Here is a 576,716-nt window from a genome sequence, read left to right as displayed (position 1 = left end):
ATGCAGGACCCATGACACATGCTCTGCTGCTTTTGTCCCTCAGCCCTCTTAGCAGGTCAGTTGTAGGGAGAAGATTAAAACCGTGTGGCCAGCCCCCAACCCATCACTCTCCCCCTCTCCCTGACTCCGTCTGGCCCTATCAGCAGCTTCTCTAAAAGGACTTCACCAGCACGTCCAGTTCAGCACAGTTCCTGTTTGTCTCTTTTCTCATTTCCCATGCATGGGGGCAATTTATCCTCTGATCCTGTCAAAAAGTCCTCCAGAGAATTCCAAGAAGAGGGTAACATGAATGTGCTTGCATATTTCAACCCACACAGAGACCAGCTTGAAATGTCAGAGGATAGCTGTGTTTGAGCAAATATTAATCTCTCTATGAACAGATTTTAAATTTAAATCATATCCCAAGAATATAGTTTGTGTTTAGGATACTCCTTTTTTTTTTGTCTAATTTTTTTTTTTTATCTTAAAGGAAGACCATGCCTAAACAGTTTCTTCCCCTTCCCTCTTTTAAGAGCTTTATTGAGGTGTCATGTCTCCATAAAACTCATCCATTTGAAGCATACCTTTTGAAATGTTTTGGTAAATGTAAGTAGTTGTGCAGCCATCACCACAATTCAGTTTTGGAACAGTTCCATCACCTCAAAACTGCCCTCTTGCCACTTGTAGTCGATCCCACTTCCAACCCAGGCGACAACTGATCTGCTTTCTGTCTCTGTAGTTTTGCCTTTTCTAGATGTTTTATGTAAATGGAATCCCACAATATGCAGTCCTTTTTGTCTAGCTTCTTTCAGTTAGCATAATGTTTTTGAGGTTCATCCGTGCTGTTGCGTGTACTGGTATTTTCTTTACTATGGCTGGATAGTATTCCATTGTGTGGATATACCACATTTTATTTATCCAGTCACCTGCTGAGGGACATCTGGGTTGTGTCAACTTTTTGACTATGGTATCTCTACTATGAACATTTGCATGTAAGTCTTTGTGTGGACATGTTTTCATTTCTCTTGAGTAAATTCCAAGTAGTAAAGTTGCAGGATCGTATGGTAAGTGTTTGTTTAACTTTCTCAAAAACTGTCAAACAAATTCTTAAAGAAAACATTTGATTCTCATCTTTAAGGTTGCATTTGCCATGAAATTACCTAATCTAAAAGAATAAATCACAGTTCTGAGCATCATTTTGCAAAGTTTCTAGGATTGGAATCATGAACAATAAAAGTAACAGAACTAAGGAAAGGGAGTGGTCTTAAATCCTATGCCATTTCTTCTCAGTCTTCAGCCAAGAGGTCTTTAGAATTCTGCTGACAAAGGAAAAGTAAAGAATCATCACCGGCTCTCAGTCCTTTTATCCCTACTTTCCTTGCCCTGCCTCCATGGGCCCACTGCTGAAAGTGCCACTTGCAGAGTTCTTTGGCTAAGAAGAATCAAGTGAGCCTCCTTAGGGCGCAGGAACAGAATCCAGAGGATTCTGGAAGCATGGGTCTTGCCAGTCCTATGGACAGTAACAAAGTGGAAGCTGCTAGAAGGCACTTCCTCAGCAGGGCACCTCAGGGGCTTCTTGGGTTTCCTTCCACCAGCCTTCCAAATGCCTCGGAGGTGATAAGCTAAGATTTCCCTGCTCTTGTAGTAACTATGGGTTCTGGACCCCTGAGATCAAAAGAGAAGCTAGTCTCTGCCCAGCTAGTTTGGGATGACAAGGCCACAGCCACAGAGGAAGAGATTTTTCAACTACAGTTCTGCTACTTACATATTTATGACCTTAAGCAAATGATTAACCTTTATAATTTTCAGTTTTTACCTGATAGGGTTACTGTGAAGATTAACTGGGATAATGATAGAATGCATGTAAGGTAAGCTCTTTGATGGCAGGAAATCTTTGTGTGAATCCCAGGAGCCTAGAACAGTGCCAGGCACATAGTAGGTGTTCAGCAAATGCTTATATACTGACTAAAGTACTTAGCGTAATACATGATACCTGGAGAGATTATTCATTCATTCACTCAGTCTTTTGTTTAATATTTATTGAGCACCTACTATATGTTTGTCAAGAGCTAAACTGAGCCACCATGAATCAGAGTAGCTGATTAAGACAAGTCAAAATGAAATGGTCTAGCCTTTAATCACTTACTGTGATAGCATAAGCAAGAGGTTACAGTAGAGAAAGCACCGATTCCCCCACTGTTCCATTTTCCCCAGAGAATGACACCAGTGAGGGTTAGATGGATCAGCACAGACATGGGGAATTGTCTCACTATCAAGAGCCCCAGGAGTCGAAAGACTCCTGCCATCTTATGGACCCCAGGGCCATGAGGTGGGAGGGCGATGAGGGTGGAGGGGAAATAGCTGGAAGAGAAAAAGCACTGAGTACTGAGTAGAGTGAAGAAAATGTCTTCAAGTTTTCACTCCCCCAGGCCTCCCCCCAACCCCACTCTCAGCTCTCAGAGGCACCTAACAAGACCTCTACTTAAGGGTCTTGATAAAGAGACCTCCAAATAAAGATCTCCCGGCTGTGAATACAAATACGTGTAAGAGCTTGACTGGTCACGGGGGCCTGAGTCACTGACTGCAGCTCCCTTCAGAGGCTATAGTACACGGCTGTGCACCAAGTCTGGTGTGTGGAGGGCAGCCTTTCTTCATCAGGCCCTCCAGGTAGAGCCTTTGTAAATGCCTGTGTTCTGGCCTGAAAAATCACACACAGGTTTTTGGCCAGGAGCCAATCTCCTCCATGCTGCTATTAGAGTGGATGTGGCCTCTGCCTTCATAAAAGCAAGCGAACTATTGAGTAGACAGACCATAAACAAACAAATAAATCCATAATTGCAAATTATGATGAGGGCCCTGAAAGTGCCAGGTGGATGGGGAAGCAGAGTCTGGGGAGAGGGAATAGCAAGGTGTTCCTGCACTAGCCTGAGTGCTCAAGCTAGCACCCTCAGAGGGGAGATCTGAGCTGAGGACTCGGGCTGAGAGGAGCCGGCCACAGTAAGGGCAGGAGGGAGGGGTTGGGAGGGGTAGAGGACACAAGCTAAATCAATGTTCATCCATCCCCCGCTTTGTTACACCAGGCTTTAACTAATTATAGTGACTTCTGCTGTGGCTCATCCAAATTTGTGTAATAATCCACCACTCTATAACAATTCTTTCTTTGATGTATAAAACTAGTGTATCCAGTCGAATCTTATCTGTGGTTAGGCAGATCTCAAACACACATGAGTGACATGTTCCTAGGATCTAAGTAATCTTTTATAAATTAGAATGAAGCTCTGTTGTGTAGCTATATGGGGAGAACCAAAAGAATAGTTTTAGCTAAAACTCCTTGGTGTTCTTGATTCCTCTTTGAATATTAGAGACTGGAGATGCTGCAGAAAACGGTGGTTACTTTTGACTTTAGGGAGGAAGAATGGGTCTGTGGTTATTTTCCTCTGAGAGGGCTCTGGAGGATGCCTCAGCCTGTCCTCTGTAAGCCTCTGACACAAAGTTTATTGTCGAGAATAAACTGGGCCTTCCATTAATTGTGAAAAAACCATGTACACACAGGAAAAAGAAACTAGCAGTTATTGTAAATCTTGTTTTTGCCCAAGATTATTTACCCTTCTAAAAAAATCTACTCCCTTTCACGATCATTGCTTATAGTCAGTTCAAAGGAGCCAATCCCTTTCACAAAGTGCTGGCATTATGCACCTAAATTTTCCAAACTTTGTTTTGAATGAGGTTGGATTGAGGTACTGAACTATTTATATCCCCGATTTATTATGTGTTAAAATAATAGGTGCCCTATTGGGCAATGCAAGGTGGAGGTAGGAGTCAGGGGGGCCCTATATTGGAGGGGGTATTGGGGGAGTTGGAGGATCGAAGGAAAGCACAAGTAGCACAGTTCCCGTTCGTTCCCTCCTGAGAAGAATGCCCCCTTAGCGCCTTTCCTGTATCTCAATTCGAGACATGAGCTTGTACAAAGGAATTCTGGAAGAGCCGTGAAGAGCGTAGACATCAGCTGAACTGCTGGGAGCAAATTCTCCCTTAATTTTTCCTATGACCTGGGCTGAGTTGCTTACTGCGTCTGTGTCTCACCCTCCTTGTTTGTAAAAAAGGATTTGAGATGATAACATTTTCCACCTTAGAATGTTGTTTTGAGAATTAAGTTAGTTAATAGATGTGCTTGAAATAGCACTTACCTATTATTACCATTGGTCTCCAATTCCTTTTCAAAGTCGATTCCAACATTTCCTTCCCCGTAGTAGTCTTAGAAGTTTCTAAATATGAAATTTAAAGAAAAAACATTTTCAGGAATCTCTATCATCTCATGCAAATGAGAGCTAGCAATTATGTTTGTAAATGACAGGGTCCGTAAGTAGCTGAGAGGGCTGCCGTCTCTGAAAAGAGCTCTGCAATGGGTGCGGAGGGGATTGAGCCACAAGTCCTCAGAGCACAACCATGGAGGCGTCAGGGTTAATTATGTATTGTAAACCACCTAGTGGTTTCAATCCAATTTTAAATGGTCTGGATGTTTATAAAGCCGTGGCTTTTAATTTGGCTTTGACAAAGTGCTGTCTCAATTTTAACAATCCCCCTGAGCTCTGTGACTCATATCATCAGAAATCTGACCTTTCAATGGAAGGGGAAAAATCTAAGTTGTTACCTTGACAACACAAGGTAAGCAGGATGCTTTGAGCTCTGGTGTTTCTGCTATAAATAATCCGTCTTTGGCCAGACACTGGCCAGAGAAATAGTAACGTGAGCATGGAGAGGAATGAGCTGGGTTGGCAAGGGGAGAAGTCTGTGTTTCAGGAGATTGTTTTAATCACCATTTTTAGGGATCATTCCCAGAGGCATTTTTGTAGCAATTAACCAATAAACCAAGAAGAGGGAATGGATTCAACTTCTAAAAATGGGAATTCACACAAATGAAGACTGATAATACTTTTTCGTGTGAGGGCTTCTCTATACTTATGTGTACCATTGTCTAAGTTCTGTTTTTTTTTTTCCTTCCGAGTCTTTATTCTCTGGTTTCCCAACAGCCTATAAAACCAAACAAAGGGAAGCTAACAATGAACTTTGGCCCTTCAGCCATAATTTACTTGATGTTACCCTGCACAGTAGAAGGAAAGGAACAGCAGTAAAGCTGGATGGCTTTTAAGACATTGTGGATTATCAAAAAAGAAAAAAAAAAAATCCAAGTCCTCTTTTGGATGAAAGTAACAAAATACCATTGAATTTTTTTAACCAGCTGTACTCATGAATAGGTTTAAGATTTATGGCTGTGATTATCCTTTTGCTTGCAGACGTAAATTAGTTTTCTGGGAAGTCCAAGCTATTTCTCAATAAGCTTTAATAGTCTGTGAGTCAGAGTAGGTGCTGCTGATAATGAGTCTTGCAGGATTTATAGGGTGGCAAGTAAGAAATTGAGGGGCATGTTCATCCAGTGGCCTTTGGAATAGTACATAAAAATGGTTCCTGAATAGGAGCCTTTGGTCCAGTAGATTCTAGCTGCTTTTTAGTAAGTATAATTTACCCAGGAAGATTTCCTAAAGTCACCTTCTAGTTGGATGAGATTCTAGTTGCTTTTTAGTAAATATAATTTACCTGGGAAGATTTCCTAAAGTCACCTTCTAGTTGGATGAGATTCTACCTGACTATTAATGCTTCTTCTTGTTTTGGGGTCAAAATATACACGCTCAGACTCATGTGAGCAAAATAGGATAATGATTTGTTTTTTCCAGTTGATCTTGTTTTGTTCTTAAATTCTTACTCTGATGATTGCAGGGGAGCTGCTCTAGATGAAGAGACACTTTAAGAGACATAACAACCAAACGTAACATGTCACCCTCAATTACATCTCAATTCAAACAAGCCAACTGAAAAAGGCAATTTGAAACAATCAGAGACATTTAAATTGGACTGCGTATTAGATAATCCATGAAATGATTGTTAATTGCTTAGGTGTGATAATAACATTGTAGTAATGTTAGAAACTGTATTTCTTGACATGCCTACTGAAGTCCATAGAAGTAAAGTGGCATGGGGGTTGGCTACAAAATATTTTTTCAAAAAAGAGAATTGGCTTATTGAGGAAACAAAGAGTGACAAAAATCTATAATATGAATGATAGATATATGGAATTTATTATACTATTCTATTCTTTATATGTTTGAGAATATGCATAATTAAAAAAAAAAAAACTCTTCTAACCTAAAACAGTCTCTCTCTCCTCTTTTCCAAGATAGTGCCTTGTAAGGATGGCTAGTATATCCTCTTGGAATAGAGGATGATACAGAGTCTGACCCTCAAGGCATTCTCTTCCCTGGGTCCTAACTGGATCTGCTTCTGAAGGGACTGTAATTTATGTAACTGAGTCAGGTTAGCCCATCATGGTTGAGGTCCTATGGTTTCCTCTTGCCCATTTGTCTCTTATCTCTGCTTCTGGTTGTGCTACTGATGCTTTGAGGCCTGGCTTTGATTCCCAGTAGACTTTTGGCTTAGATAGTCCATGCTGCGGCTCTCAGCTACAAAGCCATATTGCCCCGTCCACAGCGACCCCTCTTGTCCAGTGAGTTCACTAGCTGATACCTTCAGTTATTTCCACATGCCACCTCCTCACCCCCAGACATATAGAAACTTCTAAATCCGTGACACTCCAGGGGAAAGCTGTGGAGAATCAATGGAGTAGAAAGGACATTCCATATAATCTTTTAAGCACTTTTCTCAGCCGATTTTACTCTCCTCCCAGTGTCTGTTGGATATAGTGGATAGTGCTACCCCCTGGGCTTCTCTGGGAAGCATGCAGTCTTTCCAGATGGGCCTAGAGGAGGACAGACCAGAACTCGTTCTGAAATCAGCTCAGACACATCAGTACTTCTCCTCCATCCCTGAGGCCTGGCCCACAGAGCGGCAGGGAAGCACTTCATATCCAAACTCTTACCCTTATCTCCCTTTTCCTCCTAGCCTGGTTACCTGGCACAGAAAGTCTAACCCAAAGGGAATGGCACTCATAACCACATGCAACCATCTCATTTGAGTATGTGCTCATTGTCTGTTTCCCTCACTAAAATGAAAACTCCAGGAGGGCAGAGATCTTATCTGTTTTGTTTACTGCTGTATCCTCAGCACCTAAAGCAGTGTTTGGCACATATTAGGTGCTCAATATATGCATACTGAATAAATAGTTAATGAACAATCGCTGTATACAATTTTCCATAGCACTTATTTTGCAAATTACACATGCATTAGTGTAAATACTTTGTTGATGTCAATCTCTCCCACTAAAAGTTTTGCTGAAACTTGCCTGATAAAAACGAACTTGAATGCTTGCTAAGAACTTGATTCCCAGTTTTTCCCTGAGATTCTGATTCTGTAGGTCTAGGGTGGAGATTAGGAATCTGCATGTTTTACAAGTGCCAAGGAGACCCCTCCCATTAGACAACTGTGGAAAACACTGCTCTAGAACATAAGTTTTACCTAGTAGGTACCTTATCTGGATTTAGTCATTAGAGAGATCTGACACATAGCAAGACCTCATTACATTTTTGCTGAATGAATGAATGACTGGCATATAGCAGTGAACACATACCAGCCTCTTTATGACGTGGTATTCTCTTTTCAACAACCAGACTTAATTTTCCTATACAGGTCAGATGGGTTAATTAATGAAAAACCATCATTTGACTTTCTGGCATTATATTATATTTCAAACCTGCAGGTGGAAATGTAGTGGGGTTTTTTTTGTTGTTTGTTTTTAACTACCTCATTAACAAGAAACACAGAATATAGCTGTCAAGAAATCAGTTGGGTTCTCTTCTGAAGCTGAAATCAAAAAAGGTATTTAGTGCTGGAGAGGGTGTGGAGAAAAGGGAACCCTCTTGCCCTGTTGGTGGGAGTGTAAATTGATACAGCCACTATGGAGAACAGTATGGAGGTTCCTAAAAAACTAAAAATAGAACTACCACGTGACCCAGCAATCCCACTACTGGGCATATACCCTGAGAAAACCATAATTCAAAAAGAGTCATGTACCACAATGTTCATTGCAGCTCTATTTACAATATCTGTGACATGGAAGCAACGTAAATGTCCATCAACAGATGAATGGATAAAGAAGATGTGGCACATATGTGCAATGGAATATTACTCAGCCATAAAAAGAAACGAAATTGAGTTATTTGTAGTTAGGTGGATGGACCTAGAGTCTGTCATACAGAGTGAAGTAAGTCAGAAAGAGAAAAACAAATACCATATGCTAACACATATATATGGAATCTAAAAAAAAAAAAAAGGGGGTTCTGATGAACCTAGGGGCAGGACAGGAATAAAGACACAGATGTAGAGAATGGACTTGAGGACACAGGGAGGGGGAAGGGTAAGCTGGGACGAAGTGAGAGAGTAGAACTGACATGTATACACTACCAAATGTAAAATAGATAGCTAGTGGGAAGCAGCTTCATAGCACAGGGAGATCAGCTCGGTGCTTTGTGACCACCTAGAGGGGTGGGATAGGGAGGATAAAAGGGAGATGCAAGAGGGAGGGAATATGGGGATATATGTATACATACAGCTGATTCACTTTGTTATACAGCAGAAACTAACACAACATTGTAAAGCAGTTATACTCCAATAAAGATGTTAAAAAAATTAAATTAAATAAAAAACAGAAGAACAACAAAAAAAGGTATTTTCTAAACTCTAACAATTAAATCTTTAATACAAATAATCATAAAAGAGGCAGTAAATCTCCCATCACCTTTTCAGATATCAGAAACATGAATTAAGATTTTTTCAGTTCTGAAAGCATTTAACAGATAAATAATTAGATGGAATACATAAAAATTATAATTTCTCTATTATCATTTTGATACTTCTGTACTTAAAATCCAAACACTATGATTACGTCAGTAGGGAGTCAGCCTGGAACCACAGAACAATCATTGGACTCGGGGGCAGAAAACCTAGGTCCTAATCCTGACTCACTCAGCTATCAATTGGTTGGTTATATGACCTTTGTCAAATCGTGTACCCTCTCTTGGCCTGGTTAGTTTCCTTGAGAGTTAAAAAACGGAGATTGAATTAGTTAATATATGGGATTCATTACAGCTTTTGCATTCCATAGTTTATTCATAGGCAAGACACTGCTCTAGACAGTGGGTCTGCTACATTGAACAAAACAGACAAATACTTTCCCCTGGGGAACTTATATTCTACTGAAAATAGACAATAAAAAGTAAAGAAGATAAGATAGATAGATAGATGGAAATATAAAGCAGAGAATAGAGTGTGGGGCGGCAATATTAAATAGGATGGGCAGAGAAATCTCCAGTGACATTTAAGTAAATACTTGTTGCCCTTTGACAGCACAGAATTCAGAGGTCAGGTCCATCGGGTAATGCTGTGGCCAAAAGCAGAAAATAAAGCTGGAGACAGTGGGGTACAAATACACATTCCTGTAAGAACCATGGAAAAGTAAACCAGTCAGTGATGTAACTGGAGAATATAGTGGTTACTCAGCTACAGCACTGTGGTAATGTAAGATTTGGGTCCAGTGTTGCCAGATCTGCTATCTTCCAAGCGAAATTGGAAATCCGATTTTTCTGGTGATGTATAGTTAATTTACAGCATTGTGTTAGTTTTAGGTGTACAGCAAAGTGATTCAATTGTGCATAGATATGTATATATGTAGATTCTTTTTTTTCTATTCTTTTCCATTATAGGTTAGGAAATCTGATTTTTATGTAAAACTTAAAAAAATTTTTAATGTTAGTTATTGTATTAGTTTTCTAGGGATGCAATAACAAAGTGCCACAAACTAGGTGACTTAAAAGAACAGAAGTTTATTCTGTCATAGTTCTATAGGCTAGAGGTCCAAAATCTAGGTGTCAGCATGGCCATGCTTCTACTCTGGGTAGAATCTTTTCTTGCCTCTTAGCTTCTGGTGGTGGCCCACCGTTCTTGCGATCCCTTGACTCGCAGCTGCGTCACTCCAGTCTGAGTCTCCGTTGTCACATAGTATTTTCCCTTCGTGCATCTGTGTCTCTTTTTTCCCTCATATAAGGACACCAGTCACATTGAATTAAGGGCCTATCCTACAGGTTGACCTCATTTTAACTAATTACATCTGCAGTGACCCTCTTTCCAGATAAGGTCACATTCTAAGGTATTGAGGGTTTGGACTTCAACATGTATTTTGCGTGGAAGGACAAAATTGAACTCATAACAGCTATCAGTTAGTATGCATTAAAAACAAAATAGTGCATTAGTTAACACTCAGGAGGAAATAAATCATATAGATGGCTCACAGGTTATACATTTGGGAGCTTTAGGCCAGAAATTAAGGAGCCTACAGAAAGGACTGTAAGCTTGATTAGAACAGTCTTGGCTCTGTCTGTTCACCTCTGAGACCCCAGCTCATAGTACAGTGCCTGCCCAAGTATTTGCTGAAATGATGAGTAAATGAATGAATGGTGATATTTCTTTTATGTACCCAATAATCTGGAACGTTATTCTATTACTACAAAAAAAATCTAACTTTACTTGCAGTTGATCAACACTGTACTCAGTGTTCAGTACTTTCTGCAAGTTTCTACTCACATTTGAACAGAGCTATAAATAATAGTAACCCCCTACTGCTAACCCAGCATTCCCCCTCCTCCTTTCTCTGCCTTGGATTTCTCTGTATCATGAGACTTGGGCTTGTGTCTGAGACGCTGCCCTGAGATGCTGCTCAGCCACCCTGTTCTATTTTTTGCTCAGTCTTAAATGCCATTCTTTCTTTTTCTGTGACAGAGATTGCCTGTGGTTTGCCCAATATCCAATCTTCCCTTTCCTTCAAGGCAGAATGCAAGGGCAATTTGCCCAGCACAAAACAACATTTTAAAGCCTACTTCACCAGCGAGACTAGCTAATTAGATGTAAGTGGCAGTCTTGGGGCAAGGCTTCTGGAAAGCTCTTTATGTCCTGTCCAACCATCCTGTTTGATGCTAGAAGGTGAACGTGACAACTGGAGCAACAGCAGTCATTTGGGACCATAAAGGGATGTTAACAACGAAAGCTATACAGTGAGGGTGGTGGTGAAAGAGAAGCAGCCCAGCTTCCTGCTAGTATCTTGGAGTTCCCATAATAGCATCGGATGGCTGACGTTCAGACTTCGTTCATGTGAAAAGAAAAGCAAACCTCCGATTTGTTTCAACCATAGTGCACATAATATTTCTGTTTTCTCCTTCCCTTTGCAGTTCTGCTCTGTATTTCAGAGAATGACATTTCCCAGGCTCCCTTGCCTTCTGCTTTCCAGAACAAGTCAGCTAATGGGAGGCACTGATTGAATACCGGGGGGCAAGAGGAGAGGAAGAGCCAGAGGGTGTCTTCTCCTTTCTCTCTGCTTCAGGAGAAGCAATGGGTGAGGGACTAACTTGCCCCCGACAACCTTCTCTCCCAAGGGAAACCTCCACCTCTGTCAAGTAGTCCCCACTCTTGGGACCCAAGATCACCCTCTGCTCCCCTCATCTCTGCATCTGGCAGTGGGAGGGGCTTTCTCCAGATGCTAATCAGTAGGTTTCCTCACTGAATCCTGTTTGGCTTCTCAGCTCTTTCATCATCTGTGTAACATATTCCTGTATAAAATGAAGTCTTCATTTGAAATATGAAGACTAGTTTCTATATTCTGACTGAATGATCCAGCCACTGAGTTTTGCAGGAGAGATGGAATCTGTTTCTCCCAGCTGAACACAATGCCTGCCTGTTATATCTCCCTTCAGGATTCATGGAGGCAGCAGAGAGAAACTTCCTAGACCTAAGGCCTATCAGTCAAGCCGCAGTTAAGCCCACAGATCCTGGCCACTGGTGGCTTCTGCTAGCCAGATTGCAGCCTTTCCTGAATCTTCTGAACCAATTTAAGAAAACAAAACTGAAAGGTCTCATCTTCCCTTTGCTGGACAGTGCTTAGTGTATGCTGTTGGCAATCACATCTCTGTCAGAGACTCTCCTTGGAGCCAGCAGACAATCCAATGTGAACCCTGCTTCTCCAATTTTGCCCCTTGGACCAGGTGGAGGGCGGGATCCTCTCACCTCACCACAATCTTCCTACGTTTTCTGCTCTTTGAGACAGTCTATTCCTAGAATATTTCCTAAATGTGTTCAAGCAATGGTATATAATCCTCCTTTGGCACTACAGCCTGCACAAATATCACCAGCTTGTGCTATCTCAGACCTGCTGCTCTGGAGCACAGGCTTCCTTGCTTTACCACTCCCTGTACCAGGGTCCTGGCAAGTGTGCTGGAGGCTGGGAGGCCAGATTTGATGGTGACAGGCCCTCCCACTAATTCCAGCATTCTACTTGTATACTTTTCATCCTGCTGAGGACTAATTCAACCTTCTTTAAATTCTGTATTGGATGATACAAGAGTTCATAGGCTCCATTCTTCCAACATCTTCTGTAGGAGAACTTTTGTGGACTCATACTGATACGCCTTCACGTTAAATCATAGTTCTCGATTTCTACGGAGACGTTTTCCATTCTCTTATCAGCCCCACAAAGCAACTTTCAGTGCTGGCTCACACCTGCCCCATTGATGCTCCTCTTCATGAAAGGATAGACCAAGTACACCAACAGTTCAGACTGTGTTTGCCCATCATTCGTCTACAGTGGTGCAGCGGTCCTGGCTTATTTCAGTTGGCATGGCCAGTCCCTGTACTGTAGTTCGACAGTGCCACCCCCTCCCATATACGTAAGGTATAACCCATCACAAGAGTGAACTCAAATTTATTCATAAGTGATCACAAACATGCAAACGGTTTAGAGGATTGTTCAAATATTCAATTCCTATTTCCATGCAGGTTGCCTTTCAAACCATACAGAATTGACCAGCTGTTTACACTAGAAAGTTGTTTTTCCCTTTGCATTCTCTGCCCTGACTGCAATCTTTGCTGCCCCTTGTGATCAAGGCCAGCAAGACATGTCCCTCTTTCTAGCCCAAGAAAACAAAGCTAGATCATTAAATCCTTCAGTGGGCAGCACTTATGTAAGACAAACAAAACTCTCTTTGCTAATATTGACCACTTCTCATAACATAACTTCAGTGTCTGCATGTTCTTGCCCTCTCCCTTCAAGGGCAAGAATGGGGAGTAATAAAGAAATTGAAGGTGACAGTAGACTCCATCCTGCTACAGAAGACAATAAGCAGTGGATTAATTTTATAATAATGAGGAAGAATTAGCAAAATTAATTTTAGAAAGTTTTAGGGAAGATAGAATTGGAATAAACAGAGATAGATACGTCCAAAGGATTTCTAAGATAGACCCTTATAATTAAAGCATCTTTTTTCATTTAATCTTTCTCTATATAACTGTTGTTTTATAAATAACATTCTTTAAGATAGACAGACAGCTAGAGGTTGACAGATAGACAGATAAACCTGCAGGACAACCCAGCCTATCAGTTATGAAACTGTGCTGGTGAGGAGGGCTTCATATCAGAGTCACCAATTTGCAAAAGAATTATCTATGAAGAAAGAAGCCTCTCCTAACATGGTAAACATGCATTTCAGGGAAATAAAAGAACTTGCCCATAGTCTTTGCTTTCTACAAGAGCAATTATTTTTTTTCACATGGGCATGGTTGCAAAAGACATGCAAATGCTGTGAACTGAAATGGAAACACCAATAGGTTGTTTCTGTTCAAAATATCTCTGCTCAGCTCACCTATCTCCACACTCCTGAATAACATGCTGAACTTTCCAGTTGTGGGAAAATAAAAGAGGAGATTTGTTCTGAATAATTCATTATTTTTCACATGTTGTTTTCTCTCTTGCTATGAAGCAAAGAGATATACTGACCTTGCATCTTTTAACATCCATTCTCTTTTCTCAGGCAGAATTAGGAGAACACAGAAGGCTGCACACTAGAGAGTTTCTTACCAGCGGTTAGAGGTGTTTTGCAGTGGAAGGCTGATGTGCCCTAAACAATACAATTGCTTTGAAAAATAAATGTTACTCACTCTTACTCAATCCCCCAAACAGATTTTCTGTATTTGGTGAAAATGTTAGGGCACAAACCCAAGTAAGAAGAATACACATAGTTTAAGGCAGTTGGCTAGAATTTACAGCTTGAGTAGTTCCTTGACCTCTATCACATCTAAGCATACTCAGTTCTAAAAGAAATGCACTTTTACTTCCAATATGCATTTATACTTGGGAAATGAAGCTTGATTAACCATGTTCACAGTGAACTTAGTTGCTCCTAGGGAGAACACCCAGCTCTATTTTGTACAATTGCAAAACGTTCAATCTGGAAGGAACCACAGCAATGATTTTCTCCAGCCCCTCAATAACATGAAGAAAATGAGGACACTTTGGGCTGTCCTGATTTTAGCACTAAAGTCTCATGTGCCAGGAAACCTCTCGATCCTAGAGTGGTTGGTCAGCCTAAGATCAGGTCTAAATTTCAGGTCTTCTGATTACTGACTCAGTGATGTTTGTCCCACACATCTTTGTTTTTACTGAGATTATAGTTGTTCTACCATTAAAGATAATTTGTAAATAATTATAAGTGCTAATTATGCATTCTCTATATATTTAAGGGATGAAACAAAAATTTGGGTTTTGGTTTTCCTGTACGTTTTTTTAGAGGATTATCCCCATATGCCCTAAATATTCTTTCACTTTATTCTCTCCTTTCTTTTTATTCCTGGAAAGACAAAATTTGTGTTGTTATACATGGCTTAGGCTGATAAATCAGTAGATATTTCAAATAAAACAGAATGAATTTGAGAGGTTATGAGTATTTGCAAGTGTCACCGTGGAGACCAGAGAATGGACTGTCACCATGGAGACTTGCATAAACACTCTGCCTATAATGATTTCCATGTGAGATCAGATGTAGAAGAGACTTGGGAAGGAAGATGTACAAATGGAGCTGTATGGCTGGAGTGAGTTGTGTAAGAAGGCTAGGGATGTCAAAGCAAGTTGACAGTTTCTGCGCTCACCATTGCTCCATCAGTGAGCAGGAAAAAAACCTCAGGGAAAGGCCCAAAGTTCAGAGGGTGAGAAGGGTGTGTTTCATCATCTGCTAAAATACTACATGATTTAAGATGATTTCCATTCACTGTTCTACTCCTTTGCTGGCACTGGCTATCTGTCACTGTCATTATAGCAAGTTCTGTAGAGTTAGGATGTGATAATAATGACAGCTAGTCTTTATTTAGTCTTATCACATTGCCAAGACTGTGATAAGCTTTTTATGTTTATTATCACATTGAATCTGAACACTTATAAGGAAATGCAAATATGATCCTCATTTTACCAATGAAGAAACTGAGGCACAGAAAATTTAAGTATCCTGCCCAAGGTCACACAGCTAGAAAATGGTGAGGCCAGGATTCATATCAGGCAGTCTGGTGTCAGAGTTCATGTTCTTAAATACTATACTCTGATGAGAAGATGATGTCCTTGTCTTTGAGGCAATTCAAATCTAAATAAGGAAATAAAGTAATGATGAATGACACCATGTATGTATTTCTAGTACCTAGACACATTTTACCTAGTATTTAATTATAGCTTAATGTCCAACATGAACCTTATTCCTTTACCTCTTTTTCCTCTACAGATATATATATATATGTATATATCTCAACCATTGGGGTTCTTAGTTGCAGAAAGCAGAATCCACATTAGCTAGCTAAAAGAGAAAAGGAATACTAAAAGGTATCAATTTAGTCATGGGATATCTTGGGAGGATCAGAGAATCATACTTGAAAGCTACAGAACCCAAATTACTCCATCTTCCTATTTCAGTGTACATCTGGGCTGTTAATAGGCATTTATATCAAATTTACCTTAAAATGTACATTTAAGATTTCAGGTGGATTGACTCAAGGGTTGGACTCAGTTGGAATAACACTGGCTTCTCTCTATAAGCTCTAATACCTCGTAGAACCCCTGTGGATACATCCCATGGCCATGCTGTTCTGTTACAAAGCTTTGGATAAGGGATTCCTGGTGATTCCAGGAAGCTTTAGCTTTGTGTTGGGCCAATCGACCCTCCCTGAGAAGGAGTGATACCGAGCCTTGCCTGACAGCAAGGATCAACAGAATGTATTGTAATCTTAAAAGATGGCTGTGAGTATCAATAATCTTGTGGAAGATTCCTTTACAAATTATTGATACACACTGTGGGAATCAACCTTCAGTTTGTAGTAAGTACTCAGCAGACAGCAAAGTACACAGGAGCTTCTTTTTCTGAGGGGAAGCAGAGGACAATGTAAAGAGCATTGGATTTGGACTAAGAACAAAGTTGTTTGAATATTAAATAAGAAAATATGGGAGTAGTGCCTGGCACCAAGCAGACATGTTATAAATGATAGTTCATTTCTTCCACTACCGCTAACCCCATGGCTCTTCTGGAGGTGAACAGATTCTGTGCTGAACTTGTGGAAATCAGATTAAAAGCAGCTAATATGTTTTTAACCCTTTGGATGCTGTAGTTATATAAAGAGATTCTGTTTTCCTTTTCTCACTGATTGAAAATTTATAGCCCCGTTTATGACACACCTCTCTCTAGCAAGTACGTGGGATTTCATGGCATGATTTTTAACATACTACACACCTCATTTCATCTTTCTAATCTTTATTTTCTCTTTCTTTCTTTTAAAAACTATTTATTTGTATCCCATCTCACTGCTTTATGTGCATCTTTTCATGCTTAAATCCAGTTTGGGAAAAAAGTGGCAAACCCCCTTGGCCATTCCTGTGATACCCCATCCTCTCTGATATTATTCCAGAAGCCCCTTCCGGTCCCCACATTTGCTCAGGCTGTGCTCAAGGCCCCCTCAAAATGATTCCCACTTTTCCCCGAGTTTTAGGTCAGCTGTGATTTTCATCTTCAATACAATCCATCTGCTTTCATCTCTCAAAGATCTCTCATGATTTCTAATCCCTAAGAGTATTCCATGCTGTTTCCCAGCACTGATTTGAGTTTATTTTACTTTCTAGTCTCTTCTGCTATTGCCAGAGGTGAGTCAGGAAGAATGGCATATGTGCTCATGTGTCATCTTCCCATGGTAGCCCCTCCTCCCTTCTTCAGTCCAGATCTGTATCACCAACAGCCCTCTGAACACGTACACTCAGACGTGCTACAGGAGCCTTAACTCACAGTGTCCAAAATAAACACTTCACCTCCACCAAATGCGTGTGTGAGTGTGCGCATGTGTGTGTGTGTGTGTGTGTGTGTGTTCCTTGTATAGCCAAAAAAGAAAGTGTGCTGTATCCTGGCTGCTCTCCCTCTCTCATCGCTCTCACCTATTAAATGTCCAAGCCCTTAGCTATTTCACATCCTAAACATTCAAATTTATGCATTCCATGTCATCTTTTTATTGCTACAGCAGAACAGAATCCAGTTTTATCCCTTTGGCCCATTCTCCAAGCTGTATCCAAAGGGAGCTGTCTGAAAGGTACCACCTTTCTAGAAATCCTTCTGGCTTCCAGGGGCCTACGTGATGAGTCTCAGCCCTTGAGAGTAGTATTTCCTTTAGCCACAGAGCACCTCGCTTGCCTCAATACTCACTCGTCCTCAATACTCAAACTTTATTTTCAGCTATACACCCTCTGTTCTTTCATGCCTCCATGATTTTGTGCATATTGTTCCTTCTACTTAAAATGCTCTTCTTCACCTCAGCCCACCCTTCCTTCCTGCCTCCCTTCATTTCTCAACAAATACCTGTGATGCACCTGCTATGGGCAGGCACTGTTCCAGACACTGAACAAAACAGATAAGTCTCTGCTCTCATTTTAAGAATGTATTTAATTTAACAAGCACTTCTCTTACATTTACTGTATGCCAGGAGCCCTTGCTAGACTCCATGAGATTCCATTCTAGCAAGAGACACGCATCAGCCGAATGAGTCCTTCAAGGTTCAGCGTAGGTCCTCATCTGCATCTCCTAGGCTGGCTAAGCCCAGCACATCCTATATGGACCATGACCCCAGGATGTTTGTGTGGTCGCCTCTGCCATGGAACTGTAAGTTCCCTGAGCTGTACTCTTCCTTTTATGCCTCTAACAGTGTTGGGCACCTAAGAAAAACTCAGTAAGTGTTGACTGAACAACGGTCAAGCTAAGCAAATTTGATCATGCCATTCTGCTGCTTAAAATCCTTTGATGAGTCACCACTGTTAAAGGCATGAGTCCAAATTCTTTAGCTTGGTACACAGTGCCTTTCAGGCTGGCCCCAGCCTCTCCTTCTGGCCTCTCCTTCCCCAGTCCCCAGTCATGTTTCTCTTGCTCCAGCCACACCATACTATTTCTCATGCCCCCAAAACAATGTTCTCTGTAATTTCTTAAGACCTACTCTAAAATGCTCTACACAACTAGTCTACCTTTAATACAACCTTATTTGTTGTTCATGACCAACTCAAAGATCACACATCTTCATATATCACATGTTCATGCCTAGGACTTGTCACTCCTGTACCTACATAGTCACTTAGATTCATTTACCACATTTTGTTATAATCATCTGTTTATGTGTGTCTCTCTCCCCCACTACTTATTGCATGTGCTTTGAGTTCTTCAAGGGCAAGAATTATATTTTATTGATCTTTGAATTCTCTCTAATTTTATATGGCATATATCTCAACTCCTAGAATATAGCAGATGATAAGGTAATTTTTGATTTAATGAATAGATTTCTGCAACTCTTCATTGTTCTACATAGGATGGCAAGAGAAGGGTCAAACCTTCGTTTATTAAATGTTTCTGCAGAAGGTAGAATTCAAGGTCTTATTCTGAAAGCAAATTAGAAAATTTATTTTCAAGTGCTGACCACCTACCCTTCCTTTCTCTTGCTTTTCAAATGTAAAAGAGTAAACAATCCATCCTTGGAGTGTTTTTACCCATTTCTATCAGAGCAGTATATCAGTCCTGTCACCTACTTATTGCCTCCTACACGTTGCATACATAAGACAATATTAGTTTCCTGAAGGCAAATCTCTCTTATCTAATTTAAAATGCCTTCAGGTAGCTGTTGGAAAGGAACATTTTGGCCTGTCTCAAGCCCATCTATTGGTTAACTGAATGTTGCACAGTGAAAAATAGCAAGAGTCAGCTGTAAAGAGCCTCTTAAAAATTGTAACCTATGTTTTCCCCTGGCTGCGTGAACCTCAGGGTACAATGAGTTCACATTAATAGTAATAAAAACTGTTTCTCTGCTCTGACTTCTGCTTAATATTATAGGGTCTCAGACTTTTTGTAAAACCTTCTCTTCTGTCCTTAGATAATTGTGAGGGGCCCTAAGAAATGATTAAAATGTTTCAAAACAGTAAGTCTTCTCAGCATCCACATGGCTTCCACCATGTTTCTCCTGGCCTCTCCTCTCATTTCCACGGGTATCTGCTGCTACAGGTGCCCAGCTCCTGCCATCCAGGTTGTTTGACCACTCCCGCTGTCAAAAGGCAACTCTGCCACCTTCCATGGCTCCCAATGCCACTGGAAAACGGCAACGCTTAGCAATGTCTCTTGCTGCCTTTGAAGCCATGCTCTTTCTTGGGTTATTGATGCCATGAGATGATGCCTTGTCTGCTTGTACACTGCACCACTGCTGATGCCACCACCTGCTGTCACCTCCGGCCACCACCTAACGTGAGCCACCACCAGCATTGCCCTCCTCCTGACGCCCGTGGTTATTCTAGGCAGACCCCAAAACTCAATTCCCAATCTCACCAAACATTTTAAGGAACCTAGGTATTTTAGTTTTAACTTTTAGATCCTTCTCACCTGTGGCTTGAGTATAAATCCAAGCAAGTTAGGAAACCTGCTGAGTTTTACATCTGGAGTATCCTCATACTCCTCCTTCTACTACAGTGACCACACCAGCTTGTGGACCTGACTCATGCCTTGCTTAGGATGAGCTCAGACCCAGAAGCTCCACAGCCACTCAAGCACATACACGTGCTGGGCCAGCCTAGAGCTTCATCCTAAACACTTAAGCTAGTTTCCCTTCTACAAACGTAAGGAAACACATGCATACATAGGTACACGTCCTTATTGAAAGTGTCAGAGAGAACTCAAAACTCACATGTTTTCTCTGGTAATGTGAAATTGCTCTATTTTCCCCTGGTATTGTGAAATTGTTGGTATTGTGGAATTCTTCCGAAAAGCTAAGTTTACCTTGAGGAACATCAGCTGCAATAGCTTAAAATAGTAGTTATACTTTTCAAGATAGGAGGTTATTTCTCTGTAAGGTGGAAGAAATCTGAAGGTAGGCCAGTCCAGGACTAGTGGTGAAGCTCAGCAAGGTCACCAGGGCCTGGACCACACCCATCTTTCTGGTCTTCCATTCTCAACACGCAGTGTCCACCGCTGGGCCCCAGGTTGCTGCTGGAGCCTCAGGCACTGTAACTGCATCCCAGCCAGTGGGAAAGAGGAAACACAAAGAAAGACATGGCCCTTCTTTTTAAGGACACTCTACACTCATAGAATTTACATACCACGTTTCCACTTACCTCCGATGGGCCAGAACTTGGCTGCAATGGCACATTTAGCTGCAAAAGAAGCTGGGAAATTTAGTCTTTACTACAAGTATCCAGGGTTCCAGCTACATCAGCTGTTCTGCTCCCAAGAAGGAAGCCGAGAATATATATTCAAGGAGAGCTGGGAGTCTCTGCAACAAAGAGAAGGGTTTTTTTTTTTTCCTGCTCTTTTTTATAGATTTCAAACTGGTGTGTGGAAGAGGAACAGATCTTTGAATTGCTTGTGCTATCCACACCGATGTGTGACAGGGCATCCTACTGATAATTTAATTCATGTTTCATTCTTGCTGCTGTTGGTATGTTTCCCTTCCCCAGCATGAAAAGGTAGCTCCGCCTTTGTCGCCACGTCTAACAGGCTCTCGTGTAGTGGTACCAAGAGCCAAAGTTGACAGGTACCCGGCAGGTAAACCCGGCCTCAGCTTTTGTTTTCAAGGCATAAACTCATGGAAACAGTGACAGCAAAGTGTCTGTAAGGGGAAAGGGGCTCCAAAGTTTGGGGAAAGCAGAGGTAGATTGGAGAGAGCTGTTAAAGCTTCCTTGAGGCTGAAGGGGCCAGGGTTTTGGCTGTCTGGCAGTTAGTATGGACCAGGGCCGTGCTCATTCATAGCACTCTGGGACACACATACATCCTAAGAAGAACAGCCATGTGATGTGGCTCGGACAGCCAGATGTGAGCCCTAAAGCACCTCCCAAACTTGGAAATGTTTTCTCTGCCCAAGCAGCCCATTTCCCAGAAAGCATGACTAAGGTGAACTCAACAGTAGGGTGACCCCCTGTATTCTGGACTCACAAGTGAACTGAGACTATCATTTAACCCTAGAGAAGCTGAGGCAGTGCCCTAAAATGAGATCGAGTGTGAATTTTCCACCACAGGCAGATATGAGCTTAGGGAGAACCTTATTTTCCAATATAGTGTTTTTAAAACTACATATTGTCAGTTAATATTTATTCCTGCTATGAGGGTAGAGCTGGAAGTAGAACTTGGGCCTCCTGGGTATTAATCTTGTAGTATTCTGCTTAGCTTTGCTGTCTCTGAGGGCCAAGGATAGAAGTGGGAACGATTATTGAAGAGTGATTTATCCTAACTCCTCAGCTTGCTGCCTTAGCTCATCATTTGTTTGGTTTTCCCACATTGATTTAATCCTACATAGTCACTTTTTAGGCTATAAACTCCTTGAAGGCAGGTACTCAGTCTAGTCTATGACATGGACCAACGTGTTCCATTGCTCACACAGCCTGTCATTTCACTGACACTTCCTCATATCATCATGGCTGCTGAAATTCATTAGGGCACTCACCATGTTTCTTTCCCTAAATCTGGGGCTTGCTATAGATTTATACGCCAGAACCAAGTCTCCAAGGGAAACTCAAAGTGTTGTAACCGACTTCCGGGTAAGATGGCGGAAGAGTAAGACACGGAGATCACCTTCCTCCCCACGGATACACCAGAAATACAGCTACACGTGGAACACCTCCTACAGAACACCTACTGAACGCTGGCAGAAGACCCCAGACCTCCCAAAAGGCAAGAAACTCCCCACATACCTGGGTAGGGCAAAGCGGAGAGATCCCCACACAGAGGATCGGTGCCGAGCGGCACTCACCAGCCCGAGAGGCTTGTCTGCTTGTCCGCCAGGGCGCGCAGCGCTGGAAGCTGAGGCTCGGGCTTCGGTCAGAGCGCAGAGAGAGGACTGGGGCTGGCGGCGAGAACTCAGCGTGAAGGGGGCTAATGTGCCACAGCTAGCCGGCAGGGAGTCCGGGAAAACTCTGGAGCTGCCGAAGAGGCAAGAGACTTTTTCTTCCCTCTTGGTTTCCTGGTGCGCGAGGAGAGGGGATTAAGAGCGCTGCTTGAAGGAGCTCCACAGACGGGCGCGAGTCGCGACTGAAAGCGTGGAGCCCAGTGACGGGCGTGGGACGCTGGGGCTGCTGCTGCTGCCGCCAGGAAGCCTGTGTGCGAGCGCAGGTCACTGCCCACACCGCCCTTCCGGGAGCCTGTGCAGCCCGCCACTGCCGGGGTCCCGGGATCCAGGGGCGGCTTCCCTGGGAGAACGCACGGCGCGCCTCGGGCTGGTGCAACGTCACGCCGACCTCTGCCGCTGCAGGCTCGCCCCGCACTCCGTGCCCCTCCCTCCCGCCCGGCCTGAGTGAGCAAGAGTCCCCGAAGCGGCTGCTCCTTTAACCCTGTCCTGTCTGAGCGAAGAACAGACGCCCTCCGGCGACCTACACGCAGAGGCGGGGCCAAATCCAAAGCTGAGACCCAGGAGCTGTGAGAACAAAGAAGAGAAAGGGAAACCTCTCCCAGCAGCCTCAGAAGCAGCGGATTAAAGCTCCACAATCAACTTGATGTACCCTGCATCTGTGGAATACATGAATAGACAACACATCATCCCAAATTGAGGAGCCAGGAGTCAGTGCTGTGCCTCTGAGGTGGGAGAGCCAACTTCAGGACACTGGTCCACAAGAGACCTCCCAGCTCCACATAATATCAAACGACAAAAATCTTCCAGAGATCTCCATCTCAACACCAGCACCCAGCTTCACTCAACGACCAGCAAGCTACAGTGCTGGACACCCTATGCCAAACAACTAGCAAGACAGGAACACAACGCCACCCATTAGCAGAGAGGTGGCCTAAAATCATAAAAAGTCCACAGACACCCCAAAACACACCACCAGACGTGGACCTGCCCACCAGAAAGACAAGATCCAGCCTCATCCACCAGAACACAGGCACTAGTCCCCTCCACCAGGAAGCCTACACAACCCACTAAACCAACCTTAGCCACTGGGGACAGACACCAAAAACAACGGGAAGTACGAACCGGCAGCCTGCAAAAAGGAGACCCCAAACACAGTAACATAAGCAAAATGAGAAGACAGAAAAACACACAGCAGGAGAAGGAGCAAGATAAAAACCCACCAGACCTAACAAATGAAGAGGTAATAGTCTACCTGAAAAAGAATTCAGAATAATGATGGTAAAGATGATCCAAGATTCTATTTCCCAGATCCAAAATCTTGGAAATAGAATAGACAAAATGCAAGAAACAGTTAACAAGGACCTAGAAGAACTAAAGATGAATCAAGCATCGATTAAAAACACAATACATGAAATAAAAAATACTCTAGATGGGATCAATAGCAGAATAACTGAGGCAGAAGAACGGATAAGTGAGGTGGAAGATAAAATAGTGGAAATAACTGCTACAGAGCAAAATAAAGAAAAAAGAATGAAAAGAACAGAGGACAGTCTCAGAGACCTCTGGGACAACATTAAACGCACCAACATTCGAATTATAGGGGTTCCAGAAGAAGAAGAGAAAAAGAAAGGGACTGAGAAAATATTTGAAGAGATTATAGTTGAAAACTTCCCTAATATGGGAAAGGAAATAGTTAATCAAGTCCAGGAGGCACAGAGAGTCCCATACAGAATAAATCCAAGGAGAAATACTCCAAGACACATATTAATCAAACTGTCAAAAATTAAACACAAAGAAATCATATTAAAAGCAGCAAGGCAAAAACAACAAATAACACACAAGGGAATCCCCATCAGAATAACAGCTGATCTCTCAGCAGAAACTCTACAAGCCAGAAGGGAGTGGCAGGACATAATTAAAGTGATGAAGGAGAAAAACCTGCAACCAAGATTACTCTACCCAGCAAGGATCTCATTCAGATTTGATGGAGAAATTAAAACGTTTACAGACAAGCAAAAGCTCAGAGAGTTCAGCACCACCAAACCAGCTTTACAACAAATGCTAAAGGAACTTCTCTAGGCAAGAAACACAACAGAAGGAAAAGATCTACAATAACGAACCCAAAACAATTAAGAAAATGGGAATAGGAACACACATATCGATAATTACCTTAAATGTAAATGGACTAAATGCTCCCACGAAAAGATACAGATTGGCTGAATGGATACAAAAACAAGACCCATATATATGCTGTCTACAAGAGACCCACTTCAGACCTAGAGACACATACAGACTGAAAGTAAGGGGATGGAAAAAGATATTCCATGCAAATGGAAATCAAAAGAAAGCTGGAGTAGCAATTCTCATATCAGACAAAATAGACTTTAAAATAAAGACTACTAGAAGAGACAAAGAAGGACACTACCTAATGATCAAGGGATCGATCCAAGAAGAAGATATAACAATTGTAAATATTTATGCACCCAACATAGGAGCACCTCAATACATAAGGCAAATACTAACAGCCATAAAAGGAGAAATCGACAGTAACACAATCATAGTAGGGGACTTTAACACCCCACTTTCACCAATGGACAGATCATCCAAAATGAAAATAAATAAGGAAACACAAGCTTTAAATGATACATTAAATAAGATGGACTTAATTGATATTTATAGGACATTCCATCCAAAAACAACAGAATACACATTTTTCTCAAGTGCTCATGGAACATTCTCCAGGATAGATCATATCTTGGGTCACAAATCAAGCCTTGGTAAATTTAAGAAAATTGAAATTGTATCAAGTATCTTTTCCGACCACAATGCTATGAGACTAGATATCAATTACAGGAAAAGAGCTGTAAAAAATACAAACACATGGAGGCTAAACAATACACTACTTAATAACGAAGTGATCACTGAAGAAATCAAAGAGGAAATTAAAAAATACCTAGAAACAAATGACAATGGAGACACGACGACCCAAAACCTATGGGATGCAGCAAAAGCAGTTCTAAGAGGGAAGTTTATAGCAATACAATCCCACCTTAAGAAACAGGAAACATCTCGAATAAACAACCTAACCTTGCACCTAAAGCAATTAGAGAAAGAAGAACAAAAACATCCCAAAGTTAGCAGAAGGAAAGAAATCATAAAAATCAGATCGGAAATAAATGAAAAAGAAATGAAGGAAACGATAGCAAAGATCAATAAAACTAAAAGCTGGTTCTTTGAGAAGATAAACAAAATTGATAAACCATTAGCCAGACTCATCAAGAAAAAAAGGGAGAAGACTCAAATCAATAGAATTAGAAATGAAAAAGGAGAAGTAACAACTGACACTGCAGAAATACAAAAGATCATGAGAGATTACTATAAGCAACTCTATGCCAATAAAATGGACAACCTGGAAGAAATCGACAAATTCTTAGAAATGCACAACCTGCCGAGACTGAACCAGGAAGAAATAGAAAATATGAACAGACCAATCACAAGCACTGAAATTGAAACTGTGATAAAAAATCTTCCAACAAACAAAAGCCCAGGACCAGATGGCTTCACAGGCGAATTCTATCAAACATTTAGAGAAGAGCTAACACCTATCCTTCTGAAACTCTTCCAAAATATAGCAGAGGGAGGAACACTCCCAAACTCATTCTACGAGGCCACCATCACCTTGATACCAAAACCAGACAAGGATGTCACAAAGAAAGAAAACTACAGGCCAATATCACTGATGAACATAGATGCAAAAATCCTCAACAAAATCCTAGCAAACAGAATCCAACAGCACATTAAAAGGATCATACACCATGAGCAAGTGGGGTTTATTCCAGGAATGCAAGGATTCTTCAATATACGCAAATCAATCAACGTGATACACCATATTAACAAATTGAAGGAGAAAAACCATATGATCATCTCAATAGATGCAGAGAAAGCTTTCGACAAAATTCAACACCCATTTATGATAAAAACCCTGCAGAAATTAGGCATAGAGGGAACTTTCCTCAACATAATAAAGGCCATATATGACAAACCCACAGCCAGCATCGTCCTCAATGGTGAAAAACTGAAACCATTTCCACTAAGATCAGGAACAAGACAAGGTTGCCCACTCTCACCACTCTTATTCAACCTAGTTTTGGAAGTTTTAGCCACAGCAATCAGAGAAGAAAAGGAAATAAAAGGAATCCAAATTGGAAAAGAAGAAGTAAAGCTGTCACTGTTTGCAGATGACATGATACTATACATAGAGAATCCTAAAGATGCTACCAGAAAACTACTAGAGCTAATCAACGAATTTGGTAAAGTTGCAGGATACAAAATTAATGCACAGAAATCTCTGGCATTCCTATATACTAATGATGAAAAATCTGAAAGTGAAATCAAGGAAACACTCCCATTTACCATTGCAACCAAAAGAATAAAATATCTAGGAATAAACCTACCTAAGGAGACAAAAGACCTGTATGCAGAAAATTATAAGACACTGATGAAAGAAATTAAAGATGATACAAATAGATGGAGAGATGTACCATGTTCTTGGATTGGAAGAATCAACATTGTGAAAATGACTCTACTACCCAAAGCAATCTACAGATTCAATGCAATCCCTATCAAACTACCAATGGCATTTTTCACAGAACTAGAACAAAAAATTTCACAATTTGTATGGAAACACAAAAGACCCCGAATAGCCAAAGCAATCTTGAGAACGAAAAATGGAGCTGGAGGAATCAGGCTCCCTGACTTCAGACTATACTACAAAGCTACAGTAATCAAGACAGTATGGTACTGGCACAAAAACAGAAAGATAGATCAATGGAACAGGATAGAAAGCCCAGAGTTAAACCCACGGACATATGGTCACCTTATCTTTGATAAAGGAGGCAGGAATGTACAGTGGAGAAAGGACAGTCTCTTCAATAAGTGGTGCTGGGAAAACTGGATAGGGACATGTAAAAGTATGAGATTAGATCACTCCCTAACACCATACACAAAAATAAGCTCAAAATGGATTAAAGACCTAAATGTAAGGCCAGACACTATCAAACTCTTAGAGGAAAACATAGGCAGGACACTCTATGACATAAATCACAGCAAGATCCTTTTTGACCCACCTCCTAGAGAAATGGAAATAAAGACAAAAATAAACACATGGGACCTAATGAAACTTCAAAGCTTTTGCACAGCAAAGGAAACCATAAACAAGACCAAAAGACAACCCTCAGAATGGGAGAAAATATTTGCAAATGAAGCAACTGACAAAGGATTAATCTCCAAAATTTATAAGCAGCTCATGCAGCTCAATAACAAAAAAACAAACAACCCAATCCAAAAATGGGCAGAAGACCTAAATAGACATTTCTCCAAAGAAGATATACAGACTGCCAACAAACACATGAAAGGATGCTCAACATCTTTACTCATTAGAGAAATGCAAATCAAAACTACAATGAGATATCATCTCACACCAGTCAGAATGGCCATCATCAAAAAATCTAGAAACAATAAATGCTGGAGAGGGTGTGGAAAAAAGGGAACACTCTTGCACTGCTGGTGGGAATGTGAATTGGTACAGCCGCTATGGAGAACGGTATGGAGGTTCCTTAAAAAACTACAAATAGAACTACCATATGACCCAGCAATCCCACTACTAGGCATATACCCTGAGAAAACCATAATTCAAAAAGAGACATGTACCAAAATGTTCATAGCAGCCCTATTTACAATAGCCCGGAGATGGAAACAACCTAAGTGTCCATCATCGGATGAATGGATAAAGAAGATGTGGCACATATATACAATGGAATATTACTCAGCCATAAAAAGAAATGAAATTGAGCTATTTGTAATGAGGTGGATAGACCTAGAGTCTGTCATACAGAGTGAAGTAAGTCAGAAAGAGAAAGACAAATACTGTATGCTAACACATATATATGGAATTTAAGAAAAAAAAATGTCATGAAGAACATAGGGTTAAGACAGGAATAAAGACACAGACCTACTAGAGAATGGACTTGAGGATATGGGGAGGGGGAAGGGTAAGCTGTGACAAAGTGAAAGAGCGGCATGGACATATATACACTACCAAACGTAAGGTAGATAGCTAGTGGGAAGCAGCCGCATAGCTCAGGGAGATCAGCTCGGTGCTTTGTGACCGCCTGGAGGGGTGGGATAGGGAGGATGGGAGGGAGACGCAAAAGGGAGGGGATATGGAAACATATGTATATGTATAACTGATTAAATTTGTTATAAAGCAAAAAATAATAATAAAAAAAAATTTTAAAAAAAAGGTGTTGTAACCATTGATACTGATGATTTAATAGACGATGTTCTTTTTTCTGAACTTCAAATGAAACCAGTGGGTTATGAGGATTCATCCTTCAGCTGAGTCATAAAGACAAGTTCCTGCCCTCTTGCAGTTAAAAATTCATGAAGTATTTTCTAAAGGCTATTGAGAATCAGGCTTAGTTACATTCTTACCCTTTCCTTACATAAATATCATCGGTATGATTAAATGCATTCGTAGGTTTTCACTTTTGCCAATGAGTTGTAATTTGGTGTTTCTGCTTAATCAAGAATAAGTGTTGGGCCTGGTTATCATTTAGTTAAGCTAAAGAAAAATATAAGCATTACAGGGAACCAAGCAACAAAACAAAATATAAATGTCAGTTAGTTTTACTGTGCTTTGCTACAAAAGTTGGCAAGCTTTGAAAATTGGCATGCCAAGGTTGTCTCCCCAAGATGGATAAACCAACTGCAAACATGAGGCTGGAGACATTTGTCAGCTACTACTTTTCCTGCCCCTGATAGTTCTTTCAATCAGAGGGAACTTTGGTTCCAGTGGGAAAAGAAAAAGTGAGAGGCAGTTGATCCCCTGACAATGAAAACTGGTCTGTGTCTCATAATTGGCCCACATGCCATAGATTGCTGGTGCCTACATTTGTACCTCATTAGGCACTAGGTTTCAAACAGCAAGTTTTGCCACTGCAGTATTCTCTGAGATGCCATTGCTTTTGCTATTAGAAACTGATGGAAAGACATCAGAATATTTCCCTCTTTGGTGGCCAAGTTATTGGAAGGAAGGCAAGGACCTTGGAGAACTTGCTTTTTCAAGATCATTAATGTCACATAACTTGCTGACCTCTTGCAGTTAAAAATTCATGAAGCATTTCCTTCCTTCCTTCCTTTCTTTGTTTTAATTGAAGTATAGTTAATTTACAATGTTGTGTTAGTTTCAAGTATACAGCGAAGTAATTCAGTTATATATATTCCTTTTGAGATTCTTTTCAATGGAAAAGAATTATAAGTTATTATAAGATATTGAGCAGAGTTCTCCATGTTATACAGTAGTCCTTGTCATTTACCTATTTTATATATATACCAGTGTGTACATGTTAATCTCAAACTCCTAATTTCTCTCTCCCCACCCCCCCCCAAATTCATGAAGCATTTTTAGAAGGCTCTTGAAATACAACACAGGACCCCAACCCCAGGTAACTCAGCTCCTTGGCTGTGATCTCAGACTCTAACCTATGAGGAATCTGTAGAGGTTCTAACACTGTCCCTGTGCTCATGGAGAAGTTTAATAAACCTCTTGGATCTATTCCGTGTGCAGTCTGACTCCCTCCCTCCACAGCAGTCTCACAGGTGGTCAAAGGTGAACGTCAGGGCCCCCAGAAAACCTAGAATTGTCAGCCACAATAATAATAAAAGAGATAGCAATAATAATGATGATGCCACCTCCCTTCTGAAACTTCTCTCAGAAAAGCAAGGATGTTTCTTTCTCAGAATTCCCCAGCAATCATCTCAAGTCTCACTGGACCAAATTAGATCACAAACCCACCCTAGGGCTGAGAACCGTGGCCAGGAGGTGGGACTATGCTGATCATTTTAGGCCTGAGCCAGGTGCCTCATGCCTAGAGCAAAGGGTATGTCGAGCTCTACCCCAAATACAAAGGCCCTATAAAAGTGGTTATGCAAACCCAAACAAGAATGGGGTAGTTTCCAGGATAAGGAGGGTGAATGATGGAAAGGTAGCAGCAATGCCCACAGCAACTAACAATATTTATTTAGCACTCATTTTATATTTTCACAGTTCTGAGAACTTTTTCATTTAATCCTCACCAAAAATCCACAGAGAGAGGTTCTGATTTTATGCACATTTGCAGGTAAGAAAATTGAAACTCAGAGAAGCTAAGTTAACTTGGTAGACTCGCCCAGCCAGGAAGTGGCCAGGAAGTGGCTTAACTGGTATTCAAATCTGGGTCCTCTGACTTCAAAACTCAAACTTATTCAGTCTCTTCCTAAGGAAACATTTCTAAGCTTAGCCAGACACACTGAGGGAGGCAGGTGTCATCCTGGGCTTAGGAGACCAGGGAAGCTGTTGAGCCAGATCCAGTTAATTAGCGCAGCTTCCTCCCCACCTGTGGTTCTGTCAATAGCCACCTCTCCCGGGCAACCGTCGACCCCTCAGGCCAGCCCCTCCTACTTTCCTTTGTACCTTGCCTGAGGCCAGAGAAAGGCCTTACAAGGTGATATGATTTTCTGTGAATAACATTCCCACAAGATAGGAGCCACCTGCAGGATGTTTCAAGGGTTACAGGATGAGAGAGACAGAAGGGGGCTCTCCCCTAGCAGTCGGTTTCCTCTGGATGTGATAAGATAAGCTCTTATTACTACACAGAAATAGCTCTTATTACTAAACAAAATATGTACTTTACTTCAAAAATTGGGATAAATGATAATTTCTAAGAATTTTTCATTAGAACCAAGAATTATAGCATAGAAAATATTCTTTTCCTTTGATAGCTAATAACATTTGTAAGGTTAGCCCAAGTGATTATTTCTAGTACCCAGAGATAATAGAAGGATCCTGTGGACATGACTAGACTGGCCAAAATATCACATCCAGAGTCATTAATAACATCTTCCTCTGTCAGTTCACAGGGCTTAGTTCTCTGCATAACCAGTTTTGTGTTTCTGTTTCTTCCCTGAAGAAGTGGGTATTGGGAATCAAGCCAAGAATCTGTAGTGGGACAGTTGACATATACCTGATGAATATGGCTCTTCATGACAGCGAGATCCCCTAGATCCATCTGATCTATTTCATGACATTTTATTTGGCAGGTTTAAAGCGGTGAAATATAGAGAGCTGTCTGGCTTTAGCAGGAAAGTCTTGCCTCTTTTTTATTCCTGTATTCTCAAGTGGTGTCATGATTCATAATTCATTTTGAACTGAACATTCATGGCCCTTATCAAACATGCCATGATAATTTCATAAAGTTGGGTCAAGTAAGGACAAAAGGAAAAGATTGAGAGAGAATTCATTTGGAGTTCTAAGCCTATAGATGACTAAGAATCCTTCAAGAGGTGCGATGTATGCCAGTTAAAAGGCACTCATATCATTTTCTGGACTAAATTGTATTCTCAAGTATTACAGCATTCTGTTTTAATTGAGTTACATTTTCAGTTTGCAAGTAAGTTTAAAAAATTAAAAATTAAATAAGCAAGAGAATGAGTTGTTAGAGTACTTTTGAAGTCCTTTAAGGCAGTTTTCTTATAAATAAGAAAGCGTTTTGAGATCTCAGCATTCATTTCAAACTGTATCTAACTATTCTACACATAATTGTTAAGTTCTTCTTGTGGGTCAAGCACTAGGGTAGTGCTGGAAAAGCAGTGATAAATATGACAGCACAGTCACTACCTGCAGTGGGCCTTACCACCTAATAAGAAAGGGGTAAAAATAAACATGAATAAATAATTTCAAATTTGAAAAGTTTTATGAGGATTGGTAACAGGGTGCCAAGAGACAAAATAACAGTGTGGGAAGGAGGGAGCAGCTTTATATAGTTATGGAAGTTTTACCTAAGGATGAGAAGAAAGTAGCCAGGCAGGTAGAGAAGGGAACAGCATTTCAGGAAGAGGAAACAGGAGTGGAAAGCCCTGCAGAGGGAAATGGCCCTTTACTGAGATAGGGGAAAGATGGAGAGGGGGATACTGGAAACTAACCTTTGAAGTATCTGTGAAACATTCGAGATTTCAAGTAGGCAGTTGGATAAAGAACCTGGAGTCCGGAAGTAAGGTCAGGGAGGGAGATACAAACTAGGAAACTATCAGCATGTAGATAAACATTTAAAAATGATCCAGTGGATAAGATTGTCTAGAAAGAGAGTATAGAGAAAAGAGAAACTCTAAAATTAAGCTGTCAGTACAGAAGGGGGAACCAGTAAAAGAGACAGCCCAGGAGAACTGGGAGAATGGATATCACAGAAGCCAAAAGAAGAGAGTTACTGGTTAAGGATGGTGGAATGATGAGCACATTTCTCTCTCCCCTTTCTATACGAAGACCTAGGAAATGATAACAAATTTTTAGAAAAGACATAAACCTACAACAACAAAGATACCAGGAAGAGCCATCAGTGGCTTCATTTCAATGATTTTAATGATTTCTGGAGGATGGAAAGCGGATGGAGGAGTGACTGAGTGTGACAGAGGAAGCCACAGCTCAGAGAACACGTAGAAGAGACAGGATTAAGGGGACACCCAACCTGTCCTGCAGAATCCTGGAGCCCAGGGTGTGCCAGGTACCACAGAGAACAGAAATGAGGCTAGCGGCTGAACACAGAGGAATGGATTGAAAGGAAGTATACATAACTCTTGCTATTCCACCACATCCACCTCTGCACTCTGAATCTCTGGCCCAAAAAACACACAAAACCTCCTCTCTAGAAATTGAAGGCCTGTACTCTTCAGCTTCTAGAAGTTAACCTCCTTTAAAAAATCTACCTTCTGAATAAGACATTAATCTCAGTCTAAATCTGTGAGATGACAAGTTCTTCCCATGTACCCAGAGTGCCCAATTAACTTTTTATTGCCTCATTCTTAAATATGAATAGACAATTAAAGATCACTGGATTTTAAGAAAGTCTTCAACACAAAAGAAAGAGATCAAGATGAATCAATAGGTAAAGATGACACTGGAGGAAGTGAAATTTTAATATATGGAACAGAGAAATCTTCAAAAAGATTGCAGTGAAAAAAATAATCATCAAAACAGAGGAAAGATGTCTTGAATAATAAAATATGACTGCCAAAATACAAAATTGAATAGAAGGATTACAAATCAAAATGGAAATATCAGAAAGTAGAAGAAAAAGTCAAAGAGATAGAAAATATTATTTACAAATAAAATTAGCAGTGTAGAAAGAAAACTAAAGAATATATCCAGATGTTCCAACCACTGACTAATGGAAGTGCCGGAAAGAGAAAACAATAAAGAATAAACTAACAAAGAAATAATGCAAGGATATTTCAGAGGAACAGATTTAAAAGTCTAAAGAGGTCCTGCAATGAATGAAAAAATAAAAGACCCACACCTAGGCACATCTTGTTGAAATGTAGAAACAGCAAGAGTATAAACATGATCTGAAATGCTTTCTCAATGGGGGTATGGAGGAAACAACTTATAAAGAGATAAGAATCACCCTCTCATCAAAGTTTGCAATAGCAACACCAAGGGCTAGAAGACAGCAGAGTAACATGAAGTTTCAGGGGAAATGATTTTCAAACCACAATTCCATATGCAGCTAAACCATCAAGTGTGAAGGTGGAATTAAGATACTTTATATATGCAAGGACTCAGAAAGCTTTCCCTCCCATATGACTTTTTTTGTGCGGTAATAAAACCAAGGAGTAAACAACAACAAAAAGATGGCATGGGATCCAGAAAACAGAAGCTCTAACTCATGACTGTGAAGGGAAGTCTAGGACTTTTGCCCAGAGAGAAGGAAGTTAGAGGGTTCTCAGAGGCAAGTCCCCAGGACCAGACTACATTAATGACTTTCAAATTGGTAATGACTTTTAAACTGGGCTCCACGGATCTCTCGGGAACACAAGACCTTTTCAGGGAGTCAGTGAGGTCAACACTATTTTCATAATAATACTAAGATATGCCTTTTGCACTGCTTTGACATTTGCATAAGATGGTTAAAACTGCTGACACTTTAGCATAAATGAGTGTGGTGCTACCAAGCGGTACTAGCAGGCACTGAATTCTTCTCTACCACTCTATGCACTCCAGTAAAAAACAACAACAGCAACAAATTTTTTTATTTTAAAATGTCATTGACAAAGCAGTTAAAATTATTAATTTTATTAATCTTGACCCTTGAGCACATGTCTTTTTAATATTCTTTATATCAAAACAAGTGTGCATTATCCTCCATCTACCACAGTTTAAAGGTGTTCTTGGGGACAAGCACTTGTGTAGCTGTGAGCTAAATTAGATGCTTTTGCCATGAAGTACTATTTTTACTTGACTGAACAATTGATAGGTAAACCATGGTTATTCAAACTTAGAGTTTTGGCAGACATTTCCTAAAATGAATGAAATGAGCCTGTCGCTTCAAAGAAAACAACTGATAGTATTTATTGCCACTGATAAAATACAAAGTGTCAAACAGAAATGACAATTTTGGAAAACGTGTATCCACTACTGTGAGCCTGACAGATTCCCAACACTTAAAGACCTTCCTGATGAGATCGGTTGTGACATTAACAGATATTATTTTTTGATATTGTAAAATAAAATGTATCAACATTTAGAAGACCTGCATAACTCATTGAATCAAGATTTTCTAAATAACCAGTGCATGGTTTTATATCACACATGAGCAAAAGAGCTCCTCAAAGCATGAGATCAATGGATTTTAGTGTAACAGCGTATGAAAACTGCATTGATGTGATGTCAAAATAATGTAAGCACTTTACTGACTTGCAATTTTTAGGATCAACATAAGCCTAATTATTGTTACAGAACCAATGGTAAATAGTATCAACCTTGCTTTATCAATAGAACAAGTACAGAAGACAGAAGTGGGAGGTAGAAGTGGAAAGAAGAGATAAAGAACAGGAGTACAGGCTTCCCTGGTGGCGCAGTGGTTGAGAGTCCGCCTGCCGATTCAGGGGACACGGGTTCGTGCCCCGGTCCGGGAAGATCCCACATGCCGCAGAGCGGCTGGGCCCGTGATCCATGGCCGCTGAGCCTGCGCGTCTGGAGCCTGTGCTCCGCAACGGGAGAGGCCACAACAGTGAGAGGCCCGCGTACCGCAAAGAAAAGAAAAAAAAAAAAAGGAGCACTAATTCCCTCACATCACAAAAAGTCAAATGATATTACCTGTAGTTGATGGCATAAGAATTTGAAAGTGTTAGCATTTTACTAACTCTTACAAGGAAATACCAATTAACATAGCAAGTATAATTCTATTGAAAAAAATGGGGAAGGGGGAATCGGAATCATGCAAGGGAAGTAAATCCTCATTCATCATCACAGAAGCAAAGAGATAATGTCAAAAATCAGGAAGTTTTAAAGTATCATTTAGAAATATGGAGCTGACTACCAGAAGAAACAGGTTTTTGTTAAGGGTTATAGTTTATTCAGTGAATAATTTTGACTCATTACAGATTTTAGAGTTGGAGAGTGATAAGACTAAAGGAAAATCATGAGACTATTAACTTGGAAATGGTGTTTAAGAGGATTTGGGTAGCTGAAGTGGGTGAGGTTGAACCTCAGGAGACTAGTCAAAGGTTCTTACAAGAGTCATAATAGTAATAGAAATAATAATATAATGATATCATTATTGTGATAGATTTCATTTGTTGCCTGTCTACACTCTGTGCCAGGAGCTTTCCATGAATTGCCTGATGCTTCCTTATAGCCAGATTTTTAAAAATTAGAATTTATTGCCTCTGGGGAGTAGGACAAGTCATGGGATATGGTAGCATGAGTTGCCAGATAAAATACAAGGTACTCAGTTAAATTTGAATTTCAAATAAACAACAAATACATTTTTAGTATAATATATCCTCAATATTTCAGGGGATATACTTATACTTTAAAAAATACATTGTTTATCTGAAATTCAAGTTTAAACTGGGTGTCCTGTATTTTTACTTGTTAAATCAACAACTGCATAGACTGTTGTTTTTTTAATGGGCCCTTTTGCACATTTAAATTACATAACCACATGTTAACCACCATATGTCAAATATTTAAGATTATTTTTTTAAAAAAGGAGGAGGCAAGTGGGCTAACCTTCAATGCCAGTGAAAGTTTGAATAGCTGAGGTTTGCAGATGTGTCTATTGGATTTTGCCACACGGACAGCAATGGTGTCTTTGACAGGAACAGTTATTGTGGAGTGATGGGGCTGCAAGCTGGACTGTAGTGTATTTACAAGTGAATAAAAAGCGAGGAAGGAGAGGTAATTACAGAATCAGAGAAGAGAAAGGTAGGCATAGGTATGAGATTTGAAGAAAATCTATGGATTACAGGAGTGATGATACATTTTTCTTTCTGTGTAGCCATCACATACCTCAAAGTAATCCTTTTTCTGAGCTGTCATATCAAATCTGTGCAACATTATAAAGGATATTAAATTCTAACAATAATTTGGGATAATGCCACAGGAAGTACCCCCTCCCGCCCCCAAATAGCTGGGTAAGTAAGGGTCTAACCTTTTGGTGGAGGGATGTTTGTAACAATATGAACATTCTTTATAGAAAGGAAGAGGTTAGTAAAAATGTAATATAGTGATTTGCCATGTATTTAAGTCATATATGGGACTGGGATGGGAACTTAGGATCCCATTTTCACTGACAAAAGTTACTAAACCAAATTTTCTTCTTCCTTGAGAACCTGGAAGTCTAACTGTCATACAATTTAAATCTACCCAGTGCTTGAATATGTAAGGTCTTAGGGAAATACAAATGTAACTAAGACATGGAGCCTGCTTCCGAGGAAGAGAAACTTCAATATAGTGGCTAGACTACTCAGATATCCCCTGACTACTGACTGGCTTATTGGCTTCATGCCAGATTGAAGCCTACCCTTGCTGACCTCTGTCCCATGCACCCCTAACCTGACTCAGTCACTATGTTTCACTTCCCCCAAAGCTCCTCTCAGAATTGGATATTAAGCTGGCTTCTTCACCAAAAAATATAAAACCAACTTACCTCCTTTTGGTAGATTTTGTAAAAATATCCAAACACATTTTTCTCTTGTTAGAACAATATGCATGCCACCTTGCCCCTATTTAGGCTTTCCAAGTACTCTCTGTTCCCCTTCAGTTGTGCTATGGTTTAAAATAGCCTTCTATTGGGACTTCCCTGCTGGTCCAGTGGTTAAGAATCTGCCTTCCAATGCAGAGGACATGGTTTCGATCCCTGGTCGGGGAACTAAGATTCCACATGCTGTGGGGCAACTAAGCCTGCACACCACAACTACTGAGCCCACGTGCCTCAACTAGAGGGACTGCGTGCCACAAACTACAGAGCCCATGCGCTCTGGAGCCCACGCGCCACAACAAAAGTCCCGCATGCTGGCCGCAGCTAAGACCCAACGCAGCCAAAACTAAAAAAGAAATAAACATTTTAAAAAAGTCTTCTACTACTGGAGCCACATATGTGTGTGATTAGCCGTTGATGGTCTTGAGATGAGAACTTATTAAAACACTTTAGTTATGTTTCTGTGAGCACCACAGGAAGAGTTAAAAAAAAATCCTTACTTAGTCAACTCTCATGGCAAATGACTCATCATTTCTTCTTCAGAGAGGTTAACCTCATCTCGTTTCTCTTTCCTCCATGTTACCTATAAACTCTGCCATCTTGAAAGCAGCAGAAAAATGAAAGAGCAGCAACAAAATGTGGACAACTTTCTTCTCCTTTGCTTTGGAGGTGGTGCTTCCAGGAGTAATCTGATTGTCACTGAGCCCCTGAGGCCATGCTTCTTTCTCCCTGAGGCCAGTCTCAGCATACTTCCACCAACAAAGCTATAGATGTCTAATGTATATATTTGCAAATATGTTTTTGAGAGGAGGAAGAGATTATATTGCACATTATGTAGCAAAAGCTTCCTTTTTATCCATACAGATCATCTAAGCTCTTCCCCTAAAAAATCTTCCTATAGCAGCTTCCACTCTTTCAGCCCTATCTCCCACTTGACCTCTCACTTCTCAGCCTCTCTAGCAAGCAGAAGCTCTCTCTGTTCTCTCCCTCAGCCTTCTGAAAACCCCGTTCAGATCATGTAATGTACACACAAGGCAAACACTGATTAAACAACAACCTGCAAAAGAAAAATTCTTCATTAGACAAACCAGGGTCACATGGTGTCCTTCAGGCTTTCCAGTGAGTAGCTTCCTTTCAACCACAAGGTTATCAAGAGCCATATCAAGTTCTAGGGATGAACTCTCTGAAGGGATACAATCAGCAGTTAATTTGAAGTATTTAGGAAAGTAGGTCAGTGAATGGTGATTGATACAGATATGAAATTATATAAGGATATATGGATGTCATCCTTACATCATGTTTATTTGTAGAAGGAGAATTCCTTTTCTATATTCATCTGTTAGGAAAGAAAATGGTTGAAAAGTCCTTTGGACACCTACGTGTTTTGGAAATCATTTAAAAGTATGTAGATTGGGGCTTCCCTGGTGGTGCAGTGGTTGAGAATCTGCCTGCTAATGCAGGGGACACTGGTTCGAGCCCTGGTCTGGGAAGATCCCACATGCCACGGAGCAACTGGGCCCGTGAGCCACAACTACTGAGCTTGCGCGTCTGGAGCCTGTGCTCCGCAACAAGAAAGGCTGTGATAGTGAGAGGCCCGCGCACCATGATGAAGAGCGGCCCCTGCTTGCCACAACTAGAGAAAGCCCTCGCACAGAAACAAAGACCCAACACAGCAAAAATAAATAAATAAATTAATTTTTTTTAAAAAAGCAAAGAAACCTGAGAATAGCCAAGCACTCTTTCCCCTACAGAGTCATTGTATATTCAGCTTAAATATTTAAAAAAAAAGTATGTAGATTAATAATAACAAACACTGGGCCAGCAAAGCTATGACCGATTACCTAAAAAGCCTTGGCAAATATTATTAAACTTTGGAACATCTCTTGAATTTCTGAATTGATAATATAATCAGAATCAGTAAGCAAACCAGGAGAAGTTCAAATAGTTAGACATAGGTCCTGGACTAACCTCAACCTTAACATTTTGCAACGTGAGTCTTTTGAAATCAAAAGGAACAAAAAATGTAATATTGAATTACTATGTCATCAGTCACACATAAGAACTCTCATACCTCCCTCAGCTGTATGGTCTTCTGGCCAGAAATGGAATGACCTTTGGAATATCGTCTCCATTGGATAGAAATATCATGTTACTGCATTCTGGCAATTTAGGACTTTAGAAAATTCTCAGGAAGTGAAGATAAAAAATTCAATATCAAATGACTCATAGAGGCACTGTTTTTAATGGTTCTGCTGCTGTCATGTCACCCTAAGAGGAAGCTCTTCATATTTGGTCAATATGGTGACACCACATCATTTTGAGTTTTATATGAAAAAGACCACAGAACTTTCATTATAATAATCCTGCTAGATTGGTCCTGTCAATGACTAACATTTGAAGTTAAAGTAAATACAGACTCTATTCTCTCTAATTTGTATTTTCTCATAAAATATGTATGAAGACAATCACAGCAAATGTCAAAATATCACCCTTTTAAAAATTCATCAGCATTGACTCATGCTGTTCAAACTTGAATAATATATTGAATGGCTGAGAAAAATCAGTAAAACTTGAGAGTCAAAGTCTTGGGACAATACACAAGACTTTATGAATGGACCATGCAAGCCTTACATCATGCCAACTGTTTAAAAGTGAAAAAGTGGGATGGTGAGAACTTATATTCTGTAATTAGGTTCTTAAATGTTTAAAATTGAATATAGTGCAGGTTAATCAACCCCTTTATCATTACAATGTAATGCTGTTTATCCTGAGTAATATCCTTTGCTCTGAAATCTACTTTGATCTTAATATAGTCATTACAGTTTTCTTTCAATTAGTGTTGTTACATCATTTCCATTCATTTACTTTTAACTTGTTTATGTCTTTATATTAAAAGTTTGATCTAGGGCTTCCCTGGTGGCGCAGTGGTTGAGAGTCCTCCTGCCGATGCAGGGGACACGGGTTCGTGCCCTGGTCAGGGAAGATCCCACATGCCGTGGAGCGGCTGGGCCCGTGAGCCATGGCCGCTGAGCCTGGGCATCCGGAGCCTGTGCTCCGCAACGGGAGAGGCCACAACAGTGAGAGGCCCCTGTACCGCAAAAAAAAAAAAAAAAAAAGTTCTTCCATTTGTATGCAATCTAACAATCTCTGCCTTTAACTGGTGTTTTTATACCATTTATATTTAATGTGACTATTGATATCATTGGGTTTAAATCTATCACCTTGGTTTTTTTATTTTGACGCATCTTTGTTTCTTTTTTCCTTTTCCTTTTCCTTTTCTTTGCCCTGTCATAGATTAATTGAATATTTTTATTATTTAATTTTATCTTGTTTGGCTTATTAGACATAACTCTGTTGTTATTTTAATGGTTGTTTTAAGACTTACAGTATATATCTTTATCTTATCACAGTGTACCTTTAATATATATAGAATGAAAATCTTATAACAGTTTAGTCCCATTTCTCCCTTGCTGGCCTTTATCCTATTGTTGGCATAAAATTTATACACATAATATAAATGCTCCAGTACATTGTTTTTATTTCTGTTTCAAACAATTAACTATTTTTAATGAAATTTAAAAAATAAGAAAAAACTTCAACCCACATAAGTTACCATTTCTGGTGCTTTTTATTCCTTTGTACCGGTCTAGATTTCTATCTGGTATCATTCTCTCTCTGCCTAAAGGATCTTCTTTAACATTTCTTGTGGTGGTTATCTGCTGTTGATGGATTCTTTCAGATTTTGTAAGTCTAAAATATATTTATTCCATCTTTATATTTTTCTCTCAATATTTTTTATTAATAGACTTTATTTTTAGAACCACTTAAGATTTACAGAAAAAAAAAGTAGTACAGAAAGTTCTCATATATCTCTCTATACACAATTTCCCCTATTACTGACATCTTACTTTCGTATGGAACATTTGTTACATTAATGAAACAATATTGGTATGCCATTATTAACTAAAATTCATGGTTTATTCAGATTTCCTTAGTTTTTACCTAATGTCCTTATTCTGTTTTAGGATCCCATCCAAGATACCACATAACTTATAGTTCTCAGATTTCCTTAGACTTAATTTCTTAGACTTTCCTTATTTTTGACGACCTGGACAATTTTGAAGGGTACTAGTAGGTCACTCCTCCATTGGATTGTCTGATGTTTTTCCCATGATTAGACTGACATAATGGATTTTAGGGAGAAAGAGCACAAAGGTAAATTGACATTTTCATTACATCGTATCAAGGGCATATACTATCAATATGATTTATCACTGATGATACTGCCCTTGATCATCTGGCTGAAGTAGTATTTGTCAGGTTTCTCCACTGTAAGGTTACTCTTATTCCCCCCTTTCCATACTGTATTCTTTGAGAGGACATCATAATGCACAGAATACATCTAGAAGTGGGAGTTATGCTCCATCTCTTTTAGGTTGAAGTAGCTACATAATTTATTTGGAATTTTTCTATATTAGAGATTTGTCTCTCATTTATTTATTTAATCATTTGTATAAGTATGGGCTCATGAATATTTTATATTTTGGATTATATTCTAATACTACTTTATTTTGTTGCTTGAATTGTTCCAGCTTTGGCTATTAGGAGCTCTTTCAGTTGGCTCCTGTGCCCCTTTACCATTCATCAGTGTGGTTGTTTATCTCTTTTTGAGCACTTCCTTATTTCTGGTACTACAAACTGACAAGCCACTCTAAGCTCATCTTGTATTTTTCCTGCCCAAGTCCTAGAGACAGCCATTTCTCCAAAGAGCCCTGTTTCCTTTTATTGGAGAATGACATTAGAAACCAAGATCTGGGTGCTAGGTGTGCTCATGCTAATGGGGTGTCATTTCGTCTAGACCCTCTCAGCTGACAAAGAAATATGAGTGTGTGTGCTAACATGTGTATATACACATATCTATAAATATTTCTAAATGTAATCATCTGTATCTGTCTTAAACATGAGTTCTTACTGGTGTCTTTATTACCAAGTGGATCATTCTAGCCCACTCATTTTGCTGATCTGTATATTTCTCCTCCAGCAGTGTAAACCCTAGATCCCACCATCTGCCATCTGTTTACTTAAGTTTTAATTCCAGTATACACATATAGCAGAATCAAGATTGTTAATACAGTACATACACCCATGGGAGCAAAAAAGCTTTCTCGACTAGAGTCAATACTTATGTGCAGCTCTTTTGGCCTTTAGTCTTAAAAAACTCCATTTCCACAGTTATTTAGGTCAGCACCTTTTCCTTCACCCCTTTCTTTGAGATCGTTTTGTACATTTGTAATACACTTAGGTTCTCTTGTCACAGTCTTCATTCTTCTCTGGGATTCCGTGACCTTATAAATGATTTTTTCATGTGTATAGATTAAGTTTTGCTCTTTGCATTATATAATTCTATAGGGTTTAACAAACACATGTCAATGTATCCACTATTACAGCATCATAAAGAACAGTTTCACTTGTGTTTAACTTTTTCCATCCCGTGTTTTACCTTTTCAATCCTCTCTCCTCCAAACTTCTCACAACCAATGATTTTTTTTATTGTCTGTATAGTTTTACCTTTTCCAGAATGTCATTTAATTAGAATCATACAGTATATAACCATCTCAAACTTATTTATTTTACTTAGCAGTATTATTTAAGGTTCTGTTTTTTTTTTTATGGCTCAATAGGTCATTTCTGAATTGTATTGTGGAATAATATTCCATTGCATGGATGTGAAAATTTATCTGTTTATCTATTGAAGGACATCTTGGTTGCCTCCAGTTTTTTGGCAATCATGAATACGGCTGCTGTAAACATTCATGTGTGGACATGCTTTAAACTCAACTGGGTAAATACCTAATACCAGCGTAACTCCTGGATAATATGTTAAGACAAGACTATGTTTAGTTTTGTAAGAAAAGGTCAAACCCTCTTCCAAAGTGAGCTGCATTTTACATTCCCACCAGTGATGAATCAGAGTTCCTGTTGATACACATCATCATCACATTTGAGATTGTCAGTTTTTGGATTTTAGCCTTCTATTAGGTGTGTGGTGATATCTGATGGCTGTTTTAATTTGTAATTATCTAATGACAAATGAAGTTGAGCATCTTTTCATATGCTCACTTGCCAAATGTGTGTCACACATATCACAGTCAGCAGTAGTTAGCCAAGTCAGCCTTAGTAAGAGGAAATCCGTATTGTTAAGCCCATGTAGAGCCTTATCCATGCCACCATGCCACTTATCAGATGCCACTTATCTCAGAGGCCTATTGAGCAAGCACTGAAATAGCTGGGGAAAGAGGCTGACTGACATGCAAAACGTGTCATTTTCTTCATCTGATTAGGAGCCCCTCTGAAGTGAATGCCTTTGATGACCTTTTACTTGGTTCACAATTATCTTCACTGTTTGTGGCCATTCACCATTTTTAGTCCAGCAACATATCTCTTCCCCAGATTTCTTTCTCACCAATCTCTCCCTCTTGTTGCTTCCAGGTTGCTGACAATCCATCCAAACAGTTAGCCACTGCCTATGAATACATCCATTTTTCTGGCTGTCTCTTACAGGCAAAATGTACAACTAAATGTACTGCTTATAGTTCTGACCACTGCTACTGATTTTCCTTCACTACTGTCCTACAAGATTATTTCTGAGAACAGTACTATAGCTCTCCACTATTGGGTCATATCAATATAATGTGCAGACTCATCGTTAAACCAGGATTTTTTTAATTTCTCAGATAGTTGGTCATTAGGAACATCCCAGGTGACCAAAGTCATGAGTTGATAGACAGGAAATGATGCAACCATAGCCAGTGTTCAAGGTCTGAGCCTCCTGTTCAGCCTACTTGAATCTCCCCAAGCTAGGTCTCTCTCTCTCTCTCTTTTTTTTTAACATCTTTATTGGAGTATAATTTTTTTTACAATGGTGTGTTAGTTTCTCCTTTATAACAAAGTGAACCAGCTATACATGTATATATATATCCCCATATCTCCTCCTCTTGCATCTCCCTCCCACCCTCCCTTTCCCACCCCTCTAGGTGGTCACAAAGCACCAAGAAGATCTCCCAGTGCTATGCAGCTGCTTCCCAGTAACTATTTTACAATTAGTAGTATATATAAGTCCATGCAACTCTCTCACTTCATCCTAGCTTCCCCTTCCACCTCTCCATGTCCTCAAGTCCATTCTCTACCTCTTGATTCCTGTCCTGCCCTTAGGTTCATCAGAACCTTTTTTTTTTAAGATTCCGTATATATGTGTTAGCATACAATATTTGGTTTTCTCTTTCTGACTTACTTCACTCTGTATGATAGACTCTAGGTCCATCCACCTCACTACAAATAACTCAATTTCATTTCTTTTTATGGCTGAATAATATTCCATTGTATATATGTGCCACATCTTCTTTATCTATTCATCTGTCAATGGACACTTAGGTTGCTTCCATATCCTGGCTATTGTAAATAGAGCTGCAATGAATATTGTGGTACATGACTCTTTTTGAATTATGGTTTTCTCAGGGTATATGCCCAGTAGTGGGATTGCTGGGTCATATGGTAGTTCTATTTTTAGTTTTTTTAACGAACCTCCATACTGTTTTCCATAGTGGCTGTATCAATGTACATTCCCACCAACAGTGCAAGAGGGTTCCCTTTTCTCCACACCCTCTCCAGCATTTATTGTTTGTAGATTTTTTGATGATGGCCATTCTGACTAGTGTGAGGTGATACCTCACTGTAGTTTTGATTTGCATTTCTCTAATGATTAGTGATGCTGAGCATCCTTTCATGTGTTTGTTGGCAATCTGTCTATCTTCTTGGGAGAAATGTCTATTTAGGTCTTCTTCCCATTTTTGGATTGGGTTGTTGGTTTTTTTGATATTGCGCTACATGGGCTGCTTGTAAATTTTGGAGTTTAATCCTCTGTCCATTGCTTCATTTGCAAATATTCTTTCCCATTTGGAGGGTTGTCTTTTTGTCTTGTTTATCGTTTCCTTTGCTGTGCAAAGGAAAAGTTTCATTAAGTCCCATTTGTTTATTTTTGTTTTTATTTCCATTCCTCTAGGAGGTGGATCAAAAAGGATCTTTTTGTGATTTATGTCATAGAGTGTTCTGCCTATGTTTTCCTCTAAGAGTTTTATAGTGTCTGGCCTTATATTTAGGTCTTTAATCCATTTTGAGTTTATTTTTGTGTATGGTGTTAGGGAATGTTCTAATCTCATACTTTTACATGTAGCTGTCCAGTTTTCCCAGAACCACTTATTGAAGAGGCTGCCTTTTCTGCACTGTATATTCTTGCCTCCATTATCAAAAATAAAGTGACCATATGTACGTGGGTTTGTCTCTGGGCTTTCTGTACTGTTCCATTGATCTATATTTCTGTTTTTGTGTCAGTACCATACTGTCTTGATTATTGTAGCTTTGTAGTATAGTATAGTCTGAAGTGAGGGAGCCTGATTCCTCCAGCTCCGTTTTTCTTTCTCAAGATTGCTTTGGCTATTCAGGGTCTTTTGTGTTTCCATACAAATTGTGAAATTTTTTGTTCTAGTTCTGTGAAAAATGCCAGTGGTAGCTTGGTAGGGATTACATTGAATCTGTAGATTGCTTTGGGTACTATAGTCATTTTCACAATGTTGATTCTTCCAATGCAAGACATAGTATATCTCTCCATCTGTTTGTATCATCTTTAATTTCTTTCATCAGTGTGTTATAGTTTTTACATACAGGTCTTTTGTCTGCTTAGGTGGGTTTATTCCTAGGTATCTTTTCTTTTTCTTGCAATGGTAAATGGGAGGGTTTGCTTAATTTCTCTTTCAGATATTTCATCATTAGGTTATAGGAATGCAAGAGACTTCGGTACGTTCATTTTGTTTCCTGCTTTTACCAAATTCATTGATTAGCTCTAGTAGTTTTCTGGTGGCATCTTTAGGATTCTCTATGTATAGTATCATGTCCTCTGCAAACAGTGACAGCTTTACTTCTTCTTTTCCGATTTTGATTCCTTTTATTTCTTTTTCTTCTCTGATTGCTATGGCTAAAACTTCCAAAACTATGTTCAATCATAGTGGTGAGAGTGGGCAACCTTGTCTTGTTCCTGATCTTACTGCAAATGGTTTCAGTTTTTCACCATTGAGAATGAAGTTGGCTGTGGATTTGTCATATATAGCCTTTATTATGTTGAGGTACGTTCCCTCTGTGCCTACTTTCTGGAGGGTTTTTATCATAAATGAGTGTTGAATTTTGTGAGAAGCTTTTTCTGCATCTATTGAGATAATCACATGGTTTTTATTCTTCAGTTTGTTAATACGGTGTATCATATTGATTGATGTGTGTATATTGAAGAATCCTTGCATTCCTGGGATAAACCCCACTTGATCATGGTGTATGATCCTTTTAATGTGCTGTTGGATTCTATTTGCTAGTATTTTGTTGAGGAGTTTTGCATCTATGTTCATTAGTGATATTGGCCTGTAGTTTTCTTTTTTGGGGACATCTTTGTCTGGTTTTGGTATCAGGGTGATGGTGGTCTCGTAGAATGAGGTTGGGAGTGTTCCTCCCTCTGCTATATTTTGGAAGAGTTTGAGAAGGATAGGTGTTAGCTCTTCTTTAAATGTTTAATAGAATTCCCCTGTGAAGCCATCTGGTCCTGGGCTTTTGTTTGTTGGAAGATTTTTAATCACAGTTTCAATTTCAGTGCTTGTGATTGGTCTGCTTATATTTTCTATTTCTTCCTGGTTCAGTCTGGGAAGGTTCTGCTTTTCTAAGAATTTGTCCATTTCTTCCAGGTTGTCATTTTATAGGCATATAGTTGCTTGTAGTAGTAATCTCTCATGATCCTTTCTTTTGCTGCAGTGTCAGTTGTTACTTCTCCTTTTTCATTTCTAATTCTATTGGTATGAGTCTTCTCCCTTTTTTTCCAGATCAGTCTGGCTAATGGTTTATCAATTTTGTTTATCTTCTCCGTGAACCAGCTTTTAGTTTTATTGATCTTTTCTATCGTTTTCCTTCATTTCTTTTTCATCTATTTCTGATCTGATCTTTATGATTTCTTTCCTTCTGCTAACTTTAGGGTTTTCTTGTTCTTCTTTCTCTAATTGCTTTAGGCGTAAGGTTAGGTTGTTTATTTGAGATGTTTCTTGTTTCTTGAAGTAGGATTGTACTGCTATAAACTTCCCTCTTAGAACTGCTTTTGCTGCATCCCATAGGTTTTGGTCATTGTGTTTTCATTGTCATTTGTTTCTAGCTATTTTTTGATTTCCTCTTTGATTTCTTCAGTGATCTCTTGGTATTAAGTAGTGTATTGTTTAGCCTCCATGTGTTTGTATTTTTTACACATTTTTTCCTGTAATTGATATCTAGGCTCATAGCGTTGTGGTCAGAAAAGATACTTGATGTGATTTCAATTTTCTTAAATTTACCAAGGCTTGATTTGTGACCCAAGATATGATCTGTTCTGGAGAATGTTCCATGAGCACTTGAGAAGAAAGTTTATTCTGTTGTTTTTGGATGGAATGTCCTATAAATATCAATTAAGTCCATTTTGTTTAATGTATCATTTAAAGCTTGTGTTTCCTTATTTATTTTCATTTTGGATGACCTGTCCATTGGTGAAAGTGGGGTGTTAAAGTTCCCTACTATGATTGTGTTACTCTCCATTTCCCCTTTTATGGCTGTTAGCATTTGCCTTATGTATTGAAGTGCTCCTATGTTGGTGCATAAATATTTACAATTGTTCTATCTTCTTGGATTGATCCCTTGATCATTATGTAGTGTCCTTCTTTGTCTCTTGTAATAGTCTGTATGTTAAAGCCTATTTTGTCTGATATGAGAATTGCTACTCCAGCTTTCTTTTGATTTCCATTTGCATAGAATATCTTTTTCCATCTGCTCACTTTCAGTCTGTATGTGTCCCTAGGTCTGAAGTGGGTCTCTTGTAGACAGCATATATATGGGTCTTGTTTTTGTACCCACTCAGCCAGTCTGTGTCTTTTAGTTGGAGCATTTAATCCATTCCCATTTAAGGTAATTATCAATATGTATGTTCCTATTACCATTTTCTTAATTGTTTTGGGTTTGTTATTTATAGGTCTTTTTTTGTGTGTTTCCTGCCTAGAGAAGTTCCTTTAGCATTTGTTTTAAAGCTGGTTTGGTGGTGATGAATCCTCTTAGCTTTTGCTTGTCTGTAAGGGTTTTAATTTCTCTGTCAAATCTGAATGAGATCCTTGCTGAGTAGAGTAATGTTGTTTGGAGGTTTTTCCCTTTCATCACTTTAAATATGTCCTGCCACACCATTCTGGCTCCCAGAATTTCTGCTGAAAGATCAGCTGTTAACCTTCTGGGGATTCCCTTGTGTGTTATTTGTTGCTTTTCCCTTGCTGCTTTTAATATTTTTTCTTTGTATTTAATTTCTTATAGTTTGATTAATATGTGTCTCAGCGTGTTTCTCTTAGGCTTTATCTTGTATGGGACTCCCTGCACTTCCTGGACGTGGGTGGCTCTTTCCTTTCCCATGTTAGGGAAGTTTTCGCCTGTAGTCTCTTCAAATATTTTCTCAGACCCTTTATTTTCTCTTCTTCTGGGACCCATATATTTCGAATGTTGTTGCATTTAATGCTATCCCAGAGGTCTGTGGGACTGTCTTCAATTCTTTTCATTCTTTTTTCTTTATTCTGCTCTCTGGCAGTTATTTTCACCATTTTATCTTCCAGCTCACTTATCCATTCTTCTGCCTCAGTTATTCTGCTATTGATTCCTTCTAGAGTATTTTTAATTTCAATATTGTGTTGTTTATCATTGTTTGTTTGCTCTTTATTTCTTCTAGATCCTTGTTAAATGTTTCTTGTATTTTCTCCATCCTTTTTCTGAGTTTTTGGATCATCTTTACTATCATTACTCTGAATTAGTTTTTAGGTAGTTTGCCTCTTTCATCTTCATTAATTTGTTCTGGTAGGTTTTTACCTTGCTCCTTCGTCTGTAACAAATTTTTTGTCATTTCATTTTTTTTTTTAATGGGTGGGGCTGTATTCCTGTCTTACTGGTTGTTTGGCCTGAGGCATCCAGCACTGGTGTTTGCAGGCAGTTGGATAGAGCCAAGTCTTGGTGCTGAGATTAGGACCTCCGGGAGGCCTCACTCCAATTAATATTCCCTGGGGTCTGAGGTTCTCTGTTAGTCCAGTGATTTGGACTCGGGGCTCCCACTACAGGAGCTCTGGCCTGACCTCTGGCTTCAGAACCGACATCCCGCAAGCTGCATGGCACGGCAAAAAAATAAAATAAAATAAAAATTTAAAAAAGAAAAAAGAAATTTAAAAAGGAGTAGTACAATATCAAAGAATAAAAAACAAAATAAAATTAGAAAGATTAAAAAAATTAAGAAAAATAAAAATATAATTGAAATAACTGCAACAAGGTAAAATAAAACCACAACAGAAAAAAGAAAAAAAAGGGGGGTGGTGCGGGGGGAACAAGCCAAAAGGAGAAAACAATAACAAAGTATAAAGAATAAAATAAAATTAGAAAAATAAAAGATTTGTTAGGAAAAATAAAAATATAAATGAATCAACAGCAGTGAATCAACAAGGTGAAACAGAACCCCAATCTAAAAGAGGAAAAAAAAAAAAGCCTTGCCTATGGGAGCAGAGTTTAGGTGGGGGGTGGAACTTAGGCTTGTGTGGGGTTTAGGGTGGGGAGGGACTTAGGTGGGGGGGGAGTGATATTTGAGCATGGGGCAGGGCCTAGGCTCAGGACCCATGCAGCCAGAAAAGGCCTTGGGGGCAGGGCCTAGGTGGGGCAACATTCAAGAGTGGGGCTGCGTCTCTGCTTAGGACCCGTGAGGAAGGGCAGAGGCAGCACGTGGAAAGGAGGGCCTCTGGAGTGTGGAGTTCCGGAGTTTGGAGTGTAAGGCCCTGGGTGAGGGTGTGTGGGTGGGGTTCAGGCCCAGCGTGTTGGAGGGGGTCTCAGAGGGGGTCTACGAGTGTAGAGGTGGGGCCCTGGGTTGGGGTGTAGGGGCAGGGCTTGGGCTCTGTGCGGCAGCAGGGAGGCTCTGAGGGCAGAGGATTAGGCCCAGGAGCCCAATGAGCTCCCCGGTGCCTAAGTGGACAGGGAAAGCACTGTCCCTGTTCCCTTCCGTTCCTTCATGCCCCTCCCCCACTGTCTTCCCCAGAGTCTCCCCTGTCACCACTGGACCCCAACCATGGTTGGGTCCCACTGGGTGTAGGAACTCCTCCCCTTCCCCAGTCACCCCTCAGGGCTGCCTGTCTCGGAGGTCCAGCCTTTACTTTTGCTCCCCCTCCCCTCCCTCCCACTCCCTCAGGACCCACATGCCTGGAGGGGGCCTAGGTGGGCAGAGGATCAGGCCTTGGATCTCAGCAGGCTCCCCAGGGCCCAAGTCGGCAGGAGAAACCTGGCCACACTCCCTTTTGATCCTCTGTCCTCCCAATGGTCCCCCAATTTCCCCCTTCAGGTGTGAGATCCCTTCCCCTCCCCCAGCCACCCCTGAGGGGCGCCAGTCCTGTCTGGCATCCACCTCTCCTCTTCCTTCATTCCCCCTACTCCCCACATCCTACCTGGTCACTGGGGGTTCCTCCCGTCCCCTTAGGTGTCCATGGTCCCCCACCAGTGCCTGGTAGGTGCCCTAGTTGTGCAGAGACATGAATTCTGTGTCTCCTAGTCTGCCATCTTGACTCCACCCCCCCATATTTCCTAAATCTGAGTGAAATTTACATTTTCCTTATGATTGCATTTTTCATATATTACAGAAATATTTGTATCATTTTTTTCTATGAAATATTTGTTCATGTAATTTTGTGATTAATAGCTTAGTCATCTTTTTCTTACTGATTTGTCTGTGGTGTAAGTTGCAAACATTTTTCTCAGTTGTCATTTGTCTTTTGACTTTTCACAATATTTTACTCTATAGTTTTTTTTTGTTTGTTTTTTTTTTAGCTGTGCTGTGCAGCTTGCGGAATCTCAGTTCCCTGACCAGGGATGGAACCTGGGCCATGGCAATGAAAGTGCCTAGTCCTAACCACTGGACCACCAGGGAATTCCCTACAGATTTTTTTTTAGTGTAGGAAAAATTTTTTAATGACCTCCAAGTTTTCTATTATACTCGAGACTTTTTTCTGTTCTGATATTTTATACATATATTCCACATGTTTTTATGTTTTAATTTTTTCAACATATAAATTGCAATCTATCTAGAATTTAGTATAAGAAGTAAAGTAAGCCTCTAGATTAATTTATTTTTATGGATAGACTTCTGTTTTCTCAACACCAATTTTTGAATAATTGATTTTTCCCCACTTATTGAAATGCCTAATTTTTCATATTCCAAATGCCAGACTGCTTTTAGGTCTATTTTGGTGTTTTGGGTCTGTTCCATTGACTCGTGTGTATTTATATGCTAATAGTGCAGAATTTTATCATTTGTGTCTCTGTCAGTTATTAAAGCCAGCTCTAAATCTGTCCTTCATTGTGCTGTTGGTGATATTGGAACTGGCTCCTGTAAGTTTTTCTCCCTTGCCAGTAAAGGGTGCTTGAGGGTCGTGGCAGGAGGAAGGAGCATCTCTTCCTAGTTCCTTGTAATTTTCTTGGCTTGCTCCTGTGGCAATGATGCTTACCTTCAAGCTTTACTGGCCTGGTCTGTGGTTCCCTGTTCACCAGTCTTAGCTTGCTAACAACCTGGTGGCATGATTTCCTGCATTCAGTTCTCTGCCCTGCTGAACAGACTCTGCCTGCCAGCTGTGAACTAGCTCTGGCCTGGGAAAACTCAGGGCTGGGGCAGTGACATATTTATGCTGCATTTTTTGTTATTTATCTAAAATTCAAATTTAACTGGACATCTCTTTTGTTTTGTCTTTTTGCTAAATCTGGCAATCCTACTCAGAAGATACTCACATCACTGAGGCATTGAGAAATAAATTAGAGAGAGAAGTACCTGCATCCTTGAAAACTTTATAGTTGCTCCCTTGTGTGGGCAGGGTATGATCATAGGGGATTCTGCCACTGAAATGGGTTCCCTAATTTCAATGGGGATGATGAGAACCCAAAGTGCCAGAGATCAAGGGGCGGCACATAACCACAGAAGACAGGGCTGGTGCGTCTACCATAAAGGACAACAAAAAAGTACTGTAACCAGAATGCCTTGTCCCACAGCATCTTTGGTGTGCCTTGTGCTCCAAATGGGAAGTCTACTAGAGTATTAGTTGATCTATATAGCATAAAACTCTAGCTATGGCTGTTAGAAAGCTGACTTGCACCACCACAGTGGAGAATCATAGCCTCTCACTTAGTTTCTGGACTTAAGTCAATTCATAGATCCCAAATTCCTTGGTTGGAGGGTAATCTGTGTCTTGTCTTGTTGAAGGTTGGAAGTACATGAAGTAAATCATTCTCCAAGCCTTCTCCAATGGACTTAGAGTGACTTTACATTGGATAAAATGAAATACCCAGATCTTTAGGGGATTACTACACATTGGCTCTGAATTGACTAATTCCTGGGGTCCCAAAATGCCATTGTCACCCATCAATGCAAGTGGAAGCTATGATTGCAGGTAACAGATGATGTCTTAATTTAAGTCTGGCTAACAGTGACCACGTAGGTCCAAGGACCCACCTTGTGTTTATTTCTCCAGTTCTTGAATGTATAATTGGGATAGACATGCTTAGCAATGGATGGAATCTCCACATTGGATCTCAGACCCTGGAACTTCCTTCTACTTCCTACCAAGATAGTGAACCAAAATACAACATGGCATGCTCGGGGAAACTGCTAATATTAACACCATCAAAGACTTTAAAGAAGTAGGGGTAGTGACCTATCATTACTCCATTTAATTTACCCGTTTCACTTGTTCAAAAGTAGGACAGGTGTTGGAGAAAGAGTACAGACTGTCATAAACTTAATCAGGGAGTGACTCCCAATTCCAGTTCCTGTCCCAAATGTAATATCTTCACTAGATCACATCGATATGGTCTCTGGAACTTGGTTTCCAGCTTCAATCTGGCAAATGCCTTTTTCTCCATAGGAATTTGCAAGGACCACCTTGTGCAGTTTGCTTTTATCTGTATGATATGGTTTACATTCACAGCCTTGTCTTAGGGCTCTGTCAGTTCTCCTGCTCCTTGCTGTAATACAGTTTATCTTGATTATCTTCACATTCCACAATATACAGTGTTCTATTAGATTGATGATATATGCTAACTGGATCTGATATGCAGAAAATAGCAAACACTCCAGATGACTTAGAAAGACATATGAGAACTAGAGAGTAGGAGCTAACCCCATGACGATTCAGGAGCACACTACTTCAGTGAAATTTGAGACTTCAGTACTCTTGGAACTGTTGAAATATCTACTCCAAGATGAAAGACCAGCTTTTGCACTTATACCCCTGTGACTAAAAAGTGGTGTGATGCTCAATGGGTCTTTTTGGATTTTGGAGGAAATATATGCCACATCTGAGGGTGCTGCTTTGATCCACCTAGAGTCTAAGAGAAGGCAATCTGCTCCATGACCTGACAGTGGATCCACCAGATCCACTAATACTCATGGTGTATGTAGCAAATAGAGATGGCATATGGACCTCTGGCAAGCACTAATAGAGAATCACAGGGAAGACCTAGGATTTGGGAGCAAATTAATTTCAGATAACTTTTTTAATTTTGAGAAACAACTTCCGACTTTCTAATAAACACTGATAAAGAGGTTGAATCCCTGATCATGGGACATCAGAAGACCATGTGGCCTGAGCTTTCTATCATGAACTGGGGGTTTCTGACCAACCTAGCCACAAGGTTCACTGTGCATGGAAGCAATATATCATCAGTAGGAAATGGTATATAAGAGACCTAGCTTGGAGATCAGCAGAAACTCTGCAAGCCAGAATGGTGTGGCAGGACATATTTAAAGTGATGAAAGGGGAAAACCTCCAAACAACATTACTCTACCCAGCAAGGATCTCATTCAGATTTGACAGAGAAATTAAAACCCTTACAGACAAGCAAAAGCTAAGAGGATTCATCACCACCAAACCAGCTTTAAAACAAATGCTAAAGGAACTTCTCTAGGCAGGAAACACACAAAAAAAGACCTATAAATAACAAACCCAAAACAATTAAGAAAATGGTAATAGGAACATACATATTGATAATTACCTTAAATGGGAATGGATTAAATGCTCCAACTAAAAGACACAGACTGGCTGAGTGGGTACAAAAACAAGACCCATATATATGCTGTCTACAAGAGACCCACTTCAGACCTAGGGACACATACAGACTGAAAGTGAGCAGATGGAAAAAGATATTCTATGCAAATGGAAATCAAAAGAAAGCTGGAGTAGCAATTCTCATATCAGACAAAATAGGCTTTAACATACAGACTATTACAAGAGACAAAGAAGGACACTACATAATGATCAAGGGATCAATCCAAGAAGATAGAACAATTGTAAATATTTATGCACCAACATAGGAGCACTTCAATACATAAGGCAAATGCTAACAGCCATAAAAGGGGAAATGGAGAGTAACACAATCATAGTAGGGAACTTTAACACCCCACTTTCACCAATGGACAGGTCATCCAAAATGAAAATAAATAAGGAAACACAAGCTTTAAATGATACATTAAACAAAATGGACTTAATTGATATTTATAGGACATTCCATCCAAAAACAACAGAATAAACTTTCTTCTCAAGTGCTCATGGAACATTCTCCAGAACAGATCATATCTTGGGTCACAAATCAAGCCTTGGTAAATTTAAGAAAATTGAAATCACATCAAGTATCTTTTCTGACCACAACGCTATGAGCCTAGATATCAATTACAGGAAAAAATGTGTAAAAAATACAAACACATGGAGGCTAAACAATACACTACTTAATACCAAGAGATCACTGAAGAAATCAAAGAGGAAATCAAAAAATAGCTAGAAACAAATGACAATGAAAACACAATGACCAAAACCTATGGGATGCAGCAAAAGCAGTTCTAAGAGGGAAGTTTATAGCAGTACAATCCTACTTCAAGAAACAAGAAACATCTCAAATAAACAACCTAACCTTACGCCTAAAGCAATTAGAGAAAGAAGAACAAGAAAACCCTAAAGTTAGCAGAAGGAAAGAAATCATAAAGATCAGATCAGAAATAGATGAAAAAGAAATGAAGGAAAACGATAGAAAAGATCAATAAAACTAAAAGCTGGTTCACGGAGAAGATAAACAAAATTGATAAACCATTAGCCAGACTGATCTGGAAAAAAAGGGAGAAGACTCATACCAATAGAATTAGAAATGAAAAAGGAGAAGTAACAACTGACACTGCAGCAAAAGAAAGGATCATGAGAGATTACTACTACAAGCAACTATATGCCTATAAAATGACAACCTGGAAGAAATGGACAAATTCTTAGAAAAGCAGAACCTTCCCAGACTGAACCAGGAAGAAATAGAAAATATAAGCAGACCAATCACAAGCACTGAAATTGAAACTGTGATTAAAAATCTTCCAACAAACAAAAGCCCAGGACCAGATGGCTTCACAGGGGAATTCTATTAAACATTTAAAGAAGAGCTAACACCTATCCTTCTCAAACTCTTCCAAAATATAGCAGAGGGAGGAACACTCCCAACCTCATTCTACAAGACCACCATCACCCTGATACCAAAACCAGACAAAGATGTCCCCAAAAAAGAAAACTACAGGCCAATATCACTAATGAACATAGATGCAAAACTCCTCAACAAAATACTAGCAAATAGAATCCAACAGCACATTAAAAGGATCATACACCATGATCAAGTGGGGTTTATCCCAGGAATGCAAGGATTCTTCAATATACACACATCAATCAATGTGGTACACTGTATTAACAAATTGAAGAATAAAAACCATGTGATTATCTCAATAGATGCAGAAAAAGCTTCTCACAAAATTCAACACACATTTATGATAAAATCTCTCCAGAAAGTAGGCACAGAGGGAATCTTCCTCAACATAATAAAGGCCATATATGACAGACCCACAGCCAACATCATTCTCAATGGTGAAAAACTGAAACCATTTGCAGTAAGATCAGGAACAAGACAAGGTTGCCCACTCTCACCACTATGATTCAACATTATGATTCAACAGGTTTTAGCCATAGCAATCAGAGAAGGAAGAGAAGTAAAAGAAATCGAAATTGGAAAAGAAGAAGTAAAACTGTCACTGTTTGCAGATGACATAATACTGTACATAGAGAATCTTAAAGATGCTACCAGAAAACTACTAGAGCTAATCAACAAATTTGGTAGAGTAGCAGGATACAAAATTAATGTACAGAAATCTCTTGCATTCCTATATACTAATAATGAAAAATCTGAGAGAGAAATTAAGGAAACACTCCCATTTACCATTACAACAAAAAGAATAAAATACCTAGGTATAAACCACCTAAGGAGAAGGACCTGAAAAAGACCTGTATTCAGAAAGCTATAAGACACGGATGAAAGAAATTAAAGATGATACAAACAGATGGAGAGATATACCATGTTCCTGGATTGGATGAATCAACATTGTGAAAATGACGATACTACCCTGAGCAATCAACAGATTCAATGCAATCCCTATCAAACTAACAATGGCATTTTTCACAGAACTAGAACAAAAAATTTCACAATTTGTATGGAAATACAAAAGACCCCGAATAGCCAAAGCAATTTTGAGAAAGAAAAGTGGAGCTGGAGGAATCAGGCTCCCTGACTTCAGACGATAGTACAAAGCTACAGTAATCAAGACAGTATGGTACTGGCACAAAAACAGAAATATAGATCAATGGAACAATATAGAAAGCCCAGAGATAAACCCATGCACATATGGTCACCTTATCTTTGGTAAAGGAGGCAAGAGTATAGAATGGAGAAAAGACAGCCTCTTCAGTAAGTGGTGCTGGGAAAACTGGACAGGTACATGTAAAAGGATGAAATTAGGACACTCCCTAACACCATACACAAAAATAAACTCAAAATGGATTAAAGACCTAAATGTAAGGCCAGACACTATAAAACTCTTAGAGGAAAACATAGGCAGAACACTCTATGACATAAATCACAAAAAGATCCTTTTTGACCCACCTTCTAGAAATGGAAATAAAAAGAGAAATAAACAAATGGGACCTAATGAAACTTAAAAGCTTTTGCACAGCAAAGGAAACCATAAAGAAGACGAAAAGATAACCCTAAGAATGGGAGAAAATATTTGCAAATGAAGCAACTGACAAAGGATTACAAGCAGTTCATGCAGCTCAATATCAAAAAAACCAACAAACCAATTCAGAAATGGGCAGAAGGCCTAAATAGACATTTCTCCAAAGAAGATATACAGATTGCCAACAAACACATGAAAGGATGCCCAACATCACTAATCACTAGAGAAATGCAAATCAAAACTACAATAAGGTATCACCTCACATCAGTCAGAATGGCCATCATCAAAACATCTACAAACAATAAATCCTGGAGAGGGTGTGGAGAAAAGGGAATCCTCTTGCACTGTTGGTGGGAATTGATACTGCCACTATGGAGAACAGTATGAAGGTTCCTTAAAAAACTAAAAACAGAACTACCATATGACCCAGCAATCCCACTACTGGGCATATACCCTGAGAAAACTATAATTCAAAAAGAGTCATGTACCACAATGTTTATTGCAGCACTATTTACAATATCTGTGACATGGAAGCAACGTAAATGTCCATCGACAGATGAACGGATAAAGAAGATGTGGCACATATATACAATGGAATATTATTCAGCCATAAAAAGAAATGAAATTGAGTTATCTGTAGTGAGGTGGATGGACCTAGAGTCTGTCATACAGAGTGAAGTAAGTCAGAAAGAGAAAAACAAATACCGTATGCTAACACATATATATGGAATCTAAAGGGAGGGATGGTTCTGATGAACCTAAAGGCAGGACAGGAATAAAGATGCAGACGTAGAGAATGGACTTGAAGACACGGGGAGAGGGATGGGTGGGCTGGGACGAAGTTAGAGAGTAGCATTGACATGTACACACTACCAAGTGTGAAGTACATAGCTAGTGGGAAGCAGCTGTGTAGCACAGGCAGATCAACTTGGTGCTTTGTGACCACCCAGGTGGGTGGGATAGGGAACGGGGGAGGGAGGGGATATGGTGATGTATGTATACATATAGCTGATTCACTTTCTTATACAGCAGAAACTAACACAACATTGTAAACAATTATACTCCAATAAAGATGTTTAAAAAAAAGGAAATATAAGGGGCTTCCCTGGTGGCACAGTGGTTGAGAGTCCGCCTGCCGATGCAGGGGATGCGGGTTCGTGCCCCGGTCTGGGAAGATCCCACATGCCGCGGAGTGGCTGGGCCCGTGAGCCATGGCCGCTGAGCCTGCGCGTCCGGAGCCTGTGCTCCTCAATGGGAGAGGCCACAACAGTGAGAGGCCCGCATACCGCAAAAAAAAAAAAAAAAAAAAAAAAAGGAAATATAAATTAAGACTACAATGAAATGTATTTTTTTGCCTTTCAAATTGATGTACTGAGCAAAAAGTTGTATAACACATTGTGATAGTTAGGGTGTGGAGTAATAAACTCACACACATTGGGTGGGGGTGAAATATGATATAACTTTAACCATAAGTAGTTTTGCAAAATTATTAAAATTACATGTATACACACTCTTTCACTCAGCACTTGTACTTCTACAAATTTTAGCATTGATATACTTGTACCCATTGCACTATTTTTGATAGCTAAGGATTGAAAATTACCTTCAATGTCTAGTATGGCTTGTCCCCCTAAAATTCATATGTTGAAATTCTACCCCCAAAGATGATGGTATTAGGAAGTGGGGCCTTTGGGAGGTGCTTAGGTCATGAGGATGGAGCCCTCGTGAAGGGGATTATTTTATTCTTATAAAAGACAGCCCACAGAGATCCCTCACCCCTTCTATCATGTGAAGACACAGCAGAAAGTGCAAGCTATGTACCAAAAAGAGGGCCCTCACTTGACCATGCTGGCATCCTGACCTTGGACTTCCAGCATCCAGAACTGTGAGAAATAAATTTCTGTTTTCTATAATCTGCCCAGTCTATATATAGCAGCCTAAAAGGACTAAGACAGTGTCCATTAAGATGGGATTGGTTAAATGCTTATGATATGTCCATTCAATGGAATATGATGTAGCTTATTAAAAGAAAAAAAAAAAAGGCAGCTCATTGGGAATGTGGAATGATGTCCAAGAAATATTTTTAAGTGAAAAAAATCAAACTGCAGAAAATTTGCATAGTATTATACTATTTCCATAAATATTTATGTGTATCTGTAAGCATGAGATCCCTGGAAGGAGACACAAGAAACTGATAGTAATGGTGGTTTTCTCCAAGGAAGTGAAATATTGAGCTGTCGGGAGTGGGTGTGAGGCATACTTGAACTGTGTCTACATTTAGATACTTTCTGAATTTTGTATCATATTATATATATTACCTATGCAAAAATATGTCATTTTTATAAATTATTTTTAAAAGATTACAGTATGCTGGTGTTGCTTGCTGCTGCAGTTGCAGGATTCCATTGCTAATTGGATTTTAAGGAACACAGTTTGGCAAGGAGCCTCCTCTCCATACCACGCCTGCCCTTCCCGTTCAAGGGTCCAGGCAGATGACGTGCGTGAGGCCTCTTGATCCTACACAGACCCGTGTCCTGATCTGCTCTGCGTACACAGTCACTCAAGTTTCTTGCTGTCCGTTTCACTGACTGTTGGCAACACTCTTTGCTGTTGGCAGGCTGTGCATAGTATTCATTTTAGAAGGTGCTGCTTGAATATCTGTGCTACGTAGTGACACAGGCTCAGTAGGAAAGGACTTTTCCAGTCCATGATAAATATCATTTTGGTTCCGTGAAGAGGCCCTGGTCCATGATACATTTCAAAAAGAACACTGCCTTCTACATGATGGCTTCATTAGGCTGTTGCCTCTACTTCTGAGCAATGATTGATATGCAAGAGAGAGAGATGTTTTTGTTAATCCCATAGGGTCCCCAGATACCTTAGTTTTGTATGAAAATAGGTGCAATGAAGGATCCTTTTATGCCCCACCAACTGTAAGGAGTATAGAACACTTTGGCTCAGTATCGTTTTGTGTTTGCTTCAGAGGTATAATGGATGCCTTTCACAATATATCAATTCCAGGGAAAAAGATTAACTGACAACAAAATCTTCACATCCATCAACTTTTTCACTTGGGTCTGCTCTGATTCCAAAGACTGTTGCCTGAAGCTTGCTTTGTTTTCCAAAGTTTTACCTTTTTAAAACAGAAACTCACCCTGGTAGCCAGCAAAATACTTTGAGTTCAAGAGGATTAATATACTTTTAAAGAGCAAGCTGACTTTCAACCAGGTAACTCTTTGCTGTCACCAAAGTCCTTCAGGCTCACCTCAGCTCTGAATCAGTGAGGACTTCAACTGGAGAACACATCGTTAAAATCCCAACTTAAATATCATCTCCTCTCTGAAGTATCTACCAACTCACCCAGGTAGAGTTACTGTCTCCTTCCTCTGAACTTTCAAAGGAAGTTTCATGCCCAGACCTCAACTGAAACATGTATCACATGGTATTATAAGCATTTATTTATACTCTTGCTTCCCTCTCTGACCCTCCCTCTAGCTAATGTGAATAGCTAGACCCCAAATCAGCAGCTAAATGTGCTGTTTAACATGATGCTTGGTCCATTTTAATTACTCTGCAATTAGTAAATGAATGAGGGAGTGGATAAATGAAGTGGTACTGAGCCCACTCAGAAGGAACTTTTAAATAGATGGACCCTTGGGAGAGTCAGGGAGGAGCACGGAAAATAGATTGCCTAATTTTTCTGGAGCCAGCCGGCCAGCTTCAGAGAAAGCGAAGAACGAGTACATGAGAGGTCTGCAGTCTCCCCACGAGACTGACAGGGCAGAAGGGAATACCTTCCCTCCTACAGGATAATTGGTGCTCAAATCAAACCTAGAAATCCTATATTCACTCTCCCTTTTAGTGGGAAGGCTCTCTGCCTGGCTAGAATTTCAACAGACATATTTCCAACTGGCTCTATTATCATGACCCAAAAATAAATATCATGGCAGGAGCCCATGAAGTGGGAGCACAATTTATCCCAACTGAAAATAGAGGCAGAAAGCATCGGCCCTAGTATCCTTGATACTAGAGTGGGGTTGCCATAGCAACCAGCTGAGTCACTAATGAAAAAAAACAGTTGCACTATGACTAGGCTGACATTCTGTGACATTCTCTTATTTTACTGTAGCTCTAATGATGTCGTCAGTAGGAATGACAGAGAGAAAAGGGTCTGACCTCTCTATTAAACCTGCAACTAGCTTGACATGCTCTGCCTTTAGCCTAATGAATGTGAATTTCTGTGTACAAATTCTGCCTTGGAGAAAAGCACTTTAGGAATTTGTCTGATTCATATATTAGACTTGTTGATTCCATTGTTCCCTTAATGTAATCCCTTCTCTTCCAAATTAAGATGGTAATGAAGCAGATGAACCCCAAAAGCAAAACAGGAAGGGAAAAAATGAGTGAGAAGATGTGACAGGGTGATGCTAATCCATCAGTGATGAAATGAAATTGGAGAAAACAACCAGAAGCAGTTTTTGCCCCTTCTTGAAACAGGATGAACCACAGACAATTAAGAAACAAAGCTAGAAATTTCTGCAAAGAGAAATGGAACCTGCTGGAAATGTGTTCTGAGAGCATCACGATCCACAGATTCACTTGCTGGTCACTATTTTCAGAGCACTGAGTTAGGCACGAAGCGGTCTTAGAAAGAACGAATAGCCTCAAGTCATCTAAAGTCTAGAGCTGGCAGAGGGATGGAAAGGGTTAACAACTTAAAAATACATACAAACCACACGTGACCCCTACTACTGCCAGGAAACAGGTAGTTGGTTACTGCCAGAAACCAACAAATTTACGATTGGAAGTTTTAAAACTTGAAGTTGTTAAAATTAAAAGAAAAACCTGCCACAACTGTAATTGAGTATACAAATGGAGTTTTAAAATAGACACTGTCATTGAGTTTGTAAAACAGTGAGAATGCTTTATGTTTTTTTCCCAAAAGTACTTGTTTGCAAGCATATGAATTTGTTTTAAACCCAACATTGGGTTGCTTTCATCTGCACAAGAATGGCCGCAAGAATTGGTGTCAGCACTTGCTGCAAATTATGTGGGAGTTTCTGAATCTCAGTGTAGGCACATACATCTCTTTATCAGCAGGAAAGAAGAGAGCTCATTCATTATTAAAGCAGCCTTCTAGCCACTCTCTTTCGTCAGCGTAGCTCTGCTAGACTCATTTTATTCGTCTATGACTCGAATCGTATTATTCCTCTCCTCAAGATCTTAATTTACCACTTTCATCATGTCACTCTCCTAGTTAAGAATAGATGATGGTTCCCCACGGAAAATCAGATCACACCTAATTCTCCCTGATTTGTAGCGCCCTCCACAGTTTCACTCCAGCATAGCTATCCACACTTATCTCCTATTTCTCTCAATGCCAGCCCTTCCTTCCTGCCAGACTGTCTCCTCTCCTCCCTGACCACAAAATGGCATGACTAATTCTCACCTCCATACCTTCCCTCTACCTACCCAATCCTCACTCATCTGTTGAGAAACTGCCAGCTACCCTTCCTCCATAGGGTGTTCTCTGATTGGCTGTTGCTTTTGGAAACCGGGGTGGGGAGCGTTCCACTCAGCTGGCTGTTCAGCGTTTTCCTTACATGTTCTTAGATTTTCTCTTGACTAACGTGTGCCTTGAGAGTCGGCTCTGCCTTGTTTCCTCCTTTTCATGTACATGCTCCCCTAACGCATTAATTCAACAAACACTAATGGACCATGGTGGGAGGGATGGGGAAGTATGGTCAGAGCGGGGAACTTAAGACCTGCTGGCGTCTTCATGTCAATGTTAGAGTGTGCAGTATCTGGAATGTAGGGAGGGCATGATACGGGCAGGGTAATTTGGAACCAGACAAAATAGATGTGTTAGAGCCACCTAAAGATTTGAATCTTTTATTAAACCCTGCTTTAGCAGAGCTTCCAAGTCCCATGGAGGGGGAGGGGGCAGATGACATGCATTTTCCTGATTTAACCAGAGCAACTTTGGTTTTATCGACTCTATCGATTTAGACTTCTTGAACTTTGGGTCAGAATTTCTTTTGAAGAAAGGGCACTTTTTCACTGAACCAAGTTTGGAAACCTCTTTTCTGGGTAGGGGAGAGACTTTAATGTTTGTAAGTGGGGAGGGACAAGCAGGTGTCTCTGGCTCTGAATCGAGGCTGAATCCACACCAGAAAGTTGGTGGATTGCTTAGCCCTCCAGAGACTCTCACACCACCATACACGTTTGACAGATGTTCTTTCACTGTTTGCCATTAAGAGGCGGAAGGTAAAGGTGGCTGATTTATCCCTTTAATACTGAGAAGGTTGGGGAGTATTCTGGCATTATATTTTGCCTCCAAGAACCAAGAAGTAAGGTGCTTCCTTCTTCCTTCTTTCTGTGCGTGTTTCTTTCATTTTTCCTGGGAATGTTTACTTTCTTTGCTTGTTGCACAAGGGAATAATTCAAAGGGCTGGTAAAAGACAGCTAAAGTGACTGGATCTCTGCCACCATATATCATAACTAAATCTATACTTATGAAGAATATTGTTAACAAAAACCAAACAGAAGGGACATTGGAAGTTGTATGGAAAGGGAATAATATACATGTGCGAAATCAGCACAGAAACAGCCTTTGTTGTTGTGTCAGAGCCAAAAATAGAAGAGTGCCCTGGCACAAAGCAGCAGCAATACTCTGTACCGACCAGTTCTCCTCAGGACCAGCCACCCCTCGGAACACAAACCTAAGGCTGTCACCTCCTCAGCTATTGCTGTTACACATTTAGGATAATGAGTGGAAGAAACTCCCTGAGGGTTTCTAGGTACCAAACCAATAGAAATAAACTTCATTTTATGGAACACCTCCCTGCTGAAATAGACATATTCAAAAAACATTCCAGCCCTTGAAAGAAACAGGCACAGTAAGAGACCTCCTCACTCCAGTCCTGTTTCTGCCACAAAAATGTGACATGTGTGGTATTCAAGAAGTATCGTCAATTTCCTCTTTTGTGATTCTCAATTTGTTTTGTTTTACTGCTAACTTAGGAATACTAGAATTTGGGAAGGTCTCATTTGAAGTGACTAGAAGTCTTAAAACAGCCATAAACAAGTCATCAATAGTGACAACATAATGACTGCTCCAGTGGAATATCTCAAGGTGCCTATAAAAGCACCCACGGTTGTTGCATTTTTCCATTGGACCCCCCTCAGCGCCATTTTACTGTTTGAATAGATCGACTCACTTCCTGCCTACCCTCTTATATGTGCACAGAGCCCATTTCTCCTCAGAGCCAGTAAACTAGACATCTGATTATGGCCCTGGTTTGACATTATGCCTCACCTGTTTCATTCGCTTAAAGCAGGTGGCTCCTGTCTCTCAACCACATTTCTCAGTCTAAGACCTTCTCAGTCTAATTCCATCTGACTGACATCACAGTGACAGGTTGTATCCTCAGATATAACAAAAATAAATTTATAGCTTGATCTAAAATCGGTAGCTCATTTGTGAATGTTGACAGCACCGTGGTTGAGAACCACATTCATAAACTTGTCTGTCTGCCTCCCCAGACTATGAGAGCCTTAAGATCCTTGGGAAAAAATGTTTGTGTCTTGTTTACCCCTGTGAACATGTGCCCAACAGAGTAGACCCTCAAAAATGTTTATGAAATGATTTTCAAGACCAATAAAAATAATAGCGTTCATGTATTCACAACTTCCTCCCATCGTGCTAGCTGGGAATGAAGGAACTTTTCTTCACTGATCTTGGAGCTATGGCCTAGATTACTGTTGTAGAGATCAAGGAAAAGGGAATAGTGGCTGAATTGGAAGGATAGGGAAAAGCTAGATTAGTTTATGATAGAATGGGCCTGGAACTCAAATAAGGACAATTGAATATAAAGATGAAAGAGAGAGGGAATGAAGGAGAAAGGCTAAAAAAGATAGAGCTGGGGAAGAGATGGAAAAGAAAAGAGAGATTTTTTTTTTTTTTTTTTTTTTTTTGCAGTTCGTGGGCCTCTCACTGTTGTGGCCTCTCCCGTTGCGGAGCACAGGCTCCGGACGCGCAGGCTCAGCGGCCATGGCTCACGGGCCCAGCCGCTCCGCGGCATGTAGGATCCTCCCGGACCGGGGCACGAACCCGTGTCCCCTGCATCGGCAAGCGGACTCTCAACCACTGTGCCACCAGGGAAGCCCAATGCTCCCAACTTTTGATTAGCAGTCTGGTGATCCCCCATAACTTTGAACAGTGTCATGAATTTGGGGCCTTTCTGCATGATGATATTACACTGGGTGATGTCATCCAGTGTGAACTTAATTCTGTCAAACTGCTGGAGTGTCTTAGCCTCTGATATTGAATGGTAAGCGTTAAGGAGTGGTCCAAGAAGCCAGAGCTGTCATTTGTAACGGGTCCAAGTTCAGAGCTATATCAAAAATATTAAAACCTGGACCTCATTCTGGCTCCGTGTTTTGCAGGGCTCGTCACTGCAACAGGAAGATGGGTGCTGGGGGAGTGCAGTGGGGGACTCGTAAAGAAGCTGCTCAGTCATTCGGGACTTAACACCTCAGGAGGCTTAACTCACTTTCTCATTAATACCTTTCCACTTTCATCAGAAAAAGGGTGGAAACTGATTCTCTCTTCTTTACACAAATATTCTCTGCTCATCTTTTTGTTGTTGTTGTTGATTTATTTGACATATCAATACTATTCATTTTGAAAATATTCCATATAGTTATTGATGGGGCTTGTGGAAGAATGAAGTTGGTAAAGAAGCCTGTTGAGTTTTGATCTAGGTCCATTCACCTGGGGATGGTTATAATTGTCTGTTGAATGGAGTCAGCATGCTTGATAAGTTTTCTGATATAAATAACCATTCTAGGAAGAAAGGGGGAAAGGAGTCAGATTTTTCAGTCCATTGCTCCTTGACACCAGGCTGATCTCTATTCCATTATAATCTCCACAAAGGGGGATTTTGATCAAAAGTAACATCTTGTGCCACTTTCTATACCCCTACCCTGCTTAACTTTCCTTTATAGGTCTTATCACTCCCTGGCATTATATTACATGCTTATTCACTTACTTGTTCATTGCCTATGTCTCCAAGTGGAATGTAAATTCCATGAGGGCAGGAGCTTTGCTGTGCTCACTAATGTATCCTAAAATGGTGCCTAGCATGTATGAGGTGCTCAGGTTTTACTGTTGAATATATAAATATAGGATTAAATAGTAAATGAATTGTTGAATGGAATTAATGAATTAGTTAATAAGTGAATGGACATCTACCATGTGCCAGCAATGATAGCTTTATAAATATTAAACACTTAAATCCAATACCAACCCTGTCAGGTAAGTGTTGCTTTCTAGAGTTGACAGATGTGGAAACTGAGGCTCAGAGAAGCTAAAGAATTTGCCCGCAAAATATTCACACAGTAAGTTACAGATATAGAATTTGAACCTGATTCTTTCTGATTATATAACTTGTGCTATTTTTATAACACTTTACTTTGTAGAATAGCTGTAAGTCAGGTAGTTTAATATGCTTCAAAGCTGCAACCCTGGAGAGGGTTTTTAAGGGAAACCATTCAATAACACCTTTGTGTTGAGCTTGGGATCTCTTGGTCTTCCTTTCCCCTATCCCCGCCAGCTACAGCTGACTTGGACATGAAAACAAGGCTTGCATAGGTCCCTCGGCTGAAAACAAAGCTTGCTTGATGCTAATCTCTGCACCTTGGACAGGCTTACTCTTTCCTCAGTTATTTGCCAGCAGCAGAGCAGCTGTGAGCCTGCCAGAGCTGAAGGGAGTCTGTTTTGTCTACCAGCTGTCTACAGTCCTAGAGGATATGGCTCACAGCATTATGCACAGCCTGGTGGGACTTGGTAAGACAGCAGGAAGAAAGGTCAAATGAATAACAAGTGTGTTCAGGACAAAATAGAAATAAACCAGGCAGGGTGTTGAGTGGTGACAGGAACAGACTACTTGATGACTAACTGGGGAGAAGGACAAAAACTGTGATATTGAAGGACAACGATGTAGGTAACTGCTGTGGTTGCTTAGTCTATCCCATTAAGATGATTTTTTTTTTTTTTTTTTTTACCTTTTATGGTTTATGCCCTTGGACTGTGCACTAGGTGTGATGACTCAACTGGGTTAGAGCCAGATGGTTTTCTACCAGATCTTTATGGGAGTCCCCAGAAGATCAGAAATTTGAACTTCAAAGCATCTTCAGTCACCTTGAAATTTGGTCTTTTTCTTTTTCTTTTGTCTTTTTATGCTTTTTAATGGAGTATTATATAAAATGACAAGCACAGGTCATAAATGATGAACACTGACACATGCACATACCCATGTAAACCACCCTGCAAAAAAAATAGAAAATATTGACACTTAGAAAGTTCCGTTGTGCTCCTTCCCAGACAATCCCACCCACCAGTCCTTCAAGCAGCCAGTCTTCTGATTTCATATAATAGATTAGCTCTGCCTGTTCTAGAGTGAAAGCATATGTTCTTTTTTCTGACCTCTTTTAATCAGCATGATGCTTCTGAGATTTTTCCATGATATATGCTTTCGTATTTCATTAAATGTTAATACAATTTGACTGCTGAATAGTATTCCACTATAAATATTCAAAATTTGTTATCCAAACTCTCATATATTGGATTGATTGGTTTTGTCCTTTTGGGTTTTGATAATGCTTTATATATTTTAGGTACTAGTCATTCACTGAATATGTGGTTCGCAAATATTGATATTTTCTTCTATTGTGTAGCTTATCTTTTCATCTTTTTAAGAAGGGTTTTCACATAGCAATAGTTTTCACTTTGATGAGATCCAATGTATCAACTTTTTCTTTTATGGATTATACTTTCTGTGTCAATCTAAGAACTCTTTGCTTAACCCTAGATTCCCAAAATTTTCCCATTTTTTTTCTAATAGTTTTATTACATTTCTGTCCATGATCCATTTTTGGTTTATTACATTTCTGTCCATGATCCAAGGTATGGAGTGTAGGTCAAGATTCATCTTTTTGCCTACAGATGTCCAATTGCACTAGCATCAGTTGTTGAAAGGATAGTGTTCCTCCATAAAATTGTTCTTGCGCCTTTGTCAAAAACTAGGTCAGCATATTTGTGTGGGTCTATTTCTGAGTTCCCTATTATGTTCTATTGATTTATGTGTCTATTATCCCTCTGCCTATGCTTTTCAAATAAATGGCAGAATAAGCTTGTCTATTTATAAACAAACAAACAAACAACTTTGCTGGGGTCTTGATAGGAATTGAATTAAACTTATGGATCACTTTGGGGAGAATTGCAATCTTCACTCTTTTCCAATCTAGAAGCAGGTATACCTCTTCATTTATTTGAGTCTTTTTTTATTTCTTTCATCAGCAGTTTTTAGTTTTCAGCATACAGATCCTGTATGTACTTTGTTAAGTGTATACTTAAGTATTTTGTAATTTAAATTCAGCTTCACATATTCTTATTAGGATACAAAAATGAGATTGATCTCTGTGTATTGATCTGTATGCTATGACCTGTTGAACTCACTTATGAATTCTAGGAATGTTTTTTTGTTTATTTCTTGGGATTTTGTACAAAGACAGTCATGTCGTCTGCAAACAGAAATTATTTCATTTAGTCCTTTCCAATCTGTATGTCTTTATTCTTTTCTTCAACCTACTTCAGTGGCTAGAAGTTCCAGTACTGTATTGAATAGAGTGGTAAGAGTAGATGTCCTTCCCTTGTTCCTGATTTTAGAGGAAAAGCGTTCAGTTCTGCACCACTAAGTATGATGTTAGTTGTAGGATTTTTGTAGATGCTACTTATCAAGGTGAGGTAGTTCCTTAACTTACTGAAAGGTTTTATCCTGAATGGGTGTTGGATTTTGTTAAATGCTTTTTCTGTGTCAACTGACATGACCATATGATTTTTCTTGATTTTTAAACAACTTTGTTGTTATGATGAAGTACCTTGATTGATTTTAGAATGATGAACCAGTCTTGCTTACCTGGAATAAATCCCTTGGTCATGTTGTATAATTCTTTTAAATCATGTTTAGATTTGATTTGCTAGTATTTTGTTGAGGATTTCTTTTTTTAACTAAATTCATGAGAGATATTGATCTGTAATTTCTTTTGTGTACTGTATCTGTCTGGTTGTTATCAGGGTAATAATGGACTGATAAAATGATTTGGAAAGTATTCCTTCTATTTTCTGGATAAGGTTGTGTAAAATTGGTGTTAATTCTTCTTTAAGTGTTTGGTACCATTCTCCAGTTAAACCATCTGAGTCTGGAGGTTTATTTTTCATAAAATTTTTCATTATGAATTTAATTTTTAAAATTATTATGGGGGCTAGTTGGATCATCTCTTTCATTTTGGTTGAATTTTGGAATTTTGAGGTTTTTCAAGTAATTGATTAACTTCTAAGTTATCAAACTTATGATCATAAATTTGTTCACAATATTCCATTATTATCTTTTTAATGATTGCAAGATTTGTAGTGATATCTACTATTTTATTCCTGATTTTGATAATTGTCCCAGTGGAGAAAGGGAGTCTCTCGCAAGAGGAGGTAGGGAGGTGTTTTAGGCACTTGTGGTAGGATCCCCTTAAAGATATCCCCACCCCAGCTCCATGATGTCTCTGGACAGTGTACATGGGGTCAGAGGCTCCCCAGTCGAGTCACATGTTGTTACAGGTCCCTCTTGCCAGTTCTTCCCACTAGCTTTGGTATTTGGGAGGTGGGAAGGGTAGTCTCTAGCCTGACAGTGAAGGAGAGCACTTCTTGGCCACTTATTGTTAGGAGGGTCTCTAGCTCTATTGCCCTTGCCCAAGGTGTCAGGCTGGTTTCAGACGGATGTTTTCAGAGGAGCTCCCTTTCAACCCAGGGGAGGAATGAGTCCACTTGTGTTGCTATCTATTGCTAGGTTGGGGGCCAGGGAAATGCTGAGTCTGGATCACCTGTTGGGTAGGGCCTGCAAGATGCCTTGCCATTATGCTGTTTCTTCTGTCTGGGGTCCCAAACAAGTTTCCCTCCTTCTTACCACCCATCACGTCTCCTTTGGCTGTCTCTTGAGTTATTTCCAGTTGAGTTTATAGTTATATTTAGGGGAATGAGCAAGGAAAAAGAGGTCTACACCATCTTGTCCAGACCAGTGGTTGAGTATATTTTTAAAAGAAGAGTTGTCTTTGGTTCTTAAATGTCTCCTTTCTGTGTTTAGAAACTTAGTTATTCCAGGGGCCAAAGTCATCATTGCACTAATGGTTCCCAGGCATTGCTGGTTTGAGGCATCAAAACAATCCCAAAGTTTCTTCTGTGACTTGGTGCCTGGATCTGTCATAGAAGCAGCTGGTGAGGATGAGTGGTCAACAGGTGATTGTTTTGAAAAAATAACTAGGTCAGTAAAGTACTGCCACATGCATAAATATCTTCAGTTAAATGTTTATATTATGAAGATATCCTTCTTTCTCTTTCCCCTTAGGCCTTGTCTTAAAATTCACCTTAACTGGATTTAACATGTCCATAAGACAAAGGAAAGTGAGTATGAAGGGACTTATCTGGGGTCTTACCACACATACTTACTCGAAGTTTTAGATTAATTTCTCCCAAAACTGAGTAATGGGAACCTCTATATTAAAATACAGATTCAATATCCAAAAAGTGTATCATAAATCAGAATTATGAGTTGACATGAATACAATGAAATTTAATGAGAACAAGGGTAAAATCTTGTATTTTAGAAAATATTAATAAATGAATACAGATGGGGAAACAGCTTAACAACAGTTTATTTGATAGCAGAATAAAAGATTTAGTTGCTGTGACCTGAAAAGCTATGATAATAGTTACTATGACCTGAAAAGCTATGATAATTTTAATATAAATTTCAGAACCAGGGCAAAAGGTAAAGATCTTCATGCTCTATCACAGTGTTTCTCAAGTTTTAATGTGCATGCAGATTACTTGGATATCCTGTACAACAGAAGATCCTGATTTAGCAGACACTGCGTAGGGCTTGAGATTCTGTGGTCTAAAAGTCTCCAGGTGATGCTGGCTCTGTTGGTCAGGGAACCACACTTTGAGGAGCAAGACCCTATACCATACAGATCACTTCTAAGGTGAGATATTCATTTATGAGCAAGCACCACATCTTAAGAGAATCACTGAGAAATGAATTTGTTCAGAGAAGATAAGGCAGGATAGTTAGAAGTTAGACACTAAAAAAGAAAGCTCAAATTGGAAACAACGGTTATCTCTGATTGGCATGATTCTAAAGGAGCTTTATTTTATTTCCTTTCCTTTTATGTGTTTTATAAACATATTTCAATTACAAAAAAAGAAGTTAGACACTAAGTTCCATGAGTATCAGTAGAAAGATCAACCTTTAATCAAGTAAAAGCTCTTTCAAATTGATGATATAAACCATCCAAAGACACATAGGCAAACAATTCAACAACAACAATAAAAAAAATCTCAGAAGACCAAACACAGATGATAATAAACATTCAGTTGGTGGATAGGCAAAAGTTCAAAAGCTTGATAAAATCCAATGGGAAAATAGCCTTTTTTTTGGTGGTATATGAATCACCACAACCTTTTTGAAAAGTAATCCAGCATTAGCTATTAAAATTAAAAAGGTGCACAGGGCTTCCCTGGTGGCGCAGTGGTTGAGAGTCCGCCAGTCGATGCGGGGGACACGGGTTCGTGCCCCGGTCCAGGAGGATCCCACATGCCGCGGAGCGGCTAGGCCCGTGAGCCATGGCCGCTGGGCCTGCGCGTCCGGAGCCTGTGCTCCACAACGGGAGAGGCCACAACAGTGAGAGGCCCATGTACCACAAAAAAATAATAATAAAAATAATAAAAAATAAAAAGGTGCACATATACTTTGACTCAGCAATTCCACTTGTGAGAGCCTTCACTAATGAAATAAACCCAAAATTATGAATATAATCACCAAGATATTTACGGTAACATATTTGTGAAAAAAGCTTGGAAACAACCTGGATGTCCATCAACTAGTGATCTGCTAAACAGTGGCATATGCAATGGAAGGGAGAACTTTACATAAATTCCTGCCTTCCAAGGGTGGAATAATGAGGTAGTAAGTTCCTTGCACTGGAATGTTCTATCGGAGGCCATCAGAAATGCTAGTAGGGGAATTCTTATAGAGAATTATAAACACATTAGTCTGCATGATTTCTGAGTTTCTTTCTGACTCTGAAATTCTGTAATTCTATAAATTGAGCACAGTGACCTCAATGAAAGAAAGGAAGAAAAGGAATGGAGGCAATTTTTCTACCCTATTTTTATCTGCTCTCCTCATTTTAGAATTGGGACTTTGGGAGCAGGTTTAAGGGGTAGAATGTTTTCATTAGCACGTATAGAGGCCGCAAACTGAAGCTATTTCATTTAGACACATAATAAATGAAGAAAAAATGGTTATCCGTTTCTCTATCCCTAATTGTTGAAACAAGATCCATATTTCAGAAAATGCCTCCTTTATATTCACAGTCACTAACGGAAAGTGACTAATTTGTGGCTGCACAGGGACACAGCATTAAACACCCTGAGCATATGGATAAGTCACTCTGTGTGTCTAAGATCGATGGAGCCTGATGCCTGCTCCTTTGCTAGGAGCGTGGGCCAGCATAAATGTACTCAGGAATGGGAGAATGCCATCTAGTTATGTACTGGATGGCGGTGAGCGGCTGGATGCCTGCATTTCCCTCTGTCAGTGGTTTTCAAACTGTGATACTTCTTCAGAGGTGCTTCAGGGGCCCAGCAACAATTCGTTGCAAGTGTTTAAAGTATGTTTAAATAGTTATTTTTAAAAATGTAATTTAAAAATGCATTCAAATGTGATATATATCCAATTTTAACACACTGGAAGCCATCAAAGTATTCATGTACATTCTCATTGATTGGCTGTTTAAGTAAATATTATGAATATCAAAGCATAAAATAAGTCTGTGTATTAAAATACTCTTTTGTTTGTTTTATGATTCAGTATCATTTGGAAAATAGGAAATTTCACTGCTAAAGATTTGGATAATCACTGCCCCAATTCACAAGTTAGGGAAAACAGAAAAGTAAAGGTAGGATGAGTGAAGCCTGAAAAATTACTATTTGAATGGTTAATTCATATAGTTCTCAAATCTTTAAATGGTCCACACCTCCTTCAGAACACCCCGCCTTAAAACAAAAACTCTTTATTCCACCTTAGAACATTTAAAACTATTTTGTTCTTTTCAGAATCTGATCATTCTTCTTCCTTCATTCTTATTTTTTTCTGTCATTTTTTGGGGGGAAAGGGAGTTGTTACTGGGAGTTGGAGTTAAGTTGAATGTTGGTGAATGACTTGCATGACAATTTCTGTTTGAAGGAAGGAAGTTCTTAAAGCACTCAGTTCTTTTTCTATTGCAAACATATTCTGAGAAATTAAGTGAGCTAGGAAACTTTCCAACACAGATCTGGAGTTTGAGTGCTTCAGTTCGAGTTCCAGTTCCACTATCTTTAAAGTGAACCCTAGCATGGGCACATTTTCTAAGTGCTACCTCAATTTCCCTTTCTGCAAGATGGGGATAATAATAGTATTGTCATCACAGGGTTCTTGTGAAGATCAAAGGAGACAATATTCGTAAAGTACTCAGCATGGTGTCTAGCATGTGATAAGCGTTCCACAAATATTAGTGCCACTATTGTTTTATACATTTTTTTGCCCAAATTTACTATAAGAACTGTGGGTACCAAATAGGAAAATAAGGAGGAAGGCTAAGAGGCACACAGTGTGCAATTGTTTATGTTATAGAATTGTCATGAGACTTTTGCATTTATTATTCAATTCTTCAGTAAACTCTGTGAGTAGAAACCAAGGTTCTGAGAAGACACCAAACAGCAAGTGATGGAGGTAGAAGGGAGCAAATAGGAACAAGGTCCTTTAACCAAAATCTAGTACTCTTTCTTCTATGGTGCACCTTCTGTCATAGTCACAAGACAGAGCTGTTAAAGTTAATAACGGTTGCTGATTTTTTTCTGCTTACTGTTTTTCATAGGTACGGGATTCTGATGGCCCCTAGATAATAACTAACACTGGCCATTCTTCACTCTTCTAATATTTATTTTGTGTAAATATAAGACAACTGGCCATACCGTCACTGCGTGAAGCAAAGGAGGAAAAAATTTCACAAAGAAAGATGTTAGTTCAATTAGGAGAACAAAACAAATACCCCAGTTATTTTAACAGACAAAATGTTATATAGGAAATTGGTTTAACAGTCATTGGAGAACTGAAAAGGCAAATGTGGACACAGACGTAATATAGAGAAAGTAAATGTAGGAAGCAACTTTCACCTCTAGAACTGAGAGAAACACAAGGCAGAATCTGGGGTCATTAGAACCCAGAAGTTGGAATAAAAGCCCCTTGGAACCCAGGAAGAGGCGTTGGCAGGATGGTGTTGGTGTTTCTGAGGGGGTGTAAGGAGGCTGCTTCTGAAAGGGTGAAAAGACAACTGCATATTGGAACCTAGGTGGGCTGCCAGAGTGAAGATGCATTCTTGGGGTGATGCTGCAGGGACAAGAAGCAGACAGGAATGAACTGGTCCCTCCTCCCCTCTCAGGCCTTGTCATTTTTCTCTAGCGCCCCCTATCGGCAGAGCCTCAATAGCAAGCCGCTGGCAAAGTGGAAAGTGTTTGGCCAAGTCCCCAGCTCCAGCATCACAGGTAGGTTTGGAACTCAGAGGCAGTCGTTTAATAACGAGCACAGATGTATGCACATATTGTTACGGTTAATTGCCATTAATATATGTGTGTTATGGGCTGAATTGTGTCCCCCCAAACTGATATATTGAAACCCTAACTTCTGGTAGCCTAGAATATAACTGTATTTCGAGATAGGCCTTTAAAGAGGTCATTAAGGGCTTCCCTGGTGGCGCAGTGGTTGAGAGTCCGGCTGCCGATGCAGGGCACAAGGGTTCGTGCCCCGGTCCAGGAAGATCCCACATGCCGTGGAGCGGCTGGGCCCGTGAGCCATGGCCGCTGAGCCTGTGCGTCCGGAGCCTGTGCTCCGCAACAGGAGAGGACACAACAGTGAGAGGCCCGTGTACCGCAAAAAAAAAAAAAAAAAAAAAAAAAAAAGAGGTCATTAAGTTAAAAGGGGGCTGTTAACGTGGGCCCTAATCCATTATGACTGGTGTCCTTATAAGAAGAGGCGATCAGGACACAGACAACACAGATTAAGGGAAAACTATGGAAGGACACAGCAAAAAAGGTGGCCATATACAAGCCAAGGAGAGAAGCCTCAGAATGAAACTAAGCTGACTGACACCTTGATCTTGGACTTTTAGCCTCCAGAACTGTAAGAAAATAAACTTCTGTTGTCTAAGCCACCCAGTCAGTAGTATTTTGCTGTGGTAGCCCTAGCCCACTAATACAGTGTGCTACAGAAGAAGCAATTATTTTATACTGGATGTGTTCTAGACTCCATTATATCCAATTGGACCTCATGTTTTGATTTACTATTTTTATTATATATGATCTCAACTCTTCAGCCCGTCTGTCCCCAGTCCCACTGGATTAGGTCCTTATCATGTCCCATTGGAATTATTCCCAATTGATTTCCCTGCCTCCAGTTTTTTACCCTCAGTTCATCCTATCTGCCAACACGGAATAATCCCTATTGCTCTGCTGCTTAAGACTCTTAACTAACTTCCTACAACCTGTAGAATAATGTCCAAACTCTGTGCATGAACTACAAGCTGCCTCCTCTCCTTCCATCCTGCCCACTTCCTGTGTCAGGTCTCTTCTGCTAAAATTGCTCAGAGCCCTTGTCTTAATATCATACATAGCAAGGTGGTTGGGGGGCGGGGGCTTGGAGTTTGGAGCTAAAGAAAAGCAACATGTGTATAAAATGAAAGAATTATCACAATCAATCAGGTCTACGATGAGCTCCACCCAGCATTCTGTTTCTGGTAGAGGAACTAAAAGTTGAGAGACAGAAGAACATTCAGAAAGCTGGCCAGTCTCCAGGTGTCTCATAAAAACCTACCAAGGGACTAGAAACATACAAACCTACTAGGAACAGGTTAATAAGTTATTAATAACAATAATCTACTTAATTAAGTAGGTTATTAATCAGGGGTTAATTCAGAAAGGGAAGAGGAGAAGAGGAATGATAGAGGTCCCATTCATGAGGCACCTACTGTGTTAGGCAGTCACTCTGTGAAGCACTCTCTATATGTTACATATACCATGTAAACCTCAAATGAACACCCTAAGGTATTTTTATCTCCATATTACAGAACACGCTCAAGATCACCGAGGTAGGAAAACTGCCTTCAAGCCCAGATTTATTAGAGTTTAAAGCCTATGATCTTTTTACTGTATCAAGCTGCTTCAGCTATTACTGAACATAGAGTGTTATTTGTTTGTATAATTGCTCTGGTTATTTAAGCAATAGAGTTTTGTTTTCAGAAAATAAGACCCTCATTCTCAATTCACCACATCAGCTAGTAAAGCAGCTCTTTGTATAAAAATCAGAATTAACCTATATTTAACAGCAACCCATTACAGCTGCCAGAGCCATTGTCTCTGTAGCTCAGAAAGTCTATTGCAGGTGCCTAGAGTTTGCAAATCCTATACAACAACGTAACAATGCATTCTGTCTTTCAAAGGGTAAAGACCTAGGATTGAAAGTGGTTCACTGGGGAGACTGATGAAGACTTCTTGACTAGACGAAGGATAGTCATGCTGGTAAGTATAAGAAGAAACTGTTAGGGCTTCCCTGGTGGCGCAGTGGTTGAGAGTCCACCTGCCGACGCAGGGGACACGGGTTCATGCCCCAGTCCGGGAAGATCTCACACGCCACAGAGTGGCTGGGCCCGTGAGCCATGGCCGCTGAGCCTGCGCGTCCAGAGCCTGTGCTCCACAACGGGAGAGGCCGCAACAGTGAGAGGCCCACATAACGCAAAAAAAAAAAAAAAGAAGAAGAAACCGTTAGAAATATTATTTCTTGATTGGTTGCTACTCATGTAAGTTGGTAAATATTTTGAGTGTCCTCTTTGTGAGGAGAGAATAGTTGGGGCACAGAACAAGATGGCTGTTTCTTTGATTTGTTAAATGCATCTGTGTCTTGAGCAGAAAGATGGGTAGAAAATGTGTAACTAATAAGAATGTTGAGCATAATGAATCATGATAAATTGTAAATCTACTGACAATTTCAGCTCTGTGAACATGTTCAAAGAGGTTTCATCTTCAAGAAATAGTCAGTGATATTCAAGTTAAGAGGATACTGCTGATTGAAAAACACTGAGGATAAATTCCTGATACTACTAAGGTGAGAGTATTCTTTACTTGTATTCTAATTGTGTATGGTATTTAAATAAGAAATATTCTGGAAGCTTTGCTTAGCTGTTTCAGAAAAGCTTCAATTGTCATGAAAAGTAGTCTTTCTTACCTATAATCTTTCTTGTAATATTATATGGGCAAAGTATGTAGCACAGTGCTTGTCACAGGTGTATGTAGTTCAGCTTTCTTTTCCTTATTGAAACTCTAGCTGTTCAGACTTTCGTTCCATGATCCAGACACCACCTGGGTGTAATTACCTAAACTGTAATCACCTCAAGAGAAACAATAGCTTCTAGAATGCTCTTATTTCTTTCGTTAACCAAAGCCTATACGTGCAACTAAAGTAGATGTTCTAACCCATGTTAAATTTATATTTTCTTCATTAAAATAAGATAGAAGTTCAACAGGTTTTGTCATTTGACACCTATAGTGGTCTAAGTCTAATTATTTCAGTGCAGATAAGAAAAAAAGATGCTCTTACCAACTGGATGAAATTACAGTAAAATGGCCAGAAAAATGATGTATATTTAGATCCCAAGAGAGTAATCAATTTACACTCTGAAGCATGAACTCTGATTGCCCTTTTCTCTAATGTGAAACACCATGTACAGCAATTTATTGACCATAAAACTACTCATCCATTTGGTGCCATGATTTCTGTGTGCAATTTTCAAAGAAAGGATTGGTATGAAATTGATCACCTAGTTGCTTCAGATGGAGAAAGCCCAACCACATTTTTTAGCTCTGCTTAGAAGGAGGACCTCCATAAAATGGTAATGGTATTCTGCGTTTCACTTTCATAATTTATGTCCAAATAAAAGCAGTGATTTTTTAGGCCTCCAGAATCACTAAGTTGTCTTCTCCCATATTCTTTTTTCTTCCCTGTATTGTGAAGACAGACGTTTTCTTTCCAGCCTTTCAAGCTTATTATTGCAACTGTCCTTCCTTCCAAAGACCTTTGGATTCTGGAAACAATGAGCTCAGTTACATTACTTTAAAGATAGTAGATTTCTAAATAATGTCAGCTTCATTCCCTATGGATCAATTTATATTCAACTAATGCTCATATTACAAAAATTAATGGATGCAATATTCAGTAAACTTTTCAAAGAGGTTGAGGTAAGGTGTTTCGGTCTTATATATAAATACACATTTTTGTAAAAACTCCCAACTTTTCCATAATTTGAATTTGAATAGAGGTATATTTCACTTTCAGTCGCATAGCATGTCAATGCTTTGTGTTATTCAAAAACTGGTATGTATAAAATAAGTTTAAGTTTCAAAAAAAATTTTTTTACATCTTTATTGGAGTATAATTGCTTTACAATGGTGTGTTAGTTTCTGCTCTATAACAAAGTGAATCAGTTATACATATACATATGTTCCCATATTTCTTCCCTCTTCAGTCTCCCTCCCTCCCACCCTCCCTATCCCACCCCTCTAGGTCACAAAACACCGAGCTGATCTCCCTGTGCTATGCGGCTGCTTCCCACTAGCTATCTACCTTACGTTTGGTAGTGTATATATGTCCATGCCTCTCCCTCGCTTTGTCACAGCTTACCCTTCCCCCTCCCCATATCCTCAAGTCCATTCTCAAGTAGGTCTGTGTCTTTATTCCTGTCTTACCGTACCTAGGTTCTTCATGATATTTTTTTTTCTTAAAATGTTTTGAACCTTGGGAATTCATTTCCTCTTTCAAAAAAATTATAAAGCCATTGAGTTTATCTTAAGTGCCACTTTCCACTTTATCTGAAAGTCATTTTTACATTTGTCTTTAAATTTATTTCCATTTGAAAATGGAACATATCACCTGAGTGCATTCACTGACAGTTGGAAAGAAACAATAACTGTTTCTAGAGCAAAAAGTTTTAGTCACAGTTTGAGGAGGAAAGGATATTTTGTTTAAGGTCAAGGGATTCTCTTAATGGCAGAACTTCTCTAAATCAAGGACCCTGAGGATATAATAATTTTTAACATAATTATGAGTTTCTTTGAGTATGTTCAACCTAGCACAAAAGCCTTGCTAAATAATCAGCTCTCACCTCTCTTTTACAAGGATCTTTCTTTGATTACACGAAAGCCAAATTTAGTAGTTCTCTGCACTCCAGACAATTGTTCCTTATAATAGGAACTGTCGATTATAATCACTTTACATAGGTTTTAGTGTGTCACCAAGAACAATAGTATGAAGCTTCTAATTAGATGTGTAAGCGGATAAAAGGCAGGTTTAGTCAAATAAGAGTGTTGGACTTTACCGACGATTTGAAAGAGGCTGTTTTATACTGTTTCTAGTGTTCTGGTAACTAATAGTAAAAATCAAGAAATTTTATGAGTTTTATAATTTTTCAAATTTAATTTTTCAAAATGTTATAATGTTTCCAGAGCAAGTTGTATTAATGAGCTATCCAGTTCCTTGTTACACAAAGTATGGTCCATGAACCCCACTGGCGTTGTCTGGGGGTTTGTTAGAAACACAGAATCTCAGAACTGTTGAATCAGAATATGCATCTTTAATGAGTCTCCCAGGTGTTGCATAAGCATATTAACATTTGAGAAGCAGCAAACTAGTTAACAATGATACTCGGAAGGGCTAAAAACTGTTTCCCAGTGTATGTGCTGAGGCAGGCTGCTGTGCGGCAAATAGTTTGCAGGTGCACTGAAGTAACAACTCCCTTGGCCCTCAGAGCAGGTGGGTGGGGACTGACGCAGCCAGAACCCCCCAGAGCAGCCCCTACAGTTGCAGGTGACCTTGTCCATTAACCCCAGTGTGTCATACAGATATGATCATTTGCTGCGTGCACTGCTACATGAAAAAAGTAACAGAATGCTGCTCTGATTAATTAGATTTAATGGGGGAATATTTTATGGGAAGGATTAGAGGTGGCAATTATAGAGAAGTAGGAAATCAATGCTCTTGGGCACTGACAAATCAAAAGCGCGGAAGCCAAGATGGACTGGAGATTTGCATCAGTTCTCCAACTCCTTGCATTGTTAAATAAGCAGAACTTACACAACAACCAAATGATGTTGGAAGAATAGCTCCTGCCTGGCAGATTTTTTTTCCATAGTTCTTGCTTTAAGGTAAGCCAGCGTAGTCAAAAACATGCATAGGGGCTTCCCTGGTGGCACAGTGGTTGAGAGTCCACCTGCCGATGCAGGGGTCGCGGGTTCGTGCCCCGGTCCGGGAGCATCCCACATGCCGTGGAGCGGCTGGGCCCGTGAGCCATGGCCGTTGAGCCTGCGCGTCCGGAGCCTGTGCTCCGCAAAGGGAGAGGCCACAACAGTGAAAGGTCTGCGTACCACAAAAAAAAAAAGCATAAAACTGTTAAGCAGTAAACCCTTGGCAATGGCAACAGAAGGACCAATGAATAATAATAGAATATAGGCCAAATTAGAAAAACATTTCTCTAAGCCATATTTGTCAAATGCTTTGAAGAGAGTAGCTTAGAAGTTGATATAAGAACCCAACTCCATAGCGATTGTTATTGCTATGGCATTGTGCTTTAGTGAATTTTTCAGTTAATATTTTAACTCTCATTCCTTAATACGGGTCTGCCTTTTTCAATTAATGGATTTATTTTTAAGTTTAATGGGACAAAACTAGAGAACTCCACAGTCTTAGCTTCTCTCTTGGGGCAAAGCAATGGCTTCCAATTGACTTCTCTTGCTATAGTTTCCCTCTTTCAAACCCATCATCCACATAATCATCAGAGAGAATGTTTGAGAATACAAATCCTTTAATGTCACTTTTCTGCTTACACAGCTCCAATAGTGTTGCATCACTTTCTGGAGAGTTTAAATTCTTTCTTTTAACACTCACGTTCCTTTAGGACTTCGTAAGTCTCAGCTTCCTTTGCTATCCCACGCCCATCAACATTCCAGCCACATCAAGCAGCTGTAGTTCCCCAAACATGCAGTGCTTTATAATGCCTTGTGTCTTTGCACCTGCTGACTCTCCCGACTATAATGCTTTCCTCCTCCTTTGTTCACTTGGCTAAGCCTTTCTCATCCTTGAGGCTTCAGCTCCAGTGCCACCTCCCCACCTTGGAAAGTCCTCTTCTCTTCTTCCCTCTAGTGAGTTGTTCCCATGGAACCCTGTGTATGTCTTGATCATGGAATTTCTCACAGGACTTTTTCATCCAGACCAGCCTTGTGTGTGTACAGCTGTATGGTTACACACAACCCTGCTCTCTGGAGGGCCCTGTACTTTACCTAATGTTCTGGTACCACCATTTTGAAATTTCTAATAATTTCATCTTTGAATTTGTGTTTTAAAGTGAAGTCTCATGGGACAGTGGAACATACCCCTGAGCAGAGGAGATCCGTGCAGTATCTGTGTCAGCCATTCCTTAAACTTCCCCATTCACGTAAAACATTTGCAATGCTTTACATCTACTACTAAGCAGTGGTATTTACAAGCCCGAGAGGGCATGCTTTCTAGAACTCGCTTTGAAGACAGAAAAAAGGCAGTGATGTTCTAAGAAAGAAGAATGAGCAAGGAATCCTATCATCCTTTCCTGCGCTTATCACTTCCCCGTGTTAGCCAACCACTTATAATGAAAATGATAGCATGGGAGAAAGGGAAAGGCAGGGCAACCCATAGTTCCTTCACTTTCAGCCCTTCCTTATTCACCAGGAAGTTAAAGGTAGCGAGCACATGCCTATCAAGAAGCTTTACTTTTTAGTGCTGATGGTACTTTTATGCTGATTTTTCAATAAGAGGTTTCATACTTTCATTTTTCAGTTGACCTTGCAAATTATATAGCTGACCCAATTATAATCTCTGCTTTCCTTGTCTGTGTACCATATTAGATTAGGGGTTTCTTGAAGGCAGGGAAAATGTTTTTCATCTTGGTATCCTTAGTGCTTACATAAAGCTGGCTCTCAAAAGATGAATTTCAAAAGGCAATTGCAGCTAATTTTAATGTTTCCAGAAAGGGGAGACAACATAAGCAGCTCTCTTTCCTGCTTAGAATGTGCACCTAACAAAGTATGTTTTGTCTTGAATGTGCCAATATGGAGTAGGCAGAATAAAACCAAATCCCCAATCAGTTGGTGCTGGTTTTGAACACCTGCTATGTCTGTGTTAGGTGTGTTAGGGAGAGTCACATATCTAGTAGTCATTCGTGAGGTCTGGCTTCTTATGCCCAGAAACGGATAAATGGTGCAGGTGGCTAATGCTCACAGGAGACATGTATATTGTGACATCAGAGGGGCTGGGAGATATGCCTCAGATGCCAAAGTGGATGTTTATATAGATAAATAAAAGCACGATTCCTACATGAGCAACTCAAGGTGAGGTAGAAGGGTCCTAATACATGGACTGAGCTCAGCCGCAAGGCCAGGCTGTGGCCTGGGTCCCTAGATTCCTATCAAACAGGTATTGTCTGGAGAGTTTGTGTGCATGGACCTGGGCCCTGGTCACTAGGGAAACTGGGAATCAGCAGCAGAATTCCAAGCCCCAGGGAAGGACAACGCAAAGGACAAGGCAGGACCCCAGTCTTGGAAGGCCGTGGAGTCAAGGAAGGTTCCCAGAACAAGACCTCAGAAAGGACCAGAGCAGGAGACTGACCCACAACCAAGGTCAAGGATGGAATGGGTAACAAACAAGCAGGAACGCTGGTGGGTTCAGACACTTAGTTGGGGAGTGACACAGAACCTGTGGGCATCGGTGAGTCCAGCTAAGAAGGCAACCTAGAGGCCAAAGAAATTATTTCAAGGAATGGAGAGGAAGAATGTAGGGAAGATGCACAAAACTTAAATAGGAAACATATAATTTTGTTGAAGAAATGAGACAAATACATTGGAAACAAAATATAATTGAACTCAGCATAACATATTAGAGCCCAATAATGGAGCTCACTTTTTAAGTAGTATGGAAGTCAAAGTGGGTTGGAGAAGTGAGTGAAGGCTTCCTGGAGGAGGTGGCATGAGACTTGAATATTCAAGGAGGAGAGACTCAGTCCAGGCAGGAAGACTATAATGAACCCAGAGGAAGCTGCAGATGGGGGTGATCTCCATAAAGTGTCTGTGCCTGGGAGTACGGAATACAGGGGAGAGAAGTGTGTAGGCTGTGTGATGCTCCCCCATATATGGCCATGTCCTAAGCCTCAGAACCTGTGAATGTTAATTTATATGGCAAAGGGAACAGCAGATGAGATCAAATTATGAGGTGATGCGATTATCTGTGTGAGCTGAGGGCAATCATAGCGCCCCTTATAAGAGGGACGCAGGCCAAGTCAGCGTCAGAAGAGACAGAAGCAGAGATTGGAGTGATGTGCTTTGAAGATGGAGGAAGCAACTTCAAACCAAGGAATACAGGTGGCCACTAAAAGCTGAAAAGGGCAAGGAAACAGATTTCCCCCTCAGAGCCTCCAGAGGGAACCCACCCGCCCCCGGCGGCACCATGTTGACTTTAGCACAGTCAGACTGATTTTTGACTTCTGACCTCCAAACTGTAAGAGAAGATATTTGTTGTTTTAATCCACTAAGAGTGCGGTAATCTGTTACAGCAGCAACTGGAAACTCACAGAGGCACTAAGGATCGTGGACTAAGCTGCAGAGTGCTTTGTGATTGCAGCGGCTGTGCCAGGAAAAACCAGAGGCAGCCAAGTGCATATGATGGAACTTTGCTGAGGGCTGCTTCCCTCCTCAGTGATCCGCACAGATCACAGTGGGGGCTTCAACCTCAGCCCAGTCAGCCCACAACACGGCAGCCAGAGCCCGCAGGTGCCGACAGGTTCAGGATCGGTCGGGGTACCAGCAGGTTGGTTCGGGGTGAGTTCTGTCTTCCTGGCTTGCAGACAGCTGCCTTGTCACTGTGGCCTCACGTGGCTTTTCCTCTTTGTGTGCATGGAGAGAGACGTCTCTGGCATCTCTTCTTTATGGGCACCAGTCCTATCAGATCCAGACCCCACCCTTATGATCTCAGTGAGCTTTAAATCCTCCTTAAAGAGGCTGTCTCCAAATATAGGCACATTTGGGGGGTTCGAGCTTCAACAAATGAATTTGGGAGAGGGGGGCACACAATTCAGTCCACCTCGGATGGTGACAATCAGGATAGCACCATCTTTTACTTTTAGGGTCTGGAACCTTGTATTTATTACTGTGATGAAGACCATATCAGGAAGCATTATGAAAAATACTTTGAGAACACCTTTTAGTATTCATGCATTCTTTCCTAATGCCACATTCTGCCCCAGAATTCACCCGTCTGGCCTAAGCAAGAGAAAGGGACCACAATGCATCCTGTCACCTTTTCCTCATCACCTTTGTGAAATGCTAATTACAGCAAGTACAATAGAAGAAATATTATCTTTTTGTAAAAACCATACAGCTGAGGGCTGGCTGTCAGGATGTAATTATACAAACAGGAATCGGTCTCAAGCAGGACATGATGGTTACCATCCCAGCTACATAAAGTGCCGAGGGAGCTCCTCTAATTACCACCGACTGGAGGTTTAGTCTTATATCTCTTTCAAATAACGTCAGCAGCAGCAGTGACAGCCTGCACCTTCCAACATCACACTCTTTCATTAGTTTGCTCTGACTCACCCTCCTCACATCCTAACACCCAATAAACCTTCCATCGAGTGATTTATCTTTCCAAGTACTGGATAGCACTTAAGCCACTGCCTTTTTCTTTCCTTATTTCCTACCCAATAATTATCAAGTGTCTCCTCTGGGCAAGGACATTCATATGTGCTATTTTATTCAGCCTCACTGTAACCCGACTAAGTAGACATCATCCCTCTATAAATGAGTAAAGTGAGAAGCAAAGCAGTTATGTGGCTCAGCACTAGCATTGAGTCATCGCAGTGGGCATCCAGAGGGATGGAAGGGGAAGGGGAGAGGGAGAGAGGGCTGGAGGAAGGAGGAGAGGGGAGAGATCTGTAGGAGACGTAGCAGCAGCACAGTCAGCTGAGCCTCATCTCTGCCATCCCTCAGAGCCAATAGGGTCCTTGACATTCCCCAGAGATGTTAAGCCCAGAGACTGATTTTATGGGAATTAATTGTAATAGGAACTTATACAACCTGCTTGATGAGAAATGGTTAGTCTAGCTGTCCAGACACAGCAAAACTGTAGTGCAATTCTATAAATAAGCTCTGGCTTCTATGCCTAATGAGAGCTTACAGTCAGCCTAAAGGAAAATGTACACTGTCTTTGCTGTAGATTTCCTTTGTCCCAAATGCATGAGAAGAGACTTTTTTTCTTTCTTTTTTTTTTTTTTTTGCCTTTCTCCCATACACTTCTCTCCATCCAAGTCAAGAAAGGTCTTTAAATCTGCCCACAGGCCAGCCAGTTCCCTATACCCAGCCTCCACCATGTTCAGGACGAAAAAGGACAGTCGTGTCCCATCCATGCCACCACTGGGGAAAACAGGCCCCTCTTCCAGCTGCCCTTTCTCTAGGACTACAGCCTTGATCTTTCGGAAGACAGGCCATGGCCTGGCTCTACTTACTTTCTTTCTCTCTGTGTCCTCTGAGCTGGGCCACGTGGGCTTGGTGCCACAGAACAAGCCAATAAATACTGTCCCGCTTCTATTTTTCTATGAGACAAAGTGATGGTGATCGTTGTTATGGACTGAATGTGTCCTCCCAAAACTCGTATGTTGAAAACCTACCATGTGATGGTATTAGGAGGTGATGGTATTAGGAGGTGGGGCTTTGGGAAGGTAATTAGCGTTAGATGAGGTCATGAGGGTGTAGTAGCATGAATGGGGTTAGTGTCCCTATACGAGTTATGAGAGAACTGCTTTCCCTCTCTGTTCTGTGCCATGTGAGGATACAATGATAAGTTGACTGTCTGTAACCCAGAAGAGGGCTCTCACCAGAACCTGAACATGCTGGCACCCTGATCTTGGACTTCTAGCCTATAGTACTGTGGGAAATAAATTTCTGGTGTTTACAAGCTACCTAATCTATGGTGTTTTTGCTATAGCATCCTGAGAAGACTAAGCAATCACTGATACACAACTTTTATGAGACTTTTAGAGGTATGGTTGTGTTTATAGAAGATTTTTAAGTCATCAGACAAGTATATAGTGTAAAAACAATGATTTGACCAGGGCCTATCTTAATTTTGGGCATTGAAGAAAAGGGGAATCTGGTGGTTAGTGTCCCAATCTGTCCTCAGGCTGATTGTGTTTATTCTTGTCCCCAGTGCTCAAAAAAGTGCAAGTGGTATGATTTCCAGTCTCTAAACTCAGGGATTAAAAAATATCTATTTCTATTCATTTATTTTCTATAAATCAAATGAAATATAAATTTAAGCAAACACCTAACCAAACTGTCAGGAAATTCACCTCAGGTAATATTGGGATTGGCTCCTTATTCAAGTCTGATAAGAATCTGGAAGCTTACCGGGTATCCAGAAAACATCTCTATTTTCTATTTGCCTTTCTGGGGTCTTCATTCTTCAAACCATCATGGATGCCATGACATCTACATTGCTTAAACTCACAGTGGTCCCTCCAAGTCCTAAAACTTGAAGTCAGGTCACATAGGAGGTACAGAAATGATTGCAGAGGCTGGAAATCCCCCCTCCCAAGGTGCCCCATCATCATCTCTGATGTATTGCTACCACTTGGGCACAGAGGCGGGTGCAGGTATATACCCCCTGCCCTCAGACCTCTCTCCCTTTCTCACCAGAGAGAAATCTCTTTTCTTTCCTTTCTCATTCTCTCCTTTCTCTCAAAGAGCTTATTCAATTCCTGTATTTCCCCTTCCCCTCTACCCAAAACATTCTGCATTATTGCTTCATTGGGCTTAGGTTTAAAAGACACTCAAAGGTCATTGACTTCAGACTACAAGTTTGAAGTGATTCATATTATATCTTCTGGATGTAGTGGCTAAACAGCTCTGGGTTTGTGAGTGTGCCTGTAGAGGTTTAATTAGGTTTAATACAACATAGACATTATTGAAGCCATATCTGCTCTCCCCAACCCTGCCAAAAAAATAATGATGTGCCTGATGGGCAAGGGTGGAATGCACTGGTCCTATCAACCAATGTGCCTTTCGGTTTTATTCCCTCCCTTTCTGGATACCTGCCATATACACTACCTAATACAGAAAGGTCTCTCACATACATGTTTTACCCCGTGGTCCTCCTACCCTGATGAGACTTATATGAGCCATGAGTGGAACCTAACCCAAGGCCATCCAGTCTCTGATATAGCCTCAAGAAAGTGCTCTGACCAGTAAGGGCACCCTGAATGGATGATGGTCGACCAGGCATGGATCCCCTGCCTTACCAACTTGAGTTCAGAGACAGAGAGAAAATCGTTGATAATGGGGAGAATGGCAGAAGAAGAGCTGGAAGGCGACATGACAGGAATGGAGAAAGAACAGTAGATCTGTGGTGCTGACCTAGTGACAGGACACCTGGTGGCTAGAACTGTGTTCTCACCTAAAAGATCTTCCAGCTCCTATTTTTCTGAACAGCCTGGCTACATGTGGTTCCTGTTTTCCTTCCTTCTCTGCATATCCCTTCCACACACTCTGACCCTCTGACTAAACCCAAGCTTCTCTCTGGTCCTTGAAACCTAAAAGAGGCTCACTCACATTTATTTAAAGTAAAACTCCCAAGGCTTATGCATTAGGGCAGTCAAAGAGCAGTAAACAATGAGTCACTGATTAATAACCATCTCAAAGGGCAGCAAATAACAGGTGATTTTTATTCTGAAGTTTGAAGATTAAGAAGCTCTAGAGAGGGCTTCCCTGGTGGCGCAGTGGTTGAGGGTCCGCCTGCCGATGCAGGGGACACGGGTTCGTGCCCCGGTCCAGGAGGATCCCACATGCTACGGAGCGGCTGCGCCCGTGAGCCATGGCCGCTGAACCTGCGCGTCCGGAGCCTGTGCTCCGCAATGGGAGAGACCACAACAGTAAGAGGCCCGCGTACCACACACAAAAAAAACCAAACAAAAAACCTATTAAACGTCTCCCCCCTGTTCCTCCTCCTCTGGAGGTTTTCCTTCTTCTCTCTCTGTGTTCCTCTGCTTTCCTTATATTTTCTGTCCCTGCTTCCCGTCCCCCTTCTACCACTTATCTTCCTTTTGTGTGACTCCCTTGGTTTCTCTCTGCCTCTTCCCATTCCTTTCCTCTCTGGTCTCTCCCTTCTGTGTGCATGTCTCTCCCCTACCCGCTTCAATGCCTCTCATTCCCTTACTCTTCCTTTTACCCTCTTCCATCTCTGGTTGCCTTTCCCCCCATCAGACTGCAAATGGAAAGGAAATATACTTATTGGGATTTCTTGTGCTTATTGCAGTTTGTGTTCTGTTTTCTTTATTTAATTGCAGATGACTTGAGGGTTTTTTTTGTTTGTTTTTTTTTTGTTTTTTTGTGGTACACGGGCCTCTCACTGTTGTGGCCTCTCCCGTTGCGGAGCACAGGCTCCGGACGCGCAGGCTCAGCGGCCATGGCTCACGGGCCCAGCCGCTCCGCGGCATGTGGGATCCTCCCGGACCGGGGCACAAACCCGTGTCGTCCCCTGCATCGGCAGGCGGACTCTCAACCACTGCGCCACCAGGGAAGCCCGAGCATTTTATTTTTGATTAATTAAAAGAAATACCAGAACAATCTACTTTTGCATGTGTCCCTCAGACTGTTTTCTCCAGTATTGTGTGACCTTGGCAGAAAAGAAAGGCTCTCCAAGCCCAGGACTTTGCATAGAAGTTTACCAGGGAAACGATAGATTCTCTGATCAGTTTCTATTTGAAAGACTTAAAAAACGACAACAACGACAACAACAGCTCCCTGGTGTTCAAGTTGAAAACAGAAGAGAAAGATGCAATCAATTTTACTAAATTAGATTATTAATCCAGGAGGCACAGAGCTCTTAGTACAGTAAAAATAGCAATTTCAGCTTTATTATATAGACATTAACTCGCTTGGTGTTACCCTGGAGCTGATATTAATCTTCCTACTAGATTAGTCTTTTAATCTTTCCATGTTGCACATTTCCTTTGTGAATCTGAAAGTTGCAGAATACATCCTACTCTTCATAGGCTCAGGCCAAAGCCCTAATCATAATTCTTACCATCCTGCCAAATGATGATGATTCCTGGTGACATTAATGTCACCAGAGAAAGTTATCCATTGTTTGTTAAGCATGATAATGTTAATTGCTCTTGTTTGTATCCAAGAGCATAGTCACCTGCCACCTAGTGTCTTAATAAAAAACTGCAGTATATGATGCATTCAGCCAAGGTTCTCCCAGAGTTCCCCATTGGACTCCCCAGGGTTTAGCTTCAAACACTTCTGGATGGCAGGCAGCTCACTCTGTGAGAGGCTACTAGACCTGACCTCTCCACTCTGAGCAGCAGAATCCCACCTGTCACGGTCGGGTAGCGTCCCTGTGGGCTATATGTGAGAATATCCAAAGGCGTGTTCTGACTCAGAACTACATGGGACAGTCAGGGATGGCTGAGAATGGCTGAAACATACCATGGCATGACAAGTATTCAAAGTACATACAGTTCATGTAATACTGTTACCGCAAAAATAATTGTATGTAACCATTACAACGATATTCTACTTTAACATTTCAGAAATATTTAAGTGTCTACTACAAGCTGGGCACTGGGAACAAGACAGGGAGTGTCAGACAAGGATCCTGCCCTTGTAAAGCTTATGTTCTATGGAGGAAGATGGGTAACAAACAAACAAGATAAGTCCATATTAGGATATATATAAGGGAAATAAACAGGGTCACCAATTAAACTTACTGGACAGCTTTGTTTAAGGTGGTCAAGGAGAACCTACCCCCAGAAAGTGGCATTTGAATGAGGCTCACATACTGAGAATATGCCAAGTGTAAAAGTGGCTGGGGAAAGTCGTTCCAGGCAGAGGCATCAGCAAGCACAAAGGCCTGGAAAAAGAAAAGGGCCTGGCATGTCCAAGGGCCAGAGAAAAGGACAATGTAGTTGAAGTGTGATGAATGAAGTAGAGTGGTGTTTGTTCTCTAAACATTGCCAATTCAGGAAAAGAAGTAAAATTGCCCTCTGAGGTTTAAATTTTGAAATCAGCACATGATGGATTATATATTTATTGGGACACTTTTTGTTTCCAAGAGACAGAAATCTGAATCAAACCAAATTAAGAGAAAACAAAGTTGGTGGGGGAGGGTTTTACTGGCTTATGTAATCAGAAAGGACACAGGTGCAAGGGGGTGCTGGAACCATGGATTCTATGTCACCAGCTTCTCTTTCTCTGCTTCTGTTTGCATGTTGGTTTCAGTTTCTCCTACCACTAGGCTAGAACCATGGATGCTGGCAGCTCTGAGCTTACATACAGCATCCTAATCAAGCAACAAACATTGCTTCTTTCATCCCAACTCAATTTGAAAAACTCAGGGAAGGACTCTGATTACCCTGACTTTGTACTCACCTCTTGATCCAATCCCTATGGCTAGGGAAGTGAGGAACTATGGCCCTTATAGCCAGTGTCCTGTGCCCATCCCTGTGGCCAGTTACTACAAATGGAGAGGGAGTATGTGGTAACGTGGTTATAGCCCCTGGGATATCAATATTACTCTAATTTGTCTATCAGGAGCAAGAAAAAAGATATGCTACATCATATTAAGGCTGGAATGTCAGTAAGGTATTTCTTTAGGTTAAATAGTAAAAGGAAGACAAAGAGGTATTGAGTGACATTAATACAACCCAAAGAAAGGATGTGTTCTTCTGAGTCTTGTTTAGCCATTAAAATACAGAAAAAAAAAAAAAAGTCCTGGAGGTGAAACCTGGCAATTCTCACCTAAATGATGTCTGGGGGAAGAGAGTCCTGGCCAGTGGCCCCTATGGTGTGGTATATTGTTGAACCAGCCACTGTCTCTGAGCTAGTCCCTCTGTGGCCCATCCCCTTTTAATTCAACATGATCACTGAGTTTCTGATATTAATTTGAAGTACATCCTCACTGAAGAACTTAAGAACCTTTAACACAGCCAGGAATAGTCTTAGTTCTTTTTCCCATGAGATTTTTCTTCTTTCATAATCCAGGTTCTGTTGATGTGCTTCTGTGTCCCACACCAGTTCACTTGGGATTTTGATTCCTTTTAATATCCTTAACAAGCATATCTAAGTCTCTGCATCAACTGTTGCTGTTAGCTCACATAGAATTTGGCATCCTTTTTGCTAAAAAGACTTTACTTCTCTCTAAATGGTTCTACAAAATGCTCTCCAGCTAGCTACTGGTTATGGGAAAATAGCTTCTCCTTCGATTTGTATGACGCTGCAGTTCAGGTGTGGGGGTGTGTGTGTGTGTCCCTCTGGCTAGCTGCCTTGTCTTCAGCATGATCAGCAACGCACTTTTTGGAGAAAGTTCTATATTCCATTGTTTTTGACATAAAAAATAACGTTTAACCACTGGAAATGGGTCCAATCTTGGACAAAATTATGAATGACAATAAAGATTGAATGTAAAATATTAAACACCATTCTAGACTGCATAGCGTTTCTTTTATTTTCCCTGTGTATTCACTCACTAACGTTTATTGAGCATTTTTTTTGGGGGGTGCATTGGGTCTTTGTTGCTGTGCACAGGCTTTCTCTAGTTGTGGCGAGCGGGGGCTACTCTTTGTTGCGGTGCGTGGGCTTCTCATTTGCAGTGGCTTCTCTTGCTGTGTAGCACAGGCTCTAGGTGTGTGGGCTTCAGTAGTTGTGGCGTGCGGGCTCAGTAGTTGTGGCTTGCGGCTCTAGAGCGCAGGCTCAGTAGTTGTGGTGCACGGGCTTAGTTGCTCCGCGACATGTGGGATCTTCCCGGATCGGGACTCGAACCCGTGTCCCCTGCATTGGCAGGCAGATTCTTAACCACTGCACCACCAGGGAAGCCCCAAGGCAGTATCATTTTACAAACTATATATATATATATATATATATATACATGTATATGTGTTTGTATATGTCTGTAATGATCTGTACTGGAGTTACACAGATACCCATAAAGCAGTGGTTCTCAATCCTGACAGCACATCTGAATCATCTGGGGAGCTTTTAAAAAACAATACCACGCTTGACCCCACCTGAGATTCTGATTTAATGGATCTGGGGCCCCAGCATCAGTATGATCCTAATAGGCAACCAAATGCCCCAAGGAGAGTGGTACAGAGAATTGAGGAAGAGCTTTGGAGTTAGATAAACCTGAATTTGAACCCTATTTCACTATCTATTGGCTTCATCATTTTTTGTCTATTATTTAACTTCTCTGTGTCTTAGTTTTTCATCTGTGCAATAAGAATAATACCTATTTTGTGGAGTTATCCTGAGGATTAGGGATAAGATGTGCCCAGTGCCTTGTGCAATAAATGTTGATGGAATGGCTGAGAGCCAGGATGAGGGGCTAAGACAGAAGGAAGGGGCTGGAGGAAGAGAGAAGCCAGAGCAGAGAAGAGAGGCAGGAAAGAACCCTACAGAGCAAACTGAGACCTGCCTCCACCTTTTAAATATGCGTTTCCTGCTTCTCACATTTTTCTTGAAATCCAGCTAACAGCAAGAGGTTGGCTCAAAAAGAATGTGAAGTTTCACCCTAAGGAAGCCCTACAGTGTGGAAAACCTTGATACTCCCAATCACCCTTCTCTTTTGTTTGACTTTGACCTGGGGATGCTTACAGCACCTGTGCACAACTTGAAACCTTGTTCTTGGGGTTTGCTGCCAACATCACACCACCCTAGTGGTCCTCAAGATGCCAGCCCAGTAGCATCAGTATCATGTGGAAATTTATTAGAAATGTGAAACTTTGAGGCCCTTCCCCACACCTACCGAATCAGAGAATGGGGAAGGGGCCTGGCAAATTGTTTTACAAGCTCCCCAGATGATTTCGATGCTAAAGTTTGAGACCCACTGTATTGAAGTATTATGACAGGTGCCCTCAGCAATAAAAACAGTTAGCAGTAAGTCAAAGCCACAGCACTTTTCATTTTATTCACTATTGTGTCATGTTAAATAAACTCCTAAGTCTTGTCTTCTTGGCTCAGTAAATTTAATAAATGAGGGGATATCCAAATAATTTAATTTTCCTTCAGAAAGAAATACAAAATCATCTTTTAGACTTCAGTTGCTAAAGCCCTCAGAAAACACTTAAAATTACAAATTTCTAGTATATTTACCTGTGTATGAATGTGTGTTCTTTCGTATATTTAAATATGTATTTAATTATTTATTCACCTTTGCAAAGAGTTCCTTTCACAATCACTTTTCTAGATGTCACAGGTTACTCTGCTGCTCTTCCCAGTTAGGTGTGTTCTTCCAGTCATGTTGGTCTGTCACTGGTGAGCCTAATTTCCAACCATAATGCCCTTCACAGCACAAGGAGAGACCCCCCAGTGCAGGACGTAAAAGTTTGGATTCTGGAATCAGCCAGACATAGGTGTGATTATGTATATATTATCAGAGACATTAAACTTGTATTTTGGGGTAAATTACTTATCTCTGAGACCCTTATTTCCTTATCAATTGAAATGGGGTCAATAATAATACCTGTGCCTACCTTATGGGGTTTTTGCAGAACACGTTAAATACTCAGTAAATGCTACCTGTTGGTATTGTGACTTCCAGAAGTCTCTTAAGGATGATGTGAAGTACTTGTCGATTTTTGAAGTAAGGAGACACAAGTGAATAATAGGATTTTTGTGGGATTTGTGACAAAGCATTCAAAGCAGTGCTTTTTGAAGCTTAGCGTGTGTATAAATCACCCAAAGTTCTGTTTAAAATGCAGACATTGGTTGATCCAGTATGTCTGAGGTGAGGTCTGACATCCTGCATTTCCAACAAGCTCCCAGGGAACACCGATGTTACTTGTCCCAGTTTAAAGCACTGGGCTTATGCCCTGGAACGTGTTAAATACTCAGTAAACATTAACTATTGGTACTGGGATTTCTAGAAGGCTTGTGCTTTTAATAACAATTTGAAATACTTGCAGGGACTTCCCTGGCGGTCCAGTGGTTAAGCCTCCACTCTTCCACTGCAGGGGGCACGGGTTTGATCCCTGGTTGAGGAACTAAGATCCCATATGTCAGGTGACATGGCCAAAAAAAAAAAAAATTGTATGAAGTACTTGCAGAATTTTGAAGTAGGTAGACATTATGTAAAATTTGTATCTTTCAAAACTAGGAGGAGATTACAAGATCTGGCTATTCTTAATTGCTTTATTTTGGTAAAAAAAAAAATAAGTGAGGTGAGGAGAATATTTTTCCTCTTTATAATGAGCTGCTTCCCACCCCAATCAGAGGACTTTTCCTCAGGTGCTTCCTCTTCTCTTCTACCTGAAATGCCCTCCCTTCTCTTTTTTCCCACTCAAATCCTAACCTGATCTCAACATCCAGCTCTTAGGAGAAATCAAGCTCTCAGCACATGAATATTTTACCATACAACTTTGCCTGGTGTGATTCCAAAATAATAATATTGGGTTGGCCAAAAAATGCCTTCGGTTTTTAAGTAAAAATCAAAGACACATTTTTCATTTTCTCCAAGAACTTTATCGAGCCACGTATTCACCCTTTTGTTCCACTACCTTCTGCCATTTTTCAGGCAACGTCCTAATTCCATCTTTCCAAAACTTTTTATCTTTTTGAGCAAAGAATTGTTCAAGGTGCCTTTTACAGTCTTCCAGGGAATTGAAATTTTTTCCATTAAGAGAATTTTGTAAAGGCCAAAATAAATGGAAATCCGAAGGTGCAGTGTCTGGTGAATACGGCAAATGAATCAGAACTTCCCAGCCAAGCTGTAACAGTTTTTGCCTGGTCATCAAAGAAGCACGTGGTCTTGTGTTATCCTGATGGAAGAGTACATATTTTCTGTTGACTAATTCTGGATGCTTTTCGTTGAGTGTTGCTTTCAGTTGGTCTAATTGGGAGCAGTAATTGTTGGAATTAATGGTTTGGTGTTCCGGAAGGAGCTCATAATAGAGGACTCCCAATCCCACCATGTACACGACATCGCCTTCTTTGGATGAAGACTGGCCTTTGGTGTGGTTGGTGGTGGTTCATTTCGCTTGCCCCACGATCTCTTCCATTCCACATTATTGTACAGATTACACTTTTCATCGCCCGTCACAATTTGTTTTAAAAACAGAATGTTTTGGGGTTTCCCTGGCGACGCAGTGGTTGAGAGTCCGCCTGCCGATGCAGGGGACGCAGGTTCGTGCCCCGGTCCAGGAAGATCCCACATGCCGTGGAGCGGTTGGGCCCATGAGCCACGGCCGCTGAGCCTGCACGTCTGGAGCCTGCGCGTCCGGAGCCTGTGCTCCGCAACGGGAGAGGCCACAACAGTGAGAGGCCCGCGTACAGCAAAAAAAAAAAAAAAAAAACCAGAACGTTTTCATTACGTTTAAGTAGAGAATCACATGAGGAAATATGGTCAAGAAGGTTTTCTCCGCCTAACTTATGTGGAACCCAAACATCAAAGCGGTGAACATAACCAAACTGGTGCAAATGATTTTCAACACTTGATTTCGATATTTTGAGTATGTCCGCTATCTCCTGCATGGTATAACGTTGATTGTTCTCAATGAATGTCTCGACTTGATCACTATCAACTTCAACTGGTCTGCCCAACCGTGGAGCATCATCCGGCGAGATATCTCCAGCATGAAACTTTGCCAACCACTTCTGACACGTTCAATCAGTAACAGCACCTTCTCTATACACTGCACAAATCTTTTTTTGTGTTTTGGTTGCATTTTTACCTTTCTTGAAATAATAAAGCATATATACCGAACATGTTGCTTTTTTTGTTCCATCTTCAATATTAAAATGGCTACAAAAAATTTACCAATTTTGATGTCTTTTTTTAAATGCATGCTGATATGACAGCTGTTATATACAATGTAACAAAATTGTTTCAAATGAAGTTAAAGACAACTAAGTGCTACTAGAGCCATCTTACGGAAAAAACCGAATGAACCATTTGGGCAACCCAATATCACATTTTAAGTAAAACCACAAGCACCAATATACTTGACAATCAATGCTGTCATTCATACCATTTGAAGAGACTATGGGTTTATGATGATGCTGACATCGCTTAGAACGGTTTTGGAACTTGTTTTATTTTTTTCGAATTGTCTCTATTAGTATGCACTAGGCTGTGTTACATGGCAAAAATATTCTAATATCTCATTAACTTAATACTATAAAAGTTTATTTCTCAGTCACGTCATAGCCCAAAGCAGGTCTGGGGCCTTCCCTGGAGACTTTCTGCTCCAAATACTGATTTAGCAGTTAAGGCTCCTTCCATTGTGAGTTTCTGGCACCTTAGAATGCTTAGCTACAGGCTGAGGGGGAGGAACATGGGACAGTTGCACAGGAGGTCTATGATCAGGACCAGAAGGACTCCCACAGTCCACTGGTCAAAGCCCAGTCAGGTGGCCCCCAGCTAACTGCACGCAGGATCTCCCAAATCTCTGTGCCCAGATAAAGGAAACAGTATTGGTGAGCGTCTACCAGGTTCTGCCACATAGTCAGTGTCATTTTACAAGCTGGGCTGGACAATCAGCTGCACTGTGTTAAAGAGCTTTCCAGCCAGTGTCTGAGACGCAGTCACATGCAGTGATTAGTTATAGGTGTGTGGAGATACCGTACACTTCAGGTCTCAGGGTGGCTGCCCAGAGATTGTGGCAGCAGAGGGAACTCCCAAGGTCTCCACATCTGGTCATAAACAGCCTCATCCATTTTATCTAGCGTGCCATGCAAATAGCATTTCGTAGTTTGGGGGAAAAAAAGGCACTACTATTTGGTCATACCTAGTTATTGACCAAAAGCCATTTCATCTGACTTAGCCACTCTTTTGGCTCTTCTCCAAAATCAAATTTATCTCCCAGATATCTTCCCAATTAAAGAAACTCAAGCTAGAGTGCTATATACCCTGAAAGTAGTTCTAAGAGGAGTTCCAAAAATATTTTAATTACTAGTGAGATCACCAGGATAAATGTCTCAAGTCATGAGGGGGCTACTTTGAAAGGGATAGCCTTCATTTTTATGTATGAAGTAGTGTGTTTGTTAAAATAGCAGTGTGCAAGTTGACTCCATCCTGCCTGGGATATTTCTCCTCCTCTCCCTCCCCTCCCCCTTTCCCTCTCCCCTCCCCTCCCTTTCCCTTCCCCCCACCTTCTCCTCTCCCCCCCTTTCTTTCTTTTTTTTTCTTCTTTATTTCAGGCATGTTACAAGCCAGCTGTTCTTCCCCTTGTAGCCTCCCCATAGTAAACAGCTTGCTGCTAGACCCCTGATAGGTGCCCAGAAAAAAGTTATTGGTTGATTAATTTGCTCTGTAGACATGTTCATAAAACAAAGTAGGCTTAAGAGATCTTTTAAGGTGAAATTTTTTAAAAATTCCCTCCCAGATATAATTATTTAATCTCAGAATCATTTATTTGGAAGGATTTCAATCCTCTTTAATGATCATAGCCATATTTTAATATATGTCATTCATTTTATGTACATTATCTTTCTTTCTAAACTGTTTCAAACATAAAAATTCCAGAAAATATTATTTTAAAAGTATCACTGACCTTAAATTATTAAATGATACAGATCTTAATTGAATTATTAAATGTTAAAGATCTTATTCCAGTAAGGATACAGTACCCTTACTGGAATGCCATCATCTCTCCCTCACCAGAAACAGCTACTATCCTAAATTTGGTGGTTATTCACATACCTACATTATTTCTTAGTGCATATGTACATACACAGAAATAATTTTAATAATATTTTACAGGTTAGAACATTTTATAAATGGTATTATTTTCTTCCCGTATCTGACAACTGCCTTTTTTTTTTTTTTTTTTTTTTTTTTGCCTAACATTATGCTTCTGAGGTTTGTGGGTTTTTGTTTTTTGGCTGTGTTGGGTCTTCGTTGCTGCGTGCAGGCTTTCTCTAGTTGTGGCAAGCAGGGGCTACTCTTCGTTGTGGCATGAGGGCTTCTCATTGTGGTGGCTTCTCTTGTTGCGGAGCATGGGCTCTAGGCACACAGGCTTCAGTAGTTGTGGCGTGTGGGCTCAGTAGTTGTGTCTTGCGGGCTATAGAGCGCAGTCTCAGTAGTTGTGGTACACGGGCTTAGCTGCTCCGCAGCATGTGGGATCTTCCCGGGCCAGGGATTGAACCGGTGTCCCCTGCATTGGCAGGCAGATTCTTAACCACTGTGCCACCAGGGAAGTCCCGGTATGTGTTGTTATGTGCATCTCCAATCCATTTGTCTTAACTGCTGTATAGTATTCAATACCACACGAAAATGTATTCATCTATTCTACTGTGTTAGTATATTTCTAGGTTCTTCCCAATACTTCTGTTTTTACAAGAAAAGCTTCTATAAAGTCCTTGTAAATGCCTCCTTAGGTGTGTTTCCAGAACAAACCCATAGTAGTGGGATTGATGGCTTTACAAGGTTTTGCTGTTAACTTTACAAGGTCATGCCAAATTGTCTTCCAGGAGTGCTGGGCTAGTTTTTACCCCACAGTCAAAGAGAATGCTTCTTCACTGGGTATCATGAGACTCAAGCTGGTGGTTGTAAGATAATTTTTTGTTTTTAACTTTGCATTTTGCTGTTAAGTGCCAAGGCTGAGCACTTTGTCATATGTCTAACATATGTAGTATTTTTGTGTGTGTGAAGGGCACATTCATGACTTTTGTCCATTTTTCCATTGGGTTATCTGTCTTTATTTTCTTCATTTATAGGAGTACTTTATGTATTCTGATATGAATCTTTTGTCAATCATCTGTTAAAATATCTTCCCCCAATCTGGGCTGGTCTTTTCACTTTGTTCATGGTGTCTTTTCTTGCACAGAATTTTAAAATTTTAACATAATCAAATGTATCAAAATCTTTATAGTTTTGGCTTACATGATTTTCTTTAATATTTTCTTCCCTACACTGAGATCATGAATATTCTCCAAGATTCTTAGTCTTGCTTTATACATTTAGATCTTTAATCAATCTGGAAACAATTTAACTTTGTATATGATATAAAGAGGAGATCAAATTTTGTGTGTATGTATATTTTTTCCACATGAATAGCCAATTATTGTAGGACCATTTATCAATTAGCTTATGCATCTTCCATTGATTTGTAACGCTACCACTGTCATATATCAAATTCCCAAATATGTGTAGGCCTCTTTCTGACTCTCTACTCTGTTCCACTCGTCACTATGTCCTTCAATGTGTCATGCCACACTGCCTTAACTATTATAGTTTTATAGTAAGTTTTGACGTCTGGTAGAGTGACTATTCCATCTGGTCTTCTCTTTCAAAGTTGTTTAAGCTATTCCTAGCCCTTTTCTTTTATGTAAACTTTAGAATCAGCTTGTCAAGTTCAACAAAAATCCCAGTTGAGGTTGTCATTTGAATTGCATTAAAAGAGATGAATTTGAAGAGGACTGACAGCTTTACAATATTGAGTCTTCCGATCCTTGAACCTGGTTTCCTCTCTCCCTTTATTTAAGTCTTTTCAAATGTCTTTCAATGAAATTTCATACTTTTTTTTTATAATTGAACATCTTTTGTTAGTTTTAATAGTAGGCACCATATATTTTAAATTATATTAATTACATTTTCTGTTTAAATCCTCACAGTGCTATGAGTTAGATATTTTCTTTTCTATTTTATAACTAAGAAAAGTAAGGTTCAGAAAGATTAAGCAACTCATCACATGTCATTGGTGGCAAGTAACAGGAATGGGATACAAAATAAGTGCTGTTTGACCCCCAATCCAGTGCTCTTCGCCTCCAGTCCATACTGTCTTGTGATGAGTGTCTTCAATGATAACATTTTTTAAACAACTTTGTGTTCAAAAGCACAAAGTAGCAATAATAATAAGCATTTATCTCTCTGGGGAAAACATCAAGAATAGTGCTTCTCAAACTTGAATATCTACACAAATAACCTGGAGATCCTGTTAAATGTACCTCTCGATCTAGTAGGTCTAGAGTAGAGTCTGAGAGTCTTCTTTTCCAAGGAGCTCCTTTCTTTAGGTATCCACAAATATCTTTCAATGAAATGTTATACCTTTTTTCATAATTACCAATTTTTTGTTATGTTTAATACTAAGCTCTTTACATCTTTTATTATTACTGCTTGTGTTATCTCATTTTCTGTTTAAATCCTCATAATGCTATGAGTTAGACATTTTATAACTAAGAAAACTAAGCCTGAAAAGATTAAGTAGCTCGCCAGTTGTCATAGGTAGTAAATGACCAGTAACACCCAAGGAGCTCACTTTGAGAACCATGGCTCTATAATTTTCTCTGGAAAGTGACCCTCTAATTAACAATGATTAAAAGTGATAATTCCACCAGATGGCAGCAGAAGTTCATTATTTTACCTGGATTGACTTTCCACTTCCCTCTTGATTGTTATTGGCAGATGCCTGACTTGTTAGATTGTTTCAAGGAGAGGAATCAGGTTCCCTTCACCCTGTGGTTCTGTGATATCCTACCTACCGTAGCGCTTCGCTGTGGACAGTGGATTTTCAGCAAGAGCATCCAGCTGGGATAGGGTATCATGACCACAGCTTCTCCCGAAAAGCTTATTTCAAGGGGCTTATAAATGAGAATGAAAAATGGTTTTCTATCAGTTGCTTTTTCATCATAGTAAGTTCAATTTAAGCACTTAACCAAGAATGAGAGGCATGATTTGAAATGTTTGGCAGGATATGAGAGGAGGAAATGATTCATTTGTTATGGCAGAAGGGAAGATTGTTCAGGCAGATAAACCTGAAGCAGAGTCCAAAGATTCAGGGAAAATCCAAGGAATATGTCTGTGGACCAGTAGCTTCATGACAGAGCCCAGGCCTAGCTTGTACTGAGGGTCCTCAGGCCATCCCTCTTACTCAGGTCTTTTCTTCTTCTTCTTCTGAATCTGAAAAAAAAATTTTTTTTTTAAAATCATGGAATGGAATCCTAATGTTCCCACCCTGAGCTTGGTAAGGTGAAAACAGCCTCATTAAGAAGGAGAATGGACTCCTGACTTTTAGCTGCTCACGAGAATAAGCCTGTGCACTGGGGAGGCCCCAATGTCAGCCTCAGTGTACCCTGAGCAGGCTCAAGTATGTGGTGGTTTAGGTCAGTCCCATCTCCTCATCTCTCCTGATTCTACAGTTACCGCCTCTCCCACTGATGCAGTCAGCATGCATCTTTCAGAGCGCACTGCCACCGTCTTTCAGATTGCTTCATCAGTGGGGCACATGGGCACTGCAGAGAATGAAGCAAACAGAAAAGGGTAGCTTGAGGCTGTGCTTGGCTGAGATTAGCACTGACTGAGAAAGTAACCTGCTCCACTGTTCCAGAAGCTAGGCAGGCCAGGGAGCCCAAGAGGATCGTAGTTACGAGGTTTTCAGTGGCCCTATTAGTTAAGGGTTGCTGCTTCAAGGTTTTGCTGGGAAAGAGGGCTCAGAGAACAGGTTTCATGCCACTGGGGCCCAGAAAATGGAAGCTCAGAGAGGTCAGGGCCACTGCTCCAGAGTCATATGGCTACGAAGTGTGGAGCTGTGCTATGAACCCAGGACTCCAATGTGTGGGCTCTCAGACACTGGGCTATAACACCCGATAGTTGTTTATTGAATTCATTTATTTATAAGAGAAGTACTTTGTAAAACAAACAAACAAAAATACAAAACATCAGAAATAAGAAACCAATCATCTAGAGATAGGTTAGAGACAAAGAGAATAAGAAAGTCTTAGGCAATCAGCTCTGAACCCCATGGCTTTCCTCTGGGTCTGAGGACTCCGGTTCTGTCACTGTGGGGCGTAGTGCCCCAGGCACTGGAACTTTCAGCCACATTTCCCTGCTGCTACCTTGACCACATCTTCCTTATGGCTCTCTGCCTTCTTCCTTTGATGTATCAAGGCCATAGCCTGACTCATAGGTTAATACACTGGGGTCAGTTGCTACAGTGAATCATTTCATAAAACAAAGACATATTTTCTAAAAAAATTAAAAGTCATCTAAGTTAATTCTTGCTATTTCACCAATGCTTCTCAGCTCTATTTTGGTCACAGATTCTCCTGAGAATGTAGTGAAAAGCTATGGACCTTCTACCTTATAAACACACACACACACACACACACACACACACACACACACCAGGGAACACAACTTCAGCGAGGTTCATGTCCCCCCTGAATCCAGAAACCTCAAGCTAGGAACCCCTGCTTTAAATGGCTGTTATTTGGGTTATTTAAATTAAGACACACTCACAAAATGCCATTGACACTCTTTAGTAAGGGATAAGCTAAAATAGGAAGGGATAGGATTTGGAAGTTATTCATCTTAAATTTGTACCTTTTACATCTTTAGGTGGGCATAAATAATAGTGCTTTTAAAACTCTGGAAAAAGCATTTTAATAGGAAAAATTTAAAGGTATTTTAATAGTTTGAAGTGGTTGCATCTGGTAAAAAATGAGGGAGAAAGATTTGGAGGACATTTCCCAGTGGGACAAGGACCTGGGTTCTGCCCCATGGAGTGCTAGGCTCTGCTCCCTGCACAGTACAGGGCTCTCACATGCTGTTAGCTACTGGGTGTGTGGAGCTGGGGACAGGGTGTCCTAGTTTGGACTGGGAAACAGACCAGAGGAGACTTTAGTTCCATCACACAGTCCTGCTAAGTCTACTCCACAGTCCACCTCTAGAGAGGGAAGCAGATTCCCAGGCTGAAGGTAAAAGTCAAGCATCTTAGGAAGCTAGAGCCAGCTCTTTAAGGAACTCTGTCTGGACTCTGTGCTTCTTGGAGCTTGAAGACGGTATAACAGAGCTTTGCTATCAGACGGCTAGAGTGACCAACCATCTTGGTTTGCTTGGTGTTCTCCTGAAAGTCCTGCATCTCAGAAAACCCTTCAGTCTTGGGCGCACCAAGATAGTTGGTCACCCAACTTGAGCTCTGGATAGTGATCTTGGGCAAGATGCTTAATCTCTCTGAGCTGCAGTTTTCACGTCTGTAAGGTCAGGCTATCAACCCTGTGTTTCAGAGTTTGCGAAGATTAGATGCGGATAATGTATGTACAGGTTTTCCTCGACTTACAATGGGGTTACGTCTCAATAAATCCATCGTACATTGAAAATATCATAAGTACAATAGAAAATGCACTTAGTACCCCTTAGCTACTGAACAGCATAGCTTAGCCTAGCCCACCTCAAACGTGCTCAGAACGCTTCCATTAGCCTACAGTTGGGCAAAATCATTTAACACAGTCTATTTTATAATAACAGGTTGGATATCTCACGTCATTTATTGACTTCTATACTGAAGGTGAGAAATGGAGTGGCTGTGAGTGTATCAGTCGTTTACTCTCATGATCACGTGGCTGACTGGGAGCCGTAGCTCTGTTGCTGCTGCCCAGCATCTCCAGAGTATGGAGGTGCCCGGTATCTACCATGTATCGCTAGCCCAGGCAAAGATCGAAATTCAAAATTTGAAGTATGGTTTCTACTGAATGCTCATTGCTTCCTCACCACCATAAAGTCAAAAACTCAAAAGTCAACCACCGTAAGTCAGGGACCGCCTGTGTAGTACCCCCAGGATGTAGCAGGCAGTCAGCAAGCAGAGGGGCAGTCTTTCAGTGACGCTCTTGTTGTTATTGTTGCTTCTGTCTTTGTTGCCAGGAAGGCCAGGCTTTCTGGGGTGCCTCGGGGCTACTAAAACACCTACAGTTCCCTCCTCCAAGTCCCCTAGGGCCTCTAGGGCAGGTATGAAGCCCCCAATCCATGGGAGTGAGGAGGACATGCCCAAGATTAAAATGTGAGAGCAGCAAAGCCAACCTTTAACTCCCTTTCCAAATCCTTGTTTCTCTTCCTCCCACACCTTTTTCCTCTTGAAACTCCCCACAGGCACTTCAAACACCCTGCCTCCCCCCTCAAAATCTGCCCTCAGGAAAGGGAGTTGCTAGCAGTCATCTGTACTTCAAGTGATTTAAAAGACACTCCTAGGGACTTCCCTGGTGGCACAGTGGTTAAGAATCTGCCTGCTAATGCAGGAGACATGGGCTCGATCCCTGCTCCAGGAAGATCCCACATACCACGGAGCAACTAATCCCTTGAGCCACAACTACTGAAGCCCGCGTGCCTAGAGCCCGCACGAAGAGTAGCCCCCGCTCGCCGCAACTAGAGAAAGCCTGAGTGCAGTAATGAAGACCCAACGCAGCCAAAATAAAGAAACTCCTAAAAGTGTTGGCATTTTAAATCTGTCTTGTAAAATAAAAGTCTTGTCTCCCAGTAAAGGAAATTCCCACACTGGAGAGTCTGACGCTTTGATGGCTACATCAGTTCCGTGAGGTTCAGCTGCCCATAGGAGAAAACATAAGATTATGGCAGTTAAGCAAGATGGAGGTTGATTTCTGCTCCCTCATGAAAGGTCTGGTTTGGCAGTTTTACAGCCATCATGGACCATAGCATCTTCAGGCTTTCTCTCCCTCCCTCTCAGAGCTGGCTTCCATCCTAAAAGTCACTTTCTGATCCCAGAGGGCTGCTGGAGCTCCAATCATTACCGGCCATTTAAGGCATAAGAAAGAGGAAAGGTAAAAGTGTACAGAGTCTGACTGCTGAGTCAGTCCCATTTGAGCAGCTTTCCCAGAAGTCCAGGCAACACTTATGTTGACATCTCATTGGTCAGAGCTTAATTACATGATTACCACCAGCTGCAAAAGATATTGGAAAATATACTGTTTTCTGGGTAAGCTTCCGCCTTACATAAAATCAGGGTTCAGATACTAAGGAAGAAAGGGGAAAATGCACCTAGAAAATATACCAAGTGGGGAACCCATACTTAGTGAAAGTTTTGTTGTTTTCCCTGGCGGCTGGCTGATTAGAATCACTGTAGCTTCAGGTCTCTCTGTCCCCCAGTTCTGGTGACCAGCCCAAATGTAATCACCCCTCAGTGATCAATAAAAGAAAGAATGAAGGGAATTATACTGTTGGGTATACTAATCATTGGGTCAGATTTCCAAAGGATGTTTGGTCTCAGGATTTAAAAAACCTACAGTATAGACTTTTCATTTTTCTGGGGGCTTAAGGATTGTTGTGTTCTCCTAGGTTCTATATATAGCTTCCTGATTGTTCCTCATCTCTGTAATGAAATTAACTTCTGAAAGCAGCCAGGAACGCTTAAGAACAGAGGCTATTTCTTCTCTAACATTTATTGATCATGACTCACATAGGAAATATAAAATGACCAATGAACCTTCAGCTCATGACTTAGAATTGGTAATATAGTGGTGGCTGATTGCTGCAGAAAAAGAAATCCTTTGAGACAATTTCTAGCCTGTCCAAGGAGTAAATCATTTCAGCTTCGTTGCTACGTGCAAACTGGAGCTAACAATGCTAAAGACATCAGCTGGGTACAATGCACATAGTACTTTGCCTGATGCTAAAGAAATTCTTCTGATTCTTTTCCTAAGGACACATGATTCTCTCTAATATTCAGGTTTAATCTCAGAAGTACAGGCAGTAAACCAAATCAACCTTTGAGCTAAAAATAGTAATGAGAAGTAAGTGCTAGAGTTGGCTGCACAAATATGACAGCTATGACCCATGACGGAAGCATCACTAGATATGTGAGTCTGATTGACCAGAAAGAGAGTAGGAATCATTAAGTGCCTATCTAGGGAAAACACTGAAAACAAAGTCAACCAGGAGTTATCTTCATTCTAAACTGAAAAACAGGAAGGGGCAGGCCTTTTTCTCAAGGAAGAAAAAGCAAGATTTAAAATGTACAAGCAGTTGCCATTTGTTGACTCATTCTTTGTGGAACCCTCTAGAAGGAGATGATACATTGCCAGGAGCAGCAGTAGCAGCTAGAGTACATAAGCCCTGATGGAGAAAGAGCACTTAGTGCTGTTTTCTGAATTCAGAGCAGTCATGTCCAATTGTCTCTCTTAGTGAAATGCCTCATTGCGTGAGAAATATAAATTGGTTTTCCTCCACAAATAGATTTTATCTCTGGTATTTCATAAGTTGCATCATATCCAATGTGCCTCAGTAATTTTTATAACCTGACACTCTTAACTGTCCTCTTCTGTGCTTGTGTCTAGGTGACAGGTCACAGAATCTAAAACATAGTAATAGCACTTGTTTTCATCAGTTCCAAAGCAACCAGTAAAGAGAACATTAAAGCTAACTGACACTGCTAAATCCATAGTGTAATACATGGAGTTGAGCATGGAGCCCTTGGGTTAATTCTTCCAAAAGTCAGTACTAGCAATAATAACAGCTAAGTGGAGCACCCACTCTACATATAGCTTTACATTCATAGTCTCATTTAATTCTCTCAGCAGTGCTCTAAGGGAGTATTTATGTCCCCATTTTTCAGAATAGGAAAGAAAGTCTCAAGGTCTTGTTGAGATCAAGTGGCACTGTTATTTAAATCTGGGCCTGAATCCAAACTCATGCTACTTTCTCCTACATTTGATTACCTCATGAAGGTTCAAATTCCTTTCTCCTCTGACATTATTGTAGCATACCTTCTTGGAAGAAAAAGAGAGAGATGTTAGGGCTTTTTTTTAGATCACAGTAATTTTATTAATTTTTCAATGAAATTTAAGCCACACTATTTTAGTCAGATCTAAGTTGCTCCCAAAGCTTTCTGTACCTTTTTCTAGATTATTATTAGACCTAGCACTTATCCATGTGCTATACCAGCACTCTCCACAAACGTTTATAGGTATAATGAGGAAATAACCACTACTATTTCAAGAGGAAGTGTTCTGATATCCACCCTGTGCGTGTATTTTCTAGGCACACCTTTCTGTGGGAAAGGCAACAGAGCATTTCTACCCACTGATGAAGTGTATATCATTGAACAAGTTTAGAACTGTCTGGGAAAATAGTATAGTGAGATTCCAATCTTGTAAATACACACACATGTCTAGTTTGTTTTATAATATATGCATGTAATCTGGCAAGAATTATACCAGAATTATAACAATAGTTACCACTGAATGGTAGGATTCCAAGTGTTTTTTTCTTTTTGGTGTTTTCCAAATTTCCTAAAATAAATGGGTATCGCTAATGTAATGTACCCCACAGTGATATTTTTAATGTTCCCAAAGCATGGAATAAGTGGCTAGAGGCACAGCCATATAGCATGAAGCCTCATAGTATTACACTGTCTCTCGTTTATGAGCATGATCATTAATAATAAAGACCTTTGATATTGACTTTGACACTTTTCATAAGCTGGAAAGATAAACTGGTCTCAAAAAGAAAAAACTGGCAAAGCCAAAGGGTTTACCATGGGGTTAATCACTGTGAACCAGCATCATTTAGTGAGCAAATATTCTCATCCCTTCATATGGCTTTGTGTTTGTATTCTCTTTGTACAAGGATTGCTTCTAGAGATAAGAAATCATGGCATCATCTTGGTTATCTATTTCCATGTCAATACATAGATTCAGGGAAGGACTCTCGGTGCCTTTGCTACTTACTGTGTGCAATTTTTATGGACACGTGGTCCTTCTAAGTTAGTGAGGTTAATTTCCTGTGAGACTGTCTCATTTGTTGTAAATATTTGAAGCAGAAATGAGATACGATTTGGTTCTCAGAATTTACATTTATGTCAGCAATTCTGAGCAGCAGTAAAGAGCACTAGTACTCTGAAAAATATCTCATTTTTCATGAAAATTCTCTCTTAAGAAGATCTCAAAACAAAGTTTTTTTAAGATTACTAGTTAGTGTAGAGTGTGACAGTGATGGTGTTTCTAGTTTTCTAGTTAAGGTTCTATATTCTCTCTTTGCATCTCTCTCTCATATACACACACACACACTGTAGAAAGTAGAATATGAATTCTCCCTTAATCTTTACTGAAATAGGATAGACCAAAATTTTGTCCAAAATTCTCTCCTTGTACTGTTTTCCTGGTAAATGCTTGAAACTAGCGACAACATTGTATAGAACCCTAGGAGGCAGAATTCTGATCTTATTTTACCACAATCTCTGTGATCGTGGACAATTTCCCTAATGTCTCTGTGCTTTCAATTTCTCATCAGTAAAATCATCTAAGCTAATAAAAGTAAGGCAAACTAGTTTGAAAGAAGAGTGATAAAACAGAAAATAGAAAAGTAGGATTGCCTCTATCCCCACTCCAACACAACTTCTGTTCCCTTTTCCTCCATAAGTGAAGGGTTCATAGAAAGAAAGAAAGAAAGAATGAAAGGGGTCACCTTGCTGCTGGCCAAGTATACATATGAACCCCCAGAGAATTTTCAGGTTATCATTCACTTCAGGTTCAAGCAATGTATTCACAGGCCCCCAAAATCCATACAGTTGAGGGAGATACAAGCTAGTTTATCTAATGGTACATTAAATGTATACCCACCAAATTTATCCCGACACTCAGGGATGTAGGTCTAGATTTTCAGAATAAACAACAACCCTCTCTCTTATTTTGTTACTCTCCCTAGTATTTTTTTAAGAAGAAAGGGAATTTGTTAAAGGATACTAGGAAGTTCATAGGCTTTCCAAGAGGGCCAGTCTCTGAAGAGCAGTATCTAATTACATCTGTCTCTCTGGGGTCTGCAAAGCCAGGGAGAAATAACCGGCACAAATGGCATTCTGCTGGCTCAGCGAACTGGACCCTGGCTATAATCTGGGAAATCCAGGAAAGACACAGAGTGACCCGGTCTTGGGGAGGTCACTCTAATCTGCAGGTGAGCCAAGAAGAGGCACCTGAACCAATGAAACTTTACCTGCTCCTTGGCCCTCCACTAAAACTCCAGGCCCTCCAGGCAAGCTGACTGCATATCGCTCATCTAGGGCTTTCAGGCATTATTAAAATGTCCCCCCATGCTTTCCCGGCTGGTGAGCAGCGAAACCAGCATTCCAGCCCAGGCTCTAGGTCTCTGGCCCTCAAAGTGTGGTTTGTGGACGAGCTGTGTCAGCATCACCAGAGCTTGTTAACCTCACATTCTCAGCCCACATTTCTTGACAGGTAAGAGGAGAGTAGTACCCGCTTCGCCTACTTTAGAGGCTGGTTGTGAAAGTCATTGACAAAAATTTTACTGCTCTGCAGAGAGAGAGAAAATTCAGGGTAGTGTAGCGAATTTCCCAAAAGGTCAATTTTAGGCAACCTCAAGGACTCTTTATATGAAATGACCTCCTTGCTCCTTTGCTATGGTGATTGTATAGGATAACTTTTTTCTCTCTTAAATATCCTATTTGACAAAATACAAAGTTGGACGCTCTGTTGATACTTTTTTTTCTTTTTATAATTTTACTAGTCTGTGAAACCCAAAAATTCTGCAATCCACCATGTGAAAATGCTTGGATAGCTACAAAAGTGTAAAAAAAAAAAAATGAGGTGTTAATATTTTCTTATTTAAGCACAAAATACTTCCTGAGAAAACTCCTGTTTGAAGGGAAGAAGGTTGTGTTCAGTGGCCAGAAATGTAAATGTCCTTACTGTCTCCTGGATTGATTGTGATTGCAGGGTTTTGGGGAAGGAAGAGAAGGGCCCAACAACGTGATTAGTTCCTTGTGCCCCTAGGATACCACCAGAAGGCGTTAGGACCCTCTTCAAGTCCCATGCCTCAGGCACCCTGTTTCCTGGTCATAAAGCGAATGCTGAAGGTGAAATTTAGCCTTTTGCCATTCTTTCCTTTTCATTTCACTGGGCATGTGCCTCATCCTACAAGGTGAAGAGGAAAGATTTGTTGGTCCGTTGATTGCTATTGGTGATTCTATCGTAGGAGCAGAATACCTGTTTTAAGTGAAAATAAATGTTACCCTTTCTTCTACAGACATTGAGAAGAGAAGTAAATCCTTTTAAACATTGTTGATTTTTGAAGCATCCTTTTAAAGTGACCATTTCAGTGCACAAAAACTTTTCTCCGCTTAATTACCCATTTATCCTTCACCACGCAAAGGCCCCATTTGTAATGATATGCACTAAATAGTTTTGGCAATTTACCTAAACTTGATTAAAAATGATCTATAGAAAAGAAAGTTAATGAATAAATTATGTTAGCAGATCAGATACTCCCCCATGGCTAAAATGTTTAGAATTTAAAAGAGTGTCACTCAATTACATGCTGCTCAGAAGAGATGCCCCCAAAGACGACAAGAATCAGTTTTAACCCTTCTATAAATACATAGCATTAAAACTGTGCATATGAACTGAATAAGGTTTCTATTTCCGTGTGATTAAGTATGCCCTGACAGCACACGAAACATTAACAATGGAAGGAAATATATCAATAGAAATCATCCAATCAACCTCTTTGTTTTAAGAAGCTGGGAGACTGACTGATGTAGTTGAAAGTATGTTGGTTTAGAGCCAGGCAGGCAGATCTGCCCAGGCTTGGCTCTGCCATTTGCCACCTGTGAGGCCTTAGGACATCATTCATCACTCATGCCCCAGCTTCCTTAAATGTAAAGTGAGGATAATAATATTCTGGGATAACCTAAGGCACAGAAACCTGGGATGTTAAGTGTCTTTCCCAAAGTTACCCAGTTAGTTTAACCTTCAGAGCCCAGATTAGAAAGTAAGAATGGGATGCTGTTTCCCTGCGCTATTAGAACACAAACAATTAGCAAAGGCCTTGTCACTGAAGCAAATGGTCATGATTACACAAACTGCTTTTTATCTATGCTGGCCCTTCTTGGTTCCTGCTGAACTTGGAGTCTGCACTGCATATCTCATCCGGAAGTACTTAGAAGAGTTTAGCACCTGGAACAAATAAGACCTTGATTTCACAGACATAAGAGGGAGCATCTTGACTCCTGACATTCAGTGACCTATCTGTGAAAGAATTCCTCCTAATTAAATGATACATACTATGGAAAGAGCCTGGCACTGGGATTTCAATGAAGTTCATTTCCTCCCTGCCTTTCTTTTCTCTTTTCTTGAAGATAGTAACATTAAAGGTAGAATTCAAGAGTTTCCACTGGAGCAGCTTGGGCTTGCTTACTTCCTGTTTTTCAAATCCACTGCTCTGCTGCCTTAGAGAAATGCCCTCCCCACCCCTTTCTGCCCAACCATGACTTACCCAGGCTGAGCCGTGTGTCACAGCCCTTATCTGGTGATGACTTTGGCAGAGATGACCTTCTTTTGCTATCAAGTGCTATAAATTTTGCAAACATAAAATTAAACTACAGCCGAGCCCTAGACCAGCTAAGCCCAGGATATCATGGATGAGGCTCAACAGTATCGGTTTCAGTCAAGGCAATGCCAGGCCGCTCGGGGCCTGACCTGGAGGAGGCTGGATCTCCTGATCACAGCTCTCTGCCTTCACAGTTAGGCATTCATTCAACTAATTTGTATGGAGCACTGTCCTAGGCACCTGGGACATATCACTGACTAACACAATTATGTTCCCTGACCTCAGAGCTTACTATTGGATTAGAGATAAAAACCCAATAAACAAACAAATAAACATAATTGTCTGTGCACAATACTAACAGAATGCAGTGATGGAGAACAAAGGTGAGAAGTGGGAATCTACTCATGGTGGGGTCGGGGAAGGCCTCTCTAGAAAATAGCATTTAAGTTGAGCTCAAAAGATAGGAAGGCATGAGCCACAGAAAGTCAGGGGAAGAGCATTCCAGGCAGAGGGATTATACCCAGACATCCTTCATTTATTGATCAGTTAAGTTACTTCTAAGCTGAAGACCAAAATACAAGGGGGAAGAAAACCATCTTCTAATCATTCAAGAAAACAACATGAAATTCACCATTTTAAAGTGTATACTCTAGTGGGTTTCAGTATATTCACTATGTCTTACAACCATCACCACTACCTGATTCTAGAATATTTTCATCACCCCAAAAAGAACTCTAGTACCTATTAGCAGTTAGTCCCAATTCCCCTTTACCCCCTTAGCAACCACTAATCTACTTTCCTTCTCTATGGATTTGCCTATTCTGGATATTTCATATAATTGGGATCATACAATATGTGGCTTATTGTGTCTGGCTTCTTTCATTTAGCATGATGGTTTCAAGGTTCACGGAATGGATTAGTACTTTATTTCTCTCTGTGGCTAAATAATATATCAGTGTGTAGATATACCAAATTTTGTTTATCCATTCATCAGCTGATAGATATTTGGGGTGTTTCTACTTTTTGACTATTGTGAACAATGCTGCTTTGAACATTTGCATACAAGTTTTTCTGTGAACACCTGTTTTCTCTCTCAGGTATATTTAGGAGTGGAATTGCTGGGTCATATGGTAATTCTATGATTAACATTTTGAGGAACTACCAAGCTGTTTTCCACAGAGGCTGCATCATTTTGCATTCCCACCAGCAATATATGACTATTTCATTTTCTCCACATCCTTGCCAATAATTGCTATTGTCTTTTATTAAAGTATTATTACAGACATCTTAGTGGTTGTAAAGTAATATTTCATTATGACCCAAAGAGGACTTGCATTTCCCTAATGACTAATAACGTTGACCATTTTTCATGTATATCTTCTTTGGGGAAATGTCTCCTCAAGCCCTTTGCCTGGATTTAAATTGGGCTGTTTATCTTTTTGTTGTTGAGTTGTAAGAGTTCTTTATGTATTCTGGATACTAGACCCTTATCAGATGTATGATTTGAAAATATTTTCTCTCATTCTGTGGGTGGCCTTTTCATTCCTTAACAGTGTACTCTGACACACACAAGCTTTTCATTTTGAAAGCCCAATTTATTTATTATTATTTAATTGTTTATGTTTTGGGTGTCATTTCTAAAACACCATTGCCTAATACCATGTCTTGCAGATATTCACCTATGTTTCTGCCGAGAGTTTTATAGTTTTAACTCTTATACTAGGTCTTTGATACATTTTGAGTTAGCTTTCGTATATCGTGTGAGAAAGGAATGCACATTCGTTCTTTTACATGTGGATATTCGGTTGTTCCAGACCATTCGTAAAAAAGACTATTACTGGGCTTCCCTGGTGGCGCAGTGGTTGAGAGTCCGCCTGCTGATGCAGGGGACATGGGTTCGTGCCCCGGTCCGGGAGGATCCCACATGCCGTGGAGCGGCTGGGCCCGTGAGCCACGGCCGCTGAGCCTGTGCGTCCGGAGCCTGTGCTCCGCAACGGGAGAGGCCACAGCAGTGAGAGGCCTGTGTACCGCAAAAAAAAAAAAAAAAAAAAAAAGACTATTATTCCCCCCCATTGAATGTTCTTGATACTCTTGTCAAAAATCAGCTCACCATAAATGTTTGAGTTTATTTCTGGATTCTCAATTCTCTTCCATTTGGTCTACATTACCATCTGTATGCCAGTACCACATTTTCTTGACCACTTAGACTTGTAGTAAGTTTTGAAACCAGGAAGCACATGTCCTCCAACTTTGCTCTCCTTTTTCAAGATGGTTTTGGCTATTCTGTGTCCCTTGCAATTGGAAATTTAATAGGGATTGCATTGAATCTGTAGATTAATTTTAATAGTATTGCCATATTAACAACAGTAAGTCTTCGATCCATTTATTCAGATCCTCTTTAATTTTTTTAAACAATGTTTTGTAGTTTTCAGTATATAAGCCTTGTAGTTCTTTGGTTAAATCTTTTCTTAAGTGTTTTTTTTCTTTTGATGCAATTGTAAATGGAATTGTTTTCCTGGTTTTCAGATTAAGCATCTTCTCATGTAAAATTTTCCCTGACCTTTACTCCCCCAAGTGAGAACAAATAACTCTCCACTCAGTGTTCTCTCTTTACCTGGCATATATCCGCATTATAATACCCACTGCAATATACCAAAAGGCCCAAATCTGTGTAATGTGCATTTCCCTTACTTGTGGGCAGAGACCATGTTCTGTTCACCTTTTTTGTCCCAAAGACTTACTTAGGGGCAGTCATACTATAGGAACCCAGTAAATGTTTATGGAAAATATAAAAGAGGAAATAATTGCCACCACTGAGGCTTTTAAATAAGACTGAGCAGATCAATTAGGAGTGCTAGGGAGAGGAAGGAATGGGGAATGAGTCTGGAGATGAAGGTGGGACAGAGGCTGGAGCTGGTCTTTCACTCTCCACACAAAGGGGAGTAGCAACATGAGGATGATTCTGCCAGTGTTTGAAGAAGATTGATAGGTGATTTGTATTAGGGGAATGTCAGCCTGGAGAGTTCCTGCCAGGAACTTGCTCAAGTATGGTTGTGTGGAGGTGAGTTTAGTGTATGTTAATATGTGTAGAAATGGGAAAGAAGGAAGGGATGGGAGAGGTGTTAGAAATTAAGAATTCTTGGGACTTGGTGGCTGGTTAAATCTGAAGAAGAGGAGGAAATCAATGATTATAATGTTTTGATTATGAGAGGCCAAGAAGATGGACAGAAATAGCAAAGTCTTGGCATGAAGCTAGGCCTGTCTTCTTGGTAATTTTAGCAAAAGCCTCAAATTTACTCAGAAACACAGTCTACACTGGTCATTCTGGGAGATAGCATCTCAGATCTTCCCTTTCTTAAAATCTATTCCTCTCCTTTTAATCACAGCCAGTGCGTATCTCTTCTCTAACTTTCCAACCAGTTAGAACAACTCATGACTCAACCTAATTCCTCCAGTTTGCAAATGGAGAGAAATTATGTTTTTATTCCCTTAGTGTTGCTGAGTTCGGGCTAGCCTGGTAGTATAAGTTTCTTGAGCAAACCAAATATTATACTGTGTACACTATGGTCGTGTTCTCTGACTACATAATGAACTTATCATCTGTAAGGGCACAAAGCACTGTTTTGATTTTGGAAGAATGTGCACACTTTTTTTAGCAGAGTGTGCATGCTCCATTTAGCTTTTTACTGTGCTTTTAAATCAGTTTAACTTTATAATCAAATCAGAAAGAATAAAAGTGGTTCAAATCTTTGTTCTTTTATTCATTGACCTATGCCCATTATCTAAGTTTCATGAAAGTCAGTTTCTACAATGCAGGGTTGTTGTAAAACTTATGTGAAACTACGTATATAAAGCCCCTTGCAAATAGATGCTTAATGTATGTTAGTTTCTTGTCCCTTTCCTTCTTTTTCAAAATATGGCATGCTTTCCACACTTAAACTTCAGATAAACTGAGTCAATCCGAATGGACTCTTATCTTGAAATAGGGGACCAGAGTGCTGGGATTGGAGAGGATAGAAGCAGCTTCATTTCCTGAACATTAAGGGCATCTCCAGTCTGAACCCCATTAGTAAAAAAACGTCAGTAGTGCTCCCTCTGAAATGAGATATGTTGTACCCAACATAGTTTACATTTTTGACCAATTTCTGGTATTCTACCAGGACTGTTATTTTTTTACTCTTTTTGAGCTTTTAAACTCATTAAACCTCAAGGATGAAAATAAACCTACAAAACTTTGTGTGGTTAAAAACAAATATTTTCATTCTGACTGCTCAGCAATTTGGGGGATACAGAAAAGCACTGGGCAAGGTTTCTTTACTTAAGGAACTCACAATCTATTTCGAAGTATAGGTATTGTATCACAGTGTAATTCAACAGTAAACTTTGTGATTCAGACTTTAGGTATCATAGAAATTCTGAGAAGAGGATGATCTTCAGAGGCTTTATGACTAGAGTGAGACCTTGAACACTGAGTAGAATATGACACATTAGGTGGGTAGATTGCCTATGAGAAAGAATGCCTCAAGTGCTGGAAGAGCCATGTGAGCAGAGACATTGTACCCGGAAATGGGTCTTGATGTTCAGCAGGGTGAGGAGATTTAAGACATCTTGACCTGGGCTTCCTTGGTGGCGCAGTGGTTGAGAGTCCGCCTGCCGACGCAGGGGACGTGGGTTCGTGCCCCGGTCCGGGACCATCCCCCATGCCGCGTAGCGGTTAGGCCCGTGAGCCATGGCCACTGAGCCTGCGCGTCCGGAGCCTGTGCTCCGCAACAGGAGAGGCCACAACAGTGAGAGGCCCGCGTACTGAAAAAAAAAAAAAAAATCTTGACCTAAGGTAGGCTTTTGTGATGGGATATTACAGGGAAATAATAAATAGTAGGTGGAATCAAATTATATAGACTTTGCTATTCTCTTTGTTTCCAAATCCAAACTGTTTCTTTTGTTTTGTTTTTGAGTGGGAGAGATGAGAAAGTCTAGAAGGAACAAATATTACTAGGCACACATTGAAAGAAAACTTAGATACAGCCACCCCCGGAGTTGATTGGGAACTGTGGACTATTTATAAAATCAAGAGGTTGCATGGAATCTTGAATGCATGGACTCCATCTCTCTGGGCTGAGGCAGGGTAGGGTATAAGTCGTCCTAGGCTGATTTAAAGCTGTATGTTAAAGTTTCTAGATACAGAGACTATGATCTCCTTGGTAACTTTACAATTCCAAATCAACCTTCACATCAGAAAATCTTTTCTTTAGTACACTGAAGCATCTCTTGTTGTGACCTAAGCCCCACGCATCTGTTTCCATCCGAGTGGATATCAGGAAGAGATGCTCCATTCCATAATGGAATGCATCCATTCCATTAGCTATTCCAAGACTGGGTTACTGCCATTCAGTTGCCTCTTTGAAATAGTAAATTACCTTCATCTGTGCTGAGTTAGAAAATTGCTTCTGCTTCAGGTTGAAGATTCTTCAACTTGGCTCATAAGAGATAATATTGAATGGCATAATTTCCTCTACTTTTTCCTATCATCATCTCGTCCTCCCTCCTGCTTCCTAAGACCCTGGTTTTTCTCAATAACTAATAGTTAATCTTGGAAGTGTCAAATTCCGTTTGGTCCAGGTACACAGCCACGTGTGAGAAGCAGGATTTTGAAAGTCAAAAACACTTAAATTCCCAACTTGATCTCTCTATGACTCAAGTGTTCTTATCTGCAAAAGGATAATAATTATAGTACTATCCTCATTTCTTACCTAAAATCTTAAACTGCAAGAAATTGAAGTTTATGTTTAAAACATAAACTATGTTTAAAACTACCACCAAAATTGGGGAGAGTAAGGATCATCTCTTGACCAATGAGGTATACTTTATATTATTTATTTTAAAAATATGCAGTATATTTACAGATTTAAGATTCAAAAAAGGTAAAATGATATACAATAAAAACCCTTCCTGTCACCCTGTCCTCCAGCTAACCTGTTCCTCCTCTAATAGACAATTAATATGAGTGGTTTCCTGTGCATCTTCCATAGATACTCAATACATATTCAAGCACATACATATCTTTTTTTCTTTTTTCTCCCCTTTTAGCCAAATAGCTGCATCTTTTTCATAGTGCTCTGCACTTTGCTTTTTATACCTTGGAGACCATTCCATAGTAATACAGTAAGAGCTTCCTCATTCTTTTTTATGGTTGTATGCACCATAATTTATTTAATGAATACCCTATTGATAGAAATTTAGGTTGTTTCCAAAATGTTATTAAAAGCAGTACTTCAATTAAAAACTCCTAGAACCATTTTGTATATGTGCAAATATGTCTATAATATGCATTTCTAGAAGTTCTATGGGTCAAAAGTTAGATACACTTGAATTTTGATAGATATTGGTAATTATTTGATGTCCTGCTTCTCTATGTTCTTACCAATACATTGTTATTGAAATTTTCTACATTTGCCAGTTCTGAGAGGTAGAAAAAATGGTAATGGGGTATAATTTTAATTTTAATTTCTCTTATTATGAGTTAAACTGAGCATCTTTTCATATGTTAAGAGCTGCTTATGTTTTTTAATAAAATTTCAATTAATTTTTTAAACTAATTTTTATTGGAGTATCGTTGCTTTACAATGTTGTGTTAGCTTCTACTGCGCAGCAAAATGAATCAGCCATTCATATCCATATATTAACGAGACTCAAAATGTAAAAACAGGATTATATCACAATTTAATGATGTAAATAAATACCCTTTCTCTCTGAGCATCCTTCCTTTGCAGATAACATGGTTTTATAGGAGTAAACAAAGAGTAATCTTTAAAAGAAGCTGAATGGTTGGCCAATTGTCTTAGGTCAGCACATCAGTTGTACTAATACTAGTGTAGTTTTACTACCATGCTTACTATGTGCTGAGTGCAATCCTAAACACTTTACATTTCTTTTCTCAGTTAATTTTCATAGCAACCATATAAGATAAGTTCCATTTCACAAATGAGAAACTAAGGCACCCAGAGGCCAGCTAGCTTACCCAAGCCTACTCAGCTAGAACATTCACACAGCTACTCAGAGATTTTTAACTCATGAGTGTCTCATATAACCAAAAATTTCTGGAATATGGCTTTCTAGTATTCCATTATTCCATTTTAACTAATCCTAGTCCAGGAGTAAATGAATTCAGCTTCTTGGGACATATCTTGCAAGTAAATTCCCCTGGTGAACTGTTGTAGGATCAGTAACCAAAGGAATTTCAGGACCATAAAGTAACATTAATCAGATGAAGACTGGCCTGGCTTCATGAACCTTTGAGAGTTAGGGTAAAGATATCTCCCCAAAAGAATAACATCAAAATAAGCCCAATAAAAGAGCTCATTTTTCTCATCTAAATACAGATTATTATTTTTTATTAATAACTAGTTGACATTCTATTTGATAAAACAATCTTACAGTATAAATAAATTTTACTGTTTAAGCAAAATATGATAATGTAATATTCTGTCCACCTAAGTAAGTTTAAAATTTTAAAGGTTAAACTTATATACAGGGTTCATAGTGTGAAGAGAAATGTGAGTGGGCCTTGGAGAAAGATGATTGGACCTCTGGGTCACCACTGTGTTTTGTAAAGCTTTACTGCAGATCTGAGACAGCCTTCTCCTCTGGGTGGACCAGCTGGAAAAGCCACCTTCCCTGAGTAGATGGAGTGTCAGGCAGAGCACAGGGTTGGCAAGGGAGAGTTAGGGCCCCTCACTGGAGTGTTCTTATGCACACAAAAGATGCACAGCTGTAAGTGATGGCCTTACCAGGCCCTACACCTCAATTGCTTCTCTTCCTTTGGAAAAAAGCCTTTTACATCCTTCAGAGGATCCCAGAGACTGCCCCAAAGACCTTGGGTATTTTGTGCCAGAGAGTGTCAGGTTGGGGTAATACAAGGCAGCTGAAGCTTCCTCCTTTCTTTATCTTCTGATCATTGAGCTCAAACCCTCTGTTCTGGGGTAGCCAGAAAGAACACTATAAAAAGCCCGACTTGTACATCCCCCCCCACAGTGAACCTATTCATGGCCATTATCAACACCAAGGAAACTTTCACTTTCCATTAGTCTCTTAAACTCACAGGTCTCAATATTTTATATCCGCTCCATCTAATTCCAAGGGTTTCTTACTGAAAAAAGCATACATATGCTGCAGAGGAACCTTTCACTACCACGCATTTCTCTATCCCTTCTCAGTTTCCTCTCCTTCTCTCTCCTACAGCCCCCAGGGAGATTTTTACCAAAAAGGACCAGCCTGCCGCTGAGGACTTCTCCCCTTCTCTAGACACACTGGGCCTGGTATATGGCTCCTGTATTCTTCTTGAGAACTATTTCATCTTTTGCTTTTCAATTCATGTGTTGGCTCTTGGTCCTGCTCCATGTCCAGTATCAATAAATCATCCACCAACATTATATAACTCTTATTTTTAGACCTATTCATCCTATGCATCTGAGAAAGATGAAATTGCTGTAAGCCAATGAGGGTGTACAAAAGGAGAGAGATTTCCCAGGAAGCTCATAAAGCTTGAACTGCAGGGACCCACATTTGTAATCAAGGTGTTTAAGAACTACAATCTATCCCTAGAGTTATGGAGGCCACAGTTAGCTCTTCTATTCTCTGTGTAATAGAAATGTGAAGTCTCAGCCAAACACTCATCTGTGTTTTTAATGACATACAAAATCATGTCTGAGAAAAAAATAAGTTGGCTTTTCTTGGAGTTTCCTCTGTAGTCTTCCTCTTTGAGCTAGTGGATTGTCCTCAGCTGTGGGCAAGCATGTCCTATCAGGAACCAAAATGTTTATAGAGGAATGCGATACCTGCTGCATGACATTGGGTATCTATAGCTGGGGATTTCTTTTTGGTCAACAAAGCAGGATAGTTGCCCTTACAGCATTCTCTAGAGAGATCAGTCTTGATGTAATTGCTATTCAGGTCCTATTAATAGAGATGAGAACAGTTTCACATCTAGACAACTTAAAGGACATAAGTTCTACTGTTACAGGTAGTTAGATCACTAGACAGAAATGTGTTGGAAGTATTTTAGATCCACTTAAATGTACTAGAATTATTTTCTATGCCCTTGGCTTTTATGAAGTTTCAACTTAACAACTGGTTACAGAATCATTTCTAAATCTTCTGCATAACCACTGCTGACTACAATGCTCCTTTGATAACTTACATAAGCATAGAGAGATATACATGTATGGAGAGAGTTCCATGTAGAGAGATAAACATATAGAGATACCTGTATTGATGTATATATCCATAGAGACAGAGGAGGAAAGAGGGACAGAACCAAATGTTAATAGTAGTTAATATAAGATAATGAAATATTCTTTAAACTTTGCTCTATTTTCCAAACATTCAACAACAAAACTATATTGTTTTCATAATAAGAGAATAATTTTTTAAAAGAACTAGGTAACTTTGGAAAGCACTGCTTTTTTTTAACATCTTTATTGAAGTATAATTGCTTTACAATGTTCTGTTAGTTTCTGCTTTATAACAAAGTGAATCAGTTATACATATACATATGTTCCCATATCTCTTCCCTCTTCAGTCTCCCTCCCTCCCACCCTCCCTATCCCACCCCTCTAGGTGGTCACAAAGCACCGAGCTGATCTCCCTGTGCTATGCAGCTGCTTCCGATTAGCTATCTATTTTACGTTTGGTAGTGTATATATGTCCATGCCACTCTCTCACTTTCTCCCAGCTTACCCTTCCCCCTACTCATATCCTCAAGTCCATTCTCTAGTAGGCCTGTGTCTTTATTCCCATCTTGCCCCTAGGTTCTTCATGACCTTTTTTTTTTCTTAGATTCCATATATATGTGTTAGCATATGGGATTTGTTTTTCTCTTTCTGACTTACTTCACTCTGTATGACAGACTCTAGGTCCATCCATCTCACTACAAATAACTCAATTTCATTTCTTTTTATGGCTGAGTAATATTCCATTGTATATATGTGCCACATCTTCTTTATCCATTCATCTGTTGATGGACACTTAGGTTGCTTCCATGTCCTGGCCATGCACATATGGTCACCTTATCTTTGATAAAGGAGGCAAGAATATACAGTGGAGAAAAGTCCACCTCTTCAATAAGTGGTGCTGGGAAAACTGGACAGGTACATGTAAAACTATGAAATTAGAACACTCCCTAACAACACACACAAAAATAAACTCAAAATGGATTAAAGACCTAAATGTAAGGCCAGACACTATCAAACTCTTAGAGGAAAACATAGGCAGAACACTCTATGACATAAATCACAGCAAGATCCTTTTTGACCCACCTCCTAGAGAAATGGAAATAAAAACAAAAATAAAGAAATGGGACCTAATGAAACTTAAAAGCTTTTGCACAGCAAAGGAAACCATAAATAAGACCAAAAGACAACCCTCAGAATGGGAGAAAATATTTGCAAATGAAGCAGCTGACAAAAGATTAATCTCCAAAATTTACAAGCAGCTCATGCAGGTCAATATCAAAAAAACGAACAACCCAATCCAAAAATGGGCAGAAGACCTAAATAGACATTTCTCCAAAGAAGATATACAGATTGCCAACAAACACATGAAAGAATGCTCAGCATCATTAATCATTAGAGAAATGCAAATAAAAGCTACAATGAGATATCATCTCACACCAGTCAGAATGGCCATCATCAAAAAATCTAGAAACAATAAATGCTGGAGAGGGTGTGGAGAAAAGGGAACCCTCTTGTACTGTTGGTGGGAATGTAAATTGATACAGCCACTATGGAGAACAGTATGGAGGTTCCTTGAAAAACTACAAATAGAACTACCATACGACCCAGCGATCCCACTACTGGGCATATACCCTGAGAAAACCATAATTCAAAAAGAGTCATGTACCAAAATGTTCATTGCAGCTCTATTTACAATAGCCAGGACATGGAAGCAACCTAAGTGTCCATCAACAGATGAATGGATAAAGAAGATGTGGCACATACATACAATGGAAAGCACTGTCTTAACTAAAGACAAAGGGGACTTCACATAAATGCTGTACTATAGTTGATAAAGCTGTTCCTTATGGGAGTGAAGATCAAGAATTCTGGAACCACTGTACACGTAAGCTGGGATTGAACAAATAAGTAAATAGTGGCAGATGATGAGATCCAGTTTTCTCACTTTTGGGGCTGAAAGTTACAGATAAGCAAAAGAGAAGGCTAGAATGGACCCTGTAGAATGGATTAGAGTTGGATATATCAGTTTGAGCTCATGTTAAGCTTAATATACAGTAATAATTATAGATATGTATATAAACATGGGTTAGTATACATACACATATTTCCTAGCTCTGTCCTAGAAGCTATGACACCTCAGTAGCAATGATCACACCCAGCCCACCCCCCCAACCCCCAGAACTTGGTTTCTAATACCATTTTCCAATAAAAGGAATCAGGACTCCTTGAAGAAATGGCTAATTTCTAGTGCTGCAGCAGGTTATACATAAGATGAGCCTGAAGCATCTTGTAGTGCCAGACAGTAAGGGAGTGTTCAAAAGCAAAATGATGGGGGTATGTCAAAGGGAAACAGAGGCTGACCTGAAAGAGCTCCCAATGGCCAAAGCTAGAACAATTTGAGCAACAAAAGAAATAGTGTAGTATTAGATATAATCCAAAGTATAAAGTAAATATCTATGAGTTCACACTGATATAAATAAATAATTGAATAAATAAATAAGTAGGAGAGAAGAGACAAATATCCCATACAGGAAAACTCCAACTACTTTATGTAGATACTCCCTCCTCAAGGAAGTTGAGCATAACTCTCCAACCCCTGAGTGTGGGCTGTGTCTAATCGCTTGCTTCCAAAGAGTATAGAAAAATGTAAAATGTAACTTTACAGTGGAGGAACCTGACAAACACCACAACAGCCAGACAATTAAGATCAGCGTAATCAGTGATAAATCATGTTGATAGGGAGTACTCCTGATATGATGTTATAAGAATGACCCCTCACTTCTATGGAACTTCCTCCCCAAAATTCATAGTCCCAGACTAAAAAAAAAAAATCATCAGACAAATCCAAAGTGAGGGACATTCTTCAAATACCTAAGCAATATTCCTCAAAAGTGTCAAGTTCATCAAAACACAAGGGAAGTCTGAGAAGCTTTTATAGCACAGAGGAGCCTAATGAGACGTAATGACTAAATGTAGTGTGGTGTCCTGGATGGGATTCTGGAATAGAAAAAGGACATCAGGGGAAAACTAAGGAAATTAGAATAAAGTATGGTTTAGTTAATAGTAATGTACCAATGTTGGTTCATTGGGTGTGACAAATGTACCGTGGTAACATGCAGTTCTAGCAATAGGGGAAATTGGATGCAGGCTATATAAGAAATCTATACTATCTCTGCAACTTTTCCATGCATCTGAAACTATTCTAAAATTAAAAATATATATTAAAAATAATTATAAATAGATTTTCATACAAATATTTACTGATTCAGAATTCCTATAGAGAAGTAAAGAACAGAGCCAAGTAAACAACAAGGTGAACGTCAGTTCCACTTGCTGGAGGCCATCATGTTTTGGCAAGACAGCACAGTGCATGAAACACAAGAGCTTTAGCTTCACACAGCTGTGTTCAAATCCCAGCTCTGCCATTTACTGATTGAATAACCTTGAGCAAGTTACTTAATCACTCTGAACCTCAGTTTCCTTATCTGTTTCCTGTGGATAATAAAATGGAATACCTACTTCCTACAATTATTCTGATAATTGAGTGAGGTGACATATAAAAACACTTAGCTTAGTGCCTTGTGTATGATAATTGTGCAAATAAATGCTGGTTGCAATTATTACATTGCATATATCATCATTATTAATTGAAAAATTTTAAACCATAGAGTATCTTTTGGACAGGGGCAAACCAATTTTGGCTGGATCCCAAGCCAGAAGCAATGTCCTGTCCAGTTGATGAATGTTTTAGATCTGTCCCCATTCAGCCAGCATTCTGGACATTCTCTAGACCATGGGACCATAGGATGATCCACAGCTGAGTAGTACTCTAGGAAAGCTCTAATCCAGACTCACGTACCTGACTGAACTGGCAGGCAGAATTCACCCTGACGTGTTCATGCCTGAAAATGGGTGCTTTTCCATTTCCTCAGGAAATATGAACTTGATGGAGATATTTGTTTCATTTGTGCTGATAGAATGCCTGGTTATTTGAAACAACTCCAGCATTTGCTAGGCAATAGGGAAACAAGTTTGGGATGATGTGTTCATGGTCATGGATACACCAAACCCTAAGTCCTGTAGTTCCCATCCTGGGATAGTACCATGCTCATTATGACACCTCAGGCCTGGAGGCAACACAGGAATCAGTCATGCAATTAAATATTCTGGCTGGCAAGTGGATCTCTGGCAATTAAGTTATATTCTTGAAACCTGGCTGCTTCCCTCTAACTTCCATTTTTCTTCACTCACAAACACCATTTTTATTAATTTTCTAGATAGAAATTTTAGCAGCCCAATTCTCTCAACAGCAAACAGCTTGCCTCAGATTCTTAACAAAGCCAGATTAATCCTTTAATGTGTTGTTTCTATCTGGAATTTACCAAGCAAAGTTGTTCATAGGAATCAACTTTTACTTATGAGTTATTATATTCTTGTGATACAGAAGTTTTCAAATTAATTTTCTTATCCTTTCTATATGTCTTAATCTACCCTTCCCACTCAAAAAAATAGTCATCTCAGTTTTCCTTAGGCCTGGCTGTCATTTCCTCTCTCAGCATGTCTTTTACCCATTAAGAACTGTTTCTTGAAGCATGTGTAGAAAGTATTTAGACCAGCTGATACACTGAGCAAACCATAATTCTTCACTATAGAGAAAAAGAACACAATTGGTCATCAACCTGACTCACCCAGGCTTCTACCACCACACCCAAACCATACGACACTGCAAATACTTTGGTTAGATTTAACCAAGAAAATAAAGCCATCATGCAGGGCAAGATTTTGTGTACCATTGTATGCCTAATGTGACCTCTCTCTGGAGTTTATAATAGTCTTGGTCTTTCTTGTTGATGATAACCTTACATTACAAAGTTAATGGTGATTTTTATTTTTTCCCTACATTTCTGTTGTTTCAGGCTCATATTGTCACATGTGGGCAATGTGCCCTTTTTAAGAGGTTTTTCAATGACCTGCAAGCTCATCAGAGGTCCAGATTTCCTTCTGTTGAGAAAAAGTCTTTCTTTGGTTATAATACTCAAAGTCGTTTTGGGCACTTGCATAATCTTGATTTTTTAACGCAATACATAAGAGATCCCCTAATTTCTGGAGAAGAAAGAGTTGAGCACATGCACCAGGGACCATGTGGAGTGTCCTCTCAGCCCAATCTAGTTCCTCCTTCTCTGGGGTGGAATCCCAGAGCCCATTAGGATTTCATTACTGTCCCCCATTCCTTCCAACCCACAGTTGATTGGACCAAGGGTAGAGCTGACTTAAACTGACCTAAATGGGTTTGCTTCCCTCATTGGGAGGTAGGGAATGGATAAAGAAATGAAGGAGACAGAGAGGAAAACTTTCTAAGTGGCAAAAACTGTGACATGAAGCATATGTACCTGAGATTTGCTGTGGGAACTGACAACTCAGCAAGCCAGCCTGCAGAGAAAGGACATGGCAGGACCGCCAGGAGAGCAGAGATGAACGACAGTAGCAGAGGAGGCGAGTGTCCTTGCAGCCTCCCAGCTATGAGTTCTGGTCCCAAGTGAGGCCCTGTTGCATTCCAACTCTTTCATTCTGGCGGACCCTTAAATCCTTGGAATAAATCTGCCCTCCTTTTTGTTTTAGTACAGTTGGCTTTTTCGGTTACTTAGCAACAAGGGTCTTAACAAATTCAGAGCATCACTTGAAAATCCTTCCTCTCACTCTTGCACATCACATTCACCATTCTCTTTCTGAGCTACCATTCAAACCCATGCCTCCCTGTTTGGTTCCCAGAGAAGATAAAGAAAAGTTGTCCTAAACATTCCCTTTGCCTGGGTCCCTGCTTCCCCCAGTCATACTCACCCTTCTCTGCAGGAAGTCAGCTGTCTCCCACTGGGAGGTCTCCTCACTGGGCTGCGAACCCTGCTCCTTTCCCCTTCTCTGCAGTTTTCCACTTTGTTGCCCTGCCTGGAGAGTCTCACCCCCTGATTACCTAAACCTTGCATATACTTCAGGGCCCACCTACCATGAGGCCTGACCAATCATGAGGCCCCACATTTTTTCCTTTTCTGATCTCCTTGAAGTTTCTGCCACATATTTATTGACACTGAAAAAATTCAGGATCCTGTGTTAGGTGAAGAATGCATTTACAAAATAGCATATACATTCCAGAGCTTTAAAGATTAAAGCTATGCATCAATAAATTAGCTGTGCGATAAGATTTGGGGGTAATTTTATTTCAGTCTTATTTTCCCAGTTCATGTTTTCTTAGTTATTTTTACATTAAACATATAAGGTACAATAAAAATAATAAAAGGAAAAATCTACATTCCTTGATCTGTCTTTTAAGGACTTCCATAATTTGAGCAGTCTCAAAATTTAGAACAAACCTACATGGTTTTGAATTGTTTTCTTCTCATATATTCAGGTTGGCTTCCACTTCCAAATGTATTGCAATTTTCAGATTATACTTTCTTCTCTTCGCCTCATCCTGATGAGTTATTAATTGATTAACTTATTCTTGATAACATCTGAGTAAAGTTATGTAAAAGCTCATACTATGTGTAAGTGTGTGCACTCCCTCTGAAGGATGCGGTAGTCAGACTTTCATTACTGGGGTCCCTATGGCTGCCATCTCTGTCACCAGCTTTTTTCAGGGGATACTTCAAGTAGCACATCTTATATTTTGCATTGCATTGTTTTAATACAGACAAGATGATCACATATCCAAATATATATGTCAAGTGTGAATTTAAAAATAAACAAATGGTATACAACTCATTCCTTCAGTGGGTTTGGCTGAATGCTATATGACAGGAGGCTCTATGACATGGGGCATTTAAGTGGAGGCGTCACAGAGGACTTGCCCAAATATATGTTTTCCTCTTTGTGTTGGCAACGAGCTGATTGTATCTGTAGCTAAATGTATAATTGGGTACTGTGGATTACTCAGTGGACTTTTCTGCTTTTTTTCCCCTTCCCTAGGGTTTTAACTGAGTACTAATTAATGCTTCAGCCATAATGATATAAATCAATTATCTTTGCTTTTTAAAAAGATCCCTGTGACCCATTTGCTTTGATTATCAAAAAAACAAAGGCAAATATCACAGCCAGAGTTGGAAGAGGCCTTAGGGTTGTCTAGACCTTTCATTACCTGAATCATGTCTTCTTAGGACCATCCCTGCCAGAGGTCATCTGACCTCTGCCCAGGTGACTACTGCAGGTAGGATTCTGTACTGGTGAAGGGTGTGGGCTTTGGACTCAGTTAAATATAGGTCTGAGTCACAGCTCTGGTGCTTAGCTGTGAGCTTTTAGGCAATTTACTGAATCTCTCTGAGACTCAGTATCTTTATCTGTAAAACAAGCCTACTATTCCATACCTTACAGGGCTATTATTTTTTAAAACGTGTTACAGGGAACTTCTGACCAAATGCACAGATTGAACATGTGTCTTGATCCCTTCTCTCCCCTGAAGCCCCACTAAAAGTAGAGTAAATGAATTTAAAACAAATAAGAAAGTTATAAGCCCACAAGGATAAAGAGAATAGAACAGGAGACAATTACAGACACGAGAAACCAACACATTCCCGGAAAATGGACAGTGAGTGTGGAGTAGTGGAAACTGATATAGAGAATGGAGAAAGTGACAACCTGACCACCTACAGAGAAGCTACTGACAGAAGTGAGCCAGGGTGAATGCCAGGTTGAAGTTCAGAATTTGGAGGTGGGGCGTGGGCTGAATCAATCGAGATGGGTGAGCATCTACAGATTGCGGTTAGCACCTCAGGCCCTTTCTTCCATCCCACACAGCAAGATAACTACCCCTTTCCAACCTCAAATGAGATAGAAGACTCACAAAGAAAAGGACCAGACTGCGGAGAGGATAAGAAAATTAGAGAATCAACTCAAGACATGCAATAGAGGGGAGGATATAATCAAATAGTGACATTTTAAAAAAACCTAGAAGAACTGACCAAAAGTAGTTTACACAGACACGAGAATCAGGTGGATAGGATGTAGGTAGACAAATAGGTACATGGAAAATATATCTTGGGCTGATGGGTAGAGAAAGTGGAGGGGAGAACTTTGCACATTGCATAAAGTAACTTCGCAAAGAAGTTTTTGAGGAGGAAGCCTGTTGGAAGAGGATTGTCTGATTATTAACATTGAGTGTCTTTCAACATGCAAAGAAAAAATACTAATATATTTACTTCAAGAAGCAGTATATTAGTCAGGATAGCATAGGCTATAATGCAATAACCAACAAATCTGAAACTTCAGTGGCCAATCAAATAGAAGAACATTTCTTTCTTAGGCAAAGTTCACTGCAGGTCCATCGGCTCCCCAAGGCAGCTTGCTTTCAAGTTATCCATGCTGTTTTTGACTTATGATGTTATAATTTCAAGTTGAGGCCTAGGCAGGGGAATGGAGAATGTATGGAAAGTTCATAACCAGTCTTCTTTTTTTATTGAAGTATAGTAGCTGATTTACAACGCTGTATTGGTTTCTGGTGTACAGCAAAGTGATTCAGTTATACATATATATATTCTTTTTCATATTCTTTTCCATTATGGTATATTACAGGATGTTGAATATAGTTCCCTGTGCTATACAGTAGGTCCTTGTGGTTTATCTATTTTATATATAGTAGTGTGTATATGTTAATCCCCAACTCCTAATTTATCCCTCCCCCACCCCCTTTCCCCTTTGGTAACCATAAGTTTGTTTTCTATGTCCGTGAGTCTGTTTTTGTTTCATAAATAAGTTCATTTGTGTCATATTTCAGATTCCACATATAAGGATATCATACAATATTTGTCTTTCTCTTTCTGACTTACTTCACTTAGTATGATAATCTCTAGGTTCATCCATGTTGCTGCAACTGGCATTATTTCATTCTTTTTTATGGCTGAGTAATATTCCAATGTATATATGGACCGCATCTTCTTTATCCATTCCTGGGTTGATGGACATTTAGGTTGCTTCCATGTCTCAGCTATTATAAATAGTGCTGCTATGAATATCAGTGTGCACATATCTTTTCAAATTACAGTTTTCTCCAGAAAAATTCCCAGGAGTGGAATTCCTGGATCATATGTTAGCTCTAGTTTTAGTTTTTAAAGGAACCTCTATACTGTTCTCCATAGTGGCTGCACCAATTTACATTCCCATCAACAATGTAGGAGGTACAACCACTCTTTTATGCTTCAAACTGGTTAATGCACATCACTGCACTTCCAGTCAAGTGGCCAGATCTACTCACAAGGCCAATATAATTACAAAGGAGTCTGGGAAATGAGGGGCTTCACGTGGATATTTGGTGAGCGTTAAATGTCTCAACCACAGGCTGAAAGTGTGGATACGATGCCTGGCTCTGCCATGTACTGTGTAATTTACTTAACCTCTCTAACTCAGTTTCTTTAACTGTAAGATAGAGATAGTAACATTTAACTTATGGTGTTGTTATAAGGATTATATGAGAATATCCAAGTAAAGCATCTAGAGCAGTGTCTGTCACAGAGAAAATTCTCAGTGACTGTTAGCTATTATATCCCCATCATTATTATCTAGCTTGCTATATCTACCAGGGTTTGGCTAATCTTCATTACCTCTAATAACTTGAGGTTTAGGTGCAGTGCTAAGGAAACATATTACATATGCATAGCATTTTATAGTTTAAATACCCATAATAAATCTGTGAAGCATGCATGATGAACATAATTCCCATTTATTTAATTAAGAAAGATAAGAAACTGCTCAGTTGGGTCAAGGTCTCATCGCTGGTTCTGGGGAGAAGACTAGAATCCAGTTCTCATGACTCTTTGGACAGACTTGTCCACTGGCCCCAGACTGTCTTATCAAGGCAGAAACCAAGGTGGCAAAGGTTGACTGATCTGGGCCACAGAACAGATCAATGGAGGAGAAAGAGTTAGAAATCTGGTCCCTTGACTTCAAATATTTAAGAGAAGGTGGTCAACAACGGATCCTGGGAGAAGCGACATTCCCAGTCCCAGGCACCAGTGGCCTTTCATGGGGGAAGAACTTTAACCATGCCTATTGAAACAAAATGTCTGAATGTGAGAGAGCCGCTAAGGTCAGGAACACACAGTGACAGAAACACAGTAATGAACTGTCCTTGTCAGAAACCAGGGGTGCAATGGGAGTCAGAGCTCATGGATATGGGGGAAAAGTTTTAAAACAAATCAAGCAGCAAGATACTGAACCTTCTTTTAGCTTAAATACATTTAGCAATTGTATAAGGTTAAGTTGTATGAAGTTGTCATCTCTGTAGGTCAAACATTTTGAATATAGGCAATTTTAGATGGTTCAACCTCATAATTGGGGTAGAGAGGTTTCTTCCCTTATGATGCCTCTTTCCTACAGCATAGTAATACCCATACAGAGCTACAAACACCTCCTGCAACACAAAAATGAATAGTGCACCTACCTTGTGCTGATACTCTTCTGAGGAAAGATTAGTGGGCAAGATAGATGAAGTCACTGCTCTATAGTCAGACTTGGCTTAACAGGCCATCTTTACTGAGTGTGATTCCCAGAGTCAGGGCTTCAGAGTCCATCCAACCTGTGATGATTCCTGGCTCTGTGTGACCATGAACAAGTGTCTCTATCTATATATATATCTGTATAGTGTCTCTCTCTCTATATATATATAGTCTATATAGATGTATGTATCACATCCAACCTGTGATGATTCCTGGCTCTATGTGATCATGAACAAGTGTCCATATATACGTTCATAGTACAGAGGTACTGAATAAATATTCTATAAATTGTAACCATTAGATTTATGAGCAATTTGTTGAAAGACCCTTTTTTCAAAGATTTTTCCATTTAAAGAAAAACAGTATCACAAAATACTAACTTAAGTGCTGAAACTTCAACCCAGAGAGAGAAATGAACAGGTTTGTGAAGGCAGGAATGTGACGGTGACACCATAGAGCAGAGTGGTGTCGCTGACGGGCCCTGTTCTGAGAGGCTTGAGAGCGCCAAAACCAGCGAGGCAGTGAGCTTCAGACAAGTTGTGAAAGAGAGTGTTGAAAGAATGGAAGAAGAAAACTTGAGTAAGAAGATCCAAAGCCTCACAGTAAATGTAACTTAAAAGGTGGATTCGGGGCTTCCCTGGTGGCGCAGTGTTTGAGTGTCCACCTGCCGATGCAGGGGACACGGGTTCGTGCCCTGTCCGGGAAGATCCCACATGCCGCGGAGCGGCTGGGCCCGTGAGCCATGGCCGCTGAGCCTGCGCGTCTGGAGCCTGTGCTCTGCAACGGGAGAGGCCACAGCAGTGAGAGGCCCGCATACCGCAAAAAACAAAAACAAAAACAAACAAACAAACAAACAAAGGTGGATTCGTCCACACAGAGAGAAGTGACATCATAGCCCTTCTTCCTAAGAATGTTGTAGAAACACAACCCCAGTTGAAGAGGTAGTTACTCTTTCTAGACTAAATGCTCAAATCAGAATTCAAATTCACAAGAGGCATTTCCTAGTACAGGAAAAAAACTGGAGAAGGTCTGAGTCATTTTGAGCTGGGATCTTTATACTTGTGTCCCGCATTCCCCATCCTGAGTGTATTAGTTAGCTAAGGCTGTCATAATAACAGCTAGGGCTGGCTTAGAACAATAGAAATGTATTCTGTCATAGTTCTGGAGGCTGAAGCCCGAAAGAGGCATGTCAGCAGGGCCACGCTCCTTCTGAAGGTGCCGGGGAGGATCTGTCTCAGGTCTCTCTCCAGCTTCTGGTAGTTCCTGGGCTTACGGCAGTATAACTCCAGACTGCACATGGCATCCTCCCTGCGTGTGCACCTATGCCCCAATTTCTCTTTTTTATGACACCCATCATACTGGATTAGGGCCCATCTAATGACCTCATTTTAATTTGGTAATCTCTGTAAAACCCTATCTCCAAATAAGGTCAGATTCTGTAGTATGGGGTTAAGACTCCAACATACCTTTTTTGGAGGGACACAGAAACACAGAAAAAGGAAACTGATCTACTCATAAAAGTGCTATTGGCTTGAATAATACAAAGTGATACCTCTTGGAAAATAATCCAAAGTTCATATAAGTAAAAATCCTATTACAGCAAAAGAGTATTACAAAGCAATGAAGCTTCTTTGCCAGAAGGCTATTTTTACCACAGAACTATGCTATGTTGATTTGAAAAACAAGTCATGCTTAAAGTATGATCTTCTGTAACCAATGCCTTTAGAGTCTGAACTGGATCTAATTAACAAACACAATATAATGAAACCAAAAGGGTACTTTTGACTCTGCAGGTAAGGAGAACTGGGCTGTTAACAGAGTAGTTTTTCCTTCACAGTTCTCTGTGTGTCACTAGGCAGCAACGAACCACCCAAGTACCCTCCACCTAATCCCATCATAAACATGACAATTATACCAGCAGAAAAGCCAAGCCCCTTATAGAAACAAAAATAACCCAAGTCTCAAAATTATTCCAGAAGAAGATGGCCGGAGAGGGGATGTATGTTCATTATAACTTTTCAATTGCTAGTTCATAGCAGAGAGGCTGGGCCTCAGTTAAACTTCACCCTCTCAGTCAGTTGTAATCACCATTGTAAGTCTTATAAAATATTTCAAAAAATAAGAATAATTTTCACATTTAAAAATAATTTGAGTGTGAGCTGGACTTAATGACTTGCTTCCAAAGAATAGAGTATAAGAAGGGAGAGATTATACTTTTCAGTGGAGAAACCCAACAAACACCACTTTACTCAAGTGATTGAGGTTACTATCACTAGTGATAAATCACATGGATATAAGGTACCCCCAATACAACGTGATGATAAGCCACTTACCACTGTAGTATTCTTCCCCCAAACCCACAGCCCCAGCCTAATCATGAGAAAAACATCAAATAATCTCAAATTGAGGGACATTCTACAAAACATCTGACCAGTACTCCTGAAATCTGTCAAGGTCATGAAAGCCTGTCAAGGAAAGACTAAAGAACTGTCACGGACCACAGAGGAGTCTAAGAAGATGTGACCATAGTGCGGCGGGCGATATACTGGATTAGAACCTCAAACAGAGAAAGGACATTAATGAGATAACTGGGGAAATCCAAATAAGGTCTGGAGTTTGGCGAATAATAATGTGCCAATGTTGGTTTCTTAGTTTTGATGAATGTATCACGGTAATGTAAGATGCTAACTGGGGAAACTGAAACTGGGAACTCTGTACTATCTTTGCAGCTTTTCTGTAAGTCTAAAATTATTCCAAAATAAAATTTTAATAGAAAAACAATTTTATATTTAACAAGAATTTTCTGAGAATAAACACCCCTAAAATGTTTGAAATAAATTTTTGTTCATAATAACCATTTTTAAAGGTTTAAAGATAATCTTCCAGCAGCACATTCATTGCTTGAAGAAGCTAACCAACATGCAACCTGAATCTGCCAAGTAGAAAAGTGCTCCTGTTGTGAGTATCTTTCCAAAACCCTTGGAGAAGCAGCAAATGAAAGTGGGTAAACAGAAGTTTAAGTGAAAGACTTGTACTACAGAAGGATCTTAAAGTGTTCTTTTGAAATTCATAGATAGCCATCATGATGAAGACAGATTTATAAGGAAGTATTTTTTTAATAACAGCTTAATTGAAATGTCATTCACATACTACACAATTCACCCAATTTAACTATGCAACTCAGTGGTTTTTAATATACTCACAAATATGTAAATCACCAGTCAATTCTAGAATATTTTTTATCACCTCAAAAAGAAACCCCAAACCCTTTAGCTATCTCCCTCCTGTCCTTACAACCTCCTTGCTCCACCAGCCCTAAACAGCTGCAAATTTACTGTCTGTCTCTACAGATTTGCCTATTCTGAACATTTCATATAAATGGAATCATATAATATATGACCTTTGGTGACTGGCTAGATGTATTATTTTTATCATCTCCAGATACACTCTGAAGACCAGATAGTTAAAGTACCTTAGAAAAATTTACTTTTATCATTGCAGATATTAAATCACTCATTTTGAAATATAATCTCAATCTCCACCCCCAAGATGTCATGCAGCCCATCCACATCCCCAGTCCATTATCAATGTTTGTATACAGCAAAGAGTAATCTTAGAGTAGTGGTTAGGAGCACACACTAGAGAGCTAGCCCACCAGATTCTAATGCTAACGCTGTCACTTAGCAGCTCTGCAACCCAGGGCAAATTATTCAACTTCCCTGGGCCTTAGTTTCCTTACCTATAACATGGGGCAAATAACAGTTCCTACCTCACAAGGGTGAAATGAGCAAATACATGCAAAGTCCTTTAAAAATTCCTAGTACATAGTAAGTACTATACGTGTTTGATTTACTTACAGTCATTATTGACTGTGAGAGCCATTCAATACAAATATTATCACGAAGTGTTTAGACAGTTCTCCTGACCTCCTGATCTTATGTGATCAGAGATCATTTCAATTATAAGTGTCTTTTTAAGTTACCCAGTCTACTCCTTTCATCTTTTGAAGAAGGAAGGTTAGCCTGGAAAGATCCAGCAATGTGTTTTTATTCATTCCACAAATATTTATTGAGGACATATTCTGTGCCAGGCAGAGTCTCACGTTCTGTGAATAAGATTGAAATGATCCTTTTTGCCATGGAGTCTAATGGAGGATATAGACGAGCAGTTATGAGGCGGATAAAAGAACATTAATATTCACAATGATTTTACCTCCTTTGGACCCTTTAGGAGGAATTGCATCATTGCAGAAGGAAACAAGAAGGGGGAATAGAACAAGAGAGCATCTTCTGGTTGATTTTTGAAGTGTTTATAGAAGAAGTTTCTGAGCATGGGGGGAGACAGTGGGAGTAAGAGGATTTTTAAGATGTTTTGCTGAATGTTTAGACTGTGTGCCCATTCAGGCACTTTCAATTGCAGTAAAGGGATTGCAGTGAAGATTAAATGATTTTCGTTACTTTTGGAACACTGGGCCACTGTTTCTTTAAATATAAGCCGAATTTAGTATTGAGCCATGAGGATCCTGGGCTTTATATGGGCTTAGACAGTTACAATATAATGCAGTGTTGGGGAAAGTTAAAGCTTTGGGAATGGGAAGGGAGGAGTATTTCAGGAGAAGGAAAATGAGCAAAGGCAGGAACTCTGGGAAGAGCCGGGTGTGTTCTGGCATCTGAAAGCAGGAGGGCATGGCTGGAACACAGTGGCATGAAGGCATGAAGCTGCAGACAAGGCTGCCCAGGACACAACCTGCAGGTCCTGGGAGGCCATGTTAAGGGATCAGAACGCCATCCTGTTGGCATCGAGGAGCCATCAGGAACTGTGAACGAGGAGAGGGATGATTTACACATCTCTAGTTAGTTGTTGACACCGCAGAGCATAGCGTACCACCTGTGCAAGCTGAGCTCTTTTCATGAACCCACAGCCACAGGATGGAAGGTTGCAAACCTAAGGGAAATCAGCAAGGAAAGCAGAAGAAGCTGAAGGCTTAGAGCTTCCTGGCAAGCAGAGGGTGTCATACCTACCTCCTCACCAGCTGCCAGACCTACAGAACAATCTCTTTTGTTTTGTTTTAATACCACTAGACAAAACTAGAAAATAAAAAGCTTATTTTATGTTTATACCCATTCTTAGCAATAAAAGTGGTAAAGTTGTTGTTTCTGTATATCTGGATAGTAGTATTGACTGCATGGCTGCTGGCTGCTCTGTGAAACAAAGTGTTCTTCATTATTGCCTTCTTGAAGACACGCCTTTGTAAAAAGGGGGGCGGGGAATTTAATAAAATGGGTAATGTTTTCAAACCTAATGTTCTGTTATACAGCAATTTGACAGCATACTTTTGCAATATTGATTCTCTCCTCCATTCTTTTTTTTTTTTTCGGTACGCGGGCCTCTCACTGTTGTGGTCTCTCCCGTTGCGGAGCACAGGCTCTGGACACACAGGCTCAGCGGCCATGGCTCACGGGCCCAGCCGCTCCGCGGCATGTGGGATCTTCGCGGACCAGGGCACGAACCTGTGTTCCCTGCATCGGCAGGCGGACTCTCAACCACTGCGCCACCAGGGAAGCCCCTCTCCTCCATTCTCTTTCCAAAGTTTTATGATGTTACATAGCCTTGAGGAGTGTAACAGATGTGATCAGCTACCTGAATCCCCTTCAGGGATAAAAAGGCCCTACTCCAGCTCCTGGAGTGCCACCAGCTGACAACACTCATCAGCCACTTGGGGGTTGCCACAGCTTAAGGGAGACGCTTCCCTTCCTTAAAGCCATGCTCCCTCCCTCCTCAACCATATCCAAAGACTGGTTGATGCAGGTTTATAAAGGCTCAGCTCTCTCTTGCCAACCCCGGACATCTCTAAAGGGCATCACATCTTCGTCATTCCCTGAAGGATCATGTGAGGCTTCTACTGGATCTGTATCCCAGCTGAACTTCTCCCTTTGCCCATCTTTCCTTTGCTTCGACAGGTATTGATCCCAAGAGCACTCCCTAGTACAGCCCTGGAAAGCAGTTGTGACTCAGCCCTCTGTGTTCCACACAGACAAGAAGCAGAAAATTGTGTCATGTTAAAGAACAAGGCCTGAAGGTATATGCAGGTGTTTTACTATCTGGAGGGACGTGAAGAATGAGAAGTGAAACCTGAGGTCCCACCTACAGGTATGTGTATGACTCAAGTTCTTGTTTGGTAGTGGTGAAAACTAAAAACTACTTCATCTCCTGTTGATTCTCTTTCTTGTCTTCTTCCCCTGTCCCTCCAACCTTCCATCTCCATTCTTTCCCCCTTCCCCTACCTCATGTGCCATCTGTACACAAGCCCAGTGAACTGAGAAGCAAGGTGTCTTAGCCCATTCAGGCAGCTATAACAAAATACCACAGGCTGGAGGGCTTAGAAACAACAGAAATGTTTTTCTCACAGTTCTGGCGGCCAGAAGTCTGAAATCAGGGTGCCAGCATGGTAGGGTGAGGGCTTCCTCCAAGTGGTAGACGTCTTCTTGCAGCCTTATAAGGTGGAAGGGGCAAGAGAGCTCTCTCAGGGATCTTTTATAAGGGCATTAATTTTATTCATGAGGGTTCTGCCCTCATGACTTAATCACTTCCAAAGGTCTCACCTACTAATGCCACCAATTTGGGCATTACCATTCCAACGTAGGAATTTGGGAGAACACAAACATTCAGACGTAGGAATTCGGGAGAACACAAACATTCAGACCACTGCACATGGCAAGACTCCTATGGTCTAAACATTGTCTCCTACTGGCCAGCACACCTTCATCTCCTTTACACACAGAACTTCACCACTGAAGCCATTCTTCTGGATAATTCAGGTCAGAAGCATGAAGCTCCTACTCAGATACATGCCTGTTAAAAGGGAAAGGAGACTCTGAGAGCCTCTGCATATTTTGCTAATTAGTCTTTGCCTGTGTACAAAGATTTTTTTTTTCTGGTTTACTTAGGAAAACATTACTATGGAGTGGAGCAAAACTTGGCTGAGAATCATGAGATGGCAGATAGGACAGATGAGTTTCAGCAGGATCAGAGGGCACTTGGAAGTCAGCCAGAAGGTCCAGGTTTTCTGGGGGTAACTTCCCCTCCAAGAGTGTAGAAAGAAATACAATCCAAAGTGAAGGACACGGTCCAAACTGCGGGTACCTCGGAAAGATGCCCTGCCTTTTCTCAATTTTACCCACTGGCTGGTTTATCAAAAACCTCTCAGCTGTCAGAGTAAATGGACACTCCCTGCATTGTCTGACCCAAACTTTGAGTGACATTTCATACTGTGGGCCAGCCCTTCCTTTCAGAGGCCCTCCTCCTAGACCTTAGCGCCCACTTTTCCACTATCTTCCTTCTGCCGCACCTTCTCAGGCTCCCCTGGCTCCTTCTCTGGACACCATCCTGCCTTTATTTTTCTCATTTATACATTTCCCAATGAGAAGTGATGAGTTCCTGCACAACTACAGCAGTAAGGGGGACAGGGGGAGAGGAGATATCAATGTGGAGATTATTCAGAGGAGGTTTCAACTAACTCAAGTCAAAGATGTGGGGAGGAAGCGGCCCTGAGCTCCCCCCTCTCCCCAGCCTGCCCACCCTTCAGTCAGAATGAGAAGCCCCTCCAGGGATCCCACAGCACCGTTGGAATACATCTGCTGGCCACTGCCCTCATCGCATGGTCATTGTGGATTTATTTGTCTGTGTTTCCTACTAGAATGTAAGGTCCTTGAGTGCAGAAGGTCCCTGTTACCTCCACAGAACCTGACACATCGCAGGCATCCTGTTACTGAGTAAATAAAGAAATAAAATATAGGCATCCCCTCAGGTTTTATTGCACCTCACTTTATTGCGCTTTGCAAAGATTACATTTTTTACAAATTGAAGGTTTGTGGCAACCTGACATCGATCAAGTCTATAGGTGCTATTTTTCCAACAGCATTTGCTCAGTTCACATCTCTATGTCACATTTTGGTAAATCCTGCAATATCTCAAACTTTCTCATTGGTATTATACTTGTTATGGTGATCTATAATCAGTGATCTTTGATGTTACCATGGTAATTGGTTTTGGTTTTGTATTTTTAAACTAAGGTATGTACATTACTTTTTTAGACTTGCTATTGCACACTTAATAGATTACAGTACAGTGTAAACATTAACTCTTGCATTCACTGGGAAACAAAGTATTCGTGTGACTCACTTTATTGTGATATTCGCTTCATTGCAGTGGTCTGGAACCAAACTTGCAATATCTCAGAGATATGCCTCTACTTAGAATATGTGCAAATAAAAATGTAGCAAAAGGTGTCATATATATTTAAAACGAGCTTCCCCAAGATGCTCAAATGCTGGTCGTGGTATCAAAGTTCCAAATTCCTCACTGACTGCAAGAGAAAGTGAAAACCTCATCCTCTTCTTCAACTTCTTTGAAATTCTTCTTTACTTATAATCATTAATGTGCTGTTTAGCCTGTAATTGTTCTGCTTATATGAGTTCTGACTCTTGAGCAAAGCCTGAAGGCTGAAGTCATTCATTCTCTTACAGACTTTGGTATCAACTGTATCAGGAGCATAGTGTGGCTGCTTAATAAATAAGTTAATACATGGATTGATTACTCCGGACCTTGGACCAGAGGCTCCAGCCAGGTGGGTGGGCTCCACTTTATTTCCTGATCTGTCCCCACCCTTTCTTCTTCTGACCACATCCCACCAACCAGCCAGCCCTTTCAAGCCTCCTTTCCCTTCCTATAATCCCCCAAACCCACAGAACCCCAAATTCCCAAAGCACATTTGCACTTATTCACACACTGTTTGTCTTTCAGTGCCACCTAAATGATCATGTGTTACAAATGCCATATGACTTCAGCTAAACTCTAAGTTCCTGGAGGGCAGGAAATATGTATTTTAACCTTTATATCGCTCTCTCTATAGTTCCTTTCACTGTGCTTTACATGGACGCCTTTCAAAATATAAAACCAACTGGTTTAAGTTCAATTTTAAATACTCTGTTAGAAAATACCTCAAACTTTAATGCGAACCGTTCTTCCAGAGTCAGAATAATGTACTCGGGGATCCTGAATCTAGGCCCTCTAGGATCCTCAGTTAGATGCTTCCAGTTCCTGGGCCTGGAGGTGGGTCTATAATCTCACCCCTTTAGTTCTGTGCTTGCTTAAATTACTGTAGGTGTTTGGTCACAATTATAAAAGCATTTTTCATGCTTATGACATATTTTCCTTAATTATAAATGTAATTGAGGCCACCAATCAATTTTTCTTGAATGGACAATCATAGGCCCCATATCCAGGTTGATTCATTTCTACGTATAAATTCCTGTCCTACCGCCTGTTTGTTGGAAATATCGAGATACATAGATCGTAAGTGGAACCCTTTAAGAGGAATTGCGTTTAAATCATTCCTCTCTGCTGCCCCCATTAAGAATGAGGCTAGCCAGTCCCTTGAATAAACGGAAATCAGAATCCCTAAAAATGAGAAGGGGGAAGGAAACAAGAATTCGATTCTGCCAAATGCCATGCACCATTGACCAATCTTTCCTTACAACCTGCCCCCTCTCTCTCCAACGGTCTAAAACACAACGTGGAAGACAGCAGTGACCCTGAGTCCCAAACTGTCAATGCCATTGCAGGGTAACAAGTTTTCTTCTGTCAGATCTGGTCACAGACCGGAAGCAACTACAGGCAGACAATCGCTGCAGAGGAGCGTTTTCTAGTCAGGCTTGTTCTATTTCACTTCAGGCTTGTTACATTTCACAGCCCCAAACCAGGAAGTGCTGTTTAAAATGAGCCAAAGACAAAAGCAATCCAGCCTCCAAAACAAAATTCGGCAGCCTCCAGAAAGCCTATAGGGTTTTAAACTTGGGACTGTTCTTCGGTTTCGATTGAAACCTAAGGCTTCCTCCACATAAAACATCATTAAACTTTCAACACACACACACACACACACACACACACACACACAAACACACTCTCTCTCTCTCTCTCTCTCTCTCTCTCTCTCTCTCTTTGGTTTTGTTAATCCTCTTCCTAATCCAGACGGTCCAGGCTTGGGCCCGATTTCAGCTGGTAAATTCTTCTCCTAGCTAAACCAGGACAGATTGCAGAAAAGGTGTCTAATTCTTGAAATTCTTAGGGTGGGGTATTGAGGCGTAGACGGGCCACACCCGGGTCCCGCTCTCCGGTTGCAACTGCAAGCCAAGTCTGGGCAAGTTGAAGGAGGAACCCCGCTACCTCCAACCCCTCCTCTCTGTGAGCCACGGGGAACCCAGCAGTGCTAGGGTGGAGGTGGGGGCATCACTGGGAGAAGATTCGGGGCCAAGGGTGTTAAGTTGCAGGCCGGGAGCCTCGGACCGCTACAGCCCGGGCGCAGCCAGCGGCGGGCAGGAAGGGGAGGGCCCAGCGGGGTGAGGCAGAGCCCCCGCGCGGGTTCGGGGCTGGGTCGGAAAAGCTGCCTCACGGGGCGCGCCCGCCAGCCCCTCCACTCCCTCCCTCCCTCGCTCCCAACGCTCCCCACGCTCCCCACGCTCCCCGCCCGGGCCTCCCTTCCAGTCTGCGCTCCCCACGGCCTCGCCATGTCCCAACCGGGCCAGAAGCCCGCCGCCTCCCCGCGGCCCCGGCGCGCTGCGGCGGCCCGCCACGCTCAGGAGGTGAGTGGCCCTTGTGCCGGAGCCGCAGGGCTGAGCGCAGGGAGGACCCCGGCCCCGGAGCCGTGGGCCGCCTCCTTGCGGGTAGCCTGCCTGGCCTGCTGCCCCCTGCGCCCCCTCCCGAGCCTGAGAAGGATTTAGGACTCAGAACCTGCCTCTGGGCAGGTGACGGGAGGTGCCTGGGTACTGCCGGGCCTGGGCCAAGTGTATTGGGCATGGAGCAAGCCAGATTGGAGTTGGCCTGCGTTGGGAAAAGCTGATTGATGAGACTGGGGTGAAAAGCGGTTGAGGATAAAAGGGGAATAAATTTCATTCGGGACCCCGAACTGGGTTGGGTAGTTCAACTAAAAGTCGGGTCTTCCGCGTAAAGTCCGGGCTGCAGGGCGTGGCTGCCTGGAAGAATAACACTTCTGCCCTAACAAGCCTTGCTCCAAATTGGGCGGGGCGGGGTCAAGCCGGCAGGGCAGGGCCGATGTAGGGCCCGCCCAGGTGCCTCCCCCGCTGACAGCCTTGGGGCTTGAAAAGCTCAGCGCCAGCCAGGTCCGGGGCTGGTGGAGTGCGAGCCCGGCACCTGCTGCACTGCACCCCGTGTCCTCGCCGGGTTCTCCGCTGCGCGACTTAGAGCAAATCGGTTGTCGCCATGGCATTCGCAAGCTGGTGGTACATGACGGTAAACTGGAGCGATCGTGCCTGGGCAGGACCGGAAACGGAATGGGCTTTGCCTTTCTGGGCGTGCAGGCGAGGTTATTGTGCAGGGTTTGGAGGGGAAGCGTTGGGGACCAGGTGCGACGTCCTCTCATACTTTCAGTTTAGGCTCCGGGAGAGGCTGAGACCCACCCTGCGGTGGTATGTGCGAGCGAGCCCCGACGTGCAAGTCGGTGTGAGCAGACGCACCAGACTCAGCTCACGCTCACGGGTTGAATGGAACAGGAATTGTTGCTGGAGGAATTCCGCCCTTGGACGCGGATTCCTGGATGAACTCAGACTCAGATCGAAAGAGCTCAGATCTAGTATTTGTTTTTAAGTCATAAGTAAATCTCAAAACTTTTAGAGGCATGTTGTTGGACGTGCATTCTCCAGCGCAAAGAAGAGGCAGCTGGGATTGGGGCAAGGAGAAAATCCAAAACTCCAAGGAGCAGAAGCAACCGAGATCAAGACCCTTGTTGAGAATGAGAAAGAGGGAGAGAGAGACAGCGAGAGAGAGAGAGCCCACTGCTCTGTACTTTATTACTTGGATGGGGGACAGAGATGTTCCGTTTGTTTAGTGCATTGAATGCTTGTCCAACCATCTAGGTGTGATATCCAGTCAAGCTGGTACTTGTAATGTTTTGAACCAGGAAGCATGATTTAACATTACGATGCTTTCCAGAAAAAAATACACAAATTTTGTGACAGAAAGAATAAAAATATTTATATCCCATTGATTTATGATGAGAACTTAAAAAAATAGTTAAAGTACACCTCTCTCGGCATGTGGTATTGGGAAAAGCAAGGGTGTTGTAATAAGACAGTATTTAGAGAGAAACATGGTGTTCTAATCAGACAGTATTTAGAGGGAAACATTGTGTTGGAATCAGTAAAATGTCCCTTTTCAGCCAGTGGCCATTCACTGAGCACCTACGAAGTGGCAGACCCAGTACTAGCCTCGAAGTGGAAAACAAGACAGAGTTCTTGTTCTCAAAGGGCAATGAGTCAACCTTTTTGAACCTGTTTCCACATCTATAAAATGTGAGCAATAATAGATACCACATAAGGGTTGGTGAAGACTGTTTACATTCATGAATCAAAGTACCATACCCATATACCTTTTTTTTTTATACAGCAGGTTCTTATTAGTCATCAGTTTTATACACATCAGTGTATACATGTCAATCCCAATCGCCCAATTCATCACACCACCATTGCCACCCCGCCACAGCTTTCCCCCCTTGGTGTCCATACACTTGTTCTCTACATCTGTCTCAACTTCTGCCCTGCAAACTGGTTCACCTGTACCATTTTTCTAGGTTCCACATACATGCGTTAATATACGATATTTGTTTTTCTCTATCTGACTTACTTCACTCTGTATGACAGTCTCTAGATCCATCCACATCTCAACAACTGACCCAATTTCGTTCCTTTTTATGGCTGAGTAATATTCCATTGTATATATGTACCACATCTTTATCCATTCATCTGTCGATGGGCATTTAGGTTGCTTCCATGACCTGGCTATTGTAAATAGTGCTGCAGTGAATATTGGGATGCATCTGTCTTTTTGAATTATGGCTTTCTCTGGGTATATTTCCAGTAGTGGGATTGCTGGATCATATGGTAATTCTATTTTTAGTTTTTTAAGGAAACTCCATACTGTTCTCCATAGTGGCTGTATCAATTTACATTCCCACCAACAGTGCCCCGTATACCTTTAATGATTGGAAATTCCAGTTTCCCTTGAGATGTTTCTTCATGAATGCTTCCTACTACATTTTCTGGGTTTTTAAAATGTAGCATCTTATTGACGTGCTAAAAGCAAAAGTTTGCTTTGAGTCATTATTGTTCTAAGGTTCTTATCAAAATGCATCACATGAATTATCTGCAAATATGGATGGTAGTTAATATGGATGGTTTAGAGTTAACATCAGTCTTCTTCCAAATTCATGATTCTCTAAAGGAAATTATGCTGGAATATCTGGATGAAAATAGTTTAAATCTGTGTTTTTAACCCTGTTATGTTTAGGCATAGTCTGACATTTTTTGCTAAAACCTCTCTTATAATCCAATGTTGGAACTATTCTAATTTTTTTTTTCTGCTAGTAGGAACCTCCTAGAATCAGCAACCTGCCTGTGATCAAGCTTTGACTTTTCCCAAACCAGTGCTGTTCAATAGAAATATAGTGTGAGCCACATATGTAATTTTAACTTTTCTAGTAGTCACATTAGCTGACAGGTGAAATTAATGCTAATAGCATATTTTATTTAACCCACTATATCCCAAATGTTATTATTTTACATGCAATCAATGTGCAAATCATTGGGATACTGTACACTTTCTTTTTCATGTTGATTCGTCAAAATCCAGTGTGTATTTTATACTTAGAGTGCATCTCAGTTCACACTTGACACATTTCAAGTGCTCAATAGGCATTGAGTGGCTAATGGCTACAGTATTAGGACAGTATAGCTCTAGACATTGGTTTCTAACCATTTTCGTTTGATGGCTGTGAGGGGATGACCACAGCCCATTTTGAGAATTAAATGAAAGTTTGTGGACCATTTTCCCACAACAAAATATACACATACACACACAAAAGCCCATCCATAATCCCCTAGAGATATATAGAGCCAATTTATAACATATATATACATAATTTATAGTATTATATACTATTATATATAATATTTATACAATTTATTAATATAAAAGTTTTATACAAAAACACACTATATATAATATATGTATGTATGTATTATGTATATTACATATGTCATGCTTTTGGTAAATCCTGTTATTAAAATATTTTTACTGGGATCCTTTACTGAAAAAGATTATGAATGCAGTGACCTAACTTTAAAAATTTAGGCAGAATAAGATAAAATAATTGAAAGATGTATCTATGATGTGTTTTGTTTAAGGGACTGCCACCTATAAATCCAGTCAATGAAACATTACAATGTATATTTCCCCATTGAATACCATCAATATTATTGATCTTATCTTTTGAAGAACTATGTGGTTTCAGTAAAAAAAAAAAAAAAAAAAAAAAACTTACAAAGCTAGATTTGAAGAACATCTGATGAGCTTGGTAATGATGAAGCATGAAAGAGGGTAAATTTGGTTGGCTGACACCGGTAATCACATTCCTCAGTCAAAAGTTGACTCTAGTAGTCCGTGTTAATTAAAGGTGTTTCTTAGCCTAATTAGACTTGTTGGTCCAGTGGCAGCGTGATCAAGGAGCTCAAGTCATTTGGGAGGCCCCATCATTGTCGCCAGCCTGGGAAGAGTGTCACAAGCCTTCCCTGGCAGGACAGACCACTTGACTACAGTGACTTTTAGGAGTAAGGAATGCAGATTATATATTCTGCAAAAAGGGCACAGGCTTTAGGGTGCTGGGAGAATGGAGGTCACACAACTGTCCTCTTTTGTTTCACAGTTTCTGAATTGGTTTGCAATAAGACTTAAATTAAGAGTATACCTGATGACATTATTCTTTAATCAATTTTGATACTTCCCAGAAAGTTAATTATATTCTACAAGTACTTTTTAAAGAATGATATAGCTTGCTGGTGGTGGAAACAGTGGGGGGCTAGTTGATATTCCAAGGTGAACTGGTGGGAAATTAGTTCTGATTAGGCTGTCTCATTGGCATACTAGATTTCTCTAAGCAACCCATCTTTATTCTGTTTTTTCCTTGATGTTTTAAAAAATTTTTATTGTGGTAAAATACACATAACTTAAAATTTACCATCTTAACCATTTGTGGGTGTAAAGTTCTGTGGAATTAAATACATTCATAATTCTTGTACAACCATCACTACCATCTAGCTCCAGAACTATTTTTATCTTGTAAAACTGAAACTCTATACCCATTAAACAATAAATTTTCATTCAATTTACATATTTACATTTGAATACATAGGACTGTATTCAAGTATCTGTGTTCCTTATCATTTTTTTATTGTATTGTAAGAACATTTAACATGAGATCTACCCTCTTAACCAATTTTTAAGTTTATGGTACATTGTTGTTGACTATAGGTACAATATTGTACAGCAGATGCCCTCAAGATTCATCCATGTTAAAGCATATGTCAAAATTTTCATCCTTTTAAAATGGCTGAAATATATATATTTGCTTATCCATTCATCTTTCAAGGCACACTCAGGTTTCTTCCTGGTATAGCTATTTTTTGAGGAACCACCTTACTGTTTTCCACAGTAGTTGTACCATTTTACCTTCCTATTCTCAGTACACAAGGGTTCCAATTTCTTCATACGCTTGGCAACACTTGTCCCACTGCCTTCTGACCTCTAACATCTCTGATGAGAAATCTGTTTACAATCTTATTGAGTATCCCTTATATGTGATAAATCATTTTTTATTGCTGCTTTCAAGATTCTCTCTTCGTCTTTCCAATAGTTTGATTGTAATTTGTCTCCATGTGAATTTTGAGTTCATCCTACTTGGAGTTTGTTGAGCTTCTTGGTTATGTTTTTCATCAAATTTGGAAAGTTTTAGGTTATTATTTCTTAAAAAAAATCTTTTTCTCTTTCTTCATTTTTTTGGAACTCTCTCAATGTGTAGGTTAGTCTACTTGATGGTATCCCTCAGGTCCTGTAGGCTCTATATACTTTTCTTTAATCATTTTTCTTTCTGTTCCTCAGACTCAATAATTTCAGTTGTCCTATCTTTAAGTTCACTGATTCTTTCTTCAGCCTGCTCAAATCTGCCTTTGAATCCCTCTAGTGAATTTTTCATTTCAGTTATTGTACTTCTCTGCTCTAGAATTTTTTTTTTGGTTTCTTTTTAGGTTATTTATCTTTTTATTGATATTTCTATTTTGTTTTTACATTGTTTTCTTGACTTTCTACACACTTCCTTTAGTTCTTTGAGCATCTTTAAGACAGTTGTTTTAAAGTTTTTGTCTAGTATATCTGCCATCTGCTCTTTCTCAAGGACAGTTTCTGTTTTCTGTTGGTTTGTTTGTTTGTTTTTCCCATTGAATGGGCAATAATTCTCTTTCTTTGCATGCCTTGTGATTTTTTAGGTTTAACACTGGACATTTGAATCTAATAATATGAAAGCTTTGGGAATCAAATTCTCCTCCTTCCCTGGGGTTTGCTGTTTTGTTTTGCTTTGTTTTGTTTTTGATTGTCATAGGCTTTTTTTTGTGCTGAGGTTCAGCCAAAAGTGTACACTTAAGAGCTTCTCAGGTCTTTTCTGATCCTGCACTTTCCCTGGGCATGAGCAATCAGTGATCAGAATAGAGATCCCCAGTATTTGGAGGACAGAGTCATTTTTGCCTTTCTGGTTCCAAGCTGCATGCTCTAATGCACAACTGCTTGCTGTGAGTTGGGAACGGGAAATGGGCAGCTGCTGCTGAGCTGAGCTGAAGTTGATGGAAATTAACCAAAACTTACCATTTAAACCTTCCCCTGGACATTGCAAGTCTTTGATAGACTCCAGAATTTCAAAATAGTTATATCAGACACATTCTGTCAGGGAGATTTTCGTCTAGATGGGAAGATGGATTCCTGGTGCCTCCTACTGCACCATCATCCCAGAATCCTCTCTTTAAATTGTTTTAAGGATTGAAATCCTATTAATGTGATTCTAAAGCTCTGTTCTTCAAGTTATCTCATAAAAACTTACCCAGAAATCTTTATAGCTACCATAAAGGGAAAAAAATCAAGTGTCTTTCAGTTAAGAAAAATGTAAAATAACTCCATCCAATGAGTACCTTTTATGTAAGTGCCTCCTCAGATGGGAGAGTCATTTAACCCAAGAAGAAAAAGGGTCTATGGTTAGAGTTTTCGTAAAATTTATGGAATTCATTCTGACTGTGGAGAACTTATAGAACACAAAAATGATTTGGTAGAGGCCAACGATGTTCACAGTTGCTTACTGTCCACCTACTATGTGTCAGGTTTTGTACTGTGTGCCGTGGACAAAAAATAGTGTTAATAGTACGTTTCTGGTTTTTTCTTGCATTTTTCATAGATAAAAATCACAAGCACATCCTAATGACTACTATAAAAGCAGCAAAGTAACTATTGAAGTTCTCATGGCATCATCTTTGACTTAGAGGAAGTTCAGAAAGCCTTACTGCATGTGGACCCCCTAAGCTAAACATGACAGAAAGGCAGTCAATGCTACTTCTGAAAACTGGACAAAAATAGGGTGTGCCCTTACCCTGCCACCTGGGCATGTCCACCAAAATGTTGAAATATTAGAGAAAAGTGTGTGGAGTTCAGGTGAAATATGTGGATTTCAGAATTATAGTTATGCAGTTAATCCTTAATATGTGTCTTCTTTTATGAGAAGCCCAAAGAAGGTTATCCTATATTTCTATGGTTTGACAACAAATGTTTTGAGAGAAAAAGAAAGATATCATGTATCATACCCTTCATTTACTTACTTTTTAAAAATAATTATTCTCCCCACAACACCTAGCCCACAGTGGCTACTCACTGATTACTTTTTTAGTAAAGGAACTCTTCCTCTGACACTAGCCTTCTCCATTAGTTTGGGGGTTTCAGTATTAAAAACAAGTAAAATGGCTAGGATATTCCCTTTGTGTGACTCCAGGAAGGTACATACTCTTGAGATAAGATTCAAAAAATTTTATAACTTTTTATCACAGAAGAGAGAATAATATAGTGTACTCCTCATGTACCCATCACCTTCTATAATTATTAACATTTTAACATTGTGCCTATCTTGCTTTATCTATCCAACTCCCAGACCCACCAACACACACACACATGCACCACACCCTTACAAAGTTTTTTTTTTTTTTAATTATTTATTTTTGGCTGTGTTGGTTCTTCGTTTCTGTGCGAGGGCTTTCTCTAGTTGTGGCAAGCAGGGGCCACTCTTCATCACGGTGCATGGGCCTTTCACTGTCACGGCCTCTCTTGTTGCGGAGGACAGGCTCCAGACGCGCAGGCTCAGTAGTTGTGGCTCACGGGCCCAGCTGCTCCGTGGCACGTGGGATCCTCCTAGACCAGAGCCTGAACCCGTGTTCCCTGCATTGGCAGGCAGATTCTCAACCACTGTGCCACCAGGGAAGCCCCCCTGACAAAGTATTTTATACTTTGGAATTGCACATTAAACGTTATTCCTGTGACCAGCTTGGTATATGTTGTTTGAAAAATGAATTATCTATTCCCTGTGTACTTTGTTTCCTTATTTGTAATATGGAAATATGAGACTAATATAATACAGTGTCACGAAATAGGCAAAGTACTAAAGATAAAGTTATCAGATGAATCTGGTTCCTCTGTACTTATGAAAAGTAAAAAACTAACTTCTCTGCTGTATTATTTACAGCCTTAGAAAATGAAACCTTAAACCTTTGCTTACTTCTCATATTCATTTTATTGCCTCATAATTAACCACAATCAGATTGATGTCAGAGAAGAAGAAGGGAGTGGAATAACTTTTATTGTATTCTTAAAATGAATGAGGCAATGGTCCAGGCTCCTCATTAATATCAGCTTGTTTCATAAGTAAGCCAGCCCCTGGGGTAGACACCATTACCTCCATTTTACAAGGAGAAAACGGAAAGTTTAAATTATTTGCTGAAGGTCACATAGCCTTTCAGACCCACACTCCTGTCTTATTAGAGTTTGTCAGGGAATGGAATGCAGGGAGTTGGTTTCCCAGGTAACAGAGAGGCTGGGAAGCCAACTGGGATGGATGAGGCAAAGCAGAGATTAGAAATCTCGGGAAGCTGCTACCATTCCTAGACTGGAAAGAAAGAGGGAGACGCAGGATCACCCTGCAGAAGCTGAAACCACTGCTGGCCCATCCTGCAGGAGACCCTACTGGAGGGAGCAAGTACACATCCCTGCTACACCAACTGACCAGGGTCAGGGCAAGGAATCCACCTGAGGGCAAACAGGTCCACATCTACACCAGGGAGACTGTCTTAAAGCAAAATCAGCTTTACATCTTGGGCCTTCTGTTTGTTTGCTGAACAGTCTTGTTTCAGACAGCAGAATACATACAAAAATAGATTTTAAGGGATTTTGCAGGAAATAACAATTTTCACATTGTCTCTTAATTTTTTAAGCTATTTTTTCAACTTTTAAAATCTTTTATCTTGTTTACTAACCTGAAAAGAACGAATGTACTTCTCAGGGAACTTTTAGAGGTTTGCAGAAATGCAGTCATTCAATTATGAATTATTTGTCACATCCCCACCACAGGACTAGAAGAAAAAATAATATAGTTTACCATCTGGGGACTTCCCTGGTGGCGCAGTGGTTAAGACTCCACGCTCCCAATGCAGGGGGCCCAGGTTTGATCCCTGGTCAGGGAACTAGATCCCACATGCATGCTGCAACTAAGAGTTCGCATGCCACAACTAAGGAACCCGCCTACCGCAACTAAGGAGCCAGCGAGCTGCAACTAAGGAGCCCACCTGCCACAACTAAGACCCAGCTCAACCAAATAAATAAATAAATATTTTAAAAAAATTTACCATCTGGTTGAAAAGGCAAAATATACATTTATGAAGTAATCAGTAAGCAGAAGCGTATACAATAAGTGCTAACTTGTTTGCTTTACTAAGAAACTGGAGACTAATATACAGTATGAAGGTATGGTGTGCCATTAATAGGACTAGTCAGGAAATGTTGAGTTAAACACAGGACAGTGGGTTCCTTCATTGAGCAATCGGTTTACCCAGGAGGCCCCGAGTTGCCCTGGCCTCCCTGACCTGGGGAAGCTCCCATGGGTGCCGACTCAGTGGGGTGACTGGAGGAGCAGAAACCTCCACTTCCTGTTGTGGTGCCCACAGATCTCCTCTCCAAACAGTGGTTTCCAATCCTAGCTGCATATTAGAATCAGCTGGGGAAGTTTAGGAAACTATATCTGTGCCCAGGCTCCCCCTGGACAAACTAAATCTAAATCCCTGGACTCTGGTTTGAGTGTTTCCAAAAGTGCTCTGGGCGCTTGTGACCAGCACTGAAAGATTAGACCCGTAGCTAAATGAAGGCTTTCTGATCCTTAGGAAGCAGCCCACGCCCCCTTCCCTGACAAGCCTTTGTCTCTATGTGCAGCAGTGGAGCAGTGAGGGAGCTGAGCTGTGTGTACTAGAGTCCAGAGGGCACCAAGATGTCATTACTTCATGATTTTGCCACAGCTATCACTGGACATGCAAATATTGACCTCTATTGGCATTCTGCAAGTTGCAGAAGGAAAATCTTCAAGCTATTTTCAAATAACCTTTCCTGTTTTCTTAAACAGCTTTATTCAGACATAATTCATAATTTATCCATTAAAACATACAATTCAGTATTTTTTAGTATATTCACAGGGTGGTCCAAACATCACCTTAATTTAATTTTACAATGTTTTTTTTACCCCCTAAAAGAAACTCAGTACCTTTTTTAAAAAAAATTAAGCAGAGGCATTTCAGAAGCACACTAGCTTTTGGTGCTCTTTCACAGCTGAGCTTGGACTTGCAGAAGCTCATTTTTTGTCTGTCTTCTTTCTTTTTTAATATGTGTAGAAGTTTGATTTTTATCTTATCCTGTGATGTATACCCTTGTCTGTGCATGTATCAGGGTGTATCTAGGTAACGATGGGGAGGGTGCCCCAAATGCTCCAGAGTGGAAGACTGGCGCTGGCACAAATCTTTAGCTGGGTGAGAGCACAGCTCCAAGCTTTACTGCTCCTTGCTCCTGTTGATTTCCTGACAGGTTTATGAGTTTGCTATGGCAGAAAATTTTATGCATATTAATGCTATCTTCTAGAACGAGGACAAAGGACAGCTGAACTTACCAAATATGTAGTGATGCCAGGAGGTGGAAACAGTTTGGAAAATTATTCCTTTTTGAGGCAAGATAGAAAAACTTTATCTGATATTTTCCCTGCCTCTGAACTCCTGTCACTCCATTCCTTCATCTGTCTTCATCTTAGCTCCAGTGTTTCCTGTCTTCTGGGGCCTTATCCTCCCAATGAAATGTTTCCTGCCTTAGGGCTGGCATCTTGCACTTCCTGTCTTTGCCTCCTCTCCAGCTTCTAAATCAGGATGAAACTAGTGTTGTGTGTCTGATTAATTTTATAAAAACAAACCAGTTTTAGAATAGGAAGGTTTTGTTGATTTGGGGCGTTGTTTTCTCATTTATAGCATTGGATTAAGACTTTCTTGATGGGCATCAAAAGTTTTTAGCTAGCTTTTAACTAGCCTGGTCTCTGGCCCACAGACTGTAATCCTGATACGTAATGTGACTGAGGAGGATCTCACCTTTCAGATCCTTATTTCTTTACTCATCAAACGAGCTGCCAGTGTGTCCCTAGAGTTGCTGTGGCAGTAAAGGAGACCACATAGGGGAAAGGCCCAGCACTGGGCTTAGCACAAAGGAGATGCTTAGAACAGGTTAGTTTCTTTCCCCTCTTACAGAAAAGTCCTTCCCAAATTTTTCAGGTTTGTGGTTCACTTCCCAACCTATCACTCCTTCCCTTCTCCATGTTTCTCTCACCTCTTCCCAACCCACCAGCTATGTGTAGTAGTAGTAGACAAAGTTTTCTGTCTTCACTCTTTGAAAGACTTGCTGCAGGTTCCTAAGCTGGATCAAATTTGACATATATCATTCCCAAACATTTCATTTCACCAGCAGAATGGAAAGTATGTGGAAAGTACTCAGTTATTCCATGAATTTAAAAATAAGTCACTGAATTTCAGTGAAAAGCTATAACTGATTTTATATCGTTAATAGACTGCTGAATATTGAATAAGCCCCAAGAAATGGTCAGGGCAATGATTCATTTATAAAGTTGCTATTTACTGGATATTGAATGGTATTAGGTGATTCTTATTGATTCTGTTAGAGTTTTGTTGGAGTGATAATGTATTGTAGTTATGTAGGAAAAAATCCTCAAATTAAGGAGATGCTTGATGAAATGTTTAGGGGTAAAGTTTCAGGATATCTGCAATTTACTTTCAAATGCAGGTACATATACAAATATAGATAGGTCTTTGTCCATAATATAAGCAGATATGGCAATATACAGCAACAGCAGTTGTTGAATCTAAGTGATGGGACTGTTGACATTCATTTTATTATTCTTCCAACTGTTATGTATCTTAGAAATTTTTTATAATAAAAAAGCCAGGTTAAAAAAACTGGAAAAATATGATCCATACAGTTCCTAAAAAATGTTGCCCTTTCATTATGTGATTTTTACGTCATTATATCATTATGCTTATCTATTGAGAGCAAATATGTCTTTTGAAATTACAAAATACCAATTCTTATAATATATGATTTTTATGTTGTCATTATATCTCAACATTTTAAAAAGCATTTGATATATATATATATATATATATATATATATATATATATATCACTCTCAAACTATTATTTCGAAACTGCATAATTGTGAGGGATTTTGAGCATTTCAGTGGAAGCAAATAACTGATGATGTTGGTTAACCTGGAGGACTGCAATTTTGAAACACCACCGGGAAACAACTTTATAAATGTTTTTAAGTAAAACATCTATCTACTTGTATTTTAGAGAGAAAAGGCTGTCTGCATGTTTACTTTAGGGTAATAAATCATAATATATGTTTGCCAACGAACAGGAAGCGGAATGGGACCTTGCGGAGAGCATGGAGCCTTGCTCTAGACGAGAGCCTGTTGCCTCTTTAAGTTTTCTCATTTGTAAAATGGAATAATCATATTTCCTACAAGTAAATGAGACACTCAAAACAGTATGCTCAGTGGATATTGTTATTATTAGGTATTACCTATATCTAATCTGAAAAAGGTATAAAAATGGTGATAAGAAATGAATGTGATATCACAGTTCTAAATTTACCAGTTCTGGAAGGAGACAGATTGGGTAAATCTGCGTCATTGTAGACCTGTCCCTCTCAAATTCTCTCTCCAAATGTTGAATAATTCTTCCCCCTAGTCTAGCCTTTAAGAATCTTTTGCTTACCAATTATTCTAAAACTTATCAATTACCACCTAGCTCTGATATATATATGTGGGCTTTTAAATGCCTCCTGTTTTTTCAAGATCCATTAATTACTCAATACCGATTGCTCTCAACTGTGGACAAACTCTTGACTAGGACATCTGGGTTAAACAAGCCCTGCAGAGAGCTTCATTCACCAAGCTGCTGTAGTCTGCCTGCTTGTCTGTGGGATCTACCCACTAATCCATGAGAGGCTTTTGTTTGGGGAAGAATTTTCCATTCATGAAAGTGATTTCTTTCTAGTTTTTTATGCAAAGAACTACTGAAAGATTTCACCCACATGTCTAATATTGCTTGGCCTTTTTCTTTTTTTTTTACAAAAATATCTGTTGATATGATCAAAGGGAATATTATCTTATTTCATTTATCATAGTATAGTGACAAACAATAGATTTGAAGTCAGAAAACCTGCTCTGCAAACTTTTCTCACTTACTAGGTGTATGTCCTTACTAAAAGCACATCACATGACTTTTATTCTTAGTTTTCTTAATCCATGAAATCACATGAGCCTCTTTTTTTGTATCAGATAAGTATATATGAAAGAGCCTTGTAAATAATAAAGAATGATAAAAATTATTACTATTATTGCCATTCTTTTTAATTCGAATAACTTAAGTGTCCTACATATTCAGGTTGTGATTCAGCTCTAGAGAACATAATGGGATTTTATGTTTTGATTTAACTAAAGGTGATTGGGGTCGAACCCAATGGTGAGCTTTTTATTTTCTTATATTTAGGTTTCTTTTCCCACTTTCTTGCACATCCCACATGTGCAAGAAATGAAATAATTCTTTGTCCCCCCTTTTCAGGAACATACAATTTTTTTTTATTAAAAAAATTCAGTAATCTTCATGGCTTCTTTTATCTTATCAAAACAAATGAACATGTAAGCTACTTGAAGCTTTCATGTACCACGTAAAAATATTTCCTTTCATCACCAGTGTTCTAGTGAGAAAAATAATTCTGTTTCAGAACATAATGAAATTCTAAAGCCATAGGTAATGAAAGTTGCAGGTATGGTCTTTCCAATGCAGGGTTTATCTTTCTGTGTTGGTACTCAGACAGAAAGAACTCCAGAGAATTTCCAAGAGCCATTGAAAGTGATGGTTGATAAGGGGTGGCCCTCCCTTGAGTTCATGCTGAACTGAGGCTTAAGTAATGGCTTAGGCTCAGCATGGTCCTCAGACATCTCATCTCCATGAGGAACCAGGTGTCTCTTATGCTGGCAATTTGGGCTTTAAAATTCCATGAGACATTTTGTAGGAGATGAGATGCCACCTTAGCATCACCATCAGATCTATGTCTGGTTAATTACAGACTGATTTTCTGCATCCCAAATGAATGTCTGTAGCTTCCCTTAATTTTTAAAGGCCACCTACATCGGTATAGAATTATCAACAATTCTCAGGAGGAAGATGAAAGGGGTCCTTGTTTTTACAGTCTATATATTTAGCCCTTTGGGATTAAAGTCACTATTATATTATCTTGTATCACCTCCCTCTACTAAACATTATCTTTTTAAATACTTTTATAGCATGCCGATGGAAAAACCAGTGGATCGCCTTCAAAGTCAGGAGAAAAGAGAGGATCAGATGAGGTAATTTCCACAATACTGGGTTTTCATTTTCTCTTGTTTTTAAATTGTGAATTCTGTCTTGAAGTAAATAATGAGGTAGCAAATATCTCCTACTGGAATATTGGCAAATTTAATTTTAACTAAGATTTGATTTAACACTATAAGTGGAAATCATTAAAAATAAAGTAAAAAAATAAAGTGTTCCTTGGAGAGGAACATCTAGAAGTAGTTTCCATTCAGGAATAGAACTCAGTTATTTAGGGTGTTTTCCCTGTAGGAATTGGTGAATCTTAACTGTTTTTTGTTTGTTTGTTTGTTTGTTTTGGTGAACAAAACATGTAAGAGGGGAAACCAAATGCTATAGTTGAAAAGGAAATCTTTTTTTATGAGAGTCACTGTGAAAGGAGGACAGTGATAACCTAGATTAAACCAGTCATTCAGGTTCATAAACAAAAGGGAGAGAAAAGGACTATTTTTACTTGGCTCCATTCTGTGGAAATACTTGTAAAACCAAACCTCCTCACTTTGAGATGGGTTTTCTTTGAGCCTGTGAATTTCTTCTTTCACTGAATGATGCCTCATTATGTGCACTGTTAACATGGCCTGGTCTCCATGGAAGAGTCATGTGAAAGTTCTATCCTCCAAAAGGGCACTGGGCTTGCCTTCCTTTTGCTGCTTTTCACATTTTAAGTCTCAATGGAACATTCATCTTCATTCAGTAGAAATTGTTATTTCCAGTTTGTAAAAGAGCCAGGTCCTGACAGGTAGCTGGAAATTTAGAAAGCAAAAAGTGATCATTTTACTTTTCTCTATATTATTAACGTGTTTCTAGAAATCTAGAATCTAGCTCCTCTTTCTGCTTATTTCCTGCAGTTTTGAAATATTCAATATATTTCAATATATTCAGTATGAAGAAGGCCATTATGACTAGAACTTGCTATGAATTCTGCACTAAGGTTTTGTCCACAGCTGTCTATTATTGCTTCCATTACCAACACCCATGAAAATATATTTTAGATTATTTCTTACCACGCAAATTTGCAGTAAGTTTTTGTACCCATGGAAGGCAAGATTTCTTTACAAAGTAAAAATAAACTTTTATTAAGATTTTATCCTGCTTCTTGGTTATATTATCTAAAAATTTTTTCCATGGGAAAAATACCACATTTTTCCCCTTTTACTAGCATGAAAATCTATATAACATCGCTCAGTTCCCCATCAACCCTACTCTTTAAGTATATTCCCAGATATCTGTCAAACTATCAAATAGTTTCCTGTTTGAAAACTATAGTGTCTCTTTATTCTCCAGACTAGGAAATAATGTTTTTAGATGTTATTCTCTATTAATATTTATCAAGTTTAAACTATTTGCACAAAAAAGGAAATCTTCTTTTCCAATACAATCAAGTGGATAGTGACCTAGTTCTTATAGGATTATTCTCAACAATTATGTTATTATGTGGAAGCTTAAATATTACGCCTTGAATGTACAGGCATTGTTGGTTTAGGCAACAACTGCTTGCCCGATGATAGGTCTTTTATATATCCAGACTATAAAGTGCCTTATTTTCATATTTATAAAGGGCTTGGGAAACCTGATAAGTAGTCCTGTTATCAATGCAGCCAGGGGAGAATTTGAAACTTCTGTGTCAGTATGATGACTGTACTTTCAGTTTTTTGAAACTGAAAGGCTGAACTTCCACCTTGAGAGAAGAAAGAATTTTTCTTTTCTTTATCAGCAATTCAGACAAGCCTGACATTGTTTCATAACACGTCTGAGAAATTCAGGTTTACAACTCTTGCACTTGTGCCAGAGCCTGGTCATATCGGTCTGTTCTGCTCCATCCCAGCTGGCAGAAGAAAAGAGAGGAGATAGAGGCTTTGCCCTGCTCCCGTGGCATAAATCACTGCAGAGATTCAGATAGTCTGAGATTGAAGATTGTTTATTATCTCACCAAATTCTGCCCATATCTATTTGATAGGGTGGACAGATGTGTGGGTGTGATAATTTGGTAGTCAAGTTATATTTCCAATATGGTCTGTCTCTAAAGAATCTCTAATTCTTTATGTCATGTGCAGTTAAGTCATTGATGACATACTATGGCCCTGGAGACAATTCAAGGACACCATCCTACATTAGGCATTATTTTAGCCTTTATGTTCATGATTATAAAACCATGTGCAATCTGGACTTGTAATCTGCCTATCCTACCACCCACAGTTGGCTACCATCGTCTTAAGATTACCAGAGAAGGGTTTCCCAAAACTGATTCTTTCTCCCAAATATTTTCTCATCTACTGCTCTGTTGAACAGGAAGTAAGATTAAGAAGCTTAGTTTGGGTTTTTGGTAATCCATTTTCAAACTAGCATGTGCATCCAAAGGGTGAATAACTTGTTGTCCCCAAGCATATGCAAAATACTGGTTAGGCTTCCAAGGACAAACTCGGGCCTTTGAAACAAAGTCAGTTTGAAAATGTACTTTCTATGCTCAGGGGTACTTCTCAGTGTTTTTTCCTTCTCCCTTTATTGCTCTGCTGCATTTCATTTGGAGATGCAAGAAAAAAGGTACAGAGGAGGGCTTCAGGAAGATGTAACCCAGAGTAAAAATGATTAGGGTTAGGCAAGAACCATTTTCATATTGTCATATGTAAAAATATCTGGGGATGAATGCAGCTGTGTGAATTTCAGAGCTCTTTTTCTCCTGCTACCATAAATAGCTCTTACTTGTCTTGAGTATGACCCCTATACAACCACTAAGTGATCCTAGGAGGTCTGCAGCAATTTTAATAGACTCTGGCAACTAAAATATCATTTGTCATGTTGCATTTGCAATATAAATGCTTGAGGACGGAGTTGAGTAAGAGAATGTTTTTTTTGTTTTTTGCGGTGCGCGAGCCTCCCACTGTTGTGGCCTCTCCCGTTGCGGAGCACAGGCTCCGGATGCGCAGGCTCAGCGGCCATGGCTCACGGGCCCAGCCGCTCCGCGGGATGTGGGATCTTCCCAGACCGGGGCACGAACCCGTGTCCCCTGCATCGGCAGGCGGACTCTCAACCACTGCGCCACCAGGGAAGCCCTATTTTTTTGTTTTTTATGACAATCGTTATGAACTTGTTAAGTCCTTCTCAGATGTAGAGGAATTGTAGGACCAAAAGTTGCATGGACTAACAAGCCAAAGACAAAATGACTAGAGAGCAGGAAAAGAAAAATGAAAACATTTATTAGTACCTTTAAATACAGTGGGACAAAGTAGCCTTCACAAACCTGCAATCAAATCTATTTAATGTATTTGACTGACACGTCTGGCCACACTGGGTGAGTGTAAGCATCTTAGCAATATATTTCAGTGAAGTCCTGAGGAATGGAATTTAAAGCATATGATGGGACGTTTATATTAGGGGATGCTGGATAAAGGCTATACAGGAACTCTCTGTACCAGCTTTGCAACTCTTCTATAAATGTAAAATTATTTCATAATAAAAAGTTAAAAATAAAACAAATAAAAACAAACAAAAAATAAAGCATATGATGGGCATGATTTCACAGAGCCAGTTTTAAGAACTTCGAATTTCATAATGGATATATTTTTATGGATAAAGAAATAGAGTTGAAGCCACCATGCAAAGACACCAGTTTTAAAAAGGGTACAGTTAATATTTTATTGTCACTTATCAGATGGCAGTTAGGTACATAGTCTTCATACTTGATCCTTCCTTTTTGTAAATAAAAAAAGTTACAAGTTTTAAACAGCCAAAGGCTGGTCATGTCTTCAGAAAACATGATTAGATTAATTCATTAATGTTGGCTTCAAGTTTTGGTGATAAGATAATAGAGTTGAAATTGTGCCTTAAAGGAAAAGATATTTGATAAATTTTCTTTACCATAATAGCATTGGTGGCATTCTTTTCCTCAGTGTTTAACTTTCCTCCTTCAAAAGTGCATGAATAAGTATTGAATGACTCCAACATTTTAAAATTTCTTTCTAACATTTTTTCTCTTGATGAAATTAGTCTTTTTTTATCACAAAAGTAATATGTACTTGTAAAAAACAAAAGTATTACCCAGTTTTACCACTTAAATTATAACTGCTGCTATGAAATTTTGTGTATTCTCAAATTAATGTGATGATATTGTGCATTTATAATTACTATATATACTATACTGCTTTTAGTAACTTTTTAATGATCTTACAGCTAAAACATAACCATTGAAGAAAATTTAGAAAGTACTGACAATTTTAAAGAAAAAACACTACCATCTAGACTTCTAGTACCTAAAGAGATGGCCACTATTTCCATCTTTGAGTATTTTCCTACATCTTTTTTCTATGTGTATGTATTATGTTTAAGCTGAGATAACAAAGGAACATCCCTAACAGGGCCTAGACTAAAAATGACAAACAATGTGCTTTGTGATAGATAAATCTTTTCCAATCAAAAAGAGTCATCATTGTGTGTGACCTTTAAATACATAGAGAATTGTATTTAAGTACCTTGGCATTTAATATAGCATTTAATCTGGTCATTATTTTGTGCTGTGCTTTTTGTTCAAGAAGTTTGCTGGGCCCGTGTTCCCACTAGCAAGTGATATAGCCGTCCTTAGCAAATTCTGGAAGAGTGCCACAGCAGATGTTATTTTAAGGGGTGATAGGTTATTACAATCTCTTGTCCGTTTTAACTGTGGGGAGTTGATTGTGGCTGGACAAGTTCACGTCCCAGTGCCAAGAAGGAGGCAAAGCTGAACAGGTGCCCCAAGGGCAGTCCCACCTGGCTTACCTAGAGATCCAGAATCCCCTGGGTGTCTGATCTGGAAGGCTAAACTCACTAAAGGAAGTTCCAAAATCCTTTTCAACTGTAGTTTCCCCATTTTTTAGTTCTAAATTTTGATTTATTTATTCATTGACTAGAATATTTTTAAGATAATTTTTTTCTGCGAAGGAACACAGATGGTGATTTTCTGTGTCTGTGTGGATCCTAAGCATGTTTTTCTGCTGGCTTCACACAAGAAATTAGTACAAAATTGTACATTTTTGGGTAGCAGTTCTGTTCCCTTGAAGTTCAGTACCTGTTGCTCCATGGTCGTCTGACTTTTTGTGCTATAGAGAAGATGTCTGGGGAAGCCTTATATTTATTTTTAGAAAGCTTGTTTTTCCTGCTTTGGTGCATATGCGGTTTCTTTTTCTTTTATTCTTACAATTTAGAATTTAGTATTTTCTTACGTGGAGCCTACCAAATGGGTCTACGAGAGCAATCCATGAATTTAAGTTCAAAACCTACAGTTAAAATACCAGACATTATGTAGACATTCACATAGCCTATTTATCCAGGTTGAATTCTGAGAAAAATGCAGGAAGTTTATAAAATTCAGGAGAAAAATTCTTTGCCATTCTGAGACCATAGTGAGAGCATCTTCTTTCTCACGTGCTGTGGAAGCTTTAAAGAGCCACACTCCTAATCCAATTAGCCTGCCACCCAGTCCATGGTTCCCATGGAGGCAGCACATTGTAGTTGCTGAGTGCAGACTCTATAGAGTCCCACTGCATGGACTTGCTCCCAGCTCTGCCACTTCCTAGCTGTGTGTTCTTGGGCCAATTACTTTGCTTCACTAAGGATACCTTCCTCCTGTGTAACATGGAGATAATAATAGCCTCTACATAAGTTAATGTGAAGATCAATGAGACCAAGCATATGAAGAGTCCAGGACAGTGCCTGGGACATACGAAGTGCCATATAGATGCGAGCTGCTATTATTGTTATTATTATTACTACTATTATTATTGTTGTTGCCTTATTATTATTACTATTACTAGGCAATGAAGAGAACTTTGTTTAGCAATAAAAGTGAGCCCCTTATTGATTTCTAACCAGGACTCAAGTTCTTTTGTTGACTACATATTGCCAAGCCTTTCCCATTAAAAAAGGAAGGAAGTTTGGTAGTTCATTAAGCTTAGTAGTCCTTTTGTTTCAAAACAACTCTGTGTATGGGAGGATCCCACATGCCGCGGAGCGGCTGGGCCCATGAGCCATGGCCGCTGAGCCTGCACGTCCGGAACCTGTGCTCCGCAATGCGAGAGGCCACAACAGTGAGAGGCCCGCATACCACAAAACAACTCTGTGTTATTAAACAACTCTGTGTTACTCTGTGTTATAAAATCAGTATTTTTACCAGTCACCTCAGGTGACTCATATCTTCGGATGGTGGTCTTCTCAGCGCATTTTGAGTAACACACATAATTCTCATAGAGTGCATAACACAGTTCCTGGCACACATGAACTTTTCTTCCTTTTTTCCTCTTCTCATTTCCTTTTTCCTTTATTTTTAAAATGCCCCCCACCAACCCCATCCCTTAGCCAACTCTGCTTTACCGTGTCCTGGGGACAGGGTGGCTCTGAAGCACATCAAGGGTGCTGCAGTTTCAAGGGATCATTGAACCACATGGGAGGCTTTGGTTGCAGGGAGCTGGTACTAAACCTATTTCTTCCCACTTCTCCTAGGACCTTGTTCCTTCAACTCTTCCCTCATTTGTTTTACTCTTTATTTAATGACTCCTCTTTAGACTACTTATCGGTTTAGTCTTCCTCATCGTAAACTATTTAAAAGTGTTTCTTTTGAAACTGCTCAAGCTCCCATTCCATCTTCCTTTCTAACCCTCACTGCCAAAATTCTTCGTTGAAATTATCGAAGAAAAGAGTGTAGAGAGAGAAGAGAGAAGCTAAAAGCAAACGTTGATAAATGCCTGCGTGGAGGATGTAGGAAGGAGAAACCAGTGACAAGTGAAAGAAGAAGCAACTAAAGGGGTGGGGGAACCTGGATGTTGCAGTGCCATCTGTGGGGAGGCTGGAAGAAGGGTCTAGCCTGTTAATCTAGAACTGTGAGGGCTGAGGAAAGTTTCTTGTTTGGAGACTGGGGTGTTGTAGGTTCCCTTGGGAGCTGTTCCTGTTATGACTGAGTAAGTGGATTGAGTAAGTGGGTGCTGAGTAAGTGGAGATTCTGCATAGATGAGTGTTCTTCTCTTCCAAAGTACATGCATTTATACAGCAAACATCAGATAAAGCAAAAAAAAAAAAAGTTGAAATCAGTGTTCATTTACACAAAAAGAGATAAGTGTGACCAAGATGGCATCACATGGTACAGATTTCTTGGATTGTTTGCCAGATGTTTACAGGTAAATGGATTCATTTATTACAATATCAACTAAGAAAGACATTATTTGGAAAGAACTCTGGAGTGAATTATAAACATATGTTTATCTTAATCATTAGGAATGTAGACTTCCTGGTTGGTTTTTCACATTAAGGTTGGCACCCCTGTTCTCTTTCTTTTGCAGATCAAGCCTCTTACTCCTAAGTGGTCTAATTTGAGCTCAAGGTGCAGAATATTTGGACTTTAGTACATTGCAGAAATATATCACTCTGAAATCTGCAAATACAGTCTCAAAGAAAACACTTTTCTTACAGGAAACTGAGAGCTAAAGTGATCTCATATTCACATTCCAATTTTGCTTTCACTTAGTGCTTGGGATAAAAATTACTTCTCTGAATACAATTTTGTTACTTTTTTCTCTGCTTACTTTCTTAAAACACTGAGTAGACTCAGTAAAGTCTGAAACCATACATCTATTTCACTGAAAAGTGAAAGCTGAGTAGAAAGCTGAATGGCTAAATTTTTAAATAATGCGTTTAAAAAATAATGAAGGTTCTTACTACCAGCTATGCGATGAGACGTTGCTGAATTATTTGTTATATAGATCTTGTAATAGCTGTGTTACTTTAAACATACCGTTCAGGGGACACCCAGTGGTTAAAAGGAGGAAATTTCTTGTACAGTGTTCAGCTGGAATAAAATATTTCTTGTCTCAGCAGTGATAATACATTGCCGACTTTGTTTTTCTGAATGAGCATATGTTAGGAGTGTGTGTGTGTTTTAAGAAGAAAGGGCCTTGATTTTGACTTTTATATAAATTTCTTCAAATATTTGAAAACTTAAAAATTATAAGATTAGAAATGTTAAAAATATGATTAAACTTTTCCTTTAATGAAGACATAAATGGTATTTAGAAATGAGAAATAAGTGACTGAGAGTCATGAATAAGAAAAAAAATTAAATCTTTTTGACCAAGAAATTCCAATTCTAGGAATTTGTTTCAAGTACATAATCAGAGGTGTACTCGATAACTATGTACAAAGATATTCTCCATAGCTTTATTTATAATAATAACAAACTAGGGGAGAAACAAATGTACAGCCATAATGAATTGGTGAAGTTACAGCACAAACATAGTGACTAAGGCATCTTTAACACCATGCTTTGAAGAACATTTAACAATGGAGGAACATGTTTATGTTAGGTAAAAAAAATGATGAAAGACCAACAATTCCATGTATTTAACTGATTGTGCATATTTTTGTATTTGCATAAAATAGAAAAGTAACTGAAAGTAGTTGTCTTGATTGGTAAGATTTGGAGTAATTTACGTGTTCTTCTTACTACTTTTCTCTTTATTCTAAATGTATTTTTTTTAGATTTAGATTTAGATTTTAGATTTTAGATTTTTAGATTTAGATTAGATTTAGATTTTTTTTTAGAAAATAATAAACAGCATAGATAGTAAAAGAATAATGGAAGAGAGTGTTTTAACAATGATCAAAACTAAATCTATGCATCCGTCTGCTTAGACCTTAAAGGGAGAAAGTGTTTTACATGTGAGTCTTTTTCCTTTGTAACCTCCCAGAGTAAGGCGGCTGCCGCCACCATGTGTGTGTGTGTGCGTGCGCATGTGCATGTGTTTGACTAGAAGTGTATCTCTTAGATATGGACAGAGAATTAGGATTTAAGCACTAAGGCAGCTTAGAGGGCAAGGATTTTTTTTTTTAATTTATTTTTGGCTGCGTTGGGTCTTTGTTGCTGTGCACGGGCTTTCTATAGTTGCAGCAAGCAGGGGCTACTCTTCCTTGTGGTGCTCGGGCTTCTCATTGTGGTGGCTTCTCGTTGCAGAGCACGGGTTCTAGGCGCGCGGGCTTCAGTAGTTGTGGCACGTGGGCTCAGTTGTTGTGGCTCGCGGGCTCTAGAGCGCAGACTCAGTAGTTGTGGCGCACGGGCTTAGTTGCTCTGCAACATGTGGAATCTTCCTGGACCAGGGCTGGAACCCATGTCCCCTGCATTGGCAGGTGGATTCTTAACCACTGCTCCACCAGGGAAGCCCCAAGGATTATTAATTATTTTTAGTTTATGGTCCCTTCAAAATCCGATGAAAACTGATCTTTTTCTCTGAAAAGGACATACATACGTGAATACAAGAATGCAAAAAAAAATTTGACATACAACTTAAAGAGGTTTAGAGATACACACCATCCCCACCCCTGGGGTGGGGGCAGTCTTGTCGATTAGATATATTCAGGAGGCATCATCTAATATTTTCCCAGTTGCCTTGTTGTTGATGGCTGAAATTCCACCATTAGCAACTTCCTTAAACTTTGAGTTAAGCATTGCCTTCCCTTGGGTCCTCTTTTAAATTGTGGATGTTCCTAGGAGGGATAATGTATTAATTATTAACACTTTGGTGAGAAGTAGTTTAAAAAGAGGGAAAACGAATTATGTAAGAACTACTTTTATAGATTTGATAAAGGTAGTAGAGAACTATCGATCATTTTATATTGATAGCTAACACACACACACACACACACACACAGACACACCCCCCTTACAAGCACCCCATTCTCCTGATGAGGAAATTGAGGCACAACTTGATTAAATAACCTGTCCAGGGTCACACAGTTATATAATAGTGGAGCCAGGATGGAACATATTTTCCAGAGTCTATACTTTCAACTAGTATCCAAAACTGTTCATAAAATTATCTATTTTCAGAATTCTACCTAAAGCTAACTCCATAGACTTTCTTACAACTGTTGTCAATTTTTGTAACTCACTTCTCTAACTTTTCACTGCCTTCTTTCTCCCTTGTGTTTTACCCTCTTTTTACTCAGGAAGATCATAAAACAAGGTTAAATCATTCCCATTCCCTTGGATCTAAAATGTAAGTGTAGGCACAGCTGCTCCCTCCTTAAGGATAGTGAATGAGGCAGGGAAGGAAGCTAAGTCACAGCAGAGGTAGAGCCAGGAGAAAGATAGCGTTCTCCTGACTCCCAGTCCATGCAGCCATCTCGAGACTAGAAAGACATGAGCTAGACCACTTCAAGGACTTCCACTTGGAGACGATGAATGGCACTGAGTAATCAGGAAAAAAAATTCAGTGCTGGCCACCATAACGTGTGTTATTAAGGGCTTTGTGGAGGCGATGTTTCATTCACTGAGTAAATTTCTATGTTAGGTTGTGAGTTAATAATAAGACATGATTATGACCTATTTATCGGTGTTTCCCAGGGGACTAACATATCCTATTTACCAAATTGCATTGGGGGTAGCACCCATTTATACTTCCTTCTGTAGTCATAGCAACTTGTACTTGTTTGTAGACTACTTACAACCATGGTGTAAAAGAACATTTGCGAATAAGAGTCACAGCCTTATTATTGCTAGTGTTGGGGTATCTGACCTCCCTTTGAAAGATAGTCTTTTCCGAGATACTATTTTCCAATAAAGCATGTGTTTTCATGTGGAAACACAATATTTCTTTTCATTTTAGGGGGTGACTATTAACTAATGGAACTGATTTGTCAACAAATGTGTCAAAACATATATTTTAATGAGAATTCTTATCCTGAAAAATACTACATTTCACCAAGCCTAGGACACCACTGATCTAAAAATGCACTGATTAGAAAATGCTAAGAAAGAAAAAAACTATCAACTAAAAATAATGTGTTGAAGTTTCTGAAGACCATTCAACAAACAGGATTTTAAAAATGGCTTGAGCAATTATTTGAATGTGTCAGCTACCAAGTTGAACCCTTGAGGGTTTCGATGTTCATTTAATGAAAACATTCTTGTGTATTTGTGTGCTCACAAATTCTGTCAAATATAACATCTAATCTGTTAGGTAACGGATTATCGCAAACTGGAGAATCCCTAGCCTGCTTTCTCTTGAGGGCTATTACTTTGGTGGAAATGTGGACCAGTTCCCTTTCTCACACTTCCGGGTGGAGAAGAGAATCGCTGGATTGGAACCTTCAGGAACTCTTTGACATCTTCGTGGCAGGGAAAGGCACTGTGTCTTAGCTGGGGCAGAAGAACTCTCAGCCACAGGTCGACTTCATTATCACTGGAATCTTTGGGGGATGGGAATCTAAACCCCAACTTGACCCTTTCTTCGTACCCAACTCCTCACTCTTTTTTTTTTTTTGGTTGGAAATTATTACTTTTATTTTCATTTTAATATTTTAACATTTTCTTTTAATTGCAATTAGACAAAAATGAAATTTTCTTCATATGGTTTTAATAGCCGGATGTATTTTACTTTTAAAGTCCATGAACTAGTTAGTGGACAGTATTTTAATTATCTGGTATATTAAATTTCAAAGTTTTAACATTTAGCAAAATTTTGCTTCACAAAGTCACTTTTTAGAATGACAGGAAATATATACAACTTAGAATCCATATTCAGACAAATGCCCCTTTCCCTTCCTCAAAATAAAAGCTTTAAAAAGTACAGTATAAAAGTTTTAGATATGAAGCCACTGCATAACTCTGCATTATATGGCTAATGTCTTGCTTAGCAGCAAGAGTAATGAGAATATTCTACATTTAATTTACTGGAGCATAAGAAACTTTTTGAGGAAGGACCTAGCTCTCATCAAAGAAAAAGAACTTTTTGGCCCATTTAGTTAATGCATTCCTTTCCAAGACTGCTTTTAAAAAACTTACCTGGAAAAGCTATCTAAAATATGTCCACCACAAATATGCCTAATCTTATTGTGCATGAGTGTCAAGGGATATGGAGAAGAGTACTTACTACATGTGAAAATATATATAGTTCCAAAATAGTAACTTATCCATTATGATAAAGCTAAATATATCTTTCCAAATCCACTGTTCTAATATAAATGCTGCCAACAACAGATGACCTAGCAAAACAGTTTTAAAGAGTTAAGTTCATAGTATTATAAATCTAACGAACGGAACGAAATCATTATACTCTCCTGTTCTTAAACTTAGGGAGTTTGTATCTGCCCTTGACCTGCTGAATTCACTGGGTAATAATGATGTATGATTCAAGGAGTGTTCTGATGTCCTGAACTGTTATAAAAACAAAAATTATAGCCAGAGGACCTTATAAACAATTAACCACATTTGTTGTCTTAGAAACCAAACTGAATGCTGTCTAAAATTATATGAACTGAACAGTAGCCATAAGAGGCTTCAAGGTGGCCTGGAAAATCAGATCCTATCACTCTTAAAAGGTATTTGTTGAGTTTCTTAGATTGGTGAGTTTATAGTTTTCATCAACTTTGGAAATGTTTTGACCATTATTTTTTCAAACATTTTGTTTTGTCTCTTCATCTCTCTCTTCTTTGGAGGCTGCGGTTGTATATGTATGGGCTGCTTGGAGTTGCCCCACAGCTCACTGATGCTCTTGTTCCCTGTCCTCTAGGCCTTCACTCTCTGTTTCATTTTGGGTAGTTTCCATTGCTATATCTCCAAATTCACTAATCTTTTCTTCTGCAATGTCTCATCAGTTCTTAATCCCAGTGTATTTTTTATCTCAGACATTTTTATCTTTAGAAGTTTGATTTGGGTGGTTTTTAAAAAAATATTTGCTATGGGCTTCCCTGGTGGCGCAGTGGTTGAGAGTCCGCCTGCTGATGCAGGGGACATGGGTTCGTGCCCCGGTCCGGGAAGATCCCACATGCCGCGGAGCGGCTGGGCCTGTGAGCCATGGCTGCTGGGCCTGCGCGTCTGGAGCCTGTGCTCCGCAACGGGAGAGGCCACAGTGGTGAGAGGCCCGCGTACCGCAAAAAAAAAAAAAAAAAAGATTTGCTATGTCTCTCCTGAACATACTTTTAAAAAACTTTTTATTTTGAAATAATTATAGACTACCAGAAAGTTGCAAAGATAGTATGGCTGGTGCCGTGTATCCTTCACCCAGCTTCCCCATTGGTTACATCTCCTGCAACTATAGTACAATAGCAAAACTAGGAAACTGCCATTGGTACATGTATATATAGTTCTATGCCATTTTGTTACATGTGTAGATTCACGTAGTCAGCCCAGCAATCAAGATACTATGCTTTTTGGAGCTTCCCTGGTGGCGCAGTGGTTGAGAGTCCGCCTGCCGATGCAGGGGACACGGGTTCAGGCCCTGGTCCGGGAAGATCCCACGTGCCACGGAGCAGCTGGGCCCGTGAGCCATGGCCACTGGGCCTGTGCGTCCGGAGCCTGTGCTCCGCAATGGGAGAGGCCACAACAGTAAGAGGCCTGTGTACCGCAAAAAAAAAAAAAAAAAAAAAGATACTATGCTTTTTGAACATTAATTTTCCTGTGTTTGGAAAACAAAGTTGTATTTTTCTGCTTCTATGCATGCCTTGTAATTTTTGATTAGATGATAAACAGATGTGAATTTTATATTGCATTGAGTGTTTTTTTATTATTGTTGCTTTAAGTTTTCCTGAGCTTTGTTCTGGGACACAGTTAAGTTACCTGGAAACACTTTGATCCTTTGGGGTTTGCTTTTAATCTTTGTTTGGCTAGAACAGAGCAACCTTTAGAGGAGGCCTACATTTTCTTGTTTTTTTTTTTCTTCTTCTTCTTCAATTGAACCTGTGCCCCCTGCAGTGGAAGCGTGGAGTCTTAACCACTGGACCACCAGGGAAATCCCAGTCCTACTTTTTCTTCTGCATTCTCTATCCAGTGATTCTGACTGCTGGAAACATGTCCTATTCCTGGTCCCTGGGAGCCCCTGTGATTATGTCTCTGCTCCTTATGGGTGGTCTTTCCCCAGACTCAGGCTCTCCTCGCAGGCATGCACATGCAGGTTTCTGGAGCTCACTTTTGTAGCTCTCCTCTCTGGTGCCCTCCCTTTGAGCCCCTCGAGTGCCCTTGACCCTCAAAGTCCCAGCTCCATCTCCTCAACCCAGAGAGACCGACAGCCATTGCATGATCCAGCGGCTGGAAACTCTGCAGGCAGTAAGCTGTGGCGATCACAGGGTGCCCCTGGTTTGTTTCCCTCACAGGGAATACTGTCCTTGCTGCCTGGTGTCCAGCCTCTGAAAACTACTGTTGCATATAATTGTCGAGGGTTTTCTTGTTATTTAAGGCGGAAACACTCCTTTCTTTTTAATCCAAATTTTCTTACATAAGAACATCATTAATGTAAAAAGGAAACAAAGCTGTATTTGAAAGGAGGCTGTGGCCCAGCTTACAAACTGAAGTACCTTCTTTTACTATGGAGTTGAGTTAAATTTTTCTCATTTATAAGCCTAGTCACCGACTTCTTTGTTCATTTACTAATGAGTTTTAGTGTTCTCCAGATATTTTACTAATATTTAAATGTGCCACCAAGGCTGTTGAAATCACCTGTTCCATATCCTGTCCTGACACCCTGTAGTACCTCAGAAGGGTCCTTGCCACTCTCAGGAAACATATTGAGGTCATGTATATTCCTGCAGATCTTGTTGACCCTAAATCACACCCCCCACACACAGACCCACACTCACACACCGTGTGACAGTGACGACACCTATGAGACCTATCAGAGCAAGGTCCAGAGGGGCTGTCATCTTTTTTTTTTTTTTTCTTTTTGCGGTATGCGGGCCTCTCACTGTTGTGGCCTCCCCCGTTGCGGAGCACAGGCTCCGGACGCGCAGGCCCAGCGGCCATGGCTCACGGGCCCAGCCGCTCCGCGGCATATGGGATCCTCCCAGACCGGGGCACGAACCCGTATCCCCTGCATCGGCAGGCGGACTCTCAACCACTTGCGCCACCAGGGAGGCCCGGGCTGTCATCTTTGACAGCTGATGCACGAATATCAGGACCTGCTGATCTGGCTCTGGTAGGCCTAACTCATTAGGTAGGCCTTTCAGCATCAACCCTGGAAGTGGTCCCGGGTTTTCCTTAGCTAGAATTTACTGAGTAATCATAGTATCTCTGACTGTGGGCTTAGATGCATTGCATTTATACTCTCATGTAATCTCCAGACCTCACACAAGGCCAGGAACAGGACATGTTCTCACCAGTTGGAATCACTGGGTAGAGTACTCAGAAGGGTATCATTGCTGTATTGAAAACAAATTACTTCTATCTGAAGGCTGCTCTTGTCCACCCTAGCAGTGCTTAAAAGCAAACCTCAAAAGGATCAAACTGTTTCCAAGTAACTGCATCCATTAATAGAATCATGGCTAGTCTTAAAGAAAAATCACTTTCTATCCAATGAAGAAACAATTATTTTTCTATTATATAAATAACAAAAGCTCATAGAAAATTCTCAACAGCCACTAAGACCCCTCATGAGTTGAAATTAGATGCACTGGGGTTGCCCTGGAGTCTGTCCCATTGCTACCTGTTCAAGGCCTTGGGCCTGTCTCCTCAGAGCGGGGTTTTCCAACATGTGGGCCACAGACTTCAGGCCATACCTCATCTCATTTAATCCTCTCAGTCTCTCTCTGAGGTACAAGTAGGGTTATTCTCATTTTTCAGGTGAGAAAATTAGTGTTTAGAAATGCTCATAAACTTGCCTGAGGTCTCACAGCTGGCATTTGGTGCAGCCAGGATTCCTGCCACATGTGTCAAAAAGTAGGACCATTATTCTAGAGAATTCGGCACTTTTCTTTACAGAGTTACTAGGTCTCAGGATGACATGAGGCCTCACTTAAGGGGCCTTTCCTGAGATTTTAGGAGATAATGACACAGCTCTGCCTGGCTCTTGGAATTTCATCGTTACTTGAAAACAGTTTTTAAGACTTGAGTTCTGATTCCTTCAATAAAACCTTTTATTATGAACCACAACAAACATACAAGAAAGGCATGCCATTAATTCCCTTCATGTCTTCCTACAGCAGCATATAGGATGGATCTAATCTGTGCGTTCTTTATCGATCTTGTCTGTGCAAGCAGAGGTGCCTGTTTTACCGGTCTTTTGGCTGGCAGACTCTGAACCTCTTTTGAGATGGGGGAGGCTGCTTCCAGTAGAAGGTGTGGATTCATAGTCCATGGGAATAGGACCTGTGTATACTCAGGAGTCTGCACCTGAGCAGGAGAAATCACACAAATTCTCTGTAAATGGACCGGACTTGATGTCCTGGGGTTAGAGTCCAGTAGAGGTAAATCTGGTGTGGACAATTACATTGCTGCCCCTGTCAATCATCAGGACTGAGGCCCTGTGACAGGCTGTCCTGCAAGGAATGAATGACTCAGCCAGGCCTGCGACCTGATATAGAGGGATGAGGGCAAGCTGTTCCTGACCATTTCTTTTCTATAAAGCTTAAGTTAAACAAAGAAGCGCTCATAAATATTAGAGGGAATGTGATTGAATGGCAAGGGAAAATATGCTCAGTAACCTTTAGTCTATGGGTTTATGGAAATGAAGAAAAATAGTTTAACTCAAAATTTGAATTATCCTAGGATTGGTGTTCTCATTTAGCATCTTAATCTTTTAGAGACCACAGCATACCTGTGTGTTAAGACAAATGCAGAATCGTATATGAGTGAGCTTGTTTTGAGTTCTCACTTACTTTGAGTAAATGAATTCTGTTCTATCTGAGGGTAGATCCAGCCCTATCACAGTTGTGAGTATGCAGACCTAGCTGGGTGAGAAATGTGTCCAGGTCAGAGTGGGATTTCTAAGGACCGATGCTGATGGTGAGGGTGAGCGGGAGTGAGGGTGAGGAAGACACTGCAAAACTAAGTACAAGGTGATGTGAAGCCAAAGGATTTTGAGAACTTTTCACATGGAGGCAAAGGAGGACTCATAAGGACTAGATGGTACTCAGGGAAGGCCAGGAAGCAAGCCAAGGCCTGGAAGAAAATGATGATCCCAAACACACCCAACTGCGGGGCCATAATGAACCCACATCACTTCAGACCAAATATCTTGATCCAGCATCCTGTATCATCTCATACCATGTATGCCTGTGCCCACCTTGCTTCAGCTGCAGGAACATACTTCTGTTCCTCCAACTTGCCAAACCCATCCCATCCCACCTCAGGGCCTTTGCATGTGCTACTCTATCCACCTAGAATGCCTTCCTTCCCCCATGCCATACTTACATGATTGGTTTATTTATAGTCAGGTCTCAGTCAAATGTCTTTGTCTATCCTGTCTGAAGGAACCCTCAGCCAGCCACTCTCTGTTACATGACCCTGTTTTATTGACTTTATAGCACTCATCACTCTCTGAAATCATCTTGGTTTTTGTTGACTTACTTAGAGTCTGAGTCCTCCTACTGGAATGTAAGCACTATGAGAGTAAGACCTTTTTTTGTTTGTTTGTTTAATTGCTCATTATATCCCCACTGCCTAGAATAGGACAAGGCTCCTGGCCAGGGTTCAATAAATGTCTGTCCAATAAATAGAGGGATGCATGAAGTCAAACACAGTTGAAGAGAGAACCACGTCATATATCAGCCAAAACAATCTGTATGGTTACTAATCTGAGAATAAGGTGTCTGTGCTCTGGTATGCATGTGCATTTCTAAGCTTTTGTGTTGTGTTTTAAGTGCCTGACATTATTAAGGCCTTTGTAAATATTACATAATAGACAAATTCTACTCTTGTTTCAGCTAAACTAAATTGGTCCTTTGTAGACTAAGTAATTCAGGCAGCTCAGAGGGCAAGGCAAACTTCAATAGGTCATACCCACAGGAAATCTGAGATATCCTCAGTTGAGTTTAAAAATATTGAATTTAGGGCTTCCCTGGTGGTGCAGTGGTTGGGAGTCCGCCTGCCGATGCGGGGGATGCGGGTTCGTGCCCCAGTCTGGGAAGATCCCACATGCCACGGAGCAGCTGGCTCCGTGGGCCGTGGCCACTGGGCCTGCGTGTCTAGAGCCTGTGCTCCGCAACGGGAGAGGCCACAACAGTGAGAGGCCCGCATACCGCAAAAAAAAAAACAAAAAAAAAGCACAATGAAGCACTCTTAACCCCACTATCAGAAAATAACCTCGTATGAACTTGAGACCATACCATTCATGTTATTTTATGTGACTTTTCTTTATGTGAAATATTAATAATATACTTTCATTTAATGGAATGTTTTTCTAAACCTGATCATTAAATAACCATATGATATTTCATCCTGTAACTGTTCATAACATAACCCCTTATGTGGAAGGCAGTATAGGTAGGTAAGAGAATAGGGTCTGAAACAGACATGCTACTTTTGACTAGCTGTGACCATGGCCAAGTTGTGTACTCATCCCATTCCTCCATCTCCTTACCCAGAAAATTGGCATAACAGCTTTATTTTGGGTAATTTGAAGATTAAATAAGTTGTAACACATGGTACTTAAACAGAGCACTGACAATAGTGCTGTACTATATTATTAGAGCATTATTATTCTATTATTACCTATAATTTTATTATTCTAGTAGAATAATTAAACACACGGTAAGACACATGGTAAGAACTCAATAAACGTTCATTATTAGCTATATTGTTTTTAGCTTTTTGATGTTAGAATACTGTGATGAATATATTTGAAGAAAAAAGGCTTTTTCTCTTGTTATATTATTTCCCTAAGATAAATTTTTAGATGTATTGCCATCTTTGATACTTGCTGCTGAAGAAAAAAGGCTTTTGCTCTTGTCATATTATTTCCCTAAGATAAATTTTTAGATGTATTGCCATCTTTGATACTTGCTGCTAAGTCACCCTCTGTGGAGGCTGTACTAACATCTGCTCTCCGTAGCACTCAGGGTAAGAGAGAAAGCACGTACTTTCTCACGGTGAGTGATGATGTTCTGGGAGTGCATTGTGGTGGAAAATGACAACTCCCATGTGAGGATTTCTGAAGTGCTCCAAACCACTGAATATTGAACAACTGGGGACTATTCAGTGTACAATACTCTTTGTTTTTAATATTTATATAGTCTTCTGGTGAAGACATGAAAAAATAAAAACATGTTCTTTTTTTGTGTACTTAGTATATTAGACTGAATTTTGCTTGAAAAGATATTTGTATTGATAGGAAAATTTACACTTGACCAGATTGTGAAGATGTCTTCTCCTATAGAAACTAATATTTCCTATTTTCAGAAAAAAGCGACAAAACCCGGGAGCAGTCAACCCTCCAGAACTCAGGCTGGTGGAACAGCTCCGGTCACCAAGGTCAGTCATTTCCTGAGCAAGAAAAGACCCCTACTCTACAGGTGTACCATTAGTGGGTGGGACTTGTAGGGAAGGTAAACAGTGTCCATATATCACTGAAAGTTTTTGAACAAAGTACCATTTCTGTGCTGGTGGGGGTAGTGTGAGGCAGGAGACATTGTAATTTCTTACTAATGATTTGAATGATTTAAAAGCTCGCAAAGCCATTTATGTTATTATTCTTACTGGCATATAATAATGTGTCCAAAAATATTCATTATTACCACAAATATTTATAAATAATGTTTGACTTCTGCATACACCAAGTTTTCTTCATGAGTATTAACCACACCAGGCTCTCTGCTAAGTGTGCTATATAATTATCTTAGGTAATCCCGTCACAACCTTATAATTCCTTTATACCTGAGGAAACCTGGGCTCAGAGAGGTTAAGTAACCTCGACAAGATCACAAAGCCAGTAAGATGGAGGTAGGGTTCAAAGCCAGGTTTCCAGTTCACGCAAGGTCCTGGACCTTATAAACTCTGATTGAGCCTTCTTTGGTAATATGACACTACAAAGCTTTGCAACTTATAAAAATCACTGAAATTTCATCTTTCAAGATAAGATGTAACTACTATTTAACTAGTAGTTTTCAATATATAAAATAGTTTTGTTCCTCCCATTTCAGCTTGTGATCTTGCAGTGTGTCCAAGATTATCAAAAACCTCAACCTATTTCAGGATTGCCTATACAACTATTGCAAATAAGCATTTTTCCTTTAAAACTGGTAGCTCTCCTATGGAGGGCTGTGGACTTTCTCATGGATGTTACTTGCTTGGTGAAGAGTTCGTATTTTAGTGCCTTCTGGAGTCTCAGCTGCTCTCCTGGCCCCTAAAAAGTACCCAAAGTAAAACTCAGCTGAGAAATGAGAAGAGGCTGGGCAAGTGTATCTCTGCTGCAGTTGCCCTTGGTAGTCCTCATATTCTGTTGTTTGGAGGTCTCCAACTAAAAAAGATTTTCTGGATACTTCCTATCTTTTACAGTATTAGGACCTTTATTTAACTTATGCTTAAATTATGCCTCTAAAAATGAGAAGCCTCATTAGCAAAACCCCAACCTCATGAGGTTTAGTGAATCATTTGTAAATGGTTTCTAGAATTATCACTACCTAAACTCCTAGAGGGTCGGTACCTTGTGGAAAATCGCATTTAGTTTTTGTTTTTTCCTTGAATTTCATGGTAAGAAGCAGTCCCTTTTCCATCATTTTTCCACACAGGAGTATCATCCAATCATTTCAAGGCACAATGCTTACAAAGCATTTGGCCATCCTCCCCAAACCCTGCTAGGTCTCAGGAAGCTGTGGAAGGGAGTGTAACAGGGAGGCGGACACATTTAGCCACATAGTTATTGTTTTAGTTTACTGGCAAACTTGTAATTCTTTCCTTGGTTTCTGACACTGCCTTCTCCTATCTCCATTCTTCTCTCGATTATTCTTTTTCACTGTGGTTTCCTGACTCAATTTCCTTCACCAGTTTCCTGAATATTAGTTTTTCCAGGATTTAATTCTTCATTCCTTCCTTTCTGTATCTTTAACTCTTACAGAGTATTAGAAGAAAAAAATACATATGCTTTCTTATTTTGTCTTTTGATGCCAGATTGAAAGGGCTTGGTATCATCATCACCTAAAAATGATCATTCCCATGCATCATTCAGAAAAGCTGGGAGTAATAGCATTTGTGATCCCTTGAAGCATTTTATTACACAGTTAATTATCATAACACACACAGGCAAATAATATTCTCCCAACACATGACATGACAAAATAGTAAATACAATTGGCAGTGAGAATTAGGCCTGGTTTTCTTGATTTTGGACACATTCAACTCGAAAGTTAAAGTGACAATTTTACAATTATTAAGAAAATCATAGTCTGTATTAAAGATTCAGTATTTAATGATAGAATGGTTACCATGTATTGCAGAACTGTTTTATGAGAGTTCTTACAAAATCAGTAATTATGTGCACAAATAATACCACTTCTGCCATGCAGTCCTGGGCTTGGAGGATCCAGAGCACTTAAGTGGCATAGATATTTCTATTGAATAACTCAAAATAATTATTATAAGATGTTTAGTGCTTAAAATTAAATTTTTGATAAATTAATAATGAGGACTAATGAGGCTATAGAAATTAGACCCTTATTAAATAAGAAAATAGTTGCGATCCACAGTCAGGCAACTGTGTTACTGGAAGAGTTCTCAGGCAACTTCTGTCGTAACCACCAACTTATTCAGGTGAGGAAAGCGAGGTTGAACTTGCATCAGGAATGTCTCTACAGGAGAGCACAGCTATTAAGAAGAAATACTGGTTAAAGTTATCAGTTCCAATTGGAATTTACTCTGACTAGTTCAAGCTAAAAAGGAATTCCTTAAGGGATGGCAGGTAGCTCCTAGAGAAATCCAGAAGGCTCCAGCAGAAGGAGTGCAGTTTCACAGCCAGGAACAATGCCCGGACACACCATGGGAGCTTCTCCTTGCTGCCACCGCAGCTCAGCACCTATCACATTTAGGACTGGAGGCCAGAAACTCTGGCACTGCCAACCTCAAATGCTGAAAGGCCTTATCATAACACAGATCTACCGTTGGGTGGCGCCTCTACACAGGCTTATTTTCAATCTCACTCTTGTGAGGCACGGCTGATTGGCCAGTGCAAGTCCCATGCCTCAGCTCTGCTGCACAGGGAATCTGGGGTTGGGAATGCTCTGGTTCTTCTTTGGGAAGGTGCTTATTGATTAGGTGGGAAATGATCCGTGAGTAGTGAGGATTTTTCAAGTGTATTGTCAGCTGCCAGCTATCCACTACAGAAAGGAAAACAGGAGAATTACCTAATTGAACTGGAGGAAAATCACTGATTGTAGGTTGTTTAGCAACATTAGGCCTTTTAAACAGAAGAGGGTACAAACAGCTTTTCTCCCAGTTAGAGAGGAGAAAATCTGCACAGGAATAAGCACCCACTAGAGAAGTGCTTCTGTGGTTTTGGCCCTGGTTCTGCCATAACTAGCTGTGTTAACTTTGGTGGCACAGCCCTCCTCCCAGGCCTTTACTTTTCTCATCCATAATATGACTAAGGGGCTGAATAAACTCTGCATATTGTGGAGGGTATTCCACCACTCAGTGTCAGCCTTACCCACAGAACCGCTGGACCACATGTGGTGTGTTTGATGACTGTTTGCTAAGCAGGCAAGCGTTTCTATTTCAAAAGTTCTGCAGGTATTTTAACGTGCTAGGAAAAGTAAACTAGCACTTCAAACTCATGATCCCATGCGTGGTTTTGCTTAAGACAAGGCTAGATTAATGGTTAAAAAGTAAATCTATTTTTAAAATATTAAGAACATGTAGCTGTGGCAGGTTAAAAAATATTAAGTAGGTAGTACACAAATAACCAAGGTTTGGGAAACAAGATCAGAGCAGTAATTCTCATATTTTAATGTACATACTGAATCAGTGAGGTGTTTAGTAAAATGAAGATTCTGACTCAGGAAGTCTGGGGCGAAGCTGAGATTCTTTCTGCTTTTCTAACAAGTTCCCAGTTGCTGCTGCTGCTGGTCTGGCGACCACACTTTGAGCAGCAAGGATGCTGAATTGTGCTGAATGTGGGTAATTTAGACCACCTGTACCTTAGATTACCTAAACATCGATTAGAAAATCTGGTTAAAATGCAGATCCTCAGGTTCCAAGCCGCAAGAATCTGATTCACTGGGAGGGGGTAAGTCCAGGATTTTCTCTATTTAATAAATACCCTCCAGTTTTTCAGATGCAGGTGATGTGGAGGCCCCACTGGGGGAAAGGATGAGCCTCAGGGACTGGGATAGACACGGCACATCTGGGAGTGATACATCCCTCTTCATCTCCAGGGAAGGGAGCCCCTTTCTACCTGTCCTGCAGGACAAGAATCTTTGGAAACTTTACTTCATAACCATGTAATTACTAACCTGTACTCTTGAGGAGCTCAGACATACTCACCCTCATTGAGGGAGATATGCTGCCTAACATATGGGGTGGGGCTCTGGGACCCAGGGCTCATCCCTCTTGGGGAGTGGCCCAAATAAGTCATCCTAGTTGTCTTTTGTCTCAGGAAAACCTAGATGAGCTGAGGTTTATTTGAGAAACAAAAAAGCAGAGAAAATACTGACAGTAAACAAAAAAGGAATTTTAAGCTGAATTTTCATCAAGAAGAATTATGAAAATCTACAAACAATAAATGCTGGAGAGGGTGTGTGGAGAAAAGGGAACCCTCTTGCTCTGTTGGTGGGAATGTAAATTGATACAGCCACTGTGGAGAACAGTATGGAGGTTCCTTAAAAAACTAAAAATAGAACTACGATACGACCCAGCAACCCCACTACTGGGCATATACCCTGAGAAAACCGTAATTCAAAAGGAGTCATGTACCACAATGTTCATTGCAGCTCTATTTACAATAGCCAGGACATGGAAGCAACCTAAGTGTCCATCAACAGATGAATGGATAAAGAAGATGTGGCACATATATGCAATGGAATATTACTCAGCCATAAAAAGAAACGAAATTGAGTTATTTGTAGTGAGCTGGATGGACCTAGAGTCTGTCATACAGAGTGAAGTAAGCCAGAAGGAGAAAGATAAATACTGTATGCTAACACATATATATGGAATCTAAAAAAAAAAAAAAAAAGGTTCTGATGAACCTAGGGGCAGGACAGGAATAAAGACGCAGACGTAGAGAATGGACTTGAGGACACGGGGAGGGGGAAGGGTAAGCTGGGATGAAGTGAGAGAGTGGCATGGACATATATACACTACCAAATGTAAAATAGATAGCTAGTGGGAAGCAGCTGCATAGCACTGGGAGATCTGTTTGGTGCTTTGTGTCCACCTAGAGGGGTGGGATACGGAGGGTGGCAGGGAGACGCAAGAGGGAAGAGATATGGGGATATATGTATACATATAGCTGATTCACTTTGTTATACAGCAGAAACTAACACAACGTTGTCAAGCAATTATACTCCAATAAAGATGTTTAAAAAAAAAGAATTATGAGGACAAGGTCTTCTCAGGGAATTATAATAAAATATTAGAGTTGGAAGGGCTCTTACTTCGCCACCTTTATTTAACAGAAGTAAAGGAACACTGATAATAGACAAGGTGGTTGTGAGGAACACCTAGCAGGAGAAGTCAGGGCGACCCCACGTACTTTGACTGCCAGGCGCAGGCGGGTGCGCCGCTGCGCGCTGTGCCGCTGGGCTCTCCGCCTTCGGAATGCCGTCACCTCTGGCTTGGAGGCTGAAGGACTGGCTGCTCAGCTGTCTCTAACTATAGGCCTGAGGCCTCGGGTCCTCAGCCTCCCGCCACCGCAGCCTCCTCCACTCATACCCCAACCTCACTGTCCAGAGTCTTCACTGTGATTGCTTTACGGCTTTGGGAGAAGTTGGCTTCCCATATTTCCTTTAAATTTTAGAACTCTTCTCTCCAACCCCATCACTTAGATTTATTAGTTGGCATTATTCTATAAGGGAGAACATTTCCTTCTCCCCTATATACTTATTCATTCATTTATTTATTTATAGCAGTATGAATTCATGAATTCTTAGTTTATTCCGTGGCTTAAAATCCCTTCTTAGTTATTTTGAAATGTTTAGTCATAATGTATCACGTCCAGTAATTCAGTAGAATTCTAGTTCTGTTCAACTGCTCTTTAAAAAAAATCCGTTATACAATGTGAATTGTTAACTTACTTTATAGCTTCAAAAGTAATATTTGGGGCGTGTGTTTGCAAAGAGCCCACTTTGGGCCTTTGGCGACATCCTAGGAGTGGCAGACCTCTGCCATCGGCCGGTGGCCTGCATCACAGGCCGCGCTGTTTAGTCTGCCAGCCTCCGGGATGCCAGCCCCGCGATGAGTCGGCGGCAGCGAGCACCTCCCTCCGGGAACCGCTCTGGGGGCGGGCGGAGGGGGCGGGGAGCGGCCAGCGTCGCGTCCTGGGGCCGCCCCGCCTCCTCCCTCTCTGCAGGCTGGGCTGAGGCTCCAAACGGAAACCGAGAGGGCCAAGCCCAACCGGTAATGCAAACATCCCCCAAACCCGGCTGAAGTCTCTGGGCCCGGAAGCCGGACGCGGAGTGAGTACTGATTTTGGCTGTTTCCCAGGCGGGCAGCCCGCGCTGCCTTCGCGCCGGCCCTGCGCGTCCCAGGCTCGGACCCTGCCACGGCTCCCAGACTTGGACGTACGCTCTCACCCGTCTCTTGCCCTTGAGGATCCATTTCCTTCCAAACGGGTTCTAAGTTCACTTGTGTTACTAGTCAACCCCTCCTCCCTGTCGGCGCCACTGTTGCTGGCTTCTGGGCTGGGAATGTGTCTGGTGATCGCACAGGGTAGGGTTACAAAACCAGGCGTTTGTGTGATCCGGAGAAAATGCTGAAAGAAGAAAAGCAGGAGCTCTGTTGATTTGGTTTGGCACTTTAATCTCTAGGGTTAGACCCGATCTTCTCCCCTAGCCCTGCCCCCTCCACTGTGATGACCTCCGTGTTAGAGAATGCCCCTCACTGTGTATAACCTCTCCGTTTACCTGATACATGCTGGGTGTGGTGTGGCAAATGTGACATGTTTTGGTTCTATTTCATTGAACACAGCCTGAGACTGTGGTCGGATGACATCGCTGAGGGGTACTTTGTACCTGTCTTTCAAGAATGGAAATGTTTTCATGGAGATTTGACGATCTTTTATGTATTGTTAGGGTCCTAGCATTCCTCAGTTATAAATGGATAAGAGGCAAGTTCTTTATACCCATTTTACAGCTTGAGAAAACGAGGCAGAGTTTAAGAAGCTTCCTTAAAGGGCTGGACCTTGGGGCCTCTGACGAGCCCTCTAGGAACCCACCTATACCTACATCAGAGGAAGGGAAATGCTTAATCAGCAGCTCTGGAAAGTTCCTGATATATGAGATATTTTCTAGAGAGAAAACCTCTGCATTGCAGCGAAGGTCAATAAGGAGTGGCATCTACTGTTCAAAAGGGTAAAGTTTATTTTCTAATGAGTAACTTAAAGAGTGCCTCTTCCTGGCATTTTGTTTGTGGGCACTGAATTTAACTTTTGCACACTGATTTTTCAGTATCTAAAGGATATTTGTCGCTGGGAATGCTGCCTGGCTTCTAGGAGACAGTATAAGATTAAAACAAAGTAGTGACGTTTAGCAAAATCATGCCGAACTATCAAAGGCCGCATCTGCTGACTGATGGAGAAGGAGTAGGTGGCCAATAGCAGTAAGGATGGAGCGGGAATCCTGGTGCATGCAGCAAGGACCCTTTGGTGACTATTATAAAAAAGTGAGCTTCACAGACTGCATGACAGTGTTTATGAAGCAGTGCATTCAAGTATAAATGTTGGTTATGGTTCAGTTCACATGCTTTGAGAGAGGATTCCCACTGCAGAGAGGAGTTGATTATAGTACAGTTTTAGTGGTAGGTTCAGTTTCTTGATGGTTCCATGAATTGGCTGAGTATAATTCTTCTCTCACAATGAAAATTTAAAAGGTATCATGTAAAATAGCAGTTTGAAAGAGCGAAACAAACAAAATTAAGAAAACATGTGGAATTAATTTGAACTAACTTTTAAAAATCAGTCAAATATTTGTGTTCCTATTCATTGTTTATAATAACAATTATATCTTTAATGCATCACCACCTCTTAGGTAGGACTATTTACTTTTCCCAAAATATGAACCATCTAATTGTTCAGTCCTGTTTAAATAAAAAGCCCACAGCCTATGTTCTCCTGTATAGATAGATGTCTTTGTATCTTTTCTTTCATTATACCTCAGAGTGCCCTCATTTTGAAGACTATATGAATCTGGAATATGTGTTTTAGCATCAATGTGCCTGGCCTCATAAGAGGAACACATTTTATCCTATAGTTTTTGATATATTGAATTAATAATCTGCATACTGGGAAAGTACAATGGGTCTTCAAAAACAATTGTGTTTTATTTTTTTCTCTGTGAATAGCTTTTAACTTAAAAATGTCAGCTACCCAGTGTTTCTCAACAGAGTACTAATGGCATTTGGGTTGACGATTCTTAGTTGGGCAGGGCTGTCTTGTTCCCACTGAATGCCAGAGCATGACAAAAACACTCTCTCTCTCACATGTCTTAAAATACCCTGTAGTTGGGTGCTGCTTCCCCTGGTTGAGAACAATTGGTACACTATTTTTATGGTAAGCCATATAAATAATTACTCAGTCCCATTATTTCCAATTTTTAAGGCGCTTTACAGTATCCCTTAAGACATGTTGACTTCTGAGCAAATCCATATATTTGGACGTTGGAGATTTGGGTGGAGGCTATGTGTAATCCTATTGCTGGTAAAATGTCACTCTTACCCTTGTACCCTTCTGTCCACATTAGGCAATAATAATAACTTATTAGCAAGTGACTTTAATAGGTTTCAGAAAAAAGAACAGATCAGCACAATCTGTATTAGATCTGAGTATTAATAGTTATAGCTGCATTTACTGACAATTACTGGGTTCTAGGCATATGTTGAACACTTTACATGATGTGATGATGATTCAGTGATGAAGTAGATACCCTTATTATGCCCATTTTTCAGATTAAGAAAGTAAGAGCCTGATCTCTTAACCATTGCACTGTATTGTTTCTCAGGACATGTTGAACAGCTCTCCATAAAATACTTTCCAAAAAATGAGTTTTAGTGGGTGAAGTTAACACACACTAAAGTCTCGTTTGGTTACATAGTCTCATTTGGCTACCTTTGGTTACTTCTGGTTACCTTTGTTCTTAGAATACCAGCTTTTCACTATACTATGAGCCCTTTGAAGACAGGATCCACATCTTTGGATCCCCATCGCGTCTACCACGGTGCCTTCCACATGGTAATTTCTCAACAAATATTTATTGAATTGAAAAAGAATATTGGTTTTATCTTAATATGAACAGAGCCTTAAGATACCACTGCACTAGTTTAGAAATTTATCCTCGGTAGGCAGAAAAACTAAAATAATATTCATTTTTGTTCTCTAGAATTTATAAGTAGAGTTTTTGGAACTTATCTGTTCGTCCTTTAGGTAAAGATTAAAGAGTAGATAATCAAAATTATCAGTAATGAACTCCTTTTTTTTTTAACTTCTACAATGGCCAGACATGGTGCTAGGAATACAGAAGTGAAGTATGGTCCATATAACAAATATAAAAACACAGTGTAAAAAGTGCTAAAAAGCATTGCTATCAAGGTGCTATGAAAGCACAGTGGAAGGTTGAGGGAAGGGGGCTGAGGTTAAGCTTGGCCCTGTTTTTCTGGGAATAAACATTATGAATACGAGTCCCTTAAAGCAGATCTGCAGCCAGTCAGTTGGATGCAGGACTCTTCAGAGGTCTGAACACATCCAACTTCCCAAGCGTTGGCTCTCCTCATTCAGTATTTTCTTAATCCCAGCTTTCCAGACTTGCCCCTAACTACCAGTAGAGGTACTATGTTCTCCCCCTGTATACTTTTCTGTGTGCTGTTATGTAGGACAGAGAGTTCTGATTCATTCTAGGGCTCTCTTATGAGATGTTCTTGACAACTGTCCCTTGTAGACAAACCGGATTTCCATCTGGTGTCAGCTATACCTGAGGTTTCCATTTGTCCTGCGCCCTACACAGTTGAACTGGAGACCCCACAGCTGACTGAGTCTGTGTTGTCTGTCTTCCAAGCCAGCTTTGAGGGTCACAAGTTTCTGCTGCTCATCTTCCTGTTTCTTTCTTCACCACCCAACCTAAGGTGCAGGGGAGGGCAGACAAGCTCATCAACAGAATAACCTGCCCCTGGATTCCAGACACTTATCTTTAAGGACACATTGTCTCAATTTAGTTTATTTCTCATTTGGCAGCTGCCACTCTGTGGGTACATATCCTTAGCAAGACAAGGAGAACCTCAGATGCCTATCTACTCACCTTTTATCATTTTTACTGACTCCTTCCTCAGGAATAGTTGGCATACATTAGTTACAAAGGTGCTGCTTGGTCCGTTTTGTTGGTAAGGTTTATTTCTTTTCCCACAGATCCCTTTGCAACACTTAAAAAAAAACGAACACAGTTTTATTTGGGAGGATTTCTTATACGTTGGAAAGAGGATTTGGGTCTGCTTTTACTGATTAACCAAGTTAACTTTGTTAAACAGTTTTTTGTTCTTTCACATATTGCCAACACACTTATAATTATCGTCAGTTCTCTAGGCCCCATGGTACATACTGATCATAATGGCTAAGATATGGGTGAGTGGTGATGACACTGTGGCTTGTCATCATCAGAGTCCTGGAATATAAGGAGTTTCCCAGTGAGTCCTGCTGATGGACTACTGAGGAATGAGGAAGCTGACTGTAATCAAAGCAAGGCTTCCTTAATTGCACAGAACTGTGCTTTAACAGTTGGGGGTCTCTTTAGAAAAGAGAAGTTTCTTGGTTCTCAAATAGAACACGCGGGCCAGTAGGATAATTCTAGACTAATCCATGGCCCTGGGGTGCTCCCAATCCTTGTCCTGGGGATGTACTGCACCCCCGTGGAGTGCTCTAATTCAGTGTTTCATGATATGTAGTCTGGAGAGCATCTGCGTCAACTTCACCTGGGATCCTTATTTAAAAATGGAGATTTCCCAAGCCCCATCTCAGGCTTACCCAATCAGAATCACTGAGGAATCTATGGCTTAATAAGCTCTCGAGGTAAATCCTTACACCTGTTAAAGTTTGATGAGCTGCTCTAAGAAGTGAGTTGGGCTAGCCAGAGCCTATCTGTGAGCAGTCGTCTTCTGACCTTAGCAATGCAGTGAAATCTTGGTGAGAGCTGTAGCTATTCACAGGGGCTGAGACTTTTGAATCATACTGAGGGGCCCCCATGAACTGGCGTGATTGATGTTTATGGCCCTCTTTTTTTTTTTTTTTTCCGGTACGCGGGCCTCTCATTGTTGTGGCCTCTCCCGTTGCGGAGCACAGGCTCCGGACGTGCAGGCTCAGCGGCCATGGCTCATGGGCCCAGCCGCTCCGCGGCATGTGGGATGTTCCCGGACCGGGGCACGAACCCGTGTCCCCTGCATCGTCAGGTGGACTCAACCACTGCGCCACCAGGGAAGCCCTATGGCCCTCTTCTGGAGCCCAAGAAAGGGCCTGGACCACTCCCATTTCACTCAAAGTTGCTATAAGAGATTGAGTCCCGTTTAGTGTGCAGGCATACTCTTTGGACTCTATAATGGATTAAGGTCCCCTGCACAAGTGACCTCAGTATAAAGACCTAGATGAGACCTTGGCGCCTCCAGAGATGCCCAGAATAGAGTTGTTGTGGGAGAACACTGTTCCTACAGAGAAACCAGGGGCTTAGTCTCCTGCATATTGTTTCTTTATTAGCTGCACTAAGGGTGGCCAGACAAAGGAGCAAAGAATAAAATTATTTGTATGTTTTTCAGTTGTATAAGCCTTTTCTGTTTCCTCCTTATCGTGAAAATAGGAAATTGTGTTTATATCCAACAGGGCAAACAAGATCCTCTTACATAACGCCATTACCATGGCTTGTCATCATCAGAGTCCTGGAATATAAATATCCTCATGCTTTTAGACATGCATCTTTTCATAATATTTTATTTACAAAGATGTATCAGGTTCAGAGGCCTTGGTCTACAGCAGGGAATTGAAACTTGTTGCCAGAATTTTCATCTTCCAGAATTCTCCACTTCTCTTTCATATTCACCATCTCTTGATTTATCTCTTTATTTAATTAATGTTTTAATGTTAAATTTTATACAGTATTTCTTTGTGTCTGGAACAGAAGGGGGCTCTTGAATCAGAATTCAGATTAATTTTATTAAGCCTGCACAATGTATTTAAAATGTTTGAAAGCCTTTAGATGAGGAACACATGTTCTATTTTGTCATGAAGCCTCCTACTCCCTCTTCATGCCGGCCTGATACACTCATTCACATCCCCCAACGTATATTTTGATTTGAGTTTTAGACTCCTGATTTACAGAGATAGGCAAATATTATTTTTCTGAAAACTCAATAAATATTTTGAAAGTTGCACTTTTTTTTTTTCTTAAATCCTTGCAACTGAGCTATATACTAGATGTGTGGATGTGTATAGCATTAAGAGTTTCTCTAGTGGTCCAGAATATCTGCCTATAAAATGACAGCCCTGTTGGGCTTGGTGATGTCTACAGCGTTCTATATTTTTCTGTTGTAAGAAAAGTGTGCACTACAGGCATAATCGCAAGTATCAAGTGTCCTCAGGGTTTAGGGTCACGAGACTGGTGAAGACAGATATTCTTGGGGTATTGCAGGACTGTCTTTTTAGGGAACATATAGGCTCTTTAGTAACCTGGGCTGGCAGTATCAGCACCAAAAATCTTTCTTTCAAAACCAGCTGGAAAGTACTTTTGAAAAGTAACTTTGTGAATCTATCCTATTATCTAATGCATTCTAGTACCTTTCTTTTGACCAAATGAAAGCAGGAAGAGGCTGTTTGTCATCAGAAGGAAAGTGCCAGTGGATAACAATAGACCCTAGAAAAGAGTGGTCATTTCACCCACCCCCTATAAAGCCATCTTGTTTAAAACAACCTAAAGCAGTCATTCTCCATGTGAAGGAGTTTGAGAATCACTTGGTGGGGTGGGGGGGTCTTACAGCTTTTTAAGCTGTAATCCTTGCTCCCTCTTCCTCCTGCCCTTTCCCTTTTGTAAGTTTCTAAGTGTCCGTTGCTGCCCTCCCGTGATCCCCACACACTGGCTATGAGTGCTTCTGTTCCTGGGCCCGAAACCACTGAGCTAAGGTGTTAATGCTCGGCCAGTCACATTGTCCAATAGCTTGGCATAACATTCGTTGCCTGTAATCATTATGTACAATTTTAGTATAAAGTAATTAAATATGTATGAATATTTTATTTAATTAAATATTAATTAAATGTATATGAATATCCTGCATATTTTGCGTATAGTTTCACTGATTAGAATTAGTGATCATTTTTTCCCTAGCAATATTATAAAATTATATCGTCTTCCATGTGATTTCCTACTCTAATCTTGAGTTTTAAATCAATTAATTAGTTGATTATTAATTGTTTGGAATTTTAGCCATAAAGGATCCACATCACTAAGAAACAATGTACCCCCTTGCTGAATATCTAGAGATTAACAAGGAAAGGCTAACTTCTTTTGGTTGTTGAGTTTGAGCCCTCCCTTGGTTTTGAGAATCTTTTTAATTATTGTGGTAATGGGTGCTGAATATTCTCAATGCTCTTGTGGTAGGCCAGGATTCCTAGCCTTGCAAATAAGAATTGTTTCCTTCTCCAGTCCTCTGACAATTATATTCTTACACCTCTTCACATGTTTCCAAAGACTGAATGTGATGAACACTGATCTACATATTTGCAATTAAAATCTTGGCAAGGGCTTCCCTGTTGCCGCAGTGGTTGAGAGTCCGCCTGCCGATGCAGGGGACATGGGTTCGTGCCCCAGACTGGGAAGATCCCACATGCCGTGGAGCGGCTAGGCCCGTGAGCCATGGCTGCTGAGCCTGCGCGTCCGGAGCCTGTGCTCCGCAACGGGAGAGGCCACAGCAGTGAGAGGCCCGCGTACCACACACACACAAAAAAAAAAAAAAAAAAAAAAAATCTTGGCAAAATACCCTGATTGATTTCCAGTTGAACCAGTGATAAACCATATACCATATCTTTTCTGCTTGTGTATAACTTCTCTACCTTCTACTGATCAATGAACTGAAGATTTGGTTACTATTCAAAATGGAAAGACAACCAATAGGAAACAAAAGACGTTCTAGCTAGTTCTGATAATCTGAAAATAATTCTGGAAAGCTGTAGGAGAGGGGTTAGGTCCAGCAGTATGTATGTAGTTTGGAGAAGCTCTCCAGGATCTAGATAAATGAAAATAAGTGGAAAGAAGAAAAAGAAACCAACCATTTATTAATTTGTTAAACAACTACTATGTTAGTGATTTACATAGGATTTCATTTAATCCTCTTAAGAGTTGCATATTTTGCAAATGGGTAAGTGGGTATTAGGACAATTTTTAAAATGAGAAGACTAAGGCCCAGAGAGATTAAATAACTTACCCTGGGTCACACAGATAGCAAGATTCTATTTGATTCTAGTTCTCTTTTCAGTAGACCAGTCTTATAAAATCCTAGACTCAGTAGGTTATATCCAGGCAGTTTAAATAACCAAGAGAGGAATTTGTATCTAAATTCAAAAAGCACTAGAAATTAATATTGTGCCCTCTATTATTATGCTCAATATCTTAATGCTGTTGAAATTCTCTCTGATGAATGAAATTTCCTGCTTCTGTGAGTATTGTACACTGATTGGAATTAGCAAATAAGAGTTTTGTTGAGAGAGTTTCTTTAGATGTCTTAATAAGCGGTAGAGAAGGGATGAATTAGACATCTTTGAATATGGTGAAATTATTAAAGAGCAGGATTAAATTACATAGCAAAAAACTCCCTTATAGTGTAGGAATACAGTTGCTTAGACTGAAGGATAAGCAGCACTGTTCATATTTTTACATCAATTTCAAATGAAGCCTATTTTAAAATCAATTCTCCTATTCTATTGAATTTTTATTTTAGGTGAAAGTGGGATGAAATGTGGTAGAAGGTATTATGGTTATTTCCACTTTACAGATGAGGAAACTGAGGCACAGAGCAGTTAGGGAATTTACTCAAGGTCATACAGCTGGTAGCAGAGCTGGAATTCAAACTCAAGTGGTCTGGCTCCACAGCCATTCTCCTAACTACATAACATCACCTCTTTAATATTTGCAAAGATTAAGCTTGCTGTTAGTGTACATTTGTGAATTTGTTTTTCCTATCTGGTTTCCAGAACGACGTTTTATTGCACCCCACGTTTTCATTTTGGTTATTTGGAAAGCATCTTGGAGAAGGGAACTTTGTAATAATTCCTGTCATTTAAGCCTTCTTATTAAGAACATGCTTCACTGAGAAGCCAGCTGCAAGAACAGTCACGTGACAGGCTCATCTCTCAGCCGCCACACAATTGGCTGTATGCCAGTATTTCCTCATATGTGCCCTCTCAGTTTCGTTGAGACACTTTGAGTCTGTCATCCCTGTAGAGACTGAGGCTGGCAGTTGGTCTTATAACACAACGACCCATAAAACTTCTCATTTCTCTCACACTCTGTTACGTCTGTGCCTAAGGAATGAATTTGAAAGCACTGTGGAAAACAAGCTGAAAGGCTCTGAGGCAACTGTTCAGCAGAGCTCAGAATTTTTTATTCTTATACAATAATCATATCTTCAGTAACCATGTATGCTTTAGATGTGCTCATAATCTTTTAGGATAAACAAGCCATGCATTTCAATCAAAACAAAAATTCATAATGTAAAATAGTGTTGCCCTTTCTCTTTAAGATAAACAACATGCGTGTGTAACTTCTCAAAGCAGTCGGTGGTCACCACAGAAGTGCTCCACCATTCTGAGACTGAGGAGAACTTTTGAGGCTGTTGATATTTGTAAAATAATACAGATCACTTTTGTTTACTGACTTACCATGGGCCAGGCTTTATAAACACACCCTCATTAACCCCTCACTACCATCTTATGAGGTAGGTGTCATCTTTATACCCATTTAACAAATAAAAAACACAAGTTTGGAAAGCTTAAGCAGCTTGCTTGAAGTTGCACAGCTAGAATGAGACCCCAGGTCCATGGGACTCCAGAGGCTATACTCCTGTGTTTCCCATTTGAACATCTATCATTGGGTACGTTATTTAATAAGCTTTTTATAGCATATCCTATTAGAGTTGCAGAACAACAGAGTTCTCAAGCCTGACAGTTTACAGGTGAGGAAACTGTGTTCTATAGAGGTTAAGACTTAAGTTCAAAGAGCTTGTTATGGGCTGTCTTCCTCATTGTTCATTATATGGCTTCTAATCTGCTGAAACTGCGTGACTCACAGGCTTAAGAAGATCCTAGACACACAAACCTTTACTAGGGGAGGGGCCACAAGAGGAAAGTAGGCTGTCTTTTCTGGGTCTAACTTCTCTGCTTTGTCTTGGGCAGCCAAATTCAGACATAGCTGGAATTATTTCATGCATCAAGAAAAGCAACCAGGATCCCTAGAGGCATGGACGCAAGTTAAAAAATAAATAAAAGCTGCATTTCTACTCTTTGATGACTAATCCAGGCTGCATGGCTTGTTCTCTTCCTTGCTTACAAAATAATCATCCCGGGGCAGAGAGGGGGAAAGGGGGAAAAGTGGAGTTCACAAAGCAATGAAAATGAAACAATTATTTTATAGTACTGGAAGTTCAGCTTCATGCGTTTTGTGGATTTTTTCTAAGCACTTGGGGTGGTCCTGTGTTAGACCTCATAATCAGGCACTCACAAGGTGTGGCCAAATGTTCTAAAGTCTCTCTGGCTCTTGGATTGCCATCACAGATCAACTGTGACTACTGTCCCAGTTGCCAGGCAACATATGGATGTTTATTTTGAGGTCTGCCCATAGGGTTGCATCAGAGACCAAAGCTGCGTGTGCTCTCCACTTCCCAGAGCAAGTAGAGCTCAGGCATTCTATTTTTATCATAATATATTATTAAGATAATATATCTTAATATATTTTAATTATATTTAATTAAGATAATTAAATGTTTTAAAATATATTTTAATATATTTAAATCTTTAATGTAATATATTTAAATATATTTATATTTAAATATATTTATTTTTATATTATTTTAATATAGTTCATGAATGTATAGCATACTCAGTTGAGATAGAATCATATTCTGTTCCCCCAGGTAGTGTTCAGTTTGCCTTATTTTGCCGTGTTCTACTTCATCCAACCGGTTGTACTCTGGACTGATTATCTCTGGTACTTTCCCACTTCTAAGTCTTGCTCGATCTGTTCTGCTCACCTGGAATGACTACCCCATCTCGGGTTCCAACTCCATGTTTTGTAAAACTAAAGTCTTTTATTTTACTTTTTGAAAGTAGGGGAGTCAACTTGTTATAGCAAAAAGTTCGTGGGCATTATTGTCAATGTCTGTGTTCAGATCCAAGCTCTACAACTTCTTAACTGTGAGATCTTAGATAAGTTACCTAACTTCTCTGAGCCTCAGTTTTCTCGTTTATAAAATGCAGATAATAATGATTAAGTCCTAGGATTTTATAAAGATATATTGAAATCAGACGCCCAAAGCCCCTGCCACAGTTCCTGGCATATGGAAGATTCTATAGTCCTCACCTACCTCCCCATCACACTGCAATTAATACTAAGTAAATTGTTCCCACCTCCTTTGTGAAGTTTTTCCTAGCCACCTTCAAACCCACACCTCAGAAATAGTCTCCCTCTTCTGATCTCTTGTAACTTCATATTGTACTTAAGATCCTATCACAATTGACCTGCTCTTATATTACATACATGCTGAGATGTAAGTTGGTGCCCTAATTAGATCTGCTGGCACAAAGCCATGTTCTCCCTGAAAGAGATGGTTCAACTTCATTCAGAGATGACCCATTTCATCAGAATCATGTTTTTTGTTACGATTAAATACTATACTTTGTTAGGTGACTGAATTGCAGTTCTCTTTAGAAGCACCATTATTATTTTAAATAATTAAAGGCATTGCAAGACAAGACGGTATGTCATGGTGTGACTGTGTGGCAAACAATAGAAAGAGCTAAGCACCTGAATAGTCATCTCCTAAAGTGAATAATCCATCACTGTAAACCTGTTCTCACTGGGTCCCTGAATGGTGTTTGTGAAGAACGTCAGTGCTTTCTTTAGAAAGCCCCTCATTAGCCATCTATTGTTTGTTCCAGGTGTCTTACAGGAAGCAGCTCAGGGATTTTTTTGTGTATATGCGTTTTTTTAAAGTTATACAACCACTGGGTAATGACAATAAAGATGTAAAAGACTAGATATTTATGTTTTCCTAACCAGTTTTCTGACCTGTGCTTTGGACAAAATTTCTGATGATTGAATAATACTCATATAATGTTGCTTTTGAGCCATCAGATAATACTCATGTTTATTCATGTACAAATGTATACATTTATTTATTTAACACATACTTGTTAAGCAACTACTGTGTGCGATGCTTGGGTACGTGCAGCAGCTGAGACAGGCATGGTCCCTGCCCTCATGGAGTTCAGGTTTGGGTCTGTCTGACAGATCCTGTGAAGAAAGAACTTTAAAAAAAACCCATGATTTCTTTTCTTTCATTTTTGGGATGTGTTATTAAGATAAGAATCTCATTATGGTTCAGAAGCAAATTATACATTTCTCTCTTATGCATCTAGCAGAGCTAACTTTAAAAGTTAAAAATCAGTTAACTTGATTTTGATTTGTCAGAACTTCTTAATTAAAAAAAATTTTTAATATTTGTTTTGTGCTTTGCCCAGATTGCCCTAATATTTGGTACGTAATTGACTCTCGCAATAGCCCTGTGGGGTGCATGGTTTTTCCACATGGGAAGCCAGATGCTCTTCAGGTTTAATCGACTTACCTGTGGACTCATCGTCACTAAGAAGCTATCAGACTGAACCTTTCTTCTGATTTATTAATTATAGTCTTGATTCTAGCTTCTTTTAAAAAAAGAACCAAGGTATTAAAACTATACTTCATTCTTTGTTTAAATGAAACTTTAGTTGACAATTAGAAAATGGAAACAAATATTGGAATCAACAGTGATTTTTGAGCTCCTCTCTGCTATTAAACATTGTGGTAGGCACTGTGGAGAATAGAAATGAACCCTGCCTCTTGATCAATTTACAGCTTCATTGATAAGACGTGACATACACTTAGAAAAGACTCAGTAACCCTCAACAGCATATATGATTAAGTGTTCAAGAGAGACGTACAAACATATGAGAGCTGAGAAGGTAATAGGAGCTAAAGCAGATACAGGTGTTATATCTTGAGCTAAATCTTCAAGGGGGAGTGTAGGAGCTGTCTGAGCAGGGAAAGGCTTCCTCAGCCGTGGGGATGACAAGAAATGCTTCCTCAGCGGTGGATGGGAGCATGATGGTGATGATAACACCGACTAGCATTTGTCCAGCACTTACCACTTGCCAAGCGCTGTTGTAATGGGTTCATGTACATCAACTTATCCTTAAAACAACCCTATAAGGTAAGAACTGTTACTATTCTCATTTTATAGATGAGGACACTGAGGCACAGAGAGGTTAAGTAACTTGCTCGAGGTTGCACATGAATTCAGTGCTAGCTGGAATTCCACCAGTCTTGAGTCCAGAGCTGCCTCTCACTCTCTTAACCAGTGAGTTATGCTGCCCGATGAGGTTCTCCTGAGACAGGAAGGACAGCATCCTGGGAGGTGGGGAGACATGGTGTGGGGCATAGCAAGAGACGTAGTGGAATGAGGAGATTAGGTCAAATATGGAAAGTCTTAAGGTTCAGGCAGAAGACATTGGACCTTATCTAGGACAGTGAGAAAGCACTGAGAGTTTAGTATTTCATCAGAGTGGGAACATGGTATGCATTTATTTCAGGTAAATTAGGCAGCGATAGAAAGGATTGGGAGCTAGAAGTGGGGGTGGGGATGGGGGTGGGAGAGAACAAGGCATGGAAACTATTAGAAAGGCCTTGATGTAATCCAGGTGTGAGAGATACCTGATTAGACCAGGGAAAGTGTGGGCAGGGAAAGAAATTAAAAGGATGGAATGGTAATGAGGACTTGGAGGCAGACTCCAAGCAATTCAGCGGCAGATGAGTTTCCCTGAATTACGTCATTTGGCCCTTACAGCAACTCCAGAGGCAGGTGGTATTATTCTCATTTTGATGAGGTTGAAGGCTTCTGGGAGGATAATTAATGTGAATGAATAAGTGCTGGAGTAGGCATTTGAGGCTGCATCTGACTTTCTTGGCTTCCTCCCTTTAAGGTAAAATAATGTTGTCTGGTAATAAAGTAGGGCTGCTGATAAAGTATGGAGAACTGTTCACATAGTAAATGATATTTAAAGTCAAGGGTGGGGGGGAAGAGGGACTTCCCTGGTGGCGCAGTGGTTAAGAATTCGCCTGCCAATGCAGGGGACACGGGTTCGAGCCCTGGTCCGGGAATATCCCACATGCCACGGAGCAACTAAGCCTGTGCACCACAACTACTGAAGCCGGCGCACCTAGAGCCCCTGCTCTGCAACAAGAGGAGCCACTGCAATGAGAAGCCCGCGCACTGCAACAAAGAGTAGCCCCCACGCACAGCAAGGAAGACCCAACGCAGCCAAAAGTAAATAGATAAATAAATGTATTAAAAAAATAATAAAGTCATGGGGAGAAATCAACATCTCCAAGGATGTAGTAATATAACAGAGAAGGCAGAGGGTTTGTGACTAAATATTAAAGAACGCAGAGAAGAATGGAGCAAGTGGAAAAGGCTTCCAGAAGGAAACAGGTCAGAGGGCTGGGGATTGGACCTGGAGCTCCCTGTGTCACAGCAGCCCTGGGGAAGAGGATGGTCAGTGATTCAGAATGAAACTGCGGATGGATTATCAGGTGGAAAAGGGCAGCACGTACGTGGGCTGGCATTCTCAGTAACCCTCCACAAACAAAGGCAGCTGGGGTGTGTGAAGGGTGACTGGTGCTGCCGGTGGGAGGCTGTGGGAACGCTGGCAGTGAGAGGTGGGGAGAGGAAGCAAGGTATGGGGTGAGGGGCAGCCATTGACTCATCTGCTGGGTGCACTCTGGGTGCACTTTCTGAACTGAGCTGGGGCAAGGAGGGAGATCAAAGTGAGGCTGAGTGACTGGAGGGGAGGATTCCCATGAACCAGCAGACAGTGCCTGGAAGGAAGCTGATAGTCTTTTGCAAGCCCAAGCAAGTGAAAAGACTCTATGACGTGGGAGACAGAGGTAAGGAGCCGAGGGAATGACTTTTTCATCAGCCAGATTTAATGGCAGTAGAATGGATGAGTAAGCCCTCTAGGACCCCGCCCCTTCTGAAGAAGCCCTTGGGTCCAGCCAGGACCTGTGGGCGAGCTCACAACCCTCTCCACTCACATCCAGCGTCACAGGATCGTTGGGTTGGTCCTAGGTCTTGCTTCTCTTCTCGTGCAGCCTCACTAGGCATCCTGCAGAATCAAGGGAAAGCCTTGGAGAGAAACCTGCCGTGAGTAAGAGTGGGGGTGAGCAGATTAGCGTACCCAACAGACAGCTCTTTTAAAGGGACCCCATGTGGTGGAGGAGACACTTCATGCCGCAATTAGGTCATTACTTACCTGTATATGGTACTGTAAGTGAGCGGGGATTGGTGAAGGCGGATGGATGCCCACTTAGGATTGCAGTGGTTTGGAAGTTACAATCCAGGGCTGGCGCTAGTGAGATACACCTGAAAGGAAGGGCATGTAAGATTCAGATATTTGGGGAAGAGAAGCATCCCAACCAGTGGCACTTATGTGAAAAAAAAAACATAAAGGGGGAGGTGAGAGAGCTGTGCTCTGAGAAAGGGATGGGCTGGCTGCCTGGAGCAGATGTTCTGCGCTCGGGGATGCAGTGGGATTGGAGACTAGCGGTCTTTAAAGGCAAGAGAAAGGATTTCTGTGTGATACAGTGGGTAACAGGAGTCATCATCGCTGGCTCTACTTTAGAGGGAGGCATGTGCATGGGAGTGACACGTGCGAAGACTAGTGTAGCCAGAACGGGTGAGAGAGCTAAAAGGCTGTAGTATGGGAGACCTTTGCAAAATATATGTGAAAAAGGAAAGCAGTTTCCATTTTTCAAGGGTCTTAAAAGCATACCATCTCCCCCTCATATCTCTAATCACTTCCTGCAGTAAACTCCAAAATTCTTATTGTAGCAAGTAAACAAAGTTAAAGAGGTTTTTGTTGAATAAAGAAGCCAGAACGTAACATGCCATACTGGATAAGTACAGGATTAAATATTAATTTTTTCTAGGCTGCAATTACTTTCTTTTATCGATATTGCTTTGTTTTAATGAGATTTGACAACACAGTAAGATTACTTCAGGTGGGCCTACAACTGACTTAGAACCAAAACCTTTCTTTGGTCACCTAGGATTTTCTTCATACCTGTTAGAACACTTAAGTTGTAACTAAACCTGCTTGATGTCTGTTTATTGAGCTGGACTGTGAACTCTTTCAAGGCTGTGACAGTGACTTATTCATTGTGTATCCTCAGCCCCAGGCTCATTGCTTTTTAAACAACAATTGTTGAGTGGGTGGGTGGAAAATAATTATATTAAAGTACTTTTTCTCTGTTCTTTGTTACTCTGATTTATGCCTTAATTTAAGATGATAAATGATTCATAATACTCTGGATGTCAAGAGATTTGCATGGGTCATTTAGGAGGGAGAGTATTGTTATGGCCGCACTTTAGTCTGGTATACAGTCCTAATTCCATAGAGAGATTTTGGTATATGAGCACTGATGTTGCTTTAAAACTGGCTATGCCTTGATGTTAGGACCGGCTGAGTGGTCGGTCCTGCAGCAGAGAGTCACTGGTTTAAAAGTCAGGGGGCCTGGCTCAGCCCTGGCACAGACAGCTCGGAGGGTCCTCCCCGCCTTCTGCCTGGGTGATGCCTGCTTATCCTTCAATCTCCACATTAACTGTCACTTCTTCAGCATCACCTGTCCTGACTGTCCCCTGAATTAGATCTGGTTGCCTAGTCTGTGTTCTCATGGGACCCTGTGATTTTCCTTTATAGCACTTATCACAAGTAATTACTAAAGTGGTTATTCTTTTTTTAAATCTATTTCATTGAAGTATAGTTGATTTACAAGGTTGTGTTAATTTCTGCTGTACAGTGAAGTGATTCAGTTATACATATGTATACACATTCTTTTTCATATCTTTTTCCATTATGGTTTATCACAGGATATTCAATATAGTTACCTGTGCTACACAGTAGGACCTTGTTGTTTATCCATCCTATATATAATAGTTTGCATCTGCTAATCTCCATCCCTCTCCCCCTTGGCAACCACAAATCTGTTCTCTATGTCTGTGAGTCTGTTTCCATTTCATAGATAATTTCATTTGTGTCATATTTTAGATTCCACGTGTAAGTGATATCATATGGTATTTGTCTTTCTCTTTCTGACTTACTTCACTTAGTATGGTAATCTCTAGGTCCATCGATGTTGCTGTAAATGGCATTATTTCATTCTTTTTTTATGGCTGAGTAATATTGCATTGTATGTGTGTGTGTGTGTATACATATATATATATATATATATATACATATAAACCACATCTTCTTTATCCTTTCTTTTGTTGATGGACATTTAGGTTTTTGTCATGTCTGGCTATTGTAAATTGTGCTGCTATGAACATAGGGGTGCATGTGTCTTTTTGAATTATAGTTTTGTCCACATATATGCCCAGGAGTGGGATTGAAGTGGTTAGTCTATTAATGTCATCTCTGACCAGACTGTAACTTTCACAAGGTCAGAGACAGGTCTGTCGGTTTCCCATCAGCTAACACAGTACTTGACACAAACTATGTTCTGGATAAATACTTAGGGAGCCAGTGAACTGTGGTAAACTTTGATGAGTCATTTAATCTTTATAAGATACCATTTTCTTCATCTGTTTAAAGCCTACATATTCAAAGTTTTTCTCTAAGGTTCTTCAAAGATTTATGGGTTAACTCTTCAAAATTCTTAAATTATAAGTTATTCACACCTATGATTAGAAAGTCAAACCATGTAGAAGATTTAAATTGAAAGTGTATATAATCCCCCAGTAGGGGTAACAAATAGTAAACTTTCCTTGTCTTTACAAATAAAATGAAAATTGAACACACTACACTTAGCCAGAGTTGAACCAGCCCATAACGGGGTGGGATTATTTTCCTCATTTCCAGCCCCCATGAAGTGGTTTTCCTATTTTAGTTTCAAAATGTTTAGTGCCTTAGTGATGGGATAAAACTTTCACGGAGGAATCTATGCTGAGAACAGGTGTGGCCAAGGCCTTCAGCTAATTTCCCATTATAGCCTGCTCCATGCTTATTTATAGGCATTCCATGGAGATTTTGCTGTCCTTGGTGAGCCTTTGAAAGTCTTCTTTCTAGGATTTAAGGATCCCTTCCAGCTATTGCTTAATAAAGCAGTAAGGCAGATTGGAAAACCCAAGGCTATGTAATTTCAGGAATGTTTTAATAAACTTGGATGTTTAGAAAATAAACGAATGTTCACCCGAAGATTTGCATCTTAAAAAGAACCTTTGTGTGGAGTGTTTGTCTTGGGTGGTTTTAGATGGCTGAGGGAAATCACTGAAGGAGTGGGATGTAGCTAAGTGGAACTTCTTGAGTTTGAATGGACCTTTGTACAACCAATTCTACTTGTGGAAAAACAGAATTGTATAGATATGGGTATGTTAATCCCCACAAATTAAAAAAAATTCTCCAGGAAAAATGAATATTCACATATTTGTCCATTAATTTGATGAGGGAAATCTACTTTGGTACATCTTCCAGTTCTTTATCCTGAAGAGAATGTGAGAGAGACAGCACATGCCTGCCACAGTGACAAGGTGTGTGTGTGTGTGTGTGTGTGTGTGTGTGTGTGTGTGTTTTGGGGTGGGAGGGTGCTCAGGAATAGTTAAGTTCATATGACTATGTTTGAAAAGTCAGTATACTAAAGCTTTGGGCTTTTATCTGTAAAATGTGGCAATTTAACTCTAAGCACCAACATGCTCCACATTAAATGAGGTCGGTGGGGAAAGTGATCATGTTCATGGGCCATGGGTTATAGTGGGTTCACGCAGTCACCTTGAGTGTGGTGTGTCGAGGTAGGGGAGCTGGGGCACCAGCAGGGATGGGTCCATCCTGCCCGGGGACTGAGCTTCTTAAGTGGCTCAGGGCCAGGCATCAGGGGATGGGGCTCTGGGTGCTGCTGGCAGGGAGCAACTGTTTACTGACAGCCAGTTACTTAAGAAGACAGCTGGTGCCAGATGGAATCCCTGGGCTCTAAAACCTAATGGACTCAAATGTTAAGGAGGTTTAAATGAGCCTGAGTTGGAATTCACAAAGAATGTAATTGTGAATTTAATATTAACCAGTGTAATACAGGTTACTAGAGTACGTATTTCTCAGTACCATGCAAGTGTCCACATGCACATCCCCCTGCTTGGGTGATTAGATTGCAGGGGCTCACTCCACATCCCTAGGAAAGGTGTTTCTTGAATACTTCAGTTACCATTCATCACCTTTTGCCCTCCAGGGAGGAGCCTAGATGAGACAGATAATATAGCAATATCCCCTCTGCAACACCATCTCCCACCTTCTCTTCCTTACATGACGATTCTAATCTACCTGAGCCTATTTCCCAGAGCTATGCCTACTTGTCTATCTTACAATAGCTTAGGAATAATGCACTAGCAATTTAATGAACACCTACAATGTGCCAGGCATTTTACCCACATTATCGCAAATAATTACAACCCTGCAAAATAGACATTATAGGCCCCATTTTATATATTTGGAAAACTAAGACCCAAAGTCACAGAGCTAGTAATGGGCAAAGCTGGCATTTGAACAAAATTCTGTAAGTTTCAAAGTCTATGTTCTTTCTGAAAATAATAAGCAATAATTAGAATAATATTTACTGAGTACTTAAATATCAGGCAGTAATAAACTTAGAAGGTAATTGTTACCTATGGAACAAAAATTGAGAAAGGGGAAACCAAAGATCAGAAAATTTAAGTAGCTTGCCCAAGATTATTTAGTAAGTAGCACACTCCAAATTTGAACCCATTTGATCTGGTTACAAAGGCTTTTTACCCACTGGGCAACACCACATACTGAACTTTTATGGGAGTGGTACTCTAGGTGAGGTAAAACCAAGGTAAAGAGTTAAGAGTAAGTATGGTTAAAAGGACCTGAAGGACAAAGAAGGTTGTAGGTTAACTATAATTAAACTTCTTATTTCTTTCCTGTCTAGGTGACAACTTCCTCTGCTTCAACCAGGAAGTCTTCCAGTATGAATCCCACAGAAACCAAGGTATGGAGAATCTTCAATGGTCAACTTGGGTGAATGCCTTTCAGTTGATTATATGGTTAAGCAAAATGAATGTGGGCTGTTGACAGATGGGTTATGTGTCCTAGGAAACTTAGGCTATGGAAGTAAACGTTTTCTTCCTAATTAATGAGAGTCATTGGAAACTCAGCTTTCCTTTCAGTATTCGCCTCAAACACCATCTATACACTTATACGTCATTTTAGAATATCTAGAAAAGAGTAGTCAGTGAGAGTGTTTTTGGTTCTAGACTTGAGTTTTTTAAATTGTTAGATAATTTCTCTAAATACATTTCTCTGGATCTAGAAAAGAATATAAATTCTTAATTTCTTACTAAAATGGTTTTATTATCCTGGCCACTTAAAACTAAATCTAAGAATGAGAAAGGTTACACTAAGTGAACATAGAAAGAAGTGATACAGATACTGGTTATTTCAGATGCTTTCTGAAGTTTCTTTCTGAAATTTGAGTCATGTGGGGCACCATCTTATTGATAAACCTTTGTCAACCTTTGTCAAGGGATTTATTCTGATGATAATTTCTTGGAATTTCAGAAGAAAAAATACAAGCATGTCCTCCAGTGTGATTGCCACCTGGAGTAAGGCTAGTTCTGAAGAGTTAAGAGCTGCCTTAAACCATCTCCCCTAATTACCATGACTAAAACTATGTTTCTTGGGAATGTTTTGGGATGGAAGATTAGAGAGAGCATTCTCAAGATGCTCTCAACTAATTCTTATGAGCTAATAGTCTTTAGTGCCTTTAAGAGCTACCCCAGCTCCATTATTATCAAATTTCCCTTATTTAAAATTACCCACATAATTTTGCTTTCTATTTTCCTTGTAACTTTACTATCCCAAGTAGGATCCTATGCCATAATTTAGTACTGGCACCATAATTTAGTGCTACTGAGGGATCCTATGGCCTCATCTTGAACTTTTCTTTAAAGGACATTGCAAATATCTTGAAACACACTGTCCAACTCTAAGCTCTTATAAAGGTCATTTAGCACTCATTTTAATTTTTAAATTTATTTTTAATTTAAAGTTATGTTTTTACTTAGTAATTTACATTTACATTAATTTCTTAATTATTTTCAAAATATATGTTAACTGATCTGTAATTAATCTATTAGCTGTCACTACTTATTTATACCAAGCTTAATCTTAAAAAATGAAAAAAAATCTGACCTTAATCTTAAAATAATCTTAAGACTGTAGTAGAAATATTTACCCCCCCCCAAAAAAATTCTCATTGAACCTAGAGTCCATGAAAGTTAAAGTAAGGAGAGAAAGGAGAGCCAGAAATATAGGATTTCTGTTTTATTATTTTGGTTTGCATTTGACACAATGCCTGATTATAATCCATCCCCGCTGACTCTCAGCTTAAGGACGAATGATTATTTCAAGTGTGCCCTGTTATCCAGAGTAAGTGTCAGCAAACACTTCAGCCATTGCTAAGCATGAATCATGAGAATTCCTGGCACTCCTGTGGAACTGGATGAAGAGAAGAGAGAGAGAGGAAAGTAGAAGAGAGAAGGAGGGAGAGACAAAAATAAGATGCACATGATGAAGTGTCACCAGTGGCCGACTCAGGACCACTTTTTGCCTCGATTCTCTTTCCTTGGTGGATTTCAATCACACTACTCTCATTAATCATCTTATCTTGGTGTGCTGCTTTTTAAAATTTTTTTTAACTTTAATTTTAAGAAATTTTTATTTTACATTGGAGTGTAGTTGATTTACAATATTGTATTAGTTTCAGGTGTACAGCAAAGTCATTCAGTTTTACATATACATGTATCTATTCTTTTTCAAATTCTTTTCCCATTTAGATTATTACAGAATATTGAGTAGAGTTCCCTGTGCTATACAGTAGGTCCTTGTTGGTTATCTATTTTAAACATACTAGTGTGTATATGTCAATCCCAAACTCCCAATTTATCTCTCACCCCCACCTTTCCCCTTTAATAACCATAAGTTTGTTTTCTAAGTCTATGAGTCTGTTTCTGTTTTGTAAATAAGTTCATTTGTATCATTTTTTTTTAGATTCTGCATGTAAGTGATATCATGTGATATTGTCTTTCTCTGTCTGACTTACTTCACTTAGTATGATAATCTCCAGGTCCATCCACATTGCCGCAAATGGCATTATTTCATTCTTTTTAATGGCTGAGTAATATTCCATTGTATATATGTACCCCATCTTCTTTATCCATTCATCTGTCGACAGACATTTAGGTTACTTCCATGTCTTGGCTATTGTAAACAGTGCTGCAATAAACACTGGGGTGCATGTATCTCTTTGAACCATTGTTTTCTCTGAATATATGCTTAGGAGTGGGATAGCTAGATCATCTGGTAGCTCTATTTTTAGTTTTTTTTTATTTTATTTTATTTTATTTATCTATTTTTGTGGTACACGGGCCTCTCACTGTTGTGGCCTCTCCCATTGCGGAGCACAGGCTCCGATGCGCAGGCTCAGTGGCCATGGCTCATGGGCCCAGCCACTCCACGGCATGTGGGATCTTCCCAAACCGGGGCACGAACCCGTGTCCCCTGCATCGGCAGGCGGATTCTCAACCACTGAGCCACCAGGGAAGCCCCTATTTTTAGTTTCTTAAGGAACCTCCATACTGTTCTCCATAGTGGTTGTACCAATTCACATTCCCACCAACAGTGTAGGAGGGTTCTCTTTTCTCCACCCCCTCTCCAGAATTTATTGTTGGTAGACATTTTGATGATGGCCATTCTGACTGGTGTGAGGTGATATCTCATTGTAGTTTTCATTTGCATTTCTCTAATAATTAGCAATGTTGGGCATCTTTTGATGTCCCTCTTGGCCCATCTGTATGTCTTCTTTGGAGCAATATCTATTTAGGTATTCTGCCCATTTTTTGATTGGGTTGTTTGTTTTTTTGATATTGAGTTGCATGAGCTGTCTGTAAATTTTGGAGATTAATCCCTTGTCGGTCACATCATTTGCAAACATTTTCTCGCATTCTGTAGGTTGCCTTTTCATTTTGTTTATGGTTTTCTTAGCTGTACAAAAGCTTTTAAGTTTAATTAGGTCCCATTTGTTTATTTTTGTTTTTACTTCCATTACTCTAGGAGACGGATCCAAAAAGGTATTGCTGTGATTTATGTCAAAGTGTGTTCTGCCTATGTTTTCCTCTGAGAGTTTTATAGTATCTGGTCTTACATTTGGGTCTTTAATCCATTCTGAGTTTATTTTTGTGTATAGTGTTAGAGAATTTTCTAATTTCATTCTCTTACATTTAGCTGTCTACTTTTCCCAGCACCATTTATTGAAGAAACTGTCTTTTCTCCATGATACAGTCTTGCCTCCTTTGTTGTAGATTAGTTGATCATAGGTGCGTGGGTTTATTTCTGGGCTTTCTATACTGTTCCATTGATCTATATTTCTGGTTTTGTGCTGGTACCATACTGTTTTGATGACTGTAGCTTTGCAGTATAGTCTGAAGTCAGGGAGCCTGATTCCTCCAGTTCTGTTTCTCTTTCTCAAAATTGCTTTGGATATTCAATGTCTTTTGTGTTTTCATACAAATTTTTAAAAATTTTGTCCTAGTTCTGTGAAAAATGCCATTGGTAATTTGATAAGTTGTATTGAGTCTGTAGATTGCCTTGGGTAGTATAGTCATTTTGAAAATATTGCTTCTTCCAATCCAAGAACATGGTATATCTTCCCATTTGTTTGTGTCATCTTTGATTTCTTTCATCAGCGTCCTATAGTTTCTGGAGTACATGTCTTTTGCCTCCTTAGGTAGGTTTATTCCTAGGTATTTTATTCTTTTGATGCGATGGTAAATGGGATTCTTTGCTTAATTTCTTTTTCTGATCTTTTGTTGTTAGTGTATAGAAATGCAACAGATTTCTCTGTATTAATTTTGTATCATGCACTTTACCAGATTCATTGATTAGCTCTAGTAGTTTCCTGGTAGCATCTTTAGGATTTCCTAGGTATAGTATCATGTCATCTGCAAACGGTGACATTTTTACTTCTTCTTTTCCAGTTTGGATTCTTTTTATTTCTTTTTCTTATTGCCGTGGCTAGGACTTCCAAAACTATGTTGAATAAAAGCAGTGAGACTGGACATCCTTATCTTGTTCCTGATCTTAGAGGAAATGCTTTTGGCTCTTCACTGTTGAGTATGTTGTTAGCTGTAGGTTTGTCATATATGGGCTTTATTATGTTGTGGTATGTTCCCTCTATGCCCACTTTCTGCAGAGTTTTTATCATAAATCGGTGTTGAATTTTGTCAAAAGCTTTTTCTGCATCTATTGAGATGATCATATGGTTTTTATTCTTCAGTTTGTTGACGTAGTGTATCACATTGATTGATTTGCAGATATTGAAAAATTCTTGCATCCCTGGGATAAACCTCACTTGATTGTGGTAGATGTTCCTTTTAATGTGTTGTTGGATTCGGTTTGCTAGTATTTTGTTGAGAATTTTTGCGTCTATGTTCATCAGTGATACTGGCCTATAATTTTCTTTTTTGGTGGTTCTTTGTCTGGTTTTGGTATCAGGTTGATGGTGGCCTCATAGAATGAGTTTGGGAGTGTTCCTTCCTCTGCGATTTTTTGGAATAGTTTCAGAAGGATAGGTGTTAACTCTTCACTAAATGTTTGATAGAATTTGCCTGTGAAGCCATCTGGTCCTGGACTTTTGTTTGTTGGGAGTTTTTTAGTCACAGTTTCAATTTCATTACTTGTGATTGGTCTGTTCGTATTTTCTATTTCTTCCTGGTTCAGTCTTGGGAGATTGTACCTCTCTAAGAATTTGTCCATTTCTTCTAGGTTGTCCATTTTATTGGTATATAGTTGCTTGTAGTAGTCTCTTATGATCCTTTGTATTTCTGTGGTTTCCGTTGTAACTTCTTTTTCATTTCTAGTTTTACTGATTTGAGCCCTCTCCCTTTTTTTCTTGCTGAGTCTGGCTAAAGGTTTATCAATTTTGTTTATCTTTTCAAAGTACCAGCTTTCAGTTTCATTGATATTTTCTATGGTTTTCTTTGTCTCAATTCCATTTATTTCTGCTCTGATCTTTATAATTTCTTTCCTTCTACTGACTTTAGGTTTTGTTTGTTCTTCTTTCTCTAGTTGCTTTAGGTGTAAGGTTAGATTATTTATTTGAGATGTTTCTTCTTTCCTGAGATAAGATAGTATCACTATAAACTTCCCTCTTAGAACTGCTTTTACTGCATCCCACAGGTTTTGAATCATCATGCTTTCACTTTCATTTGTCTCTAGGTATTTTTTCATTTCCTCTTTTATTTCTTCAGTGATCCATTAGTTGTTTAGTAGCATAGTTTTTATTGTTTAGCCTTCACATCTTTGTGTTTTTTACAGTTTTTTTCTTGTAGTTGATTTCTAATCTCATAAAGTTGTAGTTGGAAAAGATGCTTGATATGATTTCACTTTTCTTAAATTTACTGAGACTGGCTTTGTGGCCTAGGATATGATCAATCCTGGAGAATGTTCTGTGGGCACTTGAGAAGCAAGTATATTCTGTTGCTTTTGATGGAATACTCTATAAATATCAATGAAGTCCATCTGGTCTGATGTGTCATTTAAGGCCTTTGTTTCCTTACTGAGTTTCTGTCTGGATGATCTGTCCATTGATGAAAGTGGGGTGTTAAAGTCCCCCATTATTATTGTGTTACTGTCAATTTCTCCTTCCATGGCTGTTAGTATTTGCCTTATATATTGGGGTGCTCCCATGTTGGGTGCATATTATATTTACAGTTGTTATATCATCTTCCTGGATTGATCTCTTGATCATTATGTAGTGTCCTTCTTTGTCTCTTGTAACAGTCTTTATTTTAAAGTCTATTTTGTCTGATATGAGTATTGCCACTCCAACTTACTTTCAGTTTCCATTTGCATGGAATACATTTTTCCATTCCCTCACTTTTAGTCTGTATGTGTCCCTAGATCTGAAGTGGGTCTCTTGTAGACAGCATATATAAGGGTCTTGTTTTCTATGTCTTTTGGTTGGAGAACTTAATCCATTTACATTTAAGGTAATTATCTATATGTATATTCTTATTGTCATTTTATTAATTGTTTTGAATTTCTTTTTGTGGGTCTTTTTTCTTCCCTTCCTCTAGCTCATTATTAAACATTTCTTGTATCTTCTCGATCTGTGCCTCCATTCTTTTTCTGAGATCTTGGGTCATCTTTACTGTCATTACTCTGAATTCTGTTTCAGGTAGATTGTCTATCTCCACTTCCCTTAGTTGTTCTTCTGGGGTTTTACCTTGTTCCTTTGTCTGGGACATATTTCTCTGCCATCTCATTTTGTCTGACTTTCTATGATTGCAGTATCTGTTTCGCAGGCTGCAGGGTTGTAGTTCTTCTTGCTTCTGCTGTCTGCACCCTGGTGGATGAGGCTGTCTAAGGGGCTCATGCAGGCTTCCTAGTGGGAGAGCCTGGTTCTTGCCCACTGATGGGTGGAACTGGGTCTTGTCCCTCTGGTGGGCAGGGCTGTGTCAGGGGGTGTGTTTAGCTGTGGGCTCAGGAAGACTTTAAGTAGCCTGTCTGCTGGTGGGTGGGGCTTTGTTCCTGCCCTGTTGGTTGTTTGATCTGAGGCATCCCAGCACTGGAGCCTACAGGCTGTTGGGTAGGGCCAGGTCTTGGTGAGAAAATGGCAGCCTCCGGAAGGGCTCACACCAATGAGTACTTCCCAGAGCTACCGCCACCAATGTCTTTGTCCCCAGAGTGAGCCACAGCCACCCCCTGCTTCTGCAGGAGACCCTCCAATACCAGCAGGTAAGTCTGGCCCAGACTCCTGTGAGGTCACTGCTTCTTTCCCTGGGTCCTGGTACACACAGGACCTTGTGTGTGCCTTCCAAGAGTGGAGTTACTGTTTCCCCAGTCCTGTGGAATTCCTGTGATCAAACCCCACTGGCTTTCAAAGCCAGGGGCTCTAGGGGCTCCTTCTCCCAAAGCCAGACCCCTAGGCTGCGGAGCCTGACATGGGGCTCAAAACTTTCACCCTTATGGGAGAACCTCTGCAATATACTTACTTTCCAGTCTGTGGGTCACCCACCCAGCAGGTACGGGATTTGATTTTATTATGATTGTGCCCCTCCCACCATCTCATTGTGGCTTCTTCTTTGTCTTTGGATGTAGCATATCTTTTTTGGTAGTTTCCAGTGTTTGTTTCTTTGTTTGTTTTTGTTGATGGTTGTTCAGCAGTTAGTTGTGATTTTAGTGTTTTCATGAGGAGACGAAAGCTCACGTCCTTCTACTCTGCCATCTTGTCTCCACCTCCCTTCATGTACCTCTTTTTTTCTTTTTTTTTTTAACATCTTTATTGGAGTATAATTGCTTTACAATGGTGTGTTAGTTTCTGCTTTATAACAAAGTGAATCAGTTATACATATACATATGTTCCCATATCTCTTCCCTCTTGCGTCTCCTGCCCTCCCACCCTCCCTATCCCACCCCTTTAGGTGGTCACAAAGCACTGAGCTGATCTCCCTGTGCTATGCGGCTGCTTCCCACTAGTTATCTATTTTACATTTGGAAGTGTATATATGTCCATGCCACTCTCACTTTGTCCCAATTTACCCTTCCCCCTCCCCAAATCCTCAGGTCCATCCTCTAGTAGGTCTGTGTCTTTATTCCCATCTTGCCCCTAGGTTCTTCATGACCAATTTTTTTTTTTTTAGATTCCATATATATGTGTTAGCATACGGTATCTGTTTTTCTCTTTCTGACTTACTTCACTCTGTATGACAGACTCTAGGTCCATCCACCTCACTACAAATAACTCAATTTCGTTTCTTTTTATGGCTGAGTAATATTCCATTGTATATATGTGCCACATCTTCTTTATCCATTCATCTGTTGATGGACACTTAGGTTGCTTCCATGTCCTGGCTATTGTAAATAGTGCTGCAACGAACATTTTGGTACATGACTCTTTTTGAATTATGGTTTTCTCAGGGTATATGCCCAGTAGTGAGATCACTGGGTCATATGGTAGTTCTATTTTTAGTTTTTTAAGGAACCTCCATACTGTTCTCCATAGTGGCTGTATCAATTTACATTCACACAAACAGTGCAAGAGGGCTCCCTTTTCTCCACACCCTCTCCAGCATTTATCGTTTGTAGATTTTTTGATGATCGCCATTCTGACCGGTGTGAGATGATATCTCATTGTAGTTTTGATTTGCATTTCTCTAAAGATTAATGACATTGAGCATTCTTTCATGTGTTTGTTGGCAATCTGTATATCTTCTTTGGAGAAATGTCTATTTAGGTCTTCTGCCCATTTTTGGATTGGGTTGTTTGTTTTTTTGATATTGAGCTGCATGAGCTGCTTGTAAATTTTGGAGATTAATCCTTTGTCAGTTGCTTCATTTGCAAATAATTTCTCTCATTCTGAGGGTTGTCTTTTCCTCTTGTTTATGGTTTCCTTTGCTGTGCAAAAGCTTTTAAGTTTCATTAGGTCCCATTTGTTTATTTTTGTTTTTATTTCCATTTCTCTAGGAGGGTGGGTCAAAAGGGATCTTGCTGTGATTTATGTCATAGTCTTTTTTATTTTAAGTGGTGGCACAAGAGGTGTGTGTGATGCAACTGTTCTTTTTTGTTTTATTTATTTTATTTATTTACTTTTGGCTGCATTGGTTCTTTGTTGCTGCATGCAGGCTTTCTGTAGTTGCAGCGAGCGGGTGCTATTCTTCATTGCGGTGTGCGGGCTTCTCATTGTGGTCGGAAAAGATACTTGATACGATTTCAATTTTCTTAAATTTACCAAGGCTTGATCTGTGACCCAAGATATGATGTATCCTGGAGAATGTTCCATGAGCATTTGAGAAGAATGTGTATGCTGTTGTTTTTGGATGGAATGTCCTATAAATATCAATTAAGTCCATCTTGTTTAATGTATCATTTAAAGCTTGTGTTTCCTTATTTATTTTCATTTTGGATGATCTGTCCATTGGTGAAAGTGGGGTGTTAAAGTCCCCTACTATGAGTGTGTTACTGTCGATTTCCCCTTTTATGGCTGTTAGTATTTGCCTTATGTATTGAGGTGCTCCTATGTTGGGTGCATAAATATTTACAATTGTTCTATCTTCTTCTTGGATCGATCCCTTGATCATTATGTAGTGTCCTTCTCTGTCTCTTGTAATAGTCTTTGTTTTAAAGTCTATTTTGTCTGATATGAGAGTTGCTATTCCAGCTTTATTTTGATTTCCATTTGCATGGAATATCTTTTTCCATCCCCTCACTTTCAGTCTGTATGTGTCCCTAGGTCTGAAGTGGGTCCCTTCTAGACAGCATATATACGGGTCTTGTCTTTGTATCCATTCAGCCAGTCTGTGTCTTTTGGCTGGAGCATTTAATCCATTTACGTTTAAGGTAATTATCGATATGTATGTTCCTATTACCACTTTCTTAATTGTTTTGGGTTTGTTATTGTAGGTCTTTTACTTCTCTTGTGTTTCTTGCCTAGAGAAGTTCCTTTAGCATTTGTTGTAAAGCTGGTTTGGTGGTGCTGAATTCTCTTAGCTTTTACTTGTCTGTAAATGTTTTAATTTCTCCATCAAATCTGAATGAGATCCTTGCTGGGTAGAGTAACCTTGCTTGTAGGTTTTTCTCCTTCATCACTTTAAATATGTCCTACCCCTCCCTTCCGGCTTGCAGAGTTTCTGCTGAAAGATCAGCTGTTAACCTTATGGGGATTCTCTTGTGTGTTGTTTGTTGTTTTTCCCTTGCTGCTTTTAATATTTTTTTTTGTATTTAATTTTTGATAGTTTGATTAATATGTGTCTTGGCATGTTTCTCCTTGGATTTATCCTGTATGGGACTCTCTGTGCTTCCTGGACTTGATTAACTATTTCCTTTCCCATGTTAGGGAAATTTTCAACTATAATCTCTTCATATATTTTCTTAGTCCCTTTCTTTTTCCCTTCTTCTTCTGGGACCCCTATAATTCGAATGTTGGTGCATTTAATGTTGTCCCAGAGGTCCCTGAGACTGTCCTCAATTCTTCTCATTCTTTTTTCTTTCTTCTGCTCTGCAGTAGTTATTTCCACTATTTTATCTTCCAGGTCACTTCTCCATTCTTGTGCCTCAGTTATTCTGCTATTGATCCCTTGTAGAGAATTTTTAATTTCATTTATTGTGTTGTTCATCACTGTTTGTTTGCTCTTTAGTTCTTCTAGGTCCTTGTTAAACATTTCTTGTATTTCCTCCATTCTATTTCCAAGATTTTGGATCATCTTTACTATCATTATTCTGAATTCTTTTTCAGGTAGACTGCCTATTTCCTCTTCATTTATTAGGTCCGGTGGGTTTTTATCTTGCTCCTTCATCTGCTGTGAGTTTGTCTTCTCATTTTGCTTAACTTAGTGTGTTTGGGGTCTCCTTTTTGCAGGCTCCAGGTTCGTAGTGCCCGTTGTTTTTGGTGTCTGTCCCCAGTGGCTAAGGTTGGTTCAGTGGGTTGTGTAGGCTTCCTGGTGGAGGGGACTAGTGCCTGTGTTCTGGTGGGTGAGGCTGGATCTTGTGTTTCTGGTGGGCAGTTCCACGTCTGGTGGTGTGTTTTAGGGTGTCTATGGCCTTATTATGATTTTAGGCAGCCTCTCTGCTAATGGATGGGGTTGTGTTCCTGTCTTGCTAGTTGTTTGGCATAGGGTGTCCAGCACTGTAGCTTGCTGGTCGTTGAGTGGAGATGGGTGTTGGCATTGAGATGGAGATCTCTGGGAGATATTTGTCATTTCATATTACGTGGAGCTGGGAGGTCTCTTGTGGACCAGTGTCCTGAACTTGGCTCTCCCACCTCAGAGGCACAGCCCTGACGCCTGGCTGGAGCACCAAGAGCCTGTCATCCACATGGCTCAGAATAAAAGGGAGAAAAGAGAAAGAAAGAAAGAAGAAGAAAACGTTAAATAAAATAGTTATTAAAATTAAAAATTAAAAAAAATTTTAATAATTATTTTTAAGTAATTAAAAAAAGAAAGAAAGAGAGAGCAACCAAACCAAAAAACAAATCTTCCAATGATAACAGGTGCTAAAAACTATACTAAAAAACAAAAGAAAACAAAACAAAAAATGGACAGACAGGATTCTAGGAGAAATGGTAAAAACAAAGCTATACAGACAAAATAACACACAGAAGCATACACATACACACTCACAAAATGAGAAAAAGGGAAAAAAATGTATAGATCGTTGCTCCCAAAGTCCACCTCCTCAATTTGGGATTTTTTTTTTTTGGTCTATTTGGTATTCCACAGATGCAGGGTACATCAAGTTGATTGTGGAGATTTAATCCGCTGCTCCTGAGGCTGCTGGGAGAGATTTCCCTTTTTCTTCTTTGTTTGCACAGCTCCTGGGGTTCAGCTCTGGATTTGGCCCTGCCTCTGCGTGTAGGTCTCCTGAGGGCGTCTGTTCTTCACTCAGACAGGACGGGGTTAAAGGAGCAGCTGATTCGGGGGCTCTGGCTCACTCAGGCCGGGGGCAGGGAGGGGTACAGAGTGCAGGGTGAGCCTTCGGCGGCAGAGGCCAGCATGACGTTGCACTAGCCTGAGGTGCGCCATGTGTTCTCCACGCTGTGTGTTCTCCGGGGGAAGTTGTCCCTGGATCATGGGACCCTGGCAGTGGCGGGCTGCACAGGCTCCCGGGAGGAGAGGTGTGGGAGTGACCTGTGCTTGCACACAGGCTTCTTGGTGGCTGCAGCAGCAGCCTTAGCGTCCCATGCCTGTCTCTGTGGTCCGCGCTTTTAGCCGCGGCTCGCCCCTGTCTCTGGAGCTCCTTTAACTGGTGCTCTTAATCCCCTCTCCTCGCGCACCAGGAAACAAAGAGGCAAGAAAAAGTCTCTTGCCTCTTTGGCAGCTCCAGACCTTTTCCCGGACTCCCTCCCAGCTAGCCGTGGCACACAAGCCCCCTTCAGGCTGTGTTCACGCCGCCACCCCCAGTCCTCTCCCCGCGCTCCGACCTAAGCCTGAGCCTCAGTTCCCAGCCCCGCCCGCCCCGGCGGGTGAGCAGACAAGCCTCTCGGGCTGGTGAGTGCTGGTCGGCACCGATCCTCTGTGCGGGAATCTCTCCGCTTTGCCCTCCGCACCCCTGTTGCTGTGCTCTCCTCCGCGGCCCCGAAGCTCCCCCCCTCTGCCCCCCACAGTCTCCGCCCGTGAAGGGGCTCCTAGTGTGTGGAAACCTTTCCTCCTTCACAGCTCCCTCCCACTGGTGCGGGTCCCGTCCCTATTCTTTTGTCTCTGTTTTTTCTTTTTTCTTTTGCCCTCCCCAGGTACGTGGGGAGTTTCTTGCCTTTTGGGAGGTCTGAGGTCTTCTGCCAGCGTTCAGTGGGTGTTCTGTAGGAGTTGTTCCACGTGTAGATGTATTTCTGGTGTATTTGTGGGGAGGAAGGTGATCTCCGCGTCTTACTCTTCCGCCATCTTGAAGCTCCTCTCCCCTTCATGTACTTCTGATGTTTGGTTCATAACATTTATATCAGCCTCCTCTTGGAGATTTTTGTGAACTTTATGAGCATATTTCTCTAAATATTTTGAGCTTTTAGAGAAAAGATGTTAATTCAAATAAAGCCTATATCAAATCCTTGTCACGTTCTACACCTTTGAAATGAAAGTCAATCTAGCTCTGGAGGTAATATGTCTAGATCTATGTTCTCTCTCTCTTGTCCCTCATATTAGAATTGGTAGTCACACTGCTGTGTGTAAGATGAAAGGTCAGGTCATTGTTAATCAGGTTGAGATCTCTGAGAGGCTTTGTAGAGTGGACACTGGAGCCAGACGGCTTGGCTTCTATTCCTAGTTCTATGCTGGCTGTGATGCTGGAAAATTCCTCTTGGCTTTCATTTCCTTTTTTAATTTAATTTTTATTTTATATTAGATTATAGTTGATTTACAATGTTGTGTTAGTAGTTTCAGGCATACAGCAAAGAGATGCAGTTATACATATACAGATATCCATTCCTTTTCAGATTCTTTTCTCATATAGGTGATTATAGACTATTCAGTAGAGTTCCCTGTGCTATACAGTAGGTCCTTGTTGATTATCTATTTTATATATAGTAGTATGTATATGTTAATCCCAAACTCCTAATTTATCCCTCCCCCCAGCTTTCCCCTTTGGTAACCATAAGTTTGTTTTAGAAGTCTGTGAGTCCTTATCTGTACAATTTGGAGGAGGATGATAATAGTACCTTTCTCACAAGACTGTGTAAGGAAACAAAGATAAGGCTATTGAACAGTGCCTGTCCCACAGCAGGTGCCCAGTAGGAGCTGGCTGGCACTGGAGAGACAATGCAGTGCAGTGCAGTGATTGAGAACACATAACCCCAGCTCCACCATGGGTGTCCTTGGGAAGTTATTTAACTTTCATGTGCCTCAATTTTCATCCATGAAATGGGGATGATGATGATGATGGTGATGATAATAATGATACTCATTATACCTGTCTCTAAGGATTATTATGAGGACTAAGAGGGTTGGAGTAAGAGAGTTTCGAACAGTCCCTTGTACTAAGAGGCTATAATAAGCATTAGTTATTATTGTCATCAGTATTATGTTCATCAGCCTCACCACCACCAAAAATAAATTTAGGAGATGTGTCAGTGATTACTGATTAAAATGTATATTTCATTAGAAGCTGCTCGCGTCTGTAAGTATACATTCTTAATTGTATTGTAGAGTTCTTCCATGCAAAATATTGCCAAAATGCCAGATTACAAATTAGAAGCTATTAATAGACTCAAACCTTTAAAATACCAGCTGGCTTATTTTCCTTGTTAATCATTTAATAAATTGCATTTGCATAAACTCAAAAAAAAAGCAGAGTAGCATGTACAGAAACTCATTAACAAGGATCCAGTTTGAAAGGATCCAAAATTTTAAATTTTAAAAACATTCCTTTGTTCATGAACTTTGTTTCCTTTCCAAAACAATAAGTGTGTTGGCATAACAAGGGTCTATTATGTGAGGGACACATGTGCCTTCATTACTGAAGCACAATACATGATAAGTTAAGAGGATATTTGGCATCAGTCTCTTCAGATAATAGAATAAAAAGTAGGAGTTTGTGCTGATATCACCGAGCAGCTAAAAGGGAAAGAAATGGCAGAAGCATCAGGCCTAATTTTTAATCTCTTACTTTGAAAAGTTCATAAAATGTTTTTTTTTATTAGTTTCTGCTTTATAACAAAGTGAATCAGTCATACATATACATCTGTTCCCACATTCCTTCCCTCATGCATCTCCCTCCCTCCCACCCTCCCCATCATAAAATGTTTAATCAAATTTTATTCTTGTTTTCATATCTTCCCTATACAGAGAATGCATGTGTATACTTAAGTAATTGTCTTTTTTGACACAGGTAACTTTTGGTTGGGTAGAACTGTAAAATACTCCACTAACATCCTAAATAACAACCAGCTCTTCAGAAGCATTCCTAGAACTTTAGATTCGATTGCTAGATTTTTATCGTGCTACAAAAATCCATGCGCTATTTACAAAATTGTTGTAATATTGTGCTGACAGAATTTCAGAAAACTTTTGACAAACCTTTAACCCTGTTTATTCATGTTACTTATTTGACTATCAAATAAAATAAAATCACACTTGGGGCTGTGCTTTTATGTATTAGGCCATTCCAGTCAGCAAACAGTTGGAAGGACTGCATTCTCCTAATAAGAAAAGACACAAAAAACAGGTGATGTGGTTCATTGTACTAGGGGACTTTTCTGTTTACTAATGGTCACTTCAGCTGCTTAGCACATGCTAATAATTTCAGTTCACAATCTTCTGCAACACTTTGACCCATCTCGGACTTCTGGTAGGCTTAGTTACCCATGGCTCACATTCTGGCACTAAAAATCAATTTCACTGCTTCCTGTGTTCTTGATACTGTCAGCCTCCCATTGTTTTACATCATCAGCTGAAACCTACGCTGATTATTTCACTCATAAAGAGTTCAACCATGTTAGTGGCTTTGAAGGATGAGGGTTTTTAGTTTAGTTTGCTTATGTATTAGCTACCATGTTCATAGTAATAAATATTTACATATCTTTAATACACACAGAAGTAGTAAGATGCAAATTGCCATCTGAGTAGTAAGAGCAGACTATTAATTAGTGTGCTTAAGTGTTTACCTAAAGAGTTACAATTCTGGGAATTCCCTGGTGGTCCAGTGGTTAGGACTCAATGCTTCCACTGCAGGGGACGCGGATTTGATCCCTGATTGGGGAACTAAGATCCCACAAGCCACATGGTGTGGCTAAATAAATAAGTAAATAAGGAGTTACAGTGCCAAGAAAAGTATAATTTTAACTCATGAAGTTTATATTTATAAATACATAAAAATCATCTTTTTTAGCTTCTTAGTTGAAGAAAATATATGATAAACTTTGTAAACTATATTCATTTTTCCTTCCTTTCTTTTTCTTTCTTTTTCTGAATTTAGGCTGTAAAAACAGAACCTGAGAAGAAGTCACAATCAACTAAGGTAAATGATTTAAGTCAACTAGTGAATTATTTGGATTCTTTGCAACAATAATGAATAACTAATTTCCTCTATTGGTGCTACTAAATGGTAAAAAAAAATTTTTTTGTCAGCTAATTAAATTAATTTTAGATTACCCTTTTTTTAGATTACCCTTTTGAACATGATTATATAGAGTGTATATAAAATAATTATAACATTAAATCCATATATTGTTAAAATGAATAGTATTTTATAAATCTACTTCAGAAGGCATTTTATTCAAATCTAGATTTTTGTTATAGCTGAAGTCATTTAAAAAAAAAGCAACAGGAACAAAGGACAAGGGAAAAGGGTAATGAGTATTTGATTACTTTAATGATGAGACATCAAGAATAAAGGTGTCTATTGAACCCAACACCTAGATAACTTAAAGATGAGAGTCTCTCCTTAGACTAGGCCCTGGGTTTATCTTGATGGTCTTATTTCCATTGGTGGAACTAGTTATCAGTTACTCAGGAGACAGCTCTGACTTTCCCTTGGGAACGGCTTCCCTTGCTTTCCTGACACATGGCTGTCTAGACTGAAAGCCAATTCCAGTCCATATGGAGATGACCCCAGGGTGTCTGCAGGCAGGGCAAATGTTTCTCTTCAATAAGGTGCTATACTTTATTTCTTTCAAGTACACTTGAGCAGTTACTCAGACCACAAGGTTTCCTGTAGGGAAGCACAAAGATGATTTGGGCTGAAGTACTTTAAGTGCAGGCAAGGGTGGGGAGTGCGGTGGGCAGAGTCATCTGGGTGAAAGATGAAGCTTATATGATTTTGTGTAAGGCCTCTTGGTGGCCCCTGAGGATGGTAATTACATAGTCCCCTGTAGAAGAATAATTCAGCAGCTGGTGGAAGTTGTCTTCTATTCCATATTTACATGTTTTTGGTTACTCAATCTCAAGAGAATTGGGTTTCTAGTGATACCTGTCTTCTCTACTTGTAGCACAGAAAAGACCATATAAATCATTTAGCTAAAAAAATACAGTGTTCATCTCCTATGAAAGGAGATTTTTTTGAAAATCAATTTTAATTCCTAAAGTAGGATCCCCTATCAACAAACTCAGTGGTCAAAGTGATCATTTGATGCCTCTGTGGATGGACTTGCAGTTATCAAATGATCTACATGAATTGTGAAAAACAGCCAATAATTTAGAGATACATAGCTATTTGAAAAGTCATTCTAGATGAAATACATTTTTCATTATTTTTCTGATAATTATCATTATCAGACTGTTGGTAGGATTACTATCAACCAGACAGCAACATCTACTTCTCTAACTGGGCCTTTCCTAAGAGAGGCAGAATGGTCTAATTGGGATTTTTGGTTTTGAGCTTATTTGGAAATATAAAAACAATGTACTCTGATGTAATTGAGATTTTATCTTTTGAAATTTACAGCCATCTGTGGTTCATGAGAAAAAAACCCAAGAAGTAAAGCCAAAGGAACACACAGAGGTAAATGATCATCATTAGGACTTGATATCATAAGGGCAAACCTTATTTTCTTTGTTTTTCTTTGTTTTTTGGTGAAGGATAAAATTCTGAACTCATCTTTCAAGTCCTACTGAGCATGGCTGGTATTTGTTTTTCTGCTAAAATGGCACCACCATGTGGCATTAGCAGGATTTGCAATTTGCTCAGGTGATTCTTGCTGAATTTGGGAGGAAGGATTTGCATTGTTTCAAATTTTGTACTCAAAGTGAAATTTTGTCACGTCATTCTAATTTAAATTCACACAATAAAAAACTGCATAAAACACAGCTGTTATGAATACTTTCTATTCCATAGAGAAAAGTAGCAATATTTGTCATATTGTTAACATTGTGGGACATGTGTGTGTGTGTGTGTGTGTTTTCAGCCAAAAAGCCTACCCAAGCACTCATCAGATACGGGAAGCAAGCATGCTGATAATGAAAAAGCAGTTTCCAGATCAAGTGAGCAGCCAACATCAGAGAAATCAACAATACCAAAGGTAAATAAAGCAGACTGATAGATAGGAAAACACTAATGTCAACTAGGGAATTGACAGGTCCTCTATCTACATTGATATGTGTAGGTGAATCTACAGAGCTACACCGAATATATCTTGTATTGTAAAGATTTGGTGCTCTCATTTTGCTGGTGTTGCAAATAACCTTGTGGAAACTTGGGACTAAGTAAGGCCTGAGAAGGGCATCAGATAGGTCTGGGGGATGTTCCATCATGCCCTCTCCACCACCCAGCAGCGCCCTGTTGTGACTTTGAGGCAGCCGACTCTGGTGTCTCACAGATGGGAAGCTTGGGATTGAGGCTGCCTCCTGGACCCCTCTCCTCGTGGGCTGTGGGAACTCAGATGCCCTGCGAGATATGCTCTTTACCTGGAAGTCTTAGAGTTTTTAGGGTCTTGTTGTAGGAGAGATCAACTTACAGAGCCAAAAGTCAGAAATATATTCTGTATTTCCAGAATACAACTATTCAACTACTAGAAGAATAAACATCTATGAGAACTTTTTCATTGAGAGCTCTTGGAAGATAGGAAATAGGCCTGCTTAACAATATACCTTATATCAGAAACTGCAAATTTGTGGCCCACCAATTGCAGCCACTTGTGTATTTTATTTGGCTCACAGTAATCAAAATGATCTTTAATTAGCTGCCAACAAAGTGAGAATACTTCACATAAAATGCAAATTTCTAGCTTCTCTTGAAAAATTGTAATATCTGGCAACAGTAGGCTCACATGGCAACAATTGACTAGAGGCTTTACAACCTCGTATGTGCCCATTTGGCCCACTTCACCTATGTGTGTTAACCTGCATGAGCTCTGTAAGCTCTTGAGTCCAGCTGTATGTGCCCAGCATTGCATCATGTGCAGTAGAAGCTAGTGACCATTTCCCTACAAGATGTCTGCTAGGGGAAACTGGCTTCTTAGTGACATTTGAAATGTATGATCTTGAAAATAGTCATTCAGAGATACTTAGTTCTGTCAATCTTTTATCCTTTAGACTAAGTCACAGGACACAATTTCCAGTGGTGGAAAGAGTGCTGTTACTGGCGTAGCTGCAGCGTCTGGCAAACCAGTTGACAAGGTGAGCACACATAAAAGATGTAACATGTACATGGGCCTCAATGCTTATCAGGTCTCTTTTATGAGAAACATATGCTCAGCGAAGGCCCATTGTACCTGGCTGGCTCTGTTTAACCATTCAGTGTTCCCGTGCTGTCACAGTCAAATAACCTGTCATTTGCTAAAACTGGACACTTCATATGTGAAATTTTATGAAGAAGAGCATGCATCTGAAGGATATATAGAGAGCAAGACACCAAAAAGACACTGTTTATTGAATGCATGATTTTAAAATTCATGCATTCAATAAATAGTTACTATTCAGTGGAATATTACTCAGCCATAAAAAGAAATGAGATTGAGTTATTTGTAGTGAGGTGGATGGACCTAGAGTCTGTCATACAGAGTGAAGTAAGTCAGAAAGAGAAAAACAAATACTGTATGCTAACACATATATATGGAATCTAAAGAAAAAACAACGATGGTTCTGATGAACCTAGGGGCAGGACAGGAATAAAGATGCAGACATAGGGAATAGACTTGAGGACACAGGAAGGGGGAAGGGTAAGCTGGGACAAAGTGAGAGAGTGGCATGGACATATATACACTACCAAATGTAAAATAGATAGCTAGTGGGAAACAGCCGCTTAGCACAGGGAGATAAGCTCGGTGCTTTGCGATGACCTAGGGGGTGGGATCGGGGTGTGGGATAGGGAAGGTAGGAGGGACGCTCAAGAGGGAGGGGATATGGGGATATATGTATGCCTATGGCTGATTCACGTTGTTGTACAACAGAAACTAACACAGTATTGTGAAGCAGTTATACTCCAATAAAGATCTCTAAAAAAAATTTTTTTAGACCCCATAAATAAATAAATAAATAGTTACTGAGTGCCTGGCATGTATAAGGCCTCATATCAATACCAAGGAAATTAAAATGTGAGTTGACTCAGATCCTGCCTTCAAGATTTATGGCTTTGAAATAAAGCACATAAAATTGCCACGAGCATTTGAATAAGCATTACTCTCAGATTTTAATATGAACACTGCCATCTTGAAATGAGTAAATTATGTGCCGTCATGACATCTACATGGATTGATATGGGAGGTTTTCAAAGGAGCATCACAAGCCCTCTCAGGAGAGAGTATATGTGCCCCACTGGCAAATTATGGGCACCTTCCTTAGATCCTTTATTTATTTATTTATTTATTTTTTTGGTACGTGGGCCTCTCACTGTTGGGGCCTCTCCCATTGTGGAGCACAGGCTCCGGACGTGCAGGCTCAGTGGCCATGGCTCACGGGCCCAGCCACTCCGCAGCATGTGGGATCTTCCCGGACCGGGGCACGAACCTGTGTCCCCTGCACCGCCAGACGGACTCTCAACCACTGCGCCACCAGGGAAGCCCTAGCTTTCATACTTTAATAGATGAATTAGTTTAATCCTCACAACCCCCTGCAGTAGGTGCAGTCACTGTCCTGGTCTCATACATGAGGGTACAGAGGTTCAGGAGGAGACGTGACCTGCCTGAAGCCTCCTGCAGCCAGTGCGTGTGGGCTGGTGTGCAAACCCAGACCGTCCGAGCCTGTGCTCTCCACCTCCAAGCTCTGCTGCCCAGATTTCAGAGACCTTCACAGAAGACAATTCCCTATTGTCTTAAACCCAGCGACTTCACCATTTCGTTCCTGCCTGGCCCTTAAAGCATTTGGCCCCTGACCCTAGAGAATGATTGCCTAGGACCACCAGTACAGGCAGAAACATGGGTGTGGCAGGGGGCAAAGCAGGAGAGATGCCAGAGGTGGCAGAGAACAGAGGGCACAGATGCCAGCACAGAACGGGGATGGTGCTGTGAGAGATGAGAGTCAGGAGAGGGGTGCTCACCAGAGTAACTCAGAGAAGATCATGTCTGGGTAAAGGCATGGAAACTGCAGATTGGAAAGTTATTGACAATCATTGATGGAGCAACTGAAGCCGTGGTGGGAAGGACATTGATTTTAGGGAGATGAAAGAAAGAATGAGCTATGAGATACCAAAGCAAGGCAGGGTGGAGGTCTTGGTGTGTAGGGGCCAAGACCGAGAGAACAACATCTAGAAAGAATGGCTGCTTGTAATAAGAAGGAATTCATGGGTGTTGCAGAGATTAGCTGTGGGCTCTGGGAGAGGCAACCAAGAGCAGTGAAGAAAGAGACGGGCAGTCCTGGATTCAGATCTCAGTGCTGTCCTTTACTGTGTGACCTGGGAAGTTACTCAACCTCTCTGAGCCTTGCTTGTCACATCTCTAAGGGAGATTAATGTTATCAATATTAATATTACTTATGCTGTTCTGAAAAAGGATATAACACATAAAATGTCTGGCACAGAGCAGATGTTTAGTATATGATCCATGTTATGTTATAATGTATTCATTTTAAAGTCTGTAATATTATTGAATTTTATAAAGATATATGAGGAGTTTTTCTTTCTTTCTAAACCCCCACCAGAATAAAGAAAATAAATCATTAATGTCAGCTGTACCAGTTGAAGCCAAACCAAGTAAACCCTCTGGAAAGGTATGAAGATAGCAGTGCCTTTTTACATAGATATTTATTCATAGTCTCTGTGTCTATCGTGATCTGATTTCTTGAGGGTAAACAATATGAGGTGAGGGTAACTTAAAGGACCTTTTTAATGAATTATTGTTTGAAGCTAATATGACTGGGTTGAAAGTGGGATTTTCTTACGTATGTTTGTAACATTTTGCATTCTAACCCTGTGTTCTGAAAACTCCAGTTATGTCTCATGGAGTTTACATTCCAGTTTCCTTCCTGCAAATGCACCTTCTTTAACCAGAGGTATCACTAAAGAATGCCAGGCACTTCTTCATTCTGTAATTCCCAATTGAATCAGTCTAAAGCTAACAGGCCTCACATTCTATTACACAATCAGGTGAGTTCCTAAAGTTGTGGAAATACGGTAGTTGCAAAAAAAAAATGTAAACTATCATTTTTAAGCTGAGTTAAATAGTAAAGGGTCTTTCCTCAAATTGTTTTCCCCTTCAAATGTAGCGTATTCTTCACAATGAATCATTCTTAACCTCAAAAACAGGATGGAGGCACTCTTTCATTCATTATACTGATTTAAGCCCATATTGACAGAATAAACTGTCACTTCCTGTAAATTTAACGTCTCTTTCAGGGAATTTCTATTTGTAAACATCTTCAGACAAGCAAGTGAACAAAAAGCCACAAATGAATAAAAGAACACAGGGCAATCCTTTTTTTTTTTTTTTTTTTTTTGCGGTATGTGGGCCTCGCGCTGTTGTGGCCTCTCCCGTTGCGGAGCACAGGCTCTGGACGCACAGGCTCAACAGCCATGGCTCACGGGCCCAGCCGCTCCGCGGCATGTGGGATCTTCCCGGACCGGGGCACGAACCCGTGTCCCCTGCATCGGCAGGTGGGCTCTCAACCACTGCGCCACCAGGGAAGCCCGGGGCAATCCATTTTTGAAATATATTTTATTTGGAAGAGGTGGAAACGATTGATAAGCAAAAATACTGAGCATTTCCTCTCTTGCGTATAGCAACATGATCATAATTCTCTGTAGTTTGTTTCCTTTTTTCTTTAAACTATCAGTACAGTGGTCTGGCAGCTGTAATGAACCATACACTTGTCCATGTAGTTCATGCCTTTAGACTTATTGAAATTGTGGTTCTTAACCTGAATGTGGCTTTCTATCTTGCCAACCTAGAATCTATACTCTGGGACTTTAAATAATAAGTTCTGTTACAGATGAGATTTTAACCATTTAAGAACTTTTGGTGTTTGGTATTTTTCTACACAGAATTTTTTTTTTGGTAGTTAAAAAATCAAAATGAAATATGTGTAACAAATAACATTTACATATCTGCTCTTTTTGTTTTCCAGTCAGGCATGGATGCTGCTTTGGATAACTTAATAGACACTTTAGGAGAACCTGAAGAAACTAAAGAAGATAATACAACATATACTGGACCTGAAGTTTTGGTAAGTGATCTTGATGTCGATAAAGATTCATACTTAATGAGTAGGAGAGCTAGTAGGTCATGGTCATGATGCACAAAAGAATATATAGTGTTCTGTGTGGAGAGAAGCAGTATGCTGTCAGTATCAGTAATAGCAACTGAAAATTAGTGTTGTGGATGGAAACTGTCCTAAGGTGGCTATGCGATTCCGTTGATCAGCAAATACTGATTGATTGTCTCTGCTGAGGCTGCAGCTGGGATATAGTCTGTTGGATCACAGAGACTTATTTTCTTTCTTCGAGGCTTAAGTCCAGTGGACTTCGACTTATTTTCGTTTCCAGATATTTCCCATCCTATCACTTGAACTTATCTTGATTTCTAGATATTTTCTACCCTCAGTTCATCTCTATTCCTGATTCATAAAAAGCAAGAAAGTTATGTTCCTTGACATTAATAAAAGACATTCCATAGACTATAAGAAAATATTGCAACAGTCATAACAAAGGATTTGTTTCTAGAATTTCTGAAGATTTTTTAAAACTGAGAAAAAGACAACCCAATAGAAAATTAGGAGAAAATTTGGCCAATAGACACATGAAAGTCTCCCTAGTAATTAGGAAACTGGTACTAAAACACAGAGAGATAGCACTTCACACTCACCTGATTGGCAGAAGTGTAAAAGTCTGACAACTGGCCCGGAGCCTGTGGATGTCACATGAAGATGTGCACACCCTCTAACCAGCAATCCCACATCTAGAGAGACTTGCTGGAGGGAGCCTTGCCCAGGTGTATAAGGAGTTCTAAGAACAGGTGAAACATTTGGAAATGATTTTGTTCAACAGGAGACAAGATGATATAGTGGAACACTTTATAGTGGTTAAAATGGCTTATTCATGTATCAATATGGATAACATTACGAAAACATAACTTTGAATAAAAATAGTACATTACCAAATGACATAAGAATTTGATACCATTTATATAACACTTGAAAATAGGCAAAGTAATGGTGTATATTGATTATGGGTATCTACATGTGGAATAATTGTTTTAAAATATACTCAGCTTTACATTGATGGATGTGATAAAGTTCAGGATGATGGCTATCTCTGGAAAACAAGGAAGAGGAATTGGATTGGAGAGCGCTATAAAAGAAACATCACTGATTTTTTTCTTATTACATAAGAAATAACTAGATCTGCTGAGTTATATAGATATTCACTGTTATCAACTGCTCTTTTGTAGGTATAGAAATATTAGATAATGAAAAATATTTTTAAATAAAATGCATTTTATATATGAATCAAATTTAATATAGTGGTTTGAATATTTTATAGCATTACTAATGGGTTAAGCCAATTAAATATGGGCAAGTATTTGTGGAAACAGAATTTCAGAGTTGTGTAAAATATTGGCTTCTAAATGATTTATATTTACTCTCAATAGTTCCATAAATTAATAATGCAATAGTACTTTGGTTTAAGAATATGTATATAACATTCTCAGCTAATATCCTTATGTATACGGTTTTCTTCTAGGATCTGATTAGTTCTACTTACATAGAGGAATTGGGTAAAAGAGAAGTCACACTTCCTCCAAAATATAGGGAACTTTTAAATGTAAGTTAAACAATCCTTTACTTATACTTTATTGTTTCTTTTTTGGAATTATAATTTTTATCACATTAATATATCCAGTTTTTTTAACTTAGATAATATAATGGGTGTGCAAAATTGTCATTACTCTGAAGCTCACTGTATTACTTTGGTAGGGCTGCCATATCAGAGTATCCCAGACTGTATGGCTTAAACAGCAGAAACTTACTGTCTCACATTTCTGGGGGCTAGAAGACTGGAATCAAGATGTGGGCAGGGTTGGCTCCTTCTGAAGGCTGTGAGAGGAAGATCTGTCTCAGGCCTCTCTCCTTGGTCTATAGATACCTACATGTGGAGTAATTCCACATCTTCTATGTGTACATGTCTGCATGTTGTCTTTTCTCTACGTGGATCTCTGGGTCATTTCCCCCTTTTATAGGAACACTGGTCCTATTGAATTAGGGCCCCTTTTAGTGTTCTCATTTAACCTTAATTACCTCTTCAAAGGCCCTGTCTTCAAATACAGTCATTCTGAGCTTCTAGGAGATAGGACTTCAGCATATGCATTTTGGGAGGACACAACTCAGCCCATAGCATTCACTGAGCTATGCATTTTGCCAATTGTAAGGATTAATTTTGCCTTCTCAGCATCATCAAATTAATATTTGTTTCAGAAAAAAGAAGGGATCACAGGGCCTCCTCCAGACTCTTCGGTGAGTTCACATAAATGCCTTCTAAGATCAGATTTAACATTTTTTATATCTTTGGTTGGGGGGACAGAGTTATCAATTCTATATTTTGGGATTATGACTATATTAATCTCTAAATCAGATGAAGTTTCCATCTGTTCAGAGAACGGGGGTGGGCCTGGGGGTTGTTTCAATGCGTGTTTATTTCCTAAGTAGTTTTTTTGAGGGAAAGAAGAATGGGGACAAGAAAGTTTTAGGATAAAATAAATGTTAATAAAAATAGGATGAGAGGGGCTTCCCTGGTGGCGCAGTGGTTGAGAGTCCACCTGCCGATGCAGGGGACACGGGTTTGTGCCCCAGTCCGGGAGGATCCCACATGCCGCGGAGCGGCTGGGGCCGTGAGCCATGGCCGCTGAGCCTGTGCGTCCAGAGCCTGTGCTCCGCAACGGGAGAGGCCACAACAGTGAGAGGCCCGCGTACAGCAAAAAAAAAAAAAAGGATGAGAATATCCTAACATGTAATATGTTGAGAAGAGAGAAACAGGAAAATAATATTTATTGAGCATCCAGTTTCCTCCCAAACATAGGCTTTCATCTGAGTTATTTCGTTGAACAACTCATTTGGTAGTCAAGGAATTGCAAAAGTACATTCTTCGCTTGCTGGGTTTATAATCTGATCTGTCACTTGAATGATTCCCACATGTGACCCTTCGTGCTGCCTGTTTCTTTAGAAACCCCTGGGGCCCGGTGATGCCATAGATGCCTTGTCATCAGACTTCACCTGCAGTTCTCCTACGGCTGATGGGAAGAAAACCAAGGAAGAGGTATTGTTTTTAATGTAATGAGGGAAAGTTGTTAGAAACCATCTCATACTTTAAGAGAACAACAACTTTTTAGTTCTGGTTATTACAATTTGGTTAATACATTTCCTTCTTCTGTAAGTCAAATCTTTTGTATTTTGTTTTTCAGAAGTCTACAGAAGAGGTTTTAAAAGCTCAGTCAACTGAACTAATCAAAAGTGTTTCTCCACCCAAGGAGAAAAAAAGAAAGGTGGAAGAGGTATAAAAAAATTACTTCTTTAAAATTAAGCATGGGGGGCTTCCCTGGTGGCGCAGTGGTTGGGAGTCCACCTGCCGATGCAGGGGACATGGGTTCATGCCCCGGTCCGGGAAGATCCCACATGCCGCGGAGCTGCTGGGCCCGTGAGCCGTGGCTGCTGGGCCTGCGCGTCCGGAGCCTGTGCTCCGCAGCGGGAGAGGCCACAGCGGTGAGAGGCCCGCGTACCGCAAAAAAAAAAAAAAAAAAAAATTAAGCATGGTCCGCCTGACAGCAGTTGCTTTCCTGAGGCTCATCTAGCTGATTGGGGAGAACCCCAATAGTGCATCACACCTACTGAGCATCTTTGCTCCCTCGGGCCTGTGTAGAACGGTGAAACCAGTCAGGGTTGTATTGGTCATCTCCAAGCAGGCCTGCTTTGTTTCTCCAAATGCTTAGGGGTGATTTCAGCACACTTGCCTTGGTTGTGGAATAAGATTATCTCACCATCACACTACACAGAAGAGCAGGATCCCAGAGGAACTGCACTCTTGGGACATCAAATCTTCAACTTGATTTTCTAAAGGAGTTTGAGTCCTGTGAATCACTAGGGAGATGTTGTTATAGCTGCTTCTCTCCACCTTAACCGCAGTTGCCTATAACTTAATTCTTGTGAATCCTGAAAGGTGGGACTGCAGCTCTGGGCTGGATGAGAAAACATGTCCCATCTGCAGATGGTCCAGATAATCCAAGGAGCCGTTTCTGTTGGTGCTTCTCTGCCTCTCGCTCCTGGAGTGGGCGGTTTATTTTTATCTGGCTTGAGGAGCAGCGCGAGCACCACACCCCTGGGAGTGGGAGTTCCTACAGCCATCAGCCACTTCAGGGCCCCCTGCTTCCTGGGCTTAGCTGTCGTGCTGAAGGACAGGGTTGTCAGAAGTCATTTTTAGAGACATTTTTAGAAAAAGAAAAGCAGGATAGTTAAAGTTTAGTTCTTGCAGCTTTTATTTTGATATGAGTATTTTATAATATTATTATTACAGTTACGCTTCTAGCTTGCTAAGTAAGAGGTGAAGTGTACCTCTGAGAGTACTGTGTCTGTAGAAACGAGTCCTAAGCCCCAGTTTTCACTCACTGGTAAGTTCTTCTTTCTTCCTCTCTTTTACTAGATTTTAAATAAAATTGCCTTCCTAGAGTCCTTCCCCAATCCACAACTTATTCTTAGAGATTTAAACTTTTGAATTTCACAAAGAAATGGGTGGATTGTTTAGGTTGAGGAGATGTTCTCTTTTTAATGTACCGAATTTTTTTTCCCCTCACAGGACACAATGAGTGATCAGGCACTCGAGGCTCTGTCAGCTTCGCTGGGCAGCCGGAAGTCAGAACCTGAGCTCGACCTCAGCTCCATTAAGGAAGTCAATGAGGTACTGACCTTGGAGTTCACATACAAAGCCCGTTAGTCTTCAGGTTACAAGGTTACAAAGCTAATGCATTACACATGTTTAGAATTCTTGTACCATTTTTATTTTCTTAGACATTTTAAATGAACTGTTCTTTGTCCTGCTTTACTTTCAGGGTCTGGCTAATTTAGATATTTATTGCTGGGGAGTTAGCAACCAGAAAGGATATTTCAGTGTTTGTCTTGTTAACCATCTAGAATTTTAATACTTAAAATGAACACTAATCTTCTTTGCCAATTCTCAAACGACACCTGACTAAACAAGATAACACGGAGGCAGTGGCCTGGTGACAAATAGTTTTGTCCGCTCTCATGGCAATTGGACATTTGTATTTTCAAAAGGTTCCAGGTGCTTCTCTTTATAAGGAGAGAGGGAGATGGTTGCAGATGGGGTGGGAGATCCTTTTTATAACTATGGGGGAAAATGTTGAAAACGTGTCCCAAATTAGAATAAAATCAAGCAACAATTACTTTATAACTGGATTTGCTGCGTGTTTAGAGTGTGATGCTGGGGAGTGTTTACCCCACCACACGCCAAGACCTTAACAAGCCTTATGAGCCAAAGCAAGCTTGTATTTGGCGGAAGAGAGTGTTCATATTAAATTTCAATTTTTAAAGAATTGTTTAACTGAGTCCTCTGGGGGAAAAGAGGAGGGAAAGCATAGAGCCGTCCTGCGGGCATCCTTGGCCAGGCAGTGTGGTGGTGGGGACCCTCAGGGGCGCCAGCCTATCAGCTCAGGGTGGGAGCTGGCAGTTGTCGCTGTCACAATGCTGCTGCCTCTGCTGTCACTTCCTGTTCTGAGTCACTGGGGAAGGTGACTCCCAGCAACGCCCCCTGAGTCTGGGACTGCCCTGGTCTGAAATGGGCCAGTTTCTATCTTCGACTTTCTTTGAGGGCTTGCCGGGCGCAGTGTGGCACGACAGGCTTTGCGAAGGCGAACACAAGGGAGCAGGGGAAGCAGTCCTTGTCCTCCAGGACCAAGTAATGTATTGGGAGAAAGGGAAACTTTGATGACAACACAGTGCAAGGTGCACAATGTCTCAAGGAAAGGGTGGTCCTGGCAGGATGCTGGCGGTCCACCACCAAGGGCTGCATGGTAGCCAGCCAATGGCACATCTGCCTCAGGCTGTTTACAGATGATTAAGGTGATTTAAGAAGATGATAATTTGGGGACAGAAAGTATAAACATAATCCCAGGATGAAAAGACTCTTAGAGTGACTAAAATCAGATAGGTAGATGTGAAAAAGTTATGTAGGGCTTCCCTGGTGGCGCAGTGGTTGAGAGTCCGCCTGCCGATGCAGGGGACACGGGTTCATGCCCCGGTTCGGGAAGATCCCACATGCCGCGGAGCGGCTGGGCCCGTGAGCCATGGCCGCTGAGCCTGCGCGTCCGGAGCCTGTGCTCCGCAACAGGAGAGGCCACAACAGTGAGAGGCCCGCATACAGCAAAAAAAAAAAAGTTATGTAAAAATAACTTTTAAACAGTTTGGGTTTAGGGATGCATATACATGTATTAAATTTCCTCTAGAAAGTTAGCAAACTTCTAAAATTTGAACAAAAAGGTTATTCTACTCTTAACACTAGTTTTCCTTTTTAATTATATACAAAGTGTAAAGATTCTCCAATCCTCTGGATTCTTAAGTTGAATTTTTAGTACCTGATGGTGAATTCGCTACTTCCTGGGTAGTCTGCTGTGATAAGGCTCATAAAGGTCGATATGCTATAGGAGTCCACGGCCACTCCAGCATGTTCCGCACCAGAGGATGCTTCAGAGAAGAGGTCCATGCCTACTTGTCATTCTTATAATGTATCATAATGCATTTATTCTGTAGTGATACCTCATTATTAATCTCCCCTATTTCTAGTGTAGTTACCTAGTCTGGAACTATTTCAATTCAGGGGATGTTTGTTTTCACCGCCTACTGGATACAAACCACAATGCAGTCATTTAAAGAATATAAAGATCAAAGAATAGAAAGGATCTAGCTGTGCATGTGACTCACTGTTCACAAGCCTAAGTGGAGAGGACAGTCCTATACAGGTGACTCTTTCATGAGGACTGTTTTATAGCCAATGACCTCACAAATCCCTGAACTGGGGAGTACCACTGTATAACAGGACTGACTTCATATCCTGCAGTAGAATGTAACGGGAAATATTTTTTTAAAAATCCTTTCATCCCAGTTATTATTCTATAGAACAATACAACTATAATTCCAAAGCCTAGAAAAGTACCTGGCTTATTAAAAGTGCTCATTAAATATTTTAAAATTAATCAACTAACTAAGCATTCAGTGGAGAACCACAATCTTAGGCTGAGATGTAGATGGGAGCAATAGGCTGAGCTAGAATCAGCTAAATACCCACGCCACCCGCCCCCAAACCAGCACACACACACACTTTTGTGCCCAGGAGCTCCTTGATTTGTGATTTAAATCCATGCCTTGATACAGGTACAAATTATTACATATCATGGAACTTTGCATTACCCACCAGGAGTTTAAAATCAAATGTTATATCCTAGAACCCACTGATCTGCCATGGAACTGCACTTTTATTTCTAATGCATTTGGTTGTGCATGGTTCAGTAATCCAGTGACGTCTTGGTGTTACTGAAGGGAGTTCTTTTAAAAGCAGTAAAACCAGGGCTTCCCTGGTGGCGCAGTGGTTAAGAATCCTCCTGCCAATGCAGGGGACACGGGTTCGAGCCCTGTTCCGGGAAGATCCCACATGCCGCGGAGCAACTAAGCCCATGCGCCGCAACTACTGAGTGCGTACTCTAGAGCCCGTGCTCTGCAACAAGAGAAGCCACTGCTATGAGAAGCCCATGCACTGCAAAGAAGAGTAGCCCCCACTCGCCACCACTAGAGAAAGCCCACACGCAGCAACGAAGACCCAATGCAGCCAAAAATAAATAAAATAAGTTTTTTTTTTTAAAAAGGGAAAACTGATTATCCATGGATCAGCCAAGATTTGTGATGGGATGCCTCTCCCCTTTCTGAACTGTGTTTAACATTCATGAGAATTGGTTGTTTTCTCCCCCTTAGATAACTGCCTTATTGAGTACGACAGGTGAAGGCTGTAAAATAATTGCAGCCAGCTTGTGCACTGTGCTTACCTTTCTTCAAAGGATATTTTATTTAATTTTCTTTGCTGATCCTTACAAGTCAGCAAGCTAGGTAAGGATTCTTAGTAGCCCCATTTTACAGCTGAAGAAACTGAGCCAAAGAAAGTCTAGGTGGCTTCCCAAGGTCATAGAGACAGGGCAGGGACACCTCCCCAGGATTCCTGGCTGTGTTGTTTCTTTCTCCATCACCCTACACTGCCTTCCTCCTAACTGCTCACCGGGCACTTTAATCTGATTTGGTCTCCTCCACGACACCCATGGAGAACATAAAGTGATGTCGTATTTTACATGTATTATCCAAATGCTTATTTTTTTTTCTCCACCTTCCTCAGGCAAAAGCCAAAGAAGAGAAACTAAAGAAGTGTGGTGAAGATGAGGAAACGGTCCCACCAAAGTATAGATTAAAACCAGCCACGGTACGTTGTTTGCCACGGTGCGTGACAGCAGCTCACTCCTCCTGCCTTCGCATCACATTTTGTCCTGTCTGTCCCCATGATACTTAAGGACGTGTCTGATAATTAACTCTGAAAACCCTGAACCCTTTATTCTCTGTCTTCTACAGTTGGACCCTTTAAAAGAGGGTTTCCTAAGTAATGACCGTGTGGTCATTAAAATTCCCACAAATTCAAGTGTTTCAACTATTAACCATGCTTGACATAGGTCCTTAACCTTAAAGCAGAAGGAATAATGTGGGAATAATATTTTCTCTAACTGCTATATGGATGAAAGCACATAGATCTTCTAAGTGGTAGATAAACATACAATGATTTACCAGTATCCTCAGTGAAGATGGTTTTGTTATTGTTGGTTTCAGTTTGACGTGAGGATGGTGGACTTATTCCTGTACTTATATTTGTAATTTATCTTTGAAATAATACACATAAACATATGGTGGAAAATAGCTACAATGCTTGTATATGGAAAGTTTCTCATTTTAGAAACATTCTAAATTGTGAATTCTGAAAAACCAGTTTTATAAGAATGATATCTTATCTCTTCACCCTGGGTTGGAGAATTGAAGCTCTTTTCAATCTTTTATTGATGTAGCTGCATCTTTCTAGCCAAAGAACTTTTTAAAAAATTCTACTTCCTTATCCAAAAGATGGAAATTATTTTTCAGTAATTTTTAAAAATTATTTATTTATTTATTTATTTATTTATTTTTGGCTGCACTGGGTCTTCGTTGCCGCGCTTGGGTTTTCTCTAGGTGCGGCGAGCAGGGGCTACTCTTTGTTGCGGTGTGCGGGCTTCCCATTGCGGTGGTTTCTCTTGTTGTGGAGCACAGGCTCTAGGCGTGCAGGCTTCAGTAGTTGTGGCACGTGGGCTCAGTATTGTGGCTCGCGGGCTCTAGAGCACAAGCTCAGTAGTTGTGGCGCACGGCCTTAGTTGCTCTGCGGCATGTGGGATCTTCCCGGACCAGGGCTTGAACCCATGTCCCCTGCATTTTGGTAGGTGTGTTCTTAACCACTGTGCCACCAGGGAAGTCCCTTCAGTAACTTTTAAAGAAAAGTAATTGCATTATACTTTATAGCATTCGGTTTCTTGATTTTTACAGCTCAACTCCTTATTCTGATACTTCATAAAAAAATTAATTTGAAACACAAACTCACTCAGATATATGGCAAAAAAAAACAATCTCTCCTCTCATATCCTGGAATTTCTAAAACAAACTTAATGGATCAAGAAAGCAAAATTTTCTATTTCATTTTAAATGTATTTTTAATTTCATTTTACAGGATAAAGATGGAAAACCACTCTTACCAGATGTTGAAGAAAAACCCAAGGTTAGGAAATAAGTTTTTTTTGATACTTAAAAAACAATAGAACTGTAAGGTATAAACAGATAATTTTGACAGACCAGATCTCACTGTAGAGACTTGCATGCCAGCCTACTATTAAGGAGAGAGGAACTTTTGACAGCAACACCTGGCTTAGATCTCTGACTCTTTTTCACATATTTTAATGATTATTTATCTCATGAATTATTACTAAAATATTACAAATTTATAGGTGATGTTCGTTGAACATTAGGAGCCGATATCAAGAGGGCCCTTAAATTTGGTTGTTAGCACTTTGTTTGATCCTAATTACAGCATCAAGTGCTCTAATGATTCTGTGCTGCCTTTACTTAATTTGGTGTTAATCAGCATAGTTACCTATCATGATGATATTAAGCAACTACATTTATTAGTCACTTACTGTGTGCCTGACACTACACTAAATGGTGTTGTGTGTTATCATTTTGAGTCCTCACTGAATGAGGAAGGCACTATTATTATTCCCATTTTACAGGTGAGGAAATTGAGACACAGAAGGATTCTGTAAATAGCCCAAAGTCAAACAGCTAGGGAATAGCAAGGCTAGGACTCGAAACTCTGTCTATCCAACTCTGGGGCCCAGCTTCTGAATTACATGAATTACATTCTGTCATAGATTAGAGCATGTGGAGATATTGACTAATTATAGTAAACGAATAATACCACTTCACCTGAAGGAACTAGGGATAGCAGAACTTTCCTGCCAAAACCCCATGTAGTCATAGGGAAGGAGTATATGATCTATGTTTCTTCTGACTTATTCATAAGGAAAGTCGCTGGAAGTAGAAAAAATTATCACATAAGGAAAAACGATAAAGATCTTCACTGGAACAAACAGGCAATCTTATTTGAGCAAAATTACTCTGAAATTGAAGTATCAGGAAAACTTCAAACTAAATAAACCATTAACATGTTTGTGGTACTGAGGTGTTTAGTATTCCTTATTTGTTGCATGACACTTACCTTACATTGATAAATGAAACATAAACCCTGTATAAATTAACTTTGGGTTTTAGATCCTAAAATATGACATAATACGTGTTTACCAGAAAACCTTTTTCTCTATGAAAGCTTTTTTCTTTTATCAAAGTAAAAATAATTTTCTTCATATTATATAATATTTCTTATGTTACAGCCCCTGAGTGAATCAGAACTCATTGATGAACTTTCAGAAGATCTTGACCGATCTAAGTGTAAAGAAAAACAATCTAAGCCAACTGAAAAAACAGAAGTACGTTTCTAAAAATAAAAATCTCCAGTTTTTGTTGTTTTTTAATGTTTTTCTATAATCTTAAAAATGTGAGACCAAAACTTCTAACAGGAAGTGGCTGATAAAAGGGCCCATCTTGCCATCTTTTTTCACATGCAGTTTTCATGTTGCCTGTTTCTGGATGTGCTTTATTTTCCCAGGCTGACCCTCATATTCTTGCAGTTTAAGTCCTTTAGTTAATTATTCCTTCAGGAAGGCATTCACACCCCTGCTTTTCTTTCCATTCTGGCTTCTGTAACTGACCTAGTTAAACTTGTCATCACTCGTCACCTCAAGATGGCAATGGCCTGTGTCTTTGGTCTCCTTCCAGCCCATCCCATATGTCCACCGGCATTATTCTTTCTCAAGCATGTTTGTAGCCACAACATTCCCCTGCTCCAACCCTCAGGAGTTCCCATTCCCTACAAAAAAGTTCCTGCTCATGTATTTGGGCCCCAGCTTCCTTTCATGCCAAGATGTGTCCCCCTATCAGTAAACTCAGATTGTAAGCACTTGTGTGTTTCCAAGGCTTTTCTCATATGGTTCCTCCTGCATAGAATAACCTCTCCAAATTTTAGATCAACTAAAATCGTAGTCATCCCTTTAAGGCTCAGCTAAAATATGGCCTTTGTCTCCTGCATTTCCCTCCCCAAACCTTACCACCCTTCCAACTCTTGTTAAGCAGAATACAACACACCAGGGAGGTCTGTCATGCTTTCTTTATATATCCCTGTTGAGGCATGTTGCAAACAAGATTTTAGCTGCACTGGTCCTTACTTCTAACATTTATACATATTTTTAAATAGTAAATTCCTTGAAAGAAGAGCTCATGCCCTATTAATGATCATCTGCTGAGCACCTTGCATACAGGATAGCCTTCCATAAATGTCTGGATTAAAAACAATCTGTTTGAAATTTTACTCTTGTAACAAAATAGCACAGTGATTCTCAAACTTCAGTACACATCAGGATGATGTGGAGTGTTTGTTAAGGCACACATTACTGGGTCCCAACCCCAGAATTCCCGATTTAGTATGTTGAGGTGGGGACCAAGAATTTGGATTTCTAACAAGTTCCCTGGTAGTGCTGAGGCTGCTGATCCAGGGACCTCACTTTTAGAACCCCTGGGATAGCCTTACTACCTTGCATTTGTACGTAGCTATTTACAATTTACAGGGTGCTCTTAGATATATAAAAATGAGGTATTTAAATAAAATATTGTATTGCATTTATAATTGGTATATTATTATTGTTACATATTATATGATGGCAAATAATATAAATAATAATAGTTGATAAAATTCACTGAGCTTACTGTGTTCCCAGGTACTATGCAAAGCACTTAGCATGTTTTATCTCATTCAAGGCCCCTATCAACCCTTGAGATGTAGGTACTATAATTGTCCTCATTTTGCAGATGTGGAAACTGTGTCTCAGAGACGTTTAGTAACCTACCTAAGGTAAGAGGTGAAACCAAGGTGAAGTAATGGTAGCTGAAGAGTTTCAACATGCCTTGACTTATTTACTGCTCAAAATCCTTGGGCATTCAAGAAAGTCATGCTCACAGCATATGGTGTAGCAGACTGTATTGTTGGTCTATCATTGTTCAGTCTTAATAACTGGATATTTCTAAAAATTCGTCATTGTACCTGCTTCTTTCTGCAGGAGTCTCAGGCTGCTGCCCCTACTCCTGTGGCAGCAGCCGTGCCTCGGACCTCCTTGTGTTGTGTGCAGTCAGTCCCGCCCCCGTCAGCCTCAGCGGTGAGTGGTCCTCTGGGCACTGAGAAATGTCTTGAGAAAGTAATGTTCTTCCTTCCCTGCCCTTTCTGCTATGTATTACCGTTCTATTACTTTATCCTAACAAAATAAAAATAAAATCTTAGATAGCTATATTATCCTCTGTTTAGGCTTCTGGGAGGAGCTAGAAACTCAGGCTAGATTTAAATTTTTAATTCAACTGCTGCAAACTGTTTTGTTTAGTTTTGACTTTCTGAAATTGTTTCTAGCTCCTCGGCTACTGTGGTTAAGCATGCTTCTTCACATTCCTGTGCCTTTCAAGCTGATTTGGTGTCCCACAAATAGCCCGATGTTACTTTTTATTGACTCTCCTGGTGGAATCATCTGTACCTTTGTCATCATGACTCCTCTCTCAACTGAAGGGAGACAGGTGGACTCACTTCCTTTCCCCTTCCTTCTTTTCTTGCCTCTCTCTCACTTCCTAATTTTTCTATAAAGTATGATATTTAACTAGTTGAATCTGTTTTCTTTGGAATTCAGTGAGTTTTGTTTCCATTAGCAGATAGAATCTGACTCAGAGAATAACAGCTGATGGAACTATGTTTCGTTAGTACAGACTTAGTGAATCTACACTCTGAATAACTAAACTTGTTCTAGATGCTTTGCAATATCTTCTCATTAAATTTTCACAAGGACACTGTGAAGGCTGTTCTGATCATGTCTCTCTTATAAACGAGGGAAATGAACTCTGAGTTGACCTTGAGCAATTCACTTAACCTTTCAGAACCTCAGCTGGGATGTAAGATATGGCCCCTGCTCTCAGCCCGCTTCAGGTCTAGTTTGGATATGGGCCAGGTTCAGGCTTCCAGTTTAGTTTGATCATTCTCATATGGGACAAGGGCAGCAGGAACTGCTTTCCAGGAGGAACTCGAAAGGTTTGCAGGTGGAGGACAGGATCCTATTGAGAAGTGGGAATAGCACTGTTTTCCTGGGGAGACCAGCAAACCCAGGACAGCCCAGCACAGAGGTGTGGAGCCCTTCAGGTATTGGGGTATGTGCATTTAGTTGTTTAAGAGGGCCTTGAAGAAGATGTAGGACAAGCATCCTAGGTATCCTGAGTGGCTGCTTCCTGCCAGGGAAATCCTGGGTGCCAGCTGCAAGTCCCCTCACAGTCCAGGGTCTCCCTCCTGCCTTAGACAGGACGTGACCTCCTTTTTATTTGGTGGGAGAGTCTCAGGGTACCCTCCAAAAACTTTCACATTGTGGTATTCAGGCACAGGCCACAGTGGTAAAGAACAGGAGAGGAAGAGAGAATCTGGGAAGAGACTGGCGAAGGAAGTAGGCACAGAGGCAGTGATTGGAATCAAAAAGATAGTAGCCAATATTCCAGGGCAGAACTCTTGTGACCTAAACATGTGTCATCTACCTGTTGTGTCAACTGTGACTGCCAGGGCCTTAGAGCCAAGTTAGTTCCTTTCCAGCTTTATCCTGACTATAGAGAGTTGAGCATTGGATTTTTAATAGAGAGAAAAAACAAAAAAAAAGAGCTCTTGTCTTTCTATTCTCTGACCACCTTTCCTGGGCTTCTACTCCACCAACTCTGGTTACCACAGTTGCCGAGTTTATCATCACTGAGGTCAGTTGGCATTTCTGGGACTGTGACACCCATGGGAGCCAGAAAGAATAGCCGCAGAGTGTGATAAAGGTCAGAGAACTCAAGAGAGGCTGGAGGATCAGTGAGCAAAAGGAAACAGAAAGCCCAGGGGAAGGAGATGAATGTCTGCCCTCTGCAGTTCGTGTTGTAGAAAAAGAAAGTTTATTGAGCAAATCCAAAGACCTGAGTTCTAGTTCTGAACCTGACGACAAAAATAGAAGCTTTTGGGCTTCCCTGGTGGCGCAGTGGTTGAGAGTCCGCCTGCCGATGCAGGGGACACGGGTTCATGCCCCGGTCCGGGAAGATCCCACATGCCGTGGAGTGGCTGGGCCCGTGAGCCATGGCCGCTGAGCCTGCGCGTCCGGGGCCTGTGCTCCGCAACCAGAGAGGCCACAGCAGTGAGAGGCCCTCGTACCACCAAAAAAAAAAAAAAAAAAAAGAAGCTTTTGTTGTTGGTCCTGTTTCCAAATTCTTTAGCTCTTAAGACTGCTGCTTCTCCTAGCTTTTCTAACTCGGTTTCACTTATTTCTTGAGCCAAAGGGCACAGGCTTGGGAAGCAGTAGTTTCCAAAGATTCTGCAGCAGAGAGTAGAAAACAGAAGTGTGAGCAGGTGACTTGGATCAGGTAGCAATCAGGTTGCTTGGCTAAGACTTGGGGACCGCTGCAGCTCTTAGTTACAATCCCAAGCAGGTTGGAAACATCAGGGATGTTTGTTGCCCCCCAGAATAAAACCTATGCAGTGTCCAACCACTAGATGGTGATAAATCACTTTCCACTCGATGGCCCTTTTTTCACTGGTGATCTTTACTTTGTGGTGCAGCTTAGCAACACTTTTCTTACTTAGGATGATGGCTAATCTATATAAAACAGAAAGACGCTTTTACTCTAAAATTCCAATATGTACTCCATGTGAAGTCATATACTTTTACAATAAGAATAATCTTTGAGACTGTTTAATTCAGGAGCTTTCACACTTTTGACCAAGACCAGAGTTGGAAATTCATGGATTCTGCAACCCAGGACCCACACAGTAGAACAATAGTTTAGTAAATGATACTTATCCTTGATATGCATGATGCATTCTATTTTATATTCTTCATTTTAAAAAAGTCCTGACCATGAACTACTAAATTGATTTTAAGAGCTCATCATGTATGGATCATGACCTGTGGTTTGGAAAAAGCTGGATCTAGTCCTCTCTTTAGCCCAAACATAATTTATCCTTTATTTTCCCTTTATGCCGTTTATGTTCTGTGTTCATCCAGTTTAATTTTAAATACCACTGTGGTCAGAGCTCACTATATCACAGCAAGCACATTTCATTTTCAACAACTGGACCACAGGTAGACTGTTCTCATTGGGCCACTCAGGTTAATAAGTCACAGGCCGTCACCTGAACTGGCGTGAATCCACTCTGACCAGTAGAAGCCACATAGAGAACACAAGCTTCTGTGCCTCAGTAGAGGCTCAGCCGGAGCCATTGCCTCCGGGCTCAGCTGTTTCACTGGGAAGAATGTCCTCTCGAGGGCTTTTCTGAAAGCTTTCCTGTGCCATCTCTAAAGCAGTCACATAAAGATCACTTCTTTCTTCTTTCCTGGCTTTCAGCTTCTGTGTGGTGTTACCCATTCTCTTAACTTCCTAATTTCTGAACCAAAACGTGGGTTAGATCTTAAAAGTTTCTCAGTGTCAGTACATAAATTACACACACTTAATGTTTAACATAAGAAACTTGCTCTAACTTTTAACACTTCAGGATTTTTTTCTTTTTTTTTTTTTTGCGGTACGCGGGCCCCTCACTGCTGTGGCCTCTCCCTTTGCGGAGCACAGGCTCCGGACGCGCAGGCTCAGCGGCCATGGCTCACGGGCCCAGCCGCTCCGCGGCATGTGGGATCTTCCCGGACCGGGGCACGAACCCGTGTCCCCTGCATCGGCAGGCGGACTCTCAACCACTGCGCCACCAGGGAAGCCCAACACTTCAGGATTTTTAAACAGATTCTAATTCAGTTGATTTTTTAGACTATTAAAAGATGACATGTGCTTCTTATCTAGGCCTGAAATAAGGATATGCCCATCTGAATTGTTTGTTGTAGTCTCTTTTAAAAGGAATGCTTAACCACCTACTTAGTATACCTCCTGATGTGCTTTTAGAAGGGCATGGGGCCACATGATGCTATAGAAGCCTTGGCTGGAAGCCTGGGGAAAAAGGAAGCTGGTCCAGAAGTTGGAAAGCCTGTGGAGGATAAAGTCAAGGTAATGGCGGCTCAGATACTTCTAGAAAGGAACTATCGTTGATCGCCCTGACTCCCCAGATAACTCAGTCATTTTTTAAAATTTCCTACAACACATGACGAGCTGTCTTTCTCTGTTATTGTGCATGTCCTGTTTAATAAGCAAACCCTGAGTGAGCATCAGTGTTTAGGTGCAGCAGTGGATGGCTGGCGTGCACGTATCAGAGTTCTGAGTCTCACCTCGTCCACCTGCATTTCCATTGCTGAGGGGTCAGGAGAGAAGTGGCACTGCCTCTACCGCTCTTCACGACGGCCTCTTAGCCCAGCAGGCTAAGAGTGGTGCTGTTTGAGCCTGCCAAACCAGGGTACAGTGTCAAAGACAGAGTTGCTCTAGGAACCTAACAGTGGATTTGTTGACCTCAAATTTAGTCACTCAGGCATCCACTTTATGAGAAAAAGATGTATTAACATTGAAAATGGTTTAATGTTTATTCAGGAGAAAGCCAAAGAAGAAGATCGTGAAAAACTTGGTGAAAAAGAAGAAACAATTCCTCCTGATTATAGATTAGAAGAGGTCAAGGTAAACGGGCTGGGATCTTTTTCTAATTTATTTTAATTTATATTGAATTTCATATACATGAAAAAGGGACATGCGAACAGGCCTGGGATATAAAGATCGTGTTTCTTAGTATTTCTACACCAAATAGTATCAGTTCACTAATATCCTGTTTGCACACCAGCTATGAAACTAAAATATTCCTAAGTGGCCTTTTACTCCTCCCTTAGGTGAAAGAAATATAATGTTTTAACTACCTAATTTTTGCCTGTCTTATAAGTGGCTTGTTAGACTACCAGAAGCAAAGAAAACTTAGGAAACCTTTATACAGATAGGAAAACCAAAATGAGCAACAATCACTTCCTGAGGAAAGATTTACAAACCTTAAATATAAGTTGACAAATAAGAGAGCCGACTTGACACTGAATATAGTGAGTGATAAATTGACCCATTTCTTTTATTTTGAACGTAGCTTGTACAGACCAAGTGACAAGGGGGAGGCCGCTACTTAAGAGATATGCCACTTCATGAATAATGCAGGAAAATCAGATTGATGCTCCTCGTATGCATGCAGGTGTACTAGTCCGTTTATTTGGCAAAGGCAGGAACTATACTGAGCTTTCCCCGATCGAAAGTTTATTATTCTGGATACCTTTAGTCTGCTTCCTTTCTGCATTTCACAATTCAGTTGAAACCATGGCCTTTCTATTCATTTCGGCTTGTTCATTTGCAAGGTTCTTAGACTGTGTGGCCCTTAAGCAGCTGTCACATTTGAAAAAGGCTGGTCAAGTGCCCGTAACTCTCTTCCGAGTAGGAGGCTGGTTACTTTCTCTCTCCTTTTGCTGAATGTTAGTAGCAGTTTTTAAGAATGCAGCTGATTAGCTTTCCTGACCGCTTTATTCTGCGGTAGTTTCATCCTTCTCTGAACTTGTTGATTCTGCCCATTGTTACTTACCTGTAGCTTTGTAACATTTCCAGGTGCTGGCTCGATCTCTTGTTTAAATCCTATGTTGTTCTTCTTCAGCTCTGCTCCCATCAGGCCTCTTCAGTAGACTTAGCTCCCTGAGGGTAGACCACAGGTTCCCCCTTCCAGACACGGGATGATCTCAGTTTGAGTGTGGAGCAGACGTGCCCTCGTCCCTGCTCCTATGTGTCACTTCGGAAATGTGCTGCCTTGGCAGCTAAGGGATGGTGGAGAGCAAGCCTCAGGCTGTTTCCCTCCTCACTGAACAGTGGTCAGAAGGTACATGTGAACGTGCAGAGCAGGTGGAAATGGGGGTAAAGGAGTTTGTCAAAAGGGAAGCTGGTGATACTCTCAACCATTGCATCTCCTTGAATTTTAACAAAACAAAAAACACCTTGACCAGTTTATCAGAAGTACACGGTTGACCCTGGAGCAACACAGGTTTGAATTGTGTGGGTTCACTTATATTTGGATTTTTTTCAGTAGTCACACTACAGCACTATACCTTCTGCAGTTGGTTGAATTCATGGATGCAGAACCACAGATACAGAGGGCCGAGTATAAATTATACACAGATTTTTGACTGCTTGGGAGGTCCATGCCCCTAACCCCCATGTCTTCCAAGGGTTAACTGTGTGTTTAAAGAGAGAATCTTGCACTTATTTTTGCGTGTGTAGATACATGGGATTTACCATTTATTTATAAATCTTCATTTACTAAAGAGCCCCAAATGCTTTATCGATTTTGTCCTGTTACTCAGAAGTGGCACTCAGAGTCATTTGAAGGTTGGCATCATCTGAGCCTCAGGGTGAGCTCCCTGAGGGCAGGGATTTGTCTGTCCTACTTTCTGTGGTATTCCGGTGCTTAGTAGAGGGCTTGGCGCAGAGGTAATTCATACTAGTTGGATGTGCTGCCTGTACAGTTAACCAGCTTTTTCGAGGCAACTTGTGCAAAGCCCACTCCCCAGGCAGGTGAGGGTCTCATCCCCGTGCTCCCTCAGTGTCCTGTGCACACTCTCACAGCCCCATGTGCCATGCACTACATTAACTGCTCACGTGCTCCCCCTACACTAGTGTGGGCTTCTGAGGTTGGCAAGCCACGCTCAATCCGTTTGCAGCCCCCGTGCCTAGGGAATGCCCGATGTGTGCCAGCTGTTTGTTGACATGAGCTAATCAGAGGATATTTCCTGGTGAGAGAATCTATTTCCTGAGATGATGAATCAAATTTGTAATGTACTATATCATCAGGTATAACCTGTCGACCTCTTATAATGTTTATAAGGTGCATACTTAGGATACACGTGAAATGACTCAATGCCATGTTTTTGTCCCCCTGCATAGGATAAAGATGGAAAACCACTACTGCCAAAGGAGCCACTCCCAGTAAGCAAGCCAGTTTTCTCTGAGTGTATCTCTCTCCTTTGGCCCTGATGATTAATTCGGGGAGGGCATAGCTTTTCTGTGGAATGAGTTGATCAGCATATAAACAGTGACAACATTTTGAAGAGGAGACTGATGAGGTGGTGTTTGTTGATACATTTCCTGGTTCTTTGCAGCCCTTGAGTGAAGACTTCCTCCTTGATGCTTTGTCCAACGACTTCACCATTCCCCCAAGCACTTCATCTCTTGTAAGTCTTCTGAGATTCCTGGTTTTATTTCCGTACTTTTAGGGTAGCAGAAATAAATGGAAACTTGTGACTTAGAACCTGATGTGGGAGCTGAGAAAACAATCACAAAATTAATGGCCCTCAACCCACTGTAGCCATAAAAAATGTGTTCCATCTGAAATATTGGTCCGGCACAGAGGATGTTTTCGACAGTGTAACTAATTGAACCAATGAGCATGCACTCTATCAAGTATACCTATGAAAAGAGAATTTAAAATTGAGTTGTCCAATACATTTGAAAAATAAATGCATAAAAATATGAAAAAATACTAAAAAGCATTTTTCAGTATTTTTAGGGAAGATTAACCCAACTAAACACCAGGATTTATTAACAGTAATGACAAAAAATACAGTTCTGATTCAGAAAGCGAAGCCACAGGCCAATGGGAAAGAAATCCAGAAATGAACATAAATGACAGATTTAGTGTTTCTTTAAAATGAGAAATCATTATTTCAGAAAGATTCTAGAATAATATACCATTTAACATTAAGAAAAAAATGATACAGCTGAAGCTTCTTCATCCCATATACCAAGTATTAAAGCAATAGTAGCACATAATTTTATACCTAATACATGATCAGAATCTAAAATGTGATAAATCTCTAATTTAGGCAAGCAAGGCCATGGGAGACAGGCATGGCCATTTGTTGCTTGTGGCACTGTGAGTTTCTAGCAACTTTGAGAGGGCACTTGGCAGAATATAGCTAGCACCATAAAAAGAGCCACTTCTAGAACTTATTCAGAGCAATTAATTACAGAGGAGAAAGCTGAAAACTGCAAACAACCTAAACGTGCAACAAGAAATGTATAAACTACAGTACTCTAAATCAGTAGCTTGTTGAATGTTTAGGATAATAAATGGGAATAGGAAATTGTATAAAATAATGTATGGAATAGGACGTAGAACAAAAATGGCTCTTAAGATGCTGTGTTGCTGTGCTTCCATTTGGATCAAGAGAAAAACAATCAAAAATCTATACTGAGAGTTGTATTTAAGAGATGGTATGTGGGCATAATTTGTATACACCATATTACTGGTCAAAATCTTTTTGTTTGTTTTCTTACAAAAGCAACCTGAAGATGCTAAACTTTCAGCTGTCATTTCTGAAGTGGTTTCCCAAACCCCAGCTCCAACCAACCACTCTGCAGGTCCACCCCCAGACACTCCGGTAAGCAACAGAGTTTATGAGTACTTTTTTCAGCAGCAACAAAAAGGAGAAAGAAAATAGGACTCCTCCTCAGAGTAAATGAAAATCAACAAAATTGTTAGGAAGAACAGGCACCTTCTGTTTCAGAAGAGGTAAGACTGGTGAGACAGGGAGATGACAGAGAATATCTAAAATGATTAAATATATAAAACAATGTATGTGAAAGTATTTTATACACAGTGAAGGAGCTTAATATTATTGTTGCTTTATTAGAATTGAAGTACAATAATGTGCATTGTGTATATGTTCAGATTATTAGATTTTTAAAAATTATTTAGCTTTCCTGATAATTGATGTTCTCCTCCTTTATATTTTTCCTGATCCATGCTATAAATACTACTCATTATTTAACCTCAAGTTTACTTTAAGGAATTGCTCAGTGTTTGAGCTTCTCTCTGCCCCCAAAATTCACAAACTCCTCATGGAATAGCATTGTTTTCCTCCCATTCACACCAGTAAAAACTTGTCATTTTCATGCTAGTAATAGAAAAACCTCAGGGTCAATATTGTGTTAATTATTTACATGTTCTGAGGCAAGACTGTGGGACCAAAGCTTTTCCAGACTTCCTTGATTTTCTTTGCAGTACCAAATTATACATTATCCAGGAGACCATGGCACATCAAAAGATAAAGAGATCGCCCTAAGCCAGATCCCCATCTCCTTGGTTGAGAAGAAGTGCCTCATTTGCTAGTTGGAGATGAAGTAGCTTTAGTGAAGTCAGCTATGCTTCCTTTCCTTTTGATGAAGCATCAAAGCTTATTTAGTGCTGTACTCTGAGATTCTGAGTGAATTTTCATCCTGTTGGGTTAATGTGGGATCATCTGAGAATATCCAGAGGCACAAATGACAAAGCCCAGACCCAGCTATGGGTAGCACCACCATTAGCTGCTATAATCCTGGGCTCTAATGAAGCACTTAAAACCAGTAAACTGCCCTCTCTCCATGTGTCTATGTGTGTGTCTGTGTATGTACACATACCCACAATGACAGAAGCCCCTGTGCAACAGAAAGGAAGGCTGCCATTTACACTTCAATTCTTTTTTTTTTTTTTTTTTTTTTTGCGGTACGTGGGCCTCTCCTGTTGTGGAGCACAGGCTCCGGACATGCAGGCTCAGCGGCCATGGCTCACGGGCCCAGCCGCTCCGCGGCATGTGGGATCTTCCCGGACCGGGGCACGAACCCGTGTCCCCTGCATCGGCAGGCGGACTCTCAACCACTGCGCCACCAGGGAAGCCCTACACTTCAATTCTTAATACTCAGATTCTAGGGGCCCCTGTGATTGAGGCTATTAATAAACATCCACAATCAAAAGCCTTTTTTCCTTTCACAGGTATGTTTTAGAATGACACCTATCCCATCACTTTTCCCATCAGAGTTTCTAGTGTTAGTTAATATTTTATTTGAAGATATCATTAAAACTAGGTATAAATCTTTCTTTACAGGAATACACTTGGGAATCAAAGAGTAAACTAAGCTATCATAATTCATGTGACTTTTCTTTGCTGGGAACATACTGTTACATATATTGAAAGCATCATAAGACATATTTTCTAGAAAAATCAGGCCAGGAACTCCATCTTTTTAGGGAGGGACCTATTTTCTTAGAAAAGAAAGACATCCAGGGGTGGGGCGGGGTAGACAGGTGCAGACAAGTGCTGAGAGTGAAAGATGAGGGAGAAAGAGCACCAAGCAAGGATCACCAATCCAGCACCTCTGCCCGCCTGCCCATCTCCCTGGTGACAACCCCATAAGCTCATAGAAGTCTTAGTGGCAGTGTCGGGGCTGCACTCCAACAGGTGACCTGATTTGGCTAACCAGTGACTGATTCAGATTTACTTTTTAGCGGAGTGACGACAAAGAACTTGACGATGCCCTGGATCAACTTTCTGACAGTCTCGGGCAAAGACAGCCTGATCCAGATGAGAACAAACCCCTAGAAGATAAAGTCAAGGTAAAAGAAAACAAAATCATTAATAAGTGAAAATTGAAAGTTATTATAGCACAGAATACCCTACCCTCCACACAAAGGGGAAAATCCGCTCTGACTTCGCCTGGAGTCAGTGAACGGTTGGATAACTTCAGCCTAATTTTTTCCTACTCCATGGTGTATGTGGTGTCTCTTTCCTCTCTGAGGTCTGTGCTATGGCACAGATTCAGGCAAACGTCCTGTTCATGAGGCTAGACTTTGTGATGATGGAAAAGCCAGCCCTGCTTTGTTAATTTTATTCTCTTCTCACATTTTTTCTTGGTTGTATCTGGCAGTAAGTTTATCATACATATCTGTTGCACACATGTGCATTTTTTAGGTTCACAAGTTTTGTAAATGTAGTGGCAGAGGCTTCCCTAGCAGTCGTCCCTGCTATCAAAACTAACTGCATTGGACCAGGAGTTCAGCACCACAGAGGTGCCCACAAGGCGCAGACTCTTATCGCTATATATCTTGTACAACATGTAGAAGTGTACTTATTTATACTTAATATTCAGTACTTAACAGTCCATTTAGCTTGGAACCAGAAAGGTAACGTCCCACACAAATCTATGTCTCAAAGACAGGGCATTTCAAAGAATCCTTAGGTCTCGATTCTACCATTGTCATAGGAATATCGAGGTGAACTCAACCTGTAATTGAAAAATGAAATTTTAATGATGCAGAAAAATTAAATCTGTACCCCACCCCTGGGGTGGGGAGCTGTTCCTGAATCCAGGACCGAGAGACCAGCCACGTCCCACTGAGGCACGGATGCTGGGAGGTGGGTACTGCTTACTCAACAGCAGGTATTTGCTCACCTGCAACACAAACAAACAGCACGTCCCTTCAGATTTGCTCCTGTCCTGGCCCTTCAGGGCTCCTTATAAAGAGGCAAAGTTGTAAATAGTACCTCTTAAGTGCCAAGGTACAGCAACTTGATTTTGTTATTTAAAAAGTGAAACAGTGAAAGATATTTCATAACCGTGGGTTTTTATCTCCTTCCATGGTTTCTGAAGATAATTATTTAATCATTTATTTCCATTTAAAATACAGGTAGAAAATTAATAGGTGTGGATTGACAAACAGAAGCACTGGGTTTACTTGTTTCCATCAACTGAAAGTCTGTTGACATTGTTGTTCTCTCGCTTACAAATTTAAGAGACCCTATTTTTTTTTTTTTGCCTCAGAAAAGTCCAGTAAAAGCTGAATGCTGCATTTTAGAATGTACTCTCGGGCCTCCCTGGTGGCGCAGTGGTTGAGAGTCCGCCTGCCGATGCAGGGGATACGGGTTCGTGCCCCGGTCTGGGAGGATCCCATATGCCGCGGAGCGGCTGGACCCGTAAGCCATGGCCGCTGGGCCTGCGCATCCGGAGCCTGTGCTCCGCAACGGGAGAGGCCACAACAGTGAGAGGCCCGCATACCGCAAAAAGAAAAAAAAAAAAAGAATGTACTCTCTAAGTGAAGGCGGAACTGAATCATAATTGTATATGTTCAATGTTTACAGGAAAAAGTGAAAGCTGAACACAGAGACAAGCTGGGAGAAAGGGATGACACCATCCCACCTAAATATCAACATCTCTTGGATGACGACAAGGAGGTAAATGAGGTCAATGTCTAGGTTAGATGATATATGCTCCAAAGTGTTTGAGATTCAAACCTCATGAATAGGAGGTACACTGTAACGATAGCATAAAAATGCAACATGACTGATGCTTTTAATCTGTCCCCACTGAGCAGGCTGTCTAGAATTCTGTTTAATGTTTATTTGAGCCAGTACTGTTGGATGTTTACTGTGCTGGGCACTGTGGCATAGAGAGTTGAATAATGTTCATTCACTCACTGATGCTTAACAGTGATTCTGTGGCATGTACATATATGAATTCTCCTTGCAAGAAAAGGCTATACAAAGAATATTTGTAATCTTGACTGAAGCAGAGTTTCTCTGTTGAAGGAGAACAGAAAAAGAGCTAGTACCGGAATAATTCATAGAGCAAATACAACCCCTCCAAGACCTGCTGTCTTTCTTCTCCTACAATACCACCTGTGCTGTTGAGCGTGAAGACAGACAAAACCATATTCCCAATCACAAGTCCTATTTCTCTATCCAAATGCACTCTGTCAAGAAGTCTCTGTCTTTGTCTCTAACATGGAAGCCAGTTTCTCTTAGGTCAACCTGGTCTGTACCCTGCCCCTTCCTATTTGGCTCTTAGATGCAAGTCCATTAGATGTTAAGTAACCCTTTCCAGGCCTGTTCATCCAATAAAAACAAGGAAGTGTAACTTACATCTTTCTCTTCCTGTACTGATGCATGTGAGGGGTTTGATGACTGTGGTTTATAGAATATTATCAGCCGCAGTGTCTTCTGTTACAGGAATCAGTTCTCCTTGCTTGTATCAAGTATTCACAATAGCAGCTGTGCATCCTGCTAGGATCCTCCCTGCTTAGATAGTCCCATGTGACTCTGCTGTATTCTTTAGGAAATGTATTATTTAGTATCCTTGCCTTTGCAGATGGGAAAAATCCCTAATGAGTTGTCCTTGTAATCCTCACCGAAAAAAATCTATCTACAGACCATTCCTTTCCAAGTGTAATAAGCTATAGTAGATAAGCATATAGTAAATTAGTAAATAAGACATAAAAACACAAGTTACTTTTCGTAACATTTTAACTAGAATTATACAATGACAAAGTTGCTAAAATAGTGTTTCTTTCACTTCCAGGAACAGACAGACTCACCCTTGCATTTTCTCCAAGGTTATTGAAATAGTTATAGGGTAGTCGTTAAGCAAAGCTGGTGAAGAAATAATAGGGACACAGGTTTATCAGTTGTGCAAATCTATACAGTAGTCCCTTGGTGTCCACAGGGCATTAGTTCCAGGACCCCCAGATACCAATGTCTGAGGATGCTCAAGTTCCTTATATAAAATGGCATAACATTTCCATGTAACCCTACACACATTCTCCTCTATACTCTAAATCATCTCTAGATTACTTAGAATACCTAATACAATGTAAGTGCCAGGTAAGTAGTTGCCAGCATGTGGCAAATTCAAATTTTGCTTTTTGGAACTTTCTAGAATTTTATTTCCCTAAATATTTTTGATCTGCCGGTTGGTTGAATCTGCCAGTGCAGAATCCACAGATGCAGGGGGCTGACTGAACTCCATTTCAAGTCACTGAATAAGAGATTATATAAATACTGACTACACCTAAGTAAACCTTTACAAAAATTTGTTTAACCGATAGTCTGCTTTGTTTCTAAGGGCAAATCAGCGACACCACCTACAAAGAAACCCAAGGCATCAAAGGTAAATACCGTAGCTGCGTATTTCCATAAAAAAGACTTTTTTAAACTCTAGCTGCGACTTTTACATTTTAGAAATCTGAAATTCACTGAATGCCTACCTTGTGCTTGGTGTGATGCCAAGGCATGTGTGTAAGAGTGTATTATTTCTGTCTTCCCAAGTCCATTCAAGCTAGGCAGTTCCATTTTCCAGGTTAGAAAATCAAAGCTCAGAGAATACTAAGCAACTTGTATAAAACAGTAGAAGAAAATAGAGCTGTCAAGATTTTCCTGTTTTAATATCTCTTTTGTAATACACTAGGCTGTTAGGAAAAGAATGTCAGCAAGGTTTTATATTAAACAAACATATTTTCAGGGATGTGGGGAAATGTCCTACGTAGCATCTTTGCCTTGTGCTTTTTCCCTGATGGTTATTTCTGTTAAAATCTCAGAAGACTGCAGATGCCCAAGACCCCATTGATGCCCTCTCAGGGGACTTTGACAGCTGTCCCTCAACTACAGAAACCTCAGAGAACACAGCAGAGGTACTGTGCTTTTTCATATTGACTTCCTTTGAACGTCTATGTATACATACACACACACACATGTATATAATACATATATATAATTTTAAATTGTAAAATAAACTGGTTAATGCCATCAAGAACTTGAAAAGAAAAAAATTCTACAGTCCTGCTACTCCACAAACACTATTATTTGGTATATTTCTTACCTTTTTCCATATGTATATTTTACATAGTTGTACTTATTGTCCACATATAATACACTGCTTAACATTATTTCATAAATGTTTTCCATGTTGCTTTATAATCTCCATAGCTACCATTTTTGATTGCCACACTATACTGTTGTACAACAGTAATGCTTTATCTGTGTTCATTTAAAATGAGAGCACTCCCTTGCTATATACCATGCCCCTTGCCCTCTGGGGCTTCCTCCCCTTTTCTGCCCGGAGCAGCTGGCTGACTCTCCTACTCACCTCTCAGGGCCCAATTCAAACATCAGCTTCTCCCTTCGCAGATCAGGGATGTTGCCTATGTGCCCCCTCTGCACTGTGGGTTACCTGTCACATGTGCATCACACCACTGAGCTGCATGCTGTATACAGCAGTGATGTGTCTGGTACCTCTGTGCTCAGCGTTAGCAAAATGCCTGGTACATAGCAGGTGCTTAAAATATGATCAAAAGCGAATGAAAACATGCGTAATCCATCAAATAGAGGGAAAAGTGAAATAAGTGCCCTTCATTGTTATTTCAGAAGAATTAAAATTGCACATCTCTTTGCTATTGTTTTGGCTGTTATTAAACATATCCCCCAATCAATCAATCACTGAATTGTCAGTCTTCCCATCTTGGGTGATTTAATTTCTAGACCACATCAGCATCCTATTTCTCACTCCTGGAACTTCATAAATAATGCCTTTCTGGTGAATGGACTTTCTTTTTGTATGTGACCTGCCCCAGCTCTCTCTGGTTGTTACATTCTCTTCCATAACCCTGAAAACAGTGTCCTGTTGGCACATAAAAACCAATCCTGATAGAAACAAGCTGTTTTGGTAAGCAAAATACAGGCCGGCTGAACCAGGCATCATGGAAATTGGCAGAGCATCAGTGTGACTCACCTTTTCCTCATTTTTATCCTTTTTACCCGCCAGCTTGAACACCTCTGTGTACTTTCACTGTTGTTCAAAAAATCATGACTAAAATACTCAATTTTCCATTACTTAATTAAATTGGAGATTCCAGGCTACTAAAAAGAATAGTCTGGATTGATTTGATTGCAGCAGCAGTTAACTGCTAGATGGACTGTTGACAGCAAGAGCCTCATTACATTTCCTTTGCTTTAGGACAAAGACAAGAAGACTGCTTCCAGCTCCAAAGCACCCAAGAATGGGGATAAAGCAAAGGATTCTGCAACGGTAAACTGAAGAGTAAATAGACTACAAATTAGCTTGGCAATTACATCTAGTGGTGTATCCCTAGTCATTTAGTTTCTGATTGGGATCTATTTAGAATAAAATAAGTTTTAAACACTATCTATCCCCTAGCATGTCTTGGTAAAGAAATTGAAGTTTTAGAGACATTTAGTTTTTAAAGTAACTGATACTTTAGAAATCTGAGTGAACATTCTTAACACAATTGAAGTTTCCTGCATTCCTAGCCCTTGTCACACAAAGTCCCACTGTCAGCTGTGCTAGTCTGGAGTGAGTGCAGGCCCTCTCCCCTTCATCAGACCCCACAAACCTCATGCTCTCTTGTAGCTACTTTCCCTCACTGTGTGCAGATAGCCTTGCCTTCTACTTCAAAGAGAAAATTGAGGCTGCCTTGCAGAAAATAACCAAGATCTCCTTCCTACCTGCCTCCCAACAGACCCTCTCCCCTCTTGCCTGCAGCCCCTTCTTTCTCTCAGGAGGTCAATAACTCTCTCCAGTATCTTTGTCTCAATTCTTTTCCCTTGTAGTACAAACATATTCAAATTCTTTCATAACTTCAAAAGCCCTATTTCCTTCCATCCCTTCTCCTCCTCGAAAGATTTGTCTCTATGACCCTGCTTCCTCTTCTTGAGCTCTGCCCGAGAACAGCAATGACATTCTGGTTGCTGTATCACTGGTACCTTATCAATCCTTAGTTTACGTGATCTCAGATATGCTCTTGGGCATCAGAGCTGATGCTGTAACGGACTGAGACTTCGGGGAATGTTGGGATGGGTGAATCTATTTTATACCTTCAGCTCTCCAAAACCCAGACTGCCACTTCCTACTCCACATTTCCACTTGGATAAACATTGACAGTACAGATCCATATACTATATTTCATCAAATCTAAATCACCATCAGTTATATATCATTAAGAAAAAATGTCAACAACTTGATTATGATGTTATTCATCATAACAACCAGCAAATTAAGACATGTTAAAATATGTGTGTGTGTGTGTGTGGCAAGGGAGGTGACACCACCAGGGAATGTGGTTTATATGAATATTGGAACATGGAAGTAGTATATGAAATTGAGAAGATCTTAGTTTCTGTGATTCAGTCTACTCACATTAAATACTAGTAGTCTTGGGCTTACCTGGTGGCACAGTGGTTGAGAGTCCGCCTGCCGATGCAGGGGACACAGGTTCGTGCCCCGGTCCGGGAGGATCCCACATGCCACAGAGCGGCTGGGCCCGTGAGCCATGGCCGTGGGGCCTGCACGTCCAGAGCCTGTGCTCTGCAACGGGGGAGGCCACAAAAGTGAGAGGCCTGAGTACCCAAAAAAAAATAAAAATAAAAAGTACTAGTAGTCTTTCCTCCCAGGTGGTATCTAATTTTTCATGTTGCTCTAGAAAGCAAGACTAAGACTAATGAGTAGAAGTTATAGGGTCTGGTTTCTTAGAGTTGGGCATTAATTCAGCACAACACTTGGAAGTTTCCTATTAAAATTACTGAAACTGTGGCCAGGGAAGGAATGGAAATTGGATTAGAAAACTTCTAGGTCCCCGCCAATTCTAAAAACATAGGATTCAAATGGTTATGACTATGATCCCAAGTATAATGAGAAATAAAATGTACAGGTTTAAAAACAATAGTCCAGCTGAATCAAAACTCTTAAAAAACAAGATAGTGAGTTCCAGTTCAAGACGGTGATGTAAAGAAGATCCTCACCTCACCCTGTCCCATGGAAACACCAGATCTACAGCTGCATATGTGACAGTTTCCTCTAGGAAGAAAAAAAAAACAAATTATTCGTGTGACTACTATTTATCTGGCAAATGAGAGAAGGCTGGCATCAAAGAGGGTAGGAGAGGCTGGGACACAGTCTCAACATAAACTCCACCCCAACACAGCAACTGACCATCAGGAGCGAACTCAAAACTCAGAGCTTCTCCCTGCAGATCAAAAAAATTGAAGCCCACGTCAGCACCCAATCTTAAAGACCACCTGAGAAATGAGCCCCCAAAACATCTAGCTTTGAAAGCCAATGGAGCTTGTGTCCAGAAGACCCACAAGTCTATAGCAAACTGAGAAACAGTTCTTAAAGGGCTTGTGAGCTCTGACTCATCTGCCCACCCCAAAGCAATCAGAGATACAGTTCTTGGCCAGCTACCATCCCCAGAGTACTGCACAGACAGCAGACTAAAACATACCCCAGTCTTTCTGTGTAAGAGGCCTACTTGCTTGTCCTGGAGCTTTGGCCTGAGGGGCAGGCTTCCGGTTTGGCACACATCTAGACACCTGTGGATGTGCTCTTAGGTAATGTAAGCTGGTGCTCACCATCTTTGTGCTGTTTCTCCACCTTGCTCCAGGTCACCAGCATCTCCCAGAAAGGGGGCTTATACACTCATCTAGAGGCACAATTTTTGTAACTGCCACCCAGAGGACACTTGCTGATCACCTGGCTCTGGTAGCCAGCAGGACTTATGCTTGTGGTCCATCCTACAAGACTATATATATTTGTATATTTTAAAACCTGCTACCTGAGGGACTGGCTTCCATTCAACCTGAATCTAGGTGCTGAGATTCTCCCCTTTGGGACACTGACAGATCTTAGCACACCCTCAACCACTGTGAACCACTGAAAATAAAATAGCCTGCTTGAACACTTACAATGTTTTGAGAGACGATCAAGAGTTAGGGCAGGGTTTAACAGTAAGGTTCATCTCCTACATGAGGCCACTCCTTTAAGACTGGGAGAGGTGGTTGTTTTATCTAATGCACAGAAACCAATACAGAGAGCCAAGGAAAATGAAGAAACAGAGGAGTATGTTCCAAACGATTAAAACTTCATGATAAAAGTCTTAATGAAGGGCTTCCCTGGTGGCGCAGTGGTTGAGAGTCCACCTGCCGATGCAGGGGACACGGGTTCGTGCCCCGGTCCGGGAAGATCCCACATGCCGCGGAGTGGCTAGTCCTGTGAGCCGTGGCTGCTGAGCCTGTGCATCCAGAGCCTGTGCTCTGCGACGGGAAAGGCCACAACAGTGAGAAGCCTGCGTACTGAAAAAAAAAAAAAAAAACTTAATGAAGTGATTTACCTGATGAGTTCAAAATAAGTCATAAATTTGCTCACCAAACTTGGGGAAGGAATGGATGAACACAGTGAGAACTTCAACAAAGAGATAGGAAAAATACAAGAAATAACAAATAGAAGCCACAGAGCTGAAAAATACGATAACTGAACTGAGAAACACACTAGAGGGGTTTAACAGCAGACTAGAGGAAGCAGAAGAAAGGATCAGTGAACTCAAAGACAAAGCAATGGGATTCACCCAATCAAAGCAGCAAAAAGAAAAAAATGAAAAAAAAAAAAGTAAAGATAGCTGAAAGGACTTATGGGACAACATCACACAAACCAACACAGACGACCATTTGCATTACAGGAATCCCAGAAGGAGAAGTGAGAGAAAGGGACAAAGAACTTATTTGAAGAAATAATGGCTAAAACTTTCCCTAACATGAGGAAGGCAACAGACAACCATATCCAGGAAGCCCAGAGGCTTCCAAATAAGAACCCAAAGACACCCATATCAAAGACACATTACAATTAAAATATCAAAAGTTAAAGACAAGGAGAGAAACTTACGTGAACCAAGAGAAAAATAACTTTTTACGTACAAGGGAACTCCCTCAAGACTCCCAGCAGATTTTCAGCAGAAACTTTGCAAGCCATAGAGTGTCATGATATATTCAAAGTGCTGAAAGAAAAAACTTCCAAGAATACTCTTCTTGGAAAGGTAATTCAGAATTGAAGGAAAGAACAAGTTTTTCCAGTAAGCAAAAGCTAAAGGAGTTCATCCCCACTAAAAAAGACTTCTTTAAACTGGAAAGGGTGCTAATTAGTAACAGGAAAACATATCAAAGTATAAATCTCACTGGTAAAGGTTAACATACAGTAAAATTCAGAATAATCTAATGTAAAGCTGGTGGATTAATCACTTACAAAGCTAGTATGAAGGTTAAAAGACAAAAGTAGTAAAAATAACTATAATTATAATAATTAATTAAGGGATACACAAGATTAAAAGATGTAAAATGGACATCAAAAACATAAAATAGGGGGTGGGGGAGTAAATATGTAGAGAATTCAAACATAACTTGTTATTGACTTAAAATATAAATGTTAAGTTGTTATATGTAAGCCTCATGGTAACCACAAAGTAAAAACCTATAGTAGATACACAAGAGAGAAAGAGAAATGAACCTAAGCATACTACTATAGAAAATGATCAAATCACAAAAGAGAGCAAGAGAAGAAGGAACAAAGGAACTATAGAACAGCCAGAAAATAATTAACAAAATGGCAATAAGTACATACTTATTAATAAATACTTTAAAAGTAAATGGGCTAAATTCCTCAATCAAAAGACAAGAGTGGCAGAAGGGATAAAAAAGCAAGACCATCTATATGCTGCCTACAAGAAACTCACTTCAAATATAAGGACAGACTGAAAATGAAGAGATGGAAAAAATATTCCATGCATATGGAAACCAAAACAAACCTGGGGTAGATATACTTACATCAGACAACATAGTCTTTAAAACAAAAACTGTAATAAGAGACAAAAAGAACATTAAATAATGATAAAGGGGTTGATGCACAAGAGGATTTAACATTTGTAAACATTTATGTACCCAACATAGGAATGTCTAAATATATAAAGCAAATATTAACAGATCTAAGGGGAGAAATGGTAGGGGACTTTAATACCCCATTTTCATCAACTGATAGATCATCCAGACAGAAAATCAATAAGGAAACATTGGCCTTAAATGACATGTTATAGCAGTTGTACTTAATAGCTATATACAGAACATTTGATGCAGAGCCACAGAATACACATTTTCCTCAAATGTACATGGAACATTCTCCAGGATATATCATGTTAGGCCACAAAACAACTCTTAATAAATTTAAGAAGACTGACATCATATCAGGCATCCTTTTTACTACAATGGTATGACACTAGAAATCAATTATAAGAAGAAAACTGGAAAATTCACAAACATGTGGATTTCATAAACAATATGCTACTCAACAACCAATGAATGGGCTAAAGAAGAAATCAAAAAAGAAATTAAAAAATACCTTGAGACAAATGAAAATGAAAACACAATATACCAAAATTTATGGGATCCAGAAGAAGTAGTTCTAGGAGGGAAGTTTATAGTGATAAATGCCTACCTCAAGAAATCAGAAAAATCTCAAACAACCTAACTTTATACCTCAAGGAACTGGAAGAATAATAACAAATGAAGCCCAAAATCAGTAAAGGAAAGGAAATAACAAAAATCAGAACAGAAGTAGATGACAGAGATTAAAAAGGCAATAGAAAAGATAAATAAAACTAAGAGCTGTTTTTTTGAAAAGATAAAGTTCAGAGAACCTTTAGCTAGGCTGACCAGAAAAAAAAAAAAAAAAAGAGGACTCAGATAAAATCAAATGAAAAAGGAGACATTACAGCTGATACCACAGAAATACAAAGGATCATAAGAGGCTGCTATGAACAATTATACACCAAGTATTGGACACCTTGAAGAAAGAAACATACACCTAACAAGACTGGATCATGAAGAAATAGAACACATGAAAAGACCATTACTAATAAGGAGATTGAATCGGTAATCATAAACCTCCCAACAAACAAAAGTCTGGGATCAGAGAGCTTCACTGGTGAATTCTACCATACATTTAAAGAAGACTTAAAACCAATCCTTCTCAAACTTTTCCAAAAATAGAAAAGGAGGGAATACTTCCAATCTCATTTTACAAGGCCACCATTATCCTGCTACCAAAACTAGGCCAGGGAACCAGAAGAGAAAATTACAGGCAAATATCCCTGATGAAAATATATGTATAAAATCCTCAACAAAATATTAGCAAACTGAATTCGACAGTACATTAGAAGGATCATACACCATGATCAAGTAGGATTTATTCCAGGGCTGCAAGGTGGTTCAACATTCGCCAGTCAGTGTGATGATATGCCACATTAACAAAATGAAGGATAAAAATCATATGATTATCTCAATAGATGCAGAAAAAGATCTGAAAACCCACATCCATTTATGGTAAAAACTCTCTACAAAGTGGATATAGAGGGAACATACCTCATCATAATAAGGGCCATACATAACAAACCCACAGCTATCATCATACTCAACAGTAAAAACATGAAAACTTTTTCTCTAAGATCAGGAAAAAGACAAGGATACCCACACTGTTGCCACTTATTCAACATAGTATTGGAAGTCCTAGCCACAGCAGTTAGGCAAGAAAAAGAAATTAAAAGCATTCAAACTGGAAAGGAAGAACTAAAACTGTCACTATTGGCAAAACTGACATATTATATAAAGAAAACCTGAAAGACTCCACCAAAAACTGTTAGAACTAATAAACAAATTCAGTAAAAGTGTAGGATGCTCTTTCTAGACACTAATAACAAACTATAAGAAGGAGAAATAAACACATATACGCCATTTATAATGGCATGAAAAACCCTCAGAATAAATTTAACTGAGGTGAAAGACCTATCCAATGGGAATTATAAGACAGTGATAAAAGAAAGTGAAGAAGACATAAATAAATAGAAAGTTATTCCATGCTCATAGATTGACAAAAATATTGTTAAAATGTCCATACTACCCAAAGCAGTCTACAGATTCAGTACAATCCCTATCTGTATTCCAGTGACATTTTTCATAGAAGTAGAAAAAACAATCCTAAAATTTGTATGGAACCACCAAGGACCCCAAACAGCCAAAGCAATCTCGAAACAGAAAAAGGTGGAGGCATCATGCTCCCTAATTTCAAACTATATTACAAAGATATAGTAATCAAAATAGTATGGTATTGGCATAAAAACAGACACATAGATCAATGGAACAGAATAGAGAGCCCAGAGAATTCCCTGGCGGTCCAGTGGTTAGGACTCTGCGCTTTCGCTGCTGAGGGCATGGGTTCAATCCCTGGTCAGGGAACTAAGATCCTGCAAGCCACACGGCACAACCAAAAAAAAAAAAAAAAATAGCCCAGAAATATGGTCAATAATTAATGATAAAGGAGCCAAGAATATACAGTGGGGAAAGGACAGTCTCTTCAGTAAATAGTGTTGGGAACTGGACCTCTCTCTCAAACCATACACAAAAATTAACTCAAAATGGGTTAAAGACTTGAATATAAGATCTGAAACCATAAAACTCCTAGAAGAAAACATAGGCAGTAAGCTCTTTGACATCAGTCTTAATAGAGATTTTTATGGACTTGACACCAAAAGCAAAGGCAACAAAAGCACAAAAGTAAAAACAGGCAAGTATAACTACATCAAACAAAAAAGCTCTGCACAGCAAAAGAAAACATCAACAAAATGAAAAGGCAACCTACTGAAAGGGAGAAAATATTTATCATATATCTGATAAGAGATTGATACCCAAAATATATAAAGAACTAATACAACTCAACAGAAAAAAAAATCCAAATGAAAAACTGGGCAGAGGATCTAAATAGACAGTTTTCCAAAGAAGACATACAGATAGCCAAGAAGCATATGAAAAGGTGCTCAACATCACTAATCATCAGGGAAAGTGCACTATTGGTAGCAATGTAAATTGGTATAGTCACTATAGAAAACAGTATGGGATTCCTCAAAAAATTAAAACTAGAACTACCATATAATCCAGGAATTCCACTTCTGGGTATTTATCAAAAGAAAATGAAAACTAACTTGGGGACTTCCCTGGTGGTTCAGTGGTTAAGACATTGCCTTCCAGTGCAGCGGGGGCAGGTTCAGTCCCCAGTTGGGGAGCTAAGATCCCACATGCCTCGCGGCCAACAAACCAAAACATAAAACAGAAGCAATATTGTAACAAATTCAATAAAGACTTTAAAAATGGTCCACATCAAAAAAATCTTTGAAAAAAAAACTAACTTGAAAAGATATCTGCATTCCCATGTTCATGGCAGAATTATTTATAATAATAGCTAAGTTATGGAAACAACCTAAGTGTCCATTGATGAATGGATAAAAAATATGGTATATATACCCAATGGAATATTACTCAGCCATAAAAAAGAATTAAACCTTGCCTTTTCAACAACATCAATGGACCTTGATTGCATTATGCAAGTGAAAAAAGTCAGAGAAAGATGAAAGCTCTATGATCTCACTTATATGTAGAATCTAAAAACAAAAACATGAGCTCATAGATTGGTGGCTGCCAGAAAGGTGAGGGATGGGGAGTAGGTGAAATTGGTGAAGGTAGTCAAAAGGTACAAACTTAAAATATTTAAGTCATGGGACTGTTATGTAAAGCATGGTAATGACAGTCAATAAATACTGTATTGCATATTTGAAAGTTGCTAAGAGAGTAGATCTTTAAAGTTCTCATCACAAAAATTTTGTAACTATGTATGGTGATGGACTTTAACTAGATTTATTGTGTTATTCCACAATATTTATAAATATGGAATGCTTATGTTATACACCTGAAACTAATGTGTCAATTATACCTCAAAAAAAGTGAAATCCATGGAAGATATAAGAAACCAGATTGATAATTAGTTGCTCATGCCATTGTATCTCAGATTAAATATTTATTATTTAATTTCTGTCATACAAAGTACATACTCAAAAAATAGAAAGCACAGTAACTCTATATGCTGAGTGGATTAGCTGCTGGGTAAGCCCCCAAGTATAAGAGAAGGATGGATCACTGTGGAATGAATGGATACCATCCAGGAACACCTATGTATTTTTTTTTCTTCAATTATGCTGGCCTTCAAAAACAAAAAAACCCACAAAGTCTAGAGTAAAAAATTTAGAATCACTTAAGGTTATTTTTAGTTTATAAACTTTAAGGGGAAGAATTCAGTGTATGGGCTAAATGAGATACTTTAAAAGGACCATCTTATTTTCCCCTGCTGACTGCCATTTTTGCCCTTTTAATTCTGAAAAGCCTATTTCCTCATAAGCCTCTTCTGGTTGATCAGTTTTTGGTACTTAATCCAGAAAATAAAGAGCTCACTGATGGTTTTTGCTTGTCCTTCTAGGCAAAGGAGGAAACTTCCAAGCAAAAAGCTGATGGAAAAAGTACAAGTTAAAGTTCACACTATTTGGTAAGTTTGATGTTTGTTGTAAATGAAGACAATTGTACCTTCTACCAGTCTATGTGTTATAGGTGAGAGAAACTAAGTCCCCTTCTTGAGTATTTCATGTTCTCTTTATGCTATTGGCATGAAATACACATTGCAAAATCTATAGAGTAATTCCCTGTAAAGCAATATATGGTGCTATCGGAATGTTTTAAAAACATTAATCTTATAATTAAGAGCTCTTTAAGATATTAGGGGGCTTCCCTGGTGGCGCAGTGGTTGGGAGTCTGCCTGCCCATGCAGGAGACACGGGTTCGTGCCCCGGTCCGGGAGGATCCCACATGCCGCAGAGCGGCTGGGCCCGTGACCCGTTGCCGCTGAGCCTGTGCGTCTGGAGCCTGTGCTCTGCGACGGGAGAGGCCACAGCAGTGAGAGGCCCGCGTACTGAAAGGAAAAAAAAAAAAAAAAAAGATATTAGGCCAGGCTCTTAAAGAAAATGACCATCTAAGTCTAGTTGACTCTGAAACCCAAATGCTCATGACTGCAGGTTCCTGGGGCAAAGCAAAATTGGCATGTTACATCTTATAGTGAAATGGCCTTATGATATAGATATTATCCAAAATACAAACACATTGTGGAGTGAGAAGTACCCCGCTAGGGTCTGATGGTAATTAGAGTTTTGAGAATAGGGCAAAGGAAAAGATTGACAACTTTTGTTCATCTTAGTTTGAGAAAGTAAAGCTCTGTGTTTGATTCTACTGTATGGTAACTAAAGAGCTGGTATGGACGAGGGAGTCTCTGAGATCTGTCTTGAGAGCTGGGCCCTTATTAACTTCAGAGACAAGAGGTCTTATTCTAAACCATAAAAGCTTATAACCACTTCCTGCCAAAAACCTAAAAGAAATGAAAATGTAGGTTAAATTGGGTTAGGCTCTCTCACCATGAATCCACTTTTATTTCCTACAAAGAGGGAGGTATACTGATTAGAACTGCTCCAAAGATTTCCCCCAAAATTATAAAAATAAATTTCTTTTAATTTTTGACTCTCATGTCTACTTTAGTAAATTCCTCCTTAAATTTATTATGCCTGTAATAAGAAAATTACATATCAAGTGGTTCACTGGATTTTCTTCTTTGAATTTTTCAAGGTATCTGCATATAAAATCTTCAGCTGGTAGATGGTGACTTCTGAAGAACAAAAGCCTTTGACAGCAGAAAAGTTTTCTGAGTGGCTTCTAGACAGTAGTGTTTGTTGAGTCTTTTGACATCCTAAACATTGTTATTCTTTTCCTGAAAAGAAACTGAATTTGTCTGGTTCACCTGTGTTATTCTACTGAGTACTGATAAACTTTGAATTTTTAAAAATTGTCTTCAGTTGGGAGAGAAAGGAACTTTATATTTCTAAGAGATATATTTGATAGCTTCTTAAAGCAACGCACACAAAAGGAAAAACCTTTGCAAACTTTTGCACCTTCTACCCTCAGTGCCTGTAAATCTCATTAGTATTTTCAATTTGCACTTAATTTTTTTGTTGTTAGCACTTGGAAAACAATGCTTTACATATTCTTCAGTGTTCTGATTTCTCATTACCCCTTTCCTCTTGGGCTTTTGAACTGTATTTGATGTTTCTTTGGGTTCATGCTTATAAGGCAAACATAAAATATCGTACATTGGGCACATGTCTCCTCTTGAGCTGCTAACAATAGATAACCTGGACAGACGAGGAAGCACTGCGCCCCTTTTCAGGCTGAACTCTTCTTTGCCAGGGGTTAGGATGTCAGCACAGGCCTACTGAGACTTGACTCGAATCAGAAGAGCAATACACAGACTCTGTGTCACTGCATAGCAAGTTCGAAGAATAACAAAATCTAATTCTTAGAATACTCATATGGCTTGAACTCTGCTGGTTTACTGCATTAAGCTGGGCTTTCCATCCTCTCTATAAAACCTGAGCAGCAGTTGTTTGCTTAGAGCCATTGCCACATTAGTCTTGCACTGTACAGCATGTGGCTTAATGGAAGTTGGGTTTACCAAAAACAAAAACAAACTTCTGCTTAAAAATAAAGAAAAAGATCTTTTTAAAATTTAAAAATCTGCTTTTCCCCCACAGCAATTTAAGAACTAGTGTCTGATCTCCCACAACTTGGAATGGTTTCTCATACCTTTCTGAACCGTTTATGAATACAGCACCGGTGTCATTGATGAAATTAAATATTTATCAAAATCCCATCTTTACTTCCTGGTAGTGAATGCAGGAAAAAATATCAGGTACACATCATAAAACTGATTTGGAATTCCTTGTTTTCAGAGAGCACAGCCTTCCTCAGCATCTGTTTAAACTATTTATTAGGATTTAGCAACTTCACTAAAAATAAGTAATATCACCAATACCATCTAATGGGGTGGGAGGCAAGCAACAATAACAATATTACTTATAATGGGCATCCAATTTTGTTAATACGATCTAAAAATTGTCTTTAAAAATCATGCATATACCTCTGAGATTTCAAACTGCATCCACTTCAAATGCTATGTCTCCATCCCATCAGAGATGCAGGCATTATTAGTCTAAATCTGGGAAATATAAGCCAGGATTATGGTGACTAAACAAACCTTTTCAAGGCACTAACAAGAAAATAAACACTTTTCCTGAGGGATTTCAACTACGTGTCTATAGGTAGTACAAAGTGGTTTTGTTTAAAAAAAAAAAAAAAGTGAAATCTTTGACATTGACAGGTGTGTTTGTGAGGATATGGCTGCAGTATTACTAATTTACATGCATATATATAAGTATTTTAAAATCACATACCAAAATCCAGAGGCTTAGGAAATACCTGTTAAAGTAAACATTTATTTAAGGTACTCAGAATATGCCTTTTTGTTTATTAGAAACGTCTTCTAATAAATACTTGGGTGTTTGCTAGTAATTAATGATGAGTTGAGTAAGCTACAAGATCTAAATCAGTCCTTTTTACCCATCTAATTTGGAGTAAATAACTGCAAATATTTGCTTAGAGGTAAATAACAATTTTTTATTACCAAAAAGGGTTTTGCACATTGTGTGGCAATATTGTGTCTCTTTAGAAAATGGACTTCTCTAAAAGCAAATGAAAATAGGTTCCTCAGGTGACCAAAACTGAAAACCACTATTTCCATGTTTCATTAATCAAGATATAAGATGCAATTAAAGAAAAATATTTTACATTAAAATCTTGGCTTTGTATTTTTTTTAGAAGAAAAACACCTGGGGATGGAAATTACCAGTGATTTCTGGTTTTAGTTCTCAAGCCATTAAGCCATGCAATATGTATGAAAATGGAATTGCAAACACATTTATGTCCAGAAAAGATCCTCTATTCCATACTGTATTAGAAAAACACATTGACATTTTTCATATCATAGTCCTTTATCTTAAATTTTGCAATATATTAAAAAAAACTCATAAAAGACTTCAATTCCAATACAACACACTGTCTTCACTTAGGCTAATATAAGCAAGTATTTTCCATTTCACAATACCTTATCATTTGCTAGAGACTGCAATGCCTTATTGGCAATAAGTGCCAATAACAACTTATTTAGAGATTATAAACTAGGCCAAATAAGGAACAAGGAGAGGAAGCATCACCTACCTAAGGATCAAAAGCTCTGAGGTTCAACTTCAAATGAAAAGTTTCTCTTCTAGACCTGAACGCACTCGGCTTTTTCAGAAGAGACGCTATTAGTCAGGGTCCTGAGGAAATAGATGGCACACTCAAATTAGGATTATCTGAGGAGGGTTCTATAAAAGGTTTTTGTGGGGGGTTTTGTTTTTTGTTTGGTTTTTTTGCGGTACGCGGGCCTCTCACTTTGTGGCCTCTCCCATTGTGGAACACAGGCTCCGGACGCGCAGGCTCAGCGGCCATGGCTCATGGGCCCAGCTGCTCCGCGGCATGTGGGATCTTCCCCGACTGGGGCACGAACCCATGTCCCCTGCATCGGCAGGCGGACTCTCAACCACTGCGCCACCAGGGGAGCCCTGTTTTTTGTTTTTGAAGCAAAAATGTGAGCAGGATGTATGGAAACCACAAGTCCAGCCAGGAGTAATTAAGCCAGGCTCCCACTTCGCCGTTCACCCTGAAGGGATGAGAGGAGGAAGCACTTACTAGAACGCACAGATGGAGAAGGCTTGTGGGAAAGAGGGCCACCTCCCTAGAGCTGAGACCTTCAGTGGAGGCCAGCCTGAGGCAACCTGCAAGGGAACGGAGGGAATAAACACCATCACCTACTCTCTCCCCAACCCCAGCTCTTATCTGCCCTCCTGGGAGGTCAACCAAAAGCCAGAGGACAGGGAAGTCTCATGATGTGGCCCTCCAACAAGTCAGCCCCTGAGCACACAGCAAGGGAGAGAAAGGTGGAAAGCAGATGAGGGCCCTTCTGGCTCAATCACTGCCCCAGGGGTTCATGGTTCAGTAGTCACTACTGTTCAGAGTCTTCCCAGGAGACTGACACAACAGCTTATGAATGACAAGCACATGGGGAGCAGGGTGTGGGGACCAGGGGTTTGGAGACCGCAGGGCTTAAGTATAAAATATAAAATAGAAGAATAAGGTACTTCACTTCTCCATAGTAGGGAACCCACCACTTGGGTTTACATTTGGGGGTAACACCTATAATGGAACACGTGGTGGCAATAACCCCCTGATGAAAAAGTTAACAGCCAGTCTTCATAAGAAGGGACGAATGAATAAGGAGTTGAAGGAGCAGGAAATATCTTCACTGGGTGCCAAGACAACCATTTCTATTTTGAAAATATTCACATTCAATAAAATTTTGGAGATTACACATCACAGGAACCAATAAGGAATGGATTGTTACAGCAGTTCAAGCTTTTCATTTTGTAGCCACACTCTGATTTTATCAAAATTCTTATCCATCCAACGTATGTTTTCCTCAATGGTTTCAATTGTTTGCTGGACACAACGGAGCTGAGACCCATTTTCCTTCAAAGAGCTGAAGAATTCTTTTACCTTGTGAGGAAAAATGGGGTTTTTAAAATTTTTGTTTTATTAAGTTACACAAAGTTCAGGCTAGTTAAAAGAAAACTGAAGCCAAATTTCCAGCATTTGTCAAAATTCTACATAGAAAACAGGGCCAGGTGTCTGGATACGATTATGTACAAAAACTTAAGTTCTATGAAATGAGCTCATGCCTCATGATGTCAAGTTTTGTGTTTTTTTTCTCTGCAGCTTTTTTATTTATTCACAGTTGCCAGATTCTAAAAGACTTCACTGTTTACCATTTCATAATTAAGTTTTAATCACATGTATCTAATGTGTATTCTGTTATAGACACACAGATGCAAACTTAACTTTTTTAAACATAGCTGAAAAGGCAGAATGTGCAGAGTATCTTCTCTGCCAAGCAAAACAGTTTCAGCCACATACGTGCAGTCTTCCTCCATGGGCCTGGCCCTGTCTGTTATGATAGAAACACTGGGGAATGGGGTTCTTAGCAAGTTATGGTGGTAATACCCCAAACCTTGCCAAATTTTTTTATCCTAATCCACAATTGATGTATTGTTCCTTCAAGATAAAATCCACCCAAAGTTCCCGTGGTTTTAAAGAGATAAGAATCGCTTGACTATCTCCTCAAAAATATCTTTGCTATTGTTTCACCGATGGGTACTTTATCCCCTTTAAGCTTACATGAGGAATAGGTTGGCTTTGCAACAGCACTGACCATTGTGCTACTCTGTCTCACCTTCAAGTGTTCTTAAACTTTTCCCATACACTTCACATTAATCCATCAATTTTTGATTTCGTAGACAGGAAGAAAGTCTAAGCCAAGATACATTATTTATTCAGCATGGATTCCAGACAGTTAATTCCTTAAAAATCCATGTCATAACATCGTAAGTTTGGGAAAAGGAGGGAGGTAAGAATAGGCTTTTTGAAAGATCAAATTCCAATTTTAAATGATTCGGGGTTGTTTTAAAATTAAATCTCAGTAGAACTTTTCTGTGAGCTGAAGGCATGCCCTCCTGCTATAGCAACCTAGAAAACACTTAACCCGCTTCACTGTCCTGCCTTAAACTGTAGCTCAATCTACTGTTTTGTCTCTCAGAACTCAAGATTAATTAATAGGCAGTTTAAGAAGTAATTCTGGGCAATATCCTGTGATAAACCATAATGGAAAACAATATGAAAAAGAATATGTGTATGGCTGAGTCACTTTGCTATAGAGCAGAAATTAACACAACATTGTAAATCAACTATACTTCGAAAAAAAATCACTCTGGGCACTCTTCAGTCAAACCACATCAATATATTTACTAATTGGTCAAATGAATTAATTAATCCTGAGGGAGCCTACCATGATAGTACTGAAAAACAAGCCTGCAAGGGCTCTAACAAAGCCAGCTGTTAACGCCCGCCTGCCCTTCTACCTCTCCTGACCCAAATTTATCACTCCTATCTTCATCTGCCTTGGGAAATTCAGCATCTCAACTGAGTACGTATTGGATTCAAACCTGCCTCCTTGAGAATATTTTCTGTGCATATGGGTAGAAAACCAGATTTATGCTACTAGTTGGTGAGTAAATGATTAACTTCTCTGGGACTAGGGTTCCTCATCTGTGACACTGCAGAGCATTGGTGAGGATGTCATCGTATAATGTGGGTGAAGTGCAGAACCTAAAGCCCAGCAGGTACCAGGGACTCCCCCTCATCCGTTTCTTCATGAATATTTACTCTGGTACTTATTCATTTCTCCGGCTTGATTACTGTGCGAGACACTGAGGATGAGGCAGTGAATCAGGCAAGCACCCTACCCTCATGAAGCTTACAGTCTGCCTGGGGAGACAAGCAATGAACTACGCTGACTCTATACTGCTGTGGAGAAAATAAACCGGGGCGATGACAGCAACTGGGGAGGGGGTGGCCTGCTTTCGAGAGAGTGGTCTGGGAAGGTGACATTTGAGCTGGGGCCTCTAAAGAATAAAATGAACCCTTCCAGGCTAGAGTTGGGGAAAGAGCAAGCCAGGCAGAAGAAGAAGAAGAAAGCGCAGAGGCTTCGCGCAGGAGAAACACCTGGTGGCCCAGGAGCAGGCTGAGGGGCTGGAGTGGGTGAGAGAGTGAACACAGGAGCATGTGAGAAGGGGCTGGAGAGGCGGGAAGGAGCCAGGTAATGACCCTCTCATCCACATGGGAAGGAGAGGTTTGAGATTTCAAGAGTGACAGGCAGCGTTTCAAGAAAGGGTCAGTCGTGGGTTGGTTTTCCGTTTTAAAGGTGGGCGATGGTGTGGTATTGGCAAAGTGGCAGGAGGGAGGCCAGTTAGGAGGCTGTCACCATAGGCCACACAAGAGGTGAGAAAGGCTCGGCTGGGGTAAGAGCAGAGAAATGCACAGATGGGGTGTAGATGCTGGAAGCAGAGCCAACAGGACTTGGGATGAACTCGATGTGAGGGGAAGGAAGGGCTCAGGATGACTCCTGCATTGTACATGTCAGTAGGACACTCTGCATTCGGACAACATCTTGGGCTCTTTCATTTACATGTCCTGCCACAGGGTTTTTGCACCTGATGTTTCCTCTGCACACAGCACTCTCCGCCTAGATATCGGCATTTTCTTCAACATCTCCTCAAAGGTCCACGAGTCATCCCACAGAACACAGCACCATTCCCTTACCCAGTCACTCGCTCTCCTTCCCTTGCCTTATTCATCTTCAGAGCATGTAACTACCTGACATGAGTTGATCTGTCTGTAATTGTCTGATTCCCCCAGTAAAATTTAAGCTCTATGCGGGCAGGGTCTTTGTCTATCCTGTTCATCAGTGTAGCCCTGGAACCTAAAACCACACCTGCTGTAAAGTAAGAATGTAATATGTCTTGAATGAATTCATGAGAAAATAAATGAATGAACAAGATAATGAATGAACTGTTTTGTTGCTACAGACCTGGTGTATCTGGTCCCAGCCCATAGCTGGCTCTGCTGTCATCACACAGAATATCTCTGCTGTAGACTTCACTAGAATTCAAGCTTGAATTATTATGTGCAAGTTAATTTTACAAGCCTGGGTGAGGCTACTGAAAAATTGGAGAAAAGGGTTGTGACATTTCTTTCCCATTTTCAAAGCACTCTCCATCGAGCTAGATCATGGTGTAACCAGACTACACAATGCAACCGCTCCTAAAAAAGTTAATATTAGGCTCTCAGCTTTTATCTAATTGCACCATTTTTAAAACCATGTAAAATTTTTTCTACAGCTTTACTATAGAGAATATTATTATAGAAAAGCCACCGCAACAAAATGACCCATACATCAAACTCCTCAAAAGTTTAAGACTGAGAGAAAAGTCTGCTTTTGTGGAAAACTTGTATGTTCCATGGTTCTCTCTTACCTGACAATAACTCATACTGTTTTCTCATCTTTCTTTGGCTGCTAGGAAGCTATGATAAACTTAGGGTACAACTGCAATAAATTATCCTCAGCATAAATCCCTCATACAATTTCCTCTTTCTGAATATTATGCAGCTTTTTGTTCTTTATTTTAGCATTATTTTATATATGGACCTTAAAAGTTGCCTAGAATTCTTTCTGAAAGTAGATGGTTCATAAGTAAGTAATAGGAAATCATGAGCTCGAATAGTGGAGAACCTAGCTTCCAGACCTGCCTCTTTCAAAATAACTAGAGGATCACTTCAGTCACTTAAACCTCCAATAATCACTTTTAACATCCTAAACAGGGATTAAATGTCTAAAGTAATTTTTAAGCCCTAAAATTTTTAATGGCAGAGCTAAGACTCTACACATGTTTGGGAAGAGATACAGTTTTCAATGGTTTATTTGTAACTGATTTTTACTCATGTCAAAAACACCACACTGAACAAAACACACCTCCAAAAAGAATGTTTACCAAGTGACAAAATCCATTTCTAACTCATCAGGCCCTTAAAGTATTTTGCCTACCTCACATTTATTAGATAATTTATTAGATAATTGTCACTGAAGTTCAAAAAGAAAGGTTTTTATTTTTTTTTACCTCTTCAAGCCGTGCTCTTGTCGAGAATTGATTTGTTGTTCCCATTACCATGTAGGCTATGGCACTTGAGCCAAGTTCAAACCTAGAAATAGAAATTGTCAAAATGTATTGTGAAGTATCTGTTCATTCGACATATATTTTTAAGTGCCTCATATATGTGATAGCAATTAACTAAAAACTGGTTAGGCGTGAAAAAGATAAGACGTGATCCTTTGCTCCAATGGGCTAAGATCTAGTTGTAAAAAATCAACACGCCAGCCTCTGAATAAAAGATTAAGTACCCAAAAGAAAATGACAGAAGTAGTAGGTGCTATAAGAGTTTGGGCAGATGCAACAAGTGGAAGTACTAAACAGAAGACTTGCCTGAACTGTGCAGGCGGCTTCTGGTAGGTCATGGGGTGTGGAAAGAGATTATTCCAGATGGAATGAAAAACTTGACCATCCAGATCCATTAGTTAGCACTGAATTAGAGTTTCATATTTTCTAAGGATATTTTAAGTACCTCTACTTCCTTTCTTCAGTCAAAAGAATCCCTTTAGATAATCACTGTTATTTTACAAATGTAGCTAAAACAGCCAGATTTAGGAATTTTTGCCAGTCACAACACAATTTTTGGCACTACTTACTTTTGTACAAGTTTATTCCAATTTTCCCTCAGAAACTGCCAGGCCAATGGATATCCCACTGGGTTTCTGCCGATAGCTCTAAGAATATCTGGAAACTCTTGAGTTTTTATTGTATCTCCCTTAAAACTTTGATCTAGTAGCCTAGAATGATTAAGACAAGAAGTGTTAGCAACAAAGAGGCCCTGAAAAAGTTCCAAATAACTTTAATAAAATAATTTGGGAAAGAAAAAAGCCAATCTGCCAATAATAAAGACACAAAAGATAAATAGGTTACCAGAGCCCTGAGAAACTCCCTATAGCTACATAATAATAAAAACTAACAATTATATAGTGTTTACAACACCGATTCTCATATATTCTCTCATTTGCTCACAAAAGTAGCTAAGATAGGTATATCCAGTGTATATTTCTAAATGTGTTATTTTAAAGATACACAAATACATACTCCTTTAAATATTTTTCCTGACACCCGCTGCTCTCTAATTATTTACCGTACACATTAGATGTGTGCCCTCTTACATAAATGTTCCCAGCAGGAAACGCAGTTCCTGGCCAAGAGGACAAAAACAGATGCCAGAAGGATCTGATCTAATTTAATTCCTCTTGGCTACCCGAACATGAATGAATTACTTACCACTGAAGCTTTTCTTTATTGTGGGTAATACAGAGAGCAAATTCAATTTGGTTTTTCTCAGTACTGGACAATGACGATTGATATTTACTATAAAGAAAATCCCATCCTTCTGGGTTCTGGGCCCCTACAGCAAACACTGCCAAGGTCACATCGCTGGGCAGCCTGTGGAAAAGAACACACCCAGGGAGAGGCTGAGATGAAGGAAGTGCGTTTGCATGCACGAGAGAGACAGATTATGAAACGGTAAACTGGACCCACAATCAGAGAAACATGCCTGGAAATATAAACAAAAATAACCTCTTTCCTTCAGTAACACTTTAGGAAAGAAGCAAGAGAAAGTAACTGAAAGTAGGTTTTAAGTAGCCTTCTCAAAAATACATTGTGAAATGCCACTTCTATAAACACCTACATTTCTAACATACTTTAAGGATGCTGAGTGACTCAATAGGTGGTCACTTTTCAAGTCAAAAGAAGGAAGTTCAAACTAGACTTAAAATGTAGTCCATGAACAAAAGTCAGGAATCCAATAGGACCACCTGTTTGTAAGCACTTTTATAAATAGAAGCATGTATATTGTTGGCTTAGTATTTCCTGGATGGGACTTAAGCTCCAAGTCTAAAAGGACTGAATCCCTGCCGCCAGCCTCCCCGTTAACCAAACCCCCGGCCTCCTGTCAGGAACTTAAAACAGAAAGTTGAGCAATGCATAGATAAGTCTAAAAAAAAAATTATTTTCCCAAAAAGGACAGCAGGGGAAACTTGTCTATACTTGTTTTTTCTCCCAACATTTAGCAATGATGGTGGAAAAATAAAAGATACCCCTTATCTGAACAAACTGGTTGTTCGATAAAAACAGACCTCAAATTCCCATTGGCTTCCTGCCACTGTCTGAAATAGCCTTCTGCCTTCTGCACACAGGGCTGGTACTTGCGCACACAGGCCAGGAGAAGCAACTGACTCCGCAGCATTCGCTCTGAGATGGAGCCCTCATCCGTCCAAGTCTGCTTATCAATGAGGTCCCTCAGCAGCCTGATGAGAAAGGCCTGTGGGAAAGCCACATGTGTCACCAGTCCCGTCCCCAGTCATCTCGTGGTTTATATAATCCAATACACCCTCAGGTGATGGGGATTATTTTTTAAAGCTTAGTCCAGTTCATATTTCCAAAACCATGCAGTTGTTTATATTTAATTATAAAAGGGGTCAAAAGCAAGAAATGATGAATGATTTCAGTATTTGTGTAACAATCTTTTATAAATATGTCCTTATCTACTTAAAATCAGGATGAACTGCCACTTTCAAAGCAAACTAAAAGAGACAGTTGATAGGACTAAATTTTGAGAGCAAATTATACAAGACGTCATTACATTTTGCCAAAAGTAGCAATTTTGTGCCTCTTGCTTAAGTACCTGAGTCCCAGAAAATCTTAATAGCAACCACCACAATACAGAAGTAAAGTGACATAAACAATTAGCCAAATGAGGGAATGGCAAATCTGTGAAACTTAAGAACAGAATCTAACAATATCATGCCTATTTTTAGTGCCAAAATAAAACCAAAGTCTTCACTGGTCAACCCAAATACTGAGGTAACTGTGATTTTCTTTAAAATATATCAAGATATATATAAGATACATATATAATATACACCATGATAAGAACTCTTTTCCACACCTACCCCAAAGCAAGCCAGTTATCTAAAAACTATTCACCTTATTTCAGGCTTTTACCTTGAACTGAGTTTCCACGTCATTCATATCTCTTTTCTCCATTAACTTATACATAGGTATCAGTTCATTCAAACCCTGGAACACTGGCATGATTTCAGTTTCATGTTTCAAGTACAAGGTTAAATCCAAGGCTTTTTCAATGGATAGCTTTCCAATGCTGGTCAAGAGACACCAGGGTTAGCAGTTTAAAAGAAAATCCAGGAAATCAACTATTTGTTTCAAAAGTTATTTGAACAACCTTCCAGCAAAATATTCAATCGGATATAAATGCTCCCTTATAAATAATGACCTTTCCACTAACATCTTTCCTGTCACATACATCACAACATGTGGCATGTTTACACTGTGAAGGAACTTTCTCAAATAATAGAGCTAGGGTTGACTAGCTCTATGAGTTGTGGTTAAGATGCGATGGGAACAGGTCAGCACCTGTCCCTCTGTGAAACGTCGGACTGTGCTGAACTTGCAGAGTAAAATGGAAAATTTGATCAAAGATCCTTCAGGAAGCCTCACCTGAGACTGCCACTCAGTCACAAGTATGAGTCCCTGGAGTCAACACATTCTTGTCTCCATTTCAAAAAGAAACTGAATATAGGGCTCCCCTGGTGGCACAGTGGTTGAGAGTCCGCCTGCCGATGCAGGGGACGGGTTCGTGCCCCGGTCCGGGAAGATCCCACATGCCGTGGAGCGGCTGGGCCCGTGAGCCATGGCCACTGAGCCTGCACGTACGGAGCCTGTGCTCCGCAGCGGGAGAGGCCACAACAGTGAGAGGCCAGCGTATGGCAAAAAAAAAAAAAATAGAAACTGAATATAGATATCAATTCTTCATTCTAGAGGGTTGGTGTTAAACATCTCAGTGGTAGGGTGCACGCTCATGTAAATAAACACAAAATCCCCTATGATGTCATCAGTAATGCGCTATGGAAGGGAATATTTAGGCAGGTCAGAAACGGCTAGATAAGCAACCCCTATCTTTATGCCCCACTGCTTTCTGTCACCTCAAGAGGCCCAGGAAAGGAAGTCCACAACATTTAGAGCAGAGACATGTGGGGCTGAGAATTACAGTATTACCTCCCACTTGGGTGATTCCCCTTAGACTTCAGTTCTACCTAAATATTGAAGAAGGTTGAGTTTTAGGCTTGGGGAACATTTCCTGAAAAGCCAATGTTATGGGGCAAAAAAAAAAAAAAAAAAAAGAGTGAACACTATCCGAACCCACTCAAAGGTCGTCTGGTTGGGCCACATTTTATGAGCCATAAAGATGCTATGCAGTTCAGCTATCCAGTTTGGGTGGGGTGGGGTGGGAGTCGGGCGTGTGGATATCTCTCCTTTAGTCGGAGGATGTAATGCTGACAACTTGGGCCTGGGCCACTTGGTCTTCTAAGAAGCCTTCAGGATTGTCAGAGACCCAGCGGGGAGAAACCTGATCTGTTACAGCAGGGCCAGAAAGAGCTGCAGGACTAGGCTTTAGGGACCAGGCAAGGGGCTTCTCCAGGATGTTGGTCTCTTGGTTTTCTACACTTTTACCTCAGTCTGATCCGAGTCGTTAATGATAAAGATTAAAATACAGATTCCTTACTTTTGCCTTACTCAGCGGACGCAGACAAGAGGTTAATCCTAAGACTAAAAGCAACCTTGAATTGTTAGAAGAACTTAGGAGAAAATACCCTTCGACTTCTTATTAGCAATCACTTTCATCTTTAGAAATCAAGGATTTGAATGATAACAGCAGCTTTCAGAAACAAACCAAGACTGTGAAGAGCTTGTATTACCTGACAAGCTGAAAAGCATTGTTAATGAGACTGGCCCGATCACTACTGCTGATGGCTGTGTGTTTTCCTTTTAAAAGGCCAGTCAAAGAATCCCATCCATCATCCTCATAATGCACTATGTAATAGCCATTCATTCCAACATTAAATTTGATCCATTCCACCTCTTCTGGGAGGATGAGCACATCTAGAGCAAATAAAATAAATCATAGCTCCATTTTCTCTCGATTGGAGAAAGCTTTTCTGATCAGAGACTGGACAAGGAAATTAAAGGCGAGTTTAATACTGAACAATTTTAATACTGAAATGAGTTTCATATTGAACACATTCCTTTTAGAAACCAAAAAACAGCATCCCAATAGACAAAAGCCAATACTAGTTTTAGACACTAATTTTGTGAGATTTATAGGCCTATGAGAAGAATGTAATGTTTCAGGCCATATGTATGATATAACCCAGCAATGTTAAAGTAAGGGGAAATTTTCCCAAGTATCTCTTCTCCTCAGCATTACATAACTCAACTGTTTTAATCCCTATCTGGCAAGATATTGTCCTTCCTTTTTTGCAACCAGACAGTATTTTCAAACCTATATTCTTCACTAGAAATTGAGTCACAGATCTGCTTAAGATAAAGGCTGACCTGATCCTTTTTGTTTTAACCAAGATAAATAGCAAAGGAAACTTATTATCTAAGTCCTACACATTTCCATAGTTCCTTCTTGAAGAAAGCTAGTTAGTTCCACAGCAAATTACCTGTTCTTGTCTTCAGCAGAAATCGCTGGACTGAGTCTGAGTTGCTGGTAATGAATGTCAATGGGACATGCCACAGGTACCTACAAGAAAGGAGGATGGATTTGTTCATTTGCTGATTCACTGCACCAAGCAGTTCTTAAATCTCCTACCATGCTCCGGGCACTGGCTCATTGAAAGAAGGATGGTACCCAAAACTGCTACAGTAAAGAGCTCAAAACATCCCCAGCCCATTTTCCAGCTTTGTAGGAGTGGCCAGCTGGACACTATTCATTCTTCTTGGACTCCTTGAATAGAGCTAGGAATTTGGGCTCAAGTGAGCCCTGACAGCCTTTGCAGTGATTGCCTCAAGGGATCTCAGGGTGCCTAACTTTAAAAATGTGACCACTAGTAATGGCAGAAGTTGACAGCATGTGCCTTCTAAATCATATACTCAGAAGAACACAGCATCGCTTCTGTGGAATTCCTGCCAAGGATGCATAAGCTGAATCTGATTGTGAAGAAACAGCAGAAAACCCAAATTAAAGGACATTCTCTAAAATAGCTAGCCTGTACTCTTCAAAAATATCAAGGTCAAGAAAGACAGACTGAGGAACTGTTTCAGAAAAAAAGAACTAGAGAGATGTGAACAGTAATACAATGTGATCCTATATAAAATCCTGAACCAGGTTTCTTTCTTTTGCTATAAAGATATTATTAGGACCACTGAGGAAAGTTGAATAAGGTTGATACATTTGATAATAGTATTTATCAAGTTCACTTCATAATTTTGATAAAGGTACTGTGGTTATATAAATGAATTCTCTTGTATTTTAGGAAATACTACACTGAAGTATTTCAGGGTAAAGAGGAAATCATGTCTCAAACTTACCCTCAAACATTAAAAATATATATATATGCCATATATATATAGAAAGAAATAAAGATCATATTTTTTGGAATTGTTTGATATTTTAGGTTATATGGAGAGAGAGAAAACAAATGTGGTAAAGAGTTAACACATATCTGGGCAAAGAATATATGGAATTCTTTGCTCTCTCCTTATATTTTCTCCATAGGTCTGAAATTATTTCAAAATAAAAAATTTTTTAAATAGTGTCCATCCAGGGTCAGTCAAGTTGCAGTGTCTCATTTCCAGTGATGTCCTCTGTAGTGTTAAGCTGACAAACAGGTTCTGGGATCTAACTCAGACTTCCAAAGAAGAGAATGGAGTCTCTTGTATTTCCCAGAAATCACCTAAATGTTTATGTCCTTAGCTCCAACCCAAATGCCAGGCACTATTGTTATTAAGTGGCAAATGCTTATACTGGAGTTGATTTCAAGCCAGTAACTGGAAATTACCATCATATCTAACTACAAACCATGAGAATGTTAAAATAATTATACATCATCTTCATCCGTTTGAATAGATGGTGGTGTATAAGTCAAATTCATAGGATATATAGATTTGATTAAAATATTTTAGCAACAAAGTTAAGGGCACTACTTCAAAAATAAGGGTTCACCCTACAAGACAGACGTTACCTAGGCAACAAAATGAGTTTCTCTCTGTGAACGTTACCCAGTTTCTGGGGCGTCGTCCGGGCCTTTCACATAGTGCTCTTGCTTCATGTGTACGCTCCTCCCTTTCACTGTGATGGTTATCAGGGGAAAGCCCTTCTGAAGCGTCCAGGTGTTCATCATGGTTTTCACATCAAGGCCTTCCTGTCGCCAGTGCTGGTTTATAAGAAAAAGGCAGATGCGTGACCCACTTGGACCCAACTCTAGGAAAAGAAAGAACCCAAGCTTGTGCTCATAGGGCTGCAACCAGTGAAGCTCTTCTGCATCCTTTCCCCTGCTCCCTTCCCCTGCTCCCTGTCTCCAGCCACTCATGCCCATTAAAGCACTGACTGTTTACTTTTCATTCTCTTCCTGTACACATAGATGTCTTGAGAACAGGTACCACACCTGGTTCTCCTGGACAGACCTTAGCTTGGCACCAGGCACAAAGCAGGACTGTGAATGAATGCAGGGGGAGAAGGGACAGAAAGTGGCCACGTGTTCAACACCTACATAACGATGCTGGCTCTCAGACAAGCAAGGTGGGGAAAACATGTTCCATCAAGAGCCTGTACTTCCCAAGTGATAACACCGACATGGCTCATGCTTAACAGGTGGCCGTGAACTCAAACAAGGATCTATTCTTTTTTTTTTTTCCCGCGGTACACGGGCCTCTCACTGCCGTGGCCTCTCCCGCTGTGGAGCACAGGCTCTGGACACACAAGCCCAGCGTCCATGGCTCACGGGCCCAGCCGCTCTGCGGCATGTGGGATCGTCCCGGACTGGGGCACAAACCCATGTCCCCTGCATCGGCAGGCGGACTCTCAACCACTGCGCCAGCAGGGAAGCCCAAGGATCTATTCTTTGATACTAAAGGTTTTCAAAAAATACTTAAGAGCTAATAAAAGGATAAAATGTACTACAGGACACATCTAGTAACTACTGAATAAAGCTGTCTCTAAAAGCAAAAAAGCCAAGAAAATAAAAATCTGGTGGATAAAATCCTGTTGAATCTCCAGACTCACCCTCAGCTACCTATGAAAATACTCCACAAGGCCAGATAAACAGAGACTCAGACTGTATTGTGATTCAGGTGTTATAAATTCTTTATAGTTTAGCAGTTAAAGACATGAGTTAGATCTAAATTCAAATCCCCACTCTACAATTTACTAATCATATGCCTTTGGATTTCATATTCCCATCTGTAAAAATAGGGATAACAGTACTCGCGCATAGGCTTATTGTGAAGAGTAAAGCAGATAATACACATAAGTGCTTCAAACGTGCCTGACACATAGTCAGTGCTCAAGAATGCTCACTGCCGTCATATGTTTTTTCACAAATGAAGAGCTATGGAAATGATCTACCTGATCTACCTGATCTACCACAGAAACATGTCATAAATCCACTGCTTTACAGAGAGTGAAGCTGAAGAAATTAGTATCAGTGAGATGTGGTACCAAAGAAGGCTGGACAACTCCTTTGCACAGATAGATTTAAGAAAAATTGTGGAAGGCTATCAGTCTGGTATAGTTTAAACACAACCTTATCTATAGAGAGACTGATATAATCAAGGACCTCGGAAAGTTCGGCACAGAGCTATCTATCCTTCAAAGAAAATGGAGTAAAAGAATATGCTTTGGGGGAACATGTACAGATGTAAAAACTTACTGAAGATGAAGATGAATGTTCACCTCTAGAACAAAATCCATCCATTCGTTGTGTGCCCTCTGTAGGGCAAATCTAAAAACCAAAAATAAACACATCACTCAGTTCTGTAAAAAACACTCATGATTCTTCTCAGAGGGATTAATGTGGTGCAGAATAAAAACAAAACAAGGTAATAGGCCTGTCAATCCCAAACACAGAGATACACAAAAACATACTCACACTTGCCATGCTATTCCAAAGGTCCTCGTTTTTTGTGTTTTTATAGCTATACTTCTGCAGATATTTTACAATACCACTTTTAAATGCATCGGCACCAAGATAATCCCTTAGCATATTCAGAATACAAGCTCCCTGAAAAGACAATGTAAATAGTAAATAACCGTTAGCTGTAGTTTGTCTCCATCCAATCTACCCTCACACTATTTTGGAGTCATTCTTTAAAATGCAGATACAGTAACTTTTTAGTGTCTAGCAATTCGTGGAACAATTAGAGAAAGTGGGTTAAACCTGGACCTGTCGAGGCAGGGGATCAACATGACTGTTTATGCGTTTAGTCCACTGGAACTCTTTTCTATCACTAACCAAGCCTCCCCAACATCTGCGAGCTTCCATTATTCACAGGTGAGTGGACAACGTACAGACTAAAACTGGACTTGAAACACCACGTGGCTCTCCTACTGCCACTCCGGGGTGGGAGTGGGGAGGGATAGAAGCAAAGGTGAGTTAACAGGTGAGGAATCTTGGAGCCCAGGCAGGCTTGAGCAAAGAGAACTGGCAGGGCAAGAGTAACAATGAGAAAGGGAGCAAGAGAATTCCTAAATACTCTGCATTCCCATGATAAGAGCTCTTCTCCCCTCCACTCCCATTCTTGTAGATCATGGGTCACAAACTCAAATGCCTCCAGTGGTCAGACAGGTGACAAACGAGGGAAGTAGTCCAAGGATAAAAAAAAAATGTTCTTTTACGTTGTTTCCCCCTGAACTTTGCATACAACTAACCACCAAGGACTCCTCCTTCCTTCCTCCTTCCCTCTCTCTCAACACACCACCCTCTTTCAAGTCTTCTTTTCCTAAGAAATCATGATTCCCTCTTCCGAGAAAGCCCTTTCTACATCCTTTACTCCCTGAAAAGCCCCAATTCGTCTTTTTTTCTTAATTAATTTTTATTGGAGTATGGTTGCTTTACAATGTTGTGTTAGCCTCCACTGCACAGCCCAATTCATCTTTAAGACAAAACTCAAAATCTTCTTTTCTGAGAAAATTTCTTAGGTTCCCCCTAGGCAGAGGTAGTCTCTCTCTGGTTCTAGGGGATCATAGAGTCACTAGATAGGCAAAGCCCAGGTCCCTGAATGTCTACATGGTGTGCATATTCCTGCCAACAGGACTGGTGTTTTTTTTGAGGTATAATTGACATATAACATTAGTTTCAGGTGTACAACATGAATAAGTACTTGTATATAGTGCAAAATGATCACCCCAATACACCTTGTTAACATCCATCATTACACAGTTACAAATTTTTTTCTTGTGAGGAGGACTTTTAAGATCTACTTTTAGCAACTTCTGAATACACAATACAATGTTATTAACTATAGTCGCCATGCTGTATATTATATCCCTGTGATGTATTTTATAACCTGGAAGTTTGTACCTTTTGACCTCCTTCACCCATTTCACCTACCGCCGCCCCTCACCCCTGGCAACCACCAATCTATGAGCTCATTTTTTGTGTGTTTGTTTTTACATTTAACATATAAGTGAGATCATACAGGATTTGTCTTTCTGACTTATTTCACTTAGCATAATGCCCTCAAGATCCATCCATGTTGTCACAAGTGCCAAGATTTCCTTTTTTATGGCTGAATATTGCACTGTGGAATGGTCACTTATGGAAACAATTATCTTGGCTATTGTAAATAACACTGCCTGGAACGTGGGAGCGCACATAACTCTTTAAGCTAGTGGGTTTTGTTTTCTTTGAATAAATACCCAAAAGTAGAATTGCTGGATATGATAGCTTTATTTTTTAATATTTTGTTTTCCATAATGTTTTCCACAGTGGCTGGACCAATTTACATTCCCACCACAGTGCACGAGGGTTCCCTTTTCTCCACATCCTTGCCAATACTTGCTACCTGTCTTTATGAGATGAGCCATTCTGACCAGCGTGAAGTGATGTCTCATTGTGGGTTTTTTTTTTTTCTTGCGGTATGTGGGCTTCTCACCGCTGTGGCCTCTCCCATTGCGGAGCACAGGCTCCGGACACGCAGGCTCAGCGGCCATGGCTCACGGGCCCAGCCGCTCCGCGGCATGTGGGATTCTCCCGGACCAGGGCACAAACCCGTGTCCCCTGCAAAGGCAGGCGGACTCCCAACCACTGCGCCACCAGGGCAGCCCTCTCATTGTGTTTTGATTTGCGTTTCCCCAATGATTAGTGATGATGAGCACCTTATCATGTACCTACTGGCCATCTGTTTGTCTCTGGAAGAGTTTCTATTCAGTTCCTCTGCTCCTTTTAAAATCAGATTGTTTTCTTTAGTCATTGAGTTGTATGAGTTCTTTATATATTTTGGATATTACCCCTTGTCAGACATATGGTTTGCAAGTATTTTCTCCCATTCAGTAGGTTGCCTTTTCATTTTGTTGTTTTTTCGTGAAGACAGCTTTTAATTTGATGTAGTCCCACTTGGTTTTTGCTTTTGTTGCTTATGCTCTTATACTTTTGGTGTCATATACCAAAAAAATCACTGCTAAGACCCATGATAAGAAGCTTTTTCTCTCAGTTTTTATGAGTATTATGGTTTCCAGTTTTAACATTTAAGTCTTTAATCCATTTCAAGTTAGTTTTCGTGAATGGTGTAAGATAGTGGTACAGTTTCATTATTTTGCATGTGGTGTTGGGAGAACTAAATGATCCTTTTTTTAAGAGACTCTCCATTCCCCATTGTATATTCTCAGGTCCTTTGTCATAAATTAACCATATATGCATGGGTTGATTTCTGGGCTCTATTCTGTTCCATTGATCTATGTGTGTGTGTATATGTCTGTTTTGTTTTTGTTTTTGTTTTTTGCAGTACACGGGCCTCTCACTCTTGTGGCCTCTCCTGTTGTGGAGCACAGGCTCCGGACGTGCAGGCTCAGCGGCCATGGCTCGTGGGCCCAGCCTCTCCGTGGCATGTGGGATCCTCCCGGACCGGGGCACGAACCCGTGTCACCTGCATCGGCAGGCAGACTCTCAACCACTGCGCCACCAGGGAAGCCCCTATATGTCTGTTTTATGTCTGCTTTTATCTCCTCTTCACTATTGATGGAAACATGCAAACAAGATATACTTTTCCATTTGCTACACATAAAACAGCCAAGCATAATGATAAATGACACATTCTCTGCCTTGGTGAGGATAACAGAAACAGTTGGGAATGGAAGGGAAAGTGGAAAAGCAGAACTCTGATCTCATAAAGGAGCCATGACTTAGCTCCAGTCTATGTTGCTAAGGGAAATACAGGCCTGGTATGACCAGAATCCTTTTTCCCTCCAATCGAAGCCAGAAATCTAGATTTTTTTATAAAATCTCCCAATTATTATATGTGGGCAACAATTTCCAATTCTTTTATTGAACACATTGTGCAGGACAACTGTTTCTGAAGGCACCAAAAGCTATACAAGGGCAGGGGCTTTTGCCTGGTACAAAGTTGATGCTCGATCAAGACCTATTTATTGAAGGATAAATAAAAAGCTTCTGCAGGCCATGAACATTCAACTTAAGACAGTAAACAAAGTGACCACAATATAATCTTTAGGATTTTAAGCTAAACTTCAAGTTAGGCCTAAAAGAGTTAACTCTGGGCAGCATGGGTGAGAAGCGAAGGAATTCAATCTGGGCTAGTCCTTATGAAGGGAAAGTCACCCCAAAACACTATCTATAACCTCTCCACCCCACATTTTTAAGTGTAGGGTCCAAACTGTACCCTTATAATCCATTTTTACCTTTTCATAAGAAACTTCATCAAATATCTCCCGAATCTGAGCAGGATTCTCCACAGGTGTGGACACAGGGTGTGAGGAGTTTAACGCATCTACCTCCATAGCATTAAAACACTTATCAAAGAAGTAATCTTCCTATTGAGACAGAAAAAAAGACAACATCACCAATGATTTACATTTACTTGAAAAAAATACGAAATGAGGATGGTCTGACCTGGGATAATAGGTTTACACTCTAATTTTCTAATCTAACCTATTCCATATTTATAGAATTTACAAAATTAAATAGAATTACTATCTTCTAAAGAACAGCCAAGAAACAGTGATCTTAGATCAACACTGAAATTTTTGTTTAAATACTTATCACCTTAGAATAAAGAAAATTTCCTATTAAAAAGAAAAACATTATGTTTACAGTCCAACAGTGCCAAAATCAGAAACTAAAATGTATAGTGATTTAAGTATCTCCAATCATCATCTATACTATTTTAAAGCAAAGAAATTTAGTTTTAAAACCATGTAGTGAAAGAAAAAGTAATGAAAAAAAAATCCCAACTATAACCTGATTAGGGCATATTACCCAATAGAATAATATCCATACGTAATCATTTTTATTATTAAAGACTATGTGGAAACAGGAAAATATTTATGATCCACTGTAGTGTAATAATTATATGTACATTATAATTATAACTACATATAAGTTATGTGTATTGGAAGATGAAAATGGGATATGAATATGTACAAATGAAAATTATAATATGATAAAGGATTGTTTTTACATAAAGTTTCTTTTTCATTTTACTGCATTTGATTTTCACAAGTTAAACACATGATTTTTAAAATCAACACGTAGAGGTTCCAAAGCATTAAGTCTGTGACCCATGAGTCTAGGTTCTTATACAATCAAATGTACAATTACCTTAAACATAACTCATCTCATTTGACAAGTAGGACCCTATTGAAATAGCAGCAATCTGTACCTAATACTTCTTCAGTGAGCAACCTGAAGGTTGGGGAAGTGGTATGGAACAGACAGGTTGTCATTATTTCTATTTCTTTGATATTAAGGGAAGACAAAATTTAATACTAACTTCATAACAATCATAGATTTGGAAATAAGCAATTGAGTTTGGAAATAAACCTTCGCAATGTATCTTTAAAGTTCACTAGCACTTTGGAAGCCTGATTCGTATTTAACCTCCCAGGGAAGTTAACAGTCTTTCTATGAATTCCATAATCTAACATCAGTAAGTATTTTCCAGCAACATTAAACAACACAACAGATTGATCTAAAATGTAAAAAAAAAAAAAAAAAAAGTAAGTAAATACAACTTACAACTTTCAGTTCTGGATGAGTCACACTGACAGACACGAACTCCATAAATTTGGCAAATCCCTCATTTAGCCAAAGATCATTCCACCATTCCATAGTGACGAGGTTCCCAAACCACTGAAAGGAAAACATTACTCAGGTTATTCACAGATTTCTATGGAAACTAGATTATCTATGTGGCCATAAACGTCAGACATTCAGAAGGAAATATATTTTATATGTGTAAGGTCAGTATATGAATGTTAACATTTATAAAGCTAATATTTTTTTCAAAGTAAAAAGAAAAACTTCGCAATGTGTATTATGAAACATGGTACCTAATGCTTTAAAGAAATAATTTTTTCTTCTGGGAAAAAAGACATAGTAAAAATGAATTGGTAGAATTCATACAATAGTATGAACAGCCTATGTCCCAGAAAAGCAATATAGATATAGTTAACATTTTTTTGAAAGTGTGATTGAGCTTATATACCTGGTGGGCGAGTTCATGGGACACAGTCATCGTGATGCCAAGCTTACTTGATGCAGAAGACTTTTCAGCATCAAACAGTAGAGAAGATTCCCTGTATGTTGTCAGTCCCCAGTTTTCCATAGCACCAGACTGAAAGTCAGGAATAGCAGCAAGATCTTGGGAAGGAAGCAAAAACATCTTACCAATCTCAAGCTACATGTTGCCCAAACACACTAACTTTCAGAGTGGATGGGTGTAGGGATCAAAGAAAAACTACGTGGCTCACGCAGAATCATGGATTATTCTAGACTGAAGAACCTTTCACAATAAAGAAAAAGGACTCAGTGACTCATAGAGTTACTTTGCTGCTGCAAGACAAAGTCAGGCTTGGTTTTCAGACCTCCTGACTCCATTTCTAATTCTCTGACAAGGTGCTTGGGGACTAGACAATTTTAACAACTGTCTCAATAATCCACTCGACCTTTGATGCCCAAGACTCCCATACACCTAAAAACTCAAACACACAGTAGTTTGTTTTTTGGGGTTTTTTTTTTTTGTGGTACGCAGGCCTCTCACTGTTGTGGCCTCTCCCGTTGCGGAGCACAGGCTCTGGACACGCAGGCTCAGCGGCCATGGTTCACGGGCCCAGCCACTCCACGGCATGTGGGATCTTCCCAGACCGGGGAACGAACCCGTGTCCCCTGCATCGGCAGGCGGACTCTCAACCACTGCGCCACCAGGGAAGCCCACACACAGTAGTTTTGAGGGCTCATGTAAGAAAGAAAATGCAGATTTTCTTATGCTCTATCAATGAATTCATTCAAAAAATTCATTGAGTACTCTATGTTCCTACCAAATGTGTGCCAATCATGAAAAAAATGCAGCCTCTGTCCTTTGCTATCTGCCCAATAATATAGCTGTGCTTGTCTTTAAAGTCAGAAGGCAAGGACTTCCTTGGTGGCGCAGTGGTTAAGAATCCACCTGCCAATGCAGGGGACATGGGTTCAAGCCCTGGTCTGGGAAGATCCCACGTGCCATGGAGCAACTAAGCCCATGCACCACAACTACTGAGCCTGCGCTCTAGAGCCCGCGAGCTACAGCTACTGAAGCCCGCACACCTAAGAGGCCATGCTCCTCAACAAGAGAAGCCACCGCAATGAGAAGCCTGTGCACCATAATGAGGAGTAGCCCCCACTCGCCGCAACTAGAGAAAGTCTGCGCATAGCAACGAAGACCCAACGCAGCCAAAAATAAATAAATAAATAAATTTTTTTAAAAAAAATAAAATTTAAAATCAGAAGGCAAAATTATCTCCATGACATGTGCCTCAGGAACCTGCCAGGTTTTAATGACTTGAGGGCCTGCCGAGCTGAGGAGGGAGATGCCAATTAGGAGGATATAATCTACTGCTGGGGTCAGTAAATGCCACTCTTTGTAACATCTGTGCCAAATCTATACCTTGTTTGGATAAGGGATATGGAATGCTGAAATAATCCTCATAAAATTCTAGAAGAGTCACCGCGGCATCCAGTGCATAATCTGCCTGATTTATCTTGTCTGGAACAGCATACACGGAAACCTGAAGAGAAAGGTATACGAAAGTTATCCAAATGCCACAGTGGCTTCTCTAGAAGACTGACATTAACAGCTTCATATTGTGGGATATGGTTGCCAATATTAAGAAAGACAATTGGAAGTTCTATTTCTTATATTAAGGCTGACTGTTCCTGATCAACCCCCCTTCTGAAAACTACAACAAACGCTGGATAACAAATACAAACATGTCTTTTTAAATGTTTACATGAGATAGTGAAAAAGTAAAACAAACTTAGTTGCCAAAAATGAAGGGACAGTAGAACCCTGGGAAGTCAGCAGAGCACTGCAGCCAGCTTCTGCCCTGAGGACACTGGCCCAGTACAGATGGACCTGAGTTTGGGTTTTCACGGCATTAAAGAACTCAGGGGATAGGAGACAAAGTCCCAAGCCCGCCCAAGGTGGGAAACCTGATAGGAAATGTACCCCTATTTAAATAAATGAGGTAACTTCAAATAAAGTGTCCCATCCCTCCTCTCCAAAAATCTTATTTGCATTCAGAGCCACAGCATACAATTGAGTAGGTTGTTCACTACACAATGGTACCCACCCAAGTGGCAAGTGCTCTTTGAAACAAGATCTTTTTCTCTAGTACTCCAGTATTCCCTGGCCCAAATGCTCTCCCCAGAGCCATTTAATACTCCAGGCAGACTGCTCTATCTTACTTCCTTCCCATGATTAGAAACCCCCGCTCAGGTAGTCAGTGACATTCACTTCCAAACTGCGTGAAATTATACACAGGAGCAACCTTAGAAACCATTGCAGGATCTAGTCCAACTTACACATTTTAAAAAAGTATAAGCTAACTTCCAAGGGGAGCAGGGTAAAAGGGAGCAGAAAGTCAGTTAGTGGTGGAGCCAGGACCATGACCCAGGCCAGGCCAGGCCTCACCACATGTTTTTGCTATTAGAACCCCACTGTAAATATGAGTATCTGAGACAACGGGATGACCAACCAACTGGTTTGCCCAAGACTGAGGGGATTCCTAGGATGCAGGACTTCCAAGACAGTCCCAGGCAGGCCAGGACAAGCTGGTCACCCTATGTGACAATTACAGGTTCACCTTGATGCCACTTTTGGTCATCTTGCTGACAGATTTAAAATCTGAAACAATGAAGGCCACCAGGTAGGTGCTCATCTTCACAGTCACATCAAAATGGTCTTCTACGAGTCCTTCAGCAACAGTCACAGATTTAGCCTAAAATCAGAATAATTGAAATCATCAAATACAATTACCCAAGACATTGAAAACATTTTATAAAGAGAAATTTCCTAACTCTCAGACATACTGAAAGTATATGACATGACATTTGTATAATTATTTAAAAATATCTCTTTCCGATATCTGATTATAATTTAGACATTAAGGCCAAACCATTTTACTCCATTTCTTTTTTTATCGAGACATAATTCATACACCATAAAGTTCACCATTTTAAAGTATACAATTCAGTGGTTTTTATTATATTCACAGTTATACAACCACCATCACTTAATTTCTTTTAAATAATCCAGATGATCACAAACTGACTCATATTTGGCACATGAGGATTGATAACATGGGTGAGACAAAGCAAAACTGAGATTGCTGGCTTTGCCAAGATGTAGCTCACTTAAATACAAGGTATGAGAATGATCTGGAAATGCAGTGTCTAATAGGGGTCACTGAGGACAACCTAAAAAGAGCTTCTACTTTCCTAAACAGTTGAAAGTAACCCATGCCTGGACCTGACCCTGCAAAGCCTCCTCCAAACTCTGATTTGCTTCACTGGAATCAGCTTTTCAATGCAATCAGGGAGTAGCCTTGCAGAGTAGGGTTGGGGTGATAAGGTACAGTCTAAGATGTCGGCTTCCAGAGAAGAAAGTCTAATGCCTCAGCCAACAGAAAGCACTGGGCAGGACCCTGGAGAGAAGACCAGCCAGAACTAATCTGAGAAATTCCATGTTAACACATGCATTTTTTCCTATAATCTTATTTCTGCCTCTTTCTCTGCTCCCTTATCCTTCTTCTTTTTTTTTTTTTTAAATTTATTAATTTATTTATTTTTGGCTGCATTGGGTCTTTGTTGCTGTGCACGGACTTTCTCTAGTTGCGCCGAGCAGGGGCTACTCTTCGTTGCAGTGCACGGGCTTCTCATTGCAGTGGCTTCTCTTGTGGCGTAGCATAGGCTCTAGGTGTGCAGGCTTCAGTAGCTGTGGCATGCGGGCTTCAGTAGTTGTGGCTCACAGGCTCTAGAGTGCAGGCTCAGTAGATGTGGCACACGGGCTTAGTTGCTCCGCAGCATGTGGGATCTTCCCAGACCAGAGCTTGAACCCGTGTCCTCTGCACTGGCAGGCGGATTCTTAACCACTGCGCCACCATGGAAGCCTCACCTCATCCTTCTTTTTAGTACCCACCAGCCACAAGCTATGGTGCCTGCTGGTCACCCTTTGGTCATGCAGACCCTAACTCTGATAGCCAACCTAGGTTTACTCTTGAAGGACCCGAAATTACCTTTCTTTTTAAAATGCCTTCAACCTACCCCTAACAATAATTTCTATTCTTGACATTGTTTTAATTATTAGCACAATGTCAAGAATAGAAATTTAGATGTGATTAACTCCTGCCCCAAACACTTCAGTGTTCCAAAGGTGTATCTGCTTTTCTAGCCTCCAAAAAGATCCTTTGAGACCCCACTGTCCTTCCCCTCAACCCCAAGTCTGCATCTTGAGTTCAGGCCACCCTGTTAGATTTCTGCCAAGGGAAGAGCTTTCTTGTTCAAGAGCAAGATTACATTAGATTTTCTGATCCTCAACAAGTGGGTCCCGGATGTCCATGGATTTAGACTCCAGCGTCTTTGGGGAGCCTTGGGGCTCTTGCCTTCCCCCTGCAAGCCTACAAAATCTCCACCAATCTTGTTTAGTGGGTCAGTCTGTCCCTCATTTCCAAACCACCCCTGTTCCTTTTTTCTCCTTAAGCTGTAATTCTCTAATTAGAGAACTCACTCCCATCCCAGGGAGAAATACCATAATATTTGGGGAGGGAACTATAATTTGAAAAAGGATTTTCTCTATCTCAAATTTATATTAGGAAAATGGCACAACTATTTCTTATCTTTCTATGTACAAATGTGGTAGGGAGAGAGACAAAAGTTCTTGGCTGGTAAGGATTCACAAAAGTCTGCTTTTTATACAGCCTTCTAGGAGTGAATGTCAGAATCCCTTTTAAGGGATACTTAAGGGATTCAGCGAGCAATATAGAGTCATAAAGGCTGAGAAATACTGTACTAGAGGTTGGCTTGTGGCTCTGTGAGTCCCTTCATGTGAAGCTAATGCCTCCTCAGTCTGCATAGGGATGAGGTGTGATAACCTTCTGGACTCTGGGCAAAGCCTATTCCACCCTGAGTCTCATCCACAGTGAGCTTCTCTGAACAAAGGGTGTGTGTGCTTCTGGAGTTGGTATGCATCGGGTGTAGAATGACAGCTCAGCTTATGTTTTCCCAGAATCATAGGATAACGGCACTTACTAAGTAATTTTATTCATCTGGCGAGGTCATCTTCTCCTCACCACTTTTAAAAATCAGAGGGGTTTTGGACTAGCAGATGTAAACTATTATATATAGAATAGATAAACAGCAAGGTCCTATTGTATAGCACAGGAAACTATATTCAATATCCTGTAATAAACCATAATGGAAAAGAAGAAAAAATAAAGAAATAAGAATCAGAGGGAAAACTGTCCACATCTGCTTTGAAACTGGGAACTGAGCTAGCTATCATTACTTACCTTTACTACCATAATATTCTTAAAAGGTTACTTTTTTTTCTTTTTCTATCTGACCAACTTTGTGCCATAGTTACAAAATTGCATAGCTAATATTAGTAATATAGTATATAGAAATTATAGAAAATAACATATCATAGAAAAAATGGCCTTATTCGACAAAGCATTCCCTTTAAAATCCTTTTAAAAGAGCATATGAGAAATAAAAGTGAAAGTGCTTTGTGAAGGGCACTCTCAGTTAACCTGACCTGAATTGTCTATAAAGTTTCCCACCCAACAACACTGCACCTGCAATGTCACTTTTACCTAAATTTTGCATGTTTTTAGGGACAATTTTTTTCTTTGACTATAAATAGTTACTTGAACCAAAAGCATAGGTTGGAAATGAAATAGAAAAGTTAGCTATCTGTAGGCAATAAAACAAATAGAACAGGCAACCTGAATGTTAACTGTCAGTGAGGTAATACAAATCACAGTGAATCAATGGACTTTTCTTGTGAGTAGATACACAGGAGTTTAGACTCACCAGTGGCATGTTGGAGATGGCGAGGTGTCTTGGTTCCCTTCTGATCTTGATTGAAAAACTCGCTTTGAAAGCAGGTTCATCAAAGCAGGGAAAGGCCATTCTGGCTGCAGTCGGTTCAAAATGTGTTGATGCAAGTATCCTAAAATTATGACAAGGGAAATAAAAATACACCATGAAGCACCAGGGGCTGTCAGTTAGGTGTGTGATCATTTTTTAATTCCTAAAGTTATCATAATCTTGATGAATCTCACTATTAAAAATTTTTTATATGACAAAAGCTATCATAAACTAAAAGACAAGCAAAAAAAAAACAGGGAAAATTGATTGAAAGGTATTTGACAAAAGGTTAATAACTTGAACAGATAATGAGCTCTTAAAAATATGTAAGAATTATACCCAGCAACCAAGTGGAATAGCAGGCAGAGGTCATAAATCAGCAACTCACAAAAGAAGAACCTACAAATAGTCAATAAACACATCCAAAGCTGCACAGCTTCCTTAATGATCGATGTAATAAATTAAAGGGAAAAATCCATTGGCGTTTTGGCTTTAAAAGGATTGCCAATACACAGTATTAGTGAGGAATATGGCAAGGGATATCAAAACTTTATTGACCCTTTGACTTAGCAATTTTACTTCTAGGCATTTATTCTGAAGAAATGATTTACGAAGATGTTTGTCAAATTATTGCTGATGCCAAAAAGCTGGAAACAACCTAATTTCCATCCATCGGGGATTAGTTAAATAAACCAACACACAAACATACATTTTAATAAAGTCGTTAAAATGATGTATAGGGATAGTCATCCATGTAAAATACATCTCCTCAACATATTAAAAAACTCCCTCATGAAACAGAAAATATAACATGGCTCCATTTACATAAAATAATGTGTATGCATATCCAGAAAAAAGTCTAAAGGATATTCCCCTGAAATAGAAGCAGTAGTTACCTCTAGAGGCTATAATGAGGGTACATTTTACTTTTTAAAAAATTATTTTTGGTAGTATTTGACTTTTTTTACCTTAAAAAAATAATATGAAATCCGAAAATAAGTTAGTATAATCTACTAACAAATGAAATTTGATTTTAAAATTTAGCATAAAATCTCCCAAAATATCTTATTAAAAACAGAACTAAAGCAAGGCAGGAGAGGATCCCTAAAAAAGTTTTAACTGAGACAAAAATATTAATATTTCCTCTAATTGGCTGTATGGGTTGAATTGTGTCCCCCAAAAAGATACATTGAAGTCTATTACCTAATATCTGTGTAACTTTATACAGAAATAGGGTCTTTACAGATGTAATCCAGTTCAGATGAGGCCATCAGGTTGGGTCCTAATCCAACAGAATTGGTGTCCTTATAAGAGGGAAATTTGGAGAATGGCCATGTGACAGGCAGGCAGAGACTGGACTGATGTAGCTGCAAAGCCAAGGAATGTCAAGACGGATGGCGTCACAAGCTAGGAAGAGGCAAAGATGGGCTCAGAGCCTTAGAGAGAGCATAGGCCTCCTGACACCTTGATTTTGGACTTCCAGCCTCCAGAACTGTGGGAGAAAAAACTTCTATTGTTTTATGCCACCCAGTTTATGTACTTTGTTAAAGCAACCCTTGGAAACTAGTACACAGGCCAAGAGAATTTAAAATATTTATTATATGCCAGAAATCTAATTAAATAAACAAATAGGTATTCCCTCTGATAGCGCTGGAGGAAAGAAAACTGATTAAAACAGAATGAAAAAGGAGATCCCCCAAAACCGGGAAAAATCTATGAGCCATTTTTAAATCTACAAAGAGATGCAAAACAAAACCAAAGAAAAAATTCAACAATCAAGGGAATCTTAAAAGACAATCCACCTGAAGTAATAAATTTAGTGTGGGTAGCACTTGAACCTTTTTAAAAAAAGAGAGAGAGAGAGAGAGACAAAAAATACCTCACTTCCCCTTCCTTGGTTCTGTAGGTGCTTTTATAAAATCCATGGAAACTCTCAGAAAGATTGCCAGCATAGTCAATGACAATGGTGTATGGGAGCCCAACCACCAGGGGCTCCAGAGCCAGGAGTGCGATTTGCTCCTGAGGCGGGTATTCCAGGACTCTCAGGGGCTCTTCAGACTGCCTCCCACCAGCTCCCTTCCTCAGGGCGGCCTTAGATATTTGCAGGTGGTGACTATGCAGGATGATGGTACTGGTGGGCTTGCTGGCTGTGATTTCTATTTCCGTGGTTCCCCTGAAAGTCAGGGTGGTGAGGTTGGCATGAATCATGAGATCGTAATGAAGTGGGATGATGTGCTCCGGAAGTCGCATTTTATTCCAAGGAAATGGTGCCCTGTTACTAGCCTTTGGAGATGTCGTTTCACTGCTCTGACACCAGGATGGAGTTGCCACAGTTAAGAGCATCAACAGTGATGACAGCAGAAAGGACATGGTCACAAGGGGCCGTTGGATGGACAGAAATATCATCTTGCTTGAACTGCCTAGTGGCACAAATGTGTAAAAGAAAAAAACAAGAGTCACTAAAATATTATCAAGACAGCATAATTTCAGAATGTATCCATCCAGAATGAACAGATACAGATACAGACTTTCAAAAGTACTAGGTCTTTTCCTGAAAGTAAAATTACCTTCCCTATGTTAATGATTCATAAGAAGAAAGAAGTTTATGGTTAGCAACAATCATTAACACCTACTGAAAAGCATCATTTGGCTTTCAAAGTTTAAATTAACTCTTATCAGTCAGGGTTCTCTGTTGAAAGTAAGAACAAGCTCTGTCTGAGGATCCTGAGTAGCTCACTAAATGGGTCACAGGGTTGCCAGGTCATTTGGGAAACCAGGCTCGTAAAACAGGCAAAAATGGGCAGCCAGAACCACATCAGAGAAACATCTGATCAGGTGACCACCCCCTACCCACACTGGACCTTAGAAGAAGCCACCCTACTGCCTAGAGATTAGATTCTGACACCCCTGCGGCCACCAGTAGAGTGAGGTCTCCACTGTCCCTGCAACGTTTTGTTGTTTCAGCAGAAGCGAGGTGTCCGCACTACCAGGCTGGGAGGTGGAGAGAGCAAGAATCTGGGCTTACAGCTTCCTCAGCGGGAGAGTCCTTGCTTCCCACTAAGCTTACAATGCAGAGAGTTCTTAAAACACAGGAAGTATAGAAAGGAAACATATATGCTCAGTAGCAAGGGCGGGGGGGATGGCAAGTATACGTAACAGTAAGGCTTCATAACACTGGCATCTTTGTCAAGCTGTCCTGCCAAAAGCTGATTTAGTATCTATTTAGCCAGGGAAGACTTTAGAGTGACTTTTCATGATAGTTTGTGACAATCCTCTGGTTTCTCTCTTACACTCTATCCAACAAATAAGTGTTGCACGCCTGCTACCTACAAGGCTGTGTGCTGAGTACCGTGTGGGATATAAGAAGATACAAGACACAAGTTCCATAATCAAGGACTTCAAAATCTGGAAGGGCAGAAAACATACATACACAAAGAGTAAAACACAACAAAGTGTGGAGTGCTTTGAAAATAATAATAGGGACTTCCCTGGCAGTCCAGTGGTTAAGACTCCATGTTTCCACTGCAGGGGGCATGGGTTTGATCCCTAGTCAGGGAACTAAGAGCCCACATGCCGCATAGCGTGGCCAAAAAAAATTCAAAAAAAAAGGGGGGGCTTCCCTGGTAGAGCAGTTGTTGAGAGTCCGCCTGCCGATGCAGGGGACATGGGTTTGTGCCCCGGTCTGGGAAAATCCCACATGCCTCGGAGCGGCTGGGCCCGTGAGCCATGGCCACTGAGCCTGCGCGTCCAGGGCCTGTGCTCCACAACGGGAGAGGCCACAACAGTGAGAGGCCCGCGTACCGCAAAAAAAAAAAAAAAAAAAAAAAAAAAAAGGATGAAGAAGAAAAGAGTGCTGAGGGAGAATGGAATGGTATTTCCAAAGGGAGAGAGTGACTTTGGCTGCAGAGCGATGCTGAGATGCCTTCATGCAAGAGCAGCACTGAGAGTGGTTTAGAAGCACGGGTCGGAATTGGAAGTGAAGGGAGGGCATCAGAAGCACTGCAGGTGGATCAAGCCAGAGCAGGAGCTACAGCACAAGAGGAGAAAGGATAGGGCTGTACAGGCAATCCATGTGGACAGAAGCGAACCCCAGGAGAACGTGCTGGAGAATAATTATTCACAAGGCAAGGAGGGGGGTGACTCTAAGGTTACACTCAAAGCATACCAGGAGGCATGATGCAGACCATATTTTGCACTTTATTAAGGCCATGGGACATAAAAGAAATGCGATTTTTTTTTTTTTTTTTTTTGTGGTATGCAGGCCTCTCACTGCTGTGGCCTCTCCCATTGCGGAGCACAGGCTCGACGCGCAGGCCCAGCGGCCATGGCTCACGGGTCCAGCCACACCGCGGCATGTGGGATCTTCCCAGACCAGGGCACAAACCCGTGTCCCCTGCATCAGCAGGCGGACTCTCAACCACTGCGCCACCAGGGAAGCCCAAGAAATGCGAATTTTAAGGGAGTTGGCAATCCATGCCCAGAGAACCAAGCATACATTTTTCTCTCTCTTAGACAAAACTGCCTCTCTAATAGCAGTTGGCCAGGAGGGGCTCCTGTCAGGTGGGCTCTGGTTATTGAAATGATGGTGGTACACTGGATTCTTCCTCTGTGTTAGTGGTTCTCAACTTTGGCTGCATATTAATGTCACCTAGGAAGCTCTTAAAATAATGACTGATGCCTGGATCCCTAGGTCAGGGCATCATAACTTTTTTTAAATTTCCCAGAAATTCTATTGAAGAGTCAGATTGAGGAAGCTCCTAGATAATCCTTGCCAAGCCATGGTCTTATCCCTTGATCCCTATGTGGGGAACACTACTTCAGGGGAATGACTGATGTGCTATCCCCACCCTTCACTCTGTATTCTGCTCCCTTCCCAAGCACACAGCTACAAGTACTTACCTCTTGCTTCCCCACAGAGTAGATCTGCAGGCTGAACAGAGAGGATGCCAGCACCGGAGAGACAGTCAACAATGGAGACACCGTAATCCCAGTTCAAACGGTACCACCCAAATGAGACAGAAAAGAAATGTGAACAGGAAGAACAGGGGGTTTTGTTTTTGTTTCTTGGGGTTGTTTTTGTTGTTGCTGTCTAGGAACCAACTAAAGGATGCTTCCAGCCATGGAGGATTGGAGTGATTTGGAAGAGAAGAATAAAGTTTAAACACCAAAATAGTAGAGTTCCTGCCCCTACCTCCTCAGGCAGAATCCCAGGGCAGAATGATGGATCTCCCTTGAAGTTGAGGGGCCAGAGGTAAAAAGAACTTGCGTGATGCTTCCATTTGGAACTTCTGATGGCAGTAGCTTAGTGGGTGTGGCCTGCGCCCCAAGATGGCAGAGAGCACAGTGAAGGTGGCAGGTTCAGGCATGCAAGGGCTCTGGGAGTCCTCAAGGGGTCTCCAACAGCCCAAGAAGAGATCTAAAAATTCCAACTGGTTCTGAGCCGACAGCAAGGCCCATGGGCTGCTGAAGGGGTTGGTGGTGGCACTTCATGGCAAAGGCCTTGCAGTGTTGGGTCCAAGAGAGGAGAGAGCCAAAGAGATAATGGCTGTGTCTCAGAGAGGATGCAGTGCCAGGAAACCAAAATGGAACATGTGATATAGACCGCATAAATGTTGGAATTCATACGTACATATGTAATTATTGCTGTATCAACAATCTATGTATTAGGTTTACAGTCAGAAAAGAAAATCTGGCTTTGAGTTCTTGCTCTGCCACCTGCTATGACCTTGGGCAGGTTGTTGAACCCTGGTTCCATTTTCTTCGTGTGTAAAACGAGATAACCCCTCTCTCACGGGATTGTTGTGAAAATTAAGTTAAAATATGTTCAATTACCCATTCCACAGATATTTATTGAGGGTCTATTATGTGCGAGGGTTTTGCGGGGCAGTGCAAGACAGCACGGGTCCATGACCTCAAAGAGCATATAGTGGGGGTGGGGTGACTTTTAACAAGTTTACACAAGTACAAACATTGATAGTTACCAACCGTGATTAGCTATGAAGAAAAAAGCCACACACATACTGAAAGAGAGTAACAGGGCAGACTGATGTACACTGGGGGCTCCCTGAGATGTTTAGCTGAGATTTAAAGGACAAATTCAAGTTAGCTGAGGAAAGAGGGAGAGAGAGTTTTGCAGACAGAGGGAACAGCACACATACTTGCAAGCTCAGGGGCAGGAGAGAGCGCTAGTTATTTATAAAGTCAGTGAAGCTGAAGCCCAGCATGTGGCAGAAAGATGCGCCTGGAGAGGTGGGCAGGGGCCAGACCACCACACACCTTCTAGGCATCTTAAGGATTTTGGATCCTATCCTAAGGGCAATGAGAAACCACTGGGATTTGAGCTAGGAGATTTAGCTAGGATCCAGTTCACACCTAAAGAAAATCACCCTTGTTGCTGTGTGGAGAGTGAAAGACCGGGAAGAAGTAAGAGTGAAGGCCAAGAGACCAGTGAGAAGGTAGTGTAGACAAAATAAGAGAGTGGTTCATACTCGGATGGTGTCAACAGAAAGAATTGTGGGGTCGGGGTGGAGACAGAGAGATGGATGGATTCAACATCTATATTTAGGGTGGATTAGAAGTAGGGAGTGAGGGAAAGGACAGGATGTATCAGGATGGCTGCCAGGTTTCTACAGTGAACTTCTGGGTAGTCACAGGTGCCCTTTATTGAAATGGAGAAGGTCAGGGGTGGAAGAGATTTAAAAGGTAGAAGAGGGAATGAAGGGTTCATTTTTTAATATGTTTAATTTGTGCTGTCTATGAGATATCCAAGGGGATTTATCAAGAAGGCAGTTAAATATACACAGATTGAGGGCACAGAGATAAGGGTTTTAAAGGAATTTCCTGTACTTGACTGTACTCCTTTAAAGTTTTAAAAAGCATCTTCCTTTGGCATCTGATCTTACTAAAGCTTCTTTCACAATGTTGTGGATAAAAGTGCAGCAGTAACAGAGTACCTAACTTTACTTCACAGCCAGAAAGAGTTCAAGATACTTTAGGAACCTTACTGCCTTTGGTGATTCTGACTTTTCCCACTTACACAGGAAGTCAGGGGCAACTGGTCCTGGGCTATCTCATCCTTCCCTTCGTTGGGACACTATGGAATGTGAAATCCATCACCAAGAGGTAATGGACCTTCTTCCAAAATGCTCTGAACAATGAAATTAACAAGCATTGATAACAGCTTGTCACTGCTGGTAAATAATAAAAATGTTGAATCAGTTCAATATTTTAACATATTAGAATTTATCTATTTAGGCCCACCTGAAAAGGTGCTACATATCAGTACAATTCCAACTCCGTGGAAAAAGAGACAACCTTGGCCAATTTTTTTAAGTTTTGGGTTCTTTAAGTTGTCGACCACATCCTGAATTGAGAGCAAACACTCTGGGGATTCAGTAGAAAACAGAGCATTTCTTTCTGAACCTGACCTCACAAAGAACCTCCATGAAAAAGGTAAGGAAGTGTCTGCACTTCTCCTTCCTCATGAAATTAACTTGCAGGCCCACCAGGCGTGTAAGACACCCAGAGAGGGAATTTTAATTTGCTCAAACAGTAGTGTTTTAACTCGATAAACCCAGGCTGAGCCAGAGAGAAGTGAGGACAGACAACTACTGGCAACAAGTACAGGAGAAGAAGGGAGAGAACTGATCTTGAGGACACCCCCGCGCCTGCAACTAACCAAAGCCACGTACGACGTTTCTCTATTATCTGCAAGGCGCCCTCCTCGGCCTAACCCCACAATCCACCCACCAGTTCACTTGGCCCTACTCGGCAGTCCAGTGGACGCGGCGGGCAGGAACCCAGCCTCTAGGAGGAGCGCAGAAGGAGGCTCCCGCCTGCCGGCCGCGAAGTGACACAGCCCGGGGAGCGTGTGGAGCGGACGCACCAGCCCTGCGCCCCTGTCCATCTCCCAGTGGAAAAGAGGGACAAGGAGGCAAGCAGGACTGGGCCCGCACCAACCCCACCGCCCTCCCCGCGGACATGATCCCCAGCCCCACTTCGCAGCCCCCTGGTTCTCTTCCTCCCCGCGCCCCGGACCCCAGGCCTCCCCAGCACAGGGAGGATGCCTGGGCCCCGCCCTTCCCCAACCACGCAGCCCCCTCCCCGCGGGGCGCACTGGGGACGGTAGCGCTGTACCTGGGGCTCGGGGACCACGCCGTTGCTGCCTGCCTTGGCCACCCCGGGACCGAAAGTGAAAGTGAAGCCGGAGCTGCACGCAGAAGCTCGGGGCGGGGGGTCGAGCCTCGGCAGGCGCAGGGGCGCCCCAGGCCGAGGCGGTAGCTGGGGAAGGGGAAGTCAGGAAGTGGGGACGAGCAGACATCGCTGTTCCCAAGACAGGAGTTCACAAAATAGTGCAGCAGCAAGGGAAGCCTCAGGGTTGCACTGCTGGGGGCCCAGGCGGGGCGGAGCACCCCTTTAGGAAAGCAGAACATTTCCCCTGCGTGTGTCTCTGGAGTTTTGGTTTGGTTTGGTTTTTCACTGATTATTAGCCTTTGGTGCAGCGGAGGTTTGGTGCTTAAGGAGTGGGCCGGTCCTCTTAGAGGGCTCTTCGGTGGACCGGAGCTCCCCTCTATCCCAGCCTGAGCCAGCTCAAAGCCCCTTGGACGCAAGGGGTGTCCATCATCTCATCTCCGCAAATGGGCTGAGAGCCCTCGGCCCGCCTCAGAATGAAACAGGAACCCAGAACAGTTCTTGGTTTCTGCAAAATGCTGAACCGCCTGGGCTTTCACCTGTAGAGGGGCTCGGCTGGAGACACCAATGAGGAAGAAGGGGAAACAGAGGCCCGGAACTGCCCCACCAATACCAAGGGGCCCTTGGACCCCAAGGGTTTGCTGCTCCCCACATTAAAAAATCTCCCTCCCTGCTTTTTCAAATCAAATGACCATTTCTTTGCTCCCTTAAAACATTAAGACTGGATGAAATGTCTCAGGAAGCCCATCTTTAAACACTTCAGGGTAACAAGCCAAGAAAATACAAATATTCATACTCACGAAATGCTCCCCCGGCCCCTCTGGGATTTTTCCTCAGTATACTCGGGCTTTCTCCTCTCACTTCTTTCTCTGCTGCCTTGCCTTTGAGAACCTGGGGTTCCAAGTCGCTAGAACAGTATTTCTCAGCTTTTTCCCCCTCAGTCTTATGCCTCCTTTTGAAAAACATAATATTTTATTCTGCATATTCTCTCCAAGCAAGGATATTTTGTAACATAAAATTAACACTGTGTCCCCAAGCCCAACCGGAGTGGAACCAAGGGAAGTTTTTTCACTAAAATTCAGTAAGGGGCTTCCCTGGTGGTGCAGTGGTTGAGAGTCCACCTGCCGATTCAGGGGACACGGGTTCGTGCCCTGGTCTGGGAAGATCCCACATGCCGTGGAGCGGCTGGGCCCGTGAGCCATGGCCGCTGAGCCTGTGCGTCCGGAGCCTATGCTCCGCAATGGGAGAGGCCACAACAGTGAGAGGCCCGCGTACCGCAAAAAAAAAAAAAAATTCAACAAGAAACCAACTTTGGGATCAAGTAATTTTTGCGTTTGAAATGTCTGCATGTTTGCAGGTGTGTCAGTGGACAGCTATAGCCTCCAAGGCCTCTGGGTGTCAGTGATCCCAATTTGTTCAGATGAGAGCTTCCTGTCCAGTAAACTCATGCATTTCTTTGTTTTCATATTTATATTTTGGGATATGATGCTTTCCCTTTAGTTTCTTTTAAAATATTTCTTGATGGTCAGGATGGAAGGAAGTGAAGGCACCAAACAGGCTGGAGGTTGCTATAAGTGACAAGTGAGAAGGCAGGAAGAGGGGAATGCCTTTACAGATACCTGGGAAGATAGACGGGAGCCAGACTCAACCAGACTTTAGACTCATTTACAATGGCCAAGAGTCCCTCTTCAGAATCCAAGGGCACTACAAATAAAGCAATTAAAGACAGGATTTGGCAGTATTCCCTTGTAGTTTCAAAGTTCTAGCAGGGATCTGTGGGTTGCAGGCCTTGTAGTGAGGACTTTAAACTTGAAGGAGTCCCACTTGAAGAGTCTGTGAGATCAAAACTTAAAAGCTACCAAGCTTAGAAATGGTACTAGAGGGAAGCAGACAGAAAGAAAGGGCATCTTGGTTTATGGATTACTTACCAACTGTTAGATACTGTGCTAAATGCTAGTCATGTGCGCTTGTGTGTATATGTATGTATAATTTAATCTTTTCAGCAGTCATGTAATGTAGGTATTATGCTTCATAAATGAGAAAAGTAAGAGAGGCTGTCAACTTGCTCGAAGAAAAAATAAGAAGTGAACCCTAAATGTGAGCCCTAGGTGGGTCAGTTTGACTCCAAAGTGCATGTTTTTTCCACTGACTCACACAGTTTCCTCAGCTAGCTGTTATTTACTTCCTCCGCCTCCTCACCTAGCCCCCAACTTCACTTGGCACTTCTAGCTTTGCTCTTTTCCAGGCAGCCTCTAGGAATTTCCCACCCTGAAAAACCTTCCTGGAGCCTTCACATTTCCTCCCAGTGGATATTCGCTTATGCTGCTGTAACTAAGACATCAGTAGTTTAAGAACACAAAGCTTTATTTCTCCCTCATGGTACACAGCCATTGTCTGTAGGCAGGGTCCTCTGCCCTGCACAGCCCATCGGGGCTCAGTGTGACAGAGGATCGTCATCTTGTAGGTGCATCCATCTGAAGCTTTTGGCCTTCTTGATCACCATGGCGAGGAAGAGTAAGTCCAGAGAATCATGCATCAGCCTTTTCCCACCTCAACGCTGAATAATACACATCCCTTCCACTCGCATTTCATTGCCCAGAACTAGCTACAGGGTCTCCTGCAAATGCAGGGAGAGGCTGGTAAACACTAATACTGTCCTCCACACAGTGTAAGAGGGTCAGTTGGGCCTATGCATTTCAAAAGATTCTCAGTGGCCTCAGTCTCAGATGGAAGGTGGGAGGAGGAGGGAGTCGACCTCAGGCTTTCGCCACTGTGACGCCTACAACCTCGGCTTATTACTAATCAATTTTTTTTTTTTCAGATTGGATTCCAGATTTTTATCAAATGGTGTTCAGTTTTGTTTTAAGTAATTGGATCAGTTCTGTCCTCATTAGCTTTTGTCGATTAATGTCAGCATTTGGCTCATTTCTTCTTTTTACTGCCAAAGTTGCTGCCATTTTAACTATATCACCACTCTCCTTCTTGATGTAAAATCGTACCCGGAATCATGATGTAGAAAACAGACAAAGCAGGGCTGTTCTGACAAACCCACCCATTTAGTCCCTGCCAGCTGTCTCTCAACACCATTCCCACACCTCCCTCACACACACACTGTGGGTCCCTGAGGCACATCCACAGGATCCTATGGCCCCAGAACTTAATTTTTTTTATCACCACCTTAAGAAAGAAAAAAAAAAAAAAAAAGAATAGCAATGTCCTTCATTCTTGATATTCTTGATAAAGAGGATGATACTTTTTTTTCCTACATGCCAAACTGCAAGCCAGGCCTACTCAACAAAATCTATACCATTTTATTGAACATCAGAAACAAGGAAGAAGGTATAGATGCCAAGTTAAAAGAAACACTGCTTCAAAGCAGGCCACTGACCCCATAAGAACAAATAAATTCCTCTGAAACATTGTGGTGTGAAAGCATTTACATATACTCTATCTCATTGGACCCTCAGAGTGCACTTGTGTAGGTGGCTTCTAGTTCCATTTTTCTATAAGGATTTGAGATGGTGAGTGACCTACAAGGCAGGGGCCACCATGTGGAGACAACTTGCTCTAAAGTGAAGCCAATTCAAAGTAAAGTAGAATTGACAGAGAGAAACAGAGAAAATAACCGCATTGAGGCTGTCAGCCCCAGCTGTCCTGAGCAAGCACTACCCTTGGACTTTCCAATCAAGAGAAGCAACAAATTCCTTTCTTGATTCAGCCAGTTTGTCAAGCTTCAGAAAGAGTCCTGGGTCGCCACTATGACAGAGCACTAGAGAGGGAGTGATGGATGCCAGCTTCTGTAGGAACAACGAGAGTGACCAAAACTGCTGTCAGACTACTAGGACTGCTGGGTCCTGAAGAACTTTCTGGGTGACTTGAGGACTGATGACTTGTTTCCCATTTCCCCCCTCCTCAGACATCTATTTGACCTACTCCTGCCACAGAGGGAAACCTGAGCATGCCCCCAGTTCTCACAGCCTGATGGAACCCAGGGACCACACCCCTCTTCTGTCCCTCCTCAGTAAGCAGGAGGTCCACCTCACTACTCTTCAGCCCACGTTCTATATTCCTATGGCTTTTCCCTTTGCTCATTTCAACTAGGAGGTAAATCACTGTAACGCATGTTTTTAAAATTTGCATTTCTTTCATTACTATGAGATTGAACACTACAATGAACATATGTTAATTAGATGTTTTTACTTTTTATTTCCTCTTCCAAGAATTATATGTTTATGTTTCTTGCCAATTTATCTACTGGAAAATCATTACTTAGTTATATAAAAATTATCTATGACACACAAGAGGAATCCATGAATTCCATTAAAAATGTAAAATATCGGGCCTCCCTCGTGGCGCAGTGGTTGGGAGTCCACCTGCCGATGCAGGGGACACAGGTTTGTGCCCCCGTCCGGGAGGATCCTACATGCCGCGGAGTGGCTGGGCCCGTGAGCCATGGCCGCTGAGCCTGCGCATCCGGAGCCTGTGCTCCACAACGGGAGAGACCACGGCAGTGAGAGGCCCGCGTACAGAAAAAAAAAAAAAAAAAAAAATGTAAAATATCACAATCAGTAAGGCTCTGTTGTTTCAAAGCAATCCCACAAATACATCTAAATGAATCATGTCAATTTCTTTAAAATCCAGACCTATGCCTGCTTTGTTAAGTTATTTGAGATGTTGGAGCTTACCAGATATTGTTAATCTGACATTAAAGCAAACCTTGGTTCAGTAAAACTGGTATTTAGGTTTCATGTTGTTTATAGCTCCCTCTGCCACAGCAACTGCACATTCCATCCAAAAGCAGCAGAATACACATTCTTCTCAAGTGCACGTGGAACATTTTCCAGGATTGATCACATGCTGGGCCACAAAGTGAGCCTCAGTAAATTTAAGAAAACTGAAATCATATCAAGCGTCTTTTCCAACCACAACACTATGAGATTAGAAATCAATTACAAGAAAAAAACTGTAAAAAACACAAACACGTGGAGGCTAAACAATATGTCACTAAACAACCAATGGATCAGTGAAGAAATCCAAGAGCAAATCAAAAAGTACCTAGAGACAAATGGAAATGAAAGCACAATGATCCAAAACCTAAGGGAAGCAGCAAAAGCAGTTCTAAGAGGGAAGCTTATAGCAACACAATCTTACCTCAGGAAACAAGAAAAATCTCAAATAAACAACCTAACCTTACACCTAAAGCAACTGGAGAAAGAAGAACAAACAAAACCCAAAGTTAGTAGAAGGAAAGAAATCATAAAGGTCAGAGCAGAAATAAATGAAATAGAGACAAAGAAAACCATAGAAAAGATCAACGAAACTAAAAACTGATTCTCTGAAAAGATAAGCAAAATTGATAAACCTTTAGCCAGACACATCAAGAAAAAAAAAGAGGAGAGGGCTCAAGCGATAAAATTAGAAATGAAAAAGGAGAATTTACAATGGACACCACAGAAATACTAAGGATCATAAGAGACTACTACAAGCAACTATATGCTAATAAAATGGACAACCTAGAAGAAATGGAAAATTCTGAGAAAGGTACAATATCCCAAGTCTGAACCAGGAAGAACTAGAAAATATGATCATACCGATCACAAATACTGAAATCGAAACTGTGATTAAAAAACTCTCAAGAAACAGAAGTCCAGGACCAGATGGCTTCACAGGAGAATTCTAACAAATATTTAGAGAAGAGTTAAAACCTATCCTTCTGAAACTATTCAAAAAAATCACAGAGGAAGGAACACTCCCAAACTCATTCTATGAGGCCACCATCACCCTGATACCAAAACCAGGCAGAGATACCACCAAAAAAAAAAGAAAATTATAGGCCAATATTACTGATGAACATAGATGCAAAAATCCTCAACAAAATGCTAGCAAATTGAATCCAACAATACATGAAAAGGATCATACACCATGATCAAGTGGGATTTATCCCAGGGATGCAAGGATTTTGCAATATCTGCAAATCAATCAGTGTGGTAAACCTCATCAACAGATTGAAGAATAAAAACCATATGATCATCTCAATAGATGCAGAAAAAGCTTTTGACAAAATTCAACACCCATTTATGATAAAAAAAAATTCTCCAGAAAGTGGGCATAGAGGGAACCTAACTCAGCATAATAAAGGCCATATATGATAAACCCACAGCTAACATCATATTCAACAGTGAAAAGCCGAAAGCATTTCCTCTAAGATCAGGAACAAGACAAGGATGTTCACTCTTACCACTTCTATTTGACATAGTTTTGGAAGTCCTAGCCATGGCAATCAGAAAAGAAAAAGAAATAGAGGGAATCCAAATTGGAAAAGAAGAAGTAAAACTATCACTGCTTGCAGATGACATGATACTATACATAGAAAATCCTGAAGACATTACTAGAAAACTACTAGAGCTCATCAATGAATTTGGTAGTTTCAGGATACAAAATTAATACACAGAAATCTGTTGCATTTCTATACATTAACAATGAAAGATCAGAAAGAGAAATTAAGGAAACACTCCCATTTACCACTGCATCAAAAAAGAATAAAATACCTAGGAATAAACCTACCTAAGGAGGCAAAAGACCTGTATGCAGAAAAGTATAAGATGCTGATGAAAGAAATCAAAGATGACAGAAACAGATGGAAAGGTATACCATGTTCTCGGATTGGAAGAATCAATATTGTCAAATGACCATACTACCCAAGGCAATCTATAGATTCAATGCAATCCCTATCAAATTACCAATGGCATTTTTCACAGAACTAGAATAAAAAATCTTAAAATTTGTATGGAGACACAAAAAACCTGAATATCCAAAGCAATTTTGAGAAGGAAAAATAGAGCTGGAGGAATCAGGCTCCCTGACTTCAGACTATACTAGAAAGCTACAGTCATCAAAAACAGCACAAAAACAGAAACATAGATCAGTGGAACAGGATAAAAAGCCTAGAGATAAACCCATGCACCTGTGATCAATTAATCTATGAGAAAGACAGCAAGACTATGCAATGGAGAAAAGACAGTCTCTTCAATAAGTGGTGCTGGGAAAACTGCACAGCTACATGTCAAAAAGAAAAGAAAAGAAAAGAAAAAGAAATTAGAACATTCTTTAACACCATACATGAAAATAAACTCAAAATGGATCAAAGACCTAAATGTAAGCCTGGTTACTATAAAACTCTAGAGGAAAACATAGGCAGAACACTCTTTGACATAAATCACAGCAATATCTTTTTGAATTCACCTCTTAGAGTAATGGAAATAAAAGCAAAAATAAACAAATTGGGCCAAATTAAACTCAAAAGCTTTTGCACAGCAAAGGGAACCATAAACAAAATGAAAAGACAAACCACAGAATGGGAGAAAGTATTTGCAAATGATGCGACCGACAAGGGGTCAATCTCTAAAACTTACAAACAACTCGTATGGCTCAATATCAAAAAAAAAGAAAAAGAAAAAGACCCAGTAAAAAAAAAAAATGGGCAGAAGACCTAAATAGACATTTCTCCAAAAAAGACACAGATGGCCAATAGGCACATGAAAAGATGCTCAACATCACTAATTATTAGAGAAATGTCAATCAAAACTACCATGAGGTATCACTTCAGATTGGCCATCATCAAAAAGTCTACAAACAATAAATGTTGGAGAGGGTGTGGAGAAAAGGGAACTGTTCTTCTACACTGTTGGTGGGAACGTAAATTGGTACAGCCACTATGGAGAACACTATGGAGGTTCCTTAAGAAACTAAAAATAGAGCTACCATATGATCTAGCTATCCCACTCCTGAGCATATATCCAGAGAAAACAATGGTTCAAAAGGATACATGTGCCCCAGTGTTTATTGCAGCACTGTTTACAATAGCCAAGACATGGAAGCAACCTAAATGTCCATTGACAGATGAATGGATAAAGAAGATGTGGTACATATATACAATGGAATATTACTGAGCCATTAAAAAGAATGAAATGATGCCATTTGTGGCAACATGGATGGACCTGGAGATTATCATGCTAAGTAAAGTAAGTCAGACAGAGAAGGACAAATATCATATGTTATCTCATATGTGGAATCTAAAACAAAATGATACAAATGAACTTATTTACAAAACAGAAACAAACTCACAGACATAGAAAACAAGTTTATGGTTACCAGGGGGAAAGAGGGGAAAGGGATAGATTGGGAGTTTGAGATTGCCATGTATACACTGCTATGTTTAAAATAGATAACCAACAAGGACCGACTTTACAGCACATGGAATTCTGCTCAATATTCTGTAATAAACTAAATGGGAAAAGAATTTGAAAAAGAATAAATATATATGTCGGGGCTTCCCTGGTGGCACAGTGATTGAGAATCTGCCTGCTAATGCAGGGGACACAGGTTCGAGCCCTGGTCTGGGAGAATCCCACATGCCGCAGAGCAACTAGGCCCATGAGCCACAACTACTGAGCCTGCACGTCTGGAGCCTGTGCTCCGCAACAAGAGAGGCCACGATAGTGAGAGGCCCGTGCACTGCGATGAAGAGTGGCCCCCGCTTGCCACAACTAGAGGAAGCTCTCGCACAGAAACGAAGACCCAACACAGCAAAAATAAACAAATAAATTACTAAAAAAAAAAAATATATATATATATATATATAACTCAATCATTTTGCTGTACATCTGAAACTAACACAACATTGGTAATCAGCTATACTCCAATATAAAATAAAAATTAAAATAATAAACTACATTGTTATTAACTTCGAAAATAAATAAATAAATAAATTAAAATGTTGCTAACACTAAAAAAAAAGATTTATCCAGGAGTGGGCATGTTCTTTGCATATGCCGAAAGGAATAATAAAAATAGGTTTAAAAACATAGGTATAGGGCTTCCCTGGTGGCGCAGTGGTTGAGAGTCTGCCTGCCGATGCAGGGGACACAGGTTCGTGCCCTGGTCCGGGAAGATCCCACATGCTGCGGAGCGGCTGGGCCCGTGAGCCATGGCCACTGAGCCTGCGCGTCCGGAGCCTGTGCTCCGCAACAGGAGAGGCCACAACAGTGAGAGGCCCGCGTACCGAAAAAAAAACATAGGTACATTTGTCAACTGTATTTTCTAAAGAACCATAGCATCATGCTAGCAAAGAGTTCTCATGCTCTCTCACATACAGAGGGGGAATGGAAGAATCTATCTACCACATTCATGTTACTGTACATTGAAGGTATTTCTGTTATTATAATCATAGGATGTGATAGCCTATGTCCTTGATGCAAGAAGGATATGTAGATCAAGAAAGTGATTGATGAGGGAACAATTGGTCAGAAACTAAGGAAGGACCTTGACTCTAGAGACTAGAAAGATTTGATTCTTCATTGGGCTGAAAATGTGAATATCTCCCAAATAAAAAATGAGAAATTAATAGCTGGCTGAAATTTTTCACTTATGGAAAATGAGTCATCTTCTGACTCCCAGAAGAACTGATTCCAAACTCAGGAGAAAGATAACATCTGAGATTATGACCAATAAAGAGTCCAGAGCTCAATAACTTGATTTAAAAAATAAATGGATTTGATAAAGAAGATAACTAAATGTAGAAAGAGCTTTTACAGGCTAGGGAATATATTATAGGCCCAGTAAAAGCCCGAAGTCAAAGAGAGTTTTGAGAGAGAGACAAAGGAAGATAGGTCCATAGGGCTGGAGCTGGGGCAAGCCCTGAGAAGGCCAGGGCAACTTCAGGGAAGCACTGCAGATCTGAGTCATCTGAGCCCAACACCAGAGATTCCAGAGAGACCCAAAGGATGAACCAGCTCCAGCAGAAGGGCCAACCAAATCTACCTCAGGGCAGAAGTCTGAGGATCTTTGCCTCATGTCCGTAGCCCAACTCCCAACCCAGCAAGACTACAAGGAGTGGAAGGGTCAGGAATAAGTGGGTGGATCAGCCAAAGATGTCAAAACAAAACTCCAATTAAATTATTGAGAATTCTGGGCTCTTCTGTTTTTTTAGCATTGTTTTGCTACAGAGGAAGCCCTCTCTGGCTTCCCAGTCCTGGTGGTAGATTGCTAAACTCTTATAGAATCTGTATTAGCCTAGCAGTCCAACAATTCCCCCTCTAAAGGATGAAAACTGCAAAATCATAATATAGTAAAATTTTATATTACTCACTTAATCTTTGTAGTGCACTAGTAAATAAAATACCCATACTACTGAAGTTCCTTCCTTCCTTTCTTTCTCTTTTCTTTTCTTTTTCCTTCTTCTTATCTTTCTTTCAACAGGTATTAATTGATGCAGTGAGTAAAGAGAAGCAAACGAATGCACCAGAATAATTTAGGAAAATTGTCTTACAAAAAAAGATTCCTTACCTCCCCCATGAAAAATTCTAATTCTATAGATCTTTTTTCTTTTTTAAACTTTTTAAAATTTTAATTTATTTATTCATTTATTTTTGGCTGCGCTGGGTCTTTGTTGCTGCATGCAGGCTTTCTCTAGTTGTGGTAAGCGGGGGCTACTATTCCTTGCAGCATGCAGGCTTCTCATTGCAGTGGCTCCTCTTGCTGTGGAGCATGGGCTCTAGGCACGTGGGCTTCAGTAGTTGTGGCACGTGGGCTCAGTAGTTGTGGCTCACAGGCTCTAGAGCGCAGGCTCAGTAGTTGTGGCACACAGGCTTAGTTGCTCCGTAGCATGTGGAATCTTCCCAGACCAGGGCTCGAACCTGTGTCCCCTGCATTGGCAGGCAGATACTTAACCACTGCACCACCAGGGAAGTCCTGATTCTATAGATCTTGACTGATATATACCATAGAATTCAAAGGCAAGTATAAGCTTTCTTAGAGAAAAAAAAATTTTTTTGTTTGGTTCTACACTGCTGTACTGAGGGCAAAGGGGATTCTCCATAGCTTAGCCAGAAAAGTAGGAGGATTAGTGAACTCCTGAGAGCCAGCCCTCAAAAGTAGGCAGCAATAGATGTTTGACTTCTGGAACCTAGAAGGAACTACTAAAAATGATGCAGATAGAGGAGGAAAGAGAGGTGGACAGAGTCTGGAGTCAGCTATGGTCGTTGACAACTATCTAGATTATTTCATCAGACTCTCTTCTAAACCAATTAAGAATAGGAAAATTGCAAGTTTGGAGATCAAAGTATAGGTTCTTAGTGCAGGGAAAGGAACAGAGAGGCCATTCTATTTGTGGGTTTTGATCTCCGAATCCTCAGTTTTCAAAAGAAGCTGTATGGTGAGGAATTAATAAATGTTAACTGTTTTTAGAGTACAAACCCTAGGGAGAAAGATGGTCCACAGATAGGAGGACTACATCAACAAGGACACTTTTGAAATATAAAGTGAATGTTTACCTAGTGGTGAGGAGGGGCATGGAGGGACAGATGACCAGCATAAACCAGATCTCCTCATTCGCAAAGCCAGAGGGCAAGGGAGCCCCATTGCCACTTGTCAAGCCCAGGGCATAGGGTGGGATGAGAAGGGTGGTGAGTGGATCTGAAGGGGCAATTGGAAGCTCTCCAGCACAGGCATATTGAATAATAACATGTGTTCCTAGGAATCTAACCACACATCAGTTAGGAATGGTGATCACCTTCCAATTGACCTGTTCATCGAAAGCAACAAATGATGCCAACCTCACTTCACGTTTTGTATCCATGAAATTACAAAGATGGAAAAGAAAAATAAAATTACTGAAAACACCAGTGACATTTTTAAATCTAAAAATGTATCAGTCAGGATTCAGTCACAGAGAACAAAATCCATTCAAGCTATTTAACCAGAAAAGCATTTATTGCAGGCTATTACATAATCATTGGGATGGCTTAAAAAACCCATACTAGAGGGAGCTTTCAGGAAAAAATCCCAAAGCCACCATGTAGAACTTGGCCACCAATGAAGCTGCTTCTCTTGCCATGACCTAGAAGCCATCTGCTAAACTGGGCAGTGGTTACCACAGCTGCTGGCTCCAGAACCATGTCAGGGATGCTACAATCTGTCCCAGCCAAATGAATAACTCAAGCTTTGCCGCTCTGCCCAATTATCTCAGTTCCAAATTCAAGTCTCCCACCAGCACTTCTGTTTGGCAGAACCTAATGCACATCCAGAACCTAGGAGCACTGGATAACGTACTGAGTGAACCAGATACAATATCCACCACAAATGTTAAACTGTGTTGAGGCTGAACAAATGAAAAAGAAATAAAACAGTAATAATGAAACCTCAGGTATTTTTAAATGTTTTTATGGACAAAAATAATTGGGAAATCAATGGTAGATTTAGATTATGAGAGGCTTGGGGCACTTGAGAGTGGGATGAATACTTTTGTGACATAAGCATATTGTCAAGCATCAGGTTATGATGTGGTATCTTCAAAATGTCTCTAGGGACCCTTTTTTTCTTCCCCTCCCTCTGGGAGATCCATAGGCACATGGCTCAATCTCAGTCTGGGTTGAACAGAGCATGCACATTCTCTGTGGTACAGTGATTGGTCCAAGGACTGGCATGTGACAAAAGCCAGGGCAATCAGAGGCCTTGACCAGGATTATTCTGGCTGAAGCTGACAGGGAAGCCTCATTTTTTCTTTTTCTTTGTGGTTTCAGTACTGTAAGAATTAGTGTTAATGGTCAAGTCCCCACCATGGGGCAATGTCTAAGGAAACGAAACTAACACCAAAGAGGAAAAAAGAAATGAGAGGCACAACTTAAGAGATTCCTTTGTTATACACATTTTCTGATTTCACCCTTTTGGCCTGGAGTGGCCTCCTTTCTGCAGTTATTTCCTCAGTTCTGTGAGCCATCCAGCTTCCTTCCAATAAATCTTCCCTATTGGATTAAGATTGTTTGACTGAGTTGGGTATCAGTTGCATGCAATTTTAAGAGTCATAACAAATCAGAGTCTCAATTTTATAACATACTACTTCAATAGTCACTTGAAGGAAAGTAGTATCCTTTGGGTCCAAGGGGAAAAATGAGATTTTTTTTTTTTTGGCTTTACTTCCCATACATTGTTTGAGGTTGACCTAAATTCCACTGAAGCCTAAACCTGAACTACATTTTTAATCAACCAACTTGATTTAAGTAATTTTGATAATGTCACTCAGTTTTAGGTAAGCAGCCTCAACTTCATGTCTTTTTAAAAAAATTTTATTGAAGTATAGTTAATTTACAATGTTGTGTTAATTTCTGCTGTACAGCAAAGTGATTCAGTTATTCCTTTTCATATTCTTTTCCATTATGGCTTATCACAGGCTATTAAATATAGTTCCCTGTGCTATACAGTAGGACCTTGTTGTTTATCCATTCTATATATAATAGCTTGCATCTGTTAATCCCAAACTCCCAATCCATCCCTCCTCCATCTCCCCAACAACTTCATGTTTTAAAAGACTCATTTACAACTGCTGCCGCACAGTCACCTGTCTTCACTCTGCAAACAATTGCCAGCTGTGTACTCTGGAAAGCCCCAGAGATTTCAATGGCAATGGGGAAGAGCCAAAGAAAATCTACTGTGAGACCAGAAAGGGAGGAGAACCTATGGCTCCATGGGGAAAGATTGGAAAGCAAATCACCTAAGTAAGCCAGTACACAGATTTAAAAAAAAATAAAGAAATGTCTGTGAAAGTGATGATAACCACAATGAATAGCAAAAGGATGAACATGAAGATGTAAAAGAGGACATCAAAAATCATAAAATGTAGGGGAGGAGAGTAAGAAAATGTCCATTTCCTAGAATGTGTTTGAGCCTATGTGACTGCCAGTCTAAGGCAAGTAGGTATAGGATGGGGTTAACATACTTGAAAAACAGGATAGCCACAAATCAAAAACATACAATAGATTCACAAAAACCAAAAAGAAGAGAACATAAATGTAATACAAAAGAAAACTATCAAACCATAAAAGGAAAAATGAAAAAAAAGGGACAAAGAAGAAATGTAAAATCAATGGGAAAACAAGGCTCAAAATGGTAATAAATACATATCTATCAATAATTACCTTAAATGTCAACAGACTAAATGCTCCAATGAAAAGACACAGAGTGGAAGACTGAATTAAAAAAACCCAAGAAGGGGGCTTTCCTGGTGGCGCAGTGGTTGAGAGTCCACCTGCCGATGCAGGGGACACGAGTTCATGCCCCGGTCCGGGAAGATCCCACATGCTGTGGAGCGGCTGGGCCCGTGAGCCATGGCCGCTGGACCTGCGAGTCCGGAGCCTGTGCTCCGCAACGGGAGAGGCCACAACAGTGAGAGGCCCGCATACCGCAAAAAGAAAAAAAAAGAAAAAAAAAACCCCAAGAGCCTACAATATGCTGCCTACAAGAGACCCACTTTAGGGCAAAGACACATACAGATTGAAAGTGAGGGGATAGAAAAAGATATTTCATGCAAATGGAAATGACAAGAAAGCAGGGGTTGCAATACTCATATCAGACAAAATAGACTTTAAAACAAAGGCTATAAAGAAAGATAAAAGAAGGATACTATATACTAATAAAAGGATCAATACAGGAAGAGGATTTTACACTCACCAAAATATATGCACCTAATATAGGAGCACCCAAATACATAAAACAAATACAAAGCAAGAAATTGACAGGAATACAATAATAATAGGAGATTTTAACATTCCATTCACATCAATGGATAGATCTTCTAGACAGAAAATCAATAAAGCAACAGAAATCCTAAATGATACAATAGAACAGTTAGACTCAATTGATATTTTCAGTACATTACATCCAAAAAAAAAAAAAAAACACCCAGAATATACATTCTTTTCACATGGAACATTCTTGCACATGGAACATTCTCTAGGATTGACCATATGCTAGGGCACAAAACAAGCCTCAACAAATTTAAGAGTATAGAAATTATCTCAAGCATCTTTTCTGACCACAACGGCATGAAACTAGAAATCAACCACAGAAAAAGAAATGAGAAAAAAATGATTACATGGAGACTAAACAACATGCTATGAAAAAACCAATGGGTAAATGATGAAATCGAAGAGGAAATTAAAACATACCTTGAGACAAATGACAATGAAAACAAAACCATACAAAATCTATGGGATGCAGCAAAAGCAGTTCTTAGAGGGATGTTATAGTGATACAGGCCTTCATCAAAAAACAAGAAAAGTCTCAAATAAACAACCTAACCTACCACTTAAAAGAATTAGAAAACAAAGAACAAACAAAACCTAAAGTCAGCAGAAGGAAGGAACTAATAAAGATCAGAGAGGGAATAAATAAAATAGAAAATTTTAAAAAATAGAAAAAAATCAATAAAACCAAAAGCTGGTTCTTTGAAAGAGTAAACAAGACTGACAGACCTCTGGCCAGGCTCACCAAGGAGAAAAGAGAGAGACCCCAAATAAATAAAATAAGAAATGAAAAAGGAGACATAAAAACTGATACTGCAGAAATACAAAAACCATAAGGGAATACTATGAACAATTATATGCCAACAAGTTCATTCAACAACTAGAATAAATGGACAAGTTTCTAGAAACATACAGACACCAAAATTGAATCAAGAGGAAATGGATAATTTTTTTTGTGTGTGTGTGTGTGGTACTCAGGCCTCTCACTGTTGTGGCCTCTCCCATTGTGGAGCACAGGCTCCAGACACGCAGGCTCAGCGGCCATAGCTCACAGGCCCAGCCGCTCCATGGCATGTGTGATCTTCCCAGACCGGGGCACGAACCCGTGTCCCCTACATCGGCAGGCAGACTCTCAACCACTGCGCCACCAGGGAAGCCTGAAATGGATAATTTGAACAGACTCATCACTAGAGGTAAAATAGAATCTGTAATTTAAAAACTCCCTAAAAACAAAAGTCCAGGACCAGATGGCTTTACAGGTGAATTTTACCAAATATACAAAGAAGAACTTATACCAATCCTTCTCAAACCCTTCCAAAAATTTGAAGAGGAGACAACACTCCCAAAGACATTCTATGAAGCCACCTTCATCCTAATACCAAAACCAGACAAAGACACCACCAAAAAAAAGAAAATTATAGGCCAATATCTTTGATGAATATAGATGCAAAAATTCTCAATAAAATATTAGCAAACTGAATCCAACAACACATAAGAAAGATCATACACCACTACCAAGTGGGATTCATCCCAAGTTCACGAGGACGGTTCAACATATGCAAATCAACCAATGTGATACACCACATCAACAAAAGAAAAGATAAAAACCACATGATCATCTCAAAGATGCAGAAGAAGCATCTGCCAAAATTCAACATCCATTTATGATAAAACTCTCATCAAAGTGGGTATAGTGGGAGAATACCTCAACATAATAAAAGCCATTTATGACAAAGCCACAGCCAATATGATACTCAATGGTGAAAACCTGAAAGCCTTCCTACTAAAATCTGGACAAGGAGGCCCACTCTCACCCCTTCTATTCAAAATAGTATTGGAAGTCCTAGCCATAGCAATCATACAAGAAAAAGAAAGAAAAGGTATGCAAATTGGAATGGGAGAGGTAAAATTGTCATTCTATGCAGATGGTAAGATACTATATATAGAAAACCCTCAAGACTCCACACAAAAACTACTGGAACTGATAAACAAATTCAGCAAGGTAGCAGGTTATGAGGTTAACATACAGAAATTGGTTGCATTTCTTTACACTAACAATGAAATATCAGAAAGGGAATGTAAGAAAACAATACCTTTCAAAATTGCACCACCAAAAATAAAATACTTAGGGATAAACCTGACCAAGGAGGTGAAAGACTTATATGCTGAGAACTATAAAATATTAATAAAGGAAATTAAAGATGATTCAAAGAAATGGAAAGCTATCCCATGCTCTTGGATTGGAAAAATTAATAGTTAAAATGACCATACTACCCAAAGCAATCTACAGATTTTATGCTATTTTTATCAAATTACCCATGACATTTTGCACAGAACTAGAACAAATAATTCTAAAATTTATATGGAACCATAAAAGACACAGAATTGCAAAAGCAATCCTGAGCAAAAAGAACAAAGCAGGAGGCATAAACCTCCCAGACTTCAGACAATACTACAAAGCTACAGTCATCAACACAGTGTGGTGTTGGCATATAAAACAGACATATGGATCAATGGAACAGAATAGACAGCCCAGAAATAAACCCACATACCTACAGTAAATTAATCTTTGACAAAGGAGGCAAGAATATGCAACGGGAAAAAGACAGTCCCTTCAGCAAGTGGTGTTGGGAAAGTTGGATAGCCACATGTAAATCAATGAAGTTAGAACACAACGTCTCACCACACTCAAAAATAAACTCAAAATGGCTTAAAGACATAAAAATAAGACATAACACCATAAAACTCCTAGAAGAGATCATAGGCAGAACATTTTCTGACATAAATCGTACCAATGTTTTCTTTTGTCAGTCTCCCAAGGCAATAGAAATAAAAATAAACAAATGGGACCTAATCAAACTTACAAGCTTTTGCACAGCAGAAGAAACCATAAACAAAGTGAAAAAACAACCTACAGAATGGGAGAAAATATTTGCAAACGATGCAAATGACAAGGGCTTTATTTCCAAAATATACAAACAGCTCATATAACTCAACAACAAATAAACAAATAATGCAATCGAAAAATGAGAAGACTAAAATAGACATTTCCCCAAAGAAGAAATGCAAATGGCCAATAGGCACATGAAAAGATGCTCAATATCACTAATTATTAGAGAAATGCAAATCAAAACTTAAATGAGGTACCACCCCACAGTGGTCAGAATGGCCATCATTAAAAACTCTACAAATAACAAATGCTGGAAAGGATGGGGAGCAAAGGGAACCCTCCTACACTGTTTGTGGAAATGTAAGTTGGTACAGCCACTATGGAAAACAGTATGGAGGCTCTTCAGAAAACTAAAAATAGAATTACCATATGATTCAGGGACTTCCCTGGTGGTCCAGTGGCTAGGACTCTGTGCTCCCAATGCTGGGGTCCTGGGTTTGATCCCTGGTCAGGGAACTGGATCCCACATGCTGCAACTAAGGGTTCACATGCCACAACTAAAGATTCCATATGCTGCAACTAAAAAAAGATCCCGCATGCTGCAATGAAGATCCCACACTGGCAGCGAAGATCCTGTGTGCCACAGTTAAGACCCGATGCAGCCAAACAAATAAATAAATATTTAAAAAAAAAGAATTACCATATGATCCAGCAATCCCACTCCTCGGCATATATGCAGACAAAACTGTAATCCAAAATAGATACGTGTACCCTTATGTTCATAGCGGCACTACTCACAATAGCTCAGACATGGAAATAACTTAAATGTCCACTGACAGATAAATCAATAAGGAAGATGTGGACATGTATACAATGGAATACTAATCAGCCATAAAGAAGAACAAAATAATGCCATTTGCAGCAATATAGATGCAACTATAGATTATCATACTAAGTGAAGTAAGTCAGAAAGAGAAAGACAAATACCATATGATATCACTTATTTGTGGAATCTAAAATATGACACAAGTGAAACTATCTACAAAACAGAAACAGACTCACGGACATAGAGAACAGACTTGTGGTTGTCAAGGGGGAGGGGGTTGGGGGAGGAATGGAGTGGGAGGTTGGGGTTAGCAGATATAAGCTATTATATATGCAATGAATAAACAAGGTCCTATAGTATTATAGGATACCATGTTTAGTATCCTATGATAAACCATAATGGAAAAGAATATTTTTTCTAATAAGAACCTATTGTATAGCACAGGGAACTCTACTCAATATTCTGTAATGACCTATATGGGAATAGAATCTAAATAAGACTAGGTATATGTATATGTATAACTGATTCACTTTGCCGTACAGCAGAAACTAACATAACATTGTAAATCAACTATACTCCAATTAAAATTAACTTAAAAAAAGAATACTGTTTTAAAAAGAATGTATATATATGTAGAATTGAATCACTTTGCTGTACAGCAGAAATTAACACAACCTTGTAAATCAATTATACTTCAATAAACACACACACACACACACACACACACACACACAAATGTTTTCTATTTCCTTAGTCTTTGCTCAGTCTCTTCAGCTAGCTTGTAAATTCCATGAGGCTAGAACTTATGTCTCTTTTTTTTCTAAGCAGTGTTTTCACTGCATTCCACAAATTTTCATAGGCTGTATTTTCATTTCATTTAGGTCAAAATAGTTTTAAATTTCTCTTGAGACGTCTTCTTTGACTTATGTGTTATTTGGAAGTGGGTTATTTGGTCTTCAAATATTTGGGGATTTTCAGCTATCTTTCTGTTTTTAATTTCTAGTTTAATCCCATTGTGTTCTGAAGCCTACTTTGTATGACATTTATTCTTTTAAATTTGGTAAGGTATGTTTTATGGCCCAGACTGTGGTCTATCTTGTCAAATATTCCATGTGAGCTGGAGAAGAATGTGTAGTCTGCTGCCATTGGATGAGTTATTCTATAAATGTCAATTAGATACAATTGATTAATGGTTATGTCTCTTTTTCGCCATTGAATTCCTGGGATCTAACAGAGACCTTGGCCTATAGAATGTGCTTCATAAATGTTTATTGAATAAGAGAGAGAAAGCAAGAGGAAGGGAAGAATGAATAGAGAGATTTCAGTGTTATTCCCCTGATTAAAAGCTTTCAATAGTTCACTATTATCTACACAATATATTTTAACTATTGTTCTTCCTATCTGGTAGTATTATCTCACAATCTATTTACTGTATTTCTTCTGTTATAACACACACAGTTATTTTATCTACCACTCTAGTAGGATGAAAAAAACCACTGCCAAGAAAACTGTGAGATGCCATTAATTTCAAAGGCATTTTAAATATGAAAAAATGTGAGTCATAGAGTTGATGAAATATTGTATAGTTAGCTACGAGTCTGTCTTACCTGCTGGATGGAGCCATAGCTTATTGCTCTTCATATCCCCAGCACCAAACACAGCACATGACATAGAATAGATGCTCAATAACATTAGTTTAGTTATTTGATATGTCACGTATTCCCTACCACCAGCCACCTGGCTTTCCTTCATTCCCAGCCCTCATACCTCCTGTGCTGTAATGCTCTTGGTGTTCATGGCGGGCTGGAGATTTTAATTTCTTTTGAAATGCTCCACAAAAACCTGACCCCTTTTCACCTTTCTCATGACCTTGCTGTAGGCTGTCAGCTACATTACAGCTAAATATCTGCCAAAATCATGTTTGTGCTTTTGAAGCTCCTGGGAGAAACTGACATCCTACCCTACTTGCCCCACTCCCTCAACGCGGCTGCATTGAGCCTAGTGACATTACCAATCCACTAGGTGCTGTGGCAAACCAGTAAGAAAGAGAGTTTAAGCAGGGAGATCTTTAGGAAACTTCAAATAAATTGCTAATTACTCCTGTCTATTCACTGGCCTGGCTTCTCCCTAAGTGTTATTTATTTTTTAATATCTATTTAGGAAAAGCAAAAAGAAGTAAATAAAACTCAAGGATCTTTACTCCAGTCAAATAAACCCTATTCCTTTTAATCCCTTTTGTATAGGACCTCTTTAAAAGAAGGATCCCAAATGGGAATTGTGGTGGAGTAAATGTAGCCACTCAGTTCAGCCAGCGGGGTGTTTTTAATCATGTGAATTGGCTATGCATTCTCCTGTTGGCCAGCACATCATTTCCTAACAATTTTACTGCAGTAGTTTCACATATTCCTATTACCCACTGGACCCTTGAAAGTATCTGAAATTTTTGACCCCTGCCTTGAATGTGTGGTTTTTCTTCTCCAGGAGGACCTCTGGCTCACTGCATCCCCTTAATTTTCTCACCCTGATTTTAAGATTAATTGGCCATTAGAGATAGGTCAATTTCTCTAACTGTAGAGAAAACTATACCCTGAAGTTGAAATAAATTGGTTATAGAAATGTTTATTAGATATACTTATTGGTACAGGGTGTAGCTTTAAAAATAATCCCTGCCTCTATTCCCACAAGGCTCAAACAGCCATGGTATTTATGAGGCAGTTTGAAAAGGGGAGGGGATAGAATAAAAAAACTAGTGTCACAATGTTAACATTTAAAATTGCATCAAGCATTTTGGGATGTGAGACCTCCCTCTAACCCAGCTCTAATTCACACCTTCCAAAATAGATCTTCCCTGTGTTTTTGCTTGGATTTTAATAAAGCACAGGCAGGGGAAGATAGTATTGGATGAAACTGCAGACTTGGAGTAGTTCTAGTGAGTCCCTTAATTCATTGCCGCAAGGGATAAGTGTTCTTTCATATCTTTTTAAAAGTCAATTGGCGATAGAAGACAAGTGATTAAAGAAGTTAAAAATAAAACTGAAATGCTTCCCTCTGTTTAAGGAATAAAAATATAAAAACATTTTCTGGAATTGGCTACTTTTCATCTTTTAATAGTAGTTTCCATTTCACTTTTCCCCTCCACCTCACGTTTTCCCCTGCCTTCTCTCCCCTGCATGTTACTCACCCCCTGAAAAAAACTGAGCTTCTCAAATGCTTATCTGAAGAACACTGAGACCCCTGTATTGGTTGAAATCCCACGAGGGTAATAGAAGAGTAGTGGGTTCTGAAACAGTAACCATTATTTTTTTTTCTACTGGGCCAATTTAAAGTCAACTTTATTAGGTTTCATAATTATTTTCCAAGTAAGACTTTTTAATTCACAGACTAACCTATTTAAAGCTACTGTGATAAATTAAGCCTATTAGAAATGAACCACGCTCAATTTGTAAATTATTTTAAATTTTAGCCTGAAATACTCCTAGCATTTATATAAAAGTAAAAATTTTCTATTAAACACACAAAGAACAGAACCATTGAAAATAGACACCATCTCTCCTGCCTTTTGTGATGTCTAACCCCAGGTAATTTTTTATTTTCTATCTATAACAGGGTCAAGCCTTTCATTTATGGATATTTTTTGTTACTGAGATATAATTGACATATGAATTTGTGTAAGTTAAGCTCTATAACATGTTGATGTAATAAATTTATATATTAAAAAAACCACAGTATCGGCTAACACTTCCATCTCATCACATAATTACTATTTTGTTTTTGTAATGAAAACATTTAAGATTAGTACTCTCTTAGCAACTTTCAAGTATGTAATACAGTACTGTTAACTATAATCACAATTCTGTGTCTCGCCATGATTACAGACACTGAATTGCAATTCTCCGAGAATACAGAATAAACCCATTTTTGCCAGAGAAATATTTGGCAGTCTATTTGTTTCAAGTCAACATTAGTGGTGTTGGGCATCTTTTCATGTACATGTTGGCCATCTGTATGTCTTCTTTGGAAAAATGTAAATGCAGTTCTTCTGTTCATTTTTATAATCAGATTGTCTTGTTGTTGTTGTTGTTATTGAGTTGTGTATTTTATATCTTTTGGATATTAACCCCTTATCAGGTATATGGTTTGCAATTTTTTTTTCCATTCTATAGGTTGCCTCATTTTGTTAATTGCTTCTTTTGCTTTGCAGAAGCTTTTTAGTTTGATGTATTCCCAATTATTGATTTTTGCTTTTGTTGCTTGTGCTTTGGTGTCACATTAAAAAAAAATCATTGCCAAGACCCATGTCAAGGAGCTTTTTTCCTATGTTTTCTTCTAGGAGTTTCTGGTTTCTTGAACAGTATAGTTTCTTCTGCTGTTTCCGGTCTTACCTTTAAGTCTTTAATCCACCTTGAGTTAATTTTTGTGAATGATATAAGATAGTAGTCCAATTTCACTTTTCTGCATGTGATGATCCAGTTTTTCCAACACCATTTACTGAACAGACTATTCTTTCACCATTGAGTACTCTTGATTCTCTTGTCAAATATTAGTTGGCCATATATGTGGGGATTTATTTCTGGGCTCTTGATTCTGTCCCATTGGTCTATGTGTCTATTTTTATGCCAGTACCATACTGTTTTGATTACTATAGCTTGATAATATAGCTTGAAATCAGGAAGTGTGATCCCTCCAGCTTTGTTCGTTTTTCTGGATTGCCTTGGCTATTTCAGGTCTTTTGAGGTTTCATACAAATTTGAGGATTGTTTATTTCTACTTCTGTGAAAAATGCCATGGGAATTTTGATGGGGATTTATTGAATTTATAGATGGCTCTGGGTACTCTGGACATTTTAACAATATTAGCTCTTCCAATCCATGAACATAAAATATATTTCTATTTGTTTGTGTATTTTTCAATTACTTTCATCAAAGTCTTACAGTTTTCAGTTTACACATCTTTCACCTCCTTGATTAAATTTAATCCTAAGTATTTTATTCTTTTTGATGTTATTGTGAAGGGGATTGCTTTCTTTCTTTATTTTTCAGATATTTATTTGCTAGTGTATAGAACACAATGACTGCTGTATGTTGATTTTATATCCTGCAACTTTACAAGTTCACTGATTAGTTCTAACAGTTTTTTGGTGGATTCTTTAATCTTTTCTATATAAAAGGTCATTTCATCTGTAAAGACAATTTTAGTTCTTCCTTTCCAATTTGGATGTCTTTTATGTCTTTATCTTGCCTGATTTCTCTAGCTCAGATTTCCAGTACTATGTTGAATAAGACTGGTGAGAGTGGGCACCCTTGCCTTATTCCTGATCTTAGAGGAACAGCTTTCAACTTTTCACCATTAAGCCATTGAGTATGACATGGCTTTGTTATATGTGGCTTTAATTATACTGAGGTATTGTATGTTCCTTCTATACCAAACTTGCTGAAGGTTTTTCTCATAAAATGATGCTGTATTTTGTCAAACACTTTTTTTTTGCATCTATTGAGATGATCTAATTTATACGTCTTTTATGGATCATTACATTTTAATTTTAACTACAATATAAATATTGATACAGTTAAAAAGTTTAATTCAAATGTATTATTATTATTATTACTAAGAATATAAAAGGCTCTAGATTCAGTATAAATGTATATTAGTGATAATAATAATATAAACATATATCAGATACTTATAATGTGTTAGTCTTTTCAATATTAAATTCTCAATTATAAATATTACTTATTTAAATATGTATTAGGAGGGACTTCCCTGGTGGCACAGTGATTAAGAATCCACCTACCAATGCAGGGGACACGGGTTCAAGCCCTGGTCTTGGAAGATCCTGCATGACACAGAGCAACTGAGCCCCTGCACCACAACTACTGAGCCTGCACTCTAGAGCCTACAAGCCACAATTATTGAAGCCCAAGCGCCTAGAGCCTGTGCTCCCCAACAAAGAGAAGCCACTGCAATGAAAAGCCCATGCACCACAATGAAGAGTAGCCCCACTCACCACAACTAGAGAAAGCCCACACACAGTAATGAAGACCCAATGCAGCCATAAATAAATAAATAAATAAATAAATAAAATTTTAAATATAAATATGTATTAGGAGAAAAATTAAATGAGAGCTGATGACCTTAGTAATTCATTTTAAAAATGTTTATTCATTATAAGCAGATTCTCCAATTAAGCAGTAACTGGGTACCATGTACCCAAACAGTGGTGCACTTATCATTTTTGAAGGGCCATTTGGATCATAATTATAGAATCATCAGGGTAAAGAGAGAGCAAGAGACTTTCAAAGCCATCCTTCTGTGTGAGAGGAGAGTCATACTGACATCATCCTGTATGAATGGGAATATGTCCTAGTTTTGAACATGTTACATTTCAGCAACTCTAGACACCTGGGAGGGAAAGGCCAATAATCTTCAAAATAATCTAGATTTTAAGAAATTACTCACTCATTGGCAATCAAAATTAAGTTAGTATTCTTCTTCATGACACTTTAATTCTGCTTTTTCATGGCTTTAAACAAACTTTACAGTTCCCTGGGATCTCATCCCAAATAACTTATACACGTGAACAGATACTATTGCCCTAATATGAAATTCCTTGTTTTCTTTTTTTGTACGTTAAATAAAATACAAAGGATTTTCAAAATTCAGTATGAGTTTCTTTAAAACATTGCATCCTACAGCATTAGTACTACTGGCACGCTGACATGTTTTGAATTTTACTGAATCCAAGAATGCCCTTAATGGGACAGGAATTGAAAACATCATTTTCTCCATAGCAACAAATGAACTAGTAATTTTTCTGATATACATTAAGACTTCCTGATTGAATTCTTCCCATCACTGTGATCTTTTGATACATTCTAATCCAGCAACACTAACCATTTTAGATTCTGTGAACACAGCCATCTTTTTCTATTAAAAAAGCTTCCTGGCTGGCATAATAATCAGCTCAATATTAAATTAAACACTAGGAAGCAGAGTTAAGAAATTGCAACATGTGGTTTAGTTTCCTTGAGGGCAAACTGCCTTCTAAATTAATGATGATTCACTCTTTTTATTTTTCACGATTTTTATATGTATTTTTGGAATAAGTAATACATGCCCAGAGCACAGAAGGAAAAGAGTACAAGATGGGAAAGTAAATCTCTTTCATCAGTGGAAATGCTGTTTACCATTAGTGAGTATATAAAACACATTTGGACAGCAAATTGGCATTATAGTTAATGCCAATAAAATTCAGTAAGGTTGAAAGTGTGGAATATCTACCTCTGTTAATGACAGACTAGGTAAAGTAGACCAATTCTCCCAATGACAACTAAAAAAGTTTGACAGCTTTTAAAAGGAATCTTATCAAATGCATCAAAGAGCTAACAAGATGATGAAGAAGGACATTTGGGATCACTTTGAAAGAAATTTTGAAAAAGTTGGAGTCTGGGGACATCCAGAGGTGGGGACCCTGGGAAACCCTATCTCACTGTAGGATGAGACCCTAGGAGGCTGCATCCCAGGAATAAGGATAAACTTGGAAGGAAAGTAGCCATAGCACAAGACTGCAGACAAGCTCCAGGTCCTCAAGGAGGCCCTGAAATTGGATGTCGATTCTGGCACTTGATAGAAGGAAATTAAAATCCTCTCTGGAGGAACATAGTATCATCCTAGGCCCTAAATGTTCCCTAGAAAAGAAGATGTGCAGACCCTATGATTCCTCCACCCTCATCAAGGTATGTAACTTCAGAAAACTGTATCAATATGTACAAGGGGACATGCACAGGAAATTCACTGCAGTATGGTGATGACTAAAAACTGGAAACAATCCAAGTGTTCATCAACAAGATGAGATATTCATATAATTGAACAATATAGAGCAATAAAAATAAACTATTGCTGCATGCATCAATATGGATAAATCTCATGAATATAATATTCAGCAAAAAAAACATGTAGCAGGAGATTATATATAGTGTGATACTAATCATATAAAATTCTAAAGCAAGCAAAATTAACAACATGTTGTTTAGGAATATATAATGTAGTCAAACTTAAAAGCAAGGGAACAAACATAAAATTCAAGGTAGTGTTTACCACTGGTGCAGGAGGTTTCAGCCATATTAGTCATGTTCTCTCCAGAGATAACCTTCTTGATCCTTCAAATATATCTTAGGCACACAGATTTACTCTGGAAGGGCAAAGAGTATGTCCCTTTTGTTGATTGAAAGGCCAGTCTATAGTTTGTGCAATGGCTACTTCCTTCAAGATTTATCAATACTCTTGGGCTGCAGTCCCCTAGGGGCCCATCCCAAAGTGGGAACTTATAGCATCTCTCAAACTACATCAGTCAGATATAGCCTAGTGAGCCCCTTTCTCTCCCAACAGTTCTTGGAATAGCATTTGCCTTGTCAGGGAAATGCTGTTATTGCTTCCTCCAGAATCCAGGCTTAGCAGGGGTAGAAGACATAGAGAAGTAGAGAGGCAGCTAGCCTATGCCCACCTCCTTTCCCATACAGACTTGTCTCCTGGAGTGGGATCAAGCTGGGGCTGAGGAGAGCTTAAGCTGCCAATGAGGTTCTGTTTTTTTGTTTTTGTTTCTGTTTTTTTAAATTAAACTGTTCTTATTGACTACTGCAGTGAGAGTATTTGGAGATAAAAGTAATTAGAACCTTTTATTATCTGCAAATAATCAGAGGAAACTATGGAGCCTGCCCGTGATTTTACCCAAGAGATGGGAAAGTTCCAGCTCCATGGAGTGAGCCTGACTGTGCAGGAATGTTGGGGAGAGCTCGCTTCAGCAAGTCCCACCTAACATACCGATTTCACAATAATAATTGGGTATAAAAATGGATTCACTAGGTTAACCCAAGCTCTCTATTCTCTCTGGAAAATATGCTGACTGATATCACAGCAAACTTAGCTCCTCGTGTACCTGAGAACCCTGATTAGGGGAATGCCGGCCAGAATTCAGTTGTGTTTGTTCCAAACCTGTTCATGTTATGTGTTCTTTTTTTTTTTTTTTTTTCTTTTTTTTTTGCGGTATGCGGGCCTCTCACTGTTGTGGCCTCTCCCGTTGCGGAGCACAGGCTCCGGACGCGCAGGCCCAGCGGCCATGGCTCACGGGCCCAGCCGCTCCGCGGCATATGGGATCCTCCCAGACCGGGGCACGAACCCGTATCCCCTGCATCGGCAGGCGGACTCTCAACCACTGCGCCACCAGGGAGGCCCATGTTATGTGTTCTTAATGTGGTTACTTAAGTTAATAAAATGTTATGCAACCAGTGGGTGGAAAAAGAAAGTTGTTGCATCTATGAATACCGAGTTGAATCTTTTGGAAGGTTTTAATAAAGTTGAGCAGAGTTGGATGTACATACAACAATTGCAAAAGACTGAGAAAAAATGTAAAAATATAGAAGGATTCTGTGTTCAGATTATTTCACAAATATCTCTACAGTCTTCCTCTTAAATGAGAAAAGTATAAAATTAAAGAATCTGGGGAAATTATTTGCAGCTCCTTTCCAGCTGTGTCATTTTATAATTTTTACACATAAAAATATTTATATCATATTTGTAAAAATGGACATTTGTTAAATGCATTTAGTCTCTGAAAATGTACTATAAATAGCAGATAACTTTGTACATTCAAAGGGAGAACAAATATCTTACATTTCAGGTTTCTTTATATAAATACTCTTGCATACTGCTTGAATTAGATTCATTATTCCTTTAGGCTGATAAGCTTTTGTTTGGACTAATAAATATTTAGACAGAAGTTAAGATTAGTGATTGCATTATTCAATCTGCCAAAGGTAACATTTTTTAGGACTGCTTTTGTCCAACTGAAATCTCTTTATGTCCCATCATGTTTCTCCAGTAAATGGGGTCCTAAGCTTCAGAAGTATAAGATTTCATTCTTGTATCTTTGATGACATAAATATTCCTCAATAAGTTATTTTGGAAATGTAGTTTTGTTTACTGAGATCAAAAGCGTTCTGTGTATGTGGCTATTTTTTGTCATTGATGGTGATAATGGTAAGATAAAAATATACACTTTGAAGAATTTATGTGTTCTCCACTATAAAGTCAATTCAAAATGTTGGTTCACTCAGGGCCTACTATATGCCCTAGGTCACTACTTTAGGGATTGAGAAGACATCAAAATAACTAGAATTTGGTCACATGACTCCTGGCTTCACCTTGCATAAGAAAATGGCATACAAATTCTTTGACAGGATTTTCTCTTTTCCAGATAAGTCCTCTACGTGTCTTCTGTTTTTTCCTGTCCATATATTTTTGTCTTTGTATGTATAAATAAAACAGGACATTTCCAACATAATGCAGTAGTCATGATTCATTGCTGATTGTAGCAAAATTCATATGGTTTGGAGTGAAGTTAATAACAGGGCAGCCCCAAGTAATTCAAAATAAAAAACTGAGACTTAAAATTGTAGATATAGCTTCACAGAATGAATGAAGAGTTGCTTTATCTCTTAACTTCAAATGCATTTCAAATATCCTGCATTTGTACTCTCCTCCTCTCATGATTACTGGTTTTAATATCATATTTGTATGTGGATGATTTTCTACCTTTACTGTATGTTTGCCTTTACTGGTGAGCTCTCCCATTTTGTAATTTTCTTTTTTATAGTTGTGGCCTTTTCTTTTCTGCCTAGAGAAGTTTAGCATTTGTTGTAAGGCTGGTGTGGTGGTGCTTAATTCATTTAGCTTTTGCTTGTCTGTAAAACTTTTGATTTCTCTGTGAAATCTGAACAAGAGCCTTGATAGGTAAACTATTCTTGGTTGTAGGTTTTTTCCTGTCTTCAGTTTAAGTATATCATTCCACTTCCTTCTGGCCTGAAGAGTTTCTGCTGAAAAATCAGCTGATAACCTTGGGGATTCCCCTATACGTTATTTGTTGCTTTTAATATTTTCTCTTTGTCTTTAATTTTTAACAATGTGATTATTATGTGTCTTGGCATATTCCTCCTTGGAATTAAGAGATCAGCAACTTAAAACAATCATATATTTATATAGACTGCTAACTCAAAACCTCATGGTAACCACAAACCAAAAATCTATAATAGATATACATACAAAAAAGAAAAACAACTCCAAACACAACATTAAAAATAGTTATCAAATCACAAGAGAAGAGAAAAAAAGAGGAAAGGAAGAAAAAAGACCTACAAAAACAAATCCAAAACAATGGACAAAATGGCAATAAGAACACACATATTGATGACTACTTTAAATGTAAACAGATTAAATGCTACAAAGGCAAATGTTAACAGATATAAAAGGAAAAATTGACAGTAACACAGTAATAGTGGAGAACTTTAATACCCCACTTACATCAATGGACAGATCATTCAGACAGAAAATCAGTAAGGAAACACAGGCCTTAAATGACACATTAGGCTAGATGGACTTAACTGATACATATAGAGTGTTCCATCCCAAAGCAGCAGAACAGACATTTTTTTCCAGTGCACATAGAACATTCTCCAGAATAGATCACGTGCTGGGCCACAAAGCAAGCCTCAGCAAATGTAAGAAAATAGAAATCATATCAAGCATCTTTTCTGACCACTACACTATGAGATTAGAAATCAACTACAAGAAAAAAAAACTGTGAAAAATACGAACACATGCAAGCTAAACAATATGTTACTAAAGAACAAATAGATCACAAAAGAAATCAAAGAGAAAATCAAAAAATACCTAGAGACAAATGAAAATGAAAACATGATGATCAAAACCTGTGGGACTCAGCAAAAGCTGTTCTAAGAGAGAAGTTTGTAGCGATGCAAGCTTGCCTCTGGATATAAGAAAAATCTCAAATAAACCATCTAACCTTATACCTAAGGCATCTAGAGAAAGAAGAATAAACAAAATTCAAAGTTGGTAGAAGGAAAGAAATCATAAAGATAAGAGCAGAAATAAATGAAGCAGAGATGAAGAAAACAACAGAAAATCAATGAAACCAAAAGCTGGTTCTTTAAAAAGATAAAATTGATAAACCTTTAGCCAGAATCATCAAGAAAAAAAGGGAGAGGACTCAAATCAATAAAATTAGAAATGAAAAAGGAGAAGTTACAACACATACCATACAAAGGACCATAAGAGACTACTACAGGTAACTATATGATGATAAAATGGACAATCTAGAAGAAATGGACAATTCTTAAAATGGTACAATCTCCCAAGACTGAACCAGGAAGAAATAGAAAAATGAACAGACCAATTACAAGTACTGAAATTGAATCTGTGAAATAAAAACTCCCAACAAACAGAAGTCCAGGATCAGATGGCTTCACAGGTGAATTCTACCAAATATTTAGAGAAAAGTTAACATCTATCCTTCTGAAACTATTCCAGAAAATTGCAGAGGAAGGAACACTTTCAAATTCATTCTATGAGGCCACCCTCATCCTGATACCAAAACCAGACAGAGATACCACAAAAGAGAAAATTATAGGCCAATATCACTGATGAACATAGATGCAAAAAATCCTCAACAAATACTAGCAAACCGAATCCAACAATAAATTAAAAGGATCATACACCATGATCAACTGGGATTTATCTCAGGGATGCAAGCATTTTTCAATATCTGCAAATCAGTGTGATACACATTAACAAATTGAAGAATAACAATATGATCATCTCAATAGATGCAGAAAAAACATTGGATAAAATTCAACATCCATTTATAATAAAAAAAAAACTTTCCAGAAAGTGGACATAGAGAGAACATACCTCTACATAATAAAGGCATGTATGACAAATCCACAGCTAACATCATGCTCAACAGTGAACAGCTGAAAACATTTCCTCTAAGATCAAGAACAAGACAAGGATGTCCACTCTTACCACTTTTATTCTCAACATAGTTTTGGAAGTCCTAGCCACAGTAATCAGAGAAGAAAAAGAAATAAAAGGAATCTAAATTGGAAAGAAGAAATGAAACTGTCACTGTTTGCAGATGACATGATACTATACATGGACAATCCTGAAGACACTACCAGAAAACTACTAGAGCTCATCAATGAATTCATTGAGGTTGCAGGATACAAAATTAATACACAGAAATCTCTTGCATTTCTATACACTAACAACAAAAGATTGGAAAGAGAAATTAAGAAAACAATCCCATTTACCATCACATCAAAAAGAATAAAATATCTAGGAATAAACCTACCTAAAGAGGCAAAGGAACTGCACTCTGAAAACTGTAAGATGCTGATGAAAGAAATCAAAGATCATACAAACAAATGGAAAGATATACCATGTTCTTGGATTGGAAGAAACAATATTGTCAAAATGACTATACTACCCAAGTCAATCTACAGATTCAATGCAATCCCTACCAAATTACCAATGGCATTTTTCATAGAATTAGAACAAAAAAATTTTAAATTCGTATGGAAACACAAGAGCCCCTGAATAGCCAAATCAATCTTGAGGAAGAAAAACATAGCTGGAGGAATCAGGCTCCCTGACTTCAGACTATACTACAAAGTCACAGTTGTCAAAACAGTATGGTACTTGCACAAAAGCAGAAATATAATTCAATGGAACAGGATAGAAAATCCAGAAATAAACCTGTACACCTATGGTCAATTAATCTATGACAAAGGAGGCAAGACTATACAATAGAGAAAAGACAGTCTCTTCAATAAGTGGTGATGGGAAAACTGGACAGCTACATGTAAAAGAATAAAATTAGAACATTCTCTCACACCATGCACAAAAATAAACTCAAAATGGATTAAAGACCTAAATGTAAGATTGGATACTATAAAACTCCTAGAGGAAAACATAAGCAGGATACTCTTTGACATAAATTGCAGCAATATCTTTTTGGATTCACCTCCTAGAGTAATTGAAATAAAACCAAAAATAAACAAATGGGACCTAATTAAACTTAAAATCTTTTGCACAACAAAGGAAACCATACTCAAAATAAAAAGACAACCTACAAAATGCAAGAAAATATTTGCAAATGATGCAACCAACAAGGGATTAACCTCCAAAATATACAAGCAGCTCATACAGCTCAATATGAAAAACAAAAAACTGAATCCAAACATGGGCAGAAGACCTAAATAGACATTTCTCCGAAGAAGATATATGGATGGCCAAAAGGCACATGAAAACATACTCAGCATTGCTAATTATTAGAGAAATGGAAATCAAAACTACAATGAGGTATCACCTCACACAAGTCAGAATGGCCATCATTAAAAGGTCTACAAACAATAAAATCTGGAGAGGGTGTGAAGAAAAGAGAACACTCCTGTACTGTTGGTGGGAATGTAGATTGGTACAGCCACTATGGAGAATAATATGGAGGATTCTTTAAAAGCTAAAAATGCTATCTTATGATCCAGCAATCCCACTCCTGGGCATATATCTGGAGAAAACCATAATTTGAAAAGATAAATGCACCCCAGTGTTCACTGCAGGACTTTACAATAGCCAAGACATGAAAGCAACCTAAATGTCCATTGACAGATGAATGGATAAAGAAGATGTGGTATATGTATACAATGAAATATTGCTCAGTCATGAAAAACAATGAAATAATGCCATTTGAAGCAACACACATGCAACTGGAGATTATCATACTAAGTGAAGTAAGTCAGACAGAAAAAGACAAATATCATATGATATCACTTTGTGGAATCTAAAAAAATGATACAAATGAACTTATTTACAAAACAGAAACAGACTCACAGACTTAGAAAACAATCTTACAGTTACCAAAGGGGAAAGTTGGAGGCAGGGGAGGAATAACTTAGAAATCTGGGAGTAACATAGACACACTACTATATGTACAACAGATAAACAACAAGGTCCTACTGTATAGCACAGGGAACTCTACTCAATCTTTTGTAATAACCTATATGGGAAAATAATCTGAAAAAGAATATATACACACATACACATACATACATATATATATACATATATATACACACACACATATCTGAATCACTTTGCTGTACACCTGAAACTAACACAATTTTGTAAACCAACTATATTTTAATTAAAAATTAATAAATTATTTTTTTAAGTTGTCTTAAATTGTTAGTACCATTAGATTTTTGGCTCCTTAGTAACTCAACTATATCCACAATCACAGAGGGATTTCATTAAAGAAAACTCTTTTGATTAGCTCATTCTAAGTCTCCTTCTTTGATTAATTAATTTTATTTTTGCCAAGATAAGTGTGTACTTTGACAAACATGCTTAACTCATGGGTTTGCAGTCAACAGACTGGGTTCCTACTCCAGTGCTGCCACTTTCTATCTGTGAGAGTCCATTGAGCTTTCTAGCTTAGGTTTTCTCATCTGTAGAATGGAAATAATAACTCCAGTCATAAAGAGTGCTGTGGAGAGTGGGCATATAATTAATGTTGATCCTTCTTTTATTTCAACACAGTTATCAGACCATGTCCAATTTAAGGAATTTTAAATTAGTTGCTAAACTGTGGTATGGTAAGAGGAGTCCAGGGTTTGATGAATATAAACTTCCACTGAGACAGAACTTTCACATTTTGCCTGGTACACAGCAAAATGAACTACTTGAAGAAGAATAAAGAAAGATCTAGGAATATAATCAAAATAAAATCAATCAAAATTAGTAACTGCAATTTGCTGATATTCTTCTGTAAAGAACGTTGAGAATAGACTGGAGATGTGATCACTGGAAGTGTTTAATGCTGTGTGAAGGAGTAATTTTTTCTTTTTCACTGTTATTACTCAAGCATTGCTGCATTGTGTTTAACCCACACTGTATAAGTCATCTAATGAAGATCTTTTTCTATCTAATATTTTGCTTTGAGATACACTGCTGATAATGTCAAGAAACATGAGATAATAATTACCTAGTAACATGCAGTTTTTCAAATCAACTGAATCAAAGTCTGATTTAGGGACTTTTTATTTATTTGTTTGTTTGTTTATTTATTTACTTTGATGTATAGTTGATTTACAATGTTGTGTTAGTTTCAAATATACAGGAAAATGATTCAGTTTTTGGATTCTTTTCCATTATTGGTTATTACAAGATATTGAATATAGTTCCCTGTGTTACACAGTAGGTCCTTGTTGCTTATCTGTTTTATATATAGTAGTGTGTATCTGTTTATTCCCAAACTCCTAATTTATTCCTCCCACTCAAACTTTTAAATTTACATGTTAAAGAAGCACCCCCACATGATTCTTAAGCATACAACCAGTTTGGAACCACTGGAATAGGGACTTTTATTAATTGCTGTATGTTGAACACTTCCAGATCTTAAGGAATACTGTGAAGCTGTTAGGAGTGTCCAGGTGGTTAAGAAGTTTGCTTTGATATCAGTGAAAAAAGGTAACACTATGGCATTGTCTGTGGCTTAAGGTAAAATTATGACATTGCCTGTTGAGAAAGGCGAAACCCTTCTGTTGACTATCCCAGAAGGCTCAAAGGTAACTGGAGTTGCCAAGTAGGTTATTACAAAAGCTGCTTTGGAACTGCTTTGGGGCTTGTTGAGTGATTCTTGCCACATGATGGGGTCCTCAGGGACCTATCAAGTTCCCTGAGGGCACTGAGGACAGGACTTTTCCCCCATTAAATGGCATGAATCACTACAGGGATCTTGAAAAACACAAATGAAAGTCAGATAGAAGCTCAAATACTAATCCTATGGTCAGAATTTCCTACCATATATCTTTTAACAATAAAAAGATTTTCCATTTTATTAGTATGAAATCATGTAAAAAAAGAAACCAGGCACTTTGAAAAATTTTATTGCTAATTATTTTATTATTTGGTATCTCTATGTATATGATTTTAAAGTCAAAGTTTATAGTGTGCTCTTTTCCTGTATAACCATGTTTTAAACTGTAAAAACATAAATAAATCCTCCCAAAGCAGCAGTAGTGGTAAGGAAGACCCATCCCCATTAGTTACCACAAACCTCATCAGCTAGGTCAGGGTCTTCAAAAGGATTAACCAGGCCTCTGGGAACACAAGGACTACACAAGGGATACCCAGGGAGACAGGTGGCTCTCAGGGGATCAGTGTCCAGAACCCCAACTTCTTACATATCTCAACAGTATCTGAGAACTTCCTGAGATTTCGAGGTCATACAAGATCTCCTTTCCACCTTTGCTTTACTTTACAAAGAAAGGCCAAACTCTCAGCCATGGCTAATCTTACTATGATGTAATTGCTAGGTTGAGAAAACCTCCATGGTGCAAATAAAGAAAAATGTGAAATATTTCTGTCGATATTGAGAAAATGAATGCCTCTAATGACTAGGTAACAAATCCTTTTTCATTTCTAAATGACTTCAAGATCTTTGCTTTCAACAAAATTAAAGGAATAACTAACTAATAGATAATTTAAAATACTTCTTAATGATAGATCGCTGTGTGATTTTTGGCATGTAAGTGGCAAGGAGTTCAAAGAATTGAGTGACATTACCAGAACAAAACTCATTACATTCTCAACTAACTTAAATGAACAAAGTTTCTTAGCACTTAAATGAAAAATAATCTAAAGTAGGAATAAAACTGACACTGAATCCTGACTCATTCTAGCAATAGTCATACACAGATACATTGATGCATTGTTTGAAAAGTAAGATTCATTCATCTCCTTAATAAATGCATAATGTTAAATAATTTGTCAAATTTTGTTTTGTCAATTGTCCAAAAATTGTCAATATTTATGTTGTTTTGATCAACTATGTACCAATAATGATTGTAATGATAATGAAAACTAGAGATTTAAAACATACTTAAATTTTAAGATTACTGGAAATTAAAATTTCATTTCCATTTATATACATATTTTTGTTTCAGAAAATCATGATTGGGTAAATACTGTCAGTCACAAAATATATTAGGTTAAAATTCTGGAGAATAAGTGAAGTGGGGAGGAAGGAGAAATCTTGAACTATTAAAAAGGAAGATGTTCATCTTTTTACTATAGATATGATAAGTATCAAATCCTTGTGATATTCATATTCCACTGGACAAATTTTAAAATGTAATATAAGGGTTGTAGATGTCAATATTTACAACATAACAGAAATTACATCATTTTCAACTATTGAAAGTATCTAAGTATTTTAAATATTTAAAATTTAGATATAAATGTAAATGTTTTAAATATTGGGAGGGTACATAGTTTTTCGAAATTATTAGACAAAGCAGCAAAACACTTAAGACCACTGGTAGGCCAGTAGTGAGCTGTGAATGTCTACAAATGTCTGGATTGTTAAGTGGGTTGTCATGACTGCAAGGGGGATTCTGATGCCAGTAGTCCAAGTATTGCAACTTGGGAAGTATACTTTCATCTAGGCCCTCTTTCTCCCCAGTTTTGAGAAACAGTGATTCAGTGGTATAGATTTATCCATATGTATATGTTAATAATATAGTAGTTCTTGCCTTGCAATTTGAATTCTTTATTCAAATTACTGAATTTTTTAATTCTTTTATTGTGGCATAAAGTTGCCCAGTTTTATAAAGTTTTACTTCCTTACTGCTATCCAGATATTTCCTCCCAAAGTCCATCCAGAACAAGAGCTTCAAGTCATGTAAGAAGACATAAAAACTGCTCAAGTTCAATGAGCAGGACTTTGCCTGTATTTCCTCCACCTTAACATTCATTCATTCATTCAGGGCCTAGGATGGGACCTGAGGATCTGACAAGCTCCCTGCCCTCGAGTAGCTCTCAGTCAAATGAGCCATGTGAACCAATATTTTTCATACATTGGATAAACATCAGAACAAAGAAAAGAATGAAAGACTGTGGGAACACTAGTACAGTAAGGAGCTACAAACTCTGCCTTGAAGAGTTGGAAAGGTTTCAAGAGAAAGTGACAGAACTAAGTTTGAGCCCAAAATAGCAACATGGAAGAATTGAGCAAACCACTTGCCATAATACACACACACACACACACACACACACACACACACCCCTATCTGCAATGCAATTGTTATAGTAACTAGCTAGAGTTAGTGCACAATTCACAGGTTAAGGATATAACCTCTCACGGGACTTCCCTCACTTCAGACATCAGTCACAAGCTTGGGGATTCCCTGCCACCCATACTTCTGACCAACTGTCTACAAATTCAAGGGTTCCCATAACCCCTCAGTTTTGATAATTTTCTAGAGTGACTCACAGAACTCAGGAAAGCACTATACTTAAGATTACAGTTTTATTGCAAAGGATGCATGGGAACAGCCAAATGAAGAGACACAGGGGCAAGGTCTGAAAGGTTCCCAGTGCAAAGCTTCTGTGTCCTCAGGATATTTCACCATTGGGCATACTGATATGTATCACCAACCAGAAAACTTACCCAAGCTTTGGGCATCCAGAGTTTTTATTAGAGTCTTATTACCTAGGCGTGATAGATGTGGTCACTGGCTGATTGAAGTCAATCTCCAGCCCCATGCCTCTCCCCAAAGATTAGGCTAATATCATGTGGCTCCAAGTCCCAAATCTCTAGTCACATGGTTGGTCTTTCTGGTGTGAGCAGCCCCTATCCTGAGTCATCACATTAGCATAAATGGGGGTGTGGTCCGAGGGGTCCACCATGAATAATGAGGACAGTCCTATTAATCATGGAAGCCCAAGGATTTAGAGGTTATCTCCCAAGAACCAGGGACAAAGACCAGCCAAATCCTTTATTATACAACATTATTCTTAAAACCCTTTCATTGTTTTTCATTACCTTTGGGATGTATATCAACATGGTCTATGTGGCCCTGCATTATCATTTTCCAGCCTTCTTCACCAGTCTTATTTTCACCCTTACTCCTGCCCAACAGATTCACTGGACTGAAAGAATTCAGTTCTTCATATACATTACCCCCTTTCAGCCAAACAGTCCTTTCAACAGGCTATTTTACCTACTAGAAACAATCTCCATTCTCAACTTTCCTTAATAAGTCCCACAAATATTCAGATCTTAGCTCAAACATCACTTCCAGAAGGCTCCCCTGACCTTACCTGACTTTCCAGAATAGGTCTCAGGTCTCAGATCTTCCTGCTCATGGTTTCATAAAATCTGTCATTTTCTTTCATAACATTGTTTACATTTGTAATTAAATGCTTAACTGTGTAACGATTTGTTTATTTCTTGCTTCTTCTGCTAAAATGGAAACTCAGCAGGATCAGATGCTACTTTTACCAGGGTCTAATGCAACATCTTGCATATAATATTTGCTCTATAAATAATTGCTGGATGAAAGAAAGAGTAGAATCAATAATTGAGTAAATGCTGCTTTTAGGCATTCCTAAAACCCCTAGCTTTCCAATAGTGAAAACTCCCTGATCTGTACTATCTGCCTCAAAACTGTAAAAATTCATATATAGGGACTATGTGATTTATTAACCCCAGCAGTGTGACACCTCATTGTCAAGTTCCTAGACCCATCACTTTTCAGTTTATCAGCCCCAAATTATACCCTTTCTCACTCCTCAGGGAGTGAGGTTGTTCCTGACTCTGGAGGGCATGTCAATTGCTTTATTTTCACTCTTTCCCCCTGTTCCGCAGTGAATCAGGAACCATTTCAGAATCTGTGACATTATATAAAATTTAAGTCTGCCATATGTTGTGGTGTAAAAGTCTATAGATAACAGTTCTGATTTAGCAGCAAGTGACAATCATGTAAAGATTTTACTTCCCTAAGGCCCTTAATGATGTCAGCTCATAACCTCAGTTGTTCTCAATCCTGGCTGCAATTGGAATTATATGAGATGCTTTCTTCTTTTTTTTAATTGAGATATAATTGACATGTAATATTGTATTAGTTTTAGGTGCAGAAGATAGTGCTTTGATACATGTATGTATTGTGAGATGATTTAGTTAACATCCATCACCACGTATAGTTACAAATTTATTTTTCTTGCTATGAGAACAAAAGATCTACTCTTTTAGTGACTTCCAAACATGCAAAACAATACTGTTAACTATAATCACCATGCTTAGGTGTTTTAAAACATACTGATACTCAGTTAAAGCAGAATCAGTCTGACGGGGCCCAGGAATTGGTCTATTTTTAAAGGTCCCAGGTGCTTACAACATGCAGTCACTTGTGACCCACTGGAGTGACTGTAGCATTCATCACAGTCATGGCTAGTTACATAAATTCTCTCCCAGTAAGGGCAATGTCCTATTTCCTAACTTCTTAATTGCTTGAGCCTGTTTAAGAAGCAAATATATTATCTGCAAAGTGATAGCAACTGTGCAGAAAGCCCTTGGGCGACTGCCCAGTTCATAAAGATCCCTTTCCTGAGGGCACCATTGATATACAGTTTGCTATGTCTGTATATCATAAACCTGTTCTCCTGGCCATACATAATTAACACAGAAATGGACACATTAACTGCATCATTCCAATACAGCTCTTTGGAATTTGAAGTTTGGAACAAAATTAGAGCTGAGTGGTAGTATGCTGGTAATGCTTTTTGTAGCATCTTCCAATTTCCTTGGTGTAAATACATCATGGCCAATTTCAAAGTACTAATGTAATATCATTTGGTTTGCAAAAGTCCAGCAAATTTAACAACTGGTTTTCCCAAGCCACTATGAACCAACTCCAACACAGCCATGGAGATGAGTCACTTTAATGTCAGCCCCTTGGGTAAGATTCAAGTACACTTCCTGCCCTGTTTCCTGCATTTCCCGGGGCTAAGTGATGCGATTCTTTCTTAAATTCTCCGAGGCACCTCTCCCTCCCATTCATTTTTCTTTCATTAATTATTTTTCTTTGTTTAAGCTAGTCACAACCAGTTTTTCCATGTGTGCAATAAAAAGAACCTAAAATAATGTGGTCGTCTATTAATGTACTATTAACATGTATGAATCTAAATCTAAATCTATCAGATACTCAAGTCCCTGAGAGATGTGGGAAAAAATTTTAGAGGGCGGGCCTGGTAGAAGAGTTCCAGTGGCGGAACACCAAGCAACCACAGGGCAGTTCAAGGGCACCACCGTGTGCTTGTTGAGAGACACTGAGGGGGTCACAGGTGGAGTGGAGGGCAAGGGAGTGTGAAAAACACAAACCTTATTTTCAGAATTCTGCCCAGCATGGCTGCTGCCACTCTCTACCTCCTTTGGAGAGAATTGCTCAAACATTTTAAAAGCCCTATTGATCCAAACACTGGGGAAGCTAGGTTTGTTTATTTCCAAGTACTCATCTACGATCTTGTAAGGAAGCTCAGATACTGCAGCTTTGAGGAGCAGGAAAGAGAGCCAGAGGTGTCAGAGAGAGCAAATGGGGCAAAGACAATTGTATCTGAGCCTCTTCCCATATACGCTGGGGTGCTAAGGCTTCTACTGCTCAAAGTTTACAAACCTGTCTACAGAATGGCATGTATGTTTCATAGGACAAACTATGGATGTTATTGGGGAAAAACTAAGCTCGTGCTGATTGTATATAACACAGAATTAAATGGGGGATAGAATATTTGATAAAAATAAGGATGTCAGTGCAAAAGTAACAGTAATTATAGTCATTTATTCAAACTCCTCACCATTTGGGTCTAATTATGTTGCAAGTTATTAATTATATGCACATCAGTAAATATATTACCTGTAAACTTGGTTCTTTTATTGAACTAATTTATCCTTATAATTAACCCACATAGTTTAGGCTGTTGTGACAGGTTTATCTACTCAAACTTTTAAAGATTATCAGAATTATTGTTCATACTGTGTCATTCTCTGTGTGACCTTGGGATACTCACACACTCCTTCTAGTCTTCCCTTTCCTCAACTGAAAATGACAATTAGCTTAGATCTTGTCTAAGAACTAATAGTCTTAGAGCCTAAAACACTGGCTCTAACCGTCTATGAATCTGAATATATTTGCACATGCAAATTTTCATGTATGTTCTGAGAACAGAGGGAAAGAAATTGTAGGAATACATACTTTTAAATCTTTGAATTTTTTTTCCTTAAAGATCCCATATAAAAAAATGTTCTTAGCAGTACTAGGCTAGCAAACAATCAGGGCATGATTTAACCCCTGGAAGAATCAGTTCTAGATACATATTAGGTGATAAAATAGGAAGGTAATACAATAACCACATAGACGCTTGTATCAGTGTTCTAAGTCATAAAAAACAGAACCCAAGGGAGATCCCCAAAAACTTCAGACGCCCTGAAAGCTGTCGATAATTATATACGGTTTCTTGGTCCAGTGGCTATTAAATGTTGGTGTTTGTCAGAGCCAGCTGGGAAACTTGGCACATACAAGGGCTCAGGGTCTATCCTACCTCAGCAGCCTGGCCCTCTGTATTGCTTTACTGCTTTATTTGGGGGTGATACACACCAAAGACTGAGGACCACTGCCTTGGTCTACTTACCCTTCCACTCTCCTTGACCAGTGATTCTCAAAGTTTTCTGTACATGAGAATGACCTAGGGAGCTTTTTACAAATCCTGATGCTTAAGCCAGACCCCATACCAATTCAATCAGAATCTCTGCAAAGGGAAGCCAGGCATCAGCACTTTTTAATAACTCTTAGGCTTATTGCACTCTGCCACCAAGTTTGAGAACTGGTCTTCTTTAACATGCATGTGAATTTCATAGGAATCTTGTTAATATGCAGATTCTGATTCAGTAGGTCTGGATGGGGTATGAGGTTCTACATTTCTAATAAGCTCCCAGGAGATGCTGTTGCTGCTGGTCCAGGATCACACATTGAGTAGTAATGCTGTGAATGACAATTTAATCTTTTTATTCTCTTTCCCAGACCCACAGCATCTCTTCCCCTATCCAGCCAACCAGAAAATGAATCAAAATTTAGAACTCAGAAATAGAGAAGTAATGGTAAAAGAATTAGTTGATTTTGAGAGTGCTGCTGTTGATGTAAATAAATTTAAAACTGGAACAAATGGTGAACTTGAGGCCCTATTTGGATGCTATCATCAGTTGGTCATTGAAATGGCATAATGAGTGTCCAGGAAAATAGCATTTAAAAGTTAAGTCCATCACAGGTGAATTCTATCAAACATTTAGAGAAGAGTTAACACCTATCCTTCTCAAACTCTTCCAAAATATAGCAGAGGGAGGAACACTCCCAAACTCATTCTATGAGGCCACCATCACTTTGATACCAAAACCAGACAAGGATGTCACAAAGAAAGAAAACTACAGGCCAATATCACTGATGAACATAGATGCAAAAATCCTCAACAAAATACTAGCAAACAGAACCCAACAGCACATTAAAAGGATCATACACCATGATCAAGTGGGGTTTATTCCAGGAATGCAAGGATTCTTCAGTATACGCAAATCAATCAACGTGATACACCATATTAACAAATTGAAGGAGAAAAACCATATGATCATCTCAATAGATGCAGAGAAAGCTTTTGACAAAATTCAACACGCATTTATGATAAAAACCCTGCAGAAAGTAGGCATAGAGGGAACTTTCCTCAACATAATAAAGGCCATATATGACAAACCCACAGCCAACATCGTCCTCAATGGTGAAAAACTGAAACCATTTCCACTAAGATCAGGAACAAGACAAGGTTGCTCACTCTCACCACTCTTATTCAACATAGCTTTGGAAGTTTTAGCCACAGCAATCAGAGAAGAAAAGGAAATAAAAGGAATCCAAATCCGAAAGAAGAAGTAAAGCTGTCACTGTTTGCAGATGACATGATACTATACATAGAGAATTCTAAAGATGCTACCAGAAAACTACTAGAGCTAATCAATGAATTTGGTAAAGTAGCAGGATACAAAATTAATGCACAGAAATCTCTGGCATTCCTGTACACTAATGATGAAAAATCTGAAAGTGAAATCAAGAAAACACTCCCATTTACCACTGCAACAAAAAGAATAAAATATCTAGGAACAAACATACCTAAGGAGAAAAAAGACCTGTATGCAGAAAATTATAAGACACTGAAGAAAGAAATTAAAGATGATACAAATAGATGGAGAGATATACCATGTTCTTGGAGTGGAAGAATCAATATTGTGAAAATGACTCTACTACCCAAAGCAATCTACAGATTCAATGCAATCCCTATCAAACTACCACTGGCAATTTTCACAGAACTAGAACAAAAAAATTTCAAAATTTGTTTGGAAAAACAAAAGACCCCAAATAGCCAAAGCAATATTGAGAACGAAAAACGGAGCTGGAGGAATCAGGCTCCCTGACTTCAGACTATACTACAAAGCTACAGTAATCAAGACAGTGTGGTACTGGCACAAAAACAGAAAGATAGATCAATGGAACAGGATAGAAAGCCCAGAGATAAACTGATGTACATATGGTCACCTTATCTTTGATAAAGGAGGCAGGAATGTACAGTGGAGAAAGGACAGCCTCTTCAATAAGTGGTGCTGGGAAAACTGGACAGGTACATGTAAAAGTATGAGATTAGATCACTCCCTAACACCATACACAAAAATAAGCTCAAAATGGATTAAAGACCTAAATGTAAGGCCAGACACTATCAAACTCTTAGAGGAAAACATAGGCAGAACACTCTATGACATAAATCACAGCAAGATCCTTTTTGACCCATGTCCTAGAGAAATGGAAATAAAAACAAAAATAAACAAATGGGACCTAATGAAACTTCAAAGCTTTGGCACAGCAAAGGAAACCATAAACAAGACCAAAAGACAACCCTCAGAATGGGAGAAAATATTTGCCAATGAAGCAACTGACAAAGGATTAATCTCCAAAATTTATAAGCAGCTCATGCAGCTCAATAGCAAAAAAATCAAACCCAATCCAAAAATGGGCAGAAGACCTAAATAGACATTTCTCCAAAGAAGATATACAGACTGCCAACAAACACATGAAAGAATGCTCAACATCATTAATCATTAGAGAAATGCAAATCAAAACTACAATGATATCATCTCACACCAGTCAGAATGGCCATCATCAAAAAATCTAGAAACAATAAATGCTGGAGAGGGCATGGAGAAAAGGGAACACTCTTGCACTGCTGGTGGGAATGTGAATTGGTACAGCCACTATGGAGAACAGTATGGAGATTCCTTAAAAAACTACCAATAGAACTACCATATGACCCAGCAATCCCACTACTGGGCATATACCCTGAGAAAACCATAATTCAAAAAGAGTCATGTACCAAAATGTTCATTGCAGCTCTATTTACAATAGCCCAGAGATGGAAACAACCTAAGTGTCCATCATCAGATGAATGGATAAAGAAGATGTGGCACATATATACAACGGAATATTACTCAGCATAAAAAAGAAATGAAATTGAGCTACTTGTAATGAGGTGGATAGACCTAGAGTCTGTCATACAGAGTGAAGTAAGTCAGAAAGAGAAAGTCAAATACCGTATGCTAACACATATATATGGAATTTAAGAAAAAAAAATGTCATGAAGAACCTAGGGGTAAAACAGGAATAAAGACACAGACCTACTTGAGAATGGACTTGAGGATATGGGGAGGGGGAAGGGTAAGCTGTGACAAAGCAAGAGAGAGGCATGGACATATATACACTACCAAACGTAAGGTAGATAGCTAGTGGGAAGCAGCCACATAGCACAGGGAAATCAGCTTGGTGCTTTGTGACCGCCTGGAGGGGTGGGATAGGGGGGGTGGTAGGGGGGGTGGTAGGGGGGGAGATGCAAGAGGGAAGGGATATGGGAACAGATGTATATGTATAACTGATTCACTTTGTTATAAAGCAGAAACTAAAAAAAAAAAAAAAAAAGTTAAGTCCAGGGGGCTTCCCTGGTGGCGCAGTGGTTGAGAGTCCGCCTGCCAATGCAGGGGACATGGGTTCGTGCCCCGGTCTGGGAAAATCCCACATGCCACGGAGCAGCTGGGCCCGTGAGCCATGGCCGCTGGGCCTGCCTGTCCAGAGCCTGTGTTCCGCAACGGGAGAGGCCACAACAGTGAGAGGCCTTTGTACCACAAAACAAACAAACAAACAAACAAACAAAAAAAAAACGTTAAGTCCAAATGAGAAAAATATGCAGATAACCTGAAAGCTAATATTTGTAAATAAGAAGAGCTGAGAGAAATAAATGGATGTTAAAATACTGCTTATGAGAAGGTTTTCCTGATGAAACCTTCTTCTTATAATAAAAACTTCAAATTTGGGGAGAAGTGCCCTATAAACTCTTTAAGCTTCATTTTGTGATTACTACATTTTTGTAAACTTGAAATAGAAGTTCTCTCAATCTACTTAAGTAAACCTTTGGCTGCTTGAATAAGAAGAAGCTAAACAAGAATGATTTCCATTAAATCTTGATGATTTTTAAAAATAACTCATCGAATTTTCTGCTAAATGTACACATCAACATTGTGTATTTAGTTTAGCTGCCTAATACACTGGTAAGACGGATACATGTGTAAATGAATTCTGGTGAAGTTGGACCAAGTGTAATTGCTTCAGTATACCTCTTAATGCCTTTGTGTTGCTCTTTGTGTTATTAACTTTGAACTGTCATTTTACTCTAAATACCATATTTAAATGTGCCCTAATAATTTTTTTATTACTTTGTGTAGACTTCCCAGAGTGTGTTCCATAGAATGTCAGGACAGCAAGATCTACCATTCTGTTCAAATAATGCTGGGAAATGTTGCATGTGTTTCTTTCTGAGATTTAAACTGCGTACTAGCATTGTTAATAAAGACTCTGTTATTAAAGCCTCTTGCAAAAAATAAAAATACAAAATTGAATTTCTCAACCCTTCCTAGGCCACTGCTTTCCCAACCTATTAGTCCACAGAAACCTGCCCTTAGTCCCCACCCCACCACGCCTCACCTGCCTCCGTGGACTCTGCCCCAACTACATATCAGCATTCCATGCCATGCATTTTGTAAAATGCTGCCCTAGGGTCATAGACCTAATAATAGAGGTTGAGAGAGTCAGAAAACATCTTGGTGTGCTCAGTTTCTCTCAATTTTCTTTCTACTCCCTCAAAAATATCTATTTGAATATATAAATAACATCCATGAACATTATTTCTGATAAGAAAAGATTTCAGGTAATTAAAAGCCTGGAATAATCAAATTATGGTCTATATTTAATGAATGCATTATAATAATTAAACGAACTTTTCTTCTAATTGAAGGCATGATTTTAGAGCTGATTATCTGAAAGCAATTTTCTAAGCAATAACTCTGTCTCTATTGAAGCATGAGTTTGAGAAGGGGGTGAACTTGGACTACACATGTCTGACATCCGGGTGTCCTACTGCTGAAGAATGAGCAGGGACACCAGAACTTACAAATTAATTAGATTAGAAAATATCACTGAGAAAATAAAAGTCTAGAGCCCTCTTCAAACTTAGGAGAGAGGTCAGTGCTTAGCATGGTCTACCACTGTAGTTAAGACTGGAATGCTTGATCAATTGATAACATCATTTTTTTTTTAGAGTTCAAAAAAGTCATTGTTTTTATTTATTTATTTTGAATTTTATTTTATTTTTTTATACAGCAGGTTCCTATTAGTTATCCATTTTATGCATATTAGTGTATATATGTCAATCCCAATCTCCCAGTTCATCCCACCACCACCCCCTTACCCCCCACTTTCCCCCCTTGGTGTCCATACGTTTGTTCTCTACACCTGTGTCTCTATTTCTGCCCTGCAAACCAGTTCATCTGTACCATTTTTCTAGGTTCCACATATATGCGTTAATATACGATATTTGTTTTTCTCTTTCTGACTTGCTTCACTCTGTATGACAGTCTCTAGATCCATCCACATCTCTACAAATGACCCAAGTTTGTTCCTTTTCATGGCTGGGTAATTTATTTTATTTTATTTTTTTAAACATCTTTACTGGAGTATAATTGCTTTGCAATGGTGTGTTAGTTTCTGCTGTATAACAAAGTGAATCAGTTATACATATACATAAACCCCCATATCTCCTCCCTCTTGATGCTGTTTTTCCTCTTTTGGTTTTTTTTTTTGTTTGTTTTCCCAGCCTGGGTCTTATAGGTTTGTGTTCAAACAACCTACAAGCATGACATAGCAGACCTACACAGAGATGCTGATTTTGCCTTATGTATGCAACCAGAACAGTGAGCACAATCTCTGTTTTCTGGCAATCTACCTCATGAGCCCTGGAACTAGAACAATTATGACATGCCTTCCCAGTATTGAAGCAGCAGATGCACAGTCACAAGGAGCCAAAGAACACAGCTCTGGGGCTTCCCTGGTGGCGCACTGGTTGAGAGTCCACCTGACAATGCAGGGGACACAGGTTTATGCCCCGGTCTGGGAAGATCCCACATGACACGGAGCCACTAGACCCGTGAGCCATGGCCACTGAGCCTGTGCATCCAGAGCCTGTGCTCCGCAACGGGAGAGGCCACAACAGTGAGAGGCCTGCATACCATGAAAACAAAAACAAAGAACACAGCTCTGTGTCTTACACTGGGGCCAGTAATGCATGGTTAGTCTTGCTGAAAAGGGCAATGAAATATTAACCTTTTCTCAGGAAAGTTGAGGCACATAGGAAACAACAAGAGCCAAAGGAAATAAAAAGAAGAAAAAAACCAGGAAGAGTAAAGGAGACCAGTGGCAGGGACAGCACAGGTAAATGGCAAGCAGCAAGTCCTCTGACAGCTGAGAAGAGAGCAAGTGATAAATAAACTTAGACCAGTTCTGTTACATGGAAAGGGGATAAATAGCCTCCTGGTCCTCAAAACTGTAGCAATAGAAACATTTACTTATTTACTCATTCATTCTTTCATTCATTCATCCAACAAACACTAAGTTCTCTCTGTGGGAGAAGCCTAAATTGGACTCACTTCCAAACTCCCACTTTTTCTATTACAATGGGCCAAGGCTATTAGATTCCCTGATCTGCTGTAACAAGGAGACTGTCACTGCATTTTTCTGCCATATATATTCAGGAGCATGAAATCTGGCAGTGATAACATAAATGAGTAATATTATTTTTATGAGAAGGGAAGGCCAGCAAGGATGAATTCTGTTAGAGGAATGGGCCCGTCTCCAATCTCCCCCATCTGTGTGTAACATAAAGCCCTCTCCCCACTTCTAGATAGTAAATAAACCCTGAACAAGAGATAGAGAATCCCAGAATTCACTAATAAAACCCTGCATTGACTCTTGAATTTCTAAAAGTAAGTCTCTATCTTTGGGTGTATTTGGGACCCAAGCTACAAAAAAAATACAATTTTTGCATGTCTAGGTCTGTAGCTTAAGAAAGATATGTTCTTAAGTTTGTTTTGAGAGAAATATTGAAAAAATTCCATTCCCAGAATTTTCTAGTTAAAATTTTATGACAAGATGTAGTATTTCTATTTAATATCAAAAATGGTATTATGTTTCCATAAATATAATTTAGTGCTTTCCTACTTTTGATAAAAGAACTTATTTTAGATGCAAAGTCTCATATTCAAGTCTGACAATTAAAATAGACTTTTCAAAAAACCATATTACAATCCTATAGTTTTTAATTTAGTTTTACACTGTTCAGATGGTAATGTGAATAGAAATGGTGAGTCAATTACTTTTCAAGTGAAGTACTTTGATGAAATATATCCATTTTCTCCTGAAAGGGAATTATTATTGCCTTAAATTTAATCTTAGTTCTGCACATACTACAGGGATTTTCATGGCTAAACTGCTTTAAATTATGTCATGATTCATCTATCTTGAAAAATGAATGCACTTTACCCACAATAAGGCAAAATATATGTTGTAGGCTGTAGATGACTTTAAATTTGATTTTCTAGAGATATTTTATTAAAACATTTCTCTTAGGTGGCCAAAACTCAAGTCCCTTCATTTACTTTAGGGGCAGGGTTCAGGGATTAGACTGAGCTATGTGTACTTGTTCATTCGTTCAACAAATACAGAGTAAAGAAGACAAAGGATCAAGGCCAGAGGCTCTACTAAAACCAAGAAGAGAAAACCAATCTTCAGGTCTAGAAGTCTACCAAAGAAGGAAAGGCAAACCAGTGCTCTCTAAGGACAGGATTGGGGTCACTGATTCCAGGGCAGATGTTGTTTGCTCTCTGCCCTAGTTTGAAAAAACATATGAACAGAAGGTAGGGGAGAACAGAAACTAGACTATAGTAGAAATAAACCAGAAGTCTGCAGGTAAATTTGATTAGATGAGGCCAAAACAGAAAGGCTAAACTCGCCTTCACCTCACGCATATTAAGAACACGTACACTATAGAGTTCAAAAAATTATTCCAAAGGTCAGTATCAATGCCTTGTATACTTATCTTTAGTTAGAAATGTGTAAAGATAGACAAATGCCAAGAACTAGAATCTATAAAATCACCTGTTAGGTAAGAGGGGAAACTATAATCAGCTTAATTGGGCCCAATGGACCCGTTTTCCCCCAGAAAGGTTTTGGATAATATGAGCTGCATTTATTCACATTGTAAACTAGAGAACAAACTTAGAAAGGCCAAGTTCCTTTTCTATACAGGCCAGTGGCAGACATAAATTTGGAACTCACGGTGAAATGTGGCTTTGGAAAGATTGTCTTCTCCACACATTATTTTAAAATTTGTTTTTGTGAGCAGAGTGCCTAAGGTGGTACATGATAGTGTTATAAGTCAAGTCTGAAGATCAATCAACCTCAAACCTGAAAAGTTCTTAGAAAAGATGACTTAAAAAGGTAAGCAGACTTTTATTAATGGTAGCAACTGCATTTGTGCCTAAAGGAGAGGAAGCATTTACTTATAAAGGATGGTAAAAGATGGGTTTTTGAAGGATACCACCTCACTGGAAGAAATACGTGGTCATGGACATTTCTGACTCCTTCCTGAGTTAAATAATCCTGCTCTAACCACTGCCCCTCCCCCCAGGCTGTATACACACACAGATATAAGACTCATATATATGTTGCCTAAAAAAGACTTCAGATCTAAAGACACACACAGACTGAAAGTGAGGGGATGGAAAAAGGTATTCCATGCAAATGGACATCAAAAGAAAGCCAGAATAACAATACTTCTATCAGACAAAATAGACTTTAAAACAAAGACCCTAAGAAGAAACAAAGAAGGACATTGCATAATGATCAAGGGACCAATCCAAGTAGAAGATATAACAATTGTAAATAAATATAGATAGATAGATAGATAGATAGATAGACAGATATCCAACATAGGAGCACCTAAATACATAAAGCAAACACTAACAGACATAAAAGGAGAGATTGACAATAACAAAATAATAGTAGGGGACTTCAACACCCCACTTACATCAATAGACAGAAATCTCAGACAGAAAATCAATAATGAAGCACTGGCCTTAAATCACACATTAGACTAAACAGACTTAATAGATATATATAGAACATTACATTCAGAGCAGCAGAATATACAATCTTTTCAAGTGCACATGGAACATTCTCCAGGATAGATCACATGCTAGGATATAAAGCAAGTCTCAGTAAATTTGAAATCACATCAAGTATCTTTTCTGACTACAGTGCTATGAGACTAGAAATTAACTATAAGAAAAAAACTTCAAAAAACGCAAACAGGGCTTCCCTGGCGGCGCAGTGGTTGAGAGTCTGCCTGCCGATGCAGGGGACACGGGTTCGTGCCCCGGTCAGGGAGGATCCCACATGCCGCAGAGCGGCTGGGCCCATGAGCCATGGCCGCTGAGCCTGCGCGTCCGGAGCCTGTGCTCCGCAAAGGAAGAGGCCACAACAGTGAGAGGCCCGTGTACCGCAAAAGAAACAAAAACAAAAAAAAAAACCCCGCAAACACATGGAGGCTAAGCAATATGCTATTAAACAACAAATGGATCACTAAATAAATCAAAGAAGAAATTAAAAAATACCTGGAGATAAATGAAAATGAAACACAAGAATCAAATATGTATAGGATGCAGCAAAAGCAGTTCTAAGAGGGAAGTATTTGGTGATACAAGTCTGCCTCGGGAGACAAGGAAAACCTCAAATAAACAACCTAACTTTAACCTAAAAGAGCTAGAAAAAGAAGAGCAAACAAAACCCAAAGTTAGTGGAAAGAAAAAAAGAAAGATCAGAGCAGAAATAAATGAAATGGTGACAAACACAAAAAACAAACCCAAAAAACAATAGAAAAGATCAATGAGACTAAGACCTTGTTGTTTGGAAAAATAAACAAAACTGATAAACTTTTAGCCAGACTCATCAAGAAAAAAGGAGAGGGCCCAAAGCAATAAAATCAGAAAGGAAAAAGAAGAAGTTACAACCAACACCAAAGAAACACAAAGTATCATATAAGACTAGTACAAACAACCATACAGCAATAAAATGGACAACCTAGAAGAAATGGACAAATACCTAGAAATGTACAATCTCTCGAGACTGAACCAGGAAGAAATAGAAAATATGAACAGAACAATTACGAGCAATGAAATTGAATCAGTAATAAAACTCCCAACAAACAAACATCCAGGGCCAGATGTCTTCACAGGTAAATTCTACCAAACATTTACAGAAGAGTTAACATCTATCCTTCTCAAACTATTTCAAAGGTTTTCAGAGGAAGGAACTCTTCTGAACTCATTCTACAAGGCCAGTATTACCCTGATATCAAAACCAGACAAAGATATCACACAAAAAAAGGAAATTATAGGCCAATATCACTGATGAACATAGATGTAAAAATTCTCCAACAAAATATTAACCAAACGAATGCAATAATACCTTAAAAGGATCATACACCACGATCAAGTGGGATTTATCCCAGGGATGCAAAGATGGTCCAATATTCACAAACCAATCAATGTAATACACATCATTAACAAAATGAAGAATAAAAACCATATGATTATCTCAATAGATTCAGATGAAACTTCTTACAAAATTCATCATCCATTTATGATTAAAAACTCTCCACAAAGTGGTTATAAAGGGAACATGCCCCAACATAGTAAAGGCTGTATATGTTAAGCCCACAGCTAACATCATACTGAATGGTGAAAAACTGGAAGCATTCCTTCTGAGACCAGGAACAAGACAAAAATGCACACTCCTGCCACTTTTATTCAACATAGTAAGGTAAGTCCTGGCCACAGTAATCAGACAAGAAAAAGAAATAGAAGGAATCCAAATCAGAAAGGAAGAAGAAACCTGACTTTGTTTACAGATGATACAATACATAGAATATCCTAAAGACACCACCAGAAAACTACTAGATCTTGTCAGTGAATTTGGTAAAGTTGCAGAATACAATATTAATATAAAGAAATGTATTGCATTTCTCTATACTAACAATGACCTATCAGAAAGAGAAATTAAGAAAAACAATACATTTACCATCACATCAAAGAGAATAAAATATCTAGGAATAAACCTACCTAAGGAGATAAAGTACCTGCTCTTAGAAAAATATTAGACGCTGATGAAAGAAATTAGTGACACAAACAGATGGAAAGCTATACTGTGTGCACAGATTGGAAGAATTTAAGTTGTTAAAATGACCTTATTACCCAAGGCAATCTATGGGTTCAATGCAATCTTTACCAAAATACCAATGATATTTTTCACAGAAATGGAACAAATAATTCTAAAATTTGTATGGAAACACAAAAGATCCAGAATAGCTAAAGCAATTTTGAGAAGAAGAACAGAGCTGGAGATATCATGTTCCCTGACTTCACACCATACTACAAAGCTACAGTAATCAAAACAGTATGGTAGGGCTTCCCTGGTGGCGCAGTGGTTGAGAGTCTGCCTGCCGAGGCAAGGGACACGAGTTCGTGCCCCGGTCCAGGAAGATCCCACATGCCGCGGAGCAGCTGGGCCCGTGAGCCATGGCCGCTGAGCCTGCGCGTCTGGAGCCTGTGCTCCGCAACGGGAGAGGCCACAGCAGTGAGAGGCACGCATACCACAAAAAAACAAAAACAAAACAAAACAAAAACAGTATGGTACCAACACAAAAACAGATCATAGATCAAAGGAACAGAAGAGAGAGCCCAGAAATAACCAATGCACTTATGGTCAATTAATCTACAACAAAGGAGGTAAGAATACACAGTGGGGAAAAGACATTCTCTTCAATATACGGTGCTGGAAAAACTAGACAGCTACATGTAAAAGAATGAAATTAGAACATTTTCTCATACCATTAAAAAAAAGTGAACTCAAAATGGATTAAAGACCTAAAAGTAAGACTGTAAACCATAAAACTCCTAGACGAAAACACAGGCAGAATACACTTTGACATAAATCGTAGCAATATTCTTTTGAGTCTGTTTCCTAAGGCAAAGGAAACAAAAGCAAAAATAAATAAATAGGACCTAATTAAACTTAAAAGCTTTTGCACAGCAAAGGAAACCATAGACAAAATGAAAAGACTACGTACAGAATGGGAGAAAGTATTTGCAAATAATATGACCAATAAAGGGATAATATCCAAAATATATAAACAGCTCATAAAATTCAATATGAAAAAAACCCCCAATTGAAAAATGGGCAGCAGACCTGAGTAGACATTTTTCCAAAGAAGGCATACAGATAGTTAACAGGCACATGAAAAGATGCTCAACATCGCAAGTTATTAGAGAAATGCAAATCAAAACCACAATGAGATATCATCTCACATGTATCAGAATGGCTATCATCAAAAAGACCACAAATAACAGATGTTGGTGAGGATGTGGAGAAAAGGGAACCCTTGTACACTGTTGGTGGGAATTTCTACATCCACTATAGAAAATGGTATGGATGTTCCTCAAAAAAATTAAAAATAGAACTACAATATGATGCACCAATTTTATTCCTGGGTATGTATCTGAAGAAGAAGAAAACACTAATTGGAAAAGATAAATGTACCCAAATATTCATAGCAGCATTATTTATAATAACCAAGATATGGAAGTAACATAGCGTTCATCGACAAATGAATGGATAAAGAAGATATGGTGTATATATATAATGGAATACTACTCAGCCATAAAAGAATGAAAATTTTGCCGTTTGCAACAATGTGGAATGGACCTGGAGCATATTATGCTTAGTGAAATAAGTCAGACAGAAAAAGACAAATACTGTATGTTATCACTTATAGGTGGAATCTACAAAATAAAACAAATGAATGAACATAACAAAATAGAACCAAGCTCACAGATATAGAGAACAAACTATCAGTTACCGGTGGGGAGAGGGAAGAGGGGAGGGTCAGGATAGGGGTAGGGTATTAAGAGGCACAAACTACTATGTATAAAATAAATAAGCTACAAGGATATATTGTACAGTGCAGAGAATATAACCAATATTTTATAATAACTTTATATGGAGTTTATCAAAATTTTGAATCACTATGTTGTATACCCAAACTAATATAATCAACTATATCTCAATTTTTAAAAATGCAACTTTGGGGCCTCCCTGGTGGCGCAGTGGTTGAGAGTCCGCCTGCCGATGCAGGGGATACGGGTTCGTGCCCCGGTCTGGGAGGATCCCATATGCTGTGGAGCGGCTGGGCCCGTGAGCCATGGCCGCTGGGCCTGCGCATCCGGAGCCTGCACATCCGGAGCCTGCGCATCCGGAGCCTGTGCTCCACAACGGGAGAGGCCACAACAGTGAGAGGCCCGCATACCGCAAAAAAAAAAAAAAAAATGCAACTTTGAAATCAGCACCCTAACAAAACCAATTAGAATCCTAATAAGAAATTATGCTAGTATGGTTAAATTTCCATGGGCATTTGGCATAGAATCTCAATCATTCAAATTGTATGGCCTTTTACACTAAAATCATGCTTCCTTCTACTTTTGAAATGAGTGTCCTTGAAGACAGTTCCATAGAAATCAGTTTATCCAAAACTTAAAATACAATCCAAGAACAGCCTAACTTATCATTAATTTCTCTTTTAACATGGAGTAAATATCTTTTGGCTTCTTCCTCTCTACCTGCAACTCCCCAGAGAGCTTAATGTAGAAAATGTAGCAATTCTTGAAGCCTATAAGAAGCCACATTTTATACAAAGGAAAGGTATTTCTGCAGAATTTTTAGCTTTTATCTTAAGTTTTAATATACTGAGAAGCTTTTTCTCTAATTGTGAGAAAGCTTGGCTTTAAAACGTTAACATGCTGAGGAAAATTACGTATGAATCCACTCAACTTCCACAATATACTGACCTCATTCTCCAATTTACAGATACATATGTTAAGTTAATCAAACAAGGAAGCCAACAGAATGAGGTGGCTCTAACATGTTAGCAGACTACTAAGCAAACCAAAACCTAAGCCTATAAATGTCTCAAGGTTAAGAAATGAAAACTTAAGGAAACCAATCACAAACAGCCAACTAGTCTTCTCCAAATAAAGCAACTGCTTAAACTATAGCCAATCAAATAATTTCCTTGCTTTGCTTCCGCTTTTCTGTTAAAATCTTTCCCCTAGGGGCTTCCCTGGTGGCGCAGTGGCTGGGAATCCACCTGCCGGCGCAGGGGACACAGGTCCAAGCCCTGGTCTGGGATGATCCCACATGCCACGGAGCAACTAGGCCCATGTGCCACAACTACTGAGCCTGCGCTCTGGAGCCCATGAGCCACAACAGCTGAGCCCACATGCCACAGCTACTGAAGCCCACATGCTTAGAGCCCATGCTCCACAGCAGGAGAGGCCACTGCAATGAGAAGACCATGCACCACAACAAAGAGTAGCCCCTGCTCACCACAACTAGAGAAAGCCGGCACACAGCAATGAAGACCCAACACAGCCAAAAATAGATAAATAAATACATTTTTAAAAAAAAGGTCTTTCCCCTAGCTCCTGTTGGTAGAGCATGCTGGACACTTCTGGTTTGATGAGGTCTGATTCAAATTGTTGCTCAAACTCTTTTAACATTTTTAATATGCTTCAGTTTATTTTATAACACAATTCGTTTGAGTGAATTAGCATTAAAGAAACACATGGGATAGGAGAACAGATTACATGTTTGCATTGTCATTATTATAATAACAATATAATGAAGGTACTCACCACTAAGTCTTGCTGCCTGTGATGAGGAAAGTTGAAGAAATATCCCATGCACTTGAGCTGCAAAAATATAAACAGTAATTCTGTCAAAACTATTTTCACAGGATACGTTGAATCTCTCACTCTTGAAAAACTGTGTAACAGGAAGGCTTTGGAGGAAAAGTCAACCCAAGTGGGTGGGCAGAGGTGTGACCAGATCAAAGCTGCCCCTGGGGTTCCCTAGTGAATTGCATAGCAACCTCTGATTTTAGGATAAAGACTATGGTTCTTCTCCATGACTCACAGCAGCCAGCCATTTTGCTCCAAAAAAAAAAAAAAAAAAAATGGTGATGCAGTTTTTAAGCTTTGGCTCACCACGAGAGGAGATGGAAGCAGAATTTTGGCCCCTTTTGGTTTATTTCTACCTCTTTCACTTAAGGGTTTGAGCTACTTAGATCTGCTTTCGCAGTCAAGTGAATTTGAGTTCCAAGACAACTCCTTCTTGGTCTTGTAGTTAAGAGGGAATAGAAAGATAGAGAAAGGGAATTTTCAGTTCTCTGGTAATTAGTGCAAATATACACACACACATGCACACATGTACGCACGTATGTGTTTGTGGGTATGTGTTTCCCTTCTCAAGTATAAACCCAACATATCACAGGTGGATTATCTCTCTGCCTTTCTGCCCCTGCACATCTCCTCTCAGCATCATGGAAGCCCACAGCTGGACTCAGAAAATAATAGAGCTAAGTAGTTTACCATGGTACCAACCTTTGATGGGTGTCAAAACTAGCACTGATATTTAACAGATATGCATAGTGTAATTGTTCCAGTAGTTAAAATGTTGAAATACTTCCATATGGTTTTCCTGAGCCCACAAGTCTCTAGACCACCATTCTGATCTCCCTAGTTTCTCCCCTGGGACTTCCAGAAGTCCCCCACCCCAGCTTACCCACCTCTGGACTTCTTCACCAACCAGAAACAGAAGGTTTAATGTCTGGCCCAGCAGGGCATCCAGGCCTTGTTCTGCACTAAGGCAGCCATCATTCTGATTGGTCTATGGTATGTGTATAGTACTGAGTATTAAATATCTTTAATGTCACTCCTAGGTAAAACATCACTGCAAATGTCACATGATGGGGGAAATTACATATGCTGAAACTTTTGTCAAGAAGACAACAGTATGGAGTTAGGAGGAACAGTGTTAAAATTCCTGAGGTGAAAAATAGGATGAGACCTCAAGCAACGTGCATGACTCGTCTAAGAAAGAGTGGGTCTTGTTAAGTATAGTGCTGGGAATGACCGTGGGCTACAGGTGAATCGCTGGGACAATTGGGGAAAAACTATTTTCCCTTCCTCAAATGCAGTCGTCAACCTTCCCTACAAATACATTTTGGACAAATATTTAAAACTATTAATTTGGAAAGAGACAAATTATTAGCCTCTCTGGGGTAGGAACATATTTCAGGCTAATACAGTTTGAGCGATTTGACATCAACTTCCACCTTACTCTCAGCACGCTCGAAGCCTCCCTCACATCCCGGCACCCATCCTCTGCTCAGGAACAGTGAAAGAGCTAGTTCACAGCTCACTGGAACTACTCATACCAGCTTGGCTGTTGCTTCTGCTCTGTTGCCCTCATTCCGTTAATTAGCCTTTGGCTGCAGATCCATAGCTGGCCCCTCCAGCATCCCTTGGTCCATCCCCCTTTCCCCATCTCCGGCACTGTTCTCAGTGGGGCACTGTCTTCACTGGTCTCTCTCATGTAACACCTTGTGAAATGGGTACCACCAGTTTTCTGATGTAAATACCCTTATTTGACTCATTTCACTCTTCTGCTGGGTTTTCCATCTGTTACCTCTTCTGGACCTTGTGGACACTGACCAGGCACTTCTTCTACCTCCCCTCTCCAGACCCTGATTTCCATCTGGTCCTTCTGCCTCCTGATGCCCTCAGCTGGCTCCTTCCCTCAGAGCCTCATCCTTATACACCTTTCTCATCCAGGCTCTACCACAATTGCTCCACTGAACCACTTACTGTTGCTCTGAGTGTGACCTATCCTTTCTTCTGCCTCCAATCCTCTGCATGTGTTGCTCTCTTTGCCTACAGCGCAATCTCCACTCTGCCTGGCTAACACCTTCTCATCTTTCAGGACTTAGCGTCATGTCACTTCCTCAAAGAAGCCTTCCTGGATTGCCGAGGGCTGGGTTAAGTTAGGCTCCTATGTGCTCTCAAAGCATCTTGTCTTACTCCTCCCACAGACTTATCACACTAGGTTATTGCTGCCTTTTTGTTTCTTTCTCCCAATGGAAGTGAGCACTTTGGGGGAAGAAATTGCATCTTGTGCTCACTTTACCCTCAACATCTAGCATAATGCCTGACATAGAAAACCCTCAATAAATTTTTTCTGTAATGAACTATAACAATAAATTGTAACATAAATAGTTAATATTTCTCATGTAACCCTGTGAAGCAGCTATCTTAGCATCATTCCCACTATACAGATGAGGAAACTGAGCACAGAAAAATTAAGTGACTTTCCCAAAGTTACATAGCCAAGAAGTACAGACGTGAGTTCCAGATCCAGGTAGTCTGTCTCCAGAGACTATATAAATTACTAATCTATACTCTATGCCTCTTGCTTTTGAGTTGTTAGGGATAGGACCACAGCAATAATACAGTATCATTTCCCATTAGTTCAAAATAACCTTAAAAGCCATGTATTTGGTGAGAAAACATTTATTCAACCTATCTTAATCCTGACTGAATATAATGTATTTTATATCCAGGCCTAGAAAACAGGTCCCTAGGGACTAGGGGAAACAGTAAGGAAGAAAAAAAGTGGGGTCAGAGGGAAAACACCTAAAAATCATGTCCAAAGGATAAAGCCAAGACAGGTCCCCAGTATGTGTTCAAAACAGGTCAGAGGGCAAAGGTGAGGTGGGAAGCTGTGAGGGCAAGAACAAGGAAAAGCCAGTTGGAAGGGCAAAGAGTCTGAACTGTAAATTCTACATGTTTTTGCTGTTAAGCCACAATGGGAGACCAATTTTGGTTACAGCAAACATTGAGCCACGAGTACATTCACAAACTTCCTCTTCATGTAATTGCACCTGATGACCTTGAAATAGTAAACTGATGACTGGTGACAGCCATTCAATTTGGGGTTTATGCCAGCGAATACTGAGTATCTCTCAGGTATCTCTGAGCCTTAAATCTGGCTGACAGCATTTATCTTCAGTAACAGAGTTAACTAGATTTACAGCACATGAAATTGCTCCCCTGGGCCAGCATTTCATTTGTTAGACGTGCTGTCTAAACAGAGCCCAGAGAAGCCCCTAACTTAGATTAATCATGGTATGTAAATAAACAGTCAACATAGCTAATATTTCATGCCCAGAATGGAAGACCAACAAGGGAATAAAAGTGAGGAAAAAAAGAATAACAAAGTGGAATACCCGCAAGTTGTTCTCATTTTAAAACTCCCGTGTCCTTGGTTCATAGGCACACACAAATCAAATGGTGGCAGCCACCAAATAATTCTAAGAAGGCTGGCTCTGAAAACTGCTCCTTCAAAACATAATATTAGGGGAGAACTTCAATATGGCAGAAGAGTAAGATGTGGAGATGACCTTCCTCCCCACAAATACACCAGAAATACATCTACACGTGGACCAACTCCTACAGAACACCCACTGAACGCTGGCAGAAGACCTCAGACCTCCCAAAAGGCAAGAAACTCCCCACGTACCTGGGGAGGGCAAAAGAAAAAACAGACAAATGAAGAGGGACGGGACCTGCACCAGTGGGAAGGAGCTGTGAAGGAGGAAAGGTTTCCACACACGAGGAAGCCCCTTCATGGGCAGAGACTGTGGGTGGTGGAGGGGGGGAAGCTTCAGGGGCCACGGAGGAGAGCGCAGTGACAGGGGTGCAGAGGGCAAAGTGGAGAGATTCCCGCACAGAGGATCGGTGCCGACCAGCACTCACCATCCCGAGAGGCTTGTCTGCTCGCCCGCCAGGGCGGGTGGGGGCTGAGGCTCGGGCTTTGGAGGTCGGATCCCAGGGAGAGAACTGGGGCTGGTGGCGTGAACACAGCCTGAAGGGGGCTAGTGCGCCACAGCTAGTGGGGAGGAAGTCCGGGAAAAGTCTGGACCTGCCTAAGAGGCAAAAGACCATTGTATCGAGGTGCGCGAAGACAGGGGATTCAGAGCACCTCCTAAATGAGCTCCAGAGACAGGCGCGAGCCATGGCTATCAGCGTGGACACCAGACACGGGCATGAGACGCTAAGGCTGCTGCTACAGCCACCAAGAAGCCTGTGTGCAAGCACAGGTCACTATCCACACTGCCCCTCCCGGGACCCTGTGCAGCCCGCCACTGCCAGGGTCCCATGATCCAGGGATAACTTCCCTGGGAGAATACACGGCGTGCCTGAGGCTGGTGCAACGTCATGCTGCCCTCTGCCGCCACAGGCTCGCCCCGCATCCGTATCCATCCCCCCGTCTCCCGGCATAAGTGAGCCAGAGCCCCTGAATCAGCTGCTCCTTTAACCCTGTCCTGTCTGAGTGAAGAAAAGACACCCTCAGGTGACCTACACACAGAGGCGGGGCCAAATCCAAAGCTGAACCCCAGGAGCTGTGCAAACAAAGAAGAGAAAGGGAAATTTCTCCCAGCAGCCTCAGGAGCAGTGGATTAAACCTCCAAAATCAACTTGATATACCCTGCATCTGTGGAATACTTGAACACACAACAAATCATCCCAAATTGAGGCAGTGGACTTCGGGAGCAACTATATATATATATATATATATTTTTTTCTTTTTCTCTTTTTCTCTTTTTCTGTCTGGATGACAGGGTCTTGGTGCTCCGGCCGGGTGTCAGGCCTCTGCCTCTGAGGTGGGAGAGCCGAGTCCAGAACATTGGTCCACCACAGACCTCCCAGCTCCATGTAATATCTAACGGCAAAAATCTCCCAGAGATCTCCATCTCAACACCAAGACCCACCTCCACTCAATGCCCAGCAAGCTACACTGCTGGACACACTTTGCCACACAGCTGGCAAGACAGGAACACAACCACACCCACTAGCAGAAAGGCTGCCTAAAATCATAATAAGGTCACAGACACTCCAAAACACACCACTGGACGCGGTCCTGCCCACCAGAAAGACAAGATCCAGCCTCATCCACCACAACACAGGCACTAGTCCCCTCCACCAGGAAGCCTGCACAACCCAAGAAACGAAACTTAGCCACTGGGGGCAGACACCAAAAACAATGTGAACTACGAACCTGCAGCCTGCGAAAAGGAGACCCCAAACACACTAAGTTAAGCAAAATGAGAAGACAGAGAAACACACAGCAGATGAAGGAGCCAGACAAAAACCCACCAGACCAAACAAGTGAAGAAGAGATAGGCAGTCTATCTGAAAAAGAATTCAGAGTAATGATAGTAAAGATGATCCAAAATCTTGGAAATAGAATGGAGAAAATACAAGAAACATTTAACAAGGATCTAGAAGAACTAAAGAGCAAACAAACAATGATGAACAACACAATAATTGAAATTAAAAATTCTCTACAAAAATCAATAGCACAATAACTGAGGCAGAAGAAAAGATAAGTGACCTGGAAGATAAAATAGGGGAAATAACTACCTCAGAGCAGAATAAAGAAAAAAGAATGAAAAGAATTGAGGATAGTCTCAGAGACCTCTGAGACAACATTAAATGCACCAACATTCAAATTACAGGGGTCCCAAGAGAAGAAGAGAAACAGAAAGGGTCTGAGAAAATATTTGAAGAGATTATAGTTGAAAACTTCCCTAATATGGGAAAGGAAATAGTTAATCAAGTTCAGGAAGTGCAGAGAGTACCACATAGGACTCATCCAAGGAGAAACACACCAAGATACATATTAAACTACCAAAAATTAAATACAAAAAATATATTGAAAGCAGCAAGGAAAAAACAACAAATAATATACAAGGGAATCCCCATAAGGTTAACAGCTGATCTTTCAACATAAACTCTGCAAGACAGAAGGGAGTGGCAGGACATATTTAAAGTGATGAAAGGGAAAAACGTACAACAAAGATTACTCTACCCAGCAAGGACCTCATTCAGACTCGATGGAGAAATTAAAACCTTTACAGACAAGCAAAAGCTAAGAGAATTCAGCACTACCAAACCAGCTTTAAAACAAATGCTAAAGGAACTTCTCTAGGCAGGAAAAACAAGACCAGGAATAGACCTACAATAACAAACCCAAAACAATTAAGAAAATGGTAATAGGAACATACATATCAATAATTACCTTAAATGTAAATGGATAAATGCTCCAACCAAAAGATACAGACTGGCTGAATGGATACAACAACAAGACCCATATATATGCTGTCTACAAGAGACCCACTTCAGACCTAGGGACACATACAGACTGAAAGTGAGGGGATGGAAAAAGATATTCCATGCAAATGGAAATCAAAGTAAAGCTGAAGTAGCAATTCTCATATCAGAAAAAATAGATTTTAAAATAAAGACTATTACAAGAGACAGAGAAGGACACTACATAATGATCAAGGGATCAATCCAAGAAGAACATAGAACAATTGTAAATATTTATGCACCCAACATAGAAGCACCTCAATACATAAGACAGAGGCTAACAGCCATAAAAGGGGAAATCGACAGTAACACAATAATAGTAGGGGACTTTAGCACTCCACTTGCACCAATGGACAGATCATCCAAAATAAAAATAAATAAGGAAACACAAGCTTTAAATGATATATTAAACAGGATGCACTTAATTGATATTTATAGGACATTCCATCCAAATCAACAGAATACACTTTCTTCTCAAGTGCTCATGGAATATTCTCCAGGATAGATTCTATCTTGGGTCACAAAACAAGCCTTGGTAAATTTAAGAAAATTGAAATCGTATCAAGTATCTTTTCTGACCACAGTGCTGTGAGACTAGATATCAACTGCAGGAAAAAATCTGTAAAAAATACAAACACATGGAGGCTAAACAATATGCTACTTAATAATCAAGAGATCACTGAAGAAATCAAAGAGGAAATCAAAAAATACCTAGAAACAAAGGACAGTGAAAACACGATGATCCAAAACCTATGGGATGCAGCCAAAGCAGTTCTAAGAGGGAAGTTTACAGTAATACAATCCTACTTCAAGGAACAACAAACATCTCAAATAAACAACCTAACCTTACACCTAAAGCAATTAGAGAAAGAAGAACAAAAAAACCCCCAAAGTTAGCAGAAGGAAAGAAATCATAAAGATCAGATCAAAAATAAATGATAAAGAAATGAAGGAAACAATAGCAAAGATCAATAAAACTAAAAGCTTGTTCTTTGAGAAGATAACCATTAGCCCAACTCATCAAGAAAAAAAGAGAGAAGACTCAAATCAATAGAATTTGAAAAAGGAGAACTAACAACTGACACTGCAGAAATACAAAGGAACATGAAAGATTACTACAAGCAACAATATACTAATAAAATGGACAACTTGGAAGAAATGGACAAATTCTTAGAAAAGCACAGCCTTCCGAGACTGAACCAGGAAGAAATAGAAAATATAAACAGACCAATCACAAGCAATGACATTGAAACTGTGATTTAAAATTTTCCAACAAACAAAAGCCCAGGACCAGATGGCTTCACAGGTGAATTCTATCACATTTAGAGAAGAGTTAACACCTATCCTTCTCAAACTCGTCCAAAAATATAGCAGAGGGAGGAACACTCCCAAACTCATCCTATGAGGCCACCATCACCCTGATACCAAAACCAGACAAAGATGTCACAAAGAAAGAAAACTACTGGCCAATATCAGTGATGAACATAGACGCAAAAATCCTCAACAAAATACTAACAAACAGAATCCAACAGCACATGAAAAGGATCATAAACTGTAATCAAGAGGGGTTTATTCCAGGAATGCAAGGATTCCTCAATATACGCAAACCAATCAATGTGATACAGCATATTAACAAACTGAAGAATAAAAACCATATGATCATGTCAATAGATGCAGAGAAAGCTTTTGACAAAATTCAACACCCATTTATGATAAAAGCCATCCAGAAAGTAGGCATAGAGGGAACTTACCTCAACATAATAAAGGCCATATATGACAAACCCACAGCCAACATCGTCCTCAATGGTGAAAAACTGAAACCATTTCCACTAGGATCAGGAACAAGACAAGGTTGCCCACTCTCACCATTATTATTCAACATACTTTTGGAAGTTTTAGCCACAGCAATCAGAGAAGAAAAAGAAATAAAAGGAATCCAAATCCGAAAGAAGAAGTAAAGCTGTCACTGTTTGAAGATGAGATGATACCATACATAGAGAATCCTAAAGATGCTACCAGAAAACTATTAGAGCTAATCAATGAATTTTAGTAAAGTAGCATAATACAAAATTAATGCAGAGAAATCTCTTGCATTCCTATACATTAATGATGAAAAATCTGAAAGAGAAATTAAGGAAACACTTCCATTTACCTTTGCAACAAGAAGAATAAAATACCTAGGAATAAACCTACCTAAGGAGACAGAAGACCTGTATGCAGAAAACTGTAAGACACTGATGAAAGAAGTTAAAGATGATAGAAACAGATGGAGAGATATACCATGTTCCTGGATTGGAACAATCAACATTGTGAAAATGACTATACTACCCAAAGCAATCTACAGATTCAATGCAATCCTTATCAAACTACCATTGGCATTTTTCACAGAACTAGAACAAAAAATTTCACAATTTGTATGGAAACACAAAAGACCCCGAATAGCCAAAATAATCCTGAGAAAAAAAAAATGGAGCTGGAGGAATCAGGCTCCCTGACTTCAGACTATACTACAAAGCTACAGTAATCAAGGCAGTATGGTACTGGCACAAAAACAGAAATATAGATCAATGGAACAGGATAGAAAACCCATAGATAAACCCATGCACATATGGTCTCCTTATTTTTGTTAAAGGAGGCAAGAATATACAATGGAGAAAAAACAGTCTCTTCAATAAGTGGTGCTGGATAAACTGGACAGCTACAAGTAAAAGAATGAAATTAGAACACTCCCTAACACCATACACAAAAATAAATTCAAAATGGATTAAAGACCTAAATGTAAGGCCAGACACTATCAAACTTTTAGAGGAAAACATAGGCACAACACTCTATGACATAAATCACAGCAAGATCCTTTTTGACCCACCTCCTAGAGAAAAAGAAATAAAAACAAAAATAAACAAATGGGACCTAATGAAACTTAAAAGCTTTTGCACAACAAAGGAAACCATAAACAAGATGAAAAGATAACTCTCAGAATGGGAGAAAACATTTTCAAATGAAGCAAATGACAAAGGATTAATCTCCAAAATTTACAAGCAGCTCATGCAGCTCAATATCAAAAAAACAAACAACCCAATCCAAAAATATGCAGAAGACCTAAATAGACATCTGTCCTAAGAAGATATACAGATTACCAACAAACATATGAAAGAATGCTCAACATCACTAATCATTAGAGAAATGCAAATCAAAACTACTATGAGATATCATCTCACACCAGTCAGAATGGCCATCATCCAAATATAAATGCTGGAGAGGGTGTGGAGAAAAGGGAACCCTCTTGCACTGTTGAGGGGAATGTAATTGATGCAGCCACTATGGAGAACAGTATGGAGGTTCTTTGAAAAACTACAAATAGAACTACCATATGACCCAGAAATTCCACTACTGGGCATATACCCTGAGAAAACCATAATTCAAAAAGAGTCATGTACCACAATGTCATTGCAGCTCTATTTACAATAGCCAGTACCTGGAAGCAACCTAAGTGTCCATCGACAGATGAATGGATAAAGAAGATGTGGCATATATATACAATGGAATATTACTCAGCTGTAAAAAGAAACGAAATTGAGTTATTTGTAGTGAGGTGGATGGACCTAGAGTCTGACATACAGAGTGAAGTTAAGTCAGAGAGAGAAAAACAAATACCGTATGCTAACACATATATATGGAATCTAAAAAAAAATGTTATGAAGAACCTAGGGGCAGGACATGAATAAAGACACAGACCTATTAGAGAATGGACTTGAGGACATGGGGAGGGGGAAGGGTAAGCTGGGACGAAGTGAGGGAGTGGCATGGACATATATACACTACCAAATGTAAAATAGATAGCTAGTTGGAAGCAGCTGCGTAGCACTGGAGATCAGCTCAGTGCTTTGTGACCACCTAGAGTGGTGGGATAGGGAGGGTGGGAGGGAAATGCAAGAGGGAGGAGATATGGGGATATATGTATATGTATAGCTGATTCACTTTGTGATAAAGGAGAAACTAACACACCATTGTAAAGCAATTATATTCCAATAAGGATGTTTAAAAAAAACCCAAACATATTACTGGCTGCTAGGTGTCAAATGAAAAGGTGAAACTCATGTTGGATGACCCTCCCCACTACACACACACACACACACACACACACTGTAGGCAGCAGAACTTTTTTCCTCATCTCTGGACCCCCATGACTAGCACAGAGCCTGGCTTATTAGGCATCAGATGTTTGCTGACGGTCTCTGAGCCACACAGGAGCACTCTCCTTGTCCCGGGGTGTTCTCGGGCTCTGTTCCACCTGAGCACAAAGCCCCTAAGAGTGACAGGGCAGCAGTGCACAGCAGGCCAGTGTCTGGCTTCACCCTCCTAGCTACTAGCTGCTCTTCTGCAAGTGTGTGTTGAGACCAGGGAACAGTTCTGCTGGCCACTGTGCTGCCTGGCACTGCCAGACTGTTCTCTGTGATGCTAGATGGACTGGACCAGGAGGGATTTTCTCCCCTGTGGGGAGAGGGATCCCTGTTCATGTCTCTCCAGAATGGGAACAGTCTGTGCCTCAGTATCACTCTAGCTGTCTCGTAATGTGGAGAATGCCCCGGACAGAGCTGGAATGTTAGACCCCTGCCTTGACCCTTCTACTGGTCACTGTTAAGATCCCAGCAAGTGACAATCTCACTGAGCTTCAGTTTTCTCATGTGTGAAATGAGATGATACATGCCATGATTTCTGTACAGAATTGTTCTGTGGATCAATGGCATAATATATATGAAAGTGCTTTTTCGACTGTAAAGCAAGCCTAATGAATATAACTGGTATTATTGGTAATTTTTGTGGGATTATCAACGTTGGCTGGTTTCTGACTTTGATCTACTGACCTCAGCTTCATAAAATCAGTAAGGTCAAGAGGGCTGTGCTACTGTATGAGGGGGATTTTCACATATGAAATTTAAAATACAGTCCAAATGGTATAAAAGGATGGCCAGCATATTGTCTGTCTTGAGCAGTTGGGCTGGACTAAGATCTAGTTACCTGACACAGACCGGCATTCCAAGTTTGTGATTTAGCATCATTTTGAGATAAAATACATCCTCAAAATACATGTTATCTACCAATCTGGCTGCATTTCACATGTCCTAATTATAAATCAGGCCTGGGTGTCTGGTTGTAGTGATATTAGGCTGGATTTACAGGCTTTTATTTACAGAATAAATAGCTTATATTCATTTAACAAATTTATAGCTACAGTGCCAGGCACCCTGTATTAGATACTAAGGACACAGCACTGAGCGAAATAGACATGCCCCCACCCTTATGAATTACCGTCTGGTAACCCAGCGTAGTCTAGGGCATCAGGAAGGTTTCCTTCAGCAAGAGTCAGTTTATAGAAGACTTCCATGAGAAGGAGTTTTCTGGAATCCTGGGAAGTGGGATAAAAACGGAAGTGGAAGAGCCTACTGGGACTGTGTCATTCGGTAGCTGTTTATTGTCTTCAGAATGACTGTCTCATGTTTGCAGTCCCACTACCCCAAAGAACGTACACTCAAATACTCAGCCTCCTTCACAGCTAAGCTGCTCTGCTAATCTTATGCGCTAATGTACAACTTTGATTCAGAAGTGAGCAGCACTCCATGGTAACCAGCCTTCAGGTAGCTGTGGCTTTTTTTTTTTCCCCCAAAAAAATAGTGTAGGCAGAGGCATCTAGCTAGTTACTGAGAGCAATTATTGTAAGGTCACAATTCTGACATGATTCTGTGACTAAATTGTGGGTGTTGTCTTCTGAGAAGTGTACAAGTCTATTGATTTCTACAGCCCTTGTAACAATTCTTTGAGCTGCCAAAAATCCTTTAATAAATTCCCACTGTCAAGTGAGTTAAACAAAGAGGCCATTAGTCTGAGGCAATTCTATTATCTTAGCAGCCTACATAAGCAAACCAAAGCTTAAGCCTATAAATGCCTCAAGGTTAAGAAATGGAAACCTAAGGACAACCAATCACAAACAGCCAACAAGTCTGGCCCAAACAATGCAATGGCTCAAACTATAACCAGTCAAATAACTTCCTCACTTTGCTTCTACCTCTTCTCTATAGAAGTACCCCCTCCCAACCTGTCCCCACCCCAGAGCCTGTCAGTGGAGTGCTCCTAACCATTTCTGCTTTGGCACTGGTCCACTGGAATCTAGTTTTGTGCAAGTAAGCTCTTACAATTTTTAATATGCCTCAGTTTATCTTTTAACACCCCAAATACTGCATCCAATCATTTCACAGCAAAGGAGGTGTGAGGAAGGTTGCTGGACCATAAGATCTACTGGTCTTATTATCTGCTGCAGCATACAGAAGCAGCTGGCATAGGTGTGAGGTTTCCCTGAAAACATCATGATGTCACAGAGATAAAGAACTCATGGATACTTCAGCAGGGCAATCTGCAACTAACTCTCAGGCAAAACAAAGGACTATCTTAGTTTATGAAGAACATGAACCCCAGTAGTAAAAATCTAAGTGGCTTTCGACTGATACTTGCTGATTCTTATTTAAAGATTTTATCAAAATAGTCTCAAAGTTCATAAGCAGCTCCAAATATACTGGAAGATATTTCTGAAAATCTTAATCAGATTTGGCAATGTTTCCTCTGATGCTGCTGCTAACATCGGTCACTATCAGTAAGAGTAATGACTAATATATACTGAGTACTTATATGCCAGGCCCTACCACATACCATGTCACTTGATCTAGCTATAACTCTTCAAGATAGGAGGTACTTTAATTATCCTCATTTTACAAATGGGGAAACTGAGGCAAGAGAACTTAACTAATTGACATAAGTGCTTGACACAGGTTTGGATCCAGGCCATTTAACTCCAAAGCCCTTGTGTTCAACACTCCACTAGTAGAGAAGAGGTAATGTCCTGTGGAAATTCTATGGCATTTACCCAGTAGTAATTTTGCCCAGTACATTTTATGATCAAAATAAATTTGCAATTTAAAGCATCCCAATGCCTTTCTTGTTCTAAAATAACTTGTGTGATTTGTGAACCAAGTTCACAATATTGTGATTCTTGGCCTGAACCAGGAAATCACTCACATAAATAGGAGACTAAATCAATCTTTGTAAAAGGCAATCACTACTATTAGGCTCTTTAGTTGATAAGACACTGTCACATAAGTGCCATGTCTCAATGAAAAGCAAACTCTTTAAACTAACTAACTAACTAACTAACTAACTAACTAACGTGCTTTCTTATTAGGGAAATTGAGGCTGCCAAACAAGGTAAAGGTGGCCTGGAAATCAGCTAAACCAATCAGCCACAGACAATCAGAAGGCAGCAATTAGCACATATCTCAGCATATGACAGCCAGCAATGAGATTTGGAACTTTTGATAGAAATTCTCTGAAATTTGAGTGGTTATGAACAAAGGACATTAAAAGACTCCTTCATTATCGAGTAAAGAGTTGATATTTAGTAGCTAATGAGTTCTAAAGACCTCCTTTGTTACATTTGAAGCTGATCTTTTCCCGATGGCAATAAGGTCACCTTCTCTGAAGCCACCATGGACTGATTATATATTATTCTTTAGGCCGTGCTGCATTCCAAGAAAGATATGAAACAACTGAGAGAGTAAATAGGAAGAATAATTTTCCTCGCAAGACCCTCCCTGAACCATTCTCCAGGCCCATCCACAGGGAGGGGTCTCATTTTGACCCTATCCATTTCCCTGCCATTTTGCTGTTACTCCTTTCTTGAGCTGCCTTGGACCTTTCAGAGCTAACTGTCTTACCCTCAGTTGTATCCAGGTCAAATAGGATACAGTAAGTCTCCTACATACAAATGAATTCCGTTCTGAGAGCACGTTTGTAAATCCAATGTGTTTGTAAGTCCAAAAAAATCAGCCTAGGTACCCAACTAACACAATAGGAATCCGCTATATAGTACCATACTGTAATAGGTTTATAATACTTTTCACAAAAATAATACATAAAAAACAAACAAAAAATAAAGAAAACACTTTTAATCTCACAGTACAGTACCTTGACAAGTACAGTAGTAAGTACAACAGCTGCCATACAGCAGCTGGCATCGAGTGAACAGGGAAGAAGAGTTACTGACTGGAGGAGGGAGAGGAGTTGGGAGATGGTAGAGCTGAAGGATCGCCAGCAATAGGAGACGGAGGGCAAGCTGCAGTTTCACTCATGCCTGGCGTCGATGGCACAGGTTCTGGTTCCTTGCTGGATTCAATTCTATCTACCCTCTTGAAAAAAATGATCCAGTGATATCTGGGTAGTACTGTGCCAGCTACATCACCGTTGCTTTTACACTTGCTTCTGGACATCCTGGGCTTGAAATAAAGATACTGTACTACTGTACTCTATAAAGTACACAAAAGCACAACCACTCATAGAGGATGCACACACGTGACAGTGTACACCAGACACGTGAACTAACTTATGTGATTGGACATGGGAACGCACATTCGCATCTTTGAAAGTTTGCAACTAGAATGTTCGTGTGTAGGGGACTTACTGTATAATAAAAGTGGCAAGATTGTCACGTTAACTTATGCTTCTTGGAACCTTAGACTTCACTTCCTTTTTTAAAATAAGTATTTTTTCTTTCAAGACCCACCTGCACTATCCACTCAAGCCTCGCTTCTCTAAATCCACCATCTTGCCTTAACCTTGGCCTCTCAAACTTCCCATTCCCTGCACGCTCTCCTCAGGCTCCTCTCCTCTCTAAGTCCCCCAAGCTTTTTCCCAGTCAGTCTTACTGGCCACAGCCCCCTTGCCCAGTCACCCTCTGTCAGTGGCAGAGCCTCTATACCACAGTCTACAGATTCCCATCACCAGCTCGCCTCCCTCCAGCCACCCCCAGGCTGCCAGATACCCAGGTTCCCGCTGCCAGTCACTCTGCTCCTATCTTCCTGCTGTTGTCTTCATCTTGGGACCTGTCACACCAGCCCCAGACCCACTTATCTCTGGCTTGATCTCACCCTTCTAGCTTCTTCTTTTTCTGCTGCTCTTTCTTTTGGAAGTCATGGAACTTTCTACCTCTTGCACTTACCTTATTTTTCTTATTCATTTCCTTTTAAGATGAATATATATTAAGTTTTAAAAATTGAGACACTATAAAAAATTGTGAAAAAATGTGGAAAAATAATAAAGAGTTTCCTTGTATGACTCTTGTTGAGAGACTGATCATATTTCATTAGTACTCATAAAAATACAATGAGGTAAGCAGTTTTTATCTGCAGTTTCCAGAGATGGAATTTGAGTCTCAGAGAGGTAATTCAAATCACACAATTTGTAAATGGCAGAACGAAGAACTGTATCCAAAACTGTCTGCTGTCAAAGTCCACTCTGTTAGGTAACACTCTACATCAGCACTTAGAGAAGCCACTTACTTATACATAGCACTCTGGAACTTAAGAAATGTGGAAGGGGATTCTAGAGCTTCAGGTTTCAAGTTATGATTCCTCCAACCCACTCACCACTCTGGAATACACTGAAAAGTCCACTGATCACATTTCTAATACCAGTATTGGGTGTGTATATTTAAGATAAGCACCGTCGTCTCCTGCTTAATCTAGCCTCCATACAGCAAAATGGTATTCTCAAAATGCAAATTGGATCATGTCACGTTCTTGCTGTATATCCTCCAGTGGCTTTCCAATGCACTTAAGAAAAACACACAAGGCCTATTTTATGGGCTTATCTCCAAAGCTAAACTTCTACCCTATTTCCATGTGCCTCCTTCAGAATCTCACTCCTCTGTCATTTCCTCACTTTTCCCTTGTTCAACAATATGTTCAAGTTTCTTCTACTGTAATAAAATCTTTTCTTCAACCTCTGGCCACACACCCCCTCCCCACCCACTGTCCTGTTTTTCTTCTTCCTTTTAACAGCAAGCTCCTGGAAACAGTCATCTACATTCTCCATTAGCTGTTTTCCCTTAATTAACCACATATATGCTCTCTTAACTCTCTGCAGTGTGGTTTCAGCCTTCACCTTCTTCTGAGGCTAAGTGGTCTCTAAAAGGTGTAATCTGAGCCACCAATCCAATGGGTTTTTCTCAATCATCATCCTCATAGGTCTTTCATTTGCTGTTCCTGATCACTCCTTGGCTGCTGTGTCATATTCTTGGGATCCTCCCCATGTCCTGAGCTCTCTATTCCCTTTTCCTTTCCTTGCCCCCAAATGTTCCTTCCTCTTTCTGATCTCTACTTTCTCTTAGCAGACTTATCCACTGTCATGACTTTATCACCTTTTAATGTGATTTCCAGCACTGAATTTTTCATGAATTTCTGATCACATTTCTAATCACCCACTGATTTCTACATGGAAATTTTCATCAGTTCTTCAAGCCACATAGGACCAGAATCTAATTATACCTGCCACTTGACAAGGAAAAATCATAAATTTCTCTATGGCAGGACAATCAAACTAAGTCATAATTAAAACACACATAACATGCCCCCATTTGTGACGGGCCTGTCCCAACCTACAATGTGCATCCACATTATACATTAACCAGACCTCCTCAAGGCAGGAGGCTATAATCAACCTTTGAGAAATATGGTCCTTTACTTCTGACACCAGCACTGTATTTTTTAAGATTAACATTTCTTTCTCATCTTGAACAGGGGTCACGTTGACCTAAAGGCTCGCTCTGTATGTACATACCTGACCAAAACATCTCTGATGAACTTTATGTACAATGTGAACCTGTCAATATAATACATAATTCTTTGTCTCAAAAATGTATAAAACTGTTATCTCTAGCACCTAAACAGTGGAACAGTTTTCAGATCTTTTGATAATCTGTCTCCTGGGTTATAATCCTTGGTTTGGCTTGAATAAAATTCTCTCTTTTTCTTCTTAGCTTGATTGTTAATTGGGTTTTGTAGACATTTGCATGGTGTAGTCAGCAGAATATCAGAGACACCCACCAGAGGACACCTGGAGGATGCCTGGAACCTGTGCTCAGTACCAGCACAGGCCCACTGAGCCCCACCAACTCATCGGTATCTCTCAGGTATTCTGGTGAGTTCTCCTGACATAAGGATATCATTGTTTAAGTGACAATCCTAAAAATTTTGTTTGAGTTGTTTTTACTTGAAGTCTTCTGGGGCACCAGTACATTTTCCTAGGCAGGGACCTAGTGGGATCTAGGCAGGCAGCTAGGAAAACATATTTTGCTAATCTTTGTTAAATTTGGCTTAAATTGAAAAACAAGTTGATATATGGTCTGAACAAATCATTTGCTAGTGAAATGGGAGACTGAGCCTGCTCAGCTTTGAAGAAAAGGGACACTTGCTTCTTCAAAAAACACAAAAACTTTCTGCCACAAAGTATCCTCAGATGACTGAGAACCTAGTGGAAGTGGCTGAGGATTAATCCTGGTGATGTACAGTGGTCCCACAGAGAACCCCACTACAACCATTAAGTAAACACTGCTCTTCCAGAGAACGTGACAGAGGCTCATCACCTAGTGCTCAGAGAACCCACAGTGCTTTTAGACTGTTGGAAGAAGAAACTGAGACGTAATAGAATCAAACCAACCCAGGGTAACTCCTTGGAGAGCTAGACTCAGAAGCAGCACACAACCAATCCATCACATTGTGCTTAGAAAGTTATTCAGATCATATCTGAATTAGGCTACCTAATAATGGGAAAGCATGCTTCAAAGGCAGTACAGCAACCTGACAGACAGCCACATATGAGAACGCCAGGTGGGTTTAATTATAACACCTATGGGATTAACACTTGCAAGTATTTAACTAAATGGGAAGATCTGACCAAAGATAACTTGTCCCTGAGATGGCCAAAATGAGGCACTTCGGATTTACCTAAACTGGTTTATTTGTACACTCAATTAGAAAAAGCCAGCTATAGAATCAAACAACCAGAATGGGAGGCATGTTTAATTGGTACCTGGAAGCCTCAACGTGAGGAAATAATAAGTGGCTTGACTGAATGAGACAAACTGAAAATTATTAGTAACGGTGGCAAAATTAGAAAAAACCTCAGAAGCCATTCCTCCTTCCCCTCCTCATCCTCCCCTTTACCCCCCTCCCCCTCCCCCCCTCCTCTGTATCCTCTCCTTTCCCTATCCCTGACCTTCCCGCTCTCCCTCCTCTAACACCAGAAGAAAAATCTCTCGAGTCCAAGGGAGAAAATGAAAGCAGCCCAAGGTAATAGCAGCTCCCTTTAAGGAGAAGCCCACAAGCAGAGGGGAACCCACTCTTACCTATACTCCTTGGACTAAGGCAGAACTTAACTAAGGATTTTCCAGATCCTTTATAGGATCCTTTGGGGTTTACTAAAGAATTAGATCTTACAGTAAGAACTTATGAGCCTGGATAATCAGACTTGTACCAGCTCGTACATTTACTAATCTCTGAAAGTAAATCAAAAGAATGGCTCAAAGAGTTAAATTAAAAGATGCCTATGGAAGATTTTCATAAACATGAGGCTGCAGACCACCAGAAATGTAGAGAAATTGCCCACAACTTATATCAGGCTAAACCAAAAGTCTTCCCAAAGAGAATGGATTGGCAAAAGTCTTTATTCATTGCCCTTTCCCTACGAGTAAACAATGAATTCAAATGGTAGAGGTTTCAATTTTTCCTATGCGAGTTTTTAAATTAGAGCCAGTAACTTTTCAGCTAGGAACTATCACAGGAAAACATGTGTTTCTTTTGGTGAAATATGCTCCAATTCATATGATAGGGTGAGTCCTTTTAGAGGTATATAATGCCCATATTGCTTTTTCACCTAAGGGTGAAATGATTTTAGATTTAGAAGATGTAGATACAGATCAGATTACTGAGAAATTGTTGGTTATGAAAACAAAAACTCAAACAGGTCAGGAGGAAATTAACAATTTACTATTATGAGTGCCTGAGAAATTATGGTCATCTTCCTCCCCAGATATTGGGAAAATAAAGACAGCCACTCCTAACTATCAATAACTCCAAGCTTCTATGCAATGTTCGACAATCTCCACTTAAACCAGAGGCATTAAATGGAATAAGACCTATTATTCAGGAATCCCTTGAGAAGGGACTTGTAATTTCTTGTACCAGTCCTTGCAATACCCCCATTTTACCAGTAAGAAAGTAAAATGGAAAAGACTGGAGATTTGTTTAGGATGTGAGCACTGTGAATAACATTGTGATCCCTTACGACTCTGTGGTTCTTAACCCTCACACCCTGCTCTCAGCCATTCCAGCAGCCACCTGTTGTTTTTCAGGTAATATGTTATTTAGTATTCCAGTGGAAGAAGAAAGCCAATAGCTCTTTGCCTTTATGTGGGAAGATGGTCAGTATACCTGGACGGTTATGCCCCAAGGCTATACTGAAAGCCCTACTTATTTTTCTCAAATACTTCAAGCTGATTTGGCTGATGTACACTTTACTAATGGCTCTGCTTTAATTCAATATGTAGATGATTTGCTTTTGTGTTCTGGAACTGAACAGACTCCCAAAGAGATACCATCCATCTGTTACACCAATTAGCCTCTAAGGGAACTAAGGTTTCCAAAGACAAACTACAATTCTGTTAAGCAATTATGAAATATTTAGGTCATTTGATATCTATGGAAGAATAGTTAATTGATCCTGGTAGAATTAAGGGAATCCTAGCTTTCTCACTTCCCAAAACAAAGAAGCAACTGAGGAGATTTCTGGGTCTAACCAGATATTGTAGGAATTGGGTACCTACTTTTCCCCTTGTTGCCCAGCCTCTCTGTGCATTACTTAAATCTGACCAAGCAGACCCACTGAATGGATGACAGAAGGAGAAAAGGCTGTAGGCACTTTAAAACTCTGCATTGACTCAAGCTCCAGCATTAGACCATCCTAATTATAAATTACCATTTTTTTTCTCTCTGGGCATGAAGGAAAAGGAAACACCCTGGGTGTACTAATTCAGAGGTACAGCAACCAGCATCGATCCACAGATTATTATAGTCAGCAGTTAGATTAGGTGGCAAATGGTCTCCCACCCTGTATGAGAACTATTTCAGTGACAGCTCTCTTATGCAAAGCTACTGAAGAATTTCTAATGGGTTTTCTTCTAACTATTTATGTTCCTCACTCAGTTGAATCTCTTTTAAATTCTCACCTTACTCAGCACTATTCTGTGAGGCAACTGGCTTCTTATGAGGTATTGTGACTCTCTTCACCCAATATTGTTTTTGCTCCATGTAATCACTGTAACCCTGAAACTTTGCTTCCAGCACCTCAAGATGATGACAACCATGACCACATTAGGCTAACTGCCTATCTTCTTACTCCTAGGACTGACTTAAAGGAATTACCATTGATAATACTGATTTAATTTGGTTTATGGATGGATCCTATTTAAAGGATGACAAGGGGCATTATCAAACTGGGTGCACAATAACCTTGATGGTATAAATAATTGAAAGTGGTATAAATAATTGAAAGTTCTTATTTACCAGACATCAGATTGACTCAACAAGCTGAACAGGTTGTATTAATTAGGGCTTGTCAATTATCCAAGGATCAAATAGATATTTATAGTGACAGTCACTAAGCTTTGGAGTGGCTCATGATTTTGGAATGCTATGGAAACAAAGAGGATTTCTCATCTCTTCTGTCCAGACCATAAAAAATGGGCAGATAGTTTTAAAACTATTAGACTCCATTCAATTTCCCAAACAGCTGTCTATCATTAAAATACCTGGACATTTCAAATCTGAATCAGTGGAAGCCAAAGGGAATCAGTCGGCTGATGCTGCAGCTAAACAAGATGCTTTAAGCCTTGCCCCTGCCCAGTTTCGAGAATGCCCCCTACTTAAACATGATTCTGATGAAACTTAAGAAATTTCTTTTGCAGCCTCAAGAGGTGGCTTCAGAAACAGTAGGCTAACTGCTACTGGAAAGAATAATTCCAGTTTGGGGAATTCCTTCTGAGTGGCATAGCAACTAAGGAACCTATTTTCCTGGACTATTAAATCCATTTGTAAGATTTGGCTGATAATGCAGCATTTTCACTGTGTTTATCACCCTTAATCCTCAGGGTTGGTAGAAAGGACAAATAGTAGTACTAAAGCACAATTGGCTAAATTTTCAGAGGCTTTTAATCTTCCATGGCTAAAAGCTCTTCCCTTGGTACTCCTCAACCTTAGGTCCACCCCTTTTGATAAACATTAATTGCCTCCTTTTAAAATAATTAATGGGTGACCTATGCATTTAGATGAAGTTATGTATGAACCGGCACTTCTTCGAGGGGATATTTTATATTACTGTCAGGGATTCATCAAAGTGCTTAAAGAAAATGAGATATTAGCAACTGATTCCTTCCACAGTGAGCTCCCAGGAGACAAAGACCTTAAGGACCACAGGTTACAACCTAGAAATTTTATCTATTGGGAAAAAACATCAAATAAAGGACTCTTTACAGCCATGTTGGAAGGGACCATAACAGGTATTACAAACAAATCCCTGTGCTGCAAAACTTAAAGGACTAAGCTCTTGGATTCACATTTCTCACCTAAAAAGGCCTCCTCTCATGACACCTGGCTGGGACTGTTCCTGACACCTGGCTTGGACTAAGACAGCTACCACCAAGCCAGGACAAGAAGAAGACAACAACAGTGGTAGACAGCTAACCTAAGAGTCCAGACCAGGCCTTTAAGACCTATCTTACTCTTTCAAATTGTGTTATTTACCAAATGTCTATCAAAATTGAAAGTTATTGATTTATTTCTAGCTGTGTTTTTTCCCGAGTGTTTCAGATGGAAAGAAAACTCTTCAGTAAAGTTATCACAAAGTATGGCTACCAGGGACAATCTAACTGATTGTTGGATTTTTATCAAATTTCTCATTCAATTCAAGGCTGATTTAGACCCCTTGTAATTCCTATCACTGATTTCAGATGTTCCTAATATTACCATTTACTTAGATTGGCTTCCCTCTGGCCTAACCTTTCAGGTCCAAATTCTCCAACATATTAATATGTCCATCCTTTCTCTGACACTATCCTAAGTCCTTAGAGACTGGACACAACTTACTCTAGGACCACTCTGTCCCTTACTTGATTAAGAAACATCTTAAAGAGGAAAAATACAAGTCACTTATGCCAGCAACTCTCCCACATCCAATATCCTAAAAATAGATTTTGGAAAGCTTGCAAAAAAAGTGACCCATGATTTAATCTGTTAACAAAACTTCCAGTTGATGAAGCTATCAATGAGAGCACTCTGAGAGGAATCATTTGTGCTCCCCCAGGTTTTGTCTCCATATGTGATATTGGAATTGACCCACCTTCCCAAGGATGGGCATATAAATATCTTAACAGCTAGCAGGTAGAAAGTTTATGCTTACTGGGATGTTATGTTACCCCACTGTGTATATACAAAGAGACAGATGGACCTCCATTCTCTTCTCAATAAAGTCAAGAGATCCATCCATACTAGCAGGATACCAAGGTACCTGGTGGCAAAATCTTTGGGGAATATTAGTTCCTAGTGCAGGAGTATATGTAAACTGGGATAGGCACAGAAATCTACCAGCCACCATTGGTCAAATAGCTAAAGAGACTGCAGAAAGCATTGCAGCACAACAGACATCCCTAAATTCCTTAGCCCAAGTAGCATTAGGTAATAAAATCGCCTTAGATTTTCTAATGGCCAAAAAAGGGAGTGTTTGTACTATTGCTCACATTGTTTGTTGCACTTATATCAATAACTCTGGAGAAGTTGAGATGCTCCTAGAAAAAATTTTCCAAAACGCAAAATGGTTACAAGATGTAAGAAAGACTGACCCTTTAAATGATCTGTTTATTTGGCACCCTTCAGAACTAGGCAACATTTTCTGCTCTGCTTTAGAAATGATTATTATTTTCATAATAAGTATCATTATTCTTTTCCTAGCTATCAAGTTACACATGGCATGTATCACCGCTTGCTTCAAGTCTACTACCAAAAGCATTGGTGTACAATGATTGCACAGCAGACTGAGATGATTGATCAAGTGCACAATCCACAAAATGTTTCCCTATCAACATATCCTTCTATGCTTGTTTACTATGTTTGATTAATTTTACTCAATTCTAAAGTTCTATGATGAGGGAAACAATATCACAAAACTAAATGGCTCTTAATTTTAAAGCAGCTTTACGAGGGGTAATTTATGCTCTAATCCAAACTGAATGTTGCATTTTTGTATCAGATGAGCCCTCTAATATGGCTCATCTAATGACACATGAAAAATCAAATCTCTGTATTGAAGGATCCCCTTCCTAATCTATATGAAATCTCAGGTAAATAATTCAGTGCTGGCATTTATGGTTTAATCTCTGTTCATGACTTTATTATTGTTGTTGTTGGCTATACTAATTGTGTTCTACGTTATTTACAGAGTAGTAATCCCTGTGCTTTTCAATGTATGTTCAAAACTCCAACTAAAATAATAATGCTTAAACGATTTGAAACTATTGATCATATCTATAGTTCTATTTAAGATAATGGACACACACAATGCACATATAGGATAAAATTGGCATAAGTCCTACTGGACATCCTAGAATTGACAATCCAGTCCTTGCCAAGCATTCTACTAGTATAACCCCCAGAAAAAGAAAGAAAAAACTGGGCTGTTAAGTCGCAGCTTAGAGGAACATCATGGATTCAGGGCAGGTGAGAAACCACCCTGGCAGCAAGGGACCAAACGTTTGGTCACGTAACACTTTCTATTGAAAGATTTATGCTCCAAAGGCGGGGAATAATGAGGAAAAATCATAAATTTCTCTATGGCAGGACAATCAAACTAAGTCAGAATTGAAACACACATGCCCCCATTTGTGATGGGCCTTTTTCAACAAGCTATGTGCATCCACACTATATATTAACCAGACCTCCTTAAGGCAGGAAGATATCCCTTTTTCCTGATGCCAGAGTTGTTATTTTTAAGATTAATATTACTTTTTCATCCTGTACAGGGGTTGCACTGACCTAAAGGCTCAATCTGTCTATGCATACCTGACCAAAACATCTCTGATGAACTTTATGTATAATGTTAACCTGTCAACATAATTCATAATTCTTTGTCCCAAAAATGTATAAAACTGCATCTCTACCTTCTGACCAGTCGAAGCGTTCTCAGAGCTTATGAGAGTTTGTCTCCCAGGTTATAATCCTCAATTTGGCTTGAATAAAATTTTCTTTTTTTTCTTCTTACCTTGATTGTTAATTGAATTTTCGTCGACACACTCATCTAGTGCAAACCACTTATACGAAGAAGGCCACTTAGCAATCTCATCTTTTAGAGATGGGATTTTTTTTTCCTATCACTTTACTCATTTTGTATCATTCCCCTTTTCAAATTCTCATCATCCTTTAAGGTCCAGTTTATATTCCCTCTTCTCCTCAAAGCCTTCTTTGACCCCAGGTATACTATAAATTCTATACATAAATCCCTAAGGGCAGAGGCATGGGGCTGGACAACACTGTATTTCTTACTGTATTCATCTCTACCTCCTTTCTCCAAATCCCAAAACTTAGTAAGCTTTCAAAAATGTTTCCTCAGCATATAAATGAAGAAATGAATGAAGGAAGGACTTCAAATATTTCAAGAGATTGAGAAGAAAATGTAATCCTGGCACACTTCTTGGTTCTTCTGGGAATGATATTTACATAATTACAATATATAATTGTACTTAGTGATTTTCAACCTTTAGAGCTGACCTATAAGGAAAAAAGCTGAATATTTAAATACGATTATATGACAGGTTATAAATATTATTTTAACGCTGTAAAAGTGAAGATCTGCTTGGTAGAAGATGGGAGTGGAAGTGGGGAGAAGAGAAGGGGGGAAGAGAATACCCTCATGTGGGAAACAGTGGAGCTTTGTGGGTCTGGATTCAGCCTGCCTGGTCCCTCTCCCACCTTACTACCCTTGTGACCTGGGGCAAGTCATCCCTTACTTTTCTCATCGTAATTTAGGAATGATACCTGATAGAGTTGCTATAAGGGGTAAATAAGATAATCCATGTAAAATGCTTAGAACAGTGTCTGGCACATAGTAAATACCCAATACATTTCACTAATTATTATCTTATATATTCAAGCACAAAAAGATACTATCTAAAGTTGAGGGAATCAGAAAACAAGGTTTACATGTATTGCATAAGGATATAAAGGTAACAGAAGAACTAAAATAGAAGTAGTAAAAAAAACTTGGAGTAGGAGGGGAAATTGAGGAAAGTAGAAATGAACTAAATCTTCATATTTCAAACCAGGGAGTCAATAGACACCATTTTAAGATACAGTGGTCCAAAATACTATTTAGAATTAGGGTAAAAACCATCAGAAAACAAAACAGAAAAGCTTACAACTGGTTGCTGCTGGGAAGTGTGACTTGAAGGAGGAAGGAGTAGGGAAAGCTTCCGCTGCTTTTCACTGTGACTTTTCTGCTACTTGATTTCTTATCATGTGCACATATTGTTGGGATTTTTTAAAAGGTGAAAGCATTCATACACATACACATATTCACATTCACATGTACACAGACGCTTCAAACAGGGACAAGAACTGTTTCACTCTCTGGTTGTACCTAATATGGCACTTTGCCAAAACGTATACACAATAAATGTCTGTTAAATAAATAACGTTGCCACCCTCACCTGTATTTAAGTAAGGTTTGGTGGTTATTTGACACTGTTACCTTCCAAAGCAATATGATTGCCCTATTAATATGGTAACTAAGCTAAACATTATTTAACTTATGCCAAATATGTCAACCCATGTGTCTTTGTGTTTTCCCTTAGATTAGCAAATAAGTGCTTCCTTCTTCTCTCAAAGTAACACTCAGTGTTCTCAGCACTTCAAGGAAAATGAATGTACATTGAAAATATGTTTCTCACTACAAAAAAGATGATAGTGGTAAGTTTCCGGGTTACTTTGCTACTTTTTGTATGCATAAAGTTGGTACAAATTGCATGGAAATTTTCTACCAAATGATAAACAGAAGTCATACTTCAGGGTTTAAGGTTATTTTTCACAAACTATAATTGTAAAGCAAAATGTTAAGTCAATCAATTATAAAAGAGACTTAACCCTTGGAGGGATACAATGCATTGAAAAGGAATTCTGCTTTTGAGTCAACTGTATTATATCTCATTGTTTAGATTTGTGTCTCTTAAAGATACAAGTTCAGTAGTAACTTCCTTAGAATACTGGAAAGATTTAATAGATTGAACAAGGGAACAATACTATTCTTTTCAAAGTGACTTACTTACTTAGGTGTAGGTTAAAACTTTAAAAATTTTCTTATCAGAGGTCCAATTCATAGAACTATGTGTGTGTTCAGTGATAATCTTATTGATAGATATATGGAAATCTAACCAAGTGATTTGAAGGACATTTGGGAACTGATCAGAGAACTAAAAACATTAACAACAAATCCACATGAGAGAAAACATATGTAAGCATTTCACACATGGAGAGCTTCAAGGACCAAGACAGAGCTGGGTAAGCAGTATCCTGAGAAGCAAAATTATTTTTCCCCTTTCCTTCTAGTCACCTGCCTCTACTATTGATCCAGAAAAGATCCAGAGAAAAACAGGAGGTGAAAAAAATGAAGAGAAAGAACACAACATTATTGAAGGCAATGGGGGGAGGAGGGGCAGGAAACTGTTCCCTCTTAACTTCCGTTGACTTGTGTCCATTTAATCAACCTGGTTGCACGATTTAAAAAAAAATTTTTTTAATTAACACAAGAAGAAGAAAAAGGAGGGAAAAAAGTAAGTATTTTTTCTGTAGCAAATATTTTTAATACCAAAAAAACATATTTGGAGCTAAAAATAAAAAGTATATTTCCCTCTGGAAGAAAACAATCTTGGATTAAAGCTAAAATTTTATTTTAGTATTTCACCTTTTGTGCTCTCTCTTTCCAGAACTCTTTCTATGGTCTTTTAGTCAATAATTAACAGGTACAACTGGTGTGATGAGGGTGTGGTCCCTGAGATAATGCTGGGTTCTCTTGCCTTGAACTGATATGTAACCTCTTCAATCCTCCTTATATCTTCAAAAGGAGTGAAATTCTTATCTAAATAAAGGAAGAGGTCTCTGAATATTCTTGCAGACACAGGAAAATCACTCAAGATCTGCATCTTGTAAAAAATTTTCTATTTGAAAAATGTGATTAAAGCACCCAGCCAGGACAGGTTTGAAGGGAGGTACAATTCCTTCATTGCTAATGTCCCCACTGATATAAAGAAAACTATACTCCCAAAGCACAGTTATTCGAGTATCCAAATTATATTTAGTAGTAGACTTCTATAAGTTCTGATCCCTAGTCCTCAAATTCACAAATCAGAAATCCAAGCCTGTAAATCTGATTATTTTAGGTCTTGGTTGTACATTAGGTAAATGTGTCTAATTGCTTTTTGGATTGTGTTATTTACCACAGTATGTATGTTTGCATGAGGCGTTAGCAAGCACTATGAAAAATGATTCTCTGCAGTTACACTTGTCACCACTAGATGAAGCTACCACTGCTTTTACTCTCCTCTCAAGAGAATTTGTTGGTTAGCTACTAAATGACATTGATGTGGAATTTAAATTTAGGGTTACTCAAAAGCTGCTTTGCTCTGAGAGTAAGGTGACAGGTCTATTTTGTTAAGTTCAATAAAGTTCAGAGAGCTAAGTATTAAAGTGCACATAAATGGCTTTAACACTGTAACCCAAGACTTCTCTAGTTGATAATTTTTTATTTCAAAGATAGACTCATCAATCTCTACTCTCCACTGACTACTTTTATACCAATTATTGGCTTCAGGGAGGTATAAACAAGTTACACTGGTGGAAAGAGAAAGCCTCTAATTCCTCTTAGATAAAATTGAGAATTAACTTAACATAATTTCAGAAGTATAAACATGAGCCCTCCCACTTTTACATAGTTTACAGATTAACTAGAGGGTAACAGGTAGATCAAGAATTTCCATAGGAGGGACCTTCAAGATGGCAGAGGAGTAAGATGTGGAGATCACCTTCCTCCCCACAAATAGAGCTACATGTGGAACAACTCCTACAGAACACCAACTGAAAGCTGGCAAAAGACCTCAGACTTCCCAAAAGGCAAGAAACTCTCCATGTACTTGGGTAGGGCAAAAGGAAAAAAAAAAAAAACAGAGACAAAAGAATAGGAATGGGACCTGCACCTCTGGGAGGGAGCCGTGAAAGAGGAAAAGTTTCCACACACTAGGAAGCCCCTTCACTGGCAGAGATGGGGGGTGGGTGTGGGGGAAGCTCTGGAGCCATGGAGGAGAATGATGCAGCCGGGGTGCAGAGGGCAAAGCAGAGAGATTCCCGCACAGAGGATCAGTGCCGACCAGCATTTGCCAGCCTGAGAGGGTTGTCTGCTCACCTGCCAGGGCAGGTGGGGACTGGAAGCTGAGGTTCTGGCCTCGGAGGTTAGATCCCAGGGAGAGGACTGGGGTTGACTGCATGAACACAGCCTGAAGGGGGCTAGTGCGCCACAGCTAGCCGGGAGGGAGTCCAGGAAAAAGTCTGGACCTGCCTAAGAGGCAAGAGACCATTGTTTCGGGATGTGCGAGGAGAGGGGATTCAGAGCATCGCCTAAACGAGCCCCAGAGATGGGTGTGAGCCGCGGCCAACAGTGCAGACACCAGAGACGGGCATGAAACAGTAACGCTGCCGCTGCAGCCACCAAGAACCCTGTATGCAAGCACTGGTCACTATCCACAGGCCCCTGGGAGCCTGTGCAGCATGCCACTGCCAGGGTACCATGATCCAGGGACAAGTTCCCTGGGGAGAGCACACGGTGTGCCTCAGGCTGTTGCAACAACACGCCGGCCTCTTCCGCAGCAGGTTCGCCCCGCATTCCAATTGTGACTAGCATACCCCTCCCTCCCCACGGCCTGAATGAGCAAGAGTCCCCTAATCAGCTTTATCCCGGTCCTGCCTGGGCAGGAACAGATGCCTGAGGGCAACCTACACACAGAGGCGGGGCCAAAAACAAAGCTGAACCCCAGGAGCTGTGAGAACAAAGAAGAGAAAGGGAAATTTCTCCGCGCAGCCTTAGGAGCAGCAGGTTAAATCCCCACAATCAACTTGATGTACCCTGCATCTGTGGAATACATGAATAGAAAACCAATCATCCCAAATTTGAGAAGGTGGACTTTGGGAGCAACTGTAGACTTGGGTTTGCTAACTGCAACTGATTTGTTTCTGATTTTTATGTTTATCTTAGTTTAGTTTTTAGTGCTTGTTATCATTGCTTAATTTGTTTATTGGTTTGGTTGCTCTCTTCTATTATTATTATTTTATTTTAATAATTTTTTAAATGTATTAATTTTAAAACTTTTAATTCTTTCCTTTTTTATCCCTTTTCTTCTGAGCTGTGTGGCTCACAGGGTCTTGGTGCCCCAACCTGGTATCAGGCCTGAGTTCAGGACATTGGTGCACCAGAGACCTCCCAGCCCCACGTAATATCAATCGGTGAGAGCTCTCCAAGAGTTCTCTGTCTCAGCACTAAGACCCAGCTCCACCCAACAGCCAGCAAGCTCCAGTGCTGGACGCCTCATGCCAAACAACTAGCAAGACAGGAACACAACCCCACCCATTAGCAGAGAGGCTGCCTAAAATCATACTAAGTTCACAGACATCCCAGAACACAGCACCAGATGTGGCCCTGCCCATCAGAAAGACAAGATCCAGCCCCACCAACCTGAGCACAGGCACCAGTCTCCTCCACCAGGAAGCCTACCGAACAAGCCACTGAACCAACCTCACCCACTGGGGGCAGAACCAAAAACAACGTGAACTACAAACCAGCAGCCTATGAAAAGGAGACCCCAAACACAGTAAGATAAGCAAAATGAGAAGACAGAAAAATATGCAGCAGATGAAGGAGCAAGATAAAAACCCACCAGACCTAACAAATGAGGAGGAAATAGGCAGTCTACCTGAAAAAGAATTCAGAGTAATGATAGTAAAGACGATCCAAAATCTTGGAAATAGAATGGAGAAAATACAAGAAACCATTTAAAAGGACCTCGAAGAACTAAAGAGCAAACAAACAATGATGAACAACACATTAAATGAAATTAAAGGTTCTCTAGAAGGAATCAATAGCAAAATAACTGAGGCAGAAGAATGGATAAATGACCTGGAAGATAAAATAGGGGAAATAACTACTACAGAGCAGAATAAAGAAAAAAGAATGAAAAGAACTGAGGACAGTCTCAAAGACTTCTGGGACAACATTAAATGCACCAACATTCGAATTACAGGCATCTCAGAAGAGGAAGAGAAAAAGAAAGGGTCTGAGAAAATATTTGAAGAGATTATAGTTGAAAGCCTCCTTAACATGGGAAAGGAAATAGTCAATCAAGTCCAGGAAGGGCAGAGAGTCCCATACAGGATAAATCCAAGGAGAAACATGCCAAGACACATATTAATCAAACTATCAGAAATTAAATACAAAGAAAAACATATTAAAAGCAGCAAGGGAAAAACAACAAATAACATACAAGGGAATCCTCATAAGGTTAACAGCTGATATTTCACCAGAAACTCTGCAAGCCAGAAGGGAGTGGCAGAACATATTTAAAGTGATGAAAAGGAAAAACCTACAACCAAGATTACTCTACCAACAAGGATATCATTCAGATTCAACAGAGAAATTAAAACCTTTACAGACAAGGAAAAGTTAAGAGAATACAGCACCACCAAACCAGTTTTACAACAAATGCTAAAGGAACTTCTCTAGGCAGGAAACACAAGAGAAGGAAAAGACTTACAAAAACAAACCCAAAACAATTAAGAAAATGGTAACAGGAACATACATATCAATAATCCCCTTAAATGTAAATGGATTAAATGCTCCAACCAAAAGATATAGACTGGCTGAATGGATACAAAAACAAGACCCATATATATGCGGTCTACAAGAGACCCACTTCAGACCTAGGGACACATACAGACTGAAAGTGAGGGGATGGAAAAAGATATTCCATGCAAACGGAAATCAAAAGAAAGCTGGAGTAGCCATTCTCATATCAGACAAAATAGACTTTAAAATAAAGACTATTACAAGAGGCAAAGAAGGACACTACATAATGATCAAGGGATCAATCCAAGAAGAAGATATAACAATTATAAATATTTATGCACCCAACATAGGAGCACCTCAATACATAAGGCAAATGCTAACAGCCATAAAAGGGGAAATCGACAGTAACACAATCATAGTAGGGGATTTTAACATCCCACATTCACCAATGGACAGATCATCCAAAATGAAAATAAATAAGGAAACACAAGCTTTAAATGATACATTAAACAAGGTGGACTTAATTGATATTTATAGGACATTCCATCCAAAAACAACAGAAGACATTTTCTTCTCAAGTGCTCATGGAACATTCTCCAGGATAGACCATATCTTGGGTCACAATGAAGCCTTGGTAAAATTAAGAAAATTGAAATTGTGTCAAGTATCTTTTCTGACCATAACGCTATGAAACTAGATACCTATTACAGGAGAAAAGCTGTAAAAAATACAAACACATGGAGGCTAAACAATACACTACTAAATAACCAAGAGATCACTGAAGGAATCAAAAAATACCTAGAAAAAATGACAATGAAAACATGATGACCCAAAACCTATGGGATACAGCAAAAGCAGTTCTAAGAGGGAAGATTACAGCAATACAATCCTACCTCAAGAAACAGGAAACATCTCAAATAAACAACCTAATCTTACAGTTAAAGCAATTAGAGAAAGAAGAACAAAAAAACCCCAAGGTAAGCAGAAGCAAAGAAATCATAAACATCAGTTCAAAAATACATGAAAAAGAAATGGAGGAAACAATTACAAAGATCAATGAAACTTAAAGGTGGTTCTTTGAGAACATAAACAAAATTGATAAACCATTAGCCAGACTCATCAAGAAAAAAAGGGAGAAGACTCAAATCAACAGAATTAGAAATGGAAGAGGAAAAGTAACAACTGACCCTGCAGAAATACAAAGGATCATGAGAGATTACTACAAGTGACTATATGCCAGTAAGATGGACAACCTGGAAGAAATGGACAAATTCTTAGGAAAGCACAACCTTCCGAGACCGAACAAGGAGGAAAGAGAAAATATAAACAGACCAATCACAAGCACTGACATTGAAACTGTGATTTAAAATCTCCCAACAAACAAAAGCCCAGGACTAGGTGGCTTCACAGGCAAATTCTATCAAACATTTAGAGAAGAGCTAACATCTGTCCTTCTCAAACTCTTCCAAAATACTGCAGAGAGAAAAACAGTCCCAAACACATTCTATGAGGCCACCATCACCCTGATACCAAAACCAGACAAAGATGTCACAAAGAAAGAAAACTACAGGCCAATATCACTGATGAACATAGATGAAAAAATCCTCAATAAAATACTAGCAAACAAAAACCAACAGCACATTAAGGATCATACCCCATGATCAAGTGGCGTTTATCCCAGGAACGCAAGGATTCTTCAATATATGCAAATCAATCAATGTGATACACCATATTAACAAATTCAACAATAAAAACCATATGATCATCTCAGTAGATGCAGAAAAAGCTTCTGACAAAATTCAACACATATTTATGATAAAAACTCTCCAGAAAGTAGGCATAGAGGGAACCTACTTCAACATAATAAAGGCCATATATGACAAACCCACAGCCAACATTGTTCTCAATGGTGAAACACTGAAACCACTTCCTCTAAGATCAGGAACAAGTCAAGGTTGCTCACTCTTACCACTATTATTCAACACAGTTTTGGAAGTTTTAGCCACAGGAATCAGAAAAGAAAAAGAAATAAAAGAATCCAAATCGGAAAAGAAGAAGTAAAGCTGTCACTGTTTGCAGATGGCATGTTACTATTCAGAATCCTAAAGATGCTACCAGAAAACTACTACAGCTAGTCAATGAATCTGGTAAAGTAGCAGGAAACAAAATTAATGCACAGAAATCTCTTGCATTCCTATACACTAATGATGAAAAATCTGAAAGACAAATTGAGGAAACACTCCAATTTACCACTGCAACAAAAAGAATAAAATACCTAGAAATAAGCCTACCTAAGGAGAGAGCAAACCTGTATGCAGAAAACTGTAAGACACTGAAGAAAGAAATTAAAGATGATACAAACAGATGGAGAGATATACCATGTTCTTGAATTGGAAGAATGAACATTGCAAAAATAACTATACTACCCAAAGCAATCTATAGATTCAATGCAATCCCTATCAAACTACCAACAGCATTTTTCACAGAACTAGAACACACAATTTCACAATTTTTATAGAAACACAAAAGATCCAGAAAAGCCAAAGCAATCTTGAGAAAGAAAAATGGATCTGGAGGAATCAGGCTCCCTGACTTCAGACTATACTACAAACCTATAGAAATCAAGACAATATGGTACTGGCACCAAAACAGAAATATAGATCAATGTAACAGGACAGAAAGCCCAGAGATAAACCCAAGCACATATGGTCACCTTATCTTTGATAAAGGAGGCACAAATATACAATGGAGAAAAGACAGCCTCTTCAGTAAGTGGTGCTGGATAAACTGGATAGCTACATGTAAAAGAATGAAATTAGAACACTCCCTAACACCATACACAAAAATAAACTCAAAATGGATAGAAGACCTAAATGTAATGCCAGACACTATAAAATTCTTAGAGGAAAACATAGGCAGAACACTCTATGACATAAATCACAGAAAGGTCGTTTTTGACCCACCTCCTAGAGAAATGGAAATAAAAACAAAAATAAACAAATGGGACCTAATGAAACTTAAAAGCTTTTGTACAGCAAGGGAAACCATAAATAAGATGAAAAGACAACCCTCAGAATGGGAGAAAATATTTGCAAACGAATCAATGGACAAAGAATTAATCTCCAAAATATATAAACAGCTCCTGCAGCTCAATATTAAAGAAACAAACAACCCAGTCCAAAAATGGGCAGAAGACATAAACAGACATTTCTCCAAAGAAGATATACAGATTGCCAACAAACACATGAAAAGGATGCTCAACATCACTAATCATTAGAGAAATGCAAATCAAAACTACAATGAGGGGCCTCCCTGGTGGCGCAGTGGTTGAGAGTCCGCCTGCCGATGCAGGGGATGCGGGTTCGTGCCCCGGTCTGGGAGGATCCCATATGCCGCGGAGCGGCTGGGCCCGTGAGCCATGGCCGCTGGGCCTGCGCGTCCGGAGCCTGTGCTCCGCAACGGGAGAGGCCACAACAGTGAGAGGCCCGCATACCGCAAAAAGAAAAAAAAAAAAAAAAAAAAACTACAATGAGATATCATCTCACACCATTCAGAATGGCCATCATCCAAAAATCTACAAACAATAAATGCTGGAGAGGGTGTGGAGAAAATGGAAGCCTCTTGCACTGTTGGTGGGAATGTAAATTGATAAAGCAACTATGGAGAACAGTATGGAGGTTCCTTAAAAAACTAAAAATAGAACTACCATACGACCCAGCAATCCCACTACTGGGCATATACCCTGAGAAAACTATAATTCAAAAAGAGTCATGCACCACAATGTTCACTGCAGCTCTATTTACAATAGCCAGTACATGGAAGCAACCTAAGTGTCCACAGACAGATGAATGGATAAAGAAGATGTGGCACGTATATACAATGGAATGTTACTCAGCCATAAAAGGAAATGAAACTGAGTTATTTGTAGTGAGGTGGATGGACCTAGAGTCTGTCATACAGAGTGAAGTAAGTCAGAAAGAGAAAAACAAATACTGTATGCTAACACATATATATGGAATGTTAAAAAAAAAAAAGAGAGAGAGAAAGAAAGGTTCTGAAGAACCTAGGAGCAGGACAGGAATAAAGGCGTAGTCGTAGAGAATGGACCTGAGGATACCGGGAGGGGGAAGGGAAAGCTTGCACGAAGTGAGAGTTGCATTGACATGTATACACTACCAAGTGTAAAATAGATAGCTAGTGGGAAGCAGCTGCATCGCACAGGGAGATCAGCCTGGTGCTTTGTGACCACCTAGAGGGGTAGGATAGGGAGGGTGGGAGGGAGACGCAAGTGGGAGGGGATATGGGTATACATGTATAGGTATAGCTGATTCACTTTGTTATACAGCAGAGACAAACACAACATTGTAAAGCAATTATACTCCAATAAAGATGTTAAAAAAAAAAAGAGGGGCTTCCCTGGTGGCACAGTGGTTGAGAGTCCGCCTGCCAATGCAGGGGACACGGGTTCGTGCCCCCGTCTGGGAGGATCCCACATGCTGCAGAGCGGCTGGGCCCATGAGCCATCGGAGTCTTGGACTCAGATTTTGTCTCCCTTGGTTCTGTGAGGCTATCAAAAGCTTAGCTCAGGGCTTCCCTGGTGGCTCAGTGGTTGAGAGTCCGCCTGCCGATACAGGGGACACAGGTTCGTGCCCCCGTCCGGGAAGATCCCACATGCCACGGAGCGGCTGGGCCCGTGAGCCATGTCTGCTCAGCTTGCGCGGCCGGAGCCTGTGCTCCACAACGGGAGAGAGGCCACAACAGTGAGAGGCCCGCGTACCGCAAAAAAAAAAAAAAGACTTTCCATAAAAGAAAGTTGCAGGAGCAGCAATCCAGCTGGAAGAAGGACAAGGGGCAGGGTATTTGTAGTTTAAATTGCATATAAAGAACATGGTTAGATGATTCTCTGGATAGTTCAGGGAGAGAGCTGAAGGAGGTGATGAGTGTTGAGTTAGGAAAGATTAGACGTGAGTGGGAGGAAAACTATTTAATCTTCCGACCATTAATTTTGTGGAGCTACTGCATAGTGATCAGACATACTGTGAGACTGAAACAGTTTTGGTAAATGAGGATGGTGACCTGGCAAAAGTTCTAGTAAGACCCTTTCTGAGGCTTAGGGAAGTCTATGGGGAGGGGCCAGGGCAGGGGGAGGGTGTTTCCACTTTCAATAATGGCTGGCTATGTAACTGGACCAACCTCCCTCTACTCAAGACAACAATAAACGCTGACAAAATATGAAAACATCTTTAAAGCATCAAAGACAGAATTATCAAGCCAAGACTCAAGGGAGAACGGAAATCCAAGAGGTATTTAAGGATGCTCTTTTGCACCTGGGGTGTATGCAGGTTTGGAAAAAGAAACCGAGGAGCTGAGTTAAGCTTTTTTTTTTTTTTTTTTTGCAGTACGCAGGCCTCTCACTGCTGTGGCCTCCCCCGTTGCGGAGCACAGGCTCCGGACGCGCAGGCTCAGCGGCCATGGCTCACGGGCCCAGTCGCTCTGCGGCATGTGGGATCTTCCCGGACGGGGGCACGAACCCATGTCCCCTGTATCGGCAGGCGGACTCTCAACCACTGCGCCACCAGGGAAGCTCTGAGCTAAGCTTTTGATAGCCTCACAGAACCAAGGGAGACAAAATCTGAGTCCAAGACCTGCTGAGCATAAAGAGAAAGAGAAAAGCAGTCCCTGACATCCGAGAGATGAACTGGCACTCACAGCAGCCTTGGTGTTCTCCTGTCAAACATAAATAATTTCATGGAACATCACCATCAGCCAAGACCACTCTTGAGACTATGATGGATGAAGACAAAAACAAGCTGACTCCACAATCATGTTTGAACACAGGCAAAACATGAACACTGTCATAGCCACAAAAATGACAAAACACCTTCATATCCTGACTGATATGAGTGACAGCTGTTTCTTTACCAGTTACAGCCTTAGGCTTGGTCTGCTCTTCTCTCCTTATTAAGATGCTTACTCATAGAATTACCCCCCTTCCTGAGAACATCTAAACCAAAACAAAGCCCTGCTTCGACAGCCCTCCACATCCCATAAGTCGTTCCTAACACCTGAGGGGCCCCATGGTTCCCCACCATGTATATTATCCTTTGCTGCAATGAGTAAAAAAAAAAAAAAAAAAACCCAACTTATTAAAAAACCACTAATCATTTTTTTACATAGCTGGGCAGGGGATTTTTTTTTTATTACTCTAATATTTTTGAGCTTTGTGCTGGGACACAGTTACCTGGAAACAATTTGATCCTTTTGGATCTTGCCTTAAGATTTGCTCAATGGGACTGAAGCAGTACTTTATCTAGGGCTAATTGCTCTCAACTACTGAGGCAAGACACCTCTGGGTACTCGACCTGTGGGCATCTTGAGGTTCTCCAAGCTGACCGGCGGACGCAGGTCCTTCCACTTCCACGAGCTCTGTGTGCGCGCTGTTCGCCAAGACCTCTAATCTTTTCCAGTGGTTCAGTCTCTGGCTCCGGTATTTTCTGCACATGCATGTGCTGCTCAGTGATCAGCTGAATACTCAAAGGGAGCTCTCAGCAGAGCTCCAAAGTGTCCTTTCTCTCTCTCTCTCTCCCCGCTTTCTCTCTCTCTCTTCCCGCTTTCTCTCTCTCCCTCTCTCTCTCTCCCCACTTTCTCTCTCTGTGTCTCCCCGCTCTCTCTCTCTCTCCCCCTCTCCCTCTCCCCACTTTCTCTCTCTCCCTCCCCCCACTTTCTCTCTCCCTCCCCCTGCTTTCTCTCTCTCCCCTTCTCTCTCCCTCCCCCCGTTTTCTCTCTCTCCCCCTCTCTCTCTCCCCCCCCCCGCTTTCTCTCTCTCCCCCCGCTTTCTCTCTCTCTTCCCGCTTTCTCTCTCTGTCTCCCTGCTCTCTCTCTCCCCCTCTCCCTCCTTTCTCTCTCTCCCTCCCCCTCTCTCTCCCCCCCTTTCTCTCTCTCTCTTCCCGCTTTCTCTGTCTCCCCGCTTTCTCTCTCTCTCTCCCCCCTCCCTCTCCCCACTTTCTCTCTCTCCCCCCTCTTTCTCTCTCCCTGCTTTCTCTCTCTCTCCCTGCTTTCTCTCTCTCCCCCTCTCCCTCTCCCCGCTTTCTCTCTCTCTCCCCGCTTTCTCTCTCTCCCCGCTTTCTCTCTCTCCCCGCTTTCTCTCTCTCCCCTTCTCCCTCTCCCCGCTTTCTCTCTCTCCCCGCTTTCTCTCTCTCCCCGCTTTCTCTCTCTCCCCGCTTTCTCTCTCTCTCCCATTCTCCCTCTCCCCGCTTTCTCTCTCTCCGCTCTCTTTCTCTCTCCCTCTCCCCCCCCCCCGCTTTCTCACTCTCTCTCCCCGCTTTCTCTCTCTCCGCTCTCTCTCTCTCCCTCTCTCCCCCCCCCCCGCTTTCTCTCTCTCAGCTCTCTCTCTCCCTCTCTCCCCCCCCCGCTTTCTCGCTCTCCCCGCTTTCTCTCTCTCCCCCGCTTTCTCTCTCTCTCCCCGCTTTCTCTCTCTCTCCCCTTCTCCCTCTCCCCGCTTTCTCTCTCCCCGCCCCCCGCTTTCTCGCTCTCTCTCCCCGCTTTCTCTCTCTCCCCCGCTTTCTCTCTCTCTCTCTCCGCGCTCTCTCTCTCTCCTTCCCCCCCGCTCTCTCTCTCTCTCTCCCCGCTTTCTCGCGCGCGCGCTCTCTCTCTCTGCAGGTCTGTCCTCTCTGGTATTCGTCTTGTGAACGCTACTTTCTTGCCCGCCCAGACTCAGCTGCGCCTACCTCAACTCAAACGGTCCGCTAGGCTCTGCCTCAGGCGTCTCCCCCCTGCACAGCTGCGAGGAATCTCTCTCAAGGCACTCAGCTGGGCCCGTCGCAGCCCTAACCTCCTTTGTTTCCATCTCTTCGGGGATCACTACTTTCAGTTGCCCGATAGTCTTCGTCTTGCAAACTGTCTTTTATACATTTTGGGGGTGAGGGGGCATTGTTTCAAGTGACAGGATAAATTCCAGTCCCTATTCTATCTTGGCCAGAGTGGAAGTTCTTATATACCTTTAAGTCTTTAAATTGTAGGAAGCCAAGAAATACTGATTTACTTATCAGTTGGTTTTAGCAGTTGGAAGCATAAATTTTTCCTTTCAAAATAAAGTATTTAACAAGCTCAGAATCACTCTTGTTTATTTTGCAACTATGTTGTTTGATAATGTCATCAGTTATTTAGGTAATCTTTAATTGGAAAATGACAGAAGCACCAGAAATTTTCATTTGGTTATTAAATAAAAATTTTAAATGTGGGTACACTTATCCCTCAGCATGCCTGGGGCATTAGTTCCAGGAGCCCCCCAAACACCAAAATCCTTGGGTGCTCAAGTCCCTTCTATGAAATGGCATCGTAGGATGACCACAGTCGGCCCTCAGTACCTGCAGGCTTTGCATCCATCCGTGCGTTCACCCACCTGCAGATCATTCGTTATCCAAAGTCAGGTTTGCTTAATTTGTGTTCTACTTCAACAATGTAAGATTTTTTTTTATTGTCGCAGTTTTCTGTTTTTATTTTTTAGTAAATATCGTGGAAGGCTTACTAAAGCTCTCAATTTTTGGAAGACCATCTTTCTGTCAGTTCTTGACTTAAAATTCTGACATTATGCTCTTTTAATTTTCTGCTGAAACTGAATGAATTTTTAAAAAGCTATAGAATGCATTCACTAGGTGAATTCCAGCCCCCAGCCCCCTCATATTTTGCGTAGACCCTGGGTCTTTGTACTATCAGAAACCTTCCTTTTAATTAAAACATTTTAAAACCATATTTTAGATTTTGCCTCCATTTTATTTGAAATTGTACAGAGACATAGCAATAATTCTGTGAAGTACTTTCAACAGAGTTTTAGAGATCCTTTTGAAAAGAAGTGAGAGGAAGTGGTTCTTAAGACTGTAAGTTGGCTGGTGTTCAGAGTGATAGCATCGAGCCGGGAAAAGGCCAAGCTGTGCCTGTGTTCAGGACAGGAAATTCAACTGCAGAAAGAGAGGGGGAGATTCAGGAACATTTCATTTGTAAGGAGGCCACTTATCATTTCATTTATCCTGAACTTTCCCCACCCGCAGCACAGGCAGCTGCACTAGGAAATAATTTTTGAGGCACCTGAGTGCCTGAGAGAGTCTCCAACTAGCTTCATTTGCTAATTTTTCAGCCTGCAGTGCTTTAGAAGCCACAGTCTAGAAACAGGTCTAGGGTGGAAGCTGAGGATGGCTGAAGGTAACAACAAAAAGTAAATAAAAATTTGAGGATAATGGAGGAACTGGAATAAACTTGGCAGAGTACCCATAAGAATTCAAGAAGATATAGCAACCTGGGGGTATTTACTAGATTTCATTCCCCTCAAGGGCAGCACTGTATTACAACCCAGCATAGTCACAGATTATTGTTATTAAGGTAACTGTTGCAAGTTGAAACTTTTAAAGTTTATTTTATAAAACATTTATAAACTGTTTTCACATGTTATCTCAAATTGATACTGAGATGGACAATAATCCTATGTAATAAGTAGGAAAGTGTTACTGTCTCTAATTAGGAAATGAAGTGACTTATTTTCAGAAGATGGGTTTGAGTCCAATTCTCTTGATTCTAGGTCCAGTTTGTAATTAAAAACTTGGGTCACTACAATTTAAATCTGTTGAGTGTACCCTAGCGGGATGGAAATAGTTGTAATATACATAAGAAAGATTTCCATTAAAATGAGTAAAAAGAAATCTTTGAACATTCTGAAAATTAAGTGTTTCAGGTCTTTGGAAAATTCACTCTCATTTATTCTCATCTGTTTGTTGAGGGCCTACGAGGTGTGCAACACTCTGAGAGGTGCTGGAGAGAGGTCCAGGCGTAGTGTTTGGCCCCTAGCCTTTGGGTGTCGATAATTTAAGGAAGGATGTGAAGAACAAGTATGTTAGTGTAAGGTAAGGGCCAATTGAACTGACTAAACAAGTGCCTGCAGTTAGGACTGGAAAGGAAGCATGTGTCACTTCCAAGGGGGCTTCCTAGAGGAGGCATTTGCCTTGCAGTAAGAAGTTTACACAGAGGACACTGAGAGAGAAGTATGGAACACAGAGTGGCAGCCTCAGTAAAGGTAAGGGAATCCTGGGCTCATCCAGAAATGGAAAGTTCCCTGCTTTGTCTGAAGCTTGGAGCAAGCGAAGGGCAATCTGAAAATTAAAGAAAAAGAAAAAACAACAAATATTGAAAATGCACTCACTTGTTCAGCAGATATTTATTGAGGGTCTCATATACCAGCCTCTGCTCTAGGCTCTGGGTGTTAGGAGGCAAGCAAAGCAGGCTTCCTTGGTGGCGCAGTGGCTGAGAATCTGCCTGCCAATGCAGGGGATACGGGTTCAAGCCCTGGTCCAGGAAGATCCCACATGCCTCGGAGCAACTAAGCCCGTGCGCCACAGCTACTGAGCCTGTGCTCTGGAGCCCATGAGCTACAACTACTGAGCCCGCATGCCACAGCTACTGCAGCCTATGTGCCTAGAGCCTGTGCTCCGCAACAAGAGAAGCCACCGCAATGAGAAGCTCACACACCACAACGAAGAGTAGCCCACGCTCGCTGCAACTAGAGAAAGCCCACGTGCAGCAACAAAGACCTAATGCAGCCAAAAATAAATAAATAAATAAATAAATTTTATTAAAAAAGAAAAAAAAGAGGCAAGCAAAGCAGACAAACTCCCTGCCTGCAAGGAACTTGTGTTCTAATGGGGAGACATAAAACAAACAAATAAATCAATACATAGTTTACTCTCAGGAATTGATAAAAGCTAAGAAAAAAAAAGCAGGCTAAGGGGATAGACACTGGGTGGCGGCAGGGGTGGGTTGAGGGGGGAGTGCTACTCCTTTTAGATAGAGTCAATAAGGAGAGACTCTGAGCAAGAGACAGATCAGAAGACCAGGTGAAGTGACATGTGAATTCCCTAAGCAACAAGCTTCCCAAAGCTTATTCTCTTAGCAGGAAATAAAAAGGTTAGAAACCCCTTTTGGCGAGAGATAGTTTTAAACAATAAACTCTGAAGTCACCTAAACCCTACTCAGCTTCCTCTTCTGGGACTCAGTAGCTCAGTCTGATGGCCCTCTTTCTTCATTCTCTGTCATCACTTCTGTTCTCATGGGTGGGGTAGAGTTCTGAGCACACACAGACACACACAACTGGGCTGGGGCTTGTGACAATGTCACAGAACTACCCCCAGCTTCCTCTACCTCCTTCACCCCTCCCCTCCTCCGCTGCAGAATTCGATTTCCAAGAATTGGCCCATGGTGCCTCCTCTTTTTTGTCCCCTTTTCCCCAGTCACCTGTTTCCATCCATCCCACCCATTGTACCCCTTTAACTATAGGAAATGCCACTCCAAGGGACTCTATACAGGTCTGTGCCTCTGGCCCTAGGTATAGGCTACCTCCTTGGTTTTGCTCCTTCTACTTTATTAAGTTTTTCATCCAGGTTGAAATGATAAAATATAACAAGGGAAAAGAAATTGAGGATCAAGAGCTAACTAGGATCTAATCACGGCAGCAACTGAATGTTGAACCAAACACAGGTTGCAAACAGAGATGCACAGCAGGACAAGGCACGAAAACCAGTGTGTGAAGGAGGCCTAAAGACAATAGGAACCAAGCTCCTTACACTTGACTCGAGAACGACACTTGTGTGCCAGCGTGGCCCTTTAATGCGCTAGGATCTAAACGAAACACCAGACAGGCCTTGAAAGAGGTCATGTGGACTTTAGGCTGTCAGTGGGCCTCGCACGGTCTCCACACGGGGAACTGCCTCTCTGTCTAAACAGGGGGAAACCATGGAAAGGTATATGGAGCAGGGGGTGGCATGATCAAGCAGTGGCTGAAATAATCAGCTGGAGGGCATCGTACAAGAGGACGGCAAGGACACATCTTGAGAAGCAGCAAAACTTGTTTGAAGGCTGATGTGAGGAGTGATGAGGACCTGGACTGTTTTAATGACTGTGGGAAAAAAATTTTTTTAAGCTGGATAAAAAGAGATTAAAAAGGATGAATCATAGACAATGGAGGAAGGCTCGAAGCAGATGAAGTTAAAGCAAAAGGCTCTGATCTGGGGACAAAGACATTGCTTGAGTTGTTAGCAGAACATCCACATGAAGACAGTCCATCAGCCTGTTGGAACTGCAGCAGCAGAAACCTGGAAGGAGAGATCAGGAGAGGGAAATGTGGGATGGGTGAGGGGATATAAGAAATCTCTGCACTTGAACATATTCTCCGAGGGAAAGAGTAAAGTGGGAAAAGAGCAGAGAACAGAGGTTTTATCTTTGTGGAAGGCCCATATCCAGGATGGTGAGGAAAAGGAGGCCCAAGAAAGATGGAGAGACATAAAGGTGGGCGATAGCTCCTTTATGCCCAGGAGGCAGGAGGTTATAGACATAGGAAAGGGGTATATATCATCTCTGTTAAAGGCCATAGAAGCCGGCTGGGAGTTACCTTTTCCAGGTGGATGGACAGAGGTCATATTTCACGGTAATATGGACACAGCACAGTGAGGCATTCAAGGTCGTGTCTTAAAATAACTCAGCATTAAAAAATAAAACAAAACAAAAACACTAGTTTCTGAAGGCTTCACCTGGGGACATGGGGGTGGGGAGGATAAAACAGCAGGAGCAGCAGTCACTGGAGTCCCACCTGGCCTTGCCATGGGGTGACTTTTATTCTGAAGCTGCTTGTTAATTTCAGTTATGCAAATTTCTGAACCTTACCCTAATAGAAAGTGAAAGCAAAAAGAAATTCCCCTCCATTCAAATCTGCAACAGCGTGGATTAAGGTAACAAATCAACATTTCTCTTGACTTTGTCTTAAAATCATTATTTTTTCAGTGAGAATAATGACCTGAACTGAAGGTATAAAACTTCTGTCTTGAGGAGCTTTTGCAGCCTAAGGTGGGGATCTGGGGAAGGTGGGTGAATCTGGCACTACTGTATTGGAAAGTTCATGCAGTGCAGTTAAGGATAGGATTTTATTTAAGAATCTGTTTAACTGACTCACTCTCTTTTGGAGATTCTCTTAGCTTTTCCCAAATGTTTGTTGCAGTTCTTGTATCTTCCATCTCCGGATGTTTTGTACAAAACACTAAAGCACAGTATAATGGAAAACCCATTAGACAAAGGGTCAAAGAACTGTATTTTAGTCCCAATTTTCCTTCAAACTTCCTATGTGATTTTGGGAGAGTCACTCACCCTCGGTTTCTTTATCTGGGCACTAAGGACTTGTACTAGCTGGCCTTTAAAGTTCTTATCAGTTCTAAAGTTAAAGACTACATGAGTAAATATCAAGGCCTTTTTCTCCTCTCTTACCTAAAAAATATAACTTCCTTTGGGTATGTCTGCTACAGGTGGGGGGAAAGCGCCATAATTTAGGCCAGAGAATGTGAGTTATAGTAACCACAATAAAAATTTAATGTTTAACATTCATTACATGCTTCCTACATGCTAGTTGCTGTGTTATGCCATATTCTTCACATGAATTATTACACTTAGTCCTCTCAATGTTAGTGTCAACCATTACCCTATCTTATAGGCGAGGAAACTGATGCTCAAAAAATCAGAAAATTTGCCCAAGATCATTCAGGTTAAGTACAATGGAGCTAGAGTTGGGACACAGGCGCTCTGATTCCCAAGCTCAGGACCTAACAAGTAATTTCATTTTTCAAACCATCAGAAATTCAAGCTAATAGACCAATTATGGTTTGATATATCAGAGGCCCTTGGAACATTGGGATTTGGTAGCAATAATTTAATGCTTGTCTAAAAAGAGGGGAGGAGAGTTGTTATTTAACCATGATTTTCTTCTTTTTCTTTAACAATATTTGTTGATCTGCATTAATATTGCAAATTGGAAAATTGAAATAACTGTTTAGACGATTAATTCAAAAGAATGTGTTAATGATAAAAAAGAAAAGGAAAGGAAACCATTCATGGGTTTAAGTTGAAGCAGGGAGAAGGTAAATAGAGGCAGGTGACAGGGTGGGTGTCAGAAGTGAATACCTAAATTAACCACATATATTGTTTGTCCTTATTTTATGTTTTGTAGTGTTACCCTTCTAACGAGAAGAGATTGTCTCAGTTTTATTTACAGAGGCAGTGAGTTCAGTTCGATTTGTGTTTTCAAAGGTAGCCTGAGATAAGGAAGACCAAAGCAACTTTTAAAAATACTCTGTTTGAATATTATAAATGAAATTTTATTTCCATGGCCTTTGATATATTGGAAATAAACTGAGGGTAAACACTTAGCTTGACCAGCATCCTTTATACCAGCAACCATAGAATTGGGCCATTCAGCTAATGTTTTTTATTGAAAGAGGTGAAGTTCAAGGCCATTGATAATAGTAATATCTGGTATCCAAAGAATATTGAGCATTCTTCATGACTTATTAAGACAAAATAGAGACACCTGTGCAGTTTACCTTCCGGTATCCAGACACATTCTTAAAATGATGTAACCAAATGTTAAAAATGCTCAACATGCAATGAATTTACACACCTACCTTCTGCCCATTGCACAGAATGCAGAGGGGATTCCATAGATGTAATTTTAAGGCAGAGTCCCTTTAATTGAGCTCTAAAAAAATTTTATTTATAATACCCAGATGATAACAATTTCTACTTTATTTTGTGGATATTTGGTGCAATTCACATATGGCCATCTATTTTTCAAGTTATATTTATAAATTGAAATCTTTTTCTTCATGCTATAAAGGTTGTTGTTGTTTTTTCTTTCTAGGTTAAATCCATTTATTGAAACATATTTTTCAGATCCTGAGTGACATAACTGGAGCCAACACGGTGCTATGGAGAACTATGAGATTTAGCCTGGATATTAACTTGTCTTCTAGAGAATAGATTTAGCATTCCGTTCTGCTGTAATGGCTAATTCATGCAGAAAACTAATATTTAATATTTACATAGGATTTTACTGCTCAGCAGTCATCCAAATATGTATTTGTTCTCAGTTCACAAGTTCATCTTTTGATCAGTCCAATAAGGACCGTGGGGCTTTCCCAGTAGCCATCAATGGGGAAATATTTCCTTGGCATGAGCTAAGGCTCCCCACCATGGTCATTCCCCTCCACTATGACCTTTTTGTCCACCCAAATCTCACCTCCCTGGACTTTGTTGCATCTGAGAAGATCGAAGTCTTGGTTCGAGATGCCACCCAATTCATCATCTTGCACAGCAAAGATCTTGAAATCATGAATGTTACTCTTCAGTCAGAGGAAGATTTGAGATACAGGAAACCAGGGAAAAAGCTAACTGTTTTGAGTTATCCTGCTCATGAACAAATTGCACTGCTGGTTCCAGAGAAACTTATGGCTGACCTGAGATATTCTGTGGCTATTGACTTCCAGGCCAAGCTAGCTGAGGGTTTTGAAGGCTTTTATAAAAGCACATACAGAACTCTTGGTGGTGAAACAAGGTAAGATGTAGCTCCAGTTATTTATAGTCTTTTGTGATACTTTCCTTATGGGTTATGTCTCTTTGCCAGGAGCATGCTTCAGTAGTCATTTATGAAAAGCCCGAAAAACTATGGGGAAACTCAGAAGGAGAAGCTCTGCCATTCCTAAATGAAATCACAATAAAAATGGGAACACAGGATGCAGAGGCATAAGTGGCTAGAGAGAGAATAACCAGGAGGAAAAGCCAATATATGACTATGACAAGACTGACATGTTTATCTCCTAAGGGAAAGGATGGTCAGTGCAGAGAGAGCTGAAATATGGAAGGCTTCTCAAAGGAGGTTAGACTTGATCTGAGACCAAAAGGAAATATACATAAGATTTGGGTTGGGAGAGAGGAAATGAGAGCATGTACATTGCCCAGGAAACAGCATGACTCAAATCCAGAAGACAGAAACAAGTCAGTTTGGAGAACTGAGAAATATGGTCTATTTGATCAGCTCATGTTTATTGAGCCCATGCTGTGTGCCAGGCACCGTTCTAGGCACTGAATGTATAGTAGTGAGATATAGACTAGGGATTGGGAATAATTTAGCTGAGTGGTCAGGGAAGTTCTTGGTGAGGAGGAAGTGCATTTAAACTGAGACCTGAACTTTCATGAGGACATCTAAGGGCACAGTGTTCCCAGCAAAGGCATCGGCAAGTGCAAAGTCTGTAAGGCGGGAGTGATTGAGAGACGAAGGACAATGAGAGAGGGAGAGAAGTAGAGTAGAGAGGGGTCAGATCATGTAGAGAGAGACTTAGAGCCTCTTGTTTTAGGCTTTTACTCAGGGGCCATAGGAATTCATTGGAAAGTTCTGATGTGATGTACGCTCTATAAAGATCAAGTATATGTTGATGGTACATTATAGAGAGGAAAAAGTAGAAGCAGATTAGTCTTTTAGGAGGTCATTGCAATTGTTCAGGCCAGAAAGGATGTTGGCTTGGGCCAGGCCACTGGTGCAGCTTATAGAGTGAAGTGATTGAACTTGGCATTTGTTTTCAAGTGTAAAACAGACAGAATTTGCTGACATTGACTATGTAAGGCAAGAGAAAGAGAGGAACCAAGGATGCTTCATAAAGGGGATGATTTGGTTGTCCAGGGCCAGGGTCCATCTCAGAGGGGAGAGGAGTCTGGTTTCAGTGCTCTCCTACATTTTATCAGTTGCATTCAATTGCCAGTTTGAGAAATCCCCAATACAATGGCTTTGCCACACACTTGTTTTCCTCATGCAGCAAGAAATCCAGAAGTAGGGCATCCCAGGTTTGCTACAGTGTTTACCAATATTATCCAGGACCCAGGCTCCTCGTATCTTTCTGCTCAGCCATCCTTGGCATATGACTTTCCTCCTAATACAAAATGATTTCTGCACTTCTAAGCATCAAGTCCACATTCCAGGCAGGAAAAGGGGGAAATGGGGGAGAGGAAAATGCAAAAAGAAACATTCCAGCTGAGTCTGACTCCTTTTACCAAGATTTCTCACCCAATGACTTCAACTAGGCCAGATCGAGTCATGTGCCCACCAAGTTGCAAGAGAATCTAGAGAAGTGATTTTTTCACCAGACACATTGCCTTCCTGAACAAAATCAGGATTCTACTGGAACTGAAGGAGAGTGGATATTGGTAGGCGACTTTAGCCCCACAGTGTCTGCTGCCTACCTCTCCTTCCCCACTTCAGGTGCTCACTGCCCTTTGCAGGTCACATGCTCACTCCAGAGCCCCCAGCAGTCCACTGAGGACAGCCCTTCCCCAGGCCCACCTCCCCTTCCCTTGGGGACTCTTCCCCTCGTTGCAGCCTCAATTCTCAGAGGCCTCAATTCTCAGGTCCAGCACAGTATTGGATAGGAAACGTCAACTTCTCACTGAGGTACCACGTGACCAGTGATGGTTTATTTCACTTTTTTTCAAGTGACAAAACCTCCACCTAAAAGAAATACATTTTAAGGATATAATTTGGGGAAATGAAGGACACCAGAGGGGGGATTTTTTTAGAGTAGAAGCTTGGAAAGTAACATGCCTCCCATAATTAACTGCAGACTATTTCTGACTCTTCTTATGATTAATTAGTCAGCTCTCTTCATACTCAGTCACCTAGTAGGTCTTAGCATGTAGGATGATTTGCAGGACAGTGTCAACAGCATTTTATTACCTCTCTCTCTTTTTTTCATACACACACACACACACAGTACACACCCACATGCATACACATACAACTTAACTTAAAATACAAAAATAATTCAGTCAACAATAATTCTTTGAGAAGCAGGAAGTCACTACTTTGCATGCAGCACTAAAATTGTGTAAATAGCAAAAAAGATCTTAAAGTTTTGGCTTTTCCAATGTAAGACTTACTATAATCAAAATTTCACATTAGTAAAAATTATTCCAGGTACTTGGGATTCCTTTACTTCTGTAGGACCTGTTACTGAATCCAAGTAATACCGAGGCCCCAAACAAATCATTTAGCTCCCAGTCTCACTTTTCCAGTCTGTATTATAGAAATACAGTAGACTGAGGCAAAATTATCGTGACAGGCCCTCTTTTTCCTCCTCCTGGCCCTTCTCACCCTTTATCTGTCCCTCGAGCTTTTCTATTCTGCTCTCCTTCTTCAATCAAAATATGCTCTCCAGAGTTGCTGCTTAATTAAAGTTTTAAAGCCCAAAGAATAAATCTGTAATTATATCATTTCAAGCATTATCAAGGTGATGGGGTATAGAGATTTGTCAGAGTATCTATCTACCTGTTATAGTCTGAAGGCTGGATCTGCTTTGCCGGCAAGCAGAGAGAGCTAGACGTGTCTGGGGGGAAGCTTGGGTCCCGCAGGAAGACCTTTAGCCAATGACGATACAGAATATAAAAGCCCAGCTCCTTGCCTCCAGTAGGGGAAAACTTGAAGGTGTAGTTTCCACTCCAGAGCTCCGCTGGGATGAAGCTGAAGCTGGCACCGGGCCTGACTTCTTCCTCTTCCCTTCTTCCCTGTCCCGCTTCCCTCCCTCCTTTACCTGTTTCTCTCTCTCTCTTTTTTTTTTTTTTTTTGTGGTACGCGGGCCTCTCACCGTTGTGGCCTCTCCCGTTGCGGAGCACAGGCTCCGGACGCGCAGGCTCAGCGGCCATGGCTCACGGGCCCAGCCGCTCCGCGGCATGTGGGATCTTCCCGGACCGGGGCACAAACCCGTGTCCCCTGCATCAGCAGGCGGACTCTCAACCACTGCGCCACCAGGGAAGCCCTACCTGTTTTTCTTGGCAGCATGTTCTTATAAATCAGGATCTGCTTCCTGGGAACACAACCTAAGGCATCACTAATCTCACAGATATTCAAATGTCTGGTTGAAGCCCACTCAGGTTTAGTGATGACACTAAACTACTAACTTCCTAGTCAATTTTGAAGTCAAATTGGGCATGACTAGCTCAGCAAATTTACTAGCTAAGGGTCTTGGTAAGGTCACTCAAATTCTCTGAGCCTCAATATCCTTCTCTGCTATGAGTATGAAGGTGATCATGTAAATAGAGTGCCCAGTACCCTGCATTATTCATGATTGGCAGCTACTAAACAAATTTTACCGTCATTTTCTTCAAAAATAGATTCTGGATTCTGTAAGGTTATAGTTTGAGAAATCAAATGTATCACCTCCAGGTTTGATAAGCTGTGTTCTGAAGGTACAAATTCATTTCTTTCTTTCTTTCTTTTTTTTTTTTTTTTTGACTTCACTTGTGTATTCTTTCTGGAATGTACTTCTTTTCACAGAACAATTGCAGTAACAGATTTTGAGCCAACCCAGGCACGAATGGCTTTCCCTTGCTTTGATGAACCACTGTTCAAAGCCAACTTTTCAATCAAGATAAGAAGAGAGAGCAGACACATTGCCCTATCCAACATGCCAAAGGTATTTGCCAATTTTAGAAACTTTGGGGAATTGTTCTCAAAATGAACTTTGGTCTTTGTTTTGTTGTGTTTATTTTGTTTTGTTTTGTTTTCAGCACTTAAGCCATTAATTTGTTTTTGATCCTTCTACATATTACATTACCCCAATCCATCTAGATTTTAACATCATTCTGTTTGGGCATTGTTTCACAAGAAGCTTTATTTTTTAAATAAAGTGATTTATATTTTACTTGTGTTTATATGGAAGCAGAGTTCTTTTAAATCAGTGTTACTTGGCTAGCGATGAAATTCAGAATCGCCCAGAACAGCACTTCTCAAACTTTAATTTTCAGATGAGTTGTCTGAGGATCTTGTTAAAATTCAGATTGTGATTCAGTCGTTCTTGAGGTAAAGCTCAAAATTCTGACTTTCTAACAAGCTCCCAGGTGATACCACTGCTGCTGGTCCAGAGACCACATTTGGAGTGGTAAGGATCTAGAGACGCTTGCCTGGGCCCCATCCTGGAAATTCTGATCTAGTAGTCTGTGATATAACATAGAAATTTCTTTTTTAAGTTCCACGAGTAGTGCTTAAAATTATTTATGAAAATTATATATCATAGTTATCAACTTTTTTAACAGAGAGACCTCTGAACACTTTTATTTGCGTCATATTTATACTAAAAATGCAGAGACTCTGAATGACACAGTAGACACTGAGCCTCATTTGATATTTCCTCACTAGTGATATGCTTGCCTTTTGAGCTGTTGAACGAAATGTAAAATATTTCCCCATTGCTACTTAGAAAGTAGGATAAAAATAGAGGCTCTCCTGACAGTGCTTCAGCAGGATGAGCTCAGAAAGCAGCCAGGTCATCATAACCCAGCCAGTGACTCCACCCTATTTTCCTCTCTGCCTTCCACAGTGACTGTCCTCTGTGGATGAATGGGGGAAATGAGCCCATAAGCTACAAGCTGAATTTCCCCCAGATTTCTCTTTAATGCTAGAAAAGTGTTTGCTTTGAAATACTTGCAGAGCAGATCAAGGGGAAAAGTGACACACTCCACATGACATATATCCCACAGTTTTTCCATGATCATACAGACAGCAATTTAATTTGCCTACTCATTTTCAGGTAAAAAGGATTTGCTACTTAGCTCCAAGTCTTCTTTCTATGAACCGAACGTTCATTTAAGGGTAGTTCAGTCTCTTTCCTGGCAGCTTTTTATTAACAGAATTTTTCACATGAATAATCATGGAGGATAAAGTAAAAATACAGTTAGTAATGCCTTTTAATCAAAATGTGATGCAGACATAAATTGTCAGTTCGTTATATTAGAATCTCAGTTTTCTATCTTTAGAAACCATCAGTAACTTCTCATATTTAGGAAAAACAAGTGAACACTTTCAAAATATTTCATATAATCCTTGAACTTTGCATTGCCTCAGTTGACTGGGCCAGTTCTCTGGATCATGCCTTTTCCAGCAAATATTGGCTTAGTTTCTGCTTCTCATTGGCATGCCCAACCCAGGCTTTCACGGTGATCCAAAAAAAGGAGAACAGAAGTAATGCTACAATCATACTCTTTGGATAATAGCTGCAGCGCTTAAGATGGGTTATGGACTGGTGAGAAGAAGCAACACATACTAAGTTCTCAATTTGTTTAGTTAAGAATGTAGGAATACAAGTTAAGAACACTAGGAAGTGAGGTGGTCAGCCAAGCACTAGTAGAGGCAGCATATATACTGGGCATGTCTTTGCCCCTTCATTCCTTAAGGGAACACACACCTGCTGGTGACACTTGCTATGCAAGTAGAATCCTGCCAAAATTGAGAAGACAGCTAAATCCTTCTCTAGCAACAAGTGTTTTATACTTAGAGCTTATATCACCATCCTGGAAGGACTTAGCACTAACAGCCCAAATACTTCCATTTAAGGCAATGTTGATCAACATGGGTCACTCCAGGTTCCTGAACAAAACTCAGCTTCTGTGGACTACGTCTTCATCTGGGGGGGAGGGGAGAAATCAGAGGGATTGCCCACCTGTCTCCTGTCTCTGCCACCAGCTGTCCAGTGTCACAGACTCGTTTCCCCACAGTCCCACAACCTTTCCCCTTCCTCCCCTCACCCATCTACACACTTGACAAAAGGGTCTTGCTGCTGAGTTTGGTCAGAGGACCACAGTCATAATGTCCCCTCCCCAGCTCCTACCATAACCCTCTCATCTGCTAAGATTCTATGTACCCATAGAACTCTGGTTGAATCAGACCCCTAAAAAAGATTATTGTTGGACAAAATTAACTTGCTGGACAGAGGTAAAACTTACAGCCCTATGCATGCTGCCACCTTTCCTAGAGTATTTGGTCAATGTTTCCTACTTTATTGAAACTTAGGAATTGAGTTTTTGATAGAATTCTGTAGAATTTAATAGCACACACATTTGTCATTGACGTAGGCAAGGCAGTTTATGATAATACTTCAAGCTATTTTTTCTCGCCAAAGCAAACTGCAATCTTATACAAACACATAAAATATGCTCAATAGTCCGTGGTTAGCACTGCCACAAACCAGATGCCTTAAAAGGAGGTTGGAGAGGGTGAGGGACAAGCCAGTCTAAGAATTGTTTTCAATTTGAAGAAAGTGGTATTTTCAGATGACTGGATCTGTGTCCGTTCAGAATTTAGGGGCATCAAACCGTGGTGAAGACCATCTCTGGGACAAGCTATCCAGGGCAAATAAAGATAGAATTCAGTAATTACTCAGTGAATTTGATGGATGCGGCTGACCAGTCTATAGCCCTAAAACTCTTTACTTCCTCAGTAGATAGGCAGAAGCTCAAATCACTAATGATCTCCTTGGCCTGACTGCTTTCATTGCTGAATCAATGAAGCAAAGATAAAATAAGACTATGACTCAAGCTGTCACCCAGCGAGTGAAAGAATGAGCAATGGCTTTAGAGTCACATGGTCACATCCACATCTTGGTCCTGCCGTGGAACTAGCCATGTGATCTTGGGCAATTCAGTTAACATTTCTGAGACTGTTTCCTCACCTGTGAAATAACACTTACCTCACACACACATAATAGGAGGATTAAAAGATAATGCAAAACATCTAGCACAGAAAAAAAAATCTAGCACAGTTTTGCTTCCCATTTCCTTCTGCAACAGAGATTTATTTATTATATAACAAAGGGAAAGGGACTTTTCTCTGGCATTTTTGCTTAGAAGTACAAATCTTGAATTGATACCAGTGTTGGAGATGATTGCATCTCAAGAAAGCAGAAGCATCTAAGATATTTTTATGCTTTCAAGCAACAAAATAGATATCATTTTGAGATCCCAAAAGTAGTACATTGTGTCTTCGAGGAAGTCTAGAGATAAAAGAAATGGAGGGAGGTGAAGCCACAGAATGTTGTGAAAGGTCCACTGATCTCCTATAAGGGGATCACATGTCCTTCGGAACACCAAGCTTTCCTCTAACTTACGTAGCCTATGTCATAGGCATTCTTGTAAAATACTCCAGTTTTCAAATACTGATTCTTTCCCTTTCTGTAGGTTAAGACAATTGAACTTGAAGGAGGCCTCTTGGAAGATCATTTTGAAACTACTGTAAAAATGAGTACATACCTTGTAGCCTACATACTTTGTGATTTCAACTCTGTGAGTGGCACAGCCTCGTCAGGGGTCAAGGTGAGTTTGGGTTCTCATTTCATACACAGTGCAGAATAGTGTCCTGAAGGCAATGAGCTTTTCTTTATTTTAAGGTTATTTTCCTTATTATCAAAGTATCATGCTTATTTACAAAAATAGAGATAGATAAAAAATAAGTTACCCACAATCCCATCACCAAGATATAATTACTGGTAATATTTATGTCAGCCTTCCAAGTATTTTCTATAAGTCTGTCAGTATATGGGTGTATATAGTAACCGTATATACTATATATAACTATATATACATTTTACAAAATAATATATGATTGTTTTAGCTCACCATAATATGCCATAAAAATTAAATGCCATTAAATATTCTATAATATTAATAATTAATAGTATTGTACTCTACTACATAGAGGTACCATAAGGATTTTTTAATCAGCATCTTATTCTAGGACACTTACATTGTTTCCAATTGTTTTCTATAACTTTATTTCCTCAGTGAAAGGAGGTCTTCATAAGTTTTAGAGCGTTCATTGTTTACAAAAATTTACAGTACCCAATAATTATAAAGTTTTGCGACTATCTGTGAAGACATGAAAAATAAAAAAGAACTCCTTACCCTGAGGAACCAAGTTATAGACCTAAAAACATATTCAGGGGCTTCCCTGGTGGTGCAGTTGTTGAGAGTCCGCCAGCCGATGCAGGGGACACGGGTTTGTGCCCCGGTCCGGGAAGATCCCACATGCCGCGGAGCGGCTGGGCCCGTGAGCCATGGCCGCTGAGCCTGCGCATCCGGAGCCTGTGCTCCGCAACGGGAGAGGCCACAACAGTGAGAGGCCCGCGTACTGCAAAAACAAAACAAAACAAAAAACCATATTCAAAGAACCATAAAATAATGCCTATGAAAAAGAGCAATAAAATGGCTATTACAATTTCCATACATATTATATCTTTGGATATGTAGATACATGTTATCAGCAATGTGTCTACATACATCTCTGCACGTATATATATATGCAGAGATATAGATGTGTGAGAGGTCAGATGGCACTTTACGTCAGAGGACAGGGTCCTGTCAGCTTCCTTGGATTCACATGCCAGCTCTACAGTTTTCTACACGGGGGGCTTGAAGTTAGTTACTTAATCTCCATGTGTTTCCATTGCTTCATCTGTAAAATGAAGACAATAGTACCTATTTCATGAGGTGATTGAGAGGATTAAATTAGATTTTACATGTGTGCATTTAGCACAGTGCCTGGTACGCCACTGTGGTCACTAATATATCCTTCTTATAAAATTTCTGAGGAACTTCAGTTAACTCAGAGTATGAAAGCAGGTTATGAAATGAGAGCAACACTGTACTTGAAACCCAAGAAGATTGGAATCTAACTTTATTTCTTCCACTTAATAGCTAATAGTTTGCAGGGAGTCAATGAACATATTTGGGCATTTTTGAGTTTAAAGAAAACACGACATGGTGGGATAAATTGGGAGACTGGGATTGACATATATACACTAATATGCATAAAATAGATAACTAATAAGAACCTACTGTATAAAAATAAATTAATTTAATTTAATTTTTTTAAAAACCCAATAATCAAAAAAAAAGAAAAGAAAAGAAAAGAAAAGAAAAGAAAACATGACAGAGGGTGGTTCCAATAGGTTCATGAAGGATTTCCACCTCATAGAATTATGTTTTATTTGAATTGTGTTGGTGGTCATAATTTTGGAAGGTTTATTCTCAAGTGCTAGAGTACATGATAGTGATGAACTGAAGTGGGCTCTCATGAGGTGATGGGTTTATATAGCTTAAAACGTACAGATTAGCATCTAGGGAATATACTGTAACAGAAAATACAGGGTTGTTTATAATTTTCAAGAGTGATTCTTGCTTTAATACTTTACAGTACATCTTATCCCCTGTTGACAACATGTTTAACGGTATCTCAATAATTTCTTGAAAAATGCAGTCTGCCTTTCTTTGGGTGAGGGCTGTTAGGAATGGAGTTGTGCAAAGGAGCTGTCCTTCAAAGACCACTTCTTCCCACCAACATTTCCCAGGTGTCCATCCATGCAGCCCCAGACAAATGGAGTCAAACACATTATGCTTTGGAAGCATCATTGAAGCTGCTGGACTTTTACGAAAATTACTTTGATATCCGCTATCCACTCGCAAAACTGGGTAGGTTCAAATTCCACATCATCGTCTTTATTTTTAGAACATACTTTGATTTCGTCCCTCTTAGTATGTGATTTAAATGAGCACTAAAGACGTTCAGTTAGCCCAGAAAGCAATAATTTGTACCTCAGAGATGGTCCTAGAGTGTAGAAAATAAAGTATTATGAGAAGCCCAAGTACTGTGGTTCATTTCTCTATTCTTTTACAAGGTTTAATGTTAAAATATCTGCATTTTATATTAGATTTAAATGGATGAATTTTCTGGAGCATATATTTTCTTCTGTACCATATTTGTACAAGACTAGCAATCTTTCATAAAAGTTGCCGAAGGTTTATGTAAATAGCTGAAAATTGTCCTTCCATCTATTATCTACCGTGGGTCTGAGGCTGGAAGATAAGACTGTGGCACAGACTTAAAAAAAAAAAAGATTTGGAGGAAATAGATAATTTGAATGTAGTAGTCGTAGATCTTTATATGAGAAAATACACATAGTCTATCTTGGTTGGTTTTAATTTTCTATCTTAAAAATTAAAAATTGTGATTCTTATGTTGCAGAATATATAAAAACCATGACTTAAATTTTATAACTTATATAGATTAATTTTTAGAGTTTCTGACAATAACAAAACACTGTGTTTCTTTGGGACTTTAGAACACACACCTTATCATGTCCTTCCTCCCCTTTCCTGCCCAACCTCCATACAGTTTTAGAGAGTTAAAAGGGACCATCAGAAGACATCTCCAGGTGGTTGTCCCTACAGTTCCTGAGTCTCACTGTATTATTATAGCACAGGTTCTATACACCTTTTAGTATGGATATACTAAATCAGTTTACCCACAGTCCACTGCTGTCCTCTGTCAAAAATCAAGGAAAGATCAAATAACAGCTATCAACAATCTTAAGTTGCTTCTGAAAAATGCAACCTTGAAGATCATATGAAGTGAATGTATTTAAAATAAAACTAACTGAGAGGAAACACACAGCTTAGGAAAAAATTGAGCAGATATAAGCATTTCTAATGGCTTTGGGAAATAATATAACTAATATAAAATCATCAATGCAATTTAGAAAAGGAGTCATTCCCACATTTGAAGTGCTAATGAATACTAATCTTTATTAGTGCTAGTTTGCTTTTTGATTGCATTATAAATATTTGATTTTATCCACTAGAATTAACCAATACTAATTCCAGACATTGTAATTGCAAGCCAAGTGACTTGATTTATTTCAAACTTTTAAAAAATTACCTTTCTTTTCAACCAAAGAGCAGTATTTTTTCCAATATGGCCTGACAGAATAAACAGAAAGAAGTCCAAGATTAAATATTAGCCAGAAGTTTTCTGATTTACATGACGTCATTGGCAGAGGGTATATATATATATATATATATATATATATATATATATATTCACACACAGATATGATATAAATTACATTATATCTGAGTTGCTTAAACATGATTAAATTTCACTTTTTTTTCCCTAAGACTTTGTCAAGAACTAGAAGAAATATCAATGTTGAAAAGGAAATTGAGCTCAGAAAGAAGTGATGCCAACAGCTTTTTTCCTCTACTGCCTTAGAAGGACACTTAGAGGCTGTATGCGCTAGAAATATTAATTGAAATATTGACTATAGAGATGCTCCTAAAAGGTGTTCCCCTGAAATTAAAATCCCCTTTTTTTCTTTTTTGTAGAAATGAGTTCATTATATGTTTTGTTGAATTCCAGACATATTAGAAATTATTTGATACCTCATATTTTCAAAGTTTTTCTGTAGTACTAATATAAAATACAATAGGAGAGTTTTAAAATGAATTTTTTTCTCAGCAGTAATGCACTCAAGGTATTTTCAGCAACTACAAGACACCATATCAATGTTAAGACACTCTTGATGTTTTCAGAAAATCTGCTTATATACACTGAATGGTTCATAACATATTTGAGGAGGAAGCAAATCCCACTTCTGGTGTGGAAGCCATAATGATCAAGTGTGGTTGTTCTTATTTCTTAGATCTAGTTGCCATTCCTGACTTTGAAAGTGGAGCCATGGAAAATTGGGGCCTTGTCACATATAGAGAGACGTCACTGCTCTTTGATCCCAAGACCTCTTCTACTTCTGACAAACTGTGGGTCACCAAAGTCATAGCTCATGAGCTAGCACACCAGGTACCTGGCACTCATGACATTCTCTTAGCATCAGTTCAAAAGAGCATTATGCAGAACACCACCAATATTCCTGAAACAACGTAAAATCATGTCATTTTACTTCTAGAGGGGACCTTAGGGATTATCAAGCCAAACATGATATGTCAAGTAGAAGAATGTTCAGTCTCTAGACAATGGGTCTCACACAGGAATTTTATCACAAGAGAAGTGGCCACTATATCCTCTAAAACCCTTCAAGGCAAAGCCTCCAAATGTCTTTTAGTAAAGAAAAGTGAAGACCATGCAGATACATAAAGCACAGAATTAGAAACCCTACAAATAGAGATTTCTATTAAAAATATTTCCCCTTATACCCTCTAATACGGTGGCATTCCAATCTAGGGCAAAATCAATCTCCTTTCAATTGGAATCTGTGATTATTCAGCCATAATGAAGTATTTTCAAGTCTGTGCACTCATGGGCTGCTGACCCTGGACACATTACCTAACTCTCTAAACTTCAGTGTCCTCGTCTATAAAATTAAGTTCATAATAGCTCCTGCTTCTTGAAACTGTTGTAAGGATTACAGATAAGTGTCTATGTCTGTCATGTAGTAGGTACTCAGTAAGTGTTAGTTATTAATGATGGTTACAGTGACCACCACTGCTACCATTTCTTACAGAATAAGATTTCCAAGGTCCATCTATCAACACTGTATTACATACAAATGTGAAACAGTAAAACTAGCTCTACAGATATCAGAGACTTTTTCCACTCTATTTCATTTCTGAAAATTCCCCATTATGCAGTGAATTATTAAAGGCACCGGAAACTCTCTTTTACCGTGTAGGCAAATATCATTCCATTGTAGAAGCTGGTAAAATCTCTTATTTTTAAATGTTTAACTTTATCCTTTACCATGACCATAATAATAATAAGGGGAGGTTGTTTGTTTTTGTTTGTTTTCTTTTAAGCAGCAAACTAAGAACCCAGTTACTTAGGAGCCAGGCTCAGCACTTTATTTTGAGAACATAGGAACAGCTTCCTCTGGTTTAGCATCTCCCCTCTGGCCCATCTTAGGGGTTTGGATCATTAGTCTCTGGAAGCTCTAAAGCACTTAACTGAGTCTGGGTATTCCTAATTTTCTACCCAATGTTCATAGGGAAATAATCAGAGAGCTCTACTTCTGAGGCTCCATCCTCCCTTAAGGCCTTCCTTTAATAGCTTCTCTTTTATGGGGACGCAGTGTTCAGGGCTGAAGCAGCAGGCCCCAGTGGCCTTGACTATTTTGTTTCCCCATTAATCTCCATATGACTATGTCACTCCTCTGCGTAAAACCCTGGCAAAGACTCTCAATGCCTGGGTGAGTAAAGGATCCATAGCGTGGCAAACAAGGCCCCGAGGACCCAGCTTGCCTCCACCTCTCCAGCCTCATCTCTGAACGACACCTTTAACTTTAGCCATCCCAGACTACCTGCCATTACCTGAACAGGTGAGGTTGTATCATTCCTCTGTGTTTTTGCTCCTGCTACCTGATCTGCTTAGAGCACACCCCACTTCCAATATTCCTGAGGACCCCTTGCAAGACTAAGGAAATGAATCGTTTCCCAGTTATTCTACACACTCTCCCAGCAAAACTGATTTTTTCCTTCTGGAATCTCCTCTATCCCTTGTACAGACATAGATCATAGTGCCAATAATGCTTTATTGCATGTATATGCCTGCCAGTTGACCTCCACCATTTGTATTGAGGCAGTGGCTATCTTACATACACCTTTGTATTTCTAACGTATGGTATAGAGCCAGAAACATAGTAGATTCTCAATAGATATTTATTGAATGAATGAATAAACTACTTTTACTGACTGGTGAAATGACCATAACCAGCTTGTACTTCTTGTGTTCATCACTTCTCAAACTGAGGAAACACCCGCTGTCCCTTCTCACAGAACCCCCTCAGAAGATTGGAGCCCACTTGCAATATGATAGGAGGGCTGTAAGAAAAGGTATAGAGCTTGAACTGTTTCTAGAAGCTACAGATCTAGTGATTTGTGTTCTGTAACTGTAACAAGGCTCTTGTGAATCTTAGAATCTTATTGTTTAAGCTTCCAGTCCTTCTGGAGACTGCAATCCTAAAATAGATAAACCGGACACACACTAATATGACAAAGGCCAAATAGATAAAATATAATAATACATAAAAATAATAATATTTAAAATGTGTTACAGATTAAATATAGGTCAAGGGTAAATTTCTATTTAGATTGTCTTTTTGCATCCTTTTAATTTTATTTATATATATTTAAATCTCAGACTTTTATTCATCTTAGTGGCCAAGTTAATCCCTAGAAGTAAATTGGGGCAGAGGACAGCAAGTAAATTTGGTCATCACTAATATTGTGTAACAATCTGAAAGTCCTAAATGAATTCTTATCCTTTTAAGTACCTGCTACTTAATATAAAAAGGTGACTTCACCAAAAATATTTTGGCTTATATTTCTCCTTAGACCATCACCATAAGTCAATGACAAGGTGAGATTATACTTATTGTGCAAAATGTACCCTACGAAATGCTTCATTTTCTTCCTTAATATTAAATCTAATATCTAGGAAATATAGCGAGGATATAGTGGAAGTTGGGGAGTTGGAGACAATATGAACACAAAGAAAGAGAAGTGAAGGAAGCAAAAATGTGGAGAGAGGCGAAGGCAGGGAAATCAGTAGAAGGAGGCTGTGCGGAGAGAAAAGGGTAGCAAAGATAGAGAAGAGGCCTCAGCTACTAAAAGAAAGAAGTTACCACCCATTATATTTTTTGCTATAGTTAATAATTTTTTATATTTGTTTACCTTCTAATAACTGAGTTTTTTCCTCCTAGTGGTTTGGCAACCTGGTTACAATGGAATGGTGGAATGATATATGGCTCAATGAGGGTTTTGCAACATACATGGAACATATCTCTGTTAACGTCACATATCCAGAGCTACAACTAGTAAGTCACAATTTTGTATGTCATACTGTATGCCCTAAGGAATCATTAATTTACTACTAAAATTTTTAGAGAATGCCAAAGAGAACATAGCATTGAGTCATTGAATCTATGGTGTTTTGTTTTGTATAAGCAGGTTGTATTAGTTTGCTAGGGCTGCCATGACAAAATTCCACAGACTGGGTGGCTTAAACAACAGAAATTTATTTTCTCACGGTTCTGGAGGCTAGAACTCTGAGATCAAGGTGCCGGCAGGTTTGATTTCTTCTGAAGCCTCTCTCCTTGGTTTACAGATGACCGCCTTCTCACTGTGTCCTCACATGGTCTTTCCTCTGTGCTCACACATCTCTGGTGTCTGAGTTTTTAAATGTCCTCTTCTTACACCAGTCAGAGTGGATGAGGGCCCACCCTAATGGCCTCATTTTAATTCAGTCCCCTCCTTTTAAAGGCACTATCTCCAAATACAATCTGGGGGCTAGGGCTTCAGCATATGAATGGGGTGGCAGGCACATAACACAGATGATAGAACTGGATGAGACACTGGAGGTTTTAGAGAGCAGTCAACATAAATCCCTCACCCTAAAGTTTGTGGATAGATAGTGAAAATAGCACAAATATACAGCTGTGTATGTGGGGTGAGAGGAAAGGATCACTGTCCATATACAATGATATAGGACAAAACAATGCCCATGGCTATAGATCCTGTGCAGAGTTGTTGGCATGTAACCTGAATTGAGCATGACTGGGGACACACTCCTCCAGAATTTCCAAAGGGTTCGTTAATTTCCCCAAAATGTGTGAAAAGATTTCTTCAAACATGTCTTTTTTAATAGGCACAAGAGGGTCTGAACAGCACATATCAAGGTAGTTAGTAATGGATAATTAGCTCTTTGAGGTAGACATTTGGTCCAGTACAATTACAGACAGACATGGATTCAAAGTCAGTGTCTTCTTATTTGCTGTGTGCTGAATCTGTGGTTTAATCCCAAAGCTTCATACATTCTCACTTGTAAAATGTATATAATGCATCTCCCTTGCAGGGTGTTGAAAGGATTGCAGATGATAGATGTAAGATCCTAGCACACAGCACGTGTTCACTAAATGGGAACCTTAGTTTTATTTTTGTATCGAAGGGATTGGCTCATGGTAAATATTCAGGCAGCATCTGAGGGAATGTCAAATTTATACCTTTACAAAATAGAGAATTGGTGAAAGGGGAATATATAAGGGGAAAGAAACATCTTGTAAGAAATATTGAATACCTACTTCTGAGAATATCTTATAAAACCTATCGTGTTTCCTATTGCTTTGAGAATGTCAAATGGAAATTGAAAAAAAATTTCTCTCCTCTTTAGGATGACGATTTTCTGTACATGTGTTTTGAAGTAATTAAAAGAGATTCATTAAATTCATCCCATCCTATCTCCAATCAAGCAGAAACCTCTACTCAAATACAGGAAATGTTTGATGTTGTTTCCTATCAAAAGGTAGTAAATGCTGTGGACTAGTGGAAGCTCTGCTTTTGGGAGAAATATAATGAGGCCAGTACATCAACAGTTTAAGTTGTTGGTGCCAGGTTATTGCTACCTGTTTCACTTTTTATTTGCTGTTCATTTATCAGACATTACACATGTTCCATAAAATATAAGCTTCCTTTAAAAACATATACTACCTTTTCCTTTATCTTTTTTTCTTTGCTTTTATTTGTAATTTAGGGAGCTTGTATTTTGAATATGCTCAAGGATTTTCTGAGTGAAGAGAAATTCAAGAAAGGAATTATTCACTACTTAAAGAAGTTCAGCTATAGAAATGCTAAGAATGATGATTTGTGGAGCAGTTTTTCAAATGTAAGTCCTCTGTTAAGTTATAGTAGACTGCTGTTAAGCCTAAAAAATGACAAGCTAATTATGAAGGTTTATAAATAGTTACATTGTCAGGCAACAATATTTGACCTCCTTCTCTTTGGTTTCCCTTTTATGGTTGACCCTACACTTTTGTCTTTTTTTCCAAATCTTTCATAACTTTGTAATTCCTTCATGTAACACCTGATCTTCTCTTCCCAAATTTAAGGTTGAACTCTACTTGCTCAAATGTATTTCCCAGCCTGTATTCTCTGTTGAGTGAGACACACCTCCTCCCTCATAGGAAGAAATCCTGTTCAATCCCTGTCATGCCTCTGTTTCTAGTGCTCTTGTACCTGAAGGGCTCTCTCTTCTTTCCAACAATTCAGGTGCTGTCCATCTTTTGAGATCTAGCTGAGATTTCACCTCCTCCTTACAGACAGCTCCAGCCCTCATTGATTTGCCTTTCTGCTGAATGCCTAGAAGTGCACTTATGAATCTGTTCCATCCAGTGACATTCTCTTTTATTGGTTTCCATTGGTTCAATAATAACAATGATAATAATAAACAAAATTTGCTTAAGAGAAAGAATCATGTCAGGCCCTTAGCATTCTATTGACCCTATAATCAGTTAATGATTGATTAAAGAACATATGGTCTCTCTGTCATTGGGATTCATGTAGTATAGTAGGTAAAACAGAGAAAACATGCAGTCAACTCAGATGATTCTAATAATTATTAAAATATTCTTAGATTTTCAAATGCAAGGACAATACTTTGTTATAGAAGTAATGAACTGGCAGAGCTTGTGCCTGCAGGTAGAAGAACCCTAAGTCATTGTACACGGAAGAGGTCCCCTCTCCTTTCTAAGCACGTATGTCCCAGGGACAGTAATAATATTGTTCAATATTTGTATAGCACTTCACAGTTTAAAAAGAAACTTCATGTGCATTATCTCATTCGATTTTTCTGTGCCCTTATTAAGTCTGGACCCTCAAGGTTTAACTTATGTGTGAGTTTGTGGTTAAAGAGACAAATGCAATAATTAAAATTTTTTTCAAAGTAGCTCAAACATTTTACCCCCATTTCTTGAAAACCCTAAAGGGGATCAAATTGCACGATCCTTTGTAATACTTATAAAGATTCTCCTTATCCATTTTCATCATCTCTTGCAGCTGATCCAGATGTTCTTTCTCCACAATTCTCCCTCAGGTTGTCAACAACAAGCCTTACATTGCTTTTCTCTCCCCTCTCCTTCTCCCTCTCCTTTGCTATGATGTGTACTTGTGTATGTGTCTCTGTGTGTAGACATCAACCAAGCCTTTTTTCAGCAAGGAAGAATCTGTCTTTGGTGTGGGTAGTGGGTGTAAAGTGGACTAAAGGAGATATTTGGGCAATAATTACAGGATCCTTTTAGGTTAACTGTGAGCAATCTTATGTTAATTTTTGTCACTTCATGCTTATAACCATCTCAAGAAGGTAAGGTAGGCATTCTTACCCCATTTTTACAGATGGGAAAACTAATGCTAAGGGAGAGATTTGCTTAAGACCATATACCAAGTGAATGATGTAGTCATTTCTTAAAATCTGTCTTCTGACTCTAAGTCCAGTATTCATTCTTTCAATTACATCACAACTTCTTCCTAGTTATCAGGGAAGTCTCCCATCCAAACTTCCCCTAAAGGTCCTAAGTTCTAGGTGACCCCCTTCTGATGCCAAATGAAACTGTGGGGGACTTACCTGTTGGCTCAGTGGTTAAGAATCCGCCTGCCAGTGCAGGGGACACGGGTTACAGCCCTGGTCTGGGAAGATCCCACGTGCCACGGAGCAACTAAGCCCATGCGCCACAACTACTGAGCCTGCGCTCTAGAGCCCACGAGCCACAACTACTGAAGCCCAGAGTAGCCCCCGCTCGCTGCAACTAGAGAAAGCCTGTGCATGGCAAAAAAGACCCAACACAGCCAAAAATAAAAAAAGAGACTGTGGTAGGAAAATGATAAATTCCTGAGAATACCTAACTCAACATTGTGTCACATAACATCAATTATACATATAAATCAAAAAAAGTAAATTTTATGTATTCTTTAATGAATTGCTGTGCTTATTACCATGTTTAGATGAATTAAATTTTCATGTATCTATGCTAATAAATGTCTGCATTCATATCTAATATGCATATTCAGCCAACTATCAGTGTCCAAAATGGCAGTGCTCTTTTACTCTTGTTTTATAGGATTGTTTAGAAAGTGATTCTACATCTGGTGGATTTTGTTATTCCGATTCCAAGACAAGAAGTAACACAGTAAGTAGAAAGAGACTTGTAGAGTAGAAGAGATTTGGCTCATCGCCTGGCCCAAAGTGAGTGTGTAAAGTCGCCCAACTGTCCCTTTAAATAACTGGAGAGAAATAGAGACTCCACAGTTTTCCTTGAAACAAAGCTGCCTGAAGAAAGAATGCTCAGGCCATTTAGGGGGGTGACGCTGTTACTACTATATTTTTGTTGTTATAATTCAGCTTTCCCACAACCCCGCTGCTAGCTAAAAATATCTCAGCTCAAAATTCTTCTGAGTGGTTACTGCTGCACTGGCATCCTCTAGGCTCTGAAAAATGCCAAACCAAATCTGTTAAGTTTGGAAATAGAGTGAATGTCTTTCTTGAGGCCCTTTTTGTTTACTTCTGGGAAGTTATTGGAGCATTTTAGGAAAGAGAAAAGAAAGTCATCATGGAAAAAAGAAAAGGCAAACTTTTTAAAAAGCATTATGGTAATCCCATCAATTATAGTTTCTAAAGGGAGATTCAGCATCACTCAGTGATCAGCAATACATACCAGAAGCTAAAAAGCTAGAGGTTTTGTTCTCCATTCCATATACTTCTATTGATATAATATTGTTCTATTGGAATTTTTAAAAAGCTTCCCTAAAGAGAGACATTTCTTCTTAAGCCACTTCTCTGGATTCTGTCGTTAATAAAATGGAGAGTAGTTTTTTGGTTTTTGGTTTTATGGTGGGTTTTTTTTTTTTCTGTTTTGAAAGGGAGGCTTCAGTCTCAAGCCCTTCCTCTTGACCTTTCCTGCCCTGTGTTAACCCTCAAGCTCCCACACACGTCCCTGCTTCAGGTAATTTGCAGAGCAGCCCTGGGCAGCGTGGGGAGGGGCAGCATTCTAGTTTCCACATCGCTCCCCTGGGAGATTGCAGCCAGAGTCCCCGCTTCCTGTCCCACCCATGTTTCCAGCGTCCAATGAGGTCGAAGTTTCTCATCTCTCTCTGGCTTCTCTCCTCTGTCTTGAGTTACCAAAGTCACTTGTCATTTCAGCTCACCTTTCTGCGGGAAAATATGGAGGTGAAGCAGATGATGGCTACATGGACTCTGCAGAAAGGAATCCCCCTCGTGGTGGTTAACCGAGAAGGGAATTCACTCAGACTGCAGCAGGAGCGCTTCCTGAACGGGGTGTTCAAAGAGGATCCTGAATGGGGGGCCCTGCAGGAAAGGTGACTGCTTTCCTTCTGTCGGTCTAGTTTACCTCATCTCAGTTTGTTCGTGATCACATTAGCTTTCTTTCAGGTTCTCTGGCAATTTTATGGGGTGCTATTTCTACACAGGACTCAAAGGCCTAAACTAGCCTTGATATCAGCTCAGACTGCATTGTTGAGGGGCACATTCTTAGTAATCCTGGGCCCACCTTTAGAACCTCAGTTCTGATGCAGAAGGTCGTCGGTAATATTTCTAATATAATATACCCTGACTGTATACTAGACTTCTGGGCCCTAATAAATTGTGTGACTGGCCCATACCTAGGAAATGTTATGACAGCTATACACCTGATCAGAAAAGGCATTCCCTATTTGATAAATTAGATGCTAAGACCTTCCTCTCTCTTTTGTTTTTCAGTAAGAGACTATAAATGTAATGTCTTAAAACATGATGTTCTTGGTAATAATAAAAGCAAATCCAATTACCCACACTGTCATCTGTCCTGAGAAAACTTGTTAAAGGCTTTACTAAAATCAAGGTATACAACACTGTCCACCTTCCTCTGATCTATTAGCCCTATCAATAAGATGAATGAGGTTAAATTGAAATGAAATTAATCCAAGTGAATCCATGCTGGCTCTTTTGATTATTATTTTTTCCCAAGGATCTAGCTGTCTAATAACAGTTCTAGAATTTTTCTGAGAATCAGAAGCAAATTCAAAGCCTTTAACACATAGGATATACTGTTTTCCCTTTTTGTGTCATCAGATGTCTATTTCGATCCAACAGCAACTCTTATGCCATTTATCTTCCATTTCTGTGTATGTCCTTCTGAAGTCTGAACTTCAGAGAGCTTAAACAACTTGAAGCTTGGCAACACAGGCTGGAAAATTTAATGTTTGATTTACTATTGCAAAAACAGGACTCATAATTCTGTAACTTATCAAAATGTCAGCAGAGAGAGTTCAGTAGTGTGGTTGGCCCAGAATAACAAATATCTACTGCAATGATCTTGATTTTTCCTCTACCTGAAACAGTATTTAGATTACTATTATAAAATTATTATCCTCTGATCCATGCTTATCCAAACTCATGAAATGCTACTCTTCCTCTCTTTATTCCCAGATATGTTTATCTGGAAAAATCTCTTTCTAGAGTCAAGATCCATCCAGGAATCTCGATCCATTAAGTCCTGGTGATATCTATGTGTCTATTTTTACCAATTTGTATAAATTTTTCAGTTGCTTTGTTAATTATCTGTACTCTCTGGATTAGCAGGTAGATTATCCCTTTTGACCCTTTATTAGATCGTCTGTGTCTGCTGTTTCTTTCACTATTTTATATTTTTCTGAAGACTACTGGGCACATTCTCAGTTACTATTCTTTCTGTTTTATACCTATTGGTATTTTCAAGCATGTGATTTTACAGGATTACTATAGCTAATATGACTTACTGTGATAGATGAAATGAGTTCTAGAAGCTGCTAGAAAGTTAGTCAGAAAAAAATAGCCAATTTCAGTTATTTACCATAGTAGGGCCATTGAAAAGTAACTGAGGCCTTTTCCTCCAATCCATTCTGCTTCTCTGCTGTCTGGACTTGGCTGGTGTGCAGATCCTGACACACTGCTGCAGGCACTTAGCAGTTGGGGGGTTGAATGTGGGTAGCTTTGTTGAACAAAAGGATTAAGTAGAAAATCATACTGGAGTAAGATCGTTACCTTGGAGGGCTTTTCCTACAGCTTTGGTTCAGTTCTTTGAATTAATATCAGGCTGTCATAATTTTTGGAAATATGAAAGGAAGATTGATTTTTTTTTCTCTTACTTAGAAGAAAACAATCAGCAGAACTTGTTGTGGTATGATATTTGGACAGCAAATGGCACGGGTAATTGTGACAGTTCAACTAGGTATACATTGCTGCTCCTTCATAATCATTATGGAAGAAATGTTGCACACCCAAGGATCTGCTAGTCTTAGCCTATAAAATTTATGATGGTGTGAAGGATGAGTGATTAGGTGTCTTTTACAGCCTATCCAAGTCTGATGATGTGAAAATTGAAATGGCCATTAATTTAGTCTGTAACAGTCTTTACTTTCTAACATAGGTACCTTTGGCATATCCCAGTGACCTATTCTACAAGTTCCTCTAATGCAATTCACAGACACGTTCTGAAATCAAAGACAGGTAATGAACTAACTAGCCAATAGCTGTTTTAATTCTGAAATTAAACATGTTCTGAGATATTTGGAGGAAAGATACTGTAAGTCAATCTGATAATGAATGATATATATTTGAGGAAGTTCTCATTTTTCCATATATGTGTTACTAAAAGAACCCTTTAGCTAGAAAGTCTGAATTTTTTATTTAGTGGAAAATTCTCTTGTGCTTCTAGCACTTAGAGATAGGTTTACATTTATATTAAGAAATGATGGCATCCTATCTTATGTCTTTTAATACATACTAGTTCAGTGGATAAAGGCATACACTCTGGAATTGATTCGCTCTGGATTCAAATCCTCATTCTGTCACATATTAGATGTGTGCCCTTAAGAAAATTTTTTAACTTCTTCTGAGTTTCAGTTTTCTCATCTTATTTTGAATGGGGATTAAGCCTCACAGAGCTTTTGAGAGAATATGGTAATGTTATCTTACCACCTAGTATAATGTCTGTCATATTAAAAATAATACAGTTTTAATTTCCCCTTTAAACACATCACTGAAATTTGAGAATGTTGCCATCGTAATGTCGTGTTCAGCCTACAGTCCTTATTTTGCCCAAAATAAGGACTGGACAGATGGATCACCTATTTACATATACATATTTCAATGAGCAGTAAATAAACCTTGAGACAAGGCCACCAATAAATCAAGCCAAATTCCAGTCATGTTCATCATCTGGCTCACTGGGCCCTTGCATGCCTCTTAAACCTTCATAGACTGCTTTTGAGAACAAATTCATCAGTCCTTTTCCTAGGAATTAGTTTATTTATTAATTTAATAAGGTCATCATCCCCAAAATAAGCCATCCAGCAGACTATGAAAATAAGGATCATTGTTGAGTCTTCCAAAACTTTGTCTTCTCCTTTATTTATTAGTAATAGTATGGAGAAATAGTATGGAGACTAACACTTTTGGAGATGTTCCTGGTGTGCACGTCAATAAGGAAATACTTATACCAATTTTCTCCTCCTAGATACTCTGGATTTACCTGAGAAGACCAGTTGGGTAAAATTCAATGTGGATTCAAATGGCTACTACATTGTCCACTATGAGGGGCATGGATGGGACCAACTCATTACACTGCTGAATCAGAACCACACATTTCTCAGACCTAAGGACAGAATAAGTCTGATTCATGATGCATTTCAGCTAGTAAGGTAATGCAAAAATTCATCTGATTTCATAGGAAATAACTGCTTTATCACCAGATAAAGCAAACGTTCAGTATTAATCATTCACATGATATGGATATGAATGGAGGTCAAATACAGGCCGTTAGGCCACAGCTTACCCACTGATAAAGTATTTTGACCCATCCAGCATTTAAAAATTTAATCCAACATTTTAAAATATGGAGAAGTTTATGTAGAAATCCTGACTTCTGGAATCTCTTAAATAATGAGAAAATTTGGCAACTGTAGGCCTTCATTCCCACAGGGCAACCATACAGGAGTGTAGAGTGGGCAGATCTTCCTTTGGGTCAGGCCTACATTCTCCTATGTACCAAAGTCCTAAATGGTACACATGAGGGGCCTGCTTCACTCACTTATGGTGGACCCTCCAGGCATTTATTAAGCTTTTGACCTCAGATTTTAAATTTGTTTATGCTGGTAGCTTGCTGTTTCACCAAATACCAATGTAATCTGTTGGACAAAAGGTATAAATATGGTTATAACCTTTACAATTTTAAAATCTAGTACACAATCCATTCATTACTTTGCTCACATTGGGGAAGTCAATATGAAATTGGTAGAAAAATGAAGGAGGAATTGACTGTTTATGTTTATTCCTCTTTTTACTTTCCTGGAAAGACAAAGTGTTTTCTTTCCTTTTTCCCATTTATCATCAACAGAATAATATGTAGAATAAATCACAAGGTCACCAATGGAAAAAAAATTGGGGATCAGGTGGTGTATTTTGCATTATGTAAGCTTTTCCTATTCTGAGAATTACTGTAATGTACTCACTTTATTCAGTGTGACATATTTTTTCCTTTCCGATCCTTATTTAGGTCAAATTACATAAAGGTAACCAGCAAGACATCTCTCAGACACAGCTTCTCTGTACAATAGAGTTCCCTAGTTAGAAAAGTGAGAGGATTGAGAGCTTAATCCTCAGTCCCATAGGTCTCAGGAGCATCATAGTAGCATAGCTATCCTACATCTGAGTGGATGCATGATAGACTAGCTGAGAAGTGGATTATCATTAGTTGAGGGAGGTTTGTCTGCTTAAAGGAGATACTCTGAGCAGATTGCAAAGAAGGTAGATTACAAATTTAAGACCAGGCAGAAGGAAGAATATTGACAACTCAGCAAATGAAAGCCAATCTTTCAAGTAGTTGCAAAGTCTTTTTTGCTGTTTCTAGCCTCTAAATTTATGTGTAGTGTAAATTTAGCAGAAGGAACCCTATAGTTACTGATGCATCAGTGGAAAAGCAATCATTTCTTTACTAGGTAGACTGGTTAATGAACTTCTGAGTACAAATTTTGGTTTAAAACTAGTCAACTAAGTACTACCTCTTCACTTATTGTTTGACCTTTGATAAGCCATTTAACCTTTCTAAGCCTAAATTTTCTAGTCTTTAAAACTTTTCTTGTCTTTAAAACTCCAATAATAATAATGTCTATCATGCAGGGTTGTTTTGAGGATTGCTTAAGATAATGTAGATAAAGCACTAAGTACAGTAATAAATGCTCAATAAATGGTAGCTGTTAGCATTATTAGTATTATCTAATATAAATTGTTTAAAAGATCATGCATTGAATGGGAAGGTGAAGTGATAACATAGAAAAATGCATTTCAAATAATGTGAAATTGGAAAAAAAGCAGAATGTAAGCTTAGGTATTATTATGTTTGCAGTTACATGAAAAAAAATAAGCTAAAAGTGAGAGAAACAAAAACAGGAATATTCCAAAGTGCTATTAGTAAATATGTAAGGTAATGAAATTATGAGTTTTTCCCTTTAATTTCCAATTGTTTTGTAGTTTGTTTATATTACTTTTATAATAAAAGTAATTATATAAGAAAACAATTTAAACATCTCATAATAGGTCTAAATATTTTTACTTGCTACTTTGCTTTGGTGATATATATCTCTTCCTTCCCTTCTTTGTGAAATATCTATTTAAGAGTTAAAGGATGTAATCTGTGATCACATTTAGTTTAGAGACAGAATTTGACCCAGGAATGCATATTCATTTCAATTGGTTTTTCATACTTATTATTAAATATAATTTAAGACTTGGATCTCCTCTGAGTTGGGTGGAATTAAAATGACAACCATAATTTCCTTACAGGTAAATTATTTATTTCTTTAAATCCAACACCATAAAAAGAAGCCCCAAATTGTTTCCTCAGGAATACAGTTTATTTCACAAAGGTACCATTTAGCTGAAACCTTATGTAAATAAGTAGATAGACTTTTTCCTGTTGGGCTGAAGTATATGCTTATATGTGGGTTTAGTTTTTAAGCTAAACAGACATTCAGATAACATTTTGTGCATTGATTGAAGCAGAGCGCAGGTAATGAGGGGCTGGTTTTTTATTAAATAATAACTTTATAAAAAGAAAAGGAGTCCCTCTTAAATGAATATTAAGATGAAAGTGTTTTAAAGTAGGTAAATATAAGAGTAAATAATGGCATTTGTCTAAGTAAAAAATAAATTAGACTGGACTAAAAAGAAAAACAAGATTAATATAAAATGAGTTTTATGTGTTAAACATTCTTTTTAAAATTTTAACCCTAGAATATAATACCTAGTTTCTTCCTGTTACTGATCCTCTTAGTATACTTTATAGCATCTGAAAGGGAATAATATGTCACACTGAATAAAGTGAGTACATTACAGAAATTCTTAGAATAGGAAATGCTTACAATGCATAATACTCCACCTGATCCTTAATATTTTTTCTGTTGGAGACCTTGTGACCTGATTTATTCTACATATTATTCTATTGATGATAAATGGGAAAAAGGAAAGAAAACACTTTGTCTTTCCAGGAAAGTCTAAAGAAGAATAAACATAAGCAGCCAATTCTTCCTTAATTTCTCTACCAGTTTCATATTGATTTCCCCAATGTGAGCAAAGTAATGAATGGATTGTGCACTAGATTTAAAATTTTAAAGGTTGTGACTATATTTGTACTTATCTACTGCACCATGTACTATGACACTTACACATGTGGGCAGGAATAGTGACATTTTGTGGATTTGTTTTTTAAAAAATATAGCAGACCATAAAATCATAGAGCATATGGTCCAGCCCTCTGTCTTCAGATGAAATGTTTGGAAAATTTACTGTTAAGTCTGTTTTAAAGCAGTATGTCATTGTGGCTGAGAAGAGTATAGTCACAACAAAAGTTGCTTGCTTTTAATGTCACTTCTTTCTAGTTTCAGTTCCCTCATTTTAGATGAGAATTTAAAATTTAAAAAACCCATAGGAGATAGGGCATTATATTAATGAAAAATTCAAAACAGATATCTTTGTTCTGGAATCTGTTTCCATATAAAACTATTATGCTTATTCTGGGAGTTGGATGCTGGCAAGAATGGTTTATAGATGCTTCAGGGACACAGGTCTTCTCAGAAACACATGTGAAAACCACTTTACAAAAGTGACAGTATAATGGTTTATTTCCTCTACAGAAGAGATCCTAATGTTTTGATATTCAGAATAATAGTTTTGTTGTTTGTTCTTCTCATTAAAGGAAAATGTAGAGAAGGCATATCACTTTAGAATCTAAATAGATTCTTTAAAAAAATGAAAATCCTTGTTTGGACCCACTCAGAATAAGTTCTGCTTCTCTGTTAGGCTCTAGGAGGGACATCAAAGAAATAAAAGACATGGCACCTGTCCTCAAAGTTCCAAATGTGCTTGGAGGAACAAGTCAGACCCACAAATTAGGCAATTAGAGAATGACAAATATATGAAAATTTGATATTATTTGGTACTAAACATTAATATTAACTAATATTTATTTCGTTTTCATTTACAAAGCTCTTATTTGTGTTAGACATTAGTCTAAGCACTTTACCTATATTAACTCATTTAACCTTACAACAGAGGACTAAAGTAGATACTCTTACTATCCCCATTGTATTGGGGAAGCAGCTGAAGCCCAGAGAGGTTAATTTGCCCAAGTCAGTGGCAGAACAAGGATTTAAACCAAATGGCCTGAATATAATGAACCGCTTCTGTTATTGCTCTCTATATCATATTTGTTTTACTATTTAAAATGTTAAGAACTGTAAGATATGCACAAACCACTGACATTTGTTTTATACCTCAGTGCAGGACGGTTGACTCTAGACAAAGCCCTTGACCTGACTCGCTATCTCCAACATGAAACAAGCATCCCTGTACTTCTCAAAGGCCTGGAATACCTAGAATTATTTTACCACATCATGGAAAGAAGGAATGTTTCAGATGTCACTGAAAATCTCAAGGTTTGTGTTTCTTTCAGAAAATTCATTAAGTAAAATACACAGTGCCTGGAGGATCAGTGAGACTTGTTCTGTTTTGTGTGAACTCTTGGGGTTAAATCTTGACGAATCTGAGGAAACTGGCTGATAGCACAGTCAACACTTAAGCACCTAATAGTTAGATGTCCCTCGTTCCTTGTCATCACCATCCTAAGAGGTAGGTGCCAGGATCATAAGCAAAACATCCCTCCTAAGGTGATTTTATCTTATATCACTTGGTATTCCCACCTCAGATAGGAAATTAAATTGTACTTCTTTTTTTTTTTAACATCTTTATTGGATTATAATTGCTTTACAATGGTGCATTAGTTTCTGCTTTATAACAAAGTGAATCAGCTATACATATACATATATCCCCATATCTCTTCCCTCTGGCATCTCCCTCCCTCCCACCCTCCCTATCCCACCCCTCTAGGTGGTCACAAAGCACCAAGCTTAAATTGTACTTCTAATGGAGAAACTAACTCTGGTAGGTGGAGGCCAGAAAAAGAGAAGCAAAATATAGAGATAAGTAGTTCTATGCTTTGGGAAAGGTTCATGCAGACAGTTTAGAGTTGAACCCTTTGGATGGGTGAGTGACAGCTGGGTTAAGAACTAAACTTAGCCTTTCTGTAAACCATCCTATGCTTTCTGCAGCATTACCTTCTCCAGTATTTTAAGCCAGTGATTGACATGCAAAGCTGGCGCGACGAGGGCTCCGTCTGGGACAGAAGGCTTCGTTCGGCTCTCTTGAAGCTGGCCTGTTATTTGAACCATGCTCCTTGCATCCAGAAGGCAACTGAACTCTTCTCTCAGTGGATGGAATCCAGTGGAAAATTAAAGTAGATCTGGACTTCTGTTCTTTTCTTTGTTCTTTTCACTTTTTTTTTTTTTTTTTGCGGTACGCGAGCCTCTCACTGTTGTGGCCTCTCCTGTTGCGGAGCACAGGCTCTGGACATGCAGGCTCAGTGGCCATGGCTCACGGGCCCAGCCGCTCCGCGGCATGTGGGATCTTCCCGGACTGGGGCACGAACCCACGTCCCCTGCATCGGCAGGAGGACTCTCAACCAGTGCGCCACCAGGGAAACCCTGTTCCTTTCACTTTGATGTAAAAGTCTTTGATCACGCAAGACATTAGATCTAAAACCTTTTAGTGAGGGTAGAAAAAAAAAAAACATGCTGGGAATTACATACCCTTGTTTCATGCTCCCACATAGCAAGTGCTGGATAGATTTTGTGGGAAGTGAGGTTTAAGTCCCTGTAGGGGAGAGCTAATAAACATTAGCATGGTACCAGAAAGATGGCCAGAGGGTGGAGGCCAGCAGGGCGGCTGCCCAATCTCCAAGAGTAATGCCTTTTAAAGGTAAAAAGCAATGTGAAATGTTTATGCAATCCAAACACCAGTGATCAGTTGATGAAACTAAAAAAAAAGGGGGGGGAGCATGCCTTTTTTAAATGTGTTTACTTCTTCATTAACCAATTAACCAATACCACACCCCAGCCTTAGCCCCAAGTTTCAACTTCGATAGGAAACTGATGATTTGGGCCATCTAAAGGATGTGTATGATGGCGAAATTGATTCCAGTGGTGGTTGTAATCAAGTAGATGCCTGGTGATCAAAAGGATTATGTTGCAGTTTAGTTTAGCAGCTGCAACCCATAAGTACTGAAAAACGCCACGATCTTTTCAATGTAAGCCTTGATTTCTGTCCAACACATGATTTTATATTGTTGCTATTAAAACTCTAACTCTCCAGTTGGATGTTTTGAGAAATCAAATCTGTATATGAATTAAGGAAAATTCCTTTTTATAATAGAAAAAATAATTCACAACTTTAGTACCATGTAAAGCAATGATGTCAATTTTCCCTCTGCCAAATTGTTATGAAATGCTATTATAATTTATCTCCACATAACTAAATCTCAGTGAGCTTTTTGAAATCTTTTCTTGAATTCTTCTTTAAAAAAAATTAATTCATTTTCTTCTTTTTGGACTTTTTCACTCTTTGGGATTTAGGCTTAAAATCAGTTTCAGAACAAAAATTTCTTTTAGCTATATCTTTCTCTTCTTTTTGTTCATGTTTAAATGAACTGTATGAGTAAGGCTAAAATATAAACATCTGTTGCCCTATAACACAACAGAATATTATTTTGTCTTTCTGCTAGTTATAAGAGGGATGATCTTACCTGCAGTAACTCAAGTCCAGTAGATACAATGGTTCAACTTGTTGAATAGGATGCTATGCCTATGAAAAATTTCTGGGTAAATCTCATTTAAGCCTGTAATCAAGAACACATAATCATATATTGTAGGTTTCTTTTTTCTAAACTTCAAGAGCACTAGTATTAATCCTAAAGGGGAATTTCCTTTTATTGATTAATTGATTACTTCATTCTTGAATTCAAAATACAATGCTTTGCCTGTTGCCTATGTGCCAGGCACTGCATTTGGTGCTAAGAATAAACTAGTGAACAAAGCAACTATGTGTTCTACCTTCAAGGAACTTACAATTTATTTGTTACCAATTTTTATAAATTTGTACAGTAAAACACACTAAAACAAAATAACATGGAATGTAATTTAATTACTTTTTGTTTTATGATTCAAAGTCTCTTGGGATATTTAAATACATATAGTACAGTGGAAATAGCACAGTATTAGAGCCATAGGTCTAAATCCCATCTCCAAAAAGGCTAGTATGTCAGCTTGGTGCAAGTTACTTAACATTTCCAAGCTTTATTTCCACTTTTTAAAAATTAGCATAATTTTTCTATCTCACTGGGTAGCTTTGACAGTTAAATAAGTTGTATAGAGACTAGTACAATCTTATGGTCCCTGCATGATAAATACAAATTTCCTGTCCCATCCCTACTTCTCTGTGTTTTGGTTATTCCACACCATCAATATGAATATCATTTATTATTGATCTAATGATATTTGGAATTAAAAATCATAACCAAATTAAAATCAAAACTAGTTAGTATCCTATAGGACAATAAAACCCCAAAACCATGGTGTCTTCTTTAGGTGGACAGAAACTAATAATATTGCATCTTATCAGTTTTACAGAATTATAAAATGACTGAACTCTAAACAGCTGCGCTAAAATATAATTCTCTACACCTAGAGAGTCAGATAACCCTCAGACAGGCTAGAACATACTCCTAGTGTGACATTAAAGCAGCAGGTAATAATCTTTATAAAAAAATCATATAGCACCAATATATGCTATTTAATGATAGAATTCTATATAAACGAGTGCATTTATATTTCAGAAATCACCTTTTTATTTATTCATTCCATCAACTTTCTGTTTTCAGCTCCAAGTAGTTTACATTTTTATGATTATTATCCTTGTTAACATTTTATCATCAGGAGGAATAAAAACCAGAAATAATTTGCAAAGTAGAATTACATAAAATATTTTTTAAAAAATTTGCCAGAAAAAAAGGTTTAATATGCTAGGTACTGGAAATAACTCAGGGGTGATTCTGTTATAGCAATTTAAAATCATAATAAGAAAAAAAGAATTTTTTCTTTCATAGAAGTTTTTTTTCACTTTTGTGCTTAATATTACAGTATCCCAACAGATGTTTTAAAGATTGTGTACTCCTTGGGTGCTCAAACAACAGCAGGATGGAATTACCTTTTAGAGCAATACAAACTGTCATTGTCAGGTGCTGAAAAAAACAAAATTCTGTATGCATTGTCAACCAGCAAACATCAGGAAAAGTTAATGAAGTAAGTGAATTTAACTGAATTGTTAAAAGTAAACTTACACATATTCAGGGAAGATACTAAAATTTCAGCCACCAATTTCAAAGGCATATAATACTAACTGAATCAGAATTTGAACCGCTTTGACCTTACTTCCAAAAATATATATTGACAAAATGCAAAACAGATATTCCTTAGTTATTAACATGTGATTGATAGTAAACAAATAGCTATGTTTTGCTTTCAGAACCTTGGCAGAAAATTATTGTACAAAATACAAGATGCTAATCATCTTGTATTTTAAGATGCTAATATAAGATGTATATAAGATGCTAATCAAAGTTCTTTGAAATAATAAGTGAATAAAATTACTTCTAGAAAAAAGTAAAAGTTTAATTGGAATAGTAAAAATGTTAGCCAGTAGAGACTTTATTACTGTTTTTGGTACATCACACTTTCGTCATGCCTCTTTCTCTCTGATTCTTCTAATATACTGATAGCCTGAGTTAATTTCCATTGTAAAACACAAACCATGAAAAATTAAGTGATTTTTATTTCTTCAGGTTAATTGAACTAGGAATGGAAGGAAAGGTTATCAAGACACAGGACTTGGCAGCTCTTCTTCATGCAATTGCCAGAAATCCAAAGGGGCAGCAATTAGCCTGGAATTTTGTAAAAGAAAATTGGATCCATCTCCTTAAAAAGTTGGTATTTGTTTACATCCAGTGTGTGTTCTTCCACCCAGATATCTCAGTTGCCTAAAACCATGTATAACCAAATGATCCCAGTGATACCATTTTTACTCAAATAGTTTGATGAAGTCTGTCAATTTTAAAACTCACTAGCCCAAGTTGTCCTGTCCAGGTATAAGTGAGAGGAATGAAATAAAGGGAATGGGAAACAGATTTCTCTTACTCAGCCCAGGCAATGAAGAATTGCTGGGAACAAGTAAGAGCTGAGTTAAATCCAGTCATCAGCCCCATCCCCCCATTCCCTTCTGGCTCTCTCCCCAACCCTGAAGAATACATTGAAGCCATATATAGTACCTCAAACACTGGGGGGGAAAAACTTCAGGAATTCTGAAGAGAAATAATCCCTATTTCCAGTTCCCCTGGGGAGGTGGCACAGTGGAGAGCTTGGAGTAGCTAAAAGAAATTCAATCAGAAATGTTTTGGGAGCTCCCCTCCAAAACTGGATAGGTTATGAGTCTTTTCTGGGGTTTCAACTTTGGGGAAAACTAGAGCTCACTCAGTATGCTCCTGAACCTAGAAGAGTCCCAGAAAAACCAACAATGATTAGATTCCATTGGAATGTACAGGATGGCATTGCTTTCTCTCACAACAAACCTCCTGCTAAGTGCTCAGCCATTCCTCATCCAAATCCAAAATGTCACTTATTAACTATATGGAAAATACCCTGAATGAAAGAGCTGTGCAATTTGCTCTGTTTATCTTTGTATCAGTTAGCATCTCTGATGTCAGTCATCCTCAGTTCCTCTTCCCTATCATTTCTTAGCCATAAAGGACTCAGAGTCCTCACAGATAGCTTTTTGTCAGTAAAAAGCACATTTCTACCCCACTCCCGGACCTTCAAGGGGTTGACGTCTACATGAGACTGAATAGTTAAAAAACTGCTTTTTTAAAATGTCTTTCCTTAAAGACCTTACTGGAATCATTGGTTTGGTTGTTTGCATGACTGTCTGTCCCCTCCTGAAATGGTCAGACTTTTCTGCAATGCTGTAGATTTATTTCATAACTGGAAATTATCCTCCTGCCCAACCATGGTGCACAGTCCAGACTTGGGACTATTTCTGAGATGTATCTATGCTCTCCTTTACAGCATGAATCTCTTTGACCTGTGGTACAAATTCTCTATATAAGACACTGGGGTAAAGGATGCCATCTGTGGCTTTGAATGAGAGTCCAATGAACAATGCCCAATAAACATAATGTATAAACACAGTGGTGTCCAAAATGAGGTGGGGAAGTATGTAAGACAATGCCCTACAGTGCAAGAAGAAAATAATACTACATGTATTATTTGTTATCTTATGCTCTTAAATTCTCTTTTTTACCTTTAACATAGTACATGCATATAATTCATAAATAAAAATATGTATATTGAGAAATTCTTGGTCAAAAAATATTTATTGATGAGTGTATAATCAAAAATGTAGAGAATGCTGCTTTAAATATAAACTTAAATTTAAACATAAACATTGGTCATATTTCCTAAAAAAAGCTTTATTTACATTTTAATCTTATGGTCAAATTTGATAAATTTCATAGCTTTCAGATTTTACTGGATGAATATGAGTTATTCTTGTGGTAATTAATAGTATCCATTGCAAGGCACAAATTTATCATATAGTTATTAATGTTATATATTTTAAATATATAGCATGTTATAAACATAAGGTCATTATTTCTATTACTTAAATCTATGAGGTTCCTTTTATTTTCAGATTTGAGTTGGGCTCATTTCCCATAAGAATGATCATCTCTGGGGCTTCCCTGGTGGCGCAGTGGTTGAGAGTCCGCCTGCCGATGCAGGGGACACGGGTTCGTGCCCCGATCCCGGAAGATCCCACATGCCGCGGAGCGGCTGGGCCCGCGAGCCATGGCCGCGGAGCCTGTGTGTCCGGAGCCTGTGCTCCGCAACGGGAGAGGCCACAGCAGTGAGAGGCCCGCGTACAGCAAAAAAAAAAAAAAAAAAAAAGAATGATCATCTCTGGCACAACATCTCACTTTTCTTCCAAGGATGAGTTGCAAGAGGTTTGTGACTCTATATTGCTAACAATTTAAAAATAAATGTTCAAGCTGTAGAATTGAAAGTAAACTTAGATGCAATCTGGTTTGAAGTTGTTATTTTATTAAAAGAAAATAAGCTGTTTGTCCAATGTCACATAGCAAGTAAATGGAAGGGATAGGACTAATGTTCATAGCATTCAAGATGGAAATTATACTTGAGGGATGAGTCTTTTTGTATTATTTCATTCATATTGTATCATCACTCGAGTGATTATATTGAAATTTGGAAGAGTGCATAAAGGTCTTTTTAACAAAGTTACTCTTTTTGGTAATTCTACTTTTTTTAAAAAAAGCATTCTAGTGTTTTACATCTTCTTTCCACAATAAATCTCAAATTTATTTACTTTACAAGCAAATTCAGAATTCTAGTACTTAAATCTCAGATCACTGCTTACTCTATGACTTGGCTCAATCTCTTTTTTCGGAGCACAGGCTCCGGACACACAGGCTCAGCAGCCATGGCTCACGGGCCCAGCTGCTCCGCGGCATGTGGGATCTTCCCAGACCGGGGCATGAACCCGTGTCCCCTGCATCAGCAGGCAGACTCTCAACCACTGCGCCACCAGGGAAGCCCTTGGCTCAATCTCTTAACTTCTTTACCCACAGTGTGTTCACTTGTAAGATTTGTCATTCCTGTCTTATTTTATCTATTGTTTGAAGGTAAAGTGAAATAATAATTATGCCCAAAAAAGAGAAGAAGAAAATAACCTTTCAGAGATTGGCAAAGAAATGCTTGCGCCTGTGTTTGTGTAATTTATATATAAGCTGTTTTGAAACCCTTTGGAAGAGAAAGTGTTTTATGAACCATGTCAGTTATCCTTTTCTTGCTTATTTTTCAGGTGAAACTGTTCTTTGAATCTCTTAAGGCCCAAGGATCACATCTGGAAATTTTTCAAATTGTTCTGGAAACCATATCCAAAAATATTAAGTGGCTGGAGAAGAATCTTCCCACCCTGAGGAATTGGCTACTGATTAGTATTTAAATGGTCAATAGAAACAGCACATCAGATGCAGGCTGTGTCTACATGAAGTGGGCAAAGCTCAAGTTAAAGTCCGAGATAGTTTAACCAGTGAGAAGCCTCAAGAAATCAGCCAGCACAGATACCTGTGCTCAGCTATCATCTCTAGCTGACAGATGTATGATGCTGCGGTGAGGGAAGTCCAGTTCAGTAGCCTATTTTAAAGTAAACTTTGTGAGTAATGGAGATACGTAGAAATGTATTGATAAATATAGCTGTAATAGTTTAGCTGCAACACAGACGGTCTACAATGCCCGACATTATGCAACTACAACTTTGCTTCTTTGTTGTTTTTTTTAAACCTTACATAGAATCCTGGAATTAGCCCAACCAGGTTACCTCCAAGGAAACACAGCCAATCTGCAAAAAAATCTTTCTTTTGCATCCTTCCATCTTCTTACTCTCCAGCTCCCTCAACTCAGCCTGAATAGTTTAATTTTTACCATTCATGTAAAATCTGAATCAAATTATGAAGCATACAGATGAAGAAAACAGAGACTTTATCACCAAATCTCAGATTATTAGAAATTAGATGTCAGGGTTTATCAAGGAAGCCAGGAAGGCCTCTTGGCTGGAGCCTCACATTCATGAAGAGCCTCAAAAGTAGACTCTTGAGATCATCTCTAAATGAAGTTAAATCTGTAGTCACAGAGGTACAGGAGAGAAAGATGACACCACTTTAATCCATGTACTATTGCATTTTTAATAAATCTTCTGAAAGTTGCAGAGTTAGATCATACTATGGTGTATATTTTGGATTAAATTATGGTTTAATGTAACTATTTAAATGTATAATTATATTTTCTAACCCAGTTTTGGCATGTCTTCATATTTTAAGGGAAACTCTTGATCTCTAAAATGCTTTTCTAGATGCTTCCCTTAATTGTTTGACTAAGGTATTAGGAATAAATAAAGAAAACACCACTCTAAATACAGGCAGTAAATTTAATAAAGTAATGATCCACATATAAACTATAAATGTTCTAGAAAAATTTGAATTAATACACAGATGATTGGCTTATCTGGGTTATGGAAAGAGGCTGGGATTATCTGGGTGGGAGTGGGGTGACAGGGTGTTTTCCAATCCATTTTAAAGTGATATCATGAAGGTCTATAGCCCTTTCTCTGTTGCCATAGTCAGAGACAGGATACAGTTTGGATGGACCATGGGCATGACCCAATACATGTTCTTTTAAGTTTGTTTTAAAATCATTTCTTGGAGTCTTTGAAGCACCTTTGACTCTAGATTTGACCTGTTCATGGCCCTACCAAAGTTTGTATAACACCTAAGTGATATCACTCTAGAATTATATGTACTGTAGCATAAGGAAACTGAAAGAGTAAAGAATACTATTTTTCCACCAAGATAATATGTAAATTAAGCAGTAAATATGTATGAGTTTCAGTAGAATTGTGCCATCAACATTTCCATGAATAAGAAAAGTACTTTCTCTTGTGTAGTAATTTATCTACCATAAATTTCCAAGTTTTTAATTCTCTTCCTTTTAGTTCTTTATTTAAATACATTTTTAATCTCTCAGGTTCTTAAGAATTGAGTACAGAAAGTGGAAATTTTATTATTTGATGAGAATGAACATGAGAAGTATCGTGCCAATAATGTTTTAACGAATAAAGAGTTTTTTTTTAAATGTATTGTACTTATTAGTGTGGTATTTCAAAACCTTTATGGTGGATGCCAGAGCCCCAAAACAAACTAGGGTTTGGCTAAAGTTAGTTTTACTTTCTTTTACCTTGAATGAATAAACAAGTTGTAAAAACGTTATATACAACATCATGAATAATGATGGAGTGAGTAGATACAACTTCTCCATGCTTCCCTGATTCCCCACAGAGGCACAGGGAAATTTTTGTGGTTTCCAGAGCCCACTCAGAATGAGAAACCTTCCAGATCAGGGGAGCCCAGAGCAATGACTTGCTCCCTTTTTAGGGTTTGTGTCAGGGAGACTAGGCCCTTCAGCCCTCAAGAGTCCAACTTACTACCGTGACAGTAATTTCTTGTCCTACTTCATGTTCATACTTCTGCATTTCATTCTTTGCTGTGTCATTGGGTCTATTTGAGGTTCCAGAGAAGCAAGCCTGGCCAGGAACTACTAGAAGAGATCCTAATTTTCTGAGGGAAGTTCCTAGGGTTTTTCTTGGTTTTGTTTTTTGGAATTTTTTTGGGGGGAGGAGGGGTTTATTCCATTCCAAAATGCAAGGAAGGCCTCTAAATAGTCACGGGATCTAGTTTTCTACTTAAACATTAATGTCTACCAAGCACAAGTTTGTTTATAATGGCCACATTTTTACTCTGCAACAAATACCTCTTTACCTAAATTCATTATGACCTTATTTCCATTCAACTATGTCACTATTTTTCATTCAACACGTAATTATATTTACAGACTTTAAATCAACAGTTTATTATATTGTCTGCTTCCTAAAACCTTAATCTCATCAAAGTCATGTTTCCAAATCATAAGGAAGAAAGGGTGAAAAAGATAATGAAAGAAGTGGGTTTGCTGGGTTGAAGCATATGTGTATTTTACATAATCTAATATTTTAATAGTTAGTGACAGATTATTTTTCTGAAAAGGGGTGTTAATTCACTTTCTTCTTACCCCTATATTCTTAGTTGTCGGTATCAAATATTAATCTCTTGTATCTAGTAATCCTTTTTCATAGTAAGGTACAGTTTCTCCAGATACTTACAAAGCTATGTCACTGCTTTCTTTTGATTCGGTATTTGCTTGATACATCTTTTTGTACCCTGTTACTTTGAATTTTTCTGTATCCTTCAGTTTCATATGAGTCGTTTATAAACAAACTATACCTGAATTTTGTTTTCTATTATGTTCCCCACCTCAGGCAGGCCCAGGCTTTGTCCTCTATCCCCTCTGCTCTCAAAGGTTTAAAAACTGAAGCTTCAGATGCCGTCAAGGAGAACATTGACTTCAGCCTTCTGCTGACCCCTCAGGTTTCCTGCTTTCCCTTAGTTTTTTATCCATGACTATTCCTTACTAACTTTTCAGGTCACGAATGCATTAAAATAATTTAAAAATATATTTCATTCTACATTTTTAGTTATTTTTAGCAAGAAGGTTAGTCAGGGTACCTACTCTAGCATATTCCCAGAAACTATAATAATTTATTTTCCAATATGCAAATGCCGAACACTTTTACATAGAGGCTCCTGAGGATGGAAACTGGTTGGTGGTATTGACTGTGTAGTATTGATTTCTCAGAAATAAAGTTGTGGGTGCCTAATACTGTATCATACTTAAGAAGTTAGCAGTATAAACAGACCATTTGTTCAGGATTTAAATCAGGAAAATTTTTCCAATGTTCATAACGAGACATGGTTAGAAAGTCTGAGAAATGCAGACTTAACAAGATAGAAAAACCTTTCTATGTCTCAATCACTTCTTCAAACTTAACTTCAACCATAACTTCAAGATCTTTTGCTAATTTGTTCTCCTTTCCCCCGAAGTCTTCATCTTCTACCATACTCCCAGATAAGGTCCAGTAACCAGTTTTCTATTCTCAGTCTATGACTCATTAATTCTCATCTTTAGGTATTTACACACATGATTTCCCACACTTCAAAGTTCATGCCTTCCACTGTTGAATTATACCATATTTCTTTCTTTCAATACAATATTTCAGGTTCATGCCTCTGTAAGGAGTTCCCATGTTAATACCACCCAGCATGTTCCTCTAGTCATCCAAACAATACCTCTGTTATAATTACAAACCTCATTTTAAAGTAGGCAGATCAAATTGTCTGTGAAAAGACTTAAAAGGTACAAAGGACATTATTTTTCAGTTTTAGAACTGTACTCTCCTTTAAAAACTGTTTTCTAATAAACTAGTAAGATTGGAAATCCTAACTCATTTCTAATATTTTGAGTTGGAGTTGGAATATGGATAAATAGAACATTCTAAAAACTTAAATATGGAAAGAGGTGGGGAAGGGAATGGGGGAACTTTTTCTAAAAGAGAAACAGTTGTCTCCATGGTATAAGGCTACTGATAGGTAATTTTATTTTCTTTCTTTTATTTTTTTTTAATTTTATTTATTTATTTATTTATTTATATTTTGGCCACGTTGGGTCTTCGTTACTGCACGTGGGCTTTCTGTAGTGACCCCAAGCGGGGGCTACTCTTCTGTGCGGTGCGCGGGCTTCTCATTGCAGTGGCTTCTCTTGCTGCGGAGCTCGGGCTCTAGGTGCGCGGGCTTCAGTAGTTGTGGCACATGGGCTCAGTAGTTGTGGCTCGCGGGCTCTAGAGCACCGGCTCAGTAATTGTGGGCATGGGCTTAGCTGCTCCGCAGCACATGGAATCTTCCTGGACCAGGTCTCAAACCCGTGTCCCCTGCATTGGCAGGTGGATTCTTAACCACTGCACCACCAGGGAAGCCCTTATTTTCTTTTTATTCATACCTCCAGATGTAGAGTCAAAGAGTAATAGCAGAAATCTTAGAAGGACGAACAGAGTATTTTAGCTGGTGAGGGGGTAAACAGGTAGAGCTATGTCAGCTGATAAGGATTAAAGAAAAGATCTGGTCTGAAATAAGTATACACAACCTATGTGATCAAGACAGAATCCATAGGAGTCAGACCCTGTGTCCTGAGTAAGTTAATTTCACTCACACTCGGGGGGCTGAATTAGGTCACTTAAGAAACAATGAATAGGACTTCCCTGGTGGCACAGTGGTTAAGAATCCTCCTGCCAGTGCAGGGGACACGGGTTCGAGCCCTGGTCCGGGAAGATCCCACATGCTGTGGAGCAACTAAGGCCGTGCACCACAACTACTGAGCCGGTGCTCTAGAGCCCGTGAGCCACAACTACTGAAGCCCGTGTGCCTAGAGCCCATGCTCTGCAACAAGAGAAGCCACCGCAGTGAGAAGCCCTCACACTGCAACGAAGACCCAACACAGCCAAAAATAAATAAATAAATTTATAAAAATAATGTTCTATATTCTAGAAATGCCATTACCAGGTAGGAAAAGCTTATTATTCTCCTACTTTCAGTTAACTATTTCTCTGGGAAGCCTAGGTGTTTAGAGTTGAAGTCCAAGTGAGTATACCAACTGTTGGCTCCCTGGTCTCACGGAGAACCCAGAAAAATAACACCTGCAGTGTTGGCCTTGCAAAGCCAGATCTAAAAAGTGCTGCCTAAACAAGGAAATTCATGGACTTTTTTTCCAAAATACATCTCCCCTTATCCAGCAGCCTTTTCTTCTGTAACTCCACCATTACAGATTCATTCCTTTGGGTTAACAAAAGTTAAAATATTAAGCTTTAACTCATGCTTTAGTGCGACTTTGTGTTTTTAAATTAATATTTGTTTATAGCTAGCTGACAAAAGGGCCTTACGGAGAGAAGGTCCTGAAGCTGGAAGAGAGGACTGGGGGAGTGGATTCTGGAATGAAGGCAATACCCCAGAAAGGACTGGTTGGGTAGGAAGCTCTGTAGGGCAGTATCTCTTACTTATTTATGGGTATTGTATACAGATGGCATTTGATAAATATGTATTGACTGTGTGAAGCAGCACCTTGAAGTGAGAAAGGAAAATAGAAAATGGGACCTCGGAGAACTCAGAGACAAGCCTACTTGGCAATTTTGCATCAGATGGTCCTGCTAGACCATGATTGTATAGTTCAGTGTCATGTATTACGCATTATGTATATATCCTGTGTGCTGGTCTTGACTGGCCCAGTGTATTGTAAAGCCTTAAAAGCAAAACTTTAGCTCCTGTTTTGTTTTCAGTTCTCTTTGGTCTCTGGGCACCATAGGCACTCCACAGCCGTTGCTGACTGACTGACAGCCTGTGCTGGCAGCTATCAGCCAGAGGGAGGAAGAAAGCATCTGAGCCAGCCTAGAGTCAGTCAAGAATTACAGTCAAGTGTAATTTTCTGCATAAACATTACAGGACCTTCTCATGCTCAAAAACAAACAAAAATCTGAAGGACACATTTTATAGGAATGAAACTTAGCCACGCTTTTCAGCATAGATGTAAGAAATAAAGGAAAATGAAAACTGAATTAATATCTTCAGGAGTGTAAACATCTCCCTAGAAAGAATAAGTCAATCAAAAATTCCAGCTAGAGATCATTTCTAAAAATAGTTTTTATATCCTCTGACTTTTATTAAAGAGGGTCTATGGTTGGTTTTCACAGCTGAAGCAGGGCACACCATCCCTGCCATTTGCTGGCCTAATGAGGCCCCTTCTGATGCAGGACTTAGATATAAACTCGATACCAAAAACTTGGTTTCCTCAGGACCCCATTATTTTAAATTATCAGGTTAAAATAAGTCAGCATTATACAAATTTGTTTGCTCTCTCATTATACTTTGTGTGTCTAATCTTTTTTTGCATGCAATCTACATGGAATTAAAGGTTTACAATTCACATTTAATAGTAACAGCAAATACCTCTTTAGTGCTTATTTTGTGCCAGTCTCTGCTGAAAGCATTTTTGGTGTGTTAGTTCATCTTATCCTCACAATAATCTTAAGAAGGAGGTAGCTGCGCTTAGTTTGCAAAGGAGAAAAGGAAACCCAGGGAGGTTAAGCAACTTGCCCCAGTCAGAGACAATGGTTTTTAGTATATTTACAAAGCTGTGCACCTATCAGCATGGTCAGTTTTAGAACATTTTCATCTCCCCAACAAGGAATCTGTACCCATTAGCAATCACTTCCCATTCCTCCCTCCCTTCATTCTTAGGCAACCACTAATCTACTTTCTGTTTCTATAGATTTGCCTAGTCTGGACATTTTGAAAACATCAATTAATACAATATATGATCTTCTGTAACTGACTTCTTTGTTGAACATTTGGACTGTTTATATTTTTTGGCTGTTTTGAATAACGCTCCTATGACCATTCATGTACCAGTTTTTGTGTGAACATAAATTTTCAATTCTTTTGGGTACACACCTAGAAGTAAAATTGCTGGATCATATGGCAACTCTATGTTTAATCTTTGGAGGAAATGCCAGACTATTTTTCAACACAGCCACCTCATCTCCACCAGCAGTGTGTGAAGGTTCCAATTTCTCTACATCTTTGTCAACATTTATTATTATCTGGCTCTTTGATTCTAGCCATCCTATGCCTATGTCTAGCCAGATCATGAAGTGGTATCTTAACTGTGGCTTTGATTTGCATTTGTTTCATGGCTAGTAATATTGAATATCTTTTCATGTGTTTATTGGCCACTTGTATATCTTCTTTGGAGAAATGTTTATTCAGATCTTTTGCCCATTTTTAATTGGATTATTTGTCTTCTATTACTGAGTCGTAAGAGTTGTTTATATATTCTAGATACAAGTCCCTTGTGAGGTATATGATTTGCAAATATTTTCTCCCATTCTTTGGGTTGTCTTTTCACTTTTGATGCTGTCCTTGGAAACCAAACTTATCTTCAACTTTGTCTTCTTTATTTCCATTATATAGATGCTGTTATGATGAGTTGAATTGTGTCCCCTCAAAATTCATATGTTGAAATCATAATCCCCAGTACCTCAGAATGTGATGTTATTTGGAAATACGGATGGAAATGTAATTAGTTAAGATGAGGTCATACTGGAGCAGGATGGACCCCTGCTTCAATCTGACTAGTATCCTTATTAAAAGGGGAAATATGGACACAGACATGCACACAGGGAGAATGCCTTGTGAAGACTGGAGTCATGCTGTCACAAGTCAAGCAACTGTCAGAAACTAGAAGAGAGGCCTGCCTGGAACATATCTTTCCCTGGTGCCTTCAAAGGGAACATGGCCCCACTGACACCTTGATCTTGGGCTTCCAACTTCCAGAACTATGAGACAATAGCTTTCTATTTTTTAAGTCACTCAGATTATGGTATTTTTTTATAGCAACCCTAGCAAACTAATACAAATGCCTAAGATATTTTTCCATTTTGGTAGTTACTTTCAGTTCAAAATTCAAGGTTGAATAATATATCATTTCTAGGTTTGTAATCTTAGTTATATTGATCAATCATATGAAAAATTACATTGAATTGGGCTCTTCTTTACATTTCCTGTACAAGTGTCTTAGGGTTTTGAAAAAATTATCAAAATATTATTAAAATATATCAGTATTCATAACATTAAGCGGACCTACCTAACATTTTGGTTGCTTAACCCCTTTTCCTTTCTGAATAATAAAAATGATTTTGTCCAAGTGCTCCCTTGTTCCTCCAGATGAAATAAGGGAAGTGTGATCCTAGACTCTGCTTTGTCTAAGACACCAATCACAGGAACCCCATTTTCATTTCCAGGGACTGGCTTACAGTTTTGGCCAGTGAAACCTAAGAAGAGCTCTAGTAGGGTGTTTCTGAGAAAAGTTTCCTTGCTCTTAAGAAAGAGACATCAAAGAAAAGGTTCTTTCTTCCTCCCTGACACAGCCACCTTGTTGACTACACGGTCCTCAGACTTTCAGAAAACTGCTCAGAGAGTACACAGAGTGAGAAGCTGGATTTTTATGAGGTTGGGGAGCTCTGACTGTGGATGGCCTTACCTCTGCACTTGTTATGTGAGATGGTAAATTTGCATATTGTTCCAACTAGTTAAATTCAGCATTTTGGTTTTGTAGTCCAAAGCATCTGAGCTAGTATATAACTGCTCCTTCCTGATAACTTTTCACTTCATTTGGCTGAATCTTTTTGCTAAAGTCTAAGCTATACCAGAACTCTGTTGGAGAATTATTCTGCTTTCCTCTGTGCTGTAAACATTTCTTAATTTGATACAATTTCAAGCATCACAATTGATGCAGAGCATGTGTGCTGCAAATATTACAGGAGTAATGAGATACTGACCCCTCCAGTCCTTGAAGTGGCTGGAAACCTCATGGTGGTCATCTGTGTCCTGGCATCAAGCTGCATCCACCATTTATTCAAGAGTGTTGAACAAATATCATTTTCAAACATGTACACTGAATCAATGTATTTTTAATTATTTATTTCAAAATAATCAGAAAGCATATTTAATAATGCTACACCTAAATGTGACATGGAACTCAGTAAATTATATTGGAATATCAACTGAACGATGAAATAGCAGTCCAGTAGCCTGAAGTTAGCTATATTTCTCTATTTCATATCCCTCCCATGGATTATTGTCATTGACCTTAATTTCCCTGTGGGAATAGGGAAGAAACAGGAAACTCCAGAGCTCTGGTTTAGAACACAGACCACCTGAGTTCTAGTTTGTCTGCCACTGGACTGTGAGTAAATCCTCTAACCTCTTAGACTTCCGTTCCCTTCTCTGTTAAATGAGGTCTGGGTTAGCTGATCCATGGTATAGGAAGTGCTTTATTTTGATGAAAAAAAAGTTCCTGTTTTCACTGATTAGCACGTTTGTTGCTCCTTTATAAATAAATGCTGTTCGTTATTCAAGGAGCTCATATTTTCCTTTCATGCTATTTATTATATATTATAATTAGCCCTCCAAATTTTTGGTTTTCAAATGTTAAATGGTAGACATCAAAGATTCTGAAAATAGTAAATGAATATAATAGATAATGTCACACTATCTCCTCTGATAGTAAATAGTTATTTCATAATAATTTTAAAGTATTATGCCCTTAACTAAAAACGAAGTTCTGTGTGGGAGGGTAGGAGGAGGTTAAAGACTGAAACATAATGGGTTTCAGTAGTGAATTCGTGCAATTGTGTTCCCTCAAAAAGGCTTTGTGAAGTGAAATGTAAAATGGTATCCAAAAAATAAAAACCCAGAATCAAACAAAACAAAATTCACTTTTATTCTTTGAGGGTAGGTAGGATTCTGAAACATTTAGATTTTCTTTCCTCTTTTTACCCCCAGTACCAACCCACAAGCCTTTAAAAATGGTCCTTAATGAGGCAAGAGGTGGGCAAAGGGAGGATAAAGAAGTTATTTGTCTCTATGCCATAGAAATCTCAAAAGACATGATGATCCACCTGTATATGCTGGTGCAATGGTGAAGCCTTTTTACAAGTCTCTGTAGAACTGAAGTATTTAAGATCAAACACAAGGTAACATGTTTCACACTTAAAAGCATGATAGACTCTAGCTTACAGGTGAGGTGAGGTGAGGGGACTTAACAAGCTGTGGAGTTTTAAATATCTCTAATACTAAGGGCTTTGATTGCAAAAATAACTCCAAAGGAACATGACATGACCTAAAATATAGGTAGCAGTCTCTTATCTAAGCAATACAATGTGTGGGGTCCTTTTAACAAAATCCAGCACTGCATATACTATATAATATTTGAACACTTATGTACCAGCCCCTGTGGTTCACTTCCTATTTTTGGTTCTGAAGTTGGGAGGGGGGCATTGAGGAGGCAGCCTAAAGGCTCTGATTATCTTTGACACAATGGGAAGAGAGCAGCTTTGAGGTATCATATGATATAGACACTTTCTCTGTACTGATCACAAACACACCACTCAATATAGAAATGTTCTCTGGAAGGGTTTTCAACGTTGCACGTGAACTAGAACTCAAAACATCATTGCATCCATTCACAAATTATTTATTGCATACTTATCTAGGGATTAGGATACAGCCCTCTAAGAAGGTAATGACCCTGACTTCATGGAGCTTGCATTCTTGAGAGGGAGATTGATAATAATGAAAGAACAAACAAAAACATTGTTTTAGACAGCGATGACTGTTGTGAAGGTATTAAAGCAGGACTCAGTCTTTTTAGAGTAGACCATGTGTGGACCTATTTCGATTGTGTGGTCAGGGAAGAGCTCTCAGCAGAGATGACATTTGAGTTGAGACATTAAAGACAAGAAGGAACTGGCAGGTAAGGTACCAGGCAGAAGGAACAGTTCTTGCACGAGGACCATGCAACAGGAATGACTGGATGTAACTTGGTGACTAACAGCCAGAAGGCCTCTGTAGACAAAGTATCGTGAGCACGTGTAGGAGATGAGGTCCCAGAGTTAAGAGTTTCGCTTCTATTCTAAGTGATCGGTATCCACTGGAGGTTTTAAAGCGAAAGTGGGTGGTTTAATACAATCGACACTTAAAAATACAACATTGCAAAATACAATACTGCACTTCGATTTTACTTCTTTGAAACCTAATTTCTAATTCCCACGCGGGTCAAACAACACCGCGGGCATCCCCGTTTGCCCGGGCAGTTTGCGCTCGCCTCCAGCGTGTTTGCACCCGACGCCCTGCCGTTGACAGCCTCGGAGGAGCGTGTGACAGTTGGCAGGCGCAGTGTGGCATCGCGGGAGCCAAGTTGCTGCTGGGGCCAGGGCTGCGCTAGGGGAGGAGGGAAGAGGGACAGTTGGCGGTGGCAGCGCTCTGGGAGGGCTGAGAACTCCGCAGCGTGGCGGCGATGCGCACGCTGAGCAAGAGATGAAGAAGCGGGGCCCCGACGAGCCTCCCGGGGCTCACGGGGCCCCTGGTTATTTCATCCCGAAGGTTCGCTGTGCCTACCCGGGTTTGCCACTGGAAACAATGGGGGCTGGGGGCTAGGGCCTGGGGGCTGGAGGCTAGAGCGCGAGTGCTGTGCGGCGGGGGTGACCAAGAGAGTTTCTGCTTCTCCGGCCTAGCTCTGCCTGGCCTGGCCGCGGGCCGCAGAGGCGGCACCTCGGGGAGCCGCAGGTGTTGATTGAAGGCTCGGCTGGGCTGCCTTCTGCCCACATCCTGCGGCGCCCGCGGCCCCGGTGGATCCAGTGCCGGGTTTTGTGATCCGCCTGCACGTAGAGGCCGCGCCCCGAACCGCTAGCCCGAGGACAGGACCCCGGGTGCTCTCTGCTCCGCTGGGGTCCCCGCCTCCCTTCAAGTCTCCAGGCCACCGAACGCTTGGGACCACTGTGCTGTGAGCGCGCAGCCCTACAGACACGACCCACAGTGTCTGCTCCCTCGATCCTTGGCGGAGTGAGCGCCCGGAGTCGGACTCCCCAGGGAAAGCGAAGCTTCGCTGTCAGGGGAGCGACCTTCGCTCGCAGCCTCCTACTCTGCCTTCAGATCTCGGCTACAGTGGCACCTCCCAGCCAGGCTTCTCCTCACCAAGACATCCGAATTAGCGACCCACTCATTCTCCATCACATCACCCTAATTTAATGCTCAACGGGGCATTTATTTCAGCCTCGTGTGTCTTGTGTTAGTTTATTGTCTGTCTCTGGAATGTTTGCTCCACGGGGCAATGACCGTGTTTTACCGGCGCGGTGCCGGGTTCCTGACGTCTAGGGCCCGGCGCGGCTGGACGCAACTGGCCATCACATTTGCTTGATGACTGACCGCTGTTCTGAGCACTGGACGAGACAGAGCCGCCAGCCTTTCTGCCAGGGGCGGACTTGATCCGGCCACGCCCGCGGACCCGCCCCCAGATCTAACCCGCTCCTCTAGCTCCTCTCCCAGGAGTCAGCCAAGGCCTGTGTGATGCTTTTTCCTCTAGTTTCCCTCGCTCTTTCTGCAGCTGTCGCGAAAACCCGGAGCGGCGGATCTCAGAGCGGGCGGAGCGGCGCCGCCCCTCGCGGCACCTCCCCGACAGCCCTCGGCGCCGCGCTGGGCATGCTCAGTCGGCAGGGCCGCTTCAGCTCTTGGAGTAGAAAGCTTGGGCTCTCCGGCTGAAAGGAGCCGCGGCGGGGGGAAAATGGAGCCCTTCACGGATGGTGAGTGGGCGGCCAGAGGAGCCAGGGCCGGGACCGGTGCTCTCTGGTGCCCAGAGGGTCGTGGGCAGTCGTGACACGCGAGGTCGAGCTGCAGTCGCCCCCGCCGCGGTTTTCCCGCGAGCGTTTGGGGGCGGTGGAAGGGGACCGCGGGAGGCAGTTCGAGGCTCGGGGGAGGGGGCGGGCGGCAGCGGTCGCTGGCCGGGGGCTGGCATGAAGGTCAGCGCCGCCGCCTGCCCCGGGTGGGGGCGGTGTCGGGTGCGGCCGGCCCCCACGCTCCGCTGCGCGCCCAGGTGGGCGAACAGCAAAGTTTGGGCTGCTGTGCGCAGAGGATGGGGCAGCGGGAAAGTTGGCAGCCTGGGTTTGCCCCGGGTGAAGGGGGTGTCGGCCATGGCTCTGGGGCAGGAAGGGTTAAACCGCGACCAAACCCAACTTCTGTGGCGCGCTGGGAGCTGTCCCCCCCGTCCTTCAGCGAGTTGCTGGTGTGACTTTTCCTAATAGGACGGGGTGGGGGCTTGGCAGGTTAATTTAGTGGAAGGAAGAGAAACTTGCGGAAAGGCTTGATCACCCCTGCTGGGTGCCGAGGAGGTTCCTGCCGGCATTGCCACCCTCCCGTCTGTTGCGGACGCACTCCGCAGGGCGTTCAAGCCTCGTTTCCCTAGCTCCCGAGAATGTCAGTTTTTCAGTCGAAGACTCATTAAGTATCAAGGGTCCGTCACGGTGATAGCACAGTGTGACTTGAGGCAAGAGTCAAAGCAGGAGCCTGCAGGATGTTCTGCAAACAGCCACAGCCCTTTACCGAATGGACCGAACAAATCCCACCCTACTTAAAACGATGGCTTTTGTTTGGACCAGAAGTGCCAGAGTCACAGTGTAGGGGTGAGATGTCTTACAGTTTGCGGCGTTGAGTATATGGATTCCCTTTTGGGATAGAAAGTAGGAAAACTGCCAGTAAGGGAGAATTCACACTAAAATGACAGGGTTCACTTTCTAGTTGATATGTGTTTTCCTGCGGGTGGTTGGTTACTTAAGGTAGATATCAGTAGTTTGTCGCATTAATAGAAAACAAAATCTATCCCTGTTTGGGTGGGTCCGTTGCCACCCAGGAGACAGAAACGTTGTCCAGTATGTCCTAAACCCTAGCCAGACTTTGTTGTATGCGGTGTTTCATTCATGGGACTGCGAACTACTCGTATTCTCCCTGTCCCTAATTCAGAATGCTTTATTCTACTGCCATCTTCCTGCCTGTTTAATTAGGCTTAATGATGACAACTTTAATTCTGAATTTTCTTTCTCATTCAGGTTCTATTTGTAATTACTAAGGCTCTAAGAATAGTCTGGTAAAGTTACTAAGAAAAATAAGGAAGATTTGAGCTGAAAGGAAGCTTAGAGACCATCTAGTACTTTGGTATAGAATATGTTTAATACAAATCCTTAAATCCCTTCCAATGAGTATTCCAAGGCTTTTTCTTTGTTCTAGATAGAAAGCTTGGAGATTCCGTGTTTGTGGGATTTTAAACGAGAAGTTTCCAATACATTAAAAAAAAAAAAAAAACTCACAGCAAGGCTGAGTCACCCAGTTGGTCAAGATTTTTGCTAGCTGATTTGGTGAACCTGTGCCTACAGAATTAAAGTACATTCTCAAGTCTTAAAATTGGGGCCTTTTCTCCCGTCTTAGAATAGTTTTAGAATATGCTTCTCTAGATGTGAATATTTGCAAATTGTCACATTTGGGAGGGCAGTGGAAAAGCCCCAGAGAGGAGAACAAAAAAGAAGCAATGCTTCAACTTTCATGTAGGAAATTGGATTTCTAATCCTTTCCTGTCTATCTTCCAGATTTTTCAGAGTCTGTGCTGGAGACAGTTTAGCAATGCATCATTTTAGTTAATGGATTAATCACTCCTTATCTAGCGTCCTTTAACAAGGAGAATAGAAACTACAACAACTAAAGTCAACAAGAAATTAGGTCCTAGCAATTTGAGGTGCTTTTCAGGTTTAAGGTGGACTCATTATTTATTTCAGAACTTTTGAAGAATAACTGTAGAATTTTCTAGTGTCTTCAAACAGGACAGGGTATAGTGTAAAGTATGTTTATCTTTGTAATTAATCCTTTTGAGTACAAAGAATAGGTACATCTAATTCTCCCGTAGGTCTGGGTGTTCTGGTGCAGAGTATTCCATTACCCATGGAATTTATTATTGCAGGGTTTATCAAGTTTGGTGTGGGCTTTTGTTACACATTTATTCTCTTTCAATAAAATCATCACCACTTACATTTTCTCATATATCCCTGTATATGGAGAGAGGTGTGAGAGCTTAACAAAAAAGTTTCAGTAATTTGGGACCCACGTATCTTTCAGTTAAAATCTTGTCAATGATTTCACCACCTGAAAAGGGGTAAATTTGTAAAGGAGGCAAATGTAGTTTGTTTTGCTAATTTGGTTTTCAGTACTCATCTGTTCCAGTAAGGTTTTTTCTACTTTCCGTGTTTTCTGTCAAAAGTTGCTTCAGGTGTGGCTCATTTTTCTTGGACCCTGCTCTCTGCCTGCTGATAATGGATTTATTTGATGACCATCCTATGTTAACCTGTTGAGGTAACACACTGCTGTAATCCATTTAATATGCACATCTCCAGAAAGGATAAGGAGGCACCTTATTGCCAAGAATTTCCATTTGGCTCGGAGATATTTTTGGTCTTGCCCTTGGTGGGGACTCGTGACTATTGTGCTGAAGACTAGATATCCAGTCTGGCTTTGGATCTTCGGTGCTTTTTTTATGGGGAGAGAAATGTGCTGGACTAGTACTCAAGATCGGTTTGGTAGTAACTATTATGTTCTGTTAGGCAGGTAGAAGTGAAACTGTTAGGGAGCAGTGATTGATATATTACCAAAAACCAAACAAAAAATAGATAGCAACTCTAGAGGTCTTTTGATAAATGTACTAGATTAGAGCAAGTAATTATTTGATGACCACCTAGTTTTATTTGTTCTCATTTGCATGCAGGGTTGGGGTATTTTAGAATAATTTAAATTTATGTTAAGGAATGGAAATACAGAGCTCACCCTCAGAGTCTGATTGAGGAGGTCTGAGGTTGGGTCTAGGAATCTGCACTTCATTTTGAGCATACTAGAAGTATTCACCAAAAGGGAGCTTTTGAGACGTTTACTAGATAAGCAAATTCCATATGTATATATTTGTGTGTATATGTGTGTATGTATTTTTAAATGCTTTCTAGTTTGTGGTATGGCCCAAAGTAAATCTTCAGAGGGTGGAAGAGGATGATATTTTGAAGCTCCAGCACTGAAAACATAATTTAAACAGTTTTTTTTTCCCCAAAGCCCCCAGTAATCACTTTAGTACTACAGCCTGGTGCATAATCAAACAAGGGGGACTTTCCTGTCTTATAAAACTATTTTTTTGTTGTTTTCAGATTGGTATCCAAGTGCAAGTATTTCCCAACTTCCAAAATGGGAAGTCTGGACAACTAATTAGATATTCATGGATTGTAAGGCAGTATAAAATTGTGATTTCACCTTTTTAATCTTACAAATAACATTTATCCTATAGGTATGCATTTGTTTTAAATTTTTTTTTAGCAACTATCAAAAATGTGAGCTTACCACATTCTGTTCATATGTTCATATACAGTTTTCTTTTGTTCTGTGATAACCTACCATATTGAGAAAAAAAAACCTTAAAAATAGAAGATAATAGTTTCTCTATGATGGGATATAAGTTAAATTATGCTTTTATCCTTCTGTCTTAAGTATTTATTTCAGTTAAGGGAAATAGGAGTGTACTGGATTTGAAAGTTAACATCATTTAATAGTATACGATTGAGGCTGTAACTAGAAACCAATCCAGTTTTTAACTGGAAAGCAGAGGTGGAAAAGTTCTTCACTTTACATAACAACTTCCCCAAAAAAGTATCTTGAGACAAGATAAATAGACAGCATATTTTAGAAACAGTTAAAACCAGTGATTATCATTTATCTGTAGATGATTCTTGAGAACACAGCTTGAAAGAGATAGAACCATAAAGATTGGTTATAAGGAAATTATCATATAGAAAATAAGCAAGGGGTGATTTCCTCCTCAATAATTCAGTCAGACACCATTTTTGAAATGCCTGTTTACAAGTAGATTTTCTGCTAGACACAGTTACAAAAAGCCCCACAGACCTGCTATCAGTTAATGCTAACTTCAGTAAGAGAAATGAAATGGAATAATCTAGTTTTATTTTCATGCTAATATGAAAATAATAGAATATAGAAGAATATGAAAATAATAGAATACAGAAGAAGAAAATATAGAAGATTTCTAATTATGAAATAAATGTACAGGATTGTCTTTGTAACCTGTTCATATAACATCTGTCAACAATAAGTTTACATTTCTACTGATTAAGTATAACACTCCTGTTAGAAAACAGCCTCATTTTGACTCTCTATGAAAATGTTAGGAGATTGAGATATAGAGGAGTTTAGCCAGAGTTACCCCAGAAGTTGGGATGGAGCTAAATCAGGCCTGTGGTTCTTGGCACTTGAGGTGAGGAGGACAGTGCAGCCATGTTCTGTTAATTAGCTTGTCTTGAAAACTGTAGGCGGTTGGAGTTGGAGCTAATACCACTACACTTTTCCATAATATCATTAGAGCAAGCTGAGAAACAGGTTTTGTTTTGTTTTTTAATTTGAATTCCTAGATATGTACCTTTTAAGAGTGTTCACTGGAAACTAGGAATGGGAATGAGGGAAATTTTGGAGCCCTTGGTGGTTGGTAACAGCTCCTTTTTTATCCAGTGGTCTTTGTAGAGAAGGCTGCTCATTGCCCTGGTGTTTCTGTGCAGTAAATGTGACAGTAAGAGTTCCTGTGTCTATGAAAGAGTGGTCAGGATTCCCCTGTAACCTGATTCATTGTTGTAATCCATTTGTGATTATCCTGGGAGGGCCTGTAGGACTCTGAATCCAAAGATCTTTGGGGAAAATTGGGACGTAAGAGAATTAGTGATGAAGGTGAGAGCTATGTAGAGATTTAAGGTAAGGAGGAAGCTGATAGGCAGAGATTTTCAAAATGGTCATACATTGGAGCCTTGCAAGTCTCTGGCTTGGAAATGAGTCTCTTTTGGAGAGTAGGACACTGTTGTGTGAGGTTGAAAGATAGAGTCAAGGTTGGAAAGGGGAAGTAGGTGGGTCTGGTTGGACAAAAGGAATGGAGGGGTGAGAGGATGAATGAGTTAAGACTGGCATTTGGAGGCCCTAGAAGGAGATAGAAAACATTTGCCATGAGTTTAATCATACTGTGTGCTTCTCTTTCCTAGTCAGAAAAGTCATAGTTACTTGTAAGTTAGTACTGTTCACTTTCCTGAATGTTTCAGATTTCAAGAAAAAAAAATACAGAGAACTGTTGAGCCGTTGACCTTGTGGGACCATCGTGGTGGCAGTCACTGTTCTTTATTGCCTGGTTTTGTTTCACCTTTCTACTGATGCTTATGGTTGAACAATGAACCAGTTTTTTAAAAAATTCCAGCCTTGCATCTAAACTAGAAATCAGTTCATTTTCCAAATAAAGAAAATTTAGGCTTCCAAGGGAGTTTGAAAAAACAGTGGAGAATCAAGTTCAAATGTAGAAGACCCTTTGAAGCTCTTTTCCTTAATGAAGGTCCTCCTGGGAATTCCTCCCACTTAGTTAATGAAGTCACCAAAACAAAACTCCAGCCAATTGTCTGGACTTCAGTAGATTGGGGGATTGGATGGTCCAGAGTCTTCTCCAGACCTCTGGTTCTACTGGGGGAGGCCAAGCCAGAGATCTGGGAGGAAGGGTGTTCAAGGAGGTTTTCTGATGTTCTACAGGGAGAGCTTCATAAGCTGGGAGAACAGGAGAATGGGAAGTGCATTGAGAGAACTGGTACCTCCGTGGGTTGGATGTGCTCCTTTCCTTCCTGGATCTCACAGCAAATGATGACCAGGACTGTGTGGTAGTGTTTCCCAGACAACTGCCTCAGGTGTCATTTGGTGTCATAGAGGAACTTTCCGGTGGTTAAGGACGCTTTGGGTCACAGCTGAAATTGTTATTTTATAAGATTTAAAACGGTTGTTAGAATATTCATCACCTCAACAACATGACACCATTCCAGAGTTCTGTTTAGAGGAAAAATGGAGTTTAGTGGGAGTGATTAAGGAGAGCTCAATGTTTAAAAGATCTTTCTTTAAGTTGGTGTGTTAGTAGTGTGATTGGAAGACAGAAGTAGTGTAATATTTGTCTAGTTTCTTCTTGTCCCATAATTGTCAAAAGGGCCTCAATGGTTAAGTAAGTCCCTTGGGGCTTGGTGGGAGGAACTAGTGTGTCCTAGATATATTAAGATCGTGCCTGTTAAGTTTGGGCTGGTTTCCCCTTATACTTTTAGCAGTAGTTTCTCCGCTCTTTAAACTAAATGCTTAGTACCTAAACCTTTTGGGGCACTGGCATTGTCCTTTCAGTATCTAGATTGGACACCTAGATTAAGAAAACAGCTCAAACTGAGGGTAGAGTGCTGGGTGTTTGTGGGAATAAGAAATGCATTGCTGTTTAAAACAGCAGCCTCACTTCCATCTGCATCCACACAAGCTACCGAGACGCTTAGTAATTTTCCATTTGGAGGAAGCACACAGAAAAATAATTCAATGTAGGAAGGAGGGTCTAGTCTGACTTGGAGATTAGATAAAAATGATAGTGTGCTGAGTTGGATAGAAACAAACGCACATTCACTAAAGTGTAGCTAGCCTAAAGTGCAGTTGTTCATTGCCGTTGGGTACATAGTTCTGTTGTAATTAATTGCCAATTTGGGAAATGCTATTGAGATAAAGACTTGAAGAACTCATACATAGAAGCTTTTCTTGGCAAATAATCAAGTGACAATAACTGTTGGTAGAAAAAGTGTGGTTACAATCCCAGACTTATGGATAATCACTATTTAAAAAAAATAGGTTCATGATAATCAAACTGGCTCTCAGTAAGTTGTATATTGATGGCAAAGTTTTTGCTATAGATTCGGTATGATTATCATTTACTTTGTGTTTTATCATTCTGATGGAGAAATATTTCAGAATTACCAATAAAATAATTATTTGTTCAAATCCATCTGAGATCAAGTCTAGCAAATTTATTCACCAACTGAAGTATTATCTAACTCATAAGCATTCTGTATATTGAAGAGTTCTTATAAACTTCTGCAGATCTCATGCAGTGATATGCACTCTCTGTTAAATCACTCATAATAAAACTAATAATTTATTATGCTGAATGCCGTTTTTCGTGTTAACTAAGGAATTATGCAGTTAAGATTTTTTTGAAACAATATCCAGGTAGTTGGTGGAAATAAAGATAAACTTTTTAGCTTTAGATTTTACAAAGGTATGTAGCTTTGCCTGAGAGATTAATGAGCATAAATATTTAGTCATCAATGACATTTTCAATTACTTTTTATAGCTAAATCTTTCTAAGAGGTGCCCTGAGGATTGTCAAGGACTGTGGGACCTATGTTATGAGGAAAGATTTTTAGAAATATTTTGTAAGATAAAGATTATAAGTTTGACTGGAGGGCATATTTGATATAAATATAAACATTAGGATAAAATAATTAGCCTAGAAAAGGAAAAGAAAATTGAAAATTAAGCTAAAATAATTTTATTTTCCCCACAAGGATATTGGCTAACTTTTAAGTGACTAAAATGGCATATCTTTATGTGAATTCTGATCATTGTTATAATAATAAATATAAGGATAAAGGAACTAAATGCTCTCAGTATTCTGAACTGGTCCATTTTTAGTCCATGGACTATTATGTTGCACTGTTAACTTGATGCTGTTTGGTGTCTTCTAGCCAGAATTGTTTAACTAGATTATTTCCTCTGTGGAATTGACACCGTTTTTGAGTGCTGTTCAGTAGAATTAAATGGTTATTGTTAGAACCTTGTACATTATTGTAAATTTTATATTTTCTCTTGGTTCTATATTAATTCCACTGTGGATAACAACCAGAGAAAATAAATGCAGAAATATATAGTACAAAAATTTTTGTAGAAGATGAGTGCTTTGGGCTTAATTCTTTTTCACTGAAACCAGGTAGTGCTGGGGTTCAAATCTACTTAATTATTTTCTTCTCTTTTTTTTGTTGTTATTTTCCCTTTTTTTTCATTTTGAATTTCTTCCTGTTTACATCATGCTAATAATTTTTCTTCATCTCTTATTTTTATCACCAAGGTTAAAAGTATAACAAACCAAAATTAGTTTTCCATGTCTCCTTGCTGCATTCTTCTGCACTGGGGAGTCAGGAGTGGGGGTCAGAGAAGAAGCATACTGTGAATGTTTTAATACAAATTTTCTTGCATACCATTTTAAACTACCTCAATTAACAGATTTTTTAAAATTTGTCTTTGACACATCCCCACTTAACTCTTTTTTTAAAGATAATAGTTTTTAAAAAGATACCCCCTCAAATAAATACCTTCACTGTATGCTAACTTAGTCCAAGCTTTATTCTTAAAGCTGGAGTACAATATGAATGCAGAATGGTCTCTGCCCTTGAGGAGCTTACATTCCAGTAGAATTAATTTTTTTTTGAAGGTATACGGATGCACAAATCAGTACACTCTCTTCAAAGACTATCAGACTTTGAGAAGGACAGGCCCCATCCTACATCATTTTTCTTGGGTACATTTGGTTTTGTACTTTTATTTCATTTTTTTAAATTTAGTTTTATTTTTTATACAGCAGGTTCTTATTCGTTATCTATTTTATACATATTAGTGTATATATGTCAATCAGTACTTTTATTTCTTCATTTTGGAGATCTGTCCATGAATCTACCTCATTTCATAAGACTACTGCATAGTGTAGCATAATAGTAAAGAGCAGGTCAGACTGCTGCATTCAAATCCTAGCTCCTCGCTCACTAGCTCTGTGATTCTTATTTAAGGATATTACTGAGATGTTTTAATATCTTTAGTTAAAAAACTAAAATATGCACAGAAACTCAAAAATTTTTCTGATATTCACTGAAGTTTTTTTTTGTTTGTTTTTGTTTTTAGTTTCTGCTTTATAACAAAGTGAATCAGTCATACATATACATCTGTTCCCACATCCCTTCCTTCATGCATCTCCCTCCCTCCCACCCTCCCCATCCCACCCCTCCAGGCGGTTACAAAGCACCGAGCTGATCTCCCTGTGCTCTGTGGCTGCCTCCCACTATCTATCTACCCTACGTTTGGTAGTGCATATATGTCCATGCCCCTCTTTCGCTTTGTCCCAGCTTACCCTTCCCCCTCCCCATATCCTCAAGTCCATTCTCAAGTAGGTCTGTGTCTTTATTCCCGTTTTACCCCTAGGTTCTTCATGACTTTTTTTTTTTTTAATTCCATATATATGTGTTAGCATACGGTATTTGTCTTTCTCTTTCTGACTTACTTCACTCTGTATGACAGACTCTAGGTCTATCCACCTCATTACAAATAGCTCAGTTTCGCTTTTATATTCACTGAAGTTTAAGGTACATGATGGTTTGGCATATTCCAGCCATGGTGAGGTATTGAAATGGTGAACATATGGTATTTCTTGTATCTTGTTTACTAAAGGCTTGAGGCTAGTATAAGGGAGGATTCTTTCCATTTTATATTTATTAACCATTATTATGCATTTGTAACACTTTCAGGGAAGTGTTGCCTAACTAGAGGAACTACTCATTTCTACGTCCAATTTAATTCTGGCTTAGGTGTGTTTTTCCTGTTCCTTCAAGCAAATGTAATATGCAACACCTCATTATTTGTACAAGTAGAACTTATTTCAGTCCTAGGTATTATATATATTTTGTCTGTTAGGTGGGGTTCAAATAGTGAGGAATTAAAGACCAAAAGGGGTAGTGTTAGCATGAGGATATAGAATAAACGTACTTCGTTTACTGGTAACAAGGCCTACAAATGTCATAAGCGTAACAAATGCAAACAAACATGTCTATAATATAATGTGTATTTAAATTCATACCTATTTTGTTATGTTTCCTCACAGGAAGCTTACTAAGAAGCTAGTTTTACTAGTGAATTTGTATTTCTGCTAGTGACAGTGACACCCTTATTTTATTATTATTTTTGCTGAATAAATGTAACTTGGCAGCAGCTTTTGGCTCTAAGAATCTATTATGAATTATGGCAGTTTACCTCCTTACTTCAACCCTGCCAGGAGGTTCTGGATCTGGTTTTTGTTTGTTTTCCTCACAAAGATAACATTTTGAACTTCTGAAACATATAAGGTAGTGATTTTGATCAAACATCAAGGTAAAGGATATAAGGAATCATCCTTCAAGTGTTTGGTGGCTATATGGATGGATTGCATGGGAACGAGTAGAGGTATTCCTCATCTTGGGCTATAATTGCCCCTGGGATACCTCAGGGTTAAGAAGAGAGTGTTTTCCTACAGGAATAAGTTACTGGAGTCCACATTTATTCCCAGGGATGCTCAAAGGATAAAGTATGTTATGAAAACAGAGGCACCACTAGTTTAGGATTCATGTTCTCAGTGGTTAAAACCACATTTCGAATTCTGTGTAAAAAACATGCATGCTTGTTCAGCCAGGGACTGTCAATTACATTTAACAGATTAAAAACACAGTTCTCTTGTATTTGGTTGCTACTAGAGTTGGCATCTAATATAGTGTTTCATACATATTGGATATTCAGTAAATGTTATCTAAGACTAATATTACATCAAACAACTCTAAAACATTTAAATAGCAATTTTGTTTTGTTTGTGCTCTTTTATTTTTTTTTATTTTTTTTTTTTTTGCTGTACGCGGGCCTCTCACTGCTGTGGCCTCTCCCGTTGCGGAGCACAGGCTCCGGACACACAGGCTCCGCGGCCATGGCTCGCGGGCCCAGCCGCTCCGCGGCATGCGGGATCCTCCGGGATCGGGGCACGAACCCGTGTCCCCTGCATCGGCAGGCGGACTCTCAACCACTGCGCCACCAGGGAAGCCCTGTTTGTGCTCTTTTAATTTGGAGTTCTTTTTCTTTTATTTTTTGCAAGTAAAGTTGAATTTCAGTGCTCTTCCTTTTTTCTATAAATATCTCTATAACAAATAGAGTAATTTCAAGGCGCTTTTTTTGAATATTCTTATCAGTGTTCACTCAGCTTCCCTTTCCATTGAAATGCATTTTGAGCACTTGCTGTGTTTCAGACCCTGTGCTTTGTACCAGCAAGATAGTGCTAAATAAGACATGGTCCTTGTGTTTGAGGGGAGGGAAGATGATGCTTAGAGAGAGGGTGTCTCTTACTCTGAAGCATTTTCAAAATCAAAATTAAAGAATGACCCAACATTTTCCTCCCTTGTCCTTTCATCTTCTGTGCCTTTTTCATAGCTAGAGAGCTGCTGTGCATTTGAGACCAAAGTGGTACAGTTCAATCAATTTCTTTTCCTGCAGTGCTGTAGGGCCTTCTGGCTGACCTGCCATTGGGCTATTTTGCCCTTCATTAGAGAGCCACAAAAACAATTCCCAAGCCAACTAGATGTGACTTTTAGAAAGGAATTTCCTAATATCCCAGAATTGGTAAGAGGCATGAATTGGTTATGCATAAGCATTCAGCTGGCCTTACGGGAAGAGTAAAGGAGGTGAAGCTGTGTCATGGCTGTTAAGTAGGTAAAGCCATTGACAGGCAGGGCTCTCTTGACAAAATAGAATAACTAATGGTATGAGTTAATTATAGTATGAACTGAAATATGAAAGCATGAATTTTAGACCTGACACTAACCAGTAGGAAAAAATGTGGATGTTTCTGTCCTGATATTAATCAAAGGTAAAAAATAGGTGACATTTTGAGAAGAGCAACACTTAAACATCTGCTTAGTGGCCATGTAACATAAATAATGGTGTGTGAACTGTAAAGACATTTATTCAACATCTCCTTCCCACTTAAAAAGTCTCCTTTTCCCCCTCTTACTCAGTATATTTATGGAGTGCTTACATGGAAACAGAGTATAGGCAGGGTACCACAGACTGGGTAGCTTAACAAAAGTTTTCCTACAGTGTGAAGGTTAGGAGTTCAAGATTAAGATGCTGGCATGGTTGGTTTCTGATGAAAGTCCTCTTCCTGGCTTGCAGATGGCTGCCTTCTTGCTGTGTCCTCACATGGCCTTTCTTCTGTGTGTATAGAGAGCACTGGTGTCTCTTCCTCTGATCAGAACACCAGTTCTTTCAGCCTGCTCTTATGACCTCATTTCACCTTAATCACTTCCTTAAAGGCCCTGTCTCCTAAAACAGTCACACTGGGGATTAGTGCTTCAACATATGAAGCTGGGGCGGGGGAGGAACAATTCAGTCCATAACAGGCAGCCTTCGTTTTGGACAATTTTGTTTACCTGAAGGTAAAGAAGGTTGTGTTTTTTCATAGGGACAATTATTGAAGTGTACGTTCCTGCCTGAGCATGCTCAAAGGAGCATATATGGTTAAATTCAAGTAGTTTTTTCTGGACCCAGGAATCCAGGATGATCCAAAATCCCTTGTCCCTTCCGGCCCTACTGTAGTGTGATTCAGACCTTCTATATTTACTTTCCTTACTTTATGTGTTTACTCTATATACATTTTCTAACAATATACTGAGACGTCCATGCTTGAATCAAGATGTCTGGAGAGTTTGGGAATTTTTTTCTTTATCTTTGAAGGCACAGTTAACGCTTCTCAAACTTTTTCATCTCAGGACCCCTTTTATATACTCTTAAAAATTATTGTGTACCCTTAAGAGCTTTTGTTTGTGTGGGTTATGTCTCTAGATACTTACCATATCTGGATACTTAGAACACTGAGAGATTTTTTTTTAATGTTTATTAACATATTTCATACTAACAATAAAAAGCCTTTTACATGTTAACATAAATAACATTTTTAATAAAATAACTATTTCCAAAACAAAAATATTAGTGAGAGACATTATTTTACATTGTTGCGATTTTTTTTAATGTCTGACATAACAGAAGACAAATGGATTTTCACATTTGCTTCTGTGTTCAGTCTGTTATATAAAGCGTCATGTAGCCTATGGAAAACTCCACTGTACACTCATGAGAGAATGGGCATGAAAACAGCAAATAACATCTGATTATGAAAATAGTTTTGACCTTGAAGACCGGCTGAAAGAGTATCAGAAATTCCCAGGGGTACCCATACCACATCTTGAGAACTGTTACTCTAAGCGTTAAACCTGTCTTTTATAGAGACTGGGGTGGAATACCTCAGGAATCCGCAGCAGGTAGAAAGTGGGGCTGTTGGAATCGGGCAGCAAGTTTCTTAAGACAGATCTAGGTCACAGGAGAAGGAAATGTTCTAGCCAGGCATATCTGACAAACCACACATCAGATGCCTTTGTTATTTGAGTATTCTACAGTCATTTATTTCATCCCTGGATGGTTCTAAACTAGGGAGGACACAGAATTATTTAAAATTTTTAAATTAGCTTTAAAAAATAATAATTGATTTTTATCTATTTTCTGTTTATACCTGAAGGGTTTTCTTCTTTTTTATTATTAAAAAAAAAAAAAACTTTATTGTTATTTTTTGGTGGTTGCCAAGCCATGATGTTCCATTTGGATCAATCATTTTACATTTATTAGTTCCTATCAGACCTATCCATTTATTGAAGTATAGTTGATTTACAATATTGTGTTAGTTTCAGGTGTGCAGCAAAGTGATTCAGTTTGTTTTATATATATATATTTCAGATTATTTTCCATTATAGGTTATTACAAGATACTGAATATAGTTCCCTGTGCTATACAGTAAATCCTTGTAATTAACCTATTTTATGTATTAACCTATTTTATGTATAGTAGTATGTATATAGTACACTACTATACTATACTATAAAATTTTATACTATAGTATAAAATTTTATACTATAGTATAAAAATTAATCCCTCTCCCTCTCCCCCCTTTTCCCTTTTGGTGACCATAAATTTGTTTCCTATGTCTGTGAGCCTGTTTCTGTTTTGTAAATAGATTCATTAGTATTATTTTTTAGATTCCACCTGTAAGTGATATTATATAATACTTGCCTTTGTCTGTCTGACTTACTTCACTAGTATGATTTTCTTTAGATCCACTCATGTTGCTGCAGGTGGCAATATTTCATTCTTTTTTATGACTGAGTAATATATATACCCATATATATATATCCACCACATCTTCTTAAACCAGTTGTCTGTTGATGGGCACTTGGGTTTTCAACAAGCTGCCCCTCTTTCCCAAAACCCTCTCTCTCCAACATACACATAATATGGAAATATCATTTAACTTCTCAGTCCTTTGGTGATTTCTTAGACTTATCTTAATTTTGATGAATTAAAGTCCTACAAGGTTAAAGTTTAATTATTTTTTTCTACTTGTCCTGATCTACTGAGTCGAGAATGATAGAAAATCCTTTGTCCTATGCCTGTCCCACCATAGGATGATTTAGACCTTTAAGAGAACTAGAATCAACTCTCTTTTTTTCTGTGGGTTCTTTGGGGCCATGAATGACTAGGATTGATCTACTTAAACTATCTTCCCCTTCAAAAAATATCTGTGCCCCCCATGTTCATAGCAGCATTATTTTCTGTAGCCAAGACATGGAAACAACCTAAATGTTCATCTATGGATGAATGGATAAAGAAGTAGTGGGGTGTGTGTGTGTGTGTGTGTGTGTGTATGTACGTATATGTATATATATGTATGTATATATGTGTGTGTATATATACACACATGCACACACACGCAGTGGAATATTATTCAGCCATAAAAAGAGGAAATCCTACAATTTGCAACAACATGAATGGACCTAGAAGCTAAGTGAAATAAGTCAGGGAAAGACATATACTGTATGATCTCACTTATATATGGAATCTAAGGGAAAAAAAAACCCACACACAAACACACATCAAACTCATAGGAAAAGAAATCATATTTGTGGTTACCAGAGGTGCAGGGTAGGGGAAGGGGAAGTTGGAGGAAAGTGGACAAAAGGTACAAACTTACAGTTATAAGGTAAATAAGTACTAGGGGTATAATGTGCAACATGATGACTGTAGTTAAGACTGCTTTGTGATATATAGGAAAGTTGTTAAGAGAGTAAATCCTGAGTTCTCATCATGAGGATAAATTTTTTTTTATTATATCTATATGAGGTGATGGATGTTAAATAAACCTATTGTGGTAATCATTTCACAATATGTGTAAATCAAACCATCATACTGTATATCTTAAATTTACACAGTGATGTATGTCAATTATTTCTCAATAAAACTGGGGGAAAAAACTGTCTTCATTTTCTCTACCCCCCAAATAAGACATATGGTGAACTGTGATGAAATGCAGACATGGACATCCTGGCATGTGCATGTATGTTAAGCCAACTGAACTAAAAAGTGCTGTAAAACTTCTGTAAAAGTATATGATGTACCCACACATCCTAACCAATCTATTTAAAGTACCTTGAAATATTTGTATACTTACTGACATTGTAGAGAATTACCCCTTCACTATGTTCATGTTTATAATGTCAGGAATATTTTTGAACAGAAGACCTTTTATGGTTCCTTTGGGTTAGTGGACAAAAATAATTGTGGAACAAAGGCCTGGAGCGTGGCATGTGAATGTGCAGTAATTGTTCAAATGAATAAGCCTCTCAGATTGGTCTTTGTATAATTAAAATCAGAGTACCGAAATGTTGGATATTCCTGATTATTGGTATTACATTTTTTAAAGTCAAAGAAAATAAAATCCCTCCCTCTTTCCCCATTCCTAGGCAACCACTGATCTGTTTTCTCTCACTATAGATTAGCTTACATTTCCTAGAATTTTACGTAAATGGAATTGTATAGATTTGACATAAATGGAATCATACACTATTGTTTTGGGCCTGGCTTCTTTCACTCAGCATAATTATTTTATTTTGAGACTCATCCAAATAATATCAGTAGTTCCCCCCCGACTTTTTTTTTGCTTTTCTTATTGCTGAATAGTATTCCATTATATGGATAGATCATAATTTGTTTATCCATTCACCTCTTAATGGACATTTGTTTCCAGTTTTGGGTTATTATAAATCTCCTGTGATCATTCAAGTACAAGTCTTTGTGTAGACATTTGTTTTTGTTCCTCTTGGGTAAATACCTAGGATATGATTGGTTGGGTCATCTAGTAGCTGTATGTTTCAACTTTTTAAGAAACTGCCAACTGTTTTCCAAACTGGTTTTACCACTTCACATTTCCATCAGCAGTGTATGATAATGCTTATTCTTCACATCCCTGCCAAAATTTTGTATGATTAGTCTTTTTAATTTTAGCCAATCTAAATAGGTGTGTAATGGTATCTTTTTGGTTTTAATTGGCATTTCCCTGATGACTACTGATGTTAAGCATGTTTTCATGTGGTTTTTTGGCCATTAGTTCATTTTCTTTTGTGAAGTGGCTGTTCAAATCTTCTGCCCACTATTCTGAGTTGTAAGAGTCCTTTATGTATTCTGGATACTAGTTTATGCAAAGATATAAATATATTTGTGTAATATATGTAACATATGTGTCATATGTATTGTACAAACATATATAATAGTTCCATATATATAAAAACACTAAAGACTCTATCATTGTCTGGTCTCCATAGTTTTTTGTTAAGAAATCCATGGTATTTGAATTGTTGTTATCCTATACGTAATATGTCACTTTTTTTTTCCTAGCTGGTTTCAAGTTTTCCTTTACTTTGTTTTTTTTTTTCTTTACATCTTTATTGGAGTATAATTGCTTTACAATGGTGTGTTAGTTTCTGCTTTATAACAAAGTGAATAAGTTATACATACACATATGTTCCCATCTCTCTTCCCTCTTGCATCTCCCTCCCTCCCACCCTCCCTATCCCACCCCTCCAGGCGGTCACAAAGCACCCAGCTGATCTCCCTGTGCTATGCGGCTGCTTCCCACTAGCTATCTATTTTACATTTGGTAGTGTATATATGTCCATGCCACTCTCTCGCTTTGTCCCAGCTTACCCTTCCCCCTCCCCATATCCTCAAGTCCATTCTCAAGTAGGTCTGTGTCTTTATTCCTTTCTTACCCCTAGGTTCTTCATGACATTTTTTTTTCTTAAATTCCATATATATGTGTTAGCATACGGTATTTGTCTTTCTCTTTCTGACTTCACTCTGTATGACGGACTCTAGGTCCATCCACCTCATTACAAATAGCTCAATTTCGTTTCTTTTTATGGCTGAGTAACATTCCATTGTATATATGTGCCACATCTTCTTTATCCATTCATCCGATGATGGACACTTAGGTTGTTTCCATCTCCTGGCTATTGTAAATAGAGCTGCAATGAACATTTTGGTACATGACTCTTTTTGAATTATGGTTTTCTCAGGGTATATGCCCAGTAGTGGGATTGCTGGGTCATATGGTAGTTCTATTTGTAGTTTTTTAAGGAACCTCCATACTGTTCTCCATAGTGGCTGTACCAATTCACATTCCCACCAGCAGTGCAAGAGTGTTCCCTTTTCTCCACACACTCTCCAGCATTTATTGTTTCTAGATTTTTTGATGATGGCCATTCTGACTGGTGTGAGATGATATCTCATTGTAGTTTTGATTTACATTTCTCTAATGATTAATGATGTTGAGCATCCTTTCATGTGTTTGTTGGCAATCTGTATATCTTCTTTGGAGAAATGTCTATTTAGGTCTTCTTCCCATTTTTGGATTGGGTTGTTGTTTTTTTGTTATTGAGCTGCATGAGCTGCTTGTATATTTTGGAGATTAATCCTTTGTCAGTTGCTTCATTTGCAAGTATTTTCTCCCATTCTGAGGGTTGTCTTTTGGTCTTGTTTATGGTTTCCTTTGCTGTGCCAAAGCTTTGAAGTTTCATTAGGTCCCATTTGTTTATTTTTGTTTTTATTTCCATTTCTCTAGGAGGTGGGTCAAAAAGGATCTTGCTGTGATTTATGTCATAGAGTGTTCTGCCTATGTTTTCCTCTAAGAGTTTGATAGTGTCTGGCCTTACATTTAGGTCTTTAATCCATTTTGAGTTTATTTTTGTGTATGGTGTTAGGGAGTGTTCTAATCTCATACTTTTACATGTCCCTGTCCAGTTTTCCCAGCACCACTTATTGAAGAGGCTGTCCTTTCTCCATTGTACATTCCTGCCTCCTTTATCAAAGATAAGGTGACCATATGTGTGTGGGTTTATCTCTGGGCTTTCTATCCTGTTCCATTGATCTATCTTTCTGTTTTTGTGCCAGTACCATGCTGTCTTGATTACGGTAGCTTTGTAGTATAGTCTGAAGTCAGGGAGCCTGATTCCTCCACCTCCGTTTTTCATTCTCAAGCTTACTTTGGCTATTCAGGGTCTTTTGTGTTTCCATACAAATTGTGAAATTTTTTGTTGTAGTTCTGTGAAAAATGCCAGTGGTAGTTTGATAGGGATTGCATTGAATCTGTAGATTGCTTTGGGTAGTAGAGTCATTTTCACAATATTGATTCTTCCAATCCAAAAACATGGTATATCTCTTCATCTATTTGTATCATCTTTAATTTCTTTCATCAGTGTCTTATAATTTTCTGCATACAGGTCTTTTGTCTCCTTAGGTAGGTTTATTCCTAGATATTTTATTCTTTTTGTTGCAATGGTAAATGGGAGTGTTTTCTTGATTTCACTTTCAGATTTTTCATCATTAGTGTATAGGAATGCCAGAGATATCTGTGCATTAATTTTGTATCCTGCTACTTTACCAAATTCATTGATTAGCTCTAGTAATTTTCTGGTAGCATCTTTAGGATTCTCTATGTATAGTATCATGTCATCTGCAAATGGTGACAGCTTTACTTCTTTCAAGTTTTCCTTTACTTTTGATTCTTAGGAGTTCGATTGTGTCTTAGCTTGGTTTTCTTTGGACTTAGTTTTTTTGATGTTCATTGAACTTCTTGAATATGTAAATTTGTGTCTTTCACCATATTTACAAAGTTTTGGGCCTTTGTTTCTTTGGATAATATTTTTGCCTGAGTATTTTTTTTTTTTCCTGTAATTCTGGGACTCCAATTACATATGTGTTTTTAGTTCTTTTGATATTTCCTAACGGTATTTAAGGCACTGCTTATTTTTTCTCAATCATTCTCTCTCTATTCTTCAAACTGAATGATTTCTGTTCATCTTTAGGAAATATTTACTGTCTGCTATGAGAATCATAATTAAAATTGACCTTCGGTTGAGCTTCTAATCCCCTGAAAAATAGCTGGAGTTAACAGCTGCAGTGAAACTTGGTTCAATGAATAAATCTAAAGTATAACTTTAAAAAAATCCTATGCAGTATGATTTGTTGTAAACTTTGTTGTTAATTGAAATGCGTTTTTAAGCAAGTTGGTCAAATTATGAGGTACAGGGTTATCATTTCCTATATTGGTAATCTTATCATCCAGCACACTGAGTTCTATGTCCCAACACGCTTCAGTGCAGTTATTTTTTCCCAATGATGACCATATGTTATGTCTAGTCTTTGTAAGAAGGTGGGAAAGTAGTAAAATGAGTTAGAAATATTTGCATCAAAAAACAAATTTTAAAAATTAGTAAAGTTTCATCACTTAGCCAGAAAATGCCTATATTAGTAATTATACAGATTCTCTCATCTCTGTGATCATGTTTTACTGTACCAGGATTCAACTAGTACTACAGGGAAAAAAGGAGACACACACAGATACCTTTTCTCAAAAAATCAACTACAAGGATGACATGAGAAATTTCTCTAAAAATATAATTTTTCAATACATATCTGATCTCTGTTTTGTCTGAGATCCGGATGAAACCATGCTGCTCAGTCTTGAACTGTCAGCTTGTCTTTTCCTTTCAATGACTTTTATTCTTCTGGTTTGGTCTTAAAGTCTTGAGAATTCATTTTATTGTAAATTGTAAAAACTGATTAAAAAATTATTCTCTTTGTTCTTTTTAAAGAAAAGAAGGATATCTAGATTAGCGTAATAACTTGTAGCATCTTGTAGACTTGTTATTTTAGTTGATGAGTGCTTGGACAATGTTAAGATGTTGTATTACCTAAAAAGGACTCATTAAAAAAAGAAAAAATGTCTCCCACAGTGCAAGAACACATGACTTCTCTGAGGTTGCTTAACCATTTCCTTTAAGTCTGAGAAAGTGGTTGTTTTCAAAATCACCCAGCTGAAATTTGGGTAGAACTGAACTTAGCTGAACAGTTCTGTGGGTTAAACTCACTTACTGTTTCACTTCCTCCTTCCTGTAGAAAAGTTAAAGTTTAAAAATTAAAAAAAGAAATCCCCTTGGTTCCAATAATTTTTGCTAATCAGTTGAATGACTTTGGACAAAAGTTTATTGTTTTATCTGTAAAACATAATAGGTTTAGAGGGTCTCTAAAAAAGCTTCTGTCTTTCTGAAATAGCAAACAATAAAGTTTCAGTAAAATGAGCACGCATTGTTTTATATTTGGATAATTTCATAATTGTAATGAGCAGGGGGAGTGAGGGAGTTCAACTTACTGCCCATAATGGAATAGTAATATAGTGAATGCAGTTGGACAAAATCAAAGAGCACTCCTTGAGTACCTACTAAGTGCTGGCTCAGAGAATTGTGGAAACCACAGTGCCATTGTCTGACACATTGTTGTGTTAATCTCTGAGGCCATCCTGAACCTCAGCTCTTCAGCTCTGATCTAGAGAGATGGCTCTGTGATCACCCTTGCCCAACTCCAGAGGCTGTGAAGACATGGAACATGTCCCTAGCACAAGGAGTCTGGTTTGACACTCCTCGGCTACTTTAAGTTATGTCACATGGCGCTGAAGGGTTTAGCTACTGCAGTTCAGAAAAATGTGAATTTGGAACTCAGTGCCACTTCCTATCAAGTTCTTCACCTCCTGACACTTCTTCATCCATAGAATGTTGTGGGGATTAAACTAAATGAGATGACACATGTAAAATGTTGATTACATGATACAGAAAACTAATAATTATTGAGCACTTACTGTGTGCTAGGCTCTGGTCTAAATGTTTTACACGTATCTCATTTAATTCTCACAACTCAATGAGATACATACTGTTATTATCTCCATTTTACAAATAAGCAAACTGAGCTTGGAAAGATGAAGTAACTTGCTCAAGGTTACACAGGAAATGGCAGAGCAGTGTGGATCCAGAGACATTCTTTTTTTTTTTTTTTTTTTTTTACAACTTTTTTGGAGTAAAATTGCTTCACAGTGGTGTGTTAGTTTCTGCTTTATAACAAAGTGAATAAGTTATACATATACATCTGTTCCCATATCCCTTCCCTCTTGCGTCTCCCTCCCTCCCACCCTCCCTATCCCACCCCTCCAGGCGGTCACAAAGCACTGAGCTGATCTCCCTGTGCTATGCGGCTGCTTCCCACTATCTATCTACCTTACTTTTGGTAGTGTATATATGTCCATGCCACTCTCTCGCTTTGTCCCAGCTTACCCTTCCCCCTCCCCATATCCTCAAGTCCATTCTCAAGTAGGTCTGTGTCTTTATTCCTGTTTTACCCCTAGGTTCTTCATGACATTTTTTTTCCTTAAATTCCATATATATGTGTCAGCATACGGTATTTGACTTTCTCTTTCTGACTTACTTCACTCTGTATGACAGACTCTAGGTCTATCCACCTCATTACAGATCTACTCCTCTGTGTTCAGCCCATTGCTAGCATGTGCTAAACCCCTCAGTGAATGTTGAGTTCTATCATCATCATTATTGGTGGTGGTGTTAGAATGGTGGGTGGTGATTATGAACTTGGTTTTACTTTTTTCAGTGTGTAACCTGGTCCTGTTCTGGGACACCAGGCAGAGCAGCCTCACATCCACTGATGAGAGAGTGAGAAACTATGAAGTCAAGTACATCAAGGTCCTTGGGCTTTGGAAGAAAAGCCCACAGCTGCACACAGGATTTTTGTATAAAGAATGTGAAGTGTTCTGAATTCCCAGTGTTCCATTCTCTCCTTATGTGTCTGAGTTGGAATCTAAAATAACCATGAGGCCCTGCATATGTTCCATTTCAAAGATGCCAGAGAATCATAGAACTAGTATGTACAGTATAATCTTAATTTTGTTTTAGGAAGATAAATTAGTCTATAAGAATAGTACATCCCAAACATGAATAGTTTACTATGTGGATGGGTAAATTAGTCATCTTTTGCTGCATAATAGATCACAGAACTTAATGGCTTAAAACAGCAACCATTTATTTGCTCATGATTTTGTATGTCAGCAATTTGTGCTGGGCTCAGCGGGCCGTTTCTTCCACCGTTCTTGCCTGAGGTCACTTGTAGCAGCCATCATCTGGAGCTTAATTTGGAGCTGGAAGATTCACTCCCATATCTGGCAGTTAGCACTGTGTGTTGGCTGGGCTTGTTTTTTCCATGTGGTTCCTCACCCACAAGGAGGCTAGTTCAGATTTCTTCTCACGGGGCTCCCAGGTCAGCTAAAGAGAAATAGTGAAAGCTACAAGGCCTCTTAAAACCTGGGACTGGAAATTTTAGTGTTGCTTCTGCTGCATTCCATTGCTTAAAGCAAGTTACAAGGCCAGTACAGATTTAAGGGTTGGAGATACAGACTCCAATTTCTAATAGGAGGTCCCATGAGAGATTAATAGCAAATTCTATCCTGGTATCCAGGTTTGTTGATTTCACTACCTAGGGCCATTTCTAAGACACCTCAACAGTGTTGACAGTTTTTCATTAATTTAATAAATTAAATTGACAGATTAAAACATGACCTGTACATGTTGGAAGGCATTTCCTGTTTTCTACATATAAAAAGTAGAAAATATAAATAATAAAAACACCCAAAATACCTATAACTTCACCTTTCAGAAATAACCACTAATATTTTTATTTACAGTGTATCCAGCAAGATGAATGTTCATTTAAAATTCTGTAACCTGCCTCTTAATACTATATTTTGAACACTTTTTCAAAGGTGTTCAAAGGTGTAAAATAGATGTAAATAATTTTTATGTATGCATAATACTTTATTGGGTGTGAATACACCTATCCCCTGATGTTACACATGTAGGTTTTTTCCTTTTTTATTGCTATGTAAACAAAACTCCTGTAAACACTCTTATACATATGTGTCTGTGTAGTTACTCTTAGGAGAAATTCCTCTTGTGGAATTACTTGTTCAAAGAGCGTATTTTAGGCTTTTGACGTGTGTTGATGAGACACGATTTTTAAAATTACCTGGTTTAAACTCACAAATGAGTATAACATTGCAGAGCTAGGTTCTTAAGTGTTATAGTAAAATTGTTCTTTAGACGTTCACAAGTAAATGCATACATTATAGTTTGTGTTTGGGGAAACGGATGTGTGCTCTTGACTGTCAGGATGAACTCCTAGGTGTGAGCCTTAGACTTATGTCAACGTCCTTTAACATGATCTCAAACATAATGAATAATTTTTAAAAGCTTGTTAAAAATGGAAACCATAAAGAAAACTACATTCCTTTAGCATTTCAAGTCCAAATGTGTAAACTTAGTTGCTAATAACATCTTATCAGCTGAAGCTTTTATTTTGCATGTGGGTCCACTGATTAGAGTTCTACTTCCATCTTCTTCCATATGTATGTGCTACCCGTGATACATCTGTCATTTCCAGGTCCTTTTTTTTTTGTTTTCTTCAAGTGGTTTGAGAACTTAAACACTTTGGAGCTTGGGGTAAACATTTTTCGAGGACACCCCCTCGCCCAATCTTTTTTGTTTTTCTTGCTAATACTTAATTTGGCAGCAGTGTTAATTTGGGGGACTCGCCTTTGTAGGGTCTTTCTGGTGCATAGCTCAGTTTTCATAGGAACAATTTTCTTTTTGTATTCTTTTCATTTAATGCAGTACTTAATTATTGCATAACTGTAATTATAATGTTAACTAGCATAAACTGACTTGCGAGCAGACACTAATTCTTGGTGTCTGCTTTGGTGGGGAAATAAGTGCTTGAACCTTCTAGAGAGTAGCCCTTTAGTTGGACACATTCAGTGGGCACTTGGCATCAGAAAATGTTGCACAGAGGGAATGGGGAACGTTGCTTAATTCGGAGTTTTGTTAAGTGGGCATAGGTTAAAAAAACATATGCCTTGTTTGTTGAGGTAGAAAATGTCCTTCCTTTACTGAAGGAAATGACTCTTTCCTCATTTTTTTTTTTTTTTTTTTTGCCGTACGCGGGCCTCTCACTGTTGTGGCCTCTCCCGTTGCGGAGCACAGGCTTCGGACGTGCAGGCTCAGCGACCATGGCTCACGGGCCCAGCCACTCCACGGCATGTGGGATCTTCCCGGACTGGGGCATGAACCCGTGTCCCCTGCATTGGCAGGCAGACTCTCAACCACTGCGCCACCAGGGAATACCCTTCCTCATTTTTTAATTCTTGTTTTACAGTTAAGGTTTGTATTAAACTTCAGGTGTTTATTTGTTCCTCTTGTTGATCCTTTACATTAAATTCTATATCTGAAGCATTTCACGGTGGGATTCTTTATGTGCTGTGGCTCTTGTTTCTGTTTGGTACTCTCGTTGGTCATTGGCATTCTCTGGCAAAACACCTCTTTTTATCTTAAATGTTCTCCTTGATATTTAAAATAATGTACTTCATAGCTGCAACATTAAACTAGCAAGTAGTTCATCTTCTTTACTCCTTCCCTCTAGCAATGAAATGTTGATTTTTGCTCATAGGACCACAAAACTGCACAGAAAATAGCAGCTGTGATTAGACTCAGTAAATATAATGCAGTGTAGAATCTGAAAATGGTAGGAAATTTATCGACTGAATATTTTAGTTTGGTAAAGTAAAATCAGTGTCTGTGTAATGCTGCCTTTTAGGTTATTTCAGCCAGAAAATGTTGAGCATTATATTAGTTTAAATTGCCTTCTTACAAATTGTAGCTGTCATTGGATATCTGAGTTTTATTGTGTAAGTGCAATTATAGCAAATGAGTGTGGCCTTTAGATACGCTTAATCCCTAGGGATATTTTGGGAAGAGTTGTAGTGTGTTTACAATCAAGGCAACCATTTGACAAATGTCTTAGGAGTCAGATGACTTAAAATGTAAAACCTGTGTATTAAAATCTCTGAGAATCAGATACAATTATCTGAAGTTATCCTGTTCCACACTGGCTGACGTCCTCTGTGGACATTGCTGTTGCTGAGCCTAAAAGACATCAAGAAGTCAGAGTTGTTGCTTATGCTGTCATTTGATATTTATGGTATAGAAGACAAGATGAGGTTTCCAGACTCTTCTTATTTTATGAATTTATTTACTGATATGTGCCGGGAGTGACATTTAAGCATCATATTTTATAATAAAAGATGTGAGGGGGGAAATTATACTGCTGGCTCTTAAAGAGAAATACTAGTGTGCTTGGCTGAAAAGTAGAAGATACATTTATTTGCTTATGATTTTGAAATTCCTACCCTAATTATGTAATATGTTAGCAATAAACTATTAACGTAGCACTAAATAATTTGCATAGTGTTATGACCCATTTACCTTATTTGACCCTTATGATAAAGCAGACAAGGAAGTTGTTATTCCCATTTAAACAAGGAGGGGAGTGAGGTTCTAACACACACTAAGTGGTGGAGCCAGAGCTAGAACCCCCCAGCTTCTCTTCACTATACTTTATGCCCTCCTAAACCATAATTGATTTAAATTATATGCTGGCTTTGAGGAGTGAAGAGGAAATGTAGTCTGTAGAATCAATGTCCAGTAAAAATGAAGTGCAGTGACTCAGAGCTCATAATCACTGAAGTACTACTAAACCTAGCCTCTAACAGGTGTTAGAGAAGCACTTCCTTAACCTCATAGCTAGCATATTAATCCTGTCTTATTCCAAGCTTCAGTAAACCTGGGTTTAGCTCTCAAAGAGTTTATGAACAGACATGGATGTAATTTTCTTTAATTAATACTTCATTTTAATGTGTTGGGTATTGCTGCTTTGACTTCAACATTTATTGCAGCCTTCTTCCCTACTAGGCACCAGGCATACAAAGATGAATGAGATAAGGGCCCCTCCCTGGAGCAATTACCTAAGTGTGAAGCAAAATTTAAAATTATAGTTCACTTATGCAGAAATTCTCCTCTCTATAGGATAAACCAGGCCTTGAAAATTTTCTAAACCTTCTCTTCCTCAACCTGTAATTCTTTGCTAAGCAAAAATTTACCAGGATTAAAATGTATTTTAGAAAGTATATGGAACAGGTTTTGGAACTTAGTATTTCATCCTAAATGTGAGAGGCTGTATAAGCATGTAGTGTGCACAACTTCCATTTTCCAGGTTTGAGAGGCTGCCAGTGGTGTGTAGTGTGGAGAGGCTGCAGTGACTCATAACTGGGGAATGATTGTTTTGATCTCTCGCTGTAGTCTCTGTAGAACATTGGCAGGGCAGCCAGCATAATTAACACTACACAGTCTAATAATAAATAAAACGTTATGGACAATGGCTACCAAGGAGCAAGCCTGCACTGGATAATCTTCCAAGTTGGCAGGATTACTTTAGAGAGATGAGCAGATAATGTCAGGTTCACTATAAATTAAACTGCTTTTCCTAGATTATCCGTGGAGTTACCGTTGGGTGGGGGGAAAGAATATCATCTGTGGAAGTCTCACTGGGTTAATTTTTTCAGGACTCATTTAAGCACTTCATTACTGCAGTCCTTCTAACCTTTTCATCCTAAGAGAACAGTTAGGCATCTTAGATTTTTTGTTGTTGTTGTTGTTTTTGCGGTACGCGGGCCTCTCACTGCTGTGGCCTCTCCCGTTGCGGAGCACAGGCTCTGGACGCGCAGGCTCAGCGGCCATGGCTCACGGGCCCAGCCGCTCCGCGGCATGTGGGATCTTCCTGGACCGGGGCACGAACCCGTGTCCCCTGCATCGGCAGGGGGACTCTCAATCACTGTGCCACCAGGGAAGCCCCATCTTAGTTTTTATACTATTTTAAAATAGTGTCCTATTTTAGGGAGGGTAGTGGATCAGGTCAGAGTAGGACATTTGTTGAATTGATTTTAAAAAGCTGAAAGAAACTAGGGATTTGAAAAGATTACATTGGACTAGTATATTAAAGAGGGAGAAAAGAGAGGCCTTTGGGCTGAGGAGAGTGGAGAGGTTGGGATATGGGTACGAAGATGAAGTGGCCACACCAGCCATGTGTGTTTGAGAGAAACTGAGATGTTTGCAACATGTGATGGTCTCACATATGGGTCAGAGGCAGAGCAGGCACTGTGCGTGGTGGCTGTGTGTCCTTTCAGGATTTGAGGAAGCACGGCTTAGAGCCAAGGACCAACTTAGTTTTTCTATAGGTTTGGCCATTGGGTCACTGAGATTCAGAACAAAGGTGCTAGCTATGAAGATTCCTTTCACATAACTGTAACCTGAACTACTGCAGGATGGTTATATTTTGGCATAATGAGACCCAGAGTTGTGATGACCCTAAATGAAGTGAGCACTTTAAATCAAATGCTTAAAAATGAGGCCAGTTTTTTTTTCTTTTGCATTTTCCTATAGAGAAGTACTCAGTTAAATTTTTAAATGGAAACTTAAAATAAAAAGGGATTTCCCTTTTTAAGAAAAAAATGTACAAAAATCTAAATACAGAAATAGTTAAGTATAGTTTTTTGCTTAAGAATACTTTTTTACTTTTGAAGAGATAAGAGGTTTCCTTTAAGTAGTAGCTCTCTAATCCATTTTAAATACTAGGGTTTACCACTGTGCCCCCCCTCAAAAAAATTCCGTAGTTTTTTATTTAAGAGGAAGGGTAGAACATATGTTTTTTCTAAATTTGGGCATAGCTAGCATTATCACTGGCTAAATGGTTTTGTGTTTGCCAGGTCTTCTTGAAAGAGGGACAGAGATGTAAGACTGTTGGGCTCTTTGCCTCTAGCTTAGGAGCTAGTTCTGATCTGTCTCTGTAATGCAACTAGACTTTTGAGGAGTAGTAGAAATTCGTCTTGGAGATCCACCAGGACTTGATATATGTGGATTTTTAGGCAAGTTTCTGGGAAAATATGAATTAGAGCCAATAACACTGATTTCTTGCCCTCTACCAGCATGTTTTGTTTAATTTTCTATTGTTTCTCTGTTTTCTATTTCATTGATTTCTGCCCTTTATTATTTCTCCTTCTTACGTACGTTTAATTTGCTATTCTTTTCTAACTTCTTAGGATGGAAACTTAGATCATTGATTTTAAACCTTTTTCTTTTTCTTTTAACATCTTTATTGGAGTATAATTGCTTTACAATGGTGTGTTAGTTTCTGCTGTAGAACAAAGTGAATCAACTATACATATACATATACCCCAATATCCCCTCCCTCTTGCGTCTCCCTCGCACCCTCACTATCCCACCCCTCTAGGTGGTCACAAAGCACCCAGCTGATCTTCCTGTGCTATGCGGCTGCTTAGCACTAGCTATCTATTTTATATTTGGTAGTGTATATATGTCCATGCCACTCTCTCACTTCATCCCAGCGTACCCTTCCCCCTCCCCGTGTCCTCAAGTCCATTATCTACGTCTGAGTCTTTATTCCTCTCCTGCCCCTAGGTTCTTCAGAACCATATATACATATTTTTTTCCTTAGATTCCATATATATGTGTTAGCATACAGTATTTGTTTTTCTCTTTCTGATTTACTTCACTCTGTATGACAGACTCTAGGTCCATCCACCTCACTGCAAATAACTCAATTTCGTTTCTTTTTATGGCTGAATAATATTCCATTGTATATAGGTGCCACATCTTCTTTATCCATTCATCTGTCTGTGGACACTTAGGTTGCTTCCATGTCCTGGCTATTGTAAGTAGAGCTGCAGTGAACATTGTGGTACGTGACTCTTTTTGAATTATAGTTTTCTCAGGGTATATGCCCAGTAGTGGGATTGCTGGGTCATATGGTAGTTCTATTTTTTATTTTTTAAGGAGCCTCCATACTGTTCTCCATAGTGGCTGTATCAATTTACATTCCCACCAACAGTGCAAGAGGATTCCCTTTTCTCCACACCCTCTCCAGCATTTATTGTTTGTAGATTTTTGGATGATGGCCATTCTGACCAGCGTGAAGTGATACCTCATTGTAGTTTTTTTGTTTTTTCTTTTTTGCGGTACGCGGGCCTCTCACTGTTGTGGCCTCTCCCGTTGCAGAGCACAGGCTCCGGACGCGCAGGCTCAGTGGCCATGGCTCATGGGCCCAGCCACTCCACAGCATGTGGGCTCTTCCCAGAAAGGGGCACGAACCCGTGTACCCTGCATCGGCAGGCGGACTCTCAACAACTGCGCCACCAGGAAAGCCCCCTCATTGTAGTATTGATTTGCATTTCTCTAATGATTAGTGATGTTGAACATCACTTGTTTGTTGGCAATCTGTATATCTTCTTTGGAGAAATGTCTGTTTAGGTCTTCTGCCCATTTTTGGATTGGGTTGTTTGTTTTTCTGATATTGAGCTGCATGAGCTGCTTGTATATTTTGGAGATTAATCCTTTGTCAGTTGCTTCATTTGCAAGTATTTTCTCCCATTCTGAGGGTTGTCTTTTCCTCTTGTTTATGGTTTCCCTTGTTGTGCAAAAGCTTTGAAGTTTCATTAGGTCCCATTTGTTTATTTTTGTTTTTATTTCCATTTCTCTAGGAGGTGGGTCAAAAAGGATCTTGCTGTGATTTATGTCATAGAGTGTTCTGCCTATGTTTTCCTCTAAGAGTTTTATAGTGCCTGGCCTTACATTTAGGTCTTTAATCCATTTTGAGTTTATTTTTGTGTATGGTGTTAGGGAGTGTTCTAATTTCATTCTTTTACATGTAGCTGTACAGTTTTCCCAGCACCACTTATTGAAGAGGCTGTCATTTCTCCTTTGTATATTCTTGCCTCCTTAATCAAAAATAAGGTGACCATATGTGCGTGGGTTTACCTCTGGGCTTTCTATCCTGTTCCATTGATCTATATTTCTGTTTTTGTGCCAGTAACATACTGTCTTGATTAGTGTAGCTATGTGGTATAGTCTGAAGTCCAGGAGCCTGATTCCTCTAGCTCCATTTTTCTTTCTCAAGATTGCTTTGGCTTTTCTGGGTCTTTGGTGTTTCCATACGAATTGTGAAATTTTTTGTTCTAGCTCTGTGAAAAATACCATTGGTAGTTTGATAGGGATTGCACTGAATCTGTACATTGCTTTGGGTAGTATAGTCATTTTCACAATGTTGATTCTTCCAATCCAAGAACATGGTATATCTCTCCATCTATCTGTATCATCTTTAATTTCTTTCATCAGTGTCTAATAGTTTTCTGCATAGAGGTCTTTTGTCTCCTTAGGTAGGTTTATTCCTAGGTATTTTATTCTTTTTGTTGCAATGGTAAATGGGAGTGTTACCTTAATTTCTCTTTCGGATACTTCATCATTAGTGTATAGGAATGCAAGAGATTTCTGTGCATTAATTTTGTATCCTGCAACTCTACCAAATTCATTGATTAGCTCTAGTAGTTTTCCGGTAACATCTTTAGGATTCTCTGTGTATAGTATCATGTCATCTGCAAACAGTGACAGTTTTACTTCTTCTTTTCCAATTTGGATTCCTTTTATTTCTTTTTCTTCTCTGATTGCTGTGGCTAAAACTTCCAAAACAGTGTTGAATAATAATGGTGAGAGTGGGCAACCTTGTCTTGTTCCTGATCCAAGTGGAAATGGTTTCAGTTTTTCACCATTGAGGACGATGTTGGCTGTGGGTTTGTCATATATGGCCTTTATTATGTTGCGGTAAGTTCCCTCTATGCCTACTTTCTGGAGGGTTTTTATCATAAATGGGTGTTGAATTTTGTCGAAAGCTTTCTCTGCATCTATTGAGACGCATGGTTTTTATTCTTCAATTTGTTAATATGGTGTATCACATTGATTGATTTGTGTATATTGATGAATCCTTGCATTCCTGGGATAAACCCCACTTGATCATGGTGTATGATCCTTTTAATATGCTGTTGGATTTCTTTTTGCTAGTATTTTGTTGAGGATTTTTGCATCTATGTTCATCAGTGATATTGGCCTGTAGTTTTCTTTCTTTGTGACGTCTTTGTCTGGTTTTGATGTCAGAGTGATGGTGGCCTTGTAGAATGAGTTTGGGAGTGTTCCTCCCTCTGCTATATTTTGGAAGAGTTTGAGAAGGATGGGAGTTAGCTCTTTTCTAAATGTTTGATAGAATTCACCTGTGAAGCCATCTGGTCCTGGGCTTTTGTTTGTTGGGAGATTTTTAATCACAGTCTCAATTTCAGTGCTTGTGATTGGTCTGTTTATATTTTCTATTTCTTCCTGGTTGAGTCTCAAAAGGTTGTGCTTTTCTAAGAATTTGTCCATTTCTTCCCAGTTGTCCATTTTATTGGGATATACTTGCTTGTAGTAATCTCTCATGATCCTTTGTATTTCTGCAGTGTCAGTTGTTACTTCTCCTTTTGGATTTCTAATTCTATTGATTTGAGTCTTGTCCCATTTTTCTTGATGGCTCTGGCTAATGGTTTGTCAATTTTGTTTATCTTCTCAAAGAACCAGCTTTTAGTTTTATTGATCTTTGCTATCATTTCCTTCATTTCTTTTTCATTTATTTCTGATCTGATCTTTATGATTTCTTTCCTTCTGCTAACTTAGGGGTTTTTTTGTTTTCCTTTCTATAATTGCTTTAGGTGTAGGGTTAGGTGGTTTACTTGAGATGTTTGTTTTTTCTTGAGGTAGGATTGTACTGCTATAAACTTCCCTCTTAGAGCTGCTTTTGCTTCATCCTGTAGGTTTTGGGTCGTCGTGTTTTCATTGTCATTTGTTTCTAGGTATTTTTTGCTTTCCTCTTTGATTTCTTCAGTGATCTCTTGGTTATTAAGTAGTATATTGTTTAGCCTCCATGTGTTTGTATTTTTTACAGATTTTTTCCTGTAATTGATATCTAGTTTCACAGCATTGTGGTTGGAAAAGATACTTCATACGATTTCAATTTTCTTAAATTTACCAAGACTTGATTTGTGACCCAAGATATGAACTATCCTGGAGAATGTTCCATGAGCACTTGAGAAGAAAGTGTATTCTGTTGTTTTTGGATGGAATGCCCTTATCTGTTAAGTCCATCTTGTTTAATGTATCATTTAAAGCTTGTGTTTCCTTATTTATTTTCATTTTGGATGATCTGTCCATTGGTGAAAGTGGGGTGTTAAAGCCCCCTACTATGATTGTGTTACTGTCGATTTCCCCTTTTATGGCTGTTAGCATTTGCCTTATGTATTGAGGTGCTCCTATGCTGGGTGCATAAGTATTTACAATTGTTATATCTTCTTCTTGGATTGATCCCTTGATCATTATGTAGTGTCCTTCTTTGTCTCTTGTAATAGTCTTTATTTTAAAGTCTGTTTTGTCTGATATGAGAATGGCTACTCCAGCTTTCTTTTGATTTCCATTTGCATGGAATATCTTTTTCCATCCCCTCACTTTCAGTCTGTATGTGTCTCTAGGTCTGAAGTGGGTCTCTTGTAGACAGCATATATACAGGTCTTGTTTTTGTATCCATTCAGCCAGTCTGTGTCTTTTGGTGGGAGCATTTAATCCATTTCCATTTAAGGTAATTATCGATATGTATGTTCCTATTACCATTTTGTAAATTGTTTTGGGTTTGTTATTGTAGGTCTTTTCCTTCTCTTGTGTTTCCTGCCTAGAGAAGTTCCTTTAGCATTTGTTGTAAAGCTGGTTTGGTGGTGCTGAATTCTCTTAGCTTTTCCTTGTCTGTAAAGGTTTTAATTTCTCTATCGAATCTGAGTGAGATCCTTGCTGGGTAGAGTAATCTTGGTTGTAGGTTTTTCCTTTTCATCACTTTAAATATGTCCTGCCACTCCCTTCTGGCTTGCAGAGTTTCTGCTGAAAGACCAGCTGTTAACCTTATGGGGATTGTATGTTATTTGTTGTTTTTCCCTTGCTGCCTTTAATATTTTTTCTTTGTATTTAATTTTTGATAGTTTGATTAATATGTGTCTTGGCATGTTTCTCCTTGAATTTATCCTGTATGGGGCTCTCTGCGCTTCCTGGACTTGATTGACTATTTCCTTTCCCATATTAGGGAAGTTTTCAACTATAATCTCTTCAAATATTTTCTCAGTCCCTTTCTTTTTCTCTTCTTCTTCTGGGACCCCTATAATTCGAATGTTGGTGCGTTTAATGTTGTTCCAGAGGTCTCTGAGACTGTCCTCAATTCTTTTCATTCTTTTTTTCTTTATTCTGATCTGCAGTAGTTATTTCCACTCTTTTCTCTTCCAGGTCACTTATCCGTTCTTCTATCTCAGTTATTCTGCTATTGATTGCTTGTAGAGAATTTTTAATTTCATTTATTGTGTTGCTCATCATTGTTTGTTTGCTCTTTAGTTCTTCTAGGTCCTTGTTAAATGTTTCTTGTATTTTCTCCATTCTCTTTCCAAGATTTGAATCATCTTTACTATCATTACTCTGAATTCTTTTTCAGGTAGACTGCCATTTCTTCTTCATTTGTTTGGTCTGGTGGGTTTTTTCCTTCCTCCTTCATCTGCTGTGTTTCTGTGTCTTCTCATTTTGCTTAAGTTACTGTGTTTGGGGTCTCCTTTTCACAGACTGCAGGTTCATAGTTCCCATTGTTTTTGGTGTCTGCCCCCAGTGGCTAAGGTTGGTTCTGTGGCTTGTGTAGGCTTCCTGGCGGAGGGGACTAGTGCCTGTGTTCTGGTGCATGAGCCTAGATCTTGTCTTTCTGGTGGGTAGGACTGCAACCTGTGGTGGGTTTGGGGGTGTCTGTGACCTTATTATGATTTTAGGCAGCCTCTCTGCTAATGGGTGGGGTTGTGTTCCTGTCTTGCTAGTTGTTTGGCATAGGGTGTCCCGCACTGTAGCTTGCTGGTTGTTGAGTGGAGCTTTGTCTTAGAAGTGAGATGGAGATCTCTGGGAGAGCTTTTGCCGTTTGATATTACGTGGAGCCTGGAGGTCTCTGGTGGAACAGTGTCCTGAATTTGGCTCTCCCACCTCAGAGGCACAGGCCTGACACCCCACCAGAGCACGAAGACCCTGTCAGCCACATGGCTCAGAAGAAAAGGAAGGGTGGGAGGGAGGGAGGAAGGAAAAAAGGAAGGAAGGAAGGAAATAAAAAGAAATAGTTATTAAAATTAAGAAATTTAAAATATTATTAAAAATTTTTTAATTAGAAAGTAATAAAAAAATAGAAAAAAGAAAGAAAGAAGAGAGCACCCAAACCAAAAAACAAATCCACCAATGATAACAAGCACTAAAAACTATACTGAAAAAAAAAACAAAAAAAAAACGGACAGACAGAACCCTAGGACAAATGGTAAAAGGAAAGCTATACAGACAAAATCACACAAGAAGCATACACATAGACGTTCACGAAAAGAGGAAAAGGAAAAAAATATATATCTATATGTAAAAAAATAAAATAAGATAAAGAGAGCAACCAAATCAATAAACAAATCTACCAGTGATAATAAACTCGAAATACTAAACTAAGATAAAACCAGAAACTAGTCAGTCGCATACAGCAAACCCCAAGTCTACAGTTGCTCCCAAAGTCCACCGCCTTGATTTTGGAATGATTCGTTGTCTATTCAGGTATTCCACAGATGCAGGGTACATCAAGTTGATTGTGACAATTTAACCCGCTGCTCCTGAGGCTGCTGGGAGAAATTTCCCTTTCTTTTCTTTGTTTGCACAGCTCCTGGGGTTCAGCTTTGGATTGGCCCTGCGTCTGTGTGTAGGTCGCCTGAGGGTGTCTGTTCCCACCCAGACAAGACGGGGTTAAAGGGGCAGCTGATTAGGTGGCTCTAGCTCACTCAGGCCAGGGTGAGGGAGGGGTACAGAATGTGGTGTGAGCCTGAGGCAGCAGAGGCCAGCACGACGTTGCACCAGCCTGAGGCACACTATGTGTTCTCCCGGGGAAGTTGTCCCTGGATCACAGGACCCTGCCAGTGGCGGGCTGCACAGGATCCAAGGAGTAGAGGTGTGGATAGTGACCTGTGCTTACACACAAGCTTCTTGGTGGCTGCAGCAGCAGCCTTAGCGTTTCATGCCCGCCTCTGGTGTCTGCACTTATAGCTGCAGCTCACACCCGTCCCTGGAGCTCGTTTAGTCAGTGCTCTGAGTCCCGTCTCCTCACGCATCCTGAAACAACGGTCTTTTGCCTCTCAGGCAATTCCAGACTTTTTCCTGGACTCCCTCCTGGCTAGCTGTGGTACACTAGCCCCCTTCAGGCTGTGTTCATGCAGCCAACCCCAGTCCTCTCCCTGGGATCTGACCTCCGAAGCCAAAGCCGGAGCCTCAGCTCCCAGCCCCCATCCATCCCAGCGGGTGAGCAGACAAGCATCTCAGGCTGGTGAGTGCCGGTCGGCACCGATCCTCTGTGCAGGAATCTCTCTGCTTTGCCCTCTGCACCCCTGTTGCTGCGCTGTCCTCTGTGGCTCCGAAGCTTCCCCTTTCCGCAACCCCCCCGTCTCCACCAGTATGTGGAAACTTTTCCTCCTTCACAGCTCCCACTCCGAGGTGCAGGTCCCGTCCCTATTCTTTTGTCTCTGTTGTTGCCTTTTTCTTTTGCCCTACCCAGGTACATGGGCAGTTCCTTGCCTTTTGGGAAGTCTGAGGTCTTCTGCCAGCGTTCAGTAGATGTTCTGTAGGAGTTGCTCCACATGTAGATGTATTTCTGATGTATTTGTGGGCAGGAAGGTGATCTCCATGTCTTACTCCTCCACCATCTTGAATGTCTTAAACCTTTTTCTAATACAGGTATTTAAAGCAGTAAATTTCTTTTTTTTTTTTTTTTTTTTTTTTTTGCGGTATGCGGGCCTCTCACTGTTGTGGCCTCCCCCGTTGCGGAGCACAGGCTCCGGATGCGCAGGCCCAGCGGCCATGGCTCACGGGCCCAGCCGCTCCGCGGCATATGGGATCCTCCCAGACCGGGGCACGAACCCGTATCCCCTGCATCGGCAGGCGGACTCTCAACCACTGCGCCACCAGGGAGGCCCTCTATTTTTGATATCTTGCATTTTTATTATTTGTTTCAAATATTTTCTAAATGCCTTGTGGTTTATTTTTGACTCATGGATTATTTAGAAGTGTATTTTCTATTTTCCAAATACCTAGAGATTGTCTAGATTCACTATTACTGGTTTTTAATTGTTTCCATTGTGGTCAGAGAACATAGTCTCTAAAAAGACTGTTTCAGTCTTTTGAAGTTTATTGAGATTTATGACCCAACATATGGTCCATCTTGGTGAATGATCCATATGTATTCTGTAGTTGTTTGGCGTAATGTTCTTTAAATGTCAGTTAGGCCAAATTGGTTGATAGGATCTTTCATACATTCTATGGCTGTACTTTTTTGTTGTCTACTATCAATTATGAAGAGAAAGATGATAAAATCTCCAGTTATGGTTGTAGATGTTTCTATTTTTCTCCATATATTCTATGGCTGTACTTTTTTGTTGCCTACTTGTACTTTTTTGTTGTCTGCTATCAATTATGAAGAGAAAGATGATAAAGTCTTCAGTTATGGTTGTGGATGTTTCTATTTCTCTCTTGAGTTTTGCCATTTTCTGTTTATGAATTTTGAAGCTTTATTATTGTATACATACATATTTAAGAATGGTGTCTTATCCTGATGAATTTCTCCTTTTATCATTGTAAAATTTCATTCTACTTTGTTAACCTATTTGTGTCTTTAAATTTTAAATTTGTCTCTATAGACAGCGTATAGTTGAATCTTGCTTTTTTTTTGTTAATACAATATGACAGTCTGTGCCCTTTAGTTGGAATGTTTAATCCACTTACAGTTCATGAAATTATTTATGTGGTTGGGTTTAAGTCTACCGTTTTACCATTGTTTTCATTTGTCCCTTTTGTTTTTGTTTCTTTCTCTTCTAATACCTTCTTTTGGGGTTAATTGAGTATTTTTTTAATATTTCCTTTTATTTACACTATTGGTTTCATACCTATGCATGTATTAAATTACTTTTTCATTGATTATTCTAGGGCTAATAATATGTAACCTTAACTTTTTAAAGTATGTTTATAGTCAGAATTGTACCACTTCACATTTTACACCTGACCTTTCTCACTTCCTGCTTCACAGCTCCTACTCCTCAGTTGACACGTCCATTTCTCCTTCTCGATTCACAAATATAATTTAATACAATTCTTATTCACCCTCTCCATTTTTCATGCTCTTGTTACCATACCTTTTATTTCTATGTATGTTCAAAACTGCTCACATGTTATTCTTGTTTTATGCAGATAGTTTTAAAACATAGTCTTCAAAAGAAATTTAAGAAGAATAAAAATATAAACTTTTATTTTTTAATAACTTATTCATCATTTTTTGGTATCTTTCTGTCCTTCCTGAAGATCTGAGTTTCCATATGGTATCATTTCCCTCCAGCTTGAAGAAACTTTTTTATAATTTCTTGTAGTGCACATCTGCTTGAGAAGAACTTTGTCAGCTTTCATTTTATTTGAAGGTACGTTTATCTTGTTTTTGAAGGATTTTTCACTAGATATAGTATTCTGAATGGACAATTTGTTTTCTTCTAGCCCCTTAAAAATCTATCATCTTCTGGTCTCCATTGTTGTGATGAGAAGTTAACATTCTTTGAATTATTTTTCTCCTGTATGTAACATATTTTTTCGGGCTCCTTTAAAGATTTTCTCTTTATCTTTAATTTTCAGTAGTTTAACCATGATGAAGCTAGATATGATTTTCTTTGTATTTATTGTCTTGGAGTTTGATCAGCTTTTAAGTTTGGGATCTGGTAAATAGTGTTTTCATCAAACAATAAAATTTTAACTATTATTTCTTCAGATATTTTTTCTACTTTATTCTCATGGTCTTCTTCTGGGGCTCCTATTACATATGTGTTAGACCATCTGATATTGTCCCACAAATCTCTGATGCTGTTTTCATTTTTCTTCGACTCTTTTTTTTCTCTTTATTCCTCAAATTGGTAATTGAGAGTGATCTGTCAAGTTCATAGACTCTTTCTTCTGCTATGTCCAATCCAGTATTAAGTCTCTTCAATGACTTGTTCATCTTAGTTATTGAACCTTTCAGTCCTAGAAGTTCCATTTTTTTCTCCCATTTGGTTCTTTTTTCTAGTTTTGATTTTTCTGCTGAGATTCCCATCTGTTCATATATTCTCCTCTATTGTTGTTTACAAACACATTTTCCTTTACTTTTTGAGACATGTTTATAATAGCTGCTTTAAAGTCTTTACCTACTTTAGATACTGTATTTTTAAAAAATTGCTCTGTAGAGTGTTGATTTTTGTTTTAGTAGGCAGTTTAGTTCCTGGCTGATATCTTGTGTAGGCTTGGCTTTATATTTTGCTATGGCAGATCTGTGGAAAACTCAAGGTTTTTTCTCAGGCTCCTTTAACCTAGCAAGACTCATCATCCATATTCTGTTTCTACTGTGGATTTTTATTAGGGCTTGGTTTTAGACTTTGTTAGTGTGGATCGAGAGTAGGCCTTACTCTGGGTGTGTCTTTACTCCTAAAGCGAAGCCTTTCTAGTGTCTCACGCTCAGAGTGTTAATGAGTTCTCTTTGTTCGGACTGGGTTAGACTGCCAGTGTTTCCCTTAAGCTGCTTGACCTCTCGTATTTCTATTCCATATTAACCTTAATACAGCCACTCTTTTGTAAGCCTTACGTAATTATGTGTCCTGCATTGGTTAAGGACTCTCAGGAGACCCTTATACAAACTTCTGTGGTCCCCCCTCTGTACAGCTCCCTCCTCTGCAGTGCCCTGTCTCTGCCTCCCAGCCCTGTTCTGCTTGGACTCCAGCTCACTGTACTACAGTTAGGAATATGTCCCAAGGCAGAGAACCAAGCAAATGTGGGCTCACGCTTTCCTTCTCTCAGAGGTCACATTCTTGCTCTGTCTGTTGGTGGGTACCTGAAAATAGTTGCATCATTTTGTCCAGTTTAATAGTTGTTTATGAGAGGAGGGAAAGTCTGGTACCAATTACTCTGTCATACTGGAAGTGGAAGTCTCCCACAGCATTTTTATATGTATTGAAGTGAACTTTAGGGTAGCTTGAAAGGGAAAAATAAATCTTAGTCTTTCTTAGAACCAAACAGGTAAAGTGAGCTTATGGTGCTCATGAACTGAATCATTTCTCTCTGATCGTCCCACCTCCCACCCCCAATTGTCCATTCACTTCTCTTCTCTCTTCACAAAGGAGACAAGGGGGGTGAGGGGAATGGAAGAGAGAGGGACCTTACTTGGATCCTGCATCCTGGGCTATGACCTTGGGCCTGTCAACTGGAAAATTAAATGAGGTTTGTGAAAACGCACTGTTATTAGTGGCAAAAGTAAGAATGTATGCAGGACTTTCTGTGTTTGTATTTTATGACACTGCTTATACTTTGAGGTGTAAGCAAACAGGATGTGTCAGAGAAAGGAACTACAGTACTTAAAACTTCTTCCAAAGTTATTCAGTGTTAATGACTGCCCTTCAGATCCTGGTGAGAAAATGATATATCTAAACTTGTAACTTATTAAAGTGGGCCTTGTGGTTAATAGGAAGAGGTTTTCTTTGATTGTGGTCTGGGGGTTGGGTAATGTTTTGCCAGATAGGACTTGTATAGAAAAATCACTTTTTTGTTATAAATTCTAGTCTTTCTCTTTTCTTTTTCAGCTTAAACTTCTTTAAAATAAAGCCTCTTTTTGATGGAAAAGGATTGCTCATTAGAAAAATAGTTACTTTATTGGATAATTAGCCATCCCTTTAGAAATTTAATGAAGTTTCCATTTGGAAATGGTCTAGAAGATATAAATGCTGTCTCACACATGGAGCTTTTAGTTCTATACAAATATGTCTTAAGGGCCTCAGAAGAAGAGTAGTCCTTTATTGTTAGGGCCTAGTTTGAATATAGCAAGTTGCTATAGTATACCTAATTGAATATACCAATTCTTGTATCTGCCCAAGAAGGCTTATTTAGATTAGGCTTATTCTTTAAAGTTGTTTTGGTTTGTTGATTTGAAAATACATCCCATTTCATTTCATTTTCTCAGAAAATGTGATAGCAGTTTAAAGGGACTACTGTCTGTGGGAAGTTTGCTCCTTTTATTCGAATCGTTCACTATGTTGTTTGCCATAGCTTTACTTTTTGTCCCCTTTTCTAAACTGAACTGAACCCTCATTTAAGCACTTACTCTCTTGCCAATGCCCTCTGTGCATTTTCCCTTTAGCTTCTCATCACGTCCTCCCTACATGTTTAACCCTGGATTAACCATCTGCTTTCTCTCTCTTTTTAAATTTTCATTTAAAAAAAATTTTAATTATGGTAAAATACTACATATAATACGCTTTCTCTTCTTTTAGACCTGGGCTGGTAAGCACTCTAAAGACATTTATAGAGACAGGAGGTATGACAAATTCAGGTGGGCTTACTGAACTTCCAGGCATGCTTTGTCCCTGGGTCACCCCTGCTTGGTCCTCTCCTATAGCATCTGTTTTTTATTTTTCTCCTCAAGCCTCCTATGCCTTCTCCACAACTGCCTTGGCTCTGGGCAGATGGCCTTGCCACCTCTGTCACAGAGAACATGGAGGCTCTCTGCTGTTTGCACCCTCAGCTTTGCGTGCTCCTGTGTATCCACACTTCTTCCCTAAACTCCACCCCCTGTCCTCCAGGCCTGGAGGAGGAGAGTGCCCAGCTCCCATCGAAGTTAGTCTCTCTACTGGAGTTCTTGATGTCTTCCTAGCCCTCTGGAATATTCCTCCAGCATTTCCCCTTGTCTGCTCCACCTTCACATTTTGTTGTTCTTTGCTTTTCCTTCCTCACAAAAATACACCTTAAGTTATTTCCATCTTAGACACAAACAAAAACAAAAGGATTTAACACTTCTCTATGCCGTATTTTCTTTTAGTTTGACCCTATGTTTTCTCTTGGTACACAGCTGTGTACCGTGGAAGAATTGTCTGTAGCACTTGCCTTGCCTTGTTAACTTCGCATTCTTTCTTTGGGCCACCGAAGTCAGGCTTCTGCTCTCACTGCTCCACTGAAAGTGCCTCATAAAAGTCACTGATTCTCTGGTTGCCAAATCGAGTGGCCTCTCTCAGCTTCATTGTACTTGACCTTTCTTTTTTTTTTTTGGCCACACCCCATGGCATGCAAGACCTTAGTTCCCCAACCAGGGATCGAACCCGTGCCCCCTGCACTGGGAGCGTGGAGTCTTAACCCCACTGGACCACCAGGGAAGTCCCCTGTACTTGACCTTTCTAAGACATTTAACACCAACCACTTCCTTCTTCATGAAATTCTTCCTTTGCTTTCTACTGTCCTGATTTTCCTGCCTCTGGTACATTCTTCTTCTCCTTTGCTGCCCCTCTTAAATGGTGATGTTTCCTGACTCTTACTTCCCTTTCAGTAGTCTCATCTATCTGCATGATTTTAATTATCATGTATATGCAGCTGATTCTGAAATCAGAATTTTCCACCCAGATGCCTCTTTTGAGTCCAGGCCCACATAACATAATCCTTATAACAGTCCTACAAAATAGTATTGTTTTCCATATGTATAGGTGAGGAAACTGAAGCTAAGGGATGTTTGTTAACCAGTTTGAGATCAAGCAGTCAGTGGAAGAGCCAGGATTTGAACCTCTGTCTAAAGTTAGGCTTTTAACTCTAAAGTATGCTATTAATCACACATCTCCATCTGGCTCTCTGACAGATAAATATGTCATGTCCCATACCAAATGCCATCCCACAACTCCATTCTCAGTCCCCCACCACCACACACACATACATTAAGAGGGAGAATATGAGACCTGTATTCTCATCTCAGTGAGTGGCATTCCTTCTTCCAGTTATCCAAGCCAGAATGTCATAGGGAATTGAATAGACTTCCCTCTGTCTCCATCCTACAGGCCTGTCCAGCCCAACAGAGCATCAGTTCCTGTGTATTCTCACTCTTTAACATAACTTGTACTCATTCCCTCCTTTTCACTTCCACTGCTACTGTAATAGTTGTTAACTTTATATCCACCTGGATTGCCGTAATAGTGACAATCCAGCCCATTGCTTCTCATGTTATCTGAGCTGAAGAATCAAGGTTCCTTGTTTTTTTGTTGCAGAAATTTTGTAGCATATAAAAAAATGAATCATTGGAAAACTGAAATAAAAAAAGACATGTAAAATATAAGCTCCATTTTTAAAATTACTAAATTCGATAGATATAACATTACTGTCAGTTAGCTATAAAAGTTTTTAAATACCAATTTTCTGTGTGTATCCTGTAGCAGACGGGTAACAAACAGTTTGTGGATTGGCACTGGTCCACAGACAACATCAAGGAGCACCCGTTCACGGTATCTGATGAAAAGAAATATCTTCAGTTTTCTTAGATTATAACCACATGGGCCTATGTTATTTAAAACCGAAATATTTCAACTAGGACGTTCTTTGTTTGGGGCTTATAGATAGCTTGTATATGTGGATTTAAGAGGTTTTAGAAAATTTCCTGTTTCTTTAGGATCCCTTCTTTCAATACAAATAAATCCCTTTAGAACAAGGGGTAGTCATGTGTTACATTAAAATTTTAATGCTGAGATCAAAGTGTACTCACTTAAGAATCCAAAGCAAGATTTCTTAAATAGACTTGAAGTACAGTCTTCATGGGCTACCTGTAATAAAAGTGTTTTCCCTTGGTTTGATGTATTTAACTTGATATGATTGTACACACATACAAAAGTTTGCTTCTAATATGCAGTAAAAATACAGCAGATGGGTTGATGTGTTCCATTTACGAAAGATTAAAATTCTGCATAGGTATTAACCTGATTGGGTAATAAATAATTAAATTAAGTTATCTGGGTATTGCCAGGCATCTGACTAAGACCTGGTCAAAAGATTTGGAAGTTAATGAAGTGCAGACAGGAGATGCTAAAATGGTCAGACTGCAGAATACCCCTTGGCTTTAAACAGGGCATGGCTGAGAAATCAAAGGCAGAAAAGCAAAGTTCTAAAGGGGTGTAATTCAGGTATGGGAATGCTGTAAATATTAAGCTGAGATTATGCCTACAGTTAGTTTAGAAATTTATTACATAAAACTGCTCAGACCCCATAGTTGTCTACTTCAGGCATCAGGTCTGATAAAGAACAGAACACATGGGCAAATACCTAAGAGAACATAATCTTCCCATATGAGGTAAAAAAGTCAGAAAGGCCTTTTAGACATTGTAAAGTGAAAAAGCAAATTAAGTAACCTAATCTGCATTACTGTACCAGGTACTTAAAACTACCACAGAAAATTTCTAACCACTGAGAGTTCATTAATAATTAAAAAAATTTTTTTGAGTTCAATTACAGCAGTATTTGCTCTGTTAATGAAATGAATGAGTGTCAAACACAATTAACTATCAAAACAAAACAAAATTATGTCACAAGAAGTTGGGGCACTGTAGGAAGTTTAGGAGATTAAATTCCCAAAGCAGAATGTTATAACTGTCACCCTTCTTACATTTCTAGACAAGTCACAGGAGATGGGTAGACGGCAGATTGCTGAACCCACACACCTGGAAAGTGATTAAAAGTTTTTTTCAGAGAAAACTTTTAAAGCAGCATAGCTTTTAAAAATTTGGGGCTGGAGAGGAGGTAGGAAAAGGCAACCTCATTGGAGTCTCTGTTCTCCCCAAAGCTAAAAGGAGTGAGATGAAGTGAAAAGAAAATGTATTTTTGAAAGGTAATAAAGAAAAAGGAAGAAACAAAAAGAAAATAACTTTTTAAATTTACACTGTAGCAAGTTAAGATGAGTTATGGGATAACAAGTGTTCACTAGGTGGACTGGGGTGGGAGAAATGATGACATTGCAGGCAAAGGGAACAGACAGGAAAACAGAAGTGGAGCATGGCATAGAAGAGCAGCCTGTCTTGTCTCAGATGAGCGAGCAGTTGGGATGGCCAGAGCACACGCAAGGATGCAAAGTCCAATGCTGCCCGGGATCTGACCATGGAGAAGGCTTAGACCAGTGCTTCTCAAACTTATGTGCACATAAATCTCCTGAGGATTTGTTAAAATTCAGATTAAGGGAAGGGACTTGAGAGTCTGCTCTTATAAATAGTTGCTGTGTGATGTAGATGCTCTGGTTCGCAGACCACACTTGGAGTAGTAAGACACTAAACTTTATCCTGATGTTTATTGGTACTTGGTTTCATGTATTATGAGTTGCCCCTCTTTAGTTAGTACTTATGAGTAGCACTAAACACATGGCATTTATGTCAAGCTAGATATTAAGGAATTTTATGTAAGTTTTGCCTTGCTGATGGTGAAATAATACTCGAAGCAAATTCATTGCCAAATACAAAATAAATAAATAGGTGCAAGCTCTCATCCCTTGAGCTAGTTGAGTAGGGAGATGCAATATAATAATGGAAAGAATCTAAAATTGGGGATCAGAGTTTTAGACCTGAGCTCTAGTATCAGTTTTGTGACTAAATAACTGTCACTTTGTGAAGGTAAATTAACTCCTATTTCTGTTTTTGGCTTGTTTGTTTTCTTATGTCTGAAATAGTATAATACTTGCCATTTTATAGAATTATTGTGAGGATTAGAAATGATATGTATAAAGTACCTTGTAGGGAAAGGTTAATGGGGGTTTCATTGATCAAACTTTCAATCTAGCCCTAGGAATTATTTATCTGTATGCTATTATTTACTCCTCTACTTTTTGAGTCTTTTTTTTTTTTTCTTAGTGATTCTTGGCAAGTTGGAGAGTGCAGCTTTTTGGTGTGGTTTTAAAAGTTCCCACCACTACCCCACCCCAGGATTCACTTACACTTATGGTGTATTATGTGGTTGTTACAGAGGGGAATCTCTTGTACTTCTAAGTGCTCTGGAAGCATGAAAAGACAGGTTGGATTGTAGTTTTATCTGATTTTTTATAATTCTTTCGTCTTTTTAAAAATTATTTCTTTTCTTTTTTTTAAAATAAATTTATTTATTTATTTTTGGCTACATTGGGTCTTTTGTTGCTGCGTGTAGGCTTTCTCTTGTTGTGGCGAGCGGGAGCTACTGTTTGTTGCGGTGCCCAGGCTTCTCATTGTGGTGGCTTCTCCTGTTGCGGAGCACAGGCTCTAGGTGCGCGGGCTGCAGTAGTTGTGGCACACGGGCTCAGAAGTTGTGGCCCGCGGGCTCTAGAGCACAGGCTCAGTAGTTGTGGCTCATGGGCTTGGTCGCTCCACGGCATTTGGGATCTTCCCAGACCAGGGCTCGAACCCATGTGTCCTGCATTGGCAGGTGGATTCTTAACCACTGCACCACCAGGGAAGTCCTAAAAATTATTTCTTGATTATGGAAATTTCCTATATAATTTGACCCTTGCAGTTTGCTGTGGAACAGAAACATCCCTCTTCCAAGGGGAAATAAGTAATCCAGCCTGTTGCTTACCCATCATTCAAGCTATGAATGGGCATTCCAGCTGTGGTCCTCCCTAGGGAGAATGGGACTCAGAGAGGAGACCCACAAAGGCCGTAGAAGCAGGTTTGAGCCTTTTAAGCAGGAATTCTGGGGATTCTGGTACCTAGACTGCAGAAGAGGGACATGGGCTATGGATGGGCATTCTTTGATCTTACTGACTCCTCACCCGGCTGGGGACGTGCACAGCTAGAGGCGGGCAAAAGCAGAGCCCTCTAAAGCTCAGGACAAGGGCCCAGGTTGTTGGGCAGGAGTGTATTAAGGAAATCAGTATTTAATCTCAACTGCCTTTTTTGATACTAGCCTGTTTGTTTAGCTTTCTTATTTTAAGACTGTGATATGCTCTTATCTATGCTTGAGTTTTTAATGGATGATACAAGAGTATTATAAACATTTAATTCAGCACCTCTGAGATGGAAATAAGTCTTAGTGATTTAAAAAAAAATCCTTAGATTAAACGTGGTATTATGAGCTTTTTTTTTTTTTTTCTAACTCTGTGCCTGGTCCTTATGTTTTGGTTTTTTTAGATCGGCTTCAGCTCCCCAGGAATATGATTGAAAACAGCATGTTTGAGGAAGAACCAGATGTGGTGGATTTAGCCAAAGAACCTTGTTTACATCCTCTAGAGCCTGATGAGGTGGAATATGAGCCCCGGGGTTCACGACTGCTGGTGCGGGGTCTTGGTGAGCATGAGATGGATGAGGACGAAGAGGATTATGAGTCATCCGCAAAGCTGCTGGGCATGTCCTTCATGAACAGGAGCTCGGGCCTTCGAAACAGTGCAGCCGGCTACAGGCAGAGCTCAGATGGGACTTGTTCAGTACCGTCTGCGAGGACCATGGTGGTCTGTGCTTTTGTCATTGTGGTTGCTGTTTCTGTAATCATGGTGATTTATCTACTGCCCAGATGTACCTTTACCAAAGAAGGCTGCCATAAAAAAAACCAATCAATGGGATTAATTCAGCCAATTGCAACTAATGGGAAGTTGTTTCCATGGGCACAAATCAGGCTTCCCACTGCCATTATGCCAGTACGCTATGAACTTAACCTACACCCAAACCTAACCTCGATGACATTCAGGGGCTCTGTGACGATTTCACTTCAGGCTCTTCAGGCCACATGGAACATAGTTCTTCACAGCACAGGCCATAATATTTCAAGAGTGACCTTTATGTCAGCAGTTTCAAGCCAAGAAAAACAAGTTGATGTCCTGGAATATCCATTTCATGAACAAATCGCCATTGTTGCCCCCGAGGCCCTTCTTGAAGGACACAATTATACCTTGAAGATAGAGTATTCGGCAAATATATCTAGTTCTTACTGTGGGTTTTATGGCATCTCCTACACAGATGAAAGTAATGAGAAAAAGTATGTAGCCCTCTTAAATGATTCTGCTTCTTTGCTCTCTGATGACTTCTGCAATGTGGATCCCTTTGCCCACACTAGAGACATTAACTGCAATTTTTTTTTTTAATTTAAGAGGTTAGGTGAAAAATAGTAGAATGGTGATTTGGAAGAGTATACTCTTTCTCTCTTAGTCAAAGCCTTGAGTATGTATCATATATATGATATGTCACGGTGGGGCCGGGGGCATGCTAATGGAAGGAAATGGACAAGGATTATATCAGTTACATTCTCTATCACAAACACTTAAGTTATCTTGAGCTTTTCATATCTTATAAGATGAATCTAGTTTTCTATCACCTTCAAGGTCTCCATGTGAACCAAATATAGAAGAATACAGGTTATTCTTTCAGTCTTAGTTTCCTATTGTGTGGAACTTTTAGGAGGTGCTTACTGAGATGGAGAAAGAAAGCATGAAGAAGTGTTGTATACTTATATATGTAATTTTTAGTATCTTTGCTGTTTTTTGTTTTTTTAATGCCATTCTGTTTTGGATTTCTGATGGAAAAGTAAAAAAAAAAGAAATCTTGGAGAGATTCATTTTTAAAAAGCGACTTAAAATTATTCAGCTCTCCATTTAAACCATATATTTTGTTCTTTAATCTTAGTATTCATAGATGTACTTTGAATTTCTGGAAAGATGCAGTGCACAGTTGCATACAGACTATTCTTAAGTAGCAGTAATGTCACTTCTCTTACGTGTACAAAGTCCTTGTCAGATCTGCTTAGTGCATTGGAGCATTCTCTCATGTTCCTTTGCAAACCAGTATGTGAATTACCATTGATGGCCATTTGGCTAATGTATGTTGGTATATTGAGAAAAATAGAAATGAATATTTTAAATCTGTCTTAAGTTTTTTGATCCTTCTTAACTAGAGAAAGAGACAAAGCAAGATCTATAGTCCTATTCAGATAAGTAATTTTTCTCTTTCCCCTTAGCGTAATACTTTTAAAATAAATGGCATGCTGGCTCTTGCCATGAGATCTGACATGAAAAGCAAATTTATAATTGCAGGGATAGCTTGGGGCTTCTCGGCTTTACTTCTCCTATAATCTCCATCATCTCTAGGAATTATAGGATATACATAAAAACAGTGTTCTTAGTATGCAATCAGACCTTTACGACAAATACCCTAGTCACCTCTTCCAATCAGATTATTGCCCTCGGATCCTCCTGGGCCTGCCTAAATGTAGTGGGAAGAGTCAATGTTGTGTGGCAGAGCGAGGTGGTTTTGGACAGGGTCACTTGTTGACCCTTTTGCTGTGGGCTGGATTGAGTCGTGGAAAATGCTAGAAAAATGGAAGACATTCTTTTTTTTTTTTTCACACACACACACACACACTATATTTTATTTTTACAGGAGATAAATAAACTGACACCAAACATTGTAAATGGACGACCACAACAAAAGCAACAATGATTGCAATTACCAAACACGAAACACACTCATACTATGGGAAGACATTCTTAAAATTACGAAATAGAGTATTTTTTTTTAAATAGTACTTTAAAATTTGTGAAACTCTACTATTACAAAAAATATATAAATCCATTAACCTACCTGGTTCCATAAAATGGATGCCCCACATGATTGTATATCTTGATGCAAGATAGAAGTTTAGAAGATTATTTATACCTTTCAAGAGGTCTGAAAACTAATTCAAAACAAGTAGATAAAGTAATTAAGTATTTATACCTCTCAAGAGGCCTGAAAACTGTAATTCAAAACAAGTAGTTAAAGTAATTAAGGGATATATTTCCTATTGATTGGAAAATCAAAGTAAATGTAAATGTCAAACGTACTGACACTGCTTGTGGTAAAGGAACTTTACCTGTGTCATCTAAGAAGTGGAGATGGTCAGTAAGCTTGCAGTTAAGTCTAGAAGTTATTGACCATAGATGTAAGGTTCTAGATAACAAACTGATACTAAAAAACTAGCAAAGGAATTTAGGCTGCAGATGTGTTTTATTTCTTTGTCCTTCAATCTCTCAGTGTCTTTTTCTCGAACTCTTGATTCATCTTCTTCACTGGACCCCTGACCTCTAATCTTACTACAGCTTTCCCCCTCCTCTTTCCCCCATCTTCCACACTGCTGCCAGACTATTTCTAGAAGTACAGACCTGACCACGTTGGTCTTTGGTTTATGATCCTTCAGCAGTTCCTCATTTTTAACAAGATTTAGTTCAATTTCTTTCAAGATCTGGGCCGTTTTTTCTCTCACAGCCCTCACCTGCCTTAATGAACTTCATGTTCACTTTCCAGTGATAATGGCAGCCCATATTTACTTGAGAACTGAAGTGCTAGAAACTGTTGCAATCATTTTATATGTTTAGTCTTTTATCTTGTCAAACTCACTAAGAGGTGGAAATTATATTTTATTCACTTTACAGATGAGGAAGCAGGGGCACATGAAGTAATTCATTCAGCATCTTATGGCTAGCAAGTAGCAGAGGGGAACTCAAACCCAAAGTCATTTTAACTACAAAGACCACATTCTTAACCACTGTGGTGCACTGCCTCCTTAGTTTTCACCTCTTTACCCATTGTTATCACCGGTGCTTAGAATTCTCTTACTGACCCTCAGCTAATTCATAACTGTCTTCAGTGCTCCTGGAGGTGGTGCTCAAACTGCAACTAGTATTTCTGAAGGCAAATGCAGTCACTAATGAAAGAACAAGCTTTGAGGTATTCAGCTTAGATAGAATAGGTTATAAGTATCATCAAGCAGCAGCCTTTGCAAAGGGACTTCTATGTAAGATAGTTCTTATTGCATCTCTTTTAACAATAATTTAAGATCTTATTTGTCTTAGAACATTATAATCCAGTTTTTATCCAAAATCATGGTCCAAGTAGACTCTCATATGAATAATATGGATGTCATCAAACTTTATCCCTTGGTCCCTTGTGGCCCTCCTCCAAAATCTTCAGTTAACTGGGTAAGAATTTGGGAGTTGGGTGAAGAAATGGAAAGTTCGAAACATATTTTTAAATTGTTTCACATATGTTGATTGCTGTCGTTCTTGCAGTTTACCCTAACAAACAGTTATTTGGGCAAATCCTTACTACGACAGAAGCACAGTAATTCTAAGCTTGAAGGAAGAGTTATGACTATCCAGCATTTATAATAGACATCTGTGTAGGAATTTATGGCATACAAGTGGTTGTTACTATGAATAGTCTTATTCGATTCTAGCAAAAACCCTAAATGTTTGGTAGGGGGTCCTACCTTGATCCTAGTTTAACAAATAAGGAAATGAGATGTAGATCACTGATTTGCTGAAGTCATGTGGCTGGTAAGTTGCAGAGTTTGGGTCTTCTGACTCTAAATCTTACACTCTTTTCTACTTGCCTTTTTTTTTTTTAAACATCTTTATTGGAGTATAATTGCTTTACATTGTTGTGTTAGTTGCTGCTGTATAGTAAAGTGAATCAGCTATACGTACATCCCCATATCCCCTCCCTCTTCCGTCTCCCTCCCACCCTCCCTATCCCACCCTTCTAGGTGGACTAAGTCCTAAGCAAGCGAGGCAATCATGTCCACAGTGGTGGTTATCTATGTACCATATTGACTGGTAGCTGATATGTGCACACCAGGGCCACACGTGTCCTGATTTCTTATGACCATGTTTGTATGATTTTCCAAATGCAGATCTATTTTATTCTTCTGCTTAACTAAAAATCTGCATTTCTCCTCTTTTTATGCTTTTCTCCCAACCTTTAATTGAGGACTTATAGTTAAATTCTCAAGTGTTGTTGCTGTAGGAGAGGAGGAAAATTTTTGATTCATTTCTGAAGAGAGTAAAGAACAACAGCATACTATAGGACACCTAGTTTTTTCAGTCCTCATGAAAGTGCAGGTTGTGAGTGTGAGGTTTAGTGTTATGAAGGCACAGTCTGTACAGAGAATAATGGCAATGGATGACAATCTTTTATAGTGATCTTTCATCAGAAACCTTTTTAAGACCTCAGTGGCCAGCTATAGCCTATCTTTGTGGCTTCATCTCCAGCCACCTTGGACACCCACCCCCAGTCCCTGAATATGCACTGCTCAGTCCTTCCTTGTGCTTCCTACTCTTTCTAGGCTGCACTGTCTTCCTTTCTCTACCTTTTCAAATATTCCTCATTTTTAAAGGCCCTCTTCATATTTTGTCACCAGTTTCCTTACAGTGTCTCTACCACTAGGCAGACTTTTGTTTCCTACCCTTTGTTTCCACTGCTTTGTTCGCACTATTAGGACATGATTCGCAGCCTGATAAGTTTCTACTGTATAACCTCTGCCTCTCCCAGTTGATTGAGAATCCTTTAATGTCTGGGCTTGTATGATATTTATCTTAGTATCCCTAGAACTTGGCAAGGTGCCTTGAATAGTAGGTACTCAATAACTATTGGATGGATTTGCATTTGTTTTAGGTACTTTGCAGCAACTCAGTTTGAACCCTTGGCAGCAAGATCTGCTTTTCCTTGTTTTGATGAACCAGCATTTAAAGCCACATTTATCATCAGGATCATAAGAGATGAGCAATACACTGCTTTATCAAACATGCCTAAGGTACTGTTCTATTCCTTGAATGTAAAATCTTTGAGTAGGTCTCTTTCTTTGTTTTGAATACTTGAATTCTTCTTTGCCATACTGTTGAGAATGATTAAAATCATATACATTCTTATTCTTTCTTAAAATGCTTAAATAAAAGTAAAATATGTATTGGAATCAATTGGGAAGTCAGCCTGAGAAGCACTTGAGGAAAGAGAAAGACTGGATGTGGAAGGAATGGGCAGGAAATGTGAAGTCTGTGCTATTGTACTAAAGTTCTGCAAATATTAATACTGTGAACTGCTACTAAAGAGCACAGTGATATTTTCAAAGACATGGTGAATTTACTATTCTAAACAGTGATATTTGGTAGTGTTGAATCATGATTGACCTTGGTGTTTTACTGGTTACTGAGAAATCGAGATGGTAACATGGAGGTTGAACAACAAGAACATGGACATCTTTCTTGGCTGTGAGCTCTGCATGGAAGTAGTGGGGGTGAAATCAGGCAGAATTGTTTTTATGCTAAACAGAACTTAGGGGTGGGTCCTTTTGTTACACCTGAGAGCTGTGTGCAGCCGATAGGAACCTCTCAGAAGCCATGTGACTGGGGAGGAGGAGCAGCCACATCTAACAGACTATGAGTCAGCCCTTGAGTCAAGGAGAGGACATGGTCTGTCCTTCGACAAGGACATCACTTCAGCAGCTCTACTCCTAGCCATACTCTTCACCTTAATCTTTCTCTAAGGGAGGTCAAATGCTTACTTGCCTAGTAACCCAAAACATATTTTAAATTCACGGTTGGAAAATCCTGCAAGGTTGCCCGCCTTCCCTCATCTTGTGTCTACTGCAGACTTTTCTAGTGACTTATCACCTTTAATCCCACTAAGCCTTCTTGTGGTCATCAACACGGTCCTTTACGAAGCCATTTCAGATCATTTGGAGGGATTAACCAGCTGTAGCTCATTCTTGTGTGAATGTATTTGTAGCAGTAGAATGGAGTACTCCTAGGTCATAAGGAAGGATTTTTGGTTTTGATGGTGTTTTAAAGGGGAGAAACAGAGCCACTGCTACTTACTGTTTCTAACTTACATTTATTTAAAGCCATTGTTTGAGACTAGGAACTTCTTAAGGATTTTTACTGTACTCAGTATGTCCTCATGATGAAGGATGGTAGAACAGACTGAGACTGAGGGCCGTGTTGTTTGGAAACTTGTGCTGAGAGATTAAAATATGCCCGCATCTTCACTACTTATTTCCTATTTGAATCTTCAGTTTCCCAGTTTATATGTCACTGTCATTTATTCTCATAGTTACAGAACTGTCATTTTCCCCATTGCTTGTAGAAGTCATCAGTCATTATGGAAGATGGACTTGTACAGGATGAGTTTTCTGAGAGTGTGAAGATGAGCACTTACCTGGTTGCTTTCATTGTGGGGGAGTTGAAGAATCTGAGTCAGGACATAAATGGAACCCTGGTATGTATGTTGTTGTGGTAATTGTCTTGAAAACCTATATTCACAGGAGGTTGAGAGGAATCCTTTCATGATATCTGGTAAATGCTTTATGAAGGAAAACAATCTTTTGGTTCACAGCTCTGACATTTTATACCAGCCGTGTTACTTTTTACTTAGTTGTTATTTACTGTTATTATTTGAATACCTAAAAAATCAATAATTTTTAAGTTCCTTTAAATTTTACTTTCATAAGAGAATTTCAGTAAGACAATATATGTATAAGAAAGCCTCTAGAACTGTGCTGTATAATATGAAAACACAGAAAGACAATTTAATTAAATCAAGAAACAGTACATGAACAAAATGAAATGTTTAGCGGAGACATAGAAATCATAAAAAAAAAAAAAGAACCAAACAGAAATTCTGGGTCTGAAAAATACAGTGAATGAAATGAAAAATGCAATACAGACCATCAGCAGCAGAATGGATCAAGCAAGAAAAAGAATTTGTGAGTTAGAAGACAGGAAATTTTATATTATCTGGTCAGGGAAGAACAAAGGTAAAAAGGATGAAAAAGAAGTCACACACACACACACACACACACAATGGAATGTTATTCAGCCATGAGAAAGAAAGAAGGAAATCTTGCCATTTGGGACAACATATATGGACCTTGAGGGCATTATGCTAAGTGAAATAAGTCAGACAGACAAAGACAAAGACTATGTGACCTCACTTAGGTGTGGAATCTAAAACTGAACTCATGGACTGATGGTTGCCAGGGCCTGAGGGGTGGGGGAGATGGAGAGATGTTGGTCAAAGGGTCCAAACTTCCAGGTATAAATAAGTTCTGGGGAGCTAATGTACAGCATGGTGATTATAGTTAACACTGTATTATATATTTGAAAGTTGCAAAGAGAGTTGCTTAAATGTTCTCACCATGCAAAAGAAATGGTAGTTATGTGAAGTGATGGAAGTGTTAACTAGTGCTACTGTGGTAATCATTTCACAATATATAAGTGTATCTAATGAACATGTTGTATACCTTAAACTTACATAATATTATATGTTAATTATATCACTAAAGCTGCAAAAATTAATTAAATTTAAAATTCACTTCCTTAGTCTCAGTAGCCACATTTCTAGCATTCTTGTGGCTAGTGGCTACCTTATTGGACATCAAAGATATTGAATATTTCCATCAATGCAGAACATTTTATTGGACAGCAGCAAATCTAGAAGATTGTGCAGGCTTAAAAGATAGCATAAAAATTTAGTTAGAAGAAAAACTCCAAGTTGTAAAAGTCATTTTGAATGCACCTTTTGAAAAAGCAAGTCCTGATTGAATTTTCTTCATCTTAAAGAGAGAAGATTGTTTAAATGTCTGGTATGTCTGTAATTTGTCAAGATAGACCCTTTGTTCTAATTAGGCTCCTCTGCTTTTCTTCGTCATTTGAATCTGTCTGTAAATGATTGTTTGATTGGATTTTATGCCTTAATTTCACTGTAAAGACCTTAAAAAGCTAATATCTTCACATACTAACAACATAGGAGAAAAGGGTCTTTTAAAGCTAAAAGTGATTATTTTTCTTGATAGAAATATGATGGAATTCTTTAATTTTTTTCATATTTTTGATCCCCACCAGGGTATGTTTTCTACCCTTTGAACACATTCACTTGGATTTGGGCTTCCTTTCCAGACCAAAGAACTTTATTTTAATCACAGTGTATTTGGATCTTATTATTTGCTAATTAAGAGGGGCATACTCCTTCTGTTAGAAAAGATTATCATGTCTACTCCATTAACTCTAAGAGAGAAGGGGTGAGGTAAGGATTATCTGGCTCTTCATCAGCAATAACACTGCCATATGACCTTATGCTCAAAGGATGGAGACCTGTTCGTGTTCAAGGGTAATGTGGACTACATTGAGTAAGTGCTCACCTTTGGGTTTAAAAGAGTTTTTGGCAAGTCTAAACCAAAGAGTTTTTTGGAATCCTTTCGAAAGGATATTAAGACTGGTTTAATCCTGAAAAAAAATCAATTAATCTCTCTTCAAGTTTTGCACCCCAAATTTAGCCCTTGATGCAGATGTTGCAGCCTTTATAAAACCTAAAAGGTTCAATCTTAAATCAGGTTGCTTCTTCAAGAGCCAGCTGAGTACCACCCTCTCCTTGAAGCTTTTCATTCTTTCCCCAGCTGGGATTAATCATTCCCTCTGATATTTCATAGCACTTTAGTTACATCTCTGTTGTAGTTCTTATCACACTCTTTGATATAAAATCCCTAGCACTTTTTATTGTATCTCAAAATGTATGTAGTCTAGGCTTTTTATTTTCCCTCTCTCTCTTTCTCTCCCCCTCCATCCCTCTCTCATTCTTTCTTTCAGCAGCTATGCTGGCTTCTTACTGTCTGTAGGATTACATTCAAACTCATCATTCTGTGATATCCAAGGCCCTCATAAATTCGGTTATATTTCCAATTGCTCCAGTGGAATTCTTTCATCTAGTCAGGCTGAATTATTCACTGCTCAGATATATACCTCATATATTTTATATATATATATATCATATATATAACATATATATAACATATATGTATAACATATATATAAAACATATACATATATATATATATATATTTTGTCCACAACAGTTGATCCTTGAAGAACACGAGTTTGAACTGCACAAGTCCACTTATTGCAGATTTTTTTCAATAGTAAATACTGCAGTACTACATGATCCGTAGTTTGAATCCTTAGATGCAGAAGACTGACTATAAGTTATACTCAGATTTTCAACTGCTCCGAGGGTTGTTGCCCCTAACCCCGTCATTGTTCAAGGGTCAACTGGAAAGAGAGAGAGACTGAAAGAGAGAGAGGAGTTTCAAGTGAATTGTTTTGCTTTTTATTTACATGTATTAGGAAGCAGCATGGTTAAACATGGACTCTGGCATCTACCTCGGTTCAGATCTCTCCTATACAGCTTTCTACCTATGTGCCCTTGGGCAGACTGCTCTGTAATTCTCTAAACCTCACCTTCCACAACTCTAATACTATATTGTCTATATTACCCTGCTCTCTCAAGGATTAAGTTTTTTAAATTCCTGTAAAATCTTTGGTACCTGGCAGATAGTAATACACACACAGAGAAACTCCCTTGTATGTATGTAAACTCCCTTGTATATATAAATATAAATATAAATAACCTTTATCATTTTTATTTTTTTTATTTATTTTTTATTTTTTTTTATTTTTTTTATTTTTTGCTGTACGCGGGCCTCTCACTGCTGTGGCCTCTCCCGTTGCGGAGCACAGGCTCTGGACACACAGGCTCCGCGGCCATGGCTCACGGGCCCAGCCGCTCCGCGGCATGTGGGATCTTCCGGGATCGGGGCACGAACCCGTGTCCCCTGCATCGGCAGGCGGACTCTCAACCACTGCGCCACCAGGGAAGCCCACCTTTATCATTTTTAATGCTACCCAGTAGTAAATGTATTTTGAAAAAATTACAAATAAACAACTGTTTTATTAACTTTCTCTTTTTATTAGGAAATGGGGAAGACTCTAGCATGTGTGGAGTTATACTCTGTGCAGGCAGTTGTCTTGAGCTCTCATTTATAAACATCTTTTTATTTTATAAACCAAATGAGGGGAAGGCATTAGCCTCATATTGCTGATGAAGAAACAGTGTACCAGAGAGGTTAAGTAATTGACCTAGATTGCTTAGCCAGTGAATGATAGTCAGAATTCACTGTCTATCACAATATACTGCTTCTTACAACAAATGATGTAATTTCTGTAGGTATGGTGATCAGAAATTCAGACTTAGAGTCTAATAAAGGATTTTTGTTCCACTAAAATGTTGTAATCTCTAGGATATGTTCTATTTTGTAATATTTGACATTAGGCCTATTTCACAAGATTCAGGAATAAGGCAGTAGGGCTTTACTTATTAATGTCAGTCATAGTAAACAACTGAAAATGTCAAAGTTGACTGTGGATTATTACATGTGGCCTGTTCAGTGATAAAGATTACTATGTTGTCAAAGACCTAAAGAAAGAGAGAACATTTGTTTTATCATTTCTGTCCATTATTCAGTGTTCCTTAAACCTCTCTCTGCCTTCAGGGATGCCAGAATTACCTAGAAAATTCTAGGCTAGTTTTGAAATACACTTCATTAGTTTGTCTTGAGGTTTTTATTTTGTTGTTGCCATTGCCTGATTTCATTTTTACCATAACAGGTCTAATTTGTAGAATCAGAATCCATTGGTGGTTAGTCAGATGTGGACATCATGTCTGTTTAACATCCAAACAGAACCTTCAACACTATTATCCATGTGAAGTTATAATTTTAATTTATTCTTATTTAGTCAGGAACATGACTTAGCTCCACAAACAACATTTCCTCAAGTATCCTTCCACCAACTAGGGACATTATATGTAATTTATATCATTCTACTAAAGTCTCAAGTCCCATGTAATCAGTTATTCTGGATAGACTTCATTCTGGTGAGGTTTTTTTGTTTTTTGGGGTTTTTTTTTTAAGGAATTTATGCTTTTTGTATGTTCAGCTGTCTGTTTAGGAAAGCTGGTGTTTTTCAGGAAACTTAGTCTTGGAAGATTCCAATATTTTCTATCTTCATAAATCTTGCAGGCTGTCTTGTTGTTCTTTTGGGGGGATGAGGTTTGGTTCTGGTTTTGCTTTTATCTAGTTTTTGCTTCTTATTAAATTAAGGAGCAGAGCAAGTTAAACCTAACGAATCTGCTATTCCTCAGTCTTAACTCTTCTCTCTGAGAGCTGACTAGGGGACTTTTTTGTGTCTTTTATAAATCTCTCAGGTCTTAGCAAGAGATGTTGTAGGAAAAGTTTTAAGTGGTAAGCCTTAAGGCCTGAGCACCAGTTGACTTGCATTTAACAGTGTTTAGAGTGCTCTTACCAAGTGCAGGGTGCTGGTCAAAACTTCTTTGTTGAACTAGATTGCTTTCTTTGTTTATTTCTTACTGCTTCTGTTGCTCTTAAAACAAGCATGATAATAATTGTAATGACCTGACCATTCATCTCTAGTGAGAATTCACAGCACATTTTTTAAAGGAAGAGAAGTAGAAGGAAAGAGAAAATGCCAAACTACCTTTCTTCCTAGTCATTGTATTCCAGAAATGGGACTCGGTGGATCCTTTGGTCAGATTTCAGTTCCATGTGAACTTCTTTTTTCTCCCTTAACTTTTCATCTAATGAAAGATGCTTTCGCATATAGTGATGGGAGGGGCCAAATGGTGTGTTTGGGAGAAGGATGTTTTGAGGAGGAACCTGGAGTATATGGGTGGTGTTTCTATTAGGACAGCATCTTCTAGATGGTTACATTGACTGGAACATAAAATATGTATGTGTGGAAAGAACAGGCAGAAATAATAAAGACTGGTCTCAAATTCCAAGTGATCTTGGTACAGTCATTTATAATGGTAGTTAGATTTAAGAATATGTCAGGGCTTCTCTGGTGGCGCGGAGGTTGAGAGTCCGCCTGTTGATGCAGGGGACGGGGTTCGTGCCCCGGTCCGGGAGGATCCCACATGCCGCAGAGCGGCTGGGCCCGTGAGCCATGGCCGCTGGGCCTGCGCATCCGGAGCCTGTGCGCCGCGATGGGAGAGGCCACGGCAGTGAGGGGCCCGCGTACCGAAAAAAAAAAAAAAAAAAGAATATGTCAGACTTCGTTGTGTGTGCTTGTGTGCTAACACTTTCACAGGGGGATTGATGCAGGAAGTGTGCTTGGTCCTTTGGCAGGTGGTGACTGAATTCAATAAGCTGTGGTCACAGTCCTGTACCAAGGGCTGCAGATGTTCGAGTGCTGGGCTGGTGAAGTACACTTGGCCACATGATGTGATATTAAATTCCTTCCATAGTTACTTTAGAAAGTAACGTATTTTAAATGGGCTAACTGAACTCCTAACACTTCATTCTTCCTGTCACCGTTGCCACAAATCTCTGCTCATACATATTTTACCCCATTTCTGATGGGATTCTATTTGTAGTAATGATAATAACTACTATTTATTGAACACTTTTTTTGTGTCAGGCACTATTCTAAGTTCTATACGTATTCATTTAATCCTGACAGCAACCCTGTGAGGATAGGAGCTACTTTTATCACCATTTTATAGATAAGGAGATTGAGGTTAACTAATTTCACACAACTAGCAGAGATTTGAACCTGGCAGTCTAACTACAGAGCTTGTGCATTTAATTTTGTTGTTCGTTTACTTAAAATTTTTTCTTTATATTTAATTTGTAATGCCATGTTACCTCCATGTTTTTTTGATCAATGCATATGTTCTATAGACTAAGGCCCCACATAAAGACAATTAAAGCTGAAATTTTGACCTCTGAGAAATTGTTGACTGTTTTTCAGTGTTTTAATGAAAGACCAAAAATAATTTGGGGTTAGAGTTCACCAATGTATTTTTTCAAATGATGAATTATTCAGTAGGTCTCTATTTCCCACCTGCTGGGATCTTTATTTTGAGGTTTTTATCTTCTGCAGTGTCTTGTCCATAGCCCACTTTCCCAAGTTGAGTACAGAGGGATTTTTTCTTTCAGTCAATTGAAAAACAATAAATATTGCTTTTTAAAACCTGTTGCTTTTAATGTAATTGCTTAAATTTTGCCTTTGATACTTACTGATAAGACATTTATAGTTAGTTACATCATATGTGTTTAACTTATGCACTTAATCAGAAGAAGAGAGAAAGAATAACAATTTAAGTAATGTGGGCAACTGCATCTTCCCTGGAGCATGCGCCCTGAAGTGAGTGGGCTGTGTGGGCATGAATCCCAGTATCCGCTTACTTGGTTTTAGTTACCGTGTGCCACTCACTGAGTGTTTCACTCTGCTGGGTATGGTTATTTTTGATACAACATGGTCCTTAAAAACAAGCCAACAACAGCAAAAAAAAAAAAAAAAGAAGCCGTTCCAAGGCTTCCAAGAAAAACTGGCTGTGCCATACTTACTGAAAGAGAATGTGTTGGTCTCTAATAGGTTTTCCCAGGGTAATTTCAACATTTCTGTCTTAGGTGTTTATGTTAGAACTAACTCCCTTGTAAGCTGTGACTTCTCTGTATTGAATGCCTGCTCGATGCCAGGCACTGTGATAGGTGCTAAAAGGATGAAAACTTAGTTTTGGCCTTCAAATAATTCACAGTTTGATAGCTCATAGACAAGGAAGGGCCGTTGTAGGTAATGGAGAGGAAGAGAAGAGTATCATAAAATTAAACAGGCAGATGCTTATAAATTGCTATATGATATAAAATAGTTTATTTTGGATATCATGTTAACTTAAAACTTACTGATTGCTTTTTTTTTTTAACATTGTTGTATGTATGGAAATGACTTGCTAAATCCTATAGGGGTTAAAAGAACTATAAGTGAGAGTTGCTGTCCTGAAAAATCTCGTATACCTCTATGTAGTTCTCAGGTATGCTAATCTTGACAGTGTTCACCTGAATATCATGCCATTTTAATTGTACCTGTCTTTACATCATACCTGTTACCTTTTAGGTTTCTATATATGCTGTCCCAGAAAAGATTGGTCAAGCTCACCATGCCTTGGAAACAACTGTGAAGCTTCTTGAGTTTTATCAAAACTACTTTGAAATTCAATACCCACTAAAGAAACTGGGTAAGAATCAAACAGTGCCTCTGATTTTCATTATCATTATAACTGATTTATGTTGCAAATGTTTTTTTCGGAAGAACTTTTGCCAAAGTTATTTTAAAGGAAAACCAAGAAACACTGTTAATTGTTTGCCTTCAAAATTGTTTGTATTTGTTAAGATTATTTAGATTCCATGGATGTATCTGAAAGTGGAGCTTAAAACACTTAGAAGTTTATGGGACTATTTCAAAGGTGCTGTGTAAGTGGGGATTTGCTTAGGGCTTAGTCTGGAGTTTGACTAATTCTAATTTCCTAAGAAATTCCTAATTCAAATAATAGGAGTAATGAGAGCTCAGGAAAGCAAGAGCATTTCAGTGCTGTTCAACATGGAGCTGGTTTTAGCTAGAAGAACGTTGGCCCTGCATTTTGTCCTCCTTGCTCTGGGAACTTCTTCAGTGTGAAGGAATTAGGTATCTTCTCTTTTTTTTTTTTTTTTTTTTTTTGCTGTACGCGGGCCTCTCACTGTTGTGGCCTCTCCCGTTGCGGAGCACAGGCTCCGGACGCGCAGGCTCAGCGGCCATGGCTCACGGGCCCAGCCGCTCCGCGGCATATGGGATCCTCCCAGACGGGGGCACGAACCCGTATCCCCTGCATCGGCAGGCGGACTCTCAACCACTGCGCCACCAGGGAGGCCCAGGTATCTTCTCTTGCTCAGGGACAGAGCAACAGTGACTCTACAGGGGGTTGATCAGGTCTTCCTCAGCTGACAGGTAGGTGAGGAGCATACAGGGCTAGGAAGGTTCCTTTCCTTAGGAGTATAAATGAATTCACTGCCTTCTGATTCAGTGATAGACCAGTGGGTAAAATATTTTGATTTAATTAGGGAGTGCCTTAGATGGGATAAAGTTGATCACTTCTTTCTTGTTATGTCCAGATTTGGTGGCTATTCCTGACTTTGAAGCAGGAGCAATGGAAAATTGGGGTTTGCTCACCTTCCAAGAAGGGACACTTCTGTATGATAATAATACTTCTTCAGTGATGGATAAAAAACTGGTTACTAAAATCATCGCTCATGAGCTGGCCCATCAGGTATCAGCAACCAAGGCTGTTATATCTCACACCTGTGGTCTGTTTCATATCCTAGAGTTTTAGAATACATTTAGATGCTAATAATAATTCAGCTTTTTATTATAGTATTGCCTTCTTTCATAATAATATGATGCTTTTTAAACAAACTTAATTTTCGGATAAAAATGCTATTTAATGTTTTGTATAGGGTTTTACAGTTTATAAAGCATTTTCACATCCATTATCTCTCTTACTTTTCATAACTTGGTGGGGAAGAAACCTTTTCCCTGAGTTGTACTCTTCTTCTTACAACTCTTGGACTGTAGTTGTCAGGACTAGATTTATTGTTTTGTCTCCTGCTAAAACTGGGTTCTTAGTTAATTCAGGAGAGGGAAGGTACTCTGTATGACAGAGAAAAAGAAAGAAAATTATATGAGTACATGAACCTCCCTCTTTCTTCCCCAACACCTTGTCTCTCTTGTGCCCTCGATGAGGTGTTTGTCAGGGTAGGGTATGGTATGGGGGTGTTGTGATGGTGGGAGGATGTGGAGGAAGAGTGGGACATGCTCTGGCAGTTGACAGCCTACCTCAGACACAGTCTGTAGCCCGCCCTACATCCCTCATGAGGGCTTCATGACGTGCTGGCATAGGAAGCCTATGCTTATTTACTGTTACAGTTTTAGGCATGTAGACAAGTTGTTTTTGGGGGGATCTGCTGTAGGTCTGTTATTTCTGGGTCCGGCCATCACCCCTGGGGGAGTGTTCCTCATTTACTTCTTCTTTAGGACTTACAAGTCATCTTCCTCTGAAATAGGTTTTAAGATAATATCTGAAAAATATGCTTTTGTAATTCTCAAAGGTGTTTTGTTTCAGTACCTAGTAACCCTGTCATTTTGCTGATGGTTCGAGACAAGCCCTTGGCCACACTGACTAAATTGCACACCCTTTATTTCACTCTTTATTTACCACTCTTTATTTCAGGGATTTTGAGATGCATTTTTTAAGGGAGTCTCGTATCGTTTTTTTCCTTCTTCTTACCACCTCATGGAAAAAGCCATTTAAAGTTCTTTCTGATTTCATTTATTTGTATGCATGCCAAATTTCTTACAGAATGTTATTTGAATTCTGTTTTGCATCATGTAAATACTGCCCTCAACTTGGGTGACTGAGGAGAAACCTGCAGTCCAGGCTCTCTGACTATAGGAATATCCCTCATATAGAAATTTATTTTTTAGTTGTCATGATGATTGTAAATACAATGGAAAATAATATTACTAACTTGACATTAGAAAGTAGAATTTCATTATCTAGGAAATCTTACTTTTCATGAGGTGACTCGTTTTTGTTTACCTAGTATATAACGTGTGTTAAATTGATAAATATGCTAATTGTCTTTCTTGCCTGTTTCATTTAAGGTAAAATGTTAAATTTTTTATTTTACTTTTAAAGTGAATTTATACAATTTATGCAATTTTACTTTTAAAGTAAATTTATATTACAAATATAATTTATTTGCAAGTCTTTAATTTGAATATAGTTTGTGTTAACTATAATAAGTATATTTTTCAGTAATTGTAATCTGGTTATAGGTGATTAATTTGACAATTCAATTATTAGGAAATTCTTGAGAGTGTAAAATTGGTTAGTAGTTTGTTTTTTCCCACAGTGGTTTGGTAATCTGGTAACAATGCAGTGGTGGAACGAGGTATGGCTAAATGAAGGTTTTGCTACTTTCATGGAGTATTTCTCTTTGGAAAAAATATTCGGAGAGCTCTCCAGTGTAAGTACACTATTTGTTAGGCCTACTATGAATGCCAGGGGGAAAAATAGCCAAATCATATCCAACATGTATTTTCCATTCATTTGGAGTAATGAAAATGTTTCTAGAAAGATACGATAAAATTGACCCTTGTTATTGATCTCTATACCTCTTGAGATTTGACAGTGAAAATTGTGTTTTTATTTACTGATGTATTTCAGAAAGCTGAAATTTTGTGAAATTATTTTACATTTTGTCATTAAGATGAACATTTTAAATTGCTTTGCTACATTTTATTTTAATAGATGTGGCCCTTCTGCTTGAAGGAATTTAGATAGAGTTGAAAAGCCTTTTTTTGCAAAACAAAACTTTTTATCGTATGTATAAAGAGAAAAAAATTAAGACATTTTGTAGCAATGCTGTCTCTCTGTTATCACTGTGATCATTCTTACAACAGTGATACATAAGTTGATACAGACAAATAATTTGCTCTTTTTAGGTACAAACCATATTTTGTGCCCTTTTCAAAGACATGGAACACCATTCTGTTACAGGGAGCATGAAAATATTGTTACTATGTTCTTAGACTCTCTGGAGATGTTTCTTGTCATTAGAGATATTTGGACACACTAGGTCTTATATGACAGATATTGCCAAATAATTCAAGCAGTAGGTGGAAAAGTATAAAGATCCCTTTCAACTCTAAAGTTCTGTGACTTTCTATTAAACTTCCTGAATATATGATCCAAGATTACTTCAAAAAAGGAATACTCTCTGTAATGGCTTATATGGGAAAAGAATTTAAAAAAAAAAAGAGTGGATATATGTATATGTGTAACTGATTCACTTTACTATACACCTGAAACTAATACAGCATTGTAAATCAACTATACTCCAATAAAAGTCAAAAAAAAAAAAAATAAAGAGAGTACTGTTGGACCTTTCAATTTGAAATTTTTATGTAGGGCCTGTTCAAAAATTTCAGGTGGTAAAATGAACTCATTTTAAGCTAGAATATTAATAAGCAAGGTATTCTAAATCTGTGTATGCTACTTAATTAAGCAAAGAGATATACAGTTTCACCACTTGGTGGTGCCCAGAATGTTAAAAAAACTTCTAATATACGTTCTAGAGGAGCTCATTTACTGAGCTTTCAGACTTCTTGCTGTTTAAGAGTTATATTTTACTTCGAATGAACCTTAGTTAAGGGAAATGTATATTATCTTAACAGAAAAGCTGGATTATGTATGAGAAATCAGCTTAAGGAACAGTTCCTATTTTTTTTATTTCAGATTTTATTTTACAAATATACACTAGCCATTTTTAAATATTCATTTTGAATATCTGGATTTAGCATTTGGTTGCTTTAGTAATAAATTCTCAGCTTATACTGTTGTTTAGGAAACACTGTTTTCCATGGGGCCAGGAGGTTATAATTCTACTTTCAAATTTAAGGAATATGCATAAATGTCACATTCTTCCTACATTTTCAAAAGCTTACTTCTGAAGTTTAGTGAAGCTAGTTAATTTTTTATAATGACCTTAAACAGTAATTAGTCTAATTCATATAAATAATTACTATACTTGCCTCTGTCTTTAATACTGTTCATGGTTTCTTAATCTGTTTCATTTTTTGCTAGTATGAAGATTTCTTAGATGCTCGATTTAAAACCCTGAAGAAAGATTCCTTGAATTCATCTCATCCAATATCATCATTATCTGTTCAGTCTTCAGAACAGATTGAAGAAATGTTTGATTCTCTTTCCTATTTTAAGGTATTGCTATACACAAAAAGTACCTGGAGTAGGTTACAAATTAATTTCATATGTGAGCAAGCTGCTTGATTTAGATTATTTTAAAGATTAAATAGGTGTTATTTTCAGGTATCCTGTTAAACTTTAAGCTGTTTGCTTCTATTTAAATCTTGGTCTTAACTATATATGGGTTTTTCTTTCTTTCTCTGTCTCTTGTTTTAAGTTCTCTAACTAGTATTCTGGGTAGTTAACCAGATCTTTTAGTAATGTATTTTTTGAAGTTGGATCACTGTCCAGATTTGTAGGTAGAATATGTTCAGGGAAGGTTCTAAGCCCTTGGCTGTGTTATTCAGGATTGAGGTGTGTTCCAAAGTCAGAATTGCCAAAACAAATAAGCAAAAGGAGATTTTTAAGAATTGAAGATTTTGTTTTAGAATTAGAAACATAGACTCCAGGTTTGGGGGTGAAGCAAAAACAGAAACATAGAAACCTGATTAGGATCATCGTAAGAGAACAGGATAGGGATATCAGTGCCACTCACATTTGTGTGGGGAAGGAGGGCTGAATGTTACAGCTTGTTGACCTCCTTAGTCTGGCTATCAGATTAAGATCAATAAATTGAATTCTTGTCCTGCACAGAGAGGAAGATATACAGAACATATGAGTTCATGTCATCAAGAAACTCAAAGTTTAGGTGGTAAGTACTTGTGAAGCAGTAAGAGATAGTACGTGCTAATTGAATGGTACAGAGTATTTTTGCCTGTGATTATGGAGAGAAATTTTCTGGAGGAAAATGGAAATTGAGATGAATTAAATAATAGGAAGAATATAGGTAAAGAGGAATGGGAACAATAGAATAGGGCAAGAGTGGGATGATGAGGTCTGCAAAGAAAAAGTCAGGAATACTAATGGGCAGGGAAATTTTGTTTAGGTAGCAAATGTTTGCAGTGGAAGCCACATGTAAACTAGGGGAAAGATGAGAAAGGTAGGTTGGGGCTCAGTTGTAGAAGGTCCTGAATGCCATCAGGAATCTGGACTTTTTCTGTAATCAGTGGGAAGCTTTTAAAGATTTTTCAATAGAGGAATGGCTTGATCAAGTGACTATTTAGGAAAATTAATTTGTTTCAGTTTATAAAGTAGATTTAAGTGGAGAGAGACCTAAAATCAGGAAATTGCTAATGAAGTACAAGCATGAAATGGTAAAAGTTTAAAATTAGGAGTGGTAGTGAGAGTAGAAGAGAAATGATGGGTGTGAAAAAACCCTGAGTGTAGGGAAGTACTTAAAGGACTCAGCGACAGGGTGAAGCAGGTAAAGAAGGAGGCAGAAATGTGTTCCAGGTTCAAGCCTGACTGGCAGGGAGAATGGTAGTACTGTTAATAAATGAGGAAATCAAGAGTTCAATTAGCTATATTAAATGTATTCCAATTAGAGCTACTGCTATGTGTTGTGATTTTTAAAGCCCATACTGGACCTGCCAATAAAGAAAATTTTATGACTTGCAATTATTTTCTTATACAGAACAGTTATTTCAGGATCTCTTGCTACAGAGCTCTTTCTTCCTCTGACCCCCACCCACCTTCCAAACCCAGAATTCATTGTCTTCTGAGCATGTTGTCTCCACAGCATACCTTATCCCTGTCAGCATGGGAACTACTTATTTCAGAATTGGGAATCTGGCAAATATCCCACATAACAGAGAAAAATAGGACACTGGGTAATTTACCATTATTGTGTACAAGAAGTAGTAAGTGTCACTAGGGAAATGTGTTTGACAGACATGTTCTATTTGATCTTCATGATCTGCAAGCCTAATTCTGATGTGGGTTGCCTTGTGAGAATTCAGTCATTTAGCAAATCGTACAAGTACCAACTATGTACCTAACATTGTCCTAGGTGCTGGCAATACATCAGGAAATAAGGCGGCCTATGTCGCTTGTACCATGGAGCTTCTATTTCAAGGGTCAGAGATAGGCACAGACACAATACAAATGAATAAATAAATAGATATTTTGTTTGGTGATTAGTGCTAACATGAAAATAAAGCATGGTAAGGGAAATGAGAATGACAAAGGAAATGCTGTTTTATATAAAATGGTTGGGGACGACCACTGGTAAGGTGATATTTGAATACCATCTGGAGGATGTGAGGGAACAATGCATGTGGACTTCTGGGGCAAAAATGTTCCAGGCAAAGGAAATAACCAGTGCATAGGGCTTGTGTGCAGAAATGAGTTAACGTAGTAGGCCTGAGACTGCTATCCTTAGAAAGGCATAATTGTAAGGCTGGCTCTTGGCTGGTATCTGGCAACTTGGATTTGGGGAGAGTTTCCACCATTCCCTGATAAGAATGACTCACTGTGCCCACACTGTTTGTACAGACAATGTGGTTTATGCTAAACATCTGTTTTCCTTCTGGGAGTCTGGAGTTTTGGTACTTGCTAGGCAGAGGACACTTCCATGACTAGCCCCCAATAAAAATCCCAGGTACTGAGTGATGAATTTCCCTGATAGACAACGTTTTATACATGTTGTCACAACTTGTTCCTGGGAGAATTAAGTGCATACTGTCTTACTCCACTGCAGAGGACTCCTGGAAGCTTGTACTTATTCACCCCATGAACTTTTTCCCTTAGCTGATTTAGCTTCATGTCCTTTCACTGTAATAAATCATAGTGGTGAATATCACTACTGAGTCCTGTGAGTCCTCCTAACACGTCATCATACCTGGGACTTGTCTTGGGGACCCACACAGCTTGAGATGAAGATTGGTTGGCAGGTTCAAGCACCAGCAAGGAGCCAATGTGTCTGGAGTGGAATAAACACAGGGGAAAGTAGTAGATGAAGTGAGAAGGATTATAAGGGGCCACGTCATTTTAGATCATCTTATTAGACGTAGTAAGGACCTTGATTTTTTGCAAAGTGGTATGAAAAGCCATTTGATGAGGGAAGTACCATAGTATGATTTTTTTTTTTTAATCAGCCTTCAACATCATATGGAGTCAAGATGACTAGTTAGGAGGTTGTTGTAATAGACCAGTGGCAAGATATTGGTGGCACAGACAAGGGTGATAGTACTGAAAGTGATGAGCAATGGTTGGTTTTGGAATATATGATAAACGTTAATCCAGTAGAATTTGCTAATGGATTAGATGTGGAATTAAGAGAGGAGTCAAGGATGACTTTAAGATTTTTGCCTGAACAGTTGGAAAAATGGAGTTGTTATTTGCTGAAATGAGAAGATTATTGGAAGAGTAGATTTGGGGCAAGAAGAAAAAAAAGTTCAATTTTTGAGTAAGTTTGAGGTGCATAAGTGGAGATAATAGGCATGTAGTTGAATATGAGTCTGGAATTGAGGGGAAGTCTGGTTAGATATATAAATTTGCAGGTCATTTAAAACCCCTGGCATTGAGAAGATCATCTAGGAAGTAAATTTAGAGAAGAAAAGAAGTTTGAAGATTAAATGCCACGGGCACCAAAATTTAGTCCTTGAGAAAATAAGGAGAATCCTACAAAAGAGACAGAAAGGGATGGCTAGTGAATAGGGGAGGAATCAAGAGTGGTATGCCAAGGCCAAGTGCAGAAAGACTTTCAAGGAGGAGTGGGTGATCAGTCATATCAAATGCTACTAGTAGGTTGATAAAGGTGAGCCTGAGAATTGACATTGGTTTGACACCATGAGATTCACCAGTGACCTTGATAAAACCACTTTCAGTGGAGTGATGGTTGGAAGATGGCTCAAGAGAAAATGGAAACAGAGCAAATGGAGGTGGCAAATGCAGACAACTCTTTTGAGGAGTTTACTTCAAAGGAGGAACAAGAAATAGGGTGATAATTGGAGGAGGCACAGGGTTAAAGAAAGGAAGGGCATCTTATTTGTTTAAAATGAGGACTGATACATAGTTTTTGTTAATGGAATGTTACAGTAGAGAGGGAAAGTTAATGATGCAGGAGAGAATGGGATCTATTGGGAACAAGAATGAGCATATAGAGGACATGCCCAGAAAGGGAGAGACAGCACATCCAGAGGAGAGCCTCTGGAGTGTGGAATTCCAGTGTTTGGAGTTCTGGAGGCTGAAAGTCCAAAATCAAGGTGCTGGCCAATTTGGTTCTTAGTGAGTGCTCTCTTCCTGGATTGTAGACAGCTGTCTTCTTGCTGTGTCCTCACATGCCGTGTGGCTGACAGGGTCTTGGTGCTCTGGCGTGGTGTCAGGCCTGAGCCTCTGAGGTGGGAGAAGGGAGTTCAGGACATTAGACCACCAGAGACCTCCCAGCCCCATGTAATATCAATAGGTGACAGTTCTCCCAGAGATCTCTGTCTCAATGCTAAGACCCAGCTCCACCCAACTGTCAGCGGACTCCAGTGCTGGACACCCCATGCCAAACAACTAGCAAGACAGGAACACAACCCCATCCATTAGCAGAAAGGCTGCTTAAAATCATACTGAGTTCACAACACCCCAAAACACACCACCGGATACGGCCCTGCCCACCAGAAAGACAAGATCCAGCCCCACCCACCAGAACACAGGCACCAGTCCCCACCAACAGGAAGCTTACACAAGCCACTGAACCAACCTCACCCACTGGGGGCAGACACTAAAAACAACAGGAACTACAAATCTGCAGCCTGCAAAGAGGAGACCCGAAATACAGTAAGTTAAGCAAAATGAGAAGACAGAGAAATATGCAGCAGATGAAGGAGCAAGGTAAAAACCCACCAGACCAAACAAATGAAGAGGAAATAGGCAGTCTACCTGAAAAAGAATTCAGAGTAATGATACTTGAAGATGAGCCAAAACCTTGGAAATAGAATGGAGAAAATACAAGAAATGTTTAACAAGGACCTAGAAGAACAAAAGAGAAAACAAACGATGATGAACAACACAATAAATAAAATTAAAAATTCTCAAGAAGGAATCAAGAGCAGAATACCGGATAAGTGACCTGGAAGATAAAATAGGGGAAATAACTACCACAGAGCAGAATAAAGAAAAACGAATGAAAAGAATTGAGGACAGTCTCAGAGACCTCTGGGACAACATTAAATGCACTAACATTTGACTTATAGGGGTCCTGGAAGAAAAACAGAAAAAGAAAGAGTCTGAGAAAATATTTGAAGAGATTATAGTTGAAAACTTCCCTAACATGAGAAAGGAAATACTCAGTCAAGTCCAGGAAGGGCAGAGAGTCCCATACAGGATAAATCCAAGGAGAAACATGCCAAGAAACATATTACTCAATCTACCAAAAACTAAATACAAAGAAAAAATACTAAAAGCAGCAAGGAAAAAGCAACAAATTACATACAAGGGAATGCCCATAAGGTTAACAGCTGACCTTTCAGCAGAAACTCTGCAAGCCAGAAGAGAGTGGCAGGACATATTTAAAGTGATGAAAGGGAAAAACCTACAACCAAGATTACCCAGCAAGGATCTCATTCAGATTCGACAGAGAAATTAAAACCTTTACAGACAAGCAAAAGTTAAGAGAATTCAGCACCACCAAACCAGCTTTACAACAAATGCTAAAGGAACTTCTCTAGGCGGGAAACACAAGAGAAGGAAAAGACCTACAATAACAAACCCAAAACAATTAAGAAAATGGTAATAGGAACATACATATCGATAATTACCTTAAATGGAAATGGATTAAATGCTCCCACCAAAAGACATAGACTGGCTGAATGGATACAAAAACAAGACCCGTATATATGCTGTCTACAAGAGACCCACTTCAGACCTAGGGACACATACAGACTGAAAGTGAGGGGATGGAAAAAGATATTCCATTGCAAATGGAAATCGAAAGCTGGAGTACCCGTTTTCATATCAGACAAAATAGACTTTAAAATAAAGACTATTACAAGAGGCAAAGGACACTACATAGTGATCAAGGGATCAATCCAAGAAGAAGATATAACAATTATAAATATTTATGCACCCAACATAGGAGCACCTCAATACATAAGGCAAATGCTAACAGCCATAAAAGGGGAAATCGACAGTAACACAATCATAGTAGGGGACTTTAACACCCTGCTTGCACCAATGGACAGATCATCCAAAATGAAAATAGATAAGGAAACAAGCTTTAAATGACTCATTAAACAAGATGGACTTAATTGATATTTATAGGACATTCCATCCAAAAACAACAGAATACACTTTCTTCTCAAGTGCTCATGGAACATTCTCCAGGATAGATCATATCTTGGGTCACAAATCAAGCCTTGGTAAATTTAAGAAAATTGAAATCATATCAAGTATCTTTTCCGACCACAACACTATGAGACTAGATATCTATTACAGGAGAAAAGCTGTAAAAAATACAAACACATGGAGGCTAAACAATACACCACTAAATAACCAAGAGATCACTGAAGGAATCAAAGAGGAAATCAAAAAATACCTAGAAAAAATGACAATGAAATCACGACAACCCAAAACCTATGGGATGCAGCACAAGCAATTCTAATAGGGAAGTTTATAGCAATACAATCCTACCTCAAGAAACAAGAAAAATCTCAAGTAAACCACCTAACCTTACACCTAAATCAATTAGAGAAAGAAGAACAAAAAACCCCCAAAGCTAGCAGAAGGAAAGAAATCATAAAGATCAGATCAGAAATACATGAAAAAGAAATGAAGGAAACAATTGCAAAGATCAATGAAACTAAAAGCTGGTTCTCTGAGAAGATAAACAAAATTGATAAACCATTAGCCAGACTCATCAAGAAAAAAGGAGAGAAGACTGAAATCAACAGAATTAGAAATGGAAAAGGGGAAGTAAGAGCTGACACTGCAGAAATACAAAGGATCATGAGAGTTTACTACAAGCAACTCCATCGCAATAAAATGGACAACCTGAAAGAAATGGACAAATTCTTAGAAAAGCACAACCTTCTGAGACTGAACCAGGAAGAAATAGAAAATATAAACAGACCAATCACAAGCACTGAAATTGAAACTGTGATTAAAAATCTTCTGACAAATGAAAGACCAGGACCAGATGGCTTCACAGGTGAATTCTATCAAACATTTAGAGAAGAGCTAACACCTATCCTTCTCAAACTGTTCCAAAATATAGCAGAGGGAGGAACACTCCCAACCTCATTCTACGAGACCACCATCACCCTGATACCAAAACCAGACAAAGATGTCACAAAGAAAGAAAACTACAGGCCAATATCACTGACGAACATAGATGCAAAAATCCTCAACAAAATACTAGCAAATAGGGGCTTCCCTGGTGGCGCAGTGGTTGAGAGTCCGCCTGCCAATGCAGGGGACACGGGTTCATGCCCCAGTCCGGGAAGATCCCACATGCTGTGGAGCAGCTGGGCCCATGAGCCACGGCCGCTGAGCCTGTGCATCCGGAGCCTGTGCTGCGCAACGGAAGAGGCCACAACAGTGAGAGGCCCGTGTACCGCAAAAAAAAAAAAAAAAAAAAAATACTAGCAAATAGAATCCAGCAGCACATTAAAAGGATCATACACCAAGATCATGTGGGGTTTATCCCAGGAATGCAAGGATTCTTCAGTATACACAAATCAATGTGATAAACCATATTAACAAGCTGAAGGAGAAACCATATCATCTCAATAGATGCAGAAAAAGCTTTTGACAATATTCAACACACATTTATGATAAAAAACCCTCTAGAAGTAGGCATAAAGGGAACTTACCGCAACATAATAAAGGCCATATATGACAGATCCACAGCCAACGTTGTTCTCAGTGGTGAAAAACTGAAACCATTTCCACTAAGATCAGGAACAAGACAAGGTTGCCCACTTTCACCACTATTATTCAACATAGCTTTGCAAGTTTTAGCCACAGCAATCAGAGAAGAAAAAGAAATGAAAGGAATCCAAATCACAAAAGAAGAAGTAAAACTGTCACTGTTTGCAGATGACATGATACTATACATAGAGGATCCTAAAGATGCTACCAGAAAACTACTAGAGCTAATCAATGAATTTGGTAGAGTTGCAGGATGTAAAATTAATGCACAGAAATCTCTTGCATTCCTCTACAGTAATGATGAAGTATCTGAAAGAGAAATTAAGGAAACACTCCCATTTACCATTGCAACCAAAATATAAAATACCTAGGAATAAACCTACCTAAGGAGACAAAAGACCTATATGCAGAAAACTATAAGACACTGATGAAAGAAAGATGATACAAACAGATGGAGAGATATACCATGTTCTTGGATTGGAAGAATCAACATTGTGAAAATGACTATACTACCCAAAGCAATGTACAGATTCAGTGCAATCCCTATCAAACTACCAATGCCATTTTTCACAGAACTAGAGCAAACAGTTTCACAATTTGTATGGAAACACAGAAGACCCAAAATAGCCAAAGCAATCTTGAGAAAGAAAAATGGAGCTGGAGGAATCAGGCTCCCTGACGTCAGACTATACTACAAAGCTACAGTAATCAAGACAGTATGGTACTGGCACAAAAATAGAAATATAGATCAGTGGAAGAGTATGAAGAGCCCAGAGTTAAACACATGCACATATAGTCACCTTATCTTTGATAAAGGAGTCAAGAATATACAATGGAGAAAAGACAGCCTCTTCAATAAGTGGTGCTGGGAAAACTAGACAGCTACGTGTAAAAGAATGAAATTAGAACACTCCCTAACACCTATAAAAAATAAACTGAAATTGGATTAAAGACCTAAATGTAAGACCAGACACTATAAAACAGAGTAAAATATAGGCAGAACACTATGACATAAATCACAGCAAGATCCTTTTTGACCCACCTCCTAGAGAAATGGAAATAAAAATAAACAAATGGGACTTAATGAAACTTCAAAGCTTTTGCACAGCAAAGGAAACCATAAACAAGGTGAAAAGACAACCCTCAGAATGGGAGAAAATATTTGCAAATGAAACAACTGACAAAGGATTAATCTCCAAAATATACAAGCAACTCATGCAGCTCAATATCAGAAAAACAAACAACCCAATCCAAAAATGGGCAGAAGACCTAAACAGACATTTCTCCAAAGAAGATATACAGATTGCCAACAAACACATGAAAGGATGCTCAACATCACTAATCATTAGAGAAATGCAAATCAAAACTACAGTGAGGTATCACCTCACACCAGTCAGAATGGCCATGATCCAAAAATCTACAAACATTATATGCTGGAGTGGGTGTGGAGAAAAGGGAACCCTCTTTCACTGTTGGTGGGAATGTAAATTGATACAGCCACTATGGAGAACAGTATGGAGGTTCCTTAAAAAACTAAAAATAGAACTACCATATGACCCAGCAATCCCACTACTGGGCATATACCCTGAGAAAACCTTAATTCAAAAGTAGTCATGTACCACAATGTTCATTGCAGTGCTATTTACAGAAGCCAGGATATGGAAGCAACCTAAGTGTCCATCGACCAATGAATGGATAAAGAAGATGTGGCACCTATATACGATGGAATATTCCTCAGCCATAAAAAGAAATGAAATTGAGTTATTTGTAGTGAGGTGGATTGACCTAGAGTCTGTCATACAGAGTGAAGTAAATCAGAAAGAGAAAAACAGATACTGTATGCTAACACATATATATGGAATCTTAGAGAAAAAACAATGGTTCTGAGGAAGCTGGGGCAGGACAGGAATAAAGACGCAGACGTAGAGAATGGACTTAAGGACACACGGAGTGGGAAGGGTAAGCTGGGACGAAGTGAGAGAGTAGCATTGACATATATACACTACCAAATGTAAAATAGATAGCTAGTGGGAAGCAGCTGCTTAGCACAGGGAGATCACCTTGGTGCTGTGTGACCACCTAGAGTGGAGGTATATGGAGGGTGGGAGGGAGACGCAAGAGGGAGGCGATATGGGTACATATGTATACGTATAGCTGATTCACTTGGTTATACAGCAGAAACTAACACAACACTGTAAGCAATTATACTCCAATAAAGATTAAAAACCAAAAACAAAACAAAAAAAAAGAATGAGCATTTAAATTTATAGTAGCACTGAAGTGTGCTACAGAAGTAAGAGAGTAATAGGTATTAAGTAGTAGGTATTAAGTTCAGTTATGTGTATCTGATAATCTTGATGACTTAACATTGCTACATTTTTATCAGAAGTGAAATTCATTCAAAAAGTATTTGAGTGCCTCCTCTGTACCAGGCATTATTTTAGTCATAGGAATTGAGCTTTTCAGTTTTTCCCTAAATTAACTTACTGTCTAGAAGAGGAAATAAAAATATATCTATAGCAGATGCAGGAAGTGTGGTATAAATTGCTTTTGAATATGGAGAAATACGATTTATGTCTCAAATCGGGGAAGGCTTCACAGAGGAGGCGGTTATTTTAAGACTGGAGAAGATGACGTGCATCAGTGAGTATAGCGTGGCCTTAACAGTTGCATGTCTGACTCTGAATTTTTGGTGTATGCTTACGACCCTATACGTACATTCATATATTCCAAACATATTTGAAGTGAGTCTGCAGGAAGAAGAGAGATCTTGAAAACAGCTTCAGCAGCATGACATACTAAAATTTGAAATTAATGTACTCCCTAGCAAAGAGACCTTTGAGAGTTCAGCTACTTTATTGTCTCCAGCAGTGTGCTTTAAGCATTGGAGATAGGGGTGGGGAATGCCACAGAAAATTCGGCATTTTTTAAATTAAAAATATATTTATACTTGTCCTACAGATAGGTTCATCTGTACCATTTTTCCAGAGTCCACATATTTGCGTTAATATACAATATTTATTTTTTTTCTCTTTCTGACTTACTTCACTCTGTATGGCAGATTCTAGGTCCATTCATGTCTCTACAAATGACCCAATTTCGTTCCTTTTTAAGGCTGAGTAATATTCCATTTTATATATGTATCACATCTTCTTTATCCATTCATCTCAGTGCTCTGTGGTGACCTAGATGGGTGGGATGGGGGGGTGGGAGGGAGGTCCAAGAGGGAGGGGATATATGTATACATACAGCTGATTCACTTCATTATATAGCAGAAACTAACACAACATTGTAAAGCAACTATACCCCAATTTAAAAACATATATGTATATAAAAACACTTAACTTTTTTTTAAATTAATTTATTTATTTTATTCATCTTTGGCTTCATTGGGTCTTCATTGCTGCGCACGGGCTTTCTGTAGTTGCAGTGAGCGGGACTACTCTTCATTTCAGTGCACGGGCTTCTCATCGTGGTGGCTTCTCATTGCGGAGCACGGGCTCTAGGCACATGGGCTTCAGTAGGTGTGCCACGCAGGCTGAGTAGTTGTGGCTCACAGGCTCTAGGGCGCAGGCTCAGTAGTTGTGGTGCCCAGGCTTAGTTGCTCTGCGGCATGTGGGATCTTCCCGGACCAGGGCTCGAACCTGTGTCCCCTGGATTGGCAGATGGGTTCTTAACCACTGCGCCACCAGAGAAGCCCAAAACACTTAACTTTTTAACACTAACACTGAAACAGTGAGTAACTGAGAGACCACACAAAATGGCTCATAGAAGAATTAGTGCAAATAGGAATTTACTCCATTAATTCTTTTTCAAACCTCTTAAAATAATTTTTAAGACAATTTCAACATAGTACACAACTGGTTATATGAGACTAAATAACAGTGTATTATCACTGGGTTATGAAAGTATTTGCTTACAGTGATAGTATTTTGAATCCTAGATTCTTATCTCTATAAACCTATTCTATTATCTTCTTCCCATTTTTGCTTTTTTTTTAAATAGGGAGCTTCTCTGTTGTTGATGCTGAAAACTTACCTTAGTGAAGATGTATTTCAACATGCTATTGTTCTTTACCTGCATAATCATAGCTATGCATCCATTCGCAGTGATGATCTGTGGGATAGTTTTAATGAGGTAAGTGACCTGGATATTTTTTTAGCTCTTAAACTAAGAAGAGAGGTGTTCTTATGTTTTTATCAAGTATGTAAATAAGCTGTGGTACCAAGGATAGTTATTTAAGATAGAGGGGAATGGAGCTTAGTATATAAATATTTATGAATAAGAGCACAGAATTAAAAGTCATGAAATGAAAGTCCTGGTCTTAATTGTTGAAAAAATTGCATGAGGCCTTGTGTAAGCATCTTTAGTCTATACCTTAATCTCCATTCCTACTTTGTAAGAAAGTTCTCTTTTCTGAATTAGTGTATATTATTATGTTTTCATTATTTGATTTTTTTTTCAAAAATCTCTTTTCCTTATGTTTTTGCAGTCTTTCTACCTTACATTCATGATTTTTTGCTCTATACTCTGCCTTATGAATCCTCCTATCTTTTGTGGCCATGTTCCTCTAAATTAGATGATGTATCATATTCTGGCTGCCATGGCTCCATACTGCCATTGGGTCATTTTGCTGCTTGGATTTTGTTGTGCCTAGAATTCTAACAAGCAGTGTAATCAGTTACAAGTTATGCTTCATAACAGTGTGTGAACCCAGCCTGCATCGTGCACATATGCTGACGGCATAGCCCTTATAAGCATTTGAATTTGTTACCCTGATCTAGATCAATGGTTTTTAATGTTTTGGAAGATCACAGACATATTTGAAAATTTGATGAAAGTTCTGGACATATTCACCAAAAAAACCACAGATAGGCAAAATATCACACACAGATTCAACGTTTTATGGATCCTGGGTTAACCCCTGCTCTGTCCGCCTGCCGATGCAGGGTACGCGGGTTCGTGCCCCGGTCTGGGAAGATCCCACATGCCGCAGAGCTGCTGGGCCCGTGAGCCATGGCCGCTGAGCCTGCGCGTCCGGAGCCTGTGCTCCACAACGGGAGAGGCCACAACAGTGAGAGGCCCGCGTACCACAAAAAAAAAAAAAAAGAACCCCTGCTCTGGATCTTTTCCATGTGCTCTCTCTGCTCCCTTGCCTTCCCTGAAATTTGGTATCTTCTAATTGTTAACCCTTTTCCCAGAAGATATATCTTCCCTACTGTCTGAGTTCTTTTTGAGAAGAACGATCAGTCCTTATTACCTAAGAGTTGCTTCTAAATCATTGTTTTTCCTCTTATCAGGTAGTAGCATTTCAAATGAAAGCCACATTATTTACTTTATACTCATTGTATTATCTCCTGACGTTTAGAATATATTTCTGCCTTCCTCACTGACTGCAACTTTTGCATCACAGTGTTTTCCTATCCAGACCTAGCCCCTTAACATTATCCTCAGGTTTTTCAGCATGCACATCAAATTATGCACTGGACTTTTCATTTCAGTTCTGTTTCAGAGACCCAAAAGTGCCTTGCTTTGAGGCAAGCTTGTTTTCTTCCCAACCTCTTGTCCAGAAATAAATAGGTCAGAGCCATGAGAAACATAAGGTTAATATCACAAAGCATTTGGGAAGATTTTCTCCATCCTTTTCGGCTTTAAATAAATAGGCGTATGTCGACTGAGGTGTAAGGCCTGCCATAGTGGCGTGATATTACAAAACATTTTAAGTACTTGATGATTTGAGTTGCTTGCAAATCCATAGGTAATCTAGAAAAATAATTTGAATCGTAAATTTAGCTCACCTGCTTCAAAGAGATAGTTCAAAAATTGCTTCTTAATCATTGATACTAGATGTCTTAGGGACAGGGAGCTTTAGAGGGTCTGTGAACCTCTGACACTGGATTCTAGATCTTGTAGATAAATTCATGTATTTTATAGGAAAAAGGGGTATGTGACCATGAAAAACATTCACTGCTGTTCTCTAGAGAGACCTAAAGTCCAGGCAGCCAACCTGTTTGTATCTCACTCCTCTGCTGCTGCTGCTGCTGCTCCCAGGCACTCCCACAGGATGAGCTCTTTAAAAGATGAACTTTAACATTTGTGAAAGCAGAGGGTCTGGGGAATAAAGAGAAATCTGGACCGAGAAATCTGGACCTAGATGATTCACAGGAGTGAGTAGCAGTGCTTCTGATTCTAGACTGCATATCATTATCCATACCTTCTAAATGTTAGTATTGTGACCTGAAGGAGTGCTTATATCTTCTTAGGGATTTTAATGAACACTCAGTTGGTTGATAGCATATGTGCTGCTTTTTCAACGTAGTTCCTCTCTCACTCTCTTTAGTTATCACTTAGCTGTATTCCAGGTTACTTTCCTTTTAGCACTTGCTCAATTACCTAGAGTAAAAATGTAAATTCAACTCAGCATTTGCGCTTCTTTTTTATGTTACCATTAAATGTAGTCTCCATAGAATGTGGTAGGGAAAGAGGGAAAGGTACTATAAAATTTTTAGACTGTTTAAGAAAAAATAATTTATTTTTTTTTCTATAGGTCTCAAACAAAACACTAGACGTAAGGAAAATGATGAAAACCTGGACCCTGCAGAAAGGATTTCCTTTAGTGACTGTTCAAAGAAAAGGAAAGGAACTTCTGGTGCAACAAGAAAGATTTTCTTTAAATATGAAGCCTGAAATTCAGCCTTCAGATGCAAGGTGAGTGCCCTCTCTCTCTCCCCGCTATCTCTTTTGCACCGTCAGGTTAAAGTATTTTTAAATGTTTTGTAATCATAAGTTCTTAAGAAACCTAACAAGATTATCCCTTTCTGGGAATAGCTCGAAAAATGTCACCTTCCTGCCAAAAAAAAAAAAAAAAAAAAAAACCACCCAACAAACTATGTGTAACTGACTGAAATATTGGAAAGAGTGATAATCTTCCAGTATTTTCTTTTTACAGCTCTCTGTGGCATATTCCACTATCCTATGTCACTGATGAAGGAAATTATTCAAAGTATCGATCAGTATCATTACTGGACAAGAAATCAGGTTTGGCTATATTTAACACTTTTCTGAAATGAAATTAGAAACAGCATATTTTCTAAAAGTCTGACCAAGCAGCAGAAAGGAGATTACACTTTCCATTACACTTTCCAATGTACACAGCTCTCTGAGCTGGTTCTATGAGACACCTATACAAAATGTGACTAAGGTGAGATTGATTCTATGTATCATGCATAAAACTGGTCTTTCTTAGTCATGTGAAATAAGGTATAAAAAATTGCACTGAATATGCTAACAGTTGTGGTAGAAAATAGCGAATACTGTGTTTTTGTATCCTAGATAAATATTTTGTTGGAAGTAGTAGATCAGTTTCTTAAAGTATACTCTGCTGTCTACTCTCTAGGGGTGGGCTGAGGCGACTGCATTTTAATAAGCACCCTAGATGATTTTTATGCATGACAAAGGTTGATTCATGAGACAGATTTGTAGTAACTAATTATTACAAAATGTCCTGTAGACATAGTATACATTTTTTATAATGAGAAAATAGGGCAAGAAATTATGATTGTGGGGGGATAATAAAATGTAAAGATTGTATATGCTGACCCACAAGGAGTCTATAGAAAGAAATTAAAATGTAGTTTCTAACCATCTGTTAAATACCACTGAATGCTACACCACGTATCCTCTTAATTTACATCCTGAAAACATGAGGCTCTTGGGTTCTGCAGGAACCATTAGTGATACTTTAGATTTATGGAAAGGGAAAATTTCTTGTTTGAATTGGATCTGTTGTTCAATCCTATATCTTTGAGAGGGGAATGTAGCTTAGTAACAGTCTGACTTTGGAGCCACATTACCTGGTTCAGTCGTATGATTTTAGGTGAGTTATGTGACCTCTCTGAGCCTCTTTCCCTGAGCTATAGAATGGAGAGAGTAATTATACTTGTGTTATAGTGTTATGTGAGGATTAATTGAGCTCATTTATATGAAGCACCTAGAATAATGCCTGGCACATGTTATGTGCTATATAAGTGTTAGTTATCATTATTAATGTTACTATTGAAAAAAATAATTTTTAATCATAACATATCCACCTTACATAAAATCCAGAAGATGGAGAACAAATCTTATTACCCTATTGTAACTACTCTCATGATTATTTCTTTCTAGTCATTTTTTTTAAATATTTTTTTACTTGGTTGATATTGTGTCCATGTGATTTTTATATCTTACCTTTTTTTTTAACTTAACATACGCACTAATTGACTTAATCTTTCTTACTGTTGGACACTTGATTTACCATTTGTATCTATAAAAAAATGCCTCAATAAAATATGAGTTCTTAAATGCTTTCTCATTATATGCACTATTTTATAGGAATGCATCTCAGAAATGAAGACCATGTTACCGTTTGTGGTTTAATACATATTTCCAAGTTGCCCTTCTGTTGTGTGGTAACAACTTATAAGGCCAGTTGAAATATATGAGCATACCAGTTGCATTTCAGTCTAACTGGAGTGTTACAACAACAATTTCATTATTTAAAACACTAAGTACAATTGATGATGTCATCATATCTTTGATTAATACAGCATAGCTGAAGGTACAAGGAAGTGCTGCCTTCTTGATAAAAACAAAACTTCATACTTTAAGTGGGCCCTGGAAGGATAGTCTCTGACCTAAGAGAGAACAATAATCCCATCTCCCTATTTATTTTATTTTATTTTATTTTATTTTATTTTTATACAGCAGGTTCTTATTAGTTATCTATTTTATACATATTAGTTTATACATGTCAATCCCAATCTCCCAATTCATCCCACCACCCCACCCCCCTGCAGCTTTCCCCCCCTTGGTGTCCATACATTTGTTCTCTGCATCTGTGTCTCTATTTCTGCCCTGCAAACTGGTTCATCTGTACTGTTTTTCTAGGTTCCACATATATGCATTAATATACGGTATTTGTTTTTCTCTTTCTGACTTATTTCACTCTGTATGACAGTCTCTAGGTCCATCCCCGTCTCTACAAATGACCCAGTTTCATTCCTTTTTATGGCTGAGTAATATTCCATTGTATGTATATATGCCATATCTTCTTTATCCATTCATCTGTCTATGGACACTTAGGTTGCTTCCATGTCCTGGCTATTGTAAATAGAGCTGCAGTGAACATTGTGGTACATGACTCTTTTTGAATTATAGTTTTCTCAGGGTATATGCCCAGTAGTGGGATTGCTGGGTCGTATGGTAGTTCTATTTTTAGTTTTTTAAGGAACCTCCATACTGTTCTCCATAGTGGCTGTATCAATTTACATTCCCACCAACAGTGCAAGAGGGTTCCCTTTTCTCCACACCGTCTCCAGCATTTGTTGTTTGTAGATTTTCTGATGATGCCCATTCTAACCGGTGTGAGGTGATACCTCACTGTACTTTTGATTTGCATTTCTCTAATAATTAGTGATGTTGAGCAGCTTTTCATGTGCTTCTAGGCCATCTGTCTGTCTTCTTTGGAGAAATGTCTGTTTAGATCTTCTGCCCAGTTTTTGATTGGGTTGTTTGTTTTTTTAATATGAGCTGCATAAGCTGTTTATATATTTTGGAGATTAATCACTTGTCTATTGATTCATTTGCAGATATTTTCTCCCGCTTGTCTTTTCATCTTATTTATAGCTTCCTTTACTTTGCAAAAGTTTTTAAGTTTCATTAGGTCCCATTTGTTTATTTTTGTTTTTATTTCCATTACTCTAAGAGGTGGGTCAAAAAATTTTGCTGTGATTTATGTCAAAGAGTGTTCTTCCGGGCTTCCCTAGTAGCTCAGTGGTTGAGAGTCTGCCTGCCGATGCAGGGGACACGTGTTCGTGCCCTGGTCTGGGAAGATTCCACGTGCCGTGGAGCGGCTAGGCCCGTGAGCCATGGCCACTGAGCCTGCGCATCCAGAGCCTGTGCTCCGCAACAGGAGAGGCCACAACAGTGGGAGGCCCACGTACCACAAAAAAAAAAAAAAAAAAAAAGAGTGTTCTTCCTATGTTTTCCTCTAAGAATTTTATAGTGTCCGGTCTTACATTTAGGTCTTTAATCCATTTTCAGTTTATTTTTGTGTATAGTGTTAGTGAGTGTTCTATTTTCATTTTTTTTACATGTAGCAGTCCAGTTTTCCCAGCACCACTTATTGAACAGACTGTCTTTTCTCCATTGTATATCCTTGCCTCCTTTGTCATAGATTAGTTGACCATAGGTGCGTGGGTTTATCTCTGAGCTTTCTATCCTGTTCCATTGATCTATATTTCTGTTTTTATGCCAGTACCATATTGTCTTGATTACTGTAGCTTTGTAGTATAGTCTGAAGTCAGGGAGTCTGATTCCTCCAGCTCTGTTTTTTTCCCTCAAGGTTGCTTTGGCTATTCGGGGTCTTTTGTGTCTCCATACAAATTTTAAGATTTTTTTGTTCTAGTTCTGTAAAACATGTCGTTGGTAATTTGATAGGGATTGCATTCTATCTGTAGATTGCTTTACCCATCTCCCTATTTTTAAAAGGGGTCAATAAGGAAATTTTGCAAACCTCCCGATAGTATGTAAGTTTTTGGTGGTATTAGAAATAATTGGACAATAAGAAATCTGCTTTTATTAGCCCTCTACTTTTTAGCTCAGTTCATATGCCAGTTTCTTAAACTCTTTCTGAGATTCACACCCCAAAGTCTTGCTCATATTTTCCTGCTATTGCTGTTTCCTTCTAAGTCCTTACCTGGCACTCTCTGCTTCCACTGCACAAAAATTGTTTCAGCAACTCAAAAATGCCGCACTGCCTCTTGTCTCTGGGCCTTTACATATGCTGTTTTCTCTTCTGGAAGAACACTCCTGCCTCCTGATTCCCTGGTTTTACTCCTATGCACTCTTCAGATCTCAACTCATCCATTGCTTGCTCTAAGGAGCCCTCCCTCACCCCAAGACAGGTTAGATGCCCTACTTATGTGTTTTAATGATATTCTCTACTTTTTATATACTATAAGTACTGTTTTGTTTATATTTATCCCACATTAGATGTATCCCCCGTTGAGGGTGGAGATCTTGGTTACACAAATCACTTTTGCAACCTTAGCACCCTATAGGTACACAAAAATTTATTGAATAAATAAATTTAGTCTATAACAACGTGACTCAATTTCAGATCTCACTGTAAAAAGTTCTAGGAAAAGAGCGTTCCAACCTTGATGAACTGATACCTTCTGTTTCTCTTCATTTGAAAATATTCTTAGTAAAGGGAAATATATGAAATGCACTATAATATGATTGGTTTAATCTAGAGGTGGAACTGAGCCAGTATGTGCTGAAAGCAGTGTCTGCTAATTCCTCTTCTCAACTGTGTTGTTTACCTTGCTGCTGCAGTTTTAATTCCTGGCAGTTCAGGTTTTGAAAGTCCACACTGAAAATGTCTGTCCTCACAAAAAGTGTTTGAGGACAGTTGGGTCTTCTTGGTTCCTGATGCTCCTGTGAGAACGAATTTTGGTTTAATTGAATTTTAATTTTTTCTTTTCTCAAAAGAAATGTAGCACAGACAGTGACTACAGAGGCTTATTTTATGCCATATGACTTTAGTACAATGTGTTATCTTGGTGGTTTGTTAAATCTATAGTATGTTTTCGTGCGTTCTAATGTCAGGGTTGCTGGGTTAGTCCATTAGTTCAATCAAATATAGAAGTTATATATGGTCAATACCTTTGTCACTTTTCCCCATGTACATGGATTTTGAATGGTTAATAGTTTTTTTTGCATAAGAAGGGCTGAATGGGACCATTTTTCTAAACTACCTATTGAGGAAATTACACTAAAATGTCTCCCTCTCCCTTCTCTTCCTTCCTTTCCCCCTTCCTCTTTCCTCTCTCTGTCTTCCACATTTTATTCAAACCTAATCTCTTTCACTATAGGAAATTTTTATATTAACTCTAACTTGGAACATTCATGTTTCTAAAAGGATATCACTGTGCCAGAAATATTTCTCTGAAACTAAAGGACGTGACATTGAAATGAAAGGCAGTTGAAAAAAAGAGGAAGGAGGAAGGGCATGTAGTTAGGATTGGATATTTATCATGTGCCATTCTCTGCTCTTGCCTTTTCCCCCTAATAAAATAAAGGGGAAGAAAGGAGTATTGGAGAATGGAATGCTTTTGAACAGAAGGGGATGCATGCAGTTCAACTACATGTATCATGCTAGCCCTCTGGAGCAAGCTACACAGGAAATTTTGCAGCTTTATAGTGAAAACATATTTTTTGTTTCTGTGCTTTAATGTTTCTTTATAAAACAGTAGTAGATTTTCATAACTCATTGACAGATGTTTTTTTTAAATCACTATTAGATTACTTAATCTGGGCTTCTGCCATTTAACATTGGAGTTGCTCACTCTTGTTTTACTACTCAGTGGACTGTGAGAATTGAACTGTTAATCTGTTAATGATTATAATAAATTAAAAACATATGAGGATAGCCTCACCCACATTTGAGCTGCAGGATGTAGTTACCTCCCTTGTGTGCAAAGCTATTATTTTTTGATACCTGTGGTTTTAAGGTCCTCCATTCTGGATCAATCAGAAGACCTGAAAGAGACTAATATGTTGATTCTTTAAATGATAAATTTCCTTTCTATGCTGTCGCTGCACTGCTTTATATTCTGTCATCAAAATGACAGCAATAATTTCAGGCACACTCCCAGCTGTGTTCCTCCTCTCTACCATCTGGACTTGGCTAGGTTTACAACATGGCAAGTTGCTTATCAGTGAAGATACTCTGTATTTCAATATTTTCCTGTATCTATCCAATGGGAAATTTGCCATACTTATCATTCCTTGCCTCCTTTGTTGGGAAAGGGAGATTTGAAGCTCTTTAGTTCTTCTTCCCAAGGTCCTTTCTTCATAAAAGCTCTGTAGGAAATTGTGTTTGGTGACCCAGAGAGTGTTGATATTTTTGCGTTAGCTAATGATAAGGTTAATTTCATTAGTCATAGGTTTGTTAAAAATATCTCCAACTTGGAGCAGCTACTGTTGCCATCACAAATAAACCTTAGAACTGCATTCTGCTCTAGAAAAGGAATAAACCCTATTAATGTAATTAATCTTTCCCATCTATTGCTATAGCAGCAATAAAACAAATTAGTATGGAGTTCTTGTTAATGAAAAAGACTGATTATCTGATATGTCATGTTAAGACATGGTCAGAATGTAAGTCTTTCCATCTTAAAAATCTTATACAGTTTCAGTAGAATTAGAGTAACTAAGGCATTAAGAAAATCTGATAAATTTAAATAATTCATGCTTTTGAAGTTGATCAACCCTAAGACTTCAGGTACTAAAGGGTTTAAATGTGTTTCCAAAGCATTTTATGTGTAAAAACCTTTATATATAATTATTATGATAGTGAATATTTTAAAACAGCCTAAATATTTCCAAATAGGAGATTGGTTAAGCTGTGGTAGGTCTCGAAATAAAATATTCTGAAGATACTTGAATACTGCATATGAAGACAGTGGGAAAATGGCAGGAGGTGAAATCTGATAGGTGAAAACACAGTATAAAATAAATGTATATAGATCCAGTGTATTAAATATTAATTCAGTTAAAATGTTTATAGGAAAAATCTTGGCAGGAAATATGCCCCGTAATGCTTTTATCGTCTGAGTTTAGATTATTTTTCTTATCTCTACTCTTTCTCTTATAATTTAAAAAATTGTATTCTCTACTTTAAAATGGGGAAGAAAACTTACATCATAAACATCTACAAACTTTATTTAGATTTGTTTGAAACAACTTACCATGACATAATCGTTTTGTTCATTCGTTAATTCACTGAGTATTTTTTGAGTACTTGCTAGGAATATTGTTCTAGTGCTGAGGGATTAGCAGTGCACAAACTAAAGCTCCTGGGGTTTATAGTCTAATAAGTATTAAACCTTAAGATGCTTAGAAGCATACATACCCTTAGCTATTATTTTAAATTCACATCCTCACTGCCAACTTTGAAGGACATTTCTTGGTAGGTAATTTTAAAGGTTTTTAAAATTCCTATATATATTTTGTAGTCCAGCTTTTGTAGTAATATTTTTTATAGTCACATATTTTTAGCTTCTTGTTAATTGTATGTTAATTGAAATCATTCCATATAAATTTCTAACAACTCTCTCAGCATTTATATTTAATGGTAGGGGCCAAAAAATGCATTATCAATGTTCTATTATTTTAACTCAGTAATTCCTTATTTGTGCTTAATGAGACCTTAGTCCTTCCCTAATGTTTTTTTTGCTGTCTTTGAATTATATGACTTTTTTTTTTTTTTTTTTTTTTTTTTGCGGTACTCGGGCCTCTCACTGCTGTGGCCTCTCCCGATGCGGAGCACAGGCTCCGGACACGCAGGCTCAGTGGCCGTGGCTCATGGGCCCAGCCGCTCCGCGGCATGTGGGATCCTCCTGGACCGGGGCACGAACCCATGTCCCCTGCATCGGCAGGCGGGCTCTCAACCACTGTGCCACTAGGGAAGCCCGATTTATGTCACTTTTTAAATGGCTTTGTTTGTCCTTCCTTTGCTAACATAAACAAAGACAAAGGCTGAGATGGAACACGTTTTCTATAGTTCTCTCACTGTCTTCCCCTGTGCCTCACCCTGCACACACTGCCCCTCTTCCTGCCTCTCTCCTCTAGCCACAATGAACTTGGGAGCCGGTTCAGTGCATGGATGGACTCCGTGTACACTTTCACTCTGGGCCTTGAACACTCAGAGTCCCTCTTACTTGGCTAACAACACCTATATATCCTGAAGTCTCAACTTTGATGTCATTTCTTCCAAGAAATTTCTCCTAACCTTCCCTAGGAGGTGAAGCATTTCTACTCTGTGCTTCTACAGAATTCCATGTTTTCTTTTTCCAAAGACAGCATTTATATGATATTCTATTCACCTGGTTACATTAGATCATAAGATCTATGAGAGAAGGCACATGTCTACCTTGTTTACCATTAAATAAATGTTAAGTGAATGAGTGGTGATCTTTGTTAACATGAAAATAACTGCCCTGCGAGGCAGACATTTAGTTTCTTAGTGGAATATTACATAATAATACCATATTAACTTTGAAACAAAGTATCTGTTTAATATTTTTCTTTCCCTATTACCTTCTCTCTCTCTCATTTTTTGGTCTGTATTAGTTGTCATCAATCTCACAGAAGAAGTGAAGTGGATCAAGGTCAATACAGACATGACTGGCTATTATATTGTACATTATGCAGACAACAACTGGGAAGCACTGATCAAACAGTTGAAAATAAATCCTTATGTCCTGAGTGACAAAGATCGAGCCAACCTCATCAACAACATCTTCGAACTTGCAGGGTAGAGTATGCTTGTCTTGGGTCTTATTTTGTTTTGTTTTAAAATAAGTATTCTCGAGGAAAAGGACATTTTGGAAAAGAAATTCAAAAGAACTAGCATGTATTGCCTGTTAGGTATAATTCATTTTGGAGGATTGGGAAAATATAACACATATTCCTTGCCTTCAGGGGCTTTATAGTCTATCTAGAAACATCAGCTACAAACATATTGAACAGTTGTATAATAAGATTTAAATAATATTTCAAGATTGTAGATACCAACGAGCAGGACACATATTTGCTGAATAAATTGATGTAGAAGTTCCGCATTTGCTTTATTTCATGAGAGAATTCTTGTCAAGCAGCAGGTGGTTTCAGCATAAAGCTTGGTGCTCCCTCACTAGTTTGAGGGACATCTCTGAGAGCTGGAGCACCACTTACCTCCCCAGCCATCCCACAAGTCACTGCAGTCACTTACCTCTCCAGCCAGTCACTGCAATGGCAGTGACCCCGTGTATGAATATCCTCTGAATAGCAAGATTACTGGTTTAGGTTGTTAATGGGTCAGACACACAAGGAATATTCAAATGTGTTCCTTCTGACTGCTCTTGACCATTCTATTTTGGTTCATATTTTATGAAGTGACCTTACATTATCTCAGCCATCATTGTTGTGATTTCTGTAAAGTGGTTAATTTTTTAAATGTGCTCACCATAAATTCACAGCAGACCTTGCCTTAGCAAGTTTGACAAATTCCCATACAAATAACAAATAAAAAAGTTCTTTCTGATTCAAATCTTCTTTCTGCCACCTGCTCTCACCTGATAAGTAAAAGTAATTAATACATAAATAAAATTAGCACTCTTCATCTTTTCTCACCTAAAATATTATAATACTGTTCCTGAATCAGTAGTAATTTACAGGTGACTTATATAACAAAAGCTGAACTATTGTTTATTTCTCCTGCAATATGTCTTTAACCTTGAGTCACACACACGAACTAATCAAAGATAATAATATTTAGTCTAACTTTACAGAATACCACCCAAAGCTTAAAATTTAGGTCTTCAGGATCCCCCCACCCCCTATCTAGCCATTTGTCTCTCAGCATACATACAGTTCATCTGCCTGTCTTGGCATATTTACTTTTTTGTTCTTTTACCCTTTAGCCTAGGCAAGGTGCCTCTTCAGAGAGCTTTTGATTTGATTGATTATCTTAGAAATGAGACCTCTACTGCACCCATCACTGAAGCCCTGTTCCAGATGGAACTCATCTATAACCTTGAAGAACTGGGGCACATGGATCTGGCCTCAAAACTGGTGGTAAATCTGCCTTTTTGCCAAGTTCTCTTTGTTGCTTGCCTTTCCTGGTGTTTTGCATGTTCTGTTCAGCACTAATAGACTGAAAAAGCAACCAGTTGAATTCCATTTTCTTCACCTAGTTGTGAAGTCTTTACTTTGAATCAAAATGTCATTTCTTACCTTGAGGAGTTGATAAAGGGTTAGCATGACATGATCTTATCTGAATATCAAAATATAGACTTCTGACAAAATGGGGCCACGTGAAAAGAAAACGTCTCTATTCAAATCTTGGTTTATTTTTATATAATAAATGCTTGAAATAGGCCCTTTTGCAAAGCAGTGCTCCCCATTGACTTCCTAGTGGTCATTATAAAATGACAGTTATGTTTGTACTGAGAATATTCTGTTTTAGGAGTCCTCACTGATAACTGCCTTATGGATGGTGATGCTGGTGAACATAAGTTCTCTGCAAAGCACTAAAGGAGCCTTGGTATTGGAGAATGTTTTACCTTTTTTTAAAACCAACTGCCTGATCTTAACAGTTGTTATTTTAGACACTTTCAGTATTAAATTGTTGACAGTGTCTTTAAAAGTTTGGGAAGGAGTGATGAATTCTTTGTCTTATCTAATTCTCTGAATCACATTCTGACAACAAGGTTTGCTTTATAAACTAGTCAGGTTTTCCAAGGACCAGGCAAAAGGCAGCTTTCAGGAAAAAGAAGAAGGTGATGGGCCAGGAATTAGATTAAGTCTTTTAGGATTTTGGTGTCCTCACTGTTAAAAAGAAGGTGTTGGATTGCTTTTTTTTTTTTCTTTAAATCCTCTTTTCTGCTGCTCTTTCTGTTACGCCGCACAACCCCTGTGATGACTTCTCTCATCACATGCGAGATTCTCAGTGCGGGGAGGGAGTGCAGGACAGGGGGCCATATGGAGTTTGAAAAGCACCTTTCCTACAAGTTTCTGATCTCACCCCCCATCCCTACCCGTAAGTGAGATGCTTCAGTTAGGTGATTTCTGAGGCATCTTTTATTACTAAGATTTTTATCATTCTTCTATTTCATAAGGCTTTCAACTACCAGCCTTAATGAAAACCAGCACCTGCAATGTGACCTGGCCCATAGTGACACTCAATAAATGTTGAATGAATAAGTGAGTGAAACATACCAGAAACAAGTACATTTCAGTGCTTATTATATTCTGCACACCCTGCTTAGTGCTTAATGCAGATTACCTCATTTAATCCTCACACAATGCCAAATAGATACTTCTACCCCCAATACATAGATGAGAAACTAAATAAATTCCCCAGAGTCACTTACCTAGTAAATGATAAAGCTGAGATTCAAACCCAGATGACTTTCACTCCAGACCCTGCTCTTTGTGTTATATGGCTGTATTTTGTGTTTCAGCAATGTCATCTTTCAGAGGATACCCTTTTATTGGAAAAATCAAAGCCGTTTCTTGCTATCTTTTTTTCCCCTTTTTTAAACTGATAGCTTAAATCAAAATAGTTTGAAGTCTTGTTAAAGTTCATGATGGCAGAAGCCACTCTTCTGCCTGCCTCTCTCCATTAACTCTGTTGAGGGCCTGGTGCCAGGAAGCACTTGATACTCACGCTGTCCCTGTGCTGAGAACACAGATGCTGAGCTCAGTTCAAGGAGTTAGCTCTTTTGAATATTTTCCGACTGTGACACTCAGCTAACTCTGCATCTTCATCCCAAATGATGATTTCCAGTTTCCTGGGCAGGTATGTGTTTATTCAGAACACAGCAGAATATACATAACCCCAGTCCATGGGATTAGTGGTTAGAGGGCAAGGGCAGGAGGCTTAGTATGTGTTTGAAAGACCCTTACTGCTGGAGGTCTTCATGCACTTGATTGTTAGTTAAAAGTCATGTTAGCTTTAATTCAAGAGAGAGAAACTGTATCTTTAAAATTCTTATTCTAATCTTAGGGCATTCTAGTAGCATTAAAATTCTTAAAATATGAAATGTGACACACCATAGATGAGATTAGAATGGCAGACCTTTCTGAGACCTTAGATCCAATCTTCAAATAGTATTTGTAATTAAGACTGATGTCTAATTAATTTTTAAAGTCAGTGTCACCAGAGCATTGTGTACATTTATTGGTCACTGTGTTATTTAGGCTGCACAGACCCACATAACATATATTACCCATATATCACATTTTGTGATGTCTGCTGTGGTGTGTGGTGGGTAGAGTCTGGAAGCACATTTGAGTTGTGTCAAATTGTTCACATCTGATGCTAAAATCTGATCTCAGTCATATTCCCGTTTCATCACTTATAACTCTGTCATTCTTTTACATATGAGGGCTTGGTGGGATAAACCTTTTGCAATAAAAGCTGACACTTCACTTTTAAGAAGCTCAGTTGACCCAAGAAAGAACTCCCTGGGAACATCAGTGTAAAATTAAAGCAGTAAATCAAAATGTAATATATAACATAAGTGCCAGCTTCTTGCCCTGTGTTTTATTTTTAAAACCATTTTGTGTTATTGTTGTTGCATATTATTGCATGTACATAGCTTATATAACTCATCAATTTATTCCTCTCCCTACCATCTTCACTTTATGAAATCAGAGGATTAAAGTCTATTGTTTAATGAGGTTAAATTTCAAATAATTAATGCAGAACCATGGAAAAACAGGTTTAATTTTATTTCTAAAAAGGAAAGATAATTTGAAGCACTTGCTGTGATTTATTAATATTAAAAATATAACCTGAATCCCTTACAAAAAGATTTTATAATCCAAATTTTCTTAAAACAGAATTATTCTTTTTTTAAATAAAATCTTTTACTCTTTTATGTTATCATTTGAAATATTTTTTTCAAATGATAAAAATGATCCAGCTTGTAGGACATTAGTTCCCCGACCAGGAATTGAACCTAGGCCGTGGCAGTGAAAGCACCAAGTCCTAACCACTGGACCGCCAGGGAATTCCCCTGAAATATATTTAAAATCAACTGTTCGGGGACTTCCTCTTGACTCTTTGGTACAGGGTATAAGTAGTAAAGTTATACCCTGTAATTCCAATGGAGTAACTGCTCAGGAATTAGCTTTAGCATCTTCAAGTGTCAGGTTTCCCATACTTCCAGTACTTTAAAGTTCTGTTTTTCCCCACTGGCTTCTTTGTTTTAGTAAACTCTTAAGGATCATTGCCATTTTTCTCCACTGAATTTTTTTTAATGGTATTGTAAGTATGGAACTTTTCTCTCTCTCTCTCTCTCATTCTTCCTTTGTTTCTTTTTGACAGTTATGAGTAGCTTTTAAATTTCTTTTCTGCATCATAATGCTATCATGAAGCCATTGAGAAAGTCAGGACAGTGGAAGACAACATGTGCCAGTGCAGTCATGTGTATCCAGCAGGATCTCCTGCATTGCTTTTATGTTCCTTGCACTATCAGTCAGCATGGCAAGTATTTTTCCACTTCACATCTTCCCAATGACTGGCAAGCTTTGTTACTCACACGTTCCACAAGGTGTCTGTTCTCTATTTCATTGCTTTTGAAGCAAACAAACAAAAGGGAGTTGACATGTTATCACACACTTTGAGTCCGTCTTCTTGTACAGATTCTTTTTTCCATTCTCATAGTCAGATCCACAAGAGACTTATTCAGAGAAGGTCTGGTGAGAAAATGGCCTCAGCAGTTTAAAACTCTCCAACTAGGATTCATTTTAACTATTGACAGAGGCACTCTAGAAGAATATTATGCTCTGTGAGGAGCCTGAACTAATTTGGGGGGGTTAAGAGGTGTTGTATGTGGTCATCTGTGGCACTTGACTACTTGAGATGAGACGTGGCAGTGATGGTGTTAGGGTACCAGTGGGAGGAGACCCTCCTGTGCCGAGAACCCTGTGGGCCGGGATGCCTCTAAATTGTTTTCGTTTTGAGTCTCCTTATTTGTAGCCATGAAGGTTTTCTAAAAAAATACCTATCAGCATTTTTATATTAGAATTTTTGTTCCTTTTAGTGACTTTCATAAGTGCATATTTTATATGGTGACTTTTTTAAATCCCCTGTGCCCTCACTCCTCCCCCCTGCACCACAGCTTGTAATATGGAAATAGTTCCATATACTATGAACAGCTTCCACACTTTTGTTCTGAGAAGAGATGAAACAGAAATAAGATATCTGTTGGTTTCTTAATACCATAAGTATATATTTAAGAATGACATCTCATTCAGAAGTAATTATAACAATGGACTTAATAGTAGATGATTCTATTGAATAACTGTTAATTTTCTTAAGTGTGATAAGGTATTATGGTTACATAGGGGAATTGCATGCTGAAGTATTTATAAATGAAATATCATGATATCTATAACTTACTTTCATATAGTTGAGCTAAAACCAGAAAAATATGTGTGTATGCGTTGCTATACACAAATGTAAGAGTGTTAAAAAAAAACAGTGAATCTAACATATGGGTATTAATTTTACTATTCTTGCAGCTTTCCTGTAGGTTTGAAAATTTTTTAAATAAAAAGTTGGGGAAGGAAAAAAATAACTATAAACAACTATTCTTCCCTGCAGACCTCATTTTCTTGCTAATTTGATTAATTTGTTATAGCATCAAACTAGATGATATTTTAAATATTCCTTTAACACTGGATTCAGAAACATTTAAGCGTAAAGAAGTATATTTTTCTCTCACTGCTGAATGGATTTATGGATTCTAAAGTCATGAGGTCAGGAAGTTCCAGCTTCCTTCCAGCAGTGGTGATAGGTGATACTTTTTGGCAGGAAAATAACTTCTAGCTGAGTATACACAGAAGAAAGGTTCCCTACTGCACAGAAGTCATTAATTCTCTGTCTTATGTCATTAAGTCCACCTTGGCTAGAGCAACCTTATTTATGGCCTTAGTTATTGAAGGGTTCTATCCCAGCTGTATGTGGACTTCATATGTCAGTTGATATTTAGTGAGTAATGCCTGTGTCCCCCTTTTTTTTCTCCTTGGGTGAGTGTTGGGAAAAAAGAGACCTAGTTGTCCTGATTTTTCTGGTTGTCCTAATTATGATCACTCTGTTACAATCCATTCTGTCTCTCTAGGCCAAGGTATTTAAATTGCTTCAAAGCCAAATCCAACAGCAGACGTGGACTGATGAGGGCAGTCCATCTGTTCGGGCACTGCGATCAGCCTTGCTAGACTTTGCTTGCACCCACAGCCTGGAGAACTGCAGCACTGCCGCCATGAAGCTGTTTAACGACTGGGTGGCATCCAATGGAACTCAGAGGTAATGTGTGCGTCCACTCAAATGACCTCGCTTTCTCTTCTGTGCCCTACATCGTATACTGAAACCAGGACCTCTACGTTCTGGGTCATAAATGTTATACAACAGTGTTGATGTAGGTGAACTCTATGTACCTGATTCTCAAGCACGGCTCTTTGTGTGTGTGTGGTAAAGTACATATAACATAAAGTTTAGTATCTTAACAATTTCTAAGTGTACGGTTCAGTAGTGTAAGTATATTCACACTGTTGTGCAACAGATCTCCAGAATTCTTTCATCTTGCAAAACTGAAACTCTTTACCCAAACAGCAGTTCCCCATTTTCCCCCCACTCTGGCCCTTGACAGCCACCATTCTACCTTCTGTTTTAGGAGTTTTACTGCTCTAAGTACCTCATATAAGTGAAATCATACAGTATGTGTCTTTTTGTGACTGGTTTATTTCACTTAACATAATGTCCTTTAGATTCATCCATGTTATAGCATATGTCAGAATTTCCTTTCTTTTTAAGGCTGAATAATCCATTGTATGTATGGACCACATTTTGTTCATCCATTCATCCACTGATAGACATTTGGGTTTCTTCCACCTTCTGGCTCTTGTGAATAATGCTGCTATGAACATAGGTGTACAAATATCTCTTTGAGACCCTGCTTCAGTTCTTTCACATATCGTATACACCTAGAAGTGGTATTGCTGGATCATATGGTAGTTTCATTTTTAATTTTATAAGAACCCCCATAATGTGTTCCACAGGGACTGCACTATTTTACATTCCTACCAACAGTGCACAAGGGTTCCAGTTTCTCCACATCCTCACTGACACTTATTCTCTGGGTTTTTGATGACAGCTCTCCTAATGGGTGTGAGGTGTCAAACAAGTCTCTTTTTATTTAGGAATAAAACACAGCAGGTGGAGTTAGCAGTTAGTAGACATGTTTTTGATGATGATTGGTTCTCTCCAGGTTCCTTACTGGGCATTATGGGAAAAGATTCAAGCATCAGGTGGGGTATTTGGGTAACCCGTTGAAGCCCTCTTCAGCTCTGAGATCTTAATAAGGCAGCAAACTGTGCTTCTACCCCTCTTCTCACCCCTCCTGCTACATTTGCTGCTGCATTTTGACCATGGGACTTACCACACTGTATTATGATGTATATATTTACTGTTCTGTACTTGGTGATAGCCTGTGAGTTCCTGAGGGCAGAGACTGTGTCTCATTCTTCTTCCCCTCCACAGTGTCCAGCCAGTTGCTTGCCTGGTTCTTTGTGGGTACACAGTGAATAATTATTGTATTAAATTGAATTGATATTCTTTTAGTCACACCACTAGGAAAGTAGCAGCCACTGAATTAATCATTTTCTTGTCAATTAATTGTACAGTAAAGACTCTTATTATTACCTGCTCTGTACCCCAGAACACTACCACTAGTCAATTCCTTGCCTTTGTATTCAGGGTTTTTTTTTTCTTGTTCTTCTCATATTTGACCACCTCTCTTACAGCCTACCCACTGATGTCATGACGACTGTGTTCAAGGTTGGAGCGAAAACTGAGAGAGGCTGGTCATTCCTCTTAAGCAAATATGCCTCTATAGGCTCTGAAGCAGAGAAAAATAAAATACTTGAAGCTCTTGCCAGCTCAGAAGATGTACGGAAACTACACTGGTATGAAACCACCAAAGGAATATGATCTATAGAAACCAAAAGCATAAAGCCACCATGCTCCTCCGGTGGGGATCCCCCTTTTCCTCCCTTTGCTCACAGGCCGGACCTGACTTGAACAGTATGGTGAGGAGCCTGCATGTGCAGGGCTTCGTCTCAGGGATCGGACCTGTACCCATAGGAGGCAGTGCTTTGCCCAGAAGAGACTGGAGATGCCAAGAGTCACAGCCCTGCTTTCTCCTTGAAAACGTCTTCATCGCCTTGGCATGTTGTCTTTAATTCCACAGTTAGCGCTTCATTCTTTTTGGTCAAGGCATTGTTCTGTCGCAGCTGTCATTTTGAAAATGCAGACACTTCAGAAGAAGGTACCCTGTAAAAGCTGATAGGTTCCACCTTCATGCGAGTTTGTCAGACTTTTCCTTTTTAATTACTCAGCTGATGAAGACCTGAAAATGGAAGCTTCACGTGGGGAAAGAAGGGCAGTGAGTAGGGCCTCCCGACAGGAAGAACAGTCAGTGGCAGGGGAGAGGAGCTCTGAGTAGCCTAGAGAAACAGGAAGTATCTCGAAAGGAAGTCAGTGCCAGGAAGGGGTGGAGGGAGGCACTTGGGTCTCGTTGCTTCTCTTGTATAATTTTGCTCAGATAAATCATAATAGTGTCCCAGAGATGTCTTCAGCACCTGCCCAGATCCACTTTCCAAAGGATACACTGTAAATGGTCATTTTCCTTAAAGTAGTAGCCAGCCTCTGACCCAAACAAATAGAGAAAAGGGTTTGTTTTTAAATTAGTAATAATTTTGTTTTAGACTATTAATACACTGATAAATTTCCACGATAAAGTACCTAAGAAAATGGTGTAAAACGTGAAAGTATCTCTTGTTTGATCCTTTACTTCTGTTCTTATCCTCTCCTCTGTTAACAGTGTCAGTCCTGGTCTGAGCATTTGTAGGTTTATACTATACCCAGTGTTTTGTGATGTTCTTTTTAGTGAATGATCAGTCTTTGAGATCTACCATAAAGCCTACTTCATTTTTATAGCTGTGTATTATTCCATAACATGGCTCTATCATAGTTTATTAATCCATCACATCTCAATGAGCATTTGGTTTTTTTCCCCTATTAAAAATACTGCTGCATTCTTTTAGGGGTATGTGTTTTCTCACTATAAGCAGATATTATCACATAGTAAATGCTTACATTCAAATGCCCAGCTTTAATATTTATTAGCTGTGTAACTGGGGCAATTACATAACCTCAGCTTCTTAAACTGTAAAATGTGGATAGGTAGTAATGACCTATTTCAAGCATTGTTATTCAATAATTTAGAATATTATCTAGTACACATGAAGTATCAGTAAATTTATTGAGTGTATTTTGAAATGTATCTTCATTTTCATATGACAGCCCAGTTTTTTAAGAGTAATAAGATACCTCCCTATTCAAATTAAATAGTTTTTTAACAGAAAAAAATACTAGTCTTCAGAATTATAATTCTACTAGAATTTATTTCCTAAATGTCCTTACTACATAAAGAACTATTTATTACTATGTGACAGTACATTAAACTGCTTATCTCATTGGTGAGTTTTTCCTTCATTTAAAAAAAATGACAAGTTCTCACTCTATTAATGAATCTTAGACTAACCCCAAACTTATATCCCTTGAATTGCCACAGAGCTTTAATTAGGAGACCAGTATTAATTTAAATTCAGTCATCACTTCATCATGAATAATTTTGGAAGCTAAATCTGCTTTGCTCTTCAGGTTAATGAAAAGTAGCCTCGATGGAGATACCATCCGAACACAAAAGCTGTCGTTTATCATTAGAACAGTGGGCCGGCATTTTCCTGGACGCTTACTGGCGTGGGATTTTGTCAAAGAGAACTGGAGTAAGCTTGTACAGAAGTAAGTTTCTCGAAGAATCCCTAATTTTTAGTGTTTGCAGCCTCTGCATTTGAAAACAGTTCCCAAGGTTGTACTGGTTCACAAGAGTTACGTGTTGCTGTGAGAGAAAAAATGTTTCAGTTCTAGTTTAACTAAACACCCAGAAATCCGTAAACATAATTCCATAATTCCATGGCAGGAGTCATGTAACAGTGGTGTTCCATGGAAGTTCCACTGAAGTGCTAATCAAACCCAACCTTGCTCCACGCCGGCTCACTTAGCTTGGCCTGGCCACGGACTCTTTCAGAATAGCTGTTTAGTTACATGTGTTGAAAATACCTCCTCACTACCAGGGGATTGGTTAGGAACTCACACCCAGCTCAATAGCACATGTAGCTCATTTTTTTCTTTTAAATCAATAATGACACCTTCTGGGTGTCTGATGTGATTTTTGAGGAGAAAATGGGCTAAGAATTTCTCTGGAACTCCTTCTGCCCACTCTTTCCTCCCACTGGCAGAGGTGTGTATGGGATGACTCCTGATGTACGGAGCTGCCGTTCCCAGGGGCAGGACTCCTCTCTGCCTTGGGCATGTATAGCTTACATTAAGCATTTCCTTTGCACTCAGGAACTTTGCTTACCAGCAGCTGACTCATTTTTTTGCTTTTCACCCTTATGTTTGTGTTGCTTCAGGTTCCATCTGGGGTCCTATACCATACAAAGTATTGTTGCTGGATCAACTCACCTGTTTTCAACAAAGGCGCATTTATCTGAGGTTGGTTGTATATAATGCTACTGGGGAGGTTGGGTATCCCTTTGCCCTCAGGCTGCTCAGTTTAAGTCAGATGGTGGATTCTCATGCCAAATCCTGTCCCTTCTCTCTGTCTGCCTTCATCAATGCTAATGATTCTGCATCTGGATTATTTCTAAACGGTAGATATACAGCAATGAGGAAAAATCCTGATTCCATTCTCAACAATATTCCTTTGTCTCCCTAATACAAATGATATTTTTGAATTAAAATCAACATATGCCAAGTTTCTTTTTAAGTGGTGATTAAATTGTTTTTGAAGAATTCCATTCCAAGGGTAAAATTGGACACCAGGCCTAACTTTAGACTCTACCTTATTTACTGTTACTTGGCCTTTTTTTTTTTCTTTCCTACTTTAGATTTGAAAAATTCATCCTTGTGGGAGTAAGGGGAATTCATTTTTTTAATTACTTCAGATTTCACCATACTTGATCAGGAACTTGATGTAAATACCTCAAATATTAAAATATAGTATTTCTCATCTCTACTTCTCTTAAGACATCAGCACGGCCATCACTAACTTAAAGCTTATTTGAAAAGGATATTCAGAGTTATCTGAGAAATACCATCCTTTTCTTCTTTTGAAATACTTCTGTGTGCAACTTACAGGTCAAGGCATTCTTTGAAAATCAGTCAGAGGCAACCTTTCGACTTCGTTGTGTCCAGGAGGCTTTGGAAGTCATTCAGCTGAACATCCAGTGGGTGGAAAAGAACCTTAAAACTCTGACGTTTTGGCTGTAACATCCATACCTGCACCTCATTCGGTCACCCATTCAGACAGCTTGTTAACTTGGGCTCTGCTGCTTTTGCAAAAGCCAAGGTGAAACCAGGATCGCTGCTGAGTTGTTTGCACTCTTAGGAGTTCTAGTTTGCTCAGGGCCCATCTGTATTTTTCATCTGTCTTTTCTAAAATGTCTTTGGGCAGTGTGTAGTTATTTATTACCAAATTATATTCACCTACATGCCAACCATCTACAAAAACAATGGGTAATTTTCTACTTTGAAGATATTCAAATGGAGAAAAAATATCTGTTTTGGAATTCTGTTCTATCTCTCAGTATCTGGAAAGTGCTGACACCATAAAATAAGGAAGGAGCTACCATAGGAGCTACCATCTTTGCAGGCTGCTGGTTTATTAGCGACTTGTTGCTTCTTGTTGAGAGATGTTATTTGGATGTGGTTCAAAGTTAGCTTCAAAAAGTATGGTAATGAAGTCGACGAAGCATGCAACTATAGAGAACTGACCTCAAGTGTGCAGATCTACTTTGGTGGTTTTGAATAATCCTTTATTTTCTGGAAGAAGTTTATAACTATTATATTTTTTTTCTGAAGAATAGCCAGGTGCTACAGAATTTTTAATTTTTTGTTGTATTGTAAAGCTAAATAACAAGGCCAAAAGATTAAATTTTCCAAATATTTAACACTTCCTTTTTCATCTTTCAGGAAAATATTTCAAACCGAGTTAACGTTAATTACAATTATTTTACTTATGAATTCCAGTATTCTCCAAACCTCTGTACACCTTTATCACTCCCTGCCATAGATACACCTTATGTTATAAATAAGTATTTCTACATTTATGGCAAGCATTTTTTTAATACTGGTGTCTCTTATCCTGACTTTATTACTAAGAATACAATTTGTTTAAGTTGCTTTTTGGCATAATCATAGACACTTTCTCTGAATCATACCCGTTGGGTGGATTTTCATTTTATATGATAGAGTTGCATATTAGAAGCATATTTTAAAATAGGGCCTTTGAGAAATTGAACATTTTTATTTAAAGTTCACCACAGTACCTTAAAGGAATAAAGAGAATGTGGGTAGGAGTAACTTGATTTAGGTTTAATATGGTGGGCTTTGAATTTTTTCTACTGTCAGAACCAGTACTTTTCTTTAGTTGAAAAATCAAAGTTTTCTTTTGTAATGGCCAAACTAACAGATTATAAGGAATGGCCATGGAAAGAAAGAAAGAAGGAAAGAAGAAAGAGAGAGAGGAAAGTATCCAAAACTGTATGGCAATCTTACTCCTTCTAAAGGAGGAATACTGTACTTGAATTTTTTGAGCTATGCAGACTTATACCTAGATTGTTGTGTTTCTTTGATTCTTAGAGAAAAGCTTTCTTCGTAATAATTCTTGTACTTTATATTTTGCCTGAAAACATCTACATATATAAAGAGGATATTTACCCATTTTTCACCTAAGATTTTCCCATGGAATTCCATACTTTTTAATGTTATGCTATCCCATCTCTATGGGGCTTCCAAAAACTAACTCTAAGTCAGGAATATAAGGTTAAATAATAGGTAGAACATGTATAATAAGTATTATTGGAGCTTTTGAAGTTTTTTCCCCCAAGAATTTTATTTCACCACTGTATTTCTGAGAACTCAAATAGATTGAAGCACAGCAGGATAGGATTCTATTTTACATGAGCACATAAATCCATGACACAATTAAGTACTGTTTGACAAGTGTTATATTCATTGCAGAGTGACAGTCTATTTGAATTAATGAAAAGGCACATCATACTAGATTACTAGTACAATGTGCCTTCTTATTGTAGAAGAAATAAATGTATGCTTTGGAGATCTGAAAGGCTATGAAAGTAGAAATCTGAGGAGTCCAGTTTGTTTATATCTAATCACTTGTTAATACCAAGTGATTAGACATAATTAAACTGAAGTAGTGTCAGCTGCCACCATAAGTTTGTGCCTTCCTCCATCTTGTTTTATATAAATCTCTTTAAGTGAAATTGTGTTGTTTGCTGTTGTTTTGGTGTTCATGAACTTTCTTACTGTCACTGGTTCTACTTAATGCTAATGTCCTTTGCCTTTCGTGTTTTCATTTTACTGTACTTTAGCCACTGTAGGAACAAAGAGCTGTCAGAAGAGTTCTGGGTATATAGAGGATATTGAGCCGCGTCAGTCTTACTGGGTACAGAACAGAATCCTTTCTGAATATTGGAAAGAAAGAAATGAAAGTTAAGCGATGAGTTTGTTGGATTACAGATAGCCTGTTATTGAGTTGGATTTTAAAAGAGTCTACTCCATCTAAAGCACCTGGAATGATAATCTGCAGTCAGATTGCTGAACATTCACGTAGTCCCCATGTATTTCATGGGGCTGCAGGGAAGGTGTATGCGTCTCAGGAGATGTGTCCTCAGCAGGAACAGCAGTTCCTGGGCCGAGTTTGCAAAACAAGACCTGAATTTCGTAGGTATGATGTAGCTCTTCTTCTCCCTTTTGCCTTTGTTATTTTCTTTGAATTGGAATTAACTCTCTCTTTAAAGAGCTTGCTTCCTCCTTCTGCCCTCACACCCCCATTTGTACTTTAAAAAGCTTATGTAAATATATATATATATATATATATATATTTTTTTTTTTTTGCTGGGTTTTACTTTCTTTTATTTTGTGCTTCATTCTCCACATTGGCAAGTAAGTACCAAATGAAAAGTGGAAGTCCAAAAGTATGATAAACCTCTTCTCCCTTTCCCTTATTGCCTGCATGGGCAATAGCTAATAGAATAGTTGATTGATTTCTTTGAGTGGCTCTTTGGGGGTATATACTTTTTAAATGTAGGAATGTGTTTTGTAATGTTTTTATATTTCATTTTAATATAGTTTGTCCTGATGAAAAGTAAAATATTTTCCTGTGAAAATCTCTTCTACCCTTCCTATTTTTCCTGTATGGACAACAGCTACAGAGTAATTATGTGATTTCCCTTTTTGGAAGGAGATGGTAATAGTGGGAGAAGAGCAGAGTATGTTCTTTTTAAAATGTGTACAAATGTGTTTGCTGCTATTTTGTGGGTGTTGTTTGATTTTGCATTTCCTTCATCCTTCTCATGGATAAGTAGATATCTAATGGACTGTGAAGGTCCAAAACTATGACAAATGTCCCATTTTCCCCTCTTCTTATTGCCTGTGTGGACATACTAACAGAGTAGTTGTAGTTTCTGTTGTTTTGATCTAATCTGTTCTAGAGGGCAGGGAGAGGGGAGGGTTGTATATTCTTCTTTCAAGTGTACGTAAATGTTATGCTACTTTTTTAAAATTTATTTTTAATTTATTTTTGGCTGCATCGGGTCTTCATTACTGCACGCGGGCTTTCTCTAGCTGCGGCGAGTGGGGGCTACTGTATGTTGCAGTGCACGGGCTTCTCATTCTGGTGGCTTCTCTTGTTGCAGAGCATGGGCTCTAGGCACGTGGGCTTCAGTAGTTGCAGCATGCAGGCTCAGTAGTTGTGGCACGTGGGCTCAGTAGTTGTGGCTCGCGGGCTCTAGAGCACAGGCTCAGTAGTTGTGGCGCACAGGCTTAGCTGCTCTGCGGCATGTGGGATCTTCCCAGACCAGGGCTCGAACCCGTATCCCCGGCATCAGCAGGCAGATTCTTAACCACTGCACCACCCGGGAAGCCCTATGCTATTTTTTAATATTTCATTTTTATATGTGTTCCTTTGCATGAATGCATATATACTTAATGAAAACTGAGGTTCAGAGGATGACAAATCTCTTTTCCCTTTTCCTTATTGCCTCCTTGGGCAATAGCTAGAATAGTAGTTTTTGTTTTGTGGGGTGGGAGAGAGTGGGGTATGTACTTAATGTATATAAATAAATCTACTACTTTGTATTATAACTAATTCATTTCGTACTACGTCCTTCTCATAGGACATAAAAGTACCTAATGAGACGTGGAGGTCCACATGTTTGACAGTCTCCTCTTGTCCCCTTCCCTTGTTGCTCATGTAGGCAGTGACTAGTAGTTGATTAGTTTTAGAGGCTCTTTTGTGGGTATTGGGGTAAATACTTTTTAAATATATATTCATGTTTTTACTTCCTTATTATAGTATTTCATTGGGTACCTAGTCCTTCACTTGGACCCGTAGGTTGCTAATGAACCACAGAGTTCTGGATGTATAGCAGTCTTCTCCCTTTCCCTTTTTATCTGTGTAGGCAATAATTTTAAAGTAGTTTGGGCTTTTTGAAGTTTTGGGGGGTGGGAAGGGACTAAGGGCAAGATATATACTTTTTTAAATTGTATATATACAGTGCTAGTTACTATATTGTGTTATTCCATTTTGTACCTGTCCCTTGCTTGGACGTGCAGGTACCTAATGAGATGTGGAGGTCCGGATGTATGAAAATCTCCCCTCTTCCCCTTTCCTTGTTGCCTCTGTGGGCAATAGATGTAGAGTAGTATAGATTATTATTTCTACCTCTGTCACTCCCTCTCCTGGGAGCATAGGGATATGTACTTTTTAAAATGTATATAAATGGTTTTTGCTCCTTTTTTCTGCTACTTCATTTTGTACCTAAATCTTTCCATGGATACTTAGGTACCTGATGAAAATTAAGTTTCATTCGATGAAAAAAATCTCCTCCCCTTCCCTTGTTGCCTGTCTAGGCAATGACTAGTAGCCTAGTTGTTTGGAGTTTTTTGTTTCTTTTTTTTTTTTTTGGCAGGGTAGTGGGGGATTTCTGGGTTTGCATTTTTTTTTAATATATATAAACATTTGCTGCGTTTTTTTGTTCTTTCACTTCAAACCTAGTGTTTTGTTTGGACTTGTAAATATCAAATGTAAGGCAGAGGCCCAGATCCAGAGATGTAATAAATCTTTTATCCCTTCCCCTATAGCCTGTGTATACCTGCAGTAGTATGAGTACTTGAGGATTTGGTTTTCTGTTCTTTGTTTTGAGGCTTTTAATGGGGAATGAGCTTGTTGGGCAAGATACGTAAATTTTTTAATGTATATAAATGTTTCTGCCTCTTTTGGTGTTTATTTCATTTTGAATCCAGGTTTTTGCATAACTATTTAGGAACTTAATGAAAGTTGAGATTGATTCTATGAAATATCTCCCTGCTCCCCTTCCCTCATTGCCTGGTGGGCAATGGTAGAAGAATAGATGTTTGGCTTCTGTTTTTGGAGAGGCAGGGATGGGAGAGGTCTGGGTGTGTGTGTGTGTGTGTGTGTGTGTGTGTGCACTTTTTTAATATATACAAATGTTTGCTATATTTTGTGTGTTATTTCACTTAGTACCCAGTCCTTTGCTGGGACCTGTAGGTACATAATGAAACATGGAGGTCCAGATGTATGATAAATCTCCTCTACTCCCTTCCCTCACTGCCAACATGGGCAATAGCTTAACAATTTGGGGTTCTTTTTGGTTTTTCTTTTTTTTTAAGAGGGAGGAATTATTGGGTTGAGTAGTAGTTAGTGGGAAAGGACAGGGTATGAACTTTTAAAAAATGTGTATAAATGTTTCCATGTTATTGATTTTATACCTAGTCCTTTGGGTAGATGTCGAGGTACCAGATGCAAATTGAGGAAAAGTGTATGACAGCCTCCCCTTCTCCCCTTCCCCTTGTTGCCTGTGTGGGTAACAGCAAGTAGAAGAGTTGGGCATTGTTTGCTTACTTGTTTCATGGAGATTTATATTTTTGGCAGGGGAATGTTAATAAATATGAATGTTTTCATTTGTTATGTTATTTTGTATTTAGTCCTTTACATGGCTATGTAGGGACTAATGAAAATTGAGTTTCATAGATTAAGTTACTTCTTCCTTTCCTACATATTTGCTCCTTCAGCTGGAGCTAGTATAGTTATTGTTTTGTGGTTTTGTTTTAGTCCCTCGGATATATGCCTTTAAAGATGTAAATATATACATGCACATATATGATTTGCTTCTTTTCTTCCCCCATTATTTTCCTTTAATACTTAGTCCCTTGCAGGGCTCTGAATGTATCTAACTAAAAATGTCCCACCAGATCCCTGCCATCTGACCTAAAGGGTAGCGTTGTGGTGGTGTGGCTAATGGCAACAGGCATGCAGCAGATAAGATGCAAGAAGACACTTGGATATGGTTGAGTTGTGAAAGCTAATCAGATCCAGCATTTCTTAGGTTGATTCAAACTGAATGAAATGATGAGGAGGGACGTGTACTTTGGAAATTCCAAAAAGTCAAAAAGACGATACTTCAAGTGTGTTTGTTTAAAGTTTTTTGCTGATTCATCTCTTAGTGGTAAGCCAGTTGACATGCTGCCTAGAACTCACTTGAAGACCCTTGAGAGTAGCTTCTTTCTGAGGCCTGGATTCTGACTCAGTTTGTTGCAGTTCCATCAGTAGCATATTCTTGTGTACTCAGTAGAAATTTTGGTTTCTGGAATGAATCTTTTGAGTTATTGCCATCATTCTAGTAAATGACAACATGGGGCCCGAAAACTAATCCAAGAAGAATTTGGGTGGCAAACCCTGTCTGTCTTCAGCACCTTACACATGGTAGGGCGAGTTGGCCCTTTCCTACCCAGAGCTTTTCTGCGTGGCTGCATCTGTCTCTCCTCAATTCCCCACTAGCTGAACCATTCCTGTTCATTCTTCCTTTTTGTCTTCAGTGCTTGCACTGTTAGATGTTATCTTATGGTTTTGCATGCATTTCATACATCCAGACCTGTTAGCTTTCAGCATTCTTTAATCATTATTTCACATTGATTCTTCACCCACCACATGGTAAATGTCATGACTCCACATTTGTCTGTATCAAAAAAAAATGCATGTGTAAAATCCATCCATCCCTCTCTCCCTCCCTCCAAGCTTCTGAGCACTGTTTGTTTGTTCTGCAATTTATAATGAATATAATGCTGAAGATTTGCCATATTGTTATTTTTAGAAACACTGAGTGATAGGACTCCTAGAAGGTTTGCAAAGAGATGTTATTTACCATATCAAACTCTCAGGTTCTAGTGATGAAAAATTTGCTTATACTTTGCTGTTACTTATACCTGCTGCTGTAGGAAAAATAAAAGTTTATTCATGCCACATTTAACTTTGATCATAAAGAAAAGGGGGCACCTTTTTGGAGTTAGTCATGGTCATCTTTCTTTAGTGTTATTTCTCAACAGTTCTTAATCTGAAATACTTCAAAGGAAGTACAGGTCAGGGCTTAGCTGAATGAAATGCTCCAGAACTTGAACTGTATAAAGCATCAGTACAGTAATACACTCATGTGTATAAAATGAGAATTACAGCATAATTGGAATATTTGCATTAATCAACAAACTCACATTGAGACAAACAATCTTACAGCTAGCTATCTTGATTAAAGCCAAGTGTTCCATATTGCTGTGAAGAATAGTTTATCAAATGCTTTGAAAAGTAATTACTTCAAAACTTGTAAAAGGTATCACATTTTTGTATTTAAACACTTCTTATAGAGATCTCCAATTCCTTGGATCTGGGCTTGTGGGTAGAATTCTAAATTTGTATCATAATCTTGTCTTTTGTGAAAGATTTTGAAACTAGTATGTATATATAATATTATATATGCAAATTGTGTTTTGTCACTGGTGAGGGGAAAGGCTTATTTTTCTTTATACTTCTGATAACTTGTTTTGCATATGACCAGCACTGACTGAAAGGCATGTGTACCTGCATACACTGTTGCTTTTTTTGTGAAATGAAAATAAAAGTATTTAAATATAAATATTGTATAGATTATTTGGATAAAAAAATTACATATAAAGTGGTTTATCATCTCAGCCCTACCAGGACAGCAACCATATTCATTGTATTTCATAGCTTGCCTCCTACCTCACCAGTGCTCCAGTATCCTTACTGCATGTAATGCAAGCGTTCTCAAACTCATTATCACCATGTTGGGCTGTCCTGGGCATTGTATGATTATTAACAGCATCCCTGGTCTCTAATGCAAATAGCAACTCCCCTACTCGCACTCTGACAACCAAAAATGTCTCCAGACATTGCTATTAAAGTTTTCAGTGGATGCGTACAGTAAAAATTGAACTAAAACCCATTATAAATGTAGAAAAAACATTCTGATTCCAGTGGACTTTTTGGATGTTAACTGACAAAAGTGCTCAACCTATAAGTTGAGAATTGTTTTATTTGAAGACATTACTGGGGACTATAGTCCGGGAAGGCAACCTCTCAGCACTGACAAGCTGTTCCAAAGAGGTAAGGGAGGGGCCAGGATATACAGGAGTTTTTGCTGAAAAAATGTAGTTCAATGTCAAAAGATTACTGCTAATCACCAAAAAAAAATAAAAAAATCAAGTTAATCATTTTAGTGCCTTTCTATTTATGAGAAGAGGCAAGAGTCTGGGCTCATTAAAGTTATTCCTTTGATATGTATCTTACCTAGGGCCAGTATCCTCTTCTTCTCCATTCCGAATTACCCTCAGAGTACACCACTGGGGGCAGCTGCGGTGGCTGAGGACTTGACAGTGGGCCAAATTCACTGATTACTGAAATGGCAGGCAACTTTTTTTGTTTGTTTTAAATCTTTTGGCTGCACAGCATGTGGGATCTTAGTTCCCCGACCAGGAATCAAACCCACGTCCCCTGCATTGGAAGCATGGAGTCTTAACCACTGGACCTCCAGGGAAGTCCTGGCAGACAACTTTTTTGTCCACAGCAACTCCTTGTGGTCATAAATTCACCCAAGGTTTGCGAGGCATTTCATGCCTAATTTTTCTACAGCACTAGGAAATATGATCCAGGAAATGTTTTCTCTTGTTGCTTCTCCCCATTCCTACAGTTCACTATTACAGTTATTCTGTGTAGAGTTACATATGATCAACAGCCTCAAGACGTTCAGCCATCATTAGTTTTGTCAGAGGCTAGTTACATGTTGGATAGTGCAAGAGACAACTATTTTATATCAAGTAGACAGGATATAAGTAGTACAGCTAGTATCATTAATAAAATCATAGTACAGCAGGTAGAGGCAAGGCATAAATAATTTGAGAAACAAGAGAAAAGATTAAAATGATGATTAGTATAACTAGATGTAATTTGGTCACAATAAGCCATCAAGTCTACAAGGGAGCCAGATGGAGAAGGCAAATTCTGGAGGGATCAAGTAGAGAGAATAAAATAAAGTGTACCTTTTGTAAATGAAGATTAAAAACATCTATCAACTTGTTGTAGGTCATAGTTAGCACAAGAGGAAAGGCTTTCTGGAAAACAAAGATTAAAAGCCAGTATTTCAGAAAAGTCAAAATTATAAGTCATTTATTGTTCATTCAGTCCCATATAATTAATTCCTGTTGATCTGGATGAAGCCAGGTTTTCCATTAGAGTTTTGTAATTTCTTACCCGTTTTAGTGGTATGATCTAAAAGTCATCAGAAACTTGTTTGTCAAAAAGTCCTTCTTATGAGTCTTCTTGAAGATCTTCATTTTATAAAAGCATCTGAGTAAAATAATGATTGTCTATAAATGACTGAAGACTTAAAATGGCATGGTTAAAGATCTGATTACAATGCAGCTGACAGAAACTTGGATATTTCTGTGACATCCAGCATTTTAAGAGAACTAGAATTATGACTGATAACATACCAGATTTTTAGATTTTGGAACATCTATATTAATGACGTCTTCCCATACAATATAAGAAAATTGTACCACCACTTATTTGACCATGTTTCCCATGTAATATACCAACTAAATCTATTTAGTATCTCTCTTTGGGATGTTTCAGGGGCCCTTTGAAGCCTCCCAAAGCTAGCTACAGGTCAGAAGAACTTTGGTTAGAATTTGACTTAGGGAAGTGTGTCAGAGATATCAAAAAGTTTTAAAACACTATCAAATAGGATCATAGGTCACTGTGAAACAATAGTTATTCAAACAAAGTGATGAAAGATTTTTAAGGTAAATACAGATCATTTAGAAGACAAAGAAAATCATATCTAGTATCAAAAGTAGCTCAACATTTCAGGAAAACTTCTTCCTCTTAACAGAAAACTCCAATACTGTACCAGCTCACCTTCAATAACTTTCATTTACCTAATTAAATTTAATCCAATCTCAGCCTGATCATGCACAAAACTGTTCTAGTCCTCCCTTCCCACAAGCCCTCCACAACTTTCTGTACCTATATTTGTTTATCCCTTATTTTTTTCTTTCACATTTAGAATTAATCAGCTTTAGGACAAAAATCTCTTTCTTTCCCCTTAACACAATGCATTTCCATTCCTCATACCTTCTTTTGCTGAAAACACACATCCTACTGTCCTTGCATACTAAAATATTTCCCTTATTTCTAGTAGCTTTACTTACATATTTTAATTAGAATTCTCTACTCTGAAAAACAGTTTCTAGTGAAAACTAAGAAGCAATTACGATCACACCAGTATTTCTTTTTTTTTTTTTTTTTTTTGCTGTATGCGGGCCTCTCACTGCTGTGGCCTCTCCCCTTGCGGAGCACAGGCTCCGGACACGCAGGCTCAGCGGCCATGGCTCACGGGCCCAGCTGCTCCGGGGCATGTGGGATCTTCCCAGACCGGGGCACAAACCCGTGTCCCCTGCATCGGCAGGCTGACTCTCAACCACTGCACCACCAGGGAAGCCCCCACACCAGTATTTCTTGATTGGCAAACTTATGAACATATTCTACAACCTCTAGAAACATACGCTTTCACATAGAGTATTACGCCAGTGTGGTACAAGACATGTGTCTAATAGAACCAAACATCGTTAGTTTTCCTCTTATAAAGACAAATGTAGGTAAACTTAGACCTGTTTAGCAATTAATGTTCCAGAATTTTATCTTATTTGAAAGAATCTGGATATTCAGTGAATTCCACCATTTAACTTAGCAAAACTCTAAAGTTTCAAGTTACCAAAACTCTGGAGAAACTATTTTAGATAGACATACTCAAAACATTATTCCTAAAATGTCCCTTTATATTTTATAACTTATGAAAATAATATACCAAGTTAATTCTTGCTGACAAACTCTGCAACAGAAGTAATGAATTTATTGACCTTCAGAAAACCTAGGTACAATAAAAATAAGGCATGTCTATTGATTAAACAAACAAGCTTAAGCTAGCTTTAATACCAGATATTAATATTTCCTAGATCACATGAACCTGAAAGTCTTTCTGGCCAATTTTCTTTATACTTAGAAATATTTAATTTGCAAGCACGTTTAAGTCAATTAAATAGAGCTCTTTTATAATTTAATTTTGGTAATACTATCTGGAGGTAGAGACGTATGTAGAGACGTATGTATAATTTGCATAGACATAAACAGACATAACTAGAGATCTCAGAGCTTTACTTTAAAACCTTGGTTATGAATCTGGTATTACAATATAAACTTACTAGTTTATAACAACTGAAATAAGTTTATTTGCTCAGATGACTAAGGCTTTACTCTTTGTGGAAAAGACTTAAGATTTGTGGTTTGTCTATGATAAATCCTTAAGGAAGCTGTGAATTTGATTTTGGTGAGGGAGACTTTTCAGAGGTTTGAGTTTAAAAAGACCTCCTCCCCCTCCCCCTTTTTTCCCTTTGGTTTCATATTCTACCTGATTGAGCTAATTAGGCTCAGTCTCAGGTCATTGTGGACTGAAACTTCTGATTTGTAGAGACTTGCAAGACAGTTGCTTTTAATTCTCCTAAGAACTGGTTTGCCACATAGATGATATTAAAAGATTGATTTGCCCAACTACATTTTCTTTAGTTTTTTTTTTAATCAGTAAGAATATTTCCAACTACACTGAGAATCAAAAGTTCTATGTTCTAGAACTTTAGGGTTCAGTTTATTAGGGCTTCAAAAGTCTGCACAAGGCATTCAACGAAGACCCTCTTTCTGAGGGTACAAGTTAAACCCAGAGCAAAAAAAAAAAAAAAACTATTATTGTTTTTATTAACCCCTGAATATTAGCCCCCAGTTTTCATTTAATATTTTGTGGGCTTAGGTAACCCTATTGGTTTCCTTTAGTATGTTTAATTAATATGGCCTGATGGACAGATTTATATGCCCCATCTTAAAGTACCAGTCAGGGGAAGCATTCCCCAGTGAGACATAATGTCTATCCCACAATATAATTAGGCAAAAAAGATGTAACCGTGTTATATGAAGTCCATTTAAGTATACCAATTTTTATAAACTTTCACTCAAACTATCCACTTTTTTTTTTTTTTTTTTTTTTTTTTTTTTTTGTGGTATGTGGGCCTCTCATTGTTGTGGCCTCTCCCGTTGCGAAGCACAGGCTCCGGACACGCAGGCTCAGCAGCCATGGTTCACGGGCCCAGCCGCTCCGCGGTATGTGGGATCTTCCCAGACCGGGGCACAAACCCGTGTCCCCTGCATCGGCAGGCGGACTCTCAACCACTGCGCCACCAGGGAAGCCCCAAACTATCCACTTTTATACCTTTAACTTTAGTTTCCAGTAGGACCCTATCAACAAGCCTTGGTCTTATAAGGAGTTCCAGAAGCTTTCCTTTTTATCCTCCAGCCATTTTATCTATTTTTGTATAAAGGCTTTGTGGTCCCCAGTGAGTTGAGCCAAGGGACTCAGGCCCTTTTCTTAATCTTTTAACTTGATTAGTTGCCACAAGCAATTACTGGTCAGGTATCTCAGTGTAATTTTTTTTTCCAGCCTTTTGAATACATATGTTTTTGGGGGGTTTTTTTCTTTGCAGTACGCGGGCCTCTCACTGTCGCGGCCTCTCCCATTGCGGAGCACAGGCTCCGGACGCACAGGCCCAGCAGCCATGGCTCATGGGCCCAGCCGCTCCATAGCATATGGGATCCTCCCGGACCGGGGCACGAACCGGCATCCCCTGCATCGGCAGGCGGACTCTCAACCACTGCACCACCAGGGAAGCCCTATATGTATTTTTTTAACTGGGGTAAATACAGCAGACTTGTTTGGGGCCCTTCAAGGTTAAATGGGACAAAGCGACCCCCTATTGGTCCCCAACATTAAGTAGTATTGTATCAAACCTTTGTTTTAATCCTATTAACATCTATTTTATTTACCCCATTTCTTAATAACCACCTGAAGATTTTTTCATCCTTTTGGAACAAGTCCCTTTAAAATGTCCATTTTGTTGGCAAGAAGTCTGTAGACTTTGTGTCAGCTTCTTACTTCCCTGTTAATCAACCTAATTAACAATCTAATGTTATATTAGCATCTGTAAGACCCACTGAGGGGAAGCCTAGACCACAAATAAGGTTTCCCAGACTTCTGTTTATTTTAAACCCAGGGAGTTTCTAGGTTAGCCACTTTATATATATTTAAAACCTTCTAATTTGTTTTTTTTTCCCCCATAGGTATCAATAAAACAGCTGTTTAAAATGAGAGCTCTCTAAATATTTACCAATTTAAAAGCTTCTCCAGTTTAAATGGTCCATCATCTGGGCATTGACAAGTAGTATCTTAATAGCAACTCAAATCAATAAGATGCAAGAAGTGTCCCCACAAGGGTGTGCTAAGCATGTAGCCTTCACAATATCTACAAAGATTACTCCCCAAAACAGTCTAAGAATGTAAGGGGCCATCACTGTATAGGCAGACACAACAGAGGTTAAGATGACAAAGGCCCTTTATGGGCTGGGACCCCTTATGACAAATTTCCCTGAGAGTTGGCACAGCTAGACAAAAAGACTACTCAACATCCCAGTCTATTCAACTGGCTGCCAAATGTACACCGCAAGTGTACCTTCTGGATGACAGAGACCAAGCTTTCAAAACAGAGTCGGGGGTTTGTGGGGGAGATGCCTAAGATCAGGTAGAATATTTACATCTCAAACACACAGGGAGAGAAATGTAAGTTCCTCCTAGAAGGGCTTTTGTTTCTTTAAGGACAGAATTCTGAAAAGATGTTTTATCAAGCTGGATTTTCTCTAGCTGTGCACACACAGAAAAAATTAATTTTGTAATGTCAAAAGAACCCCAGTTTGGTCAGCTTTAGGGCAAGATTTTCTTTAACTACCAGTTAAGTACTGGAAGCATAAGTTCTATATGTACATAATAAAATCTTCCCAGTGTCTTTCAACTGAGGATAACCCAGGTACATCTTCTTGCAAGTAAGCTTCAAAGAAAACCTTCTCCTCCAGAGAGGAGTTTAACACCACCAAGTAAAACTTAGGATCATCAACTAATAAACGGATATCTGAGACCTAGGAGAGACTCACCCAAACTCATCTGGACTTTGCAAGGAGGGGCAGACAGGAACAAGGGAGCTTCTGCTGACACCAAAGCTCCAGTTCCTTGTACAGTTCAGGTGAGGGAGAGAAGTCTGCTCTAGATCCCTTTGTTGGTTGCCAAAACTGTCGCCTGAAAAAAAAAAAAAAAACAAGAAGACACAACCTAAAATTTTAGAACTATATTTTATTCAAGGACATTACTGAGGAATGGAGCCTGGGAATGCAGCCTCTCAGATAGCTCTGAGGGACTATTCCCTCAGAGGTAAGGGAGGGGCCAGGATATATAGAAGTTTTGGCTGGAAAAAAAAAATGTAGTCAAATATCAAAAGATTACTGCCAATCACACACACAGACCCACAAAGACATCTTCAAGTTAATGACTTTAGTGCCTTTCTATGAATGGGAAGATGGAGGATTCTGGGCTTATTGAAATTATTTCTTTGATATGCATCTTAAAATACCTAGGGCCAGTATCCTGTTTTTCTCCAGTCTGAATTCCCCTCAGGGTGCACCAGCAGGGGCAGCTGCGGTGGCTGATGGCTTGACGGTAGATGTAGTTCGTTGTTTCCTGAAATGCAGGAAATACTTTTTGGCCTACATGTTCTATTTTTCAGACTTTTTAGAATTAATGGCACAGAAGAGTTGGATTTGGCATATTTTCTTTTATGCTTTACTTCTTCAATTCTTACCACACACGCTCCCCACAACACACACAAATGCATCCAGCACTTACTGAAACCTCTGTGCGAAGTGAACATTTGACTCACACGGTATACAGGGGTGTCATTTGTCACCGGAGAACAAAAACACACATTACAGCCCACACTCTAGACCCAACAACTGGTGATCCGTTTCCAAAGCTTTATGTTTATTCTTAACTTTTATTATTTTTCATCATGGATGGACATCCAATCATACAGCCAAAGTCCAGTTGACATAAATGTACTTTGGGGACCCCAGTGATTTCTGTTGTTGGCTGAGCTGAATTATAATCAGGACTTTTGCTTACATGTATAACAACCTTCATTCTTGTTTCCCACTCATTTTTCTAAAGGGAAAACATAATTAATAACATAATAATAGAGTTACCAAAGTTGGTGTTGCCAAAGTAGAACCATTGATGAGCAGGTAACACCAGGAGGCAAGAGTGCCCAGATCAGCTTAGGAAAGGCTACTGAGTGGTGTCAACATGTTGCTTACTCCAATGTCATTTGTATACAAGCCAAGTATGGGAAACTGGAAGCCTTTCTGTTCTACGTTTTTTGATGCTGTTGCTCTTCTATGTGAATGTAGCTGGTCTTTGGATGTTTCGTGCAAGACTGCACATTGGCTGGCTTCTGAGTTCAGTGGTTGTTTTTATCTTCATTTTCTTTGCCTCCAAGGCCTTCAAAATTTTTAATTTGAACAAAATTATTTGAATATTACTATTATTACAATAATAACAAAAGGTAATGATTTCTAGAAATTTAAACTACTTGAAAGGCTATGGAGCATAGACTGGAATCAATCAGGACTGGAACTGATTCTTGGTTCAATCATTTCCCACTTGTTACTTAATTAGCCTCTATTTTCTCCATTAATAAAACAGGCATACTATCTACTTTTCAGGCTTGTTAGCATTAAATAAAATACCTATAAAGTACTTAGCACAGTATCTACGAATATCACAGTGACATAGTAAATATCACCTGTTATTGTTAAAACTGCCAGCTGCTTTCTGAATTATATGGATGTTAAAATCGTCAGTTACAGATGGAAATGAGTTTTTTTTTTAATTGAATAAGGTTATTTAACTTGCCAGTTAGGAAGTTAGGAAAGTAATTTTAGTCAAATCCTCTTTTTTATAAATTTAAGCATTAAATTTGCAAATATATTTTTGTTTAAGAGGTACTATATATTAGAAAAAGCATGCTGGTATAAAACTAGAAATCAATTACGGAAAGAAAAATGGGAAAAACACAAACACTAGGAGAATAAACACACTACTAAAAAAAAAAAAAAGAAAGAAACCCAGTGGGTCAGTGAAAGAATCAAAGAGGAATGCAGAAAATGCCTCTAGACAAATGAAAATGAAAAACACAACTTTCCAAAAATATATAGGATGCAGCAAAAGTAGTTCTAAAGAGGGAAGTTTATAGCAATACAGGCCTAGCTCAAGAAAACAAGAAAAATCTCAATCAACCTAATCTTCAAAAGAATAAACAAAGCCCAAAGTCAGCAGAAGGAAGGAAATAAAGATGAGAGAGGAAATAAATAAAACAGAGGCCAAAAAGAAAATAGAAAAGATTAATGAGGAAGACTGAGCTGCAGCTGGAAACTCTGCTGACTCAGTGGTGACCGAGTCCAGATTGGCCCCCACACAAAGACTGATGTAGACCGGGTCTTTCCCACTGAAGCATGGCCTCAGCCAGAAGAGGCAGAGCAGAAGGAAAGGAGAAGGGAAATCAGGGATGTTGGTCGTCTCTAAGTACTGGTGTTCTGGCTTTATTAAAAACAAATCAGCCAGACAAAATGGTGGAGTAGAAGGACTTGAGCTCACCTCCTCTCATGAAAACACCAAAATCACAACTAACTGCTGAACAACCACTGAAAAAATACTCAATCCTACCAAAAAAGATATTCCATATCCAAAGGCAAAGAAAAAGTCACAACAAGACACTAGCAGGGGCACTTTCATGATATAATCAAATCCCATACCCACCAAATGGGTGACCCACAAACTGGAAAATAATTACATCTCAGAGGTTCTCCCAGAGGAGTGACAGTTCTGAGCCCCACATCAGGCTACCCAGCCTGGGGGTCTGGCATTGGGAGGAGGAGCCCTCAGAGCATTTGGCTTTGGAGGCCAGTGGGGCTTGAGTGCAGGAGATCCACAGGAATGGGAGAAACAGAGACTCTACTCTTGGAGGATGCATACAAGGTTTCATGTACACTGGGACCCAGACCAAAGCAGTGACTCCATAGGAGCCTGGGCCAGATCTTCCTGCGGTCTTAGAGCATCTCCTGGGGAGGTGGGAGTCAGCTGTGTCTCACTGTGGGGGAAAGGACACTGGTGGCAGACCCCCCAGGGAATACTGATTGGCATGAGCTGTCCCGGAGGTCACCATTTTGGCAATGAGACCTGGCCCCAACCAACAGCCTTCAGGCTCCAGTGCTGGGACGCTTCAGGCAAAAAACAAACAGGGTGGGAACACAGCCCCACCCATTAGCAAACAGGCTGCTTAAAGTCATCATGAGCCAACAGCCACGTATAAACATATCCCTTGACACAGCCCTGCCCACCAGAAGGAAAAGACCCAGCTCCACCCACCAGTGGGCAGGTGCCAGTAGCTCCCACCAGGAAGCCTGCACAAGCCCCTGGACCAACCTCACCCACCAGGAGGCAGACACCAGAACCAAGAAGAATTACAATCCTACAGCCTGGGGAACGGAGACCACAACACAGAAAGTTAGACAAAATGAAATGGCACAGAAACATGTTCCAGATGAAGGAACAAGATAGAACCCCAGAAGAACAACTAAGTGAAGTGGAGATAGGCAATTTACCTGAAAAAGAATTCAGAGTAATGATAAGATGATCCAAGATCTCAAAAAGAATGGAGGCACAGACCAAGAGGATACAAGAAATGTTTAATAAAGAGCTAGAAGCTTTAAAGAACAAACAAACTGAGATGAACAATACAATAACTAAAATGAAAAATACACTAGAAGGAGTCAATAGGAGAATAAATGAGGCAGAAAAACAGATAAGTGAGCTGGAAGACAGGTTGGTGGCAACCACAGCTGTGGAAGAGAATAAAGAAAGTAGAATGAAATGAGGACAGTCTCAAGAAACCTCTAGGACATTAAAAGCACCAACATTCACATTATAGGGGTCCCAGAAGGAAAAGGGAGAAAGAAAGGGCCTGAGAAAATATTTGAAGAGATAATAGCCAAAAAGTCTCCTAACATGGGAAAGGAAACACTCAAGTCCAGGAAGTACAGAGAGTTCCATACAGGATAAACACAAGGAGGAACACACCAAGACACATATTAATCAAATTGTCAAAAATTAAAGACAAAGAGAAAATATTAAAAGCAACAAGGTAAAAGCAACAAATAACGTGCAAGGGAATCCCCCATAATGTTATGAGCTGATTTTTCAGCAGAAACTCTGCAGGCCAGAAGGGAGTGGCACAATATATTTAAAATGATGAAAGGGAAGAACCTACAATCAAGAATTCTCTACCCAGCAAGGCTCTCATTCAGATTTTTTTTTTTTTTTTTTTGGTTGCGCTGGGTGTTTGTTGCTGCACACGGGCTTTCTCTTGTTGCGGCGAGCAGGGGCTACTCTTCATTGCGGTGCACAGGCTTCTCATAGCAGTGGCTTCTGTTGTTGCAGAGCAAGGCTCTAGGTGCACAGGCTTCAGCAGTTGTGGCACAAGGGCTCAGTAGTTGTGGCTCGTGGGCTCTAGAGCGCAGGCTCAGTAGTTGTGGCACACAGTCTTAGTTTCTCTGTGGCATGTGGGATCTTCCCAGACCAGGTCTCGAACCAGTGTCCCCTGCATTGGCAGGTGGATTCTTAGCCACAACGCCACCAGGGAAGTCACTCTCATTCAGATTTGATGGAGAAACCAAAAGCTTTACAGACAAGCAAAAGCTAACAGAATTCAGCAATACCATACCGGCTTTACAACAAAAGCTAAAGGAACTTCTCTAGGCAGAAGACAAAAGGCCACAACTAGAAATGAGAAAATTATGAATGGAAAAGCTCACCAGTAAAGGCAAACACACAGTAAAGGTAGGGAAATGATCCACACATGAAGATAATATCAAAACCAGCAATTGCGATAAGAGGAGAGTATAAATGCAGGATACTGGAAATGCATTGGAAATCAGGAGACCAGCAACTTAAAACAATCTTGTATATGTATATATAGAGAGAGACAGCTAAATCAAAACCCCACAGTAGGGACTTCCCTGGTGGTGCTGTGGTTAAAAATCCACCTGCCAATGTAGGGGACACAGGTTCAATCCCTGGTCTGGGAAGATCCCAGAGGCTGCATAGCAACTAAGCCTGTGTGCCACAACTACTGAGCCCATGTGCCACAACTACTGAAGCCCATGCACCTAGATCCCGTGCTCCGCAACAAGAGTACCCACTGCAATGAGAAGCCTCTGCACCGCAGAGTAGCCCCCACTCTCTCAGCTAGTGAAAGCCCACATGCAGCAATGAAGACCCAATGCAGCCAAAAAAATTTAAATAAATAAAAATTAAAGGAAAAGAAAAATAAATAAAACCCCACAGTAACCACAAACCAAAAATCTACAATAGGTATACATACAAAAAAGAAAAAGCAATCCAAACACAACATTAAAGACAGTTATCAAATCACAAGAGAACAAAAGAGGAAGGGAAGAAAAAAGACCTACAAAAACAAATCCAAAACAACAAGATGACAGTAAGAACATACATATTGATAATTACCTTAAATGTAAATGGATTAAATGCCCCAACCAAAAGACACAGAGTGGCTGAATGGATACAAAAACAAGACCTGTTTGTATGCTGTTTACAACAGATTCCCTTCAGATCTACAGACTGAAAGCAAGGGGATGGAAAAAGGTATTCCATGCAAATGGGAATCAAAAGAAAGCTGGAGTAGCAACGCTTATATCAGACAAAATAGACTTTAAAATAAAGACTGTTACAAGAGACAAAGAAGAACACTACATAATGATCAAGGGATCAATCCAAGAAAAAGATATACCAATTGTAAATATATATGCACCCATCATAGGAGCACCTCAATATATAAGGCAAATGCTAACAGCCATAAAAGGAAAAATCAACAGTGACACAATGATAGTAGGGGACTTTTTTTTTTTTTTTTTTTTTTTGCAGTACGCGGGCCTCTCACTGTTGTGGCCTCTCCCGTTGTGGAGCACAGGCTCCGGACTCACAGGCCCAGCGGCCATGGCTCACGGGCCCAGCCGCTCCACGGCACGTGGGATCCTCCCAGACCGGGGCACGAACCCGTGTCCCCTGCATCGGCAGGCGGACTCTCAACCACTGCGCCACCAGGGAAGCCCCGATAGTAAGGGACTTTTAACACCCCACTTACATCAATGGACAGATCATCCAGACAGAAAATCAGTAAGGAAACACAGGCCTTAAATGACACATTAGACCAGATGGACACAATCGATATTTATAGAACATTCCATCCTAAAGCAGTAGAGTACATACTCTTCTCAAGTGCACATGGAACATTCTCCAGGATTGACTGCATGATAGGCCACAAAGCAAGCCTCAGTAAATTTAAGAAAACTGAAATCATATCAAGCATCTTCTCTGACAAAAACACTATGAAATTATAAATCAACTACAAGAAAAAAACTGTAAAAAACACAAATATGTGGAGGCTAAACAATATGTCACTAAACAACCAATGGATTACGGAAGAAATCAAAGAGGAAATCAAAAAATACCTAGAGACAAATGAAAACAAGAACACAATGATCCAAAACTTATGGGATGCAGCAAAAGCATTTCTAAGAGGGAAGTTTATAGCAATACAATCTTAACTCAGGAAACAAGAAAAATCTCAAATAAACAACCTAAACTTACACATAAAGCAACTAGAGAAAGAAGAACAAAACCCAAAGTTAGTAGAAGGTAAGAAATCATAAAGATCAGAGCAGAAATCAGTGAAATGGAGACAAAGAAAACAACAGATCAGTGAAACCAAAAGCTGGTTCTTTGAAAAGATAAACAAAATTGATAAACCTTTAGCCACAATAATCAAGAAAAAAAGGGAGAGGGCTCAAATCAATAAAATTAGAAATGAAAAAGGAGAAATTACAGCAGACACCATACAAAAGGACCATAAGAGACTACTACAGGCAACAATATGCCAATAAAATGGACAACCTAGAAGAAATGGGCAAATACTTAGAATGGTACAATCTCCCAGGACTGAACCAGGAAGAAACAGAATATGAACAGACCCATTACCAGTACTGAAATTGAATCAGTAATTTTAAAATTCCCAACAAACAAAAGTCCAGGATCAGATGATTTCACAGGTGAATTCTATCAAACCTTTAGAGAAGTGTTAACGCCTATCCTTCTGAAACTATTCCAAAAAATTGCAGAGGAAGGAGCTTTCCCAAACTCATTCTATGAGGCCACAATCACCCTGATACCAAAACCAGACAAAGATACCACAAAAAAAGAACACTACAGGCCGACATCACTGAGCACATAGATGCAAAAATCCTCAACAAAATACTAGCAAACCAATTCCAACAATAATTAAAAGGATAATATACCATGATCAACTGGGATTTATTTCAGAGATGCAAGGATTTTTCAATATCCACAAATCAATCAGTGTGATACACCAAATTAACAAAGTGAATAATAAAAACCATATGATCATCTCAAGAGATGCAGAAAAAGCTTTTCATAAAATTCAACATCCATTTATGATAAATACTCTCCAAAAAGTGGGCATAGAGGGAACATACCTCAACATAATAAAGGCCATATATGACAAACCTACAACTAATATCGTACTCAATGGTGAAAAGCTGAAAGCATTTCCTCTAAGATCCAGAACAAGACAAGGATGTCCACTCTCACCACTTTTATTCAACATAGTTTTGGAAGTCCTAGCCATGGCAATTAGAGAAGAAAAAGAAATAAAAGGAATCCAAATTATAAAAGGAGGAGTAAAACTGTCATTGTCTGCAGATGACATGATACTACACATAGAAAATCCTAAAGATGCTACTAGAATGCTACTAGAGCTCATCAATGAGTTCAGTAAAGTGGCAGGCTAAAAAATTAATACACAGAAATCTGTTGTATTTTTATACACTAACAACAAAAGATCAGAAATAAAAATTAAGCAAACAATCCCATTTACCATTGCAACAAAAAGAATAAAATACTTAGGAATAAACCTACCTAAGGAGACAAAAGACCTATTCTCTGAAAACTGTAAGATGCTGATGAAAGAAGCCAAAGATGACACAAACAGATGGAAAGATATACCATGTTCTTGGATTGGAAGAATCAATATTGTCAAAGTGACTATACTACAAGGCAATCTACAGATTCAATGCAATCCCTATCAAGTTACCAATGACATTTTTCACAGAACTAGAAGAAAAAAAATTTTTTATTTGTATAGAGACACAAAAGATCCTTAATAGCCAAAGAAATATTGAGAAAGAAAAATGGAGCTGGAGGATTCAAGCTCCCTGACTTCAGACTGTACTACAAAGCTACAGTCATCAAAACGGTATGGTTCTGGCACAAAAACAGAAATATAGATCAATGGAACAGGATAGAAATCCCCAAAATAAACCCATGAACCTATGGTCAACTAATCTATGACAAAGGAGGCAAAAATATAAAATGGAGAAAAGACAATCTCTTCAATAAGTGGTGCTGGGAAAACTGGACAGCTCCATGTAAAATAATGAGATTAGAACATTTCCTCACACCATACACAAAAATTAACTCAAAATGGATTAAAGACCTAAATGTAAGACCGGATACTATAAAATGAAATAATGCCATTTGCAGCAACATGGATTGACCTAAAGATTATCATACTAAGTAAGCCAGACAGAGAAAGACAAATCAGATGATATCGCTTATATGTGGATTCTAAAAGAAAGACATAAATGAACTTACATACAAAACAGAAATAGACCCACAGACATAGAAAACAAACTCGTGGTTACCAAAGTGAAAGGGGTTGGGTAGGGATAAATTAGGAGTTTGGGATTAACATATACACACTACTATATAAAATAGATATATATAAAATATAAACTATATATAAAATTGATAACCAACAAGGACCTACTATAGTACAGGGAACTATACTCAATACTTTGTAATAACCTATAAGGGAAAAGAATCTGAAAAAAAAAGTTTATATATATATATATATATATATAAAGATCAATGAATCCAAGAGCAGGTTCTTTGAAAAGATACACAAAACTTATAAACTTTTAGCCAGGCTCATCAAGAATGAAAACTGAGAGGATCCAAGTGAACAAAATAAGAAATAAAAAAGGAAAAATAACCAATACCACAGAGATCCAAAATAAAATGTGAGAACTATGAACACTTATATGCCAACCAAACATACAACCTGAAAGAAATGGACAAATTTCTAGAAACATACAACCTGTCACAACTGAATCAGCAAGAAATAAACAATCTGAACAGAGCATTCACTAGTGAAATTGAATTTGTAGTTAAAGAAAAAAAAAAACTGCCAGCAAACAGATGTCCAGGACCAGACAGCTTCACAGGGGACTTCTGCCAAACATATAAATAAGAGCTAATACCTATCCTTGGCAAATGATTACAAAAATTGAAGAGGCCAAAACACTCCCAAATTCATTCCATGAGACCACCATAACCCTGATACCAAAGCCAGTAAAAGACACTACAGGAGAAAAAGGAGATACAAGCCACCATCTATGATGAATACAGATGCAAAAATCCTTAACAAATTAGCAAACTGAATCCAAGAATATATAAAAAGAAACATACACCATGATCAAGTGGGATTTATCCCAGGGATACAAGAATTTATGGATAGCTCATATAACTCAGTATCAAAAATAAACAAATGGGACCTAATTAAACTTAAAATCTTTTGCACAACAAAGGAAACCATAAACAAAATAAAAAGACAACCTACAAAATGGGAGAAAATATGTGCAAATGATGCAACTAACAAGGGATTAATTGCCAAAATATACAAGCAGCTCATACAGCTCAAAACGAAAAAACAAACAACCCAATCAAAAAATGGACAGAAGACCTAGATAGACATTTCTCCAAAGAAGACATACAGATGGCCAAAAGTCGTATGAAAAGATGCTCAACAGTACTAATTATTAGAGAAATGCCCATCAAAACTACAATGATGTATCACCTCACACAAGTCAGAATGGCCATCATCAAGAAGTCTATAAATAATAAATGCTGGAGAAGGTGTGGAGAAAAGGGAACCCTCCTACACTGTTGGTGGGAATGTAAATTGGTACAGCCACTATGGAGAACAATATGGAGGTTCCTTAAAAAACTAAAAATAGAAGTACCACATGATCCAACAATTCCACTCCTGGGTATATATCTGGAGAAAATCATCATTCAAAAAGATGAACCCCAATGTTCATTGTAGCACTATTTACAATAGCCAAGACATGGAAGCAACCTAAATGTCCATCAGCAGAGGAATGGATAAAGAAGATGTGGTACATATATACAATGGAATATTAATCAGCCATAAAAAAGAATGAAATAATGCCATTTGCAGCAACATGGATGGACCTAGAGATTATCATACTAAGTGAAGTAAGCCAGACAAATATCAGATATCGCTTATATGTGGAATCTTAAAAAAAGATACACATGAACTTATATACAAAACAGAAATAAACAGACCCACAGACATAGAAAACAAATTTATGGTTACTAAAGGGGAAAGGTGGGGTGGGGGAAGGATAAATTAGGAGTTTGGGATTAATATACACACACTGCTATACATAAAATAGATAAATGGGAATTTCCTGGCAGTCCAGTGGCTAGGACTCCACACTCTCACTGCCAAGGGCCTGGGCTCGATCCCTGGTTGGGGAGCTAAGACCCTGTATGCTGCATGGTATGGCCAATAAATAAATAAATAGATAACCAACAAGGACCTACTGTATAGCACAGGTATCTATACTCAATATTTTGTAGTAACCTATAAGGGAAAAGAATCTGAAAAAAACATATATATGTACATATAACAATCACTTTGCTGTACACCTGAAACTAATACAACACTGTAAATAAACTATACTTCAATTAAAAAAAAACACCATTTTACTCTTAAATACTTCAGCATGCCTCTTCTAAGAATAAAGACATTCTCTCACATAAATATATATATATATATCAAAGCATGTACTGTAAAAAAAAATTTTTTTTTAAAGGGAAACTTCCTACATGGTTGGTGGGAATGTAAATTGGTACAGCCACTATGGGAAATAGTATGGAGTTTCCTCAAAAAGTTAAAAATAGAAGTATCATGTAATTCAGCAATTCCACTGCAGTATTAGTGAAAAACACTAATTTGAAAAGATACATGCATCCCAATGTTCATTGCAACATTATTTACAATAGTAAGATATGGAAGATATGGAAGTGTCCATCAACCAGAAAATGACAAAGATGTGGCATATATATATAATGCAGTATTACTCAGCCATGAAAAAGAATGAAGTTCTGCCATTTGCAGCAATGTTGATGGACCTGAAGAGTATTATGCTTAGTGAAATAAGACAGAGAAAGATAAATACTGAATGTTATCACTTGTATGTGGAATCTTAAAAAAATTAGGTAATATAATATTGTAAATCAACCACACTTCAATAAAAAAACAAAAAGCATGAAAGTTATATAGGTTTCACAATTGAAATATCATTCACAGTCACTGAATGTGGTCAATTATAAATAAGTATGCAATAAAATCCTGACTGTTGACTAATCTGCAATGAGGGTAATAGTATCTAGTTTGCAGTAATAACACGAGGCACAGGCATATGGAAAAATAGACCTGGTGCTTCACAGGTGCTCAATTAATATTCCTTTCTGCCTTTTCTCTCAATTTATTTGTCTTAAATATGCAAAGGAAACAAGCACGCCCAAGTCTCAATTTTAGCTAGAAAACATTGCGTACAACTTACGGCATGAAAGAGAAATTGGCCAAATCTTTTAGGATCTGTTAGTGCTTGAAGGAACCTTCCATATGACCTAGTCTAACTCCTTTTTACAGACAAAATAATGGCACCAGAGGTTATGCCTTAGCTAAGACCCCCATAATGTAACATTATATGCTAAGTTTGTTTATGTGTTTATATTAGAAACAGTTTGTGTCACCTTTGAGGCAAATGTACAATTGCCTGCAGGATACTGTCTCCTTGGAGACAAGCATATTAGAATTTACTATTGAAAGGCAGCTTTTCATTATTATAATGTGAAGCTAAATTAAGCTGTCCTAGTATTCTAACTTTTCAACTTGATGTTGTGAACAATCCCAACATTGTCATCTCAAAGGAATAGCCCTTTTTTTGTATGTTTCAATGAAGTGGTTGCATGGCAGTAGTCTCTCTCAGGGGGAAGATACCAACGTTGGGGAGAGGGGGTCAGACCAACTTCTCTCACCACCAAAGGAGATAACGGAGAATGGAGGGATGGTTAACCACAGCGAGAGGCCAAGTACTGAAATGGTTGCTGACCTGGATGGAGGGAACATAAGTATTAGCTTTGTCAACTACAGTTAGAAGGTGAAAATGAACCATTTTCTTTAAGTAGTGTGAGGTCAGCCTGGGGTGGGTCTTCGCCTCAGGGGGTGGGCGCCATAGGCTCCTAGATGGAGGGTGCAGGCTGCTCCCCTTTCCTACATTTTGACAGACCTCCTTGCGTTGCCAGAAGGACAGAATCTTCAAGAAGTTTATAGTCACGGGAAAAAGAGACAATACTAAAAGAAAGTTTGAAAATCCTCTGTTTCACACATTTGGTCTTTGTTTAGGGGGATATAACCTGGATGTCAGTTGTCCCTTTTCTTCCCTGCATCCATGCCTATA

The 576,716-nt window shown here is 39.4% G+C and overlaps 4 protein-coding genes across 19 annotated transcripts; 3 read left to right on the top strand and 1 right to left on the bottom strand.

The window, feature by feature from the left end:
* The first annotated feature begins 141,750 nt into the window (after positions 1-141,750).
* CAST (calpastatin) lies at positions 141,751-262,871 on the top strand. 9 transcript variants are annotated; one of them, XM_082623640.1, is made up of 32 exons: positions 141,752-142,130; positions 156,366-156,428; positions 175,553-175,624; positions 201,562-201,621; positions 216,270-216,335; positions 217,086-217,127; positions 218,553-218,609; positions 219,013-219,126; positions 220,139-220,222; positions 222,680-222,748; positions 224,102-224,200; positions 225,717-225,797; positions 226,448-226,486; positions 227,193-227,285; positions 227,431-227,520; positions 228,816-228,917; positions 232,413-232,496; positions 233,817-233,864; positions 235,033-235,128; positions 236,812-236,907; positions 240,686-240,787; positions 241,262-241,345; positions 243,626-243,667; positions 243,841-243,912; positions 245,023-245,121; positions 247,005-247,112; positions 248,635-248,727; positions 250,394-250,438; positions 250,866-250,958; positions 252,281-252,352; positions 261,461-261,526; positions 262,651-262,871. In XM_082623640.1, the coding sequence occupies exons 1-31, from the start codon at positions 142,056-142,058 to the stop codon at positions 261,509-261,511; spliced, it is 2,391 nt and encodes a 796-aa protein (XP_082479766.1). In that variant the 5' UTR covers positions 141,752-142,055; the 3' UTR covers positions 261,512-261,526; positions 262,651-262,871. The 9 variants fall into 9 exon arrangements, with proteins under 9 accessions (XP_082479770.1, XP_082479769.1, XP_082479766.1 ...); XM_082623641.1 differs by lacking the exon at positions 141,752-142,130 and adding an exon at positions 142,661-142,797; XM_082623644.1 differs by lacking the exon at positions 175,553-175,624 and having other exon boundaries at positions 141,751-142,130.
* Positions 262,872-264,204: 1,333 nt separating this feature from the next.
* On the bottom strand, positions 264,205-393,176 carry ERAP1 (endoplasmic reticulum aminopeptidase 1). Of its 7 annotated transcripts, none has more exons than XR_014294268.1 (22): positions 392,916-393,176; positions 355,390-355,446; positions 295,847-295,877; positions 292,827-293,367; positions 290,891-291,029; positions 287,665-287,799; positions 286,467-286,587; positions 285,030-285,184; positions 284,561-284,674; positions 283,225-283,356; positions 279,458-279,589; positions 279,239-279,310; positions 277,590-277,744; positions 276,032-276,111; positions 275,282-275,465; positions 273,510-273,666; positions 272,642-272,826; positions 271,785-271,946; positions 271,151-271,291; positions 270,525-270,606; positions 265,648-266,511; positions 264,205-265,235 (listed from the first exon to the last, which is right to left on the bottom strand). XR_014294268.1 is itself a non-coding variant. In XM_082623634.1 (21 exons), exons 1-21 carry the CDS (start codon positions 393,057-393,059, stop codon positions 266,356-266,358), a joined length of 3,075 nt encoding a protein of 1,024 aa, XP_082479760.1. In that variant the 5' UTR covers positions 393,060-393,176; the 3' UTR covers positions 264,205-266,355. The 7 variants fall into 7 exon arrangements, 5 of the variants coding, with proteins under 5 accessions (XP_082479760.1, XP_082479764.1, XP_082479762.1 ...); XR_014294269.1 differs by having other exon boundaries at positions 264,205-265,733; positions 266,302-266,511; XM_082623634.1 differs by having other exon boundaries at positions 264,205-266,511.
* Positions 393,177-399,272: 6,096 nt separating this feature from the next.
* On the top strand, positions 399,273-439,018 carry ERAP2 (endoplasmic reticulum aminopeptidase 2). Its single transcript, XM_082622617.1, has 20 exons — positions 399,273-399,320; positions 401,276-401,968; positions 405,734-405,872; positions 409,408-409,542; positions 411,576-411,696; positions 413,706-413,860; positions 416,715-416,828; positions 418,181-418,312; positions 418,541-418,672; positions 420,900-420,968; positions 421,979-422,154; positions 424,242-424,321; positions 425,331-425,514; positions 429,648-429,804; positions 430,477-430,661; positions 433,399-433,560; positions 434,100-434,240; positions 436,001-436,042; positions 436,271-436,310; positions 437,186-439,018. Exons 2-20 carry the CDS (start codon positions 401,418-401,420, stop codon positions 437,327-437,329), a joined length of 2,859 nt encoding a protein of 952 aa, XP_082478743.1. The 5' UTR covers positions 399,273-399,320; positions 401,276-401,417; the 3' UTR covers positions 437,330-439,018.
* Positions 439,019-449,855: 10,837 nt separating this feature from the next.
* LNPEP (leucyl and cystinyl aminopeptidase) lies at positions 449,856-557,571 on the top strand. Of its 2 annotated transcripts, XM_082623774.1 has the most exons (18): positions 449,856-449,995; positions 496,012-496,852; positions 501,301-501,439; positions 502,768-502,899; positions 510,429-510,549; positions 511,460-511,614; positions 513,260-513,373; positions 514,993-515,127; positions 526,855-526,986; positions 529,397-529,557; positions 529,799-529,887; positions 538,030-538,213; positions 539,361-539,514; positions 544,572-544,756; positions 546,253-546,414; positions 548,174-548,314; positions 548,986-549,067; positions 549,713-557,571. In XM_082623774.1, exons 1-18 carry the CDS (start codon positions 449,977-449,979, stop codon positions 549,842-549,844), a joined length of 3,078 nt encoding a protein of 1,025 aa, XP_082479900.1. In that variant the 5' UTR covers positions 449,856-449,976; the 3' UTR covers positions 549,845-557,571. The 2 variants fall into 2 exon arrangements, with proteins under 2 accessions (XP_082479900.1, XP_082479899.1); XM_082623773.1 differs by lacking the exon at positions 513,260-513,373 and having other exon boundaries at positions 449,914-449,995.
* The last annotated feature ends 19,145 nt before the right edge of the window (positions 557,572-576,716 follow it).

Source organism: Mesoplodon mirus (genome assembly GCF_964341445.2).
Source record: "Mesoplodon mirus genome assembly, chromosome: 5".
In the NCBI taxonomy this organism is placed as follows: Eukaryota; Metazoa; Chordata; class Mammalia; order Artiodactyla; family Ziphiidae; genus Mesoplodon; species Mesoplodon mirus.
This window is presented reverse-complemented; position numbering and strand designations above follow the sequence as displayed.

What these genes read in the sequence shown, in the direction of transcription:
- CAST (XM_082623640.1), top strand. Translation starts at nt 142,056, where the DNA reads ATGTCCCAACCGGGCCAGAAGCCCGCCGCCTCCCCGCGGCCCCGGCGC. An exon ending in AAAAGAGAGGATCAGATGAG is followed by an intron (nt 156,429 to 175,552) that starts GTAATTTCCACA and finishes TCCTATTTTCAG; the next exon opens with AAAAAAGCGACAAAACCCGG. An exon ending in CCCTAGAAGATAAAGTCAAG is followed by an intron (nt 247,113 to 248,634) that starts GTAAAAGAAAAC and finishes CAATGTTTACAG; the next exon opens with GAAAAAGTGAAAGCTGAACA.
- ERAP1 (XM_082623634.1), bottom strand. Translation starts at nt 393,059, where the DNA reads ATGCATGTGCAGAAAATACCGGAGCCAGAGACTGAACCACTGGAAAAG. An exon ending in ACGTGGAAACTCAGTTCAAG is followed by an intron (nt 272,827 to 273,509) that starts GTAAAAGCCTGA and finishes GCTTTCCCACAG; the next exon opens with GCCTTTCTCATCAGGCTGCT. An exon ending in GAAGCCAATGGGAATTTGAG is followed by an intron (nt 271,947 to 272,641) that starts GTCTGTTTTTAT and finishes TCTTTTCCACAG; the next exon opens with GCTGCCCAGCGATGTGACCT.
- ERAP2 (XM_082622617.1), top strand. Translation starts at nt 401,418, where the DNA reads ATGGCTAATTCATGCAGAAAACTAATATTTAATATTTACATAGGATTT. An exon ending in TGTGGAGCAGTTTTTCAAAT is followed by an intron (nt 418,673 to 420,899) that starts GTAAGTCCTCTG and finishes CTTGTTTTATAG; the next exon opens with GATTGTTTAGAAAGTGATTC. An exon ending in GAATCCAGTGGAAAATTAAA is followed by an intron (nt 430,662 to 433,398) that starts GTAGATCTGGAC and finishes TTAATATTACAG; the next exon opens with TATCCCAACAGATGTTTTAA.
- LNPEP (XM_082623774.1), top strand. An exon ending in TGTGGGATAGTTTTAATGAG is followed by an intron (nt 526,987 to 529,396) that starts GTAAGTGACCTG and finishes TTTTTTCTATAG; the next exon opens with GTCTCAAACAAAACACTAGA. An exon ending in GCATCCAATGGAACTCAGAG is followed by an intron (nt 544,757 to 546,252) that starts GTAATGTGTGCG and finishes CCTCTCTTACAG; the next exon opens with CCTACCCACTGATGTCATGA.